Source organism: Globicephala melas, chromosome 4 (assembly GCF_963455315.2).
Source record: "Globicephala melas chromosome 4, mGloMel1.2, whole genome shotgun sequence".
Taxonomy (NCBI): domain Eukaryota; kingdom Metazoa; phylum Chordata; class Mammalia; order Artiodactyla; family Delphinidae; genus Globicephala; species Globicephala melas.
Window position 1 is genome coordinate 35,485,933 of NC_083317.1, and position 576,716 is coordinate 36,062,648.

General features: G+C 33.7%; 1 protein-coding gene, 1 long non-coding RNA gene and 1 pseudogene across 2 annotated transcripts; 1 reads left to right on the forward strand and 2 right to left on the reverse strand.

Annotated features, from left to right (window-relative positions):
• Positions 1-56,544: 56,544 nt before the first annotated feature.
• On the reverse strand, positions 56,545-57,109 carry LOC115855689 (small nuclear ribonucleoprotein Sm D1-like). Its single transcript, XM_060297557.1, is given in 2 exon segments — positions 56,545-56,684; positions 57,019-57,109. Coding segments are annotated over 2 exon segments (231 nt in total).
• A 115,124-nt stretch (positions 57,110-172,233) lies between these two features.
• Positions 172,234-426,474, forward strand: LOC132597189 (uncharacterized). The gene is made up of 6 exons (XR_009563602.1): positions 172,234-172,570; positions 236,706-236,808; positions 256,983-257,258; positions 261,506-261,615; positions 404,756-404,877; positions 425,254-426,474. It is a non-coding gene; the product is annotated as an uncharacterized lncRNA (long non-coding RNA).
• A 141,325-nt stretch (positions 426,475-567,799) lies between these two features.
• LOC115855662 (small ribosomal subunit protein eS6-like) lies at positions 567,800-576,337 on the reverse strand (annotated as a pseudogene).
• Between the last annotated feature and the right edge of the window lie 379 nt (positions 576,338-576,716).

Consider the following 576,716-nt stretch of genomic DNA (forward strand, 5'->3'; position numbering starts at 1 on the left):
TACTCTGAGAGATGTATACAAAAAAAATATTGCAGCAATTTATTTCAAAGAGTGTTCTACGTATGATTTCCTTTAGGAGTTTTATACTATCCAGTCTTACATTTAAGTCTTTAATTTATTTTGAGTTTATTTTTTTATAAGGTGTTAGAGACTGTTCTAATTTTATTCTTTTGCATGTAGTTGTCCAGTTTTCCCACCACCACTTATTGAAAAAACTGTCTTTTCTCCATTGTATATTCTTGTCTCGTTTGTCATAGATTAATTAATTGACCATAAGTGCCTGAGTTTACTTCTGGGCTTTCTATTCTTTTCCATTGATCTATGTGTCTGTTTTTTTTGCCGGAACTATACTGTTTTGATGACCATAGTTTTGTAGTATAGTCTAAATTCAGTAAGTGTGATTCATACAGCTCTGTTCTTCTTTGTTTTGGCTATTAAGGGTCTTTTGTGTCTCCATACAAATTTTAACATTATTTATTCTAGTTTTGTGAAAAATGCTATCAGTATTTTGATAGGGATTACATTGAATCTGTAGATTTGCCTTGGTTAGTTTGGTCATTTTAACAATATTAATTCTTCCAATCCAAGAACATGGTATATCTTTCCATCTGTTTGTATTGTCTTCAACTTCTTTCATCAGTGTCTTATAGTTTTCTGAGTACAGGATCTTAGGCAGGTTTATTCCTAACTAGCTTATTCTTTTTGATGTGATTATAAATTAGATTGATTCCTTAATTTCTCTTTCTGATATTTCATTGTTAGTGTACAGAAATGCAGTGTATTTCCATATATTAATAATGTTATGATTGCCTGGCATTAGGACCTACATGAAATCCATGATAATGGATATAAGTGCATATAAACAAAGGCAAGTCAGCACCGTATCACAATTTTTTGCTATAGCCATGTTCAGATGTGTGAACACACTTATGATAGAAGTACAGTTAGATTTAACTAGGACTGTGGTTTAGTCAAAATAAAAGTAATACAGAGATCAGAGATCTAAATTCCATTTCTCTGGCTTCAAAGTCCTTTTGCCTAATTTTTCTACTAGATTCTTCCCATAGCAACCATATACATTCCAAGAAGAGAAGCAAAATGATGTTCTAAAATCTTAGAAGATGTAAAAATATCTAGATGCCAGAAATTCAAAAATTAATTATAACCAGGTTTTTACTGTTTGGTTAGGTTCATGGCATTGCATAGATAAATATTTTACAAGTCCCTTTCAGTATGGTTAGACAGAAGTAGATAAATATTTTAAAGGGACTCTCATCTACCAAATTGTTCAGCATATGAGAAAACATTTTAACAATGTTTTCTTCAGAAATACTGTCAAAATTGTGTTAATAGTAGAAAAAAGATCACTTGTAATAAATTTGATATATTCTGAAAAAGACTGTTCTTAAGGTTACTATTGATCACATATGTGACCAACAGAATGCCCAGTGAAAAATCATTAAGATATTTTAGGTTCAGTTTTACAAATTCTGTTTGTTTCAAATAAATTATAGTGTTTGATATAGCTGTTGCTTGTGTGCCTAAAACTGATCCAAAATATTCAAATTTTAGTTGATGTGAAAACAAAAATGTATTTTTACCTCAAATGTTAGAAGTCAGCCTGAAACTTATTATAAAAAATGAAAATTTAGCAGTTAAATTTGACTACTCACATTGCTACACTCTTATATTCCAGATGCTGTTTTCAGTTCTCACTTGAAGTGCACAAAACTCTGAAATAGAAGATAAAATTATTCCCATTTTACAGATTAAAAGATAGAAAGTTTTAATAACAAAGTCATACACATGGTAGAAATTCATGTGCAAATGTCATCTATCTACATAATTATTCCTTACTTTGTACAAAATATTGCAAATGTCATTTGAGAAATCAGAGTGTAGTCACTGGGAATTTTGACATTTGCTATTTAGAGGAATATTCTATTTTAATCCAGTGGAAAACTATTTAATTTAGGAAAGTCCAGATCATGGTCCAACAGAGAGGGTGGGGGGAAAAGGAGGAACATTTCTGTAGAGTTCCTTTATAACATTGACATTTTGAACATTAATGACAAAATATTTCCCTGAAAGCCAAAGTTCTTAAAAGGACCTCTGTGAACACCCCCACTCCCTTTACCTCACTGCTTTTTCTGTTCACATGAATCCAGAATGATCTGTTTTTCCTTAGACATGAAAGGCAGATTTATTCTCAGGACCTTTGGACTTGATATTCTATCTGCTTTTCTTTTCATGATTTTTCCTCATTTTCTTCAACCTTTACTTAAATGTTACCTTCTCAATACTACCCAACTTGATCACCTGAATTTAAGTCACAAAATTCCCCCTGTGGAACTATTGTTCCCTTTGACCATACTCTGTTTTTTCCCACAGAGCATTTAATACCTACTAACATAATATACAAACTACTTATTTATTATATTTATTAGTGGTTTTTTTTTTAAATCTGCTATGTAACCTACTCCCAAGATTTTAAACTACATGAAAGCAAGGAATTTTTTCCTGTTTTTATTACTCATGCATGCCAAATGCCAAAAATAGTCTCTAGCATATAGTGAATGTTCAATAAATATTTATTGAATATACAGCAGAACAGTGTCCATGTGACAGTCTGGAAACTTGAAGTGGTTTAAACTGGTAGAATATTTGAGCTTGAGTATCAGGATTGGAGAGAGATCACTCTTAAATGCTGCAAAGGCCATTCTGACTCCATATGTCAAATATAAGGAATACATTTATCTTAAATAAATAAGAGAAAAATCCAGTTTCACATTAAACTATGAAAAATGTATATCAAATGACAAATATTAATAGCAGTGTTACTCAGAGATGTAAAACTGCCACATGAACATATAATAACCTCAGTTTGTGTGGCAATGGTCAGAGAGAAATATTTAAACTTTGAATGCCTTTCCCTATAAGAAAGAATACCCTAATGATAATTAACTGTCTGGCCTCTTACAGAAGTGTTAAAAAAATAGAAAATTTTTCTCCTTGGAGTCCTTGCAAAGAGCTAAGTGTATTCATGTTAAAATAAGTCTATTATATCCCTGCAGGACTCAACTTAATTGTAATAACAAGCTCTATATGATTCTATGATAGAAAAAAATCCTTGGCTCCCTATTAGGCAAAAAGACAAATACATAGACAAAGAAAGCTCCCCTTCATACAGATTCTCTGTCTCTGTCACTGTCTTTCTGTCTCTGTCTCCTTTCTCTTGCACTTTTTCTATTATAAATTAGAAATAAAGTTTAAATCACTTAGAAGATTATTTTTTATACCCAAGAAGCCAAGCAGGAGTATAATCTATTCTGAAATTCATGAGAAAATCCTTTAAAATGTCAGACAACAGTTAAAACATTCTATGATTAAGGCATATTTTAATTTTCTTAATGTCAAAACTCTCCTGTGGGAGAAGCTTATGCACACTCATTTGATATTCACATGAGCTGATATTAAAATGGAACCACACTCTTAAAAGTATCAATATCAGGGATTGAGAATATTTTTAAAAAGCCTGACCTTCAGAAAAGACAGTGCAGAATAAGATGAATCAGAAATGAAATCATTTTGAAACAATATATTTATTCATTTAAAAATAAAACAATATATTTTTAAGAGGAGCTGGGCGAAGGTAGATAAAATTTTTCTCATGCATACTACTCATTGAGCACATTTGCATTCAATAATAGCGACAGACCTGGGATAGGTATAAATGAGGGTTGAATAAGATGATCTTAAGTCTAAGATGCTTCTAGCCTTTTAAATAAAGCATGGGGGACAATGAAAGATTTGAGCGACTGCTTCCTGATCATAGGTAGTGACAAAATCATTGACGGCATTCAATATTTTATAAATATTTCTTAAGAACATTCATAAGAATGTGCCAAATTCTAAACAGTAGAGTAGTTCTTCCTTCATTAAGCATAGGTTTGACCAGTGCATTTTTTGTAGGGTCACTGTGCTATGACTGTGAATACAGAAGGAAAGAGCCTGCCCTCAGGGGGTTGCAATGTCGTGAAAAAGACAATAAAAATATAAATCAAAATTTAATGTCATGTAGCAAGCAGTGCTATGAAGAAAAAAAGAAAGAAGAATATGGGGGTAAAATATGACAAGGAGTCAGTCAGGAGAGTTCTCTCAGAAGAGACATTGGAGCAGTGGGAGCAGTGACCCAAGAAGTTGGAGACACAGCAGGTAAATATATAGAGAAGAGCATTTGTGGAAGAGGGCATAGAAAGGTCAGCAACATTGAGTTGGAGAGATGCTTTGCCTATTTGTGGAAAAGTAGAAGCCCAGTGTGACTGGAGCAGAGGGAAAAAGCAGGAGAGTGGTAGGTGCGAGGTCAGTCCAAGAGACATATTTCCATGTCAGGAGGAACATTGTAAGCCACTGGCAAGGGTTTTAGATATTATACTACTTGTAAATAAGAAAAAAAAAGAGCTGTCAGAAGGCTTTGAGTAGGGCAATACAGGAGTTATGTAACCCAAGTCACACTTCAAAAAGGAGTGCAAGGAGTGCACCCTCTTCTATAGTTTATATTCTAATAGCTTTGACTATGAAGAAATGCATTTTACTTTGGGTTTGGTAAGAGCAGCAACCAGCAGCAAGCTGTATATTATCTCCTATTCTACCACGGACTTGCCAGGTGCCAAATCTTGCTATATGAAATAGAAGAGGTCATGGTTGGTCAGGGAAATCTCAGTGTCTTTTGTAAATTCTGTTTTTACTTAGGAGAAGCTTTTTTTTTTTTTTTTTTTTTTTTTTTTTGCGGTACACAGGCCTCTTACTGTTGTGGCCTCTCCCATTGTGGAGCACAGGCTCTGGACGCACAGGCTCAGCAGCCATGGCTCACGGGCCTAGCTGCTCCGCGGCATGTGGGATCTTCCCGGACCAGGGCACGAACCCGTGTCCCTTGCATCGGCAGGTGGACTCTCAACCACTGTGCCACCAGGGAAGCCCAGGAGAAGCTTTTGACCATGGCCTGCTTAAGCAGGGCAATAGAAACCCAAAGACAATACATTCTGCTTGAAAAGTTGTGAAAAAGAGAATAGTGAAGATCCTACATATTGGAAAATTATCAACATAATTATCAGAATGTTCAAATGGAGGATATAAAAATATAACAAGGAGATAAAAAGCAAAAAAAAAAAAATCTGTCTCAGGAAACTGTAGCAACACACTCATTTTAGTGTATGAATAACAACTTTTAGAATCCCCTAACTCACTTCATAGGCTAATAGGAAATAGACTTTAGTTATACATAAAATTGAAATTCAGGTAATTTTTATTTACTTATGAGAATGCACAGAAAGACTAGAAGTTCTGGATTATTTTGTAGAGCAACAGGAGATATTTAACTGCTATAGACCCTAAACTGAAAAACACAATTCAAGTCCAAGAAATTCGGAGTAATATCTTGACATTTGAATGGATATATTATTTTAATGTTTTGCGACTACCATACAAAATTAGATAATGAGGATATTATTAATACTTAAATGCAACTTCAGATGAAAGCACATTTTTTCATGTAAAATTAAAGACAGTGATTTTGTTGAATCTTCACTTAATGTATGTGACATTTATTTATTGTTTTACTTGCAATCATTTGCCTTCTGTGTTAAAATCTTGATTTTCCCTTAAAATAACACCAAAAAAGTTGAACTGAAAATAAATATGCTTAATCAGATCTTGGATCATACATATTCAAAATCATATTATGTTTATTTGTCTGATGTTATTCGGATACACAAGTACTATTTTTTTTGGCTCTTAAAATGCAAAATAAACTCAGAACTTGAACAAAAGTTTAGTCACAAGTATTCCTAGTTTGTTAAATGTAGCCCTTAACTTTTCCATAGCATAGTTTTTTTGTTACTAATTTTACTGCATTAGAAAAACATTTAACATATTTGAGAAGGATACTTAGAAAGATTTTTCTAACTGTATATTCATCTCATATATGTGGATATATGGTGAATCATAATTTATATAGCCAATTGTTAGACATCAAACTAGGCATTATGTATTATATTTGCTCTTTAATTTGCAGCAATCCCCCCTTATCTGAAGTTTTGTTTTCCACAGTTTCGGTTGCCAATGGTCAACTAAGGTCTGATAATGTTAAATGAAAAATTCCTGAAATAATTCAAAAGTTTTAAATTGCTGGTTGTTCCGAGCAACACTTATCTTTACATATATTTTCCTTCCAGAGATATCTTCTTTTTTTTGCTTCTGCTTCTGTATTATATCCATTCTACAACTTTAAGTATTTTCTATGCATTACTGACTATTTTTAAAAAAATAAATTTATTTATTTATTTTTGGCTACATTGGGTCTTCGTTGCTGTGCGCAGGCTTTCTCTAATTGCAGCGAGTGGGGGCTACTCTTCCTTGTGGTGCATGGGCTTCTCATTGCAGTGGCTTCTCTTGTTGTGGAGCATGGGCTCTAGGCACGCGGGCTTCAGTAGTTGTGGCACATGGGCTCAGTAGCTTGGCTTGTGGGCTCCAGAGTGCAGGCTCAGTAGTTGTGGCACACGGGCTTAGTTGCTCCACGGCATGTGGGATCTTCCCGGACTGGGGCTTGAACCCGTGTCCCCTGCATTGGTAGGCAGATTCTTAACCACTGCACCATCTGGGAAGCTTCATTATTGACTTTCAAATTTTAAATTTCAGCCTGTTTGCTCCTCTAAGCTCCAGACTTTTGGCCATACTACTTGTTTGTTATATCCACTTAGATGTTTCATGGGCATGTCAAATTTACTAAGTCAGAATATTTGACTTCACCCAACTACACAAAATGTTTCTCATCTAGTCTTCCTTCTCTCAGGACTCAAGATGGAAACTTAGAAGTCTTTTTTTTTTTTTTTTTTGCGCTACACAGGCCTCTCACTGTTGTGGCCTCTCCTGCTGCGGCGCACAGGCTCCGGACGCGCAGGCTCAGCGGCCATGGCTCACGGGCCCAGCCGCTCCGCGGCATGTGGGATCCTCCCAAACCGGGACACGAACCCGCGTCCCCCGCATTGGCAGGCGGACCCTCAACCACTGCGCCACCAGGGAAGCCCCCAGAAGTCTTTTTTGATGCTTCTATATCCTTCATCTTAGCCAAAATATCAGCAGGTTCTGTTGGCTATTTGCCAGTATATCTTGAACCTATGCGTGCTTTATATTTTTACTATCACCAATTTTATCCATGAGCATCATCCGTCATCTCCATCACCATGATATACCTCTAACTGATTCAGTTTTCATTCATGTTCTTGCCTCCCTATTAAAGGAAACCAGAATATGTCGCCCCAAAATATACCTCTTTGACATAAAAAACATTTTGAGCTGAAGGCAACTAAGCAGCAATTAACACAGAAAAAGCTTCCCCTTTTCTGCTTTTCTTTTATTGGCCCAGATGCTTGTCAGACCAGAGAAGTCATCAAAGGAATCTGCAAGGAAACAAACCTTGCTAACCTAACCCTTATCTTCCTAGTTAAGTAAGATAAGGACCAACTAGCCCTAGTTAGACTACCTACAGTCCAAACTGCTGTGTCTTGTCAATTCTTCACAGGTCTATTATTTCTTTGTCTAAAAAGTGTAAAAGCTTCCTGATCTGATCACTTCTTTGGGTCATCATTCTCTTATGAAGGCTCCCATGTACATGTAAAACTTTAATAAAATTTGTTTGCTTTTCTCCTGTTAATCTGCCTTTGTCAGTTTAATTTTCAGATCCAGCTGAGGACCCTAAGAAGGTTGAGGAAAACTTTTTTTCTCTCCCACACTGTAAATTATTTTCTATATAGTAGTGAGAATGTTCTTTTAACTATTAACACTGCATATTTAAGGTGTACAGTTTGGTGTTCTGACATGGAATCATCCACGAAACCATCACCAAAATCAAGATAACAAACATATCCATTTGTAAGAGTTCCATTTGTAAGTTCTTTTTCCTGTTCTGCCCCTCTCCCCTTATTGCTCTACCCCTAGTCAACTACTGATCTATTTTCTGTCTCTCTATGGATTATAAATTGAATCATAAGTAGAATAATATGCAGAGTTAGTATGTACTCTGACTTCTTTCACACAACATAATTATTTGAAGAATTCTCCACGTTGGTGCATAGATCAATAGTTAAGGATTTTTAAAGGAACATTGTATCACTTTTCTGTTGAAAGACTTTCATTATTTTCTTGTTTGAAGTGGATATTTTCTGTGTTTCCAATTTATTTTTGAACACATGCTGTACATAGAGTTTCCCATAAGTTGTATTTTTTTTTCCTATTGCTGCTGTAACACATTAACACAAATGTAGTGGCTAAAAGCACTTTTTATCTCTTGCTGTTTTAGAGGTCAGAGATCTAAAATGAATCCACAGGGCTGCATTTCTACTGGGAGCTCTAGGAGGGAATCTATTTCCTTGCCTTTTCTAGTTTCTGGAATATCCCTGTATGCTTTGACTTACAGCTCCTTCCTCCATTTTCAAAGGGAGCAATATAGCATCTTCTCTCCCTTCTGAATTCTCCTCCCATTCTTATCGTTCTCTCTCTTTCTCTCTCTCTTTCTGACTCACAACTATAAAAGTCCCTTTTTTTCCCCATGTAACCTAACCTAACATATACACAGATCCAGGAATTAGAATATGGATATCTTTATAGGCCATTATTCAGTCTAATACATGAGTCCTTTAACATTAAGGTAAAATTAAAATGCATTTGTGCAGGTTTCCTTATGGCTAGAGTGTAGGCATTTATTCTAAGTTCCACCAATTAGAATCATTCATGCAAAATTACAATTTGAAAAGAAGAGCATGAAGAGGAAGTGGGGGTATATTTATCTTTTGTCACATATGGTGGGACAGGTTTCTAAATGCCCAAGGGTAGCAGTGGTGTAACTTCTAGACCCCCAGTCCTGAAGAACCTAAGCAGGCACTTCCTCATTTATAGAAATAGAACTGCTGGTGTCGAAAGGTGGCAGTGGTAAACATTTTGTTAAAGTAAATCCATATGTTGTAATTTGGCATTGTTTTCCTAGAGTGTTCTTTGTTCTACACAGTTATTCTGTAAGTTATCTAGAAACTTACAATTTACTATTTCTCTGAGTAAATTACTAAGAAATTAGTATTGTAATATAGACTTTTTTTTGACTAAAACCTCTTTCTGATATGGAAGTTCATAGTTAAAGTGGTTTTCTAAGGAAAGATCCTAAAGAAAATAAGAATATGGAATATAGAATTGATTATTAGGTCCGAGGGCAGTGAGATATTGGCTACAATTAAAGAATTGGACTTTTGTCAGCCCACAGAATGAAGTGGTGCATCAGTTAATTAAAGTATTTCCAAGTTTATCTGGAAAGAAGTGTCCACTGAATGAAAAGTTTTGGGAGCAGAATGATCAGTATGAGGAACATTAAGACAAGGAGTTGTCTGTATAACTTAAAGATTGAGAATTATGACCTCAAAATCCAAAATCTTAACCAAAGGACCTGTCAGAGAATAGAGAATTTCTATGATTAGTGTAAAAGAATCTCAACTAAAATTGAGAAGGTGAGATGGTCAAAAGTCAACCTGAAAATGTTCTATGCTTTACTTTTTAATTAGACGATGATTTGAATTCACTCACCAAATCTTGTATATGAAAGAGAAGACATTAGTAGGAAAAGAGTGGGGCTCTCTGTTTTGTAATGGGAATATGGGAGTGTACAGTTCATTCAGAGAACACTAAGCCCCTAAATTTCCTTGGTTCTCCTCTGCCAGCAAAAGCAGTGCCTCTTTCCTTGTTCATGATACTGATTCTCCATTGTCTAATGACCCTGTCATGACATCTCATGTTATAGTTATTCTGCTTGAAAAGCCACTCCTCACTTCTTACCCCAATGCCTTTATTGACCTCATAACTAGAGATGATTGTCTACATGACCCAGGAGGCCAATTACCAGGTCAAATCTTTGAGGAAAAAGGTTTACACATAGAAAGAATGATGAGATTTTACAACAGTCAGAAAATATGCACCTATGAATGGATTCTGAAGACCAGAGAAAAATTAATAATTTAATTTTAATTCCAGCTAAATTTATCCATTTACCAGACATTCTAGAGCCAATGTTTAAACTCAAGCAACTGCAACTCTCAAGTTTTCTTTCTTGTTCTTTCTTTTTCTCTGCTCACTATGTTGAATTAAGCATAGACTCTTTGGTGACCTATGAAAAACAAAATTGATATTATCACACATTTTGTGACATAATGTAGATGAAGAAATGCTAAGATCCAAGGAGCCAGGAATGTTGAATGGATTTATTTTATGCAATCTGTCCAACCACTCACTAATCCAAACTATTCTGAGTGGAGGCTCAGATGACCCTTTATCAAGGTATTGAGAAGATTTCATTGGGTTAAGGGCTAGCATCTCTGAAAATACCATAATCCTTTTTTACAGTAGGCTAAGAAAGCTGATGTGAGACTTTGTCACTGATATGGGCTCACATTGATAAAACAAAGCAATCTTTACATGGTTCTATAGTAGTTAGCAAGGCAGCAGTGTTAATAGACACATACAATTTTTTCTACCATTTCTGTCTGAAATTTTAACATCACTAACTCTATGTTAAACATCATAAGAAGTATTAAAACAATGCTTCAGAAAAGTGTATATGTATTCTCTGCCCTTATATTGTCTATATTCTAAGACAAGAAATCCAAAGACATTGTAATTAACCAAATCTACCATACTAAAAATAATTACTTCATAATAATGTGCACATTTCTTTGCTCTAACATTGATCTGTGCATTCTTAGTAGAACACTATCACAGTACTGTGAACATAATTTTCATCAAAATGTGACATATATCACACACTAATAATCTGTGCTTATACTTAAACAACATTTACTATCACTTTGGGGAGGGATTGTAAAGAGAAAAATATAGATTTAAGAAAAGATTTTTAAGACACAGGCACCAAGTATAAAGTTGAAAAGGGTAATAATAAAAGACAGGTATTTTGTGGCTTGAAAATAACAAGAACATGCTTGAAATGAGTTTATTTGGGGAAATAATACCAGGAGAAAAGAGTAGGGGACCATGAGAATGAAGGGTGCAAGTAGGGAAAACCAAAGATACGTGAAAGAGCTGGTCACTGCTGAGGTCAATGGTTTCATTCCCATTCAGACCTTCCAAAGAGACTTGGCATAAACTTCAAAATTGTCTACACAAGAAACAGATGTATCTATAAATCTCTATCCCTTTTACTCAGGGGATGCTGATGGGTGTTAATTCCCTTGTACTATCAGGTTTGCTTATACAGAAAGGCTGAGCTGGTTTCCCTAGGTACTCAGGAGGGCCACTTTCCAAGAAAGATGTTGGTCTCTGCTCTTGTTTCAATTTAGACTTCCCAACATTTGAATTCCCACGATTGTATGCTTCAGGGTGGCAGTCTGGTAGCAAAGGGCATTGATTTCTGTTTTTGCTTCAGTCTCAGGAATGCTCTTAAAATTATGCAATATTCATTCAGCTGATTTTTCTTGAGTGAAAAATTAATCTAGATGCCATTAGAGTAAAATATACTTAGAAATGCATTTCAGTATGAATATAAAACTGGTAATTAGAGAACCTTGCATATAAAAAAGAAAACTCTTCACCTGAAATAACCCACTGCCTGCTGTTCATTTGCATATCCTCAGTTTAACAGTTAGATTCAGGCAGTCAGAATATGTTAATAGCTGCACCCATTTCATATCCTAATACAGGAAATCCAAAAGCTCAATGATAGGCCATATATGTGCTTTACAGAGAATTTCTGAAATTACTTGGCAAAGGAAAAATATTTCTTGCAGCTCTGCACAAGTTCTCAGAAAGCCCTTTCAGACACTCTAGAGAGCGGTCCATCAGCACCAGTTTTAAATTGCAGAAATGGCATATTTCTACCACAGGCATGATGTAATCTGAATTTTAATCACCTCCTTTCTTACCATGTCTAATCCTTCTCTATCTGTTCTCAAACAGCCAATCAATTTAGCTCTACCTTATAAAGAAATCTGTTACATAAGTTCTGTTCTGATATAGGAGAGAAATTCTGTGGCAGCTAATGAAATGTTCTTGGTTCAAATTAGGAAGTAGAAATTTAAAACTTAGTTAAGTAACCTCATATGACTCTGTTATGATACTAAATCTCTGTTTAATCTCATACTTCAGAGTGCCTAAGCATTACTCAAGGTATTGTTCAAAATGAAGATCTCTAAAGCCTACACCTGGAAATGTAAATTTAATCAGTCAGATGTGGTCTGTTTCAATGTTTTAACAATCACACAGGTGATTCTTATACCATTTCAAGAAATTTTACTTTAGAATGTTTGACAAAAAACACATGAATTGTGCAGTATATGTCAATGGTATACAGGAGTTATTAACATATACCTATAATAAAATCTAAATTAAATATTTTCATATATTTCAATGACTACCTTCTCCCTAGTTCCCAAATATATATATTTTTGGCTATATATATATAGCCAACATGAGAACATAATAACTGCAGTTGTAAATTGGAACACTACATCCAGGTACAATGCAAGAAAGTGTTAGCAGAAGCTGCCAAATGCTTAACACCTGCCTGGTTACTTGGGGTAGTATATCATGAAGTCAATGTAAGAAATTTCTCAGCGGAACAGAGGGGAATAATGTCAATTAGTTAAGATCAGCTTTGTAGACCACTCGGGGATAATTATCCTAAAGTGTGAAAACTTAGTACATGTTTTCAAGTTATATAATATTTTAAATATAATTAATGCCAACTCTGTTTTGTGTTTCATGTTTTATTTGCTTATTAATTTCTGCATTTGCCATTCCTAGACCTAGAAAGTACTCAGTCAATGTTTGTCATTGAATGGATACTTGCTCATAAGTATATTTTTGGAAACTACAATATTTACCTGATGTACTCAGACCAAATGGTATCTCTCTTTACTTCCTTTTTTTGTATGTCATAACCATTTGTATTAGAATCCAATTTTGATGGGGCTGGTGGCAGCTTTTCAAACTGAAGAGCCCTGCTCTGTGAGATAGTTTTAACACCTCTTTTCTTGAGCGATATTTTGGAAAACTTCCCAGTTCTACCTTGAAAACGGGTGGGACTGGGAAAATATGCGTCTGTCAACAGGGCTCTATTACTACTTCAGTTTCTGTCAAGTAGTCCACTGGCACATTTACTTTCCCTTCTTCACTATTCAAGATCCAAGCATCAGGCTGTTGCCTGATGAACTGCTCCCTGTCAGTGTAAGCAGCCGTCTGGACAGAATACAAGTATCTCAGCCACCTACTCTGTGGAGAAGCACACTGCAACATTCCTTGTAAGAGGAATAATTAGTAGAGATCACTTGAAAGGGTCATAAGCTTCCCATTGTGTCCAAATCCCTAGTTTAAAGTCAAGCTCACTTTTTTAAAGAGTGCTTCACCTTTGCCTGATTGAATTTGGTTTCATGATTGGAAACATAAACCTGGCACATAATGACCAGTATGCCAAATATACAGAAATCACTATTAGACTGAGCAGTTTGATTCAGAGGGCTAATGGGCTACATTTTACTCATCGGCCTTTCACCATGAGTTCAATGAACCACTCATGGTGATAGGAATAATAATATAACCACTCATGTGATAGGAAACTTCCCAAATTAAGGACATTTCATTCTTTAGTATTTCACTGTATTAATATAAGTTAAATAAAAACACATTTGTTATTATTTTCATCATATTCATTTATTAAAAATAAAATAAAAATATATTTCACATTGATAGCCTAAAAATAATTAGAAGTACCACTTCAGAGACTGTTTTATAGTTTTTTGTAAGTATTTTTAGTCTTTGATCTACTTTTTATGTTCCTTGCTTCCTATTCATTACATATTTATTTTATTGTATACATTGCATGAAGATGAAAACTAAATTAAGAATTAAAACAAATTTTAGTATGGACTTCTTACCGATTTTGCTTTCTTGAAAAGGCAGTATTTAACAGGTAACAAAGGATTCACTTTTGAGAAAGCTCATTCAAAAAAACACATTTTTTAATATCTAATCAGTTTCCAAATATACACTGACAAATTTAGAAAAGTATTATAAAAATGGAAGCCATAACATTGCATGTTTCCAAAAGTGATTTATAAAATTCTTCACTTTTGTCACAGTGAAACCATTCTGTTTTTTTCTTTTGATTTATACGTTACGTAACTTAAAGAAACTATAATAATGTTGATTTGCTATAAGTTCTACCTGTTAAAGTTTTCAATAACTTCTAGACAAATGGTCAAATCTACAAAATTATTTTTCAGCTTCAATTCAAATTAATTGAAAGAATTGCCCTGAAATATTCCAACATAATAAGCTGGAATAAAGTAGAAAAGGAAATATAATTTTTAAAAGAACACAGCTATTTCAATTGATATTAAGAAATAATATCATTTTACCAGTCAACACTTTCATAATGCAGAGATATAAAAGAAGCTTCTTATCTGTAAGGAGGCAGATGATCCTGAATTAATTTTTGTATGCCACTGGGAAATTGGTCTTTAGGTGAAATAAAATTTATCATACATGGTATAAGGCAGAAATATTACAAAGAACCCCTGTGTTATTTATTGGGCTCATAAGAAAAGAGCTGGAAAAGGCAGGGATCACTCTCTTAATTAAGTATTCTTGTTGATCAGTTATTTTTACCCTATCAAAGATGTCAGTGTACTCAATTTTTAATAATATTTTAATAAATTATATTTAAGTAAAAATTAAAGAATTCAGAAAATAAGTAAAAGGTTTAGGAAAATTAACATCTATTAAATAAAATACATAAAATATTAGAACTACTCAAATTAGAAACTATTCTACAACTAATTCTAATATGCTCAGCATTGTCCTAGAACGAACATAGTATCCCCTACTCAATAATTTATAATCTAGCTGAAGAGAAAGGATAAGAAAATTAAAAATGCGTTAAAATTGTGTATTCAAGTAACTTCATTTTTGCTACAGGGGTAATACTGTGTTAATATTATATACTACTATATATTAGTATACTACTACTCAGTGAAGGGTAAGACCTCTAAGTAAAAGTCTACTCAGTGAAGAGTAGGAGTGCTAAGTAATGGCTTCATGAAGGAAATGGACTCTGTAGGATGGTTAGGATTAGAATAAAGAGAAGAAGCAAGGGTATCTCAGAGATAGAGTGAAAGTATGTGTGAAAAACTTAGTATGATTATAGAGATAAGGAAACTGATATGACTAAATGTATCTAACTTGTTTCTTTATTCTAAGGCTTATTTTACATATAAGATATGAAATCATCTGAGAAGAGAGCCAGTACATATAGATTCTGAGAACTGAGAAAACAAAGATGTTTTTACCCAGAGTATTCCAGAAGTGAGACGGTGACTTCTTCACTTTGTTTCATAAAACATTGGTCTGAAATGAGCTTGGAATGTTGCCAGATTTGTTATAAGAATTCCTATGATTAGTATAAAAAGACACCAGTAGTCTGAAATTGCTGTCATCTTTACCCCCTGAACGTACAACCCAATTATCAATGTCCTTTTCTTCCATCCAAAGTCAGAATTAAAAGACAAAATTATAAACATTAAAAGGAATATCTTTGGGGCTTCCCTGGTGGCACAGTGGTTGAGAGTCTGCCTGCCGATGCAGGGGACACGGGTTCGTGCCCCGGTCCGGGAAGATCCCACATGCCACAGAGCGGCTGGGCCCATGAGCCATGGCTGCTGAGCCTGCACGTCCGGAGCCTGTGCTCCACAACGGGAGAAGCCACAACAGTGAGAGGCCCACGTACCGCAAAAAAAAAAAAAGGAATATCTTCTGTTTCCTTCTTCCAATCCATTTTTATCCAGTAGATTATATTCTTACACTTCCAAATTTAAAGATATTCCTGCTTCCATATATTAACATTGTAAATGAAATAAAAGATTCTCTTATTTATGTAGACAATTTTCTTCTTACTGCTTTATCGCCATAATTTTTTCTATTTTTCCTATTTCAAAGTGTTAAAAAGTTATTTTTCTCAAAATGTTATTTTATGTTATTGAGAGTTCATAAATGTTGAGAATCAAGTAGAAGAGTGGTAAATGAAGGAAAAAAGTGAACCAGATTTTTCCTCTTTTCAGTTCATTTTAATAAGAAGCCAGAACGATTTACTAGCAAACAAGCAGTTCTTAAATATAGCAATCAAAATTAGAAGAATTTGAGAAATTGTTGACAAAAGAAGACAGTGACAAAGAGGAGTGAAAAAGATAAATGGAGAAATTTTAGTTGAAATAATCTTGTTTTATAATCTTCTAATGCTTAGGTTAAACACATTGCATTAATTTTGTCTGTTTTGATCAAATACACAGCAATATTCTAAAACTGAAACAAAGAGAGATAGTAAAATATCCCTCATTAAAAGATATCTGTTAGCAACTACTCTGTTTCTCTGTTTAACAAAAGGAAAAGAAAAATTCTCAGATTTCTAAAACTGGAAGAAATCTGAGAGGTTACCTGGTCAATCTTGAGTGATAGATAAAGAATATGAAGCCTAGAGTGTTTGTAACTTTTGAAGAACATACAAGTACTGCAAAGCTTAAATTTTTTAAAAATAATATGATTATATCCTATATATCTATATCTATAGATAGATATATCCTCCACCCATCCATCTGTCTAACAGATCTATATTTCCTTTCTAATACTCTTTCTAATATACCCAAACAATTTTATCCAAAACAATGTAGCTAATGTTATATATATTATCATACACACACACACACACACACACACACACACACACACACAGAAGAAGAAGAATTAGAAAATTTAGAAGAATTAGAAGAAGAAGGAGGAAGAAGAGGTGGAGGGGATGGGAGGGGGAGGAGGAAAGGAAGGAGGAAGGAAAGGAGGAAAAAAGGAAGGAAAGAAGGAAGGAAAAAATAAAGTTTAAAAAATCCTTTAAGGTCTTTAAGGACATGTGAGAGATCATCTACTATGTTTGCATAGTATGAATAATTTTTTGAAATCTCATGTCCATTGAAAATTTTTAATATAGAAGGTATGGGGAGGGGGCAATTCTTCATTGCATTTCTACATATCTCGCGATAACTTTTGCCCTAGAATATCTTTTTAAGGATGTTTATATAGCATTCATCCCGTTTTCTTTGCATCACTCCCCCATGTGACTTAGGAAGTAAGGGGGACCAATGCGAACATAAAACTTAAGCCATTTGTTGTGCTGTAGGTAATAAAGTCCTTTGTCTCTGACCCAGAAATCTCATGTCCTCTACCATCATCTCTGACACTGTGACAGAGTAACTTGTTAGATTGCAAGTTTGGTAAAATCTCAAAGGCGTCAGTTTCTGACTGAGGGCTCTTTCTCTTTTGGGGAAGGTTTCAATGAGGATCTTGTGGACATGCAATGGGGATAGTAGGTAAGCTGTCAATTGTCCTTTTTAATGAAAAGAAACTGTGATTAATTTACTCTATAGTACAGTGTAGCCAAATAACTCTATAGTAAAAATGTATCACATCACAAACTCTTGCTCAAAAATAAAGCATATCTGTAATGAACATATTCTACACTTTACCCTGGTTCTGGGTAAGCTTAGTTTTTGTTATTCTGGGTATAGGGCAGAGCTTCAGCCTCCAGGTTTGTCAATCTGTGCCCGTTCATTAGCACTAAAACTGATCTAGAATTTAGCATCTAGCTGAGAGTAATTGGTAGCTGGTTTGATTGAATCTGCTGTCACTCATGTACCTGCTTTTTACAGCAAGACTGCAGATGTTAGAATATTATTTGTCAAGCACACAGTGAGTTAGAGAATCTGGAGATGCTATTTTTCCATGCCACAAAAATTAGAGAGGATATGCTTAAAAGGTAATATACTGTACAGCTGGGTCAATCTTCCAAGCCAAAATGGAATGTCAAAGTGTCAGTTGTGATAATTATAAGATACATTATGGTTAAAAGGACTTCCATCTGGAGCTCTGGCAGAAGAATTATGCCTTGAGAAATTATGCCTTGAGAGATATAACTCAAAGGGTTGATGGCACTTGGTACTGAGTAACCCCTGAACACATTCAATTGGCTACATAGCAGAATTCAGATTGATGGTCACTGACCAACTTTGGCACTCTGCTGAGATATTGCTGCAATAGGCATATCTTAATTGACTGTTAAAAATAACATAGGGCCTTCCATATGATGTTAATAACTAAGAAAGTTTAAAACTTAGGATATATGGGCTTCCCTGGTGGCGCAGTGGTTGAGAGTCCGCCTGCCGATGCAGGGGACACGGGTTCATGCCCCGGTCTGGGAAGATCCCACATGCCGCGGAGAGGCTGGGCCTGTGAGCCATGGTCGCTGAGCCTGCGCGTCCGGAGCCTGTGCTCCTCAACGGGAGAGGCCAGAGCAGTGAGAGGCCCGAGTACCGCAAAAAAAAAAAACAAAAAAAACAAAAACTTAGGATATGACTTTTTAATTTAATACTTAACTTAGTCCTAAACAACTTCTCTTTCTACTCCCTTAATTAGAATCATCCATGTTTTCTTTCCAAAAAACAAGGATTACATTCATGTTGAAATAACCTCAAACAATTGTAGTATTTCTTTCAAATAAAACATTCATGTTTTTATATTGAACTAACACTGATGTGAGCTTTAGGTGATCTTGCCTACCCCCTAATAACAATATAATAGTAATAAAATTTGTACTGAGAGTTTGTGAAAATGTTCAAATATTTAGTGTGTAACTTCACTCAATCCATAGTATTTGCTATACACATACTATTTCCAAAATATTTTCTTGGAGGTAATACAAAAGGAAGAAACTTTAAGGATGCTGATATTAAAATGCTTGCAGATAAATTAGGGATACATAATATATGTGTTTGAAAGGAAGCAATTAAATTCATTTAGAGAATTAGTAATTCAGGGGTATATATATTATTTCAAATCATAATATTCAATATATACTGAATATTGCCTGCAACAGTTTTTTGAGAAGTGCATGGAGTGAAATAATCAAAATATAAATTTTAAAATCGTAAGAATAGTCATGACTTTCTTTTCTGAATACTACTGTGACATGATTTTCCTGTATGGAAGGCTTAATTTTAGATATAATTTTAATATGTAAAAATATTATATTAAATGCTGACCTGTACATAGAATTTTAGAAGCCACTGGACTTAACCATTGCACCAACATGACTGTGATTCACTGAAGAGGAATTTTTTGTTTTTTTTTACATTAATCCCTACTCTTCTCACTAAAAACTTTAGAGAAAGTCAGTATGCTCTGGGCCTTTTTAATCTTACAGAAAAGTATAAATCATGTATATAGTTTACTGCATCTCTTTTCTTTCTGAGTACTGAGTATATATTTTATCCAAATCTACCTATTTCAAATAGCTTGTATAAAGTCTTGCTAAAGTTAAAAGATAAACTCCAATCTACTAGATCTTATTGCAAGTAGTTAAAATATTTTTTCAGTGAAAAAATTTATTGAAATATAATTGACAAATAAAGTTATAAGATATTTAAAGTGTACATCATGATAATTTGATATACATAGTGAAAAAGAATTTCCCATCTAGTTAATACATCCATCACCTCACATTTCTCACATATTTATCTACTTTTTTTTTTTTTTTTGGTGAGAACATTTAAGTTCTACTCCCTTAGCAAATTTCAATTGTATAATACAGTGTTATCAACTATAGTCATCATGTTATACATAAGATCTGAAGACCTGATTCATTTTATAGTTGAAAGTTTATATCCTTTTACCAACCTCTCCCTAATTCCCCCACCCCCAGCCCTTGGCAACTAATTTTCTACTCTCTGTTGCTATGTTTTACTTTTTTCAGATTCCATGTGTAAGTAATACCATGCAGTACTTGTCTTTCTCTGTCTGGCTTATTTTACTTAGCATAATGCCCTCAAGATCCATCCAGGTTGTCACAAATGGCAAGATTTCCTTCTTTCCCACTGCTGAATAATATGCTATCGAATGTATGTGTCTCACATCTTCTTTGTCCTTTCATCCATTGAGAGACATTTAGTTTGTTTCCATACCTTGGCTATTATGGATAATGCTGCAATGAACATGAGTCCAGACACATCTTCAAGATAATGATTTTGTTTCCTTTGGCTATATACCCAGAAGAGGGATTGATGAATCATATGATAGTTCTATCTGTAATTTTTTTGAGGAATCTCCATATGGGTGTTTTATGTTTATAATGGCTACACAAATTTACATTCCCATCAACAGTGCACAAATTTCTTTTCTCTGTATTCTTGACAACACTTGAAATCTCTTGTCTTTTTGATGATAGTCTTCCAACAGGTGTGAGATATGGTTTGATTTGCATAAAATCTCATTTAATAAGCTAATATTTATGACATTTTCTTTCTAGATATTTACATTTTCTTCTCTATTCATCTTTACTTGAATTAGAGATTGGGATTTGATTTTTGCTGATTGTGACATCTTGCTTTTCTCTTTTCTTTTTAGTTTTGAAAATTGTATTCCATTTGGAGAAAGTGGAATATCCACTGACAGATGAAATTTACATAAAGTGCATCAAGAGATTGCCATATTATCTAACAGTTCTTAAGCATCTTTATTATTCACTGCTTTCTTTAGATATATACTGTCTCCTCAGCAGATACTTTTATTTCTCAGGCATCTTTCCCCTAGCCTTTATTTTAAATTCTCACTTTTTTTTGAATTTAGCTTTCTTTGCTGATTTTCTAAAGCTTTTAAGAAATGCTGGCAATATGGAAATGAGATCTGACACAGGGGTGTTGAGATCTCCTGATACACAGAGAGATACAAAATAGATAAGACCGTGAAACAAAATGTCCATCTGGGTATTGGCAGTTGTAGTGCAAATTTTATTGCAGTTAAAATAGTTTAGCCTCTAAGTACAAAGACGATTTTGTGGTTCATGCAGCTGTTCCAACAGATTGTCTTCTCCAGTGAAGTACAAGAAGAGATAAGAAGTAGATATTTGTAAGTGACATCTGAATTTAATTATTTCTTAATTAAGAAAAAGTTGTTCTGGGCTTCCCTGGTGGCACAGTGGTTGAGAGTCTGCCTGCCAATCCAGGGGACATGGGTTCGTGCCCCGGTCTGGGAAGATCCCACATGCCGCGGGAGCGGCTGGGCCCGTGAGCCATGGCCGCTGAGCCTGCGCGTCCGGAGCCTGTGCTCCGCAACGGGAGAGACCACAACAGTGAGAGGCCCGTGTACTGCAAAAAAAAAAAAAAAAAAAAAAAATGTGTTCCATGATACCAAAGCACAATGCAAGAAAATAGAATCAAATGGCTAAAGAGATTTTTTTTTTAAAGCAATACAATATGAAGCAAAATGTAGAAAGTACGTATCAGTGAAGATAAAGAGCAATAAGAGATTTAAGGAGAGACCTGACAGAAGATAAGTTATATCAGGTGCAAAACTTGTCATTTTGTTTTATTGCTTTTCTGACATTAATTATAAATGACAGGTGACCTGTCAGCTAAATACAGTGTGTTCATAGAGACTGAGAAAGTTTTAGATCCTCTAGCAGCTCGCCTGGGAACAAAGCACAAAATTTCAAGTTAGTTTTAGCAAGACTACATTATAAATAGTGGTGTTAGCACTAATCAGTTATTCAAAACATTTTTTAAACATTTGCTAATTAATCCTTGCACTGTTGATAAATAATGCTTTCGTTTACCAAGGCACAGAAAAAAACAACTCTCGTAATATGAAATCTCCAAAGTTTCTAAGTTTTAGGAAATTAAAAGCTTATCTTTTTCATTCTCACATCTTCATATGTGAGAAAAGCACATAAACTTGGATTTCAAAAATATACTTTCACATATACACAATGGAATAAAAAGAAAAGAAATTGAGTTATTGGTAGTGAGGTGGATTGACCTAGAGTCTGTTATACAGAGTGAAGTAAGTCAGAAAGAGAAAAACAAATACCGTAGCTAACACATATATATAGAATCTAAAAAAAAAAAAAATGGTTCTGATGAACCTAGGGACAGGACAGGAATAAAGATGCAGATATAGAGAATGGACTTGAGGACACGGGGAGGGGGAAGGGTAAGCTTGGTTGAAGTGAGGGAGTAGCATTGACATATATACACTACAAAATGTAAAATAGATAGCTAGTGGGAAGGAGTTACATAGCACAGGGAGATCAGCTCGGTTCTTTGTCACAAAGAACCTAGAGGGGTGGGATAGGAAGTGTGGGAGGGAGATGCAAGAGGGAGGGGATATGGGGATATATGTATACATATAGCTGATTCACTTTGTTATATAGCAGAAACTAACACAACATTGTAAAACAATTATACTCCAATAAAGATGTTAAAAATATATACTTTCACAATAAATAATTAGATAGTATTTTCATCACAAAGGAATTATTCATAAGACCTAGTATTGGCATAGGGAGCAAAACCTGTAGCTCATAATCTTTCAACTACGACCTCTTCACCTCCTGGCCTTCCCAAGTCCAAATTAGATTGCTTCTTACTTCTGCAATTTATTAATACCCTGATCATTCCCTCCCTATAATTTATATAAATTTGTAATTTTGTTTCTATTTGAGATTATTTGATTATTTTATGTCTTCCCTATTAGAAAGCACAACACATGAAACTAAGAACCATGTTTATTTTGTTCAGCACATAGTAGGTACTCAATAAATATTTATTAAAGAAATGGGTTATCTAGAGACATATGAAGTTATTATACTTTATACAAAGTGAGATTCCTGTGTGTTCTAAAACAGAAAATGTACTTTTATTAATGTGCTTACACCTTTGAAATGTTTAAGTAAATATGCATTTACATTTCAGAATCAATGTGAGTAGAAAAGTGCAGAATAATTTTAAAATATTTTTAAAGCCTTCCTCCATCCCTAAAACAGACCATTTCACCCAAACTAAATACATTATTTTGTTACTTCTTGCTCAGCTGTGGAAGAAGGTGTTGAATTTTGAAAAGAAACACAAGAGATCGTAGGGGAGTAACAATAGCTACCACTTATTGCACCCTTATTAAATATCAGTACATTCTCATAATGGCAAACATATAAAGTAGATATTATTAGTATGCCTATTTTACATATTAAGAGAGTTAGGTAGCTAATTAGAGTTATAAAGATGAAGATGTCTGTTTTTGCTAGGGAATGTATCTTCTAGCAAAACATTGCTTAAGGTCCTTTTTTTTATTGTAACAAATCATCCTGGTAGGATGAAGAGTCCCATCTTTACTGACAGTAGATGGCCAACAGATATAAGGAGAACTAGCAGCTCTATTTCAGACCAGTAGGAAGAGAAATGATGGTCAATACTGTCCAGGAGTTCAAGCAGCAGATCATTCTAGCTCTTTTCCACAGTAGCCATGATAGTAAAATCTCAAACAAGATTTATGCAATAAGGTCAGTATTGCTATAGACATGTGTAATCAGGATCAAAGTTCATTCAATACCTATAGCAAATGGTTGAAGAAAAATAAAAAGCTATACAAGAATGGATCATAGTTATGCTCTTCTAGCACTTCAGCCTAATCTCCAAAAGGCAGTACTATATAATTTTGTATATAACTAGTGTCTTGTGGGCTTTACCTCTCAGTGAGGACAAATATTCCACATTTGTAGGAATGTTTGCATCATAAGCAATACTCCCAACACCTATACATGTACTAGCAGGAAATACCACCCCTACCCATCCCCAAAGGTATCTGCAAGTATAACTTGAATATTCACTAGACTCCATCACTTGTTGGGTCCTATTCAAGATCAATTTCCCACTAAAATGTCAGATTTTAATTCCAATTTTTATAAAGACCTTCCGATTAATCTCTTGACCATGTAACCTATGGGCTTCTGCAAGATTACAGCCAAACTTCTCTGCTCTTAATCTCTGCCATCCCCAACCTCTGCAGTAGATATTTGAAAAGCCTAGTATCACAGTTCATTCATTTCTCTCAGAGATTTGCTTCCCCCACTCTTTGTTGGGGCAAGGGAGCTTCTAAACATAGTATGACGGTAAGCAGATTTTCCTTGAGAACAAAGCAGTGATGGCTAACATCAAATGCTTGCCTGTTAGACAGTGGTTCAACATATACTGGCATAGTTAAAAAAATCACAAAACATTCAAATAATGCCAAAAAGACTGAAATATAAATCTGATTATGCTGTTCAACTACTGAGGAAGTTAATTGTGTTTGGAACATGAATAAGAACTACTCAGGGAGAAATCTTTCTTTAGAAGCACATGAGATAAAATGCTGAGATGGCTGACAGAAACAAAACACCTATATTGGGGGGTTACTTTAAAAATGATCCTTAGATTTAAATATTAGAGCAGATGGACACAGAAGGATGTTGAAACTTAGAGATTCCTTACAATATAAAGACAAAAATCCTTTCCTGATTTTTTTAAAAAAAGAAAACAGTCTAAATTATCTGGCTTCATTTTGTACTTTTATCCTATACGTGGAGGAAAAAGTATAAACTGCCAAACTATAGTGTTTTTTTAAAGTAATAGTGAATAATTCAGAAAAACAATAAGGAAAGATGTTACAATTTTCATAGAGAAGGACAAGGTGAATTCAGTAAATTATTATTCTCTAGCAAAATTCTAGAAATGTTTATTACATAGAGGTTATGTGACAATTGAGAGACATGGAAAGAATGAGATATAGAAAAGAAATAGGAAAACTATAAGTGATCATATGCTTTCTCAAAAGAAGCCATGCAACTTTTTATCTCTTTTTTTATTGTTCAAAACATTATCAGATTCTTAGTTCAAGAGAAAGTTTTAGATATAGGACAACTGTTTCAAAAATCTTCATGTTTTGGGGTATATTATGTATACTGTACATATTCATGAATAGTTAAGTATACTTGTAACTTGTTAAAAGGCTTTTAAAAAAGGAATGTTTTCGAGGATGAACATTAATCTGAAAGGAGATCTCTAGGTACATGTCTGTGAGCTATCATGATGAATATATTCAATGTCTTGAATTTTTAAAAAATAGAAAACATGCTTAGCAAATTTTCATATTTCTTTTTTTATTCAACAAACATTTTTTACTTTATTAAATTACTAGGTCAAAGATGAATAAGACATAGTTCCTACCCTTGAGAAAATCACAGTCTAGTAGGGAAGACAGACATAAATAACTACCATAAAATGTGAAAAGTGCTATAATGGATGCGTATGTCAGTGATTCAAAGGGAAATCTAATGCATTGAATGACAGGGTGATGTACTGATTACAAGATCAATATGAGTCGACAGTGTGATGGCTGCCAAAAAATTAAACAAAAACCCTAGCCTGGATTTGTATATGTTTAGGACTCAAAATGAAGAAGAAAATCATTTTATAATACAGTTTAAAAATTTGACCATATCTGGACCGTTTCTCACTTTTGGCTATTACATTTTAAAAATAACTCTAGGACCATTCTAGAAATGGGATCCAGGATAAAGATTTATGACATCATGACACTGAAATATTTGGAAAAAAATGAGACCGTTTAATGTGGAAAAACTAATGTGGTGATTACATGGGTACATGAGTGCAATCTTCAAATATTTGAAGAGTTGACACATTAAAAAAAATATCCAGAGAGTTTGGAAGTGTAGAGCTAAGATGTTTTGAAACATTGCAGGAAGGAAATTTCTGTTATAACACATAAAGCTGCTTTCTAATAGCTAGAACTATTCAGAAGTTGAAGGAACTTCTCTTAAACTTGCTCTTTTTGACTGTCCTCATCGTAGAGGTGGCAAGTGAACTACCAGAATTGTTGCAGTGTAGATTTTTGCACAGGGTGTGTGCGTGAACTGGGTGACTTCATGTTATTTCTAAAGCTCATCTTTCTCAGTTTCTCTTTCACACACACACACACACAACAAATATGCATTCTTTCAGTCTCTCTCATAGATCTTCCCACTATTCAAATACACACTTAAACATGCACACACACACACGTTATATGTGCCTCTGTAAATAGAAAAGACAAATATTTGAATTCTTTGGAGCAATCTTTATTTGAAATAGGGTGAGGGAAAACCCATTACTGATAGAGTATGTCAACAAAGACACATTATCCAGTGATTATATATGACAGTAAGTATATGCAGAAAAGATTATTTTAATGAACTGCTTAATCCTTGAAACTGAAACTATTTTTAAGCAGAGAAATATATAAGGACCTTTAGATCAGTAGCTTATAACGTTAGTATCTAGTTGTCTTACTACAGGCTTGGCCTTCATTTTTTACCTGGTTCTTACATATAGGCTTTTGCAAAGATCCCCAATGCCAGACCCATTCCTTGCCCTCTGATTTCTATGTGCAAACCTATTTTTCATTTCCTTGTTTATTTGTTTTCAAACTTTTGTCTGCATCCTTACCTTTGAGTTCTGCTTAGTTCCCCACTATTTCTATAAACCCATCACACCTGCCTTCCAAACTGTATCTCCCAAGTACTTAGTTCCTTCATTGTTAGTCTGTTGATGATGGTTGCATCCCACTTGCTTTGTTGCTGGGTTTCCCTGGAATCAATTCCCTGGTTTTATATCTTTGTGTTGACTTCTGAACAGATCTCCCTGAGACTCTTGAACCATTTTTGAAAGTTAGACTTCCCTTTCAAGTCTCTATTGTTGGCCTCCTATTACAAACTGAGCTACAACTACAATATTATTGTTTATAATGGAAACAGTCTTGTCCTTACAAACGTTGAAGACCCATCATGTATCAGATATCAAGCTAATTCTTTGAGAAATATTTTGTCATTTGCTTCTCATAGTACTACCATCTGAGCTGGATTTTAATACCTCTATTTTAAAGAGATAATGACTAAGTCTCCAAATAAAATTTCTGTCAATGTCTCACTCTTTTTTTTCAGTATTCAAGGTAGAAATTGAACCCAAGTTATATATTTTAAAGTGAAGTAATTTGTAAGCAAGTTAAAATAGAAACATTCCTCCTAAATTTCAGAGCTTAGATTTCCATCATAGGCCAAAAAAAATAATTTCAGAGATAAGCACAATAAGAAAAATTAATATAGTAGTACAAACATAAAAATGGAATGGACAATGTAATATAAGATCTAATATAACAGAAAGAATCTATAAGGGCAAAAAATAGACTGGGGTTTAGATAATAAAATATATATAATTACAAAAGATGAGAAAATGAAAGAACTTTAGCAGATAGGAAGGAATATTACATCTAAATCAAAATTATTATAAGATCACTTATAATCTTGCTTTTTCAGTTATCATTAAGCTCTCCATATTGCTTATTATGTATTTTTACATCAATTTTCCAAGTAAATATGTTAATATTATTTTAATTGTAAATAACATGTGCCAAAATGTGAAACTAGCTGAGATTAAGTAGGGCTAAAGAAGCAAAATTCTTTCTAGGACAGAAAATGATTTTCATCCACTAACAAAAGAATTGTTTTGCTATTTTCTATAGTACCTAGGGTGCAGACTCCTGTGCCTACTGAATCTATAGCATTAGAATACTCAGTCAAAATATTAGTTTGTTCTAGCCTAATTTAGTTTCTTTCTTTCTTTCTTTCTTTCTTTCTTTCTTTCTTTCTTTCTTTCTTTCTTTCTTTCTTTCTTTTTTTTTGGCAGTGGGGGCTGCATGTCTCTGGCCTTCATTTCTTTCATTTATGTATTTATTTATTTGGTTACCCTGGGTCTTAGTTGTGGCTCCAGGGCTCCTTAGTTGTGGCTTGCCACCTCCTTACTTGTGGCACATGGCCTCCTTAGTTGTGGTATGTGAACTCTTAATTGAGGATGCACGTGGGATCTAGTTACCTGACCATGGATCAAACCCAGGCCCCCTGTGTTGGGAGCATGGAGTCTTATCCACTAATTTAGTTTCAATTTTTGATTTTTTTGAAGTTTTAATAAAAAGAGACAATTCTCTTTAAAGTAGTACTTATTACAGAGATGATTTTATTTTTTAAAGAGGCAAGGGATATTAGTCAGTTTTTATTAAGTAAGCCTATGGTAACAATCCCTAAATTTCAGTGTCAAACATTTAACAAATATTTGCAACTCACTCATGCGACATGTTGGCTGTATGTTGGCTGCAGCTTTGTAGCTCTGATTCACTTATCCTTTAACTTGGGATTCAAGCTAAGGATATAGCTTTTACCTTGTTTTTGTGGCAGGGAAAAGAGAAATGAATAAGCCATATAATGGCTCTTAAATCTACTGATTGGATATGGCATACTTTACTTATACTTTCTCTTTTCCAATGGGCAGAAAATCAAATTACATGACCACGATGCAGGGGAGTACATTAGTTACATGGAGTTGGGAATGGCTAGGAATATATAGTCTCTTTTGTGGTAAGGAAGTATATAACTGTAAACAATAATACAACCTACTGTCTATTGCTTTCGTACATTCACTTCCTCTGAATACAAAACACATTTACACATATTCAGGGGAGACAGTAAAATTTTCACCCCATCAAGACTCAGATTAAAAGTCTAGGATTTCATGATAATCTACACATCAGGTCTGGATGTGGCTCCTCTCGATCCACATACCTAAGAACTCAAGTATGAGAATATAGAATGGCCCAAAAAGGTCAACTAGCTGCAATAAATACTATGATTTATTTCATAAAAAGGTAGACAATAGTCAAATATCCATAGCAAATCTAAAATACTGCTGGAAAGGTGTTTTGAGGACCTTCTCTCAGTGGTATAAAATATTGTTTTATAATGCCCATATTTTACTCCCTGTGATTAGGTCTTGGCTTTGCCCTCTGGAAGGTTCTTTTTTTATTCCATTACCTTCTTTGGCCAGATCTGAAGAAGACATTGAAGATTATGCAATCCTTAGGTCTGAGTGTCTTTCACAGCTAGCTCTCTGTCCGTAAAGGTTGATGTATCACACAAACTTTGCCTTCATCACCAAAAAGAATGCTAATGAAATACAGCATATAGGCAAGGGGGTAGTAATGGTGCCTACCACCCACTGGCCATGATTTCAAATTACCTCTGGGCAGAAGTCACAAAGCTGAGATCAAGACGTAGGCAGAGCAGTCATTAGTAGACACATTTAAATTCCCAGACCACAATCAATGACCTATTAAAGAAGAACAGACCCTGAAAGAAAAGTCCTGCAAGAGACATTCTTTATAATATCCATTTTAGAAGATGTTGTGGATTACAAAAGAAACAATGATTTATTACAGATCAGAAGCCTGTGAGAGTCAGGTTTTCTACCATTTTCAATCAAAGGAGTACTAAATGAGGTAAAATTTCCCCCATTCTATGTACTTATATTAGTTATGTGAAAATTACATTATTTATCAATATATAAAGAGTCATTCTTTAAATTAAGGATATATTTCTTATTTTATTAGAAATATTTTTTACTTGAAACTTGGTGAATCAATTTTAATATTTATGATTAATGTGTAAAAAGTACTCAGTGGTAGGTAAAGGGATATTAACAAATATTTCTACTTCCCTCCATTGGTCACATGGTAATGTGGTAGATTGCAATCATGGCTGACATTTTTCATCCCTCCATGTATCTGCAACCTTTTTTTTTTTTTTAACATCTTTATTGGGGTATAATTGCTTTACAATGGTGTGTTAGTTTCTGCTTTATAACAAAGTGAATCAGCTATACATATACATATGTTCCCATATCTCCTCCCTCTTGCATCGCCCTCCCTCCCACCCTCCCTATCCCACCCCTCCAGCCGGTCACAAACCACCGAGCTGATCTCCCTGTGCTATGCGGCTGCCTCCCACCAGCTATCTACCTTACGTTTGGTATTGTATACATGTCCATGCCTCTCTCTCGCTTTGTCACAGCTCACCCTTCCCCCTCCCCATATCTTCAAGTCCGTTCTCTAGTAGGTCTGTGTCTTTATTACTGTCTTACCCCTAGGTTCTTCATGACATTTTTTTTTCTTAAATTCCATATATATGTGTCAGCATACGGTATTTGTCTTTCTCTTTCTGACTTGCTTCACTCTGTATGACAGACTCTAGGTATATCCACCTCATTACAAATGGCTCAATTTCATTTCTTTTTATGGCGAGTAATATTCCATTGTATATAAGTGCCACATCTTCTTTATCCATTCATCCGTTGATGGGCACTTAGGTTGTTTCCATCTCTGGGCTATTGTAAATAGAGCTGCAATGAACATTTTTGTACATGACTCTTTTTGAATTATGGTTTTCTCAGGGTATATGCCCAGTAGTGGGATTGCTGGGTCATATGGTAGTTCTATTTGTAGTTTTTTAAGGAACCTCCATACTGTTCTCCATAGTGGTTGTAACAATTCACATTCCCAGTGGCAGTGCCAGAGTGTTCCCTTTTCTCCACACCCTCTCCAGCATTTATTGTTTCTAGATTTTTTGATCATGGCCATTCTGACTGGTATGAGATGATATCTCATTGTAGTTTTGATTTGCATTTCTCTAATGATTAATGATGTTGAGCACTCTTTCATATGTTTGTTGCCAGTCTGTATACCTTCTTTGGAGAAATGTCTATTTAGGTCTTGTGCCCATTTTTGGATTGGGTTGTTTATTTTTTTTTGTTATTGAGCTGCATGAGCTGCTTGTAAATTTTGGAAATTAATCCTTTGTCAGTTGCTTCATTTGCAAATATTTTCTCTCATTCTGAGGGTTGTATTTTGGTCTTGTTTATGGTTTCCTTTGCTGTGCAACACTTTGAAGTTTCATTAGGTCCCATTTCTTTATTTTTGTTTTTATTTCCACTTCTCTAGGAGGTGGGTCAAAAAGGATCTTGCTGTGATTTATGTCATAGAGTGTTCTGCCTATGTTTTCCTCTAAGAGTTTGATGGTTTCTGGCCTTATATTTAGGTCTTTAATCCATTTTGAGCTTATTTTAGTGTATGGTGTTAGGGAGTGATCTAATCTCATACTTTTACATGTACCAGCACCAATTTGTGAAGAGGCTGTCCTTTCTCCACTGTACATTCCTGCCTCCTTTATAAAAGATAACGTGACCATATGTGCATGGGTTTATCTCAGGGCTTTCTATCTTGTTCCATTGATCTATCTTTCTGTTTTTGTGCCAATACCATACTGTTTTGATTACTGTAGCTTTGTAGTATAGTCTGAAGTCAGGGAGCCTGATTCCTCCATCTCCGTTTTTCATTCTCAAGATTACTTTGGCTATTCGTGGTCTTTTGTGTTTCCATACAAATTGTGAAAATTTTTTTTCTAGTTCTGTGAAAAATGCCAGTGGTAGTTTGATAGGGATTGCACTGAATCTGTAGATTGCTTTGGGTAGTAGAGTTATTTTCACAATGTTGATTCTTCCAATCCAAGAACATGGTATATCTCTCCATCTTTTTTTATAATCTTTAATTTCTTTCATCAGTGTCTTATAATTCTCTGCATACAGGTCTTTTGTCTCCTTAGGTAGGTTTATTCCTTTTTGTTGCAATGGTAAATGGAAGTGTTTTCTTCATTTCACTTTCAGATTTTTCATCATTAGTGTATAGGAATGCCAGAGATTTCTGTGCATTAATTTTGTATCCTACAACTTTACCAAATTCATTGATTAGCTCTAGTAGTTTTCTGGTAGCATCTTTAGGATTCTCTACGTATAGTATCATGTCATCTGCAAACAGTGACAGCTCTATTTCTTCTTTTCCGATTTGGATTGCTTTTATTTCCTTTTCTTCTCTGGTTGCTGTGGCTAAAACTTCCAAAACTATGTTGAATAAGAGTGGTGAGAGTGGGCAACCTTGTCTTGTTCCTGATCTTAGTGGAAATGCTTTCAGTTTTTCACCATTGAGGATGATGTTGGCTGTGGGTTTGTCATATATGGCCTTTATTATGTTGAGGAGAGTTTGCTCTATGCCTACTTTCTTCAGGGTTTTTATCATAAATGGGTGTTGAATTTTGTCAAAAGCTTTCTCTGCATCTATTGAGATGATCATATAGTTTTTCTCCTTCAATTTGTTAATATGGTTTATCACATTGATAGATTTGCGTATACTGAAGAATCCTTGCATTCCTGGAATAAACCCCACTTGATCATGGTGTATGATCCTTTTAATGTGCTGTTGGATTCTGTTTGCTAGTATCTTGTTGAGGATTTTTGCATCTATGTTCATCAGTGATATTGGCCTGTAGTTTTCTTTCTTTGTGACATCCTTGTCTGGTTTTGGTATCAAGGTGATGGTGGCCTCGTAGAATGAATTTTGGAGTGTTACTCCCTCTGCTATATTTTGGAAGAGTTTGAGAAGGATAGGTGTTAGCTCTTCTCTAAATGTTTGATAGAATTCGCCTGTGAAGCCATCTGGTCCTGGGCTTTTGTTTGTTGGAAGATTTTTAATCATAGTTTCAATTTCAGTGCTTGTGATTGGTCTGTTCATATTTTCTATTTCTTCCTGATTCAGTCTTGACAGGTTGTGCATTTCTAAGAATTTGTCCATTTCTTCCAGGTTGTCCATTTTATTGGCATAGAGTTGCTTGTAGTAATCTCTCATTATCTTTTGTATTTCTGCAGTGTCAGTTGTTATTCTCCTTTTTCATTTCTAATTCTATTGATTTGAGTCTTCCCCCTTTTTTTCTTGATGAGTCTGGCTAATGGTTTATCTATTTTGTTTATCTTCTCAAAGAACCAGCTTTTAGTTTTATTGATCTTTGCTATTGTTTCCTTCATTTCTTTTTCATTTATTTCTGATCTGATTTTTATGATTTCTTTCCTTCTGCTAACTTCGGGTTTTTTTTTTTTTCTTCTTCTTTCTCTAATTGCTTTAGGTGCAAGGTTAGGTTGTTTATTTGAGATGTTTCCTGTTTCTTAAGGTGGGCTTGTATTGCTTATACCTTCCCTCTTAGAACTGCTTTTGCTGATTCCCATAGGTTTTGGGTCGTCGTGTCTCCATTGTCATTTGTTTTTAGGTATTTTTTGATTTCCTCTTTGATTTCTTCAGTGATCACTTCATTATTAAGTAGTGTATTGTTTAGCCTCCATGTGTTTGTATTTTTTACAGATCTTTTCCTGTAATTGATATCTAGTCTCATAGCATTGTGGTTGGAAAAGATACTTGATACAATTTCAATTTTCTTAAATTTACCAAGGCTTGATTTGTGACCCAAGATATGATTTATCCTGGAGAATGTTCCATGAGCACTTGAGAAAAATGTGTATTCTGTTGTTTTTGGATGGAGTGTCCTATAAATATCAATTATGTCAATCTTGTCTAATGTATCATTTAAAGCTTGTGTTTCCTTATTTCTTTTCATTTTGGATGATCTGTCCATTGGTGAAAGTGGGGTGTTAAAGTCCCCTACTATGAATGTGTTACTGTTGATTTCCCCTTTTATGGCTGTCAGCATTTGCCTTATGTATTGAGGTGCTCCTATGTTGGGTGCATATTTACAATTGTTATATCTTCTTCTTGGATCTATCCCTTGATCATTATGTAGTGTCCTTCTTTGTCTCTTGTAATAGTCTTTATTTTCAAGTCTATTTTGTCTGATATGGGAATTGCTACTCCAGCTTTTTTTTTTTTTTGGTTTCCATTTGCATGGAATATCTTTTTCCATCCCCTTACTTTCAGTCCGTATGTGTCTCTAGGTCTGAAGTGGGTCTCTTGTAGACAGCATATATATGTATCTTGTTTTTGTATCCGTTCAGCCAATCTGTGTCTTTTGGTGGGAGCATTTAGTTCATTTTCATTTAAGGTAATTATCAATATGTCTGTTCCTATTCCCATTTTCTAAATTGTTTTGGGCTCATTATTGTAGGTCTTTTCCTTCTCTTGTGTTTCTTGCCTAGAGAAGATCCTTTAGCATTTGTTGTAAAGCTGGTTTGGTGGTGCTGAACTCTCTCAGCTTTTGCTTGTCTGTAAAGATTTTAATTTCTCCATCAAATCTGAATAAGATCCTTGCTGGGTAGAGTAATCTTGGTTGCAGGTTTTTCTCCTTCATCACTTTAAATATGTCCTGCCACTCCCTTCTGGCTTGCAGAGTTTCTGCTGAAAGATCAGCTACTAACCTTATGGGGATTTCCTTGTGTATTTGTTGTTTTTCCCTTGCTGCTTTTAATATGCTTTCTTTTTATTTATTTTGACAGTTTGATTAATATGTGTCTTGGCATATTTCTCCTTGGATTTATCCTGTATGGGACTCTCTGTGCTTTCTGGACTTGATTAACTCTTTCCTTTTCCATATTAGGGAAGTTTTCAACTATAATCTCTTCAAATATTTTCTCAGTCCCTTTCTTTTCCTCTTTTTCTTCTGGAACCCCTATAATTCGAATGTTGGTGCATTTAATGTTGTCCCAGAGGTCTCTGAGACTGTCCTCAGTTCTTTTCATTCGTTTTTCTTTATTCTGCTCTGCTGTAGTTATTTCCACTATTTTATCTTCCAGGTCACTTATCTGTTCTTCTGCCTCAGTTATTCTGCTATTGATCCCATCTAGAGTATTTTTCATTTCATTTATTGTGCTGTTCATCATTGTTTGTTTCATCTTTAGTTCTTCTACGTCCTTGTTAAATGTTTCTTGTATTTTGTCTATTCTATTTCCAAGATTTTGGATCATCTTTACTATCATTATTCTGAATTCTTTTTCAGGTAGACTGCCTATTTCCTCTTCATTTGTTAGGTCTGGTGGGTTTTTATCCTGCTCCTTCATCTGTGGTGTGTTTTTCTGTCTTCTCATTTTGCTTATCTTACTGTGTTTGGGGTCTCCTTTTTGCAGGCTGCAGGTTCGTAGTTCCCGTTGTTTTTGGTGTCTGTCCCCAGTGGCTAAGGTTGGTTCAGTGCGTTGTGTAGGCTTCCTGGTGGAGCAGACTAGTGCCTGTGTTCTGGTGGATGAGGCTGGATCTTGTCTCTCTGTTGGGCAGGTCCACATCTGGTGGTGTGTTTTGGGGTGTCTGTGGACTTATGATTTTAGGCAGCCTCTCTGCTAATGGGTGGGGCTGTGTTCCTGTTTTGCTAGTTGTTTGGCATAGGGTATCCAGCACTATAGCTTGCTGGTCATTGAGTGAAGCTGGGTGCTGGCGTTTAGATGGAGATCTCTGGGAGATTTTCGCCATTTGATATTATGTGGAGTTGGGAGGTCTCTTGTTGACCAGTGTCCTGAAGTTGGCTCTCCCACCTCAGAGGCACAGCACTGACTCCTGGCTGGAGCACCAAGAGGAGCACACGGCTCAGAATAAAAGGGAGAAAAAGTAGAGAGAAAGAATTAGTAGTAATAGGAAGAAAGAAAGAAAGAAAGAAAGAAAGAAAGAAAGAAAGAAAGAAAGAAAGAAAGAAAGAAAGAAAGAAAGAAAGGAAGGAAGGAAGGAAGGAAGGAGAAAAGAAGGAAAGAAAGAAAGAAGGGAGGGAGGGAGGGAGGGATGGTGGGAGGAAGGAAGGAAAAAAGAAAGAAAAGAAGGAGGTAAAGTAAAATAAAATAAAGTAAAATATAATAAAGTTATTAAATTAAAAAAATAATTATTAAGAAAAAAATTTTTTTAAAAAATGGACGGATAGAAACTTAGGACAAATGGTGGAAGCAAAGCTATACAGACAAAATCTCACACAGAAGCATACACATACACACTCACAAAAAGAGGAAAAGGGGAAAAAAATCCTAAATCTTGCTCTCAAAGTCCACTTCCTCAATTTGGGATGATTCGTTGTCTATTCAGGTATTCCACAGATGCAGGGTACATCAAGTTGATTGTGGAGCTTTAATCCACTGCTTCTGAGGCTGCTGGGAGAGATTTCCCTTTCTCTTCTTTGTTCTCACAGCTCCCAGGGGCTCAGCTTTGGATTTGGCCCCGCCTCTGTGTTTAGGTCGCCGGAGGGCGTCTGTTTTTCGCTCAGACAGGACGGGGTTAAAGAAGCCGCTGATTCGGGGGCTCTGGCTGAGTGAGGCCAGGGGGGAGGGAGGGGCACAGAGTGCGGGGCGAGCCTGTGGCGGCAGAGGCCGGCGTGACGTTGCACCAGCCTGAGGATCGCCATGGGTTCTCTCGGAGAAGTTGTCCCTGGATCCCGGGAACCTGGCAGTGGCGGGCTGCACAGTCTCCCGTAAGGGGTTGTGGATAGTGCCCTGTGCTCACACACAGGCTTCTTGGTGGCGGCAGCAGCAGTCTTATCGTCTAATGCCCGTCTCTGGGGTCTGCACTTTTAGCCGCGGCTCGCGCCCGTCTCTGTAGCTCCTTTAAGCAGCGCTCTTAATCCCCTCTCCTAGCACACCAGGAAACAAAGAGGGAAGAAAAAGTCTTCTTGTCTCTTCAGCAGCTCCAGACCTTTTCCCGCGTATCTGCAACCTTTGCTATGTGATGTCACAGTTTCTCCTACTAAAGGGGCAGAACATATTTTCCTGTCCCTGGATTTGTGTTTAGCTTTGTGAATTGCTTTGGACATTTGAATAAAATGGAAATGCCATTGTGCCAGTTCCAAGTTACAAGGACTTCCATATATCTGCTTGCTTTCTTGCACTTCTACCATTATTATGAGCAGAACATGCCTGAACAGGCCTGTGCCTCAGGAAAAAGGAGACAGATATCTGAGTTAGAGCTGAAGTCTGAGGTGTAAGAGCTCAATATAAACAGCAGAGACATCCAGCCAAGCCCAGCCTAAATCATCCATTACCCAGTAAATCCACAGAAACATAAGCTTATTGTTTGTATCCTCTTCAACCTAGCTACGGCCATGTGTCTTGCTTTGCCATTGAAGTTTTAGGAACTGATATGCAATTTGCAAATCTCTCTGTGTCATAACAACAGAAGTTATCAGATAACAGCTTATTTTTCTGGAGAAAGAAGGCTCCATCAGTTTGGGTCTATGAGTGCAGACAAGTTGTAGCAAAACCACCAGAGAATCAAGATAAGCATCAGGTATAAATGAGAAATAAACCATCGTTGTTCTTAGCCCATCGTGACTGGTAAGCTAAGTGTTTTATTTTTCTTTCCAAAATATTTAAAAAGCAGAATTGACAATAATAAAATAATTTGTTATAAAAATACTTGGTCTAACACAGCATTGTAAATCAACTATACTCCAATAAATTTTTAAAAAAATAAAATATTAAAAAATAAAAATACTTGGTCAATTGAAAATGGCATAAAATAAAAATGAGTATGCAGTTTTCTCATGCTCTGATAAAGTATTTCAAATATGATCTCTTAGTTGTATATTTTGAAGGAAAAATAATAGTTTATTTTCTCTAAACAGGTAATTAGAACATTTTAAGGACATGTAAAGAGCTTTATTTTGTTCACAAAATTCTCTCAAATATTGAATTTTTATGCCTTCTTTCTTATAAAATCCAAATCCAGACATTTTCTTATAAGTTTTATGCTATTATGTCCTAAGTCTTATAACTGGAGGATAAAAATAAACCATATTATGATAAACATATGGATGTTTAAAGACAGTTATCCAGAAATAAGAAAAGAACACACACCTACATAAATCAGATTCAAAAATAAGTGCCCTGGTCCAGGAAGATCCCACATGCCTTGGAGCAGCTGGGCCTGTGAGCCAAGGCCGCTGAGCCTGTGCATCCAGAGGCTGTGTTCCGCAACGGGAGAGGCCACAGCAGTGAGAGGCCCGCGTACCGCAAAAATAAGCTGCTATCTGATAAATATTTAAAATGTGTCATTTTGTTACAGCAAGCATTTTACATCCATTATCTTATTTATTATTTCAAAAATTCCTTGAGTTAAGTACAGTCATCACCAGCTTTGTCGGGGGGACCTATACCCTGGGACCTGTGCTTTTCTAGGCTCCATTCTGTCCCTCTTCTGGACAAACCGCTCTCCAAGGGGTAAGGTGTCTGAGAGCTCAGTGATATGTGGTTACCTGTAGCTCATGTTTCCCATCCTAGACTATGTTCTGAGTAAACCTCGACTCTGAAATTGTCTCTCAAAAATGCCCCATGTTCACTTTTAAGGCTTGTGTGAGCCTCTTACTGGTGTCCATTCTCCCAAGTGCTTACTATGGTGTCAGATTTGGGGTGCACATAATGATTAAGGGACAGCTGCTTGAAGCAACTTTGAATGGAGGTTGGAGCTTCTGGCTGAGGTATCCTCACATGTTTTGAAAGAAGCTACATGGTTTGAGACAGAACTAGGTGTCCGAAGGGAAGTGAGATGGGCTGAGGACCAGCTTCCCTGACCTACTACAAATGGCATAGAACACTTGAGAGCCCTCAGAATTTTAAACTGAAAGCTGACCTTGCAAGTTGTGATGAAGATGTACTGTATTTATGATGGTAGAAGGATAAAACATGTTATTTAACAGTTTTTAAATTTGACGTATTACTTTTAAATCAGACATATGGCAATTAGATCCCCATTAGTACTCCTGCCCCATTGTACAAATGAATTGACTGGGGCTTAGGTTAAGCCATTTCTTCAATTTCACATAACTAGTAAAGGACAGAATAGAAACTGTAATGAAAACTCATAGTATTTTAAAGCTCTATGTGTGGTTCATTTTAATTTCACACTTCCTGGAAATGAAATGATGAAGCAAAGCAGCTATAAGTTTTCAGAGTATGAGAAGAGTCAAAAGTTATGTAGTTTTGTCATTAAAAGTATGTATTATATATGTGTACTTGGGACCACAAATATCTTAGCCCAAACATTTTGGTCATTTATCGTTTTTATTGCAACTAATCTGATTTCTCTCAAATTTTTAGTAAAACTGTGTAAATGCTTTAACATTAGTACCTTTAACTTACAAAAGCAACATTGTATCTCCAATGCCTTATACAGTGTCAGACACAGAGTAATTATTCAAAAAATAATATCTCATCTTTCTTAAAAAGATATTAACTCCTTGAAGATATTTGTGTCTGACATAATACTTCTTTATATGAATGAATGAAAGATTAAATGTCCTTAGCACTTACTTTTATAATCTGCTCTGAAATTATTAAAATTCTGTAAGTAAAACAATAAGCCTGAACAAAGATTATAATGATTTCATTATTTTATCAAGAATTGATCATAAATTCGTAAGTTTGGAGTAATTGTATCACCACCTGTGTAATGTGAGAAGAAGAAAACAAAAGTCCTAAACAGAAAAACTGTTTTCAATAAGATAAATATTTTATTTTGTTCATCTATTAAAATGAAATCTTCATCATTCCTTCATTCTACCTTTTAATATTTTTCAATTTCAGACATATATTAACTTATGATAGTCATGATATAGTTCTCATCAAATATGACATTTTCTTCAAATATTCCCAGTGTATTTATGAGGCTATCAAATTGTTTTCCTAAAGTTCCACAGATCAAATTCTGATTTCTGATTTTACTTAGGCTTTGTGAAATATTTAACCTGCACAAGATAGGAGTTTTGCATCTATTTTCATACCTTGAAAAGTGTATGTATTCTTAAATGTGAAGCTAAATATAATTTTATTATTCAGCATTATCATCTGATGCTTCACAATCAATTATATATACAAATGCTATTAAGCATTTTAGAGGTCATTTTATTATAATTAAAATGTAAAGGAATACCAAATTGTTATAAAATAGATGGCAGAACAGTTTTGGTTTTATACAAAATAGTTGCCCTATATTGTTTGTCAGTCACTTTTGATCATTGTCAAAAAGGTAAAACAGGTTTCCATTTCACTCAGTCTCAAAGTCTACAGTTTCAGTTATGGCAAATGAAATTTATTTTTTTTCTTATTTTTTTTTTTTTGTATATGGATCTCCTAAGTTATTTTGTGTCATCTTTCTATATACACCTAACTGTACTAAAGTTTCATTCCTTGGGATAGTATTATCACAAAAATCCTTAAAAACAGAATGGGTTTTATCAAATAATGGAAATGTAGGAAATATTCCATCATTTAGCATTCTTTTAAGAGACTGATTTGTAGATAAAGCATATACAATCTCAGAAAAGTTCTGCACTATAAATTATATTTAGTGATTTCCTAATTTCTTTTTTATAAAACACTTTTGGAATATTATTTACATATATTATTTGAAAATTTATTAACTAAATAAGTTATGTTTACAAAGTGTTAATCTAAAAGGATTTCAAAGCTAATTCTAATATCACAGAACCATTTCCGGATACTCTCATAATAGTTTTCAATCAAGTCAAGCTAGTTGTTTTCATCTAACATGTATAATATTTGTTTTGCTATTTCTGGCTCTAGGAACATTTTAACAGTTTTCAAAGTACATTTACATCAATACAGTGTCAAATTTAAGAAATTATTATTATTGCATCTCCGTGTTGGCTAACTGGTTTAGCCAACTCTATTGGAAATTAATCTCAAATTAATGCTGCCTCTGAAACTCTATACACTCCCATAGTGTCTTTGAAATGTATTTCTGACATAGCCAACTTATAGAGGATAAGTCTCTATCATCAAGAGAGCTTGATGATATATTTTAAATATGAAATGTTTTCTTTCTCTAAATAGAGCTTTTCTTGTAAACAAAAAACAAACAATGGTTACTTGTAGCTTTTCTGCCCACTGACATACAATTATATCTTTCAGCTATAGCTGCAGAATATCAAAACAACAGCATGCAGAGTGGAAAAGGGAAAAAAAGGTTTCTCACTGTTTCCTTTGAAAATAGAGAGGAGTCATGCGAAGAAAAGTGATAGGGATTGCCCACGAAGTGGATGTGTGTATAATAAAACTAAGAATAGTTAAGATATTTCTAATGGAGACATGGGTCAGTTAATTATAATAAGATCTCAGTGGGTTTGAAGCAAATCAAATAGGTCAGTGTTTCCAACCAGGAGTACAGATGGGGAACTTCTGAGGAACTGCTAAAAAATGTATGTACATAGATCCCACCACAAACCTACTGAATAAACATCTCCTAGAATCCGTGAGGAAAAGATACATGTATTATCATTAAAGAATTATATCTTGAGGAGTGTTACATTTTATGTAGTCACTGACTGTGTCTATTGACTGGGAAATAAAACACCCTATGCACATTATGAACTTGTGCTATCTAAATAACAATGTCTTAAAAATCTCACTATGATATTATAGTTGAAGCTGAGAAACCAATTTAATGTTGATATCCTATATTGTTTTATTTTTTCAGGGAATAAAATAACTTTTCTATACCTCATTTTTCGTATGTGTATGACATTGAGACTTTGGACAGAATAGTATTGTGATTTCTGAAACCACCCAAGAAACTGCACTGCATTGACATAGTAGCTTAACAAAGCTCAGCTGCAGTATTTCTCATCTCCAGGGCATAAAAGTCAGTTTGTGTAAAGCAATATTATAGCATTTAAGTCAGTGCACTGTCCCATCATTTTCAAAACTATGCCTAGACAAAAAAACTAAGACAGACTTCACTGATAATTCCTTGTTTGATGATCTCTCCCTTTGACTGTCCCAGAAGTGCATCCTGATATTTTATTAATTTCTCAGACTCATAGAAACATTGACTATGAATTGAAGGCAATCTCAAGAAATTTTCTGACCAAGACCACTGATAAAATAGCTGATATTTATTGAGTGCTTAATGGGTGCCAGGTACTCCTCCCAGCACTTTAAATGGAGAAACTTATCTAATCCTCCTAACCACCCTGTGAAATACCTTTATTATTATATCATATTGTGGAGAAGGAAACTTATTTACAAAGAGTTTAAGTTAAGGTGCCCACAGTCTTCTAGTAGTAAGAGGTAGAGCTGGCATTTGAACCCAGGCAGTCTGGCTTGAGAGTTTGTGTTCATAATCGCTATGTAATGCTGAATGTTACTATACATATTTTCCACAGGACTAGAAAAACCCAGGAAAATTAATCACTATACCTAAGGTCGTGTGATGTGAAACTGGTGTTTCCTTTCACTACACGCTTGAAGCTGTAGCACACTGCCTCTCTCATTAATCCTTTATCTCAGGCACTATATCATCCAGGATCTAGACATCCTCACTGCCACCTTGGCTGTGCTGCAGCACTAAAGATTTGTCATTTTCATTCTTGTATGCCTGACATTGAAACATACCTGTCCTGAGTTTCTAGTCCTCAGAGGCACAGCTTCTTTGCCTTCCAAAAAAAATATGACTTTGTGTATACCACTATTATTAAGAAGAGGCAGAAGAACTATTTCTTCATAAAGAAGCAAATACACACTCTAAACACAAACTGCTGGATTTTGTTAGGATGGTTGGTAAAACACACTTAGCAAGAAGATAACTCCTTCAGAGAGTCATCTCTTTATTGTTATTGTTATTCATCTCTTTAGTTCGTGGTGGAGAGAACAGAGTATTTCCTAGTTCTAAGCAACTGGTAATATCTCTTGAGGCCTGGAATAGCAATATTGTTTACAGATGAATGGTTAAGAAACCAAAGGGAAAGTGTGGAAGTATCTCATAACTGTAGAAAAACAGGTTGAATGATGATCTCATTTCAAGGTACTTTTCATCTGGCTTTTTTTGTTTTATGAAAAACTCATGCTATTTAGTCGCTTATTTATTTTATTTTACCATTGCTGCCAACATGAATATTATATTTTAAAACATTCTTCTTGGTTTTAAGTATGTTGATTTAATATAAGGTATCTAGAAAATACATTTTTTTCATTGCTGGTAATGTGGACATTTTTTTCTTTTCAGCCTTTGCTTTGTTTCAATTGAGGTTTACAACTTATAATTTATTAATAACTATTTATTATATATATTTAATTAGCAAACTTTTTTGTGTATGTAGAGTTTAATATTTTTGTAGCCCCAAACAGAATTGTATTTTTCTTGATTCCACATGTAGAAGCTCCCTTCCTCTTCTGAGACTGGATGAATATTTACCTACATCATGTTTTAGTAATTTTTATTTAATTTCTTAACATTTATCTCATAAATCCATCCAGAATTTGTCCTGTTGTATTGTGGCCAATTGCTTTACCTGAGGTTTTTCTCCTCCATTGCACTTCAATGAGAGAAAGAAAACAACTCACAGCTTTTATCTTGTTGCTTTTTTATCCACAGATAGCTTTATTTACAGGAGAACAGTAACTGATTCTGAAGTTTAGATGCAGAAGTATTTCTAATGTATTTATTTGAGACAAAAAACAAAGACAAGTACTTTTATAGTTGAGGAGCTACTTAAATTTTTTATATTTTGAAGTAAGTGGAGGAGAGAGGAAAGTTTGAAAAAATTCTACTTTAATTAAATTCATTGACATACATGTGATTATTTAATATAATTCTAAAATATATAAAGTGAATATTCATTTGGAAGCATGAAGTTTTATACTACTTACGTAAAGTCCTTCTGGCAGAAGACATGGAATTATTCCATTACAGCATATTTAATTTGGTAACTATCACCATCAAATTATCCAAATGAATCATTTTGTGATCAAATAAGCTTGCCTTCAAATAAAGCTACTCATCCACTCTTTGAAAATAAAGCCAAAATACAGATTGAATACTCCACCTACCTACCTACTATTTTCTAAGTACAAGCTATGTAAACAATAAACATCATTGTGATCTTCTGCTGAGAAAACTTTTATGTTTCTAAATGCTCTCTCTCTTACCCTTCTCCCATCCACATACACTCCCTCACGCTCCAGTCCCTGGCACAGTGCCTGGTCTAGGTTCAAGAAAAATGTTTTATGTTGTTTGTCTTAAGAGAGTATTAACCAATGTTGAAGAGTTGTGGTTCTATCAAAAACATTTTAAAGAAAATAGTTAATAAAAATGAGAGCCATAACGCAATGCTCCCATCCCCTAAAAATAATCTTTTAGCAATCATAACCACTTATTGTCCAAAAATATAATGTCCCAACATTTTAGGGCTGTCACATTCTTATTGACTGTTTTGATTAAAAAATGTGTTTTAATAAAAATAATTTTCTTCCGCCCAAACACATTTGGAAAGTTAAAATATTTAGGTATACCCTGAGTTAAAGAGATACACTGAATTTTAAAAGTCAGTTTTTTTCCCTTACGTGCATAAATGGTTCACAAAAATTCTTTAGTATTTCTACAAAATTGGAGGCAATTAAGACAATTATCCAGATTAATTCAGGAAAACACATTGCTTTTTTGGAAGAAAATATTTCCTTAGATTTCTGTTATCCAGCTTAACTATCTATATATAAAGTTTCCAGAAAACTGCCTACACCTTTCCTATCTTTCAATATTTATGTAGGTGTTTTATATTTAAAGGCAATTTTATTGTAGTGAAATATGACTGTGTTAAGAGAGAAAGTGTGTAAATTCACATTGTTAAGTAACAAGCTTATGCTAATATTTCACACCTCAACCGTGAAAACAAACTACGTTTACATACAATCTAACCAGTTAATTTACAGAAGCATCTCTTTATAATAGAAGAGTTTTCTTTTCTCAAAATATTATTGGGACTTCCCTGGTGGCACAGTAGTTAAGAATACGCCTGCCAATGCAGTGGACATGGGTTCAATCCCTGGTCCGGGAAGATCCCACATGCTGCAGAGCAACTAAGCCTGTGTACTCTACTACTGAGCCTTCGCTCTAGAGTCTGCGCGCCACAACTACTGAAGCCCACATGCTATAGAGCTCATGTGCCACAACTACTGAGCCCACATGCCTGGAGCCTGTGCTCGGCAACAAGTGTCCTCCTGCACATGCTCCAGGAGTGAGTCGGCCGCCACCAGCGGTCAGTTTTTCTTTTCTCAAAATATTATTATCTAGATGATTAATTATAAGATTTTAATATTTGATCTTAATTATCATATATACCAGTAGAATTATCTGTAATTTGGTTGTATTTTAATTTATGGAGGATCAACTTAGATAGACGTAATGAAGCTAAACCCAATGGGATGTATTTGTTAGAGCTTAAGATGAGCTTTAATTAGTGATATTGTACCCAAATAGTACCCATAATATAAATTACTGTGATCAGTCATATTATAATGTAAATATGCACATAAACTTTTACAACAGTTACTTTAGAGGCCGTTTAACTTTTCAGGTTGTAGAGAAATGTTTTTACACCTGTTGTTTGATGTTGTTAATGAGAGTTGAATAACAAAAAGGAAAATGAAATTTATAAACACAGTTTATATTACAAGAAAGATCTATAATAAAATTATAATTTCTCAGATTATTACTTTGTTGTTGTCTCTAACTTTACATTAGTTTTAGACAAAATTAAGACTTTCTACCTAAAACGTCTATAATCTCTTAGCAAATAGAAAATACTTCTTTTCAAATATGTGCTGTTATGTGTTTCCTAGCTGGGAGCTCTTTATTTCTAGTTAAACTTTTTGACCTTTACATTCTCATCATGGTGTGTATATATATATATATATATATATATATATATATATATATATATATATATATATATATATACATACACAGAGAGAGAGAGAGAGAGAGAAATTTGTTTTCAATATAAAATTATAATTTTTACTTTTATATTTACTAATGCTAACATTTGTTTTATTTTGGTAAATATATTTTATGGATCCAGTTATTATATTAGACTCTTTTTATCAGTCCCAAACTGAGTAGATTTTAATGTCTTGATCTATATAGATGATTTTTTTTACATTGAACTTATGATTGTAACTTAATACATTTTGTATATTTTCCTGGCATTTTAATTGATAACATAGTGATTTATTTTACAGGTTAGCAGTGTTACTCTTTTTAAATATTTAAGCTTTCACATACCTTGATGTACCATCCTTAATTTTTGCCTCTGCTTCTTAAATAATTTCTACAACTTGAAAATTGTTCAAAGCTTTTTGTTGTATTATTTATATTCAGATAAACTGTGCAACAAGTACATGGACATAATCAATTCAGAGAAAATCCATCAGGGACATGGATCATACATGTAAAAACCTGGCTCAACTCTCATGTGTTACCTGGACTCATGCTTGTCCAATTTTCACCAGTATATCCTGAGATAAAGTATGTTTGAGGAGCAAAACGTATTTTATACATTAATGTTCACTAAAGGATTCTATTTAGAGTGTTGATGATAAGAAAAGTATACCAGTGACTATTTGATTGTTCCAAAAGATTTCTCCATACACAGTTTTGTTTGTCTTGTTTTTGGATGTATCTCTAATGCATTTAGCATTTCAAGAAAACACTCATACATGAATAACTCTATAGTCCATAGTTACTCATTATGAGAAAAGCTAAATATCTGGAGTTTGACAGAGGAAATCAACCATTAATAGTATACTGCTTAAGAGATATCAACTTTATTTGTTGAATTTTGATCAAACATGATCTGAAAGTGACTATATGAGGTATAATTGTGGATCAATTCTTAATAAGTGTTTTGAACCACCAGTAGTCCATGTAATCTCATTCTTAGTTCACTCTTAATTATTCTTTGGTGATAAGTCCTTATGAAAGTCCCTTCTAAATAAACAAAATCAAATTCTGTAGGGCTGTATCTGGCCACAGAACAGAAATCCGACATTTCAGTGACAATACACATTTTGTTTGAAAATATATAATTCAAATTCCCATGGTTATGAAAATAATTGGAAGAATTAAAGTTGCTCAATCTTTGTAATCCTAAGAAGCACATCCTGATATCCATCATATTCCGACACAGCTTTTGCTTTATGAAGCAACTAATATGAGAATTGATTAGTTCTTACTGTGAGGAGGATAGATAGCATTAGGCAAAGGAAGTTGCTCTAACAAAATAATTGCATAGCTTGTTGAAAAAAAACCTGAAAGATTAATGACTTTTTTAAAGCAGTAGAACTCTCCTTTTATTTATGCTGCCAATAAAAGAACCATAAATCACAATGAAGAGGGGTTTTGTAAAATGAGTCCTTGTTTAAATCAAAACATTATTTTTCTTTGTTGTTTTAACAGTGCTTTAATTGTAGGAACAAAGTAACATAACTCTACTGTAGATGGTCTTTATAACGCCTCTGTTTGCATTCTTTATTATTATTTTTAAAAATCCAGACAAAATTGTACTTTTTTTGGTAATAATCTCACCGATTTATTGGACCAAGGAGTAGTCATTAGCTACATCCATCATCTATTTAAGTAATCCTGTGTCTCTAGAAATGTTCTTTTACAAATACATTTTAATATACCATAATAAATTTCCATTTCAATTTTAAATATCCCTAAATGCAAAGTTCAACTTGTTACTGTTTTAATTCTTTTTTTTAAATAAATTTATTTATTTTGTTTATTTATTTTTGGCTGCATTGGGTCTTCATTGCTGCACACAGGCCTTCTCTAGTTGCGGTGAGCAGGGGATATACTTCCTTGTGGTGCACAGGCTTCTCATTGTGGTGGCTTCTCTTGTAGCAGAGCACAGGCTCTAGGCACATGGGTTTCAGTAGTTGTGGCTCGCAGGCTCAGTAGTTGTGGCTCATGGCTCTAGAGCGCAGGCTCAGTAGCTGTGGCACACGGGCTTAATTGCTCTGGGTCATGTGGGATCTTCCCGGACCAGGGCTCGAACCCGTGTCCCCTGCATTGGCAGGCAGATTCTTAACCACTGTGCCACCAGGGAAGCCCAATTCTTTTTTTATAATAAACTATTCTCTATTTGTTTTGCTTTTGTTTTTTTTATATTATGACTTTTGGTAATTTAATTTCAAGAACTCTTATTTTGAAAAGATAAGGTGCAGTTTAAAAGTAGACACAAAATGTAGTGGCTTTTCAGAAAGTAAGTTTATTGCCATTATTTATAAGAAGTCTAGACTGGGGATTCTAGATTTGAGGCTCCTTGTCTGTGGTGGCTTTCCTCCACGTGGTCACACAGGGACCCAGGCTGACAAAGTCTTGGACTTTGTTAAGTTGTGGCTGTTGAGGTCACCAGAGTTATCTCCATGTTCATCTACTGGAAAGGGGAAAGAGCATAGAGAAGATCATATAGGAGGTCCTTAGAGACTAGGTCAGAAAGCAGGAAACATCATTTCCAATTAAGGTGACTATCCCTGATCTCAAGACAGCAGTGAGCAGTGGCTTGAAGGGAGATCTTAGTTCCCTGTCCAGGAATTGAACCTGGGTAGCCTGGTTGAAAACCAGGAGGAATCCTAGCCACTAGACCAGCAAGTCTTAGAAGCTTGAAGCAAAGTTTCCCTGGCTCTTGCCAGGGAAAGAATGTTTCAAGGAGGTAAAAACTCCTAAACAGGTACAAAGTTTATTATTAGAGACAAAACACAACATGTGAGAGAGCACACTAAACAGTTTGTTTATTTAAAACAGAAGCAAGGCAGAGATACACACCCAGAGAGAAAGGGTGTGAGCAGAGGTGATTAAATCATTTATATAGGGCAGTTCTTCCGGATCTTTGTTTACCTTTGGACAATTATCTTGTTTCTTTTTCCACACCTGCCCTGCCCTAGGACCCTCCCCAACATGGGCGAGCAACTTTTTTTTTCCAAGACAGATTCCAGCCCAGCAGCCTATGAGAGGCTTAGCATCACCTATTATAGGGTGGTGCCCTCTCCTTTCTGACCCCCAAGGACCCTTTTTGCACATGTGTAGTTGGGGAGGTCTCCTTGACCTCAAGAATGAGAAATCTGTGATCTCTTTATCTTTTATCTGGCCCTAACTCAGTTTCTCTGGGTCTTTCCTGATTTTAACACTAAAATTCCCATGTCCTGGAAATCCCCTTAGTTATAATCAAAAATGGTTACTCATCTGATCTCCGTTTACATTCCACTGCAGAAAACTTAACCACATGGCTACACCTAAAGGCAAGAAAACTCAGACACACCTAGGTCTGTGGTTAACAGAGGGAAAAGGATTAGAGATTTGTTGGACTGCTGGCAATGTGATCCACCAAGGACTTTGTTTTATTAATCTTTAAGCCAAAGCCTCTAGTTTACTACTTGGCTTAGAGTAGGATGTAAATAAATGTGGATGAAATAAAATTAATGGTATAACTATTTTTTTTAAAAACATCTTTATTGGAGTATAATTGCTTTACAATGGTGTGATAGTTTCTGCTGTATAACAAAATGAATCAGCTATACATAAACATATATCCCCATATTTCCTGCCTCTTGCATCTCCCTCCCACCCTCCCTATCCCACCCCTCTAGGTGGACAAAAAGCACAGAGCTGATCTCCCTGTGCTATGCAGCTGCTTCCCACTAGCTATCTATTTTACAATTGGTAGTGTATATATGTCCATGCCACTCTCTCACTTCATCCCAGCTTACCCTTCCACATGTCCTCAAGTCCACAGACATGTCTGTGTCTTTATTCCTGTCCTGCCCCTAGGTTCTTCAGAACCATTTTTTTTTAAATTCCATATATATGTGTTAGCATATGATATTTGTTTTTCTCTTTCTGACTTACTTCACTCTGTATGACAGACTCTTGGTCCTTCCACCTCACTACAAATAACTCAATTTCGTTTCTTTTTATGGCTGAGTAATATGCCATTGTATATATGTGCCACATCTTCTTTATCCATTCATCTGTTGATGGACACTTATGTTGCTTCCATGTCCTGGCTATTGTAAATAGAGCTACAATGAACATTGTGGTACATGACCCTTTGAATTACGGTTTTCTCAGGGTATACGATCAGTAGTGGGATTGCTGGGTCATATGGTAGTTCTATTTTTAGTTTTTTAAGGAACCTCCATACTGTTCCCCATAGTGGCTGTATCAATTTACATTCCCATCAACAGTGCAAGAGGGTTCCCTTTGCTCCACAATGGTGCAACTATTTTATTTCTCCTTTTAACTTAAAAAAAGGCAAGTCTGAAAAGCTACATGGCTTTTTTTAAATTATTAAAGTATAGTTGATTTACAACATCATATTAGTTTTAGGTGTCCAGCACAATGGTTCTGAGAGATATATATATATATATATCCTTTTTCAGATTCTTTTCTCTTGGAGATTATTACAAAATATAAAATAGATAGCTAGTGGGAAGCAGCAGCATAGCACAGGGAGATCAGCTCAGGGTTTTGCAATGACCTAGAGGGGTGGGAAGGAGGCTCAAGAGGGAGGAGATATGGGGATATATGTATGCATATGGCTGATTCACTTTGTAGTACGACAGACACTAACACAGCATTGTGAAGCAATTATAACCCAATAAAGATGTGTTAAAAAAGAAGACAAATATAAGACTTGGTACCATAAAACTCCTAGAAGCAAACATAGACAAAATATTTTCTGACATAAATTGTACAAATGTTTTCTTAGTCTCTCAAGGCAAAAGAAATAAAAGCAAAAATAAACAAATGGGACCCAATCCAACTTACAAGCTTTTGCACAGCAAAGAAAACCATAAACAAAATGAAAAGACAACCAACAGAATGGGAGAAAATATTTACAAATGATGCAACTGACAAGGAGTTAATTTCCAAAATATATAAACAGTTCACAGAGCTCAATATCAAAAAAGCAGACAACCCAATCAAAAAATTGTCAGAAGAAGTAAATAGACATTTCTCCAAAAAAAGACAGAGATGGCCAACAGGCACATAAAAATATTCTCAGCATCACCTAATTATTAGAGAAATACAAATCAAAACTACAACGAGGTGTCACCTCACACTGGTCAGACTGATCATCATCAAAAAGTCTACAAACAATAAATGCTGGAGGAGGCATGGAGAAAAGGGAACCCTTCTACGCTGTTGATGGCAATGTAAATTTGTGCAGCCGCTATGGAGGTTCCTTTAAAAACTAAAAATAGAGCGACCATATGATCCAGCAACCCCACTCCTGGGTATATATCTGGAAAAGATTAAAACTGTAATTTGAAAAGACACATGCACCCCAGTGTTCATAGCCACACTATTTATAATAATCAAAACACGGAAGCAGCCTAAATGTCCATCAATAGATGAACAGATATGTATATGTGTGTGTGTGTGTGTGTGTGTATATATATATATATATAATGGAATATTACTCAGCCATAAAAAAGAATGAAACAATGCCATTTGCAGCATCATGAATGGACCTAGAGATTATCATACTAAGTGAAATAAGTCAGACAAAGACAAACATTATCTGATATCACTTACATGTGGAATCTAAAAAAATGATACAACTGAACTTATTTACAAAATAGAAATAGACCCACAGACATAGAAAACAAACTCATAGTTACCTAAGGAGAAAATGGGGGAGGAATAAATAAGGAGTTTGGGATTAACAGATACAAGCTACTATATACAAAACAGGTAACCAACAAGGTCCTGCTGTATAGCACAGGGAACTATATTCAATATCTTGTAATAACCTGTAATGAAAAAGAATCTGAAAACGATATATATATGTAACTGAATCACTTTGCTGTACATCTAAAATTAATACATTGTAACTCAACTGTACTTCAATTAAAAAAAATATTGAGTATAGTTTCTTGTGCTATACAGTAGGTCCTTGTTGGTTATCTGTTTTATATATGGTAGCTTTTATCTGTTAATCTAAACCACCTAATTTATCCCTCCCCCCCTTTCCCCTTTGGTAACCATAAGTTTGTTTTCTAGATACATGGCTTTTTGTACAAAGCTCTGGTATAAAAGCCTTTTTTCAAGAAAAAATATTTATCTAATATAATTACTTGATATTATTAATGAAGTCAGCTTTCTATTCTTATGCACATTCTTAGTCTCAATCAGCTAGGCTTGTTTTTAACAAAGTAAAAAAATGTCTTTTCCTTACATGGTCTATTCAAAATTATACTTAATCACCTTCTCCTTTTGTGACTTTGAAAACTCACCTAATTTTAGCTGAATGTGTGACACATAATTGGCAGGATGCTGCAGTAAAAAGAACAAGGAGGATTTAGGTCACCTAAGTGTTATCCCTTAGCAGGTAAATGGTTTTAAGCATGTCATTTAAACTGTCTGGACTTCAATTTCATTATCCCTCAGATTGAAATATTAATGTCTTTCCAATTTATATCAAAGGGTTATGTTTAAGGTAAAATTGGACAATGTAAACAGAGCACTTATGAATGGTAAAGTGTTATGAGAACATTTGCTCTCCTGAACCATGATGTCTACTTATGGGGCTGTGTAAAGCACCATGCTTGAATTTTAAAGCTATGATGGAATGCAAGTTTCAGACTTCCCTGTTTGTTAGCATTCCCTCCTTATTGTAGATGAAAATAATGAATCCTTATGTTGCTGGAGACTTTGTTATTTCCTAAGAAGAACACCTCAGAATGGAGGGAATAATCTTTTCCAATTTTGGAAAAACATTACTTTTCTGCATACTGACAGAGAAAGTTATGTTGAGATATTTTACAATTTGCCTCCAGACATAATACATGCTTAAACAATTATAAGATGGTGACCAATTGAGGAAAAATGCTCAAAGTGATAGATTTTTCTATGCAAGATAAAATTACCTAGCTTACAGAAAAAGTGTTAAGATAAATATATATATGGATATATAATTAATGATGATAATTTAAACCAAAGAATAGATTTTAGTCAATACATAAGATAAGCATTTTTATGTCTTAGTTCCTTTACATTTGAATTAGACAGAAACACTTTAAGAGTTCTTTGTCCTTTGTGATAATATAAAGGAAATTGAAGAAACAGATAGCATAAGACTATTAGGAAAGGTGGGGGAAGACTTAGAGCACTGGTTTTTAAACTATGTCTCTTGAGCAATTCAGAATGCCTCAGCTACCAGGCAGAGAATTAAAGGGGAAACAGAGCAGACAGACTCAAGATCTGCCCTTCTATTTCATCCACAGCAAAGTAGCTGCTTTTTTATTTTTTAACATCTTTATTGGAGTATAATTGCTTTACAATTGTGTGTTAGTTTCTGCTGTATAACAAAGTGAATCAACTATACATATACGTATATCCCCATATCCCCTCCCTCTTGCGTCTCCCTCCCACACTCCCTATCCCACCCCTCTAGGTGGTCACAAAGCACTAAGCTGACCTCCCTGTGCTATGCCACTGATTCCCACTAGCTATCTATTTTACATTTCATAGTGTATGTATGTCCATGCCACTCTCTCACTTCGTCCCAGCTTATCCTTCCCACTCCCCACGTCCTCAAGTCCATTCTTTACATCTGCGTCTTTATTCCTGTCCTGCCCCTAGGTTCTTCAAAACGATTATTATTATTATTTTTAGATTCCATATATGTTAGCATACAGTATTTATTTTTCTCTTTCTGACTTACTTCACTCTGTATGACAGTATCTAAGTCCATCCACCTCACTACAGATAACTCCATTTCTTTTTATGGCTGAGTAATATTCCACTTTATATATGTGCCATATCTTCTTTCTCCATTCATCTGTTGATGGATACTTAGGTTGCTTCCATGTCCTGGCTATTGCAAATAGAGCTGCAATGAACATTGTGGTACATGACTCTTTTTGAATTATGGTTTGCTCAGGGTTTATGCCCAGTAGTGGGATTGCTGGGTCGTATGGTAGTTCTATTTGTAGTTTTTATTTTTATTTTTATTTTTTTGTGGTACGCGGACCTCTTACTGTTGTGACCTCTCCCATTGCAGAGCACAGGCTCCGGACATGCAGACTCAGTGGCCATGGCTCACGGGCCCAGCCGCTCCATGGCATGTGGGATCTTCCTGGACCAGGGCACGAACCCGTGTCCCCTGCATTGGTAGGCGGACTTCAACCACTGTGCCACTAGGGAAGCCCTATTATTAGTTTTTTAAGGAACCTCCATACTGTTCTCCATAGTGGCTGTATCAATTCATATTCCCACCAACAGTGCAAGAGGGTTCACATGCACGACACACTCTCTAGCATTTATTGTTTGTAGATTTTTTGAGGATGGCCATTCTGACAGGTGTGAGGTGACACCTCACTGTAGTTTTGATTTTCATTCTCTAATGATTAGTGATGTTGAGCATCCTTTCATGTATTTGTTGGCAATCTGTATACCTTCTTTGGAGAAATGTCTATTTAGGTCTTCTGGTCATTTTTGGATTTTGGTTTTTGCTTATTTGATATTGAACTGCATGAGCTGCTTGTATATTTTGGAGATTAATCCTTTGTCAATGAATCACTTGGAAATATTTTCTCCCATTCTAAGGGTTCTCTTTTTGTATTGTTTATGGTTTCCTTTGGTGTGCAAAAGCTTTTAAGTTGTATGAGGTCCCACTTGTTTATTTTGTTTTTATTTCCATTTCTCTAGGAGGTGGGTCAAAAAGGATCTTGCTTGAATTTATGTCATAGAGTGCTCTGCCTATGTTTTCCTCTAAGAGTTTGATAGTGTCTGACCTTACATTTAGGTCTTTAATCCATTTTGGGTTTATTTTTGTGTATGGTGTTAGGGAGTGTTCTAATTTCATTATTTTAAATGTAGCTGTCCAGTTTTCCCAGCACCACTTATTGCAGAGGCTGTCTTTTCTCCACTGTATATTCTTGCCTCCTTTATCAAAGATAAGGTGACCATATGTGCATGGGTTTATCTCTGGGCTTTCTATCCTGTTCCATTGATCTATATTTCTGTTTTTTTTCCAGTACCATACTGTCTTGATTACTGCAGCTTTGTAGTATAGTCTGAAGTTCAGGAGAATGATTCTTCCAGCTCTGTTTTTCTTTCTCAAGATTGCTTTGGCTATTCAGGGTCTTTTGTGTTTCCATACACATTGTGCAATTTTTTGTTCTAGTTCTGTGAAAAATGCCATTGGTAGTTTGCTAAGGATTGCATTTAATCTGTAGATTGCTTTGGGTGGTAGAGTCATTTTCACAATGTTGATTCTTCCAATACAAGAACATCGCATATCTCTCCATTTGTTTGTATCAGCCTTAATTTCTTTCATCAGTGTCTTATAGTTTTCTGCATACAGGTCTTTTGTCTCCTTAGGTAGTTTTATTCCTAGGTATTTTATTCTTTTTGTTGCAATGGTAAATGGGAGTGTTTCCTTAATTTCTCTTTCAGATTTTTCATCATCACTGTAAAGGAATGCAAGAAATTTCTGTGCATTAAATTCGTATCCTTCTAGTTTATGAAATTCATTGATTAGCTCTAGTAGTTTTCTGATAGCATCTTTAGCATTCTCTATGTACAGAATCATGTCATCTGCAAAGAGTGACAGTTTTGCTGCTTCTTTTCCGATTTGGATTGCTTTTATTTCTTTTTCGTCTCTGATTACTGTGGCTAAAACTTCCAAAATTATGTTGAATAATATTGGTGAGAGTGGGCAACCTTGTCTTCTTCATGATCTTAGTGGAAATGGTTTCAGTTTTTCACCATTGGGAATGATGCTGGCTGTGTGTTTGTCATATATGGCCTTTATTATGTTGAGGTAAGTTCCCTCTATGCCTACTTTCTGGAGAGTTTTTATCGTAAATCAGTGTTGACTTTTGTCGAAAGCTTTTTCTGCGTCTATTGAGATGATCACATGGTTTTTATCCTTCAGTTTGTTAATATGGTGTATCACAGTGATTTATTTGCATATATTGAAGAACCCTTGCATTCCTGGGATAAACCCCACTTGATCATGGTGTATGGTCCTTTTAATGTGCTGTTGAATTCTGTTAAATAGTATTTGGTTGAGAATTTTTACATCTATGTTCATCAGTGATATTGGCCTGTAGTTTTCTTTTTTGGTTGCATCTTTCTCTGGTTTTGCTATCAGGGTGATAGTGGCCTTGTAGAGTGAGTTTTGGAGTGTTCCTCCCTCTGCTATATTTTGCAGGAGTTTGAGAAGTATAGTTGTTAACTCTGCTCTATATGTTTAATAAAATTAGCCTGTGAAGCCATCTGGTCCTGGGCTTTTTGTTGTTGGAAGAATTTTAATCACAATTTTAATTTCAGTGCCTGTGATTGGTCTATTTATATTTTCTATTTCTTCCTTGTTGTTTAGCCTCTATGTGTTTTTATTTTTTACAGGTTTTTTCCTGTAATTGATATCTAGTCTCATAGCATTGTGGTTGCAAAAGATATTTGTTATGATTTCAATTTTCTTAAATTTATCAAGGCTTTCTTTGTGAACCAAGATATGATCTCTCCTGTAGAATGTTCCATAAGCACTTGAGAAGAAAGTGTATTCTGTTGTTTTTGGATGGAGTATCCTATAAATATTAATTAAGTCCATCTTGTATAATGTATCATTTAAAGCTTGTGTTTCCTTATTTATTTTCTTTTTGGATGATCTGTCTATTGGTGAAAGTGAGGTGTTGGAGTCCCCTACTATGATTGTGTTACTGTCAATTTCCCCTTTTATGGCTGTTGGCATTTGCCTTATGTATTGTGGTGGTCCTATGTTGGGTGCATAAATATTTACAATTGTTATATCTTCTTCTTGGCTTGATCCCTTGATCATTATGTAATGTCCTTCTTTGTCTCTTGTAATAGTCTTTATTTTATTTATTTATCTATTTATTTTTTCCTGTATTTATGTTTATTAAAAACTGCCACAAACAAACAAATCCTGTACAAAAAGCAGCCAGGGCATCGATCACTTTAAAATCATAATCTTGAGAGACACAATTTGCTTAGGACTCCACCGTCTTTTAACTTAGCCATGTAGTCTTCCTCTGCCACGTCTTCTTCTTCTTCGTTACTTTGAAATAGTAGTCTTGAGAGATATTATCGCCTAGGACTCCCTCTTCCTCTGCCTCAGCCACGTCCTCTTCCTCATCCTTGGCCTCTTCCTGTAACAGCTTCCCTTTTCTTAGATTTCACCTTTGGTTCAACATCCATGACAAGTGTATCTAGAGGTAACCTGTCTGGCAGAATAAAATATCAAATGTTATTTCCTCGAATACTCAGTGTTTCCAGCTGTACAGGTTTTTTGTTCTTCAGGGTCATTTTCACAGCTTTAAGATGTATATTCATGGGCTTCCCTGGTGGTGCAGTGTTTGAGAGTCTGCCTGCTGATGCAGGGGACACGGTTTCGTGCCCGGGTCTGGGAAGATCCCACATGCCGCAGAGCGGCTGGTCCCGTGAGCCATGGCTGCTGAGCCTGTGCCCTGCAATGGGAGAGGCCACAACAGTGAGAGGCCTGCGTACCGCAAAAAAAAAAAAAAAAAAAAAGATGTGTATTCATGCTGACATCTACACCTGTGATTGTTCCATGGACCTGTGTTCCATTCTTTAATTCAGTGGTTACAGTTACGTGACTCAATTTCATCAAAATTCTCACGAGCTTCATCCTAGCGGTGCCATCACCCTTTTGGTCCAATAGTACGCAAAACCCAACAACCGAGCACCGACTGGCTATGAATATCAATAGTCTTTATTTTAAAGTCTATTTTTTTCTGATATGAGAATTGCTACTCCAGCTTTCTTTTGATTTCCATTTGCATGGAATATATTTTTCCATCCCCTCACTTTCAGTCTGTATGTGTCCATAGGTCTGAAGTGGGTCTCTTGAAGATAGCAAATATATGGGTCTTGTTTTTCTGTCCATTCAGCCAGTGTATGTCTTTTGGTTGGAGCATTTAATCCATTTACATTTAAGGTAATTATCGATATGTATATGTTCCTATTAATGTTTTCTTAATTGTTTTGGGTTCGTTATTGTAGGTCTTTTCCTTGTCTTGTCGAAATGTATATGTTCCTATTAATGTTTTCTTAATTGTTTTGGGTTTGTTATTGTAGGTCTTTTCCTTGTCTTGTGTTCCTGCCTAGAGAAATTCCTTTAGCATTTGTTGTAAAACTGGTTTTGTGGTTCTGACTTCTCTTAGCTTTTGCTTCTCTGTAAAGGTTTTAATCTCTCTATCGAATCTGAATTAATTTCTTGCTGGATAGAGTAATCTTGGTTTGTAGGTTTTTCCCTTTTATCACTTTAAATATGACCTGTCACACCCTACTTGCTTGCAGTTTCTGCTGAAAAATCAGCTGTTAAACTGATAGGGATTCCTTGTATGTTATTTGTTGCTTTTCCCTTACTGCTTTTAATATTTTTTCTTTGTAGTTAATTTTTGAAATTTTGATCAGTATGTGTCTTCCCATGTTTCTCCTTGGATTTATCCTGTATGGGACTCTCTGTGCTTCCTGGACTTGATAGACTATTTCCTTTCCCATGTTAGGGAAGTTTTCAACTGTAGTCTCTTCACATATTTTCTCAGTCCCTTTCTTTTTCTCTTCCTCTTCTGGGACCCTTATAATTTGAATGTTTGTGTATTTAATGTTGTCCCTGAGGTCTCTGAGGCAGTCCTAAATTCTTTTCATTCTTTTTTCTTTATTATGCTCTGTTGTAGTTATTTCTGCTATTTTATCTTCCAGTTCACTTACTGTTCTTCTGCCTCAGTTATTCTGCTATTGAATCTTTCAAAGAGTTTTAATTTCATTTATATTGTGTTATTCATCATTGTTTGCTCTTTAGTTCTTCTAGGTCCTTGTTAAACGTTTCTTGTATTTTCTCCATTCTCTTTCCAAGATTTTAGATCATCTTTACTGTTATTACTCTGAATTCTTTTTCAGGTAGACTGCCTATTTCCTCTTCATTTGTTTGGTCTGGTGGGATTTTTACCTTGTTCCTTCATCTGCTGCTTATTTCTCTGTATTCTCATTTTGCTTAACTTACTGTGTTTGGGGTCTCCTTTTTCAGGCTTCAGGTTCATAGTTCCCATTGTTTTTGGTGTCTGACCCCTTTGGGCAACGTTGGTTCAGTGGGTTGTGTATGCTTCCTGGTGGAGAGTTCTGTTGCTGTGTTATGGTGAATGAGGATATATCTTGTCTTTCTCGTGGGTAGGCCCGTGTCTGGTGGTGTGTTTTGGTGTTTCTGTGAACTTATTATGATTTTAGGCAACCTCTCTGGTAATGGGTGGGGTTGTGTTCCTGTCTTGCTAGTTGCTTGGCATGGGGTGTCCAGCACTGGAGCTTTCTTGTCCTTCAGTGGAGCTGGGTCTTAGCTTTGAGACAGAGATCTCTGGGAGAGCTCTTGCTCATTGATATTACATAGGGCTAGGAGGTCTCTGGTGGGCCAGTGTACTGAAATCGGCTCTCCCATCTCAGAGGCTTAGGCCTGACCTCTGGCTGGAGCACCATAACCCTGTCAGCCACATGGCTCAGAAGAAAAGTGAGAAAAAGAAAAAAGAAATAAAGAAAAAATAAAATAAAGTTATTAAAAATTTTTTAATTGTTAAAGTAAAAAAATAAAAAAAAAGTATTAAAAAAAAATAGAAAGAAAGAAGAGAGCAACCAAATCAATAAACAAATCTACCAATGATAATAAGCTCTAAATACTACCTACGATAAACATAAAATCAGACACTATTTAGATGCAGAAAGCAAACCCCAAGTCTACAGTTGCTCCCAAAGTCCACCACCTCATTTTGGGAAGATTCGTTGTCTATTCAGGTTTACCTCAGATGCAGGGTACATGAAGTTGATTGTGGAGATTTAATCTGCTTGTCTTGAGGCTGCATGGAGAAATTTACCTTTCTCTTCTTTGTTCACACAGCTGCTGGGGTTCAGCTTTGGATTTGGCCCTGCCTCTGCATGTAGTTCACCCTCTGGCATCTGTTCTTCACCCAGACAGGAGGAGGTTAAAGGAGTGGCTGATTAGGTGGCTCTGGTTCACTCAGGCTGGGGGGAGGGAGGGGTATGGAATTGTGGGACGAGCCTGCGGCAGCAGAGGCCAGTATGACGTTGCAACAGCCTGAGATGTGCCATGTGTTCTCCTTGGGAAGTTGTTCCTAAATCATGGGACCCTGGCTGTGGCAGACTGCACAGGCTCCTGGGAGGGGAGGTGTGGATAGTGACCTATGCTTGTACAGAGGATTCTTGTTGGATGCAGCAGCAGTGTTTGCATTTCATGCCTGTCTCTGGTGCCTGCGCTGACAGTGGTGGCTCACATCTGTCTGTGAAGCTCCTTTAGGTGGTGCTCTGAATCCCCTCTCCTCACGCACCCTGAAACAATGGTCTCTTGACTCTTAGGCAGTTCCAGACTTTTTCCCGGACTCCCTCCCAGCTAGCTGGGGCACACTAGCCCTCTTCAGGCTCTGTTCACGCATCCAACCCCAGTCCTTTTCTGGGTATCTGACCTCCAAAGCCCAGGTCTCAGCTCCCAGCCCCTGCCTGCCCCAGCCGGTGTGCAGAGAAGTGTCTCAGGCTGGTGAGTGCTGGTCAGCACTGATCCTCTGTGCTGGAATCTCTCCTCTTTTCCTTCTGCACCCCTGTTGTTGTGCTCTATTCTGTGGCTCCGAACCTTCCGCCGTCCCGACCACACCCTGTCTCCACCAGTGAAGGGGCTTCCTACTGTGTGCAAACTTTTCCTCCTTCACAGCTCCCTCCCAGAGGTGAGGTCCCATCTCTATTCTTTTGTCTCTGTTTTTTCTTTTGCCCTACCCAGGTACGTGAGGAGTTTCTTGCCTTTTGGGAAGTCTGAGGTCTTCTGCCAGCATTCAGTAGGTATTCTGTAGGAGTTGTTCCACATGTAGATGTATTTCTGATGTATTGTGGGGAGGAAGGTGATCTCTACATCTTACTCCTCCACCATCTTGAAGGTGCCTCCCAACAGTGTTGCTTTTATCTGATGGAGGTATCCTGAGAAGAAAGAGATTCCACTCATTAAATGAAAAGCATTGATTAAAATATATATTTTTTTAATTTTACTTATTATGAGTATATTCTATATGTTGCAGAAATTAGACCAAGTACCAAGCAAGTATCCTAGAGAGTGGGAAAAGGCATACTGAACTGATGTAGATGATATTATGCTTTCATATTTACCTATAATAAACAAGTGTCTAGGAAATATTCTGAAGTGAAAAAAAATACAATGTAAACAAAATGCCAACTGTTGGTAATAAAGGTCACAGTGTTGAATATATAATTAGTGGAAGCTGACTCAGGATAAGAGGAGAGCCCTGAAGAAATACATGAAATGAGATGATGTCCTTGTTCATACTTACCATGTGACTTACCGTGGTTACCACCACCTAGAGATGAAGCATCTGCCTGTTAAAGGTGTTAGATGGTTGGATGTATCACTGAAAAGAGTAAGAAATTAAAGAGCTGATATAGCAGGATAAATTTTTGAGTTAATAATATCAGTAATTAACATTGATAGAGTACTTCCTATGATCCAGACACCTTAAAAATGTACATTCAGTATCTCATGCATATATATCAAAATTATTATTCCCATATATCAGAAAGGAGAGTACATTTAAGAGTGTGGGTTACTTTCCAAGGTCACACAAATGGTAAGCTGTAAAGTAAGAATTTGGACCAGTTGGGCCGAAGTTCATAACTTTAATACTCTACTTCCATTTAACATGAGCAATATCAATGTATTCTTCCAAAATAAAAGTATTGTTTTTTATTTGATCTCAGACTTGACATTTAATGTTCCTTTATAGTTTTAAAAAACTAAAATGGACAAAATTTGTCTTTTTTTTTTCTTTTTTACGGTATGCGGGCCTCTCACTGCTGTGACCTCTCCCGTTGCAGAGCACAAGGCTCCGGATGCGTAGGCTCAGCGGCCATGGCTCACAGACCCAGCCACTCCGCGGCATGTGGGATCTTCCCAGACTGGGGTACAAGCCCATGTCCCCTGCATCGGAAAGCGGACTCTCAACCACTGCGCCACCAGGGAAGCCCCAAATTTGTCATTTTTGATCAATTTTTAGTTGAACATTTGAAGGCAGCACAAGCTCAGTGTTTACTTTCAGGCAGGCCTGGTTGGAATCCCAAATCCATCTTTTACTCCATTCTTACATGTAATACAAGGACAAGAGAACCTACTACATAGGGTGAATTTAAGGGGTAGATGATGTCCTATATAAAAGTGCCTAGTTGAGGGCCTGATCTCTTTGCAATTGTTTGCTCCCTATGATTTCTATTTCATATTCACAGTGTCCTTTGTCATTTATATATATATCGATGTATATACACAAAAGGCTTATGGAAGTCATATAGAGCTATTGTTTGTTCTTATGTTCTTAAAATACTGAACAATTCAGACTAAGGTTACTTCCAATTGTCTCCTAATGGATAAGATTTTCATATCAGTTGGATGAATGCCATAGATTCTTTTTTCTGTGGTCTGATACTATTTTAAAATATTAATATTTCCATTTGCCTCAGAAATGTTCTGATTACAGACCCTTTTCCCATTTAGGAAGATGAGAGGAAAAAGTGTCCCATGCTCACTGCTCTCTGTTGTCACATCATACTTTGCAGAGAAAAATAAAAGGTAATGCTGGATTTTGACTTTCAAAAGGTCTAAACAAAAGGCAAGCTTTTGCTTCCACAGATGAGATCAGATTCTATAAGGTGAAAGCAGAGGGCAAGAATCAGACAGAATTAGATGCTGATGAAGGTCCCCTAGGAGAAGTTCTGGAAATGTTTTTCTCACTCACAGTGAGGTCAAAAAACCCAAACGAAGGAGGAAATCCTCAATTAAATTTTGGAATCCGGACAGAGGAATCCTGAGCATTGCTTATGGACTGATTGAAAGACATTACAATTTTAAATCTATATTGCAGAAAAACATTAAAAATATACTTGTGCAATGAGATTTGTTTCCTTAACTGATAAGGGCTAAGCACATTGATAACAACTTTGGAAGCTGGATAGTGCATACCCACAGTTCACAAAATTGAAACATGTTCTTGACTTAATATTATTTCAGAGAAAATAATCACTTTTTACTTTCTTTTTAGTAAAACATATAACATTCTCAATTCTCAAATTGATGAGCCAATAATAGCATAAAGAAATGGTAGCCAATTCTGTGAGTGTGTGTGTGTATATGTATACATATATTATAGATATATAATCATCTATCAGTCTAGATTAGCCACTTCAACCACTAAGACCATACCCTCAAAAATCAGAATAGCATATTTATCTTATTTTATTGATTCTGTTTTTTAAAGTAACCTAACAATAGTAATAGTTAGCCTAGTTATATACATATATATGTTATAACATATCTATATAGATAACATAACTATGTATATCTATATCTATCTACCAATCTATCTATATATCTATCTTGTATATCTTATATATAGGTCCCAGACTCCATCCACTGTTTTAGGGCATCTGGAAGATTGTGTAGGAACTTATATTCTAGAAGACAGTCTTGCATCTTTTACACCACATTTCATTGTGTGTGTGTTTGTGTGCATGTGTGTGTTTGTACACATATACACTATGTAGAAAGATAGATAGATAGATAGAGACAGATATACATCACATATAAGTATATAGCTGATGTGACTATCATTATAGTTAGGCAATGACAAAAGCAGCCATAAAGTCTGTGTTTAAAAATATAAAAATGTTATTTAATTTAGGCAAAATTTGTTGGTATTTCTAAAGTGTCCCATTTAAACTCTTTTTTTTTTATCAGATGGTTAAGATATTCATTCATCTGACAATCTAAGGAATATCTATTGCATAAAAGTGCACTGTGCTAGGCAAAGGTATATACAGAAGAAGAATATGAAATACTTTCACCCATGAGAAAAAAAATCCACAAGTATAATCCATCCCACGTAAAGTACTAGGAAGAAAAGCAAACTTTGTGTCAAGGACTTGGATTTTGTTTGGATGCAGACACTATCCAGCAGTGTGACACTGAGTTACTGACCTTCTAGTTCACACATTCTTCACTGGAACAATGGTAAATTATTCTAGATATCATATATCTGGAAAATACTTTCTATTTGTAAAGTTCTTTAATTTTATCTATGAATGAAGGTATACAAAGTTGTCTCTGCTTAAATAATAATTTTTTAAAAAGTTTGATTATTCTCATTAAGATTGTGTTTTGCCACTAAATCAAACATCTAGATTAATAAAAAGTAAGGGCTTTCCAATTGTCCAAGTCAAATATATATTTTTAACTAAGATATAAAACATAAAAAAAAAAAGTTCCACTTCTATTTCATAATCTAATCAGTGATTTTAAAAGACCTAAAACAGTAGGAAAAGTAAAATTTTAAAGAGATAAGAAATATCATTGGGACTGCATATTTTTACAATTCTAACATGAGAAAAAACTTTAAACACAAACAAATCTTTGCATAATATTTATAACTCAAATAATTTAAGTATATTCATAATTTATTCCAAATTATCAGGCAGGAATATGGGATTTAAAATTAGTCCTACGTCAGTTGCTTACTAGTCAAATTAATTTGGGCAGGCCTGAATTTCCTCATCTGCTTGGGTTTTAACATATAATCTTTTGGGTTCTTAAAATTAATGACTTGTGGTATGACATATGTGGTCCATTTGAAGACCTCTCATATTAACATTTCTGAATTCCCCTCGCACTTGTCCAGAGGCAGCCATTTTATAATTGCTATTGCTTGTAATTGCATAAACTAGGGTACTTTTCCCAAATGGATAAATGCACACTCTTATAGTTTCAGTCAACTCATAATTTAAGCATGATTTGAAGAAGTATCATGAAGCCTGACTGTTGTTTGAATACATCTTACAAAAATTTCTGGCCTGATAAAGTATGATCTCCCAAAATTTGCAGAATGAGAGTTACAGCTTGGAAAAAAATTCCTGTTGACAATAGTGAAAAACTTTGTATGAAATCCGTATCTTGATGCACAGAGAATATCTTCTGAAGAAATATAAATTTGATGACTCTAAGTAGAAAAGTATTTGGAAGGCTAAGATTCAAAAGATATTTTAGGGGTACCCTATCCAGTTTATTCGATATCTATCTATATTAATTATGTTTATTTACATCTATGTCTAAATTTATGTAAATAAAACTAAAATGGCTCTCTTGACAATAAAAAATATTATAAATACTTATAATTACATTCTAATGAAAGCATTATGTTGTTTTAATTATATATTTTTTCTTTTTTAGTAGTATATATAATAATGGTATATTTTACAATATACCATTTTGATAACATTTTTGATTTCATTAAATACAATTGAATTATTTTATAAATTAAGGCAATATATGGAAAAAGCCTAGGAATTATTTATAACAGTATTTTGCTTCAGTAACTTTCAGAAAGAAAAATAATAAGCTATATAATTTTAAGTATGAAGAGGAAGCAGGGTATTTGTGTGAACAAGGTATGTGGGGAGTAGTTGAATGTTATTACATCCAAAAAAAATGATAAAATAATTTATGGGACCAAAATTTTTAAAAATTTGGCTGCACCAACAAGTAGGGAATAAATAGATGTGTTATTGATGGGAATTTCTAAATTTATTATCTCATAAATATAAAAGATATCTCATGTTTCATTCCTTATATTTATTTTTTAAATATACAGAATAATATTAGATTACCACAAGGAGATTGGAGAGATATATAACAAAAATTAAATATAACCTCAATGCTCTCATATACAGAATTATTAACTTACAAAGGACATATTAACATTTGTCATGTATTATGTTATAGGAGCTAGAGTATTGGCAACAAACAAAATGGAAAATGTTTGTTATTATGAAGCATGTATTCTAAAAGGGTCAAAAAACAAATAAGTAAATGTAAGGTGTATATTAGACAATGACAAGAGCTCTTGTGAAAAAGAAAAAAGAGTAAGGGGAAAGATAACTCTTTGGGAGTTATTGTTTTATGGAAAAGTGCTAATGGAACATTCTCTGGGATAGATCATATCTTGGGTCACAAATCAAGCCATGGTAAATTTAAGAAAATTGAAATAGTATCAAGTGTCTAATCTTACCACAATGATATGAGATTAGATATCAATTACAGGAAAAAATCTGTAAAAAATACAAACACATGGATGCTAAACAATACACTATTAAATAACCAAGAGATAAGTGAAGAAATCAAAGAGGAAATCAAAAAATACCTAGAAACAAATTACAGTGAAAACACAATGACCCAAAACTATGGGATGCAGCAAAAGCAGTTCTAGGAGGAAAGTTTATAGCAATACAATCCTACCTCAAGAAACAAGAAACATCTCAAATAGACAACCATACCTTACACCTAAAGCAATTAGAGAAAGAAGAACAAAAACTCTCCAAACTTAGGAGAAGGAAAGAAATAATAAAGATCAGATCAGAAATAAATGAAAAAGAAATGAAGGAAACAATAACAAAGATTAATAAAACTAAAAGCTGGTTCTTTGAGAAGATAAACAAAATTGACAAACCATTAGCCAGACTCATCAAGAAAAAAAGGGAGAAGACACAAATCAATAGAATTAGAAATGGAAAAGGAGAAGTAACAATTGATACTGCAGAAATACAAAGGTTCATGAGAGATTACTGCAAGCAACTGTATTCCAATAAAATGGACAACCTGAAAGAAATGGACAAATTCTTAGAAAAGCACCACCTTCCGAGACTGGACCAGGAAGAAATAGAAAATATAAACAGACCAATCACAAGCAGTGATATTGAAACTGTGATTAAAAATCTTCTAACAAACAAAAGCCCAGAACCAGATGGCTTCACAGGCAAATTCTATCAAACATTTAGAGACGAGCTAACACAAAGCCTTCTCAAACTCTTCCAAAATATAGCAGAGAGAGGAAAACTCCCAAACTCACTCTACAAGGCCACCATCACCCTGATACCAAAATCAGACAAAGATGCCACAAAAAAAGAAAATGACTGTCCAATATCACTGATGAACATAAATGCAAAACTCCTCAACAAAATACTAGCAAACAGAATCCAACAGCACATTTGAAAGATCATACACCATGCTTAAGTGGGGTTTATCCCAGGAATGCAAGGATTCTTTAATATATGCAAATCAATCAATGTGATACACCATATTAACAAATTGAAGGATAAAAACGTAGGATCATCTCAATAGATGCAGAAAAATGTTTTGAAAAATTTCAATATCGATTTATAATAAAAACTCTCCAGAAAGTAGACATAGAGGGAACTTACCTCAACATAATAAAGACCATATTTGACAAACCCACAGCCAACTTCATTCTCAATGGCGAAAAACTGAAACCATTTCCACTAAGATCAGGAAGAAGACAAGGTTGCCCACTCTCACCAATATAATTCAACATAATTTTGGGAGTTTTAGCCACAGCAATCAGATAGGAAAATGAAATAAAAGCAATCCAAATCAGAAAAGAAGAAGTAAAACTGTCACTGTTTGCAGATGACATGATACTATAAATAGAGAATCCTAAAGATGCTACCAGAAAACTACTAGAGCTAATCAATGAATTTGGTAAAGTAGCAGGATCCAAAATTAATACACAGAAATCTCTTGCATTCCTATACACTGATGATGAAAAATTTGAAAGAGAAATTATGGAAACACTCCCATTTACCATTGCAACACAAAGAATAAAATACCTAGGAATAAACTTACCTAAGGAGACAAAAGACCTGTATGTAGAAAACTATAAGACACTGATGAAAGAATTAAAATACAATACAAACAGATGGAGAGATATACCATGTTCTTGCATTGGAAGAATCAACATGGTGAAAATGACTATACTACCCAAAGCAATCTACAGATTCAATGCAACCCCTATCAAACTACCAATGGCATTTTTCACAGAACTAGAACAAAAAATTGTACAATGTGTGTGGAAACACAAAAGACCCCGAATAGCCAAAGCAATCTTGAGAAAGAAAAATGGAGCTGGAGGAACCAGGCTCCCTCACTTCAGACTATACTATAAACCTACAGTAATCAAGACAGTATGGTACTGGCACAAAAACAGAACTATCGATCAATGGAACAGGATAGAAAGCCCAGAGAAAAACCCACACACATATGGTCACCTTATCTTTGATAAAGGAGGCAAGATAAGAGAGTGGTGCTAGGAAAACTGGACAGCTACATGTAAAAGAATGAAATTAGAACACTCCCTAACACCATGCACAAAAGTAAGCTCAAAATGGATTAAAGACCTAAATGTAAGGCCAGACACTATAAAACCCTTAGAGGAAAACAGGCAGAACACTCTATGACATAATCATAGCAAGATCCTTTTTGACCTACCTCCTAGAGAAATGGAAATAAAAACAAAAATAAACAAACAGGACCTAATGAAACTTAAAAGCTTTTACACAGCAAAGGAAACCATAAACAAGATGAAAAGACAACCCTCAGAATGGGAGAAATTATTTGCAAATGAAGCTACTGACAAAGGATTAATCTCCAAAATATACAAGCAGCTCATGCAGCTCAATATCAAAAAAAACAAACAACCCAACCCCAAAATGGGCAGAAGACCTAAATAAACATTTCTCCAAAGAAGATATACAGATTGCCAACAAACACATGAAAGGATGCTCAACATCACTAATCTTTGGAGAAATGCAAATCAAAACTACAATGAGGTATCAACTCACACCAGTCAGAATGGCCATCATCAAAAATTCTACAAACAGTAAATCCTGGAGAGGGTGTGGAGAAAAGGGAACCCTCTTGTACTGTTGGTGGGAACGTAAATTGATACAGCCACAATGGAGAACAGTATGGCGGTTCCTCCAACAACCTAACATAGAACTACCATATGATCCAGCCATCCCACTACTGGCCATATACCCTGAGAAAACCATAATTCAGAAAAGGTCATGTACCACAATGTTCACTGAAACTCTATTTACATTAGCCAGGACATGGTAGCAACCTAAGTGTCCATTGACAGGTGAATGGATTAGGAAGATGTGACACATTTATACAATGGAATATTATTCAGCCATATAAAGAGGTGAAGTTGAGTTATTTGTGATGAAGTGGATGGACCCCGAGACTGTCATACAGAGTGAAGTAAGTCAGAAAGAGAAAAGCAAATACCGTATGCTAACACACATATATATATATATGGAATCTAAAAAGAAAAAGAGAAAAAAAAATTGTTCTGAAGAACCTATGGGCTGGAAAGGAATAGAAGCACAGACATAGAGAAAGGACTTGAGGACACAGGGAAGGGGAATGGTAAGCTAGGATGAAGTGAGAGAGTGGCATGTACATATATGCACTACCAAATATAAAATAGATAGCTAGTGGGAAATACCTGCATAGCACAAGATCAGTCAGTGCTTTGTGTCCACATAGAGGGGTGGATAGGGAGGGAGACGCAAAAGGGAGGAGATGTCGGGATGTATGTATATGTATAGTTGATTCACTTTGTTATAAAGCAGAAACATACATGCCATTGTAAACCAATTATACTCCAATAAAGATGTTTAAGAAAGAAGGAAAGAGGGGCTTCCCTGTTGGCGCAGTGGTTGAGAGTCCGCCTACCGATACAGGGGACACGAGTTCGTGCCCCCGTCCGGGAAGATACCACATGCCGCGGAGAGGCTGGGCCCGTGAGCCATGGCCACTGGGCCTGCGCGTCCGGAGCCTGTGCTCCTCAATGGGAGAGGCCACAGCAGTCAGAGGCCCACGTACCACAAAAAAAAAAAAAAAAAAGAAAGGAAAAAAAGAAAGAAAGGAGGGAGGGAGGGAGGAAGGAAGGAAGAAAGAAAGTAAATTAAAAATAAAGAGCCTGCTGTATAAAAATAAATAAATAAAATTAAATTTAAAAAAAGAAAAAAGAAGCAGAGAGGCAACCAAGGAGCCTATGTAAGGTCAAACATCAAAGGTAGAGTTATCTTCTTTATTACAAGAAGTCAATGTAATTTCAAAGCAGGTATGAAATATTTTATTAACATAATATCCTAAAAAGTAGTAAAACATGAACGATGTATAAGTACTACAGAGTAATGAATGAAAAAAGATTTGTCACATAAAAACGTTGCTAATAAAATGTCAGGAATACTGATAGTTTGAGTTAATGAACAAAACTGCTTAGTTTTTGCATGTTTCCAACTGTTTTCCATTTTTAGCTATTCAAGACTGTCCAATTAAAAAATGTGCTGCTTATTTCTTTCTCTTTATCACCTGATATCTACATGATAATCTCTAGTATCTCTCAAATAATGAGATATAATATAAAGGTAAATGAATACATGCATTTACAGCTATTTAAAATTTTCATAAAATTTTGCAGGTAGTTGTTAAAGAAGTTGCCAAACTAGACCTGTGGGCTAAATCCAATAGGTCTTCTATTTTTGTAAATAAACTCATAATAAAACACAGACAGACCCATTTGTTGTGATATTGCCTGTGGCTACTTTTTGCTATAATCATGAGTTGATTACTTATGACAGAGAGCTTATGACGTGCAGAGTTTCAAATATTTACTCTTGGCCCATTACAGAAAAAGTTGGCCTATTCCTGATCTTGTTTTATTAATTTGATCTTTGCCATTAATTCACAGAAATAAAATTATGTGTAAGTATAATCACTGTGACACACAGAATATTAGAGAGCTCAAAACTTTTTAAAAGTTGTGAAAATAAATGTAGGAATTTCACATTAGGATGTTTGGGGAGTTCTGCTACTAAAATATATCATATAGTTTAAAAAAAATCAAAAACTCATATTCACACCAGAACCAAGACCCATTTTTAAATCAATACATTAACTGCTTCATAGTATTTAGCAGACTCATCCCATGTCCGGATCTAGAAAAACTGAGTGAATAACCACTAATATTATCAAAAGAATTTTTTTCCTAAGAATAAATGTTCATTAAAACCAATGTTTTTGATAGTCACAGGTGTTGTCAGCTATTCTTTCTTTAATTTCGTATTCATCTCAGTGAAACTGCTGTGCTGCTAACTATTCTTTAGAGTGATGTACCCTGGGAAATCAGAGACAAGAAAATAGTAAGCAGTAATAGTATCACTTAAAATTAAACTGGAAAAATCTATGTATCAGGTAACACAGCTTCCTCCATATCAGAATTTTCATGTCAGTTTTGCCCTAATCCTTACTCACTACCAATATTTCCCATAATTCTCTCCATCTCTCCTTCTCTCTCTTTCTTTCATCCATCCATCCATCCAACTCTCCTCCTTCTACTTCTCTTTTTGTCTCCCACTTCTATTTCTTTGCTTCTCTATGTTTCTACCTTTTCCTTCTCTTTCTGACACCATCTCTTTCTTCACCTTCTTTCCAATCCTGGAAGTAAATGAACCAGTTTCATAGGGGGCCCAGTGTTCTAGAAATAAACGATGACTAAGGAGCAATCATGCTTCAGAGCTTCATCCTCATGATTATGACTCTAAATATGAATTAAACCCTGATCCCAGCCATTTCTCGTATATTAAGATCCCCTCAAAAAACTATAAAAATCATACAAAACATTTAAGTAAGGGAATGGAAAATGATTTACACTGAAACATACCCATAGCCTGGCCACCTCTCTAATCCCATCTACCACCAAATCATACATAGGATATCACAACCTCATCCATTAAGTTCACTCTTACCCTAACCTCTTCCTTGATTCCATAATCTGCACAGCCATAGCCTTTTACAATATTGAATCATATTGCTTAGTATTAATAGTTATAACTTTTGTATGTTTTAATTTGCAATTGTGTATTCATACTTTGATTTTATATTTATGTAGTATATAAGCTCCCTTAAGGTAGGTGTTGTGCTGCTTCTGCTCATTCCTTTATCCCTAGCACCAAGTTTAAACACCTAAATTATTTGTTTTTTTAATTAAAAAATACATTGTAAGATTTTTTAATAGGGGATTCCTCTGGTGGCACAGTGGTTAAGTATCTAATGCAGGGGACATGGGTTTGAGCCCTGGTCTGGGAAGATCCCACATGCCATGGAGCAACTAAGCCCATGTGCCACAGCTACTGAGATTGCACTCTAGAGCCCACGAGCTACAACTACTGAGCCTGCGTGCCAAGACTACTGAAGCCTGTGTACCTAGAGCTCTGCTCCACAACAAGCGAAGCCACTGCAATGAGAAGCCCACACACTGCAACAAAGAGTAGCCCTTGCTCGCGGCAGCTAGAGAAAGCCCATACACAACAAAGAAGACCCAACACAGCCAAAAATAAATAAATAAATAATTTTCAAAAAAGAATTTCTTTTTTTTCTTTGTTTCTTTTTTTTTTTTTTTTGCGGTACACGGGCCTCTCACTGTTGTGCCCTCTCCCATTGCAGAGCACAGGCTCTGGACATGCAGGCTCAGCAGCCATGTCTCACGGGCCCAGCCACTCTGTGGCATGTGGGATCTTCCCGGACCAGGGCACGGACTTGTGTCCCCTGTATCAGCAGGCGGACTCTCAACCACTGTGCCACCAGAGAAGCCCAAAAAACTTTTAATGGTATAAAGAGTATTACAACATTCCACATGATTGACTATTAGTCCCTTATGGGAGTATAAGAGATGTGAAAGCACAAATGGTAAAATCTGAAAAGGACTGCTTCAGAGTTATATACATAGGGAGTGAGAGAGTGAGGTATTCATCAGAGTCATTAAATAAAAGAGGTGATTGAAAAGATACCCTTTCTATTTCCTCTCATACATGGATGGCACCCAGGTTGGGATAATTCTTTTATCACCTTCTGGAAAATATTCATATATGATAAATTATCTCCCTATCCTCTACTTCAAACTGAGTGTTGCTTAAGATCATAAACCTTATTTGTTTCTGCTTTTTAAAGAAATATGAGCTTGTAGTCTTTCAATCTATTGTTCAGATAAACTTAAGCAAAGGCCACAGCAGTCATCTGGGTAGTTCTCTTTAGGTAGTTTTTCAAGCTGGAACATTCAAGTCAAATACAAATATTTTTCAATCCTGCAGTTTTTTTTTTCTTCCTTGATTTAATTTCCTCATCATTCCACTTCACATTGCCTATGTAAATTAAGCTGTCGTGCTGTAAACCACAGTTCCCCCTTGTCTATCTCCTCAGTAACAGCTTCAAAGTACTAAAAAGCTAAAATAGCTACAAAAGAACAATTAATTTGTGCAAAATCACAGAGGCACTGTAGGTATTAAAAACACTACAGTAAGGCTTTTATCAGCAAGCTAAACTGCACAGCATTAAGTTCAAAACTAATAAGGCTGAATGTGCAGCACAATGATGAGGATGATAAAGGAATTTCAAGGACATGCAGAGAATTGGGGTAACATGATTTAGAAGTGATGCAGTTATTTTTTTTTGTTTTGTTTTGTTTTGTTGTGTTTTGTTTTCTCAGGGTATATGCCCAGCAGTGGGATTGCTGGGTTATATGGTAGTTCCATTTTTAGTTGTTTTTTTTTACATCTTTTTTGGAGTATAATTGCTTTACGATGGTGTGTTAGTTTCTGCTTTATAACAAAGTGAATCAGTTATACATATACATGTTCTCATATCTCTTCCCTCTTGCGTCTCCCTCCCTCCCACCTTCCCTATCCCACCCCTCCAGGTGGTCACAAAGCACCGAGCTGATCTCCCTGTGCTATGCGGCTGCTTCCCACTAGCTATCTATTTTACATTTGGTAGTGTATATGTGTCCATGCCACTCTCTCGCTTTGTCACAGCTTACTCTTCCCCCTCCCCATATCCTCAAGTCCATTCTCTAGTAGGTCTGTGTCTTTATTCCTGTCTTACCCCTAGGTTCTTCATGACATTTTTTTTTCTTAAATTCCATATATTTGTGTTAGCATACGGTATTTGTCTTTCTCTTTCTGACTTACTTCACTCTGTATGACAGACTCTAGCTCTATCCACCTCATTACAAATAGCTCAATTTCGTTTCTTTTTATGGCTGAGTAATATTCCATTGTATATATGTGCCACATCTCCTTTATCCATTCATCTGATGATGGGCACTTAGGTTGTTTCCATCTCCTGGCTATTGTAAATAGAGATGCAATGAACATTTTGGTACATCACTTTTTTTGAATTATAGTTTTCTCAGGGTATATGCCCAGTAGTGGGATTGCTGGGTCATATGGTAGTTCTATTTGTAGTTTTTTAAGGAACCACCATACTGTTCTCCATAGTGGCTGTACCAATTCACATTCCCACTAGCAGTGCAAGGGTGTTCCCTTTTCTCCACACCCTCTCCAGCATTTATTGTTTGTAGATTTTTTGATGATGCCCATTCTGACTGGTGTGAGATGATATCTCATTGTAGTTTTGATTTGCATTTCTCTAATGATTAATGATGTTGAGCATGCAGTTATTTCAAATAAACATCTACAAAAGTACATATGAAAAATGCTGATCTGTTGGGAAAGGCAAGTTTAGACCAGTAAGGAAATTTATTTACATCTATTTTTGGAGAAACTTACATTTTTATGGAAATTACTGTTGGAGATTCTGATAATACACACTGAGATCACTCAATATATACTTGTTGATTGGCAATTGGCTGACAGTTTGATATTTAAAAACTTATCTCTGAATTGTAAAAAAAAAAAACCCAAAAACGATGGCTTATTATATATAAAACTACCTAAAAGGATAACATTAAAACATAATCAAGAGTGCCACCACCTCCTGTGTTGAAATAGAAATAGAAACAATTACTTTAATCATCAATTGTTTAATGGCTGCTCTCAGCTCAAATCTGTGTTAGGTGCTATGGGCTGGAAAGGAAGTTAAGCTACTAATTTCTGAATAAATGCATTAAATGCTTCCAGAACTAGATAGAGAAGAATGAATTTCTAATTGTGATGTAAATACAGCGGATGCAACCCGGACCTAAAGGGAGGGACAGTTTTGTGTTATAGAAACTATGGGAATATCTGCCTTTGTTCCTTTGCCACCTGGTAAATCTAGGTTTAAATTCCAAGCACTCCACTAACATACTGTGAGATTTCCTGTGAACTAGTCTTTCTCTTTGAGATTAAGCTTTCTCAACTGGAAAATGGGGAGAATAAAACAGAACTCACAGAGCTGTTATAAAGAAGAAATAAGAAAAATGCTTTAACGTGTAGCACATAGTAGGATTTCAAAAATATATGCTCAGTTTATCTTGAATAAAGTTTTTCCCATAACAGCAAGTATATGCCTACTATGATTACTATAGTTCATAGGATGAAATATATTAGAAATAGAGGTTTTCTTTTTTGTTTCAAATAAGGAATCATTTGGTCTAATGTCTTTAACTTACAAATGCAAACATTGAGATTCAACAGCAGACCTCTGAGATTCCTTTCGAAAATGTACACTGTGTTCAGAGTGCCCTATAAAGAACCAACAAATGTTGCAATGCTTTTTGGAATATTAGGTCCTAGTCACCATTGAAACATAAGAGAATATTACCAGCCTGTTATTTCAGTCTCTCCTTCTTATTCCAATGTCATACTTCAAGAAAATCTGACTTATTACCTAGATTTACATGCTTTCATTATAATGTGGCCACATGTCAAATATCCATCTGCATATAATGTAATGTATAACAATATAAATAATAGGCTCCCAAGTTTATTTAGACTGACTTGTGTGAAACACAGTGTGGAATTATGAAGAGCGATTTCTTTAGCAGTAGTTCCTCAATATCAGAAAAGAATATTAACAAAGTGCTAGATATCCATACCCAGAGCTTGTAGAAAAACCTGCTGCTTATTGTTTGCAATAACTATATTGTGCTAATTCAATATATATCATAAAAAATTTCAGTGGTGCTCTTCATTGACAAATTTTGATGTGCAATTAGTAAATATTACCAAGCAAATGGAAAAATTAATATAACAGTGGCCTTCACTTTCAGACATTATTCTAGATATATAATTTAAGTTTTACTTTAAAAACTTTTCAAACCTGCAAAAAGGTGGGAAAAAAAGTATAAGTATACCTTCACTCACAGTCACACATTTTTTCTCTTCCTCTCTTTATTTCTCTCTTATTTTTTGCTGAATCATTTCAAACCATTTGCAAACATCTTAAGACTTCACTCTTAAATACTTTAGCATTTAAATTATATACTACTCAAGGGGGGAAGTGGGGAGAGGGATAAATTGGGAGATTTGGATTGACATATACACTACTACATATAAAATAGGTAACTAATAAGAACCTGCTGTATAGCACAGGGGACTCTACTCAACACTCTGTAATGACCTATGTGAGAAAAGAATCTAAAAAAGAATGGATATATGTATAACTGATTCACTTTGCTGCACAGCAGAAACTAAACATTGTGAAGTTAACTATACTCCAATAAAATTAATTTAAAAATTATATGCTATTTTATAAACAGGCCCAGAAAATTTATCATTGATTCAATATTATCTAATAAAGAAACCACAGTCAAAATATCTGTTGGAACTGGTTTTAAATCCACATAGAAAATTTTGCTCTTGTACTTAAGTTTCTCCAAACTTATCAATATCATAGATATATTTGTATTCTTGAAATGCAAAATATTAACACTATGCATTATAAGCTTGTTTAAAACTTCAATTATTATAGCTTATTATGATATTTTCTAAAATGAGAGTTTATGAAGAGAAGTGAATCTTGAACTGAAAATATTATTTTATAACTCTAGGAAGAAGTACCAAAATTTATGATGCCAGAGTGAGTAAACCAGGATAGTATGTTACATAGGTATATATGTCTTTGTAGATATCATTAAATAACTTTGAAATAAAAACGTGAAATTTGTGCTATGAATGTAAAGGAAAAGTCTCTTGTTTTCCCATACAGATATTTTAATAAATAACAATACCCAAAAGCAACTCTTATATTTGCTTTTTCATGCTGCAAAGATGAAATATGTGCATAAGAGTGACCCTTAAAACTTTAGGTAATATTGAAAGTATCATTACAGGATTAAAAATACACAAAATAGATTCCTTTTGTAGATAGCTTGAGTTCTGATGGTAGAGCAGAACGCTAGGCATGAGGGGACTATTTGGAGCACTAATACTTTAGGTATAAATTGTATACCTTTCATCAACTAAGTATGTTAGAGACTTTTACTGTAATATAATACAATATTAAACATCAAACTGTATTAAATATTTTTTCAATTAACAGAAAATTTGATAACACATTTACTAGAATTTTTAAACTCATGTATTCTATCAATAAATATTGAGTGTCTTCTTTGTCCTTGAAGCTACATGATGGAGAGAGTACAAATATAAGTTAGAAATGTTACCTGTTCACAGACACAAAAATCTCATAAAAGAGACAAAAAACACAAAGGTCAAAATGCATTAAATAGCTAAGACAGAATCTATGCTAGAATAATGTCTTCATTACCGTTGGGAGCAAATGTTTTCAGTTCGTCAGTGTCACAGTCATAGTACAGAAAACAGAAATGGATTATATATTTAATATCAAAACATCACGATGGAGGCTTCCCTGGTGGCGCAGTGGTTGAGAATCTGCCTGCCGATTCAGGGGACACGGGTTCGAGCCCTGGTCTGGGAAGATCCCACATGCCGTGGAGCAACTAGGCCCATGAGCCACAACTATTGAGCCTGCGCTTCTGGAGCCCGTGCTCCGCAACAAGAGAGGCCACGATAGTGAGAGGCCCGCACACCACGATGAAGAGTGGCCCCCACTTGCCGCAAGTGGAGAAAGCCCTCGCACAGAAACGAAGACCCAACACAGCTAAAAATAAATAAATAAATAATAATTAAAAATGAGTATCTGCTTATTAAAAAAAAAATCATGATGAAAAGAATGTCCTAAAAGTGCTAATTTCCCAACAGTCTTCACTTTTCAGATTTAATGTATAATTTCCCACTATATAATGAATTGCAAATACAGTAAAATTGATTTTCTTATCAATGGACAGACATTTAAATCATGGGTATCATGTATTAATTTAATAGTTACTAAACTCTACTATGTTTTAGGTATTTTCTACATGTTGTGGGTAGTGGGGGAGACCTTACTCATTGCACCTGCTTCAAGTAAAAACCCACACATGTCAAGTCTTGATGTGATGGGGATGATGAAGAAGGGTGGTCCTGAGTCTGAGTAAGGTGTTAAGGTGGAACATAGAGATTTTTCTTTTTGTAAATGGACTTAAAGAATTACTTACAAAAGTATAAAGATTGAAATTGATCCTGTATTCTATCTTCCCTGAAAATTCAGAAGTTTAATAATTTGTGGAAAACAAAGAGGAGACTCCATAAATTCTGATGCTGTGGGAGGGCTAGGTCATTAAAAACTGTTCAGTTTGTCAGATGAATTTTAAAAACCACTGTTATACTGATAATCAAAGCTACGTATTAGTTATATCTGATTCTTCTGTGGCTCTCCTACAATAGCCTGATGATATTAATTTAGTATAAACTGATTTAAAATGGCATAATGAGTCTTTTCATATCAATGTTTTGGTTTGATGCATTACAAAAGGTGAAGGAAAATTGCATGCTTCTAATGCTTCCAATAGTTGCAGGCCAAAAAATACCAAAAAAGATTGGGGTGGAGGGAAACAAACATAATGGAGCAGCTATAGAAAATAGTGAACAAAACATGGGAGAAAATAAACAGTAACCATGCTTTTGAAGCTTCTCAACACAAAATCAAAGATATGAATGGAGGAACATTGTCTCCTTTTTTCCCAGTCATGTGCTGTCATTCCTCCTGGTCTGTTCTCATAGACCATTTACTGGCAGTAATCCTGCACTACATAAAGCCAGCAGTACTGAGCGTAGCAGAAGGCAAAAAAGAGCAGTGGGAGTAATAATAGCACTTCCCCACTGAACCAAGTAAGGGAACAGTAGTGCAGTAGGATAGCATGCTTTTCTGTCTAAGGTAAAATGGGTTTGACAGGAGGGGAGCAAAGGTGGGTTGAATACATTTCTTGGATGGCATAAGCAGAGTTCCTTATTCTGATTACTAGGCAATCCCAGAGGAAAATCTAGGTGTTCCTGAGTGTCTTTTTCATGAAACAATTTTTTTTTTCCTGCTACACATTCATTTTCCAGCTGGTAAGGAAACCAGGGGTACTTTCTTACAGAAACACTTTGAAATGAGTGATGATGTTACAGACAACTTAGTGGACGCATTAAATAACAAAAAGATACTGGTGATAATCACACTGCTCTGGGTCTTAGCATGAGAGTGTTAATCTCTTAGGGCTTGATTGCAATTGCAATTTTTAATTAAAAATTAAAAGAGCTCACACCCATACATTTCTGTGTTGTGTCACTGATCCTCACACAAGACTAAAGAAATGTACATGGATAAGGTGGAAACCAGGTTTTAGAAAGAAAGCCACAGAAGGAAGTAAAAATTTTGAAGAGAAGAAAGAATTTTGTGTGAAAATAGAACAAAATATTCTTTCTTAAATAGGAAAACAATTTCATACCATGAAAGTGTTCATGTTATTATTATCCCTCTATTTTTGTGTTACTTTTTACTTCCACACATACAGAGAGAATAAAAACAATTTTAAAAAACCTTTTAGTAATTCAGATGTTGGGTTCAGATCTCAGCTACACCATTTATTAGCAACTTAGTCAATTACATATTTTCTGATCATTAGCTTACTCTTCTCTAAACCTGGGAAAATAACATAATAGTACTTACCATATATTAAGAACCTAGCATGGTACTTGGCATACTAGGGTTCAGTATATTTTGGTTTCCTTTCTTCCAAATTGTTAAAAATTATTCCCTGAATAAATTTTATTGGAAAACTAATATGAAGCTAGATAATAAAGAAGACAAATTCAAATACATGTACGGAGGCTCTAGTATAGAGAAAAAATTAATGTACACACAAATTTTATATATTTTTTTAAATTTTTTTATCAATAGTGATGTTCTTTTATTTTTAACATCTTTATTGGAGTATAATTGCTTTACAATGGTCACAATTTTAATGCAAAATAAGCATTACAAGATTAAACACTAAATTTATGGTTCGATAGTAAGAAAGAAGTAGAATGCAAAAACTATTAAAATAAGACAACGCAATACGTAGTTACATGGTAAATAGTGACATAATTATGTATAAGGAGGTCAAAGAAAATGGAGGATAATGGTAACTGTGCTGTTCAGGAAATACTTCATGGAGGTGGTGAGTCTTAAACTTGAAGAAGTGCAGGGTGTGCATAAAGATATTGAGGAGAAGAAATTCACTTTATGAGTAAGAGTGAGGTCACAGCATGTCTGCCAATAACGAAAACTAACACACCAAGGTGCATCAGCAATGTGGCAGAGTCAGGAGTAGTTTCACTAGTTCTCTATTCACAAATTATATGACCACTAATAATTTCAGAGCAAATAATAAAAATGTATACATGGAAAGATATTGTATCCCTATTTCCTTCACATTATTGTTTTGATTTTTATAAAATCTAATTACAAGTTTTCTCTATAAACTTCCCTAAATATTAATTTTCTTGCCTAAACTCTATCTAATCCTGAAATGTGGTAGCTCCATGTTAAATTGAATAACATTATCAAGGTGTAGCTTCAGAAAGACTCGCCCATAGAGAGGAGCAAACTGATTCTTATTTTCTATATTTTTAAAATTTCCATTATATTTTGTATATTTTATAAAATTGTAAATTAGAGAGGAGTATTATAAACCCTCATCACTCACACTTTCACAGTTACCATTATTTTAAAAATCTTCAATTGTCCCAATTATTATTTTGATGTTTGGGTCCTAAAACAAATACTAGATATGATTTTATTTTGCCCATGCATATTGCAACATTTACCTCCAACAAACAGATTTTGTAAAAACGGTATCAACAAAGCTATTTCACTGAATGAGTTAATATTTACTCAACTCTAACTAAGGCCTTGTTTCTGTTCAAATTTCTGTATTACTTTTATATGTAAAAACTTATTTTGCACTAGATTTTTGAATCAAGAGCTAAATGAGTTTGCGTTTGCTTGACATATTCTTTTCAGTTTATTGAGGTATAATTGGCAAATAAAATTGTAAGATATTTAAACATATATCATGGAAATGATACACATATACATGTGGCAGTGTCCCCTGCCCATTGAGTTAATTACCACATCCATCATCTTACATATTAACTTTCTTTTCTTTTTGGTGAGAACATTTAAATTCTACTCTCAGCAAAGTTCATTTACACAATACAGTGTTATCAACTATAGTAACCATGTTATATTAGATCCTCAGAAATTACCCATCTTATAAGTGAAAGTTTGAAACTTTTTACCAACCTATTCCTATTCCCCATCCCTCTACTACCTGGTGACTACTTTTCTACTCTCTGTTTCTATGAGTTCATCATTTAAATTTTTTTTTTAAATTCCATATATAAGTGATACCATGCATTATTTGTTTTTTTCTGTCTGGCTTATTTTACTTAGCATAATGCACTCTGGGTTCATAATTTTTTCCACAAGTGACAAAATTCCTTTTTTTTTTTTTAACGTCTTTATTGGAGTATAATTGCTTTACATAGTTGTGTTGGTTTCTTCTGCATAACAAAGTGAATCAGCTATACGTATACATATAGTCCCATATCCACTTCCTTTTGTGTCTCCCTCCCACCCTTCCTATCCCACCCCTCTAGGTGGTCACAAAGCACTGAGCTGACCTCCCTGTGCTATGCCGCTTCTTCCCACTAGCTATCTATTTTACATTTAGTAGTATATATATGTCCATGCCACTCTCTCACTTCGTCCAGCTTACCTTTCACCTTCCCCATGTCCTAGGTCCATTCTCTATGTCTGCATCTCTATTTCTGTCCAGCCCCTACATTCTTCAGAACCATTTTTAAAAACTTTTTTAGATTCCATATATATATATGTTAGCATACGGTATTTGTATTTCTCTTTCTGACTTAACTTCACTCTGTATGACAGTCTCTAAGTCCATCCATCTCACTACAAATAACTCAATTTCATTTATTTTTATGGCTGAGTAATATTCCATTGGAAATATGTGCCACATCTTCTTTATTCGTTCATCTGTCGATGGACACTTCAGTTGCTTCCATGTCTCGCTATTGTAAATAGTGCTACAATGAACATTGTGGTACATGACTCTTTTCAAATTATGGTTTTCTCAGGGTGTATGCCCTGTAGTGGGATTGCTGGGTCATATGGCAGTTCTATTTTTAGTTTCTTAAGGAACCTCCATACTGTTCTCCATAGTGGCTGCATCAATTTACATTTCCACCAACAGTGCAAAAGGGGTCCCTTTTCTTCACACCCTCTCCAGAATTTATTGTTTGTAGATTTTTGATGATGGTCATTCTAACTGACACCTCTCGGTAGTTTTGATTTGCATTTCTCCAAGGATTAGTGATGTTAAGCATCCTTTCATGTGTTTGTTGGCAATCTGTATATCTTTGGAGAAATGTCTATTTAGGTCTTCTGCCCATTTTTGAGTTGGGTTGTTTGTTTATTTGATATTGAGCTGCATGAGCTGCTTGTATATTTTGGAGATTAATCCTTTGTCACTTGCTTCATTTGTAAATATTTTCTCCCATTCTAAAGGATCTCTTTTTGTCTTGTTTATGGTTTCCTTTGCTATGCAAAAGCTTTTAAGTTTCATTAGGTCCCATTTGTTTATTTTAGTTTTTATTTCCATTTCTCTAGGAGGTGGGTCAAAAAGTATCTTGCTGTGACTTATGTCATAGGGTGTTCTGCCTATGTTTTCCTCTAAGAATTTTATAATAGCTGACCTTGAATTTAGGTCTTTAAGCCATTTTGAGTTTATTTTTGTGTTTGGTGTTAGGGAGTGTTCTAATTCCATTCTTTTAGATGTAGCTGTCCAGTTTTACCAGCACCACTTATTGAAGACACTGTCTTGTTTCCATTGTATATTCTTGCCTCCTTTATCAAAGATAAGGTGACCATATGTGCATGGGTTTACCTCTGGGCTTTCTATCCTGTTCCATTGACCTATATTTCTGGTTTTTTTCCAGAACCATACTATCTTTTTTTTTTTTTTTTTACATCTTTATTGGAGTATAATTGCTTTACAATGGTGTGTTAGTTTCTGCTTTATAACAAAGTGAATCAGTTATACATATACATATGTTCCCATATCTCTTCCCTCTTGCGTCTCTTTCCCTCCCACCCTCCCTATCCCACCCCTCCAGGGGATCACAAAGCTGATCTCCCTGTGCTATGCGGCTGCTTCCCACTAGCTATCTACCTTACGTTTGGTAGTGTATATATGTCCATGCCTCTCTCTCGCTTTGTCACAGCTTACCCTTCCCCCTCCCCATATCCTCAAGTCCGTTCTCTAGTAGGTCTGTGTCTTTCTTGATTACTGTAGCTTTGTAGTATAGTCTGAACTCAGGGACCCTGATTCCTCCAGCTTTGTTTTTCTCTCTCAAGATTGCCTTGGCTCTTTGGGGTATTTTTTTGTTCCCATACACATTGTGCGATTTTTTGTTCTAGTTCTGTGAAAAATGCCATTGGTAGTTTGTTAGGGATTGCACTGCATATGTAGATTGCTTTGGGTAGTATAGTCATTTTCACCATGTTGATTCTTCCAATCCAAGAACGTGGTATATCTCTCCATCTGTTTGTATCATCTTTAATTTCTTTCGCCAGTGTGTTATAGTTTTCTGCATACAGATCTTTTGTCTCCTTAGGTAGGTTTATTCTTAAGTATTTCATTCTTTTTGTTGCAATGGTAAATGAGAGTGTTTCCTTAATTCCTCTTTCCAATTTTTCATCATTAGGGTATAAGAATGAAAGAGATTTCTGTGCATTAATTTTCTATCCTTCTACATTAGCTCTAATAGTTTTCTGGTAGCATTGTTGGATTCTCTATGTATATTATCATGTCATTTGCAAAGAGTGGCATTTTAACTTCTTCATTTCTGATTTGGATTCCATTTACTTCTTTTTAATCTCAGATGTGGTTAAAACTTCCAAAATTATTTTGAACAATAGTGGTGATAGTGGACAACCTTGTCTTGTTCCTGATCTTAGTGGAAATGGTTTCAGTTTTTCACCATTGGGAATTATGTTGACTGTGGGTTTGTCATATATGACCTTTATTATGTTGAAGTAAGTCCTCTCTCTACCTACTTTCTGGAGAGTTTTTATCATAAATGGGTATAGAATTTTGTCAAAAGCTTTTTCTGCATCTATTGAGATTATCATATGGTTTGTATCCTTCCATTTGTTAATATGGAATATCACATTGATTGATTTGAATATATTGAAGAATCCTTGCATTCCTGGGATAAACTCCACTTGACCATGGTGTACGATCCTTTTAATGTGTTGTTGTATTCTGTTTGCTTGTATTTTGTTGAGGATTTTTGCATATACGTTCATCAGTGATATTGGCATGTGGTTTTCTTTTTTTTGACATCTTTCTCTGGTTTTGGTATCAGGGTGATGGTGGCCTCATTGAATGAGTTTGTGAGGTTCCTCCCTCTATTATATTTTGGAAGAGTTTGGGAAGGATAGGCTTTAGCTCTTCTATAAATGTTTGGTAGAATTTGCCTGTGAAGCCCTCTGGTCTGGGGCTTTCGTTTGTTGCAAGATTTTTAATCATGGTTTCAATTTCAGTGATTGTGATTGGTCTTTTTATATTTTCTATTTCTTCCTGGTTCAGTCTTGGAAGGTGGTGCTTTTCTAAAAATTTTTGCATTTTTTCTAAGTTGTTCATTTTATTGGCATACAGTTGCTTATAGTAATCTCTCACGATCCTTTGTATTTCTGCAGTATCAGTTGTTACTTCTCCTTTTTTATTTCTAAATCCATTGATTTGAGTCTTCTCCCTTCTTTGCTTGTTGAGTTTGGCTAATTGTTTATCAATTTTGTTTATCTTCTCAAAGAACCAGCTTTTAGTTTTTTTGATCTATGCTATTGTTTTCTTCATTTCTTTTTCATTTATTTCTGATCTGATCTCTATGATTTCTTTCCTTCTGCTAACTTTGGGGATTTTTTCTTCTTCTTTATCTAATTGCTTTAGCTGTAAGGTTAGGTTGTTTATTCGAGATGTTTCCTGTTTCTTAAGGTAGGATTGTATTGCTATTAACTTCCCTCTTAGTACTGCTTTTGTTGCATCCCATAGGTTTGGGGTCATCATGTTTTCATTGTCATTCGTTTCTAGGTATTTTATGATGTCCTCTTTGATTTCCTCAGTGATCCCTTGGTTATTCAGTAGCATATTGTTTAGCCTCCATGTGTTTGTATTTTTTATAGTTTTATTTCTGTAATTGATATCTAGTCTCATAGTGTTGTGGTCAGAAAAGATACATGATACAATTTCAACTTTCTGAAACTTACCAAGGCTTGATTTGTGACCCAAGATATGATTTATCCTGGAGAATGTTCCATGAGCACTTGAGAAAAATGTGTATTCTGGTGTTTTTGGATGGAATGTCCTATAAATATCAATTAAGTCCATGTTGTTTAATGTGTGATTTAAAGCTTGGGTTTCCTTATTTATTTTCATTTTGGATGATCTGTCCATTGGTGAAAGTAGGGTGTTAAAGTCCCCTACTATGTTTGTGTTATTGTCGATTTCCCCCTTTATGGCTGTCAGCATTTGCCTCATGTATTGAGGTGCTCCTATGTTGGGTGCATAAATATTTACAATTGTTATATCTTCTTCTTAGATTGATCCCTTGATCATCATGTAGTGCCCTTCTTTGTCTCTTGTAATAGTCTTTATTTTAAAATCTATTTTGTCTGATATGAGAATTTCTACTCCAGCTTTTTTTGATATCCATTTGCATGGAATATCTTTTTCTATCCCCTCACTTTCAGAATGTATGTGTCTCTAGGTCTGAAGTGGGTCTCTTGTAAACAGCATTTATATACATCTTGGTTTTGTATCCATTCAGTCAGTCTATGTCTTTTGGTTGGAGCATTTAATCCATTTACATTTAAGGTAATTATCAATATGTATGTTCCTATTAATGTTTTCTTAATTGTTTGGGGTTTGTTATTGTATGCTTTTCCTTGTCTCGTGTTTCCTGCCTAGAGAAGTTCCTTTAGCATTTGTTGTAAAGCTGGTTTGGCGGTGCTGAATTCTCTTAGCTTCTGCTTGTTTGTAAAGTTTTTAATTTCTCCATCAAATCTGAATGAGATCCTTGCTGGGTAGAGTAATATTTGTTGTAGGCTATTCCCTTTCATCACTTTAAATATGTCCTGTCACTCCCTTCTGGCTTGCAGAGTTTCTGCTGAAAGATCATCTGTTAAGCTGATGGGGATTCCCTTGTATGTTATTTGTTGTTTTTCCCTTGCTGCTTTTAATATTTTTCTTTGTATTTAATTTTTGATTGTTTAATTAATGTGTGTCTTGTCATGTTTCTCCTTGGATTTATCATGTATTTGACTCTCTGTGCTTCCTGGACTTGATTGACTATTTCCTTTCCCATATTAGTGAAGTTTTCAACTATAATCTCTTCAAATATTTTCTCAGTCCCTTTCTTTTTCTCTTCTTCTTCTGTGACCCCTATAATTTGAATGTTGGTGTGTTTAATGTATTCCCAGAGGTCTCTGAGACTGTCCTCAATTCTTTCATTCTTTTTTCTTTATTCTGCTTTGCAGTAGTTATTTCCACTATTTTATCTTCCAGGTCACTTATCCATTCTTCTGCCTCAGGTATTCTGCTATTGATTCCTTCTAGAGAATTTTTAATATTTTTTTTATTGTGTTGTTCATCATTGTTTGTTTGCTCTTTAGTTCTTCTAGGTCCTTTTTAAACATTTTTTTGTATTTTCTCCATTCTATTTCCAAGATTTTGGATCATCTTTACTACCATTACTCTGAATTCTTTTTCAGGTAGACTGTCTATTTCCCCTTCATTTGTTTGGTCTGGTGGGTTTTTACCTTGCTCCTTCATCTGCTGTGTATTTCTCTGTCTTCTCATTTTGCTTAACTTACTGTGTTTGGGGTCTCCTTTTTGCAGACTGCAGGTTTGTAGTTCCCATTGTTTTTGGTGTCTGCCACCAGTGAGTAATGTTGGTTCAGTGGGTTGTGTAGGCTTCCTGGTGGAGGGGACTGGTACCTGTGTTCTGGTGGATGAGGCTGGATCTTATCTTTCTGGTGGGCAGGACCATGTCCGGTGGTGTGTTTTGGGGTGTCTGTGACCTTATTATTATTTTAGGCAGTATCTTTGCTAATGGGTGGGGTTGTGTTCCTGTCTTGCTATTTGTTTGGTCTGGAGTGTCCAGCATTGGAGATTGCTCATCATTGAGTATAGCTGGGTCTTAGCGTTGAGATGGAGATCTCTGGGAGAGCTCTCGCTGATTGATATTACGTGGCACCAGAATGGCTCTGGTGATCCAATGTCCTGAATTTGGCTGTCCCACCTCAGAGCCTTAGGCCTGGCACACAGTCAGAGTACTAAGACCCTGTCAGCTACATGGCTCAGAAGAAAAGTGAGAAAAAAAAAAAAGAAAGAAAAACAAATAATATAAAGTTATTAAGATAAAATACTAAAAACATATTATTAAAATAAAAAAGTAATTAAAAATAAAGACAAGGGCGACCATACCAATAAACAACTCCACCAATCATAACAAGCGGTAAAAACTAAACTAAGATAACCATATAACTCAGAAACTAGTCAGTCGCATACAGCAAACCACAATTCTACAGTTGTTCCCAAAGTTCACCACCTCAATTTTGGGATGATTCGTTGTCTATTCAGGTGTTCCACAGATGCAGGATACATCAAATTGAATGTGGAGATTTAATCTGCTGCTTCTGAGGCTGCAAAGAGAAATTTCCCTTTCTCTTCTTTGTTCACACAGCTCTTGGGGTTCAGCTTTGGATTTGGTCCTGCCTTTGTGTGTTGGTCACCCTCTGACGTCTGTTCTTCACCCAGACAGGAAGGGGTTAAAGGAGCGGCTGATTCGGGGGCTCTGGCTCACTCAGGCCAGGGGTGTGGGGAGGTGTATCAAATGCAGGAAGAGTCTGCAGCAGCAGAGGTTAGCATGACGTTGCAACAGCCTGTGTTCTCCTGGGGAAGTTTTCCCTGGATCATGGGACCCTGGCAGTGGTGGGCTGCACAGGCTCCTGGGAGGGGATGTGTGGACAGTGACTTGTGCTTGCACACAGGATTCTTAGTGGCTACAGCAGCAGACTTAGTGTTTCATGCCTTTCTCTGGTGTCTGTGCTGATAGCCATGTCTCACGCCTGTCTCTGAAGCTCGTTTAGTCGGTGCTCTGAATCCCCTCTCCTCACACAACCCGAAACAATAGTCTCTTGACTCTTAGGCAGTTCCAGAGTTTTCCCGGATTCCTTCCCAGCTAGCTGTGGCTCACTAGCCCCCTTCAGGCTGTGTTCACACATCCAACCCCAGTCCCTCCCTGGGATCTGACCTCCGAAGCCCAAGCCTCAGCTACTAGTCCCCACACCCATGGTGGGTAAGCAGACAAGCCTCTTAGGTTGGTGAGTGCTGGTCAGCACTGATCCTCTCTACTGTAACCTCTCTACTTTGCCCTCTGCACCCCTGTTGCTGTGCTCTCTTCCGTGACTCTGAAGCTTCCCCCCTTTCCTCTAATCCCCGCCTCCCGCAGTGAAGGGATTTCCTAGTGTGTGGAAACTTTTCCTCCTTCACAGCTCCATCCCAGAAGTGCAGGTCCCATCCCTATTCTTTCGTCTCTGTTTTTTCTTTTCTCTTTTGCCCTGCCCAGGTACGTCAGGAGTTTCTTGCCTTTTGGGAAGTCTGAGGTCTTCTACCAGCATTCAGTAGGTGTTCTGTAGGAGTTGTTCAACATATAGATGTATTTTTGATGTATTTGTGGGGAGAAGGTGATCTCTACATCTTACTCTTCCTTCATCTTGAAGATTCTCTCCCTTCTTTTATGAGGCTGAAAAATATTCCATGTATGTTTCTATAAATATATTTATATACATTTATATAAAATTTTCTATATTGATATATAGCTGTTTCTATATTCATATATAAACATTTTAATTTATATACATATATTACATTTTCTTGATATATTCATCTATTGATGAACACTTAGGTTGTTTCTGGACCTTGACTATTTTGAATAATACTGCAGTGAACACGGGAATACAGATATATCTTAGAGATCTGGTTTTGTTTCCTTCAGATATATACCCAGAAGTGGGATTTCTGGGTCATATTGTAGTTCTATTTTTAATTTCTTGAAGGACATCCATACTGTTTTCCATAGTGGCTGAACCAATTTATATTGCCACCATCAGTGTACAATTGTTCCCTTTTCTCCAGATCCCCTCAGCATTTTTATCTCTTGTCTTTTTAATAATAGTCATTCTGACAGTTGTGAGGTGACATCTCAATGGGTTTTTTATCTGCATTTCTCTGATGATTAGTGGTATCAAGCACCTTTTCATGTACCTATTGGCCATTTGAATGTCTTCATTGAATGTGTCTGGTATATTTCTTGTCCCTTGTATTCTGTAATATATTCCCCTCCTCTCATTCTTATTCTATTTATTGGTTGAACAGGTTAGATAATTTGTTGTGTAGTATTTGGCTGATTTCAACTTTGTGGAGTTTTCTAACATACACCTGTATTTTCTATATTTCTTATAGACCAGTTGTTATTTATATAGGCCTGGTTAATATTTTTATTAATAATTTTGGGGGTAAAATACTTTAGCAGATCTGTGTATATTGTGTTTCAGCAAATCAGGTCATCATGTCTGATTTTCTGATATCTAGTCAAGTTTGATCAATAATTTCTGATGTTGTTATCCTGATTCATCTATTGTCTCCTATCACTATTTTTCCAGCTAGTTTTGATGTGTTTTGTCTAGATTAATTATTTTGCTAGGGATAGAAAATGATGATTTTCTAATTCTACCACTGCTTCTGCAATTATTACTTGGAGTCCTTCATTTAAGAAATCTCGCTCATCAGCTATAGTTACCCTGAAATTGTGTTGTACAGGAAATGCAGTATCAATGCTTGATTACATTCATGAATTTATCATTTGCAGAATAACTAATTGCATATGTTTCAGTGAATTACAGTCCTTATTTTGTTTGATGGTCCAATTATCAGCCTTGGCCAGTGATTTCCCCTTCAACTTGGCTTCTAGATTCTTTTAAGGATAATGATCGTGTCCATGCTTTCTGACAAAATAAATTGCTCCAGGCTGATCTTGTATATTTCCTGACCCAGATCTAGAATCACCGATTTCTGAAGAGCTCTTATTCTTTCAGTGAAAAATCATATTTAGAGATCACAATCTAAATGCCCCATGTGCTCATTGTTATTGGTTTGTCATGATTCTAGAACTTTTAGAAAGACAGAGCTAAAAAATAATTATTATTTAGAAAAATAGAAAAAAAGTTTATATTTTTCTAATTTAAGTCTAATTAATTTCTTCTATTTTATATTTGTATTTATTTTGTGTACACACAAAATCTTTTCTCCTGATGACTTTTAGATTATTCCTTGTTTGGTTTAACTTATAATTATATTTAATAATATTTCAAAATACCATTATCCTTACTAAAATTAAGAACATGATGCAATTTAAGATTTTTTTAAACTATTGATTTAGTGTAAATCCCCCCAAAAATATACAATCATGAAGTAATTGTTATGTGTTGTTATGGCACCAATTTTATTTAAAAGTTACATTCATTGGTATCAATTTACTTTTGACTTTTAGTTACTGTGCAAAATGGATTCCTTTAGAAATCATTATCCTGGTGAGGATAGAGTTTTTTCCATATGGGATTAGTTTATTCCAAATACGTTTTTTTTTTTCCTGTGGTTCTCAATTCTTTTTCCAACATTATCATCTATAGACTTACAGAAATGCCTTATTCATAACCATGGTGTCCCATAACATTGCCTCTGACTGAATAACACATTTTACAAAAAGAAAGGGCAGCAATCAGTCGAGCCTGTGGAATTCACTGATCCTACCATATGCTCCATCATCCAGAAACCACTGTCTTGACAGATTCATGAAACAGTCTGTTAAAAACTCAGTGATTGCACCAGCCAAGAGACAGTTTCAAGTGTGTCTGGGGTGTGGCCCTAAACCAGTGACCACCATTTTGATGTCATTTTCCCCACTGCCTGAATGCAGGGCTCTTATTTATGTTCCCTTCATTATCCTCTGCACCACTGTGGATCTTACAGATCTCCTTGTTGTAAGTGATTTAGAAGACCCACTTACATTCTGGGGTACTTGGGCATATCATGCCACTAGTTTTATTGATTTTTTTTTATTGCCATCCTAATGGCTCTGTTTGTTTCTATAAGGGGATTTGAGGAAATTTATGAACACAATTTAATTGTCATTTTTCTCCAATTGTTCAGTTGTTTTTTTAAACTACAGTAGTATGTTACTCATTCAATTCTAGCTTTCATTCCACAATGTCATCAGATATTTTCTCTTATGTTTGTTTAGGAGAGTACTCATGAACAATTTCAGGTTGGATTCAGCAAGATTTTGGTTTTGATTTCTGGCTTTGCAACTTGTTTGAACTGAGAATTTTGATAATTTACTTAATTTTGAAAAACTTTAGTTACCTTTTCTGTCAAAAGGTGATAATCATAATTACCTCAGAGAGTAAAGCATACATACATTAGTTAGCATTTTAGAGTACTAACCATAATGCTGAGACAAGGACATTTACCTTTTTTTTCCCCATTGTAATTTAATTTTCTATTCACTTATATTTTAATTTGTTAAAATTTTAATTTGTTAATGATATCAATTAAGAAATAGTTTCTGCTTTTCTTTGTAAATGCTGTACATTGGGAATAAATTTCTTAAGAAGAAAATTATCTAGTGTCCAAAGATATTGAAGGAAACACATTTGGTTTATTTCTTTTCAATAAAACGTTTACCAAATGAATGCCATCCAATGACAAATCAAAAATATTCTAAGCAAGTCATCAGAAAGTCTAACTCCATTGGCCGAAGAGATTGGTTTCATTAAAACTATTAATCACCCCTTTCTTCCAAATTACTTATGCTGGTTTGTCATATCAGACAAATACATTTTACAAATAGTCACCGACAAAAAGAGTAGAGTGTGTTTGTGTCTATAATATTTACTTGTAACCAATATGTGTAATACTTTACTTTAAAATATAAATTTCTAGAAATTGAGGACCAAGTTGTGTGTATTTTCTGTATCACGCCTAACATATTGTGAGAGATCAATAAATATTAAACCAACACATTGTGCTTCCACAAAACTAGACATGAATTCATAAAGTGACAATCCAAGCACCAGGCAAAATATCTCATTTGGAACTAACCATATAAAGAGGCAATAGGGAACAGATTAAAGGGCACAGCTGTCTCGTTCCACAAGTTTAGTTGGAAAATAGCCCAGAGAATATGGGAATATGTGACTGTACATCTTTCCTATAGACTCATCTCTTCTGGGCTCCAGGGGGTTTTACAACAGCACCTTTCCTCTTCACTGCAGATCTGTGATGCTCACACATTGACAGCAGTTAGTTTTTCTACTTACTGAACTAAAATTTTAGTGTAACACTCATCCCCCCAATGACTAATGAAGAGTCTGAAAAACGTATACCACATTCAATTCAGTTCCACACAACCTTAGCTGCTTATATTTGAGGTGATAGCAGAGAAGTTAAAGAAAATGAAAGACATAGTCTACCTTTCCTTTAAACAGTATTTTACAGATTCTTTTCACCTAGTAAAGCTATATCTTTAGTCTTGAATTGCATGAAGGTGCAACTTATATCTTCTCATGTATCAGATATCATCAGGCAAACTGGAATTTTTAAAATTATTATATGTTCATTATAGGTGTTCTTTTTGTGGTTAACATTGTTGAATACTCCTAGGAATTCAAGAACAATAGTATCTGTGGGTGGGTAAGGCAAAATTGGAGGAAGGTGGTCAAAAGGTATGAACTTCCAGGTACAGATATATAAGTAGTAGGGATGTAATATACAGCATGGTGACTATATTTAGCACTGATGTGTGATACAAAAGCAAATTGTTAAAAGATAAAATTGTAAGATTTCTCATCACAAAGAAAAATAATTCTTTTTGTGTTTTCACTTTTTATTGTATCTATATGAGATGATGAATGCTAACTAAACTTATTGTGGTAATCATTTCACAATATAGTGACCTATGTCAATTATATCTCAATAAAACTGGGGAAAAAAGCAAAACAGAATCTGAAAATTTGCCATTGGATTTGGTAATAAGAGGTTATTATAAAATTTAATTTGCTTAAACGAAAAAAAAAAAAAAACAAACACTACAACAAAAGTTTACTCATTTCTCTGCCTTCTACCCTCCTCCCCCTTTGGAAACCACCAGTCTGTTCTCTGTCTCTATTTATCTTGTTATTTCTTTATTTATTCTATTCCACATATAAGACAGACCATATGGTATTTGTCTTTCTCTGTCTCACTTGTTTCACTTAGCATAATGCCCTAAAGGTCCATCCATGTTGTCCTTAATGGCAAGATTTCATTCTATTTTATGATTGAATAATATTTAATTTATGTATATGTATCACATTTTATTTATGCTTTCATCCATCAATGGATGCTTAGGTTGTTTCCATATCTTGTGGCTAGGTAAATAATGTTGCAATGAATATGTGGGCTATATATTTATATATATAGATTTTTTTCAAGTTAATGTTTTCATTTTCTTTGGATAGGTACCCAGAAGTGGAATTACTGGATCATATAATAGTTCTATTTTTAATTTTTTGCAGAACCTCCATACTGTTTTCCATGGTGGCTGTACTAATTTACATTCCCAGAAACAGTGCACAAGCATTTCCTTTTCTCCACATCCTTGCCGACACTTGTTTTCTCTTTTCTATGTAATAGCCGTTCTAAGAGGTATGACATGATATCTCATTGTAGTTTCGATTTGCATTTCCCTAATGATTAGTGAAGGGCATCTTTTCATGTAGCTGTTGGCCATCTATATGTCTTCTATGGAAAAATACCTATTCAGATCTTCTGGCCATTTTTTAATTGGATTGTTTTATTGCTATTGAATTGTATGAGTTCTTCATGTTTTGGATATTAGCCCCTTAACAGACATATAATTTGCAAACATTTTCTCCCATTCAGTGGGTTGCCTTTCCATTTTGTTGATGATTTCCTTTGCTGTTCAGAGGCTTTTTAGTTTGATGTAGTCCCAGTTGTTTGTTTTTGCTTTTGTTGCTTTTGCTTTTGGTGTCAGTTTCAAAATATTATTTCCAAGACCTATGTCAAGGAGCATAGTGCCTATGTTTTCTTCTAGGAGTTTTATGATTTCATGTCTTAACATTAGAGACTTTAATCCATTTTGAGTTAATTTTTGTGTCTGGTGTAAGATAGTGGTCCAGTTTCATTCTTTTGCATGTGGTTGTCCAGTTTCTCTAACACCATTCATTAAAGAGCCTGCCCTTCCCACACTGTAAATTCTTGGCCCCTTTGTTATTAAAGAATGACCATATATATGTAGGTTTTTTTATGGGCTCTCTATTCTGTTCCATTGATCTATGTGTCTGTTTTTATGCCAATACCATGCTCTTTTGCTCCTTTTTCCCTTTTTTTAAATTTCTTTTTTTATTGGGGTATAGTTGTTTTAAAATGTTGTGTTAGTTTCTACTGTACAGAGAAGTGGAATTCCCTATGCCATACAGCAGATTCTTATTAGTTATCTATTTTAAACATATTAGTGCATATATGTCAATCTCAGTCTTCCAATTCATCCCAACCCTCCACCTCCGACTTTTCCCCCTTAGTGGCCATATGTTTGTTCTCTACATCTGTGTCTCTATTTCTGCCTTGCAAACTGGTTCATCTGTACTATTTTTCTACAGTCCACACATATGTGTTAATATACAATATTTGTTTTTCTCTTTCTGACTTACTTCATTCTGTATGACAGTCTCTAGGTCCATCCACGTCTCTACAAATGACCCAATTTCATTCCTTTTATGGCTGAGTAGTATTCCACTGTATGTATGTACCACTCCTTCTTTATCCATTCATCTGTCAATGGACATTTAGGTTGCTTCCATGACCTGGCTGTTGTAAATAGTGCTGCAATGAACATTGGGGTGTGTGTGTCTTTTTGAATTATGGTTTTCTCTGGTTATATGCCCAGTAGTGGGATTCCTGGATCATATGGTAATTTTATATTTAATTTTTTTAGGAACCTCCATACTGTTCTCCATAGTGGCTCTATCAACTTACATTCCCACCAACAGTGCAAGAGGGTCCCCTTTTCTCCACACCCTCTCTAGCATTTGTTGTTTGTAGATTTTCTGATGATGCCCACTCTAACTGGTGTGAGGTGATACTTCATTGTAGTTTTGATTTGCATTTCTCTAATAATTAGTGATGTTGAGCATTTTTTCATGTGTGTGTTGGCCATCTGTATGTATTCTTTGGAGAAATGTCTATTTAGGTCTTCTGCGCATTTTTGGATTGGGTTGTTTGCTTTTTTGTTACTGAGCTGCATGGGCTGTATATATATGTTGGAGATGCTGTTTTAATTACTTTATCTTTTAATATATTTTGAAATAAAGAAGCACAATACCTCTAGCTTTGTTCTTCTTTCTCAAGATTGCTTTGGCTGGTCTGGGTCTTTTATGGTTCCATAAAAGAATTTTAGGATTGTTTTTTCTATTTCTGTGAAAAATGACAAAAGAATTTTGATATGAATTACATTGAATCTGTATATTGCTTTGGGTAGTATAGCCATTTTAACAATATTTATTTTCATTGTGTTTTTCATAGTGTTAATTTTTTTTTAATTTTAGCACTTTAGAAAATGTAAAAATATTACAAACATAGGATTTAGTGTTTTTAACCATTCTGTGAAGTAAGAAGAACTGGTATTGATTTTCCCAATATAGAGATGAAAAGTCTGACCCTCAGAAAATTATGCAGTTTGCATAAACTCATTGGAAGGTGAGGGTAAGAGGCCAGGCTAGAACTCATGTCTCTGGCTCTAATTTCACATACTTTTCAAAATAGTACATTGTTTTAATTCATTCATTAGTGAATTATGTATTGAGTACCTACTATGTGTCAAGAAAGTTATTCGACTAAAAATGATAGAAAAGATCACTGTCCTCCTGGGACTTTGTAATCTAATGAAGTAAATATATAAATGAACAAACCTATCACAATATGTGTTAAGTGCAATAAAACATTATGCAGGGTGAGATAAAGTAGGCCAGAGGAGGCCTCTGGGAGTTGGATTACCAGATTGAGCAAATAACATTTGAATCTAAATTTAAGATAGCCAACATATTTTTTATTTGTATTTTGTGTCCTATGCAACATTCCTACACTAAAAAATATTGTTAATCTGAAGTTCAAATTTAACTGGACATCCTGTATTTTATCTGCCAGTTCTGTTTCAGAGGTGACTTTGGAACTAAGACCTGAATGAAATGAAAGTGCCAACTATACAACAGTCCAGGCAAAAAACATCCAGTATAGGATCAGCTAAGTGTTTGAATCCAGAAAGTTCTTGATTCAAACACTTAGCTGACTAAATAAATACACAAATGTGCTTTGATCTTGGTGAGTGAGGATAATAATTGTTCAAGGTGATGTTAGAGAGATAAGCAGAGCCAGAAAGTACAGATGAACCTTGGAGATATTGCAGGTTTTATTCCAGACCAGCACAATAAATTGAGTGCCAGGAATTTTTGGTTTCCCAGTGTATATGAAAGTTATATTTACACTATACTATAGTCTATTAAGCATGAAATAACATTATGACTAAAAAAGCAATGTACATGCCTTAATTAATAATGACATTATTGCTAAAAATGCTAGCCATCATCTGAGACTTCAGTGAGTCATAATCTTTTTGCTGGTTGAAGGGACTTGCCTGAATGTTGATGGCTGCTGAATGATCAGGGTGATGGTTGGCGAAGGTTGGGGTGGCCATGACAATTTCTTAAAATAAGACAGCAGTGAAGTTTGCTACATGGATTGACTCTTCTTTCACAAATAATTTCTCTTTAGCATGTAATGCTGTTTGATGGCATTTTACCCAGAGTAGTACTTCTTTCAAAATTGGAGTCAATCCTCTAAAACCCTGCCACTGCCTCATCAACTAAGTTTATGTAACATTCTAAATCCTTTTTTGTCATTTTTACAATCTCCCCAACATCTTCACCAGGAGTGGATTCCATCTCAACAAACCACTTTCTTGGCTCATCTGTAAGAAGCAACCCTTCATCAATTCAAGTTTTATCATGAGATTGGAGCAATTCAGTCACATCTTCAGACTCCAAGTCTAATTCTACTTCTCTTTCTATATCCACCACATCTGCAGTTACTTCCTCCACTGAAGTCTTTTTTATCTTTTATAAAGGTACTTTATATTTTTTTAATTAATTAATTGATTTATTTATTTTTGGCTGCATTGGGTCTTCATTGTTGTGCGCAGGTTTCTCTAGTTGCGGTGAGTCAGGGCTGCTCTTCATTGCGGTGCATGGGCTTCTAATTTCAGTGACTTCTCTTGTTGTGGGGCACGGGCTCTAGGCACATGGGCTTCAGTAGTTGTGGCTCATGGACTCTAGAGTGCAGGCTCAGTAGTTGTGGCACACGGGCTTAGTTGCTCTGCAGCATGTGGGATCTTCCCAAATCAGTTCTCAAACCCATGTCCCCTGCATTGGCAGGTGGATTCTTAACCACTGCACCACCAGGGAAGTCCATCCACTGAAGTCTTGAACCCCTCATAGGCATCCATGAGAATTAGAATCAACCTCTTCAAACTCCTGTTAATGTTCATGTTTTAACCTCTTTCCACGAATCATGAATGTTTTTAATGACATCTCAGATGGTGACTCCTTTCTAGAGGTTTTCAATTCACTTTGCCCAATTCATCAGAGGAATCACTATTTGTGGCAGCTGGAGCCTTACAACATGCGTTTCTTAAATAATAAGACTTCAAAGTCAAAATGACTCCTTAATTCTTGGGCTGCAAAATGGATGTTGTGTTAGCAGGCATGAAAACAATATGAATCTTATTGTACATCTGCATCAGAGCTCTTGGGAGAACAAGTGTATTGTAAATGAGCAATCATATTTTGAAAGATTTTTTTTTTCCCTCTGAGCAGTAGGTCTCAGCAATGAGCTTGAAACATTCAGTAAATAATGTTATGAGCATATGTGCTGTCATCCAGGCTTTGTTTTTCCATTTGTAGAGCACAGGCAGAGTAGATTTAGCATAATTCTTAAGAGCCCTAAAATTTTCAGAATGGTAAATAAACATTGCCTTCAACTTCAAGACACTAGCTGCATTATCCCCTAACAAAAGAATCAGCCTGTCCTTTGAAGTCAGGCATTGACTTCTCCTCTCTAGCTATGGAAGTCCTGTATTGGCATCTTCTCCCAATATAAGGCTGTTTTGTCTACACTGGAAATCTGTTGTTTAGTTTAGCCATCTTTATTAATTATCTTAGCTAGGTCTTCTGGATAACTTGCTAGATCTTCTTTATTAGCACTTGCTGCTTCACCTTGCACTTTTGTATTATGGAGAGGGCTTTCTTTTTTAAAACCTCAAAAACCAATCTCAGATATCTTCAAACTTTTCTTCTGTGCCTATCTTGGCTCTCTCAGCCTTCATAGAACTAAAGAAAGTTAAGGCCTTGTTCTGGATTAGATTTTGGTTTAAGGGAATATTGTGGCTGATTTGATCTCTTATCCAGACCACTAAGACTTTCTCTTTATCAGCAATAAGGCTGTTTCACTTTGTTACCATTTGTGTGTTCACTGGAGTAGCACTTTTAATTTCCTTCAAGTTTTATTTTGCATTAACAACTTGACTATCTGTTTGACACAAGAGGCCTAGCTTTTAACCTCTCTCTGCTTTGGACACACCTTCCTCACTAAGCTTAATCATCTCTAACCTTTGATTTAAATTGAGAGATGTGTGACTCTCCTTTTACTTGAACACTTAGAGGCCACTGAAGTTATTAATTGGCCTAATTTCAATACTGTTGTGTCTCAGGGGATAGGGAGGCTTGAGAAGAAAGAGAGATATGGGGAAATTGTTAGTCAGTGGAGTAGTCAGAACACACACAACACAACATTTATTGATCAAGTTCACCATATTATATGGGTGTGTTTCGAGGTGCCTCAAAACAACTATAATAGTAACATCAATAATCACTGATTGCAGATCACCATAACAAATATAATCATAATGAAGAAGTTTGAAATATTGAAAGAATTACCAAAATGTGACACAGAGACATAATGTGAGCAAGTGCTATTAGAAAAATGGCACCAGTAGGCTTGCTCAATGCCGAGTTGCCTTCATCTTATAAAAAACACCTATCTGTGAAGTGCAATAAAAATGAGATATGCCTATATAGAGCCCTCCAAGTTAGGAGCGTGGACTATATTCTGAGTATATCATATATCTCCTAAGAGGTTGTAAGCTGTAAAGACACTGTCTGACTTATGCTTTTAAAATAAATCCTCTGGCTTCTATATAGTAAATAGATTGAAGAGTGGGGCAAAATTTGGAGCAGGGAATGTGATTAGGAGACAATTTCTAAGGTCCAGATGAGAAAATCTTAACTTGAGTTTAGTGGTGGTAGCAGGCATAGAGAAGTGGATGGATTTGAGTTTGGCATTTAAGATGGAATCTAGAAGACTTGGTATGAGGAATGAGAAAAGGGAGAAATTAAGAATGCCTCCTAGTTTTAGACTCAAGCAACTGATATACAGTGATGGCATCTCCTAAGAAGAAAAAGTGTATAAGGAAAAAATCAGGGATGGGATTGGTAATCAAATGATCTTTTTTACGGCATGTTAAATTTGAGAGGGCTGTTAGATTTAGGAATAGAGAGGTCAAATCAACATTTGGTTCTCATCTGAGAGAGGAGGCTGAGAGTCATCAATGAAAATGGTGTTTGGAGCAAGGCTAGAGATGATACCAGAAAGAAAAATAATTTATATAGAGAAAATCAAAAGGTTCATGATAAATCCTGGTGCAATTCAACATTTAATGGAGTAAGAATCAGCAACAGAGAGTGAGAAGAGCCTAAAATGTTAAATCAAAGATGCTAAGATAGAAAAATGTTTAGAAAAGACCAGATGACTGATCATATATATTCTAATACATTGGTGATACTTAGAACAGATTTAAGACAGGAATTTATTTGTTTGACTCAGCTTAATGGGGTCTTTGTTCACCTTGAGAAGAGTTCTTCAAAGGTATTAAGTGAAAAATTTAAACACAAGCCTCAGGTACTTTGTGACTGAAATCTGGGTTTGTTTAAATGATGTTTATATAGATATTTCTTGGGAATTCAAATATTAGAAAGTCTCTAATATATAAAAATGAGTTGAGGTACCCATCTCCAAAATATCATTCCCTATTAACTTTTCTTCATTTGCCAAGCATTTAGTTAGCACCTATTACATAAAATCACTGGTCTAATTTTTATGAATTAAAATAAGTTAGGGATATATTTCTTAATCTCAGAAAATAAAGTAGAAGAAATTGAAAAGTCTATAACAAACTATAAAATACTGCTTCATAAGTGCAAAAATAGAAATATTGTTAAAGTTATACAAAATTCTGTTTGGGAATTTGGTGTACCTACATTTAAACCAGAACACTAAATAATATGCCAACCCTTGAATTCCAGCTAAAGGAGACTTTTTGAGTGACTGCTCCTTCTTCCTAGTCCCTAGAAGCTGAATCTGATAAATCACTTGGTAAAAAAAAATCAGTATCATCATATTTCCTACTTTGTCTTTTGTCATTCACAATGAAAAAATAGTGTTACATTATTAAGGTAGGTGGTGTTAATGTCACCCTAAAAGTTAATTAATTATTTTAGTGCAGTTTAGTGCAGAGTTTCAAATGCATTAAATATATCAGTTACAATGTTCACTGCAATACACTGCAACTATTTTGGTCTGAATGATCCAAGTGCATTCTCTAAATTTTGTTAATTTAATCTTGCCAAACCCACTGGAAAGGAATCAAAATAAGATGCATTTTTATCCTCTAGGGGTGAGTCCATAACGTTGCACTTTATACATCAATCTATATTCATGCCTTCCTTAGAGGCAAGAACAGCTCATCTTCATGATCGTGATGCATATTTATGCTTTATTATTTTGTATCCAATTAAAATGTGTTATAGATTTCATAAGGAGGTGATTTGTTTCATACTTATATTTATAAAAGCAATGTGTTTAGTCTTTCCATAATACTTGATTGGAAGAAGTCCCTTAAAGGAAATAGTCTTAAAAGAGGAGTTTGAATGGCTGGAACTACCATTACTGAGGTTCTGAAGGGAATGAAATGCTATGCTGAGTCATATGTAGGAAAAAAAAAGTTCTCAAATTCAAAAACATTAGACATGTAATTCTCCTCAGATTAATTTAGTGTCTCCAGCAAATTAAAAATATCATCTCTGTTCACCAAAGTCTTCAGAGTTACCAACTGAGCTTTATTACATTATGATAAACAGCAAAACTGATGACTATACTGGAGAATTAATGGTATTGCTAACAAAAGGGAAGGGATCAATTATAGAAATATAAATAATTTCTACATTTTTTACATAAATAATTTGGACAAAACCATGAACTTTGCTATATGATCATTGTCATTATCAACTAAATATCATAGACATCGTAATTATGGCCTTTCTTGTAAATAAGGAAATGGCAATATATTTCTATCAAAGCATCTTCAATTCATTAGCTATATCACTGGAGTTAAGTTCAATTGACAGTTCTCATATTGAAAAAAAAAAAAAAAAGGAGAGAATCTTGGTTCCAGTAAAAATTAACCACTAGTTCAATGACTTCTGCTATTGCTGCTATTTAACTAATATTTTGAAAAATTGCTTAGTGTAAATCTTGAAATTTATTATAGTACTAGAATTTTAAGGTACAATATTTCCTCTTTTGTTCTGCCTTAATGGTTACATTTTTATTATTTTACCAAGGAAAATACACAGTGATTTAAAAATTCAAATAGTATTTATGAGCACTTGTACATTTTGTCCATCCCACTCTATTTCCACTCCCTGGAGAGAAAGATTTTCAACATTTTAGTTATTTCCTGTGGTTATTGCCTTCATATTTATAAATAATGTGTTTCAATGTTATTTTCTTAAATTGCCTTACCAATGTGCATATGCCATACTATTTAGTTATTTCAGTATTCTCTTTCTACTTAATTGGGGCTGTATAAACTTTCAGAGTTGTGTCAAGTAGTGTACTATGACAATCTTTTCTTTCTGCACATTTTTTTCCTAGAGTTATTTACTTCAAGTTTTCATTTCTTTCCTAATTTTATATTGCTATTCATAATACTTCCAAACGTTCTATCAGAATACAATTTCCCACGTGGTGAAGAACATCAGGTGATGTATCAGTTCCAATTAATTTTCTTTACTGGATTCAATCCTTTTGGCCCCTCCATTCTTTTGCCCCTATTTGTACCCTAATTCTCTAGGCCAGTGGCACAGCTGGCTCTTCCTCTTGCTTATCTTCTTCTTTGTATCAGTTTTTTTCCTTCATTTTGCTAAAATGTAGTTTCCAGAAAAGTATTGATAATGATTTGTGTATAAATGGTACATTTTTGAGATATTTAAGCTTGAAGATTTTCTTATTTTATCATTGTTAATTAAGGTTTTTATGAATCCCAGTTGAAAATTATCTTTCTTTAGAATTTTGAAGTCATTGCACTTTTGTCTTCTTCCTTCTGATGGTTTTGTTGGGAAATCAAATGCCATGTTTGTCTTTTTTTTCTATCTTTATTAGCATCTTCACTTTATTTTCATTCTTCAGAGGTTTGAAACTATGTTTTGGGAGACAATCCTCCATGAATATTTTCACACTTCTGCATTTTATGACTTACTGAGCAGAGATTACTGACAACCTAGGTTAAAGGTGTGCTTGAAGGGCAAACATGCTTTGGACATTAGAGATTGTCTATTTCTCTGGGGGAATTTAATGTCTTCTCTTTCCTGAAGCTATTTATTCAGATCACAGAGAGATGAAGAAAAGGTAGAGATTTTCTCCTCTTCCAGAGCAAATGGTCCCTCTCCTAGAGGTGAGAGGGCCAGATGTACCCTCCTTTCTGTATAGCTACGAGAATTTGGAAGTTCCTCTTTTGTGGTGCAAACCCTACTGAACATGCAGGTTAGAGCAGGCTCTGTCTTAACTCTTTGGGAAATTGAGATGTAGGGGACTACTATTATGATACTACTCTGTCATGTGTAATAAAATGTTCAATATTTCATCTGGAGGTCTGTACACAGATTAACAAGTAAGTAGACTAAATTCTAGACCTTCCCAACTTCAGGTACAACAACAGTTTAAAAGTGTGTGATTTATTCATCATTTGTTCTAGATACCCTCAATCTAAAAATCCTTTCCCTTAAGTCTAGGATACTTACTTGTATTAGCTTTCAGTGGTTCTCTTTCCTCCTTTTTCTCTGTTCTCTCCTTGTGGGATCTGTATTAGTTGTATATTGGACCAGACTCTAGTTTTCTTGTTTTTCTTTCCAATTTAACATGCCCTTTTTTCCATCTGTTTTTGTTACTGTTGGTGTTGCTAAAATACCTGCATGATTACTTACATCTAATATTCTTAGCCATATTAAAAATAACAAGATTTATATATTTTGACTCACATTTTTGTTCCAAAAATATATTTCATGTCCTTTCTTTTTTATAGCTAATTTATGTTTCATGGATAAAAATATCTCACCATTCTGAAAATGTTATATCCTCAGAGATTATCTCTAGCTTTTTACCCAAGGATTTTTTTTTTCTTTCTAGTTTGATTGTTATCTCTCACTGTCTTTCTTCAAATCTCGAATGATTCTTAAATGTCCATTCGTATATAATTCTGAGGTATTACATAGCACGTTAAACTTTCTGGGAATATGATCATGGACTGGGAACTTGCCAATTGTTAGGATTTCCAGGAAGGGATCTCTAAATATCCATATGCAATAGTCTTTTCTCTAGGACTGTTCAGTTTCTGACTGGGGTGGAGTGATGGAAGAGAGTAAATGTTTACATGTGACTACCATTGTTCTAAAACTGAACAGCCCCAGAGAAGTTGGAGATTTTAATTTTTTCAATTTAAAGATTTTCATTTAATCCCACTCTTTCAGTACTTGCCTTTTCCCTGTGTTACTCTTTGACTGAGGATCCTGAGCCTGAACCTTTCCAGTTAAGTTTCTTCATAGAATAAACCTGACAAAAAGAGTAAGTACTCAACTGGCTCCATATTTAAAAGACATCCTGAGATTTAACTTCTTTACCTAGGCTTTCTTACAAATTCCCTGTGTCAGTCATATCTCCCTTTGTCCTTCTTAGTTATCAGGAACATACAAAGCCTGACAACTAGGGAGCTTCTATAAAGAGACTAAAGTTGCTTCTTTCTCCCGTTGCGGAGCACAGGTTCTGGACGCACAGGCTCCGGGCAGGCAGGCTCAGTGGCCATGGCTCACAGGCCCAGCCGCTCCGTGGCATGTGGGATCTTCCCGGACTGGCACGAACCCGTGTCCCCTGCATCGGCAGGCGGACTCAACCACTGCGCCACCAGGGAAGCCCCAAAGTTGCTTCTTATTAGACTTCATTTGTTCTGGTTTGGTGTTCAGGTTATTTTTTCCTGCTAATTTCTTTATATCATTATCATCTCCCCAAATATTACTTGTCTATTCTTGTATCCTCTCACACTTTTTTGCTGGGGAGGAAGGTTGGACTTTTTTCCCTCAACTTAAGTATCACAAGGGAATATATAAAAATAAGTATTCAATTCATTGTTAATTTGGAAATCCAAGTTTATTTCTTGGTTCAAATTAAACAAACATTTTTTTGTCTACTATCATCTTGGATTCTATATTAAGCTTTATTTTTAAGGTCAGTGTTTATTCTATTATTTATTAGACCCTAAACAGTAGAGATGAACTTGACAAATATAGGTAAACAAAATCTAATTGCCCAATAATCTGAATAGTCCATGCATTCATTTAGTCAACACATATTCATTGAATGCCTGAACTATGTGAGTTAATAAAAAGATAAGTATTTCTACTCTCAGTGAGATTACATTCCAATGGAGAAGACAGGTATTAAACAATAGACCTTATTAACCACAATAAGTATTTTTGTATAAGCCATATTATAATTTAACTATAATTTATATAGTACATTAGATAGTGATACATTCTATTGAAAAATAAAATGTAGAACAGGAAAAAGGATTTAGGAATGCTAGACAGGATGAGGGAAGTACAAGTTGAAGTATCAACTGATGGTCTTCATGGGCCTTATTTTAGAAGTTAATATCTGAGCAAAGACCTGAAGGAAGTAATGGAGTAAATCAAATGGATATTTGGTAGAAGAAGGAACATATAAATAAAGATGCCAAAGCAGGAGTGTACCTACCAACTAACATGTTCAAGGAATAATTAGGATCCTTGTGGTTGGTGCAGGATATAACAAATAGTGCTATGAATTTCAATATGTACCCAAGGCATTGTGTACATAGCAATGGATTTTGAATTTTATAAACTGAAGACTTCAGTAGTTCATTATATTAGGGAAATTGACTTTTTATTTATTGAATACTGAATGGAACTGAATATTTATTCTACAAATATCAAAGTTATATTTGTGTTAATTTTTCTGGATTTTTGCCCTCTAGAATAAAACATTGCCTCCTCCCAAGCCTGCTTAGAATGAACATACCTTTTTCTAGGCAACTTAAGTTCATTGCTAGTTTTACTTTTTTCATTTTGCTAAAGTGATGATGATCTCTAACTTTTATGACTTTGTTTCTGAAATATCTGCTACAAATTAAAAATCCATTAAATGTGTAAAATATTTTCATGAATTTTGGAGGAAGAAATTATGATCCAACACAAAATAATCAAATGATTTTCACCAAGAGAAATAAAAATCAGTCGAACAATAAAACAAGTTTTAAATAAGCAATAAATACATTGAAAATAAACAAACCATTGTAAAAATGTAATATAATGAGTATATATGGTATTTGGAACCAAAGAAGGAAGAACTTAATATTGGTTGGATGAAGGAGGGATGTGAGAGAAGCATTCTTTGGAGGCTGTTAGAGAACTAGGTGATAAATTTTCAGGCAGGCAACTTTTGTGATTTGAAGCTGATGTATGTCTTGCACTCAAACTGCACTTAGAAGTGCTAAAACACCTTTAAGGAAGGGTTGTGTAGGGTGGGAAAAGACTAAACATAAGTGTACATCAAAATATATGGAAATAGGACATGGGAAAACCAGATTAAAGATGCGTAGAAAATGCTACCTCACTTGCTGGGATTAGGCACACAAAAGAAACCATTTGGGGTCCATATAAATATGACACACAGTTCAGTTTATTATTTATGATAGTCTCTGACTAGAAACAATTGAATTAAATAAAGTATGAATATGCATGTTCACATGAAACTTTCAGGTCAAAACACCATGTCTTGGAACATAATTATTTAGTAAACTTGGGGGCAAAAAATGAAATCACTCTGTGAAAAAATACGTTTTCAAGAACCATTTTGGCAAAAAAATTCATAAGCAAACCATCCTTCAGTGAATAAGATAGTTTAAACACTGAACTGATTCTGCAGACATTCAGGCTGGATCCTCAAACTTGTCAATTATCTTCCACACAAAAATGAATTTGAAATCCAGTGAGATCAAATGGGTCTTTACCCAAAATAAATTAGGGAATCAAAGGCTTAGGCACCATTCTCCTAAGCTGTTTTTATTTTCACAAATTATTACCATCTTCATTGACTTTATCAGTCATTAACTTCCTAGTCATTAAATTCCTATTAAATATAGCCTCAAATCTAGTTTATTTGTGTTTACTGATAGGAAAATAAATTCTTCTATTTTTTGGCTTTTATTGGTAGCAATGTAAGAAATTCTGAAGTCACATGTTTAAAACAAAGAAACAAAAAAATCTGTTAATGAAAGTCAAAAATGTATTTTTCTTTCTGATATTCACAAGCCTCTTTGGGTAAGTCATGATGATAAAAGCACAAATCTTAGCACCAGGTCAAATTTCCATTTTCCTCCTTCATGTGCATGAGCTCAACCAAATTAAGAATAATTTTTAGAATAATCTTACTGAGAGTTATGCAGTGTTTATATGCACAGGTGTGTGCACATGTGTGAGTGTGTTGTATATGCTAAATCTTTCCTATTACTTTCTCTCCTATCTTTTCAGAGGATAGAACTGTCATGGATGATCAAAAGGCATAACTTAAAATGGCCTTACTTAGTGGACTTGATAAAAGAGCTTTAAGTCTTCTGTTTCTTTGGTTGTAGATATTGGAAATTGGTTAGTTTCTCTTGATTCTGATGACCTGACAAAACTTGTGCATAGAAGGTACTGGGAACCTATTGGAACAATTTCCAACATCCTATATGGGCAACTCCCTGCCCTTAGTACTACTCAAAAGAAAACTTTATTATTGTCCTCTTTCTAATCATATTCATGTGACACTTGACATTCCAAGGGATAATGTTACTATTACCATTTAATATTTTCTATTATATATTTTCGTATTAAAATTTCTTAAGATTCCAGTTAATGCCAAGAGAAAATAGAGAATAGAATGAGTATATTTAATAAGATGCGCTGTTGCTTCCTATGATTATTTTATCCTTTTATATCTTAAATGCTTCTGGATTAACTGTGAAGCCTAGATCTCCTTAAGTTTACATTTCAGTGGTCACTAATTCATATATAACTGCTCAATTTAAACATGAATTGAGTTTACTCTTTTTCTAGTATAGGCAAGTGTATTTTAACATCTAGAAATGCCCTATATGCATGTGAGAGAAAACTGAGACACCCATGATCTCTCACCACAACTAAGGTTCTGTCTCCCAAACAAACTCAAGAGTTAATAATAACATTAGAATTCATTAATATTGATAATTATCTTAGAAAATGTGTACAGTTTCCTTGAAAACTTTCAGTGTACTTGAGTCCACATTAAGGAGACAGATTGCTTGGCTTCAAACTCAGGTTCTATCTTTGCTGGCTTGACAAGGTTGAAAGAGTTTCTTAAGTTCTTCAAGACTGAGTTCCTCTCTCTCTTAAAAAATGTAGTAGGAGTGCCTACTGTATAGCTATTTTTAGGGTTAAATGATATAATAATTGGAAAGTGCTTAAAATAGCATAGGTATAGATCAATGGTTAGTTGTTGTCACTGCCATTGTTGCTACTGCTGATGTTGTTATCACCTTTAGAAAGCTTCAGCTGTTTGGAAGAGTTTCACTTCCATAGAAACAAAATCTTACATTTTGAAAATTTCTTTTCTTTTTCCTTCCAATGCGTTATTTCCTGGAATTGGCTTTGCTTGATGAAGATAGTCAAAATGAAGCTAGATAGGTTTTAAATGATACTTTCCACTAGGGCTAAGACATATCTTAAGGTTCTAGAAATTTTTATAATTTTAGGAATCTGTGGGTTAAGAGTTAGGATGACCATATAATTTATTGTACCAACAATTATTTTCACTTTTAAAAGGGTTCTAGTTGGTACAATAAATTATATGGTCATTCTAACCCTTAATCCTTAACCCACAGGAACCACAGACAAAATATTTGATTGCACTTCATGTATGTTAATTATACTTTTTAAAAAGATGAAACACCTTTTGGGAAATTTTGTAATGCTCACCCTCAAAATAGCTGCTATGATATTTCCTATAAAAGGCTATCAAATAAAAGAAGCATGCAAGAGGGAAGAGATATGGGGATATATGTATATGTATAGCTGATTCACCTTGTTATAAAGCAGAAACTAACACACCATTGTAAAGCAATTATACTCCAATAAAGATGTTAAAAAAAAAAAAAAGAAGAAGCATGTGTTCCTATGCTTAAATCTGTCTCATTACAAAGACAGTACAATTTGGGAAACGATTTCAACTGCAATTCCCTGAAATTCCATAGGAATTTCCATGGTTTTATAGGAGAGAAGACCATATTTTTGAAAACTAGAACTGAGAGGAAGCTTAGGGAATATTTATTGCATTCTTTTATATTTTAGATGAGGACATTACAACTGAACTGTAGATAAACACATCCCCAAGTCATACTAGTGCTGGAACCAGGATTCCAATCCCAGGCTTCTTCCAACTACTTCATGATGTGTCACAAAAGCTGACAGGAGCAAAAATGCAGATCAAATAAATGAAGAGAGGATTCCATATTTCACAATGATCATTTGTTATACAGGGTGGGGGACAGAAAAGTCACATGAGGTGAGGTTTAAACCAAAACTGTGCTCCTATTTTTCGGTTTCTTTGGGAATAGCAAGTCACAGAGTAGAGTTAGAGTAGAGCAATAGCAAGACTCTAATAGAGTCTAATAGAGTTAGAGTAGAGAATAGCAAGTCACAGAGCAGAGTAGAGTTAAAACAGATAATCAAGTAAATGAATAGGTGACTTCAGCTTGAAGAGAAAGCCTGAAGAAGTACTATGGCTTGCCAATAGTGGCCTTAAGGGTCAGCTGTGTCTAGTCTATAGAAAATACTTCATTCAATGTAAGTTTCTATATGTAAGTTCTTATTTTGTAAATACATATTTGTATGTTATTTCCATGTTATATTTATATCAAAAATATTTGTTGTTATTACAGTATTTATGTATTAGGCATGATTTTATTTTGCTTTATTAAAGGACAGAAAGAAATTACCCAGATGAAATAGATTCACTTTGCAGATTTAAATCATCAACTAGAATGCTATAAGGACCATTTCTAATTTCTCTGAAGTTTTCTAACATGGTACTACCCTAGGTCCTCAAATTTGGGAAGGTGACAGGGGTAAGATTTTATGGTAAGCAGAGCATGTGAAGATGTTACTTTATGTGTACATGAGAAATCTCTTGACATAAGACAATTTGAAACACAATTTCAACTTAAAGTTATTGTTACTAGATGTAAAAAATACCACCTGTCACAGGACTTAACAATTTAGACATAAAAGTGGAAATAATAATATTATATTATTAAATATGGAATAATAAATAATCAGCTACAGATAAATTTGCAGAAGCAAGTCTGTTTGTCTCTTTTTCTTGCTAGAAATATGAATACATGTTGGTTTTATGCCTGTAAATGATTGATAGATATCTATTCCCCTTTTTGAAAAATGATGGAAAAAGAACAATCTCACATGCTGAAAAGTGTCACAAAGTCTTTTTGTTTCCTCATCCCCTGTTGCTAATTATGTTGAAGAGTTTTCCCTGAGTTTATAAGATTTATGACAATTTTTAAAAGCAGAGTTCATTAAATATATTAAAATGTTTTATTAAGATATGTGAATATATTGATGTTTATATTTTAGGAAAAGCAAACAGAAAACTATGAGCAAAATAAGAGTAGGGAAAATTAGATATCCAACATGGATTTGTTCCTTCTTCTCTGATAGCCAGATTAGAAATGTGTAATGATGCTGTGTAAAGCGATTCACTGGGAGTTATTTATTCTCACCACTCAGTGAACTACACAATTGTCCTGCTTTCTTTGGGACTTGTCTCTCCAAAGGCAGCTGGGTAAGCACAGAGAAACAATGAATAGGCTAAAAAATGGTAATTTATTTAATGAGGTCCAGGGTAAAAAATCTCTACAAATAGGCACTCAAGCAACTTAGAATATTGCAAGTATCTACCTTCTCTACTTAATCAGACAACTACAATTTTCAAGAGATTGAGTCAAATGTACTTAACCTAAGTCACGTAAATTCTTCTAGTTTGTAATATTGCTAAACATTATAAATGAGTGATGTGAACAAACACACAAAATTCTACACATTCTTGGAAACTTTTTTTTCCCCTTCAAGTAATTGCTATGGGAGCTATAAGTATGCTAACTTTATTAAACTATTTTTGAGACTGGTCTTTGGAAGTGTTTGTTTGTTTGTCTGTTTACTTGTGTGGATCAGAAATTCTCCCAAATGTTAATTGTCAATGATTGTAGAAAATCTCAAGAGCAGTGACATTAACATTGTAATAAAACTGATCCAAGACACAAAAGGGAAGTTATTATTTCGTGGTGTAGAAGTCTTAATTTATATGAAAGGTCCATGCAAATTATTTTTAAAATAACCTCATTAAATACACAAAGGTAAACTCACATATAATCACAAATGATAAAAATACTTGAAGAGAATATAATGATAACCTGGAAATTACCTCAGAAATTCTATTCAGATTCTAACTTTGAAACAACATGTACAAATTTTCCTATTAAGAAAGGGATAAAGAAATGAAGATTTACAGGTTATCACAGGTTTATTAATAACACTGAAAAATGAAAACACTCTAAATGTCCAGAAATAGAAGAGGGATAATTATGCAATCATTAAAATATGTATGAAACATATACACGCTGTTAGAAATTGTTATAATAAAAATCAGGATATGTAAAAATCAGGATATGAACTGAATGTACAATATAAGTGCAACAATTATTTATGCTGGAGTAGAGAGAAAAAATAATAGTTATTTCTGTGGTGGCAAAGGGAGGAGATTGTTGGTGACTAATATTTTTTTTCATTTATACACTTCCTATGATATAGGAAGTGCTCGTTATGATTAATAACGAGTATGTCTTCCTTGTATAGCCAGAGGGAAGGGACTGCAGCTGTGATTTACTACATTTTTAAAAGGAGATATATAAGAGGGTCAGGACACAGATACTGACTCCAGGAGTTCAAAACCATGTTCTGGTAGACAATTTGTGGATAGTGCTGTGGATTGTTTGAGAAATGCAACTCGGTAGACATACTCTTCCTGTCAAAGCTTCTGGAAAAATTGTAGGGGTTTAAAGCAGACTTTAACACCCTTAATGCATCTCTGTCTAACCTCTCTAATTCTGCCCTCTACCTGCCCAAGCCCACTACTTTGGTTGCTTGCAAAAACAGCCCACTCTTCATTGCCTCTCTCCTTGACAAAATTCACTTCATTTAATACTACATTAAATTAATTCCCAGAAAAGTCAATATTTTTTATGTGCAATAAATAATTAATTATAATTTAAGTGGCAAGAAATGATAGGTTTAAATATCTAGGATATATTTGCTTATTTAATAAGAAACATTATTTCTGGACCAAATAATCTTTTATTGAATCTGGGTAATTTCTATGTCCCTGAGATTATACTCTAAGTACTTTCTTTTGTGCTATAAAAATTCATTTTTGAAAGCTAACCACAGCTGAGTCAACCATCTAGTTCTTAAGAGTTTTTCACATAGATCTCTCCTCAGTAAAATATACATTTTCTTATTTCCAAAGAGTTTTCACCCAAGTGTTCAAGAAATTCTTTTTTATAGCAACAACAAAAGGAGCTAATGCCTTCCTTTCTTTCAATTAAAAACTGATGTACTTGTTTATTTATTTTTTATTTTTTGTGTTATGCGGGCCTCTCACTGTTGTGGCCTCTCCCATTGCGGAGCACAGGCTCTGGACGCACAGGCTCAGCGGCCATGGCTAACAGGCCTAGCCACTCCACGGCATGTGGGATCTTCCCAGACTGGGGCATGAACCCATGTCCCCTGCATCGGCAGGCGGACTCTCAACCACTGCGCCACCAGGGAAGCCCCTACTTATTTATTTTTTAAAGTTAGTTTTGTTGAGTTGATTTACCTATGGAAAAATTCACAATTGTTTGATTTCTTCTTCTGGTCAAGACAGAGTAAGAGGGACCACATTTACTTTTTGTGTGCAACAACTTAATATTTGGAAAAATTATAGGAAACAATGATTTTTAGATACTGGTTATCAGGAAGTGCAGGACTCTAACCCATGACAGAGGAAAAACAAATAAAATGAGTGTATGATTGCCCTAAAATAATGACTGCAGAGAGTTCCAGGTCACAGCACAGGGAGTTGAAAGCCAGGAGGAACCTGTCAGGATTTATGTGTTGAGGAGATGGAACTGAGAAATTCAGGGAGGACACACAGATAATGGTTGCAAGACAGTGAACCAGAAGCAGAGAGCTCCAGAAAGAGTTCAAAAGCTCTTCAGGTGTCCTCTCTTAGTATTCAGCTGAACAGTATCACCACATGTAGGTCAGGACATGAACAAATGCTAGAGAAATAAGCACCCAAAAGCAGCAGATGGAATCACCTGGCTCACACAGAAACAGGAATAGTTTATGTACTCACTATTCTTATAATTCACAATGCATTGGACACAGTATTTAGATGTATTGCCTAAGTAGTGGGGCAAACTGAACAAGTTCTTCTGCTCCATCTAACAAAACTATAAAAGGAAGCTTCAAAAATATCAAAGCCAATTGCATTCCAGAACAAAGCTCAAAGAGATGCATAAAAATATAAAAATACTCAATTACAAGGTAAAAGTTACAATATCTGTCAGTCAAAAATTATTGGGTATGCAAAGAAGCAGGAGAATACAACCCATAATGAAGACAAAGCAAACAATAGAAATAGATCCAGAGGACACATATGATAGAATCAGTAGATGAGACCATTAAAATAGTTAATACAATTATATTCCATGTAAGAAGGTGAGAAAAGTTTGAGCTGATTAAGTGGAGACACAGACTATATTATAAATATTTTATGTCAAAGATATATAGCATAATATGTATCATAAATGTTTAAACCAGATTCAATTTAACATCTGATACAAAATATACTATATACTAAATATGATTCACAGTATAATAACCACTGAAAGAAACAGGGCAATGAATATAAAAACACAGAAGTAGAAACTGTTTTAAATAAAACGTTTAAAATGTCTTAAAAAATAGAGCATCAATGTGTTATGAAATAACCTCAAGCAACCTAATACAAATATCCCTTAATTTACAATGGGGTTATGTCCCAATAAACCCATCATAAGTTGAAACTATCATAAAGCAAAAATGCATTTAATACATCTAACCTACCAAACATCATAACTTAGCCTAGCCTACCTTAAATGTTCTTAGAACACTTATATTACCCTATAGTTGGGCAAAATCATCTAACACAAAGCCTATTTCATAAAAAAGAGTTGAATAACTCAGGTAATTTATTGAATATTGTACTGAAAGTGAAAAACAAATTGTTGTCTGGGTACAGAAGGGTTGTAAGTGTATCGGTTGTTTACCCTCTTGATTGCATAATTGACTGGGAGCTGAGGCTCCCTGCTGATATCCAGCAACACAAGAGAGTATTGTGCTATATGTTGCTAGCCCAATAAAAGATCAAAATTCAAAGTATGGTTTCTACTGAATGCAAATCACTTTCACACCTGTGTAATGTTGAAAAATTATAAGTTGAATCATCATAAATTGGGGGCCAGCTGTAAAAGTAAATGAAATTATGAAAGGAGAAGAGGAACTATAGCAGAAAATTATCCAAATTTTATATAAAATATACCCTCAGTGTCAAGTAGTTTAATGAAATTCAAGTAACTCAATGAACTCAAGGAAAATTTAAAAAAAAACAATGTGTAGTAATCTTTTAATCAAATTGCTTAAAAACAGTAATTTATAGAAAATCTTAAAACCATCCACAGGAAAAAATATAAATCACATACATAACAAAGATAAGAATGACAGTAACTTTTTATCGTTAAAAGCAATGCAAGTCGAAGGGCAATGAGCAACATCTTTAAAGAATTGAAAGAAAAAAGAAAGATAAGTCAGAGTTCTATATATAGTGAAACTATTCCTCAAAAACAGAATAAATGCTTTTACAGACATATAAAACTGAAAGAATTGATCACTGACTGACTTGCCATAAAAAAATGTTAAAGATAATCCTTTAGGCAGAAGAAATATGATACGTAAGAAAATCTGTATCTACACAAAGAATAAATAGAATCAGAAATGCAGTAAATATAAAAGATATATTTTAAAAAGATAATTATTAAAATGTTAGCAAAGTACTTTTTATTATTTAGCATATGTAGAAGTAAAATATATAACAACAATTGTATAAGGCCAGGAGAAGAAAAATAAGAACCAATTTTGTATGGTTTTAAAAAAGATATACGGTTTGGAATCTAAAGCACTACTAAAAATTATAATAGAAAGTTATAGTTGATAATCCAAAAAATAAGATAAAATGTAATAATAAATAATAAAATTAATAAGCCAATTATATGAAGAAAGTAGGAAAAGTGGACCAAAGAATAGATGGTACAAACAGAGAAGAAATAACAAAATGATAGATTTTAATTCAATTATATTAATAATCACATTAAACATAAATGACCTAAACACCCCAATTTAAAAGCTGAGATTATCATAATAAAAACACAGCACAACTGTATGCTGCCAATAAGAAACATGCTTTAAATACAAAGAAACAATAAAAGCAAAAGGATACAAAACAATACACAATGCTATCACTAATCAAAAGCTGGAATGACTTTATTAATATCAGATAAAGTAGATTTCAGACAAAACATATTACTAATAGTAAAGAGGTTCAGTTCACAATGATAAAGGATTAGATCCTTCAAGAGGACATAGCAACCCTAAAACAAAAATATGTTACCTAATAACAGATATTCAAAATAGAATCAAGAAGAAATAGCCATAGCCACAACTATAGCTAGAATGTTCAGTATTTCTCTCTGAACTATTAGTAGAAAAAGTAAAGAGAAAATCTGTAAGGATATAGAAGACAACACCAACGAACTTACCCTAACTGAAATTTATAGAACAATCCACTGAACAACAAGAGAATATATGTTCTTTTCAGTTACACATGGAACATTTGCAAAGATAAGCCATACTCTGGCACATAAAATGTCTAAATAAATTTAATATTATTCATTATACAAAGTATGCTCTCTAACCCCAATGAAATTAAATTGGAATTCCATAATATAATTATATCTGGAAAATCTCCAAATATTTAGAAAGTAAATAGTATATTCCTAAATAACAGATGAAATTAAAATGAAAATTAGAAAGTATTTGTCCTAGTTTCTGGCACAAAGCTCCTAAAACCCTTGGAATTTCCTAAGTGATAAGAGCTATAAAGGTGTCTTGATATACATAACAAACCCGTTTTAACCACAACTCAGTTTATGTTAATGAGGTGATTTTTGGAAAGCACTTTAAGACTGGGAGTTGTTACCAGGAGAGCCAATTATCTAATTAGAGAGTTGGAACTATCAATCCCATCCTCTGATCTCTGAGGAGAGGAAAGGGGCTGGAGGTTGAATTGATGGCCAATAGCAAGTGATTTAGTCAATCATGCCTATGTCATGAAGCCTCCATAAAAAACTCAAAAAGAAGAGGTTCAGAGAGCGTCCCAGTTGGTGAACATGTGCAGATTCAGGGAGAGTAGCTTACTCAGAAAGCATGGAAGCTCCAAACCCTTTTCCCATGCTTTGCCCTGTGCATCTCTTCTTTTTGGCTGTTCCTGAGTTATATCCTTTTATAATCTAGTAGGTAAAATGTTTCTGTGAGCCACTGTAACAAGTTAATTGAACACAGGGAGAGGGTCAATGGTACTTCGGATCTTCTACCTGTTTATTTCTTCGTGAATGTTGAGGAATATGACTAAATGCATGCCTTAAAATTCAACATGTCTTATAAAATATTTTAATTAAATATTCCAGCATTAACAACCTGTTCTTAAAATATCTAGTTATTAGTGGAAATCAACCACCTATTTTATGTTTTTCTGGAATTTAAAAAATTTTCTACATCTATCTTGAAATATGATCAATATTGAAACAATAAGAATGTATTACCCAAATAAAATAAAGTGCTATTATATAATCTGTACTATATAGAAATTCATTTATAAATATGTGTCAAGCATTAAAATGAATGTGGAGAAAAAGAATCTCTCATGTGCTGATAATATGAGTTTAAATTGGTACAGATAATAATTTTCTTGAGACCCAGAAGTTTTTCTTCTAAATATATATTCTAGAGGAATTGTGCACATATGCACAATAAAATAAGAGTGCTTCTTGCAAGTTTTTAAAAAAATATTGACCTCGGGGCTTCCCTGGTGGCACGGTGGTTGAGGTGGTTGAGAGTCCGCCTGCCGATGCAGGGGACGTGGGTTCGTGTCCCGGTCCGGGAGGATCCCACATGCCGCGGAGTGGCTGGGCCCGTGAGCCATGGCCGCTGGGCCTGCGCGTCCGGAGCCTGTGCTCCGCAACGGGACAGGCCACGGCAGTGGGAGGCCCGCGTACCGAAAAAAAAAAAAAAAAATTGACCTAAAAAAATAGACTGCCACTTATTTCTTTAGCAAAAAAATGAGTTTATTTGGAATTGACAAAGAATTGGAATTTGGGGTTTGGAGTTTGGCAGCACAAGGTTTGGTTACTGGTACCTTATAGGGGTCATTTCAGTGAGGTTATAGAGAGTCTTTCTGGAGGTGTCTTTTTCAATAGATGAAATCTCTGCATTGCAGCATGTGACGCTCAAGGTCTTCATCTCCCTAAAGTGCACTGTGAAAAGATTGCTCTACCAAACCATAGCTATTTTTAATAGAAGCAGTTAGGCCTTTGGGATATTGGAGTATCTCTCCTTTTATCAGTTGTGGGTCAAGTGAGGCAGAAGCCAAGTGCATTGGGCATCCTGTGACTATTTCAAAGTGTGAGAGTTTATGAGTTCCAAAAGGGATGGATCTGAGATTCAGAAGGACCAATAACAATGCTTTTAGCCAAGGTATTTGAAGGGATGCTACAAATTTTGTCAGCTGAGTCTTAATAATGCCATTAGTGTATTGGACTAAACCAGAGGTTTGAGGTTGATAAGCATGGTGGAAATGTTGTGAAACCGGCCAAACAGTACAGACTTGTCAAAGTACCTGACTGGTGAATGGGTTCCTCAATCAATCTGATGATCTAAAGGAGCTCACCAGGTAGGTGTAATCTTTTCCAAAAGGACTTTAGCCACAGAAGAGGCAGTAGCCTGTCTACAAGGGAAGGCTTCAGTCCAGTGTGAAAACATACAGACCATGACTAAAACATATTTATATACATGAGATGGAAGTTTTATAAAATCCATTTTCCAGATCTCAAATGGTTCATTAGGCTGTTTAAAATGTCCAGGAATGGTACAAACAAGGTTCCCTGGGTTGTATTTCAAACAAGTGGGACAAGTGACATAGGCACTTTTTGTGGCCTTACTGAGTATTGGGAATTTAAGAGTCTCCAGTCGAGTAGGTTGTTTATTTGTTTCCAACAAGGGCTTCCTCTTTTTATCAAGCCAACAGTTATTGAAATTCAAATCTTATTTTTCCTTTTTTCAGGCCAGTTGGTGGGCTTCTATAGACAGTTTTTCTAAGGTATCATTTGTAGAAATACCCCTTTGGACCATGCCAGAGGTTTGACTGCTGTTGGTTCCTTTAAAGGCAGCATTCCTTGTGGAAATGTCAGCCAGGTGATTTCCCTTAGTTTCCAGAGAGTCAAGTTTAGAATGCCCCAGAATATTAATAATAGCTAAAATGGCAGGTAAAACTGTTTCATTCAATAATTCCTGAGCATAGAGTCCATTTTAAATTTTATTTTTCCTGGAAGTAAGGAAGCCATGTTGCTTCTACAACATTCCAAAATCACCAACTGCTCCAAAAGCATATATACTATCAGTATAAATATTGGCAATTTTGCCCTTGTCTAAATTACAAGCCCATGTAAGGATGTATAATTCAGCCAATTAGGCCAAACTAGCCATAGGTAAATGTGCTGCCTCAACAAAATCAAAAGAAGTTGCAATAGCATATCCAACACAATATTTGTCATTGTCATTTTTAAAATAACTATCATCAGTGACCCATGAGAAGTCAGTGTTACCCCAAGGAATTTCCTCCACCTCATCACAAGGAGTTAGGTGAACCTTCAGCATTAAGCAGTCATAAGGGACTTTGTCAGTGATGAAGGGGAGAAGAGTAACACAGTTAAGTTTGTAACAGTGGAAAAGAGTTATGTGAGGAGCAATTAACAAAAGAACTTTATAGGGGGTGAGATGGCTGACTGAGAAATGTTGAGTGTGATGAGAATTCAGGAGAGCTTTTACTGCATAAAAAAGAAATGGTTGAAGTGGATCCCACAATGGTTTTCTCAGTAACCTTAACCAAAAGGGCAGTAGCAGTAATGGCTTCAAGACAAGTGTGTATCCCTATGGCACAGGGTCAAATTGCTGGCTATAATAACCCATGGGGCTAAGATGGTCCTGTGTTTTTGGTTAGTACCCAAAGGGCATTTCCTTCTTTTTCATATATGAAGAGGAAAAAGGGAATCTGATCATTGAAATGCCCAAGAGCAGATGGATTCATCAAACTCTCCTTTAAGACCTCAAATGCTATGTCCTCCAGTTCTTACAAAATTGGACCAGGTTTTTCTTTAGCAAAAAACATACAGTTTGGGCCATAAGAAAGAAATTTGGATTCCAATTTTGGCAACAATTAAAGCCCAAGAAAATCCTGCAGTTGGCACTTAGTTTGGGGTTTGTGGAAACTTATAACACCATGAAGCCTATCTGAATCTAGGTGTAGCCCTTGTTCTCATATCAGAACTGCAACTTTGCCTTGGTGACCCTATGTCCCTTTAAGGCTAAAGCTTTAGCAAGTGGATGCTGTCTTCCTGTGAGGAGGCTTGAGAAGGAAAGCAAAGAAGCAAATCACCTATTGCAACAAAGTAGAACCTCTAGGGAACTTTATGTCATCCAGATCAGTTTTGGGGATTTGGGAGAAATAAGAAGGATTCTCAGTAAAAACCTGAGGCATAACTGTTCAGGGAAATTTTTTTTCTTCCTAAGTGAAAGCAAAAAGGTATTGGCTAAAATTCATCAACTTGAATCTAAAAAATAAACTGCATACATCAATTACAGTAAAAAATTAGTTTCTGGTGGAAAAGGATGTTAGTAACAGTTGAGGATTAGGAACAAGAAGGTGTTGAGGGATAACAATACTGTTTATTTCTCAGAGGTCTTGAATGAACCTCAACCATCAGCCCTTTGGTTTTCTTATCAGTGAAATAGGAGTGTTACAGGGACTAATACAAGGGAAAATGAATCCATGAGCCTTGTAATCTTCTATTATGGGCTTTATGCCTTGAAGGCTTTCTTTACGTGTAAGATATTGATTAATTATGGGAAGAGGCTTTGAATGATCTATTTGAATCTTGGTGGGAGCTGCACTGTGAATTTTGCAAGTATCCACTGGAGATTTTGCCCTTAAGGAGGGTGGTAGCTGATTCAATAGGGACAAATCATTAGTGTTTCCAGAATCAGCTCTAGTACGGTCAAAACCAAAGCAAATAAAAGATGTCAAAGTTCATTTAAATCACCTACTTGGTTACTTTGATGACTACTGTCAATTTGTAGAAGTATTCCCCCCTTTAGAAAGAAAGAAATTCCAGAAAAGTCTCTACCTAATAAATGGATAGGAGCAGAAAAACCAAGGAGAAAAGAGTGTGCATTTTTCAAAGGGCCTAAACAACAGAGAATGGGAACTAGCCATAGGTAACAGGGAACTCTTGAGGCTTATTAGAGATCTTCACTATTTAAACTCTGAGGCAGGGGCTACTTTATAGTAGTGGACTTGAGCACTGAGAGTGTGTCTTCAGTGTCAATTAGGACTGGAGGAGATCCATTCTCAATCTGGAGAAAGATTTCTCCAAACCAATTAAGAGGGAGGACTGGGGAGAGGGCCTGTAGTTCCTCAGAGACCCATCTCTGAGAATTGGGAAGATGGGAGGATGATGAAAAGCCCTCTGGTTAGAGGACTGAAAGTGTCTAAAGTGCTTAAATTTGTAAAAATCTCTTTTCGGGTATTCTGGATTTTTGCAATAACAACAGAAACTAGGTGGGGTTTTGTTTTGTTTAGGGGCCTTCAATTGCTGGAGTTGAAGATTAAGAATTTTGGCAGTCTTCCTTTTAGGTGACTCATCTAGAGTGTGAGAGAAATGGATTGCCAGACTAACTAAATCTGGAGTGGGTATACATAGTTTCCCATTCCATCCTGGTCCTTTTCACTAGAAGGGAAATGTCCTGGTTCAACCCATTAATAAACATAGAGTTAAAAGCTACTTGGGTGAAATCAACATCTAAAGGAAGACTAGATTTTTTTTTTTTTGATAATCTGAAGTCGATTATAATATTCATGACCAGATTCATCCGATTTTTCTGTGCAAGCCTGAATTTTGCTTCAATCAACAGGCTTTGAGAGTCTTAGGCATTTCTGGATGATGTTGCCTAGTGATTGCCTGAGCCTAATCATATAACTTAGTGGGCTGGTCTCCTTTTAGAATTGTAATCCTAGATACCTCTTAGAATTTTTCTAACTAGCAGTTTTCAACCAATGCTGAGCCTGCCCTTCCTTAACAAGTATATGAACTAGCTGATGTAAGCAGAGAAGCCAGGTTGATAAGTTTGAATGACTACATTAAATTCTTCACCAAATCTGTGAAGATCTTTGGTTCCTTTGAGAAAACATTTGACTATGGCTCACAGTGCAGCTTTGGTTAAGGTAGTATAAGAAATTAAGAACTTAGCCTATGGATTCTCAGAAGGCTTAACTTTAAAGTGACAGGTTCGTATAAGTTCAGAGGAAAAATGAGTGGGGAGACTTTCAGAGAAGAAGGGAAGTTCAGCAAGAGAATTATTATGGGGAACTGAGGGTACAGAAGAGGTATAGGCAGCATAGAAAGAAAAAAGAAAGATGCCTCTGGAGGTGAGACCTGAGACAAATAAGCCAGGAAAGAAGAACATGAGGCTTTGGAAGCCATTTTCTCTTTCTTTAATCCTTAGTTTTCCTCAGTTAATGCCTTATTTTGCACAGAGGCAATTTTTAAGCTCCTATTAACGTTTGGGAAGCTTCAAAGTACCTGTTGAAATAAGCATTCTATTCAGTTTGGGAAATTTTAGAGCTAGGTTGTCCAATTCAGTTTTAAGAAAAGTAAGTTAGGGAATATCAAAAGTTCTCCATATTGACCACTGATATTCTAAATTGCCTTTGATCCGGCCAGTCCCTTTAGTTAGAAATGCACAAGAGGAAGGACTGTAGTTTTCAAACATAAAATCTGCTGGGGTCCCTGTAGGGAGGAAGCCCTCAAAATATTTAGATAATTGGGATCCCGTTTCTCAGAGGTTTTGTTTTTTTTTTTTTTTTTTTTCTGTTTTGTTTTCTCTACAGTAAGAGAGTAACTTTCAAACAGCCTAAACATCTCAAACAGTTTAAACAGCTCAAACAGTTCAAACAGACCTAATAGCCTACAGGTCTAATATCAATACCAGTGAGTTTGAAGGGAATAGTCTGGTCTCAGAGTAGCCAGGCCAGAAGGTACTCAGCACAGTTCCAATAGAACCTCTCTTATTCCAAAGTAAATTGGGCTGAAGCCTGAACTGACACAGCAATTCCAATGGAACAGTCCCTGTTCCTAAAGGAATGGGCTGAAGGCTAGCCAGTTTTAGTTGGAACTGCCTGATTTCAAAATCGGGCCTAAGTGCCTAATGAGTACTCACAAACAGAACAGGCCTTAATGTGAAAGAACATAAACCTTAAAATAGATCTGAAATAAAGCCTGGAGAGCTTCCAAATGCAAAGTGTGTGGGTGGGGGTGGGGGTGGGGGAGAAGAAGCTCAGATCCAGGAGAAAAGCTTACCCTCAAACTCCTGAGTCAGAGAAAAAAACAGTGAGCAACAATAGACTCAAAGTGGATGCGGCACCTGTTTGCTTACCAGCCTCAGAGCTGTCAGGGGTCACCTCTGAATCCTGTAGGGGACACCAAAATGTTGACATAAAACAAATAGCCTGGACTTCCCTGGTGGCGAGGTAGTTGGGAATCCGCCTGCCAATGCAGGGGACATGGGTTCGAGCCCTGGACGGGGAAGATCCCACATGCCGCGGAGCAACTAAGCCTGTTCACCACAACTACTGAGCCTGAGCTTTAGAGCCCACAAGCTACAACTACTGAGCCCATGTGCCACAACTACTGAGGCCTGCGTGTCTGGAGCCCGTGCTCCACAAGAGAAGCCACAACAATGGGACCCGTGCACCGCAGCAAAGAGTGGCCCCCGCACACCACAACTGGAGAAGGCCCCCACACAGCAGCGAAGACCCAGCACAGCCAAAAATAAAATCAATCAATTAATTAATTAATTTTAAAAAACAAAAAAACAAAAAAACCCCACAAATAGCCTGCTGGTTATTTATCAGTAAGAATGGGTGTTTTGGAGATCAGCACAGATTTGCAATGTGAGGTCTGCAACCATGGTGAGCCACCTGCAAATTCCTTTCCAAAATGGGGAGGAGGGGCTTCCCTGGTGGCACAGTGGTTGAGAGTCCGCCTGCCAATGCAGGGGACACGGGTTTGTGCCCTGGTCCAGGAAGATCCCACATGTCGCGGAGCGGCTGGGCCCGTGAGCCATGGCCTCTGAGCCTGCGTGTCTGGAGCCTGCGCTCCACAACGGGAGAGGCCACAACAGTGAGAGGTCCACGTACCGCAAAGAAAGAAAAAAAAAAAATGAGGAGGAGAACTCTTTTATAGAGGGGGAAAAGGAAGTTGGGAGGACTATAGCAAACAAAGAGTTCATGACTTCTCATTGGCTGATAGCTTACCAGGAATGAAGAGGAAATCTTGTCTCTTGACTCTTTTTAATTGAGGTTTCTCTTTATTAATTTTTACAGTGATAAAGAAAACAGAAAAAATCCTAAGCAACATAGAAAACATTAGGAAAAATATGGCTTGTTCATAAAGAAATATTGCTCGTAAAATTAACTGTAATTGTATGAATAATACTGATAAATCTCAAAATCATAACATGAGTGAAAAAGCAACTTTCAGAGAGACATGTATGGTATGATTACATTTATGTAAAATTTGTTTAATATAGAGAGTCATAAATTCTTTTGAGATTTGTGTATGTATATGTGCAATATATTACACGAAACATAGACTTCACAAACCAAATTCATAATAGTGATAGAGTGTGGTGACGAAAGGAGAGAGAAAAAAGGAATTGGGATAATTACAAATTTGATTTCAACCTTATCAGTAATGTTTTACTTTTTATTGTTAAAATGACATAAAGCAATTATGACAAAATTTTATTTTTTATTACTCTTTAATCAAATTACACCATTATTTATTTTATTCTCTGTATTTTTCTGAATACTAGTTTATAAATTATAAAACTATTACATTGTTTATAATTTGTAATCAGTTTGAAACTTTCCTGTTTTATTCTGTACTATGCTCACCTGTCTTTGTCTAGGCAATATTACACTCTACTTTTAAATAGATGAACTTGAATTTATTTCTAATGGATTTTATTATTTTCTTTTGGACAGTGTACTAAATCTTAAAGGTAATGTAAGTTATTTTTCTTTAACCATTAGCAATATTAGCTACCTAATACATTATTATTACCTGTGAATTTAGCATATTGGCAATTCCTTTATCCAAATATCTAGATATTTTTATTGAATGAAAAGAAATAAAGAATGTTTCCTGTTGGATACTACACAATATTCCACCATGGGTGATGCCTAGCTACTGGCAACCACTCTTGCAGCTGAGCCCTAAGGACCATTACTAGTCACCAGAGTCACTATACTCAGAACTAACAAGAAGTAGAGATCCAGACAAAAGATATTGTCCAGAATCTGAATGAGCAGAGTTGTTAACAATTTCGTTGTAACAGGGCACAGACTTACATATTGATTTCTGATTAGCCACACAAAAATCCTAGTAGCCTTCCAAGTAAGGGACTAAAACCATATGAGGATTCTAATAGGGCCTGAAATATTGTGTGAACGTGAATGGTGTATGTAAGTGTATAATTCTCTTTCTCTTTATGAAGGAAGCATAAGAGTGTGTGTCAGAGCAATCTGAGAGGCAAGAATGCATCATATTCATCATCAAGTGTCCCCACATTCTTTGTGAGCAGATTTAGGAGCTAGGGCAAAAGACTGTTTATCAAATAAACATAATTTGAAACAAAAGTCAATATGAAAGCTACTAAGAGCATCAAAATAAGCACCTATTCAAATTTCTAGAATTAAATTGATTCTTTTTCTCTTGTCTATGGTATCTGACAGTTATCATAAAGGAAAATGAATAATAAAAAATATCACCACCATTTAGTAAGTACAGGCATACCTCGTTTAATTGCACTTCACTTTATTGTGCTTTGCCAATATTGTGTTTTTTACACATTGAAGGTTTGGGGTAGCCCTGCCTCAAACAAGTCTATTGGCACAATTTTTCCAACAGCCTTTGCCCACTTAATGTCTCTGTGTCATATTTTGGTAATGCTCAAAATATTTCAAACTTTTTCATTATTAGTAAATTTATTATGCTGATCTGTGATCAGTGATCTTGAATGTACTCTTGCAAAGATATTATGACTTGATAAGGTCTCAGATGATGGTTAGAATTTTTAGCAACAAAGCACTTTTTAATTAAAGTATATACTTTTAGACATAATGCTATTGCACACTTAATAGACTGCAGTATAAACATAACTTCTATATGCACTGGGAAACCAAAAATTTGTGTGACTCGATTTACTGTAATATTCACCTTATTGTGGTGGTTTAAAACCAAACCCGTGATACCTTCAAGGTATGCCTTACTATGCTCAATAAAATCTTTAGGGCTTTTACGTATATTATTTCATTCAATAATGAAAATCATGATTACAATAAATAGATTGCTTTTTTAACTTAGAAAGTCAACCTATACTTGTAGTTCCTTTAATTGACTGTATCAGTACTATCTGAATTTAGTTTTGTCCTTTAGATTCATTTTGATTTCTATATCCATTTTAAGGAAATATTATTTTGTATGATATGTATTTCTAAGGCCATATTATTTTGCTGCAGTTTCTAATATACATGAAGATATTACACATTTATATTACTGTCATTGTATGTATATCTGTACACACATACCTAGATAATATAGGGATTCACAGAACATATTTCACTTTAATTTCCCTTATATAAATGCATTTAATATCTTTAGCAGCTCCCATAAATTTATTTTAATGATTGCAGCAATTAGGTTAAGACATGTTTCTTAGTTTATTTGTATTTTCCTATTATTTGCAGTTAGATTTCAGTTAATGTAATTTATGACTAAAACATCTGTGTTTTTAAAATGTTTTCCATGATATAAGAATTGTCTGCTTATTAATCAACCTATAAAACCTTTTGATGAATTTTATATTAAAGTTCAAATTACTTTAAAGTCAGAATACTTACTAAAGATATGTATCTCTCAAGTTATTTTCAAAAATTACTTTTAAAAGCATTTGTTTTGCAAACAATGCTCTCACACAGAATATCAAATAATAGTTTTTTGTTCTTTTTGTTTTGTTTTTTAGTATTTATCTTGTAAGACATTCTACATATGGTTTTCCAGGAATGTTTGACTGTGACTCTTTGGGATTAATGATTTATTGTGGAATGGATTTTCAGCTGACCAGTATATAATAGGGTCATTAAAGAAAAATAAGAATGGAAACAACATTTTCCTTTCTCCAGTCCTCAGGGACTCCTTGTCCTGCATGGTTTCCTCAAGATAATGGCAAATGGTTCATCAATGACATCTGACATTTCCTTAATTACCCTCAGGACACATGACATGAGGATGTTCTGATTTGAATTCTTCCAATTTTTTCCAGGAGATATTTTCTCATTTCAGCCTTATTCTCATTCCATGCTCCAGGTAACAACTTTCTTCCAACATTAAAAGCTTTTTTTGCTGGCTATTATCAGTGTTTCTCCTTACCTGTCAAAGTAAGGTAATTTCCTCTGATTCTCCTTTTATGCTAATATATTCACATACTTTTATTTTTTGGAAGGGCAGGTAATTTTTATGGACTCTGTTAGGGATATTTCCTCTCTATTTCTGGCCTTTCTACAGTAAAACTACACAAGTCTACTGATTAGACTTTTCAGCTTTTTCACCTGACCTTAAATTCTCTGTTTTGTACATAATTTTTTAAATCAACAATCAATTATTGAGCTTCTAGGCATACTTTCACATTCAATTTAGTGATACAATGGGATTTCTCATCAAAATGAATTCCCAGTAAGTGAAAATTTTAAATACTTTTTTATTATATTCAAGCTAGAATTTTGCCCAGGCAAGAGTTAAGTGGCAGAGTTTCATCAAAAATATTCCATTCATGGGGGAGAAATATTGAATTTGGAAACCAAAGGATATTGGTTAAATTATTTCTCTTTGTGACTCTGAATCAAATTTAATCACCCTCCTATATTCTTTTCCAGTATATAAGAAACATGACTAAGAATCCCTGCCCTACCTACCTCACAATGGAAAGTACCTATGAAAACATTTGGTAGACCATGAAGCAACAGACAAATGTAGCATGCTGTTAAAAATGCACTCTGTAAAGTACAAATAAAGAAGAGACACTTTTCTGAGGAACTGAGAACTGTTGAGGTCATGTCTTCCAAACTTAAGCATTCCTATGTCATTTACAGTCATCTTTCAGAAACTCTACTGTATACTTTATTTAGTCAGATGTTACAGGGTATAGGAAATCTGCTTTTGTAGCTTTATACTGCAAAAATGGATAATCCCCATGTCATTCCCTAAGGGAGTAGCAGGCTATCACAAGCTGTTCCCACACAACTCTCTCCAGCTGAGTTGATACACATAACTTTTCAGTTCAATGTCAAGCTCCCATTGAACTCTGTGTCACCTGAACATCTCCTCAAGTTTCCTTATAACTTTCATTGCTAGTTTGCTCACTGATGCTGAGATGTTGCCAGTTGTGCTCTCACTGACTATATCTAGGGCTAAAATTCTGGCACACATATTAGACAACTGGAAAGTTCAAATCTTACTGGGATGCTGTCTTTCTTTAACATTTCACATTTGTCATTTCATTTTATTAGGTCAGGCATTGTAGAAAACAAAGAGAAAAAAAAGGCTTCAGAATTTGCCTTAAGGTGGGGGATATAGAGGAAAAGGAATAATATGTTTTAGACTTGATACATTCAACTTTTTAAGAATTTGATATTAACAGTTAAAGTGCCTAAAATTAAGTCCTATGTAAAGGTAGCCATGGTTTATTGTTTTGTTCCAGTGAACACAATGGTTTTTCCTTTTCCAAGATAATTATTTAGAATTTAATTACTTATTGGCTAAATTCTAACACTGGGCTTTGGGTAATTCACTCAACTTCTTCCAGACTCCTTCCTCTAAGTTGCAAAATGGAGCTGATAATACTAACCTGACCCAAATTCTGTGAAGAGTAATTGAAATAATATACAGGAAAATATGTTTTAAATGAGTAGACTAGATTATAATTGGTATATGTTTCACCTTCAGCAAGATCTGTAGAATGTGTACAGACAGATATTCAGACAAAAAAGTAAAACATTAAGCTATTATATTAAAGAGCATAAAATATAATCGTGGATCCTACAACCACTTACACTATTCAAGAACAGAATACACAGACATAAATTTGTTAAATTTTGTGGCTTAATTATTATAACTAGGTGTTCATGGAGGTGAAGGTTAATAAAAGCTGAACTAGTAGGGAGGGTTACATAGAGATTTTCTGGGAAACGTGGGAATATATAGGATTTAGATAGGCAGAGGTTTGGACAAACTCACAGGTAAATGGAATAGCATTCATGAATGCATAATAAGGAGGTATATGTCTAGAGCAACAAGGATATTAAGCTGATATGAACAAAAAATAAATCTTTGAAATATCTTTAGGTAGGTAAGGTGAAATCAGGTCAGACAAGATTTAAAAAGTAAAGACATACTGAAATTAGTGGGATGGGAAGTACAAATTAAATAAAAGCTTTTGAGCAATGAAATTATGTAAGAATTTTTCTGAATTGTTCTGACATTTTTTTAAAGAAATAGTCTAAAAATGATGAAAAGAGAAATTAGAATTGGGAAAACTAGCTATGAATTTGTGGTACCTGTTTATGTTAAAGGTGATGACGTTATATACAGAAGTACTAACAGTGGAAATAGAGAAAATGAAAACACTTAACTCACAGGAAAACAATAGTGTAGCTAGCACTAAGTATCAGCTCTAAGAATAGAAGAAACTGGAGCAAATCACACTGTGACTCTTTCCTGAGCATTCCTCCTACCCTGTATTCAATATGCATAAAATCTAGTTAAAATTAACATCAGTAACAACCGTAAAAAGGAAATAACTCACCATGAGGGAAACCTGGCATCTATGCATTAACAAGAAAGAGTTTCTTTGTTCTGGCAATGATGGCAGTTTCTGGACTGATTTTTAAAATACTCAGATATCATACACCTGATGTTCTTAGCTTCAGCTTGCAAAACTCTCATTGCAAAGTGACTCTTTCAGTGACTAAATAGAATTCAAAAACATGGAGCTCTCAAGAGTCTGGAGTCTGGGCTGACTTTGCAAAATTGCTCTCTGCTAGATATACTTCTGAAAGCAGTTGTCAAATCAAACAAGGCTGCATTGGCTGCAAGCTATTGAAAGCAAAAAGACAAACATAAAATAAATGGTTGACCTGGCTCAGCATTTCATTGAAGGAAAGCTGTGCATGTCAGTCAGATCACCGTACAATTCTTCTTGGAAGAGATAAAACATATCGGAGGAGAAGGAAAAAACAAAACAACCTGGAGAAGGATGAAAGACCAAGGAAAGTAATAAAACCCTGTGCAAAACAAAAAGCGGGCACAACACTGGAGAAAAGACAGATTCATTTTTATTTAGTAGAAAATTCAAGCATTTGTTTCCCTTTCCTTTCAAGTTGATCACCTTAAGTTCATAATGGTTCACAGAAACAACCCAAAAAGCACAGGAGAGCAACAAGAGCAGCTGATGGGGAAAAGAATCAATGAAGACAAGCTGGTTTAACTTTGAAGAATTATTAACCACCAGAAAAGTCAAAATGCTTAAGAAAAAAGGCTGTGTAAGTCAAAGAGGAGAGTGTGAAAGATTTATTTTTAAATCTAGTTGACATGCCAGTTTACCCAGTCAAGAACTAAGGTAATAGCTTAAAACATCTTGGGAACTTTTCTATGAAGTATGGTAAAACAAGAAGAGAAAGGTTTTGCCAGCTCTGTAGGTATTCGCATACTTACTGAATTTCTAATTACACAAGGTCATCTTTTTTTAAATTTTTTTTAAATCTGATCATCTTTGTTCACTGCTGCTAAAAAAAATTAATATCACTATAAAAGTCACATTGACTCTATGATGGATAAGACTGGAAGAAGCTATCCCTTCTGATGAGTCTCTCTTTGCTTTCAATGACATCCTTTATGCAACTGGACAACTGGCAATGTTACTGAGAAACAAAACCTATGGCCATTTTCAACTTATTTGAAGAGTTTGGGAAATAATTTAATCATGATATAAATCACCCAAAATTATAACTTCATATTAACTTATATAAACATGGCACAAGCAGCTTATGTACATAATTTGGCTTTAGCATATTTGACAATGTGCTGAAGATAAACACAAAACATAATGTTTCCCCAGTTTTCCTATTACCTTTCAGGAATACTAAACACCTAGAATGTTAAAAGTGCATTAGAAGAGTTCCTAGGCAACTCTAGCCCATGGGTTACTTTGTTGGGGCAGAAGGAAAGAGCTTTCTGAGTCCGCTTTTTGGAGAAAGGGTCAGGGTTGCCAAAAGCCATGAAGTAGAAGAGAGGGAGCTGATGTGTACAAATAACCATGTGGCTGACAGGGTCTTGATGCTTTGGCCTGGTGTCAAGTATGAGCCTCTGAAGTGGGAGAGCTGAGTTCAGGACAATGGACCACCAGAGACCTCCCAGCCCCACATAATATCAATCACAGGGAGCTCTCCCAGGAAACTCCATATCAACGCTAAGACCCAACTCCACCCAACAGCCAGGAAACTCCAATGTTGGACACTCCATGCCAAATAACTAGCAAGACAGGAAAACAACACCACCCACTAGCAGAGAGGCTGCCTAAAATCATACTAAGTTCACAGACACCCCAAAACACACCACCAGACATGGACCTACCCATGAGAAAGACAAGATAGAGCCCCACCCACCAAAACACAGACACCAGTCCCCTCCACCAGGAAGCTTACACAAGTCACTGAACCAGCCTCATCCACTGGGGGCAGACAACAAAAACAATGGGAACTATGAACCTGCAGCCCATGAAAATAAGACCCCAAACCAGTAGGTTAAACAAAAAGAGAAGACAGAGAAATACACAGCAGATGAAGGAGTAAAGTAAAAATCCACCAGAGCAAACAAATGAAGAGGAAATAGGCAGTCTACCCGAAAAAGAATTCAGAGTAGTGATAGTAAAGATGATCCAAAATCTTGGAAATAGAATGGAGAAAATAGAAGGTTTAACAAGGACCAAGAAGAACTAAAGAGCAAACAAGCAATGATGAACAACACAATAAATTAAATTAAAAATTCTGTAGAAGGAATCAATAACAGAATACCTGAGGCAGAAGAATGGAGAAGTGACCTGGAAGATAAAATCGTGGAAAAAAATTCTGCAGAGCAGAATAAAGAAAAAAGAATGAAAATAATTGAGGACAGTCTCAGAGACATCAGGGACAACATTAAACGTAACAACATTCGAATTATAGGGGTCACAGAAGAAGAAGAGAAAAAGAAAGGGACTGAGAAAATATTTGAAGAGATTATAGTTGAAAACTTCCCTAATATGAGAAAAGAAATAGTTAATTGAGTGCAGGAAGGGCAGAGAGTCCCATACAGGATAAATCCAAGAAGAAACATGCCAAGACACATATTAATCAGTCTATCAAAAATTAAATACAAAGAAAAAATATTAAAAGCAGCAAGGGAAAAGCAACAAATAACATTCAAGGGAATCCTCATAAGGTTAACAATTCATCTTTCAGCAGAAATTCTGCAAGCCAGAGGGGAGTGGCAGGACATAATTAAAGAGACAAAAGGGAAAAACCTACAACCAAAATCACCCTAGACAGCAAGGAAGTTATTCAGATTTGATGGATAAATTGAAATCTTTACAGACAAGCAAAAGTTAACAGAATTCAGAACCACTAAACCAGCTTCACAAAAACACCAAAGGAACTTCTCCAGACAGGAAACACAAGAGAAGGAAAAAGTCTACAAAAACAAACCCAAAACAATTAAGAAAATGGTAATAGGAACATACATATTGATAATTACCTTAAATGTAAATGGATTAAATGCTCCAACCAAAAGACAGACTGGCTGAATGGACACAAAACCAAGACCCATATACATGCTGTCTACAAGAGACCCACTTTGGACCTAGGGACACTTACATACTGAAAGTGAAGGGATAGAAAAAGATATTCCATGCAAATGGAAATCAAAAGAAAGCTGGAGTAGCAATTCTCATATCAGACAAAATAGACTTTAAAATATTACAAGAGACAAAGAAGGACATTACATAATGATCAGGAGATCAATCCATGAAGAAGATATAACACTTGTAAACATTTATGTTCCCAACATAGGAGCACCTCAATATATAAGGCAAATGCTAACAGCCATAAAAGGGGAAATCGACAGTAACATAATCATAGTAGGGGACTTTAACACCCCACTTTCACCAACGGTTGGATCATCAAACATGAAAATAAATAAGGAAACACAAACTTTAAATGATACATTAAACAAGATGGAGTTAATTGATATTTACAGTACATTCCATCTAAAAACAACAGAATACACTTTCTTCTCAAGTGCTCATGGAACATTCTCTAGGATAGATCATATCTTGGGTCACAAATCAAGCCTTGGTAAATTTAACAAAACTGAAATTATATCAAGTATCTTTTCTGAACACAATGCTATGAAACTAGATATCAGTTACAGGAATAAAACTGTAAAAATTACAGACACATGGAGGCTAAACAATACACTACTAAATAATCAAGGGATCACTGAAGAAATCAAAGAGGAAATCAAAAAGTACCTAGAAACAAATGACAATGAAAACACGATGGTCCAAAACCTATGGAATGCAGGAAAGTAATTTTAAGAGGGAAGTTTATAGCGATACAATCTTACCTCAAGAAACAAGAAAAATCTCAAATACACAACCTAACTTTACACCTAAAGCAATTAGAGAAAGAACAACAACAACAAAAAAAATAAAAGAAGAAGAAATCTTAAAGAACAAATCAGAAATAAATGAAAAAGAAATAAAGGAAACAATAGCAAAGATCAATAAAACTAGAAGCTGGTTCTTTGAGAAGATAAACAAAATTGATAAACCATTAAGCAGACTCATGAAGGAAAAAAACGAGAAGACTCAAATCAACAGAATTAGAAATGAAAAAGGAGAAGTAACAACTGACACAGCAGAAATACAAAGGATCATGAGGATTACTACAAGCAACTATATGCCAATAAAATGGACACATTCTTAGAAAAGCAGAAACTTCTGAGACTGAACCAGGAAGAAATAGAAAATATAAACAGACCAATCACAGGCACTGAAATTAAAACTGTGATTAAAAACCTTCCAACAAGCAAAAGCCCAAGACCAGATGGCTTCATAGGCAAATTCTATGAAACATTTAGAGAAGAACTAACACATATCCTTCTCAAACTCTTCCAAAATATAGCAGAGGGAGGAACACTCCCAAACATATTCTACAAGACCACCATCACCCTGATCCCAGAACCAGACAAAGATGCCACAAAAAGAGAAAACTATAGGTTAATATCACTGATGAAGATAGACGCAAAAATCCTCAACAAAATACTATCAAACAGAATTCAAAAGCACATTAGGGATCCTACACCATGATCAAGTGGGTTATATCCCAGGAATGCAAGAATTCTTAAATATACACAAATCAATCAATGTGATACACCATATTAACAAATTGAAGGATAAAACCTTATGATCATCTCAATAGATGCAGAAAAAGCTTTTGACAAAATTCAGCACCGGTTTATGTAAAAATTCTCCAGAAAGTAGGCATAGAGGGAATCTACCTCAACATAATAAAGGCCATATATGGCAAATCCACAGCCAACATCATTCTCAATGGTGAAAAACAAATCATTTCCTCTAAGATCAGGAACAAGAGAAGCTTGCCCACGCTCACCACTGTTATTCAACATAGTTTTGGAAGTTTTAGCCACAGCAATCAGAGATGAAAAAGAAATAAAAGGGATCCAAATCAAAAATGAAGAAGTTAAACTTTCACTCTCTGCAGATGACATGATCTTATAAATAGGGAATCCTAAAGATGCTACTGGAAAACTACTAGAGCTAATCAATGAATTTTTTAAAGTAGCAGGATACAAAATTAATGCTCAGACATCTCTTGCATTCCTATACACTAATGATGAAAAATCTGAAAAGGAAATTAAGAAAACACTCCCATTTACCATTGCAACAAAAAAATAAAATACTTAGGAATAAACCTACCTAAGGTTACAAAAGACCTATATGCAGAAAAGTATAAGACACTGATGAAAGAAATTAAAGATGATACAAACAGATGGAGAGATATACCATGTTCTTGCATTGGAAGAATCAACATGGTGAAAATGACTATACTACCCAAAGCAATCTACAGATTCAATGCAATCCCTATCAAACTACCAATGGCATTTTTCACAGAACTAGAACAAAAAATTTCACCATTTGTATGGAAACACAAAAGACCCCAAATAGCCCAAGCAATCTTGAGAAAGAAAAATGGAGCTGGAGGAATAAGGCTCCCTCACTTCACACTATACTACAAAGCTACAATAATCAAGACAGTATGGTACTGGCCCAGAAACAGTAATATTGATCAATGGAACAGGATAGAATGCCCAGAGATAAACCTACACACATATGGTCACCTTATCTTTGATAAAGAAGGCAAGAGTATACAGTGAAGAAAAGACATTCTCTTCAAAAAGTGGTGTTGGGAAAACTGGACAGCTACATGTAAAAGAATGAAATTAGAATCCTTCCTAACTCCATACTCAAAAATAAACTCATAATAGATTAAAGACCTAAATATAAGGCCAGAGAGTGTAAAACTCTTAGAGGAAAACATAGGCAGAACACTCTATGACATAAATTACATCAAGATCCTTTTTGACCCACCTTCTAGAGAAATGGAAATAAAAACAAAAATAAACAAATGGGACAAAATGAAACTTAAAAGCTTTTGTATAGCAAAGGAAACTATAAACAAGATGAAAAGATAACCCTAAGAATGGGAGAAAATATTTGTAAATGAAGCAACTGATTAATCTCCAAAATATACAAGCAGCTCATGTGGCTGAATATCAAAAAAAGGAAAGCCCAGTCCAAAAATGGGCAGAGGCGCTAAATAGATATTTCTCCAAAGAAGATATACAGATTACCAACAAACACATGAAAGGATGCTCAACATCACTAATTTTTAGAGAAATGCAAATCAAAACTACAAAGAGGTATCACCTCACACCAGTTAGAATGGGCATCATCAGAAGATCTAGAAACAATAAATGTTGGAGAGGGTGTGGAGAAAAGGGAACCCTCTTGCTCTGTTGGTGGGAAGGTAAATTGATACAGCCACTATGGAGAACAGTATGGAGGTTCCTTGAAAAACCAAAAGTAGAACTACCATGTGACCCAGCAATCCCACTACTGGGCATATATCCTGAAAACAACCATAACTCCAAAAGAGTCATGGGGCTTCCCTGGTGGCGCAGTGGATGAGAGTCCGCCTGCTATGCAGGGGACACGGGTTCGTGCCCCGGTCTGGGAAGATCCCACGTGCCATGGAGTGGCTGGGCCCGTGGGCCATGGCTGCTGAGCCTGCGCGTCCGGAGCCTGTGCTCCGCAATGGGAGAGGCCACAACAGTGAGAGGCCCACGTACCGCAAAGAAAAAAAAAAAAAAAAGTCATGTACTGCAATGTTCATTGCAGCACTATTTACAATAGCCAGGACATGGAAGCAACCTAAGTGTCCATCAACAGATGAATGGATGCAGAAGATGTGGCACATATATACAGTGGAATATTACTCAGCCATGAAAAGAAATGAGTCAATTGTAGTGAGGTGGGTGGATCTAGAGTCTGTCATACAGAATTAAGTAAGTCAGAAAGAGAAAAGCAAGTACTGTATGCTAAGGCATATATATGGAATCTAAAAAAAGAAAAATGGTTCTGAATAACCTAGGGGCAGGACAAGAATAAAGACACAGACATAGAGAATGGACTTGAGGACACGGGGAGGGAGAAGGGTAACCTGGGACAAAGTGAGAGAGTAGCACTGACATATATACACTACCAAATGTAAAACAGATAGCAGCTGCATAGCACAGGGAGATCAGCTCAGTGCTTTGTGACCACCTAGAGGGGTGGGATAGAGATGGTCAGAGGGAGACACAAGAGGGAGGGCATATGAGGATATATGTATACATACAGCTTATTCACTTTGTTATACAGCAGAAACTGAGACAATATTGTAAAGCAATTATACTCCAATAAAGATGTTTTAAAAAAGTATGTATGTCGGATATTTGGGGAAAATAAAGACATGCACCCCAGTGTCAGTAAAAGTCACTCATCTTTTCACATGCAGAGATAACCTCTGATGGTTTGGGGGATATTCATTTCTAGGTATTTTTCTATGTAAATATGTGCATATGCGTTATAGTTAGGTTTTGTGCAAAAGCGGGATCACACTTTATATACTATTGTTTTATAAATTTTTTTTCTTTATCATGAGGATTTTTCAATTATTCATCTCTAACAGTATATAAGGACAGTGTGCTAGTACGTTGCAAAGCTATACTACCATTTGTTTCTTCAGTCCCCTACCGATGGCTATTTAGGTTGTTTCCAGTTTTTCACTGTTATAAATGGGATGAATATCTGTACATAAATCTTTGTGTGCATGTCTATTCGCTAGGAATAAATTCTCAGAAGTGGAATTGTTAGTCAAAGAGTATTTCAGCTTTCTTTCTAGAAAAGTTTTGCTTCTCTGCATTCCAGCCAGGACTCTGAATTCCTGCCCCTTCACTCACACTCTTGCCATTATTATTTAATATTTGCCAAATTAATCGCTTTTGAAAATGTATCTTTTAATTTGCTTTCCTTTGCTTACTTGTAAAGCTTAACCTTCCAAATATATTGCTCCATTTTTACCTCTTCTTTTGTGAATTTTCTGTTGGTATCCTTTGCAGTGGACATTTTCTTAGGTGTGGTCTCATTTTCCCTCTCCTCTTTCCAACATTTATCCAGTCCCACCCTCTTACTCGCTTACCTCCCCAGTCCCTGTTGACAGCTTTGCTCTCCCATCACTTCCTCCTCTTTATCAGTAACTTACAGAAGTTGCTGTTTGTTTGAATTCTAGTTGTGGGATAGATACATCTTCTTTTTGACTTTTCCTTTCATCAGTAATTAGTTCTTCCACTCCGATTTGAAGAAGTCCCTTCTGGCAGTCATCTTCTCTATTTAAAGTATGACCTATTGGGACTTCCCTGGTGGTGCAGTGGTTAGGAATCCACCTGCTGGTGCAGGGGACACTGGTTTGAGTCCTGGTCCAGTAAGATCAAACATGTCGCGAAGCAACTAAGCCCGTGTGCCACAATTACTGAAGGCTGCACACCTAGAACCCGTGCTCTGCAACAAAGAGAAGCCACCACAATGAGAAGCCCGCACACTGCAATGAAAAGTAACCCCTGCTCGTGACAACTAGAAAAAGCCTGCACGCAGCAACAATGACCCAACTCAGTCAAAAATAAATAAATTAATTAATTAAAAAAAAATAAAGTGTGACCTATTACTGGGAAAAAAAGGTGCATTATATTTCTTAAAGTATTTTATATACAATTAATGTATTTGTGAAAAATAAATAGATAGAAAAGGTAGATAGTGAGACATCACCCCCTCTCACACACACACATACACACACACAAACCCACAAAAATATCTACTTTGTAGCAACTTGTCAACTGGAAAAAAACCCCACACAATGTGAGAGTTGTTAGTTTAGTTTTATTTGGAGAAAAATGAGCACTATAACATAAGAGACAGCATCTCAGATAGCTCTGAGGAACTGATCCCAAGAGGTAGGTGGGAGAGGTCAGTATATATGTGATTTTGGTGAAGGGGGGTACATACAATCAAGCACATATTTTTGCAGAAGGTTGCTGCCAGTCTTTTGAAGGTTACTACTAATCACAAGGAACAGGTGTCACAACTTATGATTTTAGTGTTTTTCTAGATATGAGGAGATGCAAGAACTGGGCTCATAAAATCTTCTCATGAAAATATCTAACTGTCTGAAGGCCTGTTCTGCCAGTTTTTTCCCAGTGTATACACTGCCTCATTCCTGATCTGCACCCTACACTCCTTTCAGAGTGTGTTCAAAGTTAGTGACTGGAGTAGCTTGTGACTTAATCATTGTAGAGGCAGTCAGCAAGTGCCAGTTTTTAGTTGGCACTCTCTACATTCACAGAGTATTTTCTCTGTCTTCCTAGTTTCCCCTGGGATCCATCACTTCCTCTGGAGAGGTGAGAGATGTACATTCTTCTAAATCCATGTATTTTGAATTTGGTGTTCCTCCAGTTTTCCCTTCCACTTCATTACTCTACCATCTTCATATAAGGTCCCGTTTCTTCTGAGTTTCATATCCAGCTCTACCACCATGTAGACTCCCTCTCCTACTGAGCATCATATAGTAAACTCCTAGTTACTCTCTTTTAGTTTTAGAGATGCATTGACTGTCTTCTTATTATCTCAACACCTGTATCACCTGGTGACATTATTTTCCACTTGGATGATCTGCACAATACCATAGTCATCTGCTTAAGTAGATATTCCCCCCTCTACTGTACTTCTGCCACATCTTTCTATTCCCACAAACTAGGATTTTGGCATTTTTCTCAAACTATTATACCTCTTAAATAATAAACGTATCTGTGTTATTGTGCCTTTTAATAAGAAATATAATAGTCCCCTCTTATCCACAGTTCTAAAACTGTGGATAAGTAGTAGTCCCCTCTTATCCACTGTTCTAAAAACAGAACAATTATAACAGTATACTACAATAAAAGTTACATGAATGTGGTCTCTCTCACTCAAAATATCTATTGTACAAATTTAATGCCTTCTCCATCTTAACTATGCACTTATCACATACTCTGATGAATTCTACTCAGACTATGATCATTTCATAGCTTTGATATCCTGATCCCCCAAACTCCATTCAACTGTAGTCAAGCACCCCTTCCAGTTGTCCCCAAAGCATCTTATGTTTACTATTTCTTTCAATATACCTATTGATTTATTTCAATAGCATGTTAAGTTAGATGAACTCTTAACCCTACCAAGAATATTCACTTATATACATATACACACACATATAAACATATGAATACATATGTATGCATGTATACATATAGAACACATACCTATATGCATACATATGTATGTTTAAGCATACAGTTTTTCATTTAGTTAACATTCTAATAAATCATATGCAGTTCATTCTCAGTGTGAATCCAGTATTTCTACTACTTCATGAAGCCCTTAACCAAAAGAATATCTTCATCGTTTTGGTAAACTTTGTTTAGTACAGTTTTAAATTCACAGGAAAATAGAGAAAATAGTAGAGTTTCCATAAACAGAAAATCCAGTGTATCTTATTATTAACATCTTACTTTAGTAAATTTGTTACAATTAATGAACTGGTATTCATACATTATTTTTAAAGTTCACAGTTTAGATTTCCTTAGCTTTTTCCCAATTTTCTTTTTCTGTTTTAGAATCCTATTCAAGATACAATATTACATGTAGTTTAGTTTAGTCATGTTTCCTTAGGCTTCTCTTGAACAGTTTTTCAGAATTTCCTTGTTTTTATGACCTTGACAGTACTTATTGCTATTTTTCAGGATGATCCATTATTTGAATTTGTCTGGAAATTTTCTCATGATAAGACTAGGTTGTGGGTTATTGGAAGGAAGATCAGAGACGTAAAGTATCATCTCCTTATGTCGTATCAATGTAAGTAATGTCAACATGATTTATGACTATTGATGTTGACCTTGATTGCCTGGCTGAGGTAGCATTTGCCAAGGTTCTCCACTGTAAAGTTACCCTCACCTTTCCATACTGTGCTTTCTTTGAAGAAATTAATTGTCTTCAGCTCACACTTAAGAAGTGAGGAGTTATGCTACTTCCTTGAGGGCAGATTATCTATATAAATTATTTGGAATTCCTCCCTATGGAAAATTTGCCTCTTCTCCCTCATTTATTAATTTGTTTAATCATTACTTATATCTTTGTGGGCTCATAGGTATTTATGTTTGTATTGGTTATAATCCATTACTACTTTTTTTTCATTGTTCATATTGTTCCAGCTTTGACCACTGGGAGCTTTCAGTTAGATCCTGTGCTACTTAGATATACTCCCATTATTGTGTGTTATTGTATGAATGTATGTGTGTTGGGGTTTTTGTTTGTTTGTTTTTAGTTACTTCTTGATTTTCTGGCATTATAAGATGTCCAGGCTCATCTTGTATATTTTTTACATCAGTCCTAGAATCAGCCATTTCTTCGAGGATCCTGGTTCCTTTCATTGCTGAATGTTATCAAAGACCAAGATTTGGTTGCTAGGTGTGATCATTGCTACTGATTATGTGTTCCCTTTAGGTCTCTCAGCTGATAGAGTGAGGAAATATGTGTGTATACTAACCTGTGTATGTTTATATATCTATAAATAATTTTATATGCAACCTTCTATATCTATATTAAGCTAAACATGAATTCTTATTGATGTATGCCTCCAACACTAATACACTACTACATGGATCATTCTAGCCTACTACCTTTATTTATCTATAAATTCCCACAGCAACACTGAGAACCTGGTTCCTCTAATCTACCATTCATTTACTTGAGTCTGAACTTCCAGTACACTTATGTATCTGTAACGTGATTGTCAGCCATTTCCTCTGTGGAAAACAATTTTATCTACTAGAATACAGTGCTTGTGGGCTACTCCTATTACCTTTGTTCTTAGTGACATCACTTGTTTCCAGATGAATGAGGCTCTGATAAAATCTGTTCCCCTGAAAAATAGAGCTTTGTTGTGGATAACACTCTGGGTGTATTTTAAAATGGTTTCCCTACCCCTTCCAGAAATATGAGGATTGTTTTCGGGACTCATCACCATGAGAATCTGATGGGGTTCCTGGAGATAAGACTCATGAATAGGTGGAGGTCCTCCTAACACTGAGGCCCCCAGGATTTTCTCATTCTCACAGTAGTTCAGATTCAGCCTTCAGCAAATTGTTAAAATTAGCATTTAAGTGTTCTTACATTTAAGCTGCTTCAGCTACTTCCTCTCTAGGTAAGCAGATCTCAGTTGTGATTCTCCATATTCACCTGACACTCCAGATTTTGGCGTGGCTGTTTGACAGTTTGATGGATCCAAGTAAAGTAGTTGATTTATAGTTTGTTAGCTTTTCTTTTGTTGTTGTAAGGACAGGAGTGATGACTTTCCAGCTGACTTTACATGTTGCAGCTGAAACTAGAAGTTCTTATGCAATATTAAGGAAGAACCTGGACCAGACTTTCCTGACTAATGCAGATAAGCCATTTTCCATCCCTAAAAAAAGCCATCTGAGAATGTTATGAATTCAATTATTGTTCAGACTTACCAGCTATCTCCTCAGGCCAAAAATTAGAATCAGAGTTTATTCATTTTACATGTGTAATAGTGAGATAAAATGTGTGATGGTAATAATTCCAGAGGTAGATGTACTAACAAAATGAGTAAAAGCTGAAAAAAATAGAGAAGACTGGGGAAAACTAAAAAGCTGTTGCAAATACCAAAAAGTCATGATAGTGTATCAACTTTAGGTGAAGGGACTCACAGTCTTACACATCTGTTATGTAGACCCTGCAGTGATTTATATATTTCCACAGAAGGTAATTGAGATCTACAATAATATGCTCAACTCATGAAAATACAAAAACACAAAACTATTTCTAATACATGAAATGTAATAAAACAGGGTTGTGTCCAATGTATTTTAGAGCAACCCCCATACTTAATACATTTAACACATAAAAACCAATTGGGACTTAAATCAGTCAGCTTCTATTGCCTGGAAAATCAGTTAACTAGAATACCTGAGTCCACCAGTGTTCTCAGTAGGGGGACCATTTCTTCATATTTTATCTATGAACTCTCTGGTATAATGTATAATTGTAGCAAGAAACAGCCATATTAAAATAAATCTTTTTTCTTACCCAGGTAATACTATTATGGATAATTATCTACCAAATATATTGACTAAAATAATCAAATTAGAATTGGTTAATAGTTGCCTTACTTCTTTTCAGTGAGAGTGAAAAGGGGGCACTGGAATATTCCCTGATGATAGATTTTCTTTTAGTTACATGGAAAACTATTTGATTGTTAGTGACAGAACCATCCTTTACTCTATGAAAGTGACGGAACAACAAATGCTCACATTGTGACTGTATCTTGTAGGTATCTGTTGTCTGTCTGAATTAAGGACTGGGAATATTTTCTAAAATAATGAATGTTTCAAGATGGGGAGATATTGTATGTCCAGTGGGATATTGTGTATGTTGTCCAGTAATCACAACTAAAGCACAGTACTGAGGATAAATGTCTTGAAGGGCCCTTTTTCAAAAAAAGCCACCAACAATTGGAGTCAGTCACCCTCTTACAGGCCTTATTGAGAGTTGACAGAAATAGCCCTATTATTAGCCAGATCCCTAAGCTCTCCCCAGGAAATAAGAAGTGAAAACAAACCATGTGGTTGTTTTTTGTAGAATGTTGATATCACACAATATATATTATTCCCTTCTCTTGTGTGTGTTTTTCATTGTTGTTGTTTTTGTTTTTCTATCCAAAGCCAAGTGATGGAGGATCCAAGAACATCATTTGAAGAAATTAGAAAGGCCTGGAGAAAAGATAGTAGGGTTGTCAGATAAAATACAGAAAGCCTAGTTAAATATAGCTTTCAGATAAACAACAAAATTTTTGTAATACAAAACTGTCCTATGCAACTGTCCTATGCAATGTTTGGGACATGCTTACAATAAAAAATAGAAATACTAACTTAAGTTTAATTTAGCAAACAAGACTGGTATAAGAATCCAGAATGCTCTGCTATTGACCACCCTCTTTCTCAATAATAAACTGAAACCTCACAAAATATGTCAATTAAATCTCATTTATGGTGTCTTTTCTTAAATCGCTACCAACATGCTCTGCATTAAGCTTTTTGTTAATTTTTATTAATGATCAACTATCAAAATTGCTTTGGAAACAAAGTTTTAGCAGTAACATTAATCAATAGGATTAAAATACCTTCCTTTTAAGGGTAAGATGGGACAACGTGAGAGAGTGGCATGGAGTTATATATACTACCAAATGTAAAATAGATAGCTAGTGGGAAGCAGCCACGTAGCACAGGGAGATCAGTGCAGTGCTTTTTGACCACCTAGAGGGGTGGGATAAGGAGGGTGGGAGGGAGACGCAAGAGGGAGGAGATATGGGGATATATGTATATGTATAGCTGATTCACTTTGTTATAAAGCAGAAACAAACACATCATAGTAAAGAAATTATACTCCAATAAAGATGTTAAAAAAAAAACTTCCTGTTATACCTTAAAAGCTAAAGGTAATCACTAGCATGTATTTTAATATTACTTTCAATTTAAGACATAATCTTGAGACCAAATTTGTGTTGTTGTTGGTATTACTATTTTGCCTTTAAAGATAAGCTCAAAAACTCTTTAAAAATATGTTAAGTAGTTTCTTAATGGTCTCTAGTACATGTATTTTATCTTATATTAAAAAATTTGAAATTGAGTCATGTATTAGAAATTCCATTTTTTCTTTCCTCTATCAAGTTTTAAAAAGGTAAAAGTTCCTATTATGGTGGAAAATATCATTTCCATCATGCCAAAATGAATTACTATCTATGTAATGTCATAAAGAAATTTGAGGTTTCATATAATGTTCAAAGAACTGATGAATTTCCTTTTCATTACAGGTGTCAAAGCATTGCTACTTGCCCTGACCATATTCCAATTCCTGATCCACAAGTCTTGCTTCTGCAATAGAAAGGTTTTGTACCATAAAGTCATCAACTGCCACCTCTTCACTCCCAGCCACAGCTAATTGAACTAGAGGGAAGCCCTGACGTATCATCTAGACACCTCATTGCTACCTGACAAGTAAAGGTACGTTGAGACAATCAGATTCTCTAATTCAGAAATTTAAATTTAAAATCTAAGAAAGAGTCGTCTATTTTAGAAGAGGAGAAAATAATATATATAAACGCATGATTGGGCAGACTACAATATGTCATTTAGAAGACAAACTAATGGGAGAGCAGAGCCTGTGAGAAAGCAGCATAAGTCAATTTATAGTGTGATGAATAAAGCAGACATATACATTGTCAGTAGAAACATATTATCTGCAAAGAACTAGAGCAAAGATTGGTGACCTTCTCCCTCTAGGGTGCCTTGAGCCAGTGTGAATCTAGAACTGCCCTGCTCCAGCTTCTCTTTGGCCTACCTTATTATGTATTCTATTTTCATAAATCTTCATGGAAAAACTGTCATAGCTTCACATGTATCATTATAATATCTTCCTACTTGATTTAGTTTGTCCGCTCTCTGTGCTTTGCAACCAAAAATGTTCTATCTAAACTTTATCTTTAAACATGCAATAGCTTAGATAACGGCCCCAAGAAAAATTTGTCCATGGAAACTGTGCATGTGAACTTATTTGGGAAAAGGGTCTTTGCAGATGAATGAAGTTAAAGATCTCAAGATGAGATCAACCTACATTGTCCTGGTGGACCCCAAATCCAATGACAGGTGTTTTTATGAGAGACAGAAATGAAGAGACAGACACAGGAGAAGGGCATGTGGAGACAGAGGCAGAGCTTAGAGTGATACACCTGCAAGAAATGTTTTGAGTCAACCAGAACCTGGAAGAGGCACGAAATATTCTTCCCTAGAGCCTTTGAAGGAGTGCAGCCCTGCTGACAACTTAAGTTTGAACTTCTGGTCCAGAACCATGAGACAAACCAAAATTGTGACAGTTTGTTACAGTAACTGTAGGAAATTCACACAAAAACTAAGAAATGTTTTCCTCCATACGAAATGAGGGGCAGAGGTTTTCATCAAATATGATTTGAATATATAAACCTTGCCTCTATTTTCTTAAATAGAATATTGTGGTTGTAATTTAGACTATTTTCTTAACTCTGGATAAAACTTTACTTTTGTATTTTGCAAAGATAATGATTTGCCTGGGACTGTAGATGTTGATAGAGCTTTTGGTCCCTACACCAAGTGGCCCTAGGTTGCTAGATTTTCTTGAATTATTATTTCTCCTTTATGGCAAATGTTTTTAGTCTATTTATCTACTCTCTAACTGTTATAATTTTATTTTTCACTTGTTAAACAATATTCTAACAAAAATTATTCATTTAGGAATTTATTTATTATGCATAAATAGTGTTTATCTTTTATAGAACTGCAGTTCTTTCAAAAGCTACTACAGGTGCTAGAACAAAAAATCTGTGATTTTTTAAAAGTGATTTTTGGATTTGTTTTGTTTTGTTTGAAGCAAGGCATTAAACATTGTCTTGTCCATAAAGTTTTGACCAAGTTATTTAGCATCTCATTACCTCATTTTCCTTTTTGTAAAGTGGAGATAGGGTTAACTACTTCATAGATGTGTAAGAATTAAATTAATAATATATGTGAGCACTTTGATCCATGTAGTTTTATATTAAACACCAGAAGTATTGTCTAGTATTAACCATTCAAACCTGCTATTATTTATAACTATTAATAATTAGTTATTACTAATTTTTGTTGTGTATATTTAGCAGTACTTCCATCTCTTAAAACATTTACTTGTAGTAGAAACAACATAATTGTATTTTATATCTATCTTTCTATCTTTCTATCTATCTCCATATATTTTTTTAAAGTATGAGTACACAGACTCAGATTACTGACCAAATGGGAGCAGAGTTTCTTCTAGTTGCCTAAATTTTTGTGCTTGCTTTTATAGTACATATATTTATTTCTGAGTCATTTTTATAGAGCCTATTCAAAACTAAGCTTGTTAATTCCCCCAACATCCTTCCTTTGATGCACATGGACAAAAGCGTAACTAGATTGCATCTTCCCCAAACTCAAATACAGAATTTATCTTCAATTCTTCTTCTTCCCTTAAAATGATATCCAATTTGTTAACAATTCTTTCAATTCCAACTCCAAACCCCACACTTTTAGACCCAATCCTACTTCTATTTCTATAGTTCACATCTTATTTCCTACGGCTTGAGATATGGAGAAAGCCATCTAATTTGCCTCCTCTAGAGTGTATGTGTATGAGACTAAAGAAAAATGACATAAATGTATTTCTAACTTGGTGCATGATAAACTTTAAAAGATAGAAGCTCTTGCTGTCTGTCACCTCTAATGTCCCATAAAGGCTGCCATCCATTGATTCTGAAAAACCTAAGAGTGATTAACAATTATGACACAAGGAAGGCTATAAAAAAATCAACTCTACTCTCTGCAACTCTTATTTCAAGTATTATTCCAGCCACTAGCATCACTCAAGTTTCTGGTACAGGTCCCAGACCAAGCAGGCCCTTCCCTCTTTTCAGGTATTAGGATCTTAGAACTTTTTCTCACATTAAGATTATATTACATGTAAAGATAAAGTCCTAGAATTTCTAAGTTTCAGCGATAATTGGGGTAAAATAGGATTTTATGAGAAAAGAATGCATTTAAGAAGAATTTTAAATATTATTTCTAAGCTTCACTGACACAAAGATGGAAAATTCATAGTGATAAAGATAATACATTTCAACAGGCTGTCTCTATATCATTTATACATGTATTAATTACATACACACACACGTACACAATCATATTGCTTACACAGAGCAGTATGAAATACTTGTTCCTGTTAGAGCTTTTGTGCCTTCCCAATATCCTTTGGCAGAGAATGGATTTTAGCAAGATAATCACCAACATTATATCATGAAAGACTACTAGTACTGGCAAGATAAATTTACTGTCTTTGGGTAGTCACTGTAAAGAATGTAATCCAGTTACCTATCCAAACTGCCTGTAACAGGATTAACAATGATACTCTAAAAGGTGAGAGTAAAGGAAGCACAAAAGGATGCCCAGGGAAAAGAAATTTCAGAGGCCTCATGTGAGACTCTTTCTGTGAAGTGAAAGGTGTTATTTCATTGTTTTCAGAACTTCCTCACAAGCAGGCACTTATTTTCCTTGCTTCGACACTATTAGATAAAGTGAATATCCTTGGCAACCGCACCCAAACATTTTAGCCAGAAGAGGCAAGAGGGATCTACTCTGTCTTTAGAGATTCCTCTGTAATGTTGAGAGAAAACTGAGAGAGCTGAAGCTATCAGGAAATAGGCTTGGGCTCCAGGATCAAGGCAGCTGGGCCAACAGACACAACAGTCTCAATTCATGCCTGTTACCAAAACTACTCCAACAAAACACCACCTGGCAACTCAAGGACTTTCTCTTGGTCTTGGATCACAACAAAGATAGACTAGGAACAAAGATGAGTGTTTTTGTTGGTATGAAAGACTGATCCAAAATGGAAAGGCTACCTTCGCATTTCAACCACACAGAATTAATAGTAGAAAAATGTCACTACCAGGAAAACACTACATACACACAAATATTTAGCCAATCTCCATAGCAAGAAATAAAAACCTCAGGTGAAAGAAACAAAAAGGTTAGCTCCAAGTCATACAGTAGGGGAGAATTGAAGTCAGCAGGCACACAGAACTGACAAACATTTAACTATGACCTCAGGGTTATAGGTCATTGGGAGTACAGAAAGCAGTCCCAGATGCTCAGGGAGTTAGAACAGAGGTCCCTTTATAAAGCAGGGAACTGTAAAAAGTTGTATAGTCAATCAGTGGACCTAGAAAACTCTATGACTGTGTCTGAGAATATATCACAGAAGTATGCCGCCTAGCTGGGCCATGAGAAGAAAACACCTCTTGCTAGAAATCTGATCCACATAACTATGCTGTTTGCAATGAATGGTTGGAATTTTTTTTTTTTTTTTTTTTTTTTTTTTGCCGTACGCGGGCCTCTTACTGCTGTGGTCTCTCCCGTTGAGGAGCACAGGCTCTGGACGCGCAGGCCCAGCGGCCATGGCTCACGGGCCCAGCCGCTCCGCGGCATGTGGGATCCTCCCGGACCGGGGCACGAACCCGCGTCCTCTGCATCGGCAGGCCGACTCTCAACCACTGCGCCACCAGGGAAGCCCGAATGGTTTGAATTTTAAATGCCTGTGGATGGTAAAGCCTAGTATGCAAGCTCACATGGTTTTGGTTCCCATTGTTACCACCAGAGTAGTTGTGCCAGTTGTGTTCAGGAAGGACTTGACTGCACTTGGCTTCAGCTTTGTTAGATGCCTCTTACTTTTGGCTCTGGGGTTTGTCTAGATAGAACACCTGTGAGAACCTAATTCAAGCATTCTGACTCATTCGTTAGCCTGGACATTCCAGGGAATTGACACTATAAGGGACAACCATTGACCAACTGAGAGGAAAAGCTGATGTATAAATACTCTTTTGTGTTTCTTGTAAGCAAGTTTGCCAGATTTAGCAAACAAAAATACCAGAAACCAATTAAATTTAATATAAAAAGGAAATTTTGCTATAAATAAATCCCATGTAATATTTGGGATTTATTTTAAATTGTTGTTTATCTGAAATTCAAACTTACCTGAGTGTTCTGTATTTTGTCTCCCAATCCTGCTTGAGAGAAAAATTCTAAGATGCATTCTTCTCAGAGTATCCCCTGTGGGAGAAGAGCCCTCATTGCCTACAGCAGTGACCAGCTGATAGCCCATCTTTCAATTGGCTTCCCTTCTTTCTTGTTTTATGCTAGCCAGTTTCTCATTCCTCTACCTAGCTATCAGTTCTCAAAGTACAGCAACAACACACAGAGCTTGTTTACTTTGAGAGAAACCATAAAATGTAACTATAGAAAGGACACCCTCAGGATGGCATTCTAGGACCAGATAGTTCACTGGGAAACAGCAACTGAGGGTTTATATGCCCCTAAAATTTGTATGCTGATAACCTAATGCCCAAGGTGATGCCTTTGGGAAGTGATTAGGTCATGAAGGCAGAAACCTCATGAATGGGATTAGTGCCATTATATCAATAAAAGAGGCCCCAGAGAGATCCCTCTCACCTCTGTCATGTTAGGATATAAGATGTCTGCAACCTGGAAGAGAGCACTCATCTGACAATACCTGCAGCTTGATCTCAGACTTCCAGCCTCCAGAACTATGAGAAATAAATTTCCATTCCTTATAAGCCACCCAACCTATGGCATTTTATTACAGCAACCTGAATGGACTAAAACAGTGATAATTCCTAGCATCCAATAGTAGTAGAGTTATCAATATTTTCACATATGATGGATTGGGATGAGGTACTGAGGAAAGTGGGTACTGAGTTATGCAGTATCTCTCCAAGGACTGTTTATTTAGTTAACTACTGTCAATGGATTGAAAACCCAATGTTTGTTAATGGCCTTGAAATAGAAAAAACAAATGAACAAACAAAACCACAGCCAAATCTTACAGAATGCTGTGGGAGATATTTGTGTCTTTATCTTTAATTGTTTTTGTTATTGCTGTTTGTGGTGTAAGGCAGTATTGAAGTTAAATATTATCACATAAGGAGAACCAATTCCATCATTTCATTTATTGAAAAATTTGTCATTACTTCACTGGTCTGTAGTGTCATCTCTGTCATATGTTGTTTTCATATCCCTGGGTGTCTGTAACTGGGCTTTTAAATCTGTTCTATTCTACTTATTTTTTCCTAAACCAACACCATGGTATTTTAATTATTATAGCTTAATACTAAATCTTTCAGCTGGTAAAGAAAGTGAGTGTTCCATATTGTTCTTCAAGAGAGAATATTTGATATTCTCTCCTAAAAACCAAACAAAGAAAACAAAAAAAAACTTTAGATTTTGTCTGTGATTGCATTGAATCTATAGATCAGTTTGGAAAGAATTTTATCTTCATGATATTATACTTTACAGTACATAAACATGTTGTGTTTGTCTATATAATTAGGTCTTTTTAAATGTTTCTTAATAAAGTTTTATGATTTTTCCCATAGAGAATTCCTGCATACATTGTGAGATTTCTTTCCAGATAATTCATATTTTCTATAATATTGTAAATAGTATCTTTCAAAATTTCATTTGTTAACTGCTTATTACTCATAGGTGTAGAAAATAAATAGATATCTATATTGATTTTGTATCCAGCATCCTTGACAAACTTTCTTATTATTCTAATAATTTACAGACCTTTGGATTTTTCTCTGAACACAATCATATCATCTGCAAATAATGACAGTTTTATTTATTTCCTGCTTTTCTTATACTTCCAATTTTATTTTCTTGCTTTACTTTACTGCTTTGAATTTCCAGTGAAGTTCTAAACAGAAGTAGTGGAAGTAGCCCTTCTTGTTGCACTACTGATTCTTTCAATGATCCATCACAAGTATGATGTTTGCTGTAAGTTTTCCATAAATACTCTTATCCAGATAATTTTCTCTTCTAAATTCATTGTGGATTTTTATCTTAAATATATTGAATTTATCTAACTCTTTCCTGATGCTATCAATATGATAATTTCATTATTTGAATCTGCTAATTCATTGAATTACAGTAATTGTTTTTCAAATTTAAGTCACCTTGTAGTCAATAGAGTTAAAATGCCAAATTTCTTTAAATAGGACTATAGGTTAAATGCAATTCTAATTAAAATTCCAGAGGCATGTTGAAGAAATTGGCAAGATGCTTAAAAGGTGCATATAGGAATACACTTCTTCCTGCCTCCCTCATCTCTAAGCAAAAGATTAATTTGTTCTTCTAGAGCTTTATATAAATGAAATCTTATGTGTGTACTCTTTTTTGTCTGAATTCTTCCACTCGGCATAGTTATTTTGAGATTCATCCTTGTTGTTTTGTATAAAATTAGTTCATTTATTTTTTTTTAACTTAATAAACTTTATTTTTTAGAGTAGTTTTAGGTTCACAGTAAAACTGAGCAGCTGCATTGCACAGAGAGATCAGCTCGGTGCTTTTTGACCACCTAGAGGGGTGGGTTAGGGAGGGTGGGAGGGAGATGCAAGAGGGAGGGTATATAGGTATATATGTATACATATAGCTGATTCACTTTGTGATACAGCAGAAACTAACACAACAATGTAAAGCAATTATACTGCAATAAAGATGTTAAAAAAACAACAACAACAACAACTGAGCAGAAAGTACACAGAATTCCCATATCCCCTTCCATATATTCCTAGTCCAACAGATGCACAATATCCCTCACTATTGATATCCCTCACTGTTGATACATTTGTTATAACTGACGAACCTATATTGATACATCTTTATCACACAAAGTCCATAGTTTATATTAAGGTTCACTCTTGTTTTTTTTGTTGTTTTTTTTTTTTTTTTTTTTGTGGTACGCAGGCCTCTCACTGTTGTGGCCTCTCCCGTTGCAGAGCACAGGCTCAGGACATGCAGGCTCAGTGGCCATGGCTCACGGGCCTAGCTGCTCCACGGCATGTGGGATCTTCCCAGACCAGGGCACGAACCTGTGCCCCCTGCATCGGCAGGTGGACTCTCAACCACTGCACCACCAGGGAAGCCCCACTCTTGGTTTTTTATATGCTCTGGGTTTGGACAAATGTATAATGACATGCGTTCACCACTGATACAGAATAGTTTCACTGTCTTAAAAATCCTATGTACTCTGACAGTTAATCTTTTTCTCCCCCTTAACCCCTAGCAACCACTGATTCTTTTATTGCTTCTATAGTTTTGCCTTTTCCAAAATGTCATATAGTTGGAATCATGAGGTACATACCATTTTCAAATTGGTTTCTCTGACTTAGTAACATGCACTTAAGGTTCCTCCATGTCTTTTTATGACTTGATAGCTCATTTCTTTTAGTGCTGAATAATATTCCACTGTCTTGATGTATCACAGTTTATTTATCCATTCACCTACTGAAGGATATGTTGGTCACTTTCAAGTTTTGGCAATAAAGCTGCTATAAACATCCATGGGGCACGTTTTCATGTGTATATGTTTCCAATTCATTTGGATAGATACCAATGATCATGATTGTATGGTAAGAGTATGTTTAGTTTTGTCAGAAACTACCAATCTGTCTAACAAAGTGGCAGTACCTTTTGCATTAACACCATCGGAGAATGAGTGTTCCTGTTAGTTCAAATCCTTGACAGCACTTGATGTTGTCAGTGTTTTTGGATTTTAGCCTTTCTAACAGCTGTTCAGTGGTATCTAATTGTTTTAATTTGTGATTCCCTAATAACATAATTTACTTGTCTTCTATATATCTTCTTTGGAGAGAAGTCCACTCATATTCTTTTATTTCTTAATCAGGTTTGTTGTTTTCTTATTGTTGAGTTTTAAGAGTTCTTTATATGTTTTGGACACCAGTCTTTTTTTTTTAATGTTTATTTATTTATTTATTATTAGTCATCTTTTTTTTTTTTTTACATCTTAATTGGAGTATAATTGCTTTACAATGGTGTGTTAGTTTCTGCTTTTTAACAAAGTGAATCAGTTATACATACGCATATGTTCCCATATCTCTTTCCTCTTGCATCTCCGTCCCTCCCACCCTCCCTATCCCACCCCTCTAGGTGGTCACAAAGCACCAAGCTGATCTCCCTGTGCTATGTGGCTGCTTCCCACTAGTTATCTATTTTACATTTGGTAGTGTATATATTGGACACCAGTCTTTTATCAGCCATGTCTTTTGCAAATATCTTCTCCCAATCTATGATTTGTCTTTATTCACTTGGCATTGTCTTTTGCAAAGCAGAAGTTTTTAATTTTTATCAAGTCTAGCTTATCAATTATTTCTTTCATGGTACATTTGGTATTGTACTTAAAAAGTCATTGCCATACTCAAGGTCATATAAATATTTTATCATTGCCATACTCAAGGTCATATAAATATTTTATCCAAAGTTATCTTCTAGGAGTTTTATAGTTTTGCATTTTATATTTAGGTCTATGATCCATCTTGAGTTACTTTTTGTGAGGGGTATAATATCTGTATCTAGATTTTTTTTTTCTTTTTGTATGTCTGGTAGTTCCAACATAATTTGTTGAAGAGACTATCTTTTCTCCATTATGTTTCTTTTCCTCTCACATCTAGGTCTCTGATTCATTTTGAGTCACTTTTTGTATGTTGTATAAGGTAGGGGTGCAAATTCATTATTTTGCATGTGGATTATTTCTTTTTGCCTCTTAATTTTTTTATCTGAAATATTGTCTAAAATTAGTCTATCAGAATTTCTTCTTATGGAGATTTCTTTGTGGAGAAATCTCAGGTTTTCTTGACAAATTTTCTATTTTGCTTTACCTTATGAAATGTACTTTTCTGGAGGTTGACAGTTAATTCATTTTTGAGTACTTAAATTTTTTTACTCACTTTTTTGTTGATCTTGAGAATTAGTTGTCAGTCTGCTTGTGTCTCCTTTAAAGATAATCTATCTTTTTTTCTTGCCTGCTCTCAAGATTGGTGTTTTTATTAGCCATGGAAAAACTCAGCCATTATCATTTCAAGTATTAATTCTTTCCTCATTATCTCTCTCATTTTTTGGAATGTCCATTAAAACTATTCTCTATTTTTTTGTTCTCCACTTTTTTCTGATGTAAACTCTAGTGTAAATATTCTTCTTCAACTCCATCTAACCCCTCATTAAATCCAACTTCTGAATGTTTAATTTTTAAAATTGTATTTTTCATTTATAGAAGGTCTATTTGATTCTTTGTCCTTCTACTATTGCCTTTTATCCTTTTAGATTCCTTATTGATATTATGAAGTTTTCATATTGTTTCTTTTGCCATATTCAATGTAATAGTTTAGAAGATGTGTCTGATAATCGTAATATCTAAAGTCTTTCCCTATAATGTTTCTGCTTATTTTGATTCCTGGCACTTTGTTACCATGTATGATATGTTATTTTTTGTTGTACTGCACTTATTACCTTTGAACAATAATTTGAAACCTATGTCAGAAGTACTTTGCTCTAGAGTGGATTTTTACTTGCTTCTACCAAGAAACCCAATTCATTTGGGTCTTCAACCAAGCTCACAGCTTAAGGTCACCTGGACCCCCCTGGTGAGGAAAATCAAAACTGCTAATATAAGACAAAGCCAGTTATTTCTACAGCATCTCACAATCATTTTCCTTTCCTTTTATGGCCTTTGTTTTTCTCAGTGACAAGGCAAATTTATGTTTGGGTGTCAGAGATCAGGTTTCCTTCTCTTTTATCATTACCTTGAGAATATACATTAAGATCCCATTTTAATATGTTGTAGCCTTCTATTAAACTCACCTCTTTGGGAAGTTGCATAGTCTTTATTCCACCTCCTTTTCTTGTGTATGCATCATATCAAGCTCAAGACAGCCTGTTCAACAGATGCTCTCAAGACAAAAGCATTTAACTAATTATTCAGGTCTTTTCATACAATCTCGATGCTTATACTTTTCTTATTTTTTGACAAATAGTTTCTTTATATCCTGCATTTCTTAAATATTCTTAAATAATTTAGAAAAACTTTATCCAGCATTTCTCATTGTTTTCAGTAGAAGAGGTGGCTCAAATACCCTAGCCTTTTGTTTCTGGTAATAGAAGCTCTTCCTCTATGATACTTAATGCTGGAGAAGATCCTCATTGCTTACTAATCTTACTTTTTGGTGTTAGTATTAAGGATGAAGACTTGAAGAACTTTACCTAATGATCTTCAGTGAAATGAGGGTCAATCTTTATTTGTTGATGGCTCTAACAGCTTGCTATAGGAGCACAAAGACAAACACTCTGTGATTTCAGCTAGATTGACACAGGAAGAATCTCTACAGTAGACTCATGCTCTAGGCAATAAGTAGATATATGTTAGTGGGTTATTGAAAGTAAGCACAATATCTATTTTCAGTATATAAAGTCCAGCTATACATAGCTGATAAGATATTGCATTGCACAACCTTTCCCTTAGAGAACTAAAGGGAAAAATAGAACCTACCTAACCACTAGATAACAAAAGGATTAGCAAACCATGTTTAGTGGAGAAAGCAAGTGGGCTGGGATGAACACAATGACAATGTTCTCAAGTTTATTGGAATTTGGTTCACTTGTGCTATTATACTGGATGGAGTATCAGTGTCTTTCCCGTAACGTTAATCAGAAGACTTCAGATTTTACAAGGTAATGAAATGAGGGTAAGAGTGTGGATAGAATATTGGTGTTCAGAGACCACAGAACACTACTTATGCAGAAACAACTGGAGATTCCATTAGATTCACTGTCACCAAAAACCAACTGTGTCCACAGAAGTCACACCTATATAGCTAAAAATGGTCTTGTGTGAAGAACACAGTAATATAATACTCCTGACTTCTGTATTCAAAAAAAAGGTAGGAAGCATCACTCTCCTTTGCTATGGTTTGAATTATTCCACCAAAGAGATAGTGTGGTGAAAAAAAAATTTTTATACTCTTTTCCTTAGCACCTTCAGTTCTGGTGGGAAGGAGACTGCTTCTTTAATAATGTAGGATTTGTGATCAATATTAGCAAGTGAAAAGTTGGTTATTCTTATAGACATTCCAGACTGAAACAATGGAATAGTCCACCACTGCCCTCCAAAACTGGAAAATAAAATAGGTTTGATCTCTCCATGGTCTGAATAGGTGAGAGAATAAAGAAGAAGTAATTTAGGCAGAGCATGGAAAAGTAGAAAAGGAATTGGGAGGGAGACCAAGGATTTCCATGGTTTCATGGTTGATTCTCAGTACATGTTGTTTTTTTTTCAGGTCATAAGTTATACCTGCATCAGCATACCCTGTCAGTGACTCTAGGGCCTCATGGCATGCCTATATTTATCTAACAACAATATATAAAATTATTGTTTTGAAATGTTTTTGTTTTTCCTAAGGCATGCTATAAAAATGAAATATATTTCAGGCTATTCTTCATATTTGATGATTATTTTAAAAGTGAGACACTCCTAGGATACTAAATATATTTTTAAAAGACAATCGAAACACAAATTAATTCATTTATTATAAACATATTCACTATAATATATATTTGATATAAATGTCAGAAAGGAAAAGAAATTAACTACTATCAAGTTCAGGAGAGTTGACATGAGGAAAACATTCTGATACTCAGAAAAGTAGTTTCTCAAACCTAAATTACCTCTAATTCCTAACAAAATTAGGTAACTCATTTCATCTTGTTTAGTCATTTAATTATCTGATGAAAATAAGTCAAGGAGCACGGCTCAATCAAAGAAAAGAAAGATTTAGTTTTCATCTTACAGTGAGGCATACAGCTTAGTTGTAAACAATAAAATGTTTTAAGCCATATGCTACTTATGGTTTTATTTTAAACTGGAAATTAGCATGTGCTAATTAGAGTGTGGGCTGCATATCAAACTATACTACTTGATTGCAAACATGCTTAGATAAGAACCTACATTGAATCCTAGTAGAAAAAAACTGTCCTGTAATTGTCAGAAAACCAAATAAGTAATTCACCTTAATAATATTTTAATATATCACATGCCTACTTCACAAATCACTTAATCATATTTTATGCAAACTTTTTGTGATAACACTTATATGTGACAAAAGTGACTTGTGTACCAATATCATATATTTTTTTCATATTCACCAGCCCTTAAATTTTTAGCACAAATTTATTTTGGGTTTCTCAATGCTATCTTCACATAATTTCATGAAAACAAAACATAGGAGTCTAGTTCTAATCTTAAGGCAGGTATTGTGATGTTTTGGCTCACCTTCTAACCACTTACAAAATTAGGCTACACCATTCACTATTTATTTTGCTGAAGTTATATACTGACATGGATTTGTCTTTGTATGAGAGAAAAACATTTTTGAGAACAGTATATTAATATGGTAAGTGTATCTCAAATGGGTGTCATGTAATAGTAACACTCTTGTTTACTTCTGGAAAATTAAAATTTTAATACACAACTTTAAGTGGTAGCAGAAAAACACAGATAATTTTGTTTACTTAATAATTTCACTTACAAATTGAAGTCTACTAATAGTACAGTGATATTACTACTATTTTCAACAGTTGTATATTTTTTCCTGCATTGTGGAAAAAAAAATCCTAAATATAAAAGGTAAAATTAAACATACATTGCAGAATTAAAGATAACAAATATGAGAGGAATACTTAGAGAAAAAATCCATTTTAATAAACAGCATTTTTTGTTAATGTTAAGGGAGAATATTTTAAATTACTATGAAAACTTTAGGCTTTCTAATAAGAAAGGCAAAGAGCAGAAAAAGAGTCCAGAGAGATAATTTAACCTGGCTTTAAAAATGGAATAAGCCTTTAAATGACTTAATTTCTTTACCCTTTTGCACTCCTTATTTCTATATGCATTTTCATACATCTCATTTCTTTTTACTGCTCCAATTCTTTGAACCTTAGAAGTAAGTTATAAAAGGAGTAAGGGTACAAGTATGGTACAGGAATATTGGATTGAATGAAGAAAGGGATTCCTAATGAAATGGAGTTGGTTACCTGGCCTTATTTTCAGAAAGAAATCTTTCAGATTTCTTACTCCCAATATTTTCAGAAAGATTTCTTCCTTTTCTTCTCCCTTTCATAACTGCCTTCAGCCGCCACTCCTGTAAAATATCCTGCTCAGTAAAAATTTCTTTAATCTCAGTATGTTTTGATGTCATTGCTGCTTTCTCATAATTGTGTTTGTAAATATGGTGGATTAGTTCAATAAACTTATTTTTTTTAGCATACAATATTATGTTTCTTTATGAGTTCAAATTAGTTTAGGATATAGAAATAAGGTTAATCATCTAATTCAGGAAATACCACATTCTTTTTAACTATGTCTCTTGTCATTGGCTAACAATTAACTAAAAATGGACTTACACAACACATTATTAGTTTTGTACCCAAAAGAGCTTGCAAGGAAATACATGTTTTGTCAGTGATGAATGGGAAGCAGTGCTTGTTATTCTGCCAAGTGTTTACCATGTCATTTGCTGGAAAGCCAAGTGTTGACGTTGATCTTAATTGGTCCCCATAAAATGCCATATCTTCTTGACATACAATTGTGTTATGGCCATCACCAATCATCAGCACTCTAAATATTGATGTAACATTGCTTTGCATTGGAGTTTAAAATTAAAGTAAATATGCAAGACGTGAAGTAGAAGCAGCACAAGCCAGATTTAAGTTACTAAAGAATTCTGTGCCTGAGAACAAATTTGACATACAGAATTGAGTGACATCTTTCTTTAAAATTCTAAGAATAGTTATTATATTTCCAAGGCTAAAAAGCAGTTTCCTATGGTTCTAAGCTAGTAAATTTCTATGGTGAACACTAAGGAATTATGGAAGCAGATACTATTAAGTTAATGATGACAAATACATTCTAATTTTTAGCACTTATCTTTAAGTAAGTTAGTGACCCTATAGATTGTGTTTTATTATTTCTAATAGCATTTACTTGTAGGAAAAAGATGAGTTTTTACAGAACATCTTATAGGAAAAACAACAACAACAACAACAACAGGAGGAGAGAAAAAAATCTATGTAGCATCTCTCTCTCCTAAATAATAGGTGATTATCTGTTAAGTCACTTTTGCTCCCAAAGATACATTGAAATTGGGAGCCTATAAATATACTCTGAGGTGTCTTAGCAGGCTTGTTTATTGTACCAAGAAAATATCCAAAGCAAAACCTTCAACCTGGAAAGACGGGATAGAAACTTCTGGGAGAAAATGACCAGTTTATTCTCCAACTCTTTGTTCTTCTCTATAATCAATATAGTTTAAAATTTAAAAAAATCAATACTTTTTCTTTATAAAGCATATTTTATAGAGAGTATAGGATTTCATAACAATGAGACCTAATGACTTTTAACTGAACTGAACTCTCATGCTTACGCTTATTTAATCCTTATGATACCTGTTATTATGCCTATAGTTCATAGAAAACATATTCTTCATTTAGGTTAATAAGCTTTTCCGAAATCACAGATTTAATAAATATTGAAGCTAAATTTCAAACCCAAGGCAACTGAACATAAAATTCTGTACTCATTACCATGCTGTCTAGTCACCCAAGATCTTATATAATAGTGCAACTCCATCATTCTACAGAAATAAATACCATTTACACTAAAGCACTGCATTGCATTCCATCAAAAAAAAAAAAAAAAAAGGCTGCTCAAATACATTGGCAAATATATAGGTTTTTTTTCTTATTTAAGGAAAAATTATCTTGCCTAAGGTCACACAGCAAGCGACTGGCAAAACTTAAAAGAGAATATAAAAGTAATTTAAACATATCTAACAGTGAATATTATAATTTATAATACACACTATTTAAATATATCTCTCCTGCTGGGGGCATTTGATTAAAAAAAGACAAGGGGAAGTGTAATCAAATTATCTAGTTAAACTACCTTGCCCTACAGAGTGTATAGATTTAATAATCTAATAGCAGGTCCCGTGGTAAAATATGACCTATGATTTTTATAATGGAAAACCATTGCTGTTTTATTTTATGCTCTTCAGTTAAAAAGGCAAAAGTTGAAACAGAAATACAAAGTAAATAGGATCAATATAATTGCCTACTGATATTTCTGTAAAAGTCATTCATTAGTTTTTTTAAGATATCACTCATGAATCTTTCAGAATAGAACAATACCCTTATGTTCCTATCAGAGGAAATGGTTAACCCTTGACCTATAGGATTTTACTGTAGCCCAACAACAACTAGCAGAGAATCTGGCAGACAATAAGTAGTAATATATTTATAAATAGAGTTTTACTTTATCTAATGTGTTCAGTTTATTTATTTGTTGTCTCAGGTGATATATGAACAGTATTTGCTTGACAGCATCTGATTTTTGTGTATCATTAGATATGAAGAAACCGTCCTTTTAATAGTTTTCTTTTCTCTATTGCCCTGGAATATGGAGAAACAATGAACCCTATTTTTCCTCTAGAATTCTTCAGACTGCTTATTTTGCATTCATGAAACTCTTTTCTTGTGTTCTACAGGTAATTCTACCTCTCTATTACTTCCCATTCTCTAAACACTCTTATGTTTTGGTTTTAGTCTGATAACACTCAACAGTGTTATCAGACTAAATGTCTAATGCTATCACTTTTAAATGTTAAATATTTTATATGTCATTTTCTTCATATTAAAAAAGGATATATCACACTGAAAAATTCTAAACATTTAATAAAATTTTGTCTACCCTGGAGAAATATGACACATCAGGTTAGTTAAAAAGAAGTCAAGTTAAAAAAAAAAAAAAGAAGAAGTCAAGTTAAATAACATCCTTACCACCTTGGTAAAATTGAAAATTATTTGCTGTATATGTACTAATAATATTCTTCAAATGAACTCACTTAAATGGTGGTAAATCGAAGATGTCACATAAATAAGTTCCTCATTTTTATCCTTAGCAAAATCAACACTGGAATAGTAGTAAATTAAAGATGTCACAGAATTATTTTCCTTGTTTCTATCTTTACCAAGAGCAACACTGGAAACCACATTATAATCTGTTCCCAAGCAATCAGAGTTTAGGCAAAGTACATAGCTTGAGAAAAGGAGTCTTGGGACAAAAGAAATGATTCCTCACAGAGGCAGACATGACATGGAGTTAACAGAGCTCAAGCTTCAGTTGTGTTTACAGGATCATATGTTGCTAACAAATATCTGGCAAAAATACATTGGCAAAATTTGCAATGTATGATACTTCTGGATCGTTTTCTTAAAAAGTACTCTGAAATTGTACAAAATCTAGCCCCCCAAATTCTGGTTCCACACTTGATTCCTTAACATATAATCTGGAATATGAAAATAACATGTTCCAGTAATATAGCAACAACATCATACACTCTCAGCCATGTACAAGGCATTAAAGCTCATCCATTCAACCTCACAATAAAATGATTTGAAATCCCTAAATTATGTCACTATTTAAACTACTAATGCAGTGCACTTTGGTGCTTTTTCAATAATATCCTTGCCTTTCCTCTTAAATTGACAATTAAAAAAAGATTTTAAGTAAAATTTGTTAAAGTATAAATAAAATAAAATAAAATGCTTCCATATTTGAGTATATTCCCATGATTTTTGACTAATTTATATTGGGTTGGCCAAAAAGTTCGTTCTGGTTTTTCCGTAACACCTTAAGGAAAAAAATGAACAAATTTTTGGCCAGCACAATATACTGGTGTAACCACGTTTACATTCAAGATATGGAGGAGAACCACTAACACCATGAGAACATGAGAACTTAGCTAATATGCTCCCCAGAGAAACAGGTGAAAATTGTTTTTAAAGTCTCTGGAAATGGCCCTAAAGGCATACAACAAATGAAGAAAAATTCATTCCAGAAAATCTACTAAAACTCAGGAGGAACTGTAAGAGTCTGTGTTATCTAAACCAAGAGTGCCCTCTCTCGCCCTCTAAAATTGACTATGATGATGATTGCTCATATCTGTGAATATACTAAAAAACATTGGATTATACACTTCAAATGTGTGAATTGTAAGAGATGTAAACTATAACTTAATAATGCTGTTATATAAATGATATGGAATATCTCCAGAAATAGTTCCCTGGGTCACACACTCACTTCGCCCCAGGCAATCACTGATCTTTCTTACATTACAGACTGGATTTGTGCTTTCTTGAATGGCATATACATCACATCGTAGTGGATGCACTCTTTTGTTTCCAGCTTCTTTTGTTCAGTATAATGTGTTTGAGATTCATCCATATCGTGTACATTGCCAGTCTGTTTCTTTTTTGTTGGTGAACAGTAGTAGTACATTGATGGGTATGCCACATTTGTTTATCCATTTTCTTGTTGAAGAACATTTGGATTGGTTTTAGTTTGGGATTTTATAAATAAACCCCTGAACAGATGTATGTAAGACTATGATAAGTTTACTTGTCAATACAATATAATACAATAACAGTAACTATTTGCTATTTACTTTACCTACTATGCAGGCATTGTTTTAATCTCTTTATATGTACTAATTCATATAAACCTCACACAACCTGGAGCACAAAATCCAAATAGGAATGATTTGAAATATGCATTTAACATACATCTATACAATAAAGTTATAAGATATTTTAATAATTTATCTATTGTTGTAATTTTTATCCCTATTTTGTACCTGGGGATTCTGGAACACAGTTCCTTCACAGAATTGCTTGGTATTATACATAGATTGCTATAGTATAAACACATACTGAAATTTCAAGATGATATGGTATAACCTAATATTGGTTGTTATTGAAAACAGAAATCTAAATCTTTTCTTTACACGAAATGATCATTGGAGAAACAAGATGTTTTTAAAATGTGAGGACAAATTTTATTTATATTTGTGAAACTGGAAGATATATTTTGATTCTTTCATTGTTATCTCTTCTGGAGCTTGATTAATTAATCATCCCTCTCTCTTTTGTATCTACAATCTGCCCTCCACTAATTCCTCCTTCTCCATTACTCATATACTCAAGAAACTTTCACTCTCAACAACAATAACGGTAACAACAATAGTAAAAATAACAAACCTTACATTTGTCTCTACACCAATATACAAAGAACTATCTTTTTTTTTTAAACTCTTACTGTTAAATTTCAAAAAAGATCATATACTTTGCTTTCTTCATCTTTCAATTGCTGATGTACAATACCTACCACTATGATTCTAATGAGAGTACTCTAAAGGGCTCACCAATACTCTCCTTAATTACCATCCACTTCTTGGTTCTCTGCATATGCAAAAACTCTTAAGAGTTCTGTTTCTAACATTCATCTCTTCTCTCTAGATTCCCTAGATAATTATATCCATTCCCAAAATGCTATGTTATTATTATACACAAAATTTTGCCAAATATATTGTTAGATGCCTACTTTAAGAAACAGACTGTATTTTCATCTGCCTACTTGCATCTCCCCCTAAACGTATAGCTGGTCATTCAAACTCAGTGCATCAAAATACTAATTTCTTCCATCTAGCCCGCTCCTCAGTCAAGCATTATTAATGATGATGATGATGATGATGATGATGATGATGCAGTTGCTGATTGACAAAGATTCAAAACAGACCTGTTATTCCTTCTCTATCTCCTCTTTAATTAGAAGTGTTATCATATATCCATTTGCTAAGTCTTGAATATTTCTCTAGTCCTTGCCTTTTGCTTTTTTCCCTCAGTTGTTTGCTTATTAATGCCCTGTCTTTATTGTTCCTGAAATAATACCTTTTAATTGATTTTCACACAACTACCCTTTTCCCCTCTCTGCTCAATTCTCTAGACATCCACTAAATTATTATTAAAACCAAACCTGACTTTGTCACATTTATTGGTAAAATGGTTTACAATTGCCTTTGGAATAAAAAGGCAGAATATGAGGCACCCCATCATCTAGAGTTAACCTACATTTATAACTTCTTATCCCATGATTTATCCAGTCACACAAAGTTATAGACCACACAATATGGTACCAGGCCTTCAATAACACTGACGATGCATATATTTCCCATTCATGAGCACTTTTATACCTCTTGTAATACAGATGAAGGGCTACTTAGAAAAAAAAATTCTATTATCTGACACAAGATAGACATTCAACAAATAACTGCTGATGTGGGAAGATTAAATTTAGAACCATATTTTCTATAAATCTCTGGCAGCCATGAAGATGCATTGCACAGAATTCTCTTCTAGAGATAACTTGCCAGGATTTCCCTGGTGGTCCAGTGTTTAAGACTCTGCACTTCCACTACAGGGGGCATGGGTTTGATCCCTGGTCGGGGAACTAAGATGCCACATGCCGCATGGTGTGGCAAAAAAAAAAAAAAGAGAGAGAGATAACCTGCTACATAGAGTGCAGTTAGCCAACAGTCTTCAGCTGTAGTACTTTGTGGATTCACCACAGCATTTGACGTGGGGCCACCCTTTCCCCAGTTTCCACTGAATGATTGTACACAGCAGAGGTTCTAGTGCTGGGCCATTTTTTCCCATCACAAGACACTCACTCATGGACAATCTTTGCACTGGAGCAAACTATTATGGTGGTTAGGGTTTTTATCAGAGCTTCACTCAAGTCTGAAGCTCTTCCTATCCAATTTTCCTTTTCTCCCCCTCTACTTCACAGAGGTCAGATCTTCATCACAGTCTGAAGTTCTCTCTGACAACTCTTGCCCTTTCTACTCACTAACTCTTCACTGATGTTATCCTCAATAAATCTCTTGCACTTCTAACTTAACTCCTTCTTGGTAATTACTTCATTGAGGTCCCAGACTAACACAAAAGCCTTTTTTACAAATCAAACAGTCCTCATACTCATAGAATTTTGTGCATAATGCTATTCTTTTTCCAAATTATATTCTAAATATTTATGTTGCTCTTTTCACTAGAATGCAAACTATGTCATTGGCACAATAAATAAATATTCGTTAAATGAATTTATTTATCCAGTCATGGTTTGAAATTTTTCATGAAATATGTTATCTATATATATATATATTGTGTGTGTGTATGTGTGTGTGTGAGTGTGAGTGCACACACACACACACACACACACACCCCAACCTGATTAAAATCATATTTAAATTCTCATTCAGGGAAATTTTCTGAAACATCTGCCATTTACATATTCCAAATATAATAAATATTACATGGATTGCGTTTTGAGTATGCTGCAGTACTCATCGAAATTTAGTACTTTGGGCTGAATATAATTCTCCCATCTCTTCATTTTCAAGTCAGAGGATAATCATGACTATTCCTTTGAACCACACAGAGAACAAATATACTGACATTAACAAAGTTAAAAATGAACTCAAGAAGTGTTAAAAATTAGAAGATAGCTGTAGTGTAGCTTTATACTCTTGACCAATCTAATTGATTATACTAAATAACCGTGAAGAGAACCTGGGCAATTTTATTAATGGAACATGAGTCATACTGGAAACAACTGGGAAGAAGCTAGACTAATAACATATAAGCTTGGAAAGTGATGTGATTTCAATAAAGTTGTATTTTTAATATGACTGCTCTTTACACAACAGACTACTTTCCAAAAGTCAAATTCTAAACTTAAAACACATATATATTAAATTAATGTGCTAACTTTTATAATTCTTAAAATAAATTCTTATTTAACTAAATTAATTCCAAATTATAATACAATCAATCAGCTAAGAATAACAATATTCACTTCAAAAGACCACCTACATTTGAAAATGTATAATTCATTTGCATTTTAATTTCTCAGCTTAAATCTTAAATAAATGTTATTCAAATTTACTCTCACTGTGTCTTATTTACATAATCACGACAGACAAAAAGATATCACATTGTTGCTGTGTGATTTGCTATTACTTCTGACAGTAGCTGTGAAATTTGTTACCACATTTTAGCTAAAAAAATCTGTGAATCTGCTAATATTTTTCAATATATCAATACAATTTTTACATGACCAATGTTTTTCAAGAAGCAGAAGTAATAAGGACAAAGTTAAAGATACATCTTATATCCTTATTAAGCTTACAAACTAATTGAAATAATAAAGTTTTGTATCAAATAAAAAGAACATAACAAAAATGGAAGCAATCTATTCTCAAACTGAATATGATCTACATCTACAAATGCTTTATTCATAAAGAAAACATGTGACCTCTGGAAACATACAATAACTAAGTGTTCTAGATGAAGACTTTACAGATAGAATTAATAGAAATTAAAAGGAAATGATAGAAACTAGGATGAAAATAAGAATTATTATAATACTATGTGTGGGAATAAGGGGAAAAATATACACAAGTAATCAAAAGTGTAATTAAAAGCATGGGGCATCAATATATAGAATTATATTTATAAGAATAAAAATGGGACAGAATTAAGAGGTAAATGAAAAACTTGGAGAAAAAGGTGTATAGCAAGGTTAACATATACTTTAAAAGATACATTTAGAAATCAAGAAGAATGGGACTTCCCTGGTGGTGCAGTGGGTAAGACTCCACGCTCCCAATGCAGGGAGCTGGAGTTCAATCCCTGGTCAGGGAAGTAGATCCCGCATGCCTGCCGCAACTAAGAGTTTGCATGCCGCAACTAAGACTTTGCATGCCGCAACTAAGAAGTCCTCATGCTGCAACTAAGAAGTCCACAGGCCACAACTAAGAAATCCTCAGCGAAGATCCCACATGCCACAACTAAGACCCAGAACAGCCAAAATATAAATAAATAAATAAATAAATAAACAGACTTTATAAGATATATTATTTTAAAAAAAGAAATCAAGAAAAATATCAACTCTCTAATAGCAAAAACCATAAATAAAGCATTCACAGAAAAAGTACAAATTGAGAGTAAAATATGCTAAATATTCAGCTTTACTAGTGTTGGTAAAAAGAATAATTGCTCTAGCCAAAGATGCCCACATTGTCATCTCTGGGACCTGTGAACATGTTGTGTTACAGGGTGAAAAGTGATGGAATTTGCCACCCCAAAATATGCCACTTTGGCATAAAGATTATTTTGAGCTAAAGATACTTAGAGAGCAGCAGGTGCAAGAAGGTTCTCTGACCTCTCCTTTGTTTTCCTGAAAGCAGAAGATAAAATTCTTGTGAGAAAGATACTCTCTTTGTATCAGAAAGAAAGACAGATTCTTATCACCAGAGATGGGGAGTCGAGGCCCACAATATTCTGTACAAACACACGTTGTTAAAATAACTTTTATCTTGCTTTAATCTCCCCATATATTTAATTACTTTTCCGCAATTGCCTCTCTTTGTTCAATCTAATATGTTATATGAACACTTGGGTTTTGCCACTTTTTGAGTCTTCATTTCCTTATGAAGGCTCCCATGTCATGTAAAACTTATATTAAATAAATTTGCATGCTTTTCTCCTGTTAAATTATATTACGTCTAGTTAATTCTCAGGTCCAGCCAAAGATGCTAAGAGAGTAGGAGTACCTTTTTGCCTCCCTTGCAATGGCAAGGGGAAATTAAGGTTGCTGATGGAATTAAGGTTGCTAACTTCCCTTAAAATAAGGAGATAATCCTGGATTCTGTGGGTGGGCCCAATACAACCCTGAGAGTCCTTAAAATATAAAAGAGAAAGACAAAAGAATCAGAGCAATGTGTGGTGAGAAAAACTGCAAGGGCTTTAAAAATGGCAACAGACATGAGGCCAGCTAAGTGGGCAGCCTCTAGAAGCTGGAAAAGGCAAAGAAATGGATCTCCTCTACCTGGAGCCTCCAGAAAAAGCAACTCTGTAACACCTTTATTTAAGACCAATGAGGCCCATTTCAAACGTTTGACTTCCAGAATTAGATGATAATACATTTCTAGTGTTTTATGTTACCAAGTGTGTGGTAATTTATTAGAGCAGCAATAGAAAACACTAGTAATCAAATAACATCAAATGAAAACATTTATTAGATAAATTTTCTCTTCTCACTTTGACAAGGGTAAAATAAATAATATCCCACTGTGTGCATTGGAAGGGCTATCTCTCTCATGTCACAACTGGATGTATAGAGATTGGTACAAATGTTATGAAAGATAATTTTGCAGTATATATCAAATATTTAAGAATAGTTGTTTCTTTCAACTATTGATTCATTAATTCCAGTGTAAGACCTTTTTACATAAAAAACAAAACTGAACATTAACACTTTTGCAGATATTCTTGGTCTTTTTGGAAATGAAATAAGGAATAGGTTTAATATACTTAGGGTTTAATCAAATAATGAAATACTATGCATTCATTAAAACATTTTTTTAAAATAAGAATATCTAATAACATAGAGTAGCAGACTCTAGTGCATCACCCACTCCTTCAGGCTTTACTAATTTTCTATCATCAGTATCCACATCACTGTCTGAAGGGTCTCTCTGAAGCCAGAGAGGGTCTCTATGCCTGCACAGGAGTTAGGCCAAAGAGGTGGGAAATTAACACCTTCTGTGAGCAATGCTTGATTAACTATTGATGGGAGGTGGAATATAAATATTCCTTTGGTGATGTAATAGAAGAGTGAGTTCTACACTGCTTCAGTCACCCTGAGTAGTAGTTGTTATTTTTTTTTTTGCCACCCCTGACCAGGGATTGAACCTGGTCCCTCAGCAGTGAAAGACATAGTCCCAACCACTGGACTGCCAGGGAATTCCCAATGTTGTCTTTATGAATCTTGCTTTGTTTGCTGCCAGCCCTTTTCTGTTTCACTTCTCCATTCCCAGCCAGTATTCCTTTCTCCTTCAGAAAACAAAACAAAACCACTATATTTTGAATCCTTACAAACCACTATGCATGGAATTGTGTGTTTGTATTAAAAATGTAAATATATGAAGAGAAAAGTAAATCTGAGGCTATACCTAGATCAAGTATAATATGATTAGTGGATTACCTTGTAGCAAAGTTCCTGAAATAATTAGTAACAGAATTTCCAATTGAAGGGGATTTAACTGCCTAATTTCTGCCTTCCAAATTTGGCCATGAGTAGAAGCCCACATGGCTGCTCCTATGGTGTTTTGTCCCACACCAGCATCTAGGGCAGAAACTCAGGAGTACCTGTTCTACCTACTCATCTCAGAGTACTTATTCTTAGGTCTGATAGGTCTTTATCTTCTTATATTTTCATATATTGATACATTTTCTTTGTTCATGTTTGACTATGAAAATTCTCTCCAATCCCTACCTTGGCAAAAAGAGGCCACTTTTAATAGATTCTATCATTTGAGTGCTTTCCGGATTATTAGAGAATTAATATGCCTGAGGACTGCAAAGCATTTGTTGTTTTCCACTTTGCAAAACTGGTGAGATAGGTGTCATACAAAAAAATCATCTTTTTACTGTTCAACAAGTCACAGTGGCACTTTATAGGCATAGTTTATTTATAGACCTTGTGTGGGTAAGAACTTCACTTAAAATGCCATTGCTTAAGACATTCAGGGAAACATTTTAAATAGAAGGTGCGAAAATATTCCTCTTTGTCCTTAGGTCTCCCAGATCTAGATAAAGACACCAGAGCTCTGTGTAAAGGGGGGAATCAAAATACTCCTTGAAGTCGATAGTTTCTAGAAAATTGGCATTCTTTTCAGATTATTGAAACTTTAATTCATACTGATAGATTTCAGGAATATTTTACTTTGTGGAAACAAAGGAATCCTTAGCGTCACAGGCTCATTAATCACATTTGCAATTTATTTAAAGTTTCCCTAAAATTGAAATTAATTTGTATGAGAATAAAATGTGATAAATAGAGATATAAAAAAAGGGGTTTATTTATTCATTTGTTGACTTTTGTGAGGCTTAATTTTTCTCCTAGCTAAAAAGATTCTTCCTATGAAACATATAAAATATTAAATGTGACAAAAATAGTACTAATTCAATAATTCAACAAAAACTTATTGAATATTCACTATGTAACAGTTATTGTTCCACTCACCTTAGATATTATATACTACCATATGTAAAATTGATAGCTAGTGGGAAGCAGCCACATAGCACAGGGAGATCAGCTAGGTGCTTTGTGTCCACCTAGAGAGGTGGGATAGGGAGTGTGGGAGGGAGATGAAAGAGGGAGGAGATATGGGGATATATGTTTATGTATAGCTGATTCACTTTGTTATACAGCAGAAACTAACACACCATTGTAAAGCAATTATACTCCAATAAAGATGTTAAAAAAAGTACACAAAATAAATAAAAATCATTACTTTATTAGAGCTTGCTCTCTGGCATAATGTAATATGAATCATAAAATTCCATTACTCATTATATGGAACATATAAAAATCTATGGTTTATTATTTGTTAACTATAGAGATTTACGTTGGAGTGTTGCAATTATTAAATTCATGTTGCCATATCTACAGGTATTACTTAGAGTAACAATTTTTTGGTCTGGCTAATTATACCAAAGTATAATTATACCAAAGGACAGTAATACTTGTCCTTACTGCTCATCTCTCTTCTCTTTTATAAGTGACTAGCTCAGTGGATCAACCAGAATGAGAAATGTCTGATCTGTCTGTTGTTCTGCACTCTAACGGACTGCCTGTTTTTGTTTTTGTCTTTCTAACAAGTCAATTGAAAAGTTATTTCACTTGTGCTATTTGGGTGTGATTTTAGTTGCTTCAGTGAGAGGAAAGTGGAAATATATCTCTGACTGTGTGATATAGCTCTGTTAGAACAGATGTATTTCAAACTAACTCGTACTAGGTCACCTGACAAACATAGATACAGGTAACAAATGGTAGGGTCTCCAAGGTAGCCAGTGGTTCCCATGGTATGAGAAGACCATGCTGAAAGCTAAGTAGAAGACAAAGCCACAAAATAGAAAGGACAATTTTGCTGGGGAATGAAAATAATTTCCAAAATATCAAGTATAAAGTAGTAAAATCAGAAAAACTCTAGATAACTATAACAAAGAAATATCCAAGAATGATTTATTGAATGTCGGTCAGCTGCTGTGCCTTATGCTAGGTCTTAGCATGGAGTGGGAGATAAAGTAGACCAGACTTCGTTTCTTTCCATGTTAAGTTTATAGTCTACTGGGGGATGTCTACTGGCAGATATTGCCATTTAATAAAGAAACACACACATGTAAGCAATATTATAAATTATCTTAAGCGCTGTGAAGGAAAAGAATAGAATGTTATGAGAAAAATCAATGGAGAGATTTAATGTATTTTGAGCAATAAAAGAAAGCACTTTTCCCTCACTGAAATTTAAGCTGAGACCTGAAGCACTAGAGGAAAGAAGGCTCTAAGGAGTAAAAAGAGATTCGATCATTCTGGGAAGTAATAGATGGACAGTGTACCTTGACCATAGTGAGCAAGGAGTGAAATGTGAGGAGGCAGAATAAACAGGTTTCAGAGTCAGAGGCTTGTAGGTCATCCTCATCAGTTTTCTTTTATCCTAAGAGCAACAAGAACCAGTCCAGAGTTTTAAGCAAAGAGAAAACATCAGCTTTCAGTTTTAAGTTTTACAAAGCATGTATTGGCTTTCTACTGCAACAGTCAGGGGTTAGGAGCACAAAGTGGATGTGTAACAGTACAACTGAAAGACAATGTTGGTTTGAACCTGATTCTTAGTAGAGGAAATAGAGGGTAATGGAGAATTTATATCATCTGTATCCATATCTATATTTATATCTTGTCAAAAGTTATTCTGTTTCACAATCAACCCTAGAGGATCAGGGCAGATCTTGAGAGTTGAAATGATGATATAGTACAGTGGTACAGATAGGAATAGAGAAAAATTTGCCACCTGCTTGATTGATAACTTGGACTTAGCATATTCAACTACATTAAACTGTTTTTACTACTTGGTGTTGTATAATACATTATACCTTGGCATCAAATATAAGACATATATATGTGTGTATATATATATATATATATATACACACACTCATATATATGTGTGTATGCAACAAATATAGTTTAGGTGCCTTAAAAACATCACTGTCTACTCACTGATGAGATCCAATCCTTTTACAAAAGGGTCAGCAAAATTTTCTGTAAAGAAGAAGATAGAAAATATTTTCAGCTTTATAGGTAGAGGGTCTCTGTTGCAATTACTTAACTCTGTCTCTATAGTGTAAAAGCAGCCATGGTAGATATTTAAACAAGTGGTCATGGGCAGAATTGGCCTAACTCTAGCCTGCCAAACTGTAACACCTTTAAATAAACATAGGACAGACTGGAAGGAAGAAACATTGGTATCAGGGTCTAAAGTGCCCCTCTCCACTAAAAATAGAGTAGTAGAAACTTGGTATGATAAATTAGGAGAAGTTTATCAAATACATGATTTTGAAATATTCCTGGGTCACTGTTATGTTAAAGTGACTTTATCTATGACATGAAGTTAGACAATTTTGATACTGAAGTTTTTCATATTTTTCTACAGTATTACCTATTGGTATGTGTTGTGGTATATGATTATCAAAATAACAAACAAATGTAAAAGCATGAAAAATTGAAATGGCCAGATTGTTGAAGTAGCTTTAACATAGTGATGTGCTGAAATCTAGGGGCTGAGATATACTGTGAATTTTGATATAGTGAAATTTAATCAATATTAAAAAGTGACCAATGTGCCTGACTGCCCAATGTGCCTAGCAGGCAACACTAATACTCTCCTGGCACAAATAAGAACATTGTCAATGAGACTGTCAGGGGCAAGAAAAGGGAAAACAGAAAATCACTTACAGACTAGCTGATTCTAAGAAGAATGCAGAATGTTTTATATAGAACTCCCAAAAAAGATTATCTATGGCATTTTTATCTGCTAGTACTACATAATGCAACTGAATCAACTGAATATATCCAATGCTTTATTTGAACAATTTGATACATATACATAAACAGTTACACATATGCATGTGTGTGTGTATATTCAAATTTTATTTGCATGAGTGGTGGGTTGAATATACTCCTCCCAACGACAGCTACATTTCACTGCATGGAGCCTGTGACTATGTTACATCAATGGTAAAAGGGACTTTGCAGGTGTGATTAATGTAGGATTTGAGATAAGAAGATTTGCCTGGGTTATCCAGGTGGACCCAATGTAATCACTAACGTTCTTATGAGAAGGAGGCAGGTGGGTCAATTGGTAGTGGGAGCTAGGACTCAAAGCTGGAGTGGTTCTAGGAAGGAACAAGGAGCCAAGGAATACAGGCAGCCTGGAAGAGCTGAAAAAGACAAAGAAACAATTTTTCCCTGAAGCCTCAAGAGAGAATGCTGCCCTATTGACACCATGATTGGAAACTTCTGACCTTCAGAACTGTAAGAAAACAAATTTGTGTTGTTTTAAGTCATTAAATTTGAGGTAGTTTGTTACAGTAGCACTAGGAAACTAACACAATATGTAAAGTAAGTCATGCCCTGCATTATCTAGGATTCTTTTTCCTAGGAGCTGTATAAATATTTTGGCTCCTGTTGTTGTCATAATTTTGTGGGTGATTAATTATGGAACTCATTTGTCCCATTGTGTTTGATGTGGCTGAGCTTTCAATCTGAAAATTTAAATTTTAACTTTTGTGGAATATATTTTTAACATGCCGCTTGCATAAGCTATTTTATTTTTTCTCATCCATGTGTAAAACTCAGTGATATAATGCAGTTACAAGGATGCAACATTATTTGAAATGTGAAACCAAATAAATTAGATAGAAATGATTCATATTTGTTAATATGAAAGCATAAGATCAGAATATAGTAATTCCAGCAAAACATTTGCTACTATTGACAGGCTAAGAATTTAATTTTCAGCAAAAGTGCATTCCCAAGTTTCACTTTTGTTTTGTAATAAAATCAGTTTCAGGAGATATTGAAATGTAAACAGGAAATAGGTGGCAGCCTCAGATCAGATCTACATCACACAGTATACTTATTTACACCAAGTATTTCACGATTGTTATCTTTAAACTAAATAATCATCTCCCTGATTTCTTTTGTTTTATATATTTGGTAGTGTATATATGTCCATGCTGCTCTCTCACTTTGTCCCAGCTTACCCTTCCCCCTCCCCGTGTCCTCAAGTCCATTTTCTAGTAGGTATGCATCTTTATTTCTGTCCTGCCCCTAGGTTTTTCATGACCTTTTTTTTTAGATTCCATATATGTGTTAGCATACAGTATTTGTTTTTCTCTTTCTGACTTACTTCACTCTGTATGACAGATTCTAGGTCCATCCACCTCACTACAAATAACTCAATCCCTGATTTCTTCTTAGGACTAGACACAACTTTTGTATGTGCAGCACTTTTGTATTTCCTTATAGGGATACTATATATGAATGAGGAGACATATGCCAAAAGTGATGAATGGTGGAAAGAATCTTGAGCTAGGAGACAGCATGAGGAAATTGAAATGTTTGAAAGATAGGTTATATGGGATGAAGAGAGAGAAAAGGGGTATATTGTATTTTAGTTAGCTATCTCTAGTCTCTCTACACTTTCTTTCCAATCAAATACTTGGTGTCTTTGGAAGAGAACAAAAGAAACAGGAAACAATAGCAACAACCAAAATAGCAAAAAAGAAAAGAAAAAAATAACTAGAAAAACTATTTTGATGTTAAACATTGTCACAAAATAAATTTTAGATAATTAAATGAATGAGAATTAAGATTATATTTTACAATTACAAATAATTTTAACCAGGGAGACAAGCCATACCAGGAACAGATTCTAAATTGGTACAGTGGAAAAAAGGAAAGATTAGGTAAAACCATGAAACAACTCTAGAAAATTTAGAAATAGGAGGGAAAAAAGCTACCTAATTAGACTACAAAAGTAAGGGCAGGCCAAACAATTGATAAACAAGGTGATCTATATTAATACCTATTCTTAAGAAATTATTTGGATAATTTATGTACTTAATAATATTTATTATCAAATATGTGCTATAAACTATTTGGGAATGCAGCTAAACATTGGGAATGCAGCTTATGTTTGCTGATGGAAGAGTCCAGACACATGTAAACATGTAAATAGTTTTGCTATGAAGGGAATGAAGTAGAAAAAAAAAGAATACAGAATATGAACTTATAGGAAGGCAGTTATTATTTTAAAGAGAGTTGTCAGGAAAGCCCTCTCAGATAAGTTTGTATTAGAACAGAAATATGAAAGAAGGTTAAGGTGCACGGTATGGAAAACTGTGAGAAAGAGTTGAAAACAGATAAACCATATATGCAAAGGCCCTGAGGCAAAAGCATGCCAGATGTGTTAAAAGAATAGCTAGTGTTACTGAACCAAACCTTTACCCTCTCACAGTAAAGTCAATCTACTGACACAGAATTTTGGTTAAGGAAAATGCAGCATTTACTACAGGATGCCAAGCAAGTAGTCCAAGCAGCTAGTGCTTAAAAGACTGAAACTCCCTGATGGCTTTCAGGGAAATGTTTTTAAAGATGAGTTGAGGAGCGGGGTTGTGGTGTGTGTAATCAGCTTGTGGACATTCTTCTGATTAATTGGTGGTGAGGTAATTGGGAATCAACATCATCAACCTTCTGGTTCCAACCGGTATGGGGTCTACGTGCTTGTGGGCAGCATACAGTTAACTTCTTCCACCTGCTGGGGCTTTCAGTATCTGTAAAACAGCTCAAAGGATTTGGCTCAGAATATTATCTATAGCCCTTGAGGAGGAACTAAAGGCCTTTGACTTTGTTTAATGGCTAAACTATTCTATCTTGCTTGACTCTTTTCCTTTATTTTTACATTTTCTCCCTTCTCTGATTAAATTTATTCTTTGGAACTCAGGGAAGGCCTAGGAAACTAAAGTTTTTCTGCAAATGAGAGGCAGGTGGAAGACATGGAGGGTCTGTCCTGAGAAGGCCCCATAGGGTCCTGCTTGGTTTCGTTAGGGATCCACTGTGGTTCGTGTGGGGAGGGGAGGAGGTCCTGGAAGGAGCCTAGGCCAGAGAAGTAGCTCTGGGAAAGATAATACACGCCAGCAGTTCAAAGGAATATATTGTGTATTTTATTCTGAATGAGATGGGAAATACTTGGACTGCCTTGAGCCGAAAAGTCATGTATTAAAATTTGTTCTGAAAGAGTAATATTAGATATTGTGTGGTGAGTGATATAGAGAGTTCCAGTAAAAACAGAAGCATCAGGCACCATTGTAACAGTGTGGGTGGGAGATAACGGTGTCGGTATTAGTTTGCTAGGGCTGCTATAACAAAATACCACAGGTTGGTTGGTTTATATGACAAAAATTGATTTTCTCACAGTTCCAAAGGTTAGAAGTCTAAGATCAAGGTGTTGTCATGTTTGGTTTCCTCTGAAGACTTTCTCCTTGGTGTTCAGACTGCCACCTTCTCGTTGTGTCTTCCCATGGTTTTTCCTTTGTGCTCATACATCCCTGGTGTCCCTCTGTGTGTTCTATCTTTTCTTCTTATAGGAACACCAGTCCAATTGAATCAGGGCCCATTCTAATGGTCTCAATTTAATTTCACCAAATCTTTAAAGGCCGTATTTCCAAATAGAGTCACATTCTGAAGTCCTTGGTGTTCGGGCTTCAACACAGGAATTTGGAGAGGACAGAGTTCAGCCCATAAAAATATTGTAGCCTCAGGAGGTGGTAGTGGAAATGATGAGTAGTCAGATCTAAGATAAATGTTAGAGCAAATAAAAGATTTGCTGATTGAATAGGTATTCAGTGTCAAAGACATATGTGATGTTTTTGATCCAATAACTGAAAAATGAAATTGCTAACAACTGGAATGTGGCAGAACAAGAAGGAGTACGCTTGCAATCGGAGTGAGGTACCAAGAATGTAATTATTAGAATATGAAATCTGAAATGCCCTCTAGATATCCAAGTGAAGATGTTAACTGGAAAACCAAGTATGCAAGATGCATTAGAAATATCCCTACTAGAGACTGCGTAATTTCAGGAGCCCAGCTGTGATGGGAGTTCAGCCTGGGAATGAGGTGTAGGTGTGAGCAGAATAAGGAGTAAATCCTATAGGGTAGGCCAAGGAATTCACAGTACACACCATGGGTTTCTCTCCCCAGAGACTAATTGAGTAACCTGTATCTTTATCACCTTCTCTTCCTATTTTCCTGAAAAGATGCTGAGTTGCCCAAATAAAAGAAGAAATGATATAGTATTTTCTGCAGCAACATCTTATTTATATTTCTGCCAAATATTGCCTCCTCTCTGCACAGTTTTTACTTTACTTTGAAATTTAGTTTTCATCATTCATTCATTCAGCTTCCTGCTCCTGCAATAAATAATGTATTAAGAACTTTCTGTGTGTTGGACACTCCATTTTTACAAACGCTAGCAAGACGAGGGTTGCAGACACCAACAAGAAGGCTGATGTTTCAGAAATTGTGAGGAAGAACCCCCTAACATTCCAGAAAGGAAGAAGAGGCTGGAGAGTATGAGGTATTATGCTTTCTAGAAAACCAATCAAAAACAGGAACAAACAAATACAAACATATGTTTTTAAGAGTCCCATAGTCTATTAAAAATATAAAAGATGTTTGGAATTGTAAAGATTAGAGAGGATTATTTTATTTAAACTAAAACTTCAGGAAGGCAGTATTTTAAAATGGACCTTAAATAAAATATATTTTATTTTTTTCTTGGAAATTTGTAATATTAACATTTATTATTATCACCAATAACTAGGTGGGGCCTTAACAATTTATGTTTTTTGTTGGCATTTACCTATGGCCATTTAAAAACCTCTGTCCATACATTTGAGGTACTGTGTAAAAAATACTTCAAAAGGTAGAAAGAACACATACTATAAAAAGCAAACAGGTTGTCGAAATTTCTGAGTTAGGAAGATCCTAGTCATAAACACTTTTCCTCCTTGCGGTCAGCATCTATTGGACCAAAACAAAGTTAATTTTTTGAATTATAATTTCAGTTAAATTATTTTCAAGAAATTTATTCCAGTAATTCAGAAATATTTCTGGAAAGAAAACTATGTTATTTAGAAAGGCCAGTTGTCCACAATGGTACCCAAGCAGTTAATCTTACAATGTCTGTTTTTAAAAGTAAATTGAATGCTTTAAAAAGTTATCTTTTCACTTACTGTATAAGTTTAAGTTTAATTAAGACAACTGCATGGAATAAAGCATGTTAAAACTCCGAAGATCATTCAACTGGCAAATTTAAGTGATTTTGAATTTGGGTCATAGAATAAAACTACTCTAAGTCTTTCATGTTATTTAAGTGAACAAGAAGTATAGCAAACCTCAACCACAATGAAATGATACCCTCTAAAGATTAGGTGAGTTTCAGAGTATCAAAAATATTTGCGCAAATAAATGCAGATAATCATTTCAGTACTAAGATCTACTTATTTCTTTTAACAAAGATGAGATACAAAATATATTTTTAAAAGTTAATCTTAGAGTGATTATTAAAAATTTTCATAAGATATTTTCTAATAATATCAATTATTAAAATAGCACTTACTGTAACTGATTGCTCTCTTGTGGTCTAACAGAACTATGATATAAGGAACCCTGGCACTAGTAAATAAAGTTAGAGAAAAATAACTATCAGCTGTAAATAAAAATATTGATTTAATTTTTCTTTCTTCAGTCCCCATGCATGAAGACAAACCACAGAATTATAAATAAATATACACAAGCCCATCTATATTGGGATGGAGGGATATTTAACATAATGGCAAAGGGCAAAAAAATTGTAAATGCTAATTTTTCAGAACAAATAAGTAGTGTAAACATTTTTTGGAAATAAAAAGAAATTTGTTTTTGGATCTCTTGTTATGTAAGTGCCTACATAAGAACTTCGATTTCACCTCTTGGCCTGCAAAGTGTAAAGAGTTTACTATCTGGCCCTTTACAGAAAATGTTCACTGACCCTTGGTCTAGGGTTTTTCAGTATTTCTATATAACATATTAGAATATTTGTTATTCAGTTTTCTCCAGACAAAACAAATTCACCTTCCCACTATCCAAGAAAGTATTTAAAGTATCTAGATGTGATTACTTTTAATGATTTTGGATAAAACACTATCACTTTTTAGCATTCAGATTTTCAACACACAAAAAGAAATATTGGTTAATTTTATTTTGCAGGCAAAATAGAAGTTGACTTCATGAATAGATTTCTCAGATATAATCTAACATTTCCTGAATATTGATTTATGAGACAGTAGGATTAAATCCTTTAATTAGCTGAGTTACAGCTGTCATTCATTTCTAGATCTCTTCTTATTAAAGGTTGAAAGAAAATCAAGCATGTCCTAGAACTGTCAACATAAAAAGTTTCCGCCCCTACAGAGTTCCTTGATTTTTATTTTGCTCTATGTAGGAAAGTAGATACTTTGATTCTTTGCCAAAGAAGAAAAAGTCAATGAATTGAAAATTTTTCTGACCATTGATAGATTAGGTGATATCAGTGTGAGTCCTGGGGTATTTTAAGTCAGTCAATATTGGAAGATGCAGCTCAGTGAGGTTTGATAACTGTTTGTACAGGATATTCTTACACATACACACACAGATACTCGAGGTATTTCCTTTGTGCACTCCATTCTACTTAGAGTGTTTTGTCTATAATACAACTATTATAGCATTTAGCAGATGCTAACTGTATACTCTAGAGTTTTTCAGACATATCACTCTCTGCAGGAAGCCAATTCACAAGCAATTTTCTTGTTTGTACTTAAAAAGTCTAAGTTTTTGTATGCTTTCAGGTCTTGGTTCAAACACTTGCTTTTTCTTGAAAATCAAGTCTCCTCTAACATTAATTTCAAATGCCCATCTCTTATGAATCTTAAAAGTGCATTTCGAAGTTAACACACCCTGTGCTTTGAAACAATTGTATGTGGGCATAAATAATAAGCCAGAGGGGCTTCCCTGGTGGTGCAGTGGTTGAGAGTCCGCCTGCCGATTCAGGGGACACGGGTTCGTGCCCCGGTCCGGGAGGATCCCACATGCCGTGGAGCGGCTGGGCCCATGAGCCATGGCCGCTGAGCCTGCGCGTCCAGAGCCTGTGCTCCGCAACGGGAGAGGCCACAACAGTGAGAGGCCTGTGTACTGCAAATAAATAAATAAATAAATAAAATAATATGCCAGAGGCCGCCATTGATCACATCCATTTCTACTTATATTCCACTTCACTGTAAGAGGCACTTGGGACAAATTACTGGATCTCAGTGGGGACTATTTTAAGGAAGAATAAACACTAAAGCTGTGATTCCTTTGTGGTACCATATATATTATGTCTTGGTTTCCCTTTTCCCACTTTTATCCATTTATATTTTCTGTGTTTAGTAAATTTAATGCCTGTTGTATACATTTTCATGCAGTTCTATATCATCCAGTACCCTTTATCTTTTACCTGGTTCATCCATTAGAAATACTTTTCTATTCATAAGAGATCATAGTAATTTAGGACAGTTGTGGATTGTGTACTACTAATAAAGAAATAGGAGAGAGAGCCAAAGTTTTCAGATTATTTTTATACATTTTATGAGATTGCCATTTTTTATATTACATCAGTCAAACATACTAAAGCATCAGAAGACTCTTGTGTCAGATAAAAATGGTCAATCACTACATTAAAGGTAAGAGAACTACATACACATACATATACTACACACACAAAGAAAATTCTGAAATTTTATACAGTCTAAGGTTTGAAAACATTTTTGTTATTTGGAGTAGTATGAAAATTATGACCATAAGCAAAACCATTCACGTGTCATCAAGCCTTATCTAGAGCTTTATTTCTTATCTCACTATAGTAAACCAAAGTCAAGTTAAGAGTACATAATGCGATGGAACCCATATCTGATTTTCTTTTCCACTTATCACTATATGATAGACTACTTATACACCCAGCTCCATTTAGATGATGTCGTAAGGTCTGTCAAATTAACTAAATGATTTTTCAAAATATTGATGTCAGATAAGTTGATTAGTATTCTGCACTTCCTAAACTTCTTTGGAGGGACATATAAAATTATGCATTTAAATGCTAGTATCAGATAGGCAACAGACTCTCATTATACATTTTTACTCATATCTTAACGTACATTTTTAACTCTATATGTATAGTTAACTATAAATCTGAGTAACTCTGAACTTTCACACAGCCCTTAAAGCAATTTGTATACATATTTACCCTTTCCCCTATTTGGATAGCATTATTATTTTTAAGTGCGTGAATTGCCCTAGGACAGAAATAATGAAGAAACACATTTACGTTTATAATTAGAAATTGTATGAATAAGCAACACTGATATGAGAATTTTTGACAAAGCTGTGTGAATTAGTAAGATATTGTTGAGAAAGGGGACCAGAGACTTGAATCCTTGTACAAGGAGAATGTATGAGAAAAACACTAATAAGTAAAATCTGTAATGTGCCAATTTGGCTTTCAATGTGATTAATAAAAATGAATTATTTTTGCTTACTTGGCAAAAGGGATAATACCTATTCAAGAGGCTTTTTAGATCACCAGTATCTTGCTTTCCTCAAGCAATAATGTAAATAAATCAAATGTGGACAGACAAGTGAAGCATGGAAAAAATCCAATTCTTCATATAGGCATAAAGACTTTCCCTGGCAATTTAATAAGGTACATACCTCCACAAAGGACTTGGAAACCCAGAATCACTTGGGTAGTAGTAATTAATTGAAGTGGCTAAGGCCAGGTCGTCTATGTTGAATCAGTTATGTGACAAGCATAATTCTGCTGAAACTACAATGGGAATCATGGGGTTAAAACTTGGTGGCAGCAAGAAAGAATATAATCAAGGGTGAAACATTAGCAAGATTAAGAATCTGGGGAGGCTATTTGGGGATTGAGTATATTTTTAGAACCTACATTCTCTCTTCTTATATTCAAAATAGTTTGAGAGAAATAGAGATTCAGAGAGAGATAGACTGAGAGAGAGAGGGGGAGGATGGAGAGATTTAGAGACAAAAGTAATGCCAAGAGATTGTAAGGAGAAAAGTCTCTGGAAAGCACGGACATACACACATACACACATGCCACTGCCAGCATATATTCCACAGTTTATTAGACTTACTGACATTTTATATAATACCTTGAGTTCCCTGAAGGAAAGGTGTTTCAAAAATGCAAAAACAGAAATCTCAGGGGAAAAAAATGTGGGTTAGTTCTAACAGAAAGAAAATATTGCTCTATAATCATTGAGAGTTTTAGTTTTCTTAGAATTGGAAAGTTAGTGAAAGAAAGAAATTGCAACACAAAGCAGAAAGTGCTCAAAATCTTTCAAGTTTCTTATTACTTCCCTTCTCTCAGCCACTCATCCTTGACAAGTCAAGGTAAGTAGGTTCTCTTATATATAAACGTATGTAAGAAAGTAGAGAAAAAGATTTTGTTGAGAGTATCTCTGTACTTAGGAGATCTGCAGTCTCTTTCAAATGCAGTATTTTCTAATATTTACTACAGAAATTTAACACATCCCACTACCTTCTTCCCATGCTTTTTACATTATAAGATTTTTTAAACTGGCTTACTCTGTCCCTCAACTACTTTATTTATATAAGGCATACTATGATTAATGAACTCTGTTAAGCAATTTAATCTGGTTAAAACATTTAAAATAGGCATATTTTTAAAAGGTCAGGATGCATAGATTAGGAGCTTTGTTCGTCAGATATGTTGGCCCCAGAGGTATTGTTGTTTTCATTTTGACTAATGTCAAGAGTAGTGTATGTGGTGAGAGCAAACAATTGGCATAGGGCTCCTATATTTTTAGCAAAGTAGAAGACACTGAATTTGTCATTTTCAGAATCACTTTAATTCTAGTATATTTTATTACTTGCTGAATATGAAACAAAATCCCATGGGCTGGTGTATGAGTAAGATGAATCAAGTAGGATCCCTGGCCTCATATGCTGGCGTGATACAGTGCAGCAAAGAGGCATTCATAAAACTGAGACAGCCAGTTTGTTGAAAGAGAGTAAGGGAGAAATATGAGTGTGGATTGAATGTGAGAGTATTCAGATTCGTGATTATAAACTTGGTGTGGCACCTAAGAAAACATTTCATGGTCTGCAGTTCTTAAACTTGTTTATCCATAAGTCCTTATAGGGAAGGGTAATCTTCCACTATCAGTGTTTTTCAGAAATAATTTTGAAAATGATAACAAGATATGTCCATATATATGCATACACACATATGTGTTATTTCTCCTTCTCCATCTCCTTCTCCTTTAATGATGACTCCTCTTCTCCTTTTTCTTCTCCTTCTCTTCTTCCTTCTTATTCTCTTTTTTAAATTTAATTTTTTTTTCCAAGCAGTGTGTTTCAAAGTAGGTGCTTCTCTTTTGTTGGAGGATAGAAAAGCATGTTGAATAAATGGGGTTATTTTAATTCCATCCTAGAGGCATGACCAATGCAGAGGAGTCCTCAGTGGTTTGGAGAAATCTTATAAGAGATTTGAACATTTGGATGGCCAGAGACTCATTTAAAATAGTATATAAACAACTACCATATGTAGTGAAGACTTTAGATATTCAATTTAGGAAGTACTGATACATAGAAGCCTACCACAAAAAAGGATAACACATACAAGATGGAAAATAAAAACACTACTTTCCTGAACGTTCAGTTTCATGTAAAATTTCCTGACTATGCTGTTTGTTTTGCTTTTTTTTTTTTTAATACATTTGTCCAGAATCTCTCTGAACTGCCAAGACTGTGTGTACCATTAGAACAATAGCTTCAGAACGGGCTAGTGCAGCTACCTAAAGGACCTTTTAGAGTTTTGTGAGCATATTTTTGATTATCATCATTTGGAGGACATATTGCTGGACACCTTGCAATGATCATAGTAGGCTATCTTAACAAATGATTGTCAATCATGTGTGTGAAATGTTGCTTAATAAGACTAGAAGATAATTTATACTTGAAAGTCAAATATTTTTGCACAATTTTAATAAATAAATGGAATTTTCCAAGAATAGAACTAAAATCAAGGTTAGCTTGCATTTGATTTTGTTCAGATTTTCCTTTGCATTTATCACTATTTTGTAGAGTCATGTCATTAACAGTAGCAATGTTCATGATATCTGAATCATGAGAACAGCACATCTTTCTGCATTGGTAGCTGTAGAATTAGGTGTAAACATTTCACTCTGTCATCATATTTTCTATTGTACAATAACATTGAACATTTGCTTATTGGAATTTATATTGTTTTACTTTTAATTACCTTTCTTCTTTATCTTTTTATTTTATTGGTAGAGTGTTATACTGATATGGATTTTTTTAAATGATTTGTGCAGGTTGGTTATGGTATCTATGACTTTCATTCCAAGATAGGAAAGGAATGTTACAAAATATTTTTTATACAAAGAGAGTGAAAGGTTTTACAAGGTTGAAAAGTGCTACATGTGAAGAGGTCAAAATTTCCCTCTGTTGCATTCCATAGGTATCAGAGACTGCTAGACAGAGTAAGAAGGGATCAGCTGTTCCTAAAACCCTCTTCATTTACAGAGGATTCTGAGTCCTAGAATGATTAAATTTCTTTCCAATGGTGACATAAAAATTAGGATAATGGAATAGAAAATATCTCTTAAAAGTAAAGCATTTTCAATTTAAACACATGAAAGCCATATAGATCAGAAACTTGTTTCAATAATGAGGAGCTGGGGTGGGAAAACTTGCCTAGATGGAGTTATGTATAATATACATCACTGCCCCAGATTCTACAGTCAGATGTTTCACTACAGTAGGTCTTTATGCATTTGTATATTTTTTTCTGCTTTATATTATGTGCTGGTAATACCAAAAATGCCAATGATTATTATGATAAGTCAAACACATAATAATTGTTATTAAAGTTATTAGCTTTAAAGCCTTTGATTCACATTCAGAAGTACATAATAAACTCCACCAGTCACACGTAAAACAAGTTGGAAATGATTTTCAAATGTGTGATCAAGTTAAATACACATTTCTGTGTTCTGATCAAAAGACTGAAGTATCAAGTAAATACCAAACAAAAGTGGAAATTATGTGTTCATACATAAAGGGTAAAAATGTTTTCCATATATTATCGTTTCATTTGGATTTGATTTCTAAAACTTCACTTTATCTTTCAATGTTGTTATACTTATTATAACTTAAACCAAATAAGATACACCTGTTATTTAGATCATGTTGCTGAATTAAAGCAATAGTAACTTCTGTTTTTGTTAAAGTGGCAGTGTTTTACTTATTTCAAAAGGTGAAAGTCACTACACTTATAATTCAATAGTGGCAGCAGAAACTAGGGAGAAGATTTATGTAGTCTCAAGCAAGAGAGAAACTATGAATAAAAAAATCTGGCTCAGTTCCATAATAGATTTCCAATTTTTTACCTGATTAGTTGTGAGATAATTCTAAATGGAAGTAAGGAGTGCTTCACCTTCTAAAATAGACCAGAAAATGCTGATGAAGTCCTTTGTTCTCATTACCAATACCAATGCAAATAGGGAAGCAAAATTATTTTCTTTTTTTTCTCTCATGTGAAGTACATAAAGCTAATAAAGAAATTTAAAATATTTTATGAAGTTATATAAATTTATATTTATAAATATATTTTATATATATCATATCAGAAATAAAATACTTCTGAAAATTTTTAGTTTTCACTGTATTCATTTGGAATAACCCTAAAGACCTTGGAGTCTTTCAAACATGTATGAAATGATGATATTGAACTTTTCATCTAAAAGAGTAAATTATTATATTTAAATACAGTTGCATGCTATTAATAGTTTTGACTAAAATAATACCATGTGTTGGCTCTTTCTTCCAGGAAGATTGAGTACATACATTTCTCCCTATTCTGCCTGTTAGGAAATTAAAAACAAAACAAAAAAGAAACCCAACAATCCTGCCTGCTAGTATAAAAATCTTGGGTATTATGTGTAAAACAAATATAAGAAGACTCAGAAAATTGGAGAGAAGAAGGTAGAAAAATTAGTGATCTCTACATAACGACCTACATGGTTTTGAAATTCTCTAGCGTTTATTTTTGCCTCAATTAACCAAAATGGGTGCCAGAGAATCCAATAAGTTGGAAATACCAATGGACACAGACAATAAGAGACCCAACAAAAGCCTGCTCTTTATAGCCAAAGGACCAGGAAATGGGGAACTTAGCTAGGCTGAAAACCTTTAGAAAATGACTGTACCATTGCAGCCAAATACCCAAAAAACATATGAAAACAAAAACAAACAAATAAAAAGCAGCAACTGTGGGCCACCCAGGCCCAAATCACCAATGGCTAAGTGGGAACACAAACTTCTCTTCTTGTTGTCAATAAAGAAGTACCCCCACCTTCTGCCAATCTCTCATCCCACCAGGGTAGGATCAGAGAAGACTAAATAAGGAACCTGGACTTTCAACCCATCCTGGCACACCTCTCCCTCACATTGGTGTCAGAAGCCCATGTTGGAGAGTAGTAACAAGGAACCCCTAGCACTCTCAGCCAAGGACGTATCAGTGGATGGCTACATGGGAACTCAAACTCTTATTCCCACCCAGCAAGGATGAGGAGTCCTCCTTCCTCTGACTGATTGGGAAACTTGGGCTTCTATCCCCACTGGGCTATAACTAGATGCCACTCTTGTGCAGGATCAAAGAAAGCTACCTAAAATAGAAGGTTTATATAAGACCCAGAGTCATATGACATGTTAAGGTTTCAACAGAAAAATCACTCATCAAACTGAACACAAAAGACGATCAATAGTTGCCAAACCCCCGAGATGATAAAGATGTTAAAATTATTTAACAAAGATTTTTTAAAAGATATTATAAAGTTGCTTTGACCAACAATTATGAATATGCCAGAAATGAATGAAAAAATGCCCAGTCTCAGAAAAAAACAGAAAGTCTCAGCAAAGCGATAAAATACATAGCGAAGACCCAAGTGGAAATTTTAGAACTGAGTTGGAGAGCTGAGCTGTCAGATATAGGAACTGTCAATTATAACAAACTAAAATGAAAATAACCCTCCAGTTTTTAATCACTTACTCCCATGGTGTAAGCAAGAGGCCAAACCTAAGAAATTGTTGGCTCTCCCAACATCAATTTTTCACCATGGGAACGGCTCCAGGCCTGGTCAGCACAGACACAGGGATCTTTTCACTTCCAAGGGACATCTGATGGTCAGTGGGGAAGGACAGGGGTAAGGGTTAGGACTAGAAAAGTGCTGAATGCTGAGTCAGAATGGAGAAAAATGTCTTTAAGTTTCCCCCCCAGTTCCCTCTATAAAATGTTCTCAGCAGAAGTGCCTGGAGGAGGAATGCAGATATGTATAAAATCATGGCCAGCTGAGGACCCCTGAATCCTTGACTGCAACTCCCTTGGGATACTACAAGGCAAAGGCTGTGTGCGACTCTGGTGCCCCCTGAAGCCTGACAGGTACAGCCCTTGTAATTGCTTCTGGTCAGGCCTGAAAAATCAGACACAGGCTATTTAGCCAGGAACCAGACTCCTCACATACCAGCCCATGCAGCTTTTTTTTTATTTTCCTTTTTCTTTTCACATGTTATTGAATCATTACTGTTTCATTTATTTGATTAAATAGTTTGTGACTTCTCATTTAATATGGACTATTCCAGGTCATTCAGATTTGAAGAAAGACAGGAAAAGAGACAAAGCTTTCACATTTGCTTCTCACTTTTTCTGGGCTGGGAGGGGTTGAATAGCAGAGTGAAAATGCTAAACTAAGGGAAAACAAGCTCACTTCAAATGGAAATTTTTACTCAAAACATTTAGGTTTAGAAGTTTCACCTTAAAGTGTAAATTGTCCCATTTAAGCAGAAAACTTAAACAAAAAATTAAACTGTCTCAATTGATATGGATATATTTATTTCAAAAATCTAAAGAAACATTCAAAAACATGTCTTTTCTTCTTAAACATCTGACAGTGTGGATTTAGAAAAATAAAAATCCTCTCTAATGGCTTAGTTTCCAACTCATATATAGGGTGTTAATAATCATCACCAGTAGAAATCCTCGTACTGGCTTTGGTTACAAATATATATAATGTGATTCAGATGATTATTTTTCCCCTAAGGGAATATGAACTCAACTGAAATGCATTTTCTTATAGCTGACAATCCTTTGCATAATCTTGATATTTTGATTAGTGTTTAGAAGACTTTAAAAGGACAAAAAGCAGAAAATGTCACACCTATGGTATCTCAATATGGGATTCAGATTGCATATCAGATAATGTGAAGCACATGTCAATAAAAGGATTTGATTTTCTTTCTGTTGCTTAATTTCTGGGTCATGGGGCATGATGTTCCAACAGGATCAGTTCAGTGCTTCCTACAGAACTCTTGAGAACAGTTTTGAGCTTTTTGCTTTTAATTCTTCAATAACAGTCAACCAAAGTAACGATACACAGATCCAAAAATAAAATGCAGAACAGACAAAAAGATACATGTATCCATCTATTTTCTCTTCTAAAATTATCCATTAAATCTATTTTAAATATAAATTTTATTTTCATGTCCATAAACTTTGCCTTGTATCAAGGAAGCTATTTGTTAAGTTTCATTATTTTCACTGTAAAACATCAAAGATTTTGTGAATTTTAATGATGACCTTAAACTAGGACTACAATAAAATATGTACAGAAATATCAAGCAGTTATTATTTTACTCAGATCTCTGAAGGAATTAGAAATTATGAAGGCACACACCCATAAACACATGTAATATTTAGTTGTTATTTCACTTTAGAATATCTCTCCTCTTCCTTAAAATATATTTCTGATATCCTCCTAGTTTAGAACTTCTGATTGTAAACACTAAAATTTCGGTGCTTCAAATAAAATGTCATTCATTGGATATGTTATAAAGAAGTGAAAATATTTTGATGATAAGTGAGAACACTATAACATATCTGGAATTACAGAACTAAAAATGTTATATGAAAACAATAATAAGAAGTATTTGAAGAAATGTACATGATATGTAGAGAAAACAAAATCATTATATTTGTTTTTAAGCACAATTGAGCATGTCAGTTTTCAACACAAAATGGTCCAGGCCTCCCAATCCTACTGAATATATAAACTTGGAAAATATATGAAATGAAAATAGTGATCCCTTTACATAGAGTGACAGAAACTGGCTATCCAGAAATGTGTTTATATTTGTGTATTATAATTATACTTGTATGTTAATTCCCATAAAAATATTCATATTTAACAGAAATGTATGTGCATGTGTTTGTGTGTCTCTGTGTGTATTTAACCTTAAGTGTTCTTTTTTTCCTTTTGTGAGGTTTTTCTTTAGTTTTCAAATAGTACTTTTGACAGTGTTCCTATGATTCATACCAGTTTTTTTTTTTAATTGTTTGATAACAAATAATGTTAGCATCCTTGTTATCTTTGTCTAGGATACCTTAGGGCTTTATCAAATTTAATTCCATTTGTCCATGGTATTATATTAAGTATTAAAATTTAAAATCATAAACTAGCAATGAATCAATGAATTATGAAGAAGATGTATATGTTTAATGACTCTTACTATTCTATTAATGGGTCAGTGAATTGAATATTTTCTCATGAAACTAGAAATCATTGTCTTGGTTTATGTGTTTTATAATAAATGTTACAACCAAATTTTCATGTACTTTCATTTATTATATTAAGATGCAGAAACACAAAAATAATCATTTATTCAAGATTTTATTTAAACAATAGAAATCATGCAGCTATTACAAAATGTGTTTATTATACATTGGCCTTTAAAAGAAAATACCTTCCAAAGTCGCTAAAATGAATATTCATTTTCCCTTTTAGACCATGCAAAGGGTCAATTATTAATTATACTATGGTTCAGCATGTATTATTTTGATATATTGATGAGACAAAAAAAATCTTAAACTGTAGAAGGATGACTGATATTAGCATATATATCTAACTTTATATATGATAAATAAATTGGATAAGTTTGTTGGGGAAAGTCAAACAGCAATTTAAATGATTTTTGCTACAAACAAGTGCTCAATTTATTAAATGATATTTTGTGAGGTATCATTAACATTGAATAAAATGCATTATTTTTAAATTGTACCAGTTGATGAGTTTTGACATATGTGATGAAACCATCATCACAATCAATAGAGGGAACTTATCTTCACCCCCAGAAGTTTGCTCTTGCCCTTTGTAATCACTCCCATCTCCCCTGTTCCTGTCTCCAAACAAGAATTGATCTGCAGGCTTCCCTGGTGATGCAGAGGTTGAGAATCTGCCTGCCATGCAGGGGGCACTGGTTCGAGCTCTGGTCCAGGAAGATCCCACATGCCACAGAGCAACTAAGCCCATGCACCACAACTACTGAGCCTGCGCTCTAGAGCCCGCGAGCCACAACTACTGAAGCCCGTGCGCCTAGAGCTTGTGCTTTGAAACAAGAGAAGCCACCACAATGAGAAGTCCATGCACCACAGCAAAGAGTAGCCCCTGCTCACCGCAGCTAGAGAAAGCCCGTGCACAGCAACGAAGACCCAACCCAGCCAAAAATAAAGTAAAAAAAAAAAAAAAAGAAAATTGATCTGCTCTGTCATTATAGGTTAATTTGCATTTTTGTGTATTCATATTAATGAAATCAAACCAAATGAACTTTTTTTGGACTGGCTTCTATACTCAACATAATTTTTTTATGATCTTTCCATGTCGTTGCATGTAGCTGGTTAATTTACATTACAGAGTAGTACTCCATCACATGGATTTACCAAACATTATTTTTCAGTCACCCATTGATGGACATTTAAGTTGTTTCCAGCTCTGGCTATCACAATGAAGTTACTATAGACATTTGTGTACAACTCTGTGAGAACATATATACTCTTTTCCCTTGAGTAAATACTCAGGAGTAGAACGGATCTCTTGTATGGTAGGTATATGTATAATTTTTAAGAAACTGCCAAACTGTTTTTCAAGTTTGTGCCAGTAAACATTCCCACTAAGTGCATGACAGTTCCAATTCTTCCACATCCTTGCAAATTCTAGATATCTTCAATCTTCACTTTTAGTCGTTTTAATAGACGTCCAAATATATATCATTTGTGGGGTAATTTTTCATTTCCCTAATAACTAGTGATATGGAGCATCTTTTCATGATATTATGTCATCCATATATATTCTTAGTAAAGTATCTGTTTAAATAATTTCTAATATTTATATATTTTGTTTTCTTATTAACAAATTTGGATAAAAAATACTGGATAAAATTTTTAATCAGACACATGTTTTGTGAATATTTTCACCCATTTCATGGCTTGTCTTTTATTAATAGGATCTTCTGAAGAACAAAATTTTTAAATTTTGATTAAATGGTATGTTCCTTATCCTTGTATGTAAGAAATAGGTCACACAGAACCTAATATCCAAAGGTTTTCACTTATTTTTTTTCCTAGATGTTTTATAGTTTTAGGTTTCATTTTTAGCTCTACCATCCATTTTAGTTAGTTTTTGTATATTTGTATTAGGATACCCAATTGTTCTTGCAATATTTGTTGAAAATAATTATTTTTTCTCCACTGAATTACCTTTGTACTTTTGTCAAAAATTGTCTAAAACTGGTAAAAACTGAATAAGGTCTGTGTTCTAATTAACAGTACTGAATCAATGTCAATTTTGTGGTTATGATTGTACTACAGTTGTGTAAGATGTCACCATTGTGGGGAGCTAGGTGAAGGATTCGAGGTACTCTATTTTTTACTTATTTATTTATTTAATTAATTTATTTTTGTCTGCGTTGGGTCTTCGTTGCTGCATGCGGGCTTTCTCTAGTTGTGGTGAGCGGGGGGCTGCTCTTCGTTGAAGTGTGCAGGCTTCTCATTGTGGTGGCTTCTATTGTTGTGGAGCAGAGGCTCTAGGTGTGTGGGCTTCAGTAGCTATTGCTCACAGGCTCTAGAGCACAGGCTCAGTAGTTGTGGCACATGGGCTTAGTTGCTCCATGGCATGTGGGATCTTCCTGGACCAGGGCTCAAACCCATGTCCCCTGCATCGGCAGGCAGACTCTCAACCACTGCTCCACCAGGGAAGCCCTGAGGTACTCTATTTTTGCAATTTATTATAAGTTCATAATAAAGTCTAAATGAAAGATTAAAAATTTTGTCCATATATTTTTGATATACATCTAGATTCTCTGTTCCACTGGTGAATTTATTTTCTCTTCATGCCAATACTACACAATCTCATGTGCAGTTTTATAAGAAAACAAAATTAAATACAATTAACCCTCCAACTTTGTTCTTTTTCAGTTTTTTTTGTTGTTGTTGTTGTTATTCTGTTTTTGAATTTTAGAATCAATCAGATTTTCTATTTCCACAAAGAGTGTACTGGAATTTTGATTGGGATATACATGAATCTATAGACCATTTTAAGGAGGAATTGAAATCCTAACAACTTTGATTATACCCAGTATATATATCCTTTTATCTATGTCTTCTTCTCTCAGTAATATTTTATAGTTTTCATAGTACAGATCCTAAACACCTTTAGTCTTGATTTCTCACAAATTATTTTATATTTTATATGCTATTATTAAAAGATTTTTATTGTTTTTGACAACTTATTGAAATATGCTAATAAACATTTGATTATTTTATGTTGGTCTAGTATACTGCATCCACGCTAAATTCAGTTCTAGAGCTTTTTTGTATATTCCATTGATGACATCTCCTGTGAATAAGGCAATTTTCTTCTTACTTTCAAATATGTGTGCTTTTACTTATTCTCTTGATTTATCGCGCTGGTTAATATCGGCAATAAAGTTTGGATATGCGTGATGAGAGCAGTGATGTTTATTTTGTTATAGAACTTAGAAAGTCTTCATTAATTATAAAATATGACATTCTCTTATTATTTCATACATTTTTTTTTTTTTAGGTTAAAGAAGTTCCTTCCTTCTATACTTATGAATGACTGCATATGAGTAGTTTTTATTTAAGAGTTGATCTTTTTTGAGCAGTTTTAGGTTCAGAACAAAACTGAGGGCAAAGTGCAGATATTTCCCATATAGACCCTGCTCCCATGTATGCATAGCTTCCCCTATTATCAACATCCCCCACCAGAGAGGTACACTTGTTACAATTGATTAACCTACATTGACACATCATAATCAACTGAAGTCCATAGTCTACATTAGGGTTCACTCTAGGTGCTGTAAATTCTATAGGTTTGAACTACTGTATGATCACATGTATCCATCACTATAGTATAACAAAGACTACTTTCAATGTCCTGAAAATCCTGTGTTCCACCTGTTCATCCCACCTTTCTCCAACCTGTGACAACCACTGATCTTTGTTACTTTCTCCATTGTTTTACCTTTTCCAAAATGTCATATAGTTGGAATCATACAGTATGTAGCCTTTTCAGATTGGCTTCTTTCACATAACAATATGAATTTCAGGTTTCTCTATGTCTTCATGACTTGATAGTTCATCTCTTTTTAACTCTGAATAGTGTTCCATTATCTGGACATACCACAGTGTATTTAACCATTAACCTACAGAAAAAATCTTGGTTGCTTCTGAGTTTGGCCAATTATGAGTAAAGCTATTATAAACAATTTTGTGCTAGTTTTTGTATGGACATAAGCTTTCAGCTGCTGGGTAAATACCAAGGTGTGTGATAACTGGACTATATGGTAAGATTATGTTTAGTTTTGTAAGAAAGTGTCAAACTGTCTTCCAAGGAGGCTGTGCCATTTTGCATTATCACCAGCAATAAATGAGAGTTTCTGTTTTATCCACACCCTCATCAACATTTGATGTTGTCAGAGTTTGGGATCTTGGCCATTCTAGCAGGTGTGTAGTGGTCCTCATCTTTGTTTAAATTTGCATTTCCCTGAAGGCATAAAATGTAGAAAAAAAATTAATATGCTTATTTTCCATTTGTATATCTTCTTTGGTGAAGTGTCTATTCAAGTCTTTTGCCTATTTTTAATCCAGATACTTTCATATTTTTGAGTTTTAAGAGTTCTTTGTGTATTTTGGGTAATTAGTCCTTTATCGTATATATCTTTCTCTCATTCTACTGTTTATCTTTTCATTCTCTTGACATTATCTTTCTCAAGCAGAAGTTTTTTATTTTTAATAAAGTCCAGATTATCAATTATTTCTTTCATGGAATATGCCTCTTTTTGTTGTATCTAAAAAGCCATTGTCATAACCAAGATCATCTAGGTTTTTTCCTATGTTATCTTGTAGGAGTTCTATAGTTAGTTTTACATTTAGTGTTTTCATTCATTTTGAGTTAATTTTTATGAAGGGTTTAAGATATGTGTCTAGATACACTTTTTTGCCTGTGGATATCCAGTTGTTATAGCAACACTTGTTGGAAACACATTTGCTCCATTGTATTGCCTTTGCTCCTATATCAAACATCAGTTGACTATGTTTATGCAGCTCTATTCCTGGACTCTATTTTGTTCCGTTGGTCTATTTGTCTATTACCTCTCCAATGCCACACTATCTTGATAACTGTAGCTTTACAGTCTTGAAGTCAATTAGTGTCTCTCCTACAAAGTTGCTCATCTCCTTCAATATTATCTTTGCTATACTGAGTATTTTGTCATTCCATATAAACTTCAGAAAATAATTTATATAGATATCCATAAAATAACTTGCTGGGATTTTGATTAGCATTGCATTGAATCTATAGATCAACATGGGTAGAACTGACATCTTGACAATACTGAATCTTCCTATCCATGAATATGGAATGTCACTCCATTTATTTAGTTCTTTGATTTTGTTCATTGGAGTTTGTTGTCCTTATAGAGATCTGTACATAATTGATTTTGTTTGTTAACTTTGTGTCTTTCAACCTTGCTATAATTGTTTATTAGTTCCAAGGGTGTTTAGGTCAATTCTTTCTGATTTTCTACATAGACATCTGCGAGCGAAGATAGTTTTATTTATTCCTTTCCAATCTATATACCTTTTATTTCTTTCTTTTGCCTGATTACATTAGCTAGTACTTCCATAAATTGTTGAAAAGCAGTGTTGAAAGAATATATCCTTGCCTTGCTCTTGATCTTAGTGGGAAAGCTTCCAGTTTCTCACAATTAAGTATGAGGATAGCTGTGGGGTTTTTTTTTTTTTGTAATCTATGTTATCAAATTTATGGGCATAGAATTGTTCAAACTGTTCCTGTATTATCCTTTTAATGCCCAGGGATCTGTAATGATGACCTCCCATTTTCTGATATTAACAACTGATATCCTCTTTTTTTCTTAACTGAGCTAGAGGCTTATCAATTTTATTTATCTTTTCAAAAATATACTTAAGTTAAAAAGATATAAAATCAATATATACACTCTTTTAATATTCTTGATAGTTGATTTTAGTATCTGTGTCACTTCTGGGATGATTTCAATTGATTAATTTCTTTTTGCCTTATGACATCACATTTTCCTGCTTCTTTGCATTCTGAATATTATTTAATTGATTGCCTGATATGATGGTTACTTTTATGGTTCAAATTAGTTAGGCAACAGTGTCAAGGTATTTGGACATATATTATTTTGGATGCCTCTGTGAAGGTGTTTCTTTGGATGAGATTAACATTTAAATTAGTGGACTTTAAGTAAGGTGGATTACCCTATATAATATGGATGAGTCCCATCCAGTCAGTTGAAGACCTTAGTATAACAAAAACTGATCTCCCTCAAGCAAGAAGGAGTTCTGTCAGGAAAATGCCTCTGATTCCAGTTAAAACTCTTTCCTGGGATTCTAGGCTGGCAGATTTTGGACTTACCAAGACCTTCTACAATGACTTTAGCCAATTCCTTAAAATCTCTCAATACATAGATACATAGATAAATAGACAGACAGATATATACACATTCTGTTCTGTTTCTCAGGAGAACCCTAACTAATACACCAGACATTGTGCATTTTACTCTTTTTGTGCTGGATATTTTGTAGTCCTACACCTATTATTGAGTTTTGTTCTGGAATGTAGTTACACTTAATTATTTCTTGCTTTTAGCAGTTGTTAGATAGGACAAGAAGAGAACTTAATCTAGAGTTAATTACCCCCCTCCCAACTGAGGCAAAACCATTCTGGGTAGTTTTCCCAGTATCCTGTGAATTTTGAAGGCTTCTTTTGTGAGTGTCAGGTACTGTTCCTTTTTATCCTTTTGGATAGTTCTTTCCATGTGTCTTAGTCAGTCTGGCTGCAATGACAAAGTACCAGAGAGTGGGTGGCTTATTAAAACAAACAAACAACAACAAAAAAACCAGAAATTTGTTTCTCATAGTTCTGGAGGCTAGAAGTGTGAAACCAGGTGTCAGCATGGTCAGGTTCTCGTAAGAGCTCTCTTTGATTTTGCAGATTGCAGACTTATTCTTGTATCTTCACATGGCAGAAAGAGAGTAAGCTAGTTGTCTGGTCTTTTCTTATAAGGGCATTCATCCCATCCATGAGGACACTACCATCATGATCTAATTATGTTTCAAAGGCTCCTCTTCATAATACCACCAAGTTGGGGATTAAATGTCAATATATTCATTTTAAAGGGACATAAATATTCAGCCCATAATATTCTGCCCCTAGCCACCAAAATTCATGTACCTCTTATATAAAAATTACATTTATCCAGCCCAACATCCCCCAAAATCTTGACTCATTCCAGCACTAACTCTAAAATCTAAAGTCTCATCAAAATATAATCTAAATTAGACATGGGTGAATCTCAAGGTATGATTCATCTGGAGGCAGAATTTCTCCCCAGCTGTCAACTTGTAAAACAAAACAAGTTATATGTTTCCAAAATACATTGATGGGATAGGAACAGGTTAGACATTTCCATTCCAAAGGAAGAAAAAGGGAAGAAGAAAATGATGGTGGCTCCCAAATAAGTCCAAATCCTAGGAAGGCAAGAGATCTTAAGTATTGATAATAAACTCTTTGGCCCCCAGTTCTGCTCTTCAGGCCCACAAGGGTAGTGGTCCTACTGCTACAGAAGAGCAGGAGAGGTTCCTGTCCCCAGACCTCTGCTGGGTAGAGATCAAGCCCCCATGCCTTGGGGTAGATATTGACTGCCCTATTAAAAATGAAGCAATGGCTCCCACTTTTGAAATTGAGGAAGCAGCCCTGATAATCTTTGAATTATCTTAGGAGATCATTCTTCCATTATATTAAAAACTACAGTACATTCACAACCAAATAGCCCCATGGTCCCATCCTGTAAATGTATGAAGTCTGACAACGTTTCTTAATTCTGTCTTGTCTCTCATCTTCAGTTCAAACTGTAGTTCTCTTGTTGGGGTAATTGATTAAGTCCAGAGTTCATAAGCATACTAATATCCTTATCAAGTGGTTGCTTAGCCATACCCTTAGTATTCTCTTCTGAACATGCTTCCTCATTTTTTGCAATATGGATAGGCTGAGAATTTTCCAAATTTAAGTTCTAGTTCCTTTTTGCTTAATAATTCAGTCTTCCAGTCATTTCCCTCTTCTTGTGTTTTACTATAAGAAGTAAGGTGGACCAAAATGTTGATTCAGTAATTTTCTCCTCCCCTGAATGTCTAATTATGTTGCTTGCAAGTTTTACCTTCCACTCAATACTAGAACAGGAACACAGTTTAGCCAATTTCTTAGCTACTTTATAGCAAGGGTTGCCTTTTCTTTATTGTGCAATAGCAGTTCCTCATTTCTGCCTGAGACTTCATCAAAATAAACTTTACTGTCTATATTTCTACCAACATTCTGTACATTATTTATATATTCTCTAAGAAAACAAAGGTTTCTTTACATTTCTGAGACCTCATCAGATTTGCCTTTAAAAATCCCTTTATGACAATCTTGGCTTTTTCTAAAGTGTTTTTCAATACTTTTCCAACCTCTTCCCACTACCTAGTTCCAAAACTGCTTCCACATTTTTAGTGGAAGTGCTTTGCACTGACGTAGTGTTTTACATCAACACCCTATTTCTCAGTACCAATTTCTGTCTTAGTTTGGACTGTAATAGCAAATTACCATAGACTGAGTGGCTTAAACAATAAATATTTATTTCTCACAGTTCTGAAGGCTCGAAGTCCAAAATCAGTGTGCTGGAATGGTATGATTTTGGTGAGTGCCCTCTTCCAGTTTGTAGACTGCAGACTTCTTATAGTCTTACATGGAAAAAAAGGAGCAAGCTAGCTCTCTGGCCTCTTCTTATAAGTGCACTAATCCCTTTTGTGAGGGCTCTATCCTCATGACTCAATTACCTCCCAAAGGCACCTAATACTGTCACATTGGGGACTAAATTTCAACATCAATATTTTGGAGACAAATATTCATAATTACATGTTTTCAGGTAGTTTTATTATATGCAATATGATGATCAATAGTCTACCGAATACTCAAGAAATACATTCTGCTGAGTATCTGCAGATTTCTGGGTTTCTTTCTCTGTATCACTTTTAATAATTGGTACTATATCCTGCAACTCTATCTACTTTGGTTTGCTGCACTCTTAACTCTGTCTCTTCAAATATTGTGATTTCTGGGTTCTACTTAGATTCCTTCTCCTGGTGTCATTTCTAAACCTCTCCCAAAACAGAAAGCAATATTAGAGCCCACCTCACCTCTTTCTAGTATCAAAGGGTTTAATGTCTTCTATTGTTTGATGTCCATTGCCTTGAAAACCATTGAATTACATATTTTTGCATTTTGTTTTTTAATTTTAATTAATTAATTTTTATTATTATTATTTTTTGTGGTACGCGGGCCTCTCACTGTTGTGGCCTCTCCCATTGCGGAGCACAGACTCTGGACGTGCAGGCTCAGTGGCCATGGCTCACGGGCCTAGCCGTTCCGCGGCATGTGGAATCCTCCCGGACCAGGGCACGAACCCGTTTCCCCTGCATCAGCAGGTGGACTCTCAACCACTGCGCCACCAGGGAAGCCCAATTTATTTTTTTATACAGCGGGTTCTTATTAGTTATCCATTTTATACATATTAGTGTATATATGTCAATCCCAATCTCCCAATTCACACCACACTCCCCACCACCACTTTCCCCCCTTGTTGTACATATGTTTGTTCTCTACATTGGTGTCTCTATTTCTGCCCTGCAAACCGGTTCATCTATACCATTTTTCTAGGTTCCACATATATGCATTAATATACGATATTTGTTTTACTCTTTCTGACTTACTTCACTCTGTATGACAGTCTCTAGATCCATCCACATCTCTACAAATGACCCAATTTCATTCCTTTTTATGGCTGAGTAGTATTCCATTGTATATATGTACCACATTTTTATCCATTTTTTGTTAATGGGCATTTAGGTTGCTTCCATGACCTGGCTATTGTAAATAGTGCTGCAATGAACATCAGGGTGCATGTGTCTTTTTGAATTATAGTTTTCTCTGGGTATATGCCCAGTAGTGGGATTGGTGAGTCATATGGTAATTCTATTTTTCATTTTTTAAGGAACCTACATACTGTTCTCCATAGTGGCTGTATCAATTTACATTCCCACCAACATTGCAAGAGGGTTCCCTTTTTCTCCACACCCTCTCCAGCATTTGTTGTTTGTAGATTTTCTGATGATGCCCATTCTAACTGGTGTGAGTTGATACCTCATTGTAGTTTTGATTTGCATTTCTTTAATGATTAGTGATGTTGAGCAGATTTTCATGTACTTCTTGGCCATATTTCTGCCCATTTTATTGTTTATGTTTTTGTTATAGGAAGAAGTGTTAATATAACCCCTGTTACTCTATTTTTATTGGAATCAGAAATCTATTTAATAGTATTTTTTTAATTTTAAGAATTAAAGTAAATAATAAGGGAAGAAAGACAAGGAAATATGTTATTTGCCACAGTCATATATCTTCTTATGGGCTAGTAGGTTGAGAATCATGCTTCTGAGATGTGAAATATTTTGGTTACCACTAAAGTTAAGAAAGGCAAAACGCATAACTAGAACTAATTTGAAGAAAGCCAAGACCGTTATAAGACTAAATTTCTGAACTTTAAAGATAGTGTAGTAAGTCAAAGGGTGAAATTCTAAACAGTGTGAAGCAGTGGCTTTAGTCATTTAAGCAGCGTGGTATCCTGAAGACTGTCTTGTCATGCTGGAAGGTCAGGTTCAGAAGTCTCACTAGTGAGGTGTCTCCCCACAGAGAGGGGAAAAAAAGAGTGGCAGAAGTTTTCTGCATACTGTGAAGGTGACTTTATTCTCAGTGTGAGAGCAGGGTGGTCACAGCTCTCTAGGCTGAACTTGCTGTAGGCCCATCTATAATGCCTATGCAGGGAGCAGAAAGGTCAGTTTGGCTCTAACCTTTTATTCCCCCCTCATGAGCCAGCAGCATAAGTCTAGCTTCTTTTCCAAAAGAAAGGCTGAAGGACAGGGGACACCAAAAGCCTATCCAGGATTGGAACATAATTTTTACATAAGGAAAATAAAACCATGACACAATTCTAAACAATGGCATGAAATGTGAGAGGAAAGGGGAAATGGAAATGAAGTAGAATGCAAGCACAAAAAACTTGTAGAAAAGGGGCCATATTTTTAAGAGTTTATAATATTGGAGCCAATTCCTCTTGGTTACTGCCTTTAAAACATGTTAAAGGTGAGGTTCATGATTTTTTTTTCTGTCAGTTTTACAGTTTACGTATTGTGAATATGTTGCCAAATACTATTAGTATGACACCGATTAATGTTTATGCAATCCATATACATGTTAATGACATTGGATGGCTTTCTCTTTGAAGGAGTCTTAGGTATTTATCCGTGTTTAAAATAAGTTTTGATCATTTTTCCCTTTACTTCAGAGATTATATATAAATATATAGATACAGATTTATATAGATATTAATATGTAGATAGGTATATAAATATATATGTGTATTAAAATAAATTAGAAATATGTTGACATCTTTCACTTTTTTACACTCTGCTTATAAACTATCGATACTTTGCAATTGGTGATGACTTTTACTGTTCAAAAACCTTTAATAGTTTAACCTTGCCTACGTTCTTCCATTCCTTAAGCTTGTTTTACCTACTTAAATATTTGATCTTGTTCATAAATTAAAGTTTAACTTTTCTGCAGTTTAAATTACAAGAGTGCTTTCACTGGTGTATGGTGACATTTATGTGTCAGCCATCTTGGAACCATATTGGAACAGCTGTTTTGGGATCATTCTCTTATAAGCTTCTTAACACTGTTAACTATGGCATCCTGAATTTATACTAGTCTTGCTTTGTTTCCCTGTTATGTATTAAGATTTATTTTTATTCTAGTTGCCTGATAATTATACTCAAGTTTTTCACTTGAAATTTATTTTCCCATATATAGTGAGTATTTTTGGAACATGTTTTAACCAATGACTTTTATTTAGTCACTGAAATTATACACCAATATATCATTGGCACATGATCTTCAATTTATATAACAAGCATAAATCTTGGTCTAAAAGTATTTAACTAATAAACTAAAAATGAATATGAGTATGCTTCATTTGAAAAGCCTTAAAAATGAACCTTGAGAATTCACAGTCTGATGTGTAACTTGTTTTTTTTGGCCTGTGTTTGAAATAATTTTAATTATGTTTATATATATAGTGGTTGTCAGGTCAGTTGATTTTCTCCTTTTGATATAATAATAAGAAGAAGATGCTGTTATGACTTTATTAAATAAACATTTAAGTGGAGCACAGGGTGTCTGATGGTGAAACACAGTTCAGCAAACAGATCAAAAGAGAAATTGAAATAGAGAAGTTTGTTATTCTCAGTTCTTAAGTTCTGGAAGAATTAAAGACGCACCTTGAGGGGGACACATGGCAAGGTCAAGGCAGAATGCAGACAGAGAAAGGACTTGGGGCACAAGTCTTTATTAGTGACCATAGATGGGGAGGAGGCATTGGGGTTCTGTGGCTATGGCCTGATTGGTCAATTTAAACCAAAAGAGTGGAGTTTTAGTAAATCCCGCAAGGGTCACATAGGGCATATGGGTGCTAGGAGGCAAGAGAGACTGTTGACAAAAAGGCTGTGGAATGAAGTATCTCAGGGACAGATCTTTGCTTGTATCTAGGGTATGAGCTTGCATGACAGGGCAAATGTCAATTTAAGATCCCTGCAAGCCCATTGGTTAAACAAAATGGACACAAGGATCCAATTCCAAGAAGCAGCTTAGCTAAACACTCAGCAACCTCATGCAATGGGATTTTAAAACAGAGTGAGATAAAGGAGGGATCCAGGGCTTTGGGATCACTAGATTCTTCAGCTGTCAAGATTACCTGTGCGACCTCTGATAGGTTCTTTACCATTTCTAAAGTTTTACATAATTGTGTTCAAAGTGCCTAGCACAAAGTTATAAGGTAATGGGATTTTTATGGTTCCTTTATGTAAATTTATAACATTAGATCCTCTTTATCTTCCTTCACTTGATTTGTTTTCCTCCAGATCACAGTAGTCCTGGAGGGTTTAGGTTTTCCCTAAGGTGACCTAGCCAGTTTAGGTTAGCAATCCAAGCTAAATGTTGGTGGTACCCAAAACAGCATGAAAACCTAATCTAAATTAACTGAGCACATGGCTAATTTCTACAGATTGGATTAATATTAAAATTACTTTTTGGTCACTTAGTATGTTTTCACAATTAGATAGAGAAGCCTTTCTTTTTTCCGGTTGTACTAGTTTAGTCCTTGTTAATTTAAATCACTTATGAATTAATTTTGATTCTTTGAGAAATGTAAAATAATTAGTTGGCAAATAGATTTAATTTGCCTTGTGAATTTAAAGTTTATCTATAAATGTGAAAAATGTGTTTCTATAAGATAACTTTTTATATATTATATTAAACAATATAAAAGTGCTGTTATTTGATTATTTTGGAAAAGATCAAAAATGGTAATTTAATGTTTAAATATAATCAAAGATAATTATTCTACAAACATATAGCTTATTGCAAAAGGAACACATGGTCATGGTAAATTTTAAAAGGGGATATTGCTTTCAGAATTATGGATAAAACATTTTATTCTAGTTGTATTAGAAAAAAATAATATTCTGGCATATCAGACATAATTTAAAATATTTGGCTTTGTTACCTTGCTGCATAAATTGGCATTATTTAAATATATGTTCATTTTTTAAAAAACACTTTTTTCTTGGAAAGCTCTTGACACTCAATGGCATAACATCTCCAAGTTTCAGGCTGTCAGACAGTCACATTGGCACTGTCAGGCAAAAGGCTAATGAGTCTGAGATGGTCTAAAATAAGGACTAAAACATTTGGGAGGTCTGGGAGATAGCATTAAATAAATGGGAAATAATCAGCTCTAGAGCAGTTGATTAGGAAAGAGGGCACATTTTACTTGCAAATAGGACACAGTTGGCAGGTTAACCTGAGCAGGTCTCAGTGCTATTGAAATCTCATAATGGTGCTTTGTGAACACTAGCTCTTAAGCTTTGACATTTTATAATTGAGTTATGTGGTTTATTGTTTCTCTTTCGGGCGATGGGCTATTTAAGCAGAGGAAAACTTTAAAAATGACTAAAGTGCTTTCAGTCCATTAATATAAACAAGTTATCCTAAAATAAAATCAGCAAATAACATTTAGTTTTCTCTTTTCCAGTCTGTACCATGTCTACAAAATTGCAGTTGTTTTTTTTTTTCTTTTCTTTCATTTAACAGTCTGGGAAATAGTAGTTTGAAAAATTATTACCATTGGAAATCCCTCTTCAATTCCTCCTAAATATCAGAGCTTGAACAGAATTGCAGTAGGTTGCACTAAACTATTTCTGTTATGACCTTATATTTTGAAATTTTAAAAATGCTGTATATGTTTGTGGAAAAAAAAATAAATGTATCTGGATGAGTAGAAGAAAAGTTCTTATTCTTATGTCATATAAAACTGACTCCTTAAAATTTAAGGAAAATTATTTAACATTTATTTTCTTATATGTAAAATGAGTGTTCCAATTTCCTGCCAATGAGAAAAATTATATAATCAAAGAATCACAATTTAAAAATTCAAATATTCTTATATAGCCAAATTGAGATATGACATTATTTTAGGATTTCCTTTGATATGTTATGAGTAAAGTAACTTGGAAATAACTTGTGTCAGTTCCACACCTGTAATTATGTGGAATTATGTTAATTAGACTAACTAAAACGTGTTGAACGCTAATGATTAATGATAAGAAAGAAAAGATCATAAAAAGTCTAATAGGATTCAAATCTGATCTAGATTGAATATTTTTACACAAAATGAATATTTTTACACAAAATGAAAGGAGTTATGCCAATAAATGGAACAATTAAATGCTAATAAAAACAGCAATAAGGTTAAGTGTAATGATCAAGGTTTAGATTCCACTGGAAATTTCAAGTCATTGATATCTCTCCATTAGAGAAGAGGAAGTAATACTATAATATATTGTCCTTCAACTATTCACTTTATAGTTTTCATATATATGTTAGCCTCATTTGTTCTTAATGAGAAACCTGTGGTAATGTTGATTAAACCAGAAACCATACCTCAAAAATGAGACACCAAATCCCCATGGTGCACAGTGATGGAATTGGAATTATGGGTTAGATGTTCTAAATTAGTAATGGAGATTCAACTGAAGTAAATGATAACAATATCATTTCTATACAATAATGATCTAAACAAAATGATAGTCTAGATATGATTATAAGATCTAATCCAGATATTGATCCTCTACCTTTTCAGAGATCAAATTTCTATTGTCTCTTTGGAAAAGAGGGGAGTTATCTCAATTCTAGGCTGCAGCTTTTTCTCTCTGGGACTCTGTTTCTTCTGAATACCCACTCACTTTGTAGTTCCTCTGCCCAGTCACTTTACTTGGCCTAAATGCCACCAGCTGATTTTTTTTCTTTGTGTATATGTCTAGGACGAAGACAATTATGCTTTTCACTGGAGAGTAAATTACTTAAAAATTGAAGCACAGCCTTATTGTTCTTAAAAACTTAGGGTAGTTTTCTGGTGGAAAAATAATGCTTTCTTTCCTTGTCCAGATGAAAATATTTGCTATTTACATATTATTTTTTTCCTGTATCTCGACCTCTGTTACCATTTATTAATAAGTGACCATTAAGAATTTATTGTGTGGTTTTTATGCCCAAACAAGAGAACTAAATGATTAAAAACATGTAGTCATATGAAACATAAACTACTCGATGAAATTGCTTAGGTATGAAATCTCTGCATTCTTGAGCAAAAAGGGAAAATATACTAAATATATATCTATATCCTATTCTTTATTAGATACTCTAATGGCAAGTTCGTTTATCATCTTTCATCCAAATTTTTGAAACAGTACATACAAAATTGTTGTCCTTTTTTCTTAATTTTAGAATCTAGACAAGACTCAACTTGATCACTTTTATTGATAATTGACCTCAAAAATTATTTAATAATTTTTTGTTAAGGAAAATATAAAATAAGAAAAATCCTTGACCAAACATAGTCATAGTCCTATTCATAACTGTACATTTGTATGTAACTCAACAATGGAAAGTAAAGATGTTTTAAAATTTATTAATATTAGAATTGTCATTCCTAGAGTAAGGTATATAACAGTAAATTATATAATGTTTTCCCTTCATATAAAATTAATTAAATTAGATGTATATGTAAATCTATAGATTTTCCTTGAAGATGGGAAGGTATTTTTTAAAAGTACATAAAGTATCACAAATGAGAAAAATGCATATTAGGGGAGTTACCAAATTAAACACAGGTTAATCAACTAATCAATACTGATTTATCCTCAGTTATGTACAAGTTATTATTGTAAATGCTACATTAAATAGTTAATGTATAAAATTAGAGGAGGCCTGATTATTTTTCTTACAAAGCTAATAAACCAGTTGTGCTTTACCTGACATGACTTCAAAATACTTGGAGAGATGATCCCACACAAATTGCTTTCTGAGTAATAATAATGCAGTGGCAAAAAAAGCACAGCTACAGAATGATGTAGACTAAATTCACAATCAGTACAGGAGTGAAGAATACACTGTATAATTGATAATGAAGAACTCTCTGGAAGCCCTGAGCTTGGATTTGATTTTGAAGGAAGGATCTGCCAATAGATCATCTAACTTTGCAGCATAGTTTCACATGAGGAAAATTCTAAGATACAAATGAGAAAATAGTTGAAGAAAGAATGTACTTCTTTCCATATGCTGATTTACCAAAATGAAAATTAGAATACGTCTATAAATGTATATTATATCTGTGATATTTTAATCTGGCATATAAGTTATTTCTAGGCACTTAAATGGTTCCTACTCTCTACTATATATTTTCAAAATCAATTATGGGAGAAGATGAATTAAAACAAGACCTCCCAAATATTCATCTAATAATATCACACAGCAATTCTTGCCACACCTCAGTGTTTCTACGTAGAAACAAGCCAAAGCTATTGAGGCACATAGTATTCAAGTATGTGCTTTCTATTAAAATGCCAACATAAACCGAACATGAACAAAGTGAATATAAGAAATATTCCAAGTGATGCTGTGAAATATCCAGTGACTTCTAGGCAGAAAAATTTAGTCAGCAAGCATTGCCAGTGAAGTGACATAGAAAAATGGGCAGTGTACATTGAGAGACTGCCTACATCTATAGCCATAAATAATAGAACAAAACCACTACTCATAACCAGGAAGGGTAAGTTGGCAGATTACACACTTATAATTTCATTCACCTTAATGTGCTGAAGTTAAATAAATGGTAATTTTAAGCATGTATGACTATTAAAAGCACATATATTCCTTAATTGATTTCCCTTATAAGATTGGATAACATTTAAAATTGATCATTCATGAAACTGTAAAAATCTTTTTGAAAAAAAATCCTTCCAGAATAAGTTTAATTTTTCAAAATATCAGATTAAAAAATGTCTCATTTCTCTGAAAAACTAAACAGTGATATACATAATCATAATATTGCTAAATTAATTTCAGTATTTAAATACTATGAATCATTCTCATTGAAATTTCAAGAAAAAATTTCATCTCTTTTATATCAAATAGAAAAGTAAAATTTAGCATCATGAATTTTCTCAGGCTTTTGCTTCGACACATGCTTTTTGTAACTTCTTTCAAATTCTAATAAATCATGACAATTTTGTGTGATACAAGGTAAACATGAATCTCTTTGTCTCAATATTATATGGATTTTAATAGGTATAGATTAAAGTCACATAAGCTAGATATTCTATAAACATCTTCCTATTATAAATATGGATTTCATTTCAGAGGGCCCCCTAATGTATTTCAGAACAATTAAGGAAAACATTATATAGTGACTTGCAAGCCTCTTCAATTAAGATAACTACAATACATATCTCTAGAAGATATGTTCTAACAAATTAAAACATCAATAGAATCTGACATTCATTAATTAAAATCTTTCAGTAGTTAAGCACCATAACTTCACTCAGTGGAACATAACACCTTAGATTCTGATTTTCTATCACCATAAATTTGAACAATATTATTTGAAAGTTGACTATTTTGTATATAATTTGTTAGTCAAAAGAAACATTAGATGATAAAACTCCACAAATGACAAATGATTGTAATCTTAATTGGAGTACTTTCTAAAGTTATTTTTAAGTTTGTCAAACATATTGAAACCCAGAAAAGTAAAGTGATTTGTCAAAGATACAAAAACACACATGCTACTTATATTTTTCCATATGAGTTACCAAAAAAAAAAAAAAAAAAAACAATTTATTTAGAGGCTATAGTGTAAAGTGATTTGTCCAAAATTCCAGAGACACATGCATTTGTTTTATATTTGCTAAATTTTTAACTCATTCATTCATCACATTTTTTTTTGCACACTAAAATTTCCAAAGGCTAATGGCTTAACTCAAGATATAAAGAGAATATTAAATTATACTTACTCTGCATAAATAGAATGACAATTAAAGTGCAAGGTAGTTTGCATTGAGATAGAAGTGTTTTGAAAGCTCCAAAGAGAATTCTCTGAACCAGACTAAAAGATGAGATGAAGAAACAGGCTTTATGTTATAAAGTATGTGTGTGTGTATTTTTTCCCTAAGATTTTTTTTTTTTTTATAATTCACTCTACAATCCTCAAATTTTGTAGCTCTGTCTGTTAGAATATATATATCATGAGACGAGGACTACTCATCTTCTGACCATTGCAGTCACTACCTTGCTGGTTTACACCTCCCTAGTCTGCATTTCCTGCTAGCACAACAAAAACAGTTTTCTGGTTCCTTCTGGGAGCACACCCTCAACCTGAGCTCTGTATTTCACAAGGACTGGACTGCAGATGTTGTGTATAACCTGCTTCACCTTCTATTGCTAACAAAAATTCTCATCTATGTGGAAACGTGCATTAATCCTACTCACTTTGAAAAAAATAAACTTTTCTTGATCCCATGATTCCCTGTGTTCCACTATGACCTTATTCCCTTCCTCCCCAATTATGGCCCAATTTCACAACACGGTTAATATTCCTCCTATTCACCCCCCTTCCTTCCACCCTAAACCGACTTCAGTTAGGGGTCATTCCTTATCACTCCACTTAAGCATCAAAGTCCTCCTTTTGTGAAGTACAGTAGTCTGCTTTCTGTTCTTATCCTACTACATTTTCCCTCCCCGTTTAGCTGTTGACCACTTTCCCTAGATTTCTGTGAAACCACACCCTCAAGTTTTCTTCTGCCTCCTGGTCCTTTTGCAACCTTCTCCAGCATTTTTCAGGTATTTCCAAAACTTTAAATAGCAACCGTATACAGATGACTAATGTATCTCCAGCCCTCTTTTCTCTTTCGAGCTTTTCTCAAGCATCTCCATTTGTATGTCTAATCAACTTCTCAAACTGACCGTCTTTAACATAGAATTAAGTCCAAACCACAGACCAAAGCCTAAGATGCCTCACCTGATCTGATCCCTGACTATATCTCCAATGTCAATTGCTATCACTCTTCTCCCTTGTTCATGAAATTCCAGCCAAACCCTTCTTGTGTCTGTGCCTTAAATACACTGCACATAAATCTACCTCAGGGTCTTTGAACTTGCAATTCTTTCTGCTAGAACAATTTTCACCTCTTGTCTTTTACCATTTGTTTCAGTTCTATTCAGGCAAGAGTTTTGTTACCAGGCTCTGTAAATTAGTTCTCATCCTACAACTCCTAAATTGTCTAAAATTTATTTCTTTAATATCACTCTTATTATCTAAAGTTGCCACATTTTTGCTTATGTTTCTCTTATTCTCTATATGATCCTGGTAAAAAAACTAACTCTATGTGTTTCCTGCTTTGTTTATCCCATTTATTCGTATATCTCCAGAGCCTTAGATGGTCACTGGTAAATATTAGGTTTTCAATTAATATTTGATAAAGAAGTGAGTGGTTTCTAAAAAGTAGTAGTTTAGGTAGGTTCATCTGGTATCTGGATATCATCAAATCAGAAAAATATATTTAAACATTAATAACAGAATCTTGAATAATAAACACCAAAATCATATTATAATCTTTTATTGCAGTTTATCAAATAAAATAAAATAATAATAGGTTAATCTCATTAATTATTTACTGATAAGCAACATATATGTTTTCCTATTTAGTCACAACAGTACACAACAGTAGCTTTATGATATCAACTTCAAAGCTAACATTCTTGCACAGTAAATGTATTTCAATAGCAGTGATTTTAGAAATATTACATATGTTCTCCTTAATATTAAGGTGAAAGTTCTCTCTTTTCAGACTTTTGTTTTATGGTAACAGATAAGAAAATATTAGAAGTGTATCCTCATAATTTTAAACAAAATGCTAAAATGGAGGAAACAAACACTACATATCACATTAATGAGCTAGCTTGATATATTTATAAAGTTTTATTTTAATCAAGTATTTTACCAGATACTAAATCAATATAATTCAATATTTTCTATAAAATTAATTGATATTTCCATGTGAAAGATTTTTTTAAGACTAAAATGTAAGTATATGGATTTTAACTGACAGCTGTTGTCCAAAGACTTGAACTATTGGGTGGAAAGGTTGAATGATTTTTCATAATCATCTCTTTCTCTGTCTTTCATATCACCCCATAACAAGAAGCCATATAGAAAACTTTGAAAGAAAAAAAAAACTTAGAAAACTATTTTTTCCACATTGTTATATTCCTTAATTAGAAAGCCGACTGACAGTATCAATTCTTTTGTCAAACCTTTACACAGACACACACTCTGGCTGTGGGATTATAGAACTCTTCTTATTTTCTTCAAGTTTTGGTTTGGTCAAAGGCTAATTTTATTTCATACTGAGGGATCAAATCAATGTAAAGGTTGAATCTGATCAGAAAATATCACTCAGTAAATTACACAGGAGACATTTGGAGAAGACATATAATTGGGAAGCCTTTATACATATATATACCAGGAATGGATAGCTCATTTTTATTTTTATATGTTGCCCTTCAAGAAAATTCATTAGCATACCTGAAACAATAACATTTCATCATGGGAAAGGCTTTTCAGTGTGGAAATTGTTGGCTTAATATGCAGCCCTGAGGCAGAACTACTAGACAGACAGGAGCACAATATCTGCAACATATTCCTTAAAAAATCATGCTTTCTGAAAAACATACTTGTAAATATAGAGATTTGAGACCTATGAGGAAGAATATGAATGCATATATGGAAGCTAACTATGGAATCCAGATTCAAAATTTCTGAAAAGAATCTAAAAATAAAATTTTCAGAAGTCTCTATAGCCTGAGGCACTGGTTGAAGACAGTTTATGATTTACTTGGTGGTATCTATTGTTCATCTCTTTTTGTGAAAATATAATTTCTGACTGCTGTTATTAAGTTTATGGAACATTTAATATTTTTGAGAATACCCTATATTAAAATTCCCAGAGAGCGTGTCTAAACATATTTTTAATTAAACTAATTTAAAAATGATATGAGTTGGTAAAAATGCATAGAGCCACATATAGAGCAGCTGGATAATGATTGGCAAAGTCAAACCTAATGTTTTTATTCCCTCTAGATGGATGGAAAAGCTAGTTTTAACTGAATTCCTGCTCACAAAGTTTTTTTTTTTTATAATGTTGTAAAGTCACAAACTAAAATCATGTTTGTTTACACAAATATCTGTTTCGAAGTTCTTCAAAGGATTTGATTGTTTGAATAAGTTCTTAAAGAGACTTTAAAAATATAAAGAATATTTGTTTCCTCTGACCCTTTATATTATTTGTCCCAATATACAGAAATGTAAAATAACTTACCTACAAATTACCTAGCATCGCTCCTTCATGTGTGGGATCAGATCTAACATTCATTATTTAAATAAAAAAAAAATTTTCTCATAAACTGAACAATTCACTTTCTAATAAATCCTCAAAGAAAATTGTGAAACATAGATATTTAATATTAACTTTTATCATTTAATATTAATTATGGTATTAGTAGAAAATAAAATGTAAGTATACTTTTAAATATTCTAAATTTTTCCAGGTAGGAAATAGTTAATTACATTATTTTTTATTTTTATTTTTTTTGCTTTCTTTTTTTTTTTTTTTAACATCTTTATTGGGGTATAATTATTTTACAATGGTGTGTTAGTTTCTGCTTTATAACAAAGTGAATCAGTTATACATATACATATGTTCCCATATCTCTTCCCTCTTGCGTCTCCCTCCCTCCCACCCTCCCTATCCCACCCCTCCAGGCTGTCACAAAGCACCGAGCCAATATCCCTGTGCCATGCGGCTGCTTCCCACTAGCTATCTACCTTACTACGTTTGTTAGTGTGTATATGTCCATGACTCTCTCTCGCCCCGTCACAGCTCGCCCTTCCCCCTCCCCATAACCTCAAGTCCGTTCTCTAGGAGGTCTGCGTCTTTATTCCTGCCTTACCCCTAGGTTCTTCATGACACATTTTTTTTTCTTAAATTCCATATATATGTGTTAGCATACTGTATTTGTCTTTTTCTTTCTGACTTACTTCACTGTGTATGACAGACTCTAGGTCTATCCATCTCATTACAAGTAGCTCAATTTCGTTTCTTTTTATGGCTGAGTAATATTCCATTGTATATATGTGCCACATCTTCTTTATCCATTCATCCGATGATGGACACTTAGGTTGTTTCCATCTCCGGGCTATTGTAAATAGAGCTGCGATGAACATTTTGGTACATGACTCTTTTTGAATTTCGGTTTTCTCAGGGTATATGCCCAGTAGTGGGATTGCTGGGTCATATGGTAGTTCTATTTGTAGTTTTTTAAGGAACCTCCATACTGTTCTCCATAGTGGCTGAACCAATTCACATTCCCACCAGCAGTGCAAGAGGGTTCCCTTTTCTCCACACCCTCTCCAGCATTTATTGTTTCTAGATTTTTTTGATGATGGCCATTCTGACTGGTGTGAGATGATATCTCATTGTAGTTTTGATTTGCATTTCTCTAATGATTAATGATGTTGAGCATTCTTTCATGTGTTTGTTGGCAGTCTGTATATCTTCTTTGGAGAAATGTCTATTTAGGTCTTCTGCCCATTTTTGGATTGGGTTGTTTGTTTTTTTGTTGTTGAGCTGCATGAGCTGCTTGTAAATTTTGGAGATTAATCCTTTGTCAGTTGCTTCATTTGCAAATATTTTCTCCCATTCTGAGGGTTGTCTTTTGGTCTTGTTTATGGTTTCCTTTGCTGTGCAATAGCTTTGAAGTTTCATTAGGTCCCATTTGTTTATTTTTGTTTTTATTTCCATTACTCTAGGGGGTGGGTCAGAAAGAATCTTGCTCTGATTTATGTCATAGAGTGTTCTGCCTATGTTTTCCTCTAAGAGTTTGATAGTTTCTGGCCTTATATTTAGGTCTTTAATCCATTTTGAGCTTATTTTTGTGTATGGTGTTAGGGAGTGTTCTAATTTCATTCTTTTACATGTACCTGTCCAGTTTTCCCAGCACCACTTATTGAAGAGGCTGTCCTTTTTCCACTGTACATTCCTGCCACCTTTATCAAAGATAAGGTGTTCATATGTGCATGGGTTTATCTCTGGGCTTTCTATCCTGTTCCATTGATCTATCTTTCTGTTTTTGTGCCAGTACCATACCGTCTTGATAATAATTACATTATAATACACATAAAATTTTGAACAATATGTACCTATAAAAACAATATTAAATGGTTAAATTACATGTTATTAAATCAAAAGAACAGGTTACATAATTGCATGTACAGTAATATATACATGTGTGTCTGTGTGTCTGCATATAATAACATGTAATATATAATCATATATAATTTTATAGTATATAATATATGACATATAAAACTTATAGAATTATATTTAACATTAGTATTTAATACTGTTAAGCACATTTGACAAAATAGACCTGTCTATACATATTACACACACACATTCACACAAGTATGTGTATATATGTACATTTAGAAAAAAAAAATTTTTAATCTTAAAAATTAAAAATAGAATCCAGTAATTTAGCGATCAATATTTTCTTCTTTAAATTCTTTTCAAAATACAATTCAAATTATTACAGTGTATGAAGTATGACGTTAACTTTGAAAGATTAACATTATTATATTTTTCTCTAAATTTTTTCTTAAAATATATTTCAGAGTCCTCTGTGTTTAAGCACCAGATGCCATATCTGGCTAAAAGTGACATAAAACTTAACAAAAGAGAAAAAAGATAAAGGAAAAAGAAAAATAAATTATTGGAAAGTAAAAAATGGCTCAGAGGATTCAAAAACACGTTATGAACAATGACGCTCAGGAAAGGGACTATAGTTAGCAGGAAATGTTTCTAGGAACTTCCAAGATTAATTAAACAAACCCATCATTTTCCAGCCTTACGTAGCTGGAAGGTCCCGATTCTCAGGGTGAAGAGACACTGATTGTTCTTGCCTGTGTCCTGTGCCCATAATTTTGCCAGAGTGGGATGGGTACATTTACTGGCATTCTCAACAGACCTGTATGTGATGGAGCATGTTTATAATAGCTCCTGAAGGAATATTGTGGTGCAGATAGCAAGAAAAGGGTAAAGGCATACTGACTGGGCTGGCAAAATGATGCTTGTCCTCTACGTGGAACTTTATAAATAAATGCTCTCATTTCTGTTTCATTTTACAAGCTTATTTACAAAGATAGGTGCCTTTGCTCATTAAATTACACTACAATTCTCGATTTTGAGAGGTGGAATACTCACATTCCAGGCACAGAGAAGCATTTCAACTTCCCAGTGGAATTATTCACAAAATAAGCAGGCACAGAACATAGGAATAATATTAAGTGTGGACTTATGCAGTAAAAGCTAAAGGTTGTCTTTTGAATGCTGATAAATACTGTATAAAAATTGAAGAATTTTAATATTATTTGTACATTATGTGACTTTATGTCCAAAAAATCCATAATAATCAAGTGAAATATGAATCTAATAAGATAAATTCAAAGATAATAAACACAAAGCAAATAATTTTTACATACATTATGTTACCAGTAAGAATATACTATGTTAAACATTATTTTCCAAAGAGTAATAGCCATATACTCCAGTGTAAGGAAAAACAAAAATGCATGTTACATATATTGACTCACCTAGAATTTTTATTGACACCATATAGCTGAATACATTTCACATACATTACTAATTAAATATTTTAAATTATCACAAAAATAAGAGAAATATAATTGAGAGTGGAATTGCTAGGAATAAATGTACAAAACATAAGAAAAATATCATAGTTTTCATTACAAAAGAAATGAACAAGTTGCTGGACATTGAGTAAGGCCAGAAAAATGTTTGCAGCTTGCATAGCAAAAATACTATAAAACTTTTAAAACAGGCACTAATGGAAATATGTAATAACATGGGAATATGATAATACATTTCATGTCAGATGTACCCACTTATACATTTACACAGGTATATTTTTTAAAAATCTATACATAGAAGGAAAATAGAACAAATATGTTGAATACACAGATTTTCTTCCTTACTATTTTTCTTCATTATTTTCATATTCTATAATGAACAAATATTCGGTAATAAAAGTTTAAAAAGTCACATTAACCCACATAAAACATTCAACTCTTTTATAAAACAATGTTTTCTTTTTCTCTAAGGGCATTATTGTTTTTTTTAATATTTCTTAGATTATTCAGAGAATAGCTTCCTGCGGAAGAACTCTTGTAGAAACATTAAACAGAAATGTCAATGCTAAAGTCACAGTGAACAAATAGTATTAAACAATGTTGATGAAAGGAAATTAGGCTCTCTCTAGGGCTCTTGTCTATGAAAATAGCCACAAATGAAATGGATTTATCCCAGGCATTTGTAACAGAAAGGCTGTAAATACCAAGGAACTGGGGATGTATAAGTGTCCTGAGGTACATTTATTTTGTTAAAAGTCAGCTTTTCTGAGAAATTATGATTCAGCAGTCATCTTGGTTTATCATGAAGCAGTGAAGTTTTGGACTCATAATTTTTCATCCCAAAGAAATGACCGCCTCAGTATTTTGTAGGTAAAAACTCATATCCAAGTACATCATGAAGCATTTACAGCCATGCCCAGGGAATCAGTTGTCCAGCAAGCACATCTGGTGAGTGGCTACAAATACAACAGAAGAATGAGCTGAAAGTGTCAAGCAAACTTCTTCCAACAGGTGTTGGCTCATAATGGTGTCCTCCAGGTAATAGAAAAAAATGAGTCAATTAAAAACTGAGATGAAAATTCTTTTATGACCTCAGAGCTAGAAAAACTAACTTTGTGTATCATTAACAACATGTTTTCCTTGCCTCATGTTAGTGTATATTTGGACCCACTGAAGACAAATTTCAATAACGCAGCATATATTCAAAGAATAATATCCAAGTAATTATGTTTGTTGTTTGCTCGGTACTTTGTTTCCAAGAATTCTTAAAAATAGGTAAACTAGGTATATGAAATGTGGATAAGTAGTTATTGGAGCAATGATTTTAACTTTATGTTAAGAGTACCAGAAATAACAGAACTCTGAAAAGAGTATACATTTTCTTGTTTCTGAAACACCCAGTTGAAATTAATAAACTAATGATTTTTTTAAACTTAGGTTTAAAAGCAATGCACAGTTGCAAATTGAAAAGATGAAAGTATTAAGAATTTAGCCTAAGTAGTGGCTCATATGGATCTTTTCAAAATGTAGCTCTTGGGTATTCGTTCATTTATTTGTTCATTCAGTCAGCAATCGTTAATTAAGTACTCACTATGTGCTAGCAACATCTGCACTAGACACTCAAGATCAAATGCTAAGCAAAACATTGAATTTTAACCTTCATACAGTTTATAAGAAAACACTCCATTAGTCTATTTTTATTCAATTTCAAGCTCTTATATTTATCCTATTAATTGTTCTCACATATTTTTCTTTTTGACTCCTCTCTCCAAAATCCACATTGTGATATAAAGTATTTCTTTGAAATTTTGAACTACTCTTGATTCTAGTGTATAGATTCTAGACTTACAATAAATATGCTGCAAGAGTAAATATCTCTAAGAAAGGTTTCTATTGTGAAATAGAAACTATTGTGAAATACCTAACAAATACTAATAGCCTACTGCAGGAAGGGAGAGTTCCCATTTATTCACCCCAGTTATTATATTGACATGAGTATCCCCTAAGTTATTTGGAAACGATCAAGTGATCTTACAAATGGAGAACTTCTAGCTTTTGAGGACTACTTGAGCAGTAATAGTCACAGAAAGAACTAGCTCAATGGGATAAAGTGTCATGTAGAGCATCTGATAGACATTCATGTTATCTACTCCAATTATGTCCAAGACTACTAGGCTGTCGATGAGTGCTGTGTGTGGGTTGATTTTGACTTGACATGTGCTCAGTGAGCATAGCTAATGGTTCATTTCTAACATCTGGGTTGACTGGTTCTATGGGTATGTTGGTCTGTGTTATTTTTTTTCCTCAAAAAATTATACTTGATATACATACTTTTTAATATAAAGAAAATGTATATATTTGGACACCATTTTACAAAAGAACTATTAGATTTCAATACCTAAACTGTTAAAGGGAATAAAAACATTAATTTTAAGAAAGCTTTTTCTCATTTCACTGACATGCAAAGGAGAATTTGTCATTTTTATATAGGGTCTTTGTTAAATAAAATATGACAGATTTTCTTCTTGATTCCTGTTCCTAGGTTATTGAATTTGACTATTTTATTTCCTATTGCCCATAAATTATAATCTCTTCAAGCAGTTCAGAAAAGGACAAGCAGAGTATATGTCAATCCACTTGTCTCCATGATATAGAAAGATGATACATTTTTCCCTGTGTACATTGAATAAACCAGAAATAATTATTAAAAAAAGAGAGGAAGGGTGGCTATTCACCATTACTTGGATTACCATCTCTGCATGTGAGAAATGTTATTTTCAGTAAGCCTTCTAAGGCCATGGAAATAAAAGAAGTGGGAAGACAATATTGATATGGCAAATTGCTCTTTATTTAAAGATGCTTTTTAATATGAATATGGCTTTATAATCTGTAAAGTAAAAATGGCACACAGATAAAAATAAAACGTTAGAACAAAAACGTTCTTTTCTGTGAATAAATTTACATGTCAGTCAAGTATCTGTCAGTGCATCTGCTGAATGAATGACATGTCTTAAGTAAGTAAAAGCAGAAGGAGAGTAACTAACGAGAATAACTAAAAGGAGAAGTGGTGAAATTGACAGTCTTGATGAGCGGGGATTCTTCTCTACATGCAGAATGTATTCAGTTAGAATAATGCCTCCAAGCAAGTAAAGAAATAGTGACAAACTAGCAATTATGATGGAGGGAAATGTAAACAGAAATGGAAATTCTGATGTTTGGACTGTTCTGATGAAGGATTTAAGAGTATGTGGTAGCATTACCTTTCCACCCATGGGCTAGTGATTTATTAACATTTTATTAACATTCATTGATATTACCATTTTCATGACATTTCTTTTGCTAGGATTAGAGAGTGCCTTAATTTCACTTGCTTAAGCAAGATTTTGGAAAAACATTTTGAAGAAGGCTAATATACTGCTTATTCAAAGCAGGACTCCCTGGGAGTAACCACAGATGCATGGGTTCTTTTCTAAAGGCACAGAGTTCTATAATCTTCAAATTCCCAGAACTTCATGTAGTAGCATGAGACCACCCTAATTTAAGAAGTTGTACATTTTTTTTACAGTGCTTAAGTTTTAAATACCTTAAGTTTAAATAGTTAATACCCATTTTTAAGTGAAATTTCAGGTGACTCTTTTTTCTTTCTAAAGCAGCATTTGATTTGAAATAAAGTTTAAACAATTTTTTACCATTTTACATAACTTTACATTAAAAAAGCTTTCTTATCACAATTCAGAATATGTCATTATATTACAAAGCTTTGTTCTAGTAATATTTATATTTAAATATTATTACTATTAGTTAAGTCATTAGGGCTTACCATGTGCCAGGATTTGTCTGGAATTTTGCAGGATTATCTCACTTGATTCCTCTTAGAACTAGTTAATACAATGTGCAGTTAATGTTATATTTGTTCATTGAAGTGTATGCATTTTAATTTTTAAGGCATACTCATTTTTTCTTTAAATATTTTTAATTATTATGAAAATCAACTGATGACTAGAAGCATGTCTTGATCTAAATGCATCCTTAGCATCCAGCACAATGATTTGCAGTTAGAGTAAATGCTCAAAATAATTATTTAATGGATAATGTTATTTATCTCTTTACTTTCCTGTCAGAGCACCTGAAATAGGATTGTTTGGGCTGCAGTTAACATAAACACAAACCATAAATGACTTCCAATATTGGTTAATTGAACAGTTTTACAATGTTATCAAGTATTCAGATTTCTTTTTTTTTTCTTTCTAATCTTTCTGTTCTGTCATCCTTAGCATGTAGATTTTATGATCTAGCTTGCTCTCCTCATCACAAAAATTTCAGCACTGGAAGTAGGGTCATAATCAAATATCATTCCTTCTATCTGTTTTCTAGAAGGCCTTAGCAGATGTCTTCTCCTGACCCACTGTTGAGAAATGCACCATATCCTCATTCTTGTAGCATACTCCTATTCCTAATTTATCGGGTTTTGTTTAGATTGATAAAATTTACTTCCTGGGGCCAGAAAGTTGTCTTGAAAGATATGGCCACCTGGCATATAAAATAAATTTCTGCTAATGAGGAAGAAAGAGGATGAAGGGTGCTCAGAAAGCTACAATGTGTGCTACAGAATATCCTCAAGTAAACACTGAAAAATTTATGTAAAATTCTATCATTTTGATAAATTTTACAATAACTTTTTCTACTGCATGTAATTCAACAGAGAGTTGTCATTTTGCTTCAGAGAAATTCTAGAGTAAACATTACAATAATAATCATATGTTCTTTTTTTTTAAATAAGGCATTTAATCTGAAACAAAATGGATTCTTCTGTATAAATTAAATGCAATAAAATAAAAATATTGGATTATTTAAACCATAATGAAGAGGTATAATGAATTTGTTGATTTTAGTTGAGATAATAAAAATGATTTCTTGAGAACAGAATGCATTTCTCTTACTTATCACCAAACAATGTATATGTTCTATATATTTTTTCTTTGAAATTTAAAATAGACCTCACCTGCATGATTTTCAACTTTATTATTTTGATCTGCTATTCTATTAATTTTGAAATAATATTTATAGTTAGTATTTTTATAATAGACAATGAGAATACTTTCAGAATTGTGTGCCATCTCTTTTTCTCTGAAGTGCCAAGGTGAAAATTAAAGTGAGGGAAGGTACTGAGTGTTACCATCTTTCATGGCTGGAAGATATTTATCATGAGAATTTGACAATGTAATAACATGAAATATGGAACGAGTTGCATATTTTGGTGTATTTCAACAAGTCAGATCCAGAAGAAGACTTTTTCTGAAGTAACGGTCAGTAGACTCTGCTCAAGACACATACATTTTCCTGTCTGAATGATCACGGCCAAGGACGCCACAACTAATATGAGCTCTACCAGATAATAAATTTGCAGTTCACTTTGCCTTTTCTGGATTCCAATAGAAATTCACACTAACTTCTCCTAATTATTTTTGGTAACTGATCAGAGCTCACAATATATATGATAGCTAACGTATAAAGATGCACACTTGCTCTTCCCATGCCCATATATATTTTATTTTTTTATCTGAAACAACGAAGGAAGGTAAATTATATTATCCTCATATTTCAGAAGACAAAACAAAACTCAGAATAAATAGCAAGACAAAATTCTAAGCACAGATCTGCCTGAGGCCAAAGCTGTTTTTGCTTTTCTTTCTCCTTTCCTCTCTCTCTTCCTTCCTTCCTTCTCTCATTTTTTTTCTTTTGCACTTCACACTAGTACCCTTAAAAATATATTTGTTGTACCTTACCTTTACATACACTTTGGGAAAAAACAGGTAAGACTTTAGCGGGAGTTATAAAGGAAAAGTGGCAAAACTTACAAACAGTCTACGTGCAAAGATGTTTACATTTAACTTTACATCTGGAGAAACGGGGCACCATCTTACCCCAGCGATCAGTGGTAACATCACTGATATTCCAGAAATGAGGCAAAACAATTTCATAGGCCTCCTGAGAGAAAATCACAATAATGTTTCTAAGTATTCCTGACAAAACTGTATGCCCTGACTCTATACATGATAAAATATAAGATAAACCCAGACTGAGGGACATTGTACAAAATGTATGGACTATGAACTTTAAAAATATCAATGTATGAAACAGAATTAAGAACTGAGGAACTATTCCAGATTAAAAGACTAAAGAGAGATGACAGTTGATGGCAATACATGATCCCGCATTGTATTTTGCTCTAAAGGACATTAGTGGGACAATTGGTGAAATGTGAATAATGTCTGTATATTAGATAATAGCACCATATTGAGGTTAATTTCCCGAAATTGTTGCTTGTGCTGTGATAATGGAAAAGAGCTTTGTGTTAGTAGTCCAGGTTCTTAGGAAATATACTGAAACATTTAGGGGTGAAGGAACACTATACCTGCAACTTATTCTCAATTATATTAAAATGTTAACATTTGGGGAAGGAAATTAATGGAATGCTTTGTACTATTCTTGCAACTTTTCTATGAATTTGAAATTATGTCAAAATATACTTAAGAGAAAAAAAAATTATAGCAATTGCTTTTTTCCTTCCTGAAAGGATAAACACTTCTTTCTGACATCAAATTATTGAATGCCAAATGAAAGGGAAATCAATTACAAACTGCAAGCCTTTATGTTAATTTTCAATATTGATCATTATTTTATTTCCTCTGAAATTTATGAAACTTGTAGCACTCGAAACAATTGCTAATGTTAAATTCCAGTGATAACCATATGAAGCTCTTTGCACATTTTTTTTCACTCTCTTCCTTCCCTAATTTGTGTATATGCTTCTGACATCTGTAAGCATATTTTAACCTCATTGGAAAGTCTCAGGAGGCTGAAGAGATTGCTGTCCTTATCCAAGCAACATGGCAAATGATTTTACATGAAACCATATCACTTTGTTCCAAGTAATCAGGACCCATTGCTTTGAAAGGAAACCAGGGGAATAACAAAACGTCATGTACTATCTCTGGAAAATGTAGGTCAAAATGTAACCTAAAAATATGCACATCCATAAACTTTCTTCCCTCAGATGTATTTTTAAACTTTCATTTTACACTTAAAAAGACTGACATTAAGACCACTTCAAGACAAACCATTTATTGTAAATGACTGAAAAGAGACAATAAAATTTTGCCATGCATGATTTAAGAATGCACCGTCCACTCTACTAAGGCAAGTAATTCATGTGAAAGATTAGATTTTAAGTGAACATGTTTTATCTTTCCAACACATTCAGTATCTCCATGTAGTTATACATATGCCGACTAAGTCATATTCCCATGAAAATAAAATATACTTACTAAAGGCGTAGACCTTTATTTAAATTTAGGAGGATGAGGCCAAAAGCCTTAACTAATTCTTTCCTTACAGGGGGTGTTTCAAGCATACATACTGTGTTTAGTAGCCTTTAATCTCCTATGAAATTTATATTCATGGAAGTCTAACACTGGGAAGAGTGAATAAAGTGAACACATAAAGGACAATGACCCAGGGGAAGCGTAAAGATACAGTTGTATTTTAATATCATTTTTTACATAACAACAGTAATAATGTCCTGGATTTCAATTTCTTTTTTGCATTAAGGTGCCTCAATGACCTTTGTAAAGTCAAAGAAGCCTGCTGGCCATGCAAGTTAGTCAAGTATTATTATCTATTTTAAAGGAAGGTAAAACAATATACAGGAAAATTTGAAGATTATCCCAAAGCAAACTATCTTACCGTTGCAAATTTTAGCCACATTAGATTATGTCCAAAGGGCAAATGACTAGAAAAATAATACAATAAGAAACTGAAATAGGGAGAAACTAAATGCTTTGAGGTTGGAAAATAACACGACTTGATATCATTTCTTTCTAGATGAAGTAATATCAGAGAAAAAATATTAGGGACAAACTACAAATTTTGTTTGTAGAATATTTTAATCATTGGAGCATCCTGGTTATAGGGTTTATGCCATTGTTCAGAGTTGGCCATAGAAAAATTATTTTTTTAACATAAAATAGGGAGATGGCAGCTAAGATGGTGTGAAGGGAAACATGTTGACATTACTTTGTGCCCATCTAAGAAAAAAAAGAATGTGTTTAAAATGCAAAGAGGAAAGTGTAAAATGTAGACATAAAGGTTAATAAAAAAAAATAGAATGCTGGAAAAAGACTTAAATGTCAAGAAGAAGTATGATATTACAAGCCAGGTCTTACTTAGAATTGACAAGTTTAGGACTGAAAGAAAATGACAATAATTAAAGTGGGACTTAATGGCTAAACAAAACTGATTAAAGTCAAGTAATTCCACATATGATTTTCACTCCATATAAAGTTTAGTTGCATGGAAATTTCCTCAATCCATTGAAAAGATTAGTCATGCATACAAAAAAAAATACTGTGGTAGGAAGGACGAAAACAGTAACAAGTTTATAGAGGATAATGAGGTATGAGATGTATAAGCTTTCATATGTAAAATACTTAAAGAATAATGTGATATTATAAATTAACAGGAAGAATGTAGATATCATGCCAGGCCTAGTTGAAACATATTTATTAGCAATGTAATTTCCAACTATAAGCTTTTGAATTGCAAAAACATTAATGTTGATAACATCAAAAAATTTAGGCTTGGAAGACCTGAATAAATTCTAATAAATACTACATGAATCTTCTATTTAGAATATAACTTATCTATAACATATTCTCCTTGATAGCATTTATAATTATGATTTTCTGAGGACTGATACTGATAAACTTTTATTTATGCTTGTTGCTTATTTTATCAGAAACCTGCTCTCTTTACAAGATACAGTTTCTTTAACATCTGGTGTCTTTTTTTGTTTGTTTATTTTTATGTTTTTCATAAAATAATTAAAACTAGGAAAAATTTAAGCACAATAGTTTTTCTCAAAACTTCAATATTTTATCATAAGCACAAAAGTAATATTTGCTTGATAAATGTACATTAAGAATCCAAAGAGGACAACTGTCAGTAATACATAATCTCAGTTACTTCCCAAGATGCCTTTAAAAGAATTCAAAACTTCCACTAAAATTGTAATAGTCCTTATCACCCTTCATTTCCAATGCTGTCACCTCTAATCTCAGATTAGGCATCCCTTTTATGTGTCATTTCTGTGACCACTCTCTTACAACATACTGATCAGGGACGTCTTTTTTCAGTACCTGAGGGTCACCAGATTCCCCCACTGATATTTGACATGATGTTTGGTTTCTAGTAGTTATTTCATAAAAATTTAGTGAGTGAACTAACAAATGAATACCTGGACACCTTGGCCAGTGGCCAAATGAACAGTAATGTCCACTTAGATCTGTGCATTTTTCATGTAAACTTTTCCTTCTTTCTGCTTTAGTCATTGTGCCTTACAGTAATAAAATGAGCACCTTGCTGTGATATTGCCGTGGCACTTGGATTTAACTCCATACCCCCGTATGTATCTTCCAGATAGATAATTTTTTTTTTTACATTCTATCTTATAGGTTTGGAAATAGATATTCAAAGAGGGAATGTGAATTCCCCAGGCTTATACAGTGAATATGCAGTGAAGCAGAAACTCAAAGTCAGATTTTCTTGTTTCTCAAATTGTATTCTTTCTATACCACCCATCTCTGTTCTGTTACTTTGACTTATTCTATTTTCTGTCTTCTATTTTTATAATCATAGTTCATTAACCCCCTTACATTTATTTAGTGTCCATTCACCACAATTTCTACCAAAAAAATGATAGCAATTCCATATATTTCTTATCTCTCAATTATTTTATAGTTTAATGCATTTCACTATACTTCTTGCATATTTTTACCTTCTGCAGGCATTTCACTATATTATATTTTGTTAGATGGGCAATATTTAAGAAATATTGATGTGGAATTTATTCCACAAATTTTCATTTAATTCCTCAGTTTGTGTGTGTGTGTGTGTGTGTGTTTGATGGTTGTAAATTGTTTTTATTTTGTTTTGTTTTGCTCATTGAGGTTTTATTCTTTGAACATGTTCTCTCTTTGGTAATTGACTGGCTTTTCTCCCTGCTTCACCAGTATCTGCCATCCAAAGAAGCAACTAGATTTAGATTAATCAGTATGTACTGCAAGATTGCAGTTGATAATAGCAAGGGAAACTTATCTATGTGTTTGGGTTCCTTAGCCATAATTTTTTAGTCAATGTCCACATCCTTCTTATTGTTACTTTCTACAGGAAGAAAGGGCTAAATATTTCCTCCAGTAATATTATTATTATTATTATTAACCATTATTATTATAATTATTATTCTCAAGGGGAATAAATACACCAGAGAATGAGTCTTTCCTTTTTTGATGCTTCTTTGTTCCTCCCTTTACAACACACATGTTATAATGAAGAATGAATTATTTAAGCATTGTGAATTTTTTGAAATGTTGTTCTTGGAACAGAATGAAGAATATGTTGGATAAGGGACATTTTAGAGAGATGAAGAAAAGCTTAAAAGTACTTGTAATTATCCATTAGTCTAAAATACCTAGATTTGGTGGTAGGATTCATAATGGAAACTAAGGGATAGATTCAAGATATATCTTAAAGAAAATATTCTCCAAAAACTGGTGCTGGGAAATAAATTAAGATCACAAAATAATTTAGAGGACTTACATTTGCTGTTTAAATAAAAGATAGCAGTGTAACCAAGCCAGATCCTATGGGGCCTTCCCCGGACAGACCCTCCCCCATGTACTCTGCCTGCCTCTTGTTTGTAGAAAAGCTGTAGTCTCCCAGGCCTCACCGGAGTCAAAAAATCCTGGTTCAAGAATTAACTATTAAAAGGATGTAAACATGCACTTACAAAAATAATAGTTTTGCCAGGAGAACTGGTAACCATTTAAGCAGTAAATCAGCCATATGGCAGTCACAGAATCTTTAATTTCTCCCTGAAGTACATAGATAACAGTATATGACACATATTCCTGAGTTGTTTTACTAAAATCCCCACTAAATGAAGGAAGTTACTGCATGATGACCATGAGCATGTAGCCCCAAGATGGGCTGGAACCTGAGAATTGATGTTAACTGCTGTGACACCAGCCTGTTAACTCACCATCAACCAATCATAGAATTGTGCATGAGCTGATCACAAAACCTGTCACTCTCCTCTCTCACCTTGCCCTTAAAAATGTCTTCCCTGAAACCCATCAAGGAGCTCAGGTTTTTTGAGCATTAGCAGCCCTGCAGTACTTGTCTGGCACCTACGATAAAGACTGCACTTTCCTTCACCACTACCCAGTGTCAGTAGGTTGGCTTTACTGTTTGTGGGTAAGTGGACCCAAGTTTGGTTCAGTAACAGCAACACTCTATCCAAAAGGATAAAACAAGATTCAGGAACTAATACTGTAGGAACATCACTGATATATTCAGAATATTGTGTTGGAGGAGAATATTATTTTTCCTATAATCTTGATAACTCTAGATATTATTTATTGAAGACAATAATTTTTAAGTTTTGCATATGTAAATATATCATATTGCTTTGCATTTTTTGTTTCTAGGAAAGTCAAAGATTTTTTAGCTGTGTATTGTTTACACTTGTATTTCATCTTTGTAATTTACATTGTCATCTTCTCCCAAATTTTGTAGGGTTATTTACATATTTCCATTTGACTAAACACATGATAATTTACAGAGTAATCTTTGGTATTATACATGTATATTTTTAAAACACTTTTTAAGTATGTATATTACTTTTATTTATGTGTGTTGTAATGCAAGGATTATGAACATGGGCAATGAAGAATTAGAATGATGGTTGTGCATCTCCATATATTGCAGTTGTAAACTTAAATTTTGTTCTTGTACATTTTAAAGGAAACTTTATACTAAAGTTCCTTGTCATATTTACAACTACCTTCTGGATAGTTATATATCCAATGAACACATGGAGCTTTAACATTTATATTTAAACTCATCCCTTAACCATGTCATTATGATTAATGATGTCCCTTTTATGATCAAGAAACTACCTTCATACTCCCAGTCATTCAGGCTTGAAGTCTGGAAATAATTATTTTCCTCACAATTCTCTCACAACTCAAATACAATCTACTTCCTACTCTTGCTTATTTCAAATTCACACTTTATATATTTAATGCATAATTTTATTTTGATTCCTGCTGATTAAGACCCTCATTCAGGCTTATCAGTAATTCCATCTTGAACAATTGCATTTATTTTCAATTTTTTTCTTATACATTTTTTTCTCTCTGTTCATTCATCTTAATAACGATAACAGCGAGTACTTATCATTGTATTTAAGCATAGTGCCATGTGCTTATTTGTATTCTCTCATTTAATTTTTACAACTGCACAAGAGATATTGTATTTATCATCTTTTATCTGCATTTCCATGTTAAACCAGAGAGATGAAAGACATTCCCAAATTCACAAAGCAAGGGAATATTGCTGTTGGGATTGAAACCCAGGAATCTGACCTGAGTCCATGCTCTCAAACAAAATACAATAACTCCAATTTACAGTTTTTCCAGATTAATCTTCTACAAATAGCCTTCTGACATTGACAACGTTCTACTTAAAAACAGTCAGTGATATCCTATTGCCTAGTGATGAAATTGTGGCCCTAGGCCTGATTTTTTTTTTTAACATCTTTATTGGAGTATAATTGCTTTACAATGGTGTGCTAGTTTTTGCTTTATAGCAAAATGAATCAAGACAGTAATAAGGACACAGACGTAATGAATGGACTTGAGGACACGGGGAAGGGGAAGGGTAAGCTGGGACGAAGTGAGAGAGTGGCATGGACATATATATACACTACCTAGGCCTGATTTTTATCCTGATTCTTCCTTTCCTGTAGTGCGTCCCTAGATCATTCAAAAACATGATTGCATCCCCTTCTATGGCTTTGGTGAAGCTATTGTCTCCAAATTCACTTGTTTTGTGGACAATAGTTGAAATCCTCTACTCCCAACTTCCAGCCCTGCCTTCTTCTTCTGAGACCATTTCTGTATGCCACTTATATAATGTTATGTGCTATTTTCTTTTCCACCATGATAGAGTGTTAACTCCTCCAGGAAGATATATAGTATCATTTATTTTTGAACCCTCAGCACCTGGTACAGTATCTTGTGAAGAGAAAGTAATTGATAATTATCTATTGGTTCAAATAACTAAATGCTTTTTAAGGTTATAAATAATAAGATTCATTTATATAAAGTGAATATCAACAAAATCCAAAGCATGATTTTTGTAGAATGTTCCTAATATTGATAGCTAACAAGTGGTTGAACGTACACATCCTTAAAGGCAAAAATGTTATGTACTTTAATATTTTTATAATTTCTATGAAATCAAAATGATTATTTAAATTAATAGCATTTGCTAATTAAAAGCTAAAGGAATCTAACCTAAATTTAATTTACAATATTCCCCTAAATGCATGGCTTTTCTATATCACCCTTAACATACTGTGATTTAACTTTAAAACAATCATACAAATTTAATTATGCATTTGCTCCTAAGGGATGCACTCATGTATCAGTTTTCATCTCTCATGGACAGATCATTTGCACTTAAGTTACAAACCACTGAAAATCAATTTTTAATGGAAATACTCATACAACCTTAGCTGTAAAAGAGCAAAAATTCAGGCATAATACCAAGTGACAGGTTATTAACTATAACTTCAATTTTATGTTCTTTTGCCACAAAACTATATAAACCATGAATAAGTGTGCTTTTGCCACACAAGTCACACGTACCAGAAGGTTATTTGTCAAAGAAAGCTTTAGTGGGTCCAGCATTGAGCCCACAGGGATCCTGGCGGAAATTCTGAGCTGTTTAGCAAGAAGGTACTGAACCAAAACAATAGTGCTGAAATGATGTTAAAGGTCTAAATGGAAACCAGAGAAGCAAGGAAATGTTGAGTAAAGTCTAAACTCCATGATTAACCATATCAGTCAACTTAGAAAAGCTTTTAGGTAGTGTATAAATTATCTCAAAATCAGTATCTACACTGGAGCAATATTTCTGCAGTCAGACATGCTCATTCATTATTTGCCTATATTTCTATAGTTTAAAATTATTTTTTAAAATATTCACTTGATTATTTATTTTAATAAACTTAGATTCAGATAAACATGACCTATTATTAATCAGGAGCTAGTAATGACGGTTGCAAATAGTATGGTTTTTCTTCTCATGAATTGGATGGATCAGATTCCTTAGCCAAATAAAGTCCCGTGAAAGTCAGTTTACAAACTCAAATACTGCAGAGTTACCTAGAATGGAACATTATCCTAAGGTCTATAAATAACATTTATTATAATTCTGAGGTTTAATTTTTTTTTGAAAAAATATCTGTACAACCAGCAATGAAATAATTTAATCAATAATTTTACTACTACTCATAGACAATTTGCTATGTGAAAGAAATCTTTTAAAGTTGCTAATTTTTAGTACAAATTTATATGATTTGCATGGAACATAGCAGTTGATTGTTCAGAAAATTAAGTTTATAGCACTTTACAATAAAAAATAATATATTGGGGACATAAAAATGAACGGATTAAAAAAAAAAATGAACGGATTACCTCAAAATATTCATTAGGTGATACAGGAATTTTGAATTATATATTGCTGGTACTGAATTCCTTTTTAGTTCTACATTTTATAGTAATTTTTTAAAACACTAAGTTGTAATTTAGTCAATTGCACAGAAACACACACACAAAAATGATAAAACATTTCCGAGGGAATTTTATTTTTTGTTTGAGTGGTACTTAATTATGTTTAGACATGAGGGATTATTTTAGTTTTATAATAAAAAATACAAGAGTTATATTTTCACCACAGCCTAGGGAATATGTTTTAAAGTTACCCAAATTTAAGTATAAATATTTGAAAAACAGTATATGAAGTTCCTTACACTGGAAATTTTTATATCTTGACTTAGAAGTTGACTTACTAAAATATAAGCTTCATAAGGTACAGGTTTTGTTTGTTTTGTTTACTGCTGTAAGCTTAGAACCTAGAACTGTTCCTGGCACATAATAAAGCCTTATTAATATTTACTGAACAAAAGCTACTTTCCAATATCAACTACCATTCTTTAACAATAAAGTATGTTTGAAAATTCAGTCTTGTCCATGTTACCAGGAGGAAAGACTGAACTATTTAATCTTACTGACACATTTCTAACTAGAACTTCTAGTTGCTTGAGGCTCAAGTTGAAATCCCTTGCCTTTCTAGTATAATGTGAGTTTAATCTTTACTGCCAATTTTGTTTTAGACTGAGCATGAATTATTTTTGCAGCATTTATCATCAGGGAGCCTAACTCTTTTATACAAAAAGCAATATATTATGTATGACTATAAAATGAATACCAGTATTTATTAGCTATTTTAGAATATTTTTTGTACTTAATTTAAGAAGTAGAGACTTGTATTCTAGTAGCTTTTTTTTAGTGATTATGAAGGCATGTTTTTCAACCAAAAAAGATGCTTAAATGGAAACAAACTAAGTTGATTCTTATAAAACAAAAACAATCTTCAAAACATTTTTTAGAAATCACAAATTTTCTTTTGACAAAGTACAAAAAGGGCCAGTACTAAGCAGACTAGTGATACTTCCCTTGTTTCTGTTAATAGTGGTTCATTGTTGTCTTGCTTCTAAACTCCTTTGTCTACCTTATTTAAGTTCCTTCCTGTTCAGCAAATAATGCTTTTTTGCCTTCTCTAGGACTCTACTCTGTTCTAAGGTGTAAATATTTAGAATGACTTATGTTGCTTTGACTTCCAGTTTACTTCTTATACAAAGAAAAATTAATCTTAAACAAAAATAATAAAACTCAATTGTCAATATAGACTGGCAAGAAAAACTCTTGAATAAATTGCTCTCCAGAATTATTAAATATTTATACCAAATCAACTGCTTATCTAACATCTACATATACAACCAGCTTTGGACATGGGTTCCCAGTGATTACCTCTTTAGGGATTCATTGTCCATTACAGTAGTAACCAACAATAGAGGAGAAAAAGCATGACAAAATAGTCTACCTTTTAAAGGCCAAGTGAGAAGAAAATGAAACAAAAATATAGTTTACCCATTTTACGTTAATTGTCATAAAATTCTTTCAGGCATTATTGTTACACTAAAAGTGGCATTTATTTAGTTAGTCACTACTTTCATTGGAGGAAATGTCTTAACAGAATAATTCTTAACAGTCAAATGCACGGCGGGAAGAGTACTCCCTCCAAGTTTGTTGGGGAGCAGTATGTGGGTCGATCAGAATCTGAGATGTTGACATTATGGGGTATGCATAATTTTAGAGAAGCATATTCAATAATATAAATTTTACATCTGTATAAAAATCTAAACTATAGAAAGCAAATCTAAACATGGTATTCTGGCCTGATATACGAGCCAGTTTCAAAACCTCCTTTTACAAATGGTTTCTTGGACCACTTTCCTTAGCATCTGTGTCAGTTTAAGTCCTTTGAGCGTCACACAGCAAGTGGGATTCAGTGTGCAGGAGATTTACTGGGGAAAAGCCTGTGAAGACTAAGGGGAGGGAGAAGTTGTGGGCGGGTGGGTAGGAAGAGTCACAGATGACTACAGCTGTTTTCATTTGTGGCCAGGCTAGTGTGGATAATGTAGGGGGAGTCCCACAGCCTTGAGGAAGGAGGCAGCATTAGTACTTCTGCAGTGCTAAATCCTTTGCTGGGAGAAGCCTGCTGGAAGCATAGTCTTGTCATGAATGCATTATGGTTTTAGAAGAGGCAGGCATGAATGCATTTGTGGATCCAGAGAGGAAACAACCACTCTCCCTATAACGTGTTCTCTTGAAGGAGCTGAGCGGTGAATTTCTATGTCACTACACAGGAATTGACTGGGAAGGGACACAAAGGAACCTTTGGGTTGATGGCAATACTTTGTGTCTTGACTGTTCTGGAGATTACAAAACCATCATACATTTTTCAAACTGCATTAAGTATACACTTAAAGTAGATACACTTTAGATTGTAAACTGTATTTAAATGTTATTTTTTTAAAAGCAGAGGTGGGTTACTGCTTTAAATTTTTTGATTTTTAATTTTTGCAACGAATATTTATTTACCACATTATGTTATCAATTTTCATTTATCATCATTTTTAAAAGATCATCATCCTTTCTGTATTAATTTTCTTCTTTCTGAAGTTTGTATTGTGGTATTTTTCTTAGTAAAGGCCTATAAGGAGTAACATAATTTTGGTCTAAAAAAAGCTTTAATTTCTCTCATTCTTGAATGGTTGGTAAAACAAGAATCAAATTCTAGATTGACAGTTATTTTGAATATATTATTTTGAATGTATTATTCTACTGTCTCTGGAATCTATTGTTACAAATGAGAAATCTGTCAGTCTTTCAGTCTCTTTAAAGAAGGCTTTACTTTTTTTTTTTTTCTCTTTGATATTCTGCAATTTCAGTCTGATGAGTCTGGTGAAATTGTTTTTTGTATTTCTTGCTTGAAACTTGATGTGATCTTTTAATTTGAGGACTCATGTCTTTCTCCTATTCTAGACAACGTTCAGACTTTATTTGTACGAAGGTTTTCTCATCCCCCATTCTGTTTATTAACCTCTGAGACTCCTTGCAGTCAATGTTCTTGATTGCAAGCAAAACAAATAAACTGCCTGGTTTAAGGAGAAAACAAATCCTGACTTACAGGGGCAGAAGAATGGAAATCAGTAAATGAGCATAAGTACCTGAAAGCAAAGCAATCGGCACAAACAAGAGCATACCGCAAAAGGAGGCCAGAGAGAACACTGCCACCACTGCTGACCATGACATTTTGTTAGCTTCTTAGCCAACACCATTAATGCAGGACACTGGATACTGGTTTTACAACCACTTCCACTGAATTCTAGAGACAGAATATTGCAATGTCCATCTGAAAAGTTGCTACATCGTTCCTTCTTAATGGAAACATAGTATCCCATGTTGTCCAATGTGCAAGAAAGGATAAAAGGTGTATGTCCTTTTCCATATGTATAGGGGGATATAACTGCTGCCTTCCACAAATTCCAATATTATGAAATATTTCTTAATAAAAAGTAGTGTCAGACCTTCAGGTTCCTAAGTAATAGAGTCACTATAATTCAACACTTTAGACATTTTTCTTCAAGAAATATTTCTAAATATAATATACCATTACCTAGTACAAACAAGAATGCACTCTCTCTTCAACTCTAAAGTTTGTCAGATATTTTCTCTACAATTCTCCATTTTCCCTCATGTCACTTTATGATCACATATAAATATACTGTAATCTATGAACTAAAATGCAAATTTAACCATCACCTAAATTGTCTAAAAATTAGTGAAGAGTAAATTTTAATATAAATGTAAAATTTGTTAAAATATAGTTATAGTCGTAACACACCATAGATAAAAAATATGGGTGGTTATCACTGTTGTGTTTACTACTTTTTTTCTCAAGGCAACAGTGAATATTTATGAGCTCAACTCACTTCACTTCATGTCTCAGTAATTTTAACTCATGGTTTATGTTACTGTCCCCAGTTCTACTCCAATACTAATTTTTAGCAATGTCAATATACACCTAGATGATAAGTCTGATGGCTTAGCTTCTCAGTTGTTTGAAATACTCTTGACTAATGACCTTGTCCTCCAGTCGCTCTAATGTCCCCTCAAGCCCATGGTCATACTCTAGACCTTGTCATTACCAATATTCATAAGGCTTCCATAATCTCAGTTACAAGCACTCTACTCCCCAAACACAATCTATTATTTCTTGGTCACTTCTTGCAGCAAATCTATTTCTACTACTTGCCTGTACAAGGAGCTACCAACATAGTTCCAGATAGCAGTTGGTCTCATAACTTGAATCTCAGAATAAGGACAAGTAGTTAAGTCCCTGCCAACCTGTTGATGTACGTGCATATGCCCTCCTTGTCGTTTTGACATCTGCCAGGCAAATTACTACTCTAAGGCCATTGCACTAATTGCAAAAGTTAGTAAGATATCAATTATTTTAAACATCACAAAATTATATTTGGAGAGTTTTTGTTACATTGTGTAACCTAGGATATTCTGACTGAAAATTAATTGTCTCCTAGAAGTGCAATGTGATGTAAAAAAATCTTAACACATGTGGCTGTGGCTTAAAGGCCTGGTGATAAACAGTGAAGATACTAGAGCCTTGCAGAATGTTAGTCAGTAGTTAAATATTTGACTTAATCTAATGTATTAGCTTTAGGTGAAGATTTTAAAAAATAGAATGTTAATAGTATGCATTGGATTCTACTGACACTGACAAGACAAAAATGATCAACTCATTCACTAAGTATAAAGGGGACAAGCACACTAAGAAGTGGCCATTTTTTCCTCTCTACCCTTTCACCTCCACACCAGTAGAAAAAGATAAAACTGTAAAAGCCTGTTTGTAAAGATCAGATGAAAGTATGGACTTCACATTTATTTCTAAGAAACACGACAACCTGCATATTTTCAAAGTGTATATGAAGATCAGATTTAACATATGTACACAATCCAAGAAACCACTGCCACAAACAAGAATAATAACAATGTCACCACCCCATAAGGTTTTCTTGTGCTTTTTGTAATCCAGCCCTCCTCTACAGCCTCTCCAGGCAACTGCTGAACTGCTTTCCGTCACTTTTAAAACCAATGAATGGATTAAAGTGTTTCAGAGCAAAGATCAGTTAAGAATGTAGCCCTACTTGAATTTATATCCTTTCAAATGTACAAAATGCCTTAGGGAAAAAAGAATAGGTATGTAACTTTCTCACTAAAGCATAAGAGTTTCAACATAACTGGAAAGAAAGAAAAAGACACATGAGTTAGCAATCAAAGAAATAGGTGTGAGATCTGTATCTCAAAAATAATATTGTGTTTTGTTTGTGGCACATGGAATATATTGGAATTAAAGAAGTACAATGCCTTTGGATTTTTGAAAACATTGTGCTTTCAAAAGTACCAGTAGTCTGGACAGTTTAAGGCCAGAAATTATCCCTTATTCCCCTGAATGTCCAGAAAGCAGGCTGAGTAATCTGCTGTCAAGGAGAGCCTGGTCTTCTCTAATTTCCAGAAGCAGAATCAAAGATCAACAAATGATCATTCCCAGCCCCCAGGGTAATGAACCTCCCCACCATCTGTCCTGTTAAAGTTAAATAATGACTGTTATACGTCTCAGTTTTTATTGATAAATATTTGACAACCAGCTACCTGGGGAAAAATAATCCTGATTTGTAGCATTTGCTGATTTCCCTGGTAGACATATCCGCACCATGGCTAATTTCAAACTACCAATATAATGTTAACTGACTTACAAATTTCCTGAAAATTTAGTAGTTGGGCCTTGCAAGCCATTATATTCTGACACTAGCACATCATTGGCTATGTCTTACCCTCCTCTTTATTATGGGGACTGCATATTATGGCTACCTTGTCCTTGTTCCACCATTGTGTTTGGAATGTATGGGGGCATAACTTGTCCTTTCAATTCATGGTCACAGGATCAAACAGAACTGCACCTAGACTGGGTAGTGAGACTACTACACAATACACATAGGTCGTGGACTTTGAGACTAATGCCATAGCTAGCTATAACTTCTAGGATTTTTCCTTTGTGAGGGGGTAAGAGTATGTAACATGGAGAAGAATGAGTCAAGTATTGCGAGAACAGAAGACCACATAGTGGTAGTCACCAGTACTGCTTGCTGAATATTTCTGTCATACAATGTTTCAGAACTATAGTAGGAATACAGGTCCCTGCCATATGCTTATTTTACTTCTCTGACTTATCATTACTGTCCCCCTTGTTTCCTCACCCTTATCCCATCACGATGGCTTCCTTGTCATTCTTATTCATTACACTGACTATGTGTAAAGTTTTCTCTGCTCAAAACAATGTTTTCCCAGTTATCCACCTGACTCAGTACCAGTCTCCAAATCTTTATTCAAATATGATCTTAGAGTGGGCTATATTTACTACGTTACCTCGGCAACCAGACATGCTGGATCCTCTAACTCAGTTTCACTTTTGTCCTCCATCATATTTATCAGCATGCAATATATTATATAACTTACTTTCTTATGATATTCACTGGTTATTTTTGCCTTGCTCCCAATGAGAATGTAAGATCTACAAAGGAAAGACTTTTGGTTATTTTTGTTGTTTTTTTTTTTTTCTGTAATTTACCCCAAACCAGAGCTATCTTTTATACATAATAGGGACCTAATAAATATTTATTGAATAAATAAATGAATTTCATGTGTGATTTGAAAAAATGGGTCAAATATGTTCATCTGTAACCAAATCCTGGGTTATGTTCCATTGGAGAGACTTGAAGATGAGGTATGTTGTGCCTTCAGTGGTGGATGTGATCAGTCTTGGTGAGGTGAAGTCTCTTTTGATCAGTTCCTGAATAGCCTCCATTGTACCATCAGATTCACTTTGTTGTATTTGTCTCAAAACCTCAGCAAGCCCAAGGCTGTAGGGGAAGTTGGATGGCTGACATCATTATACAAGTCATTATATTCTAAGGATTATTTCGAATCTGCTCCACATGGCAGGACTTTTATTTCAAAAAGGACAAAATTATTCCCCTTGTGTTTTGCCATGCAAACTGCTAAATTGCTGCAGGTCTCTTTGCAGATGTGAAATAGGTTGAAAATGCATTATACATACCAGTGATATCATTTCAGATTTCTTTTTCAGTACTTCTTTCCCCTTTCATCTGAATGACCCTGAAGCTGTGAAATGACTCAGAACTGGAATTTGGGTAAAATCATTTCAAAAACCTTGGTAACTCCAGTCTGACCTCTTTAATCATCAGACTCTAGAGTATTCTTTTGGCTATAGAAAATAAAATACAAATTTAAAGGGGGTATCCATATATTTTGGTCTTAGGGGCACCTTTGTCAATTTCCTCATATGAAGTATCCTTATAGGTTAGACTCTTTGATCGTTATTTTAACCTTTCTGTCCAATATTTTAACTCTGTCAGATAAATGTTCTATTATGTCTCTGACACTCTGGGATTGAGCCATTTCCATTGAAATATCTTCCATTTCTACCGCCACATCTACCAATGTCGTTAAGAAATTGCCATACTTTTAATTTCTCAATGCCTCGATGGTAAGACAATCTTCTCAGTCTCTAAGGTGAACAATATAATAGTGGAATAGTTATGCCATATATTGTAATCTATTCCAATAGTCGTTTATTGATATTTACCACATAATTCTAAGGATTTTATGATAACTCAATTTTGTTTCATCTTCTCACATTGACCCAACCAAATAAACAATGAGAAATAGCTGCGTAGGTTAACATATTAAATCTAGACTGTGGTAAATGCATCTACATCATGGTTCCTTAATCTGGTCACACTTGACACTTGGGGCTAGAAAATTCTTTATTGTAGGGTATTATCCTTGTTCATTGTAAGATATTTAACAACATTCTTGGCTTCCAACCATTGGATACCAATTATACCTCTTCCAGTGCTGACAAGCAAAAATGTTTGCAGAATTTATGAAATGTCCCCTTGAGAGCAAAATCACCTCTGAATGAGAACTACTGAATGAAATCAATACATTCAGCCAAGACTTTTTTTTTTTTTTACCTTGTGGTCAAGCATTGTCAGAATACATATCCACATATATTTTCCACAAATGAGCTTGTATAAATTAGTCATGTCTTGAAATATTTTTGGTGGTCTATATCTCCTCAGGCTTTATTGGTCTCCTGAAGCATGCTAGAATGAAACTCCAATCTAAGGGATAATAAGAGTGGCGATTGAAGTTTGGCTTTCTCTTGATATGCAAATTCCTGAGGTAAGACCAGCCAGAACCATTAAATCCAGGTAAAGAATGTCATAATCTATGGATGGCATGTAAGGAAGTTTTGGTTAGCAAGGGAAGCATAAGTATGTATTCACTTGTATATGTTTTACATTATCCAGTGACTTTTTAATATCAATGAATATTTACATATATGTATTTTTTACCTATGGTAAAATACACAAGCATAAAATTTACCATTTTAAACATTTTTAAGCATATACTTCAGTAGTATTAAATACATTCAAAATGTTGTATAACCATTACCACTACTCATCTCCATAATTCTTTTCATATTGTAAAATATTCATATTGTAAAACTGAAACTAGTAAATGGTAAGTCTCCTTTGCTCCCTCACTCCAGACCCTAGCAGCCACCATTCTGCTTTCTGTCTCTATGATTTTTGACCACTCTAAATACTTCATAGAGATAGAATCATACAGTATTTATCTTTTTTGTGACTGTCTTACCTCAGAATGTCCTCAGGGTCCATCCATGTAATAGCATATGTTAGAATTTCCTTTCTTGCTAAGAATGACTAATATTCCATTGTATGTATATACCACATTTTGCCTGTCCATTCATCCATCAATGAACACTGGGTTACTGCCACATTGTAGCTATTGTGAATACTGCTGCTATGAACGTTGGTGTAAAAATATCTCTTTGAGACCCCACTTCCAATTCTTTTGGTTTTATACCCAGAAGTGGAATTGTTGGATCATTTGTTAGTTCTGTTTCAATTTAAAAATTTTTTCTTGAGGACCAGCAATACTGTTTTCCACAGCTGTACCATAGTTGTACCATTTTGCATTTCCACTAACAGTGCACAAGTGTTCGAATTTCTCTATGTACTCACCAACGCTTGTAATTTCCTTTTTTTTTTTTTTGATAGTAGTCATCCTAATAGGAGTAAAATGGTATGTCACTATAGTGTTAATATTCATTTCCCTAATGATTAGCAATGTTAAGCATCTCTTCACTTTCTTACTGGTCATTTGTATTTCTTCTCTGGAGAAATGTTTATTCATGTCCTTTGCTCATATTTGAATTAGGATTTTGTTTTTGAGTTTTAGTTCTCAATATATGCTTAATATTTATAAATTATCTGGTAAAATTCACCAGTAAATTAATTATGTCTAGGGCTTTTGGGGGGAGATTTTTGATTACTCAATCAATATCTTTGTTATGTCAGTTCAGATTTTCTATTTTTTTGTGATTTACTCTTGTTAGGTTTTGTGTTTCTAGATATTTGTTCATTTCACCTAGGTTATCCAATTGGTTGTCATAATTGTTAACAGTATATTCTTCTAATCCTTTTTATTTCTGTAGTATCAGTAGTAATGTTTCCACTTTAATTTCTGACTTTAGTAACTTGACTCTTCTGTCTTTTTTCTTAGTCTATCAGCTAAAGGTTTGTTGATTTTTGATTTAAAGAATTAATTTTTTAAAATTTTCATTGGGGTGGAGTTGATTTACAATGTGTTAGTTTCAGGTGTACAGCAAAGTGAATCGGTTATACATATAAAGAATGAATTTTAGATTGCTTTGATTTTCTCATTTGTGTTTCCATTCTCTATTTCATTTACTTCTGCTCTAATCTTTATTATTTTCTTCCTTTTGCTAGATTTGGGTTTAATTTGTTCATATTTTTCTAGTTCCTTTATTTGTAGAGTCAGGTTGTTAATTTGAGATATTTCTCCCCTTTCAAAATGAGTCTTTACAGCTATAAATTTTTCCCTTAGTATTGCTCTCATTGTGTCTCATATGTTTTGGTACACTGTATTTCATTTTCATTTGTCTCTAAGTGACTTTAATTTTCCTTGTGATTCCTTCCTTGATCTATTTTTTGTTTACAAATGGGTGGCTTAATTTCCACACTTTTTTGAATTTTCTAGTTTTATTTGTGTTATTAATTTCTAACTTTATCCCATTGTGGTTAGATAAGATATGATATCTGAGTATTTTTAATCTATTTAGATTTAATTTGTGACCTAACATATAATCTATCCTGGAAAATGTCCCATGTGTACTTGAGAAGAATGTGCATGTTGCTGTATTTGGGTATCGTGTTTTCTATATGTCTATTAGATCTAGTTTGCTTCTTATGTTGTTTAAGTCCTCTATTTCCTTATTTATCTTCTGTCTATATGTTCTAACTATTACTGACAGTGGGGTATTAAAATATCCAACTATTATAAGCTGTCTTTTCACTGTCTTTTTCACTCTTCAATTCTGTCAATTTTTGCTTCATATATTTTGATGGTTTCTTTTAGGTGCAAAGATATTTATAATTACTGTATCATTTCATCCATTTGAATCTTTTATTAATATATGATGTCTTTCTTTGTCTCAAGTAGTCTTTTTTTTTAACACACATTTCTTATTAAATGACCAAGTAGTCTTTTTTTCATTTAAAGTCTATTTTGTCTAAAATTAGTATAGCTATCCCTGCTCTCTTTTAGTTACCCTTTGCATGGAACAACTTTTTTTCATCCTTTAGCTTTCAGTATATTTGTGTCTTGGGATCTAAAATGAGCCTCTTGTAGATAGCATATAACTGGTTCTTCTTTTCTTATCCATTCTGCCAATATTTGTCTTTTGATGGGAGAGTTTAATCCATTTACAGTTAAACATAATTACGGAAAAAGAGGAACTCACTTCTGTCATGTTATAATTATTTGTTCCTCATTTCCTGCATTTGTCTCTTTTTGGTGTGTGTTTAGTTGATTTCTTTTTGTAGCAAGATGTTTAAATTATTTTCTCATTTCTTTTTGCATATATTCTATAGCTATTTTCTTTGTGGTTATTATGAGGTACACTTAACGTTCTAAAGTTATAACACTCTAATTTAAATTATAGTAGTTTAACTTTAATAACATATCAAAGTCTACTCTTTAACAGTTCTATCTATACTCCTTTTGGTTGTTGTTGTCACAAAATTACATCTTTCTACATTGTGTGCTGGAAAACATAAACTAATAATTATTTTAAATTCATTAGGCTTTTAAATTATGTAGAAAACAAAATATGGAATTACCAGACAAATTTACAGTAATACTAGCTTTTAGAGTAATTATTGTATTTTTAAGATGTATTCATCTCTTAAATCATGTAGAAAATGAATAATGGAGTTACAAACTGTTCTTACAATAATACTAACTTGTATAATCACCCATTTATTTACCTTTATTGAGATATTAATTTATTGAGATATTCATGTTTTCATACTCTTTCACATTACTGACTAGTGTCCTTTCATTTCATGCTGCAGTACTCCCTTGAGCAATTTTTGCTGGGCAGGTTTAGTAGTAACAAACTCCCTCAAATTTTGTTTATTTGGGAATATCTTAATTTCTCCCTCATTTTTGAAGGATTGTTTTGCTGGATATAGGATTTGTGGTTGACAGTTTAATTCATTTTTTTTAAATTAATTAATTTATTTATTTATTTTAGCACTTTGTATCAGCCCACTGTCTTCTGGCCTTCAAAGTTGCAGGAGAAATCTTCTGATGATCTTATTGAGGAGACTTTGTATGTGATATGAGTTGTTTCCCTCTGCTTTCAAGATTCTCTATTTCTCTTTGGATTTCAAAAGTTTGATTATGTGTTTCAGTGTGGGCCTCTTTGAGTTCATCTTACTTGGAGATTATTGAAGTTTTGAATGCGTATATTCATGTCTTTCATCAAATTTGGGAAGTTTTCAGCCACTATTTTTTCTGAAATTTTATCTGCCCCTTTCTTTCTCTTGTCTCCTTCTGTACTCCCATAATGAACATGCTTATCTTTTTGCTGGTGTCCCACTGATACCTTAGGTTCTGTTCACTTTTCAAATTTTTTTTTCCTGTCCCTCGGACTCAGTAATTTCCATTGTCCTATCTTAAGTTTGTGAATTCTTCCTTCTTCCTGCTCAACTCAGTCTTTGAATTCTTCTAGTAATTTTTATTTCATTTATTGTAATTTTCAGCTCCAGAATTTATTTTTCCTTTTTTCATTTTCTATTTCTTTATTGATATTTTAATTTTGTTCACACATTATTTTTGTAACTTTCTCTTCATCTTCCTTTTGTTCTTTCAGCATCTTTAAGACAGTCATTTTAAAATTTTTGTCTAGTAAGTCTGTTATCAGGTCTTTCCCAGGGGCAGTTTCTGTTGATTTAATTTTTTTTGAATGGACCATGCTTTCTCATTTCTTTGTATTTCTTGTGATTTTTGTTGATGTTATTGTTAAAAACTGGACATTTAAGTCTACTAATGTGATAAATCTGGAAATCAGACTCTCTCCTCAGGTTTTTCTGGGGTTTTTTATTATTATTATATTTTATTGTTATAGGCTGTCTCTAGTCCAAGAATCAATCTGAGGTGTAAACTTAAGGTCTTTTCTGGTCTTTGCTGAGTCTTCACCTTTTCCTGGGCATGTATGGTCACTTTTTATTTTCCCAGTATATGCAGTTGCTTTTGAATCTCTGGCTCCCTGAAAGAAGAAAAGAGAAAAATGAAGGGAGGGAAAGAGCACTGACCATTTAAATCCCCTGAAAATCATTTCAGCTAGAGGAGGAGGAACCTGTCACAATGTGGGGAAACAAAATAATGACTGCTAGGCTTTTTGTCTGTACCTCTGTGATCAGAAGCAATAATCAGTTATTCGAGCATTGATTCTTGATATTTGGAAGACAAGGCCCTTTTTTGCATACCTTAGCTCCTGTAAGCTGTATGCTGATCTCTCCAGGAACCAGTGAACAGCTGCTTGTCACAGGTCTGGGGGTGGGGCATGGGTAAGTTCTACTATGCTAAGAGCTAAAATTGACCAAAATTAACTGCAGTTTACCATCCAAGGCTTTTCCTGGAAGTTGTAAACCTTCAATAGACTCCAGGATTCCAAAATAGTTACAGCAGAGAGACTTTGTCATTGCAATTTTTGTCTAGTGGAGAGACAGTTTCCTCATGCTTCCTACTTTTCCTTCTTCTCAGAATTCTCCATTCAGTGAATCCATTGTTAACTTCTGTAATTTTGGTCTTATTCAAATATACTTATTCAAAAATTATAGATTGATTTTCATAATAAATTTTTGACTTATAAGTGATACTATATCTGTGAATAATTTGAAAATATTTATTTCAATGACTCTTTAAAATTTCCATTACTGCTCATTCATTTGATGAAATACATTTTTTTTGTTTGTTTCTGGAATAACCTGATTCTATGCTGTAATTTTTATTTTATTTCTTTGAGTTCAAGTTTATTGTGATGTATTTTTTATTTATCCAGTTCTCTGAGTTCACATTTGAACTTACTATAGATTAATATACACGGTCACAACATGTTGTCATGCAGATTTATCTGGACTTTCTCCACCCTTTTGGTAATATAAATTTAGAATCCATTTCCAAGGATGATGCATATTTAGGGCTCTGATTTCTCAGTGTCTCTTTACTTATGATCCTGAATAGTCAGCAGGGTTCCAGAATAAAAGAAAAAGTTCTCAATTTCATTTTGGTGATGTGCCAGTTTTAACTACTGTCTTTATGTGATAACACAGATCCAGATTTTATAGCAAAAGGTAAAGTACTTGTTTCTTGTCCCTATGTAGATGTTAACATCCAAATTTCTAGCTGTTCAAGTATTTATATAATTTTGATTTACCTATGATTTATCTGCATTTAAGTCTGACTCACAAATATCAACTATGATGCTATGATTTCTGTTTTTATCTTTCTGATTTTGTAATGTTTTCCTTTCTGGTTTGAACTAAGTTTTTTTCTAAAATGATTCTATATTAATTGCTATATCTTTTGAGAGACAAAATGAGAAGTGAGACTCTCTCACACAAACTTAAATCTGCCATATTGAATAGAAGTCAGCATTAACAATGCTCCAATTATAATATGTATTATATTATATTTATTTTTTTTCTGAAATGCCAAAAGTGTAGAATACTAGTTATATCCCAGAGATGAATTGATATACATTTAAACAACAATTCAAAATATTAATATCCCAATTCTAATACTTCAAGAAGCTTGTCATATTTTATCTTTGAATTTTTTTTTCTCAAAGGGTCTAAAATGGATAGTGTAGATTAAGAGATGGCAGTCTGTAATTACAAAGTATTCTTTAAAGGTATTTTTCTTTATTCAGTAAATGTTTATGGAGTACCTACAATGTACCAAGCACTGTTTCAGTTACTGACAATAAGCTGATAAATAATATGGAACTATAATTCAGCTTCAATGAGTTTATATTTTAATTTGGGACTCAGAAAAATTTATATATACACACATATAGATGCTGTTCCATATAAAAATACAATGTAATGATTGATAGATACCAGTAGATACAGGCTATATTTATAAGTAATAAAGATGGTTAATTGGAAAAAGATTTAATGAGTCAAAGCAAATTATGAGTAGAATGATGAAGGAAAACTTCTTGAGGTGTGAATTTGGACAGAATCTGAATAAAAGAAGAAAAAAGTCATTTGAAAACATGTGAGAAGACTATTCAAAGTAGAAAGAAGCAGACATTTATATTCCTTTACATGGGAACAAATTTGATTTATGTAGGAAGAAAATCAAGGTCACTAGTATTAACATGGGGAATGAAGCAGGAAATTTTATAATACGTTGTTAAAGATGTATCCAAGGGCCATGGGCTAGTCAGAATAATGGTCCCACAAAATTGTCCATATCCTAATTCTGGGATTCTGTGAATATGTTATGTTAAATGGTGAAGGAGAGTTAAGATTACAGATGAAACTATGTTTACCTTTCAGCTAATTTTGAGATGAGATAATTCTACCAGATTATCTGGGTTGGCCCACTGTAATCACTAAGGTCCTTATAAGTAAGAGTAAGGCAGGAACGTCAGTGTCAGACTGACACAAATAAAAAATACTCAACCAGCCATTGTTGGCTTTAAAGAAGGAAGGAGGCTATAAGCCAAGGAATGTGGACAGGTGAGAGAAAGTAGAAAAAGTGAAAATATGAATTCTCACCTAGAGCCTCCAGAAGGAACAAAATCCTCCAGACACCTTGATTTTAGCCCAGTGCCACCCATTTTGGACTTCTAATCTCCAGGACTACAAAATAATACATTTGTATTGTTTTAAGCCACTGAATTTGTGGTATTTTGTTATAGCAGTAATAGGAAACTGTGAAGCCATATCATCTAGGGCCTGATAGTACTTTGAATTTTGTTCTAACTTTGTAGGAACACACTGGCACACATTAAGCACAAAAATAATACAATATGCTTTGCTGATTTATATTATTCTAGCTGATTAATGGAGAATTGACTACATGGAGTTATTAGTTTAAGCAAGGAGACTAGTTACGAGGATATTGAATAGGCAAGAGGAGAGAAGGACTCGAGACAAAAGGAGAGGAGTGATTGGACAAGGATTATACCCATGCACGGTGATGTATAGTTACATTCAAGTTATATTTTAAGGGTAGACCCATCTGTATTATTAATATAAGCTGTGTTTCATAGGTAATTACACAAACACACCTAAAACTGTAATCAAGGGTTGAGAAAAAGATTTGGGAATTAGTGAATATGTGCTAATTAAAGTCAAGGGACTTGAAGTGAATACTTCAGTAGACATAGATGAAAAGGAAAAGGGCTAGAAAAATAAGCTATGAAATATTCTAACATTCAGGGTTTGAGACATGGAGGAAGACTCAGAAAATTGGAAATATAAGGAATGACAAGTGAAGTAAAAGGAAATCTAGTGGAGTATGTGTACTGGAAGCCAAGTGAAAAGACATTTAAAGAAAGTAGGAGTGATCAATTGTTTCAACTACCACTGAAAAGCCAGTGAGATGGTAAAATGAAAATCTAGAATTGATCATTGTCACTTAGGGATATTTTGTCACCTTACCATATATAGACTAGATAGACTCATGGGAAAAATTTCTTCTTTGGCTGGATGTAAGAAAGAAGGAAAAACAAGGAAGTAAAGCTGGTGAGTTTTAATCTTTTGCTTTTTACTTACATATCAAGTATGTTCATTTGCTGATAATTTCATAAAAATATTTGGAGGAAGTAAAAGAAACACATCACTTAAGGATACAGTTTTTTGGTGGGGAAAAAAACCTTTACAAGAAGATTCACATTCTGGATCCAAACCAGTATTTGATGACATCTTGAGAAGTTTAGGAGAGTCACTTAAAATTATGAGCCCAGAGAAAACTGGACCATAGTTTTAAAGGTCAATTCTAACTCTTAACAACTACTGTCCAGTCTTCCACTTCCCTATAATTAACAACATCTCTTCTCTGCCATCTCACAAAAAGAAAAGCCATTGTGACTTGTTTCATAATTAATTTATATCTGAATTAATTTTAATAGCATTCGTAAAGTTCAGCCAACATAAAAATGGTGCTCTCTGTTTACCTGAACAATTTTAAGCAACCATTTATTTAACAAACGTTTCAGACACAAATAAATAGAGGTATTATTTGTGTTAATTAGAACTTGATTATGTGAATTACTTTAGTTTTAAATGACAAATGTGTAGTATTGCCTATAAAACTAGATTTTAAAAGATTTGTGTTTGTATATTTGGTTCAAATATTTACATGTCCAGAATATAGAAAACATTTAATTTTAGAACTTCAAAGTATGCCAAAATAGATGAGAGTAGTAGCATGCAGTATAGTTTGCTCATTTACCTGAAGTCTTTGCATGTCAAGAGAGTATTAATTAAATATGTTTGTATTTATCTGTTTTACCTTTTTAAAAAAATTTGTAACATTTTAAATACACAGCGAGCTGGAAAAGACATGGTGTATATTCATATAAAATTCATATATTCAACATATTTTCTCTTCTGTCTGACAGAATTATAGTTTGTTTACAGGAAGAAATGTGGCTTAGAAAAATTTAAAATGACAATGTTGATCATAATATTTCTTCTCATTGCTAGGAAGTTCTCAGAGAATATACCTATAGAAATCATAATATTCTAAATAAATTACTACCCTTCATCTATCCAGCTTCTCCCCCATTTAAAAAAAGTGCTTTTGTAATGTCTTTCATTATAAAGTCTTGTTAAAGCTATACAAGAAGAAATTAAAAATTGAGGTCTATGTTTATCAGTGTTTGTTTGGCATCAGCATGACTGCTAGATCATACTACATTACTATTGTTTTACTATCATAGAGAAAAAATATTAGGTGTTCTAACATTATATTAAATACTGGCCCAAAATATAGTGTAGTAAAATCTCATATTTTGGAGCCAATCAACTTTAAAGTAAGGATCTTTTTTTCAATGGAGAAATGAAAAGCTTTACTGACAAGCAAAGGGTAAGAGAATTAGCACCACCAAACCAGCTCTACAACAAATGCTAAAGGAATTTCTCTAAGTGGGAAACACAGAGAAGAAAAGAACCTACAAAAACAAACCAAAAACAATTAATTAAATGGTAATAGGAACATACTTATCGATAATCACCTTAAATGTGAATGGATTAAATGTTCCAAGCAAGAGACACAGGCTTGCTGAATGGATACAAAAACAAGACATATATATATATGCTGTCTACAAGAGAACAACTTCAGACCTAGGGAAACATACAGACTGAAATTGAGGGGGTAGAAAAATATATTCCATGCAAATGGAAATCAAAAGAAAGTTGGAGTAGCAATTCTCATATCAGACAAAGTAGACTTTAAAATAAAGAATGTAACAAGAGACAGGGAAAGACACTACATAATGATCAAGAGATCAATCTAAGAAGAAGATATAAATATTATAAATACATATGCACCCAACATAAGCACATGCCAATACATAAGGAAAATGCTAACAGCTATAAAAGAGGAAATCGACAGTAACACAATAATAGTGGGGGACTTTAACACCTCACTTACACCAATGGATACATCATTCAGAGAGAAAATTAATAAGGAAACATAAGCTTTACATGACACAATAGACCAGATAGATTTAATTGATATTTATAGGACATTACATCTGAAAACAGCAGATTACACTTTCTTCTCAAGAGCACACGGAACATTTTCCAGGATAGATCACATCTTGGGTCACAGATCAAGCCTTGGTAAATTTAAGAAAATTGAAATCATATCAAACATCTTTTCTGACCACAACACTATGAGATTAGAAATAAATTACAGGCAAAGCAACATAAAAAAAAAACACAAATACATGGAGACTAAACAATATGTTACTAAATAACCAAGAGGTCACTGAGGAAATCAAAGAGGAAATCAAAAAATACCTAGAGACAAATTACAATGAAAACACGATGATCCAAAACCTATGGGATGCAGCAAAATCATTTCTAAGAGGGAAGTTTATAGCAAGAGGGAAGTTTATAGCAAGACAATCCAACCTCAAGAAACAAGAAAAATCTCAAATAAACAACCTAACCTTACACGTAAAGCAATTAGAGAAAGAAGAACAACAACAACAACAAAAACCCAAAGTTAGCAAAAGGAAAGAAATCATAAAAATCAGATCAGAAATAAATGAAAAAGAAATTAAGGAAACAACAGCAAAACTCAATAAAACTAAAAGCACGTTTTTTAGGAAGATAAACAAAATTGATAAACCTTTAGCCAGACTCATCAGGAGGGAGAGGACATGAATCAATAAAATTAGAAATGAAAAAGGAGAAGTTACAATGAACACCACAGAAATACAAAGCATCATAAGAAACTACTAGAAGCAACTCTATGTCAATAAAATGGACAACCTGGAAGAAATGGACAAATTCTTAGAAAGGTGTAACCTTCCAGGAAGAAACAGAAAATATGAACAAATCACAAGTAATGGAATTGAAACTGTGATTAAAAATCTACCCAAAACAAAAGTCCAGGTTCAGATGGCTTCACAGGTAAATTCTATCAAACACTAAGAGAAGAGCTAACACCCATCATTCTCAGACTATTCCAAAAACCTGCAGAGGAAAGAACACTCCCAAACTCATTCTACGAGGTGACCATCACCCTGATACAAAAACCACACAAAGATACTACAAAAAAAGAAAATTACAGACCAATATCACTGGTGAACATAGATGAAAAAATCCTGAACAAAATATTAACAAACAGAGTCCAACAACACATTAAAAGGGTCATTCACCAAGATCAAGTGGAATTTATTCCAGGGATGCAAGGCTTCTTCAATATATACAAATCAATTGTGATACACCATATTAATAAACTGAAGAATAAAAACCATACGATCATTTCAATAGATGCAGAAGAAGCTTTTGACAAAATTCAGCACTGATTTATGATAGAAACTCTCCAGAAAGTGAGCATAGAGGGAAGCTACTTCACCATAATAAAGCCCATATATGACAAACCCACAACAAACATCATTCTCAATGGTGAAAAACTGAAAGCATTTCCTCTAAGATCAGGAACAAGACAAGGATGCTCACCCTCTCCACTATTATTCAACATAGTGTTGGAAGTCTTAGCCATGGCAATCAGAGAAGAAAAAGAAATAAAATGAATTGAAATCAGAAAAGAAGAAGTTAAGCTGTCACTGTTTGCAGATGACATGATACTATACATAGAGAATCTGAAAGATGTCACCAGAAAGCTACTAGAGCTAATCAATAAATTTAGTAAAGTAGCAGGATACAAAATTAATGCACAGAATCTCTTGCATTCCTATACACTAACAACAAAAGATCAGAAAGAGAAATTAAGGAAACAATCCCATTCACCATTGCAACAAGAAAAATAAAATACCTAGGAATAAATCTACCTAAGGAGGTAAAAGACCTGTACTCAGAAAACTATAAGACACTGATGAAAGAAATCAAAGATGACACAAACAGATGGAGAGATATACCATATTCTTGGGTTGGAAGAATCAACATTGTGAAAATGACTGTACTACCCAAAGCAATCTACAGATTCAATTCAATCCCTATCAAACTACCAATGGAATTTTTTACAGAACTAGAACAAAAAATCTTAAAATTTGTATGGAGACACAAAAGACCCTGAATACCCAAAGCAATCTTGAGGGGAAAAAAATGGAGCTGGAGGAATCAGACTTCCAGAATTCAGACTATACTACAAAGCTACAGTAATCAAGACAATATGGTACGGGTACAAAAACAGAAATATAGATCAATGGAACAGGATAGAAAGCTCAGAGATAAACCCATGCACCTATGGTCAACTAATCTATAAAAAAGGAGACAAGGATATACAATGGAGAAAAGACAGTTTCTTCAATAAGTGGTGCTGAGTAAACTGGACAGCTACATGTAAAAGAATGAAATTAGAACACTCCCTAACACCATACACAAAAATAAACTCAAAATGGATTAAAGACCGAAATGTAAGACTGAACTCTGTAAAACTCTTAGAGGAAAACATAGGAAGAACCCTCTTTGACATAAATCACAGCAAGACCTTTTTTGACACACCTCCTAGAATAATGTAAACAAAAATAAACAAACAGGACCTAATGAAACTTAAAATCTTTTGCAAAGCAAAGGAAACTACAAACAAGATGAAAAGACAACCCTCAGAATGGGAGAAAATATTTGCAAATGAATAAATAGACAAAGGATTAATCTCTAAAATATATAAACAGCTCATGCAGCTCAATATTAAAAAACAAACAAACAACCCAATCAAAAAATGGGCAGAAGACCTAAATAGACATTTCTCCAAAGAAGATAAACAGATGGCCAAGAGACACATGAAAAGCTGCTCAATGTCACCAATTATTAGAGAAATGCAAATCAAAACTACAATGAAATATCACCTCACACTGGTTAGAATGGGCATCATCAGAAAATCTACAACAAATGCTGGAGAGGATGTGGAGAAAAGGGAACCCTCTTGCACTGTTGGTGGGATTGTAAATTAATACAGCCACTATGGAGAACGGTATAGAGGTTCCTTAAAAAAAGAATTACCATATGACCCAGCAATCTCACCACTGGGCATATATCCAGAGAAAACCATAATTCAAAAAGACACATGCACCCCAATGTTCATTGCAGCACTATTTACAATATCTAGGTCACGGAAGCAACTTAAACTCCCATCAACAGATGAATGGATAAAGAAGATGTGGTACATATATACAATGGAATATTACTCAGCCATAAAAAGAACAAAATTGGGTCATTTGTAGAGACATGGATGGACCTAGAGACTGTCATGCAGAGTGAAGTAAGTCGGAAAGAGAAAAACAAATATCATATATTAATGCATATATGAGGAATCTAGAAAAATGGTACAGATGAACTGGTTTACAAGGCAGAAATAGAGACACAGATATAGAGGACAAATGTATGGACACCAAGGGGGGAAACGGGGGTGGAGGGTGGTGCGGTGGTGGTGGTGAGATGAATTGGGAGATTTGGATTGACATATATTCACTAATATGTGTAAAATAGATAACTAATAAGAACCTGCTATATAAAAAATAAATAAATAAAAAACTTTAAAATGTCATAGAGTGGCAGACTGGATAAAAACAAGAGCCTACGATATGCTGCCTACAAGAGACTCTCCTTAGGGCAAAGGACACACATAGATTGAAAGTGAGGGGATGGAAAAGATATTTCAGGCAAATAGAAATGAGAAGAGAGTGGGAGTTGAAATGCTCACATCAGACAAAATAGACCTTAAAGAATATAAAGGAAGAGAAAGAAGGACACTGTACAATGATAAAAGGATCAATACAAGAAGAGGATACTACAATCATCAACTTATAGGCACCTTATATAGGAGCACCCATGTTCATAAAATAAATACTAACAGTCCTAAAGGGAGAAATCATTGGGAACACAATAATAGTAGGAGAATTTAACACCCCACTCACATCAATGGACAGAGCTTCCTGATAGAGAATCAAAAAGGCAATAGAGATCCTGAATGATACAATAGAACAGTTACACATAATTGACATTTTTAGGACATTACATCCAGAAAATCCCGAAACAAAACAGAATACACATTCTTTTCAATCACACACAGAACATTCTCTAGGATTGACGACATACTAGGGTACAAAACTGATGTCAACAAATTTGAGTATAGAAATTATATCAAGCATCTTCTCTGACCACAATGGCATGAAACTAGAAATCAACCACAGGAAAAGAAATGAGAAAAAACTGACTCCATGTTGACTAAACAACATGCTAGTTAAAACAAACAAACAAAAAACTCCCCACAAACAAATGTTCAGGACCAGATGGCTTCACAGGCGAATTCTACCAAACATACAAAGAAGATTTTATATTGATTCTTCTTAAACTCTTCCAAAAGATTGAAGAGGACAGAACACTCCCAAAGACATTGTATGAAACCACCATCACATTGATACCAAAACCAAACAGACACCACCAAAAAAAAGACGTTACAGGCCAATAAATTCAATGAGTAAAAATTCTAAACAAAATATTACCAAACTAAATCCAACATCACATAAAAATGATCATATACCATGGTCAAGTGGGATTCATCTGAAGTTCACAAGATGGTTCAACATTTGCAAATCAATCAATGTAAACACCACATTAACAAAAGAAAAGTGAAAAACTACATGATCACCTCAATAGATGTAGAAAAAGCATTTGAAAAAATTCAACATTCATTCATGATAAAAACTCTTACCAAAGTGAGAATAGAGGGAACATATCTAAACGTAATAAAAGCTATTTATGACAAACCCACAGCCAATATAATACTCAATGGGGAAACGCTAAAAACCTTCCCACTAAAATCTGGAACAAGACAAGGATGCCCACTCTCATCACTTTTCTTCAACGTAGTATTGGAAATTCTAGCCACAGCAATTAGACAACAAAAAGAAAGAAAATGTATCCAACTTGGAAGGGAAGAGGTAAAATTGTTACTATATGCAGATGACATGAGACTATATATAGAAAACCTTAAGGACTCCACACAAAAACTACTAGATCTAAAAAATGAATTAAACAAAGTAGAAGGATACAAGATTAACACTCAAAAATCAGTTGCATTTCTTTACACAAACAATGAAATATCAGAAAGGGAATGTTTAAAAAAAATACCTTTTAAAAAAGCACCAAAAAAAAAAAAAAAAAAGAAACACCTAGGAATAAACCTGACCAAGGAGGTGAAAGACTTATATACTGAGAACTATGAAACATTAATAAAGGAAATTGAAGGGGATGCAAAGAAATGGAAAGATATTCCATGCTCTTGGATTAGAAGAATGAATACTGTTAAAAAGGCAATACTACCCAAAACAATCTACAGATTTAATGTAATCCCTATCAAAATACCCATGACATTTTTCACAGAACTAGAACAAATAATCTGAAAATTTATATGGAACCATAGGCGATCCAGAATTACCAAAGCAATCCTGAAGATAAAAACAAAGCAGAGGACATTACTCTCCCAGACTTCAGACAATACAACAAGCTACAGTAATCAAAATGGTGTGGTATTGGTATAAAAACAGATGTACAGATCAATGGAACAGAATAGAGAGCCAAGAAATAAACCCACACACCTACGGTCAATTAGACTTTGATAAAGGAGAGAAGAATCTAAAATGGGAAAAAGACAGTATCTCCAGCAATTGGTGCTGGAAAAGTTGGACAGTTGCATGTAAATCAATGAAGTTAGAACACACCCTCATGTCATGTTCAAAAATAATCTCAGAAAGAGAGCATAGGCAAAATATTCTCTGACATAAATTGTACCAATGTTTTCTTTGATAACTCTCCCAAGGCAATAGAAATAAAAACAAAAATAAGTAAGTGGGACCTAATCAAACTTACAAGCTTTTGCACAACAAAGAAGCCATAAGAAAAGAAAAGATAACCTACAGCATGAGAGACAATTTTGCAAATGATGCAACAGACAAGGCCTTAATCTCCAAAATTTCAAAATATATAAATGGCTCATACAACTCAACAACAAAAAAGGAAACAACCCAATCAAAAAATGGACAGAAGACCTCAATAGACATTTCTCAAAAGAAGATGGCCAGTAGGCACATGAGAAGATGCTCAACATCACTAATTATTAGAGAAATTCAAATCAAAACTACAAAGAGGTACTGCCTCCTCACACCAGTCAGAATGGCCATCATTAAAAGTCTACAAATAACAAATGTTGGAGAGGGTATGGAGAAAAGGGAACCCTCCTACACTGTTGGTGGGAATGTAATTTGGTGCAACCACACTGGAAAAGTGTAGCGATTCCTCAGAAAACTAAAAATAGAATTACCATATTATCCAGCAATCCCACTCCTGAGCACATACCTGGACAAAACTATAATTCAAATAGATACATGCACACATATTTTCATAGCAATGTTATTCACAATAGCCAAAACATGAAAACAACCTAAATGTCCATTGACAGATCAATAGATAAAGAAGATGTAGTACATATATACAATGGAATACTACTCAGTCATAAAAAAGGAATGAGGTAATGTCATTTGTAGCAACACTGATAAAACTAGAGATTATCATACCAAGCTAAGTAAGTCAGAAAGAGAAAGACAAATACCATATGATATCATTTATATGTGGAATCTAAAATGTGGCACAAGTGAACCTATCTACAAAACAGAAACAGACTCACAGAAATGAGAACAGACTTGCCGTTGCCAAGGGGAAGAGGGGCAGGAGCGGAAAGGACTAGGAGATTGGGATTAGCAGATGAAAACTACTGTATATAGGATGGATAAACAAGTCCTACTGTATAGTACAGGGAACTATATTCAGTATCCATGATAAACCATAATGGAAAATAATATAAAATAAGAATGTCTATATGTGTATAACTGAATCACTTTACTGTATAGCAGAGAGTGGCACAATATTGCAAATCAACTACACTTCAATAAAACATTAAATTAAAAAAATAAATAAAATATGGATCTTTTAGTATTTAGCCACATAAAGATAACAATAGCAATTTCAAATTATTGAATAATTGCAATACCTTATGCACTGAACTTAAAATTCGTTTCAAAAATCATGGCATTAATATAACAATCCTATGAGAATAATCCCAGTATTGCAGAGTTAGTAACAGAAGGTTAATGTCAGAAAAAAAATTGCTTTAATTATTTGTACCTCCACCTTTTCTTAATCTGAGAATTGAAAGATTAAAAAAAAAACTGGTGATGTTGGTACAGGTCCTGAAATACATTAAATAAATGATTATTAGTATTAATTTGTTGAAATAATTTTCAACATTTGCTGAGAAACAAACAATATAAAGAAGTTCTAAGTTTCCAGAGTTACATTAGCAAAATGGTGGATTAGGAAGCTCTAAGCCCTCATCATCCACAGAAATATTAAAATCCAAACAAATAAACAAAAGCTATTAAACTAGAGACTAGCTAAAGTAACTTTATAAGAGCTCTGGAAAACAGTCAAAGGTCTACAGCAACCAAGTGAACACCCACTCAAGAAAAAGTCACATTTGAAATAGTGGGAAATTTCTTGTCACTTTTACTCACACTTGCCCCAACCCTCCTTCCCAGCCTGGTGCAGTCTTGTTCTAGAGGAAGCAAGAGCTCAGTTCAAAACACACTCGTTTGAATGGGAGGGGCCAGAAAGTACCTCATTGAATCTTCATGCATTTTTTTTCATTACACTGACTACATACTCCAGTAAAATTTTGAATAGAAATGATAAAACTTAACATACTCTCTGTTTCCAGATATAATGGCAAGTGTTCAATAATTCATCATTAGGCATGTTGTTAGTTGTAGTTTATATGTATGCCCTTTATTACATCTAGAGACTTCCATTGTTATAAGAAAAGTTATCAAAATGAGGTAATAATTTGTAACTCTAAATAATGAAATATTTTAAAAATTCTAACATTTGGTTTCCTTGTATGCTTATGGTAGATATAAAAATATATACAATTTTTTGTGTCAAATAATTTGACAACAATATTTTATACAATTTTACCCAATCTCAATAAAGTGGAGAAAGATAATGCAGAGAAAATATTTCTAAGGAATGGTTAAAAGTCAGATTAAAATATTTTAAGAATAGGTAAGAGATGATATAATGAAGGGAGCAGGTAATGAATACCCCTATGAGATTTCTAAAAGAAAGATAATAATGCAGTCTCAGTGTTTTAAACTACTCATTAAGACTTCAGTTCATGACACTGCTAGTGTCTTGAATCCTCTGCCCTCGCAAATTTTGTAACTGGTGAAATTCTACCTGCAATTCATATGTCACCTCTCAAATCTAAATAAATAATTTATATTTGCATGTAAGCCTTCAAGCATTTTGTTCCACATTTTAGTTTTGTCAGAGGTAGTCCTACTGCTGCAGGAGTCTCTAGAGTAAAGTGGCTAAAAGTATGCTTTCTGCAGTTTTACTACCTGAATTATAATCTTACTCCCACAGTAACTAAAAAGCTGTGTAATCTGAGCCAGGTTACTGGAGCTCTTTGGGCTTCATTTTTTCATCTGGGAAATGAGACTTAAAAAACAAAAGTACCGGGGCTTTCCTGGTGGCGCAGTGGTTGAGAATCTGCCTGGTAATGCAGGGGACACAGGTTCGAGCCCTGGTCTGGGAGGATCCCATATACTGCGGAGCAACTAGGCCCGTGAGCCACAATTACTGAGCCTGCGCGTCTGGAGCCTGTGCTCCGCAACAAGAGAGGCTGTGATAGTGAGAGGCCCACACACCACGATGAAGAGTGGCCCCTGCTTGCCACAACTAGAGAAAGCCCTCACACAGAAACGAAGACCCAACACAGCAAAAATAAATTAATTAATTAAAAACAAAAGTACCAATGCCACCGTGGATGTGAGGATTAAATTAGTCAATGCTTTTGAACCTTTCAACCAAGATCACTCACCAAGTGTTCTTACTATTATTGTCATTATTCATTATTATTTCTGCCTCTCACATTGGATTGTTGAGTCTTTGAGGACAATAATTGTCTTTTAATTTTTCAGGAGATTAGAATAATATTTCACAATTTAAACAGGTCAGTTATATATTTGTTATATGCGACATACATCCAGATTCAAATATAATAAGGATGCAAATATTTTCATATAGTCAATATATTTAATTAATTTTTTTGATGGAATGGCCATTGATAGTGGTGCTTTTAGTTTTTTCCTTAGAAATTTGTCATTTTGAAATAAATGTATTATTTATGAATGATCAAGGTTAATTCAAATTTAGGGAACAATTTGGAATTATTTAGTTATTACAGTAGTAAGCTCTGACTTGATGTAAACATAATTCCAGAAAAATTTACACTAGAAAGGCTTTCAGTTTTACAAAGGCTTGTATATGCCTTTCCAAAATATCAAATAATATTCCTAATGCTTACATACTCCATAGGTATATTTAATGGGTCCACTGTTTCACTCAGAAATCTGATATTCCTATTGCATAAACCACCTTTGAAAATATTTAATGCTTCAGCAGGTTTTAAATGTTTTTAAGTCATTCTCCAAATTTGGCAAGGCCTATTTGTCATCCGTCTGTAGATTGATTCCTATGTGCACGTGTGCACTGTTCACATGTGGACCATAATGTGCACACAAATATTCAACTTAATTAGAACACTCAGAATCTCTGAAATTAGAAAGAGACACTGGGAAATGCTCAGAGTCAAATGAGATTGAGAAAATCTAGTGTTAATTCAAACTGTTTCTGTTGTTGCTACCACATATATAGCCCTAAGTGAGTTAACCTGTAACTGCAGAGACAGCAGATGTTACACATTAAGGTGATTGTAAAGCTTTGTACTGATCCCTAGTCTCCACCTTCAGAAATTCTAATTTGATTGTTCTGGGGAAGACCCCAAACCTGAGTAGCGATTGATTCTAATGTGTGTTCCAGGTTAAGATGTTGGTGTAGATGAGTGATAATAGTTCAGCCTCCAAGCCCAATTCCTACCTTCCTCAAAGACCTTATGGTAGGCAGAATTTGTAAAATGTCTCCCGAAGATATTAAACCCTAATCCCTAGAAATTGATAATATGAGGTGGTATTACTTTGCTGATTATGTTATATGGCACAGTTGACCTTAAGAAAATCAGAGCATCTGGTAGGCTTGATCTGATCACATGAGCTCTTAAAAGCAGAGAGGAAAGGTTAAATAGATTCAAGCCAGGAGAGTGATTTAATGTGCTGTTGTTTGGCTTTAAAGATGGAGGAGACTTCCTGAAAAAGAACTGAGACTGATAGCTTCTAGAAGCTAGGAGCACCAGTACCCCGCCCACCTCCCCAACTAAGAGCCACTAAGAAAAAGGGGCCCTCAGTCAACCTTAAAGAACTGGATCCTACAAACAACTTGAGTGAGTTTGGAAGCAAATTCTCCGATACTCCAGATAAGAACCCAGCCTGGTTGAGACCCTGATTTTGGTCTTATGAAATTCTAAGCAGAAAATTCTCAAGCCTGTCCGGACTTCTGACCTACAAAAATGTGAGTTAAACGGGTATTGTTTTAAGCCACTAAATTAGTGGTAATCTGTCACTCAACAATAGAAAACTAATATAGACCTCAAAAATTCTTTAAACAAGATTCCTAGGCCTCTCATGTTTGTTTTCATAAATACACAAAACTTAAGCTCCTAGGCCAAATCTCTCCAACTGTTCTAAATCTCAATTATGACCTTGGTTCATCCACCATCTCTTAAATTCTATCTGCTTACAGGAATTTACACAACATTTTCAGTGACTTTATCACCGCCTCATGAAAGAATTTTCTGTTCCTTCTCTTTTTTTTTTTTTCCCGGTACGCGGGCCTCTCACTGCCGTGGCCTCTCCCGCTGCGGAGCACAGGCTCCGGATGCACAGGCCCAGCGGCCATGGCTCACGGGCCCAGCCGCTCCGCGGCATGTGGGATCCTCCCAGACTGGGGCACAAACCCACGTCCCCTGCATCGGCAGGCGGACCCTCAACCACTGCGCCACCAGGGAAGCCACCTGTTCCTTCTCTTGATAATGAAATCTTTTTCTTCCTTAAAGGCACAATTTCCTCTTCAGCACCTCCCCCCAGCCATGCAGTTGATACCCTTATTATTGTTTCTAGCCCAATTCTTTACCACTTTCTAGGAAAACCAGTCAACAAACAACACCACAAAAGTAAAATACATATGAAGCTTTGTGATACCTGCCATTGTTTAAACCCTCTTCCCACCAATCTTTCCCTCACTCCTAGTAATTGACATCTGTTAAATTCTTGGAAGCTGTTACTCTTTCACAAAAGAAATTGGTCAGTTCTTTGAATGGCTTCATACACTATATAGATAACTTTTTTTTCTGATGACTTTGTCCCAGTTTCTTACCCTCCTGATTTACAGACTCTTTTGTGTTTTTTTTTTTTTGAGACTTTTAATAAAATGCCTTCTCAACAACAGAAACTTTTGGTTCCCCTGATTCTAATCTCTAAAATTACCAATTCAAACATATGTCTCTTCTCTCTAGAAAAAAAAAAAAAAAAAGACTTCCTTAGTCAAAGAAAAAAACTATAAATAACTTTTTTCTTCTCATTAGGACACCCAGTTCCCAGATCCTTCTTCATTCTGACAATCCTTTCTTCACTTCCTTTCTGATCCAGCAAAATGTTCACAGTACATTCATCCTAAATTACCTTACCTTGCACGGCAAAGACACTAACAGGGAAATAATCTATGAGTTATTTTTGTGCTTTGTTAGATAGTCATAATAAACGGCATGTTGCAGACATGATAAATGCAGGACCAAGAACCTCAAATATGACTGCAATGGAGTTTGACACTTTACTTCTATCGATGCACACTACTAAATTTCTATGTTCAAATTCAATGCCCTAATTGCTAAAACAATGATTTGTAAAACATTCCCATTATTTATAAATACCTGACCTTCTTCCCCTGAATCTTCTCCATGCAGAAGGTTTGAGACAGGGATGCCTTCTACCAGTCTTTCTATGTCTACAGTTTATCTTCTTGTACAATGAAGGAGGTGTTCCTCCAAATATTTTAGGTGACTACTTTAAACTGTGCAGTAGATTACAGTTCTTATTTTCACCTCAAGAATTGAAAATTCAACTACTTTCCCTTATATGTTCAATATCTCCATGTCCCCCACGTTACAGAGTCTCCTATCTTAAAGGAAAATACTAAACACACAATACTGATCACACATCACCTCCTGTTGCCTAGCCTATCAGTCTCCTTCCCATTATAGATGACTTTCTTCTTTCATTAACTTTCCTGACACCCCCTCATTCAATTTCAACCTTGCACTCCCAGTCTTACAAAGATTCCCAATGACTAAGAATCCAGATTTCCAGTACCTCTGTGTCTTTACATTTAGTGGATATTTTATGTTTTATCTTGCTTAACTTCTTAGGATTATTTGCGCTAAAAAAATCTCTTGTATTAGATTCCCCGGCAAAACTTTACTGTTTTTTCTCCTACCACTTTGGTCACTCTTTTTTTTTTTTTTTTTTTTTGCCATCACATCTTCATTTACTCAAGTATTAGTGTTGGGGTTCTTTGACACTTTGTCTTGAAATTTCTTCTTCTCTATACAAGTTTTCCTAGGTGGGCTGGGTAAACACCTATATCTAAATGACTCCCAAATTTATATCCCTAGGTCTGATATCTTCTCTGAATCCTAAACATGTATTAACCCAAAAGTCAATACTGGGAAAATAAACCCAGGCACCTCTACCCCTTAAAATTGCCTTCCTTTAGAGTTCCTTATCCCAGTAAATGACAACATTTCCCAATAGTCCCAAGGGACCAGACACCTAGGAATCACAGTTTAACCTTCCTACCCCATAAACTTTATATCCAATCCATCACATAGACTATTGACTTTTTTCCTAATGATCTCTCAGATTTATTGACCTCTCTAATTCCACACTTTTTCTGCCCTAGTATTCTTAAATACTACATTCTGCCCTGGAATCTAGTATTCTTAAAGCATTTAAATTCAGCTTATAATTAATGCTATTATATTTGTAAATCTAATAAAGAAAATTACATTTTGTTTTATTCATTTGTTTACCTCAAGTGAAGCAGATTAAATTCCTTTATATAATCATTTTCAGTTTACAACTTAAATTTCCTCATATTCAGACTGTAAAATATCCATTTTCTTTCCGTTTAATTTCATATGACATAGTAAGAAAAATTTTGTAGTGATTAAACATCTTTTAAATTTAATATATTGAATTTATAAATACAATGAACTTTCTTTTGAGTTTGCTCAAATAGTCCAACGGTGTTAATGGACTAAATCAAAAAAAATATCATATACATTCCTAATTCAAATTTTTAAAAAATTACAGAATTCTACATATTACATTAAAATCTGAAACCTAATGTATCAAGTCCTCCAAATTTACTGTTATGAAAATGTTACATAACAAATTTAAACAGATTTCTCTTAATTTAATACAAAATTGCTAACACCATGTGCATGATTTATCATATTTAGTCAGAAAGCTTCTTGAGATTAAACTTACTTAAAAAAGAGCTTAATAATTTCAAGGGAGTAGAGATTGTCATCCTAAACAAAGGAGTTTGTTAATTAACTAACTGGCCAGAAACCTGGGATGCACATATTGGACGTCAAAAATACATATTTTTTCAGTTATTCTAACTTTCCCTAGATGTGCATGGATATTTCAAGCAGATATTTTCAAAAAGGATTGGCTTCAAAATCTCCTTTCTGAATTCAGTTTATATCATTACCTGTTTCTTCTGACTGCTATATCTAAAACTTCACTCCCAAATCATGACCAATTCCATCACTTAACTCTTAATTACCACTTTAATTATTAAAAAAAAAACTAATGTGAATATTACTTTTAAAAATCATGTATGCATCACTCAGTTTCAACTATAGATACACTTCTATTCTTGTTTTACCTTTATTTCATTACCATTTCCCCATTGTTTGTCCTGTATTATTTCACAGATTTCTTTTAAAAATATATTTTAAAACAAATACTTTCTGATTGAATTGGATTATTTTCTTATCTCTCTCTCTCTCTCCCTCTTTTTGGTTTGGGACTCTTAAAGATGTTTAAATGATGTCTTAAATATATTCTGAATTTCCCTTATTTTGGTGGTGGGGTTAAATCAGCAAAGACATGCTAATGATACACCACTCCAACTCACTAAGCTTAGTTTAGGCTTCTATTTTCCAGTTACCATGTCCCCTTAAGTGCTCAACTTTGTTTTGTTTTATTGCTTATTTTTATTACAACTTGCCAAAATCTTTGTGGCTAGGTAAGTTTTGGCAGTCATGGAAGCAGTGGCATTTCAAACAGTAGTAAAAGCTATTTCTATTCTTTTGTGGTGGTGATGGAAAAGAAAGCAAAAATCTAATCCTAAACTGACTCATGAGAAGCTTTTCAGATAGTAGCAGTTCTCTCCCAGCTGCTTCTACTCCTTTCTAGTTACTGGGAACACATGAAGCTATGGTGCAGTACTCCTCCAGGCAAGCACTGATAGGATTTTTATCAGTATATGTTAGAAGTTTATATAAATGGAATAAAAATGTGTAATCTTTTGTCTCTCTTTCATTAACAAAATGATTTTGAAATTCTTCCACATTGCAGTGTGTATCAGTGGTTCATGACTTTTTATTTATGAGTTAGCAATATATTTTATGGGTTGACCACATTTTATTTACTCATTTACTTGATGAAAGACATCTGAATTTTTTCCAGATTTTATAAACGAGCTGCAGTGAACATTTGTGTTCAAGATTTTGTATGGATACATGCCTTCATTTTCAATGGATAATACCAAGGAGTGGATTGCCTGGATCATATGATAGGTAAGTGTATAACTTTTAAGACACTATCAAACAATTTTTCAAATCAGTTGTGCTATTTTACATTTCTACCACTATGCACAAGAATTCTAATTCCTCCATGTTATGCTGACTGCAGGTATAATCTTCTTAAATTTTAGCCTTTGTAATAGGTCTGTAGCAGTATCACATTATAAATTATTTTTTTCCTTTCCCTAATGATATTGAGATTTTTTTCACATTTTTCCATCTGTCCATCTTCCTTAGTAAAATGACTAGTCAGATATTTTGGCCATATTTTATTAGATTATCTGTTTTTTATTATTAAGTTTGAAGTATACTTTAATATTTTTAATAGAAGACCTTTTTCAGATATATGCTTTGCAAATACTTTCTCTCAATGTGTGGTTTATCTTTAGTCTTATCAGTGTCTTTCAAAGAGCAGAAGTTGTTAATTTGATGAGGTCCAATTTAATAACTTGTCCATTTATTAATAATGCCTTTGGTATCAGAATTAAAAAAAAATTCTGTGTAAATCATGGTCACAAAGATGTTCTCTCATGTTTACTTCTAGATATTATATAATTTTAGTTTTGTATTTAGGCCTATGATATTTTGAGTTAATTTTTGTGTATGTTGTGAAATATAGATACAAGTTTACTTTTCTGCATATGGTTATCCAAATGTATCAGACATTTTGTTGAAGATTGACATTTCTTCTCTGCATTGCCTTTGCACCTCTATCAGAAATCAGTTTCCCATATGTGTGGGACTATTTCTGGACACTGAATTCTGTTTCATTGTTCTATTTGCTTACCTTTATACCACACTCTACTGACTACTGTAGCTTTATAATAAAACTCGAAATCAGGTAGTTAGTACTCCAAATTTGTTCTTCTCTTTCAAAGTTGTTTTAGCTATGCTAGATCACTTGAATTTTCTAATTAATTTTAGAATAACTGTCAATTTCTTTTAAAAAATGCTTATTTGGACTTTAAATAGAATGGCATTAAATCTAATTGTTAGTTGGGGGAGATTTAAATATTGTACAAATATTGAGTATTCTAACTGGTGAGCATATATCTCTCTCCTTTCATTTAGCTCTGCTTTAATTTCTGTAAGCAATATTTTATAGTTTACACTATAGAGGTTTTCACATCTTTTGTAATATTTTTTCTTTATTTTCTATTTTTAATGCTATTAAAATGGTGTTTTTTAAAATTTTAATTTCCAATTGATTGTCACTAGCATATAGAAATACAGCTGATTTTTGCATATTGATCTTTCAGCAACTGTTTTAAATGACTTTCTCTATTACCTTTTTTTGTAGATTTCAGTGGATTTTCTACTGAGATAATTATGTAATTTGTGAATAAGGGCAGTTTTATTTTTCCCTTTTCAATCTGGATGCATTTAACTTATTTCTTCCTCTCAATGCCCTTTCTAGAGCTTCTAGTACAATGTTAAATAAAATTAAGGAGAGTAAACATGTTAGTCATGTTCCTGATCTAAGGGAGAAAATAATCAGTTTTTCATGGTTAAACATGGTATTAGCTGTAGGTTTCCATATGTTAGGGAACTTCCTTCCATTTTAGTTTGCTGAGAGGTTTTATGAGAACTGGAACTTAAATTCTGACATTTTTTCTGTCTGTTGAGATGATGTGGTACTTTTTTATTGTAAACATGGAGTTATGGACTGAAAGTTTTTTCCCTTCAAAACTCATAAGTAGGGGTTCTAACTCTCAGTACCTTCAAATGTGGCTTTATTCAGTGATAGAACCTTTTAAAGAGGTAATTAAGTTAAAATGAGGCTATTAGGATAGGCCCTCACCCAATCTGATTAGTGTCCTTATAAGAAGGGGAAAATAGAACCCAGAGAAAACACTAGAGTACATATGCAGAGAGGAAAGACCTTGTGAACACACAGCGAGAAGGCAGCTATCTGCAAGGTAAGGAGAAAGACCTCGGAGGAAGCCAAATCAGCTGACACTTTGATCTTGGACATCCATTCATCAGAACTGGGGGAGGAAACAAATTTCTGTACTTAAACCACCCAGTCTGTGGTATTTTGGTACAGCACCCCTAGAAAACTAATACAGATACTGAATTACATAATTAATTTTTTAAGGCTTTAATTTTTAGAGCAGTTTTATGTTTACAACAATATTGAGAGGGAGGTACAGAAATTTCTCATATACCCTTTGCCACCAACAGGCATAGCCTCACCCATTATCAATATCACTCACCAAAATGGGGCTTTTTTAAAAACCAAAGATGAGCCTCTATTGACACATCATAATTACCCAAAGTCCATAGTTTCCCTTGGACTTTGATGTTGTGTGTTCTATAGTTTTGGACAAATGTAAATGACATATACTTATCATCATAACATAAAGAGTATTTTCACTGCCCTAAAAAGACTCAGTACTTTGTATATTCATCTTTCCCATGCTCTAACCCCTGGCAACCACTGATATTTTTTACTGTCTTCGTAGTTTTGCGTTTTACAGAATGTCATATATTTAGACTCACACATGTAGAGCTTTTAAAACTGGCTTCTTTCACTTAGTAATATGCATTTAAGTTTTCTCCATGTCTTTTCACGGTTTGAAAGCTCATTTTGTTTTACTGCTTAATAATATTCCATTTTCTGGATGTACCACAGTTTATTTATCCATTCACCTATGAAAGGACATCTTGTTTGCTTCCAAGTTTGTGCAATTATTAATAGAGCCACTATAAACATCCATGTGGAGATATTTTGTGTGGACATGTTTTCAGCTCCTTTGGGTAAATGTCAAGGAGTGTGATTGCTGGATTGTATGATAAGAGTATATTTTGTTTTTTTTAGAAACTGCCAAACTGTCTTTCAAAGTGCCTGTACCATTTAGCATTCCCACCATCAATGAATAAGAGTTTGTATTGTACCATATCTTTGTCAGCATTTGCTTTTGTCAGTCTTCTGGGTTTTTGCAATTCTAATAGATGTGTAGTGGCATCTCATTTTTGCTTGCATTTCTCTGACTGCATATAATGTGGAACACCTTTTCATATGTTTACTTGTCATCCACACATCTTTTCTGGTTAGGTGTCTATTAAGGTCTTTGGCCCATTTTTTAATGAAATTATCATTTTTTTAATTGAGTTTGTTTTGGTTTTGTGTGTGTGTGTATATTTCATTCCTTTATCAGATATGACTTTTGCAAATATTTTCTCCCAGTTCTTGGCTTGTTTTATTTTCTTGACATTCAGAGAGCAGACATTTTTAATTTTAATAAATTCTAGTTTATCAATTATTTCTTTCATAGATTATGTCCTTGGTATTTTATCTGAAAATGTATCACCATATCCAAAGTCATCTATAGTATATTCTACAAGTTTTACAGTTTTGCATTTTACATCTAGGTCTCTAAACTATTTTGTGTTAATTTTTGTGAAGGGTATAAGGTTTGTGTCCAGATTCATTTGTTTTGCATGTGGATGTCCAATTGTTCCAGTACCAATTGTTGAAGGGAATATATGTACTCCATTGCACTGTTTTTGCTTCTTTGTCAAAGACCAGATGACTATATTTATGGGGTCTTTTTCTGCAGTCTCTATTTTCCATTGCTCAGCTTGTTTAATACTACACTGTCCTGATTACTATAGTATTATAGGAAGACTTGGTGTCTTGTTCTTGTCCTTCAATATTGTATTGTCAATTATGGTCTTTTGCCTCTCTATGTAAACTTTAAAATCACCATATCCATGAAATAGTTTGTTGGGATTTTGATTGAGATTGCATTGAATCTGTAGATCAAGTTGTGAAGAACTAACATTTTTGACAATATTGAACGTTTTATCAATGAACATGAAATATCTCTCTATTTATACTATTATTTCATTCATCAGAGTTATGTAGTTTTTCTGATACAGATTTTTCCATATTTTATTAGATTTACACCTAAATGTTTTATTTTGAGGGGTGCTCATGTAAATGATAATGTTTTAATTCAAAATTCAACTTATTCATTGCTATTATATAGGAATGCAATTGACTTAACTATATTAACTTTGTATTCTGCAACCTTGCTATAATCACTTACTAATTCCAGGAGGTTTTTTGGGTCACTTCTTTCAAATTTTGTACACAGATGATCATGTCATCTGCAAAATATATATATATTTTTTGTCTTCCTTTCCAACCTCTATACCTTTTATTTCCCTTTATTGCCTTATTGCAATAGGAAGGAGTTCCACTATGATGTTGAAAAGGAGTGATGAGAGTTGACATCCTTGCCTTGTCCTGATCTTAGTGGATATGCCTCAAGTTTCTCACCATTAACTATAATCTTAGCTACAGGTTTTTCTTAGACAATCTTTAACAAGTTGAGAAAGTTCCTCTCTAGTTCTAGTTTTCTAAAAGTTTTTATCATAAATGAGTGTTGGATTTTTTCAAATGCTTTTTTTGCATCTATTGATATAATAGTATGAATTTTCTTTTTGAGTCTTTTGATATGAAACATTACATTAATTTTTGAATGTTGAACCATCCTTACATAAATGGGATAAATCCAACTTGGTCATGGTATATAAACACACTTGTACTTCTTGGGTTTAATTTGCTAATATTTTGTTGAATATTTTTTGCATCTATGTTCATGAGAGATACTGATTTGTGGTTTTCTTGTAATGTCTTTCTGGTATTGGTATTAGAATAATGTTTTAGTACAAAATATGAGGTCTTTTAAAAAGAATGTGCATTGTGCTGTTGTTGAGTGTAGTGCTCTATTAATGTCATTTAGCTCAGTTTGATAGTGTTGTTCAACATTCTATATCTTCTATAATCTCATAGATTTATGCTCTACTTCTTTAGTTTACTAAGAGAAGGCTACTGAAATGTCCAGCTATAGTATTTTTCTATTTCTCCTTGCTATTTTATCAGTTTTGCTTCATGTATTTTGAAGATGTTACTAGGTGGATAAATATTTAGGATTATTATTTGCACTAAATAAATTGATCCCTTTATCCTTATGAAGTGACCTTCATTAACAGTGGTAATATTCTTTTCTCAGAAATTGACTCTGTCATTCTAGCTTTCTTTTGATTAGTATGATATTTGTTTTCCCATCCTTTCATTTTCAGCATATTTGTATCTTCCCTTGGGTAGCATATAGTTGGGTCTTGCTTTCTAAAAGAATAAAATCTGGCATTCTCTGCCATTTAATTAGGGGTTTAGACTATTATATTAAATGTGATTATTCAGATGCTTAGATTTTATTATATCATTTTTTCTTTGTTTTCCATCAGCCCTCTATGTTTTTTTATAATTCCTATTTTCTTCCTAGTTTAGTATTAATTATGTAAAATTAATAGCATATTATTTATTCTGTTGGATTATTACCTATTTACTTTTTTATTTTAATGATTGTTTTATGGTTTGCAGTATATAGCATTAGCTTACCTTAGTCTACATTCACATTATAGTATCTCATTCCATGTGTTGTGTAAAAACAATAGTGTATTTGCAATAGTATAGTTCTATTTCTATCACTAAACTTTTGAGTTATTGCTGTCATCTATTTAATGTTTATTTTATAGGCTTACAGTACATTATTATTATTTACATTTAAACTATCAATTATATTTAATGAGATTTAAATTATTTTAAAAACTCATAGATTTATCTGTTTACTTACTATTGCCTATGCTCTTCTTTTGATGGTATTGATCCAGATTCTTTTCTGTTATGATTTTCCTTCTCTCTAAAAGACTTCCTTTAATATTATAGTGTGAGTCTTCTTTTACTATATATATATATATGTGTGTGTGTGTGTATATATATATATATATATATATATATTAGCTTTTGTGTGCCTAAAACGTCTATTTTTTTTAACCTTCAAGTTGGAAAAATATTTTTGCTGCATTTAGAATTCTAGCTGGCTTTTGTTTTCTTTAAGTGTTTAAATTTTTGAGTCTGCTTTTCTCTTACCTTTCATTTTTTTCAATGAGAAATTGTCATTCCTATATTTCTTCCTTGACACATAACATCTTTTCATTTATACTCTTCATCTCTATCATTATTTTTAAGCAATTTGATTAAGATGTGCCATGTAGTTTTCTTCTTGACTATAGTTATTTGAGTACATTAAGATTTAGAATGTACTCAAATCACACTAATCTATTTTTTTCAAAGTTTTTATCTTTTCACTTCCACCTCTTTTTCTATTCATTCATGGATTCCAGTTAGACATATATTTGACCACTTTAATAGTCTCACAGTTCACTGGTGCTTTGTTCATGAATTTTGAGTCTCTTTTATCTCTGTGTTTCAATTGGAAAAATATTCTTATGTCTTCAAGTTTACTAGCTTTTTCAATAATTTATTATAATTAGTTATTTCCTTCAGAGTATTCTTTGTTGTTTGCAGTATAGTTTTCATCTCAAGAAGTTTAATTTGGGCCCTTTTGGGCCTACCAGATATATTTTATGTCTCTCAACTGTTTAAACACATAGAATAAAGTTGTGGTAACTTTTAATATGTTTCTCTGAAAATTCTATTATATTTATCAGTTTTGAACAGGTTCATCTAAGTGATATATCTCTTCATTATGTTTTGTATTTCTATGCTCCATTATATACCTGCTAAAGTATTATTGGACTACAAAGAGTGTGAATTTTGCCTTGTTAGATGCTGGGTGTTTTTATATTTTTATAATATATTTGGTTTTACTTCTAGGCAATTTAATTTTCCTGGAATATTTGATCCTGTGAGTACTTGCTGTTAAGAAAACGTAGGAAGGAATAGAACAATTCTCTTTATAGTTTACATTTTCCCTAATACTAAGACACTCTGTTGTGTACTCTACCCCATGCCTGATGAATCATTAGTTTTTCCAGTCTGGCTGATGAAGCAGGATCTACTCCCAGCCCTGTGTGAGTGTTGACCCTTTATCTGAATTATTCATGTGAATCTTGGTAGTTTATTCACATATTTATTGAGTAGTACTCAGATGATCATGTGAAGGTAATTCTTTGCCAATCTCCAGAATTCTGTATCTATGCAGCTCTCTCTTTTTTTTCTTATACTTTGTTATTTCAATACTATCCACTGTCTTGGTCTACCAGGATCAAAAAAAAAATTTTTGTTTGTTTGTTGTGGTGGTTTCAAGCCAAAGGATTAAGCATTTTCTTAAAGAAATTTTATAGATCTATTATAAGAAATGATTCAGTGAAGAAGAGTATCTAAACTAGTGAAACATAAGTGAAACAATAGCATGGTATTTATTTCCTATAACATTTACTTATTAAATATAAACTTCACAGTTCACATACCTTACTTATTTTAAAATTATTTTAATCATGGGAAAGCTTTTAAGTGATATAGCAATGACATTTTCCATGAAATTATTGACTCTTAGAGTGGAAGTGAAGGTAATTTAGTTCAGCTTCTCAGTGTATTAATACTCACTACTTTCTCCCTTACATGTGGCCAGCCAGTTTTTCTTTAAATACTTTCAATGTCTACAAACTTATTTTTTCACTAGGCAGGTCATTGTAGTTATAGAAAACTCTTTAAAATAAGCAGATATATGCCTGTCTGTAACTTCTGCCCACTAGTCTTAGATCTTACACGTGGAATTCCAGTGAAGTCTAATCCATTTCTACTAAACAAATGTTCTAATAGTTAAAAGATCACCACTGAAGTTAATGGTTAAAAAGATATTTGAAGGGGGCTTCCCTGGTGGTGCAGTGGTTGGGAGTCTGCCTGCCGATGCAGGGGACACGGGTTCGTGCCACGGTCCGGGAAGATTCCACATGCCGCGGTGCAGCTGGGCCCGTGAGCCATGGCCACTGAGCCTGCGCGTCCGGAGCCTGTGCTCCGCAATGGGAGAGGCCACAAGAGTGAAAGGCCCGCGTACCGCAAAAAAAAAAAAAAAAAAAAAGAAAAGAAAAGATATTTGAAGGGTAAATGGGGGAAAACAATATAAACTGCATATTAGATAACAGTATATTTTTCAAATTCTAAGGATATAATTGTATTTTGTTTATATTAGAAAATGTCTCTCCTTTTTTAGAGACGCGTGGTAAATTCCTTAGTGGCTAAGTTTCATATGTGCTATTAGCATTAAAATAATCAGCAAAATAAAGACAAAACTTGCTTCTTTATCAAACAGCCTTTTTCTTATACTGTTGGACAGAAATTTCTTTTATTTTCCCTTTTTAGGAATTATATATATATATATATATATTTTTTTTTTTTTTACCAGAAACATTAAACTAAAGGAGTCACATTTCAACAGTTCAGCTTTTGAAAGACACACGTTCCAATTTACTCAACATAGCCGTTTCTCGTATATCACATGGAAAAAATTTGTATTGTGCACCATATTAGCATGAAGACAAAATGTTCTGCTTTTCATACATACACCAATTAAAAGAAATGAACAGATGGCATTTTTATTATGAATTTCTAGTCCATTTTCCACATGTACCATTTCCATGCATTCCAGAGTATTCTTGCTGTTTAGCCTTATTTTTGCCCTGAAAGTAGATTTTCTGTGCTAAACTTTATTCTTGAGTTTATTTTAAGTGCAAATAAGTCTGCACTTGGCTAAAAAAATCAATGTAGAAAATGGTGCATAATAAAATAATTCATCATTTAAATAATGATTCCTCATAACTTTCCTCTACTTACTATCACCCATTTTCTAGTCTTTGTTTCCTCTGTTAAGTAAACCTTTCCTACATTATATTTTATCTACAAAGTCTTTAAATTTGCTTTCCAATTGTTGCTTACTACTTATGTAAAGTATATTGTTTAATTCTTTTCAATGTGTGATATTGTTTGGCTATCATAGTTGAGATAGTACTCATCATAATTCTTCCAATTAAAGTTATTTTTTCTTTTTTGGTTTTGTGCATTTGGTATCTTTCAAGTTAACAACAGGGATCTTCTGAACAAATTTAAGTCCTTTAGTGAGGTACAGGTGCAATTGTTAAATCTAGACATTGAGTAATAAGGGGGTCTGTTATTCTTTCTCATGTTTAAATTTTCTCAAAATATTAAAAACCAATTGTCACTATTTTTCCAATTTCTATAATATGAGTCTGGTAATTTCTGCTCATTTGTTAGCACATATATTTATTTTATTTAATTTTTGTTGTTACTGCTATTTTGAAGGGAATAATTTTCCATAATGACTTCTAACAGTTTATTTCTAAAACAAAGAAAACTAATCATACTCATTTTTAAAAAGTCATTTTCTTTGTTCTCATGTCTGGTTAAATTTTGTTTAATTCCCTTCGAAATTATATCTGAAAGTCATATTAAAAACATTCTCTAATTTTTCAGCAATTATAACAAAAGTTTAGACGTTCTTAAAATCCAGTGATAAATAAATAATTAAAATAGTACAATCAAGAACACTAATGAACACAGGATAATTCATAGAAGAAATTTAAATAAAATTCTCATTTGTTCTCATGTATTCAATGCTCAAAGAAGTGCACATGTTAACTTTCATACACATTGATGTTCTATGTCCCTGTGGTATAACAAAATATTAACTTTTACATTTGGACATGTAGATTGGTACAGCCTTTCTGAAAAGCAATTTGGCAATACAGATTAGGCATATAAAAGTTTATATTCTATGACACAGTATTTCTCCCATTTATAGAATCATTCCTATGAGGAGAAAATGAGAAATGAATAATTATTTTATTTATATCATTTACAATGGTATTATTTATATTATCTTTGATGAAACCAATCATATATGATGGATTCTGGCACATCAAAATATTATTAGTAATATTTAATGCTCTAATTATATGTTCATGATTTACATGTTGTGATATAATATAACACAACATAGACACATGCAAGTTTGCGTATCAAACTACTACACAAAAGAATTGTGAAGATGCTTTGCATACTCTTTAGTTAACATCTTATTAAAGATGTTTCAACACGAATATCTTACTAGCACTTGTTTTCAATGGAGTAAATTATGAGAATCTTTAGATAGACCTAATATGTACAACTAAATCTTACTACATACTCATATTACAATTACATTTTATTGAGATCTGCTTGCTTAAGTTTTGTACAGATAAAAATCCTTCCATCTAGGAGTATACCAATTTCAGATTTTATAAATAAAAACATTGGTATTTCTCTATTGGTTAGGTGGGCATCTAAAAGGTGGTTTGCAATATTTGAAGATGACAATTTTTATATTGTAAAATTTAGTCTCTCTGGGCAGATTTTGGTTTTGGTTCCTGTGTGCTTCCCTATTCTTTCTTCCAGAAAATTACCAAATTTGTATTCAAGACCATGTTTCCAATGGAATTAAAATCTTTGCCATGGAAAATTACCTTCTTTCACAAATTAATTTATTACAGTAGCCTTTTATTGCTAAGAAGAACAAATTTTAGTCCAATAATAACAATTTTAAAACTTATTTTTTAGGGTTAAGGTGTTCTTAAAGCCTGAGTACTTTCCTAGTTTTAACAGAAATATGCACATGATTTGAGAAACTTTATATATATATATATATATGTGTGTGTGTGTGTGTGTGTATACATATATATGTATGTAGTCAATATTGTAGTAATGTAGAGTCATATTAATGATGCAAGCCAATATATTTTTTTTAAAAAAGCACAAAACTACTAGCTCTACAGAACCAATATAGATAACATCTGTATGTTCATCACTCTAAGAAATAGAACTGATTCATTTTCTGTTTCCTAGGGCTCTATGTAACTCAACATCATAGGAAAACAACCATGTGTTCCTTAAGGGTGAAATGTCTATTTCAATTCAATAAAATCTATTTACCATAACACTGAAGTGGCAAAATAAAATCATTGTCCTTTCCATGGAACTCTTTTTCTGAATGTGGTTCCCTTAGACATCTTTAGTACAAAATTATAATAGATATTATTTTAATTATATGGGCAAAAACAATGATTAATTTCTAAATATTATGTGCTAGACACCCAACTCAGAACTTTAAAGTTTCACCTGAGGCACCAAGACAGAGAGGGTAATTATTAGTGTAATAGCATTTTAATATTAGCATATTAAAGTGAAGTGAGATATTTGCCAAACTAAAAGTGTAAAAAGGTAAAGAGTCTCACCACACTCTAAATATTGTCTTTTCTCATATCACACTACTTAAACTTTTAGGATTTTAACTTTGATAAGAGACTAAATTTTACCAAAACCATATATAGGCACTTCTTAGCCAAAAAAAAAAAAAAAAAAGTGGTGGGAATCCTTCACCCTTATCTCAAGCCTAGGGAAGGTCTTCAATAAAACCACTCAGTGGGTGTGACATTGCTTCCTGGATCTTGGGCTAACAGGCTGATGTCAGACATGCTTAAAAATCTGTGTACATGTGGCAGCATACCTTCTTTGAGATAAAGGATTTAGGGTGGTATTTTCTCTAAGAGCTCTTTTGGATTAAAACATATTAGTACTTTTGATATACCGTATGTGGGCCATGTGTGTGAAAGAGAACTGGCCTGGGATTGTCTTATATTCCCTCCAAGAGGACTACTTGCAGGGAAGGGACTACTATCCCAAAAAGGATGTAGTCTTTTTGACTTCCAAGTGTGAAAGAGATCTATTTGGTTGGTATCCTGAATTAGTGGAACAGCTTGTGAGAGACCACTAGTGGTGATAGGGAAGGATTCATGATGGTATCTCACAAGGAAAAGAATCTTTAACCATCTGCCAAGCACAAGGAATGTCAATACCATCACACGATATTTCTAATTAAGTATAGGCTTTGTTGCCCCTTAAGTTTTGTTTCTCCACTTCAATATTAAAGGCACCTGAATCATCCCCAAATTAGGAAAAATGCAAGGTAGGAATGTAGAGAAAAAACATTCATGTGTCCCTTCACCACAGTAGGCAACTTACTAGGAACAGTCTAAGTAGGGGAAAGAGAGAAACTTTACTTGAAAATTGAAGTTTTTAAATATTTACTAGGTAGATATATTAACTATTGAACTAAGGTGTTTTTTAAGACTCAAGGAACTAAATAACTACCTGAGTTATAAGAAGCCATGTCACCTGTCCTAGTTTTCACACAAAGGAACATATTAGAGCGAAAATCGAATGAAAAGTGGGAAGAATACTTTGTTTTCTATAGTTATCCAGTAAGCTTCATTTTTTTTCATGAGAAAATATATTTTTTTAACATCTTTATTGGGGTATAATTGTTTTACGTAAGCTTCATTTTTTATGAAATATTTTTTATCTTCTAACCACACATCCAGCCTAAATGGATAAATATAACAATCTCTCTTTCATAAATGAAGAAATTGAGGTTCAGAATAATTAATTAACCCAAGGATATGCAACTGACAAAAATCAAGTCAAAGATTCTATCCACTATCCAATACCAACATACACAGCTTCAGACATTTTATCTGATAGACTTACATATGTACTTTGCATTTGAAATTTCTTCTTTATTACTGTGAGGAAAATTGTAGACTGCAAGTGAAGGGGAATACTATAAATACACACTGATATGTCATACCAAGCGTTATGAAACAGAGAGGTAGTTAAGAAGTAGATATCTACTATACATATAGCTATTATCTATTACTTTCCTTACTGTAAAAGTGATTTAGATAGACAATATTCCATCAAAAAATGTAATTCTACAAATTAAAACTTCTACTAGAGTCATTAATTTCTTTTAATCAGAAAAAATTCATTTTAAATGTGATATTTCTTATAAAAATTGGGGATAAAGTAAAATAAATTATTAAAATCAGTTCTATTTTAGATTGAAACATTTAATCCAGTTTCTCAGAATAGCATCTTTGTTTTTTACTTTTTGGGGAGTGGAGCACTAATCCTTCAATAGAGACTTTGTTTTCACTTTACTCATCCTTGTCAATATTCAGTGTAGTGTGCATTATCCTAATTTTGCCAAATTGTGTATATCTTTGTGAACTTTTTAATTAAAAATAGGGAGATACTCTACAGAGTAAATTTTTACTACATTATGAATCTAATTTGACATTAAGACACATCACCTGAGAGAACAGGGATTTTAACACTAATACTCATAAGTATTAGTGGACATAGTTTTTAAGAGTCATCAAGGGATTATTTCATTCTGACTGTTCTTTCAAGAAATGTCTATTTAGGTCTTTGGCCCATTTTTTTTGATTGGGCTATTTGTTTGTTTTTGTTATTGAGTTGTATGAGCTGTTTGTATATTCTGGAAATTAAGCCCTTGTCATTTTCATTGTTTGCAAATATTTTCTCCCAGTCCATAGGTTGTGTTTTCATTTTGTTTATGGTTTCCTTATGCTAACACACATATATGGAATCTAAAAACATGGTACTGATGAACCTAGTGTCAGGGCAGGAAAAAAGACGCAGATGTAGAGAATGGATTTGAGGACACAGAGGGGAAGGGGAAGCTGGGACGAAGTGAGAGAGCACTGACACATATACACTACCAAATGTAAAATGGATGGCTAGTGGGAAGCTGCTGCATAGCACAGGGAGATCAGCTTGATGCTTTGTGATGATCTAGAGGGGTGGGATAGGGAGGGTGGGAGGGAGGCTCAAGAGGTAGGGGGGATATGGGGATATATGTATACATATAGCTGATTTACTTTGTTGTACAGCAGAAACTAACTTAATATTGTAAAGCAATTATACTCCAATAAAGATATTTAAAAAATAAAATACACAACACTCTCCTTCTAAAATCTCAAAAAAGAAAAAAGCTTATAAGTTTGATTAGGTCCCATTTGGTTATTTTGCTTTTATTTCTATTTTCTTGGGAGACTAACCTAAGAAAACATTGGTACAATTTATGTCACAGAATGTTTTGCCCATTATCTCTTCTAGGAGTTTTATGGTGCCATGTCTTACATTTGAGTCTCTAAGCCATTTGAGTTTATTTTTGTGCATGGTGTGAGGGAGTTTTCTAACTTCATTGATTTACATGTGGCTGTCCAGCTTCCCCAACATCACTTGCTGAAGAGACTGTCTTTTCTCCATTGTATATTCTTGCCTCCTTTGTCTAAGATCAATTGATCATAGGTGTGTGGGTTTATTTCTGGGGTCTCTATCCTGTTCCCTTGATCCCTATGTCTGTTTTTGTTCCATTGCCATGCTGTTTTGATTTCTGTGGCTTTGTAGTATTCTGTGAAGTCTGGGAAGGTTATGCCTCCTGCTTTGTTCTTTTTCCTCAGGGTTGCTTTGGCAATTCTGGGTCTTTTATGGTTCCATATAAAGTTTAGGATTATTTGTTCTAGTTCTGTGAAAAGTGTCATGGGTAATTTGATAGGGATCACATGAAATCTGTAGATTGCTTTGGGTAGTATGGCAATGTTAACAATATTAATTCTTCCAATCCAGGAGCATAGGATATCTTTCCATTTTTTTGAATTATCTTCAGTTTCCTTTATCAATGTTTAATGCTTCTCAGCATATAAGTCTTTCACCTCCTTGGTCAGTTTTTTTTTTTTTTTTAATGCAATTTTAGAAAGGATTATTTTTACTTTCCCCTTCTGATATTTTATTGTGAGTGTAAAGAAATGCAACAGATTTCTGTATGTTAACATTGTATCCTGCTACCTTGCTGAATTTGATTATTAGTTCTAATAGTTACTGTGTGGAGTCTATAGGGTTTTCTATATATAGTATCATGTCATCTACATATAATGACAATTTTACCTCTTTCCTTCCAATTTGGATACTTTTTGTTTATTTTTCTTGTCTGACTTCTGTGTCTAAGACTTCCAATACGATCTTGAATAGAAGTAGTGAGAGTGGGAATCCTTATTTTGTTCCAGATTTTAGCAGAAAGGCTTTCAGCTTTTCACCATTGAGTATTGTGTTGCTGTGGGTTTGTCATAAATAGCTTGTATTATGTTGAGATATGTTCTCTCTATACCAATTGTGGTAAGAGTTTTAATCATAAATGGGTATTGATTATTTTCAAATGCTTTTTCTACATCTATTGAGATGATGATGTGGTTTTTGTCTTTTCTTTTGTTGATGTGGTGTGTCACATTGTTTTGCATCTGTTGAACTGTCCTTGTGGCCCTGGGATGAATCCAGCTTGATCATGGTGTATGATCCTCTTTATGTGTTGTTGGACTTGGTTTGCAAATATTTTGTTGAGGATTTTTACGTCTATATTCATCAAAGATATTGGCCTGTAATTTTCTTTCTTGGTAGTGTTTTTGTCTGGTTGGGGATCAGAGTGACTGTGGCTTCATAGAATGACTTTGGGAGTTTTCCCTAGGTGTCAGTCTTTTGGAAGAGTTTGAGAAGGATTGGTATAAGTTTTTCTTTATATGTTTTGTAGAATTCTTCAGTGAATATTGACAGATCTTTATGATTGGAAAGCTCTTATTCAATTGTCTTATTGAGACTTTCAGAGGTTAACTTTCAATGAAAAACATATTAAATCATTTCAGATATGATACTTTCTACTACTGAGGATCAGATTCCATGGAACTCTCTAACATTAAAACCCACAATACTAATATTGTCTTTTATTGATTATGACTTGCACTGATATTGTTTGTTGTAATGTTTGTAAACAATTTGGAATGTATTCTATTCATACATAAGAAATACATTACACGATATATTGGAAAAACAATCTGTCTAAAGTATTTAAGGATAAACTAATAAGAACCTGCTGTATAAAAAAATAAATAAAATTCAAAAAAATAAATAAAAATTAAAGTATTTAGGGATAATAATAGTATAAAACAGAATAACCAATCTGATTGTACAGAAATTACTTGGTGAATAATCACATATACCAATCAGAATTAAACATTAAACTGATATGATCAATGATAATTTCACATAGATAATAACAACAAAAATAGGAATGATAATCATAATATTGAATGCTTATTCTGGGCAATGATAATACTAATTTTGTCTCAATTACTTCTGAAACATTTTGGATAAATGAAGCTCTTGCAGCAAAGTGAGAGAAATGTAGCTGGCTGCCAGGCAGGACCCCCAAGTTGGCAATAATAGTTAATTTTCCTCTGTCTAAATTACCCTAAAGAATGAACTCTTAACTATCAGGATAAGTCAGTCTCCTGTGGGCAGACTTACATATAGCTTAACTCATATATAGCTTAACTCATATAGACTTAAAAATTAAAAGCTAATAAATTAATATATTATAAATAAAAAGACTTTTAGAAGACTAGAAATCTAGTTAGCTCTATCTCTATCATCTAAATAAAAGATAGGTTAAATTAAAAACAAAGTTGAAGAAAAAATTTGGATTATGAGAGTTGGTTTCAGGTTTTTTTATACCCTTTGATATAGAGCAATACATAAAAATACATCATTGTTTTAAAAGCTAGTGTATTATTAAAACATTTGAGGTACAGTAAGGCTACCAGATCGGAAGACACTTGCCTTTGAAAAGACAGTTTATTACTCAGAGTTCCTGCAAGGAAAGGGCACACCACAGTAAGTAGAGCCACTTAGGAAAACACAGAGGGTGGTGGTAGGCAGAGGGTGGGGGGAATGTAGGAAAGAGTATTTATTGTGCTTTCCACAGGAATGAAAAGATGAGGCAGAATAAACGGGTTTAGGATTAGCTAGTGTGAATGATTTTAGTGGGCTCTGGGACTAGGGACTGTCCCTAGTTGTCTGGCACTTGGTCCTGCGATGATCAGGGCAGTTACAGTATAGTGACCCAGAGTGTGAGAGCCCAACAAGGGAAGTGGGTGGAGGTATGGGCCCTGGATTTGTTGGTTTGTATTTGAAAAGCATTACCCCAGGAGGAGGACACTTTCTGCGGAAGGGAGTGGCACCAAGACAAGGCACTCAGGCATATTACTGGGTTGTTCAGAAGAAGGCATGTACAAATTATGCATGTAGGGTAGATGTTAAAGCATCAAGTTTACATGGTTAATATGTAGAGTTGGAATGAATACATTACTCTTTGTTGGACACATCAGACACTGGCTGGACACTGCCAAAATGTCCCCCATGACTCAATGTTTTTTTCTGTTTTTCTGCTCTACCTCTTTGAAAAAGAAACCTTTTTTTCTTTAAAAAATGTTTCCATATTTAAAGGTTGGCTTAGAATCTTTTATTTGTCTAAGATCATCTCTGATTCATTATACTAAATTTGCAGGTTATTTATCAAAAGGAAACTCTTTAGGTTAAATAATTTGCTTGTATTGAATAATAAGTGGTAGTGATTCAAGCCCAGATACAATCAATCCTCAAAACTAGGCTTTCCATTTCCTATAAATGTCATCGCTTCTTGATTATTCTTCTTACTCAAGTGTTATATTATTCTATTTTAATAAATTGTAAAATGTCCATAAATTCCAGGTATGGGGAAGATTGTATCTTTTTTATTTTGATTCTTATGAAAAATTCCAATAACTCCCTCCTGAGATTCTTTCTTGCATAGACCCTTAAATTTCAAAAATGAGCAACTCATTTTCATATTTAAGGGCTAAACTTAAATAATCTGTTTATTACACTAATTGATCTTCATTCACTATGGCTATTTCTAAGCGTTAGTGTTTAGTTGAAAATGATACTCTATAAATTCTAGTTTACTTACCCAGAATTCATTTTGTTCCTAAATATATGGCAATTAGGAGTTAAACTCTAAATAATTTAATTTTAAAGATAATTATAACAACATGCCCTTTCCTGCTCTATTTTCCAGCAAGATATATTCATAGAAGCTCTTGGAAAATACCATACTATGGATTAGCTCTTAGTATATTTGGCAGAGGTAATTTAGAGATACATGAGAATTTTCAAGGAACCCATTTCCTAAAGAAACTTTTAAAATATAATTTCTTCTCTTTATTTTTATAGAAAAATTTAGAATTAATTCTTGTGCCAATTTCTTATTTTCTTGATAGTAAAACTAAATCCAGCTGGACCTTGAAAAATAAGGGTTCAAACTGCGTGGGTCCAACTGATGCTTGGATTTTTTTTTCAATAACTATACAGTCAGTACTCTGTATTCTTGAGTTTCACATCTGCATATTCAACCAACCAAAGATTAAAATTTCCATCTGCAGTTGGCTGAATCTGCATGGGCAAAACCCATGGATCCAGAAGGCTGCCTGTATTACATCATTTTATATAAGGGACTTGAGCACCACAGAATTTAGTATAGGGGCAGGAGTTCCTGGAACCAATCCCCCTCACAAATACTGAGGGAAGACTGAAAATGGTAATTAAAATAAACAAATCTGAAACACCAAATTTAAAAAATAGAGTACATTTAATATAGTGTGTTAAAATTGTGTTTACACAGTTTAACATTATTAATACACTTTAGAATTCAAACAGTGTTTAAATAGTATCGATGTTTTACAAATAAATGTATTATGTTGATATGATTTTACTGGTGCCGTGTAACTTGAAGTTATTTCTTAAAGTCAAAACATTAAGTGACACTTGATTGGAATATCATCAGACCAGAAATTAAGTCTCACAGACAATTTAGGTAATTAGGGTAAACATAAGTTTAAAATATGCAGTATGTTAAAAGCAGTATTGTTCCCTTATTTCAAATAACAAGAGAGAACAAATGGCTAACGGCTTCTTGACACAAGGACATTTTGCCAGATATCCAACTTCAGTGAACACTAAATAGTTACATAAAATAACACATTACTCATGTACAAATGAACATCACCAAGAACGAGAAAATTTGTCCCTTTCCTACTTTAATTATTTCTCCTGCTATATCATATACATTAATTTTTTAAGCACACTTTATTTTTATTTATGCATATTCAAACTGTTTATATTATCACTTATCTTTAATTTATGGAATCCAAATCAGTTGGGGATTTATCCTTGTCCTCTGATTTTAGTTCAGAGTAACTTTTAATGAAATCACTCCTCTCATCAAATTATACAAATTTATCCAGAGGTTGATAGCTTGGTAAAAATAAATCTAAATAAATTTTCAATACGATTAAATAATTCCTAACTCATAATGAGGTTTATGATGGCTTGCAGGAAATAGTTTTGACTACAAAGTTCAGTTTCCATTTAAGGCAGAAAAATAATCTTTATTTTCTTCAGTTTTAATAATCTAAAAATATATCTGGAGTCTGGGATTAACAGATGCAAACTATTATACACAGGATGGATAAACAACAAGGTCCTACTCTATAACACAGGGAGCTAAATATATTCAATATCCTGTGATAAACTATAATGGAAAAGAATATAAAGAAGAATTTATATATATAGATATAGATAGATATAGATATATAACTGAATCACTGCTGTACAGTAGAAATTAACACATTGTAAATCAACTATACTTCAATAAATTTTAAAAAAATAAAAAGAAGAAAAAATATATATCTATATCTGTATATGTCTGTCTTACTCATATATGCTATCCCAAAGTAATTATTACCTACTAGCTAGTATAATCTTTAAATTTCAATGTTTTGAGGGAAAATATGCTTCTGAAACCAAGATAATTTATTAAAAATAGGTTTATTGGATCACAGTAATTTTTTTATTAAAGTATTCTATATGAAGTCAAATTCTTATTTTTGTTATATCACCAGGTCTCAGGTTAATGGACAATGTTGATACATTTTTCTCTATTGACAAATGAAAATAGATGACAATAGGTCTAAAAATTTCCCTTCCCCTTTATTTCTTTCCTTTGCATCACTTTTAATTTTTCCATAAGTATCAGTATGTGTATGATGACATTCAGCTTACCTCCTGGAGGCAGGTATATTTCTAACACCTGTCAAGTCATCTAGAGGGAGAAATATCAGTAATGTCTCATGCCTGAGGGTTTAGTCAGAGAGGTTGGAAGCATAGTCATTTAAGGTATGCAAAAGCAACCAGGGATAAAGTGATAAGTAGTGAGGTTAGAGGTGTTGGTATATGCCTAATACCATAGGCCATTTTAGGCCCTCAAAAGATTTTGGAGTTACTGTTAAAAAAAAAAAAAAAAGAAGAATCATCAAGTGATTTTAAATGTGAGGATATTTCGAACAGATAAGAGTTATTAAAATAGTATACTTCAGCTATATGAAGAACTGACTTTGTGTTGAATTGATCAAAAAATGGCAATGAGAAAGCTAGTTAAATCCAACCAGGACACCATTAATATATTCTAGATCAAGGTAGAGATCACTTGGACTAGGCTGGTGACACTGGAGATGGGTTACTTCTCTCAAACCCAGGCACAGAAATTATACAAAGCCTGATATGATGACCAATTTTTCATTTATATTAACATTTCTGGAAAGATATTACTTTTCTCTGTTATGATCACAGTTATCGATAATACCAAAGCCTCAACCATAGAACACTTGAATGTGCTGTGGGGGAGGAGATGTCAAAGCAGAAGGTATAAAGGACTAGTGAGAAGAGCCAAGTGGGTTACAAATGATGGTCCACTGCAACTGACTGGGTTCCCTCCGGACTCAGGAAACCACTTACATCTAGCATGATGGATGCGCTGGACAGCGTATGCCTTCAAGCATGTAGAAATCAAGGCGTGAATAGGTGGGAAAGTTCTGATTCCATTAGGTTTATTCATTTTGAAGCAGGGAGTCAGTGACCCTCCGGAGAGTATAGGAGCCATCAGGTGCTTCAGGAAAAATGGTTAAAAGTTTGACATGGGGTTTGAAGCCCAGTGCTGAGCTTAGCACAGGGTTTTTTGCATCGATGGAACAGGAGTACATACTAACAACCAGAGGGAAAAACTAACCATAGGACAAAGCTGCCATGTCATGCATTACCCAAAAATACTGCAAAATTAAGTATCATTATAAAATTCATTGTGTCCTCAAAGGAGGTTTTTATGTTAAAAAGATTAGCGTTTACTTAATTTTCAAAAAACAATATTCAATTTACTAAATTTACAAATCTCAAAACTAGTTCTTCCTTAAGCTTTTAAGCTCTCCATATAAAAATTATATTTCTGTAAGGTAAAATTTTACCACCTATTTTAATGGGCTTTGGATAGTGTTTGACCCCATTTACAAACCTAGTTAATTAAATACCTTCAACATTTTAAACAGCATTCATAAATTTAATATATTCAATTTCTTTTTAAGTATTCCAATTGTCTAATAAACAAATAAAACCTTCCTGAATACTTAAATAACTCATGTAAATTTAGTGTGGTAAACTAAGCCATAAGTTCTCTTAAATGTTACAATACTGAATATAAAATTAGGAAATCTATATTAATTTCTCAATTATACTCATTAAAATTGGAATTATAAGATTCGTTAGTTTGACTGCTAAAATGTCACATTTTAAAATAAATCACAAGTGCTTAAGTAACAAATATACATGATTTCTAAACTTAACACAAAAATTATAACATTATAGGTTTGTTTTAATGCATTTCTACTCTAAATTTCCCAGAAGTTAATAATACTGACTCAGTAATAAAAAAAATATATGATCCTAAAAAATGTTGGCCTCCTCAGACAAATTTTGGGGGCTCCTGAGATTGTTTATTGCTCAGAGAGTCACTCTGTACCATAATTCGTTATTATGAACGTGAACACAATTTTTCTCATGACCCCAGCTGCCATGCTGAGTGTGGTGTATTCATCATATCATGGACTAAAATATATAAAGAAATAAGTGGTCATATCCCTGTATTTAAGTCATCATTACTTAATTGTCAAATCAAATTAGGGTCTGTAAATCCAACCCTATTGTCTCTAATGCTTAATTTGATTTAAATAATGTGTTTATGCTTCATTGTTTTGTCATTTTACCTTTAAAAGTCTTATGAATGTTAAGATGGTATACAGTTGGATTCTGTATGTTTTCCAAATCTTTGTCTAGCTTGGGATTACAACTCCTAAGGTCATCCTCCTGAGGGAAAAAAAATCCTATTCAGAATCTATATCACACTGATAATCTATGAATTGGGCAACACCTTGATATCTAAAGCCTCTTTGCTATTTAGGATGCTACTATATCAGCAGGCTTTCCAGGGTACTGCCATAGAGACCAGATGACTGAAACTGTAGGCTGAACATTTCCAAGTTTCCAGTGCCTATTCCTGCACTGGCCAGAGGGGAAACTGATAACTCTTTACTTAGAGTTGTATTATAAAATGTTCGAATTGTCTAGGCCTTGATTTTGATAAAGTGGTGCTATCAAAGGAGCTAATAGTTTTGAGATAAATGTTTCTGATCAGGAGAGAGTAGTGGCAAAGGCTCTGGATTCAGGTTGCCTAGGTTCAAATCCTGGAGCTGACATGTACTAATTCTGTGATGGGGGATATTCTATAATGAACTAGTACATCTGGGTACACTGATTAGCTCATTCTGTTTCAGTTTTCACATCTTTAAAATGGAATATATTAGTGCCTCCTGAATAAAGTATGATGTGGATTAATTTAGATGACTGCAAGTTAGAATCACCTGGGTTGATTTTTAAAAACAATCACAGGTTTTCAGACCCTATTCCACAACAACTAGATCAGAATCTCTAAAGAAGGGGGCCTAGATAATACTAATAAAGAGATGAGAATAGTGACTGGTAAGTGCTTATGATATTTTATAATTATTTGTGTATTCCTAGACCAAATTTATTTCTGAAGTTCAGCACGATAGCATAAGTAATACATGCAAGCAGAAAATAACTACAACTAGTAGTTATTTCTTTCAAAACCAAGTAGGTTTTGGAGGAGAACCTGATACTCTAAATTATCCTGTAAGCCTTTTTCTTTTTCTACTCCCCTGCCCATCCCCTGGATTATTTCCTCCATTTTGTGTGGCCTGTATAACTAAACCAGAAGGGATAATCATTCATATGCTTCTTCCCATGGGAGCATATTTTAACTCTTTCAGGATCTCTAGAATGGAGATACAAAATTCCCTTGAGTGTTTGGTTTAAAATCCGTGGAATCAGAATAAGAGTAATAACTGTGTCATAAACCAGCTATGACCTGGGTAAAACAAGATGTCCTAGAACATTCAACATAGTATTATTTGTGATAATGGTGGATTCTTCGTGTATCCCTTACCCTTGCACTTCTACCTCCAATTTAATCATTTCCATTTACTCAGAAATATTCATTTCTATTTTTATGACACTCTGTTCTCCTTACAGAGTTTCTGAACTAGCCAAATTCTGAGACCTCTGGATTAAGGAATTTAAGAGGGAACTCTGCCTCCCAGTGCTAAGATAGTGTCCCAAACCCTCCATAGACACATTTAGCGCTTCCTTCCAGGTCATTACCATTTGTCAGTGTGAGGGAGAGGCTTCTCTCTGGGCTGTTGAAGTACTACCTGGTAATCAGAACATGATGCTTACCATGTTGCACTTGTGTGGATCCCCCATCTCTGTTCCTCAATGGATAAATAGCACTAACTTTTATTCATCTTAAAACAGGTTCCTATCATTAGTCTACAACTTTTGGTAACTTATTAAACAGTCACTATGTGCTAAATTGTTGAAATAATTCATGCCTTTGGGTGGTCCTAACCCATACTTACTCTTGGTCTGACCATTTGTCTGGTTTTTGATCCATAAAACTGTAGCAAACTTGATGGAAGCAAAGACTTATAAGTGCTTTAGCTTTGAGATTTGCTCTTTCTCTGAAACCCTGTGATCCTAAGTATATGAATAAGCCCAGGTTAACCTGCAGAAGGATAAGAGCATGTATCCCTGTTAACCCAGTCATTCCAGATAACCATCAGACATAGAATGAGGCCATTGACTCTCACTCATCCCCAGACACATGGATGACAGCTGCACGATTGTCTACCTGAGTCTAGTGCAAATTGCAAATCCATAAGTCATGATTAAAATTAATGGTTGCAATTGTTAAACCACTAAGTTTGGAATTAGTTTGTCATATAGCTATTGATAGCAGATTCAAAATGGGGTATTACATTGTTCTTATTACCTGCTGATATAGATATTACCTGCTGATTGTATATTACTCCCTAACTTAGCTGTGCAAGGTGAGATGTTCCCCATCTGCTTCCTTGTGTCCCATCCCAAATAGGCCAAGAGCAGCTGAGATTCCCTCCTAGTCATTAAAAATTAGGAAGTAAAACCATAGTATCCTTAGCAACATCTTATCCTAGACCAAGAAACCCACATTAGAGATCCACTGCCTTTTGGATTAAGTAGCTCATGAGTATTAAATTTTTTCCAGTTTGAGCTTTGTCTTTGGACCCTTAACCTATTGCTTAACCCTACCATCTTACATGAATTAACAAACTTTGTCTGTAAAACGACAGATAATAAATATTTTAGGATTTTTGGATCTATGCAGTTCTGTCACAACTATTCAACTCTGCCTTTGCAGCACAAATGTGTCCATAGACAATATGTAATAATAGAGCATGGCTGTGTTCCAATATAATTTTACTTCCAAAAACATGTAGTGGGATACATTTACTCCACAAGCCAAAATCTGCCAAACTTGACTTATACTCTGAATATTTCCATATCTGCTTGACAGCCTTTCTTAATTTTAACAAGATGTTATTCCCACGGCAAGGTGCACGTACCTCTGTGTGTGTATGGGGAAGAGGAGGATAGTGTGTGGGTCTTAGGTCTCTAACATAAGATATTTGCTAGTCAAGCCTATCATAGGTGAGTCCAGTATTTGTTTGATATTCTCCTAAACCTGCTCTGGCAATTCTTCTTTAGTATCCATAATAAAGATTCCCAGCTTCACTTCCAAAGTAGAAAGATCATCATTCCTCAGGCTGTTCAGGAACATATTGTTTCCTCGGTGTTTCTACTCTGCTCAAGGGCCAGGAACTCATGAAGATCAGCTAAATTTCTTTCCCTATTTTTTGCTTGATGCAGCTTCTCAAGGATGGACACTATAGGGTTTCTAAAGCCCACCTGCATTTTTCTGATCACTTAATTCCTGTAACATGTCCCTATGTTGTTAAATTCCATTCAACTTCCTCTGGACTTTACTTGACACCCCCTGTGAATGTCTTGTACTTATATTCAGCAGTAGTGTCCAGTCCAGTCTACATTGCTTATCCTGTTATTTATCCAAGACCTTAAATGAAAGTTGAAAAGTAAGTGGGACTGAAACTTGTATTGTCTGTGTCCTCCCTTCCATTCCATCTATTTTTTACTGGACTTCCTTTATTTTTAAATAAACAGTCAAACTTTCTTTAGTAATTCCACAGAAGTGCATACAGTTATGCACAACACTTGTCCCAGCTCACAAGGGTAAGGGCATAATATCTCCACCAGGAAAGGATAGTTCCAGGCTTCTGATGAAAGAATCTTCCTGAACATTTTACTGTCCCAATATCTCCAGCACTATCTGTCTCCTGGCAATTGCACTCTATACTGTGATTGCTGGTTTTGGATCTAATTCTATGTCTCTGTACTTTTCTTCTAAGCTTACATGATATAGTAGAGCAACACTGGCTCATTTTCATTCAGGCCTGGTCAATCTCCTTGTGGGATAGGATTATACTCTACACATATAACTCAGTTCTTGTGTCCTGCATCATCTTGAGGGCATACAAGTAGAGTCATTTACCATAAATTCCACTTGTAACTTATAGATGAAAATGAACATAATTGGTGAAGACTTGCTTTATCCATTAAGAGGGCTTTAGTTTTTAGTGGCTTTGGAAGTTTGTCCTAGATATCTTTCTATTCTAGAGTTCTTCCCTGTTCTTAACCCTCTGCCTTCCTTTGACTTTGAAGCTCCATTTTGCTAGAATTCTGCATGTTTCTATCATGGCATTCTACATGGCCATATCTTGGAACTCTGCTCCAGGCTTCCTTTTGAAGATGTTGGTAGGAAGGCAGTTTTCCAATTCTTATAGTCCTCTAAGGCATAGCATTTAAGTTTTTTAAGTACTTCAGGGTAGGATGTTGTGAAAATAACATTAGTATTGATAATCATTTTGTGTTATAGAAACATACATTCCTATATCTGATTTTATCTCATTCTTTTTAATCAGTTCTTCACAGAAAAGAAAATAAAGATGAAATGAGTAGAAAACTCTGTATTTTAAAACATGTTCTTATAATTTATTTATTTTCTACTTTCTAACTGATCTTTTCTGATTATTTCTTAGAGATAATCAGTAGGAATTTCCAAAGGTTAATAAAATAGATATCTATTGATTGCAGATCCTTTTCTTATGTGTGTAAAAGGTTCAAATAGACTATGCTTTAATGAAATGCTAAACTCCTGACCTAATTGCTTTTGATATTTCTAAAGTAAATGTTGAACTGTCTGAGATACTTTGAGTTATCAATCTGAATCAGACCTTGTAATACAGCCACCACTGCAGGCTATGTTTGCACCAAATGAATTGAGGTGTCATATCGACAGCTGAATAAGACCTCAAGAAAATCCATCCAATTATTTTTATTAATGTCTTAGTTATTTATTTTCTTGCTCAGTGATCCACATCTGCAAAGTGTAAATTGCCCAGGAGTACTTGTGTAAAGACTATCTGTCCAAATATTAAAATATATTTTCCCTCTCAGTTAAAATACCTTCAAAATAAGTAAAGAAACACAAGATAAAAACAAAACAAAACAAGACATTTGTTTTATTGTAACAATGTTATGTGAAATACAGTAAAATACCAGTAATTAGTATCTCAATTAGGATTGTCATTCTTCAATACTACCATTTATGTTTTGCCACCAAGACAAAGTATAACATGATATATTTTCATAAGATAATTAAATAGTTTCCACTTCTGATAATTAACTATGTTTCGTAAGGGTTTACTTGGCCTGATGTGTTTTCCCCCTTTTTACTGTTTGAACAATGGATAATACTATTTAGTTTTGAGAAAGGATTTTTTTCTGTGAGAAATTACACTTCTCTGTGTTTACACTGTTTACGAGTGAAAGAAACTTGTGTCTTGACATTCAAAAATGCATTCACAATTAACTTGTCTTGTAAAATCCTAACCATTCTCATTCTCACATTAGAATTTTTTTTTCCTGCTGAATAAATGACATGAATTACTTATATGCATTTTCTTGAAGTGTGATCACTGGTTTAAAAAATTCTTGAGTACATTAAGCACATTGGTATTCTGTTCTTTAACATTCCCGGAAGACTGATATTTGATCAGTAAAATTTTAAAATATTTTTTCAGCTTGGAAAACAATTTAAAACATGAGAAAATGTCTTAAATGACACAATAAACCACTAGGACTTAAGAGATATCTATAGGATATTATAACCAAAACACCTTTTTTTTTCTTTTCTTTTTTTTTTTTTTTTTTGCGGTACATGTGCCTCTCACTGTTGTGGCCTCTCCCATTGCAGAGCACAGGCTCCGGATGTGCAGGCTTAGCAGCCATGGCTCACAGGCCTAGTTGCTCTGCAGCTTGTGGGATCTTCCCGAATCGGGGCATGAACCCATGTCCCCTGCATCGGCAGGTGGACTCTCAATCACTGCGCCACCAGGGAAGCCCTAAAACACCTTTTATGAAGTTCATAGAACCTTCTCCAGGATAGAGCACATGCTAGGCCACAAAACAAGCCTCAATAAATTTAAGAGGTTAAAAATTATATCAAACATTTTTTTTGAGACAATAGAAGTATGAAACCAGAAATCAACTACAGAAGGAAAAAGGGGAAAAGAACAAGCATATGGAGAATAAACAACATGCTACTAAAGAACCAATGGGTCAATGAAGAAATCATAGAGGAAATCAGAAAACACCTTAAGGCAAATGAAAATCAAAACACAATACTCCAAAATCATGGGATGCAGAAAAGGCAGTTCCATGAGGGAAGTTTACAGTGATATAGGCCTTCCTCAAGCAAGAAAAATCTCAAGTAAACAACCTAGCATAACACCTAAAAGAATTAGAAAAGGAAGAGCAAACAGTCCAAAGTGAGCAGAGACAGGCAATATTAAAGATCAGAGAGGAAAAAAAAGGGAAATCAAGAAAAACAATAGAAAACATCAGTGAAACCAAGAACTGGTTTTTAGAAAAGATAAACAAAATTAACCTTTAGCCAGACTCATCAAGAAAAGAAAGAGAATCCAAATAAGGGAAGAAATGAAAGAAGAGAAATAACTTATACCACATAGATACCAAAAATCAAAAGAGAATACTATGATCAGGTATGTCAACAAATCAGATAACCTGGAAGAAATGGACAAATTTCTAAAAACATATAACCTGCCAAGACTGAATCAAGAAGAAACAGACAATTTGAAAAGACAAATCACTATTAGTGAAATTGAATTTGTAATATAAAACAAAAAACAAACAAAAAAAATAACCACCCAACAAACAAAATCCAGGACTTAATGGCTCCACAGAGTAATTCTACCAAACATATTAAGAAAAACTAATACCTATCCATCTCAAACTATTCCAAAAATTAAGGAGGGTGGAACAGTCCCAAATTCATTCTGCAAGGCCACCATTACCCTGATACCAAAATCAGACAAAGACCTACAAAAAATAAAATTATAGGCCTATATATTTGATAAATATAGATACAAAAAGCTTCAACAAAATATTAGCAAACTGAATCCAAAAACACACAAAAAGGATCATACACCATGAACAAGTTGGGTTTATTTCAGGGTCACAAGGATGGTTCAACATCAAAGTGATACAGCATATTAACAGAAGGAAGGATAAAAATCACATGATCATCTCAATAGACACAGAAAAAACATTTGACAAAATTTAACATCCATTCATGATAAAAACTCTCAACAAAGTGGGTATAGAGGGAACATATGTCAATGTAATAGAGACCATTTATGACAAACCCACAGCTAACATTGTACTCAAAGTTGAAAAGCTGATAGCTTTTCCCCTAAAATCAGTAACAAGACAAAGATGCCCACTCTTGCCAGTTCTATTTAACATGGTATTGGAAATTCTAGCCACAGCAATCAGACAAGAAAAAAATAAGACATCTAAATTGGAAGGCAAGAAATAAAATTGTCACTCTTTGCAGATGACTTGATACTTTATATAGAAAACCCTAAAGTCTCCACCCAGAAACTACTAGAACTAATACTAATACTAGACTACTAGAACTAACTTTGCTGAATTCAGCACAGTTCCAGGATACAAAATTAATACACAGAAATTTATTGCTTTTCAATACACTAATAATGAACTATCATAAACAGAAAGTTTAAAATATCACATTTAAAATTGCATCAAAAAGAATAAAATACCTAGGAATAAACTTAACCAAGGAGGTGAAAGACCTGTACTCTGAAAATGGGAAAAACCTCTTAAGCCCATCAACAGTGATTACTATTGTTTCAGTATTTTACATATTTAAGATAATATAACTAAACAGGTTTTAGTTCAGTTCAATTTTTCAGCAAAAATTACATTCATGTGTCAGGAACATTTTGCATTCATGTGTCAGGAACATTTTTATAATATAATTTCAGTGGCTATGTAATAGTTCATGTACTATGGTTTTCTTAAACATTTCCCTCTTTCAAGTAGAACATAAGGTTAGAAAAGGAAGTGATAGCCATATCATGAAGAGTTTGGATTTAAAAATGTCCTCAGTTGTAAGCCATTGGTTTCAAATTATGTTCCTTGTGTACCTATAGGTCTGCAATTATATTCTTGTTTATTTTGAGTTATCTATGAAATTATTTTACCCTTAAAGTATACTAATAGAGCCTGGATAATCTAGGGGCTACCATTTTTAACCAAACAGAAACAGAATTTGGGAACGATATTTTTATCAGCATTCATAGTCATGTTGGTTTTGGATGGTACTTTAATTTTGACAAGTTACTAAAGAAATAGCAAAGACTGTTTCCTCAAAATAAATACCTGAGGAAGAAATTATGTAATTGTGAAAGATCTAAGGAATAAGGTATATCTTAGTTAATTGAAAGTGTCCAAAACATCTCCCTTTTTTATTATTTAGACTTTAGTAACTGGTCGATTTCCTGCAAATTTCATTCACTGCCAAACTGAGATTTTTTCCATGTTTTTCTAAAATTAAACAAATACACAGCAGTCTGAGAAGTTTACTATCAATATTTTAGAAATGTAAACAATGTTTTCCCTTGTACTTAATCACTCCATCAATTCTTTCCTTTATATTCTACTTTTTTTTTTCCTGTATGTGGTGAATGAGAGAGGAAAAAGAGTTAACAGAAAAAATAAAATGTACCTATCCAGGGAATTTTTCCAAGGTGACTGGTATAGATTAAGATCTGTATTTGAATCCTTAAAGAAACAGACACCGAATAGGGTTAGCTCTGCAACGTATGTATTAGAGACAGTAGAGTGGGATCCAGGTTAGGCTATGAGAGCCATTAGACTATGGCCAGTCTGACTCTGTATGAAGGAGAACAGGAAGGAAGGAAGGAGAGGGTGCTGATACCTTAGCCCACAGTGTAGGTGTAAAAGAACTCAGCAAAGTGGTTAGAGAGTCCTCAAATCAAAGCTGCCCAAGAGCAAAGTCCTGTGTTTCCTAGGAATGGGGCTGCCTTAATATCTCTTGTGTGCTCAATCATTGGCTAAGAGTTGGCCACAAGAAGCATGGCTTTTGTCTGAACACAGTGATGGTTATTAAAGTGCATTAGCTGGGGTCATCACTCAGTTGCACATCCTGAACTTAGGAACCTGATATATGCATTCTTATGACTTTCACAAGATATTTTGAGGAATGAGCAGTATAAGTTCTGCAAATTTAGTGTGTGAAGAGGGCTATGAGCACTAGTGAAAAGATTGCCAGTAGATTTAGGAAAGGGTTGGTGGTGAAGGGGAGGCAGCATTAGAGAAGAATGCCTAAATGTTTTATTTCCTTATCTTCTCCTATTTTTCAATATATACTTACTTCAATATAACAGCTTTCTCTTTAGATCTTGATGTGTCAGTAGCAACAGGCATAAGTTAACATTTCCAGACTCCACCCTTCTGAAACACAGGGAGAAGAGTGGATACCCACATTATAGCTATAGGGAAGCTCTGGCTTTCCAGTTGCAAGTGTGTCTTTTTCAGGCAGGGAACCTAAAAATTCATTGTGCTACGTTAATATGTAAATTCTTTTTATTTTTCTCAGTAAATTTTAACAATAAATTGTTCTAGACCATAACCATTTTCCCTCTCTTCATTTCCAGAAAACTACTATTAAACAAAATTTATCCTAATAATTGCTAAATCAATATAAAGGAGGATTTTTTAAAAATTGGCATAAAAATTTATACCTGGACAACTTCTAGTAACATTGATAGTGTGAGTCCTCCCACATATAAAACTCAAAAAAAAAAAAAAAAGAGTGAAAAGAAAAATAGAGTTAGAGGAGAGTTTATTCTTTAAAATGCTGGGTGAGAATTGCAAGTCTTTGGCATTCTGGCCTGAGTGCTCTCCCCAACACCCAAGCCTATTTAAAAAACAAGCAGAGGAAACTTCATTTTTATCAACTGAAGATGCCAGTAAACAGGGGTTAGTGCTAAAAGAGTAATTGAGAAGTTAAAGACAAAGCTAGAGAATGGCAGAAAGAGTAAGATCCAAAAGTTGTGTGTAAGTTTGCCCATATTCCTGGCTGTAATCTAAACTTCAGAATCATGAGAAAGACAGCAGGAGGGACAGCAAATTTTAGCCAAAGGAAAACAAAGACATTACTTTTTAAAGACAGAGGTGCATGGGGTAAAATCTGGGATTTTGTTGCTTTGTATTTTTTTTTAATTAGTTCCCAATTGTGCACTACCCAGGCAATTGTCAGTAGAAGCCTTACTAGTTTGAGATGTCAGAAGACAGATCCTGAGGTTGGTAGAACAACTAAGAATCTAGGGTAAATCCCCTAAGAGCAGGAAAATTACAGAGAGCACAAAACAGAACCTAGAGCCACAAAAATGCATGATCTATAATGTCTAGTTTTTAATAAAAAATATCTACATCAAAGAAAAGGGAAATTGTCACTCATAACAAGGAAGAAAGACAACCAATAAAAACTGAGTGGACCCAGATTGAATTCATTTCAAGATAAAATTTTAGAGCAACTATTATATAAATATGCTCAATAATTATAGAAACATATTACAAAATTAATAGAAACTGATCTTAATGTGTGAACAGATGGGAAATCTCAACAGAGAAGTGGAAACTATACAGAAATAAATTGAGTGCTAAAAAGTAATTGTAGCTGTAAAGGAAAAAGTAACAAGTTTGGCTTAATATCAGATTTGAGTTAATAGAATAAAGAATCAGCAAACTTAAAAATAGATCAAGAAAAATTATACTATCTAAAGAATAGAGAGAAAAAAGGTTAAAGGAAAAAATTGAAAGTGCCTCAGAGACATGTGAAGAAATATCAAGTGTCTAATTTATATAACTAGAGTCCTAGAAAGGGAAGGGAGTTTAAAAAGGTGTAGAAAAATTTACTGAATAAACAATGGCCAAAATTTTTGCAAATTTGCCAGAGTACAAGATTTACAGATCCCAAACACTCAATAAATCACAAGTAGGATAAAAACACAAAAATGTTATATCTAACCCATGATAATAAATCTACCAAAAGCCTAAGATAAAGAGAAAATCTTAAACATTTATGTAAAACCAAACAGTATGTTTTTTCTATGTAAATTGGGGAAAATGTTAAAATTAATGATTGAGTTTTTAGCAGAAACTATCGAGTGCAGAAGACATAAAAAAGACATTCAATATGCTGAAAAGAACAATAGGTAATAATAATAATAATTATTACTGTCAATTATTCCTAGTAAAATTATCCTCTAAAGTAAATGCAAAAAGATACTATTTTTACATTAAAAAAAAATTAGAGAATTTGCTGCCAGTGGTCCTGCCTGTACTACAAGAAAAGCCAGTTTTCTCTGGCTGAAGAGATATGATATGGAGCGCAAACTGCAATACACAGAAAAATGTGAAATGTTATGGAAATAGTAGATTTATTGGTAAAAAAAAATAAAAGAGATACAATTGTAAATACAAATTTTAAAAAAAATTGATTTACAATAATATAAAAAATGGGACACATGGCAAAAATTTTGAAAGAATATGGAGCTGTGTTTCCTCCATGTTGAAAATTACAAAACACTATTAAGATAAAATAAAGAACTTAATAAGTGAAGAAATATATCTTGTAATGAAATAGGAAACTCTGTGTTATTAAAATGTCAGTTCTCCACAAGTTGATCTATAGATTCAATACAATCCAATCAAAATTCTAACATTTAATGCAAATTCAATCAACCTAGAATAATAACAATCTTTCAAAAGAAGAACAAACTTGCAGAAAAATTTACAGTTGAATTTCAAATTTTACTCTAAATTTTAAGTAATATAGGATATCATTAGTAATAATATACCCATACAGATCAGTGGAACAGAATAGAGGGTATAGGAATGGATCCATGCATGTATAGTCAATCATAGTCAAGATTTTTCAATAAACATTCCAAACAACTTAATGAGGGAAGGATAATCATTACAACAAATGGTATTGGAAAAACTGTATACTTGCCAAATTTTTACAGAGTAGCCATAGCATTTTACATTCCCAACAGCAATGTATGAGTAATCCAGTTTTTCCACATCCTTGTCAGTATTTGGTATTGCCACTATTTTTCATTTAAGCCATTCTGATAAGTATGTATTAATATTCCATTGTGGTTTATATCTGCATTTCCTTAATAGCAAATGTTGTTGAACATGTTTTCATGTGCCATCTATACATCCTCTTCTGTAAAAAAAAAAAAAAAAAAATCCCTTCATATTTTCTGCTCATTTTCTAATTGGATTCTTTGATTTATTTTTACCTTTGAATTTGATAGTTATTGATCTACTCAAGATACTTGTCCATTGTTAGATATGTGGTTTGAAAATTCAATAAGTAGCTTGTATTTTTGTCTTTCACAGAGCAAAACTTTTTCCTTTAATTTTGAGAAGGTCTAAATTATTAAATTTTTCTTTTATTAATCATGTTTTTTGTTCCTATCTAAGAATTCTTAGCTAAATTCTAGATATGGAAGGTTTCAGCCAATAATTTTTCTGTGTTTTAATTTTACATTTTATTTAATTACATGATTGTCTCCATCTATTTGAGCTGCTGTATCAGAAATGCCATGAACTGGGTGGCTTATAACAACAGAAATTACTTCTCACATTTCTGGATTCTGGAAATCCAAGAGACCAGCAACATCTAGTTCTGATGAAGGCTCTCTTTCAGGTTGCAAACTGCTCACTTTTCATTATATCTTCACATGGCAGAAAGCAGAGGGCAACAAGCTTTCTCATGACTCTTATTAAGGCAATAATCACATTCATTAGAGATCTTCCCTTGTGACCTCATCTAATCAAACTACCTCCCAAAGATATCATTTCCTAATACCATCACATTGTGAGGTGGGATTTCAAAATATGAATTTTGGAGGGATAAAAACATTCAGTTCATAACAATTATGTATTTTTATATATGGTGTTAGACTTAAGTTTAGGTTTACTGTTTTGAAGCTGTCTAGTTTCTCCAGCAACATTTGTTAAAAGGGTCGTCTTTCTTCCCTTGAATTAATTTTGTACATTTGTCAAAAGTCAGTTGTAAGTGGAAAGTGATGTCAGCAAGATGGTGGGGCAGGAAGATCCAGAGCTCATTCCCCCACAGAGAAATTGACTTAATGATATATGATCCAAAATCCAATAAGAACTACAGAAAACTTTTAAGAAATAACAATGTCTTAGCCAAGCTCAAAGTCAAGAACATCCAAAGTTAAATGGGTAAATAAACATGTTCCATTTCAACCATGTCAGCCCTTCCTCCACACTGGCATAGCTCAGAGCAATCAGGAGACATTATCCAGCTTGTAGCTTCTCCCTTAGGAGACAAAGGTAAGTGTGGAATGTATATCAAACATTCCAGCTTTCTAGGAGCTGCCAGAAGGACTGGTTACTGTCTTGCCTGACTCAGAGCACTGACAGGGAATCAGTTTACTTTGGATGCCTGGGGGCTGCTGAGAACAAAAATGTACCTTTGTGGCTTATTGTAGCCCAGAGACCTTGCTCATTAGAGTAAGAGCTGACAAGCACATGGGGAAAAAAAGAAAAAAAGATGGGCAAATTTCTCTAATTGGGAAATTACAAACATAAGCCCAGAAAAGATACATCTGAATTAAAGGTTGGATAAGCTGCCAGAATCTCTAGATGAGATAGTTGGTGAAGTTCATTCTTTGTATGAAAACAGTCTGTAAAGCCTGGGAGAGATTACAGTTTTGTTTTGTTTTTCAAATTCACAAATTACCACAAATATAACAAGGCACAGAAGGAAACAGGAAATCATGGCCCAATCAAAACAACAATAACAATCTGTAGAAACCAGCCCTAAAGAAATGAACATCTATGAGATATGTGATAAAGAATTCAAAACAATCATGTTAAAGATTCTCAGTGTGCCACTAGAGAACACAGATACACAATTAAATAAAATCTGGAAAATTAGGCATGAACAAAATGAGTACATCAACAAAGAGAAACTATGAAAAGAACCAAAGAGAAATTCTGGAGCTGCAAATTACAATAACAGAATTGAAAAGTTCACCGGAGGGTTTCAACGTCAGGCATGATCAAGCAGAAGAAAAAATATCAGTGAACTCAAGGATAGGTCATTTGAAATTATAGAATTAGAGGAAGAAAAAGAAAAAAGAATGAAGAAAAGTGAAGAAACCCTAAGGGACTTGTAGAACCTCATCACGTAGACCAATATAAGCATTATGGAAATCCAAGAAGGAAAAGGGAGAGAGAAAGGGACCAAGAGAATATTTGAAGAAATATTGGTCAAAAACAACCCAAATCTCAGAAAGGAAATAGACATACATATTCAAGAACCTTAAAGGATCCCAATCAGTGTAAACTCAAAGAGGCCCACACTGAGAGACATTGTAACCAAACTGTCAAAAATCAAAGGGAAAGAGAAAATCTTGAAAACAGCAAGAGAGAAAAACTTGTCACATAGAAGGGAACTCTCATAAGACTATGCACAGATTTCTCAGCAAAAATAGTACAAAGCAAGGAGTGAGATTACGTATTCAAAGTGCTGAAAGAAGAAAGCTGCCAATCAATAATACTATATCTGTAAAAGCTGTCCTTCACAAATGAAGGAGGAATAATGACCTTTGCAGATAAAAGGTGATGGACTGCATTATACCTGCACTATATGAATTACTAAAGGGAGTTCTTCACTTTGAAACCAAGGAACACCTAAAGCAATGAAAAAGCATACAAAAATATAAATCTCTTTGGTAAAGGTAAAGATAATAACCAAATGCAAAAACCTGCAATGCCATACTGGTGGGATATGAATCACTTTTAATTCAGGTATAGAATTTAAAAGTTAAAAGCATAAAAACTATAAAACTATGCTAATTGATACAAAATATAAAAAAATAAGTAATTTGTGGCATTGATAACATAAAGTGGGGAGAGATGTAAAGGGGTAGAATTTTTGTGTGCAATTGAAGCTATCAGTTTACAATAGATGGTATATTACTACAGGATGTTTTAGTTAATCCCTGTGGTAGCCACAGAGAAAATACCTATAGAAAATGCACAAAAGAAAACGAGAAAAAATAAAAGCATGTATTTTTGTAAATACAAAAAAAAAAATCAATGAAGCACAAAGGAAGGCACAAGGAGAGAAAAAGAGACAAAATAACTACAAGATGTACAGGACACAATTAATAAAATGTCAATAATAATTCCTTCCCTAGCAGTAATTAATTTAAACACAAATAGATTAGATTTCACGTTCAAAAGACACGGAGTGGGCTTCCCTGGTGGTGCACTGGTTGAGAGTCCGCCTGCCGATGCAGGGGACATGGGTTCATGCCCCAGTCCAGGAAGATCCCACATGCCATGGAGTGGCTGGGCCCGTGAGCCATGGCCACTAAGCCTGCACGTCTGGAGCCTGTGCTCTGCAAGGGAGAGGCCACAATAGTGAGAGGCCCGCATACCGCAAAAAAAAAGAAAAAAAAAAGACAAGGACTGACTGAATGGGCAAAAAAAGCATCCAAAGATATGGTGTCTACCAAAGATTCATTTAGATACAAGGATGTACATAAAATGAGAATGAAGGAATAGAAAAAGAGACCACATGCAAATGATAACCAAAGTACAGATGACCATACTTAGATAAAATAAGCTTTAAGTCAAAAATTGTCACAGGAGACAAAGAAGGAAATTATATAATGATATAAAGGATAATTCAACTTGAGGATATAATAATTATAAATATATATCCATCTAATATCAGAGCTCCAAAATATATAAAGCAAACTTGACAGAATAGAGGGAGAAATAGTTAACAAAACCAGAATTTCAGTAATGGGTAGATCAACCAGACAGATCAAAATGATCTGAACAACAATATAGACCCCAGTTGGATCTAACAGATGTATTCAGAACACTACATCCAACAGCATCAGAATACACATTCTTCTCAACAGTACATGAAACACTCTCCAAGATAGATCATATTTTAGGCCATAAAACAAGTCTTAACAAGTTTAAGAATATTGAAATCATACCAAGTATCCTTTTTGATCTCAATGAAATAAAGCTAGAAATAATAGCAAAATGAAAATTGGAAAATTCACAAGTATGTGGAAATTAAACAACACATGCTTAAACCAACAAATGGGTCAAAGAAGTCACAGGGAAAATAGAAAATATCTTGAGACAAATGAAAATTTAAATATAACATACCAAAACTTATGAGATGCATCCAAAGCAATACTGAGGGAAGTTTATAGTGGTAAATGCCTACATTATAAAAGAAGAAAAATCTTATATCAGTGAGCTAACTTTATACCTCAAGGAACTATAAGAATAACAAAATAAATGTAAAGTTAGCAGGAAAAGGGCAGTAATAAATATTGGTGCAGAAATAAATGAAATAGAGAATAGAAAAATAGAAAATATGAACAAAATAATAGCTGATTACTTTACAAATCAATAAAATTGACAAATTCTTAACAAAGAATAAAGGGAAAAGACTCAGATAGCAAAAATTAGAAATAAAACAGGAGACAGTACAATGGATTCCACAGTGAAAAAATGGATTATAATAGACTACCATGAACAATTATCAACAAATTAGATAACATATAAGAAAAAAAAATTTCTAGAAACATATAATATACAAGAGTGGATCCTGAAGAAATAAAAAATCTAAGTAGACTTATACCAAATAAGGAGATTGAATCAGTAATCAAAAAAAAAAAAAAAAGTCCCCCTAAATAAGCCCAGGGTCAGATGGTATCACTTGGGGAATTCTACCAAACATTTAAAGAATTAGCACCAAACTTTCTCAAATTCTTCCAAAAAATTAAATAAAAAGGAATACTTCCAAACTCTTTTTGTTAGGCCAGCATTACGCTAGTGCCAAAACTAAACAAAAATATTACAAGAATACCACAGATCAACATCCCTGTTGAATACTGATGCCAAAATCCTCAAAAAAACACTAGAAAATGAAATTCAACAATAAGGTAAAAGGATTATACAACATGACCAAGTGAGATTTGTTATTTGGAATGCAAGGATTTTCAACATCTGAAAAACAATGACTGTAATATGTGATACTAACAGAATGAGCAAAGCCACATGATCATCTCAAGTAATACAGAAAAAGTACTTGAAAAATTCAGCATCCTTTCCTGATTAAAAAATGAACAAACAAAGTAGAAGGAAAGTAATTCAACATAAATGGATGCAAGATCTAAATAGACATTTCTCCAAAGAAGACATACAGATGGCCACAAAGCACATGAAAAGATGCTCAACATCACTAATTATTAGCAAAATGCAAATCAAAACTACAATGAGGTTACACCTCACACTGGTCAGAATGGCCATCATCAAAAAAATTCTACAAATAATAAATGCTGGAGAGGATATGGAGAAAAGGGAACCCTCTTGCCCTGTTGGTGGGAATGTAAATTGGTACAGCCACTATGGAGAACAGTATGGAGGTTCCCTAAAAAACTAAAAATACCATATCAACCAGCAGTCCTACTCCTAGGCATATACCTGGAGAAAACCATAATTCAAAAAGATACGCACCCCAATGTTCATTAAGGCACTATTTACAATAGCAAGGACATGGAAGCAACCTAAATGCCCATCAACAGAAGAATGGATAAAGATGTTGTACATATATACAATGGAATATTACTCAGCCATAAAAAAGAACTAATGATGCCATTTGCAGCAATATGGATGGACCTAGAGATTGTCATACTGAGTGACAAGTAAGTCAGACACAGAAAGACAAATATCATATGACGTTGCTTATATGTGGAATCTAAAAAAAAAAAAAGGTACAAATTAACTTATTTACAAAACAGAAGTAGAGTCACAGATGTAGAAAACAAACTTATTGTTACTTGGGAAAAGGGGGGAAGGGATAATTTGGGAGATTGTGATTGACATATACACACTACTATATATAAAATAAATAACTAATAAGAACCTATTGTATAGCACAGGGAACTCTACTCAGTACTCTGTAATGACCTATATGAAAAAAGAATCTAAAAAAAAGTGTGGATATATGTAAATGTATAACTGATTCATTTTGCTGTACACCTGAAACTAACACAACATTGTAAATCAACTATACTCCAATAATTATTTTTTAACAAGTCAGCAAAAAAGCCCACATCTAACATTGTATTCAGTGGTGAAAACCTGAAAGCTTTCTCTCTAAAATCAGGAACAAGGAAAGAATGCCAACTCTCAGTACTTCTCAGTATAGTATTGGAAGTCCTAGCTAGAGCAATGAGGCAAGAAAAATAAATGAAAGACCTCTAAATTGGAAACAAATAAAATTATCCAAAAATGACATGATCTTAAATGTAGAAAACACTTAAGATTCCACCCAAAACTGGTAGAAATAATAAACAAATTCAGTGAAGTTGCAGGATATAAAATCAACACACATAAATCAGTTGTTTCTACATACTAACAATGAACAATCTAAAAAAAAAGATTAATAAAACAGTCCCCTTTATGATTGCATCAAAAAGAAGAAAATACTTAGGACTAAACTTAACCAAGGAAGATTTCTTTGTTATGACACCAGAAACAGTCAATGAAGTAAAAAATAGACAAATGGGAGTACATCAAACTTAAAAACTTCTGTGCAGCAAAGGAAACAGTCAACAGAGTGAAAAGGCAACCAATGAAATGAGAGAAAATATTTGCAAACCATAAATTTGAGTTTTATATCTACAGTATATAAGGAACTCCTACTATTTAACAAGGACAACACAAAAATCCAATTAAAAAATGAGCAAAGAACCTCAAAAGAAAAATTTCCAGAGATATACAACTGACCAACAAGCAAATGGAAAGTTGCTTAATATTACCAGTCATCAGGGAAATGCAAATCAAGGCCATAATGAGGTATTGTATCATTGCTAGGATTTCCTTTTTAGGTTCTTTGATTTGAGAGAGTAGACTTTTGTTTTAACTTTTTAGGTCTGTGCTCATTGACATTTATAGGTTCCTGGCTTCTCCAGTAACTATTCTGGGATAAATGAAGCAAAAAGAAAATGTAGGGAACTCAAAAATCATGCTTTTCTTTGTGTTTTAAAGTTCCTAGTCATTCTATTTTTTTTTCTGCTTTTCAGAATCTTCTTGTGTCTGTATATGTGTATGTTGTAATTTTCAGAGTTTTAAGTTTTACTTGTTGTGAAGAATAGGAAAATAATTAGTATATACTGTATTTTCAGAAGTGGACGTCCATTTGTATATCATTTTATAATACTTTGTTTGATGCTACTTGCCAGAGGAATTCTTGAGGCTTTTTCTTTTATCTTAGTCATTTTTTCTGTCCCAAGTCCCTAGTGCTTCTTTTTTCATTAGGTACTCAGTAACTGTTAAGTTTCTTTAATGAATTTCTAATATGGGTTTCTGTCTTGGTTCTATGATTGACTAGCTGTGATTTTAGGTAAATAGTTTTTTTTTTCTCTTATTCTCAGATTTTTCTATCTATAGACTCTAACTTTAAAGACCTATTAAAAAGTGTACATTAATTCTAAGTACATCATGTTTCAATAGTTAATTCCATTTCCCTATAATTTCTTTGCTTTAAATTCTAAACATCCTATAAGTTTGTATTATTGACATTTTTTTGAATAAAATGCTATGCACATATCCCCTTTGGTAATGATTAGTTTCTTAAACCCTTACTTTAGAATTAATGATACTTAAATAGAATGGTTTCTGCATTGGAAAATGAGTTTTTTTAAGATTTTACTCTTCAATTATTAACATTATTATCACACATTCCTTCTTATTTATTTTGACAGCATCAATAAATTTTCCTTGAGATTTTCACTATGGATTTAATGAATAGATATCTGTTTTCTTAACCTTTTTATGGTGTCATTTTTAAAGATTATTCCCCAAAGGAATAATTGACAATATTACCCTTGGCCTGCATTTATGAACAGTAATTACATGAACAGCTCCCTGGAATATGTTCTATAGTTTGCACCTATCTTTTATTTCACTTCATTTTCTCTGTAGACATCTGAACAGCTTAATTAACCATCTTCACCCTTGACATTTGAATAGAACACTGCCCATTGTTCATATTATTCCTGTTATCAAAATGACAGGGTCTTGAATGTTTAATAACAACTGTCATGCATGCTGAATAAGTCTACTAGGTGCAACTAATTTTCTTATTGTTAAAAATAAGATCCTTCACCTTCTAGATCACTTTATTTTCTAGATTATTTTCTTCTGTGATCTTAAATGGCAGAAACTTAAATATAAAAGTAGTAACTAATTTATCTGAAAGTGCTGAGAAATATATTAAGACCTTTTAAAATGCCATTTTTATTAGAATCAGAATCAAAAATGGTACAGTAGATTATATGAAATATTTTTAAATGTCTTGCATCATCTACCTCAAAAATTTGTGATTATAAGTTAAATACTGATTCTATAAGTCTCCCAAATATCAGTCATATCTTAAAACTACAAATTCCAACGTTGTTTTACAAGTGGATTATATTCAGGGAAAGGACCTTATACAAGTAGGTTATAATCAATCAAATGTATAATATTACATATTATTTCTATATTCCTTGGCCAAAAATTTATTCTTTAGTATGGAAGAAAAAATTCTGAGAAACAATGAATTTATCACTATCTTTAACTCTATAATCTATATTTATATTACCCTACAATTATAAATGGTTAATTTAAAAATATTTAAATTGCTGTTAACAGTTTTTTTTTACCAATTTATTATAGATGTGGTAATCAGTTATAAATCATCATGCTATCTTCTTACAACAGAGAAATACTGTAAGAATGTGAAGAGTAACAGTGATGAGGATGTAAGGCAGAGGTGGATACAGTCCATTAATATAATTATTTAGATTTTTTTTATTCTGAAAACAATAACTGTTATAAAAACAAATCCTTCTTATTGAATATTACAGGTGCATTTGCTAAGATAATATTGTATCAATTGTCTACTAAAAATTGCCACTTGAATAATGTAACATATCAGTAGAGGAGTAATTACCGATTTTGAGAGCAGCCTTTCTTTTTCTCCATTTTTATTTTTGTTACACTTACTTAAAGTGCTACCTTGTTACTTCTGGGAATATTTTAAGATAAAAATAAAATGCCTATGTTTGCATTTCATTTAAGTCTCCAATCATTAAAAAAAAAGCAATACCAAATTATATCTAGACACAACTATATATCTAGATGTTGTTTTGTAAAATCCAATACGTGACAGAAGTCATTAACAGCTCTCTTTATATATTCCCTGAAGCTACTACTTATGGCAAAATCATGTTTTGAACAATAACAAAAAATAATCTTATTTGAAATGTAATTTTTCATTTTGTTCCAATTACATATCAAAGAGTATTCTAAAAGTGTATATAAAAATAATATTGTTTATTTTCATTCCCTTAGCAGTAGATTTTTTAAGGTTGTATTTTGTCAACCAATATGAGAAAAGGAAAATGCATCTCTTTTCATTATAGGCACAGTTATAATGTTACACAAGTTATTGATATAAATGTGGACTACATGAACACCTTTGGCTATTCTCAAACCTCATACGAAAGTTTGTTACTACAGTTACCAAAGTTATATAATTGTTTTATAAATTCTGACTCTTTTTTCCTGAACACCAATTATTCTGATAGGTATAATGACCAATGAGATGATCAGAAAAACATACACTAAGAGAAAAGGCCTGAAAATCCCAATCATTAATTATCATACCCAGATAAAAACTTAAAGACAATTATATATAAACCACTACATAAATGCTTACATAAAATATAAAACCTTTGAAACTTAGTATTTATGATACATTTTCTAGGTAACAATGACCTTATACTACTATTGTAATGTTATAATTCTGTTGGAAAGTAATTGTCTGCATCTTTATCTGATAGATAGCTGAGATTCGGAAATGTACAATGGCCATTACATAGGCAAATATTGAATAAGAGGAATACTCTGCTTACCTAAATCTTCTTACTTTAAATCTCTTTTTCCTCCCAATCTGTATCCACATTCTACTATATCATGCATGCACTTTGAATTCAGATCTCAACATAATTCTGAATATTTCACTTTTAAAAATATCTAAACATAGGAATAAATAAAATACCAAATATTTTACTTTATGACATTTGGCTAATACCATGTTATCCAATGTCTGAAAGTACTATTTTTAAAATTCTAAACGTGCAATGCCATGACTGTATTATTTTAGAAATGTTTTGGCAGACAAGCTATTTTGTTACAGGGCATACATTTTTAAAAGTGTGGATTTCTTATGCTTAATACATTCAGATATACAGATACTGAAAAAGATGGAATTTGAGATTGCTTTATTTACTGAGATTATTTTCACAAATACTTCCAGAGAAATGCTTGGATATTTCTTGAAATAAAGTATCCAGAATTTTCCCCAAGTTTTCTTAAGGATTTTTTTTTCCTCTACTATTTCAATTTACCAATGCTTCCTAGTGAGAGAGTAATTTTCCCAATTGTTCATCATACCCTCCATTCATAGAAACAAGTCCTTTGCTGTTCAAGTCTAATTTTTGAACACTGAGGAAAAATAAGTTAACTGTAATTGATTTGTGGTCATCAGCTAGAGCCTTTCAACAAGAAAAATCGACTGAAATTGCTAGTAGCTTTGAGAATTGCCATATCTGTTTTTCTAGTAACCCCATCAAAACCCAAGTTCTAAGTCTATTATCTCTCAAGAGTTCACTCTCCTAATTTGAATGGCGTAGTTCTCTTGTCAGTCCAGATTTCCATACTAAGTAACTAGGCAGCAGATTAAATAAAAGAAGGATCACTCCCTTCTTGCTAGATTCATAGATGTGCACTATTCAGCAGGCTTCAAGCATTTCCTAATTTCATCCTTATTGACATTTCTTAAGTAGCCAGAGTAAGATTTACACTAACTCTTTTACTCCTAAGGAGTTGACAAATTTGGAGGCATTTAAATAGCATTTTTGAACAATATCCTGATTTATAGATAATATGGTTAGTTCAGTATTTTACTACTTATATTTTGAATTTCCATACAAATTTAAAGCAATTTTACTGACGTGTTACCTTTAATCTTTTATAGATGAAGAAATCAAGTCTCCAGTGAATTAAAATATTTATCCAAAGTTACAGTGCTAATAAGTGACTGATACTGAGGCAGAATGCAAACCTTATGACAATGAATTTCCTATCTTTTTTAGTATTCCACGCTGTCTCTTTGAATTATATAGACTCAGTGGGTTTTAAGCTCAGTTTAGAATTCCACATGAATTAGAATATCCCTGAAGGGAATCTTTGGTTTTGACTAAAATAAAACTCCATAAGAGGGTTATTGATTTATTACTAAGGAGAAATTACCCCAATTTTGTTTTAAGATCTAGAATGGCACACACTCGTGAAAATTTCTTACAACAAAATATTTGAAATTTAGTACCAAAGAATAAAAACAAAGACAAAGTAAAGTCTTAAAATTCTAGTAGATCATTACAGAAGCATAAATGGATAACTTTCCAAAGACTTGGAAACCTAAAAATCCATATAGTTGTAGAATTTTCAAACCAATACAACTCATAGAATAAATTTCTCTAACTAGATTAATAACTGTATACTTCTCAGTAATATTCCTGACTTATCTATTATTTTCATTGTGGTTATTGTACTCACACTGAAATATGCATTTCTGTTGTTAATTTCCTTAAATCCTGTTAGAAGTAGGTAGAATATAAGTAGATTACTGAGTCTAAATTTGTTAGAAAATTCCCGGTGCCTGGTTCAACTCTCAGCACCTCCCGGACATAAAATTAGGCAGGCACATAAAGAATACTTAGTAATGTTTTTGGAAAGAAGAAGGAAAGGAATGAAATAAGGAATGAAAATACACAGAAGAGAGAAAGAGTGTAACACTGTCTATGTTCCTTTTCTATTCCTTCATAATAAATTACCACACATTTAACAGTTTAAAATAAACACAATTATTTTTTTCACAATCCTGGGTAAGGGCTCTGGCACCTCTTATCTGGGTCTTTGCTCAGAGTCTCATGAGACTACAATCAAGACGTTGGCCAAACTGCATTCTCATTGGGAGGCTCGACTTTGGAAGGATCCGCTTACAAGCTCATTCAGGTTATTGACAGAATTAATTTATTTGCTGGCTTTCAATCAGAAACTGCCCCCACATCTTACAGGCTTCCCACAGTCCCTTGCCATCTTGTCCACTTACACCATTAAATTCACAAATTGTCATCTCTAGATGAAAATGCAGCCTGACTGGTACATTTTTTGCAGCCTTGTGAGATCTAAGCAAATTACCCAGGTTAGTCATGCCCAGACCCCTGATTCACAGATACTGTAAGCAAGTAAGCAATAAAAAGTGATAGAAAGTGAACCTTGAGAGATGGAGAAGAGTCATAGCAAGTATGGTGTTGTAGACCATGGTAAATAGTTTGGATTTTATTCTAGGTGTTACTCTTAGTCCAAGGCAAAGAGGCCCCTTGTCCTTTCCTTGTTATTTAGAAAGGTCTCTCCTGCCTCCCCCAGCTGTGCTACTCGCTAAACAGTGAGAAGCCCTCCCCTAAGACACTCTTCCCACCCTACCCATAAGATGCTTCAGGTACCTAAGGCTCCAGAATTTTCTGTCCATGTAGTTGGCTTCAAAGGTCTACTTAGGTCCATTCTTCAGAAGGTGTACCATATAGACAGTGTGCTTACTCCAGTCTCAAAGAGTGGCCAAAATAGTAGCCCTTTGGCTACCTTTGAGGAGTATGGACAAAGCTTGGATGTAAGGGTTAGGATGTCCAAATCATGCACAAGATATACCTTGAGCTCTGAAACAAAGTAAGGTTCTGGGTGAGAAGTGGGGCAGAATTTGGGTCAGGGTCTTAGTGCCTGGTGAACAACTTGCCCTGTGAGACCACATTCAGAATTCTGAGGGATCCATAAGCTCCAAAATCAAATTTTTATAATGACATATTTTCAAACCACACAGACAATATAGTTTAACATTTTATTAGCATTACATATAACTTTAAAATATCCAGGCAAATTTCAATATATGGTATATTTGCCACCATATATACTTTTGCACTGGACCCTACCTTACCACTGTTCATGTTGGTCATGGTAGAAACCATGATCAAGAAGTGATAGTATCTGATTATTTTCAAGATCACACTGGCTGCTGAGTGGAGAATGGACTTTAGGGATTTATAAGTAGCAGAAGGGTTTTTCAAGGGAGAGATAGTGGTGGCTTGAACAAGCAAGGTAATGGTGAAACTGATGAGAAGAGGGCAGTTTTGTGGTTGCTTCACAGGTAGAGATAATCAAACATGTTGATGGATTGGAGAGGGACAGCTAGGAAAACTGAGCTGTAAAACACGACTGCTAATTCTATGGCTTGAACAGTTTATTGAATAGTAATAAGTTTAAACTTATCTGCTAGCCTCTTGGAACTCTAAGAGAAAACTTGTGTGAGGTACCCAGGAGAAAGGGATGTTACTGTCATCTAACTTTTCACAAACCCAATCATTTTATCTCTACATATGGCTTTCTCTGAGTAAAATTTTTTGTCACACGTTCTGATGCCTTTGATTGATTCATTTTAAAATTTGTCTCTTTGTGTTTATTTATTTGAGAGATGCACTGTCTTTTTTCATCAAATGCCAAAAGCCAGGGAGAAGCATTAATTTTTTAGGGATTGCTTTTTTCACCCATTTGAATTAAACTTGGTTTAAAGATATGCAAGTTGATTTATATCAAATCTTTGAATATTTGATACTGTCTGAAGAAATGCAAAACCTACCACAAGAAATGTCAAGCTTGTCAAAAAATGTGACTTTTCAGGGATAGAAAAGCAGCATTTTTGCAGCAGCATTCACATCTGCAAAAACGGACTGCCCTAACCATTAAAACAAGTTGACATATTTCTTAATTCACTATGTTTTAGGTAAAAGGCAAAAATTTGCACAAAGGCCAAAATAATGTGAATAGATTTTCACCAGTTAATGGTACAGTCTGTGCTATAGAATTGTTTTGCTTATATAAATTTATATAAAGTCTATGCATTCCTATCTTGCAAATATAATACTAAAATCCAAATTTTACTTCCTATTTTGTAATCCACTAAATTTTAGTTTCATTTGAATCTTTTATAGGTTGTACATAATACCAAATATAAAGGTGAATATTATGACAGTAATTAATTGAGAGCTATACAACTATTATAAGGATGTATCAAGATTTCTGGATGATATATATCTGTTACAATAAATATGCATGTAATAATATCATCTCAGCTTTCATGGGTTAGGATTAGGTAGATGGCAGTATAACCCAACAAGTCAGAGAGAACAGAGTAGGCTTTAGAATTATCAGGACAAATATGAAATTCAATTTGGAATATGATATTGAATCTCCTTTTGGCCATGTAGTAGATCCAATTAGGGGAAAAACAAATACATGTATATGGGTTCCAGTGAGATACTCTCCACTGGCCATAAAAAATTAGAAGTTATCATAATGTAAATTATTAATTGTGTCCTTGTTTGGAATATTTCACTGCTGGAAGTGCCAGGACTGATCAGAGAAATGTAGGGAATGCTAACCACTTAAGCATCTGACACTAAAGAATATAGTCCACAAGGGAGACTTAGCTGTAAATTCAGGTTGAGAATCAAGAGAGGTATTATAGAAACATCAGACGGGTATTTGTTTTCCTTAATAAAGAGGGAGTGGCCAAAATTATTAAAGTTTAACAATGAGATTAAGTAACTTAAAAGTTGAAAAAATAATTTATCTGTTGGGTGATCCATGTTTGAGGAGCTAACTAACTTCAAAACAAATAGTTTCAGAGGGGTGATTGGGCAAATCTAGATCACAGTGGTTTGAAGTGTGAACAAGTGGTTGAGAAAGGAGGACATCAAATGGAGGCCAATATGTTAGACATTTATTGGTAAGATCCAGGAAAGAGGTGGAGCAAGGCAAGTTCTCAGTCTTACCGTTTGTGTGCAAATTGCTTGAATCTCATTGTGTCCCTTATTGACTGAATAATTAGCTAAACAATTTTATTTGCTCACCCACAAAATGGTCATGATAATCTGAAAGGATGTCTACTTATGTTTATAAAGTAGGCAACTTGATGCATATATAGATAAAATGCTTCCTCAGCCTATGAACAATAACTTATATTGGACTAATCAATTTGACATTTTTTATTGTAAATTGGTACTCACAAAAAGACTTTTAAGATAAAATATGTGCAACCATTTTTGCATGAAATGAATTTTAATTATTTAAATATGCTATACGTAATATAGTGATATATTTAGTGAGGTATATATTCCACTGATCTTGTAGAATGTTTTTCTTTTTTTTAAAATCTTGTGAATTAAATCCTTAATATACCATTAATAAAGTGTGTGTGAGCAAATGAATATTCTTTAATTAGCAAAGTTGATTAGAGATTCTTTGTTTCTTTATGTTTTGCAGATATTCTCTTCTTTCTTTGTAGAAATTCTTAATCTACTTTTTTGAAAATAAACATGAAAAGGGTGGTAACACTTCACAAAGATAGAAAATTCTTCAAAATAGTGAAATATATACAGTCAAATAATCTGTACTATGGTTTAGACTGGAATTCAATCTCAATTGTTCTAATATGTTATATTAGACTATCATGGAAAAATAAAGTTGAGATAAATTTAAATAAATACATCTAAATACATTGATGGTATTACACTTTTTTTTTTTCCAAAATGCATTTTGCTCTTCTAGGTATGGCTCTCAGAAATGCAGCTCACTGAATTACTCTCCATCTCCATGTTTATCTCTCCATCTAAGGAATGCAAATATAGATTCTATTACTAATTTCTTCCTTGTAATCAAGAAGCTGGCATCTAGGAATTTTTTCAATCCTCAGGCTGCATTGGATGGGAATATAGCCCTAAAGTAGTGTACTAAAAGAGTAAGCCAATGTAAACTAGCATAAAACTAAATCTCCCTAAAGAATTCTGAAGCATAATCAGGATTTTCCCATATAGTCATCTTAAAATCAAATAATACACAATACAGATTTTACTTTTTTAATTTTGCAGAAATGCTCTGAAGGAATTATAACAATATTGAATTTTATATATGATCTTTTATAAATATGCTATATTAACTAGTTTAAATTCTGTTTAATAAAGAATGTAACAGGGGTGGTTTACATCCTGAAAGTTTTGCTTGCTAATGAAAGGTCAGCTCCAAACTGCAGTAATTTAATTTGATTCTACTCCTTTCTGTACTTAAAATTCAGATTATCAATTATAACACTGATGCATTATATGTAACAGGATGAATTTTTGATGAATGGATGGATAGATAGATGATGGATGGATGGATAGATAGATAGATAACATGTTTCCAAAAACACTCCCAAGCTATGACATTTGTAGTGGATGGCCACAAGTTTATTAGAGATATGAAATCAAAATTACAGTTGAACCTAGTAGTTGTGAAAGTTAAGATAAAATATATTTATATAATACAAATATTTTACAGAATAAAATCTGTATTTCTAACCAAAGATTGAGTCAATGCTATGCTCAGAATATCATTTTAACGAAGAATACTGTTATCTTGAATACCACAAAGCAATTTGCTCATATTGTTGTGCATACCTGAGTATTTATTAATACATGCCTACAATAGCTTCTGCAACTATAATGATGTCAGTTAACAATCACATGCCACGTTTACAGTTTTATTAAAGTCAAGCAATTATGAGGATCAAAGTGTATTATTAGATTCTAGTCACCTTATAATATGATTATATCATAAAAATACAAAGCTTGTCATATATTGATTTTTGTAAGGATGTGTTTAATCATTTTAGTTGTATTTTTTCATCTATTTTTTTGGTAAGACTCATAGAAGACTCTATACATAGGTTAATTTACATCAAGTTTCCTTTTGTTAGTATATTCCACAAGTTTTCAATTCTTCTAAAGGAATTGTTTAGTCTTAATTGAATAAGCATTTATGCAACTTGTTTTGAAATACATCATATTTATAAATAAAATGCTCATTTCCATGGTGTGGGGATCAAAGAAAACAAACAAAACATAAAATGACAGACACAGTGGGAATTATCAATAACCTTGCTTCCAGAAAAAGAATTTCAAAATGCTACAAAATAAGCTTTAGGACTGCAAGCAAAAGCATGCCAATATTTAGGGAAGCATAGATTTGAAATATGAAACACTTTAAACTTTAAAAATAGTTTTAGGTTTGCCCCTGTCTCGGGATTAAATTATACTCATCTTCAGAAGTAGAGGCTTAACTTTACAGAAGACAGGATATAATGAAATGTCTTGGCAGGTGAAAGGTTGCACTACCACCTCAAAACAACCAATCTCCCTGCTGCCAAAAGCGGTATATCAAAGCTTGATAAAGAAGGGGTTGGATCATATAAGATGTTATAAAAATTTATTTTGTGGCTAGCTCTCAAGTGTTATCCCAGGGCATACATATATGGAGACTAATAAATCATCTGTTAAAATTTATTTTAGATTTATCGTCTCCATATTTTTTTTTGTTACTGCTCTATTCCTTTCTCATAAAATGCATTATTTTAATACATTGTCCCTAGCATCACCCATTCTTACATTATTGCCCAAAATTTTAAGACTTTCAGTTTTTTATGATGACAATAATTCATTTAAAAACACTTCAGGATATTGTGATACTATGTATATGGGTAGTACTTAAAATTATGCCCAGGTGCAGTTATTATCTCATCACAAATTCATATCAGAGGATGCCATCTAGCATTTTATCAAAAAGGATAGAATTTAGATACTGGTACTATAAACAGTTCAGCTTCCTTTAATTCTGATCAAATAAGGTGATTAGTTATTAGTTTAGTGAATGTCTGTAATGTGTGAGAATTGATGAAATTAAAATTAATGATTCATTGATTAATGAATATTAGAAATAGGTACTCATTGAAATTGAATATTGATAATATGTGGGTTGACCAGAATGTTTTAGCGAGTGTCTGAATTTTCATGAATATGAAATAAGAATCTGACAAAGACTGTACTCCATACATTTATTAATGGTGTCCAAGCCTTACTTCCTAAATGAGCTTGTGTCCAGTCTATCCTTTCATTTGAAAGACTTCTTGTGACAGTGTTATCTATAAGGCTAATAGTCTCCTGCCTCTGATCTATCAGAGCATTTTCTTTGAGAGCATCTTTCATGGAAAGAGTGTTTGGAGCTCCTAAAGAAAAAACAGCTGAAATTTCATTGCACTTGCAGGAAATATTATACAACTTGCTTTGTACCTTCCTTGGAAAAGAGTATTTTCTTAAATAAATGTTGTCATAAGGTGGCAGTGGATTTGACTGAATAATGTTCTTTTGGATGGAAAGTAAAATTTATAAGCAATGAACTTACATATCTAGCTGAGAAGATTTCTGAGGAAAATGTTAGAAGGTGTAGCCCTATTTTCTCATGCTACTTATAGTAAAACACCAGAGGACAGAGATAAATTGAAGAAGAAACTGTTAAGCAAAAAGTTTGTTTTGGGGGAGAATGCTAAAGGTGTGACTGGTTGAATTTGCTAAAGGGATTTTGTGCGTGACTTGAGGATCTAATCAACCATCTTAGCAGAAATACTTCAGCTTGGACTGAAGGAAAACAAGGTAGAACAGAATGAAAGAAGGGCATAGAATTTCTGGCACTCTATAGACAGAAAATGGATTAATGGGGTTATTCAGTTATGAACACATGTTATCCTTTAAGAAAAGGAAAAAATGACCACAAAGATAATTCAGAAACCAGAGTGGGGAGCAGTTGCCACTGCCACCAAAGGCCCAAAGAGTCTGGAGACAGCCTGGAGGACTGGGCCATCTCCCTCTAAGTTCAAGTAAGCTTAGGCCACTTGATTGCCATGCTTTTGGCTCTGGAGAACAGAGCATCAAGACAGAAAGGACTAGTTTCAAGCCTTATAATCAAATGGAATGTGCCTGCTAGATTTTAAACTTACTTAGGCCCATGACCCTATTCTTTCTTCTGATTTCTCCCTTTTGGAATTGGAATGTCTATCCTATGCCTGTCTTACCCGTGCATTTTCAAAGCAAATAATTTGTCTGTTTCATAGGTTCGCAGCTAAAGTGGAATTTAACCTCAAGATGATTCATATCTGGGGTCTCATCCATATCTGATTTATGTGCTATTTAGATGAGATTTTGAATTTGGAGCTGATCGGGTTAAGACTTTGGGGAATGTTGGGATGAGGTGAATGCAGTTTGCATGTTAGAAGGGCATGACTGTTTGGGGGCAAGAAGGCATAGGGCTATGAGTTGAATAGTGTCTTATCTCAAATTCATATGACAAAGTCCTAATCCCCAATACCTTGGAATGTGACATTGTTTGGAAATGGGTCATTGTAATTAACATGAGGTCAATAGGATGGACCCTAATACAATATTATATCCTTGTAAAAGAGGAAGTTTGGATACAGATACAGACATGCATAGAGGGGAGATGGTATGAAGATAAAGAATCCTATCTATAAGCCAAGGAGAGAGGCTTAAAACAGATCTTTCCCTCATAACTTTTAGAACAAACCAACCCTGCTAACAACTTGACTTTGGACTTCCAACATACAGATTTACAAGATAATAAATTTCTGTTCTTTTAAACCATCCATTTTTTGGCAACCAATACAGTAAGAAACATTTCTATTTTTATCATATACATTTTCTTTATTTTAAAGAATTTGGGATATTTAAAATAGTTCAAAATTCAATTCTTTAATTATTTTTTAGAATATCTGGAAATAGGAAGAAACTATCACAAAAATTCTAACACACTAACATATATTATGCCCATGTCTTCCAATCTGAGTCCATATGTCAATTCATATTTATAGAATGTTCTACTTTCTCAGCTAACATATCATTATTTCTGCAGATTATTTATACTTAAAATTAAGTAAATATATTGTAACAGTGTTTTAAAGAAAATATGTATTCTATATATTCTCTTTCTCATATCTTCTACTCTCTCAAAATATATGCTTTAAAAATTATATTAGAGTAGAATACATATATGTATATATAATAAAGATTTTATATATATTATTAAAATTCTGATAAGCATATTTTTTCATTATTTTCCAATGACAAATTACTAGAAATAAGTACAAATATTATCATTTTTATGGATACATATTTTCATATTGCTTTCTAAAGATTTCTACTGCTTAGTCCTAATACTAGCAATATGACAGTTTTTTCATCAGTCTTGAAAATACATATCCTTTTAAAACTGTTTATTTAATGTTTAAAAATGTTTTTATTTTTCTAGTTAGCACATAGTTGATTACTAAAACTCAGAGACATTATGATTCAGAAAATATATAGGTCAGTAGCACTTAATAATACTTCATGGTCAGGCTTACACCTGTACAATGACCACCATTAAGAGAGATTTAATTTTGTATAACACTATCCCACTGAAAAAATGTATGTTATCCTGGCAGTAATAAAGCTGAATATATTACACTTTAGGTCACATGAATATGTGCTGACTATTTCTGATAAGGGTAAAGAAAAATCTCACTGAAAAAGGAAATATATATGAGAATTAATTGCCTAGTGGTTAGTATAAAATTAGGAATCTGAGGCTGTGTTTATCAGCTATATATTTAAAAGAAGGCTTGCAAATCAAAACTTAGATTGTGGACCACAGGAAAACATTGAAAGCAGCCATTTTATTTTATTTTTATTTATTTATTTATTTTTGCAGTACGCGGGCCTCTCACTGCTGTGGCCTCTCCCGTTGTGGAGCACAGGCTCCGGACGCGCAGGCTCAGCGGCCATGGCTCACGGGCCCAGCCGCTCCGCGGCATGTGGGATCTCCCCGGACCAGGGCACGAACCTGTGTCCCCTGCAACGGCAGGCGGAATCTCAACCACTGCGCCACCAGGGAAGCCCCATTTTATTTTATTTTATTTTATTTTATTTTTACATCTTTATTGGATTATAATTGCTTTACAATGTTATGTTAGTTTCTGCTGTACAACAAAGTGAATCAGCTATGTGTATACATATATCCCGTGTTTTTGGTATCTGAATTTTTAGAGGTATCTGAGTTTATTTTATAATATTGCAGTACAATTTTTAACATGACAATTTGGAACACATTCTAAACATACATTTAATTTCAGCCTTCTCTTCGCTCTGATTCTGCCTATAATGGCTATTTTTCTCTTCATTTTAACTTGACACAATCTATTCCTCTCAGTGTTACATTCTAGTTTACAAAATTCAGAATATTTCCTGAAAGTCTTCTAAGAATGTTTTGTGGAGAAGGTAATTTCTGTAGAAGGCATGTGAAATACAACAATATTTTATATTATATCATATCATAAAATATCATATATATTGTTGCACATCAAAGAGAGGAGAATATTAATTTCAAAATTCTACCTCTAACAAATAATTTAGTATCACTTCGGTGAAAAGAGTCAAGAATAGCTAAGTGAGTGCCTTATCTGAGATACAGTGCCACATAGTCCCTTGACATCTGGGCAATGGGGCAGTGACAGGCAGATCTCTAGGAGCTATCTTCCTCTTGGCTATCCTACAGGAACCACTTTTCCCTGTACTTCTCAGCACTAGCCTTTCATTTGCTTGTTCTGTTATTCCAGTTACATCTAGATACAGCTTACTTTGGCATTAGTCCTACTACTAATCCAAAAATTGGGCAGTGAATCACACTTGGCAATGAAGAGTAATCCACCTGACATTTCTCTCAAATATTATCATATATAAGTAACTCATACAAGTGGGTAAAAAGAACAATGGGACCTAAATACCCCAAATATGCCTTATAATTTATTTATCTAATATATTTTAATTAATAATATATAATCTTGAAGACCATGTATTATTAAAAATTATTGACAAAACTAATCTGTACATGAATTAAGCTGTCAAGGCATTTACTATATATTTTAGGGGCAATACTGATATTCAAGCTTAGTACTCATCAGATTTAGTTTGGAGTTCATAAGTTGTATCATTGAAAATAATTCTGTTTCCTTTGCTTTTCTTTTACATTATAGCAAACTTTTTGAAAGCAATTACATAGTATTATTTATACTTAGTATTCCACTGCCCAATATATCCTAATTTACACTATTTTTATTAAACAATATCTTTTATACATTTAAGAATATATAAAATACATAAAAATATTGGTTTCTAAAAATTTATATTTCTAAAACATGTGGATCACTATAGAACAAAAAATTTAGGTAAAATTCTAAATTATGTATTTTGATAGTTTTAGAAACAAGTAGAACTTATAGAACTGTAAAATAAAATGTATACATATGTAAAATACATATAAATATAATGTATTTTTAAAACAATGCTTTAGACATTGTTGAGAGGAAATTAATAAACTGACATAAAGTTGAGAAGAAATTATGCAGAACTCAACAAAGAGGAATAAAATGGTGGAATACATAAAAGAGAAGCTCAGAGATGTGGGGGAGAGAGCCATATGTTTTAATCAATAAGTTTTGTGAGTTCAGAATTTTGAGAGACAGATAAAAACAGAGATGAGAACATAACACAGGAAATAATAGAAGCTATAATGGCTAAGATTGTTTATTCCTCCAGAAACAGTAACTGTATGGGTTAATGTCAACAGACATTGACATTTAAAAACAATTATAATGAGTTTTTGCATACTAAAAATTATAAACATATAGATGTATGTGTGTTTGTGTGTGTAGGAGATGGTAAATAGAATCAAATTGCTCTAGGATTTCTTTGAAATAAAAAATAAAATATCAATTTTAAACTTAGATTAAATATATATCTAAAATGATTGTTAAAAATAAAGATAGCAAGAATCATTGTAGAATAATGAGACATTTCTCTATCAGTTACTATTTTTGTTTAATGTCACCCCAAATTAAGTGACATTTAAATGGCTTAAAACAATAGTAATTATTATCTCTCATGATATCTGCAGATCAAGAATTGGAGTGGCTCAGTTAGGCCATTCTAGCTTAGGGTCCATCAAGCTGTTGCTGTATAATACTGTCTGGGGCTTGGGTTATCTCAAAGGGTTCTACATTTACAAATCTGGTAATTGGGATGGGAAGACTTGAACAGCTCAGAGCTGGAACAACTGAAATTCTTCAGGAATCTCTTTCTCTCCTTGTGATCTAGCCATCATGGTTAGGGTGGCCAGAATTCTCATATTTAGGATCAGGTCTTCCAAAGTATGTGTTCTAAGAGAGAGCCAAGTGGAATTTATATTACTTTCTATTGCTCATCTTCCACCACATTCTGTTGACCAAAACATTATTCATTTTATTGAAGTTTGAGAGGAAGGAACATCACCTCTCAGTGGAGGGTGTTGCAGGTTTTTAGTGTTTCTTTTGGTAGTTTAAAAATTTTCTATATGAGGGTACCCTCAAAAAATGGAGATAGTACGAAGTCTTTGCATCTTTTTAAATTAGAGTTTATTTTTAAAGCAGTTTTAAGATTACAGCAATCATTATCAAGCATAAAGTACAGAGATTTCCCATATGTCCCCTACCTCCATACATGCATAGCCTCCCCCATTTTCAATATCCCCACCAGAGTGGTACATTTATTATAATTGGTGAATGTACCTTGACACATGATTATCACTCAAAATGTATAGTTTACATTAGGGTTCGCTCTAGGTGTTGTACATGCTATGGGTTTGGACAAACATATAATGATATGTGCCACTGTTACAGTATCATAGAGTAGTTTCACTGTTTAAAAAATCCTCTCTGTTCTGCCTACTCATCTCTCCCTCCCCCATAACACCTGGAAACCACTGATATTTTTATTGTCTAGATAGTTTTGCCTTTTCTGAAATGTATAATTGGAATCATACAGTATGTAACCTTTTCAGATGGTCTTCTTTCACTTACTAATATTTAATCTTTCTTTGTGTTTTTTCATGATTTGATAGCTCATTTATTTTTAGTGCTGAGTGATATGCCACTTTTTGAATGTACCACAGTTTATTTACCCATTCATCTGCAGGAGAACATCTTTGTTGTTTCCACATTTTAGCAACAATGAATAAAGCTGCTGTAGACATCTGTATGCCTGCTTTTGTATGGAGGTATGTTTTCAACTCCTTTGGGAAAATACCAAGGAGCAAAATTTGTGAATTGTATGATAAGAGTATTTTAATTTTGTAAGAAACGTCCAAATAGTCCTCCAAAGAAAGTATTCCAATTTGCATTCCCACTGTAAATGAATGAGAATTCCTGTTACACCACATCCTCACCAGCATTTAATGTCAGTGTTCTGGACTTTGGCCATTCTAATAGGTGTGTAGTAGTATTGCATTGTTGTTTTAATTTTCATTTCTCTGATGACATAATATGGAGCATCTTTTCATATACTTATTTCCCATCTGTATATCTTATGTGATGTACTGACTGTTAAGGCCTTTGGCCCATTTTTTTAAAATCTTGTTGTTTTCTTATTTTTGGGAGGTTTAAGAGTTCTTCGTATATTTTGGATAACAGTCTTTGATCAGATAAATGAAAAGTTTGTAAATAGTTTCTCTTAGTCTGTGATTTGTTTTTTCATTCTCTTAACAGTGCCTTTTATAGAATAGAAATTTTTAATATTAATGACGTCTAGCTTATCAATTATTTCCTTCATGGATTGTGCCTTTGGCATTATATCTAAAAGTCATCACCATACCCAAGGACGTCTAAATTTTCTCCTATGATATTTCCTGGGAGTTTTACAGTTATTCATTTTACATTTAGGCTGTGATCCAATTTGTTAATTTTTGAGAAGGGTGTAAGTTTTGCCTTGAGTTTCACATTTTTGCATGTGGATGTATAGTTTTTCCAGTATCATTTGTTGAAAAGACTGTCTTTCCTCCATTGTATTGCCTTTGTTCTTTTGTCAAAGGTCAGTTTATTATATTTATGAGAATCTATTTCTGAGCTCTCTATTTTGTTCCATTGATATACTTGTCTATTCTTTCTCCAATACCACACTGTCTTGATAGCTTTACAGTAAGTCTTAGAGTCAGGTAGTGTCCGTCCTCTAATTTTGTTCTTCTATTGAATATTGTGTCTTTGCAACTTCTGAAAGGCCCTGATTTGTGTGTGTGTGTGTGTGTGTGTGTGTGTCTGACAAAGAAAAATTGTCTCAATTATTCCCATACACATATAGTATATTCATCACAGCAAAATTTGCAATAGTCTCAAAATAGAAATAATCCAACTACATGAGAATAGAAAATAAAATGTGGCATATTCTGACAAAGGTATGTAACACAACAAAGATAATGAATGAGCCACACATACAACTACACAAATCAGTCTCTCTACAAAATGTTATGCAAGAAAAGCAAATGACCAAATAATACACAAAGATTCTTGTTAGATAAAAGCAAGTGAAACTGAACTAACTAGATTAAATAAATTTGTTAAGTATCACATATACAGTTGTAAAACATAAGGAAAGCCAGGACATTATTATCACTACTGTCAGGACCATGGTTACCAATGAGGTGTAGGAGAGAACTAAGTTATCCAGGAGGGATACACCATGAGGTGGTCTGACACGACACTGCCTGTTGTGTTGAGAGGTAACTGTCTGTGACTTAAGGCTCTCAGGAACCTTGGTAACAGAAAATGTATACTAAACATTTCTAAGTTGATTGGGCTTTCCTATATTGTCACTAGCTCTGAATTGCCTAAATTTGAGAAGGTAAGAGAGGTAGGCTTCTGTGTTTAAGAATTTTGTCTTTACTGAATACTGCAGCTGGGTACTCTGCCTCAGTTACTTTGGGCTCCATATTGCATAAAAGTAGAACCTTGGTGGGTAGTGTAACAGATGATCTCGTATATATATATTTTACATCTTTATTGGAGTATAATTTCTTTACAATGGTGTGTTACTTTCTGCTTTATAACAAAGTAAATCAGTTATACATATACATACATTCCCATATCTCTTCCCTCTTGCATCTCCCTCCCTCCCACCATCCCTATCCCACCCCTCTAGGTGGTCACAAAGCACCAAGCTGATCTCCCTGTGCTATGTGGCTGCTTCCCACTAACTATCTATTTTATGTTTGGTAGTGTATTTATGTCCATGCCACTCTCTCCCTTTGTCACAGCTTACCCTTCCCCCTCCCCATATCCTCAAGTCCATTCTCTAGTAGGTCTGTGTCTTTATTCCTGTCTTACCCCTAGGTTCTTCATGAAATATTTTTCTTAAATTCCATATATATGTGTTAGCATACGGTATTTTTCTTTTTCTTTCTGACTTCCTTCACTCTGTATGACAGACTCTAGGTCCATCCACCTCATTACAAATAGTTCAATTTCGTTTCTTTTTATGGCTGAGTAATATTCCATTGTATATATGTGCCACATCTTCTTTATCCATTCATCTGATGATGGACACTTAGGTTGTTTCCATCTCCAGACTATTGTAAATAGAACTGCAATCAACATTTTAGTACATGACTCTTTTTGAATTCTGGTTTTCGCAGGGTGTATGCCCAGTAGTGGGATTGCTGGGTCATATGGTAGTTCTATTTGTAGTTTTTTAAGGAACCTCCATACTGTTCTCCATAGTGGCTGTATCAATTTACATTCCCACCAGCAGTGCAAGAGTGTTCCCTTTTCTCCACACCCTCTCCAGCATTTATTGTTTCTAGATTTTTTGATGATGGCCATTCTGACTGGTGTGAGATGATATCTCATTGTAGTTTTGATTTGCATTTCTCTAATGATTAATGATGTTGAGCATTCTTTCATGTGTTTGTTGACAGTCTGTATATCTTCTTTGGTGAAGTGTCTATTTAGGTCTTCTACCCATTTTTGGATTGGGTTGTTTGTTTTTTTGTTATTGAGCTGCATGAGCTGCTTGTAAATTTTGGAGATTAATCCTTTGTCAGTTGCTTCATTTGCAAACATTTTCTCCCATTCTGAGGGTTGTCTTTTGGTCTTGTTTATGGTCTCCTTTGCTGTGCAAAAGCTTTTAAATTTCATTAGGTTCCATATGTTTCTTTTTGTTTTTATTTCCATTTCTCTAGTAGATGGGTTAAAAAGGATCTTGCTGTGATTTATGTCATAGAGTGTTCTGCCTATGTTTTCCGCTAAAAGTTTGATAGTTTCTGGCCTTATATTTAGGTCTTTAATCCATTCTGAGTTTATTTTTGTGTGTGGTGTTAGGGAGTGTTCTAATATCATACTTTTACATGTACCTGTCCAGTTTTCCCAGCACCACTTATTGAAGAGGCTGTCCTTTCTCCACGATACATTACTAACTCCTTTATCAAAGATAAGGTGACCATATGTGCGTGGGTTTATCTCTGGGCTTTCCCTCCCGTTCCACTGATCTATCTTTCTGTTTTTATGCCAGTACCATACTGTCTTGATTACTGTAGCTTTGTAGTATAGTCTGAAGTCAGGGGACCTGATTCCTCCAGCTCCGTTTTTCATTCTCAAGATTGTTTTGGCTATTCAGGGTCTTTTGTGTTTCAATACAAATTGTGAAATTTTTTGTTCTAGTTCTGTGAAAAATGCCAGTGGTAGTTTGATAGGGATTACATTGAATTGTAGATTGCTTTGGGTAGTAGAGTCGTTTTCACAATGTTGATTCTTCCAATCCAAGAACATGGTATATCTCTCCATCTATTTGTATCATCTTTAATTTCTTTCATCAGTGTCTTATAATTTTCTGCATACAGGTCTTTTGTCTCCTTAGGTAGGTTTATTCCTAGATATTTATTCTTTTTGTTGCAATGGTAAATGGGAGTGTTTTCTCAATTTCACTTTCAGATTTTTCATCATTAGTGTATAGGAATGCCAGAGATTTCTGTGCATTAATTTTGAATCCTGCTACTTTACCAAATTCATTGATTAGGTCTAGTAGTTTTCTGGTAGCATCTTTAGGAATCTCTATGTATAGTATCATGTCATCTGCAAACAGTGACACCTTTATTTCTTCTTTTCCAATTTGGATTCCTTTTATTGCCTTTTCTTCTCTGATTGCTGTGGCTAAAACTTCCAAAACTATGTTGAATAAGAGTGCTGAGAGTGGGCAATCTTGTCTAGTTCCTGATCTTAGTGGAAATGCTTTCAGTTTTTCACCATTGAGGACAATGTTGGCTGTGGGTTTGTCATATATGGCCTCTATTATATTCAGGAAAGTTCCCTCTATGCCTCCTTTCTGGAGGGTTTTTATCATAAATGGGTATTGAATTTTGTTGAAAGTTTTCTCTACATCTATTGAAATGACCATATGGTTTTTATCCTTCAATTTGTTTATATGGTGTATCACATTGATTGATTTGCATATATTGAAGAACCTTTGCATTCCTGGAATAAACCCCACTTGATCATGGTGTATGATCCTCTTAATGTGCTGTTGGATTCTGTTTGCTAGTATATTGTTGAGGATTTTTGCATCTATGTTCATCAGTGATATGGCCTATAGTTTTCTTTCTTTGTGACATCATTGTCTGGTTTTGGTATCAGGGTGATGGTGGCCTTGTAGAATGAGATTGTGAGTGTTCCTCCCACTGCTATATTTTGGAAGAGTTTGAGAAAGATAGGTGTTAGCTCTTCTCTAAATGTTTGATAGAAATCGCCTGTGAAGCCATCTGGTCCTGGGTTTTTGTTTGTTGGATGATTTTTAATCACGGTCTCAGTTTCAGTGCTTGTGATTGGTCTGTTCATATTTTCTATTTCTTCCTGATTCAGTCTTGGCAGGTTGTGCATTTCTAAGAATTTGTCCATTTCTTCCAGGTTGTCCATTTTACTGGCATAGAGTTGCTTGTAATAATCTCTCATGATCTTTGATATTTCTGCAGTGTCAGTTGTTACTTCCCCTTTTTCATTTCTAATTCTATAGATTTGAGCCTTCTCTCTTTTTTTCTTGATGAGTCTGGCTAATGGTTTATCAATTTTGTTTATCTTCTCAAAGAACCATCTTTTAGTTTTATTGATCTTTGGTATCATTTTCTTCATTTCTTTTTCATTTAATTCTGATCTGATCTTTATGATTTCTTTCCTTCTGCTAACTTTGGGGTTTTTTTATTCTTCTTTCTCTAATTGCTTTAGGTGTAAGGTTAGGTTGTTTATTCGAGATGTTTCTTGTTTTTTAAGGTTGGATTGTATTGCTATAAACTTCCCTCTTAGAACTGCTTTTGCTGCATCCCATAGGTTTTGGGTCGTCGTGTCTCCATTTTCATTTGTTTCTAGGTATTTTTTGATTTCCTCCTTGATTTCTTCAGTGATCACTTCATTATTAAGTAGTGTATTGTTTAGCCTCCATGTGTTTGTATTTTTTACAGATCTCTTCCTGTAATTGATATCTAGTCTCATAGCGTTGTGGTCGGAAAAGATACTTGATACAGTTTCAATTTTCTTAAATTGACCAAGACTTGATTTGTGACTCAAGATATTATCTATCCTGGAGAATGTTCCATGAGCACTGGAGAAAAATGTGTATTCTGTTGTTTTTGGATGGAATGTCCTATAAATATCAATTAAGTCCATCTTGTTTAATGTATCATTTAAAGCTTGTGTTTCCTTATTTATTTTCATGTTGGATGATCTGTGCATTCATGAAAGTGGGGTGTTAAAATCCCCTACTATGAATGTGTTACTGTCGATTTCCCCTTTTATGGCTGTTAGTATTTGCCTTATGTATTGAGGTGCTCCTATGTTGGGTGCATAAATATTTACAATTATTATATCTTTTTCTTGGATCGATCCCTTGATCATTATGTAGTGTCCTTCTTTGTCTCTTCTAATAGTCTTTATTTTAAATTCTATTTTGTCTGATATGAGAATTGCTACTCCAGCTTTCTTTTGGTTTCCATTTGCATGGAATATCTTTTTCCATCCCCTCACTTTCAGTCTGTATGTGCCTCAAGGTCTGAAGTGGGTCTCTTTTAGACAGCATATATATGGGTCTTGTTTTTGTATCCAGTCAGCCAATCTGTGTCTTTTGGTGGGAGCATTTAGTCCATTTACTTTTAAGGTAATTATCGATATGTATGTTCCTATTCCCATTTTCTTAATTGTTTTGGGTTCATTATTATAGGTCTTTTCCTTCTCTTGTGTTTCTTGCCTAGAGAAGGTCCTTTAGCATTTGTTGTAAAGCTGGTTTGGTGGTGCTGAACTCTCTCAGCTTTTGCTTGTCTGTAAAGGTTTTAATTTCTCCATCAAATCTGAATGAGAATCTTGCTGGGTAGAGTAATCTTGTTTGTAGGTTTTTCTCCTTCATCACTTTAAATATGTCCTGCCACTCCCTTCTGGCTTGCAGATTTTCTGCTGAAAGATCAGCTGTTAACCTTATGGGGATTCCCTTGTGTGTTATTTGTTGTTATTTCCCTTGCTGCTTTTAATATGTTTTCTTTGTTTTTAATTTTTGACAGTTTGATTAGTATGTGTCTTGGCGTGTTTCTCCTTGGAGTTATCTTGTATGAGACTCTCTGTGCTTCCTGGACTTGATTAACTATTTCCTTTCCCATATTAGGGAAGTTTTCAACTATAATCTCTTCAAATATTTTCTCAGTCCCTTTCTTTTTCTCTTCTTCTTCTGGAACCCCTATAATTTGAATGTTGGTGCATTTAATGTTGTCCCAGAGGCCTCTGAGACTGTCCTCACTTCTTTTCATTCTTTTTTCTTTATTCTGCTCTGCAGTAGTTATTTCCACTATTTTGTCTTCCAGGTCACTTATCCGTTCTTCTGCCTCAGTTATTCTGCTATTCACCCTTTCTAGAGTACTTTTAATTTCATTTATTGTGTTGTTCATTGTTGCATCTTTAGTTTTTCTAGGTCCTTGTTAAATGTTTCTTGCATTTTCTCTATTCTATTTCCAAGATTTTGGATCATCTTTACTATCATTATTCTGAATTCTTTTTCAGGTAGACTGCCTATTTCCTCTTCATTTGTTAGGTCTGGTGGGTTTTTATCTTGCTCCTTCATCTGCTGTGTGTTTTTCTGTCTTCTCATTTTGCTTATGTTACTGTGGTTGTGGTCTCCTTTTTGCAGGCTGCAGGTTTGTAGTTCCCATTGTTTTTGGTGTCTGTCCCCAGTGGCTAAAGTTGGTTTAGTGGATTGTGAAGGCTTCCAGGTGGAGGGGACTAGTGCCTGTGTTCTATTGGATGAGGCTGGATCTTGTCTTTCTGGTGGGCAGGTCCACATCTGGTGGTGTGTTTTGGAGTGTCTGTAGCCTTATGATTTTAGGCAGCCTCTCTGCTAATGGGTGGGGTTGTGTTCCTGTCTTGCTAGTCATTTGGCATAGGATATCCAGCACTGTAGCTTGTTGGTCGTTGAGTGAAGCTGGGTGTTGGTGTTGAGATGGAGATTTCTGGGAGATTTTTGCCTTTTGATATTACGTGGAGCTGGGAGGTATCTTGTTGACCAGTGTCCTGAAGTTGGCTCTCCCACCTCAGAGGCACAGCACTGACTCCTGGCTGCAGCACCAAGAGCCTTTCATCCACACAACTCAGAATAAAAGGGAGAAAAAGAAGAAAGAAAGAAAGGAAGGAAGGAAGGAAGGAAGGAAGGGAGAAAGAAAGAAAGGAAGGAAGGAAGGAAGGAAGGAAATAAAAGAAAATAAAATAAAGTAAGGTAAAATAAAATAAATTTATTAACATAAAAATATAATTATTAAGAAAAAATAATTTTAAGTAAAAATAAAAAACAAAAATGGACGGATAGAACCCTAAGACAAATGGTGAAAGCAAAGCTATACAGACAAAATCTCACACAGAACCATACATATACACACTCACAAAAAGAGGAAAAGGGAAAAAAATAATAAATATGCTCTCAAAGTCCACCTCCTCAATTTGGGTTGATTCGTTTTGTATTCAGGTATTACACTGATGCAGGGTACATCAAGTTGATTGTGGAGATTTAACCCACTGCTCCTGATGTTGCTGGGAGCGATTTCCCTTTCTCTTTGTTTACACAGCTCCCGGGGCTCCACTTTGGATTTGGCCCCCACCTCTGCGTGTAGGTCACTGAAGGGTGTCTGTTCTTTGCTCAGACAGGGCGGGGTTAATGGAGCCGCTGATTCGGGCACTCTGGCTCACTCAGACCGGGGGCAGGGAGGGTTACGGAGTGCAGGGCGAGCCTGTCATGGCAGAGGCTGGCATGACATTGCACCAGCCTGAGGTGCACCGTATGTTCTCCCGGGGAAGTTGTCCCTGGATCCCGGGACCCTGGCAGTGGTGGGCTGCACAGGCTCCCAGGAGGGGAGGTGTGGAGAGTGACCTGTGCTCGCACAGAGGCTTCTCGGTGACGGCAGCAGCAGCCTTAGCATCTCATGCCCGTCTCTGGGGTCCGCGCTGTTAGCCGTGGCTCGCGCCTGTCTATGGAGCTCCTTTAAGCAGCTCTTTTAATCCCCTCTCCTTGCACACCAGGAAACAAAGAGGGAAGAAAAAGTCTCTTGCTTCTTTGGCAGGTTCAGATTTTATCCCAGACTCCCTCCCAGCTAGCTGTGGTGCACTAACCCCTTCAGGCTGTGTTCATGCCGCCAGTCCTCTCCCTGTGCTCCAACTGAAGCCCGAGCCTCAGCTCCCAGCCTACGCCTGCCCCGGCGTGTGAGCAGACAAGCCTCACGGGCTGGTGAGCGCCGGTCGGCACTGTGCAGGAATCCTCTGTGCAGGAATCTCCCTGCTTTGCCCTCTGCACCCCTGTGGCTGCCCTCTCCTCCGCGGCTCCGAAGCTCCCCCCTTCTGCCACCTGCAGTCTCCGCCCATGAAGGAAAGGGCTTCTAGTGTGTGGAAACCTTCACTCTTTCATGGCTCCCTCCCACTGGTGCGGGTTCTGTCCCTATTCTTTTGTTTCTGTTTATTCTTTTTTCTTTTTCCCTACCCAGGTACGGGGGGAGTTTCTTGCATTTTGGGAGGCCTGAGGTGTTCTGCCAGCATTCAGTAGGTGTTCTGTAGGAGTTGATACACGTGTAGATGTATTTCTGATGTATCTATGGGGAAGAAGGTGATCTCCGGTTCTTACTCTTCCACCATCTTCCCCCTTCCCCTCATATTTTATGTATGTATATATGTATAGTGTAGATGGAATTACCATCTTAAAAAATGTTGTCACCAGTATATGTTGAGGTATGTTTATTCTAAATTTTCCTTAATTAAGAAAATTCCTTTCCCTTTAGCTCTCCTCTATCTTCCCCCCTCAAAATTATATTTTTTAATCCTCCATGTATTAAATTTTTTTCTGGTGTCCAATATGGGCCTTCCTTAATTTGTGCCAAATCACAGACTAATTGACACATTTTTTTCTTAATTCCAATCCCATGTGTTTCAATTCTTAGAATATTTTTCAAAAATAAATTTGAGTTTCCCTTCCTTGTGCATGCATGTAACATATTTCCTACTATTTTTGTATTTATTTCATAATTTTTTTTTTTTTTTTTTTTTGTGGTACGTGGGCTTCTCACTGTTGTGGCCTCTCCTGTTGCGGAGCACAGGCTCCAGACACACAGGCTCAGTGGCCATGGCTCATGGGCCCAGCCACTCTGTGGCATCTGGGGTCTTCCCAGACTAGGGCACGAACCCGCATCCCCTGCATTGTCAGGTGGACTCTCAACCACTGCACCACCAGGGAAGCCCTTATTTCAGAATTTTGAAGGAGTATATGAAAGGGGAATTTAATTGAAGTCTTTTGAAAATAAAAACATTTTAAAAACTGTAGCCATGAACAATATAAATTTGTAACATCTACCTTATTTAAAAGCTTAAAGCATTTTATATCCTTTTATAGTTTCAGAGCTAGGGAAACGTCCCTATGAAAAATTAATATTTTTAATCTGTAAGTAGAAGTGGTTCAATATAACTCCATATTTTTAAATAAATTTGTATTTCTTGATGACCCATAGTAAATGAGAATCATTATGAGGATATCTTTAAGTTATTTTATTGTAATGAAGTCTGTTTTGTAATCTTGTTAAAGAAGTTGAAATCTTATTATAAGGCATTTATAGAAGGGAAGAAAAGATTAGAAGTAACTAGTTTTTATTGAAAGAGTCTCTGAGTGTCAACAAATATTATTTCCAATAGTCTTCTCACATTTTTTCTTGTCCTTGGCTTGTAGCTTTCTGTTCCCTAAACCAATTTTTTTCATACTTTTGCATACTTTCCCCCTGGATATATAACTAAGTCTGGGTGTCTTAAACCATTAGATTACGATTGCTCTCATTTTCCCCTCTTCCAGAGTTTATTCCATCCTCTGATCCTGAGAGTATATCTCAGGTTTATAATTGGCCTAGGTAAATGTGATTTCAGAAGCAATCATAACAGGACAGATAGAAGAAACAGAGAAAGCATGTGTATTGAAGGTGCTCTAAATATTTTCGAAGGGGAAATCATTCAAAACTAGGCAAGAAGGAAAATAGGAAGATAATTTACAAGCTAAATTAACATGAGACCAATTAGACTTTGCAATATTATTGGAACTTCCACAGAGAGTTTGAGGTTAAATCATCCATGGAACAAATGAATTTAGAAATAAGCCAATTATATTATTCACTGAATGTGTTGATGATCTTAGAATTTTTATGCTCTTACACTAATGAAATTGCCACACTATGTTATAGTCTGTAAGGCCACTAGCTTCATTAAAAAATGCAGAATGGAATACAGAGGTGGAAGATGTCAGGTAAAATAATAAAACAATACAAATATATTTTATATTTAACAATATTTTAACTTTATAGATTATTTATTAAATGTACAGAAGTTTCAACATTAATACAATTAATTGCAGAAACATTACCACAATCTTGTCAATCATTAGGAAACTAAATTAACCTAAACCAGGAGCATTTACTTAAAGAAAAAAAAATAAAAGTATCTTAGTTAACAGTAGAGTAAATTGACTCACTAAACAATATTTGGCTGTTTAAGTAGAATTAATGAAGTGAATCAATACAATAGGGATTATAAGTTTTTTTTAGGTGATCAGTAAATATTCCTTGAATATTGAATGGCTCTAGCACCTACCTTTTTTCAACTGCAACTATTTTTATGACAACAGATCTAACTAATTTCTTTCCCTTGAATTAAAATATTGCAATCATATTCCTCAGTGGCCTATACACTCATAGAAAATAAATATTTCAAGCTTATTTCCTTTTGTTGTTATTTATCTTTTCATACTTCATGTCCTTACTCTTTTAAAGTTATTAACTCATTTTGTGTAATGATACTATCTTATATATCCTCACAAACCTCAAATTTCTATCTGCTTTCTCTCTAGATATTAGATATTTAATAAACATATCTGGGGCTAATATACAAATAAATGAATTAAAATAATTAAGAGTTGGGAAGAAAATACTATTAATATTTTTGCTATGGGAAATGAAAAATGTTTTAACATCCATGATTCAATTCAATTCCACATATATTTATCAAAGGCCTAGTATATTTTTGGTAGTAGCTGTAACTGTTATAGGTATTCATCATGAAATTAATTTTTCATAAGTAGCGTTTTACAGAATGGAACATCTGAAAGTAGGAAAGTTAAGTACAGCATGCATTCCACATAGTAACAATAACAATAATTTTTGGAAGATTTTGGCTATTTCTATGTCTCTAAATTAAATATATTGAAAATATTGAATAAAGTTTTAAAAGAATTAGGAAATATTATAACAGAGTTTGTTATTTTTTTCTACATTGGTATTTAATAAATTACCTAAAGTGATATTTCTATACAAGAATTTAGCCTAGCAAGGCATAACATTTCTATTAACTACACTTTTTCTATAATTGTCATGAAAAATAACTATTGGTATACTTTCCCCAGGCCTACTCTGTCTGCATTGAAAGTGAAAATTTAACAAATTGTAGTCAATGAGGGATTTGACAAAGTGCAATAACTGGAAATTGCCAATAATCTGTTTCTAATTTGTATTAGAAAAGAAAAATGAGCTGAGTCATTGAATGTATTTAAAAATGAATTGCAGTTGGTGTATATTGTGGCTAACTGCCGGGGACCAGCCCCAGCTGGACAGGTTTCACCCAAAGGGGAGACGGAGTCGGCGTGGACAGAGCACAAGACACCTCAGAGGATGCAAGGATCTGACAAATTTATTTTTCACGATTCCAAAGTATTTATACTATAAAATAATCTCATTTTCAATCTTAACAACCTCATTCCCATGCCAAAAAATCTCTTACACAAGCCATAAAACAAAAGTAATTTACATCAATAGATTACATCAGCAGGTTAAACAGGTTAAATAATCTTCTTATCGCTTATAGTCTCTTTCATCCCCTGTGGCCATAAAACCTCCCCGCCACCATACCCAAGTGTTTCCTAACATATCTCTAACTCCCCAGGAGGGCCAAAACCCATTCAATTTGTCTTCTAAAGTAAGCTTTTGCCACACAAATGCTCCTATTGTATTTCCCTGAACCCAACGCCCTGGCCTGGGAGTGGGGATTTCAGGTGTAGCCATTAAAGGAGCCGGAGTAGTTACAATCTTTTTGGCTTTACCCTAAGTTGGGGTCTTTCCCTAAACCCTCCATCGGAGCTGGAAATATTTCCCAACACTAATAGCAATCCCATAAAAATCACCTTAAGCAAAAGCAGGGGGGGACAAGGGGAACCACGCAGAGGAGAGCTTTGCTTCTCCATATTTGTACCTGACAGTACCAGCTTTGCTTGGCACTATGGGTCTCGTCCGTGCTGAGACTCAAAGGCACTTCCTACACGGCTCCCGGCAGCTAACCAGCTTTCAGACACTGAATAATTCAAAGGTTAATAATATATGTTTAAGAAGATGAAGAAAATCTTTACAAATTTTATAGAAAGATTTTTAAATACTACTAATAATGTAGCATATTGTTTCAGGCAATTTATCACATTTTGAATCTGAAATAAATTCTTATTATGTAAATATTTTAAGGAAGAAAAGGATAATGCCATTTACCAGAGTTTTTATATAACTCTGCGTCAAATGCTACCAAAGCAGTCTTGCAATTATTACAAAAAAATAGTAAAGCCTTGTTTTCTCATATTTTTATAGGAAAACACTGTATAAATTAGAAACATTATGGCTATGGCAAAACGTAGTAGAAATATTTAGCAATTGTTCCTTTCAACTATTCATTACTTAGAAGTCATTGATTTGTTCGAATTACAGGTTCAAGAAACAAGTTTTTCAGAATAATGTCATTTGTGACAAATAATAATTTGTATGACATTTCTTTTTACTAAATAAATGATCTTGGAATCCCACTTTACATTTCAATAAAGCCATTACCAAATCCCTAAACACAAACTAAAACCAAACAAATTTACCTGCATTATTTTCTGCCCTCACTCAATTACACTGATAGTTTCTCAGGATGTAATTTTTTTCTCTAAGTAATATTTAATGCTTTCCATTGAACTAGAAATGTCAGAAGTGACAAAACTAAAAGAAATGGGAGACTGCTCATATAGGTATACATTTTATATCCTTTGCATATACAATTCTTAAATATCATATATTTATATTTTAAATTGGAATCAAGGACTCAGTACAGTGAATACATTTAAATGACATTACTAAACATATTCAAGAAGATCCCTTTTATACACCAGTAACACAATTTCTGCTGGAGCAGAGAGAGAGAGAGAGAGTTCCATTCTAAGCACAAATCCTAATCATATTCTCAATGCTTAGTACAGTGCCTTGAGCAGAGGAGGTGCTCAATAAACAGTTTTTTGATGAGTGAATGTACTTACAGTGAAGGCTTTGAAACCAGCTCCCCTGCTTACTAGCTGAAATACTTGGAATAAGTTATTTAAATTTTTCTCGTTGTACTAATTCATAAAGAGAGAACAATAGGAGTACCAATTTACAGGGTTTTAAGAAGGTTAAATAAGACCACACAAGTGCATCACTCTAAAATTACCATTCTTATGTATCTGTGTAAATGATGTCCCCTGGAGTTTTAAAATATGGCAATTTGAGACAAATTGATTTATATATAAAGTACTTAAAATGGTGACTGGCACATAACAAACTTTCAATTATTCAGTTATTATGGTACTTCACACTTAGTTTAAAGACTGGTTTGATTGTGCGTATAATTAACTATCACTTTGTTGATTCCATTGTTTAGTTTCTATTTGTATAATTTAAGAATAACTCAACCACCTTAATAAAAATTTTATTAAGATTTTCAGAATTAGAACGGATCTGAATGGTATCCTATCATACCTTCATACAAAACAAGGATCTACTTGAACACTAGTATGCCTATAAAGTCTTGGTCATCTTGAATTATAGTAATTAAGGGAGCTTACTAGAAAGAATGCTGATGTGAATTTTAAAGGTGGAGGAAGAGGAAATAGAAAGCAGAAAAAATAAGTGTCTCATTTGTGAGTTAATTTGAATTAAGATTTATTGTTAGCCAACTTCAGTTTGTACCTAAGTGTGTTTCTTTAGTAAAACAGTAATATTATTAATGTTGGTGGCAAAATATATCATTGCCACTGTTAGAGCTGATTGTAAGTTTGATTACAATCAAACTTAAAGTGGTGTAAGGTAAAGTGGACAGACTTTCAAGTTTCCCCTGAACAGCTTGGGTTTATATCTATTTCCAAGTGTAAGTTATCAATAGCATTCCCTTTCATTCTCATAAGAGTCCCAGCCTAGATGATAAATTATATGGTTACCTTAAATATAAAGGGATTTTCACATGTTGTATAGCCACTTGACTAAGAAAAGCTTTGCTTGCAAATAACAAACTGAAATTAGCTTAGGAAAAAGAAATTTTCTTGGCTCTTATTAGAACCACAGGAAACTAAAGAGTACAATTGGTTTCAAGGACAAATCCATATTGTAGTATTTTAAAATTTGTGTTCTAAGTATAAATTGAAATTTCATTGTCAGTATTTTTTCAACTATTATCAGAGACCTTACAAATCATAATTATGGCATTGTTTTACTCAATTTATAAGTGTACTCACATATTATAAAAAGCAGTTTGGCAGTTTAATTCATTAAATGGTATGACATCTAGACTTGGTTATCTAGAAAGTAAAAGCCATGCAAGTAACATAGTAATCATTCACATATAAAAATTTACCTGATTTTTGGATTATGATGGCAATCCCAATCTTTCTCTTCTTTGTGTATGTAATTGAACATGTGTATATGTGTATATACACATATATAGAGAATGACTGTCTAAACACAACTAAACAGTTACAAAATTTAGCCATTGTTACAAAAAGCTAATCTCAACAAATATTGTTACAAAAAGCTGATTTCAACAAATATAAAAGCACTGAAATGCATGGTGGAATTAAGCCAGAAAAAAACAACAGAAACCCAAATATAATTTTAAAATCCTCATATATTTTGCAATTAAATAACAATTACCTAAATAGCTTGACCATGGGTAATAACAAATCCCGATGAAAATTAGAATATTTTGCATAAAATGTTGATGAAAAATGATGTATCATAAACCTGTAGAATTCTTCAAATACAGAAAAAAACAACATTGTATCTATTCTAATAATGAGAAAAAATCCAAATAATCTACAAAATCAACTTATTCTAACCCATCAGAGAGTTAAGGCCACAATGCAACTAAGAGGATTGAATTCCAAGGAATGTCCAACACCTCTGAGGAGAGACAGAACATACAAACTGTTCCTAGTTTGGCAGAGCATGAGAGGAAGAGATGGCTAAATAGAAAGAGACAGAGAGAGAGAGAAAATTTGTGTATGTATTTTTGTTGATTACTGTGTGTTTTTATGTATAAACAGTAGTAGATGTATATAAAGAGCAGTAATAAGCTAAGGGGAAAAGAATGACAGCATTATGGTATATAATCTGTAACACCTTTTGATGCAGTCTACTAAAGCTTCTCTACTGATATTTTTAGTAGAATAAAATATTACATCCTTAAACTTAGTATGTTTTGAAATAAATCATTTTAGTCTTCTCAAATCAGGAGGGAGGCAAACATAGCCACCATTATTGGTATTATTATTTATTTATTATTATAATATTATTTTTATTTAACAAAATAATTAGGGACTTTTTAGCATTAATAATCAGGAATACAAAGAAAAAATAAACAATTATTTTTGTGGTAAAATGGCATTTCACAAAAATATGAATATTTACCTTGTTAACCAAATATATTCAACTGAAATATAAAACACTCAGTGAAGTCATTAGACATGAAGTAACCAAGCAAAAGATTTTGTAGTTTTCCTAGATATACTGGTAGGAAAAAAAAATCATAACTTCTCTATGTTTATTAGTTAAAAAATAATAAGACATTCTTATTCATTATGCAAAGAATAATAAGTGAAATAAAATTAATAGCATCTGTATAACACCTATTACCACTTCCTGAGAAACAAAATACTATCAATATTTGTATACTAAATCTTGTAGGAAATTCAGTTCTCCATGAATTAGTTAACAGATTTAAAGACATTTCAATCAAATTCTCTGTTATACATTATTAAAAATATATTACAATACATATTATTATTCTAAGGTTTATTTGAAAGTATGAAATGTGAGAACTGAAAAGAAATGTTGGGAAAAAGAAAAAAAACAATGTGATAATTTTAATACTAGATATTAAAATAAAATGGAAAATTTAACAATCAATATGGCAGTGCTGGCAAGAGATTTGATACTAATCAAATGTTCAAAAAAAAATGAGGCAGAAATGAAAACCTTAAACTTATATGCTTAAATACAGGCAACTGTGCCAGTAGTTTCCTGTCCTTCATCAAAGAAGGTTTGGATAACCCATCATGGCACTCTCTGCCACTAAGTCTTAACATGAACTCCAGTTACTCTTACCATATTGCATATTCACAGTCATTTCATCAGAATTGGCCCTCAGGATAAAGACCATTAGCATTGCCTGTCCTAATTTTAAAAAGATAGTGATTTAATTAAATGAATACTCTAAATGAAAATTAAATTAAGACTCCTGGGAAATGAATTAATTATTTTGGGAAAATATAACTCTTTCACTTCACACTTTACACAAGTAAATATCAATACTGTAAAAATATTGTTAAAACCGCTAAAATTTGCAATTTTTAACATGAGAAAATCTGTTGGTAACTACCTGAAATTTGTATAAGAACTTCAAAATGTAACTTTACAGGAAGAATTAACAAAATTTTTAAAATGTTTTTTCTATCTAAGTATTTTTAGTGAATATCTGTATTCAAAAATATTATTTTAAAATTGTAACACATATTGAAGTCATATAACTGTAAAATAATAAGAATGAGAAATGGCTATTGACCTAAAATAGGGCAAATTATATGAGCAAATTAGGCACAAAAGACAAAATGTAAATTATCAGGGTATAAAAATATTCCTATTTTAATAAAAATCCTAGAAATATATGTGGAAATATATCAGTCACGTTTAAAATAATCAAAAGAAAATAAACAATGATATGAATTTTCTGAAAAACAGTTTATTACTGGTTTTCATGAACTATAAAATTATCTGCACTTTTGTGCTCATTTTATGAGAATGTAAAAGATATATTTATTAACATTAAAACATGTTTAACACATATTTGTATATCTATATACGAAATATATTTAAAACATGAACACACACACGTAGTGACTGACAAATATGGGAAAGCACAATTTAGAAGAAGAAAACAACACTTCTAGTTTCTCAAAAAAAGTCCACAATTACTTATTTAGAATCCCCGAGTCCAGTTATACTCCAGAATTAAACATTTTTCAATTTTTAAAGGCAATGCAATGTATAGACTGGATATTGTGTAGCACTCTCAGTGGAGCCTGTAGCAGCACACTCTAATAAAAATATCAATATGCTATTTACCACAAGGACTATAGACTAAAGACTATAACATCCTCCCATCCTTCACTTACTTGTTGCCAAGTAAGACTGCAACAGACTTAAGAAAAACACTATTGGGGGTTAGGGATTTTGGATACGTACTTCAGCAAGCTCAGAAAAAGATCTATTCTCTTTCAACTGACCCTCTACATGCCATAGGCCTGTCTCTCCAGTGTTGGGAAATTTATTAGCTGTCTTGGCATCCCATTTGAACAAGAGACAGATTACAACTTTACAACATCAGGAGTATCACCATCAATTATTTCATGCACTAGAAGCTTTGTATTCAAAAGGCTTTATAGTATTATAGAAGCTAAAATGTGTGATGTCCTTTGGCTTAGAAGAAAATATTGGGTTAGGAATTTATGCTGTTCTTGTTCAATTACTATCTATTCAAAACTTGTTTGAGAATTGAAAACCAAATAGCCCTAGTTGATATTAATAACTACTCCTCTTGAAAATCACACAGCAAACAATTGTTAGATATTTTCACCTATGATCTATACTTCCTCTATGAAATTTCAGTAGTTTTTAGCAATGTTTATCACACAGGAGATACTTAATAAATACTTGAAAGAATAACACATTTTAATTAGATTGTTTTTTCAATGAATATGATTTTTTAGGATAATAAAAAGTATGCTGATTCATCTCTTTACAGGCTACATAAATGCAATTAATTTATAGCAAACACTTATTGAGTACATACTAATGCCAGGCAGTGTGCTGATAATTTTACACATATTATTCAGTTGATCATAACAGTAATCCCGGGATATAGTAGGTGCCTTTAATATTCTTGCCTTATGTATGAGAAATGGAAGCTTCAATAGGTGAAACAGATTGCATAAAATCATAAAGATAATATGAGACAGAGGTAAGGTTCTGACTCTAGAAACTGGTGCTATTAACCACTGTAATATTACAACTGTCCTTGAAAAAATATACTTTAAGAATTTTCCTCCTACTGGAGACAAAATGAGGGCATATGCCTGACGTTCACCATAAGGGATTTGACTTAAAATAAAAGTTTCAAACAAAGAATATTGCCGAGAGAATCCCTGCAGTCACCTTTTCTGAGCTGTCATCAGAACTAGGTAGTATATAGGCAGAAAAGGTGTCCTTTTAGAATTTTATACACCCTGGCAAAATAACCACTAGGAAAAAAGATAGAATAATTCATTGAAATAGATGATAATTATACAGGATTTTACTAGGAATGCATCTTTATAAATCTTGTTCAGATATTTTTTCCCCTAGCAGTTTCTAGAGCTGCTGCTCTGGTTTCTACAGCTAGAGATAAGGTTTTTTTGTTTTCTGTTTTTTTTGGCTTTCTGATTTCTGGACTACTTTTTATTTTTAAATTTATTTTTGGCTGCATTGGGTCTTCTTTGCTGCGTGTAGGCTTTCTCTAGTGGCGAGCAGGGCTACTCTTCATTGTGGTGTGCATGCTTCTCATTGTGGTGGCTTCTCTTGTCGTGGAGCACGGGCTCTAGGTGCACAGGCTTCAGTAGTTGCGGCATGTGGGCTCAGTAGTTGTGGTGCAAAGGCTTAGTTGCTCTGCGGCATGTGGGATCCTCCTGGACCAGGGGTCGAACCCATGTCCACTGCATTGGCAGGTGGACTCTCAACCACCACATCACCAGGGAAGTCACTGGAATACTTTAAAATAGTATAATTTCTTAACTCTTTTCAATTAGAAAATTGTAAATCTCTTTTTGTAAAAAAGATGTACTTTGAATTAAAATTTAAATAAATTAAACTATCTTGGTCAGTTTTTCAAAGGCAGTGATAAATTCTTAAGCAAATGGCATAGCAAGTGTTATGTATGGCAAATAAACTGAGTGACCATGATTATGTTAGAACATAATAAAAAATGAGATGTTGATTTTGTTATACAACCTATCCCTATGCCATAGCATAGAATGTCTCATTCTATATACAGAAATTCAAATTATAGAAAGAATTTTTGAGAAAAGATTTACAACACTCATGCCTTAAAGGTGGACATATATATGTATTCATTTTACATGGTATTAAAATATATATATATATAACCAACCAGTCAGAGACCTTAGTGTCACTCAGATTATTTGGTTGTTAGGAAGAGCATGGCTTCAATTAATTTATGCAATAGGGAAATCTATTAAAGATGGTAGTAGTGGTGGTGGTCGTGGTGTTGGTGGTGGTAGAGAGGGTCTCAGAAACAAATGGAAAGGTAAAATCTAGATTTGGACATGAGAGGAACCAGGTCATAACATAGTCTGTATAAATTGAATTGGATGCCACCTCCAGAGTCAGTGGGTTCTAACCATTTTTCTTCTATCCCTGCTTCACTGTATTTAAGACTGAAGCAAAAGAGCAAAACACACACACACACACACACACACACACACACACACACACACACACAGAAGGAGGGATGGAAGGAGAGAAAGAGAACGTGTACAGAAATCAGCCTGAAAACTGTTGCTGTGAGACATCATTTGGAGCAAAGTATACACATTTTCATTTCAATATACCATTTCTTCAATAACTCATAACTCCAAAGTATTAAATGTTTAGAAAAATACATTTACTGGGATTTAACTCAAATATTTTTCAAATTTCATTTTCAAGCTAGATTAATTTAATTATTGCTTGCCAAACTTCTTTTCCCACCAATCCCGTAAGAACTGCCATTCCATATCAATTACCCTAGATCTTAGCTCCAATGAATAATGATACAGTGTATCATAATCACCCTTCTACTGACTCCTTAAGATCAAACTGCTTAGAAAAGTTTGGTCCATCTTTGTGTAAGTTCAGGGTATCAGTTCTATCTAATGGCTGAATCATTCATTAGAATACCTTGGGCAGTCCTGTGGGGCTATTAAGGATGGCCTGCATACCATTTTCCGTTTTCAAGCTTGAAAATAATATGTTTTGTATAGAGAGCAGTTTTTTATGACTAAAATATCCAAACTGAAGAGGTAGCTATCTACAATAGGGAAATTTTCTAAGAGAACTGGCTCATTGGTATTCTTATTACAGGCCAGTTAAATGACCCAACTCTAATAATTACTACTGGAACTTGGACTAATGTAAAGCAGATCTAGGGAAGCTGGCTTTGATGAAGCCTACATTTCAGTGTGCTAATTTTTCAGGTGTATTCAAGGTAAAAAATAACTTGTTAGAAAATATGACATTTTGAAGAGTTGTGAGTGCCTTTGTGAACTTTTCTCTCTCTCTTTAAGGTTATTGGTATTCTAAATGTGCTAAGTGAAACAACTGTGAATTCAACTAGGTTCATAATGAATTTGATAGTTCATATATGAGTGACATTATAATATTGAATATACTTGATGATATCCATAAACCTTTTTTTAAATTGAAATGTAGTTGATGTATAATATATGTTACAGGTGTACAATATATTGATTCATCATTTTAAAGATTATGCTCCATGTATAATTATTACAAAATATTGGTTATATTCCATGTGTTGTACAATATATCTTTATAGCTTATTTTATACATAATAGTTTGTACCTTTTAATCCCCTATACCTATATTGCCCCTCCCTCTTCCCTCTCTCCACTGGCAACCAGTAGTTTGTTCTTTATATCTGTGAGTCTGCTTCTTTTTTGTTATATTCACTAGTTGGTTGTATTTTTTTAGACTCCACATATAAGTGATATCATATGTTTTTCTTTGATGTACTTTGCTTGACATAATTCCCTCAAAGTCCATCCATGTTTCTGCAAATGGCAAAATTTCATTCTTTTTTATGGCTGAGTAGTATTCCATTATATATATATATATATATATATATATATATATATATATATATATAACCTTTATCCATTCATCTGTTGATGGACACTTAGGTTGCTTGGCAATTGTAAATAATGCTTCTGTGAACACTGGGGTCCATGTAACTTTTCAAATTAGCCTTTTTGGTTTTTTCAGATATATTCCCAGGAGTGGAATTATTGAGTCATATGGTATTTCTATTTTTAGTTTTTTTGAGAAAACTCCCTACTGTTTTCCAGTGACTGCACCAATTTACATTCCCACCAGCAGTATATGAGGGTTCCCTTTTCTTCTCATCCTCGCCAGTATTTGTTACTGGTGTGCTTTTTTTTTTTTTTTTTTGCGGTATGCGGGCCTCTCACTGCTGTGGCCTCTCCCATTGCGGAGCACAGGCTCCAGACGCGCAGGCTCAGCTGCCATGGCTCACGGGCCCAGCCGCTCCGTGGCATGTGGGATCTTCCCGGACCGGGGCACGAACCCGTGTCCCCTGCATCGGCAGGCGGACTCCTAACCACTGCGCCACCAAGGAAGCCCTATTTGTGTGCTTTTAGATGATAGTCATTCTGATAGGTTTGAGGTGGGATCTCATTATAGTTTTGATTTGCATTTCCCTGATGATTAGTGATGTTGAGCATCTTTTCATGTGTCAGTTACATAAAGTATTTATTAAGTGAGGTATGTGGATGAATCATGCTTTCTCTAATTCTGAACTTGAACTTATATTAGATGTACATATTTGAGATAGTTTAGGGTCAAATTATGAACTATGTGGTTTTGTTTCTATAGAGTTCCAGTATTACCAGACAGAAAAATTGTGATTTGCGTCATTGTATAAAATATGGTCTCCATTCAAAGAATGGTAGTTCACAAACCCAGGTTGCTAGGCAGGCAGCAAATTGACTGAAACTGGTTCAGAGTGCAATGTCCATGTCTTAAAGGTTTGACAGAGCTTAGGTAAATGTAATAGAGTGAGAGGTGGAGACAAAATTAATTTAGATCACCACAATACTACACTCTCTTGACCTTTAATATTCTGAATTGTTCATTTTTTGTTGTTATTTATGTCAAACTACCAATGTTTGATTTTATTTTCCTTCCAGTTAAGATTGAATTTCATGGGTCAAACAGCAGAGTATGCTTTTTACCAATACTATACAGAGCTTACATTTTGTAATTTGGGTCATATTTTTTCCAGTCCAAAAACTAAAGGTAGTCACAACAATTTGTTTGATTTTTTTTCTGTTCCCAGGCCAGCAAACATTATGGATAATTAGTACATAGCAATGCCAATTAGCTCCACTATATATATTTACTCTTTAATTCCAGTGTAACCCTAAACACTAGAAATTTACCTCCAAATCACATTTCTCACAAATTTTATGAAATACCTTTTTTTTCCTCAGTCCCTGAATTTGTGCCCATCTATTCTCTCTCCCCTCCTGTTGGTCTATATGAACTGTTTCTTTGTAAGAACATCACTTCTAATTATTTATGCCCACCATTTCATCAACTTTCACCCACTCAGAACATTGTTTGTGAACTTGTCTTTTTTTCTGCATTTTTACTTTCCACACTAATAGTGGGATAGATTGCAGACCATGATTGTGTTTGTGCCAGACAAGTGTGATATAGTTGGTGAGGTCATAAATTTTGAAAGCACATTCATCATGTGACATCAATCTAACCTGACTAAGAAGAAAGCAAGACCATTAAAGGAATGAAAAAAAAAATGGAAGAGTGTTATGGTCAATAAATTAGAAGTCAAAACTTGTTGGGGTTGACAACATTAAAGAAAAAGAGAAAGTAAAGTGGATATCAAAATGTGGAATTATAACTGACATTAGAAATGATGTGTAACACTTAATGGCAAAGTCAGGATGGTGAAAAAGGATGAGGTATATGGTTGAAGAGGGGTGAAGACTAGAGCATTGTAGATAAATAGATCAAAGAAATGAAAAGCCATGGCTCTTAAGGGACTGAACATGAGTATATTAAAATTACCAAGACTTAGATAAGGATAATGTTAGAGATAAGGGTGACTCTTCAAGGAATAGCAAAGAGTTCTATAGATGACAACAACTGGAAAGAGTAAGATATACTGCAATATTACAAACTACATGGGAAGAGTGGTATTTTGATACGAAGAATGAATATCAATCTGGAAGCATCAATAAGAAATAAGAGCATCTTCTTTACCTACATACCAAAGTTAGACAAATATGATAAAGAAAATAGTCACTATTGAATAGATACAGAAGAAAGTCCTCAGGGAAAGTCAGGTTTCAGATAAAGCTTATAGGGAATTTTGTGGCTAACAGGTCATGAATTCCTGATTAGACCATATAAGGACTTTAAAAATAATAATGACATAAGAATGACAAAAAGTATAAAGGACCTCTCCAAAGATAGAGAAAAATGTGAGGTTGGGTCATGGTTATACTCTGGCATAAGAAGCCAATGAAGCTGTGAGTATAACCTGTTAGTGTCACTACTGGTTATAATTAGACAGACAGGTCATATGTGATTTGATTATCATTTTACCTTAGATAATGCAATCCATTTTATGACTGTTGATGGCAACACTAATTTCTTTAAAACAAATACCTGTGACTTCTGATTTTCATTCCAACATGTAGAGATTAGAACTCATCACTAGGTCTTTAAATAAGACCATTCTGAACAAACCAAAAATCAATGACTTTTCTTGGACTCCTCAGATAAATTATATTTTAAGGCAAGCCAACATCCTGAGTGAAAAGTAAAGTCAACCAAACTAGAATTCTATATCCAACAATATTATTCTTCAAAAGTGAAGAGAAATAAAGTTGTTCTCAAACAGTGAAGGAATTCATTGCCAGTGGTTCTTTTCTACAAGAAATGTTAAAGTTCTTCAGGTAGAAGGTAAATGATACAGAGATATAGATCAGAAGTTTATGCTTACATAAAGAAAGAAAAAAACATTAGTAGTAAAATATCTTTTAAATATTTTTATTTACAATTGAAGTAAAAGAAAAAAGTCTTTTCCAGGTAGTAATATTAACATTATATTGGGTAAGTGAAAGGAGTGGTATCAAGATCAATAGGGATGGAAGAAGAAATTTGGAAAACTGTCATAAGGTCCTGCACTACATATAAAGTAAAATAGTGTTAGAGAAAGTAGACTTTTATTAGTTAAAAATTCATATTGAAAATACTAGGGAAAACAGCACCAAAGTATAAAAAATGAGTATAATTCATGTGCTAAGAGAGAAGATAAAATGAAATCACATAAAATGTTCATTTGAGACCATTTAAGGCAGAAAAAGAGAGCAAAGAAGAAAATCATTTTACAAATAGAAAATAGTTAGAAACATGATAGACATTAATCCAACTATATTAAAAATCACTTTAAATGTGACCTGCCTACATACATCAAATAAAAACCAGTGATTGTTGGCATTGGGTGACAGAGCAAGCCAATGATACCCGTTTATTTATTTTGTTTTTAATTGGTTATTATAGTATAGTTGATTTATATTATTCGTTTCAGGTGTATAACATAGTAATTGGATATTTTTATAGATTATACTCCATTTAAAGGTTTATAAAATATTGGCTGTATTCCCTGTGCTGTATAATATATGATGGTATTTTATTTAATTTATACATAGTAGCTTTACTTCTTAATATCTTACGCTTATCTTGCCCCTTCCCATATCCTGCTCCCCACTGGTAACTACTAGATTATTCTATGAGTCTGTTCTGTAATATTCATTCCTTTGTTTTATTTTTTTAGATTCCACATTTAAGGGATACGTACAGTATTTGTCTTTCTTTGTGTAACTTATTTCACTAAGCATAATCCCCTCCAGGACCACCCATGATGTTGCAAATAGAAAAATTTCATTCTTTTTTATGACTAATATTCCATTGTATGTGTGTGTGTGTGTGTGTGTGTGTATACCAATTCTTTATCCATTCATCTGTTGATGGACACTTAGGTTGCTTCCATATCTTGGCAATCGTAAATAATGCTGCTATGAACATTGGGGTACATCTATATTTTCAAATTAGTGTTTTCATTTTCTTCAGATGTATTTCCAGGAGTGGAATTGCTGGATCATATGGACATTCTATTTTTAGTTTGTTTTTAGGAAGCTTCATACTGTTTTCCATGATGGATGCCAATTTACATTTACATTCCCACCAAAAGTGTACTAGGATACCCTATTCTCCACATCCTCCTAAAAATGTATTATTTGTGGTCTTTTTGACAATAGCCTCTTTGACAGATGTGAGGTGATATCTTGTGTTTCTTACTTGCATTTGTCTGATGATTAGCAATGTTGAGCATCTTTTCATGTGCCTGTTGGCCATCTGTACATCTTCTTTGGAAAAATGTCTAATCCAGTCTTTTGCCCATTTTTAATTGGGTTGTTTTTTGTATGTGAGTTGGATGAGCTCTTCATATACTTTGGATAGTAACCCCTTATTGGATATATTACTTGCAAATAATTTCTCTCCTTCAACTGGTTTTCTTTTCACTTTGTAAGTGGTTTCTTTCGCCGTGCAAGAGCTTTTGAGTTTAATTAGGTCCCATTTGTTTATTTTTGCGTTTGTTACCATAGCCTGAGCAGATAGGTAATTCCCCCTCCCAAATTGCCATGACTTACATCAAAGACTATTCTGCCTATGTTTTCTTCTAGGAGTTTTATGGTTTTAGCTCTTACATATAGGTCTTTTTTTTTTTTTTTTTTTTTTGGAGGATCAATTTGGCTTTATTCACATAGCAGAATGCATTGTAATTTTGGCTTTAATTAGGCAGTAGAATGTTATACAGAGAGAAATGTCCACTTACACTGTGCCATTAGCATGCCAGCTTCATGTAAAGCAGAAGTTAGTTCATCTTCAGATGGGGGAAGGACAGATGGTAAACAGACTTGCTAATTCAGAAGATGCTGGTAACAGTCCAGAGAAAAGCAGAATTAGAGCTTCATTCTCCTCCTACTTTTGTCTTTCCTTCTTCTCTCTTTATCTCCCCCCTCCCTTCTTCTGTGCCACTGCATACATATCTATAAAACCCTTGAGGATCTGGTTTCATTTTTTTTAAATTGGGGTATAGTTGTTTTACAATATTTAATTCATTTTCAGTTCATTTCTGTATATGGTGTGAGCAAATCTTCTAATTTCATTCTTTTTTATGTAGCTTTTCAGTTTTCCCAGTACCACTTATTGACAACACTGTCTTTTTCCTGTTGTATATTTTTGCCTCCTTCATCATAGATTAATTGACCATATGTGCATACATTTATTTCTGGGCTCTCTATTCTGTTCCATTGATCACTTTATCTGTTTTTGTGCCAGTACCATATTGTTTAGATGACTATAGCTTTGCAGTATAGTCTGAGGTAAGGGAGAGTGATACCACCAGCTTTGCTCTTTTTTTCTCAAGAATTCTTTGGCTATTTGGGGTCTTTTGTGGTTGCATATAAATGTTAGGATTATTTGTTCTAGTTCTGTGAAAAACATAATGAGACTTTTGATGGGAATTGCATTAAAACTGTATATTCCTTTGGGTTATAGGTGCATTTTAAAATATTAATTCTTCCCATCCAAGAAAACAGAATATCTTTCCATTTCTTTGTATCATCTTCAGTGTCCTTCATCAGTGTTTCATATTTTTTCAAAACTAACGTCTTTCATCTCCTTGGTTAGGTTTATTCCTGGTATCTTATTCTTTTTGATGTGATTTTAAATGGGACTGCTTTCTTGCTTTTTATTTCTGATAGTTCATTATTTGTCTATAGAAAAGCTACATATTTCTATATAGTAATCTTGTATCCTGCAGCTTTGTTGAATTCATTTATTAGTTCTCATAGTTTTTGTGTGGACACTTTAAATTTTTCTATGTATACTGTCATGTCACCTGCAAACAGTTACAGTTTCACTTCTTCTCTTCCAATTTGAATGCGTTTTAGTATTTTTTTCTTCTCTGATTGCTATGGCTTGGACTTCCAATTATGTTAAATAGAAGTAGTGAGAGTGGGCATCCTTGTCTTTTTCCTGATTTTAGAGGAAAAGCTTTTAGTTTTTTACCATTGAGTATAAGATTAGCTGTGGGTTTGTCTTAAATGGCTTATTATTTTGAGATATGTTCCCTCTATACATACGTTGTCACTTTTTTTCCTGCATCTGTTGAGATGATCATTTGATTTCTATCCTTCATTTTGTTAATGTGGTGTATTGCATTGATTGATCTGCAGGTATTGAACCATCCTTGCATCCCAGGAATAAATCCCACTTGATCATTGTGTATGATCTTTTTTATATACAGTTGTATTCTGTTTGCTAATATTTTGTTAAAGAGTTTTGCTTCTATATTCAGCAGAGATATTGGCCTGTAATTTTCCTTTTTTTTTTTTTTTTGTTTTTTTAAGTGTCTAGGTCTAGTTTTATCAAGGCAATTGTGACTTCATAAAATGAATTTGGAGTGTTCCATTGTCTTCCATTTTTTGGAATAGTTTAAAAAAATAGGTATTAGCTCTTCTTTATATGTTTGGTAGAATTTTCCTTTGAAGTCATCTAACCCTGGACTTTGGTTTGCTGGGAGTTTTTTGATTACTGATTCAGTTTTACTACAAGGATTGGTCTGTTAAGATTATCTATTTTTCCTGATTCAGTTTTGGAAGATTGTATGTTGTCTCAGAGGTCCTTTAAAATATCCTCATTTTTAACCTTTTTGCTGTTCTGATTGGGTGATTTTCATTGTTCTATTTTGCAGGTCACATGCATTCTTCTGAGTCACCTAGTCTGCTGTTAATACCTTCTAGTGTATTTTTCATTTCAGTTAGTGTGTTCTTCAACTCTCTGCCTCTACTTCCTCCTTTTTCTTGTTAAAATTCTCACTGTGTTCATCTATTCTTTTCCCACATTCAGTTAGTATTATTATTACTATTGCTTTGAACTCATTATGTGATAAATCATTTATCTCTGTTTTATTAGGTTTTTTTCCAAAATTTTTTTCTTGTTCTTTCATTTGAAACATATTCCTCTGTATCTCTTATTATTTAACTTTATCTGTCTCTATGAAATCAGGTGAAACAGTTACCTATCCTAGTCTTGAAGGAGTGTCATTGGGTGGGATTATCCCTATGCAGTCAGTGTATGCTCAGTGGTTTTGGTGGGAAAGCTGGAACTGAAGTGAGCATGAGTCACATCTTCCCCTGGGGTATGCTGGCAGATACTGTCCTTAGTCAGAGGTGGACTGGAGATGGAGGACCTAGAGCCAGAGCCAGGTGTGAGCCAAGGCTTCTACTGTGCTAAGGGTCAGTCATCACCCTATTGGGTGTGAGTTCAGAGCCCAAGGTGCTAAAGCAGAAGCTCTTAGATTTTGGTCTAAGCTGGTTTTGTTCCCTCTAAATGTATGTACTCTTCTTGGCAACAGCAGCCTCCACCCTAGTGGAGAGCAGAGCTGGATCAAAAGGGGCATCCTTTACAGGCTAGAATATGTGCTGAGATTGTTCATCAAGCCACTCAGAGCCACAGGCAATTTTCAAACTTCTGCCTCTGTGCATGCTGATAATGTTTTCCTTCACCTTGTTCAGGGGCAGGATTGGGTCCAAGCCAGCTCAGTTCCCTCTAAGAGTGCACACTCTCCTTGGCAACAGCACTTCTGCCCTAGTGGAGAGCAGTGCCAGAGCAAAGGGGCTAGTCAGGCAATCGGTGCGAGATGGATGCTTTCTGGGATTGTCACGGGAAACTGCCCAGTACCCCCTGCAGTTTTCAGTATGCTTCCTCCATGCTGTTCCTGGGAGGAAGTAAGCATGTGCATGCACTCTTCACAAATGGAGTCTTGGTTTCTTATAACTCTTTGGTAAGTCCCACTGGTTTTCACACCACCTCAGGGGACTCATCTTCCAGGTGTCAGACCCCAGGGCTGGCATACCCAATATGTGACTCACCCCTCATTCTTCCTAGAAGATCCTCAAGCCCATGATATCCCCCTCCTCATCTGTGTCCCCTGCTATGGCCACAGGACCACAGGCCACAGGTCAGGACCTGACCCTATTGCTTTTCCTCCCTTCCTACCTGACTCCATGTAGATCTTTCTTTATAGTCTTGGTTGTAAAAAAGACTTTATGGCAGTCTCCAAGTTGTTTTTAGCAAGAGTTGTTTTAGTATAGATGTATTTTGATGTATTTATGGGGGGGTGAGCTCAGTGTCCCCATACTCCACCATCTTCATGTCCCCTCTACAAAATACTCACTTTAAATATTAAGTCTCAGATACATTAAACATTAAGGAATGGTAAAAGATGTACATGCTAATATTAATGAAAAGAAAGCTGGAGGTGCAATATTAATTTCAGACAAAGCAAACTTCAGAAGAAGGAAAATTATTAGGGATGAAAGAAACATTCAGTAATGATAAAAGTGTCAGTTCTCTAAGAATACATAAGAATTTTAACTAGGTATGCACTAACAAGAGAGTACAATAATACATGAGACAAAATTAATAGAACTGAAGTAAGAAATAGACAAATTGGCAGTTATAGTTGAAGACTTCAGCACCCTGCTCTTAATGCAAAATAAATAAGAGGTACAGAGAGTAAAAAGGAAGACATAAAAATGAATTTATTCATAGATGACATCATTGTCTATCTGAAAAGTGGAAAGAATCTACAAAAATATTCCTGAAATTAATAAATGACAAGGCAATGTAGCAGAATGCCTGTATTTTTTTAAATTTATTTTCAACTTAGTAATGAACAATTGAATTTAGAAATTAATAAAATAATTCCATTTATAATACAAAAATTATGTAGGTGTAAATCTAAGAAAATATGTATAGGATCTTATGCAGAAATCAGCAAAACACTGGTGATAGAAACAAAAGATCAATATAAATGAAGAGCTAGTCCATGTTTATTGATAGGAAGATTTAAAATTGTTATGCTGTCAAGTTTTGCCAACTTGTTTTATAAATTCAATACAATCTCAAACAAAATCTCAGGAAACTACGTTATGGCTACCGACAAACTGATTCTAAAGTTTATATGGAAAAAAATCCCAGAATAGCCAGCACAGTATTGAAGAAGACAAAAGTCGGTGACCCAAAACTTGTGGGATGGAGCAAAAACATTGCTAAGAGGGAAGTTTTTAGCAATACAGTCCTACCATAAGAAAGAAGAAACATCTCAAATAAACAACCTAAATTTATACCTAAAGCAATTAGAGAAAGAAGAAGAAGAACAACAACAACAAAACCAAAGTTAGCAGAAGAAAAGAAATCATAAAGATCAGATTAGAAATAAATGAAAAAGAAATGAAGGAAACGATAGCAAAGATCAATAAAACTAAACCTGGCTCTTGGAGAAGATAAACAACATTGATAAACCACTAGCCAGACTCATCAAGAAAAGAAGGGAGAAGACTCAAATCAACAGAATTAGAATTGAAAAGGGAGAAGTAACAACTGACCCTGCAGAAATACAAAGAATCATGAGGGCTTACTACAAGTAAACTGTATGCCAATTAAATGCACAACCTGGAAGAAATGAACAAATTCTTAGAAAAGCACAATCTTCTGAGACTTAACCAGTAAGAAAGAGAAAATATAAACAGATGAATCACAAGCACTGAAATTGAAATGGTGAGAAAAAATCTTCCAACAAACAAAAGCCCAGGACCAGATGGCTTCACAGGTGAATTCTATCAAACATTTAGAGAAGAGCTAACACCTATCCTTCTCAAACTCTTCCAACATATAGCAGAGGGAGGAACACTCCCAAACTCTTTCTATGAGGCCACCATCACTCTGATACAAAAAACAGAAAAAGATGTCACAAAAAAGAAAACTACAGACCGATATCACTGATGAATATAGACACAAAAATCCTCAACAAAACACTAGCAAACAGAATCCAACAGCACATTATAAGGATCATACACCATGATCAAGTGGGGTTTATCCCAAGAAAGGATTCTTCAGTATATGCAAATCAATTAATTTGATACACCATATTAACAAAGTAAAGGATAGAAACAATATAATAATCTCAATTGATGCATAAAAAGCTTTTGACAAAATTCAGGACCCATTTATGATAAAAAATTCTCCAGAAAGAAGGCACAGATGGAACTGACCTCAACATAATAAAGGCCATATCTGACAAACCCACAGCCAACATCGTTCTCAATGGCAAAAAAACTGAAACCATTTCCACTAAGATCAGGAAGAAGAAAAGATTGCCCACTCTCACCACTGTTATTCAGCATAGTTTTGGAAATTTTAGCCACAGCAATCAGAGAAGAAAAAGAAAGAAAAGGAATCCAAATCGGAAAAGAAGTTATAAAACTGTCACTGTTTGCAGATGACATGATACTATACATAGGGAATCCTAAAGATGCTACCAGAAAACTACTAGAGATAATCAATTAATTTGTTAAAGTAGCAGGTTACAAAATTAATGCACAGAAATCTCTTGCATCCCTATACACTAATGATGAAAAATCTGAAAGAGAAATTAAGGAATCACTCCCATTTACCATTGCAACAAAATGAATAAAATGCCTAGGAATAAACCTACCTAAGAAGACAAAAGACCTGTATTCAGAAAACTATAAGACATGGATGAAAGAAAGTAAAAATCATACAAACAGATGAAGAGATATATGATGTTCTTGGATTGAAAGAATCAACATAAGGAACATGAGTATACTACCCAAAGTAATCTACAGATTCAGCGCAATCCCTATCAAACTACCAATGGCATTTTTCACAGAACTAAAACAAAAAAAATTCACAATTTGTATGGAAGCATGAAAGACCCTGAATAGCCAAAGCAGTCTTGAGAAAGAAAAACGGAGCTGGAGAAATCAGGTTCCCTGACTTCAGACTATACTACAAAGCTACAGTAATCAAGACAGTATGGTAGTGGCACAAAAGCAGAAATATAGATCAATGGAACAGGAAAGAAAGCCCGGACATAAACCCACACACATGTGGTCACCTTATCTTTGATAATGGAGGCAAGAATATACAGTGGAGAAAAAACAGCCTCTTCAATAAGTGGTGCTGGGAAAACTGGACAGCTACATGTTAAAGAATGAAATTATAACACTCCCTAACACCATACACAAAAGTAAACTCAAGAAAAGATCTAAATGTAAGGCTAAACACTATAAAACTCTTAGAGGAAAACATTGGCAGAACACTCTATGACATAAATCACAGCAAGGTCCTTTTTGACCCACCTCCTAGAGAAATGGAAATAAAAACAAAAATAAACAAATGGGACCTAATGAAACTCAAATCTTTTGTACAGCAAAGGAAAACATAAACAAGACAAAAAGATAACCCTCAGATTGGGAGAAAATATCTGCAAATGAAGCAAGAGACAAAGGATTATTCTCCAAAATATACAAGCAGCTCATGCAGCTCAATATCAAAAAAACAAACAACTCAATCTAAAAATGGGCAAAATATCTAAACAGACATTTCTCCAAAGAAGATATACAGATTGCCAACAAATATATGAAAGGATGTTCAACATCACTAATCATTAGAGGAATGCAAATCAAAACTACAATGAGGTATCACCTCACACCAGTCAGAATGGCCATCATCAAAAAATCTGCAAACAGTAAATGCTGGAGAGGGTTTGGAGGAAAGGGAACCCTCTTGCACTGTTGGTGGGAATGTAAATTGATACAGCCACTAAGGAGAACAGTATGGAGTTTCCTTAAAATCTAAAAATATAACTACCCTATGACCCAGCAATCCTACTACTGGGCATATACCCTGAGAAAACCATAATTCAAAAAGAGTCATTTACCACAGTGCTCATTGCAGCACTATTTACAATAGTCAGGACATGGCAGCAAACTAGGTGTCCAATGACAGATGAATGGATAAAGAAAGTGTGACACATATATACAATGGAATATTACTCAGCCATAAAAAGAAATGAAATTGAGTTATCTGTAGTGAGGTGGATGGACCTAGAGTCTTTCATACAGAGTGAAGGAAGTCAGAAAGAAAAAAACAAATCCATATGCTGACACATATATATGGAATAAAAAAAAAATGGTTCTAATGAACCTAGGGGCAGGACAGGAATAAAGACACAGACATAGAGAATGGACTTGAGGACACAGTGAGGGTGAAGGGCAAACTCTAGGTGAGAGAGTAGCATTGACACATATATACTACCAAATGTAAAATAGATAGCTGGTGAGAAGCAGCTACATAGCATAGGGAGATCAGCTTTGTGCTTTGTGACCACCTAGAGGGGTGGGATAGGGAGGGTGGGAGTGAGATGCAAGATGGAGGGGACACAGGGTTATATGTATACATATAGCTGATTCACTTTGTTATACAGCAGAAAGTAACACAACATTTTAAAGGAGTTATACTCCAATAAAGATGTTAAAAAAAAATTAAAAAAACCATCACCAAAATATCCCAGAATTGTCAAGAACATCAAAACAAGGAATGTCTGAGAAATTGTCACAGCCAAAAAGAAACTAAGGAGGCAATATGACTAAATGTAATGGGGAATCCTGCATGAGATTCTGGAACAGATAAAAGATAATAGATAAAAACTAAGAAAATGTGAATAAACCATGGACTTTATAAGTAATAACATACCAGTACTGGCTCATCAATTGTGAGATATATATTATAGTGAGATGTTAACAGTAAGAAAAACTGCATATGAAGTATATGGAAATTCTCTATATTAGCCTCACAATTATTCTCAAATTTTAAAGCAACTCTAAAATAAAAAAGTTTATATAAATGTATACATTTAACACAATAACTTTTAAATAAAATACATAAATAAGAAAAGCAAAGAAAAACTTATAGTAAGATGAAGCTTGGGAGACTGTAGGTAGAAAATACATGCTACAAAGGGTTCTGGAGAATTATTTCATATAATTGTCTTTGAATCTACTAAAGGCCAATCCAAAGTACACAAACTAATTTGTGATAATAAGAATTATAACTAATATTGATCTTTAAAAAAGTAAACAATTTTCTCTAGAGAAGCAAAATTTTCTTTATGATTCCAAACTTGTATTATATGTTTTCTAGGTTGGAAGGGATTTTTAGAATTTATTTTTAAAAAGTCTGTCCATTTAAAAATCAGAAAACAAGCCAGTGAATGAAACATATAACCACATAAGTGTAAAGCATGGCATCTATTTCTGTCACATGTTTTTGCCATTCTCCAAACACTTCTCCATTAGGCATTTCATTAAGAAGTGGTAACCATGCACATATATACTTCATCCCATGTCTTCAGTGCCTAGCAAAGTTTTTGGCATGCAATTAGCTCTTCATAAATATTTGCTGCATTAATACATAAATGAATGGCTGAGGTTTGACCCAAGGCGCTCCTCATTTCACTTTTTATTCCTTATTCTCTAATGTTTTCCACTATTACCTTTATTTTACTATACTAAGCTCCCATTTTGGACACACTTCTATTTGTAAACTTTTTTTTTTTTTTTTTTTTGCTCTACGTGGGCCTCTCACTGTTGCGGCCTCTCCCATTGCAGAGCACAGGCTCCAGACGCGCAGGCTCAGTGACCATGGCTCACGGGCCCAGCCTCTCCGCGGCATGTGGGATCTTCCCAGACCAGGGCACGAACCCATGTCCCCTGCATCGGCAGGTGGACTCTCAACCACTGTGTCACCAGGGAAGCCCTGTAAACATTTTTACTCTAGCTTGAAATATAGGCCACTGGTCAGTTCTATTGACTTAAATAGTCTCCCTAGGACTTTCAGACATTAACTCTTTATGATGAATTTAATAGTTTTTTAAGCAGATATAATTTTGGCATTTCCACAATATTATGATTAGAATGTAATTTGTAGTTAAAGTAAAAGAACTTGAACTTAGAAAAAATCTTGACTCACACATTAAAATAATGATTTTCAAATTTTAGAATTTTCAAAAATTTAGAGAGCACTCACATCTACATTACAAAACTCCCCAAGTGTTATATATGGGACGATCCACAGGATAGAATCAGAATCTTTCTGCTATTCCCAATGCTGACAACAATGTATTATATACAGAAATTATCTGAAACAATAATTGGATAATTTTAATAAATTTCTAAAATTTAGATTCCAGTAGTTTCTCATTTATAGAAAAGCAGGTTAATAATTTTAAAATAATAATTTTCTTTGAAAAACATAAACCTACAAATTATAGATCTTCAAATACCAAATATAATAATTTTAAAAGCCTATTTTGAGTTTATATTCATGTTTCTAAAACATTCAACATAGGGCTTCCCTGGTGGTGCAGTGGTTGAGACTCCACCCGCCGATGCAGGGGACATGGGTTCGTGCCCCGGTCTGGGAAGATCCCACATGCCGCGGAGTGGCTGGGCCCGTGAGCCATGGCCGCTGAGCCTGTGCGTCCAGAGCCTGTGCTCCACAACGGGAGAGGCCACAACAGTGAGAGGCCCGCGTACTGCAAAAACAAACAAACAAACAAAACATTCAACATAGAAATTCAACCAGACTTTCAAATGGTTCAAAAAATTCAAAGTAGCAGAATTATTTCATTAAATAGACCTTCCATCAAAGCAGTTCATTGTTGTGACTGAGGGACAAGTATCTTCAATGTCCAAACTGATGTTTATACTGAATCTTCAGTCTCCATTTTATGAATATATTTAATAGTGAGTCTCTTAAAGCAAGAAATAAAATGGTGTATTCCCCAGGTTTTGCTCAGTATAATATTTTCCAAGTAACTGTTTTAAGTTAATTTTTGAAATTTTTGGCTTTTCAGGTCCTCAAAAATGCTGAATGACTGTTTTTGACTACCTAAATAAGAAGTCAAAAAAAAAAAACTAGGCACAAAATACTGTTTTGAATTTAGTATTTTAATCCATACAGTCTCTTACATATTCTTTCACATAATTTCCTGTGCCTTGATATTTTGTCATTGCCAAACAAGTTCTTTTGTTGATTTGTTTTGGTTTTTTTTTTGGTGACTTCAGTTTATTGCAAACTAGAAATAGCCTTGAAGCTCTAAGTCCAAGTGTTCCCAGACATTGTTATCCAGGCATGAAGCCACTGTAATGCCAGAGTTCCTGAATGAATACAGTACTGACTAGCTTTCCACACCCACAAACACATCCACAGAGTTCTATCTAATAGTGTTGATAGGTAGTCCCTCTTTTTTCTCACATTTCTTTGGTACAATATTTTCAATTTTCTGACTTCTGTTATTCAGAATCTACTGAATTAAGCTATTTCATTTGTCAAATTTAAGGGTGTTATTTATTTTAAATAAAGCACACTAAGGAACAGAGACTTTTGGATATAAAAGCAGAATAGAATCATCAGATATTTAGCCAGTGTTGTGTTCTTTAAACAAATAATTTATTAATGTAAATGGTAATTTGCTCATTGGGGATTTTGTAAAATCTCTGGGCATATGCAAGGGTAATAAGAGCAAGCAAGACAGCTAATGCTATTTTCATATTTGTCATACAGTGTTTACTTAATAGGAATAGCACCAGTTACAATTCTATGTGTTTTCTAAATATTAATTTGACAAAAACCTACATAATTTTTTGAAGTGTATATATTACTGTTATTTTAAAAATAGGGAAATTGAGCACAGAGTAAGTTGCCTGGTATCAAACTGATACTAATTCACAGATCCAAGTTTTAAATCCAGATAGTTCTGCTCCAGAGACCATGCTCTAACCACCACATTATATTGTTCCTCCACAATGAACAAGCCATTAGCTGACTTTGCAAAAACAAAAATATGCAGCTACTGTTTGTTTACATTGAACTTGTGGCCAACTGTTATAAATTCTGTCATGAAAATATTCAATTTAAAACATGCTACTATGACATGGCATTCATATGAAGAAATAAGCCAAAATTTGTATGAATTTTGAAGAAGATGTAATATTACTGGGAACAGTTACAAGTAAAGTTTTTTAAGGGTCCGGAGATATGGGAAAGAAGTTGGGATTGAACTTATTTCTTGACACCAAAACCATATGCAAATCAATTTGTGACCTTGACAAAATTAAAACTTCTTTGATCATCACTTTGGTCTTAGAGATAAACCCATTAAAATCAAATAAAAAAGCATTAAACCCAGCCGTCAACATTATTTGCATGCTTCTAATTATGAGCAGAGGAATTGTTGTAATAAATGTAACCCATTTTATGATGATCCAGAATGTAACTAAAAAATGTCATCTGATTCTTATGTAAAAAATACATGTATATACAGTCCTATACAAGTGAGATAGTAAGTCTAGTTTCGCAAATATTAAAAATTGTTGATTCAAATTTGACTAGAGAGGGTGCAAAAATATAGATAATGTTTCTAAGGAAACTGGACAATTCTCTCATTGTTAAAATGGTACAAACTTTTCATTAATGGCTGGTGGTTTCAGTTTGGATAATGACTTTAGATATCACTTTAGCATTTATTTTGGCACAGTTATGTTTCCTGGATCAGACATAAAATATTTACCAGATTCAGTTTAAAAATACAGGTATCATTTGTTTGTTTAAACACAACTTCTGATTTTCTCATTAGTTTATTTTCCATTCACACTATGAATACTTAAACACTAAGGGTGTTCTCTAACTTTGTACATATGTAAATCTCAGAAACTTCAGAATGTTTCAAATAAGCATATCTCCTTTGGAGACCGATAATATTCCCACAGAATTGTTTAAAATAGAGTATTTTCTGAAGGCATAGGCACCATGTGTAGTTACAATAGACTTCCCATTTAATTATAATGTGACTCACTGTAAAATATGATATTAACATGTCAAGTCAATTTCATGCTCCCCTCTTCTCAGGCTATTTAGCACAACAAATTTCACACTAATCAGTTTGAGCATTTAATGTCAAAGATAGGAATTTGGCATTCCCACATATCTGATGAAACATATGTAAGCATATATGTATTTATGATAAATAGAGTAATGCATTGCAGTTGAAATTAATGTTGATATTTAAGCCTAATTTGCTATAATTCAGTTAAACGGAAAATAGGATATTCATACTATTAAAATAATATTACAATAAATAGAAAATATAAGATATAACTTATAAGAAAAACTAGAATGGAACACCAACATCTCAAAATTGTTACCTTCATGTGTTATAATGATTAATGACCATTATCTCTTCAGTTTACATATGGTATTTTATTTTTTTCTACAATATGAATGCATTATCATTTAATTTTATGCACATTACAACCTTGTTAACTATATTTCAGCTATGTAAAGCTAACTAATAGCCTACAGTATGGACTTTAAAAATGCACAGAATATTTTATGAGGCTCGTTCTGTTTCTCCATCTGAAAGACTAAGACTCTACTAAAAGACCCCTCCACCTGCAGGGCAAAAGTGACTGTTAAAAGGTACTGGAGAGTGAACAAAAGCATACAGACTCTAGTGGGAATGCATACTTGTTTGAAGGAGGGGCGATATGGAACTGTACATGTAAGTTCCCATATCCTTGGCTTTTAGCCTGTGACCATGGACAGTACACACATCTCCCCCAGCTTCAAATGAGGGCACATGCCAAAAGCTCACAATTTTTTCTGGCTTGGAGAATGAAGGAGGTAAAAACAGCATGACACTAAAGCGAGTAGGGAAAATATTTTAAGAGAAAAAAATAAAGCAAAAATCCACAAGCTCTGTTCACCCACATATCTGTCTAACCCAGTAGTCACGTATTTTTCCAACAGACACAAGCAGCCCAACTAAAGACAAAAGGTATGCATGACAGAGGAGATGGCATATAAGAAAGAGAGTACATAGTTCAAACTCAGTCCACAAAATTACATGTTAAAATAAAGAATATTCATTGAATAAAATATAATAATAACAGTAATAATAAAATCTCTACAACTAAAAATAAATAATGGTCATTCAAAATGTCTAATATTAAATCCAGAATTGCTCAAGATATGAAGAGACAAGACTACAGAATACATACTAAGATGAAATGAAGAGCAGTCAAGACTGTCCATGAGAAGAAACAGCCATTAGAACTAAGAGATTCAAGTGGCTATTATAACTGTATTCAGTTAATTAAAGCAATATATATTTTTAATGCATGAGGTCTCAGTTAAAAAAAAAAAGAAGAAGAAACTTTCAACAAAGATAGAAACAATAAAAAGAATTGAACAGATTCTAGAGCTGGAAATTGAAATTTTTGAAAAATATATTCCCTGGATCTACTTAGTGAAATGGACATGACAAAGGAAAATATAAACTGACCATATATCAATAGACATAATCCAATGTCTATGTCAGGATTAATAATTAGACCTGGTAGATGACTCTCTCTCAATTACACTTACTTCTGATCCCAGTAGCTGAATTGTATGTTTGCCAAGAGTTGTTTTTATTTCCAAATCTATTTATTCCTGATGCAGTTGTTATTATTATATAGTTCTATTAAATATTATACAAATAAATAAAATATGTGACCATATTTATAGAAATCACACAGAATGCTTTGGAATGATAGAAATCATATAGATTTTCTAGAAATCACAGAGTGCATTAAAATGTGAAAAATAGTTTTTAAGAAGCTATTGTTAGGAATAAGATATGAAAAAAACTTTAAGTGATTTTTGAATATTAAAAGTGTAAAATATAATTGCATTCAAAAGGCTCACAAATTTCTTTTTTTATCTACATGAAGTAGACATGTCTCTGTTGATAATGGTCTAGGCAACAACAACAAAGTCAATATATAAATAGGACATCCACATTTTTTAAAAAGTATCTTTTCACTAACATTGGAAAAGTCACTAATAAATGCAAATTTTAATGTAAAATTAGGTATTTAAAGTATGAATATGCCATTTGTCACAGTTATTTACTCTGATTCATTGCAAATCATGTCAGATTAGGACTTCTAAAATATTTAGTTTGGACAATTGATTAAAACATGAAGTATCATTAGGTACAATCACTACTAACTACAACAAAGAGCTTTAATATAATGTCAACAAACCACAAGATACTTAAAATTTAGAGTTTTGGAGGTTTACCATTTATTAATTGTGTTCCTTGAGAAGAGTATGGTAAAAGTTACTTTGCAGAGGCAGTGGGTTTAGAAAAGATTATTTGGAAATAGGGTGTTTACAAAATGTATTTTCATAATCTATTTAACTATGTGTCTTGTGAAGGTAGTTAATGGTTTTCTGGACCTAAATTAATACAATTTTATGAGTTATTTTTATGTATAATTTTTTTCATAGTAAATATTTGTTTCAAGGAATAAAATTTTCATAAAGGTGTTTAAGACTGCTTTTAAATCCCTCAAAAATACATAAGTTTCTCAGGAATTAGATGCTATTTTTGTCAAAAGTCAGTAAACATATTGAGAATGCGTAGGCTTTCTGCAACATTTGTATTACACACAGTTTTCTAAATTACTGCAGCCACAGAATTACAGAGCTTCAAAGGAGAAAAAAAATACCAAACAAAACAAAATAAAGTTCTATTAATAAAAAGTATATATTTTTTATTTCCCCCATCTATTTAAATGCAAAGAGAATTATTTTTCAAAGATATCTGAGTTATGTCAGTGGATATTGAAATAATAGTAGGATCATCTTTACTAGTTCAAATAATTTTCAGTGAGCTCTATACAAGCATGTCTCATGGCTCTATATTTTTCATGTGTTGTAAAAGAATTTTCTTTTTACTTATTCAGATGGTATTATGAGAGTGAATCTATATTTGGGTAACAGTCCTCATTTCTGAAATTATAGGGAATAAATCTTGGTTTAGTTTTGTAATTTCTAGTATAGGATAGCATATTTGGTAAAAATAAGTGACAGATAAATCAATCTTAGAACTTATTTGTCATTAACACAGAGATATATAGACCTAGACCTTTAAAATGAATTAATATATCTAATCACCATAACATATATCTAAAAGGTAAATTTACCTCTGGTTTAAAGATGGGGAAACTGAATCACAAAAAAAGGCTAAGTTACGTGTCTAAAGCCACACAAGGAAGATAAGATGAAATCAGATTCCAAATTTGGTCAGTTACAATGTCTACATTTTTTTTTTTTTTTTTTTTTTTTTTACGGTACCGCGGGCCTCTCATTGTTGTGGCCTCTCCCATTGCGGAGCACAGGCTCCGGACCTGCAGGCTCAGTGGCCATGGCTCACGGGCCTAGCCGCTCCATGGCACGTGGAATCTTCCCAGACGGGACACAAACCCATGTCCCCTGCATCAGCAGGCAGACTCTCAACCACTGCACCACCAGGGAAGCCCCGATGCCTATATTTTTTAAACGACATTGAAGTGGTTGTCATTAAATCTGAGTAGAAAATTAATGGCAAGCTCACTTCATTTAAAAGTTTAAAAATATATATTGTTGCTAAGCACGAGTAATGTGCTGAGAAGTAAAGTATCTAGTCATGCTGTCTAGTCACCATCAGTAATCTGTTTAGGATGTTATTTCACTGGGCATAGATTTTCCTCCTGACAGGATAGATGAGGCTTCTTTCAACAATATCCTTAAACACCACAGAAATAAATAGGAAATCCAAACTCATTGTCTAAAATAATATTGCCAGGCAAAGTATGTGTTGAAAATAATTAGTTCAGCATTGCAAATTGCTAAAGTTAGTTAAAAATAAGAGCACTACAGGTCATTTGGGGAAGACTGTAAACATCCTTAACTAAAAATCATTTGTAAAGACTATATAAGATTTTCATCAAGCTTCCCTGCATAAGCTCCACAGCCCGTGGCAAATTATACTAAAGAGATGGCCATGTGGTGTAGTCCTTCACCATATTTGAAGTATTATAAATATCCCTAGAAATAAATTAGAGCTGCAGTCTAATTTTCACATAAGCAACCTTCCTCTAAGTTAAACTTGCTTGGTCAAATGGTATAATTACAAGAAGTGGCAGTGCTAGCTTCTCATAAACAGCATACTTTAGACATTTTACCAAGGTCAACAGGGTTAAGATAGATTTAATTCCTTAGGGGTAAAAAGTCTTACTAACCAAATTCAAGTTACACATCAATAAATAGCAAGCATGAGGCATATTTATCAGTAATAGCATCTTTAATTTTTATCTTCAGTGTAGAATTAAAACTACTCAGAATATAAAGGTATTTATTTCAGGCAGCTGAATAAGTTCATTTGTTTGTATTCCAGAGCAGGTAAAAATAAAGTACTATCTAAGCCAAGATGCTGAACAGCATGGGATGCTAAGCATATGAAGAGTGATTGCAGAAATATTCAGAAACACAGCCTCATCACAGCTATTTCTTCTAACCGCTTACTGGGTTTGCTTAATGCATTTTTTTCCTCTGAGCAACATTTACTAAAAACACATTTTGCATTTGCAAGGAATTACTATGTGCGTAACAGGAATATTGACACATGCTGTTCCACATACTAAGCAGAAAGTAACTCTTCTCTGAGAGGCATGCACCAATGGCAATAAAAATTGTATTTGAGAATGAATGTATTTAATGTTTTCCTTTTTATGATTTAGTATGTAATCATTTTAATAATACCATAATTTTAATGTGTAACATACTTAAGTAAAAGCAATAAAAAAGATGAAAGCTATTTTCTGAAAAGATTTAATCTCCAAAATATCACCATGCAGATGTAAACATTTTAAAATCATGGAAACATCATTGCGTCGAGCTGATTTCCCAGTGCTATGCAGCAATTTCTCACTAGCCATCCATTTTACATTTGCTATATGGCTGACAGGGTCTTGGTGCTCTGGCTGGGTGTCAGGCCTGAGCCTCTGAGGTGAGAGAGCCAAGTTCAGGACATTGGACCACCAGAGACCTCCCAGCTCAATGTAATATCAATTGGCAAAAGCTCTCCCAGAGATCTCTGTTTCAATGCTAAGACCCAGCTCCACTCAATGACCAGCAAGCTCCAGTGCTGGCCACCCCATGCCAAACAACTAGCAAGACAGGAACACAACCCCACCCAGTAGCAGAGAGGCTGCCTAAAGTAAGTTCAGAGACACACCAAAACACACCCTTGGATGAGATCCTTCACCACAGAAAGACAAGATCCAGCCTCATCCACCAGAACACCAGTCCCCTCCAGCAGGAAGCCTACATGAGCCACTGAAGCAACCTTATCTACTGGGGGCAGACACCAAAAACAATGGGAACTACAAACATGTGGCCTGTAGAAAGGAGACCCCAAACACAGTAAATTAAGGAAAATGAGAAGACAGAGAAATACAAAGCAGATGAAGGAACGAGGTAAAAACCCACCAGCCCAAACAAATGAAGAAGAAATAGGAGTCTACTTGAAAAAGAATTCAGAGTGATGATAGCAAAGATGATCCAAAATCTTGGAAATAGAATGGAGAAAACACAAGAGAGTTTAATAAGGACCTAGAAGAACTAAAGAGCAAATGAACAGTGACAAATAAATGAAATTAAAAATTCTCTAGAAGGAATCAATAGCAGAAAAACTGAGACAGAAGAACGGATAAGTGACCTGGAAGATAAAATAGTAGAAATAACTACCGCAGAACAGAATAAAGAAAAAAGAATGAAAAGAATTTAGGACAATTTCAGAGACTTCTGGGACAACATTAAACATACCACCATACGAATGCTAGGGCTCCCAGAAGAAGAAGAGAAACAGAAAGGGACTGAGAAAATATTTGAAGAGATAATAGTTGAAAACTTCCCTAACATGGGAAAGCAAATGTTCAGTCAAATCCAGGAAGAACAGAGAGTCCCATACAGAATAAATCCTAGGAGAAACACATATTAAACAAACTATTAAAAATTAAATACAAAGAAAAAATATTAAAAGCAGCAAGGGAAAAGCAACAAATAACATACAAGGGAATCCCCATAAGGTAAACAGCTGAACTTTCAGTAGAAACTCTGAAAGCCGGAATGGAGTGGCAGGTTATATTTAAAATGATGAAAGGGAAAAACCTACAACCAAGATTATTCTACGTAGCAAGGATCTCATTCAGTTTCAATGGAGAAATTAAGACCTTTACAGACAAGCAAAAGCTAAGAGAATTCAACATCACCAAAACAGCTTTACAACAAATGCTAAAGGAACTTCTCTAGGCAGGAAACACAAGAGAAGGAAAAGACCTACAATAACAAACCCAAAACAAGTAAGGAAATGGTAACAGGAACATACATATCAATAATTACCTTAAATGTAAATGGATTAAATGCTCCAATCAAAAGGTATAGACTGGCTGAATGGATACAAAAACAAGACCCATATACAGGCTCTCTACTAGAGACCCACTTCTGACTTAGGGACACATACAGACTGAAAGTGAGGGGATGGAAATAATATTCCATGAAAATGGAAATCAAAAGAAAGCTGGAGTAGCATTTCTCATATCAGACAAAATAGACTTTAAAATAAAGACTATTATAAGAAACAAAGAAGGAGACTACATAATGAACAAGGGATCAATCCAGGAAGAAGATATAACAATTCTACATATTTATGCACCCAACATAGGAGCACCCGAATACATAAGGCAACTACTAACAGCCATAAAAGGGGAAATTGACAGTAACATAATCATAATAGGGGACTTTAACACCCCACTTTCACCAATGGACAGATCAACCAAAATGGAAATAAACAAGGAAACACAAGCTTTAAATGATACATTAAACAAGATGGACTTAATTGATATTTATAGGACATTCCATCCAAAAACAACAGAATACATTTTCTTCTGAAGTACACATGGAACATTCTTCAAGATAGATCATATCTTGGCTCATAAATCAAGCCTTTGTAAATTTAAGAAAATTGAAATCCTATCAAGTACCTTTTCTGACCACAATGCCATTAGAATAGATATCAATTACAGGAAAAAAAAAAACTGTAAAAAATACAAACACATGGAAGCTACACAATATGCTACTAAATAACCAAGAGATCACTGAAGAAATCAAAGAGAGAATAAAAAAAAATACCTAGAAAGAAATGACAATGAAATCACGATGACCCAAAACCTATGGGACACAGCAAAATCAGTTCTAAGAGGGAAGTTTATTGCAATACAAGCCTAATTCAAATAACAAGAAACATCACAAATAACCTAACCTTACACCTAAAGCAATTAGAGAAAGAAGGACAAAAAACTGTAAAGTTAGCAGAAGGAAAGAAATCATAAAATCAGATCAGAAATAAATGAAAAAGAAATGAAGGCAATGATAGCAAAGATCAGTAAAACTAAAAGCTGTTTCTTTGAGAAAATAAACAAAGTTGATAACCCATTAGCCAGACTCATGAAGGAAAAAAAGGGAGAAGATTCAAATCAACAGAATTGGAAATGAAAAAGAAGTAACAACTTACACTGCAGAAGTACAAAGGATAATGAGAGATTACTACCAGCAGTTATATGCTAGTAAAATGGACAACCTGGAAGAAATGGACAAATTCTTAGAAAAACACAACCTTCAGAGACTGAATCAGGAAGAAATAGAAAATATAAACAGACCAATCGCAAGCTCTGAAATTGAAACTGTGATTAAAAATCTTCCAACAAACAAAAGCCCAGGACCAGATGGCCACACAGGCAAATTCTATCAAACATTTAGAGAAGAACTAACACCTATCCTTCTCAAACTCTTCCAAAATATAGCAGAGGGAGGAATACTTCCAAACTCATTCTATGAGGCCACAATCACCCTGATACTAAAACCAGACAAAGATGTCCCAAAAAAGAAAACTACAAGCCAATATCACTGATGAACATAGATTCGAAAATCCTCAACAAAATACAGCAAACAGAATCCAACATATTAAATGGATCATACACCATGATAAAGTAGGGTTTATCCCAGAAATGCAAGGATTCTTCAATATATGCAAATCAAACAATGTGATAAACCATATTAACAAATTGAAGGATAAAAATGATATGATCATCTCAATAGGTGCAGAAAAAGATTTTGACAAAATTCAACACCGATTTATGATAAAAACTGTACAGAAAGTAGGCATAAAGGTAACTTTCCTCAACATAATAAAGGCCATATCTGACAAACCCACAGCCAACATCGTTCTCATGGTGAAAAACTGAAACCTTTTCCACTAAGATCACGAACAAGACAAGGTTGCCCACTCTCACCACTGTTATTCACATAGTTTTGGAAGTTTTAGCCACAGCAGACAGAGAAGAATAAATAAAAGGAATTCAAATCAGAAAAGAAGAAATAAAACTTTCACTCTTTGCAGATGACATGATACTATACATAGAGAATCTTAAAGATGCTACCAGAAGACTACTAGATCTAATCAATGAATTTGGTAAAGTAGCAGGATACAAAATTAATGCACAGAAATCTCTTGCATTCCTATACACTAATGATGAAAATCTGAAAGAGAAATTAAGGAATCACTCCCATTTACCATTGCAACAAAAAGAATAAAATGCCTAGGAATAAACCTACCTAAGAAGACTGTATTCAGAAAACTATAAGACATTGATGAAAGAAAGTAAAGATGATACAAACAGATGGAGAGATATACCATGTTCTTGGATTGGAAGAATCAACACTGAAAATGTGTTGGGTTGGAAGAATCAACACTGTGACTATACTACCCAAAGAAATCTACAGATTCAGTGCAATCCCTATCAAACTACCAATGGCATTTTTCACAGAATTAGAATAAAAATTTTCACTATTTGTATGGAAACACAAAACACAAATAGCCAAAGCAATCTTGAGAAAGAAAAAATAGAGCTCGAGGAATCGGGCTCCCTGACTTCAGACTATTCTACAAAGCTACAGTAATCAAGACAATATGGTACTGGCACAAAAACAGAAATCTAGATCAATGCAACTGGATAGAAAGCCCAGACATAAACCTATGCACATATGGTCACCTTATCCTTGGTAAAGGAGGGAAGAATATACAATGGAGAAAAGAAAGACTATTCCATAAGTGGTGCTGGGAAAACTGGACAACTATATATATATATATATATATAAAAAAAATTAGAACACTCCCTAACACCATACACAAAAATTAACTCAAAATGGATTAAAGACATAAAGGTAAGGCCAGACACTGTAAAACACTTAGAGGAAAATATAGGCAGAACACTCCATGACATAAATCACAGCAGGATCCTTTTTGACTCACCTCCTAGAGAAATGGAAATAAAAACAAAAATAAACAAATGGGACCTAATGAAACTTAAAAGCTTTTGCACAGCAAAGAAACCATAAACAAGACAAAAAGACAACTCTCAGAATGGGAGAAAATATTTGCAAATGAAGCAACAGACAAGGGTTTAATGTCGACAATATACAAGCAGTTCATGCAGCTCAGTATCAATAAAACAAACAACCCAATCCAAAAATGGGCAGAAGACCTAAATAGACATTTCTCTAAGGAAGATATACAGATTGCCAACAAACACATGAAAGGATGCTCAACATCACTAATCATTAGAGGAATGCAACTCAAAACTATAATGAGGTATCACCTCACACCATTCAGAATGGCCATCATCAAAAAATCTACAAACAGTAAATGCTGGAGAGATTGTGGAGAAAAGGGAACCATCTTGTACTGTTTGTGGGAATGTAAATTGATACAGCCACTATGGAGAACAGTATGGAGGTCCCTTAAAAAACTCAAAATAGAACTACCATATGACCCAGCAATCCCACTCTTGGGTATATACCCTGAGAAAACCATAATTCAAAAAAAGTCACATACCGCAATGTTCATTGCAGCAGTATTTGCAATAGACAGGATATGGAAGCAACCTAAGTGTCCATCGACAGATTAGTGCATAAAGATGTGGCGCATATAACAATAGAATGTTACTCAGCCATAAAAAGAAACAAAATTGAGTTATTTGTAGTGAGGTAGATGGACTTAGAGTTTGTCATACAGAATGAAGTAAGTCACAAAGAGAAAAACAAATACCATATGCTGACACATATATATGGAACCTAAAGAAAAAAAAAGTTGTTATGAAGAACCTAGAGGCAGGACAAGAATAAAGATGCAGACATAGAGTAGGGACTTGAGGACAAGGGGAAGGGGAAGGTTAAGCTTGAGATGAAGTGGGAGAGTGGCATGGACATATATACACTACCAAATGTAAAATAGATAGCTAGTGGGAAGCAGCTGCATAGCACAGGGAGAGCAGCTCAGTGCTTTGTGACCACTTAGAGGGGTGGGATATGAAGGGTAGGAGGGAGATGCAAGAGGGAGGGGATATGGGGATACATGTATACGTATAGGTGATTCACTTTGTTATACAGCAGAAACTAACACAAATATGTAAAGCAATTATACTCCAATAAAGATGTTAATAAAATAAATAAAAATAGAAAAATAATTTTAAAAAATCATTGCAGATTCATATATATATATATGTGTGTGTATATATATATATTTATAGTTGTATGGGTATATAGCCAAAAGAATGAATACAAATGTGGATGAATGAGTGGAAGTGATAGAAAAATAAAGAGTTATACAAAGCTGGATGGATATATATAGACAGAGAGAGAAAGGGGAATATACAGGCAGACAGATGAAATGGTTTTAGATGAATACTATGCATATATACTGGGATACATATGATATATATGATTTAACTTAAATTTTAAAAAATATAATCACATGTATTAAAATATTCTATATTTAAATATTTTAAAATAATTATGAAAACATTACCTGGTAGAGTATTTTTTGCACTGCAGTCTCCAAGTGAATATGTTTTCTCTCTGTATTAAAAACAAATTGCACAAATTTTTATCACCCATGTCCTACATGTTATATTTCCAATACTGTTCATATGTATTTTTTGACTTTTTACTTTTTGTTTTTCTTTAGAGTGTATCTTTTCTTATGAGAAATCTGCTCTGTTCTTAACTTTTTATTCCCTTACCTGTTGTAAGGAATCAAACAGCTCCCCACACTGTTGTTTTTTTCTTTAAGTTACTTATCTTCAGTAATTTTATCATCATAGGCCTTGATGCCATGTTTCTTGTGGTTATCTTGCTTGGTCTTTATTGAAATTCCTGGATTTCTGGGCTTACAGTTTTTATGAAATTGGGAAAAAAATTTTGTCATTATTTATTCACATATTTTTTTTACTCCCCCTCTGCCACTCCAATTACATGTACTTCTCTAGGATCACTGAGACTTTTTTTCTGGTTATTTTTTTCATATGTGCTTCCCTTTGTATATATAAGCATTCCTCCCTTTTGCATTGCCTAATCGGGTGTTAGGCTCATTTAATTTTTTTTTAATCGTACATATTCAATTTTCACCTCTAGAATTTTTATTTTTATATCTTCCACTTCTCTCCACATTTTGTTCATGTTTTCTCATAAATCTTTCAGCTATGTACAATAGTGGCTTTAAAAAGCTTTGTCAGAGAAAATCTTTCCAGTCATTTCTAGGTCTATTTTTTCCTAATGATAGATATTTCTACTGTCTGTGGATGAGTTTTTTCAGTTTCTTTGCATGTCGAGTAATCTTTGACTTGTTATTGAATATTAGGGAAGTTTCACTGTTGAGTATTTGATTTTGTTATCTTCCTTTAACCAAATATTGGAATTTGTTTTGAAGCAGGTATATAAGAAACTTGCACATCAGCTTTATTTTCAATTCCCATTTAAACGTTTTCTTAAGGTAGCACTTTATTGCCCTATAAAGCTAGTTTAGCCCAGTTATTGATGCATGAACATTTCAGAGTTTCTACTGAACACCCTGGATATTAAATCAGGACTTTTGACTCTGGCTTTTTGGAATTTAAATTTTGATTATAATGTGTGAAATCTGGAAATTGCTTAGTTTATAACTTCCTAGTACATCCCTACAAAGTCTTATGGAGTTTCACCAAGCCCATGATCAGCTTATATTCAGCAAAGGCACTAGGATATCTCATGCCTATATCTGGAGCTCTGTTTCTGCATAATTTCCTCCTGTTGTTTCTCTGCTCCACCAATTCCAGCTAACTAAGCCTTAACACATTCTATTCCCTTCCTTCTCAACTCAGCAAGACCACTATGCTTTACTTGGGTTCCTTTCTCCTGTGCTTAATTCTGGGAGATGACTCCAGGAAAATACTGAGACAATCATTGGATGCAGCTCATTTGCTTCCCTTCTTCCATGCATCACATTCACATATTGCCTGCAGTCCAAGTAAGAAAATAACAGTCTCATGTGTCTCATCCAATTTTTTAGTGGAGAAAATAATTAGTAAAGGTAACAGCAATATTGCCAGAACTTGAACTAAGGGTTTTGTTTCTAAACTCTTCTTTTTCCTATAAGCATTTAAACCCATAAATTTACTTTTCCCTGTTTAACTCTGTCTCACAAATTTTGACATACTATGTTGTAATACCATTCAATTTAAAATATATGTCTACTGTGACTTATTTTTTGACCTTTGGTCATTTAGGAGTATGTTTTCTTAACTCCCGCAAATTTGAGAGCTTTAAAAAATACCTTAATGTTACTGGATTGAATTATCTGTGGTAGATAATATGCTTTGCATAATTTCAATCTTCTAAAATTTGTATTGGTGCAATTTTATCGTTCCGAAAATTGTCTATCTTGGTGAAAATTCCATGTGCACTTGAAAAGAATGCATATTCTGAAGTTGTTGTTTGTATTATTATTCTGTCAATTATATAAAAATCATGTGATGGCATTACTTGCATTTTATAGCATTAATTATTTATTTATTTGTTTGGTCATTTACTATCAGTGTTATCAAAATCTACAATTATAATTTTGTCTATTTCTCTTTTCAGTTTGCTCAGTTTGGGTTTGTGTATTTTCAAGACTCTAGCACCTCTATTTCCTCTCAGACCCATGACATCTGCATCTGATTTGCCTCATGATGTCTTGCCATTTGCATTCATAACCAAACCCTTAGCCAGAGACCCATAAGGTGCTGCCACACAGACTTGTAAAGCCTACATTTATGAGTTTTCCTCTTCTCTGATGTCCTGCTCACAAATTCCAGTTGATTTAGAACTCCCACACTCTGATATCTGACTCTTCAGTTAAAAAAATAACAAACCAGCAATGCTTTACTTGTACCCAACTTCCCTCTATTGCAGTTGGAAAATTGTCCCAGACAGTGCTGAACTGTCTTAAGGCACTTACTTTAGAAATGTCAGTCTCGTATTAACAGCCAATGTCTATGAAATGTTATCTCATATAATTATTTTAATTGTTTATACAAAAAAGCTATCATTTACTCTTGTATTACTTATTCTGTCATGACCTGAATCAAAGTTCCCTTGTATTATGTTTGATGCTGAAGAATTTTGCCTGGTATTAATAGATTTCATAAATTCTTTCAACTTGAAGATAATTTCTTCTTTTGGTTAAGAAACGATTTCTCCATTTAAAAAAGAAAAATATGTTCTATTTCCAAGTTCTCTAACACAGTAAAAGTCTACTTTTCATTTATTGAATTATTTGTGTTACCATTCATATTTACAAACTTCTATATTTTTCTCTAAATTTATAAGGCAATTTGAACTATTTTCTCCATGTTATTAATTTGATTTTCAGCTATGTTTGGGTAATTTTTTATTATTTATATTTTCTTTAATAATTCTATATTGTTGCCCTTTGGATGCCTTTTGTATTTTTGACCTTAAAATCTCCATTGAATCTCTATTCAGTTGTCTTAACATTTATATTTTACTTTATTTATTTATTTTGTCATTTAAAAATTTCTATGGTGAAAAAGAGTTTTGGAAAATTTCTCTTTTATTGTGTGAGTGTGTGTGTGTGTGTGTGTGTGTGTACGTGTATTCACATCATTTGCTGATCTCTCTTACCCTTAGTAGTTCACGTTTACCATATTTGTTTTTACTTTTACTCATATTTAACAGGAAGCCCTCTCTCTTGACTTACACTGATCTAAAGTTGGAGAATTCCTTTAGAACACATGTCCATCATATCTAAAATTTGCTATTTTCCCCTTCAGCTCTTTACTTGAGAGCAGAGTACTGATTTCTGATTTGCTTTTCTATTGTCCAACAGCACAGAAAAAAAAGCTAATTCACTGGATTCTTGATAGATAAATATTTTTGATGCGATAGGAAATATCTGGATAGTCATTTTTGTTAGATAGGAATGTTATTCTCTTTTATGCAATTTTGCATAAAATATCCCTGAATACATGGAGGTTTAACTCCATGTATTCAGGGATATTTTATATCTATATTCAGTTAGATTATTTTCCTACTTCACTGGGAATTCCTCGTATCTCTAATTTAGAAATACTGTCAATTTCAATGAATTATTTTTCCTTTATCACTAAGTCTCTCCCTAGGAACTATACCCCACTTAAAAGTACAGCAGGTAAATGATGACTAACATTTTGGTTTGGGGCCACTGTCTATTAAGCCATAACGGAACAAGGAAATGACAGCTTTCTTTTTTCTCAGGCTATCACCTTTCCTATTAGATCTGTCATATTTATTTTTCCTTTAGGTTTTAGTTCTTATAAATCTGTTTATTATTGAAAGTAATAGAATTTTGATTCATAAGGATAAATTAGAACACTGACCTTTAAAAAGTACCTTTTTTCTAGAAGAATAGAAAATTGTATTAAATAGAATAATCCAATCATTGCATTATTATAATAGTATCCAATATATTGTAGTCATATGCAATAATAACAATTATCTTTTAGTTCTTATGTTCATGGTGGCAAGGTGAAAATTTGGGGGTACTATTTATCTGTTTCCATGTTTTTTCCTTTGTCCATATTAGTGATAATGGTGAGATAGGATTTTGTACAACTGTATTTTTCTATATAACCATATTTGGTGGGTATTAAGTGCTGTATTTTTTCCCTAGAATATTCTATATTTTCCTAGCAACCATGTTAAGAACATAAGGCATCAAAGTATTTTTCCACTTCCTTTCTTTCATTTGTTTATATGTGTGTGATTTTTTTTGCTTTATTTATTTATTTTTTCTTTTATCAAGAGGTCTACTATCTAACTTTGCTTTGATATTTTATAAACTCAAAGTGTCATCTTTATAAATATACTCCTAGAGCCAGTTTATAAATTTTAAAAACTCATAACTTAATTCAGAGCATTTATTTAATTACTTTTGAAATTTTCATTCAAGTAACAAAAATATTTAAAATGATATGAATTCACCTATTTCTAATTTAGTTGATTGAGTTTCCTCTTTGAAAGCATAAGCCATATTTCACAGAATGTTTTCCAATTATCAGTTCAAGGTCTTTTTAAACCATATTTTTAATATATTGGAAATGTCAAAAACCAAAGACTTATTTAATACTGATAATTTATTGAAAATTCTATTATGTCTTTGCAAATAAAATGTATTCTAATACCATACTATAGATAGATCATCAAACAAAATTAAAACTACTTATTTGTGATTTTATAATTGTCTCATTATATAGGCCTCATATAAGATACAGAAGACTTCTCTTATTTACTGAAATAATTTGATTACTTTGTTCATGATTTATTATCTTGTCTTTTCAGAGAAATCAGAAAAGAAAAGATGAAAGAATAATATATTTCTCCTGTGATAGACAGACTGCTAAGATAAATCCTGATCCCTGATTTCCTTGTGTATTTCTTTTCCCTTAGATGAATGTGGAACCCATGAATATGATGGGATATCACTCTCATGATTATGTTACATTATATGGTAAAACAGTATTTTTCAGAGGTAGTTAAATTCCCTAATCAGTGGGCTTTGTGTTAATCAAAAGGGAGATAATCCTAGATAGGCTTGACTTAATCAGATAAACCCTTAAAGTGGAAAGGAGCATCAGCAGAGCTCTGCTGTTGTCCTTGAAGAAGGAAATTCCCATGTTGTAAAGAGGGTCTTATGGCAGGGCAACCTCTAGTTTTGAGATTCCCAGTTCTATAGATTTACGGAATGAAATTCAACAGACAACCACTAAGCATGGAATAGGACTCCAACCTCAGTTCAGACTGCAGCCCTGGCCAATAACTTTAGTTCAGCGTGGTGATACCCTGATCATAAGACTCAATTAAACTCATACTCAGAATCCTGATCCAGGAAACTTTGAGATAATAAATGAGCATTTTTTAATACCATAAAGTGTGTGGAAATTTATTCCACAGCAATAGAAAACAAATAAAGGTTTTGACAAATATATTCTAGTTATACACTGATACCTTCAAATCCATCTCCAGTCTTAACCTCTCCAAGAAGCTCCAGTCATATTTTGCAAGCATCTCAAATTAAAGTTCCTTTAAACTACATATGTGTGCCCCTATATTTTATTTTATTATTTATTTATTTTTATTTTTATAAGTATAGTTGATTTACAATGCTGTGCTAGTTTCTGGTGTACAGCAAAGTGATTCAGTTATACATATATATAAATATTCTTTTTTGTATTCTTATCCATTATAGTTTATTACAGGATATTAAATATAGACCTTGTTGTTTATCTATTTTATATATAGTACTTTGTATCTGCTAATCCCAAACTCCTAATTTATCCCTCCCCCACCCATTTTCCCCTTTGGTAGCCATAAGTTTATTTTCTATGCCTGTGACTCTGCTTCTGTTTCGTAAATAAGTTCATTTGTGTCATATTTTAGATTCTGCGAATAAGTGATATCTTATGGTATTTGACTTTCTCTTTCTGACTTACCTCATCTATTAGGGTAATCTCCAGGTCCATCGATGTTGTGTAAATGGCATTTCATTCTTTTTTAAGGCTGAGTCATATTCCATTGTGTATATAGACCACATATTTATCCATTCATCTGTTGATAGACATTTAGGTTGCTTCCATGTCTTGGCTGTTGTAAATAGCTCCACTATGAAAAATAGGGTGCATGTGTCTTTTCTAATTAGAATTTTCTTCAGATATATACCCAGGAGTGGGTTTGCTGGATAATATGGCAACTCTAATTTCAGTGTTTTGAAGAACCTCCATACTGTTTTCCATAGTGGCTGCACCACATTTGCCTGTAATTTCCATTTTTGGTATTGTCTTTATCTGCTTCTGGTATCTGGGTGATGGTGGCTCACAGTATGACTTTGGGAGTGTTCCCTCCTCTTCAGTCTTTTGGAAAAGTTTGAGAAGGATTGGTATAATTTCTTCTTTTGCCCTGTATTTTAAATTGTCCAATATAGTAGCTCTTCATGACTTTTTTCTCTTTTAGTTTTCTCTTTGTGTTAGTGGCACAAAATTTTTTTCCTGTCTACTGCACTAAAACTGTATGTTTCCTCTGCTTCAACACAATCTTCATAATTAATTCACTATTTATTAAGATTATATATTTTAAACACTGTAGCAAAAGTAGGATGATACCAAAAAAACACGACTCTTTATTAAACTTTGCTTTTTATAAAACACTTTACACTTTTATCATCACATTTTGATTCTCAAGAGACCAAGCCTTGTTTCTAGTGTACAGATTAAGAAAATTGAAGCAAAGAGATTAAGTGATCTGTTAAAGATCAAGAGACAGTAATTAGCAGAATTAAGAACAGAAATTAAGTGTTCTAACTCTAGGCTCAGTGATCTTTCTGTCACACCATGTTCTATATCAAGGAGGGGATATAGCCTAAGGGTTTTAAAAGATAGACTTGGGAGACAGGGGATCTAATTTTGAACTCAGACTGAACAATTTACTACCTCTGGTTAGCTGATCAACCTATCGAACTTCCTTGTGCCTCAATGTCTTGTGCTGAAGGTGACTAATAATAAAAATTGATTTATAGATTTTTTGTGAAAATTAACTTTATATGCAAAACTCTCATATGTAACTTATTACATAGTATCAAGTGGTTCAATATTAGCTCCTATTATCATTGCAGTGTCTCCAGGAGTCATTTTTGAACCCTCATGAACCCCTTTGGAGATCTGAGACTTGTTGAAATCACCCACACATGCAGAATTGTACTTCATGCTAAGAAGCAACATTTGTTGCTACTTATTTTTATCCAAACAATACTCAGAAAAACACAAGTAAGAGATTTGGAGCAAACCCTGCTTTAAGATCAAATGTCAGATACATTTCTTGTATGTTTGATAGAACAATTCACTTGTTCTGTTTATTAATCACTGTTCTCAGCTTCACTGGAAAATATGTTCGCTGTCTATACTTTCAAATTATAATTCTATTGTATTCTCCTGGCTAATTGGATGGACTTAGGAATATTAAATTTATTATTCTACATTCTGTATTTAGGATAAATTCATTTTTATCCTCAAATTAACATAACAAAGACATATTTTTCTGTACTAATTGAAAGTTTGAATAAAGACTCTTTTGGTTGCAAGTATGATAAGCCCACTGCAAATAGCCCCAAGCAGAGATGAACATTTACCAAAGGGTACCTTTCTTAAGGATCCAAATTAAGAAAAAGGGGGAAATTTAGCTAGACCTTGAAAAGACTGAAACTCGGGACAGGGAGATTGTCAGGAATCAGGCAGCCTCTTTTCTTCAGTTTCTCTCCACACAGGAGAATTTCAGCTTCCAAATTCTGTGTTCATTGGCTGTTTGTTGTTATTCCTGTTATTATGTGTTTGTATGCACATGGTTACAATAGAGTTTATGACTTGGACTTCTGTCCAAGCATGCTGAATACATGGGTTCATATCACTCTTTTAATCATAGGTTGGTGAAGGTAATGGCCTTTTGGAGGGTACACTTCAAAGATATCACTGTAGTTTTGTACCAGTCAAGTTTGCTAATTCTTCACATTTTTGTAACTGGTACAGTTTGGTGTGTATGTATGTGTGTTTGTGTATTAGTGCTAAATTTGTGGCTATAAAGAGCCAACTTCTCTTTAGCACTGCCAAAACTCTATTCCTTTATCTCCATCTACAGAAAGCCAATACCTTTAAAACTGTTGCTTGCTACTCTGGTTTTCAGATCCATCACACCTTACAGCAACTCCCAATCATTTCTCTTATACAAATATATACATTTTAATTGACACTTTCCTAAATAGTGTAATATGACTTTCTCTTTCTTTCATTGATATTGCTAATTTGGTATTACTTGCTAAACTTATTATCCCCTATTATTTCTTAGCATAGGAGTCCCTATTAAGAATATTTCCTTATGAAAAACTAATTGTCTTTTTACCAAATGGAAGTTCTTTTTAATAAATTTTTTTCCAATCCATTTTGTCTGCTTCAAATTCTAGTTCAAAGATGTTTTCGTTCATAAAATATAAACATTTATAATATTTTAATTTATCTTAAAAAAGTTCTAGATACTCATGAAAAATTGGTAATAAACTAAATGATTAACAATATATTTAAATACATGGTAAAATACTCACTGCAATTATTAAGTTTAAAAGACCAGAAATAAACCTGCACTCAACTTATCATTTATTTTTTTCAAAGTCTTTCAGTCTTCCCTATCTAATTTTCTATATAAAAATAAGACACAAAACCATACTAAAAAATCTGCATATTAATATGTTGGCAATGTGTACACGTACAAATGATATGTTTTCATAATTTTATAGTAAGAAACAAAGAAATGTTATTACATTGTCAATTCCCTTTCCTGTGAAATCGAGTGTTGTACCAGTTACTTGATGAGAAACACAGGTATACATTATGTAAAATATTTGAAACTGACAAGCAGGAATCATTGATGGGTCATAAATCATGAATAAATGGTGTCTTATTAAAACAATGTATTATAATCAAAGTTTGTATTCAAACTTTCTTTCAAAATATTGTTTTGTATTTGTTTCCAAAGTCAAAAGATAGGCATTATTTTAGATTTACTAATGCCCCATATAAAATAACAAATTTATTTTATTATTAATTTTTATTTCCCTCATCTCCCATTCACCTCCCCTCTGGAAACAACTTTTAAATTCTCTATATCTATGACTCTGTTTCTGGTTTGTTCAGTTTTTTTTTTTTAATTGAGGTATAATTGGTTAACAGTATTATATTAGTTTCAGGTGTACAACATAGTCATTCAATATTTTTATAGATTATAATCCATTTAAAGTTATTATAAAGTACTGGCTATATTCCCTGTGCTGTACAATATATACTTATATCTTATTTATTTTATACATAGTAGTTTGTACCTCTTAATCACCTACTGCTCTCCCTGCTGGTAACAAACCACTAGTTTGTTCTCTATATTTGTGAGTCTGTTTCTGACAAAGGATTAACCTCCAAAATACAAACAGCTCATGCATCTCAATATCAAAAACAACAACAACAAACAACCCAATCATAAAATGAGTGGAAAATCTAAATAGACATTTCTCCAAAGAAGACATACATATGGCCAAAAAACACATGAAAAGATGTTCAACATCACTAATTATCAGAGAAATGCAAATCAAAACTTTGATGAGGTATCACCTCACACCAGTCAGAATGGCCACCATCAAAAAAATCTATAAACAATAAATGCTGGAGAGGGTGTGGAGAAAAGGGAACCCTCCTACACTGTTGGTGGGAATGTAAATTGATAGAGCTACTATGGAGAACAGTATAGAGGTACCTTAAAAAACTAAAAATAGAGATACCATATGATGCAGCAATCCCACTCCTGGGCATATATCTGGAGAAAACCATAATTTTTTGTTACATTCATTTGTTTGTTTTACTTTTTGGATTCCACATAAAAATGACAACATACTGTTATCTGCCTCTGTATGACTTATTTCACTAAGAATTATACCATGTTCCATCCATGCTGTTGTAAATGACAGAATTTCATTCTTTTTTTAAAGATGAACTGCTATTCCATTGTGTGTGTGTGTGTGTGTGTGTGTGTATATATATATATATATATATACACCACATCTTCTTTATCCATTCATCTGTTGATAAACAGTTGCTTTCCTACCTTGGCAGTTGTAAATAATGCTGCTATGAATACTGGGGTACATGTATTTGTTCAAATTAATATTTTTGTATTCTTTAGATCTATACCCAGGAATTGAACTGTTGGATTATATTTCTATTTTTAGTTTTTTAAGGAACCTCCATACTGTTTTCCTTAAGTGAACCAATTTACATTCACACCAACAATGTACAGGGATTCCCTTTTTTCCACATCCTTGCCAATATTTTTTATTTGTAATCTTTTTGATGATAGCCATTGTGACAGATGTGAGATGTTATTTCACTGTGGTTTCAATATGCATTTCCCTACTAATTAGTGGTGTTGAGAATTTATCATGTGTTTGTTGGCCATCTGTATATCTTCTTAAGAAAAATGTCTCTTTATGTCTTCTGCCCAGTTTTTAACTGTTTGTTTTTTTGGTATTGAGTTTCATGAACTGTATATATATTTTGAATATTAATCTCTTATTGGTCATGTCATTTGCAAATATTTTCTACCATTCAGTATGTTATCTTTTCATTTGTTGATGGATTTCTTAGCTGTGTCATTTAAGTTTAATTACGTGCCACATTTGTTCATTTTTCTCTTTTGTTTCCTTTGCCTTAGGAGACAGATACAAAAAAAAAATATTGCTACCATTTCTGTCAAAGTGTTCTGCCTATGTTTTCTTCTAGGAGCTCTATGATTTTTTAGTCTTATAATTAGGTCTTTAGTCCATTTTGAGTTTATTTTTGTATATGGTGTGAGAAAATGTTCTAATTTCATTGTTTTATGTGTAGCTCTCCAGTTTTCCCACCACCATTTATTGAAGAGATTGTCTTTTTCCTATTGTATATTCTTGTCCCCTTTGTCATAATTAATTTACCAGCAGTGTATGGGTTTATTTCTGGGATCCCTATTCTGTTCTATTGATATGTGCCTGTTTTGGTGCCAGTACCATACAGCTTTGATTACTTTAGCTTTGTAGCATAGTGTAAAGTCAGGGAGTGTGAAACCTCCAGCTCTGTGTTTCTTTCTCAAGATTGCTTTGGTTATTCATGGTATTTTGTGTTTCCAAACAAATTTTAGAACTATTTTTTCTAATTTTGAGAAAAATGCATTCAGTATTTTGAGAGGAATTACATTTAATCCCTAGATAGCCTTGAGTAGTATGGTCATTTTAACAATATTAATTCTTCCAATCCAGGAACATGATATATCTTTCTATGTGTTTGTGTCATCTTCAGTTTCTTTCAGCATTGTCTTATATTTTTCCAAGTACACATCTTTTACCTCATTAGTTAGATTTATTCCCAGGTATTTTATTCTTTTTGATGAGATGATAAGTGTGATTGCTTTCTTAATTCCTTTTTCTCATAGTTTGTTATTAGCGTATAGAAATGAAACACACTTCTGTATATTAATTTTGTATCCTACAGCTTTACCAAGTTCACTGATGAACTCTAGTAGTTTTTTTTTGTGGCATCTTTAGGGTTTTCTAAGTATAATATCATGTTGTCTGCAAATAGTGACAGTTTTACTTCTTCCTTTCCAATTTGGATTCCTTTTCTTTTTGTTGTCTCATTGCTGTGCGTAGGACTACCAATATTGTGTCAGTAAAAGTAATGAGAGTGTCTTCTTCCTGATCTTACAGTAAATGCTTTCAGATTTTCACCACTGAGTATGTTGTTAGTTTTGGGCTTGTCATATATGGCCTTTATTATGTTGAGGTATGCTACTCTATGCCTACCTTCTGAAGAGTTTTTAATGATAAATGAATGTTGAATTTTGTCAAAAGTTTTTTTTTCATCTATTGAGTTGATCATATGGTTTTTCTCATTTTGTTAATGTAGGGTATCATATTGATTGATTTTCAAATATTGAACAATCCTTGCATCTCTAGGATAAATTCCACTTCTTCATGGTATATGATCCTTTATATGTATTGTTGAATTCAGTTTGCTCATATGTTGTTGAGGAATTTTGCCTCTATGTTCATCAGTGATAATGGCCTGTAATTTTCTCTTTTTTTGTAGTATCTTTGTCTGGTTTAGGTATTAGGGTGATGTTGACCTTGTAGAATGAGTTCTGAAGTGTTTCTTCCTCTGCAATTTTTTGGAATTGTTAGAGAAGAATAGGTGTTACCTATTCTCTAAATGTTTGATAGAATTCACCTGTGAAGCCATCTATTCCAAACTTTTTGTTTGTTGGGAACTTTTAAAGTTATTATTTAAATTTTATTACTGGTAATTGGTCTATTTATATTTTCTATTTCTTCCTGGTTCAGTCCTAGAAGATTGTACATTTCTATATTGTTATGAATTTGTCCATTTCTCCTAGGTTGTCCATTTCATTGATATATAACTGTTCATAGTAGTCTCTTATGATACTTTGTATTTCTGTAGTGTCAATTGTAACTTCTCCTTCTTCATTACTGATATTATTGATTTAGGCCCTCTCTTTCCTTCTTGAGTCTTCTTGAGTCTAAAGGATTATCAGTTTTGCTTATATTTTCAAAGAAACAACCCAGTTTCATTAATGTTTTATATTGTTTTTTAATCTCTCATTTATTTCTGCTCTGATCTTTATGATTTCTTTCCTTCTACAAACTTTGGGTTTTGCTTGTTTTTTCTAATTCCTTTAGGTGTTAGCTTAGGTTGTTTGAGATTTATATGGCTATAAACTCTCTTAGAACTGCTTTTGCTGTTTACCCATAGATTTTTGATCATTATGTTTTCATTTTCATTAATCTCCAGAGTATTTTTTAATTTTTTATTTGATTTCTTAAGTGATCCATTAGTTGTTTAGTAGCATACTGTTTAGCTTCCACGTTTGTGTTTTTTGCAGCTTTTTTTCCTGTAGTTGATTTCTGATCTCATAGCATTATGGTTGGAAAAAATAATTGATATGATTTCACTTTTTTAAAAATTTCCTGAGACTTGTTTTGTGGCCTAGCATTTGATCTATCCTAGAGAATGTTCCATGTGCACGTGAACAGAATGTGTATTCTGCTGCTTTTGGATGGAATCTTCTATATATTTGTATTAAGTCTATTTGTTCTGATGTGTTACTTTGACCAGTAATTCCTTATTGATTTACTATCTGGATGTTCTGTTTATTAATGTAAGTGATGTGTTAAAGTCCACTATTATTGTTGTGTTACTCAGTTTCTCCCTTCATGTCCTTTAATATTAGCTTTATGTTCTTAGGGGCTCCTATGTTATGTACATATATATTTACAGTTGTTACATCTTCTTTGATTGATCACTTGAACATTATGTAACATCATTTGTCTCTTGTTACAGTCTTTGTTTTAAAGTCTACTTTCTGATATGAGTATTGGTATTGCTACCCCAGCTTTCTTTGATTTCCTTTTGCATGGAATACATTTTCCATCCCTCACTTTCAGTATGTGTGTGTCTTTAGATCTGATGTGAGTCTCTTGTAAGCCACATAGATATGGGTCTTATTTTTTTATCTATTCAGCCACTCAGTCTTTTGACTGATCATTTAGTCCATTTACATTTAAAGTAATTATTGATAGGTATGTACTTACTACCATTTTGTTAAATTGTTTTTGTAATTCTTTTTTGTTCCTTTCTTCTTTTGTTCTCCTTTCATGTGATTTGATGACTCTCTTCAGTGTTATGTTTGGATTCCTTTCTCTTTTTGTGTGTATGTACCTAGAATAGATTTTCCTTTGTGGTTACCATGAGGTTTGTATGTAGCAATATATATCTATGAGTATGTATATATGAGTATATATATGTATGTGTGTGTATATATATATATATATCACATATATATGTGTGTGTGTATGTATATATATCACACACACGATTATTTTAAGTTGTTGATTTCTTTATTTCAAGTACATTTTAATAACCCTGATTTTTACTCCCCTCCCCGATGATAACTGTTTTTGATATCATATTTTACATCCTTTTGTTTTATGTGTCCCTTAACTACTTATTTCTGATATAGATAATTTTAGTACTTTTGTCTATTAGTCTTTCTTCAAGCTTTGTACATGGTTATCTACTACCTTTACTGTATGTTTGCCTTTACCAATTAGTGTGCTTTTTTTCACAATTTTTATGTTTCTAGTTGTGGACTTTTCTTTTTTGCTTAGATAATTCCTTTTAACATTTCTTGTAAAGCTAGTGTGATGGTGCAAAACTTATTTATTATTTGCTTGTCTTAAATCTTTTGATCTTTCCACAAAATCTGAATGAAAGCTTTGCTAAGAAGAATATTCTTTGTTGTAGGTTTTTCCCTTTCACCACTTCAAGTTTATTGTGCTACTCCCGTCTCACCTCTAGAATTTCTACTGAAAAGTCAGCTTATGGCCTTATGGGAGTTCCCTTTTGTGTAACTTGTTTATATCTTGCTGATTTTAATATTCTTTTTTTATCTTTAATTTGTTCCATTTTAATTACAGTGTGTCTTTGTATGGTCCTCTTTGGGTTGATCCTGTTTGGGACTCTCTGCACTTTCTGTACCTGTATATCTGTTTCCTTTCCCAGGTTAGGGAAGTTTTCAGCTATTATGTTTTCAAATATATTTTCTGCCACTTTATCTGTTTCTCTTCTCCTTTTGGTAGCTCCATAATACAAATATAGTATGCTTAATGTTGTCATAGAGATCTGTTGAACTGTCTTAATTTCTTTTTTTTTTTTTTCTTTTATCTGTTCGGCTTCAGTGATTTCCATGACTCCTTTTTCCAGCTCATTGAACTATTCCTCTGTATCTTTTAACTACTGTTGTTTCCTACTAGTATATTTTCATTTGTTATTTTATTCTTCAATTCTATTTGGTTTTTCTTCATATTTTCCAGCTCTTTGTTAAAAATGTTATCTTCTCACTGTCTTTATCCTTTCTTCTCCTGAGTTCTCAGTCATCTTTGTGATCATTACCTTGAATTCTTTATTGGGTAGATTGCCTATTTCCACTTCATTAGTTCTTCTGGGATTTTATCTTCTTCCTTCATTTGGAGTATATCCCTCTCTTGCCTCATTTTACCTAATTTGCTGTTTTTATTTTTATGTATCATGTAGGTTGATTAAGTTTCCCAGTCTTGGAGAACTGACCTTTTGTAAGAAATGTCCTATGTGTCCAAGTGCATGATCCCCTCTAGTCCCCAAAGCTAGGGGTGTACCATATATGGACTGCATGTGCCATTTTATTGTGGCTGGCTGATTACTGTAGGCAGTCTGGCAGGCCTGACTGGCCCCTGGTTTGTTTGGTTGCCAGGCCCTGAGTTTTGTGGAGGTTGCTGGCTGCTTGTTGGTGGGGCCAGGTCATAATACAAATAGCTGTGGAACCCCAGTGGGTCCCAGGGCCAGTGACAGCTCAGTGGTGGGCAGAGCCTCATCCTGGGGTCTCTGGCTACAGGGCCTTGGGGACCCTGAATCTCTTCTTAGCATTTTGGTGTGTGGGGCTGGAACCCACAGCCACTGGATTTGGGGCCCAAGGTGTCCCTGGACTGTCATGGCTTGCTGATGGGCAGGGCCTGGGCCCAGGTAGTCCCAGGGCTGATGCCAGCTTGCTAGTGTGTTGGATGGGGTCTGACAAGGCAGGCTTTACGGCTGCAGTGTCTTGGTTATGGAGTCCACCTGCTGGAGGGTAGAGCCAAGGTCCAAGGTGTCCTGGGGCTAGTGCCAGCTCACCAGTGGGAAGAGCCATGTCCCAGGCTCTCTAGTTGCACTGCCCTGGGTAATCTGTAGTTGGTGTATCTGCTCACTGATAGAAGGGCTGGGACCTCGGTTTTCTTGGGAATTGTGCCTATCCACTGCTGAGCAGAGCTGGGCCTCAGGGTCTCTTGCTACAGGGCCCTGGGGGTCCTAAGACTAGTGTCTGCTTATTGGTGTGTGGTGCTTCATTCTGGGACCACTTGTGGACAGTGCCATGTCCTAGGGCAGCTGTGGGCTCAGGGGCAGCATGCCTGCTTGTGGGTGGAGATGTGTCACCATCCAGATTGTTGCTTGGCCTGAAGTGTCCAAGTACTAGTGCAGACAAGCTGGAGGGTGGGGATGAGTTCAGTTGCTAATAAGCTAGAGGGAACATTCCAAAATGGCACTTTCTATCTTCAGTGTTCTTGTGGTAGAATGAGTTCCCCAAAATGGATGCCACAAGTCTATGGGGTGAGCTCCAGTTGTTTCCTGCCCCTCCAGTGAGTCTCCAAGATCAGCAGGTGGGTCTGACTCAGGCTCCTTTTAAGTTACTGCTTCTGCTCTGGGTCCTAGAACATATGAATTTTGTATGTGCCCTTTAAGAAAGGAATCTCTATCTCCCACAGACCCTGGAGCTCCTGAAAGTTAGCCCTGCTGGCCTTTAACTCCAAATGTTCTGGGGGCTCGACTTCCCAGTGAAGGGCTTCCAGGCTAAGTAGCCTGATATGGGACTCAGACACGTTGTTCCTTGGGGAGAATATTTTGTTCTTTAGATCCCACATATAAGTGAAATCATTTTTTCTATTTGCCTTTTTATGAGTAATTTCATTTAGCATAATACATAACATAGGTCCATCCATGTTATCGCAAATGGCAAAATTTCATTCTTATTTATGTCTGATTAATATTCCATTGTGTGTATGTGTGTGATATATGTATGTCACATCTTCTTTATTTATTCTTCCATCGATTGGCAGTTAGGTTGCTTCCATATCTTGGCTATTGTGAATAATTCTGTAATGAACATATGGGTAGGTATATCTTTGAAAATTAGCATTTTGGGTTTTTTTTTTTGAAGAATACCCAGAAGTAGAATTGCTCAATTATATGGTAGTGTTCTTTTTAATTTTTGAGGAAACTCTGTAGAGGCTACACCAATTTACATTCTCACCAACAGTGCATAAGGATTCCCTTTTCTCCACATCCTTGCCAACACTTGTTATTTCTTGTCTTTTTGATAATAACCATTCTGAGAGGTGTGAGGTGGTATCTCATTGAGGTTTTGATTTTATTTCCCTGATGATTAGTGATGTTGAGAATCTTTTCATGTGTTTGTTGGCTATCTGTATCTCTTCTTTGGAAAAATGTCTATTCAGGTCCTCTGCTCATTTTTTAATCAAGTTGTTTATTTTTTTGATATTGAGTTGCATGAATTCTTTGTATATTTTATATATTATCCCCTTATCAGATATATTGTTTGTAAAAAAATTTCCCATCTACTAGGCCGCCTTTTTGTTTTGTTGGTAGTTTTCTTTGATGTGCAAACACATTTTAGTTTGGTATCCTCTTTATTTACTTTTTCTTTTGCATCTGTTTTTCTTGTTTGCCTGTGGAAACATATCCAAAAAATATTGCTAAGACCTATATCAAAGAGCTTACTGCCTATGTTTTCTTCTAGGAGTTGTATGGTTTCACATCCTACATTTAATCCATTTTGAGTTTATTTCTGTATCTGGTATTAGAAATTAGTCCAGTTTGATTCTTTGCATGTAGCTATCCAGTTTTCCCAACACCATTTATTGAAGAAGTTGTCTTTTACCCACTGAATATTCTTGCCTCCTTTGTTGTAGATTAATTGACTATTATACTCCCAAACTCATTCTATGAGGCCACCATCACCCTGATACCAAAACCAGACAAAGATGTCACAAAGAAAGAAAGCTACAGGCCAATATCACTGATGAACATAGATGCAAAAATCCTCATGAAAATACTAGCAAACAGAATCCAACAGCACATTAAACACATCATACACCATGACCAACTGGGGTTTATCCCAGGGTTTATCCCAGGAATGCAAGGATTCTTCAATATATGAAAATCAATCAATGTGATACAATGTATTAACAAACTGAAGGGTAAAATACATATGATAATCTCAATAGATGCAGAAAAATGTTTTGACAAAATTCAACACTGATTTATGATAAAAACTCTCCAGAAAGTAGGCATAGAGGGAACTTACCTCAACATAATAAAGCCCATATATGACAAACCCACAGCAAACATCATTCTCAATGGTGAAAAACTGAAACCATTTCCACTAAGATCAGGAACAAGACAAGGTTACCCACTCTCACTGTTATTCAACATAGTTTAGGAAGTTTGAGCCAAAGAAATCAGAGAAGAAAAAGAAATAAAAGGAATCCAAATAAGAAAGAAGAAGTAGGGCTTCCCCAGTGTCGCAGTGGTTGAGAGTCCACCTGCCGATGCAGGGGACATGGGTTTGTGCCCCAGTCCGGGAAGATCCCACATGCCACGGAGCAGCTGGGCCTGTGAGCCATGGCTGCTGAGCCTGCGCATCCGGAGCCTGTGCTCTGCAACAGGAGAGGCCACAACAGTGAGAGGCCTGCATACTGCAAAAAAAAAAGAATGTGTTAAGAAAGAAGAAGTAAACCTGTCACTATTTGCAGATGACATGATACTATACATAGAGAATCCTAGAGATGCTACCAGAAAACTACTAGAGCTAATCAATGAATTTGGTAAAGTAGCAGGATACAAAATTTATGCACATAAATCTCTTACATGCCTATGCACTAATGATGAAAAATCTGAAAGAGAAATTAAGGAAACAGTCCCCTTTGACCTTGCAACAAACAGAGTAAAATACCTAGGAATAAACCTACCTAAGGAGACAAAAGACCTATATGCAGAAAACTCTAAGACACTGATGAAAGTAATTAAATATTATACAACCAGATGGAGAGACATACCATGTTATTGGATATAAAGAATCAACATTGTGAAAATGACCATACTACCCAAAGCAATCTACAGATTCAATGCAATCCTATCAAACAACCAATGGCATTTTTCACAGAAGTAGAAAAGAAAATTTTACAATTTGTATGGAAACAAAAAAGAACCCGAATAGCCAAAGCAGTCTTGAGAAAGAAAAACAGAGGTGGAAGAATCAGGCTCCCGGACTTCAGTCTATATTATAAAGCTACAGTAATCAAGACAGTATAGTAGTGGCATAAAAACAGAAATATAGATCAATGGAACAAGATAGATAGCCCAAAGATAAACCCATGCACATATGGTCACCTTGTCTTTGATAAAGGAGGCAAGAGTATTCAATAGAGAAAAGACAGCCTCTTCAATAAGTGGTGCTGGGAAAACTGGCCAGCTACATGTTAAAGGATGAAATTAGAACACTCCCTAACACCATACACAAAAATAAGCTCAAAATGGATTAAAGACACATATATAACACATATAACACATATATATGGAATCTAAAAAAGAAAAAAATGGTTTTGAATAACCTAGGAGCAGGACAGGAATAAATATGCAGAAGTAGAGAATGGACTTGAGGACACGGGGAGGGGGAAGGGTAAGCTGGGACAACGTGAGAGCATTGCATTGACATATATACACTACCAAATGTAAAATAGCTAGCTAGTGGGAAGCAATCGCATAGCACAGGGAGACCAGCTCAGTGCTTTGTGTCCACCGAGAGGCATGGGATAAGGAGGGTAGGAGGGAGACGCAAGAGGGAGCAGATATGGGGATATATGTATACTTATAGCTGATTCACTTTGTTATACAGCAGAAACTAACACAACAATGTAAAGAAATTATACTGCAATCAAGATGTTAAAAAATACAAAAACAAAAAACAAATATTTTATTCCAGATGCTATTGACATCGTCTTAGAGTCTAAGTTATTTTTTCACACTTTCTTGAAACAGCTTCTAAGGTCTTAATTTAGGAGTTGTCATTTTCTAGTTCTTTTTGTGCTTAAACTCTCTTCCATTTATGTATAAAGTTCAATGAAGTTGATTTTTTTCCTGCAGAAATTTTGAACTAGGTAATCCCAGATTTGTCTCATTATCTAATTTAAGTAACTTATTCTCATTATTATCTACCCTTTAAAGAGTTGGAAATATGTCATGTAACTGCCAGGGGAAAAAATGACTATTCAAGGTTAAAATTAGGCAATGATATATTGGTTTCCTTGTTTCTTTGCATTTTATTTTGATAGCCAGTAAATTTAGTGTCTCTCAGAAGTATGGTTGAATACCTCAAAACTGATTATACCTAAAAATCTTACCAACTCATTTTGAAATATAAGCTTTAAAAATCTGTGATTACAATTTAATATTATACCTATAAGATTACATAATGTTGCTTTACAGAGAGGGTAGTTATATATTTGTAATGTTTTCAACTTTATTTTGTTTGCATGATTTAACTTAAAGTCTTTTTTATCCAGCTATTCAAAAAAATTATCATAGCATTACTTGTATTTTGTGGGATTTCAGTTTTAGCAGTTAGACTGTATTTTTCTTCAAGGAACAGCTCAGTTATCCTCAAAAATAAAATTTTCTAATACAATTTCTATTGCTCTAAGGATGTGATGTATAATGTGTGTATATATAATTTTTAAAAGGCAACTTTCTTAAGACTATTGGTGTAGAAATAATAGCAGGTTCTATTACAGTAGTTGTGACAGTGAGCAGAGTTACTGCTTTGAGGTTCTGATGAGTCCTCAGAGGTATATCTGAAAAACAATGCCAGATGGCTCTAGAAGAGATCATTGCAGTGATACTCATATAGTCAACCCTTCATTGTTCATCAACATGGCAATGCCCATCTGCATTCTATAAACTCTGTGACCTGGACTGGCCCCATACTCTCATTTTTATTTGTAAGAATCAACTTTGTTTTGCCAAGGCAAGTCTAGAAAAAGACCTATTCATGTGCAAATAAGCAAAACATTGGTACAAATAATTATCTAAAATCCATTTTGATTGTCCTGGTAATTCCTCCATCACCATACATAATCTTGAGAATGGCCATTTTTGTCAACCTTAGGTACTTTGTTTAAACCACACAATTCTTACTTGGCTAATTTTCTCCAATTGTCTTATTCGAGACATCTTACTCTTCCTCATAATCATTTACATTCATGAGATAAGTTAATAAATTTCAATCCACATTTCAATTCATCTCAAGTAACATTCATGTTAGCCAAAATTACAGTGTAGAAATTACACATAAATGAATGTTCCCTTTCATTTATGCTGCCATTACAACTCTGCCCATTATAATGTATTAAACCAAAATATGAACATTTTCTAAATATTGAAATATTGTCCTGAAAATGCAGTATAAATTCATTTCATTATTGCACTAAAATTCTTTTCTTATTGCATATGCCACATAGAGAGTGGTCAATTAATGACATCACCAGTGACATTTGATTTGTTTGTATAACAATATATATTAAATTATTTTATGCAAGTATATTTTCTGAGTGATATTCTTACTTAATCTTGTTATTTGAAACACTACTTAAAATTATGCAAAGGATATCTCTTATATCCCTAAGAATATCTGGGGAACATAAAGAGTTAAGGAAAAAGAAAATCAATTTCTTATTTTCCATACATTTGAGATGTGCTATTTTTTTTTTCATACAACCTGTTCTTCCATGCCAACTGAAAATTCCATATTACCTATAACATTTTCTTGATTTTACCCATTAGGGAAATCTCTCACTATATTGAACTCCTAGAGTATTTAAAATAAATATTTGCCTTGTTTTTGTAGCATATTGATTTTTATTTTTAACTACAGTTATTTTTGTATCTAGTTCTTTACTTTGAAAATCTAAGATACTTTAAGCTTAGAGTCTGGGACTTCTTTGTATCTTTTATAATAGTTCTCATGGATGTTTGGCATTTATTATATGTCCAATAAATGACTCCTGAATAATAAAGCAACAAATATATTTGTAAAACAGTGTTTAAGAGATGAAGATTTTTAGGATGTGAGGTATGAGGATGAAAGAGGCAAGATATAGAAGGTCTTTCAGTTATGGTAAGGGATTTAGATTTTAACTCCTTGGGAAACAGAAGCCATTGGAAAATGAAAGGAAAAGAGTGTCATGTGATTTATGTTTTAGAAGAGCATTGGATGTAGCTTGAGGAATACATAATAGTGGAGCAAGAGAACAGAAGGAAGTTCATTTAGTGGGATATTGTCATAGACAACATGGAGATGATAATAGTTTGATCCAGGTAGTAATTGTGAAGTTGCTGAGTCATAGTTAATAGTAGTTAGAATATGGGTATTTAGGGGGAAAAACACATGATCATCTCAATAGATGCAAAAATATTTGATAAAACACAGCATTATTTCTTGATTTCTTGTGTACAAGTTTTTGCATCGACTTATATTTTCAGTTCTCCTGGGTATGTACCTAGAAATAGAATTGCTGGGCCATATGGTACTTCATGTTTATCTTTTTGAGGAACTGCTCAACTGTTTTCCAAAGCAATTGAATCATTTTACATTCCTACCAGCAATATCTGAGGGTTCCAATTCCCACATGTTTTCTAACAGTTTCTATATTCTGTCTTTTTGAATAAAGCCATTCTAGTGGGTGTGAAGTGGTATCTCATTCTGGTTTTAACTTGCATTTGTCTAATGACACATATGTTAAGCAACTTTTTGTCCTATTTGTCCATGTACATATATATTAACATAATTATATTAACATGTATAATATATATATTTATTAAAGACCATATGCATGGGGCTTCCCTGGTGGTGCAGTGGTTGAGGGTCCGCCTGCCGATGCAGGGGGCGCGGGTTTGTGCCCCGGTCCGGGAGAATCCCGCATGCCGCAGAGCAGCTGGGCCCGTGAGCCATGGCCCCTGAGCCTGCGCGTCCGGAGCCTGTGCTCCGTGGTGGGAGAGGCCGCAACGGTGAGAGGCCCGCATACCGCAAAAAAAAAAAAAAAGAAAAGAAAAAGACCATATACATGTATTTACATATATATAAATATGTTTTCAATTTATTTGACCTTTTTTTTGTGTGTGTGTGGTACGTGGGCCACTCACTGTTGTGGCCTCTCCCTTCGTGGAGCACAGGCTCTGGATGCACAAGTTCAGTGGCCATGGCCCATGGGCCCAGCCGCTCCGCGGCACGTGGGATCTTCCCGGACCGGGGCATGAACCCGTGTCCCCTGCATCAGCAGGCAGACTCAACCACTGCGCCACCAGGGAAGCCCTATTTGACCACTTTTAATAAAATAAACAATATTTGACATTATGTAAGTTTAAGATATACAACATGTTCGATACATTTATATATATATATAGTAATATTATTGCCAAAGTAGTGATTTATCACATTACATAATTATAGTACAGTATCATTATCTACATTCATTGCATTGTGCCTTAGATCTCTATGGCTTATTTACTGCTAGTTACAAGTTCGTATCCTAAACACCATCACCCTTATCCACTCCCTTCCATCTCCTGGTGACCACAATTTTACTCTCTGTTTTTCCCAAGTTTAACTTTTTTAGATTCCACATATGACTGATATAATACAGTATTTGTCTTTCTCTGTCTGACTTACCTTGCTTAACATAAGGTGCTCAAGGTCAATCCATGCTGTCACAAATGGAAGGACAGTCTCCTTTCTCATAACTGAATAATATTTATTGTGAATATGTACCACATCTTTTTTATCCATTCATATGTTGATGAATATGTGGGTTGTTTCCATATCTTGGCAATTGTGAGTAATCATGCAATAAACGTGGGGGTGCATATATCTCACCCAAATCCTGTTTTAATTTCCTTTGTGTATATACCCAGAAATGAAAACTCGAGATCATATGGTAGAATGATTTGTAATTTTTTGTGAAAGCTCCATATTGTTTACTAGAATGATTGACCAATTTACATTCTCACCTACAATGTATAAGTGTTCCCTTTATACTACATTTTTCCAGTGCCTGTTGTCTTCTTGAAATAGCCATTCTAACTGTTGTGAAATAACATCTTACTGTGGTTTTGATTTGCATTTCCCTGATGGTTAATGATGTTAAGCATATTTTCATGTGTCTATTGGCCATTTTGATATCCTCTTTGGAAAAATACCTATTTACTTCTTCTTCTTTTTTTTTTTTTTTTTTTTGGTACATGGGCCTCTCACTGTTGTGGCCTCTCCTGTTGCAGAGCACAGGCTCCAGACACACAGGCTCAGCGGCCATGGCTCACAGGCCCAGCCGCTCCACGGTATATGGGATCTTCCCAGACCAGGGCATGAACCCATGTCCCCTGCATCGGCAGGCGGACTCTCAACCACTGCACCACCAGGGAAGCCCCACTTCTTCTATTTTTTTAACTGAATTATTTCTTTTGTTGTTGTTACTAAGTTGACTGAGTTCTTTATATATTTTGAATATTAACTTCTTATCCTATACATGGTTTGCAAAAATGTTCTCCCATTCTGTAGGTTGTCTTTTTATTTTGTTAATTATTTATTTTGCTGTGCAGAAAATTTGAGTTTAACATAGTTTTATTTGTTGATTTTTGCTTTCACTGTGCTTTTGGCACCATGTTCAAAAATCATTACCACAACCATTGTCAAAGAACTTCTTCCTTAAGTTTTTCTCTAGAGATTTTATGGTATCAGGTTTTATATTTAAGTATTTGATTCATTTTGAGTTAATTTTTGTGAGTGATTTGGGATAGGGATCCAATTTCATTCTTCTGCTTGTATTTCACCAATTTTCCCAGCACCATTTGTTGAAGAGACTGTCCTCTCACTGCATGGGTATTCTTGGCTCTCTTGTCAAGTATTGTTGACTGTATATGCTGGGATTTAATCCTGGGATATCTATTCCGTTCTATTAGTCAATATGTCTATTTTTTCCAGTACCATACTATTTTGATTACTGTGGCTTTTTAATATAGTTTGAAATCGTGAGGCATAATACTTCTGAATTTATTCTTTCTTCTCAGGATTGCTTTGGCTATTCAGGGTCTTTAGTGGTTCCACACAAATTTTAAGATTATTTCTTCTATTTCTGTGAAGAATGCTTTTGGTATTTTGATGGGTGTTACATTGAACCTGTAGATGGCTTTAGGTAGTATGGCCATTTTAACAACAATAATTATTATAATCTAAGAACATAGGATGCCTTTCCATTTGTTTATGTCTTCAATTTCTTTCAGCAAAGGCTTGTAGTTTTCATTGCACAAATCTTCACTTCCTTGGTTAAATTTATTCCTAAGTATTATATATTTTCTTGATGCTATTGTAAATGGGATAGTTCTCTTATTTCTTTCTCAATTGCTTCATCATTAGTGTAAAGGAATGCAATTGATTTATGTATCTTGATTTTATATCCTGCCACTTTACTGAAAATGTTGATTATTTTTGACTGACTCTGGGATTTTCTATGTATAAGATCATATTATCAGGAAATAGTGATAATTTTACATCATCGTTTCTGAGTTGGATGCCTTTTATTTCTTTATCTTACCTAATTGCCCTAGCTACCACTAGTCAGTACTCTATTGAATGAGTCATGAGAGTGGCCATGGTTTTCTTGTTTCTGATCTTACATGAAACCCTTTCTATTTTTATCCATTTAGTATAATATTAGCTGTAGATTTGTTATATATGGCCATTATTATGTTGAGGTATGTTCCTTCTATACCCAGTCTGTTAAAGTGTTTTTATTATGAAAGGATGTTGTATTTTGTCAAATGTTTTTTTTCTGCATTTACTAAAATGATCATGTAATTTTTGTTTTTAATTTTATTGATGTGATATATTACACTTATTTTTTCCCAATGTTGTGAGGTTTTATTTTTATTTATTTATTTACTTTAACATCATTATTGGAGTATAATTTCTTTACAATGGTGTTAGTTTCTGCTTTATAACAAAGTGAATCAGCTATACATGTACATAAACCATCCTTGTATCTCAGGGATAAATCCACCTTTGTTGTGGTCTGTAATATTTTAATGTGTTCTTGGATTTGGTGCACAAATATTTTGTTGAGAATTTTCACATCTATACTTATCAGGGATATTTGTCTATAGTTTCTTTAAGTGTGGCATCTTTATCTGGTTTTTGTATCAAAGTAATCTTAGCTTTGAGAAATGAGTTTGAAAGTGTTCCCTTATCAATACTTTGTAAGAGTTTGGGGAGGATTGGTCTTAATTCTTCTTTAAATGTTTGGTAGAATTTTCCAGTGAAGCCATTCAGTTCTGGAGTTTTCTGTGTTGGAAGATTTTTGATTACGGGTTCAATCTTTTTACTCATTATTGGTCTGTTCAAATTTTCTATTTATTCCTGATTCAGTCTTGGTAGGTTGTGTGTTTCTAAAAATGTATACATTCATCCTAGGTTATGTAATTTATTGACATATAATTGTCCATAGTCTATATGATCCTATGTCTTTCTGTGGTATTGGTTGTACTACCTCCTCTTTCATTTCCAATTTTATTTGAATCATCTCTCTTTTTCTTAATTAGTCTAGTTAAAGATTGGCAAATTTTGTTTATCTTTTCAAAGAAACCGTTTTAAATTTTGTTGATTTTTTCTATTGTTTTTCTGTTATCTATTTTACTGTTTCTCTGAACTTTATCATTTCCATCCTTTGTTAATTTGCACTTAATATTTTCTCCTTTATCTAGATACTTGAGGTGTAAAGTTAGATTGTTTATTTGATATCCTTCTAATTTCTTAATATATCAGATTATTGCTATAAACTCTCCTCTCAGAACTGCATTTGCTGCATCCCATGATGTTTGATATGCTGTATTTCTATTTTCATTTCATTTCATTGTCTTGATATTTTAAAACTTTTTTTGGATTTTTTTGACTGAATGGTTGTATAGAAGTGTGTTGTTCATTTTCCAAATATTTGCAGATCTCACTTTATTCTTGTTGATTTCTAGTTTCACACCACTGTGGTCAGAGAAGATAGTTGGTATGATTACAGTCTTCTTAAATTTGCTAAGCTTTGTTTTGTTGCCTGTCGTATGGTGTATCCTGGAGAATTTTCCATGTACACTTGAGAAGGATGTCTATTATGCTGCTATTGGGTGGAATGCTCTGTGTATGTCTATTAAGTCTATTTCTTCTAAAGTGCGGTTCAGTCCAACTTTGCCTCGTTGATTTTCTGTTTGGTCAAACTATCTATTGCTGACAGTGGGATACTGAAGTCTCCTATAATTATTGTATTGGTGTCTATTTCTCTTTTATGATCTTTTATTGTTTGAGTAATATATTTCAATGCTCAAGTTTTGGGAGCATATATATTTACAATTGCTATATCTTCTTGATGTAGTGACCCCTTTATCAGTATATAATGTCCTTCTTTGTCTCTTGTTATATTTTTGGCTTGAAGGCTATTTGGTCTGATATAAGGCTACACCTGACTTCTTTTGGTTTCTGTTTGCTTGGAATTTTATCTTCTATGCTTTCACTTTGTGCCTGTGTGTGTCCTTAGAGCTTAAATGAGTCTCTTGTAGGCAGCATATACTTGGGTCTTGTTTTTATCCATCTAGTTACTCTGTGCCTTTTGATTGGTGAGTTCAAACCATTTACTTTTAGGGTGATTATTGTTATGTAAGAATTTACTACTGCCATTTTATCTTTTGCCTTATGATTATTTTGTCTCTCCATTGTTTCTTTTTCCTTCTGTTTGTGTCTACCTTTGTAAGTTGGTGGTTTTCCATGATAATTTGGTCAGTCTTCCTTTTTGTTTTGTTTTTTGTTGTTGTTTTGTTTTGTGGTTTTGTCTCCCCTCTAGAATTTTTCTTTGAGGTTATCATGAGGTTTATATAAAGCAACTCATGGGTAAAATAGCTCTTTTCCTTCTGATAGCAATTTATCTTTACTTGTCTATAAAGGTTCCATCCTTTTATTCTTCCCCTTTTATGTTTTTGATGTCACCAGTTTTCTCTTCATGCTGTGGTTTTATTGTCAATTTGTAGTAACTATACTTATTTTTAATGTTTTTTTCCTTTAAAATTTATGCTATAATTAAGAGTTTAATATGCTATTCTAAAAAAGAGTTACATTTTAAAAATTCTGACTATCACTTTAACCAGAGTTTTGTGTAATTTCATCGTTTTGTTTCAGCTTGAAAAACTCCTTTCAACATTTCTTGTAAGGCAGGTCCAGTGTTGGTGAACTCCCTCAGTTTTTGTTAGTCTGAGAAAGCCTTTATTTCTCCTTTATATCTGAAGGATAACTTTGACTGATAGAGTATTCTTGGCTGGCAGTTTTTCTCCTGGCCTGTAGAGTTTCTGTTGAGAAATCTGCTGATAGCTTAAGGGGAGGGGGGGGGGATTCCTTTGTAAATTACTGTCCTTTCCTCCATGGTTGTCCTTAAAATATTTTATTTATTATTGATTTTTGAAAGTATTTTTAAAAATATAATATGTCTTGGAGAAGGTCTTTTACATTGAGATAATGTGTTCTATTGCTTTGTGCACTTATATGTCAAGTTCCTTCTTCATGTTTGGAGAGTTCTCACCTATTATTTCTTTAGATATGTTCTCTCTTTTCTTAGCCTCCTCTTCTTTTTCTACTAAATCCATTATTTTATGTTGGCTTTCCTAATGGAGTCAGATAGATCTTGTAGGGTTTCTTAGCTTTTTAAAATCTTAGCTGTCTATCCTCTTAAAACTGAATCATTTTTATAATCCTATCCTTGAGCTTGGTTATTCTCTCTTCCATCTGATCTGCTCTACTTCTAATGCATTTGAATACAGTCTTCTTCTCATTTATTTATATGAGTTATTCAGCTCCACAATTTCTGCTTGGTTCTTTTTTTTTTTATAATTTTGGCATTGTAAGCATTCCGTTTGCTGGTTTTATTCATGAAATAATTATTTTGCATTTCTGAGCTGCTTGCTGACTTTCTTTATAACAGCTATTTTTTTTTTTTTTTTTTTTTGCCGCACGCAAGGTTCTCACTGTTGTGGCCTCTCCCATTGTGGAGCACAGGCTCTGGACACACAGGCTCAGTGGCCATGGCTCACGGACCTAGTCACTCCGCGGCATGTGGGATCTTCCCAGACCGGGACGTGAACCCGTGTCCCCTGCATCGGGAGGCGGACTCTCAATCACTGCACCACCAGGGAAGCCCCATATAACAGCTATTTTTAATTCGTTGTCATATCACAGTATTCAGAGTCTTTGGGTTTGGTTGCTGGAAAATTGTTATTTTCTTTTTTTGATATTCTATTACCATGATTTTTTCATGGTGTTTGATAAAAAGTGTCTCTGCTGCCACATTTGAAATAACAAAATCCTTTCTTATTTAGGCAAGACTTTCTTTACTTTGGTTCCAACAGTTCAACAGTTTAGTAATTAGAGCCTTTACAGAAAGTGGTAATATGCCCAAGTTTTTAGTTTCTCTTGCTGGAGCTGACTTGATGTTAACGTTGAAGTATGTGCATAAAAAAGAAAAAGCTGGGGTTTCCCTGGTGGCGCAGTGGTTGGGGGGTCAGCCTGCCGATGCGGGGGGCGCAGGTTTGTGCCCCGGTCTGGGGGGATCCCAAATACCGTGGAGCGGCTGGGCCCAGAGGCCGTGGCCGCTGAGCCTGCACGTCCGGAGCCTGTGCTCAGCGGCAGTAGAGGCTGCGGCAGTGGGAGGCCCGCATACTGCAAAAAAAAAAAAAAAAAAATGCTGGTGGAGGGGAAATAAAGGGGGTGTAGTGGTATAGAGGGGCTAAGTGTGTACTTAACACTTGGAGCTTTGGGAGTGCCAATGACCTAGTAAGCATATCCTCAAGTTGGGGGGAATCCAGAGTTCTATGGGTGGTCCTCTTGCCAGAATCTAAGGCCAAACAGCAGAACATACTTTCCTTTACTTTTCTTGGTCTGCCTAACTCTCTTTCCTTTTCTTCCTCTCAGTCACTCTGTTTTTTTTCCTCAGGGAGAGCAATGGGTCCCTCCAGCTGCAGCACATGTGGCCAGGCAGACCCCCACTTCCTCTTTCACTCACCACCTCCTCTGTCAGAAAGGTCATTTTGGACAGGTGCCAGACCTGCCACCACCTTCTCTGCTGAGGCTGCTTCTGCTACCACTTCTCTCACTCAACTGCCTCCTCTGGGTTCTAATCTACCCACTTTCAGGTACACAGATGGATGGATATCTCTAGTGTCCTGGTATGCTATGCAGAGATGCTTTTCTTCAGTTATGGATGTCCAATTAGTGTAAATTCAAGGGGAGATAAAAAGAAACTCATGCCTCCTGTTGCTGACATCTCACTGCCTATTTTTAATTGGCTTGTTTTTCTTTTTCTTGTTTTTCTTTTGAAGGTTCTTTATATATTCTGGACATTAGTTCTTTATCAGATATATGATTTTCAAATATTTTCTCCTATTTTGCCAGCTACTTTTCCTTTGAGGTATGGTTTTAATTTTGATGAAATTCAATTTGTCTATTTTTCTGATTTTTTTTAAATTTCATTAAATCTTGCTTATTTTAATTTATTAAATTAGTTTTGCAATCCACTCATGTAAGGAGATCTGCATTTTGACAAAAACAGTTTTATAGAACACGTTTAGAACCCCAGTATTCATTAAGATCATCACAGAAGTGAGTGTGCATAAAGGGTACACTGGAATAAGCCCTTACACTTATCCAAAATTCAGTGGTCGTGAGATGTGGAAGAACAATTAAAGTAGACCTAGGAGTGTCCTAAGCACTCAAGTTGGTGATAACCAAGAGAAACTATTGTTCTGAGAACCAAGAATTAAGAGTTTCAATAAAAATGCATTATCAACTCTGCTAAAATTTTGTCAAATAGGATGAGAACTTAGAAATAATCATCTTCCCTCATGATCTCCAGAATTAGCATTATTCCTTCATTTGACTGGAAGCAAAAGGAAAACAAAATATTAGTCATAGAGTCACATTTTTTATTTTATAACTTCACATAATATACTGCTAACTCTTTCACCATGAATCCTCATTGCAATTTATTTCTATATTTAATTTGCTAAGCTAATATTTTTTTCTTTTCCTTTTTTTGCTGTGTGGCAGAAGGAAATATTTTCAAGCTTGATAGGCATCTTTCTTTATTTGATATTTTTTAGCTTGCTTTATGGCTTCTTTATTGTGATTAGAAATGGTGACAAAAATATAAACCTAACAGTATCATTTGTCAAATTCCAAATCTCTTCAACTATCTTTCACAGGTTCCATTTCCATCATGCATAAAAGTTATGAATTTCACCTAGTAATAAGCAAGAATTTGTCTTTTAAATAAATCAAATAATATTTTATAGGTAGAAGGGGGGCTTTACCCAGGTAAAAATTATAAAAAACAAAACAGAGCATTTCTGGTTGGTATTCTTGGGTCATATTCCTGTCTATGGCACTGATCTATATTTCTCTACAGTGCCTCTCACTATGGAAGTTAGGCACTTGACAGAAATATTGGACTGTAAAAATAATAAGTGGGTAGTGAAAGTTCTTCCCTATCTTTAGTATAGAGTGCCCGTGTCATGTTGAACACCAAAGGAATCAAGTTCCACGAAGCTTGTGAATAAAATTAAAGGTTGGTTCAAACTGATGAAGTTTAATTCATGTATCATTTCTTAATTATTTCCATATCTCTTTTTCAACTATTTTTAAGAGTAGAACTAATGGACCAATCACAAATTAATTTTGTTATATCTTATTTTTAGGGTTATTTTAGAGAAGAAGATATAGCTTTTGCTGTTTATCTCAATGGAATAAAATAATTCTACTACTTTGTGATAAATTTAAGCCTGTTAGTATTTAGATTTAAAGACTACTGGCATTGAGAGGTTTCTGTGTTAATGTTACTTGCCAAAATTAATGAGGCTGTTTGCTTAAATGCTTAAGAAAACTACAAAATAGGTTAAAAGTGGTGAAGCCTATTGGACAAGTGGGAGGTGCACGTTTTGTTTTTTCATTGTGAACATGAGCTAATGTGATATGGGAAGCAGCAGCTGGAGGCAAGGTCAGCAAGATTGGAGTATCATAGGCCAACTCTACCTAGCAATGAGATATAGCATAGTTGTAATTTTCTTATAAAATTTTGTGCCAAACACAAAAGAGGTCAGCTAGATGTGAGAAATACACTAATAACTACTATAAGCTCTTCACTGACAGCATTTTTCTTCATGAAGAGCATTGCATAGTGAGATGGGATGTTATAAGACATAAGATCAATAACAAATATGGGCAAAAATACTCATGTTCTATCATTGGTCATTTTACACAGTGGTAATCTGGTCTAGATCCTTCCAAACTAAAGACTTGTGTTAGTTTAATATTGGTGATAGATATATTTATGATTGATTGGATTAACTGCCTGATGTATTTTAATAATAAATTTTTGAGACTGTAATATCACAAAAATGGAAATTCTGAAGAAGCTCTTAAAAATTCAGTTTGGACCATCATAGAACATACAATCATGCAAGCAATTTTGGTTTAAAAGAGCAGTGACTATACATATTACCATGTGTATATGTGTGATTCTCTATTTGCAACATTTGTTTTAACCAGAGTTATAACTTATCTATAGTTCATTATTTAAATACCTTGTGGTTCTAATTTAATACCATATACCAGGCTAGCTGTTGAAGATATTTCAGTCTCTCATTTTTACCAAAACTTATAATGTATTTGAAGAATTTGATGTGTGATTTTTTGGTCCAGACCCTGTATTAGGGGTAGTAATACAACAGGGAACAAAACCTGACTTGGTCTCTGCCCCATTAGAGTCATCATTATAATGAACTAGACAGAAATTAATGAAATAATGATTTAAAAAAGTAGCTAAACCTTACGGATTGTAAATAATTCTCCCCAAAGTACACATTTAGGAAGTTGCTGAGTGAATAGAGAAAGCCAGTCTGTCTCATTCCAGACACCATGCTCTTAAACACTGCATTAGGAGTTTCTACTTCCATTGAACAGTTATCCTATTCATTGCAAGGACAAATACAAATATAATTGCTCAACTTTACAAATGTGATTTTTCATTTTACAAGAAAATATTTGAAATTTAGTTACTCCAATTCTAAAAACATATTTTTACTACTAGTAAATAATTTTAATGATAACTTTAAATGCAAATTCTTAGGTAAAGTTTGTCATACATAATTGAGTTAAAATTTGATATTTATAGCTAAGTTTTATTTTTCCCTGCCTCACACAATTAAACAAATTTCAATTTAGGCATTTAACAATAAGGGCTAATCAACTGCAAATTTATATTAGAATAACCTAGGTGATTCTGTTATTGTGGTAATAAATAAATAATATATTATTTCCATAGATGAACATAAAGTTCATTTCTCCGTCACATCAAAATCAGACATAGGGCTTCCCTGGTGGCACAGTGGTTGAGAGTCCGCCTGCCGATGCAGGGGACGTGGGTTCGTGCCCCGGTCTGGGAGGATCCCACATGCCACGGAGTGGCTGGGCCCGTGAGCCATGGCCACTGAGCCTGTGTGTCCAGAGCCTGTGCTCCACAATGGGAGAGGCCACAACAGTGAGAGGCCTGTGTACCCCCCCAAAAAAAAAATCAGATATGGGTCAAGATGCTGTTTAAGTGTTGACTCAGTTATCCAGGTTTTATCTTGTGACACTTGCATTAAAAACAATAAAGACAGTTTTGCATAGGGTTTTGTTATGAAGCTTGAGAATAATATGTTTCACTTCCTCCAGTCACATTGGCCAGAACCCAGACACATGACTTTAATCTTAGTATAAGTGAGGCTGGAAATTATCTTCTTGTGTGTCCAGAAAGAAAAATATAACACAGATTTGAAACACAGTGTTTCCATTGCAACTTAATATTTTGGTAACATTCATAAGTACCTTCAATTTAAAAAAAATCTTTTATACACACTGTTATCATAGTAACAAAAGAATAATTATTTAACATACCTTCAATTATTTGGTACTTTTATCCTCAACCAATTTGAAATACTGATCACTCTACAAATATTAGTAATTCAACTATGCAATGCAAATACAGCAGAAATATGGGGAGAAAAACTGGTCATAGCATAGATATAAGGAACCTTCTGAAAGTCCACTGAGTAGGCAATGCACTAATCTGGCCACATGTATCAAAAATTTTCCAAGGTATATATTATGGTCTTATTTGGGAAGAATGAATGAACCAGAACAATACAATTCAAAAAGAAGTGCCAGCTACTCTTTGCAATGTGATCTTCATTGGATCTGGAGCATATATATTGAGTACAGTCATTGTTTGCTTTTTGTTGTTATTGCTTTCAACATAATTGTATTGTCATTTTGATTCATTATATATGAACTTTAATGGAATTTTGCCAGATTTTGAAGTACTTCTTTCCTCTTTATGTATGTCTCAAGAAATATCTAGTAAAATAACTGAGCGTAAAAATATTTTCAGATTTTTTTTTTTTTTTTTTTTTTTTGCGGTACGTGGGTCTCTCACCACTGTGGCCTCTCCCATTGCGGAGCACAGGCTCCGGACGCGAAGGCCCAGCAGCCATGGCTCATGGGCCCAGCCGCTCCGTGGCATGTGGGATCCTCCCGGACCGGGGCACGAACCCGCGTCCCCTGCATCGGCAGACGGGACCCTCAACCACTGCGCCACCAGGGAAGCCCATTTTCAGATATTTTATATATAAGTAGATCTCAGTAAAATATTCCAGATTCAAGTACATGAGAGGACTTAGATATTGGCTATTGATATTTATAGTACTTGCTTAACAGCCAAGAAACCCCAAATTTTACTAAGTTAAAAATTAAACAGAAATTACTCACCATTTGCATTAGTAATTTCCTTAAATACATTTTAGGAAATTAGTGGCCATCCCTCAGAGAATGGTTAACTGAAATGTTGTTTTCATATTTGTTTCATTCATATTTATATTTGTTCATATAATGCAATACCACATTGAGGATAAAACATGGCTTAAAATTATATATGTCAACATGTAAATATCTTACAAAGTTTACTGAAAAGCAGTTGCTGAATGATTCATGAAGAAACATATTATTTATGTACATTTTAAAAATAGTTAATTACAATATTTATATACGTAAAATAAATATTACCCTGACTTATGTAGATGAATTTGGGAATGGTGCTGGGATGAGTGCCAAAGCAAACTTTATTTTTTTAATTAATTAATTAATTTATTTATTTTTTGTCTGTGCCACATGGCATGCAGGATCTTAGTTCCCCAACCAGGGATTGAACCCTTGCCCCCTGCAGTGGAAGCACAGAGTCCTAACCACTGCACCAACAGGAAATTCCCCCCAAAGCAAACTTTAAATTTAACTGAATAGTTTATTTTACAGGGATAAAGAAAATAGTAGATAACAAGTATAAATAGTAGATAACAAGTAAAAATTATAAATAATGAATAAATATCTTTTTGGTTATTTTTTATATTTTTCTGTATTTAAAAAAATTATCATTTTACGGAAGAACATTGAAAAAATTCCCCCAAAATATTTACTTGTGAATTTATGGAAATGTTTTTATGTAATACATGTTGGTACCAAGGGAACTTTCGTTAAAATTCTGTATGTAATTATAGGCTGAAAAAATGAGCTTTGTTAAAGTGAAAAGTATTAACATATTAGATAATCCATTTCTAAGATTCTGGCCAATAAGTAGAAGTTTCAAGGCATCTCTGTCTAATGCACAGGAGATGGCAATCAGGAGGAGAAGTGTGTATTGAGTTTTGTATATTTCAAGAGATTAAGTCTATTGAAATTGTAGCAATAAAGCTGGGATGAGCAAATAAGCTGATTTATTCTTACCATTAGATGAAAGAATCTAATTTAGTGTGAATAGACTCTGTGGATTGAAGAGTAATAGAAGGGAAATATTTGGGAAGCTTTTTATCTTTTAAAGTAAGTTGGAATGAGAGTATATTAACTGAGGTCAAAGAAAAGAGAAATTGTCAGCCTTGCTAATTTTGTAGACAGGTCTTTGCTCCCTGAGAGAACAGCCATCTGGTGAGGAGATTCTTTTCATCAGATTACAATCCTTTAATTTAGTACCTTTCTCAGGAGTGTGAAGTTATTACTTACATTATGATTAATAATATTTCTAAACACCTATGAAGATATGGGCATTGATATATTAAGTAAAGTACATTTAGGTAAGATTGAGCAAAGGAAACTGTTATCATTTACCTGGAAGACCTTAGGTATATGTATGTGTGTAACACACTTATTTTAATTTCTATTTTTCAGATACATGAACTGAGGTTCTAAGATGTTAAGGAACTTGATCATGTCACATATAGAAACCTGAAGAGCTGAATAGAATTGTAGACTTTACTGACTGACCAAGAAACCCATCCTCAAATTCAAAGGTAATCATATTTTGCTTAAAGATATTTTAAGCATAACTGAGGTAAGAAATGATACTATAAGTAAATGGATTAGTATCAATGAAGAGGTGTTTTTCTTTTCTTTTTAAGGGGTACTTTAGGTATAGCAGGATGTAATGAAAAGAATATGGTCTCTGATATAAAAGAGGTTCACATTAGAATTCCTAAAAATTAACTTTCAGTCTAAATCTCAGATCTTAGTTTTCTATTCAGTAAAATGGAGGATGTAAAAATTACCTCATAGAATTATAGTGACGCTAAAATGAATAAACAGACATCACTCAACCTACACACAAAAGACATTTAGCAAAACAGCAGAAACAGAATATAGGCTCAGACACTTATATTGATACTTCAGTTAACTTTTCGTCAAGATATTCTTGACCACTGACCTGCCTTAATATTCTTCTTTTTAAGGATATTAGCTCTGCTGTGGGGTCTGAGCTTTTACACTTCTCTAAATTTATCTGAAAATGTAAGCTATTTTTAATCTAGCTATGGTCCCTAAATCAATGATATGACAAAGTCTGGGAACCAGAAAAGATATGATTAGAAGAATTATGTTGTTAAATTAATATGTACATTGATAGTCTCACCTATACTGTTAAATAAGAACTTTATAATCCTGTTCACAGATATTGTAGGAATCAGAAAACCGTGGTCTATTTCCTGATTTACCACTAATTCACTGTATGGGTGCAAGCTATTAAATTATCTTTTCTCTATTTTTGACTTTGCTACATATTAAAAAAAAAATTGACATACCTTAATTCTGTTGGGTTGACCTTCCTTTTCCATGGAAATTACATTGATTTTCATACACATGAAATCAGCATTAATTTAAAGCATTTAAAAAATCATTTGCCAACTCTTAATGTTTATCATTTCCTTTTACTCATTGACCTATATGATTGATTAATTATTCAAACTTGTATATTGTTCCAATAACAGAAAGATGATCTGATAGTTTAATTTTTTCAAAGCTATTTCCAGAATTTGTCTTCTTAATGGTCTCTTTTAAAATCTTTTTAGAGGAAGTGGGTGTCTTCATCCTGAGACAGGATGAAAAAATATGTCACTAGAGTCCTAAAGGCAAGGGCATAGTAGTGCTAGGGACATTGACAGAGCAACATGGTTTAGAATGAAACAGAACAGCTGGGCCACCCAGGCAGTGTCTGAGCTGGTAAAGCAGACTTCTTACATATTCGGCATGTATCCAGGTGGATGGGACAGATTATAAAGAACTCGGATAGCAGATATTATTACAGATGATTTGACCAAACAGGCATTTTTCAGGGGATGTCTTGCAGTCTGTAGAAGAAGAACTAATAAGAGATAGGAAGACTATCAATAATCAAACATATACAATGAGATCAAAGTGGGAAAAAAAAACACTTTAGATTGTTAAATTAAAATAAGTTGTATGTGTTACATCAAAACTTAAATATGATAGAAATTACTGAATGGGTGTTTGAGGTAAGCTTTTGAAGCTCTATAGCCAGGATTAAGTTGTCAACTAAAGTGAAAGGGTATTGGATAAGTCCAGGAATCCTGAGTGAGACTTTAAATCCTTGGTATGGGAGGACAACTTGCTTATAGGTATAACTGAATATGGGGCTAGAAGCAAAGACATTCTCTTATACTCTCAAACATCTTCAAAGCATACTCTTTTGTATTCTTATCTCTAACAAAGACATTGCTTTACTTGAAATACCCTGAAGTGGAGGTTTCTCATTCTTCCCCACTCTGCACAAGGCATAACATTTTATAAATAGTTTATTCCCTGTTACTGTTTCCAGATAGTTACTTGTACTATTTCATACAGATTTTTCTTTAGTCAAAATTCATGAAATTTCACTATACCATTCCCTTCTCTCTTTGTGGCAGTCATATGGTGCCCTCTTCATTTCTCAATCACATATTCATTGAGAATTTTGGCGACATACTCCTCTGTGTTACTAAAAGTCCCATCATCATTTTACATAACTTTAATGCTCATAACAGAGGACATACTCCTCTGTGTTACTAAAAGTCCCATCATCATTTTACATAACTTTAATGCTCATAACAATGGCCTAATAAAAATATTAGCTTCAAAGCCTCTTGGTGTCAACAGTTCTTCAGTTAATACATCCATTTCCAAAATCAGATCCAGAAAATTATCATCATTCTCAGAAATATTGTATAAAGATTGACTAATATCCATGAGAACCCTCTTATAATAACTAAAATAACAATTTAACAACTTAGTACATGTATTGATATTGTATAACTAACATACAATAAACTGTATATATTTAATGTACAATATGTGATCAATTTTGATATATGTATATATCATAAAAATATCAACACAATCAAAATGATAAACATATCCATCACCCTCAAAACTTTCCTCATGCTTCTTTGTAATCTCTCTCTGTTGACCTTCCCCATACCTTCATCTCCAGGCAATCATTTATCTGCTTTCTGTCCTTGCATATTAGATTGCATATTATATAATTTTATAAATATATAGTATTTGTTCTTTATTTTTATCTGGCTTCTTTCATTCAGAGTAATTATTTTGAATTCAACATGTTATTGTGTGTACAGATAATATATTCCTTTTTATTGTTAAGCAATATTCCATGGTAAAATATACAGAAATTCCTTTATTCTTCACATTTTGATGGACTTTGCTTTCTTTATAGTTCTGGCTGTTAGACATAAAGTTGTTCTGTCAGTTATGGGAGATTATTGAGAATGTTGTTCAAGTCTTCTGTATCCTCACTGCATTTTTGTCTGTTTGTCATATCAATTATTCAGAGAATAGTATTGAAATCTTCAACTATATTTGTGGATTTTTCTATTTGAAGTACTACTAGTTTTTGCTATGTGTATTTTGAAGCTCTATTAATAGATGCATACATATTTTGGATTATTGTGTTCTCATCATGAAATTACCTTTTTATCATCATAAAGTGACCTACCTTATCACTGTCATTATTCTTTGTTCTGAAATCTACTTTTTCTAATATAACTATTCCAGCTTTCTTTTGATTAGTGTTAGTATATCTTTCTTCATTATTTTACTTTTAACCTATATTATTCTTTATATGTAAACAGATAGTTGGGTTTTGCTTTTTTATTCATCTGATAATCTCTGATGTTTAAAGTAGTGTTATATCATGTATATTTAATGTGATTATTGATATAATTATGTTTAAATATTAAATACTTCTATCTGGTTTCTATTAATTCCATTCTTTGTCCCTTTTTCCATATTTTTCTGACTTCTTTTCGGTTAATTTACTACATTTTAAAATTCAACTTAACTTTTTTGTTGGCTCATTAGCTAAAGCTAACACTGTTGATCAAGAAGATATGTTTTGTTATCTTAGTAGTTGCTTTTGGGTGATAGTATAAGCCTTTCGCTTATCACAGTCTATTTCAAGCACTGTGTAAGAATCTTGAAGTAGTATTCATTTAATTATCACCTCTAGGCTTTCTTGCTTTTGTTGTCATACATTTCACTTCTACCTATGGTATAAATACCAAACTTCTTATTCTGCAGATATTTTATTTACATGAGAAAGCATTTTAAAATGTTACTTGCTCTTCTTGTAATTTGGAATATGAAAATCATAGTGTCTGAGTACGCACAGAAAGAAAAAAAAAGAGGTAGTACAACTGTGGCTCTGACTGGCTCTGGAATATTCAGAGTTGAGTGATGATATATGGTATATTATTCTTTTCTAAGAGCTAGAAACAGATAGGGACATGATTCAACGTTCCCCTTCTGAGGTTTGACATTCTTTTAGGGCTTACAGGCAAAAACTTGATAATTTATCTGCAATGTTAATGTTATTGGCAGAAATTTTTATTCACTTTTCCCACGTTTTAAGTTTATCTTTATTTTCTGGTTTTAGTTCTGTTGCAGTCATCATCCCTATTTGGTATTCTGTTATATTTTACAAGGTAGTACAATTATTTATTACTGATGCTTAATGAATCTATGAGACTGCATTTTAAGAGTAAAGTCTTGTCTTGTTTTTCATTTAGAATTTTTAGTTTTATTGTTATTGAAGGATAACTTTTACACATTTTTTATATTGTTTTAATCATGTATGCGTGTATATATAGGAATATATACATAGGAATGATAGTACAAGTGAAATAAATAGGGTTGAACAAAGCTCAAACTTTCAAAAGTCTGAGGTCTCAGTTTGTCAAATCTCTTTTCTGCTCAGAGTTATCAATGTTTATCATTAAAAGAGCTCTATACCTTCAAGGATATTAATGATGATTGATTTCAAGTTATTAAAATATGAAAGAAAACACACAGTTCATTACTGAGTAAATGCAGTCTTAGTTGTGTAATTCAAAATGTTTTATTGAATATCTCATTTGTACCAGGCCAATACTAAGAACAGGAGACATGGTAGTGATCAAGAAAAATTCAGTCACTCCTTTCATGGACTGTGGGCAGGTGATATTTGCCTATTTTATTCATCTTTTTATTTTTAAAACTTGGTATACTGTATTACACTGGCTCATCATAATGATTAAAATGCTAGAATTTACACAAAACTTTGAATAGCACTGAAATTTGAGATCATCCTTGAAACTATTTGTTTAGTTCTAGGGAAGTTATAAACAAAGGCTGATAATTAGCTGATAATTAGATAATATTTTTCTAACAATTTATAATTTTATTATTTATATGAACACTGATATTATGTTGCTTGATAGAGAAGATAACACTGTTGATCAAGAAGATATGGTAAATCAAAGAAATATCATATCTGTAAACTCAAAATAATCACATACCTTCCCAATATCTATACAAATAAGGAAGTTATCAATGAAATATCAGTAATGTTCCTTCTCTTTTTTGTATTTGAAAATAAGTTAATATGTGGAATCTAAAAAAATAATACAATTGAATCTATATATAAAACAGAAACGGACTCACAGACATAGAAAACAAACTTATGGTTACCAAAGGGGAAAGGGAGAGGAGGAAGGAACAATTAGGAGGCTGGGATTAACAGATACAAGCTACTATACATAAAATAGATAAATAACAAGGATTTACTGTATAACAAAGGGAACTATATTCATTATCTTATAATAAGCTATAATGGAAAATAATCTAATATATATATATTTATATATTTTTAATATATATAACTGAATCACTTTGCTGTACACCTGAAATTAACACAATATTGTAAACCAACTATACTTCAATTTAAAAAATAAAAGAGAAAGTCAATGAAGCAGTTTATCTGTTATTGTTGTTGAGACAGTTCAAAAAGTTCTATTTGTCACACAGTTAAAAAAGCAAAAACTTAAAGAGATATTCAAAACTATCTTTTCTTTCATTTTCAGTATTAAATTACTGTGGAGGATCTTCAACTGATAAATTTTGCCATGTATATCCTGCTCCATTTGTAGTTCACGGAGATTGGATAATATAATATGATTATGTACTTGGAAGAAAAAATTTACTTTCTTCCATAGAATTTATAAACTATTTTATAAACACAACTCTATTTTTCCATTGATTTTCCTAAACTCTCCCTAGAATCACTTTTGTTTTTATTCTGAGAAGGCAGTTTAATCTCTGGTTTTCCAGAGTTGCTAAGAAGAGTAATATTTACTCTTCATATTATATAGTTTCCTTCTCAGTAAAGGCTTTGATTAAATAATTTAATGTGTAATAGGAGATAAACTTTGAAATGCATGGAGACAAATGCATACCTAACCAGGGAAAGAAGGATTTCCAGCCTTCTTTGAGGACTAGGTCATTCCCTTAACTGGCCCACTAGTATTGCTTCTTTATACTTCTTGTGTAAATAAACCATTAACAAGAGATAAAAAATAGAAAACTTATTTAACATAAGCAAAATTATCAAAAATACAACGGGAATAAACTATAGTATACAATTTTAAATCACGTATTCAGATGTGAAATAAATGTTTTCTATAATTTATCTTAGTTTCTGAATCTATTCTGAATTCTCCTTTGCCTGTTGGCAGTAAATATTCTTATGAGCAACTCTCTTGTTTCCTCAGCCACTTCAGATTTAAACTGACAATTCAGAATTTACCCCTAGGCATGAATGTAAGACCTGTTTGGGTCTTTTGTCTATCTCTGTCATGTCTCACAGGATATTCCAGGGCTGCTGGAAGCAAGGCTGCTCTGCCCCTGACGTACCCCTCAGTTATGCCTATTCTCCTGCTCGTATGCCATACCATTGAGGGAAATTCTGAGTGCACACACTTCTCAGAGTACCAGATGGGAAGTTCATTACAGGTTATATCACTGTTAAATTACTAGTTGTATCCAGATGTTCAATATCACCACACTTTTGGATATCACTTGGTATAAGTATATGGAAAAGGTAGAGAAATGCTTTTAGATACCCTTCTCAATATCTAACTTTGTCTCTTCCTCCAACAAAAAATGTCAGTATCTAGGATGGAGAAAAATAGAAGTGTCTACTTAAGTAAAATGGACTGGGGGAGGGAGAAATGGGTTTTTTTAATAAGATGTTCTACCCAAATCTCTTTGTCTTATACCTGGATTATGGGTTTTATCTTAAAGCTAAGAATGCCATTACTGTTTTGTTTGGTGGAAAACTCATTTTAGGGGAAATTACAGCCTTATATATTACTGTTCAGAGAAGTGCCAGAGGTTTCAAAGGACACATGGAAAGGTGGTATGGGAAACTACCCACTAATATTTCTCAATTTTATCCTGATGTTAACTTTTTTAGTTGAACTAATTCACAGTATTTGGGTTTATTGAAGTTTGAGATTCAGCAGACTATAAAAACTCCTAATATTTGAGTTAAATTTCTAGATACTCAATACTTTGTGTAATATTTTAAGTAGGAAAAGATAGCACAGTTGATATATATGCAGATCCTAAGATCTAAAAAGCAATGCTAATTAATCAATCTGTGGTTTGACATGGCAGATTGCGTACATGGTGCTTCCCATTGGATGCAATGGGATTAGAATCAATGTCTTTCCCTGACTTTCAGCTCTTTTGAAACTTGACATATTCTTCTGCTCCTATTTCTTCTTTTACCAGGGGTCATTATGCTTTAATTTATTCTAGACTATGCCTGGGAATTTTCTGGAATTTTGGTATCTTTAAAAAATATGGTGATTTTTCATCTTGTTTGAATGCTCTCAGTGTCTGCATTTTCTAGTAGAGTTACAATAAATCATAACATTTTATCCAAATCTGTTTCACTCTAACTCCAATAGAATTACCTAATAAATGTTGGGACCAAGTAGAAATAATGGTTATGTTTTCAGTGTTTCAGGTTTAAGAACTATGAGGATCAATTTTATTTAATATGAGGAACATATGGAGTCTTTAAATTTCTCTAAATCTTCTTTTATCAAACTCCTCTGTCTCTAGAAACAAAAGTAATTGAAGACTTCCCAAACTCCTTTGTGTTTCACTCATTAGCATGAATTTCAATTTGTCCAATTTTGCTGGATTTGAGGAATGCCCTTTAAGACTTCCTTATTCATGAAACTTGAGGACTACAGCAGGAGAGGATGGCAGGAATGAGTAACAGTAGAGAAATGCAGAACTTTAAGTGATTGCTTATCTAAAACTGAACATCTCCATGCTCAGCTACAATCCTTTAAATCTGAGATTACTACCCTAATAATGTATAGCTGGAGATTAAACCAATCATGAACTTGACAGCAGGCTTCCTTAAAGCGTCAGGATTGACATGTTGACATGTAGTTAACGTTTTTGTCTACTTCTGCGTCTCCTTTATTCCATTGTGTGTGTGTGTGTGTGTGAGTGGATTTTTTTTTATGATTCTAAGCCATCTGTTCCTCTATCAGAAGCCAAGAGGCTAAAGAAGATTTTCTTGCTGAATGAAAGACCCCAAATTGTGTGACATTGCAGAATTGCACGTATGAGTACTGCGTATATCAGAAAGTTGTGGTCTAGGAAAATAATAAAATAATTAGAAAACATAAAGAAACTTGAGAAATATTATCCAAAGAAAAAATCTTAAATTACTAAGAAACAAGGTGTAGATCAGTGCTGTCATAACATAAATTACCTGGTTATTCAATAAGAGTGACAGTGGGGTGCTTCCTATACAGTGAAGTATGACCTTCGCTTCCTAGTCAATAAGTATGACCTTTGCTTCCTAGTCTGATTGTGTGTGTGTGTGTTTATTGATTGATTAATAGACTGATTGGGCAAAGGCATCATGTAACCATCGGTGTGACTCTGAGATGGTCAACTTGTACACCAATGACAGCAAACTCTTACATAGAATTAGCTCTGGTCATCCCAGATTTATTTTTTCCTAATGTCAGATAAATCACATTATACGACTTGAACTTCTTCTTGTCCAAAGCTCGTTAGTTATTGTGTTTCATATACCTAACCTATGTACATTTCCTTACTAACAAACATTTATTTACTGGAGCACATGAAAATATTCATTTTAATGTAAAAGTTTTAGCTGTCAAAAGCCACTAAATCTTTTGAAGGATCACCATGGTTTCTACATCAACTCAGTACATGTGCCATTTTCTGGTGGATTTATCAAACTCATTAAATTTTATAAAACTAATACAATAAAAACAAAATCATTTTTCAACTCATATGGTTTGATAAAGATGGATTGTAAGTGTAGGTATGTAGTAATTGATGGGTTTTTCCTGAAAGAAAGATGTCTTTCTGGTCATTAACCTGCAAAAATAAATCAAGTATACAAATATTTTACTTCTAAAACCCCTTTATTGCATCTTTCTATGGTAACCATCAGATTTTATAAGACGAATGTCATATTGTATTTAATAATTTTTAGTTTCTAAATAGATATTATATTTTAGTTTTTGTATGATAGTGCCCTTAGTTAATATCAATATAATGAATAGTATTAAGATAATTTAATCTTTAGGCAATTAACTCTAATTTATTAATGAAATTTGAATTTTAATTGGTTTATATTAGTCAACTATTTTGGATTTATTATTATATTTAATTATATAAATATATAATTAAATATAATAATATTTGATTATAGAGGAAGATAAATGCACATTGTGAAAATTGGGTAAAACATTTTTTTCTGTTATAACTCTAATTTTTTTAAGTATAGTAATCCTCAAGAGCATAAAAAAGTTCATTTTTAACTTGAGAGACTTCTGTATAGTTCATTTTTTAGTTTCTTACATATAACATTGGTCACTTTGTTGTTGAAATAGCATTTTGTCAGGTCTAGCACTCTGTCTAATAAATGATTTACTTGAACACAAAAAGACATAGTCTCTTTTCCTTAAAGATACATCTAAATCAAATTTATTTTCTAAAACAACCAATTAACATTATACTATTATTGCTGTAGGTAATTTGTTCTTGTTACTGTCTTACAGCTACAGATTGATCACCTTTTTCTGCCTTCATTTTCTTGACTAATCTGCAGTTACCATATATACTCTATTTAAAGCTAGGAAAATAATTCTTAGTTATCATCATTATAAAATTAGATTTTAAAAGGAATAGTGATTATCCACCATCTGCAAATATACTCAAGCTGTCAAAAAATCTGTGGATGATTCCACTACACAGTGTTTCAATTACTATGCGAAAGAAGATTTGGTCAATGGAATCTATGTATTTAGACTTAGACATTTAAAAATTTATTTAGGATGTAAATAATCTCTCTAAATGACAGAAAAAACAAAATTCAATGTGAATGAAAGTTTTATTTTAAGACATTTTAGTAGGGTGAAGATTAACTGACTACAGTGTATGAATTAATATAGGACAATAGAAATGATAGAATAGATTAGAAAACGCCCAGCAGAGCGTTTTCATGTAACTATGAAAATAAAGAGAAAACAAGCAAAGGCTGCATAGATGGGAATAGATAAACATGTAACATAGACTTCTTGGAGCAATTAAAGTTGTGGAGAGTTCCATTGAAAGCAACCGTGCCCATTCTGTGCCTGTTGTGCTACACTTGGTTCTGTGTTTCCTGGCAACAAAGTCTTTTGAGTCCCCTGTTGGGGACAAAGCTGGTATTAAGCAATATTCCATGTCTAACAACCTGGCTCTGTTTCTAGTGGTTGAACTAAAAAAAACACAATTAAACACATTCACTTGCTGACAAAGCTAGATGTAGTTATTTTACTTCCTGTTGCCTTTTGTTACATACAAGAACTACATACTTCTGAAGGATGAAAGACACATTTTTTGTGTATATGTGGGAGGAAAGTAAATATTAGATAGAAAGGTATGCATTACAAATGTGAATGTTTTTGATAAATGGTCAGTGTACTTAAGATGTATATAAAGTACACTTTAATAGTATAGTAAATGAACATGCATATTCGTGACACAGGGTCAATACATTCTAAGACGAGTATTTGTTTTAAAGACGTTAATACAATATTTAACAAATACTTGTTGAATGAACAGATCAGCAGTATGTATTTCCCTCACCTAAGGTTTGCACAAAGAACTTAACTTTTTTTTTGCTAATAAATTTTCATTAAATTGTAAACATGAAAAATAATATCAATGATAGTTACCTGAAATCTGTGCATTCTATCCATTCTGAATTTTATTAATTTGATGTATCCAGAAATAAAGATATTTCTATATTTAAACCAAATTAATTTCTAACAGAATCAAATGTATTGACTGTTGCTTTGAATTGCATTATGGCTTATATTAGCATTAAGCCAAAAGAATCACTATTGCGTTTGTAACAAGGATAATTTCAAGATCACTGCTCACATTAGTGTAGAATGATCTATTTAAAAGGGCTCACAGGAGACCCTCCTCACTCCTCATTACCAGAAAAGCTGTGTTTTTCCTAATAAAATTGATGGATATTATAAATCCTTCTGTCAATCATATAACATTCCATAATTTATCTTCATTCTGGCTACTAAGAAGTTCAAAACAAATCCATGGCTATCTCAATGATCCAGTACTTAACATATGCATTTTTAATAAACATACCATATGGCTTAAATTAATTTTTCTCTATTTACTGGCCTTCTATCTCCTTTACCTCATTTTTTTTAATATATTTTTGCATGTGCACAGCTGGAAGCTGCCTCAAATCCTTTACCAGAATAATACGTGATTATAAATAGTAAATAAATGCATACATAAATATAAATTATACATAATATATTAAACATGGTAAGATCTTAATAAAGATTGAATCAAATAACTTAGCAGGTATCTAAAATTATCTATAGTATCTTAAAGGGTAAACTTTACTCATTAGACTTTAACAATGGATATGGACTTTGGAATAAGACATACTGAAACAAAGTTCACTTAAGAAAATTTTTTTCTCACCCAGCCACACAATATTTTATATATATATATATAATTGTGTTTTTCTAAATCCTGTTATATTAAAAAAAATATCAGCCATTAAAGCATACAACCATGGATAAAATACACAAGCAACATATTTTGGGAAAAAAATAAATGTAGTTTACAAAACAACTAGCAATGTAAAGTTTGCTCAGTCAATGTATTGATTTTTTAGAGAATATTTTTTCATTTATATCATATTGTTATAATTAGGTAACTTTGCTTAATCAATTAATATAATAAAATGAAAGAAGAATTTATTGGTCTCCTACCATGTTCCAAATTATTCTACATATTTTTGTATCAGTTAATTATCATACCAATAATGCTGCTTAACTAACCATCTGAAAAGTTAGTGACCAAAATAAAAGGGCAAAGATTATTCTCATTCATGAATGTGCAGTCTGTGTGGGTTGGTAAATTTTCGGTAGGATTGGCTAGGATGTCTCCAAGCTACAGGTTCAATCTAGGTCTTCACATGTCTCATGCTCTTCGGACCAGCAGGCCGGGCAGAGCAACATTCTTGTTTTTTTTCAATGTGATGATAAAAGTACAAGATGATGAGCCCCATCATGCATGCATATTTCAAGCCTCTGCTTAAAATACATGTTTACATATTTTATATCTACGTAGGTATATAAAAATATATTTTAAATCTATAATATTTAAGAAGTATATTATATCTTTTATATTGTGTAGCTGTCTGGGTGAGAAAAAAATTTTCTTGAGTACATTTTGTCCCGTTTTGTAATCAGTGCTCTCAAGTTCATCTTATTCCAAAGTCCCTATTCATTAGCAAAGTCCACTTATCACCCATCTGCTAAAGAAAATCATATGGCCAACACGAAATTCAGTCATGGGGAAATACCCTCTGCCTTTAATGAGAGAAATTGTAAACTCACATGGCAAAGAATGTAGATTAATGATAAATGAATATTTGAGAACAATAATTTTATTTTCCACAATCTGCCCTCTTTGTTACACTTAGTCACATCTCTCATATTACAAAATGCATCACACCCTTCTCAATAACCCTCAGAGTTGTCATCCAATCAAAATATTAGTTTTTTGTTCATTGAGATATAATTGACATGACATTAGTTTCAGATGTACAACATAGTGATTTGATATTTGTATATATTGTGAAATGTAAGTCTAGTTAGTCTAGTTAACAACCATCACCATGTACAGTTACAAAGTTTTTTTCTTGTGATGAAAACTTTTAAGACCTACTCTCTTAGCAACTTTCAAATATACACATACAGTATTATTAACTATAGTCACCATGCTATCTATTACATCCCTATGACATCTATTTTATAGCTGAAAATTTTTATTTTTTAACTGTCTTTACAATTTTGCCCATTTCCCCAATCCCCTGCCTCTTTTCTTTCTCTCTTCCTTTCTGATTTTATGATTTTCCATAGTCATGTGCTTTGATTTCTTTCTCTCCATATTTTGTGTATCTACTATAGGCTTTTGCTTTGTGGTTACCGTGAGGCTTACATAAAGCAACTTGTATTTAAAACAATCTGTTTTAGTTGATAATTGCTTAAGTTTAATCACATTCTAAAGCTCTACAATTTTACTCTCCCCTCCAATATGTTGTGTTTCTGATGTCACAACTTAGATCTTTTCATCTTATATATGAAAAAAAGTGGTATAGTTGAGTTATATATTTGCTACTTTTGTCTTTCAGTCTTCACACTAGCTTTAAATGAGTAACCCACCTCCTTTATCACATTAGATTATTCTGAATTTTACTATACATTTACCTGTACCAGTAAGATTTATATTTTCATGTTTTTCTGTTACTAAGTAGTGTCCTATCATTTCAGCTTAAATGAGCCCGTTTAACATTTCTTGTAAGGCCAGTCTAGTGGTGACAAACTCCTTTGGCTTTTACTTGTTGGAAAATTCTCTCTTTCAATTCTGAATGACAACTTTGCAGGGTAGAATATTTGTTGGAAGTTTTTTTTTTTTTTTTCCCCCCAGCACTTTGACTGTATCATGCCACTTCCTTCTGGCCTGCTGTGTTTCTGCTGAAAAGTCTGCTGATAATCTTATGGGGGTTCCCTTGTACATAACAAGTTGCTTTTGTTCTTGCTGCTTTTAAGATTCTGTTTTTGTTTTTATATTTTTACATTTTAATTATAATATGTCTTGATGTGAGTCTCTTCGGGTTCCTCTTATTTGGAGCATTCTGGGTTTCTTAGATCTGGATATCTGTTTCCTTTCTTGGGTTAGGGAATTTTTAGCCATTAATATATTCAAATAATTTGCTGTCCTTTTCTTTTTTCTTCTTCTGAGGCCTCTATAATGCTACTGTTGGTCCATTTGATGTTGTCCCATAAGTCCCTTAAGCTATATTCATTTTTTTCATTCTTTTTCTTTCTTTTCTTTTCTATTCTTTTTTTTTTCCTTTTTTTTTGCTCTGATTAGGTGAATTCCACTGTTTTGTCTTCAAGTTCATTGATCCTTTCTTCTGATTAATCTCATTTATTTTTGAACCCTGCAGTGTATTTTTCAGGTCAGATATTGTATCCTTCAGCTCTGCAACTTTTATTCAGTACTTTTGTATATTTTATCTCTCTTTATTAATGTTCTTACTGTGTTCATCCATTCATCTTCCAAGCTAGGTGAGCTCTTCATGACTTTTTTTGTCTCTTTATCAATTAAATTACTTATCTCCATTTCATTAAGGACTGTTTCTGAGATTTTATCTTGTTATTTGTTTTGGGTATGTTTCAGCTTGCTCTCTGTGCTTTGTCCTGGGTTGGTAACCAGCTAAGAACTGTCTCTCCATTTGTTACAGTCCCATGGGAACCAGGACCACAAGCCCAGCTGGACACCAGAGCCAGGTGGTCATGAGGTCTCCCCTGTGAAGTGGCCATGAAAAAAACGGAGTGCCAGATATAAAATCCAGGGCACCAGACACATGTAAATGCTTCCCTCTGAAAGATATTGGCACTCTTGAGTGCAGCATAGGGAAACTGAAAAGGTAGCAACTGTCTTCTGAGGTGTCTGAAACAGATTACAGTCAACCCTTAGATATGTATTTTATTAGAAGATTACCCTTAAGACTGCAGCTATGTAGATACACTAATAGGTCTCTTACACAGAAAGACTGGCTTCCTTGTACTGTGGCCTCTTGTTGGTCCCCTGGGGGGTGATAGTCATTTAAGAACAATTTATTTGTTGGTTATAGTCCTCTGGGACCCATGAGCATATGCCCCACTGGCAACTATAACCAGGCAATCTAGAGGTGTCCCCTGGCAGCAACTATGATAATCAAGGTGACTGACAAGGGTATAAACTTTATTCTGGTAGAGAATAGCAAGCTGGTGCAAGGCAAATACAAAGCACAGAGTTGATGTCCACTGGCCTCTGTTCCCTGAGAGCCCTGATGTAGGCTCCTTGGTCTGTGTCAAACCCAAAGACTATGCCTTAGGCAGAAAGTCCAGGACAAGCTGATAGACCTTTTTTCACAGAGGGACTGGAGGTGTGTTTCAGTCTGTTGTCTGTGCCCTGGTTTTGGTAGCCAGCCAAGAATTGTCTCTCCAATTGTTATAATCCCATGGGACCCAGGATTGCAGGCCAGGCTGGCCACTAGAGCCAGGTGATCAAGGGGTCTCCCCTAGGTGGCAACCACAAAAAATGGGGAACCAGACACATGTAAAAGCACCCCTAGGGAGATACTGATGCTCTGGAGCATGTCAGAGGGAGAGTGTAAAGATGGGACTCCTGAAGGTGTGAAAGACTATGATTTAAAAAAAAAAAAAAGGACCCACTTCTGAAGTGACGTAGACAGTGCAAAAATGGCTCCTGCCAGCCCCTGTCCCTGGATGTTATCTCAGCAGTCCTCTAGATGTGTGTTAAGTTAGATGCCTGCCCCTTGGGCCAACACTACGGTAAGCAAATAAACCTCTTTCATAGAGTATTTGAGTGCTTTTCAAATAACTGCTTCTGTACTGGGACCTGGGGTGGGTTGAGAACCACATCTCAGTTCACTATAGCCTTGTGAGTCTCATGTATGTGAGCCTCACTGGTTTTCAATGGTAGATGTTCTGAGTGCTCATCTCTCAGGGGCAGGTCTTAAAAGTTGGAGTGCCTGGTCTTAGAAGTTGGAGTACAGGTCTTAAAAGTTTGCTGCTTGGGGAGGAGCTCCAGGTTTTGAGTCCCTTCCATATTGTGGGTCTCCAAGCTGGGGGCAGTGTTTATCATGATATTATGTGTCAGCCTCTCCTAATCATTTCAGTATAGGTTTCTCTTGTTCTCTTAATGTGTAGCAGTTGCTCAGCTAGTTTCTGGGTTTTTTCAGAGGAAATTGCTCCATATGTAGCAGTAGATTCAGTGTGTCTCTGGGAGGAAGGTAGTTTGAGATATTTTTATGCTGCCATCTTGAACTTGCACCAAAATATGACTTTCTCACAATTCTTGTCTTGAAGTCTAGGATCCCATGATCAACACTGTTTGTTTGTAATTTCTTTTAACATAGAAAAACAGACATTACCTTGGATTTTGATGATCTATACATTTTTCTTTCAATCCCAGAATCAGGCAGGCAGAAAATTTTATTTGACTTCCAATATTCAGAGACAGGTAGAATGATGTCTCTCAGTGGAGCATTTCTGTATAATACATGCTTTAGAGTATGCGCCCACCAAAGTGCCTTGAATATTTGTTAATTACATGTTAATTCACATGTGTTAGTTTCCAGATAATTTATTGAATGGACTGAAACATAATCTGAGGATAAAGAAAATTAATTCTGCTAGGCTGAATGTAACTCTAACATTAAAAGGTAGGGGACAGGAAAAATGTATATGTCACTCAGCAAGCTGGAAATTTTTGTATAGCAAATTTTCATATTGTTTTTCTTTAGAAGAGGAAAAGGAATGGAGAGCTATAGGAATTGAATGCATTTAAATTTAAGATATACATTTAATCTGAGATAGTGCTGTTTTGAGTAACAGGACTTGACTCAGGAGAATGAGTTTGATTTAACAAACTTGTCTTGCTATATAAAATAAAGAAATTGGGCCACTAATAGTTAGACTCTTGAAGTGGGCATAAAGATAAAATAATTCAAGAAAAATACAGCATTTTAAAGAATATGTGTAAGAACTTTGTCCTTCATTGACAGAATTAGAAGTGCATTCCAATGCACTGAGGAATGGGGGTAACAGTTGCCATAAAGGGTCTGAGAAACTAGTTTGAGACTAATGCAGCTTTAGTGTTCACATCCATCCTCTTTACAAAATTATCTGAGAACATACCCAAGTTCTCTGACTTTCCTCCGACAAGACTTAGTGTATACTCAATGGAGGCTAATCTTTGCCAAGAAAGTTCATTTCTGTTGCAACATACCTTCACGTATATACCTCTGTAAAAATCATCTTCGTGTACTCATCATGTATTACCACAAATACTCCTAGTTTTATTTATACCCTGGAAATACTTTTCCAGAAAGCAAAACATAAAGATGGAAAATTAACCTTATTACCCGTCCATAAATTTTTAAAAAAATTGTCTTCTTCCTGGAAAGCTCTTGGCCCACATACCTGTGCATCTCACTCCTTTCTGACCTCTGCTTACATCTCACTTTCTAAAACAGACCTTCTCTTTTTCATAGGAAAGGACATTCTACTGTTACTGTCACTTTCAATTTCTTTACCTTCTTTTGTTCTTCCTCACGGCACTTATCCCCACTTGACATAGGCGTATTTCTTGTTTATGGTGTCTGCCCCAATTGGACATAAGCTCCATGAAAACAAAGCATTTGTCTGTTTTGATTCATGGTTGTTCTGCTGTACTAGCACAGTGTCTGGCCTTTGTTGAATGGAATTCCTCCTTTCCTCTGTGTTCAGAGGACATGTTTGCGTAAGGGTTCCCTGTATTAAGCTTGAGGTATTACTTATTCCATTAAATTGGTCCAGTACTATGTGTATTTTATTAGAATTACTAAATGAATATCAATACCAACAAAATTTTTAATACCTAAAGCAGAGGCTTAAATGATAGAATTTCAAAAAGTAGAGAAAAATATATTTTGAATATTTTTCGTACTAACCAAAATTCAACACTTTTTTTTTTCTTTATTGGTTAATCACAAAACAACAGCCTGAGTATTATGCACTAAATATTGGAAAATTTGACATTTGATTATTAGCATATCATCTTATTCTATTTAATACAAAAGCAAAATTACAGGAAAATGAAATTAAAAGATACATAAAAAGTGAAGTGTTTCAAATATATGAATTATTAGTGCATTATTAATAAACAAGATTTTCTGAATTGCTTGTGTACATGTAACAATTTTCCTAAAAGAAAGGCCAGATTATGTTTACTGGAAAAGATATAACTTACTACTCCTCCCCTGTAAGATTAAGTAACTACTAATAAAAAGAAAGAAGTGTAATCTCTACAACAATGATACTGACACTTTATACTATGCCTTTTAAATTACTGTGTGGCTAATAATTTTTAACATTACCACAAAAGTTAAGATTTATTGGTTAGCCTAGGTAAAAACCATTTTTACATAAATGGTTTAAAATTAGAAGTAAATTAATCCTCTGAATAGGCTGAAGCTATCTGAAAAGACATTAAATCATCAGTTACTTCTTTTTTATTGTTTATAAAATGGAAATATAGAATCAATGATAAATAAATATTTAGAATCAATATGGGATGATAGTTCAAAAGAATTGTGTGTGTGTATCTATATTTCATATATATATGTATACACACATACACATACCTAGGAAATATATGTAAAATATAATATTCTCATCAAATCACTGACTGTATATATGTGTAAAACAAATTTTATATAGTAGCAAAACATGCCAGGAAATGTGCTAGGCACTGATCACACAAGTTCCAGTTATAATAAACTAATAATTATAATCTTTTAGGTGAAAAATAAGCAATAGTTTTATTTATATATGTATATATTTTAATAGAATAATAGCTACCTAAAGATGTATATGTCCTAAGCCTTAGCTTAACATATTAAAATAATTTATTGTAAGCTAGTATGTTTGTGGTAATTTGTTACACATCAATAAAAAAAACTAATATACATGTATATGTGTATATATATTCTTAGAAATTCATTTATGCTTATTTACATATATATGAACACACATGTATATAATGTTAATAAATATATCTTTAAATGAGAAAAATAAAGTTAGATAAGGGAAATAGGGATTGTAGAGGAGAAAGGAATTGCTATATTTAAAGGGTAATGATAAAAGAAAAGGTGATTTTTAAAAGCTCTTTGATGAGGTGACATTTGAGTAGAGACCTAAGTGAGGTGAAAGATTAAGCCTTAAGGATATCTGAGACAAGACTATTTCAGGCAGAGGTACCTGAGATGAGAATGCCCTTGAGGAGTTTGAAGACTATCCAGTGGCCAGTGAGACTCAAGCAGAGCAAGCAAGGAACAGGGTGGTAGGAAATCTGAGAGCTTCTCAAACTCTCTGTGGTTAAAAAATTGTTCAACTGTAGTTTTTTGTCACAAGCTGATACTTTTTTTGTAAAATATAATTAAAATGATTTGCTAGAAACATAAATTTAAAGTAAGTGTACATCTGTAAAATGCAACCCAAATTTTGGAGTCAACATAAAAAATAAATTTTAATAAATAAAACATAACATAGGAAAAAAGAAAAAAGTTACAAAATCCATATTCTGTTAATGAAAATGGCACGAATAGGAAACAATAATTTATGGACTACAGACCCCACTTTGAATTGCTCTGATGTCTATGGACTATTTAAAGAAACTTCTTTTTTTCTGAGTGATACTGGAAACCACTGTGAGGTTTTGAACAGAGACACTTTTCAATTTGTGTTTTATAAGTATTATTCTATCTGTGGACAATAGATTTTTGTAGGCACATATGATAGCAGCCAGAGCAGTTTGGAAATTACTGAAAGAATCCAAAGAAAGAATGAAGGCGGCAATAACCCAAGTGGTGGTCTAAGGGGTTAGATATGCTGGAATTACGGACATATTTAGAAGATAGAGCCAACAGATTTACAGATGAACTTCGTAAAATATGAAATATTGAGTAAAATTAAAGTTGAATAAAGATTTTGGGACCTTAGTATGTTGAAATATGGAGTTACCTGAGGAAAAGTCGGGGAGGAGCAGATTTGGCATTTAAGGGTGGAGAGTCAGGAGTTTATTTTCAACCTTTTACATATTATTAGATTTTTAGCTCTGTATAACAAATTGCTACAGACTTAGCATCTAAGCACACCAACCGTTCATTATCCTACAGTTACTGTAGGTCAGAACTTTGGGCTTGACTTGACAGGATTCTCTGCTCAGGGTCTCATAAGGCTGAAATCAAAGTGTCCACCACTCTGGGATTCTCATCTAGAGCACAGCATACTCAAATTTATTCAGGCAGAATTCAGTTCCTTGAACTCTAGGCCTCATGTGCTGCTCTTGTTGTCTGTGAACCCAAGGCCATTCTCAGCTCCTAGAATCCACATGCCATTCCATGCCAGGTGGTTCTCTGAATGACAAGGCAATTGCTTGTTCAAGACCAGCAGGAGAATCCCCCTAAGTCAGCTACCAGGCAATCCTCTGTGAAGTAACATAATCATGGAGTGACTACCCCATCATCTTGATAATATATCATAACCTAATCAATGGAGCAACTATCACATCACATTCCTAGGACCCTCCACAGTCAAGAGGAAGGGATTATTCAGGTCAAATACACCAGAGAGCAGGAAACTTGGGGACCATCTTAGAATTCTGTGTACCACAGAGACCTATTTGGTATCTGAGTGGAAGAATCAAGTAAATAGTTAAATATAGATGTCTGAAATTCAGAGGGGAGATCTGAGTTGGAGATACACATTTGAACATTACATTGACTCTTTTACACTTACTACCCTCTCCTCTTATTTGTATTCTCATCTTTGCTGTCCTGTTCTGTACCACAGGAGACTAACTTTTATAGACAACGTTTCCTGGGCTCCTGCCTCTGACTCCAAGCTTCCTTCAGACAATGGAAAGCAGAGACTTTCAGAATGGCAGAGATCTTGGACATTTCTCAGACATTGGCTTCCAGCCTCTACTGCCAAAGCTCCTTTTGGGGTGCTCCTCTTCTATTGTTCCAGTTATCCAAGGATCTAATGACACTAATTTTTTTCCCATTTTCCCCTTCAGCCTGGGTTAATAATAGCTCTCTACTCTTGCTAGTCATTTGCATGCTTCCCCATTCCCTCATAGTTTGTTTAAGTGTTTCATAAATAGCCCTTTTGCTAAACTACCTTTTGCTATCCCTTTGAATTTTTGGTCTGCCCTACCAATTCCAGAATAGCATGGGTATCAACAGACAAAGATAAAGAAAATAACTGTCTGAAATAATTTAATTCACTAGTGGAAGAAATAACATAGTTCTTAAGTGAGCATCTTTTCAGATATCTGAGGCTGCTGTGGTCAAGCTGAAATTAGAGAGCTCATTACCAAGTTGAAGGCTTTTCCAAAAGGCCTTATCATAGTTTAGTTAAAAGGTTGTATTATATCTGTGATATGAAATATACTCAAAAAGCAATTGAAAAACAGATAAACCACTCTATTAAAGACTTAAAAAAAGAAAAACAGATCAGTAAACCTTTTACATCTTTAGCACAGACATAGGGTTAAAGGGTGTTGAATGGGGAAAATACTTAGAGATGATCTTAAAAGGCCATGTGAAGACTCAGCCAAGGAGGAATGACGAAAGAGGAAGTGACAGTAGGAGTATGCTAAGTACATATTTCCCTGACCAGTTCTGAGAATAACATCAAGTAAAAATTCATTTGGATTTAGAGGCTGCTCTCAACAGTATCTAAACAACTTGAGGTTTCTGTCTTAAGTATCAACATGACAATATCTAGGTCAAAGGCATAGTTTGTGATTAATAAACTGAATTTTTACTTCAAAAAGACAAATATTCCCCAGCTGCTGCAAGAACATCCTCATCCCCTCAAGAAGGAAGAAAGATTTCATGACATCGATTGAGCAATGACAGTGTGTGAATGGTAAAGTTTGATGTGGTAGTTATAACCGACTGGTTGTTTGAATTCCATGGCTCCCATGTAATCTCTGTACATATATATATATATATAGTTTAATACCTGTGAGCTTCTGTTTACTAATATACAAAATAAAAAATGATATTACCCACCTCAATATTGTGTTATGAAGGTTATATAAGATAATGCATGTCAAGTGTCAGGCACAAGGTAGATGTTCAAAAAATCTCCTCTTCTTCAGTTTTTTGAATTAAACCATAATTATAATAACTCAAACTCTGATATAAAAATATTCTTAGATATTTTGGATGAGTGCCACTGCCAATAAATTCTGTGAAAATGTAAAACATAAACAATTATATATACAATATTTCATGCAAATATATTGAATTCAAAAGGGATATTAGAAGCATTTGCCTTAGTGCAGCACAGGGATATTAAAAAATAATAAGCACTTGATATAAATCCATATATAAAATAATTTTCTTCATCCATTAACATTTCAGACTTTAGGAACAACTTAAATGGATTCACCATTGTGACCAGCATTTATAGAAACACAGATTAGAATAGACCATAAACCTATGGGAGAATTTAGTGAGTTACAATTTACAATGCAGAATTAGAGTCTTCTGCAAATTCTCTAAACATACTAAGTACTGGCATAAGAAAAACTGCTAATCTAGAAAGTGCTAGTGTACATGGTGTACTAGTGTAGAAAATTATCATCACTGATGACAAGTCTGGCCATAGACAGTCCCGTACCATAGTAAATGAGGATATTTCTTTTATTAGCCCATATATCCCCTACCATAGAACAAACCAACACAATGGGAAGAAATAAAAATATATTCATGACTTCTAAGAGCCAGAAGTTAAAATGCTTTTCCAAATTCAAATTGTAACCTCATTTTTTCTATATTTTGAAATATGAGCAGAGTAAACTTCCACTAGTCTTTTGAAAGTCCCTCTGGCCTTTTCCCAGTGGTTTTGTCCCCTGTGTTGTGAACTGTTTTTTCCCAGCAATGACAGAAATGCCTTTCCCCCTCAGAGATGGAGGAAACAGGTAGAATTCTTCAGTAAGTGGAAGAGAACTGACTGATACTGAGCCAAATTTAGAAAATAGTACTGAGAAATAGGGAGCTTAATGAAGGATAGAAAACGCTGGCTAGCTCTTGCCTGGGGCTGGGTCCTCAGAGGCCTGAATTAATATATAGGAAGATACAGAAAAAAAAGATATAGGAACCAATAAGAATTGAGTAAAGATAATATATTTATAAACAAATTCTATTGGGTGTGAAACCATTACCTTTTTGACTCATATAGCTAAATATTACTGGATAAATAATTTAGAGTAATTTGTCATTCAGATGTTATCTGACTTTAAATATAATCTGTAAAATTGTGAGAAATACCCAGGTACACATACACATAAAGAAACTTGGTTTTATTGTGTAATTCTTGAACAGTACATGAGGGTAGGCTAAATAATATCCAAGGAAGTAATTTACTTTTTTCAACGTATGGTAGTTGACTCACGCAGGGATTCAAGTATATTTGGAAGGAAGCATTATTTTGGTAATTCTGTAAGAACCAGTGGGAATTTCTCTGTAGTCATGTTACACTTTTAAAATATGTAAACTAAATTAAACCTACACCGCAACTGCAGCTATAACATATCTGACTAAGACAAAGGTCATAAGGGAATTTGTTTATTTCCTTTTATTCATAAGCAGGTGGAATTAAATAATATTTCTGTAACTACTCTTTTATCATTTCTACTTTAAGTTATTGCCTGATTATCTCCTAAAAAAAAAAGGCTTGATTATCCTTTGGGACAACTTTATATTATTTTCAGATTTTACTATAAATGGTTAAGTATTCATTTAATTTAATCATATTAACATTGCCTTTATCATCAGGTTATTGTTAAGGCAAATTTTGAATGTCTGGGTTTTTTTGCAACATTATAAAAGTACTAAATGCTTAGGATACCTTCACTAACATACTTAGGAATTTCTTAATTCTCTAATCTCTCTTTGCTTATAACGTCATCCCTAACTGAGGGAGCTATTTTGCCTTAGAAATAAAAATGTTATAAATGGGATGTATGGTAAGAATTTATTTTTTTAAACTCACTGTTGTGATTTAAAACTTTTGGGTCATATAAATGTTGATGGTATTGTCATCTCTTTTCTACTACATGAGCTCCTAGACAGAAAACTGATCTATTCAAGGGATTCATTATATTGTCTCAGAATACTTTTCATTTAAGGCAAAAGATTTGGAGTCATAGGTATATATCTGCCTTCTTCTCTCTTCCTGCACACACAACTATGTATCTGCCATTCCTGCTTTCACACACTGCTTATATATAAAATATATGGAAAATATTCATTAGCAAATATATTACCCCTTGTTGTCTTTTGTAATCCTAACCTAAGGGGAGGGGTACCCTAGTTAATTTTTTTAATGCTTGACAATCTTTGTATTACATTCTCTAAAATTATTAAAACCTTAGACCACTATCTACATTGACATCTGGGAGATTATCAATTATGCACATACTTTACTGTCCTTAAAGTTTCCTTAGAAGCTCTTTGTTTTATTAAGCTAGGCACTGCATGGAATAACTTTAACTCACATTTTACAGTCTCCAAGAATATTTAAGTATCCAGATATTAGCTAGAATTTTCATATTTTGTGTTTGAGAATTTCTGCTTCAAGTAAGGCAAATACTGTTTCTTTTTTGTGATTACATTCAATTTTTATATCCTAACAAAGACCTGCTCTTACCTGTCAGTTTCTCACTTGAAGTCCCCTAAGTGAGGAATGAGAGTGCCCTAAGTGTAACATAAGTTCAATTTCTGTCATTTTATACAGGTCTTTCCTGGTTATACTCTATTTGTACTTCTTCCCATAAAAGCCTTCGAGGAAGAGGTAGCTTAGAGTCATTACTGTTTCCTAAGGGAAACTGACAGAATATCCACGGTGAACATGTTGCTTTATCTTTCTTCTGGGCTTGAGAACTTGCTTTTCTCTTGTTCCCCAAGGCTGTAACAAAACCATATCTTGATCTTTTTTTTCTGATGAATTTGTCATTTGGAATTGTTTTGGGGGCTGCTGGATTCTAAACTTGATTTATTGCTGAAGTTGGCTTCTGGCTATAAAATTACAGATCCAAAAGCTTAATGTTGACAGGACCTGAGAATAGACACAGAGCAATATAATCCTTAACAATCCACATGCCAGATATGGAAATTTTTAATTTCTTGTTTTATAAATATTGAAAGTGAGAGGACCCTGATATCTTTTATATAATACACTTTATATTTAAATCATTTTAATGAGAAATGTGTCCAAAGAGAGTAGTTTAGAGATTATTTGGATATATAAAATATACTTTATATGATCCTTTGTAAAATATACATATAGCTTTGGGTTTCAGATGATGTCTGTTTTATGAAATGAAAGAAAGATGATCAAGATAATAAAGTTTTATTTTTTCTTTTCATTACAAGTGGCATCTTTAGCGCTGGAATTGATGAGTAATTGAAATAATGCTTCATTTGATATAAGGTATCTTAAAGTATAAGAGCTGAGTCATGATTTTAGTAAGAAATGGATCCAAAACTAGAGTTATTAAAATCACCAGTTGTAGGAAGTATTTTAGTGATAAGTATTTAGTGATAATATGTATTCATTAATTTAATCCAAAGTAAATGTGCTTTCTGTCCTCCACACTCAGGGTTAAAATTTCTTTGGTACTTCTTGTTTGTAATTTGCTTCCAAATAACTGAAAACTATAATTTCTACTATCAACAATGGTGTGGGTACAAAAGGTGAGGAAATACATTTTGTTAAATTTTAGAAGAATAAAATGCCTCTGTTTTCATAGAAAAACATTTTATTTTTGAAGCAATGAAATGATATTTAAATATCTGCATCTGAATTTGGGGGAAATTTTTCAGCAAATAATAAAAAAAAACTCTGAAAAAATTACAGAAAGTCAAATTGTATATTAAATGTCCCGAGAATTATTAACGTGGAGAAATTTTCTTTAATAATTGCATTATTAATACAACAATATTTCCATAAATAGTTATTGTTGATCCATATATTGGACTTCTCTGGTGGTATAATAAGGTACTAGAAAGTATGAAACTATTCTATTTCCTCAAATTAAAATCTTACTGAACCATTGGCCAACCATTGACCAGGCTCTTAGTAAATATGACAGATTAATCAAATATCATTCTCATCTCCCCATCCACACTAAATAAATCACACATTAATTAAGTTCCTATAAATACATATGAACAAAAAAGGGTATGGTTAAATGACAACAAAATGTATTTTGAGGAAGGAAAGCCAAGAGGCTATAACTGATTGGAAGGGCAGAGGGGCTAAAACATAAAGTACTTGCTGAAGTAAGAAGTGTGTGGACTCACCTCATGGAGCCATGAGAGTCTGAAATCACTAATCATAATGGAAAATTGGGATGACTCATGGGGCTAAAACGATGAGTCTGAGTAACTGTCTACATGTAAAATCACTATAACACCAAGTTTTCTCCTTCAGTATGTGAAGCCACAAAATTGAGGCTTCCCATTCTCTTCAAGAAAACTGGATGCAGGTCTTCATTAACACAGACCCAGAGAGACTCTCGAATGAGACAGCCAGGCAGAGCAGAGGTCAGGATGAGAGCTGGAAGACAAAATAAAAAATGCATGCCAATGAGCCAAACTTTCTTTTTATTTTTTGTCCCTTTCAGGGTCCCACTCGGGGCCCCCACCCCCCTGGGGCCCAGGCATCTCTCTCTCTCCTCCTCAGCCCCAGCATAGGAACCCGACATGCACTTTCTGGAGCCTCTGAAGTCCAACCGCCCCACAAACTTGACCTGCTGCCTGTCACTAGTCTCTGATGAGGGACAACCTCTCATGTTCTCCTGGGTGGAGATGCCCTTGACACCATGGACCCAGAGACCCTCCACTCCTCGGTGCTCACCCTCACCCTGAGGCCCTAGGACCAGGGCACCAACCTCACATGTCAGGTGCTCAGGTGACCATGGAGAGAACCATCCAGCTCAATGTCTCTCATGAGTATGGAGGGGCTGCTGGGTCCCTGAGGGCAGTGGTGAGCCAAACTTTCAATTTCTTCAGCTCAGCTGCTAATGTATCGACATCCAGATATATGCTGTTCGGACAAATGGAGGATTGTTGGCCTAAAAACTGAAAGGCCCCAATGAAATGCTCTGACATACTAGTATCCTCTCATAAAAAGAGGAAAGATCATTGCTGATCAGACCACCACAAGATACACCAGTCACAAGCTCCTGGGCATTCCTCAACCTTCAATGAAAGCAATGATCACCATCATGAAATCCTGCAGTGCAAAATAGAAAGTCAGAAGATAGAACAAATCCAGACAAGGATGACAGGAATAAGAATGGAAAAAGAGAAATGGAACCATACTCTAATGTCCTCAATGAGATGTCAGTCATTGACAGAATAAAAGAGGAAGAAAGGGATAATAGAAATAGAAGAATCATTCCTGAAGAAGGGTATTTGAAAAAAGAACAGCAGATATGATCTGGAAATATCATTGGGGAGCAATGAGGTCATTGTGCTAATAGCCTAAATCTAACATATAAAAAGTATTTAATAAAACACATACACATAGCCTGAAAAAACAACTTGTGAAGCAATTTTGCTCCAAAGAAAAAGAAAAGTATTCTCTAAAGAGACTGTTCACGCAAATTATTGGATTGGTCTGAATTTATCAAACTGGATTAAATCCAACACCCCCCCACTCTGTCCCTCTAGCTTGATTGAAGTTTCCTTAGGCAGATCACATCACCTATTTACACATCCGAATATAGTGTGTAAATTCTGCTGTAATATGAAAATTCCTACAGAAGAGGGACAAGTCAGTTTAATTTGCCTAATAAAAACAAGAACTACGTGTTCATTTAATACATATTATTTGCTGCTACATGAATCTTGCTGTTTTGTATATAAGATTTCTGATTGTCCTTATTACAAAGTAATGTGACCTATAATTTCTAATTACCTACTTATATCCTTGATTTGCATATAAAAATTGTACTTTAAAAAAGTAGAAATGCTTCAAAGTTAAAACAATTTGGATACAGTGCATGTGGGGGACAGGAATGCTATACATTTTGCAAGATTTCAAGTTTATAATCCTGAAACTGAGTTTGAAATACAATAGCATATCCATTTGACAGATGAATGCATAAGCCAAATGTAGTATATAAATATAATAGAATATCATTCAGCTTTAAAAAAGAAATAAATTCTAACAAACACTACAAGATGAATGAAACTTGAGGACATTATGCTAAGTGTAATAAGACAGTCACAAAAGGACAAATACTGTATGTCTCTACTTATGTGAATCACCTAGAGTAGCCAAATTCATAGAGACAGAACGAGAATGGTGATTGCCAGGGTCTAGGAGGAGAGAGTCATAGGGGATTTATTTTTTAGTGGATACAAAGTTTCAGTTCAGGGAGATGAAAAAAGTTCTGAAGATGGATCATGGTTATGGTTGCACAACAATATGAACGTACTTAATGCCACTGAACTGCACACTTAAAAAGTGTTAGATAGTAAGTTATATGCTATATATATTTTACCACAATGCAAATTGATTAAAAAAAACAGATTTTTAAAAGCATCTTGAGATTAGTTAAATCTCCACTCCATATTTGATACATTATAGGAGACCATGGCCTGGCATCAGAGACAAGGAAAGGTATTTACCACCACAAGCTTTTTTGATGGCAAAGTTAAGCTGTCTAAGAAAATTCTTTCCTGAATTAGTTCCCTATGAAAAATGAGTTAAGCTATTTCAGTAATTTGAGAAAATTGAATAATTTCAACCTGAGCAAAAGTTACAGGATTAGTTAAAAATCCCTTATACTATTTTAGCCTTTGTTTTTATTTTGCCCTTGGCAATACAGCATAATCAGACAACCTGCTTTTGGAGAAAGGATTATTTGCATATTTTAGAAAGGATCATGTGCAGGTAAAACCCAAGAAATGGGTATTAGGTCTAAATTATTTGCTAAAAGAAGGGAAAGGGAGAGAATATGATTCTATTAAGCTATTGGGAAATGCTCCAGTGACCCCATTCGTATTTTTAAAAGTGCTAAGTCTACTATAACAAATGACCATAGGTGAATATGAGAACTAAGACCCAATTTATGCAGGAGAATCTGAAAATTTCATAAACAGTCATATTTTTAAAGACATCTCTCTTGTAGCCATTAAAACAAGACAGGATTTTATCAGCCTGTCCAATGGCTCTGTGTGTGTTTGTATGTTTGTGTGTGTGTGTGTGAGTTGAGACAGAGAGACAGAGAGAAAAAAAGTAAATGAATTTATTCACCTAAAAGATAATTTTGACAGAGACTAGATAGAGAAGTGTATCTCTCAGACAACTAGATTGGAGTACAAACAGAGACTAGATGGAGAAGTTTATCTCTTAGACAACTAGATTGGAGTACAAACAATACGAAAATATGTCACTCATATTAATTGAAGAAATAGATATTATTAATTATGCATTTTTCTTTTCCTTTAATGTCAAGATTTTTCCTCTAGTGGTCTAAGTAAATTCCTTTTGCGCCTTGCCACTTAGGACCTGTGCTTTCTGCTTAGTTTACAGAGCACATGGCTAAAATGTGGAAACTCAAATGCACTCTGCACATGCTTCCTCCAGATTATCCTAAAGTTTATTATACTTAAAGCAGAAATAATTGCCATAGATATCCACCTATCCCCTTTTGTACTGCACAGTGGGTCCTGTACAGTGATAGACATTGCAATGCCCTTATTATAAGTAGCTATCACTTTTTACAAAATGGAACAGATATTTGATGATCTGCCAAAAGCATCTTTGTGAGTCTTAAAGATATTCACACTGTGAAAAATATTCATATAACAAAAGATATATGGAAAAGCAGATAAGTAATTGGTTGCATGCCTGGGACTGCCTGCAGGGTTTTGTTTTGTTTAAAAAGCAAAACCTCTCACTCTGTTCTCCTGAATAATGTTTCTCATAGTGTGAGTTTTAAAATGTAGTTTGCTTTTTTAATACATGGAAAAATGTCATAAAGATAGCAAGTTATTAAAAGAAAGAAAGAGAGAGAATTAAAAGTAAAACAAACCAAAAACAATCAAAAGCTCAACTTAAAAATGTGAAAATATATTTTTTAAAAATATATAACATTTCTTACTCCATTGCAGTCTGTTTTCTATTTTCTTAAGCATGATAACAGTGGTACAGTGACACTGGTGTTATATGTTCAGATTACCTGAACATATGCATTTAGTCTGCATAAATGCTTTATATGCTTCCCAATTAGTCTGTTTGAAATTTTCTAGACCAGGAGCAGACTAGAAAATGCACTTTGAGTGAATCCCACTAAATCTTGTCACTTAGTCATGAAAATCCAGGCATTCAGCTTTTCCACTGTGAGTATACCATTTTGATTTTTAAAGCTGTTTTATAATTCTTCTGGTTCACTTTAATTTGTGCCTTTTATAAAGAGTGTTCTGCTGAGTGTGGTATCTTAACTTTCATAATTTCCATAAACACCTCTGCAAAGTGCAGTCATTAGAAAGTTTAAAACCAATTTTAACAACAAAGGACTGTTATTCTTAGAAGCTCTCTATCCTAAAATTACTTGTTGTTGTTGTTAATATATTTGGGCTCCAGAAGTACTTTCATTGACCACATTTTTTGCAATAATATATTTATGCTTATGAAATTACTTATTGAATCTTATAGTACCTCCCAATTAAGCTATGAGGTAGGAGGTTTTTGAAGTAGGAAAAGTAATGTTCAGAAGCATAGTTACTTGTTCAATATAATAAAATTAGTAATGTGAAGACAAATTCAAAGAAAAAATTATCTGATTCTAGAGTCTATCAGCTTCTCACTAGGCTGGAATAGGAAACCATTCCTCATCTATGCTTTATAATATATTCCATGCCCCAAATTTTTACACTGAGACCAGCAGACTCAGATACATGAGCAGTAAAGTGTGTAAGAGAGTATAAATGGTCTTTACCATTTCAAATGATAAATGTCATAGGAGTTTGCTTCTTGTAGAAAATACACACAAAAAATTCTAACACTCTTGCCTCTTATATGGATGCTGCCTGACTCTTTGAAAAGCTATTTTTTTCTCTTATCTAACAACAATAAGGCCATTTTTTAAATAGGAATGATTTCAAGTCAATCAGACTTTGGATAAATGGGAAGCAGGTCCAATGCAATAATTCATTCAGTCTACAGATTTTTCCTGAGTATCTGTCTACTGTGTACCCAGCAGTCAGCTAACACCTTCTTTACTGAGATGGGAAGCACAGGGAGGAAGAGTATTCAGGGGAAACAATTTATCAATGCATCTAATTTTGAATGTGGGTGAAGATGAAGTGCCTGTAAAACTTCTAAGTAGAGATGTTAGGAAGGTAATAGGATATACAGTAATGGAGCTAAAAGAAGCCTGAGCCAGAGATTAAAATTTGGGAGTGATAATCATATGCATGGTAATTGAGGTCAATGGAATGAATGAAAGTCATTACAGAGGGCATGTAGGAGAAAGAAGAACGGAGGCCTAAGACTGAGTCCTGAGTCTCCTATGTTTATAATGAGAGTAGATAAAAAGTCAGCAAAGGAGGTTAATACAAGGTGAGAGAAGAGAGAAGATAATAGTATATAAAGAAATATAATAGATGGCATCTTTGTCCATATTCTTATTGAGTCTAAATATAAACATTGATCTTGTATGTCTTATGATTATTTTTGACATTATAATTCATAATTTCAAAATAAAATATTTTAGCCATATTCTCTTATGTTCATTATATGGAGATATTCAGCACAAAGTTCTGAAAAACATAAAATTATAGAGAAATTAGATAGTAACTTTGATGTAAACATTTTCAATAATCACTATTATCTCATGAGGGTAAACATGACTACACAGGTAAATGTGTGACAACTATTATCTAAATATACTACGGTAAATCTGCCTTATATAGTGAAGTAATAGTGAAGGTTCCTGTACTTCATAATTACCACAATTTCAAAAGGACTTACTGCATAATAGCTGGGCAATTTCTTTCAAATTATAAGTAGCATTACATATTACATAACATCACTGTATCTAGGATACAAGGTGGAATTTTTTCGTCTTAGACATTCAATGCAGTTAGTGGGATAAATAAAAACACCTGCCTACAACATTTTATCCATTTGCATTTCAGCAGCTTCTTTTGTGGTTTGAAGTTTTGTTTAACAAAAGGAAGGAGAGAGACAGGTGTGTAGAGAAGCAAAAATTAGAAAGTAAAAAGCAGCTTAACAGTGAGAAAAAGTAAATATCTTAATGAGCAGTCAAAACAGGAAAAATAGGAAAAGGTAAGGAATTTACTCTAAAACTCTTCCTAAGATATTTTATCTTAAAAATGGTATATCAGATACTCAATTTATTTTAAAATTGTGTCTTACATAGAGAATGGACTTGAGGACACGGGGAGTGGGAAGGGTAAACTGGAACGAAGTGAAAGAGTGGCATGGACATATATACACTACCAAATGTAAAATAGATAGCTAGTGGTAAGCAGCCGCATAGCACAGGGAGATCAACTCGGTGCTTTGTGACCACCTAGAGGGGTGGGATAGGGAGGCTGGGAGGGAGATGCAAGAGGGAGGAGATATGGGGATGTATTTATATGTATAGCTGATGCACTTTGTTATACAACAGAAACTAACACACCATTGGAAAGCAATTATATTCCAATAAAGATGTTAATAAAAAAAGAATAAAATCAAATAGAGTCTTAAAAGTTTAAAAATCAAGTTTATCCCAAATTTTTGCATTTATTTCTTTTATTACAGTGAATTAAGGGAAATCTTCTTTTAAGACTAAAACTTATTGCAAGTGATAATCATGTAATCTTGCTTGAGTCAGGAAAAAGCTACATGAAAATGCTGTAGGGGTCATTTCAGAGAAACATGCAAATGTTCTACCAGGTTAAGTCACTGCATTTGTCTGCTCTATTTAATTAATTCTTTCTTCTTTCTCTTAAATTATTACTGTTATTTCTATACCATGTCTTTACAGACTAATCAGAGAGAGTAACTGACGGACCTCACTTCTTCTATCTGGATCAGAGAAGGATGTCTTCTTTTTTAAATTTGATTCCTAAATAACTTTACTATCTCCTTATAAAGCTGAACATTTCTATGGCATTTAACCTGTGTGGGTTAAAAGAGAAAAAAATAACATGAACAAAGCTAAATTGGTTGAAGTCAAAGAGAAATTGCACCACACTTGTTAAAAATGGCAAGACAAATTTTGTTTGAGATACTGCAGTGGGAGAGAGAAACTTCAGTATAGAACATAGCTCAACTCTGATTATGGCCAGGACAGGTGGGGATTTGCAGCAAAAGGGCAGAATGAAGGGGTCAGTGGATGGAAAATTACTAAGAGGAACTTGATTATATACAAAGGTAGGGTGGGTGGTAAGGAGATTGATTTTATATTAAGGGTGAGATTGATTTTATATTAAGGGTGATTTTATATTGATTTTATATTTTTATATTCAGTAAGTGGACAATAAATATAAAATATTAAAATCAAAATAGGTCTGTTTTAAAATTACAGAATAATAGTTTCTGTGATTACAATCAAGAGAAAATATTCTGATGGTATAATTTTTAACTTCAGTCAATCAAGGTCAGAAAAAGAGAACAGGAAAGGTCAAAAAGTCCTTACAATGCATAAAATTTTAAATCAGGGATAGCCCATATAAGTCATTCAAGTGTTTAATTTGAATGTTTCATGCAGTTTCTCCAAACTAAACAAATTGCTTCGGCAGATTAATTCAACTACATGACTTTACGTTAGATATTCAGAACTGTCCTACTATTTCAAGGGTCTTAGTTTTCTCTCTGCAGTCATTGAGTCACTAGTTGATCCCTTCAAGGCATGGAAGAGAAGAATGTTAGCCCTAACACTCTCCATTCTAAACTCTCACTACCACTATCACTGTTAATGACATTTCAACTGTTGTCTTAGAAAAAGTAAGGAGGAATGAATTTACAAAGTGAATATTTGGTAATCTCTCTCCTTGACCATACTGCCTCTAGTATGACTTTTTCTCCTGTCTCTATGCCATATCACCTCAGTCAGAGCCAAGCATATGACCTTGAAACTTGATGATAAAATAACAACTTAAATTTTGATATACTTATGATTGCTGTTTTCTTAAATAACTTCCTTAGTCTTCATAGGTCATAGGTCATGCTGTGTTTGGTTGAAGTTCAATAACTCAATCAGTGAACCAAGAACTGAAATTTTTTATCCATCTACACTTTCTTGATAGATAGGCTGAGGAAATAAATAGTTAAAAATAAATAAATGCAAAATAAATTCATTTTTACTTAGTATCTGTCTAATCAAAAGCCCTCAAGTTACCTAGAAATGATCAGAGGGTGGGAGGAATCAATATCAAAATTATCATGCAAGTCAACATACACTTAATTGATAAATTATATGGCTTCCCTTCTTTCATCAAGCATTTATTTAATACAGTTATGCCTTAGGTGCTCTGCTATGCATTGTAATAGTATTGATGAACAAGACATATTGCAACCCTGAAAAAGTTCATAGTTTTATGGGACTATTATGAATTATAATAGTTGATCCCAGATGCTGCTTTGGGAAAAGGAACAGCAACCTACCACAGGCTTCATAAAGAATATGTGTGTGGGGCTTCCGTGGTGGCGCAGTGGTTGACAGTCTGCCTGCCGATGCAGGGGACGTGGGTTCGTGCCCCGGTCCGGGAGGATCCCGCATGCCGCGGAGCGGCTGGGCCCGTGACGCATGGCCGCTGAGCCTGCGCGTCCGGGGCCTGTGCTCTGCAACGGGAGAGGCCACAACAGTGAGAGGCCCCCCAGCGTACCGCAAAAAAAAAAAAAAAAAAAAAATGTGTGGCTGTGTCTCTGTATATCTTTGTGTGTGTGTGTGTGTGTGTGTATGGTGGGATAAGGTGGTTGACAGTGGGAGTAAAGATAATGTAGGCAGATGTAATACACACTACATTGCAAGGGATGTGATGTGGACTACAAATTCTTTAGGACTTCAGAGAAATAAAATATTAAATTAGACTGGTCTGAATGGGATTGATTTAATCAGTGTGATTTCTGATTCAGCATCTGGATTCTGGCCTATTCTTACAGACATGTATGCTTTCTTGTGCTTCCTACTTATATAATTTTTATCTTTCTGTAAGTTTTAATTCAAATTCCACTACTTTAAGAAATTTCTTAAAGTTTGGTATCCGTATCACTTGTCAGGCTTGTAAGAGCAGATTGTTCTGACTGTGTAGAGTGGGATCATAAATGTTCATTTCTAAAAGTTTTCATTTGATACTGCTGTTGTTGGTCCAGGGAACCTACTTTGAAAATCACCATCTTGGAAAACAGCCTCTTAATTTTCTTTGGAGATAAGAAGTACCTGCAGTTTTTTGACACACACAGCTTTTTCAGTTTTAGACTAAACCTAGTAAATCAGAAGGTCCTCATAATTTGGCTGATAATTAAATCTACATATTTAACAAATATCCTCGTAGGATACTCTTCAAAAATCCTAAAATTATTTTCCTTTTACTGTTTTCTTGCCTCTTATCCTCACAGTAGTATTTGATATTTTCTTCTTTTCACCCGAGTGCCATCACATTCCTCACTGTGTCTCCTTTAGTCTTTTAATTTTTTTTTTTTTTTTGGTGTGTGTGAATCCTCATCCTCTCCTTGAATCTTAAATGTCAGGAAAGTTAGAACAACACAGGGTTTGGTCCTGATCATTCTTCCTTAAGTGACCTCTTCCATCTTGTGGTATGTTAATTTTAGGGATTATTTTTTCCAAAATTCATCTTGTTCAAAAATATAGGTAATTGAAATTTAAAAATAGTAAACACTAATAGATTTAACAATTATTAATATTTGTATTTTTGTTTTTCCTCTTTTTGTTTTTCTACATTATTTGAAAATCAGTTATAGAAATCATCATAATCTACCACTAGATAATTTAGCACACACCCCATATGAACAGGCATACATACTTACCATGCCATTTTCACACATAGGAAAATTTAAAATAATTACATAATATCATGTAATATCCATTTTATATTGACATTTCAGCAACGGATTTTCCCCAAAAGTCTGTGAAATGTTTATTTCCCCTAATTCAGGATTTGATCAAGGTTCAAGAGTTGCATTTTTGGGGGTTAATGTCTTCATAGTTGCTTTTAATCTAGAACATTCCCATCCCTTACATATTTTATTTCACTGACACTTTAAGAATCTAGGACAATTTTCTTGTAGAATATTCCACTGTCTGAAATTTTTCTCATTGTATCTCTTAATTTTGGCAAGGATACTTTATAGGTGATGTAAGTTTCATGTTAATCAGGATGCACATAATGCCAGGATGCTCTAATACTGATAATTCTAAGTTTGATCATTTGGTTAAATGATAACCACCAATTCTCCAGTATGTTTCTTTTTTTCACTTTGTGAAGAGTATAATAATCTATATAGTAGTGATTTGAAACTTTCTGAATATCTTGTTATTCAAAAGACTTTCACCCATTTTATTTGAAAATCTATTAATACTCCCTGCTTAAATTAATTCTTACAACAGGGATTTCAAAATTAATGACTTTCTGATTGTATCAGAAATACACAGTGAATAGTACCAGATACTATGGTCCTCTTCACCTTAATGTGGATGCAATCACTATGTTATCTCTTCAGTCCCCATTATTAATAATTTTCTAATATGATCTATTCACACTTTATCATACTGTAGGCTGGCCTTGAACACAATACTTCCTGAGATATTTGCCTGAAATAAGTCTTGCTACAAATGCAAAACTAAGACCAATTCAAAGAACTTGAATTTATGATAAACTTGACACTGTTTATCATATCCTATTATTAAAAAATTTACTTTTGGACTATATTACAGCAGATAGCGTTTTGGATAGCATAATGCACTCTGCTAAGCATTTGAAATACATGAATTCAATTTTTTTCCTTAAAATAACCCAATAAATATTAATAAAATTCCCATTTTATAGATGAGAAAATGGAGGCTGTAAAAAAGCAGTAACTTATCTTAAGTCACATAGCCATTAAGTGAATGCAAGCAAAATTTAATTTCAAATAATTCTTACTCTAGTGACTGCATCCTTAGCCATCATGCTTTACTGTTTTACTTGACCTCTCTACTTTGACATCATACAAATATCTTTAGAAGATGATTTCAAAATTGAACAAGTATCTTCCCCAAATAAGTTACTCCTATATTTCTGCAAAACATACAGAATCTCGTTTTCCCTTTCCTTCCACAAGCAGTACGTCATATAAACTCCAAAATATTTGCCTATCTACTAATCCCCTGTACTACTCTCCTACTGTCACTTTTTTGCCTCTTTTTTTTTTTTTAAACCTCCTATCCCAGTCATGTTTATGTGTGGGTACTATTTTTGCTGTTCCCTTTAAAAAAAAAAATATTTCATCCACATCTGAATCTGAAAAGATTGGTTTCAAAATATTTAACACATCTTATCTCCCTCAAACTTAATGGTGCGCTACTTCCTAGCAAATATTAGAAGTTCTGTCTTCTAGGAAATTTGGGAGGTAAACAGTTGTTTCAGAATTTGGAGACTGTGAAACATCTCCTATTGCACGATAGGAAGTTTTTGGAACATCTAAGCCTTTGTGAGTCTTCCTGTGACAAGTATAAAACAAACAGAAAAACACAATGTTAATCATAAGGGAGAAAAATGTAGAAATGTAAACCCTGATAATTAGTTTTCTTTTGTAAAAATCAAAGCTTATGGCCTACAATGGTTTTCACGGCAACATAGTGAAAACAGATGGCTAACGCAGATTTGTTATGTAAGCATATTTCTACAACCCTCCATTTTTATTTTGTCTTGTAGAATTGTACATGAATTCTGACCTACATAACATTCTATTATTTTTTGCTATTCTTCCTCCATTGTCTCTATTATCTAGTTACAAACAGAAAAACTTTATCTCGGTCCAAATTACTTTCAGTTCATTGGAATTTTTCTAAATACAACTACTGAATTCTTACTCATAAACCAAGAACCATATTAAATATTGCCTATATAAGCCCTGTATAAGAGAAATCTCTTCATTTATGTCATCCTTATAATGGGACCTCTGCTTCTCAAAACTTGGTTTGTAGATGGTGTAATAAAGAACTTGCCTGGCCTTTGTCTCTGGTTTCTAGAAGGTAACCTCCAAACCTTTTAAATTTACAGAGTAGTGAGTCTCTTTATTAGTCATGGTGGGCCCCCTTAGACCAAACCACGGAAGATGGTTTACACCAAAAACCTGTGTCATGGTGGCACCTAGATGGTTTATGGTAAAGAGATGACTCAGGATGGGTCAGGCAATGGCAGAGAGACCATTCATGTTAATAGAAGGTTGGAGCTTTGAGCCATGTGAGGGCACTAGGCAGAGACTGAGTTAAACCACATAGTGCTGATTCGATCAGTCATGCCTAGTGATGAAGCCCCAATAAAAATTATGAACACTGAAACTTGGATGAATTTCCTTGGCTGGCAATCCTTGTGTATTGTCACATATCAGTGTACTGGGAGGATAACACATCTCTTAGGAGGATGGGAACTTCACATTTAAAACCTTCTCAGACCTCATCCTCTATCTCTCACTTTGATAGGATTTGATTTGTATCCTTTGCTATAACTATAGCCATAATTATAGCCACTTTCCTGAGTTCTATGAGTTGTTCTAGTGAATTACAAAACTTGATATAGTCCATGAGGACCCTCAAATTTGTAGCCAGCTGGTCAGAAGTGAGAGTGGCCCTAGGGACATTCAAACCTGTGGCTGGTATTTGAAGTGAGGGCAGTCTTTTAGAAGACTATGCCCTTAACCTTAAGTTTGGCAAATTCATTGTAGGAACTAATTGCATCAGATTAACATGGGATATCTGAAAAATATCCTGTCCCCACATGTATGCTAAATCAAGATTATCTGTGTATGACCCAGCAGTCTTTAAGTTAGCCATGATCCCTCAAGCCTCTAAGGTATGAGAGCAATTGCCCCAGTGCATATCTCCAGTTAATTATCAAATACTTATAACAATATATCAAAATTATTTTATTAAATATCTATAATCTATAACATTAGTTTTTTTATGACAGGGAATATGCCTTATGCATATCTATATTCCAATTATCTAGTAGTGTGTCCAGCATATTGTCAAGGGCTTCAGGAATATCTGTTTACATTTTATACTTATATTTATATATGTTTTATATATGTATATATATCATTTCTCTATAATTAGATAATTAGCAAATTTGAATATATAAATTATGCAATACTTATTTTGCTCTCAAATACCTAGCATATTTATTAAACAAATAATAATTAATATGTCATAGCATTGCTGAACTTTGAATTTATTATGGTAGTGTTTTATTTAAATGATAGATATTGACAAACAAAATTCAGAATTTTAATTTCTATCTCAACACAAACATAAATGGTACTTGGGGAATAAAATTTCTCAGCTACACACAAATACTTTTAGAACCCTGACATTTCATCTCGTGTAAACATTTCACAAATCCTGTGGATTGCTCTGTACCAATTGTTCTTTAGTGACAGTTTTTTCAGTAGTCTTAGGTGTTCTCACAACTTTGATTGCATGTCAAGAATTTCAGTCTGGAGAAACGTTTCTTTCAAGATGATGTCTCTGAGTCCAAGACAATAAAATCTATCAGCAATCACTTCCATGATGACTGACAGAATTGATTGTCTATCAACATCATCATGGTACTCATCAGAAATAGAATGTACAGTCAGGTCAGCATCTGTCATAGTAGGAATTTCAATGGTTGTTTTCTTCAGTTTTTGTTGACCTATTTATATGAACTATTGTCAGTCTTCTCATTAATCTGCATTTTCAAAATGCATATTTGAAAGGTAACTTGTATTTTGTCCTTATGAATTACACACCCTGCAAGATAGGTAAAATATTTTATATATGCTCACAAAAATCATTAGGATTATAATTCTATATATATTTTAATGTCTTCTGCATATGTCTATCACCTGTATAGCACTTTGGCTCTTTTTTATTGGTAGGTGCCAAAAGATATTTTTCAAAATAAAATCTAAGGTTTTTATTTTTTTTTGTTTAGTTAATAATATTGGCATTAATGTGTTTATATTTATATGTAATAAAATGAAAGGTGAAACCAAATTTCTTAAATTCCTTTTTTCAAATATAATTTCTCAACACTTTCCATAGTTACCTAACTGACGTGAACATTGTACTCTTACATAGTATCTTTCTTCTGGAGATTTGAATTCATTCTATGTTAAGAGAGTCATGGCCTGAACTAGGTTTTCCTCTTGCATTTCATCTGTGGACAAAGTCATCTTTTTCTTACTGTAAGTATTCTCAGGAAACGTTTCTTGTCCAATCATCTTGTTTTTGTGGGAAAGTGATCTTTTAGCTCCAACGTAGTAATCAAAAGCATTCACTTGCAGTTATTTCCACCTTTTGAAGCAGGCTTTGACGTCAGTGACTTTTTACTCATGAGTCAGCATATTTCACTGTAAGAAACAAATCTGGGCAATGTTTGTGGGGATTATAAATAGAAAGATTAATTCTTACATAGAAGATGCTTAAAAATCAGTCTCAAGCATATTCCCTTTGTAGTGCTTTTATGGACTAAATTCATGTTGCTGTATGGGTTTTTACAGTATATTAGAACAGAGTTTCAAAAGTGACATCAGTGTGAGTCAACTTATTAAGCAATGTGACCCTGAAAGACATCATGGAAGTCCCATATTTTACAGTAATACTTCTTACATTAACATTAACTAATCACATGGTACCTAGATAAATTTAAAAAAAATTAAGATTATGCAGAGGCCATTTATCACACCCAGGAAGACCTAGAGTTAACATACATACAATACTAACGGTTAATGTCAAATTGAGATGTTTGTTTATGTATTGTATGCCCTGTGTCTCTTACTAAAGGAACAAAACTAATGTCAACTTGAGGATTTTTACTGCCCCAGGCAATCTGAAAAATGTCTCCTCCTTCTAGCAAGTAATCACTCACATAATAAACAGTCACAAAACACTTTACTCTTCTAATATTTTGCTGCCCCAGGCAACCAGCTGTTCTACCTATATGGTACAGCCAGTCATAGCTACTGTGCATGTGCAGTTACAGTGGCTTCATGTAATAGTAATAAAGACACATAATATATTCTGACTCACAGCCTTGAAGAACTGCCAAGTACAGGGCAAGATTCTCATTATTTGAATTTTGACTTTATAGCTATTAAAAATGCCTTCATAAGGGAAATGGATTATATTATTCACAGCAGTTGTTTGAGATATAAAGTAATTTGCTTTCAGATTTCTCTGATAGTTTTGGGATTAATAAATAAAAAATTTATACAAACTATGCTTTGTTAATGAAAATAATTATTTACTCATTCTGGATATAAGGCAATATTTATTTACTGATTTAAAGAATTTATCAATATTTCTCTGTATCATGAATAACAGTATTTTTGAATTATACAAAAAAACAGATAAGTAAAGTTGTAATTTATGAATACAAGTTATTTGTGAAAGAACAAATTTATACAATTACAATATGATTATAAATGAATTTTTTATAAAATAAAAACATATCCTTATATTTCTATTATGTTTTTTAATATTTACTATGTGCTGTAATTGATCTTTTTTGTTTTTTTAATTTTTTCCTGGTTCTCTTACTAGATTGTAAGTGCTTTCAAGTCATGGTTCTGCTTTATATTACTTATACCTAAGTTCTACAAAGTATGCAGTCAGTAAGTGATGTTGATAAAGTTATTATTGATAATGGTTATTGTATTACTAATAGATTGCTAAATTTAGAACTTGAGCATAATACTGAAATTTTACCGAAACTGCCAATGTGAAAACAGCACTTCTTGCACTTAAAAAAATGGGTATTTCATTGGAGAAAAACATAGTAATAATTAAGGTAGGACAATAATAATGACTAGTCCAGATATAATCTACATCCAAAGTCTTACAAATTGACAAGAATACAGAGAATGTTCCATTGGTCTTTTGTTAGTCTCAATAGAAGGGATCAAAAACAAATTCATTGCTGTAAATATAATTGTTATCTGAGGTCTAAATAAGTTTCAGAGATTTCATGGAGGTAAAATTATCTTGGAAGAGGACCATTTCTGAGTAAAGCTTGAGATTATGTCCCCATCCTCACCAATAAGTAAGCTGGCATTGTAGAATAGTTTTAGTATGTGGTAAATTGTGTTTAAATTAATTATGTCCATCTTACAAACTTGATTTTCCTGTTTCAAAAACTGTGAAAGAGAAAAAAAGGACTTATAGTGTTATGACACCTCGCCTCAAGAGATGTATCAGAGTTCAAATTTCTAAGAACATATGGAGATTTCTCTCATCTATTGTCAATCTTTGGGGTCTACAGTTTGAGATTTCCAGAACTCATTAAAATGTCAAATTTCAAAGAAATTGTCATTACTTCCAAAATCTCTGTACTTGCTGAAAATCAGTTACTCAGTTCCTTAACTTTTTCAAAAGCAAAGTTTTAAGAGCAAATTAATTAACTCTTTCATTCATAGAGATATTTCCAGTAGCTACCTCTCCACTGCTCTCCACTTCCTCCTCACCCCCTCTCTCTATCTCTCTCTCCTCCTGAGATATGAGAACTACTTCTATGTTTGGCTTCATCTCCCATTCTTTACAAATCCCTAGGCAGATAAACACACAAGTCTCTCATTTTTTCTCACTTCCTAGGAAGAATGAAAGGTACTCAGTAAGGAAGAAAGCTAGTTAGTATTCTTTAGTCTAGGGTGCTACATACCTTTACCAATTATAATTTCATTGTTTGCCTGGAAATTCTATTTTATTTATTTTTTCTGTGATTTTTAAATTTTATTTTATTTTACACATTTTTTTAAATTTGCACTCCATTTACAGTTATTACAAAATATTGGCTATATTCACCATGTTGTAAAATAATTCTTGTAGCCTGTCTTACAAACAATAGTTTGTAACTCCCACTACCCCACTCCTATATTGCTACTCACCTCTCTACTGGTAAACACTAGTTTGTTCTCCATATACGTGAGTCTGCTTCTTCTTTGATATATTCACTATTTTGTTGTATTTTTTAGATTCCATACATAAGTGATATCATACAGTATTTGTATTTCTCTGATGTATTTTACTTAGCATAATGTCCTCCAAGTTCATCAATGTTGCCACAAATAGCAAAATTTCATTCTTTTTTATGGATGAGTAGTATTCCATTGTATATACATACCACATCTTCCTTATCTATTCTTCTGTTGATGGACATTTAGGTTGTGTTCATACCTTGGCAATTGTAAACAGTGCTACTATGAACATTAGGGAGCATGTACCTTTTCAAATTAGTGTTTTTGCTTTTTTCTGGATATATACCCAAGAGTAGAATTGCTGGGTCATATGGATGTTCTAATTTAGTTTTTTTGTGACATTTCCATAACATTTTCCACAGTGGCTGCACTAATTTACATTCCCACCAACAGTGTAGGAAGTTTCCCTTTTCTCCACATCCCTGCCAATAGTTGTTATTTGTGTTCTTTTTGATGATAGCCATTCTGACAGGTGTGAGGTGGGATCCCATTGTGGTTTTGATTTTTATTTACCTGATGATTAGTGATGAGCATCTTTTCATGCGTCTGTTGTCCACCTGCATGCCTTCTTTAGAAGAATGTGTAATCATTTCTTATTTTTAATTTGGTATGTTTGATTTTTTTGATGTTGAATTGTATGAGCTGTTTATATACGTTGGATATTAATCCCTATTGGTTATATCATTTTCTAATATTTCCTCCCATTCAGTAGGTTGTCTTTTCATTTTGTCAATGGTTTCCTTTGTGGTGCAAACGTTTTTAAGTTTAATTAGGTACCATTTGTTTATTTTTGCTTTTATTTCCTTTACTTCAGGAGATGGATCCAAAAAAATAATATTGTGATTTATATCAAAGATTGTTCTGCCTATGTTTTCCTCTAGGAATATTATGGTATCTGATCTTACATGCTCTTGAATCCATTTTGAGTTTATTTTTGTATATAGTGTTAGACAATGTTCTAATTGAATTCTTTTTCATGTAGCTGTCCAATTTTCCCAGCACAATTTATTGAAGAGGCTGCTTTTCTCCATTGTATATTTTTGCCTCCTTTGTTGTAGATTAATTTACCATAAGTGCTTGAATTTATTTCTGGGTTCTTGATCCTCTTCCACTAATATACATGTCTGTTTTTGTGTTAGTACCATACTCTTTTGATTACTGTGGCTTTGTAGTATAGTCTGAAGACAGGGAGCGTGATTCCTCCAGGTCTGTTCTTTATTTCAAGTTGTTTTGGCTTTGTGTTTCCATAAAAAATTTTAAATTATTCTAAAATTTGTTCTAGTTCTGTGAAAAATGCCAGTAATTTGATAGGGATTGCATTGAATCTGTAGATTGCCTTGGCTACTGTGGCCATTTTAACAATATTCATTCTTCTAATTGAAGAACACAGTATATCTTTCCATCTGTTTGTGTCACCTTCAATTACTTTCATCAGAGTACTATAATTTTGGGAGTACAGACCTTTGCCTCCTTAGGTAGGTTTATTCCTAGGTATTTTATTCTTCTTGATGCAATGGTAAATAGGATTGTTTCCTTAATTTCTCTTTCTGATACTTCATTTTTAGTGTATAGAAATGCAGCAGATTTCTGTGTAATAATTGACATATATATATAGAGAGAGCAGTCCATCAGAAAGCAGCAAAATACACATTATTTTCAAGTGCACATAGAATACTCTCCAGGTTAGATCAGATCCTAGGCCACAAAACAAGCCTTGGAAAATTTAAGAATATTGAAATCACATCAAGCATCTTTTCTGACCACAAATCTATAAGACTAGAAATCAACTACAAGAAAAATAAAACTGCAAAAGACAAAAACATGTGGAGGCTAAAGAATATGCTACTAAATAACCAATGGATCACTGAAGAAATCAAAGAGGATATCAAAGAAATACCTAAAGGCAAATGAAAGTGAAAAGAAAATAATCCAAAACCTATGGGATGTACCAAAAGCAGTTCTAAGAGGGCAGTTTATAGTGATACAAGCTTACCTCAGGAAACAAGAAAAAGCTCAAATAAACAACCTAACCTTAGACCTAAAGCAACTAAAGAAATAAGAACAAACTAAACCCAAATTTAGTAGAAGGAAATAAAAGATAAATATCAGAACAGAAATAAATGATAAATATCAGAACAGAAATAAATGAAATAGAGGGTAAGAAAATAACAGAATAGATCAATGAAACTAAAGCCTAAAGCTTTTTGAAAAGATAAACAAAATTGATAAACCTTTAGCCACACTCTTCAAGAAAAAATGGGAGAGAGCCCAAGTCAATAAAATCAGAATGAAAAAGTGGAAGTTACAATTGACACCACAAAAATACAAAGGATCATAAGAGACTATTACAAAAAACTATATGCCAATAAAATGGATAATCTAGAAGAAATAGACAAATTTTTTAAAAGGTACAGTATCCAAAGAATGAACCAGGAAGAAATAGAAAGTATGAACATACCAATTACCAGTAATGAAATTGTATCAGTGATTTTAAAACTCCCCAAAACAAAAGTCCAGGACCAGATGGCTTCACAGGTGAATTCTACCAAACATTTAGAAAAGAGTTAACACCTATCCTTCTGAAACTATTCCAAAAAATTGCAGAGGAAGGAACACTTCCAAACTCATTCTAATTGGCCAGCATCACCCTGATACCAAAACCAAACAAAGATATCACAAAAAAAGAAAATTAGAGGTCAATACCACTGATGAACATAGACTCAAAAATTCTCAACAGAATACTAGCAAACCAAATCCAAAAATATATTAAAATGATCATTCATCATGATAAAGTAGGATTTATCCCAGGGATGCAAGGATTTTTCAATATCCACAAATCAATCAATGTAATACACATATTAAAAAACTGAAGAATAAAAAAAACATTTGAGCATTTCAATAGATGCAGAAAAAATTTTGACAAATTCAACATCCACTTATGATAAAATCTCTCCAGAAAGTGGGCATAGAGGGAATATAACAACATAATAAAGGCCATATATGACACACCCACAGCTAACATCATACTCAATGGTGAAAAGCTGAAATCATTTCCTCTAAGATCAGGAACAAGACAAGGAAGCCTACTCTTGCTCCTTTAATTCAACATAATTTTTGAAGGCCTAGCAACCACAATCAGAAAAGAAAAAGAAATAAAAGGAATCCAAATTGGAAAGGAAGAGGTAAATCTGTCACTGTCTGCAGATGACATGACAGTATACATAGAAAATCCTAAAGATGCTACTGGAAAACTACTAGAGCTCATCAAGAATTCAGTAAAGTTGCAGGATCAGTTCCTTATTTTTTAATGTGGAAAAAACACAAGAAAATATATTTATATATTTTAAAATGTAAATGTACTCTCAAATTTGCCACTGTATGTCAAGAAGGTTGAAAAATGGTTTTACTTCTGAGGGACATAAATAAAGCTAGGAGGGACACATAGCCCTATGTCTATACATAAGAGCAACATAATTCTACCTCTTGCATAAGAGACCACTAGACATCAAATATATTTCTTGTACCTTCTTACTTTATCTGGATATATTTTAATTCATGAGAGAATGACTTAATGAAACATGTAATAATATATAGCTCTGAATTATATAAATTCACTTGAATTCAACTGGTGGTATTTGCAGTAGAAATCATAAAAGTATGCTTTTAAGAAATATTTCATGATATAGAAATTTTAAATAAAGTGTTAAAGCAAACAATGTCATAAAACTACACACACACACACACACACACACACACACACCCCAGAACAAAGTATCCCAAGTAAATATTTATATTTTTACTGTTAGTACATTGAATATGAATGGGGGTAGGACACTTCGCTTCACACAGAAACTCATAAAGTATCTTTGTATTCATATACTCTGGAATACAAAGGCTTCACATATTACAACACAGGAATACAGTGGATAAAAACTCATGGGCTTTACAATTTCTCAGTCCAGTAGTTACAGGTGGTACATTTTTATCCAGGTTTATTGAGGTATAATTGAGAAATGAAAATTGTATATAAGTATGATGTACAACTAGATGTTTTGACATATGTATACATTGTGAAATAATCTCTATAGTCAATCTAATTAACATATACATAACTTCCCATAGTTACCATTTTCTTGTTTGTGTGTGTGTGTGTGTGTGTGTGTGTGTGCACCACTGATAATACTTAAGATCTATCTACTTAGCAGATTTCAAGTATACAATTTGGTATTTACTCTACATTAGATGTCCAGAATGTATTCATCTTACATAACTGAAACTTTGAATCCTTGACTAACATCTCCCCATCTTCCCTTCCCCGCCATTGTATATCATTGGTCAGGGATAGTTACATGACCTCTCGTAATTGTGAAGGGTCTGGGAAATACAAGATAGGAAGTGGAATATTTGGTGTGCGTTACTACCTCTGATAAAATCTCAATATGCAGAGAAAAATCTGGAAACAAATAAAATATTAACAGTGATTAAATCTGTCTGGTTGAAATAAAGATGACTTTTATTTATTTTCTCATGCTTTTCAGTATTCTTAAAACTTCTAAACTAAGCATATGTATAATAACAAAAGTTCATAATATATTTTATTTTAATAATTAAACAAAGCATAATTGGGTTTCAAAATGAACAAATTTGTTCATCTAAATGTAGAAAGTAGTACAGACTTAAAAGTAGAAATGTCTTCTTAAAGTCTTGGATGTATGTGGTTTCAATATGATTTTGGACAGGGAAAATTCATGTTCAAAGGCATAAAAGTAGAAGTTGATTAAATATTAAACAGTGCCAGGTCCACTTTGGCTTTTATAAAGAACTTACCATGTTTGGTAGAAGAAAAAGGTATAAAAATAGTTGAAATGAAGAGTCCTAAATAATAACCAGTCACAGAAGGACAAATACTGCATGATTCCATTTAGAGTAGTCATATGAGGTATTTAGAGTAGTCATAGAAATAGAAAGTAGAATGGTGGTTGTCAGGGGATTCAGGGAGGGGGAAATGGGGAATTGTTGTTTAATGGATATAGAATTTCAGTTTTTCAAGATGAAAACGTTCTGGAGATTGGTCACACAACAATGTGAATATACTTAATACTGAAATGTACACATAAAAATGGTAAGATGGAAAATTTTATGTTATGTGTTTTATTTTTTAACAATATTTTTAAAGCAGCCACAATAAATGGAACAAAAAGTCAGTGTGTATGAATACTAGGATTATGCTGCATCATTGAAAATACAGGCTAGGTAGGATAGTTCATTAATACCGGGTTCAATCATACTTACTGGAACTGCACTCATAAACTGATTTCATCAGAATGGAAAAAGCAGATGGTATCTGAAAATATCTGGCAATATTTGTGTTAGTTTTCTATTAGTATATAACAAATTATCACAGATTTAGCACCCTAAAACAACATCCATTTATTATCTCATGGTTCTATAGGTCAGAAGTCTGGGGGGATTTGACTGAGTCCACTACCCATGGTCTCAAAAAGCTAAACTCATGGTGTCAACTGAACTGACCTCGTATCTGGAGATTTTGGGGGAGAATTCACTTCCATGCTCATTCAGGTTGTTGGCAGAATACATTTCTGTTCTGCTGTAAGACGAAGGTTCTAGTTTCCTTGCTGACTGTTATCTGGAGGCCTTTCTCAGCTCCTATAGGCTGATTTCCAGTCCTTGCATATGGCTGTTTCCACCTTCAAGCTAGTGGTACATTATACTCCTGCTTCAAATCTCTCTGAATTCTCCTTCTGTTATCAGCCAGAGAAAACTCTTTGCTTTTACAGTGTTCATGTTATTGGATTGGGCCCACTCTGATAATCTTCCCATTTTAAGGTGAACTGATTAATGATCTTAATTTCTTGCCCCCAAATCCACTTTCACATGTAATATATTGTAGCATAATCAAGGGGTGACATTTCATTATATTCAAGGTTGTGAGGTTAAGAAGAGGAAGTCTTGGGGTGGATGGTGGAGGTGGATTTTCCAATTCTGCCTACCTACATAGCCAAGGCAAGAAAAAAGAAAAGGAGGCTGACAAGTAATGCTCAGACTTTGATAAATAATTCTTATGCATTTTCTAACTTAATCATCACTATAGATCTGTTTCTAATATTTGTGGGGGCATTAGATAATCCAATACATCTGATTGACAAATATTTCCTTTTTTTTTTTTTTTTTCTGAAGCACCATTTTTATGTGTGCTTGATCTCAGTCCAGAAAGTTAGGAGTGAATGAAAGATTTTGTTTTTATTTCTTACAAATAAATCTATTGTAATGTTGGCTTTGAGCTTCTTTCATACCACTCTTATGATAAATTCAACCTTAAGCTGTGTACCCAGGGTTTCTTTCAAGTGCCCTGGACTTTGGCCTTAAGTCAATGGACTTCTTATCATTACCTAAGTTCTTTTATACAGGTGTTTCTTCATTTTGAGCCATGCATGTGTCACAAGAATCTTTTGTAGCTAAATCCAGCATTCCTGATACAAAGCAGGGTGATTCTGAGTTCATGCCCCATCATCATGATACTGCCTGAAAGCAGGACTCAGGGTCTCCAACTTTAGGTGCCAAGGAGTGCTTGTCTGACCCCAAACCCAGGGAAATAAAGATTTCTAATTTAAGGGAAATGTCTTTTGTGCAAACACAATCTGCCTCTAATGCCTTTCTCCTTAAACTTTGTTCTTAACTGGTGTGTGTAAATTTTTGGAAAGAAACTCTAGGTAGGCCTACTCCCCAGCATGTCCTAAAATGTATAAATACAGAAATTTTACTTTCTTGGGTCTATACAACCTGAGTAGAAAACAAAAGAAGAAATAATAAATCAATAAAAAACATTATTCTATGTAAATATATATATATATATAAATCATAGCTCAAAAGTCATTGTTTATATTATTAACCCTTGCATTTTTAGACAAGGTTGATAAAAGCTTCTTTATTCACAATTTGCTCACAATTTCTGACATTATTGTGACATCTTATTGTTAGTGATTGTGTGTGAGTGTGAGGAAAGTTGTGAAAAATATTTTCCTTTGTAGTTATTTTCTCAATTTGTGAATTTGCTTATCTAAGATGGCTTTAAGGTAAAAATAATATTGAAACAAAGGGCTGTACATTGAGTCACTACCTTTATAATTTTAACTCTAAAGAAGAATACTGATCATAATTAAACCTTGTGTAAATCATTTGGTATAATAACTTTAATTCTAGAGAATATTTGGTGCTTTTGTGCTGAAGATTTATGCTCCATTCTTCTAGATAAAATTTCTTACCATGTGTTCAGCCTGGCTGAATCCAGTACTTTATGTTGTGTGGTGTCAAACACACACAGATAGAGCAGTAGTCTATGGGATCATTAGCTAGTATTTCTGATTTTTAAAAGAAGTAACAGATGATTTAAATTCCATATATGCATTTATTTTATCATATTTTGATTTTTAAAAAAAATATGCATGGAGGTTGGAATGAGAGGTATAAGACATTTTGGCATTTTTTTCTCAAACAGAAACTCAACTGCTTGACAGTTTTGATTTTGTAAATAAATAAGCATGAGTTAACAAATTTCAATGGCCCTCCTCTTCCATGTAAAAAGAATGCTAAAGGGGGGGATGACTTATTTTTTTATTTGGTTGTAATGTTTTTTTTCTTGTGATGGGAACTTTGAAGATCTCTTAGAAACTTTCAAATATGCAATACAGTATTATTAACTAAAGTCACCAGGCTATACATTATATCCCCATGACTAACTTATTTTATAACTGGAAGTTTGAGCCCTTTGGTCCCTTTTGCTTACCCCTCAACCCCCACCATCACCTCTGACAACCGCCAGTCTGTTCTCTGTATTTATGAGCTTGTTCATCTTTTTTTTCTTTTATGGATTTCACATATAAGTCAGATCATAAGGTATTTGTCCTTGTCTGACTTATTTCACTTAGCATAATGCCCTCAAGGTCCATCCATGTTGTCACAAATGGTGAAATTGGCTGAATAATATTAATATTATACTGCATGTACGTATTTGTGTGTATGTGTGATATATATATTCACAATTTTTTTAACCATTTTTATTGAAGTATAGTTAATTTACAATGTTGTGTTAGTTTCAGGTGTATGTACAGTAAAGTAATTCAGTTTTAAATACTTATATACATATACATATATACTTTTTCAGATTCTTTTCCATTGTACGTTATTACAAGATATTGAATATAGTATCCTGTGCTATATACTAGGTCCTTGTTATCTATTTCATATATGGTAGTATGTATCTGTTAACTCCAAAATCCTAATTTATCTCCCCCTACTGCTATTCCCTTTGGTAATCATAAGTTTGTTTCCTATGTCTGTGAGTCTATTTCTGTTTTGCAAATATGTTCATTTGTATCATTTTTTTAGATTCTACATAAAGTGATATGATATTTGTCTTCTCTGACTTACTTAGCATAGTATAATAATCTCTAGGTCCATCTGTGTTGCTGCAAATGGCATTATTTCATTGTTTTTTATGGCTGAGTAATATTCCATTGCATATATATATATATATACATATATATATATACATATATATATATACACATATATATATATACCACATCTTCTTTATCCATTCGTCTGAAAATGGATATTTAGATTGCTTCAATGTCTTGGCTATTGTAAATAGTGCTACTATGAATATTGGGGTGCGTGTATATTTTCGAATTATAGTTTTCTCTGGATATATGCCCAGGAGTGGGATTGCAACATCATATGGTAGCTCTACTTTTAGTTTTTTTAAGGAACTTCCATACTGTTTTCTATAGTGGCTGCGCCAATTAACATTCCTACCAACAGTGTAAGAGGGATCCTTTATCTCTACACCCTCTACAACATTTATTATTTGTAGATTTTTTAATGAAGGCCATTCTGATTGGTGAGACGTGATACCTCATTGTAGTTTTGATTCGCATTTATCTAACAATTAGCATATATCACAACTTCTTTACCATTCTTCTATCGATGGCAGTTAGGTTGCTTCAATATCTTGTCTACTGTAAACAGTGCTGCATGATTATGGGGGTGTATATACCTTTTTGATTTAGTGGTTTTGTTTTCTTTGGATAAATACCCAGAAATGGAATTGCTGGGTAATTTGATGGCTGTATTTTTAATTTTTTGAGTAACCTCCATACTGTTTTCCATACTGGATGCACCAAAATGCACAGAGTTTCCTTTTCTCTATATCTTTTCCAAGACTTACTAATTTTTGTCATTTTGGCAATAGCCATTCTAACAAGTATGAGATATGATTGTGCTGTGACTTTGATTTGCATTTCCCTGATGATTAATGTTGTTGAGCACTTTTTTAATGTACATGTTGGCCACCTGTGTGTCTTCTTTGAAAAAGTGTCTATTCAGAACTTCTATCCATTTTTTATCAGATTGTTTCTGTTTGTCTTGTTGCTATTGAGTTGTATGAGTTGTTAATATATTTTTGATATTAATCACTTATATATATATATATGATTTGCAAATCTTTTCTCCCATTTGGTAGGTTGCCTTTTCATTTTGTTGATTGTTTTCTTTGCTGTGCAGAAGCTTCTTAGTTAACTCTTTATAGAAATTGAGAAAATATATGGTGATGGCAATTCAACAATGACTTTTTCAATTATGTGATCCAAACTTCTCTAAAAACATTTTATGTTAAAAGACATAAACTTAGAAGATTGAGTAACTTGAAAATTTCTGTTAAAATATAAGGGGGTTAGGTTATATGTTCACAAAATTTCAAAAAGCAAATGAGAAGTATCTTGGGTGTCATTATTTACTTAAATAAACCATCAACTTTTATAAATCAAAGAATAAAAAAAATGAAAAATTCTGAAGACATATCTCTAATATTTGATCTGTTGTTTTGAAAAGTTTGTTTCATTACATAATCAACATCTCCAAATTGTTCTTGCAACTCCTTGGTTACTCCTCAATGCAACCTCTCATTTGTCTTTAAAATTGATTCCTCTATTTTTTTTTAATATGTGTCTTTATTCTCACTTTTCAGAAATAGAACTTCAAAAGGGAGAACATACAAACTTGTATATATGTTTTTGGTTTTTTTTTAAATTTGGATTCTATAAAGTCAAGAATTAAGTTATTTTATGTGCTTTTAATTATTTGTGTATTTATTTAATATATAGAATTCACATTTTCATATGTTTTAAAAGATCATGGTCAATTGAATGCTGATGTGAATTCCTCTCATAATTTAATAAGCAAAATACAATATTGCAAAAGAAGAATGTTACTAAAATATTTTAATATCAAGACATTTTTAATATATTTCTACACTTCTTTATGTTCCTTCAAATTGATTTTTGCCTGCATTCAGTCATTATCATAAAGAGACTTTAGAATATATTTATCTGTATCTCTAAGTTGAAAACACCACTAACAATAAGAAAATTTCAGTAATTTCTATATTTAAATGATACTGTGTTATAAGCAAGTAATGTTATAACATATTTTAAATTACCATATAATGTAACAAACATGCAGAATTTTTCTAAAAATTGATGAATAGCTTAATGCATTATTTTGAATTGAACCCCCATATAACCATCACCCAGGTCAAGAAATAGAATATTGCATTATAATTTAGCTTTTGAGACTAACAACTTTTTTCTATAAAAATAAATGCATTTCAGAACACAGCCTTTATGATAGCTGAGTTTAATTTCTCTTCTAAGCAATCTTTAGAATATTTTAGCTAACATATTCACATGAAAAAATATATAAACTTCAAACAACATGCCTTCACAAGTCCTTGTTTTCCCTGTAGGAAGCCTGAAAACCTGATTTAAGGAATTGTAAAGCTTGTTTTGCTTTGTCTAAGAAAAATACTAAGGCTCTCATGGCAGAGAACATAGTCTTACTAGAGTAACCATTTATATTGTAATGTTAGCAGAAGTACAAACCAATGATACCTCAGATCATTTTTTTTTAATTTTATTGAAGTATGGTTGATTTAAAATGTTGTGTTAATTTCTGCTGTACAGCAAAGTGACTCAGTTATATATATGTATATATATATATATTCTTTTTCATAATCTTTTCTATTATGGTTTATCACAGGGTATTGAATATACACTTCTGTGCTATACAGTAGGACCTTGTCTTTATACATCCTATATATAATAGTTTGCCTCTGCTAACCCCAAACTCCCAGTCCTTCCCTCCTCCACTTTGGCAACCACAATTCTGTTCTCTATATCTGTGAGTCTGTTTTTTTTTCATAGATATGTTGATTTGTCTCATATTTTAGATTCCACATATAAGTGATATCATATGGTATTTGTCTTTCTTTTTCTGATTTACTTCACTTAGTATGATAATCTCTATCTCTATCCATGTTGCTGCAAATGGCATTATTTCATTCTGTTTTATGGCTGAGTAATATTCCTTTGTATATACATACCACATCTTCTTTATCCATTCACCTGTTGATGGACATTTAGGTTGCTTCCATGTCTTGGCTATTGTAAACAGTGCTGCTATGAACATAGGGATATATGTATCTTTTCCAATTACAGTTTTTTCTGGGTATATGCCCAGGAGTGAGGTTGCTGGATCATATGGCAGCTCTATTTTTAGTTTTTTGAGGAACCTCCATACTGTTCTCCATAGTGACTGCACCAATTTACATTCCCACCAACAGTGTAGGATGGTTCCTTTTTCTTCACACCCTCTCCAGCATTTATTATATGTAAACTTTTTAATGATGACCATTCTGATTGGTGTGAGGTGGTACCTCATTGTAGTTTTGATTTTCATTTCTATAATAATTAGCTATGATGAGTATTTTTTCATGTGCCTATTGGCCATCTGTAGATCAGTTTTTAATTGTGGTTAAAAATTATTCACTAATAGCTACTCAAGTACAAAACTAATAAAGAGAAATGGATCCATCCTCCATCCCAAATAATGCAAAACTGTGGAAGAAAATAACGGAAAGGGAAACATAAGAAAACCACATATAAATTACCAAACCCAGGAAATTCTGGGATTAATAATTCTGATGATTTTTACTGTGAATATGTACAAGGGCAAGTGATGGCCACATCTTTGTGACTGTTTTTCAACTGAAAGAGAAATTCTGAAGTTCAAATATAAAGAAACTATATTATAAATTAAAATTGTCCATGCTTTCTCTTTTAACACTTTGCTGCCATTGTTGTTAGACTACCTTGTTTGCTAAGAAAATAATTCCATCAATACCTTCCTTACTTCCTTATATAACATAGTCTTTAGATCAGAATACATAATCCTAGTCTTTCTACGCTCTTGCTCTGAATGTATTTAAGTACCCTTCTATTTTTCTTCAGTGTCTTCTATTCTCTGCCTTTAAATAAAACCTAAGCAAGTCTTTCTCATGATTATCTACTGCTAGATTGTGTCTTTGTTTATTGTTCAAATTGAGTATCTTTGAGTGTTTTTTTTACTCTCCTACTTATACTTTATTATTCTGCCTTACCATTCCCATTAATCTAGTTCTTCATTTTGATTTATCTGCTTTACATTGTCTTCCAGATGATGGCTATCATTCAGTCCTTCATTTTTAACTTCTGACCATTTTTCATGTTGTTAAAGTATTCATAGAAGGCAGAATAGAAGAGGATTAAGGAAAGTAAAGTGAATGAGAAATAAAATGAGGGATTCTTCAGAAATATTGTTGGCTAAATGATTGACATTAATTCCTTTTAATAGTCAGTGGTAAATAACTAATTGAGTCAAGTGTCAAACAAGTGCAAACAACTGTATTAGTTAGAATGGAAATACACATTTTAATTTTAGTTGGAAAAGTCAACTTTGTGAATGAACAAGCGGTGAAAGTGGTGGTTATAGAACATTTACCAAGTGATAGTAAACATGTAGCATGTATTACAGTTTCATCTCTGAAAATCCTATATGCCTTCAATTCATCTTCTCACTAGTGTTAAAACAACCGTTATAGAACAAAACTTAGGTTACTTCAATATAATCTTAATGTAATACAGCTGCTTCCAGGTGGTTGCTTGATCTCACTAGAGAACAGTGCCTATCAGGTAATCAGTAATGGACATTCAACAGTGACTGTAACCAGAAAGTAGCCCTTAATGAATGGATGTCCATGTATTTGACCAGGCTCTGCATTTCTGCCATTTTTAATGAATTTATTGACGAGAATGGGTGGTTAGGGAAAAAGGTAGATTGATGTCCACATAGTAGATTATCTGATCTACCTGGTTCTGTAGATTCTCTTCTGCTGAGGTGCTTTTTGTTAATCATTCACCTAATATTCAACAAATACTTTGGAACACCTCTATATTCACATTTTTTAACATTTTGCTGTCTAACCACATATATCATCCCACCAAACTTCCAATCATTTTCCTTTAAAGTCCCTCATCCAGCCGTACAATTAGCCACTGTCCATGAATAATTATAGATCTGAATTTTCAGGTTAAATGGAAAAACATCTGCCCATGAAGTGGATTTTCCTTCACTACTGCCTTTAAGAGTCACCATGGACTAAGATTGTAATGCTACAGTGGATCTTTTTGTTAGTTTCACCATATTGTTCAGGGCCATTAAGAAATTAGGCTTAAACTAGTTCCTCTTCCATAATTTGTTTATAGTAAATTTCCTTAAAGCAATACATTCAGGTTGAGAAAGAAAAAGCAACATATTAGGAATAAGTGTCATGGACATTAGCACCACTTGTTCAAGTAACTTATTCATAATGTCAGCACCTGCTTAAGCCTGACTTTGTATACACCGCTTCCATTTCATGGAAGTTGTTCTGTATGGCTGCTCTGCATGTCTATCTTTATGGCTTAGTAGGTGAAAGCACACACAGTTTACGATGAGCAACTAAAGTTGTATAGTAACTTGGCAGTTAATGACCACATATTCAATCTACTAACCCTCAATTAGTAGCTAAAAGCTGTTTCTCAAAAATAGACTAATCACCTATAGAAGATGGCATAGTTTTGTTCCAAAATCTTTAAGGCTTATGGAATTGTGAACTACTAGAAAAGGAAGCAGTGATTTGTGGAATCCAATATAAGTTCAGTATGATTCAGCTCTTGCAGACTGTTTGGTTTCCTATTGCTGATGTAACAAGTGACCACAAAGTTAGTGGCTTAAAACAATGCAAATTTGTTTCTTATTGTGTAGATTTACAAGTTAGAAATCAGGTCTTATTGGACAAAAATCATAATGTCAGTAGACCTTTCTAGAGGCTTAAAGGGGAAATCTTCCTTGTATTTTACGGTACTAGAGGTCACCATATTCTTTGGCTTGTGTCCCTTCTCCATCTTCAAAGCCAGAAATGTCTGGTTGAGTCCTCTATCATTTTTTTTTAAAATTCTTCTGCTATATCACATCTCTCACTGAAAAAAATGTTCTCCACTTTAAAGAGCTCATGTGACAAAATTGGGCCCACTTTGGTTAATTCATATATTCCCATCTCAACATCTGTAACACTAATCATATCTGCAGTGTTCCTGCTGCCATGTAAAGTAATATATTCACAGGTCCTAGAGTTTAGGGTGTGGATATTTTTGGATGGCCATTTTTTTTTTTTTTTTTGCCTAACTCAAGAAAGTTTAGAGAGAGAGGGTCAAGATGGCTATGTAATATTTTTCTTATAAACTAGTAATTAATGTTTGAGCTCATTTTCTTTAACTTCTTCCCAGCAAATTGAGACAAGCAGTTGAGAGGTTTCCCATAAAAAAACAATATTTTTCCTACCGCTACAGAGAAATATTGTTTCTAGAATACGTGCTTTGTTTTCATGATTCCTCACTTAACTCCTCTTCTGATTGTCAGACCCAAAGCAAGTCTAGGGAATCTCCACTAGCTGCCCATATGTCTCATTCCTATTGTTGTTAACATGGGATATAGGTGTTGTACTTTAGGATATGAGTTTTAGCTAAAAAAGATGGACTTTGTAGGCTCTTTATGAGATCCAGAGGCACAGCAGTTTCTACCTGTTGCCTCCAAAACACAGTTGCTCAATCTTCATTCCTTTCATAAATGCTTCTATTTTATCATTTAAGATTTGACTGCCACGTTTCTCACTTATAACGAAGTTTTTATTTTTGTTTCTCATACTCTTTGTTGCCCTGATATGATTTATAAATCCAATATGTTGATTTGTACCCCATCTCTACAGTGGCGCTCCATGCTTGCCCTTTGATACTGCAATTGAACTGTCAACATTCTATTTATAGTGATCACAAAACTATACCAAGAAATCTGAGGTTTCATTTAGTTTCAGATGTTAAAAATTACATTCTATCAATGAATATATATGTGTTCATATGGAAGAATCTCCAAGGTATGTTAAAAAGTTTTAAAAAAACATGAAGAACCATATTTAAAGTATGTTTATGTTTAACTAGGTACACACACATGTGTACATGTGTATACATATTGCAGGAGGAATCTAAAAAAAAATCTGTTATCAGCGGTATACTTAGGGGAAACTGCTAGAGGATAAAGAGGAATAGTTTTAGTATTTTTTTCTTTAGTCTCAGAAAAATATAAAAGATAAAAATGATCTTTTGCCCACATGTACATATCACTTCTTTGAAAAAAATATAAAATAAAAAGAAACCTAGTGTCATTATTCCTGGGAGCATTTTAGACATGGATCAGAAGGAAATTGTGTTGGTCGCATTGCCCCTCTCACTCAAAACGCAGAGTTCTCAGCATGTGTAATATAGTTCTGTTAAATCTCTCTGGTTATGGACCTCATTGTAAATCAATTTTCCCTGAAAATTGAAGTAATTCATTTAGCAACCGACTTTCAAATTCTCTCCCTTGATATGAATCAATGTAGGCAGGAAACCCATAAACAGAGGATTTTTTTTTCATGATACCCATATAAAGTTGGGCATATAGGTGTGACAGCCACTAGTGGGTAACACTTGACATAATGAGAAGAGAGAGAAGCCAGAGTATGTTTCATAAATTCTCATTTTATAAGTCTATTTGCAAAAGTTCTAAGCATATGATTTGGGGGCTGTGCTGATTTGAACAGTATCTTAAGAAGCTGCACTTGAAAACAATGTTTCCTATTAAAATCATTGAGCACAGATGTCACATTAGCTTTAACAACTTTTGCCATCTTGGCCCAGAAGAATCACACTTTAATTATTTATAGCAGCTGTTCTCTCTCCTAGTGTCCATTTTCTCAAAAAACAATACATAACAAGAAGAAAAATAATAAAATTACACAAAATGCTCCCCTTTAATATAGCTTAAAGACTGAGAATAGTTTTGCTTAAAAGTAACCATGATATATCAGCATGGGGGTCACAGATTCTTATTTTACTTTTTAGGTTAGAGTCTGATACATTATTTTGTTCTTTTCGAAATTATTATAGCTTTGGCCTTTGGCAGCTCAGTAATTAAAGTAAAACAGGTGTTACTTTAAGCCAGTCACTGAATTATGGACAGGTTTGTTACACAGCAATAGCTAGCTGACAGAATCCATGTTACCATATTCCAGTTGTTCAGAGGGCTGACACCCTAAAGAATTATGTCAGAAAAGCTACTCATTACTTTAGCCAATCTCATAGTTTGTAGCAATAAAAGCATGCCAACTTCATGGCTGAACTTTTGGGAAGGTTTTATTATAATTATTAGAGTTTAAAATACAGTATTTTAGGTAAGTCACTGTGATATTTTTGTCAAGAATACTTTAAGTGTGTGTGGATAAAAGATAGAAAGAGAAAGAGGGGTGGGGGAGTTTCCCCTTATACTCTCTTCCTTGTACAAGCTGCTTTCCAAATTGCTCTGGCCAGAAATATGTTTCCCCTCTGGGTTTTTCATGTTCGTGCTTATTGGGCAGTTCTGCACTGGGCCACCCTTGAATTAGCTAAATGTCCTCTCACCGTCTGTGGCTATGAACTGATTTCATACATACCATTACATAGTCTTGTAAGGACCATATCCTTCAGTCTCTGACAAGTGTCCGGTGCTTCAGGATTTAAAATGAATGTATACAGTCCATCATCATGACTACAGTCTTAGTGTAGGAACAGAGGCATCCTGCCCCTCAATTCCCAAATAGGAGGAAATGTCCTGTGTGAAGAAACAATGCAGTAAAGCTGTCAAAGAATGTATGACATCATTTATGTAAACTGGAAAATATAAGCCATAATTCTTGATTGTGTAACAAGGTAAATATAGAAAGCTTTCAAATATGGAACTTCAAACTTTAAAGAAAACCCTGAGTTCATTGGTATAACTTATTTGAAAAATAACTGTTCATTTATGATATATTTGCTTGATATTGTTTTGTCTCCTCTCCTGTCTTGTTTGTTCATGTAAGTATGTCTGTATTAGTTCAGGCTGCTATAACAAAATACCACAAACTGGGTAGCTTATAAGCAGCAGAAATTTATTTCTCACAGTTCTGGAGGCTGGAAGTCTGAGATCAAGGTGCCAGCATGGTTGAGTGAAGGTACTCTTCCAGGTTGCAGATTTCTCATTGTAACCTCACATGACAGAAGGGGCTAGGGAGCTTTGAGGGTTCTCTTTTATAAGAACACTAATCCCATTCATGAAGACTCCACCCTCATGACCTAACCACCACACAAAGCACCCACCTCCTAACACCATCATATGGGGTGTTAGGGTTCCAACATATGAATTTGGGGGGACAGAAGCATTCAGACAATAGCAATCTCTTTATCATTTGATACTAAAATTACTACTCCATTTTAGTCATTTCCTACTTATCATGCTATTAATGTTTCCATTGCATTGATAACAACAGTTATTCAAAATTATGTTATAATAAACATCTGTGTTATGATGTTTTGTCACAGGATGCCCATGAGTTTCCTAAACATTATGGTATTTGAATGCAGAAGCTGAATTTTTTTATTATTATGAAAAATTAATCAGTATAGTTTTATCCCCAATTTAGATATAGCATATGATACAGTTCAAAGCCAGAATTCTGACCCCTTTTAAATTTGTGAATATAAGTGACTATCAAACAATATCAACCTTCTAAGTACATAAAATATATGGCTGGAGTATACTGTTATAAATGATGAAACACTTGAATTCATATGGAAGGTAATAAATCAAAGTTTAGTTATTGAAATGACTTTAATAGCTCAAGAAATTTCTATTTGCAAAAAACTCTGGTAAAATTCAGAAAGAAAAAAATGCATTTTAAATAGTTGAAAATATGGTATGAATATTGATTTTCCTATGAACTGGCTGATTAATTTGCTTATTTGAAATGAGTTGAAAATATTAAATTCATAGATAATACCAAATAAAATTTTAAATTTCTTATAAGACACTGTTTTCTGTTATAAGACAGGATTAATCAGTTTTACTTGTGAACAAAAAAATAGTTTGAAATCAGAAAATAAAGGAGTATATATCTTTCAGGAATCAATATTATGAGTTAATTTGCATCAATAGTTACAAAGTTTAAACTTAATAGCTGGAAAACAATCCTGTTAGGCAGAATGACCCTCCAATATTGTCCATATCCTAACACTGGAATACAGTTAATCTTTTGACTTACATGGAAAAAGGAAATTTGCAGATGTAGTTAAATTAAGAAATTTGAGATGGAGAGATTATTCTGGGTGACCTGGGTGGGCCCAGTATAATCACAAGTGTCCTTGCAGGTGGAAGAAGAAGGCAGGAGGATCAGAGGCAGGGAAGATGTGACAGGGAAGCAGAGGATGGAGGGATGAAAATAGCTAACTTGGAAGATGGAAGGTGGACATAAGCCAAGGAGTACAGGCAGACTCTAAAGGGTGGAAGAGTCAAGGAAAGGTTTTGTTTTGTTTTGTTTTTTCCCCTCAGAGCATCTAGAAGGAGCACATCATGATGAAACCTTGATTTTGAAGCCCAGTGTGATAATTTCTGACTTCTAAACTCTGATACTATTTGGTAATAAATTAATGTTTAAGCCTCTAAATCTGTGGTAATTTATCACATTGGTGTGGGAAACTTTGCATATGTGAAGGCAATTAAAGAACAGATAACTTGGACATTGTCTAAATTTAAGATGGATCCTTGGTTTTCTTTGATATTTAAAGCAGAACTAAGTCTAATTTCACCATCATTTTAAAAAATTCCCTGAATAGAATCTCTTTTGATTTGTATTAAGGGTGAAGCTGAAACTCATGGAAAATTTGATGTAGCTGCAGTAAAATTTGGGGTGAGACAGGACATTTATGTCCTTTTTTTGGATTTAATTATTTTGTGAGAAAGTAAAAGATTTCTGAAGTAGTATGTCCTTTTATTGTATGTGTTGTTCATGCATTTTAGATTGAGTGGAACATTTTAGAAATATCACTAAGTTCAGAAAGGAATAGTATGAAGAAGATGATGTAGTTAATTTTTTAAAGTGTTAGCCAATACATCATTGTACACTATTAATGATGATAGGTGAGCTTCTGAAGGTTATTTTGAGATTGGAAGTTCTATCAAATGATTACTCAAAATCATAGGCAGTCAAGGATTCAAATGGTTTTATCAAAATTGGTTTCCAAACTTGAAGTTTGTGTTTTTCAAATATCTAGTGTTTCAGAAAGTAATACTTAAAAAAACTGTAACTACTATTACTAAACTAGCATTATTCAATATAGATTATGAGGATGACTAACAGTAGGAGAATGTTTCTACATGTCCCATAGTGTGATAAGAACTGATATGAGTTTTCTGACTCAGTATCCACAATAATTTTATGAGATAAGTATTGTTATTTGTTCCATTTTACAGATGAAGAAAATGAGGCTTAATGTGGATAGATCACTTGTTTAAATTTCCATGGTTAATAAATGGCAATGCTGAGAGATGAACCCCAGAAATAAGATTTTACCACTCATCCTTGTAACCAGTCCAAAATATTGCTTCTTTAGTAGATAGAAGAAATAATCAGTGTATTTATTTTCTGGAGAATATATTTCAAATGTATTTTGGGCACAGTCAATTAATTTGTCAAAAAAATTCTATACATTTCCAATCGAATATTTTAAATTTGGAGGAAAATAATTCTGAAAAGAATTAGGTTAGCAATTTGGATATGGTTTTTCCTAATTTGTCAGAAAAACTGCACAAAATACATGTTTTAGTTAGGATTTACTATTAATTCACTAAATATATGTGTATCACCTACATAATGTTATTATAAAAAAATAAAATCTACAACTAATTTTATTTAGAAAAAGCCACTGATATGAAGTAATGCTTAAAAACTTCAACTATTTAGAGATTCAATATAAGGAGAAATAAGGAAATTTGTCATTGCAAATGATATGACTGATAAGGGGTTACTATCCAAAAATATATAAACAGCTTATACAGCTCAATATCAAAAAAAAACAAACAACCCAATTCAAAAACAGGCAGAATACCTGAATAGACATTTTTCCAAAGAAGACATACAGACGGCCAAGGGGCACATAAAAAATTCTCAACATACCTAATCATCAGAGAAATGCAAATCAAAACCATAATGAGATATTACCTCACACCTGTCAGAATGGCTAGCATGAAAAAGTTTACAAATAACAAATGTTGGTGAGGATGTGAAGAAAAGTAAACTCTACTACACAGTTGGTGGAAATGTAAATTGGTGCAGCCACTGTGGAAAACAGTATGGAGGTTCCTCAAAAACACAAAAATAAATCTACCATATGACCTGGCAGTTCCACGCCTGGGTATATATATCCAAAGAAAATGAAAACACTAATTCAAAAAGATACATGCAAGTCAGTCAGAGGAGGACAAATATCATATGATACCGCTTTTATGTGGAATCTATAAATATTGGTACAAATGAAATTATTTACCAAACAGAAACAGAGTTACAGACATAGAAAACAATCTTATGGTTACTGGGGGGAAAGGGGGAAAGGGATAAATTGAGAGATTGGGATTGACATATACACACTACTACATATAAAATAGATAAATAATAAGGACTACTGTATAGCACAGGGAGCTCTACTCAATACTTTGTAATGACCTATATGAGAAAAGAATCCAAAAAAGCCTGGATATATGTATAACTGATTCACTTTGCTGTACAGCAGAAAGTAACAACATTGTAAATCAACTATACTCCAATAAAATTTAAAAAAAAAGATACATGCACCCCAACGTTCATAGTAGCATTGCTTAAATAGCCAAGATACGGAAGAACCTAAGTGCCCATCAACTGCTGAATAAAGAAGATGTGATATATATATATATATAAATTCCAGTATATAATTTTAGCAGTTTGCTACATAATTGCGAGGTGTGTGTGTGTATGTATGTGTGTGTGTATATATATATATATATATACACATATATATATGTATGTATGTATATATATATTTCTCACTATGGTATATTACTCAGCCATAAGAATGAAACAACATGGATGGACCTAGAGACTTTTATGCTTAGTGAAATAAGCCAGACAGAGAAAGACAAATACTATATGTTATCACTTATTTGTAAAATCTAAAAAATAAAACAAATGAATATAACAAAACAAAAAGAGACTCACAGGTATAGAGAACAGACTCATGGTTACTAGTGGGAAGAGAGAAGAAGGGAAGACACAGAATGAGGGTAGGTGATTGAGAGGTATAAACTAGTATATATAAAATTGATAGGTTACAGGGATGTATTATACAACACAGAGAAATATAGCCATTACTTTGTGGTGACTTTAAATGAAATACAATCTACAAAAATGTTGAATTGCTATGTTGTATACCTGAAACAAATATGATGTTATAAATCAACTATATTTCAATTTAAAAAAATTGTTGGTGTTACAGGTTCTATACAAAGTAAAACTTTGTGTAAAAACTATTTTGTCTTGTATTGATTATTTTAGCAATATATTTTTCTTAATCACAATCTCATAATGCTCACCTAATCTAAAAATATTAGAACTTCATTAGTTTATCTGATGATTGCAGACATTTCAGAAAGATTATTCTCAAATTTGCATAGCTAGACATGTTCTTGTGCGATCATATAGAGGAATGGACACAGAGTTATCAGGCACTAGTGTCTATAAATCACTAATGGAATAAAGGCTGATGAAACCTGAAAGATCCAATGGAATTTTAGCATAGTTTTCTACATCACTATGAGATATTTAATACCTCATTAAAACAGTCTCACATATAAACAATTCACAGTTTTGTGGGTGTGCTTTTATTTTTCAAACGTTTACTTATCATGGCTTGCTTTATTTTAGTGAAAATATAATTAAAATATAATATAATAAGAAAATTATTGTTTCACTAATAAAATGAATAATAAATAACATATTTAAAATTATTCACATGGCATTTGCTATAAAGCCTTTCATTGGTAACTTAAGTTTAATATCTACAAGGATATAACCCTATACATGACATACTAACTTGTACAAATTCCCTCACTCTGAAGAATCTGTAGCAGGTTCAGGCATATATGGATATAATTTTATCCTGCATCTGTATTAAGTTTTTTGTTTAAAAATTGTGGCATCATAAATCAGGTTATTTTTTTCACTAGTAACCAGTGGGGTTATTAGTGGCAATTTTGATCTTATAGTCCTTTCCTAGTCTCTGCCTTTTATTTGAGTTACTTCCTATAGTTAGTATTTCTAGTCTTCAGTACTTTTTAACTGTTTTAATTTCTCTCTCTCCCCTTCCCTTCTTCTTTCCTCACTCCTTCCTTCCCTCTCTCCCTCCCTTCTTTCCTTTTTCCTTGTATCTTCTTTTTTTTCTTTTTAGTCTGCCATTCTCCCTTCCCCTCCTCCTCCCCATTCTTTCCTCTCTCCACCTTTCTTTTTTTTGCATATTGCAAACATATTAGAGTTATGGCTTATATCAGAAAGTCTTCATTTGTGCATTACATCAGATTTTTATGATTTTAACAATGTACTAAGTTTAAAAACATTGTTTTTGATACGAGAGTATTCAGCTCCATGTAGAATGAATAATAGTAACTTCATGTTTCTCTCGTAATTTCCCCCTTTATATTACATTTCAGATTAACCTTTGTTCTCAAGTGGTTTCTGGAAGATATTTCACTGATAATAAGGCTACTATCACTCAAAGTGTGTGAGGAAAGAAAAGCAATGACAAGATTACCCTGATACCTTAAGATTCTGGAGGGAAATTAAATTTCTCTATGATATTCTTTGCTACTGGTTGCTGATAGTGCTAGCTATGGTTCCCTATAAAGTCCTGTTTTCCACTATTATAAGGTTTCAATAGAAACTGCAGTTCTTGTAAAATTGTACTTTTATCTCCCCAGATTTATAGTAATTTAAATTTTAGCTTTCCTTTTTTTTTTTTTTTTTTTTGCGGTACGCGGGCCTCTCGCTGTTGTGGCTTCTCCCGTCGCGGAGCACAGGTTCCGGACGCGCAGGCTCAGAGGCAATGGCTCACGGGCCTAGCCGCTCCGCGACATGTGGGATCCTCACAGGCCGGGGCACAGAACCCGTGTCCCCTGCATCGGCAGGTGGACTCTCAACCACTGCGCCACCAGGGAAGCCCAGTTTTCATTCTTATAAAGGGTTTATAAACTTAGTCAAGGACAAAGCCAGTTTTAAACAAGTAATTGCTGGGCTCCATAGTGTGCAAAAATGCTTCTTGTTTATTAGTAAAATGAAAAGATTGTGTGTATACCTGTTTATATTTCATATGTAGCAGCCTTTTTTCACTAGCTTCCCTTTTTTGGAGCTCATTGACAATTTTCACTAAGCTGGTTCTCTGGGCATCATGCCCAGCTTGGATTAATGTTTGTTTATTATAATTTACATTATCTAGGATAGTGTTTTTAGCTGGTGCCTTAGAAATGATTATAATTAAGTAGCAACGAATACATTTATTAAGCATATAAGTACATTAGGTCATCAAAGATGTTTTTCACCAATCAGTACAAATAATAGGTTTATATATAAAGTATTTTGTGATTTTGTAACCTGGTAACCTTTTTGTCTTTAAGCCATTTTAGACTGTTCCATGTCTAGGTGAATTAAATTTCTCTTTCTCTTCCTTTTATTCCAAGAGCAACCATGTATTAATATCCCTTATTCCACACCTTTAAATGACAAAGGAGACTATGGGCTTTAAGTGACATGTACCTCAGATAAAAGGTGATTCGATGAGTGTAAGCTAAAATGAGATGACTTAAATACCATATTAGTAAGAATTTTTTCAATGAAACAGAAAAGACTCTAGGTGTTCTAGAAGGAAGGGATATAGTATAGGGAATTAAAAGCTAACACATCATATACTGAGTAGAGAGAGAAAAGATCAGGAAGAAGAACTCCTGATTTTCAGAAAATCAGGAAAAATGGAGAAGGAAATTGCAACAAAATTTTTATGTATGAATCAAATGAAAATGGTAAATTTGTAAATTATACTTCTCACCATCAAGAGTATATCTATTTCCTAGATATTGCTGCTTAAGAGTTAAAGCAGCCATAACTGGAAGAACTGTAATCTAGAGCTGTAGTGCTATTGTACTTCAAAAAAAGAAAACAATGAATACAGGCAGCCACTTCTGGGATGACATCTTAATTTTAAATTTGAACAAGGTATCTAGAACTACAAAATAAAATGACAGACAATCATCAGAGATATGACATTGATGAGTAAATTACTTACGTTAGAAGAAACTGTTAATAAAGCAATATAAGTAAGGACTTTAATAATTTGTATACTAAAGTAAAAAGAGAAGCCAGGTGGCTAGAGAAAAATTACTCTGGCTTGAGTGAAAAGCATGGAAAAGTAAAGTGATTGCAGATAAGACAAGAAATATAAAGAAAATAGAAATTTATAGCTACAGGGATATTTTGGTTTTAATTTAATTTTTATTTAATATTGGAGTATAGTTGATTTACAATTTTGTGTTAGTTTCAGGTGTACAGCAAAGTGATTAAGTTATGAATATACATATATCCATTCTTTTTCAGATTCTATTCCCATAAAGTTTATTACAGAATATTGAGTAGAGTTCCCTGTGCTATACAGTAGATATTTGTTGATTATCTATTTTATATATAGTAGTGTGTATATGTTAACCTCAAGCTCCCAATTTATACCTCCCTCCGCCTTTCTCCTTTGGGAACCATAAGCTTGTTTTTGAAGTCTGTGAGTCTATTTCTGTTTTGTAAATAAGTTCTTTTGTATCATTGTTTTAGTTTCCACAAATAAGTGATATCATATATTTGTTTTTGTCTGTCTGACGTATTTCACTTAGTATGATAAACTCTAGATCCATCCATGTTGCTGAAAATGTCATTTGTTCTTTCTTATGGCTGAGTTTATTTTTGTTTTTATTTTCATTACTCTAGGAGGTGAGTCCAAAGAGTGTTCTGCCTATGTTTGTATCTAAGAGTTTTATAGTATATGGCCTTACATTTAGGTCTTTAATCCATTTTGAGTTTATTTCTGTATATGGTGTTAGAGAATGTTCTAATTTTATTCTTTTACATGTAGCTGTCCAGTTTTCCCAGCACCACTTATTAAAGAGACTGTCTTTTCTCTATTGTATATACTTGCCTCCTTGTCATAGATTAGTTGACTATAGATGTGTGGGTTTATTTCTGGACTTTCTATCCTGTTCCATTGATCTATCTTTCTGTTTTTGTGCCAGTACCGTACTGTTTTGGTTACTGTAGATTTTAGTATAGTCTGAAGTCAGGGAGCCTGAGCCCTCCAGCTCCATTTTTCTTTCTCAGGATTGCTTTAGCTATTGGATCTTTTGTCTTTCCATACAAAGTTAAAAAATATTTGTTCTAGTTCTGTGAAAAATGTCATTGGTAATTTGATAGGGATTGCATTGAATCTGTAGATTGCCTTAGGTAGTATAGTCATTTTGACAATATTGATTCTTCCAATCCAAGAACATAGTATATATTTCCATCTGTTTGTGTCATCTTTGATTTCTTTCATCAGTATCTTATAGTTTTCTGAGTACAGGTCTTTCGCTTCCTTTAGTAGATTTATTCTTTTTGATATGATGGTAAATGGGATTGTTTCCTTAATTTCTCTTTCTGACCTTTCATTGTTAGTGTATAGAAATGCAAGAGATTTCTGTGTATTAATGTTGTATCCTGCCTCTTTACCAGATTCACTGATGAGCTCTAGTAGCGTTCTGGTAGCATCTTTAGGATTTTCTATGTATAGAATCATGTCATCTGCAAACAGTGACAGTTTTACTTCTTTTCCAGTTTGGATTTTTTTAAAAATCGGCTTTGTTTTAAAAGTGGTATACAATAAAAGTAGGCAAGAGGAAAAGTACAAAAATGATATGTATTAACAGGCAGTATTTTAGAAATTTCCCCAGAACATGTTATTTTCCTTTGAAAATCCTCAATATTGAAAAACTATTTTTTAAAAAAAGCATTCAATAGTCACGTTTCTATAATCATTTTTGTAATAGTCTATCAAACATGCAAAATTGTGTATATATTCTATGAGCTATGTAAGTATGTTAATATATGTGTAAATTAAATTGAATGACTATTACCCAGTTCCTCTATTTACTTGGTCATACTTTGTACATTTGATGTATCTGGCTTAAAAACTGTATATAAATTTCTAGTTAGGGCTTTATGTCACATTTCTTTTGCCTTTTTAAAATTCTAGTATATATTAATGTCTGCTATTAATTTCAAGTGCCTATTTATTTTCTATTTTCTGGTTACTTTAGCATCCATGAAGGTAAAGCTTACAATCATCCACTTTCATTTTATTGAACCTCGCTTCTTCAATCATCTTTCCATCTTACCTTAGTCATTACCTCTTATGGTCATCCTCAAACCTGTGTTTATACCAACAGCAGCACTCTCAAAAATCTATCTCAGGTCCTCCAATCTCTAATGATCATATTCTAGTTTTTTCTAACTCACATCCTTCAGTGCCTCAACTCCATTAATACTTATACTTTACCAAGACTTAAAATTCAGTGATTCTACCACTTTATCCTTCTTTCTCTCCCCTTTTACATCTCTTGTTTTATAGCCAACCTATTATAATATCTCCCATACATATATTTTCAGCTCTTTTGACTATTTTGTTTTCCTGGAAATTTAGCCTTTGGTAAACTCTGAACCTTGTCTATTCCATATCTGTACCTCTGCAGCTGAATGTAACTAGGGAAAGTCAGACCTGCTGAGTAGCCTCCCTTTAAATTCATGACCAGTACCCTTAGGCATGTTCTTATTTATTTAGCAGGATATCATGGTTATATTTAGACTAACTCTGAAACCTGTGAAATTTCAGATGTATTTTCCTGTTTTTTCTCCATCCTTGTACCTTGTTTCCTCATGAATACAATAATTTTCTCTGTACCCTTGAACAGTTACAGATGATTCTAATATTATTTGTAAACAAGATAGAACTGTTTCTTCCTTTCAGGTGCTTTGCTTCACACAATATACTATTCAAGCTCCCACATACTATGTACACATAAAAAGATTAGGTGATATTTACCTTCCTTCCTCTGTTTCCCTCCTTTATTGTTTGCTCAATGAGGTTCCTGAAAGGTTTCCTGTAACCCTCCTTCCTCACCTCCTAAATTTTGCCAAGTCAGTTATGCAGTTATTATCATTTTATTTTTACTATGTCCCTTCTATTTATATAATTCTGACATATCTTTAAATTCACCTATATCTATATCTGTATCTATCTATCTTTCAGCTGTAGAGCTAGAGATATACAAATGTATGTATATCAAGATTCATTTATCTCCATGCTTTGTTCTTCATTTCTTTTGAGGTCATTTGTTGTTTTATTAGCTATTTCAGAAATGTATGCCTCAGTTCAGGTACTTGGGTGACAGAAAAATCTGAATTTTTGTCTATGATGGTTTTCTTTATTTCTTTCTAACAGAATAACTATAACTTAGCTAGTCTTATAATTTTTAGAGTGAGTTACTGTATCTTAGAATACAGAAGTCATTTCCTTCAATTTCACCTCCCAATGTTGTGGGTGGAAGTCTAATGATAAAAGAAACATTTTACTTTGCAGAAATTTTCTACTTTCTCTCTAGAAACATATGATTTACTCTTTATGCTTAGAGTTCATAAAACTTTAACAGAAATGCCCAGGTATATCTTTTCTTATTAATCTATCTTGAAACTTACTGAGCCCTTTCAATGCATACTCAGGTCTTTCCTCAGATCAATACAATATTCTTATATTTGTTTAGTTTTTCTTCCTCTCATAATTGTGTCTGTCTGTTCTCCTGGAAAACCGTAAGGTTTTATATGAGTGATTTTTTTCTGGTTTCTTTTCTTTTTCCACATTGACTTAAAGACATGGCATCAGGATGAACTTCTATAAGAAAATTCTAATTTTACAAGTGACAACATGTACCATCTCTAAGGGCTCTCCCTGAGCGGAAAAGAGTATGACAATCTGAAAGATTTGCCAGTTGCACTGGTGAGTTCTGACATTGCTGCTTTTGTTGATTCTCAGCAGTGGGTGACTGTCCCAGATTGTCAGATGTTGTGCTTCAGTGAGCACTTACAGTGAGCTGAATGGCTGATACTCTCAGGTGATCCCAAACAAGTTACACTCTATAGCATTTCTTTTTTCTTGCTGATGTCCAGACCAGTCCACCTATTCACATCCAAAACATATATTATTAGAAAGAAATAGTCACTATACTTTTGTAAATTTATTTATTTATTTATTTATAGCTGCATTGGGTCTTCATTCCTGTGCAAGAGCTTTCTCTATTTGCGGCGAGCGGGGACTACTCTTTGTTGAGGTGTGCGGGCTTCTCACTGCAGTGGTTTCTCTTGTTGCGGTGCATGAGGTGCAGTAGTTGTGGCTTACGGGCTCTATAGTGCAGGCTCAGTAACTGTGGCGCTCAGGCTTAGTGGCTCTGTGGTATGTGGGATCTTCCCGGACCAGGGCTCGAACCTGTGTTCCCTGAATTGGCAGGTGGATTCTTAACCACTGTGCCACCAGGGAAGAACCACTATACTTTTGGAATATGGATAGACTCAAGGATTTATTGCTGACCAGTTGATAGATTAATTAATAGGGATTTTTGTAAATTTGACATTTTAAAAATGCCTATTGCATATAGAGTATCAAAATAAATCATGACATTACTAAAATATTAAACTATGCCAAGAAGCTATTCCTTTAAACAAATTCCAACCTAATAATATAGGTGTTTGTTTTGATAACACTGACATACTTTTAATGTTGAGGAAACTTGTACATAGGTGTACAATATATCAAAGGGTCTAAACAATGAGAATAATATAAAACCTGCCACTGCACATGAATGTATCAGATGTATAGAAACATATTTCTGATCTCAGAAAAATCCATCAAATCTGTGTAGTACCCACATTTGTATTTTTTTCAGGGCCTCTTTATAATAAGAAGTGAAAGTAATGGAAAATCATTAGTGACTATTTTAAAATGCTTTTTAAAATTTGGTAACAAATAATCATTAGGTAAATTTTCCAAAATGAAAAATACTCAAATGTCTCTTTTTCGTTCCATGGAATACAATATTTAAGAAATAAATTTAAGAAGTTGTGGGCCATGTGTTTTCAAAGAGTATCAAACTATTCTTTCAAGAAAAGACTTTCCCTACTCCATCATTAATGAACAAAGAATGTCAATGATGTTATCATAGCTTATCTTATTAAATACTACCGAAGAATTTTTCATAAAATATTTCACTTAATGTGGAAAGACATATTATGAAAGACACTGTATAGAACAAATAAAAAGGGGAACTAATTTCTATTTTAGCAGTATTAGAACTATGAACAAATTTGATGTTTTCAAAGTAATTTTCCCTTTTTTTAAACATCTTTATTGGAGTATAACTGCTTTAGTGTTGTGTTAGTTTCTGCTGTATAACAAAGTAAATCAGCTATATGTATATTTTGCCTTTTAATAAAGTAAAATATAAGCTATTTTGTAGAAAACTATTGTGGATATCACAATAACTTTAGGGAGGTTAATATCTAAAGACACACAATGTTGGCAATATCAAAATATGTTTCACAAACTCTTAACAATAGTTTATACCTAACCTGACTACGGACTGAAAAGCTAAATCTAAAATGTTTTATTAATTACATATAATTAAACTCATAATTATTTCAATTTAGATTCAGACTGATAATCCATCTGGTTTAATTATACATTTAGCTGATATTCATTCCATTTTACATATTCTTTGTATATATACTGGAGCACATAAGACATTGGTGAGGGTGCTAATATTTTAACATTGAGGAAATGTCCTTATTCACATACGGGCAGCTGAATTTTTTTAATATGAAGAATTGTTCTAATTTGGTCCCAATAACACCTGATAAACCTTGATATAGTTTTCCCTATCACCTGTATTGGCTTTCTGCATCAATATTTTAAAGTGCACAAACTATTGCCTATAGCAAATATATTGAGTTCACTTGTAGTAGCACAAATCTTTTCATAAACATAATGGTAAAACAAAAGAAACTGAAAGTTTAAAGCATATTAAAATTTCTTTTAGGTCTCTGAATTAATATACTTTAGAGAAATATTTGACCTTCATTAAAACCTTCATTGCTTCTCATAGATGTTTATATAGTTTCATTCACATATAATGCAAAAACGTAACAGCAACCAGACTTCATTCATATTATGCTTTTTAGTTTTTAAAATCTGCTTACATGTAGCATATGATTTTATCAGAAGATCCTATTTATTGAGCAATAACTTGAAATAAGCAAACTACAGAGTTTTTTTTTGTAGTTTGGAGGAAATATGAGGTTTCATAAGAACTCTCTTATTGTCTAATAGTTGTTATGAACATTTCCCTTTGAAACTTTTATATCTAAGATTATTGGCATTCACTTGTAGGTGTGTGTCTGCGTCTGTGCATGTGTTTAGGTATTTCAAAAGTTAATGGAGAAATTCTTGCTTATAACACCTGTCAAGAACTCTCACATAAGGCAGCTTCTGTTTTTTAGCCCAAGAAATGTATAAAGTGCTTTCTGTTTGAGGAAAACCTTACTTTTCTTCAAAGCAACACTTTTGCCTAAGACCTCATAGAATCACTTGGAAAGATTCTGAAACCACAGATTCCTTGATCATACCCTTAAGATTCTGATTCAGCAGTTTTGCAGTGGGCTTTAGAATTTACATTTGCAATAAACCAGAATTAATTCTGTTGCCGCTTGCTGAGGAACACACCTGGAGATAGCCAGAGTATAATTCCATTGCCTTAATTTTTCGATTTTATACCCATATGTATTTCTCTATTTTGCTAATGCCTTAAATTCTAGTTATATGACCAGGGCTTATTTATTATTCTTATAAAAGTTATAAACTAGAGCCTAGAGTTCTCTGAACTCTTAGTAACTATGTCTTCCCTCAAGAGGCATTGACTTTTCTTGCCCAGATTTTAAAAACTTTCTTCCCCTCATGATAAGTAAGCTCATGGCTCCTTAAGAAAATGTTATTCTTTCTTTTCCATAAGTCAATTTTTATACCTATGGATCCTCATTGTCTTTCAGAGAATCATCACCCCCTCGCCTTCTGCCCATATCATATCTACAAGATAAAAGTATTTCATTGAAATGCTATGCTGTTTGCCTCATGTAATGAGTATGATCACACAATGAGGTAGAATGCTTAGATTCAACTCCTAGCTCTGCTGCTTATAAACTCGGTGACCTTGACCAATTAACTTTTATGACTTGTGTTTAGAATCATTCACTCTAAAATGGTCATGGAAATAATAATATCCATCTCATGTTTTAAACAATATATGCTATATGGAAAGTGTTATATAAGCTTTTGTTATCATTTTTAAAATCTACTTTTATCCCAATTTACGCAACAAAATCTTGACACGAGAACTAGTTAATGGTTTAACAGTTCTAGTCTCCATCTAGTAAGCTATTTTTTTAAACATCTTTGTTGGAGTATAATTGCTTCACAATGTTGTGTTAGTTTCTGCTATATAACAGAGTAAATCAGCTACACATATACATATATCCCCATATCCCCTCCCTGTTACGCCTCCCTCCCATCCTCCTTATTCCCACCCTTCTAGGTGGTCACAAAGAACTGAGCTGCTCTCCCTGTGCTATGTGGCTGTTTCCCACTAGCTATCTATTCTACATTTGGTAGTGTATATATGTCCCTGCCACTCTCTCACTTCGTCCCAGTTTACACTTCCCCCTCCCCATGTCCTCAAGTCCATTCTCTACATCTGCATCTTTATTCCTATCCTGGCCCTAGGTTCATCAGAACCATTTTTTTTTTTTTTTAGATTCCATATATATGTGTTAGCATATGGTATTTGTTTGTTTCTTTCTTTCTGAATTACTTCACTCTGAGTGAAGTAGGATTCTATTTGAAAAAAATCCTTTAATTTAGGGCTCTATAAGACAGCAAAAGAGTATTGTTGGCTTTTTAAGATCCCCATTATATGAAACATAGTAGGTAGATAACATACCCTTAATTGCAACCAATCCTGTAATATAGTGAATAATTTATGATATCAATTTGCAATTATTTTAGCTAAGAATTCAATGATTTGTTGACTAGTATGACTAAGAGAAGAGCTGTGGTCCTCATAATGCATAGTCTTTGCTCATATTCAAAGCAATATGGACTGTGCATGATTATAATTCTCTTTGAGAAGAAAGAGACTTCTGTGTCTTAGCATCCACAATGGCAACATATCTCTACTTTGAAATATGTGGCTGCCACATTACTTTGGGGAACACTATTTATTATTACCCCAAAGAAGAATGTGTATGTGATTTCTATTCCTTTACTTAATGCATTATATCATGTAGATGATGTTGCTGTAAATACATTATTCTTTGAAAAAATCATCTTGAGATGTAGATGTAATTTATCCAAGTAATGCTTAGAGATATTAGAAATTGGTTAATATCAATTTATTAATATTAAATCTTATATATGCTAAATTAAGTGCTTAAACCCATAAGACAACTACAATATACTTAGAAGGGATCCAAAATTTTGGAATTATACCTTCATTTCTAATGTTGTAGCCCTAAGTATAGGATCCATGAAGATGAAGCCCTTCTCTGATGGTCAGGAGCTGAGGGAGATGTGCTATAAATAATCTGATCTCAAGTCACATGCTAATTAATTTTAAAGATTAAATTTATGTTATAGCCACCCTGTTTGGATGAGAGGGGTTATCTCTACTACTCCATATTTATCAAATAAATAAGGATACTCAAACAGCACTGGCAAATTGGAGCTTTTAGTAGTACCCCTTCTATAAGTGACAATCACCCTGTAAGAAAGAAAGCTTGACTGTAATAGTGATTGTAGTGCACCCAAAGTTTAGAGAAATCATAGATACATATTCCATAACATCACACAATATAACGTGATTCATTTCTTTTTAGAAGTTTTTTTTTAATAAAAAAAAAAAAAACCACTTTATGCAGATAATACTTTAGGAAGAATTAAAACATACCAGGGCTTCCCTGGTGGTGCAGTAGTTGAGAGTCTGCCTGCCGATGCAGGGGAAGCGGGTTCGTGCCCCAGTCTGAGAAGATCCCACATGCCGCGGAGCAGCTGGGCCCGTGAGCCATGGCCGCTGAGCCTGCGCGTCCGGAGCCCGTGCTCTCTAACGGAAGAGGCCACGACAGGGAGAGACCCGTGTACCGCAAAAAACAAAACAAAACAAAACAAAGAAACATACAGTATATAAATTAATCAAGCTCATCTAGAATCTTTTTGAAAATGCATACTGTCCCACTGTATATCACACTTTACTTACTCTGCCTTCCTTTTTAATGAAAACTACCACGTATTTGTTTATTTGGTCAATAGTCTAATGTAGGAACGTTTCTCATGTCTATTAAAGAACCACATTCTCATAATTTGTAATAAAGTGACAACTATCAATTATCCTTTGTAACCATATTATTTATTTTTCTGTGGCTCTGTTGTACTTTAATATCTGGTTATCAGGTATGTTAATTATACCTTCACTTTAGTACACATGGTAAATATTAGATGTTTTCCTGTACATAATGCCATGGTCTACAAGGTAATTTTGTTTGCTGAGTGAGTTGATACAATCATTCTACATGCTTTCTTTCATATCCTCCAAAAGGAGCAATGTTAATATAAATTGCTAAAACAAAGACACTTCTTTCCAAAATTTTATAAATCATAATGAAAAATGAGAAAATAAAAATAAAGTTTTAGAGCAGCACACACATTCAGTGGATATGGATTATCTTTGTTAAAAAAAAAAAAAAAAAAAAAAAAAACGGGCTTCCCTGGTGGTACAGTGGTTGAGAGTCTGCCTGCCAATGCAGGGGACACGGGTTCGTGACCCGGTCCAGGAAGTTCCCACATGCCACGGAGGGCCTGGGCCCATGAGCCATGGCCACTGAGCCTGTGCGTCCGGAGCCAGTGCTCCGCAACGGGAGAGGCCACAACAATGAGAGGCCCGCGTAACGCAAAAAACAAACAAAAAAAACAAGTACACATCAATGAAGTAAGATACATTTCAGCCTAACAAGAACGTGTGTTTGATAAGAATACCTTCTAAAGCATTGTTTTAAAACCTCAGAAACTAATATTCAAAACATCCTCATAAAATCTTAAATAAGTGCAGACAATGAAATAAGATACATATCATGTAGTACAGCTATATATTTTGCAAAAAAACCCAGATTCTTGAAGCCCTTTTGATTTGTAATAATTTTCTGCATTTCTTATATATATAATGTTGATTCACATAATATTTTACGATATTTCTTTTGGTTTGGGAAATGGTTGGAGCATTTTCTTTGAAACAATGTTACTTCTTCCTAATTGTTTCAGATTTGGGAATGTAAATTTATATTTGTTATACAATAGGTAAGCATTAAGTTATGTCTATATATTTATCATTTTCTTTGGGGTATTATGGAAATCCATATCTGAATTTCACTCTAATAGCTCAGTTTATCTTTGATGTAAGTTACTGACAGAGAGAGAAGAGGAGAGGGAGAAGTAAAGTGAGGCAAGACAAGGTGAAGAGAAAGGCTACTCTGTTTTCTAAGTGAAGAATAGACTATGTGGTGGCTAACAGCAGATGCAACACTAAGAAAAAAAACTGCATTACCTTCTGGTTACAGTAATTACAAAGGAATGGAAAATTAATACCTGAACATCAGTCAATAAAGGAAAGACAATCTTGTGATTATTTAAATAGACGTAACGGTAGACAGACATTACCACACAATGCTTAATACTGTAAGATTAATGTTATTAAAAATAAAGGTAAACTATAATGGTTAAGCACAGCCCTTTAAAAAAGAGTAGACTTCTAATTTTTTATGAATATTTTGGTTAACAATTGCTTTCAGGCTGGTTGTGCTGTGGCAGGAGGAAACTGATGTTAGCCTAGGCAGAGCTGTCATTTGGTGAGACTGTTATTATTTACTAGTTTCAGAAGGTGGTTAACAGGAATGAGTCCACTGTTGATTTGTTTGCCTTCAAAATTTCGAGCCTGGCATTGATTGGTTGGCTTTTAGATTCATGTGTAGTGAAGTAAGTTTGTCATTGATCAATTAACTTTAGGGAAGTTTTATTTGATGCACAGAGTAAAACTGATTTTAGCATTATTTCTCTGGCTATAAAACAAAAGTGTTTTTCTAGAAATATGATAATATACAAAATGCATTTACAAAAGAATAAAAACTCTGGCAAATAAGGAATAGAAGAAACTTCTGGATATGATGATAATATTTACAGAGGATATCAGGTTAACAACATACTTAGCAGTGAAATATTAGTAGTATTTGCCATAAAATAGGAATGAGACAATGATGACTGCCAGAGTTGCTTCTAGTCAATATTGTACTTTATGTCCAAGCTAGTGTAATAAATCAAGAAAAAATATATATGTTTATACACACACATATAAATGTGTGTGTAAGTATATACAGCACACACTTTAAATGGATATGGATTTTGTCAAAAAAAGCGAGCACATGTCAATGAAGATATATTTTACCCTAACAAGAATATATTTATAAAGTTGTATTTAAAACCACCACCAAGGGGGGTATAGTTCAGGGCTAGAGCACTTGACTGCAAAACCACCACAACGAACTGGATACAATTGACATCTACAGACTACTTCATCCAACCAGCAGAATACACATTTTTTTTGAAGTTCATGAAGAACATTCAACAAAACAGACCATGTTCTCTGGTCCACAAAATATACCATAACAAATTTAGAAGAATATAAATAATACAATATCTGCTCTCAGGTCACCATGGAATTAATTAAAGCATAAACCAGTAACAAAAGAGTAACTGGAAAATCCCGAAATACATGGAGATTAAAAACATATTTTTAAATAACACATGGATCAAAGAAGAAATCTCAAAATAAAATATTTTAAACTAAATGAAAACATAATTTATCAAAATTTGTGAGATGCTGCAGAAGCAATTCTTACAGGGAAAATTATAGATTGAATGTATGTGTTAGAAAAGAAGAAATACCTAAAAATATCTAAATTTACATCATAGAAAACTAGAAAAACAAGAGTAACTCCAAATTGAAGATAAAAAAGAAATAACAAGAATTAGAGTAGTCAATGAAATTGAAAATAAATAGGAAATAAATACAGGAATTCAACCTGAATAAATGCAGCTTCTTTAAAAAGATCAATAAAATCAATAAACCTCTAGCCAGGATAACAAAAAAAGAGAGTATATAATTACCAAAAATGTCAGAAAACAGAGAGGATACATCAACATAGATTATTTGGCCATTTAAGAATAATAAGGGAGTGGTTAAGAATCCGCTTGCCAATGCAGGGGACACAGGTTCGAGACTTGGTCTGGGAACATCCCACATGCCACGGAGCAACTAAGCCTGTGTGCACAACTACTGAGCCTGCACACATAGACCCCATGCTCCACAACAAGAAAAGCCATCACAATGAGAAGCCCACGCACCACAATGAAGAGTAGACCCCGCTCACCACAACTAGAGAAAGCCTGCGCACAGCAAAGACCCAATGCAGCCAAAAATAAATAAATACATACATTTATTAATAATAATAATAATTTATAACCTTCTAAAACAGAAAGCACCAGGTCCATATATGTTCACTGGTAAATTCTACCAAACATTTAAGAAATAAATTATACGAAGTCTCCCCAATCTTTTTCTGAAGAAAGTAGAGAGATACTTTCTCTTTCTATGAGGCGAGTATTATCCTAATATCAAAATCATAAAAAGACATTAACAGAAAACTATACACCAAAATCTCTCATGAACATAGATGTAAAATTTCTCAAAAATTAGTAAATGAAATCCAACAATGAACAAAAAGAACTATAAACCATAAACAAGAGAGATTTATATTAGATGTGCAGGGCTTGGACAACATTTGAACATTAATTAACCTATGACATCAACAGGCTAAAAAAGAAAAAGTACATGATCATATCACTAGAAGCAGAGAAAATATTTGACAAAATCCAACACCCAGTCATGATAGAAACTCTCAGTAAACTATGAATAGAAAGGAACTCCCTTAGCTTATAAAGAATAGCTATATAAAAAACCTACAGCTGACATCATACTTAATGTTGAGAAACTCATCCCTTCTTTTCAACATTGTATTGGAAGTGCTTGTAAAGCAATAAGGAAGAAAAGGAAATTAAAGGTATAAAGATTAGAAAGAAAGGCATAAAACTGTCTTCATTTACATATGACATGAATTTCTATGTAGAAAATCTTAATCAACAACAATAAAAAATACTCCCAGTACTAATAAATTATAGCAAGGTTGCAGGATACGAGGTTAATGTACAAAAGTCAATTGATTTCCTATATACCAGAAATAAACTAGTGAAATTTGAAAGTTAAAACAATACTATTTACATTAGCACCTACAAAAATTAAATACTTAGGCATATCTGACAAAAAAATGTATAAGGTTGTTATAAAGAAAACTACAAAACTCTGATGAATGAAATCAAAGAACTAAATAAATGGAGAGATATTCCATGCTCATGGATAAGAAGACTGCCCTATATCATCAATATTGTCAAGACAACAGTTTTTTCCAACTAGATCTATAGATTCAATGCAATCCCAATAAAAATATCAGCAAGTTACTTTGTGGATATCGATAAGTGATTCTAAAGTTTATATGGATAAAGAAAGACCCAGAATAACCAATATAATATTCAAGAAGAATAGAGTTGGAGGATTGATATTGCCTAACTATAAGAGTTACTGTAAATCTGCAGTAATAAAGACTATATAGTTGGGGTGAAAGAACAGACAAAAAGACCAATGAAATGTAGAGATCCGAGAAATTGACCCACATATATAGTCAACTGCTCTTTGCAAAGGAGCAAAGGCAATACAATTGGGCATATACAGTCTTATCAACAAATGGTGTAGAACAATTGGACATACACATGCAAAGAAAATGAATCTAGACACAGACCTCATATCCTTCAAAATGGAATACAGACCTAAAAGTAAGATGCAAAACTATGAAACTCCTAATGTATGATGATTTTTTAGATACAATGCAACGGCATACTCCGTAAAAGAAGTAATTGGTATGCTGGACTACATTAAAATTAAAAACTGCTGCTCTGTGAAAGAATTTCAAGAGAATAAGAAGACAAACCAAAACCTGGGAAAAAATATTTGCAAAAGACACATCTTATAAAAGACTGTTATCCAAAACATACAAAGAACACTTATAAATCAACAGTAACAAAACAACCCCATCAAAAATGGGCCAAAGACCTTAACAGGCACCTTACCAAAGAAGATATGCAAATGGAAAATAAGGATATGAAAAGATTCTCCACATCATATATCATCATAAAAATGCCAAAAAAGGCAAAAATGAGATGCCATTACATAGCTGTTAGAATGGCCAAAATCCAAAACACTAAAAACATCAAATGGTGACAAAGACATGGAACAACAGGAGCTCTCATTTTTTGCTGGCAGGATTGCAAAATGGTATGGCCACTTTGGAAGAGAGTTTGATGGTTTCTTACAAAACTAAACATACTCTTATTATACCATCCTGTTCTTTGGAACTTACCCAATGAGTTTAAAGATTATGTTCACACAAAAACTTGCACACAGATGTTTATCATATATTAATTCATAATTGCCAAAACTTGGAAGCAAATTAGATGTTCTGTGATAGGTAAATGGATTGGATAAACTATGGTATATCCAGAAAATGGAATATTATTCTGTGCTAAAAAAACACTTTAAAGGAATGAAAATATATAAAAGAACCATAAATTCATATTACTAAGTGAAAGAAGCCAGTCTGAAGAGGCTACATACTATATGATTCCAACTATAGGATGTTCTGGAAAAGGCAAAACTAAGGAGATGCTAAAAATATCTAAAGAGGTTGCTAGGGGTTAGAGGAGACGGAGAGAGAAATAGGTGGAGCACAGAGGATTCATAGGGCAGTGGAACTACTCTATATGGTACTATAATGGTAGATACATCTCATTATAAATTTGTCTAAATCCATAGAATGTACAGTATCAAGAGAGTACTTTAAATGATGGACTTTGGGTAATTATGATATATCAATGGAGGTTTATCATTTATAATAAATATGCTACTCTGTTGGGAGAGGGTGATAATGGGGAAAACCATGCATGTGTGAGGGTAGGAAGTATATGAGAAATCTCTGTACCTTCATCTTAATTTTGCTGTGAATCAAAACAGCTCTGAAAAAATTAAAGGAATAATAGGAAAAATATTTGTAGCACTTTTATCAAAAATTATATTATTCATATGAGAACACCTGTAAGTCAACTAGAAAACACCCAAAAAATAAACAACTATGAAAATGGGTTCAAAAGACCCAGACAGAAATATTACAAATCATATAGTCAATAGCTGTGAAAAAAATAACCTTATTTGTCTTATGAGAAATACAAATTAAAACAGTATGATGCAAATATATACCCATTAGAATAGCTAAAATAAAAATAATGTTAATACCAAGTTTAGACAAGGATATAGAACATCACAAGCTCTCATAAGCAGCTGGTGGATTTGTAGATTATACCACTTTTAAAAATTTGAGGCAAAATGTTATAAGTTCATCACAGGCATTTCCCAAGACATACATTCTTCTGGATATGTCTCTGACAAAATATGTGCTACAAAGATTTATGTGTATATAACTGATCATAGCAGCACTACTGGTAATAGTCAAAGTTAGAAACAACTCAAAATTATATAATCTATGTAATGAATAAAAATATTGTAGTATTTTTAGACCATAGGACAATATACAGACAACAATAACAATGAAACTATACAACTGTACAAAATAACATGGATGGCCCTCACAAATGTCATAATAAGGAAAATAATCCAGACACAGTAGTACATTCTGTATGATTCCCTTTATGTATAAAGTTTATTAAAGGGAAAATTCCTCATTGCTAAGGTGTATCTTTGAGGAATGAAGAAGGAGCAATATTGACTGTGAAAGGGCAAAAGAGAGCCTTCAAGGAGCTGGTAATATTATTGTGTCATAAAAGTGGTTATACAGATTGTTCTTTCTGTAAAAAGTTCAACACAATATGTGTAGTTTTGATTTGCATTTATATTTTATTAAAATGTTTAATAAATAAGGCAAGACATGAATGTAGCTTATGCTATAGTAATAGGAATGATACAAAAAGGGTTCAAGATGTAACTTGAAGTTAGACCTGACAGAATTTCCTGATAGATTAAAGTAGGGGTACAAGAGAGAAGTTAACACTGATTCAAAAATTTGTAGATAAAAATATAATTGTTGTTTTTTAAGATGGAGCAGATCAGTAACAGGATTGATGTTGAGAAATCATGAATTTAATTTTGACATATTAAAATTGGATGCCTATTAAACATCTAGGTGGAAACTCTGAGTAACAGCTGATTATACATTTTGCTCTCAGGGAAGTTGCCTAGGCTAATGATATGAATAAGAGAGTTTTAGCATATATTTATAGGTAATAATTTTCAGTATATTTATAATAGTACTCAATATCATTGTCTGCCAATTTTATCATCTGTGTCATTTTGGGATTATTTCTATTGACTGCTTTTTCTTCTGACTATAGGTAGTTTTCTTTGTTGACTCATTTCTACCATATTTTTTAAAATTGGGTCGTGTGCTTTCTGAATTTTTCGTGGATTTGGTTTCATCCCTTTAAACAACATTGGGATTTCTTTTTCTTTGATGAAGTTATGGAATTCCTTTGATTCTTCCAGAAGTTTCTTTTAAATTTTATGGAGTAGGTTTAGGACAGCCTACATCAAGAGCAATTCAGTCTCACTAATAAGACAACACCATTATGCAGACACTACTCATCATTGTATACATTAAGAGGTCTTGCTGTTTGGAATATAAACAATCACCAACCATGTTTGAGGTCTGGGGATTGTTCTACCTACAACTTTCAGGTAGTCCTTCACTGGTATTAGATAGTTCATCCTCACACAAATACTGATCAATCCTCAAAGATTTTAGTGACTTCTTCTGCACTCCTTTTTGAGCTTCATCATTCTGTGGCTCTTTTACCTCTGGTAATCTTTGTCCTACAAATTGTAGCTGCTTTGGGCTCTCTAATGCATGGAGTCTCTCTCCTCAATTCAGGGAGACCACTGGGCTCTGACTGGGTTCTATTTCCTTGTAGCCTGAAATCTCCCTTTAGGCAGTATACTGGAACAATCATAGCACTCACCTCCCTTTGTTTTGCTTTACTCAGAATCATTGTTCTGAGCTGTCTGTTCTCTATTCTTAAAATTATGATTTCATGTTTGTTTTACAGATTTCTGTACACTTAATAGAAGAAGGGTAAAGGTAATTTTTTTCTCTATTATTGTATCATGGTATAAAATTGGTATTTCAATAGACATATAGTTTTTAATAAAGGGTAAAGAGCCTACTTGCAATACATTCATACAAGAATGTCTAAGTAGCACAAAGTTTGGAAAAAACATAACAATACATACATAAATAGTAGGCCAGGGCAATATTTGGTTATTGGCAATACAAGTGTAAACATATATAAAGCACAAAGTACCCATTCTAATAAAGGATTAATCATAAAAATAATATGAAAAAGAGTAAAAGAAGATCTAAGAAAAACCCATCAAAACAGTATCTTTTGTAGAATTATCCCTAGCCAGAGGACTCAACCTTTCATATTTTAATGAAAATAGGTTATCTTCACTCAAAGTCATTAAATGTATAACTCCAATATACATTATGTAAACAGTTCTTGTTCTAATTCTAGGAATACCAAAGCAATCATCTAAGTATGATTTGTCTCACCTGAAGATTTTTTTATATCAGATTTAAGTCAACAGATTAGTTAGCTATTATATTTCTTAGAAAATTATATTCTTTATTCAGCAACTGGTATTTCTTTTATACCATAATGAGGAAATTTTGTGTATTTATCCCTGAAAAATTGATTCATTTTAGTACCTAATACAATAAAAAAAATAAGTTAAGTCTCCCAAAAGTAGGGAGAGGAGAAAAGTTATTTAAAACATGAAGTGCTTGCTGCATATTTTTTGAAGGATAAATCTATCAAACATGCAAATATATTGGCTTTACACATGTAAGTGTTCTTTGCACAATAAATATATCCCAGGGAATACTTACACTTTTTCCATTACTTACATTGATAAGGATTTATCATGGCATATAGGTGAACAAAGTAGCAGAAGAAAGCATTGATAACAGTCTGGTCCTTAATAAAATATACTGCATTTCCAGGGATAATAATCAAGAAGCCTATAAATTCTAAAAGGTCACAAATTGATTATGACAATAATTTTGTATCTTTCCATTAGCATAATATTTGCAACATAATGCACTTACTAAATTTTTACTGAACTTCAATGATGTACAATTAACTAAATTCTAGTAGCTGTCTGACTTTGGTTATGAACAGCTAGGTAGTGTGCCTTGAACACTTAACATTTACAGATTATAAACTCAACAGGAGTCCATACCAATCTTTCACAACCTTGTTATACTCCTGGATGAGTGTCTACATACACTGAACTAAATCACACTCCCACTCAATATATGATATTAATCAAACAGTAGGGTTCTATAGACTATTTACCCCATTCTTGTTTATCATTTCTGATTTTCACCATGTCCAATTATTAGCATGGAAGACGTGAAAGCATTGCCAACATTTTATCATAAAAAGAATCCTTGAATCCTCAGTATTTTATATATAATGTATATTATATATAGAATTATAAGGTATATTAAAAATTTTCCAAGACAATATCTGTTATAGACAATATCTGTCATATCATTAGTAGTGCATTCTTCCTTATAAGCTACACAAGTGATTCCCTCCTATTAGGGATCTCTAAGTAATCTGATTTAGTAGGATTTCAGTGTAACACTAACTGTACCTTACTGAATCACTGCTTATTGTTATAAAGATCCTAAATAAAACTCAATTGTTGTTTTATATTAAAATAAGAAATTAATTCTGTCCCAAATAGGTTCATGACAGGTTCCTTAATCTCCTAAAGATATGTGCTAAAGTACAGCCACATTTCTCCACATTTCTGTGTGTTTTTGTGTAATTGTTTTTACCATGCAAATCATCCATTTATAAGGCAAAAATTTTTTTGAGGATTTTATGGAGCTCGTGATTTTCAACATGTTATCTGGTCATCATGACCAAATAATTTTTACATGGTACTTGGAAGCCATCTTTAGAAAGTTGATGCCTAGACTTAGAAAGTTAGAAAAATAACTTGATCCTATTACAATCTGGGTTTGTTTATCTGTATCAAAGAAAATAGTTCATATATTTTCATATATGTTCCTTAAATAAAGGTCAAGTTTGACCAACAAATCAGTGTTTCAAGTATCAACATTTGTAATAGAATTATCTTTTTTGAGATATTTTAATATGGACAGGGCAAGCAGGAACTACCTCAGCTAGCATTGAATAAATGTTCAAAATTATTGTGATTATTCAGGACAAACCATAGGAAAAATATTAATATGTGTCTCTCCAGGGTAAAAAAATTCTTGACAGTCAAGATCAAAAATTATTTAAGGAAGTAAAATAACTATATGCTGCAAGTGGAATTGCAAAACATACATTCAATTCCATAAAAGGCAAAATATGTCATGATTAATAACTAAGATTGTATGAGCTAGGTTAATTCCAGATATAATATTAAATAACTATGTGATATGAAGGGTCTACTGCTGCTACTTTATGTTGGGTCTAAAGTAGTAGAAAGAATTTCAGTAAATTCATTACTAGACAATTAAAATCGTAGCAGGCTGCAGTTATACATTTATAAGAATATATATCATATATAATTTTTGTTTCAGGTAAATAGAAACAAACATTTTAAATAAAGAGTTGTGCAGTAAATAGTGCTAGATAGTTTTCTATGCATTTGGAATAAAGCAAAATCAAATTTAAATAATCAATTAGACAAGATGGTGGAGTAGAAGAACATGAGCTCACTCTTATTATGGTAACACCAAAATCACAACTAACTGCTGAACAACCGTCAACAGAAAACTGCTGAAACCTACCAAAAAAGAAACCCTACATCCAAAGACAAAGAAGCCACAACAAGATGGTAGGAGAGGCACAATCGCAATAAAATAAAATCCTATACATGCCAGGTGGACTACCCAAAAACTGGACAATAATTATACCACAGAATTTCTCCTGTAGGAATGAAAGTTCAGAGCTCCACATCAGGCTCCCCAGATGGGAGGAGTAGCCCCCAGAGAATATGGCTTTGAAGGCCAATGTGGTTTGACTGCAGGAATTCCACAAGACTGGGTGATACAGAAACTCCACTCTTGGAGGGCACACACAGGGTCTCATGTGCACCAGGACAAAGGGAATAAAAGTAGTGACCCCACAAAAGACTGGGCCAGAATTACCTGCTAGTATTGGAGGGTGTCCTGCAGAGGTGTGGGGGGGGCAGCTATGGCTCATTGCAGGGACAAGGACACTAGTAGCAGTAGTTCTGCGGGTATTCATTGGTGTAAGCCCTCTTGGAGGCTGCCATTTTCTTATCAAGACCAAGCCGCACCCAACAGTCTGTAGGCTCCAGTACTGGGACACCTCAGGCCAAACAACCAACAGGTCAGGAACACAGCCCCATCAATCAACAGACAGGCTGCTTAAAGTCTTCTTAAGCACACAGCTGCCCGATAAACACCATCTGACATGGCACTGCCTACCAGATGGACAAGACCCAGCTACACCCACAAGTGGGCAGGTACCAATCCCTCCCAACAGGAAGCTTGCACAAGCCTCTTTGACAGCCTCAACCACAAGGGGACAGAGAGCAGAAACAAGAAGAACTACAACCCTGCAGCCTGTGGAATGGAAACTGCAATCACAGAAAGTTAGTTAGACAAAATGAGACAGCAGAGGAATATGTCCCAGATAAAGGAACAAAACCCCAGAAGAACAACCAAATGAGGTGGAGATAAGCAGTCTACCTGAAAAAAGAATTCAGAGTAATAATAGTAAGGATGATCTAAGATCTCAGAAAAAGAATGAAGGCACAGATTGAGAGGAGAAGAGCTAAAGAAGAAACAAAGCTGAACAATACAATGACTGAAGTGAAACATACACTAGAAGGAATCAATATCAGAATAACTGAGGTATAAGAATAGATAAGTGAGTTGGAAGACAGAATGGTGGAAATCACTGCCACAGAGCAGAATAAAGAAAAAAGAATGAAAAGAAATGAGGACAGTCTCAGAGACCTCTGGGACAACATTAAACACACCAACATTCACCTTATTGGGGTCCCAGAAGGAGAAGAGAGAGAGAAAGGACCTGAGAAAATATTCAAAGAGATAATAGCTGAAAACTTCCCTAAGATGGGAAAGGAAACAGCCAACCAAGTCCAGAAAGGAAGTACAGAGAGCCAGGAAGAGTAAACCCAAGGAGGAAGACACAGAGACACATAGTAATCAAATTGAATAAACTAAAGACAAAGAAAAAATATTAAAAACAACAAGGGAAAAGCAACAAATAATGTACAAGGGAACTCCCATAAGGTTATCAGCTTGTTTCTCAGCAGAAACTCTGCAGGCCAGGAGGGAGTGGCACAATATATTTAAAGTGATGAAAAGGAAGAACCAACAACCAAGAATACTCTACCAGCAAGGCTCTAATTCACATTCAATGGAAAAACCAAAAGCTTTACAGACAAGCATAAGCTAAGAGAATACAGCACCACCAGACCAGCTTTGCAACAAATACTACAGGAACTTCTCTAGGAGGAAAAGAAAAGGACAAAACCAGAAACAAGAAAATTATGAATGAAAAAGTGCACTGGTAAAGGCAAACATATAGTAAAGGTAGGAAATGATCTGCACACAAATATATCAAAACCAGCAATTGTGGGAAGAGGAGTCACAAATGCAGGATATTGGAAATGTTTTTGAAATTAAAAGACCAACAACTTAAAACAATCGTTTATATATAGACTGCTATATCAAAACGTCATGGTAAGTGCAAACCAAAAATCTACAATAGGTACACACACAAAAAAGAAAAAGGAATCCAAATACAACACTAAAATTAGCCATCAAATCACAAGTGAAGAGAACAAAAGAGGAAGGGCAGAAAAAACAACTATAAAAACAAATCCAAAACAATTAACAAAATGGCAATAAGAACATACATGTTGATAATTGCCTTAAACATAAATCCTCCAACCAAAAGACATAGACTGCCTGAATGTATACAAAAACAAGACCTGTATGTAAGCTATCTATAAGAGATAACTTAAGATCTAGGAACACATAGAGCCTGAAAGTGAGGGGATGAAAAAAGGTATTCCATGCAAATGGAAATCAAAAGAAAATTGGAGTAGCAAAGGGATCAAGCTGAAAAGAAGATATAAGAATTGTAAATATATATACACCCAACATAGGAGCACCTCAATATATATGGCAAATTTAAGAGCCATAAAAGAAGTTGACAGTAACACAGTAATAATGGGGGATTTAAACATCCCACTTTCATCAATGGACAGATCATCCAGATAGAAAATCAAGAAGGAAACACAGACCTTAAATAACACGTTAGACCAGATGGACTTAATTGACATTTATAGAGCATCCCATCCAAAAACAGCAGAATACACATTCTTCTCAAGTGCACGTGGAACATTCTCCAGGATTGATAACATGTTGGGCCACAAAGTGAGCCTTGGTAAATTTAGGAAAATTGAAATCGTATCATGTATCTTTTCCAACCACAATGCTATGAGACTAGATATCAATTACAGGAAAAAAAAACTGTAAAAAATACAAACACATGGAAGCTAAACAATATGCTATTAAATATCCAAGGGATCACTGAAGAAATCAAAGAGGAAATTAAAAAAAAATACCTAGAAACAAATGAAAATGAAAGCAGGACAATCCAAAACCTATGGGACAAAAGCAGTGCTAAGAGAAAAAGTTCATAGCAATACAATCTTGACTCAGGAAACAAGAAAAAATCTCAAATAAACAACCTAATCATACACCAAAAGCAACTACAGAAAGAAGAAGAAACAAAACCAATAGTTATTAGAAGCAAAGAAATCAAAGATCAGAGCAGAAATAAATGAAATAGAGATGAAGGAAACAATAGAAAAGATCAATGAAACTAAAAGCTGGTTCTGTGAAAAGATAAAAAAAAATGATAAAGCTTTAACGAGACTCATCAAGAAAAAGAGGGAGAGGACTATAATCATTAATGTTATAAATGAAAAAGGAGAACTTACAATGGATACCACATAAATACAAAGCATCGTAAGAATACTACAAGCAACTATATGCCAATAAAATGGACAAACTGAAAGAAATGGGCAAATTCTTAGGTACAACCCCCAAGACTGAACCAAGAAGAAATAAACAATATGAACAGATCAATCACAACTACTGAAATTGAGACTGTGATTAAATAACTCCAAACAAAAGAACTCCAGGACCAGATTTTTCCACAGGTGAATTCTATCAAATATTTAGAGAAGAGTTAACACCTATCCTTCTGAAACTATTCCAGAAAATTGCAGAGGAAGGAATACTCCCAAACTCATTCTATGAGACCACCATCACCCTGATACAAAAACCAGACAAAGATACCACAGAAAAGAAAATTACATGCCAATAACACTGATGAACACAGACACAAAAATCCTCAACAAAATACTAGCAAACCAAAGCCAACAATACATTAAAAGGATCATACACCATGGTCAATGGAGTTTATCTCAGGTATTCAAGAATTTTTCAATATATGCAAGTCAATCAATGTGAGAGACCACATTAACAAACTGAGGAATAAGAACCATGTGATCATCTCAATATATTCAGAAAAATATTTTGATAAAATTCAATATACATTTATCATACAAACTCTCCAGAAAGTAAGCATAGAGGAAAGTTCAATATAATGCAGGCTATATACGACAAACCTACAGCTAACATCATAGTCAACAGTGAAAAGTTGCAAGCATTTCGTCCAAGATCAGGAAGAAGAGAAGGGTGTGCACTCCCACCACTTTTTTTTTTTTTTTTTTTTTTGCGGTATGCGGGCCTCTCACCACTGTGGTCTCTCCCGTTGCGGAGCACAGGCTCAGCAGCCATGGCTCATGGGTCCAGCCTCCCCACAGCATGTGGGATCCTCCCGGACTGGGTCATGAACCTGCGCCCCCTGCATCAGCAGGCGGACCCCCAACCACTGCACCACCAGGGAAGCCCCTCACCACCACTTTTATTCAACATAGTTTTGGAAGGTCTAGCCATGGTAATCAGAGAAGAAAAAGAAGTAAAAGAAATCCAAATTAGGAAAGAAGAAGTAAAACTCTCACTGTTTGCAGATGACATGATACTATACATAGAAAATCCTAAAGATGCTACCAGAAAACTACTAGAGCCCATCAATGAATTTGGTAAAGTTGTAGGACACAAATTAATACACAGAAATCTTTTGCATTTCTGTACCCTAAAAATGAAAGATCAGAAAGAGAAATTAAAGAAACAATTCCATTTACCATCACATCAATAAAATAAAATACCTAGGAATAAACACACTTAAGGAGGCAAAAGTCCTGTCCTCTGAAAATTTTAAGGTGATGATGATGAAAGAAATCAAAGATGACACAAACAGATGGAAAGTTATACCATGTTGTTGGATTGAAAAAATTAGTATTGTCAAAATGACTGTACTAAGGCAATCTACAGATTCAATACAATCCCTATCAAATTACCAATGTCATTTTTCACAAAACTAGAACAAAAATCTTAAAATTTGTATGGAGACACAAAAGACCATGAGTAGCCAAATCAAGCTTGAGAAAGAAAAACTGAGCTGGAAGAATCAGGCTTCCTGACTTCAGACTATACTAAAAATCTACAGTCATCAATATATTATGGTACTGACATAAATGCAGAAATATACATCAATGGAGCAGGATAGAAAGCCCAGAAATAAACACACACACCTATGGTCAATTAATCTATAACAAAGAAGGCAAGATTATAAAACCGAGAAAAGACAGTCTCTTCAATAAATGGTGCTTGGAAAACTGGACAGTTACATGTAAAAAGTATGAAATTAGAACACTCAAAATACATAAAAATAAACTCAAAGTGGATTAAAGTTCTAAATGTAAGACCTGATATTATAAAACTTTTAGAGGAAAACATAGGAAAACCCCTTGACATAAATTGCAGCAATAACTTTTATGATTCTTCCTCTGGAGTAATGGAAATAAAAACAAAAATAAACAAATGAGACCTAATTAAACCCAAAAGTTTACACAACAAATCAAAACTACAATGAGGTATCACCTCACACCAACCAGAATGGCCATGATCAAAAAGTCAACAAACACTAAATGCTGAAGAGGGTATGGAGAAAAGTGAATCCTCCTACATTGTTGGTGGGAATGTAAATTGATATAGCCACTATGGAGTTTCCTTAAGAAACTAAAAATAGAGCTACCAGATGATCAAGCTTTCCCACTCCTGTGCACATATCCATAAAAAAAACATGGTTCAAAGGGATACATGCACTCGATGTTCATTGCAGTGCTGTTTACAATAGCCAAGACATGGAAGGAACCTAAATGTCCATCGAAAAATGAATGGATAAAGATGTGGTACATATATATGCAATGGAATATTACTCAGCTATTAAAAAGAATGAAGTAATGTCATTTGCAGAAACATTGATGGACCTGGAGATTATCATACTAAGTGAAGTAAGTCACACAAAGAAAGATGAATATCATATGATATCACTTATATGTTGAATCTAAATTAAAATGATATAAATGAACTTATTTACAAAAGAGAAACAGACACATAGACTTAGAGAACTTAGACAACTTATGGGTACCAGGGGAATGGTGGAGAGGAGGGATAGACTGGGAGTTTGGAATTGACATGTACACACTGCTATATTGAAAACAGGTAACGCACAAAGACATACAGCATAGCACAGGGAACTGTACTCAGTACTTTGTAATAACATAAATGGGAGAAGAATTTGAAAAAGAATAGATACGTGTACATGTATAACTGAATCACTTTGCTGTACAACTGAAACTAACAGAACATTTTTAATCAACTGTACTCCAATTTTAAATTAAAAATTTAGAAGACATACTGGTACAAAGATAATCATAAAACTAAAGAGAAATAGATATCAATTTCAAATTTATGAACTAAGGCCACACAGCTATAAAACAAACATTTGTAAAGAAAAATATCAATAGATTTTAACATTGCTAATATTAAAAATTAATCTACATATGAAAAGAATAAAAATAAGGTAGAAAGTAATAAATTTTTTGAAGGACTAAACTTTAATGGTATATAAATCATCAATATTTTTGAGACTCACATAAGAATGAAAAGCTAAACAACCAATGGATCACTTAAGATATCAAAGAGGAAATCAAAAAATACCTAGAGACAAATGAAAATGAAAGTATGACAACCCAAAACCTATGGGATATGGCAAAAGTGGTTCCAAGAGGGAAGTTTACAGCAATAGAAACTTACCTCAGGAAATAAGAAAAATCTCAAATAAACAGCCTAACTTTACATCTAAAGCACCTAGAGAAAGAAGAACAAATACAATTCAAAGTTAATAGAAGGAAAGAAATCATAAAGATCAGAGAAGAAATAAATGAAATAGACACTAAAAAAGCAATAGAAAAGATAAATAAAACTAAAAGCTTGTTCTTTTAAAAGATAAAAAATTGATAAACCTTTAGCCAGATTCATCAAGAAAAAAAAGGAGACCTCCAAATCAATAAAATCAAAAATGAAAAAAGTTACAACTGACACCACAGAAATACAAAGGATCATAAGAGATTACTATGAGCAATTATACAGCAATGGACATCCTAAAAGAAATGGACAATTCTTAGAAATGTACAATCTCCCGTGACAGAACTGGGAATAAATAGAAAATATGAGCAAACCAATCATAAAGAATGAAACTGAACGTGTAATTTAAAAACTCCCAACAAACAAATGTCCAAGACCAGATGGTTTCATAGGTGAATTCTACCAAACATTTAGAGAAGAGTTAACACTATCCATATGAAACTATTCAAAAAACTGCAGTAAAAGGAACATTTCCAAACTCATTCTATGAGGCCACTATCACCCTGATACCAAAACCAGACAAAGAAAGAAAATTACATGCCAATAACACTGATGAACATAGACACAAAAATCCTCAACAAAATACTAGCAAACCAAAGCCAACAATACATTAAAAGGATCATACACCATGGTCAATGGGACTTATCCCAGGAATTCAAGAATTTTTCAATATATGTAACTCAATCAATGTGAGAGACCACATTAAAAAACTGAAGAATATAAACCATCTGATCATATCAATAAATGCAGAAAAAGCTTTTATTAAAATTCAACATCCATGGGCTTCCCTGGTGGCACAGTGGTTGAGAGTCCACCTGCCGATGCAGGGTACACAGGTTCATGCCCCGGTCTGGGAAGATCCCACATGCCGCGGAGCGGCTGGGCCCGTGAGCCATGGCCACTGAGCCTGCGTGTCCGGAGCCTGTGCTCCGCAACAGGAGAGACCACAACAGTGAGAGACCCATATACCGCAAAAAAAAAAAAAAAAAAAAAAAAAAAATTCAACATTCATTTATGATACAAACCCTCCAGAAAGTGGGCATAGAGGGAACTTACCTGAACATAACAAAGGCCACATATGAGAAACTCACAACTAACATCATAGTCAATGGTGAAAAGCTGAAAGCATTTCCTCTAAGATCAGGAACAAGACAAGCACGTGTACTCCCACCACTTTTATTCAATAGTTTTGGAAAGCATAGCCATGACAATCAGAGAAGAAAAAGAAATAAAGGGAATCCAAACTGGAAAGAAGAGGTAAAAATTGTCACTGTTTGCAGATGACATAATACTATACATAGAAAATCCTAATGATGCTAACAGAAAACTACTAGAGCTCATCAATGAATTTGGTAATGTTACAGGATAAAAAGTTAATAAACAGAAATCTATTACATTTCAAAACACCAACAATAAAATACCAGAAAGAGAAATTAAGGAAACTATCCCATTTACCATTGCATCCAAAGACTTAAAATACCTAGAAATAAACCTACCTACCTAAGGAGGCAAAATACCTGTACTCCAAAAACTAGAAGACACTGATGAAAAAATTTAAAGACCACACAAACAGATGGAAACATATACCATGTTCTTGGATTCGAAGAATAAATATTGTTAAAATAATCATACTACCCAAGGCGATCTACAGATTCAGTGCAACCCTTATCAATTTCCCAATAGTATTTTTCACAAAACTGGAACAAAAGTTTTAAAAATTTGTATGGAAAGACAAAAGATCATGAATAGCCAAAACAATCTTAAGAAAGAAGGATGGAACTGGAGGAATCATGCTCCCTGACTTCAGGCTATACTACGAAGCTACAGTCATCAAACCAGTTTGGAACTTGCACAAAAAGACAAAGATAGATCAGTGCAACAGAATAGAAAGGCCATAAATCAACTCATGTACTTATGGTCAATTAATCTACCACAAAGGAGGCAAGACTATGCAATGGAGAAAAGACAGTCTCTCGAATAAATAGTTCTGGGAAAATTGGACAACTACATGTAAAAGAATGAAATTAGAACATTCTCTAACACCATATACAAAAATAAACTCAAAATGGATTAAAGACCTAAATGTAATACCTGATACTATAAAATTCCTAGAGGAAAACATAAGCAAAACACTCTTTGAAATAAATTGCAGCATTATTTTTTTTGATGTCTCCCAGAGTAATGTAAACAAAAGCAAAAATAAATGCATGGTAACTAATTAAACTTAAAAGTGTTTTCACAGCAAAGGAAACCATAAACAAAACAAAGAAAACCTATAGAATGGGAGAAAATATTTGCAAATGATATGACCAACAAAGGCTTAATTTCCAAAATATACAAACAGCTTATACAGCTCAATATCAAAAAAACCCCAAACAACCCAATTAAAAAATGAGCAGAAGACCTAAAAACACATTTCTCCAAAGAAAGCAGGCAGATGGCCAACAGGCCATCAAGCAGGCAGATGTTCAACATCACTAAGTATTGGAGAAATACAAATCAAAACTACCATGAGGTACCACCTTACACCAATCTGAATGGCCATCATCAAAAAGTTTGTAAATAATAAGTGCTGGAGAGGGTGTGGAGAATTGGGAACCTTCCCACACTGTTGCTAGGAATGCATATTGGTGCAGCCACTATGGGAAACATTATGGAGTTTCCTTCAAAAACTAAAAATAGAGTCACCATGTGCTCCAGCTATCCCACTCCTGGGCATATATCCAGCAAAGATGAAAACTCTAATTTGAAAAGATACATGCACCCTAATGTTCATAGCAGCACTATTTACAATAGCCAAGACATGGAAGCAAGCTAAATGTCCATCCACAGAGGAATGGATGAAGATGATGTTATAAATATCTATATATACACATACATACACACACACACACACAATGGAATATTATTCAGCCATAAGAAAAGAATAAAGTAATGTCATTTATAGGAACATGGATGGACCTAGAGGTTATTATACTAAGTGAAGTAAGTTAGACAAAGACAAATATCATATGATATCACTTATATGTGGAATCTAAAAATATGATACAAATGAACTTATTGACAAAACAGAAGTAGTCTCATGGACATAGAAAACAAACTTATGGTTACCAAAGGTGAAAGGGGGGAGGGATGAATTGGGAATTTGGTATTAACAGATACACATTACTATATGTAAAATAGATAAACAAGAACCTACAGTATAGTATAGGGAACTATATTCAATAGTTTGTAATAACCTATAATGGAATAGAATCTGAAAAGAATATATATATATATATATATATGTTTATAATCATATTGCACATAATTTGAATTCCAGGAAATGGAAGAATAAGCATTTGAGAAAAATGGCCAAAATTATAAAAAATTGATGAACATGGTAACCATATAAATCCAGAAAATTTAATGAATTCCAAGTAAAACATAATACATACACAAACACAGACACCCACACACAGAAACACATACTCACAGTCCAAAATACATTTCAAGACTAAATTACCAAAAGAGAATGATGAAAGTGTTCTTGACTAAATATTCAAGCCAGAAGACAACAGGACAACATATTTAAAGTTATGAAAGAGTAAAAAAAGGAAAACAAAATAAACCTCTGTCAAACAAGACTACAGGTATTAGAGCTATAGCAGTTTCTATAATTTATTGAATTAAGTTGGTATTATTCTGAAGAAAATTGTGTAAGTTATGATACATATTGTAATTGGTAGAGCAACCAAGAAAAAAATAACAATGATTTAAAAAAACAAGAATTGAATAGGTACACCACAAAATATCTATTTAACATAAAAGTACGCACAGGTGAGGAACAAAATCAGCATCAGTCATATAGGAAACTAATCACAAAATGGCAGAAATAAATTCTATAATATTAATAATTTTAGTTATAAATGGATTAACACCCCAATGAAAAAGCAGGGATTTTCTGACTAATAATTAAAAAAAAAATACTAACCAACCTCCCAACATCCAACTATATGCTTTAGAGTCAAAGACAAAAATAGTTTGAAAGAAAGGAGGTAGAAAAGATAAAGCATTCAAAAGAGTAGCAAAGAGGGCTAAAATGGCTATGCTAATATTAGATAAAATGAACTTTAAGACAAAATATGTTATTAGATACACAGAGACATATTTTATAATAAAAAGATCAATATATCAAAAAGAAATAACCGTTATAATCAGGTACATAGGCAACAACAGAGCCCCAAATTTTATATGAAGTACATACTAAAATAACCAAAGGGAAAATAGATAATTCAAAAAATAGTAGTTGGAGACCTCAATACCTCACTCTTAATAATGGATAGAACAATTTGTCAGAAAATAAACAAGGATACAGAATACTTGCCCAACATAATTATCCCACTTCACCTAACTTATATCCATAGAATACTCCTCCAAACAATAGAAGAATCAACATTCTTTCTAAGGTCACATAGAATATTCTCCAGGATAAAACATATGCTCTGCCATAAAACAAGTATTAGTAAATTCAAAAGGATGGAAATCATACAAAATATGTTTTCTAATAAAAACAGAATTCAATCAGAAATTGATGGCACTACAAAATTAGGAAAATGCACACACACATTTCGAGGGAAAATAAGAAACACTTCTAAGTAAACCACGGGTCAAGGAAGAAATAATAAGGAAGGGATATAGAAAAAAATTAAAGGATAATGAAAACACAGCATATCAACATTTATGAAATGCAGGTAAAACAGTACTTAGAGGGAAACTTTAACTTTCAGCACTTTTTAAAATATAGGAAAGATCTAAATTCACTAACCAAAAGTTCCATCATAGGGATCTACCCAAAGGATACATAAGGAAATAACAAAGCTTGTAGTAGAGATTATCATACTAAGTGAAAGAAGTCAGACAGAGAAAGAAAAATATCATATGGTATCACTTATATATGGAATCTAAAAAAATGATACAAATGAATATATTTGCAAAACAGAAATAGACTCACAGACATAGAAAACAAAATATGGTTACCAAAGGGGAGGGGGGAGGGATAAATTAGAAGTTTGGGATTAACATATACACACTACTGTATATAAAATAGATAAACAACAATGACCTACTATACAGTACAGGGAACTATATTCAATATCTTATAATGACCTATAATGGAAAAGAATCTGAAAAATTATATGTATATGTATAACTGAATCACTTTGCTGTGCAGCTGAAACACTGTAAATCAACTATACTTCAATTAAAAAAAATAAAGATTGTAATAGAAATCAATTAAATAAATGAAAAAAAATCAATAAAACCAAAAGTTATTTTTTTGAAAAGTATTGACCTGTAAATAAACCTAAAAAGGAAAAAGAGAGAGAGGATTAAAATTAACAAATTAAAGAACTGAAAATTGGATATCATTATAATCACTACAGAGATTAAAAATATTTTAATCTCTGTAGTGATTATAGAATTAAAGGTTGGTATACATCCAAAAATAAATTAATAAAAAACTTAATAGAATAAAATACAAAAAATGCCCTCCCTTCACCACTCCAAAAACTGTTAGAATAGCTAAAATCCATATCACAACCAAACGCTGGTGAGTATGGGAAGCAATAGAAACTCTCATTCACAGCTAGTGAGAATGCAAAATTGTATACTGCCACTATGGAAGATAATTTAGTGGTTTCTTACAAAATTAAAATATTCTTACTGTAAGAAGAAGCAATCTTACTCCTTGGTATTTACCCAAAGAGTGAAAACTTATGTCCACATGAAAACCTGCACACAGATGACTATAGAATTTTTATTGATGATTTCTAAAAGTTGGAAGCAACCAAGATGTCCTTCACTAGGTAAATGGATAAATAAATGGTGGTACATTTGCACAATGGAATATTATTCAGCACTTTAAAAAAAGCTATCAAGTCATGAAAAAAAATGGGGGAATCTTAAATACATATTATTAAATGAAAGAAGCCAGTCTGAAAAATCAACATACCATATGATTCCAACCAGATGACATTCTAGAAAAAGGAAAACTATGGAGACAATAAAATCCAGGGGTTAGAGGTTAAGGAGGGCTGAATAGGTGGAGCCCAAGAATTTGTAGAGCAGTGAAACTACTCTGTATGACACTATAATGGTGCGTGCATGTCATTATACATTTGCTCAAACTCATAGAATGTACAACACCAAGAGTGAACCATAATGTAAACAAAGGATTCTGGGTGGTAATGATGTGTCAATGTAGGCTCATCAATTGTAACAAATATATTACTCTGGTGGAGAATGTTGATATTAAGGGAGGTTATGCATGTGTGTGTGGGGGGGGGTGGGGGGTAATGGGAAATCTCTGTACCTTCCAATCAATTTTGCTGTACACTTAAAACTACTCTTAAGAAAAGCTCTCAACAATGTAGTTATTCAGATGATGTTTTTCAACCTTACAGTGGACATCTATGAAGATTCTACAGGTAACATCATACTTAAAAGTAAAGACTGAATGCTTGTCCCCTAAGGTGAGAAGCTATTCAAGTGATGCTTGTCACTCCTCTTCAACATTGTACAGAAGGCTATAGCCAAAGGAATTGGTAGTAAGAAAGGGGAGTGAAGGTAAAGGGAAAAGAAAGAAAGAATTAAAGGCATCCATATTGGGAAGAAAGAAGTAAAAATGCCATTGTTTACAAACAACTTGATCCTAGATGAAGCAAATCCTAAGGTATTCTGTACTAGAACTACTAAACAAATTCAGCAATATTACCACATATAAGATTAATATATAGAATTTGTTTTTATATAATAGCAATAAAATCTAAAAATGAATTTAAGAAATTAATTCCAGTCATAACAGTTTCACAAAGAATAAGATACTTAAGAATAACTTTAACCAAAGAAGTATAAGACTCGTATACTAAAAACTATAAAATATTAATAACAGAACTTAAAATCTTAATAAGTGGAGACATATTCCATGTTCACAGATTAGAAAACTCAATATTGTTAAGATGAAATTCTCCCCAGTTTGATCTACATGTTCAATGAAATCCCTATCAACATATCAGCAGGTTTTTTTCAGACTTACACTTCCTGATTTCAAAACTTACTATAAAGTGTAAAACTACAGTAATCAATACTGTGTGGTACTGGTATAACAACAGACATATAGATACATGGAACAGAATTGAGAGTCCAGAAATATATCCTCAGAACATAACAGATTTTGGACAAAGGTATGAATAACATGAATGGAAAAATGGTAATATTTTAAACAAATACATTTAATAATTGTATACATGCATACAAAAACATACATACATAAAAATTCATTTAAGATTTAATATAGACCTAAGTGGGAAAGGTATAACTATGAAACTTTTGGAAGAAAACGTAGAAGAAAATCTTCTTAAACTTGAATTATGCAAAAAGTTCTTGCATAATGATATGATGCAAGATATGATGCCAAAAGCATATTACAATTAGAAAAAAAAATCTTCCTCATCCCAATAAATAAAATTATTGAATCTGCCTATTTTTTATATCATGCTTAAAAAAGTTACTTAGATGTTCCCTATAAGATAGTGATTAAGCTATGCATTTCCACTCTCTTCACTTCAACATTTTGTGGAATTCCTTGCCATTGCAATAAGACAAAAACAACAAAAAAGTGTATATAGATTGGAAAGAAAGAATATGTTTTAATTCACAGGTCATATAATTATGTGTAAAGGAAAAGACTTCAAGAAAACGCCATCAACTAATATTTTAAATTAGCATGATCACAGGATACAAGGCCAATTTACCAAAATCAATAAAATCTATAAATTAGCAATAGATGCTTGGAATATGAAGTTCTAAAAATAATAATGTTTAATATTTAAAGATAAATTGAACAAAATATGTTTAAGAGCTGAATACTAAAACTACAACATTCAGGTTGAAATTACAGAGGATCCAAATAAATAGAGATGGGTAATTTTCAAAGAATAGAAAACTCAATATGACTAAGATATCAATTTTTTACAGTAGATTTGTTAATTCAATATATTTCCAATCAAATTCCATCAGGGACATATAATTGGTAACTGACTCAAAAATATTTATGAAAATGTAAGTAGCCTATAATAGCTGAAACAAAATTGATATAGAAGAAAAAGATGTAAGATTTTGCTATCTGATTTCAAGGCTTACTTTAAGAACACATAAAAATCAATGAAATAATAAGAGTTTAAAATCAAACCCATGCATATATGATAGATTGACTTTGACAAAGTTACTGATGTAATGCAGTGGGGAATAAAATTATTTTCAACAAATGGCTCTGAAACAACTATAGTTTTTTTGTTTGTTTGTTTTTTGGGTTTTTTTGCGGTATGCAGGCCTCTCACTGTTGTGGCCTCTCCCTTGTGGAGCACAGGCTACGGACGCACAGGCTCAGTGGCCACGGCTACGGGCCTAGCTGCTCCACGGCATGTGGAATCTTCCCGGACTGGGGCAGGAACCTGTGTCCCCTGCATCGGCAGGCGGACTCTCAACCACTGTGCCACCAGGGAAGCCCTATAGATTTTAATAGAGAGAAATACCTTGATCCTTAACAGGCTATGCCCAGAAATTAACTAAATCTTGATAAAATATCTACATGTAGTGGCTGAAACTCTAAAATACCTAGGAGAAAATCTTGGTAAACTTGGGTTGGGCATAATTTCCTTTGATGGAATACAAAAAGTATGAACAACAATAGAAAAGAAATAATTAATACATTAGACTTTTGGCCATTGAAAGTGATCATTAATAAGATGAAAATCCAAGTCCTGGAGAACAATATAACAACAATTATAAAAAACAGAAAACAGCAGATTATGTATGTTCACATTAAAATGGAGAATAAGATTGATATTTTTATGAAAGTCATCATTTGCCATTTCATCAGAATAAGTATAATTATGATAAACATCGCCACTCTTTTCACAACAGTAGCAGTAGCGTAATACAGGTCCCTTTCTACGTTTTAATTCTTCTGGGTTTATTTTTACTGCCTGTTATAACTGTTGTTATAGAGGGGATAGAATTGTGGAATCCAAGCTCTGGAATCTTACTGGTGAGAGTCAAGCAGGACATAGGATTTTAAAATTAGACGTAAATACACTACCATGTGTAAAATAGATAGCTATTGGGAACCTGCTGTATAGGGGGCTCAGCTCGGTGCTCTGTGATGACCTAGATGGGTGGGATGGGAGGCATGGAAGTCCAAGAGGGAGAGGATATATGTATACATATAGCTGATTCACTTTGTTATAAAGCAGAAACTAACACACAATCGTAAAGCAATTATAATCCAATAAAGATGTTTAAAAAAATGAATATAGGGTCTTCCCTGGTGGCGCAGTGGTTGAGAGTCCACCTGCCAATGCAGGGGACACGGGTTCGTGCCCTGGTCCAGGAAGATCCCACATGCCGTGGAGCGGTTGGGCCCGTGAGGCATGGCTGCTGAGCCTGCGTGTCCAGAGCCTGTACTCTGCAACGGGAGAGGCCACAACAGTGAGAGGTCCGCGTATTGAAAAAAAAAAAAAAAAAAAAGGAATGTAGGGCATGTACTATTTTCTCTGACAATTATCTTGTGGTCTCTAACAATGCACTATTTTAATATGAACATATTCTTTTCTTTCTTTCTACAGTCTCAATTATGTATTGGATAATTTTCTTCAATATAATTGTTACCTCCTATAAGATGAAAACATATATTCTGTAAGCAGTATCACTTTGTCATCCACTATACTTCTGTACTATACTCGTTAACCCAGAAATAAAGTGGCATTATATGTTTTTAAAAATGCAGTCTTAATGCTGCCTATGTTTACAAACACTGATCACCAAAAACACAGTTCAGTCATTGACAAAGCACATTAATTCCAGGTACATTAGTGTATAAAGGCAGAAGACATATTTCCCACTGGGGTCAAATAGAAAAATGTCAATTATGAAAGGTTAGATGAACACAATATCCAGAATATTTAGAAAGATATCCACATGCTATGACCTTTCACCTAAGATGATAATGTTGTGTGGTATGTGAAAGCAAACCTAACCTCTGGAATTTTTTAAGTCTTTTCAAATACTTAATAATAAAGTCACAGTAGTATATTGTATAATATCTGTGAATTTGTAAAGAAAGGAACATAGAAAATAACTATTCACAGGTCTGTCATTTTCTAAGTGCATCAGCCTTACACAATCTTCAATATTGAATCTTCTTCATCTTATGAGTGAGGTTCAATGACCAGACCTGAAAGTTCCATTGGGATAGTAAAGGATTAATGGTCTTGTAGTGCTTGTTTGCTGACATACTCTGCTGATTACTGTGCAAATCCTACCTTTTTCATTAATGGTAGAGAAGGGAAGAGCACTCTTTTCAACTTCTATTACAACTTATTTTCTGCTGTAAAAATGGTCTAGTCAATTCCTAGTAGAAAATAATTACAAGATTTATAGTCACTTGATCCTGTTTAAAGGTCGCCAAGGCTGAATAAATCAAAATGTTTAAGGATAGTAATATGTCCATAGTTGAGGAATACAGTTTACAAAGTTTTCAAAACAAAAAGGTTAATTCAAAGAAGACCTTCTTATTGACAACCAGGAATGTTCAGTATTGCTTAGTTAGAAGTTTGTCACTGAAAGTTTCAAAACAAAACTTTGAGGGCTTCTCTGGTGGCTCAGTGGTTGAGAGTCCGCCTGCCAATGCAGGGGACACGGTTCGTGCCCCAGTCCGGGAAGATCCCACATGCTGCGGAGCGGCTGGGGCAGTGAGCCATGGCCGCTGAGCCTGCGCGTCCGGAGCCTGTGCTCCACAACGGGAGAGGCCACAACAGTGAGAGGCCCGCGTACTGAAAAAAAAAAAAAAAAAAAAAAAAAAAAACTTTGAGACACCCTAGGACATCAGGTAAATTTTACTCGTCACATGCCCAAGTAGTCTCAGGACATAATTAGGAGCTTCCAGTTGGATGTCATTACAGGTAGGGAAATCAAGTGGGAAATGGGTTGCTGACCTACCTACACGCTTAAGAGAAAAACAAATGTCAACAATATGTTGCTCCAAAGTGAGTGTGGCCCTATGGACCTCTCAACTTGCAGTTGGTATCAGAAGTCTTAGGCAGACTTGGCAGTCTGGCGAAATGAAAACTAAGAGTTTGTCTAAACCTGGATAATATCTTAGGTGGAAGAGATATTTATTTGATGGTTCTATATATGATTTGACATTCTGATTTGTCATGTCAAATAACTGGTTTACATTTCCTAATCACTGTGTACTATTTGACATGAACACCATCAGTTTCATCAACCTGTGTAATGGTCAATGTTATGTATCAACTTACGTAAGCTATAATCTCCAGTTATTCAATCAAAAACTAATCTAGATTTTGCTGTGAAGGTGTTCTGTTGATGTGACTAAACTTTACAGTCAACTGACTTTAAAGGAGATTATTCCAGGTATTCTGGATGGGTCTGATTCAATTAGTTTAACAGCCTTAAAAAGCAGAGCTGAAGTTTCCCTGCAGAAGAAGAAATTCCCCCTGTGGATAGTAGCTCCAACTTATGACTGAGAGTCCTGGTCTGTGATTGCTGATGTGGCCTACAGATTTTGGACATACCTTGCCTCTCTCACATTTGCATATATCAATCCCATGCAATGATTCTCTTAACATGTATCCCTATGATTTTGTTTCTCTCATTGATCTCTGATTCAACTTGAAAAACAATAATTTTATTTTAAGCAAAAATTCATATGTATTATTTGAAATTATCCTCTGTCTCTAATAGCAAAACTTCATTTTAATAAAATTAATTCACTTACATGTTTAACAAAGTTTGGTAGAGTTATAAATATGTTTTGGTCAACTATGTATGTGCTTGTTGAAATGCAAATTTAAATAAAACAAAAATCCTGCCCTCAAAGATTTGTGTGAAAATATGTTTATGAATACCTAAAATACAAGGTAGGAAATGTGAAGCACTATAAAACCTAGGCAGGTAAATTACTGTGAGAGCTCTGATGAAGAAAATATTACTTCCATTTAGGGGAATTTGATTTTCCCTCAAAGTTATATAATAGAATTTCATCTTTATCCAGACTCAACCTTTGACTTTGGTGTTGAAACAAGCTATAATGGTACTTATTGTATAGTCAGCTATGTGGGGACACTTAACAGAGACCAGCCGTTCACTTCCCATGAACCAAGGTTATTCCACAATGATTTTGTGTCACAATTGATATGAACCACATTTGAAGGAGTCTGAAAGTGAAAGGATCACTAGAAAAGTCCATGAATCTTGTAAAAGATTACTTTTGTGGCATAGGATTTTTTAGTATTACTAACATACAACTTAGAAATGAGAGATAGCATATGAGTTCAAGTGTCACTGATAACTTTCATTTTCTGCATCTTGAGAGAGGAGAAAGCACATTTAATCTTGTCTACACTTGGGGTTTGGGTTTTCCTGTATAAGATTCATTATTATAATAAATGGGTTGCTAGAATATGTGTTAGAAAATTATTAAAATATTCCTTACATGATGCTGTACTGCAATTTTTGCATGATGGACTTGAGATATTTTACACTTAAATAAATAAAATGCAAAATTTTCTTCTCTGCTCCAGAGAGTATAAGGATAATAACAATAATTTTAAAAGCTTTTAAAATTTAGAAACTCAACATGAGAAATACTGACCCAAGTGCTAAAAACAAAACAAAAAAAATTGAAGATCACCTATCTACTGTCTATGAATGTGCATATTTAATATGCACTGACATTCACTTTTCAGTCTGAAGAATGATATCTAAACTGACATGATACTAATTATTCACTGGAGATGTTTTCTGAACACCAGTTTTTCTTGATTATTCCATATTTTCATAGATCTGGATGTTAAACTTTTCTTTCTGCAGCAAGAACTTTCTTACTAATGACTACTGGTATTTTAATTAGAAGAAATATACTAGCACTGAGAAAACTGGGTTCTCCTTATGTAGGCTTTTTCATTAAAATCGCCATACAATCTCAAGCAAGATCTGGGCCTCAATTTTCTCAACTTGTTTGAACTACCTGAACTAATATTATTGTTTTATATTTTAGTCTGTTATCTTTATTGTATGCTTCTTGATTCACAGAACAGTAAAGTATAAGTCTGTTGAGAAACAGAAGTTAAGATGGCCTTTTCTTATATACATATTAATAACAATATAATAAGTTTTTGACCTATAAACTGCATCCTCTCTGTGCCTCAAGATTCTTCTTAACTCAGTCCATTCTTCACAGCCAAAATAATAATTTTCATAATATGTCATTTGAACATATAACTCCCACATTAAAAAGTCTTCCATGGCCCCTTGTTACCTATCAAATGAGATCTAGGCCAAAACTAGTAAAACTTGTCAAATCACTGGTCTAAGAATATAGATTTTGATTTAGAGTCCTGGTTTTGAATCCTTTTCTAACACTTATTAGATATATGTCTCAATTTCAAAATCTGTAAAATAGTGACAGTAACATTGTATATTCCATAGGATGATAGGGAAAATAAAAATGATATATTTGAAAACTGCTTGGAACTATGCTTATTACTTGTAAGCATTCAATATATATTACCTATTACTAGTAGTAGTATCATTCCCAATGCCTTTCTGTTCCTTACATATGTTCCTGTTTTATATCTCAATTTTTTCTTATACTATCAATCTTACAAGACCAACTTAATGTCAATTCCTCTAATAATAATTCCAAGTAGTCAATAAATATTTATTAATGATGGAGTATGTTTTATCCCTTATAAATACATGAAAGGAATTTATAATTTGTAGTGAACCTTACAAATAAAAACAAAATTCAGTAAATTAATTAGATATGCATGAAATTCAGAAGGACGTAATAGAGAATATAAGCCTGTATTTGGGAATCTCAGAAAATAATGTTTAAGTTGAAGTTTGAAGAGTAAATGAATAGAACATGTCCAAGTTATTAGAGCATTCCAAGTTGAGAGAAACTGACACGATCATTCCAGAAATAAGGAATTGCTTATGAAAAAGACAGAATACTTGGCATGATTAGTTGACTAAAACTGCAACTAAATATAATTTACTTGATCTCCTTAATTTTCTTCTAATACTTACCTAATATCTAGGTGAATCTAACCATTGTCTTATTTTTTTCCAACTTTAAAATGGGGATAATAATAGTGCAAATATCATAAAGATTTTCTGAGGACTAAATGAGTTCATGTAGAAAAAATGATTACATCAATATCTAACACAAAATGCCAGACAATTATTAAGTTATATGATAAAATATCATTATCATCATTATCATCATCTTGGCAAGAAAGTAGAGAGGTGATGGGGTGGGAACTTGGGTAGACATTGATGGGGCAGGAAATGGGACCCATTATAAAGGATCCTGATCAAGAATGGCCTTTAATATCTATCTTACAAAATAATTTGGATTTTGTCACTGAACCTTGGAAAGTCATGGAATTCTTTGGGACAGGGAGTGGAGGATCATATTTTCAAGTAAGAATGATAATATTTAAAAGACAGCCACCAAGATGGTCCTCAGTGATGTTATTTCCTGGTTTTCATGCTCTTATCTATCTACTCTCCCCTTTATGGAAACAAACCAGAGTTTGTTTCCATGAGTAATAAGTTATGGCACATATGATGGTATATGATTTCCAAGGCTAAATCCTATATGATATGGCTGTCTCTTAGAACACTCACCCTGGGTGATGTCAGCTGCCATGTGAAACGGAAACCAAAGCATCCCTAAGAAGAGTCCACTGGTGAGGAACTGAAACTTCCTGCCAATAACTAATGAGACACTGAGGCACGCAGCCAACAACCATGTTAGTAAGCCATCTTGAGAAGGGCTGCTTCTTCAGCTTTATTTAGACTGTCAGATAGCTACAGTGCTGGTTGATGCCCTGACCACAGTCTATGAGAGACCCTAGACAGAACCAGTAATCTAAGCTGTTGTTGAGTTCTTACTGTAAAAATATGAAATAATAAATGTTTGTTCTTTTATGTTGCCAAATTTGAGGATACTTTGTAACGTAGTATTAGGTAAGCAATAAAAAGTTCAAGAAAATTTCATTGATATATTTTTTTTTCCACTTATTTACCAGAGCAGTAAGCATTGTATTTGAATATAATTTATCTTCCCTGGTTATAAGTCAAGAAATGCTAATAAATGTGCTTATTAGGATGCTTTGCTCATAATACTTAAGGAGTAAGTGAATTAGTGCATTTGTACCATCACATGAGAATTACAATGGTGAATATTTCAATGAATTAAAGGAAAATCTAATTATGTAACAGTATATAGTCAAAATACCAGTCAATTTTGCTAGACTCACAAAAAATATTTGAACATTTTATAGTAGGCTCCAACACAATATTTTAAATTCTATTAGTATGTTAAAACAAACTTTTAATTTGCCTACATCTAAGTTTTCTTTTATTGTCTGGGGAAAAATATTAATCATAGTTTTTCATTTCTTTGAGGAAAAACAATTTTTATTGGTTTCTTGCTTTGAATATAAAAGAAAGATATTGTGTGTTGCAATGACACTACAGTTAGATATTGCAGAGTAAATTGTCCTACTTAAAAGTCATTAAATGGCAGAAACCATATGGATGCTATCATGAGATGATTGTGATAATAAGCAATGGCTGCAAAACAGTGAGGAGGGCCTAGCTGAGACTGAGATGAAGAATATGGGATACAACCAATATAAGATTAACAAGATTGAATATGTCTTACATAGTAACTGTTTGACTAACATTAAGTTATGTATATAAAATCCATCTCCATGTGAATGAAAACATTTCATAATAGCAGGATCCTGACTGAGAAAACCATACATGGAAAGTTATTTTTAAAAGACATGAAATTTTGTATTTCTAAAATTAATCAATCCTCCTCAACCCCAGTGGCATGATTAGGGCTCATAGTGCAATCTTCTGTTTCTCCCTTATGGGTTTCTATGTTACAACTAACTGCATTATTAACAGTCCTCAAGTGTATCTTAATTGTCTGTTATAGAACACTGAAACAACTGAATAATAGAAGTTATTTTCAAATGCAGATGCAAAATACACCCAAATAGACCATGTGTATTTCCTTAGAACAAATTTCAACAAATTTCAAAAGATTGAAATCATACAGAGTATGCTATATACTATGATAAAATAAAACTAGAAATGGATAAAACAAGGTGACCAAAGATACCAAAATAATTAAAAATTAAATCATATACTTCAAAATAGTTCACAAGACAAAGTATCAAAAATATTAAAAATATGATAAAAATAAAACAGCAAAACTTGTAGGTTCTAGCTAAATTGATGCTTAAAAAGAAAATCTTTTTACATCTACATATGAGAAACACTGCATATTTCTGTCTTTTTCTCCATTTTGGATACCACAAATGCTAAGAAAAGTGGATGCAGTCATCTTTTATTAAAAACAAATGAAAAGAGCTGATAAAAACAAATGAAATTTTGCTTTGATCCAAGCAAAATTGATCCAGAAAAATAAAATAAAATTCATCAAGACCAAAAACAAAATAAAAATCACTAGATAGTGTACAGACAATAAAATGACAATAAGAGAATATTATAAAAAATTTCATATAAGTAAATTAGACATCAATGAGGAAGTTGAAATATTCTTTGAAAAATGAAACTTATTGAAACAAATACAAGAAGAAGTAGGTGACTCAAATAGTTCAATATCTGTCAAAACTTTAATAATCTTACCATGAAGGAATTTTCAAGCTCTGATGACTTCATTGATAAAGCCTACAAAAGATATATGAAAAAAAGTATACTATCTATTTTGAACATGTTTTTTGGACATTAGAACAGAACATCTAGCATTTGTTCAATAAAGCCAGCCCAATGAAAATAACACATCCTTATAAGGATATTAAAATAGATGAGTCTTATAATCAGTATCCCTCATAAATACAGTGTTTTTAATATTTTAATAAACTGAATAAAAAATTATAAAATATATTAACTTCATGACAAGGCAAGTGTACACAAAGAATACAAAGTTAAAGGTAATCAATACAACTAACCACATTAAGAGACTAAAAAAATTAAAAATGCTAAAATTAATGGCTCTGATTTAAATAAATGAAAAAATAAATTATCAGCAAACTAGGAAGAAGTATTCTGGGTAAGAGAATGTCTTCAATATATGGTGCTGAAATGACTGGGTTACAATATGGGGAAAGTAAACCTTTATCAATACCTCACACCATACACACACACACACACACACACACACACACACACACAAATACGTGGTGGATTACATACATCTAAATGTATAAAAAAGATAGATTAATTATCTTCATGGTGTTAGGGAAAGACTTTTTTCATATCAGTAACAAACATATTATAACAGAAGACAAAAGATAAATTGGAATACAGGAGAAATAGAAGTTAAAATTTTCAAAACTTATCTTAAACCAAAAAAAAATTAAGCAACTAATAAGTCAGATACTGGGAAAAAGGTACTCACTCTTCACAAGTCTGAATAATGACTCAGACTAACAATATTACAACTTTTACAGATATATATATATATATCAAAACAATTTAAAATGGACAAAATATTTGAACAAGTACTTCAAAAGAAATGAAATCTAAGTTGCCAATAAACATAGGAAAAGTTGTTCTGCATTATTATTCAGTTCAAATTAAAATCACAATGGGATATACATACACATTGACTAAAATGGCTAAAATTAAGGAAATACATGTTTATTGAGAATATACAGTGACTGGATTTTCATTCATTATAGTGTAATTATAAAATTGTACAATTAAGTTGGAAATTATTTGATAGTATTTGTTATAGATAACCATATACTTTCCCTATATGCAGTGATTCTACTTTAAGTTTTTATAAGAGAAATGTGTGTTTATGTCTAAAAAAATGACTTGTTCAAGAATATTCAGTAAATATTTACATAAAATAACCCGCATTGGAAACATTTCAAGTGTTCATCAAGAAGAGAATGAACACGCTTTGTAGTATATACACAGTACTTTACAGCAATAAAAAAGATCTAATTATTCACATGTGCATTAAAATAATTTACTCTCAAAGCTATTCTGGTGAGAGAAAGAAGACAGTCATGAAAGAAAGAGTGCATTCTGGATTAGGCAGGTGTTATTCATATCAACAGAAGTCAGATTTGCAGTTACTTCTCCAGGTTATTTTCTGGAAAAGAATGATAGAGATATTCTATAATATTATTTTTAATGTGATTAAAAGGTTTTTACATATTTTAAATGCCTTTAACTCTATGCTTAGGACTTGTGCTTTTTACTGTATGTAGATGATATCTCAATTTAGAAAGAGAAATAATCTTAGCCTAATATATAAAAATTTCAACCATCTTTTTATAATCCTTGCTCCAAAACCCTGACTTTCAGATAATGCCTTTTGTTTCTGTGAGAGCTCACTAAATTTATGTTTCCATTTTCTTAATGTTCACTGTAGTTATTTACATTATTTATACCACTGCCAAGTTGATGATATAAATTATTTTTCTACATATTATTTTCCAATGCTGAAGGAAAGTGTGAATTTTACTGCTACTTTGACAAGAAGTCATCAGGGGAATTTGTGAAAGTGCCAATCAGTACATATTTATTATTGGGTAAAATCTTTTATGATCTTCTCATTTCTCTAATTCTGTATTCCTCCCCAGCTTTATTTTTTTTACCAAAAGGAACCCTCCTCTGCATTTTAGCCACACCAGCATCCCCTGGGTTTTTTCTGCACATCAACATTACCTTCTGTCACGTTCTACTATTGATATGTTTCATTTTTGCAGACATATTGCACTGGAAATTTGCATTTGTTTGATTATTTATTCAATGTTTATTTCTGCCACTAAATTGTAAGTTTCATAAGTAAAGACGTCATGGTTTGAATTTGTGAGTTTTTGGCTTGTTTCTTTGGTTGACTGGTTATTACTAGGTTGGCTGATGGTGGTTCTTGCTGTTTTACTCAGTAACTTTTTGTCTCCAGCACCTTACAGTTGTTACAACAAACAGTAGGAGCTTAGTATCTATTAATAAATTAATATTAATAACATTTGGTTTAATCAGTTTGAGACACTGTAAAAATTACCTAGACTAGTTGGCTTGTTGAGGGCTCAGAAAAATGGTTAGTATTTTTTTAGAAATATTTTTTTAGGTATGTACATTTTTTTTCAAGATATAATGCTACTGAACACTTATAGACTACAGTATAATATAAACATAACTTTTATATGCACTGGGAAACCAAAAAAAATATGTGACTCACTTTATTGTGATATTTGCTTTGTTGTAGTGGTCTGGAATCAAACATTCAATATATCCAAAATATGCCTATAATTGCATTAATTCTAATTCCATTATAAGGACCTTATGATCATAATTCCCTCATGATCTAATTATCTCCCAAAGGTCCCATCTCCAAATATGACATTGGGAATTATGTTCAATGTATGAACTCAAGTGGGACACATTCAGTCTATAGCAACACTGTAAATATAATTAGTCTTGGTTTTACAGACCCTTAGTACAGCCCCTGTTTCTATAGCTCAGCAATGTACTCACGCTTTCCTCAGCCTTCAAAAATTAAAGCCTCTAGGTTTCTGGTTCAAGACGGTAATGTAAAAATTCCTTAACCCACCTCCATCTATAGAACTGAATCTTCAGCTATGTATGGAAAAATTTTCTCTAAAAAAAAAAAAAATCTTGAAAACTAGCTGAACAACTCTTACACGTCAGGCAAATGAGAAAGAAAATAAAATCACATCAAATCAGGTAGGAGAGGCTGAGATACAATCTTGCCATAAACCCTACTCTTGGTAAAGTGACCCACACTTGGAAAAGAACTCAAAACATGGAGCTTTTCCCTGAGGAGTGAAGAGTTTGAACACTAGTTATGACACCTCAACTTTTAAGACCTGCACTTGAGAGACAAGTCCCCAAAACATCTACCTTTGAAAGTTAATGGGGCTCACATCCACCAGAATCAAGAGACCATAGTAAACTAAGAAATAGCTCTTAAAGGGCATGCATGTCAATATTCACTTGGCCCTGGGACCAGACCAGAGACAACAGATTGAGAGGTACCCAGACTTTAGGTGAAAGAGCTTATTTTTTGTCTTAAGGTATCAACTTGAGGGGTAGGTGGCAAATTTAACACACATCTAGGGGCTTCCTGGGATATTTTCTGAGGATGCAGGCTTGGGGGCACCATCTTTGGTGTGTTCTCCCTCTGCCTTGCTTCAGCTGGTGGGCACCACATTTGTGGTCTTCTCTGCCACAGTCCAGCTCACTTGTATCGCTCAGAAAGAAGCTTGTACCCTCCTCTAGCACCAAATTTTTTGTGGCTGCCACCCAGGGAACACCTCTAGATTACCTGGCTCTGGTTGTCACCAGGGCTAACACTCAAGGGTCACACAGGACTACAGCCAATAGAGAAATAGTTCTTAAACAGCTATACCCCCAGGTGATAGCAAGAGGAAATCCTTCCAGAAGCCAAGACTTTCTGTGAAAGAGGGCTATTAGCTTATCTTCATAGCTGTGACGTGAGGGGCAGCATTCTAATTAAACACTCATCTAAGGGATGATGCTAATCTTTCTAGAGACCTTGGAGGGTGGGCACTATCTTCATGTTCTCCCATTGCTGCATTCCAGAGTGCCAGTATCTCCTAGAGAGGAGCTTTTATATGTGTCTGGTGCCCCAGATATTATGTCTGGTGCCATGGATTTTTTTTGTTGCTGTTTGTTTTTTTGTGGTACGTGGGCCTCTCACTGTTGTGGCCTCTCCCGTTGCGGAGCAACAGGCTCTGGACGCGCAGGTTCAGCGGCCATGGCTCACGGACGCAGCCACTCTGCGGCATGTGGGATCTTCCCGGACTGGGGCATGAACCCATGTCCCCTGCATCGGTTGGCGGACTCTCAACCACTGCGCCACCAGGGAAGCCCAGGTGCCATGGATTTTGAAGCTGCCACAAGGGATGCCTCTTGACTGCCTGGTTCTGGTGACTAGGAAACCTTGTGATTCTGGTTCCAATGGGACTTTAACAATTGGAGAGAAAGTTCTTGGCAGGCTACCACCCAAGGGCATTTCACAGGTAGCAGACTGATACGCCCTTAGTTTTTCTGTAAAAGAAACCTATTTGCTTGTCCAAAATATTCAACCTAAGAGTCTGAAGCATATATCTGACAAAATATATGTAAAAATAGACTTACATTCACATCAGACAAAATAGACTATAGAACAAAGACTGTAATAAGAGACAAAGAAGAGGATTACATAGTGATAATCAATCCAACAGTAAGCTAGGCTATAACATTTGTAAAGATTTATGCACTAAACACATGAGCACCTAAATATATAAAGTGAACATTAAGAGACCTAAAGGGAGAAAAATACAGTAATATAACAATAGTAGGGGATTTTAATATCCCACTTTCATCAATGGATAGATTATTCAGACAGAAAATCAATAAGTAAACACTGGTCTTAATAGATATAGAGAAAGCACTTGAAAAAATTCAAGATCTATTTCTAATAAAACCTCTCAACACAGTGGATACAGAGGGTAGTTACCTCAGCATGACAAAGATCATATACTCCCTCTTGCTAACGTCAAAATTATTACAGAGCTATAGCAATCAAAACAGTATGGTATTGGCATAAATCATACAATAGATCAATGGAACAAGACAGAGAGCTCAGAAATAAACCCACACATATATGGTCATTTAATTAGGGAAAAGAAGCCAAGAGCATATAAAGGGGGAAGGATAGTCTCTTCAATAAATGGTGTTGGGAAAACTGTCGACAGTCACATGCAAAATGGTGCAACTAGATTACTATCTTACACCCTACACAAAATTTAACATAAAGCAGACTAAAGACTTGGATGTAAGACATGAAACCATAAAACTCCTAAAAGAAAACATAGGTAGTAGCCTCACTGACATCAATCTTATTGATATTTTTGTGGATCTGCCTCCCAAGGCAATGGAAACTAAAGCAGGAAAAAGAAAAAAAAAAGGAATTACAGCAATCTAAAAATGTTCTGCACAGCAAAGGAACTCACCTTCAAAATGAAAAGACAGTTTACTGAATGGGAGAAAATATTTGCAAATGATATGATCAATAAAGGGTTAATATTCAAAATCTATAAAAAACTCACACAACTCAATAGTAAAAAAAAAAACAAGTTGATTAAAAACTGGGCAGAAGATCTGACAGACATTTTTCCAAAGAAAACATACAGATGGTCAATGGGTACATGAAAAGTTTCTCAGCCATCAGGAAAATGCAAACCAAAACCACAATGAGATATCACCTCACATCTGTTAGACTATTATGAAAAAGACAAGAAATTACAAGTGTTGGTGAGAATGTGGAGAAAAGAGAACACTTGGGCACTGTTGATGGGTAAGTAAATTGGTGTAGTCACTACAGAAAATAGTATTGAAATTCCCTCTAAAATTACCAATAGAACTATAAAATAACAGAGAAGTATACTTTAAGACACATTTCTGATATTTCTTTTATTGTTGCAGTGAAGTTACATGCTGATTATAGGCACTTTCTTTATTCCTGTATAACCTTAACTATTCAGTTGTGGAGGTATAAATATATTATAAATTGTATGCTGCAGGAAGTACTATCATTTAAAGAGAAGCAGGGAACATACTTACTTAGATTAAGTAAGCCTTCCCAATGCTGGCATTTATTGTATACATTTACATATTGTAAAAAGCTTTAAAAATACATGGAGTTAGTTAGAAAGAAAAAAAAAGAATAATGTGTTCTCAAAATCATTGGTGGCTGGAGTACATTGTTTTTATAAGTATATGTTTATGTGTCTTTTTCTGGTAACAGACTCAACCTGTGTTTGAATTTATATTAATAATTATGCTTACTAATTTAGATAGGTTTAAGAATCAATGTTTGGTTGTGAGAGCGAATACCTGCTTACCTTCACTTGTTCTTAAAACACTGATTTATAAAATAATCAATACTAATATTAATAAGTCCATTAAATAATTTAGGAAAGAAACACAAGGAACCAACTTATTTTTTACTTTTGGATGATAAACAATAGAATGGCAGGAGTTTTTATTTTCTCATCTTATTACATGAGAAGTTAGCTCTATAAATCTCCATGCATATCACTGCTTGTTAAATAGCACAAAATAAAATCAATAGTCAATGAAATTGTATTTTCAAGCTTCAAAGTGCTATAAACAATAGAAAATTATTTTAAAAATCTTTTGTAAGGAATGCAATTGACAGCTTCTTTTCTAGTACTGATAGTGGTGGTATGATTTGAATATCAGTAAAGATACTATTATAATAATAGCTATAATGTGTTACTTCAGTTTCTAAAATGATTGTGACTTATACATAGGTTGATAATATTTTCTGTCAATTGCCTAAGAACAGTCTGTTTCACTGCTGGAGAAAGTGTAGACTAGGAGACTTGGAGTCAGTTGTGACCACTGCAAAGAAGTGTGATCTTGAAGGCAGTCACATTTATTTCAGAAGGAGGTAGGCCAGATGTGGCAGTTAAATGTGCCAGCTCAGACCAATAAACATTAAGTTGATTTAATGCTCAGTCTAGGAAAGTTAAGAGAGTCCCTTAAATTTATTTTACTTGGGGTCAATATCTCCCTAGAAAAAAATCAGTAGATTAGAGATGCTAAAAACCAGGCCTGAAAAAAATAAATATCTCCAAAGATTCAAAAATTTTAGAAAAAAAATGACAAATTTATTAATAATTTCCTAACTTAATATTACTAAGAATGTCAGATAACATTTTCCTCAATCTTCCTTATGCCACCTGAATTTCTGAAATAAAATGAAGATTTTGTACACATACAGAAACTGCCAAAACACCAATATTCCCCTTGAAAGGGGAAAGTAATAAAATAGAAGAAAAAAAATGAAACCTAAGATCATACTAGAATACAGAAAAGTGTTGGTTCATACAGATTTCAGATAATATGTGATAAAAGGGAAAACAACTCAAGACCAGATCTTGTGAATAAGTTTTGGGGCCATACCTGAAAAACACCTGAAAGCCACCAACAACTGTCCAGGACTCAGATGGTGAAGACTACCTCTAATCTGATTCTGTGATAAAATAACTATTTTAATATATCTTGAATGATTATTGCAAGCAAGTGTGAGTGAAGAGTGAGTTCAGTAAGAGAAGTGATGTCAGCAAGACAGCAGACAATGAAAATCCAGCCCTCACTCTCAAACAAAAAGAATAAACAAGTCAACTGTCTAACAATGAGTATAGTTCTGGGAGATACTGGAATACATTTAGGGACAGCAGCAACTCAGAGGAATGCAGAGACTAGGGATAGCTGTACAGAAATGGACAGGAAACATTCCACCTATATCTTATCATTTCTGTCACCAGCTCAGTGCTGTGGAGAATTCCACTAACTCTAAGTTCCCCCAGGCAGAAGGTGGAGAGGGTGGACTTCAGCAGCCTTTTGCCATAAAGGATAAGCCCTAGCTACCAACACAGAGGTCTCCCAAAGTTTTCACTGATATGGACTCTAGCTGCTGGAGTTGCTGAGATCCATAGCTCCTGCATGCCTTGGAGCTAGAACCTCTAAGTACTGACACTCTCCAACCTGGATTTAGAGCCACAGTACCCATGCAGACTAGGTGTTCCTGAGCCCATGAGCCATGATCACCACCAAGTGCACAATCATGTACTTCTCCCAGCATATAGCAGTGCCACTGTGCACTCTCATGCCTGCAACAAGTACCTGCCACAAAGCACACTTATGAGGTCAGATATCTGCCACAACTAGACTCAACCCATGCATGCCTCCCTAAGACAGTACCACCACACACCCCCAGAACCCCTGTCTTTCTAAGTTCCTCAACATGGATCTGACTGAGAGCCACAGTATACCTCACCCAGCTGTTGTCCTTATGGCCACCCATGTAAGGAAGTCTTTTTCTACCTAGACCAGTTTGTGATATTTGAAAGAGGTGACTACTTGTTCAAATGAAAATACAGCAGCACAGGGCAAAAAGGAACATGAAAAATCAGGGAACATGATACCTCCAAAGGAACACAATAATGCTCCAGTAACCAATCCTAAAGAAACAGAAATGTATGAAGTGCCAGACAAATAATTCAAAATAATTCTTTTAAAGAAGATAATTGGTACTAAAAGAGAACAGACCTAGACACCTCAGCAAGAAGCAGGAAAATGACAAGAACAAAATGAGAAGTTCAACAGAGAGAAAAATTATAAAAAAAACAAACAAAAAAAGAGAAACACTAGAGCTGAAAAATATGTCTGAAATGAAAAATACAATAGAGAGCTTCAATAACAGATTTGATCAAGCAGAATAAAGAATAAGTGGGACTTCCCTGGTGGTGTGGTGGTTGAGAATCTGCCTGCCAATGCAGGGTACACGGGTTTGAGCCCTGATCTGGGAAGATCCCACATGCCGCGGAGCAACTAGGCCTGTGAGCCACAACTACTGAGCCTGCGGGTCTGGAGCCTGTGCTCCGCAACAAGAGAGGCCGTGACAGTGAGAGGCCCACACACCGTGATGAGAGTGGTCCCCACTCACTGCAAATAGAGAAAGCCCTCACACAGAAACAAAGACCCAACACAGCCAAAAATAAATTAATTAATTAATTTTAAAAAAGAATAAAGAATAAGATAATTAAAATACAAATCATTTGAAATTTTCCAGACAGAGGAGAAAGAAAAGGAAAAAAAGAATGAAAAAGAATATAGAATGCTTACAGTATTTATGGGATACTGTCAAGAGAACCAATAAACACTTTATGAAGCCTCAGAAGGAGGAGAAAAAGGAAGGGAAAGAAAGCTTATTTAAAGAAATAATGGCTAAAATCTCCCTAAATATGTGGAAACCAATCATCATCCAGTTCCATGAAGTTTAAAAGTCCCTGTACAGTATCAACCACAATAAGACACTGCCAAGACACATAATAATCAATTTGTCGAAAGTCAAGGACAAAGAGAATTTTGAAAGCAGCAAAAGTGACATATAAGGGAAGCCCCATAAGACCATAATCATATTTTACAGCAGAAACTTTGCAGGACAGGAGAGTCAGATGAAATATTCAAAGTTCTGAAATAAAAAGCTTGCCAACCAAAAATCTACCTGTAAAAATATCCTTTAAAATGAAGGAGAGGGCTTCCCTAGTGGCGCAGTGGTTGAGAGTCCCCCTGCTGATGCAGGGGACATGGGTTCCTGCCCCAGTCCGGGAAGATCCCATGTGCCACAGAGTGGCTGAGCCCTTGAGCCACGGCCACTTGGCCTGTGCATCCGGAGCCTGTGCTCCACAATGGGAGAGGCCACAAGAGTGAGAGGTCTGTGTACTGCAAAAAAAAAAAAAAAAAAAAAAAGAAGGAGAGTAGTCTTTCCCAAACAAACAAAAACTGAGAGACTTTATAACCAATTCGGTGAAGACATAAATATGGCTAAAGTTAAATACATAATCAACATAGAACAATTCAATACAATAGTGATGGTGCATAAATTATTTTTCACCCTGATATAAAAATTACAAGACAAAGATATTAAGAATAACTATAATCACAAAAGTTTGTTAATGGATACAATATAAAAAAAGTAAACTATGACTACAAGAAAACAAAGTGCATGTGTATGTGTGTAGTAAAAGTGTAGAGATATTATATGCACCTGAAGTCAAGTTACCATCAACTTAAAAGAGACAATTTTAACTATAAAATACTTTATGCAAGTCTCATAGTAACTGCATAGAAAAAACCTATGCAGCTGTCAAAAAAATAAAATCAAGAGCATCAACTAAAATGATTATAAAAATTATCACATAACAAAGGAATACATCAAGAGAGGCAGAGGGGAACTTAACAGCAGCAAAACAGACAGAAAATTATTAACAAAATGGTAGTAGTAAATTCTTATCTATCAATAATTACTCTAAATATAAATAGATTAAACTCCCTAGTCAAAAGATGTAGGGTGGCTGAATGGAGTTTAAAGAAACAAGCTACAGTGATTTGTTGTCTAGAAGAGACTCACTTCAGGTTTAAGGACATGTGTAGGCTAAAACTGAAAGGACAAATGGTAACCAAAAGAAACCGGGAGTAGCTATACTTACATCAAACAAGATAGACTTTAAATCAAAAACTCTCTCTAAAAAAGGAGGAGGTCCTTATATAATGATGAAAGAGTCAATTCAACAGGAAGATACAACAAGTATTCATATATATTACATATATATATATATATGTATACATATATATGTGGCCAACATCAAAACACCTAAATATGTATAGCATATATTGACAGATCTGAAGAGAGAAATTAACAGCAATACAATAATAGGAGGCTTCAATACCTCATGTTCAATGACGGATAGGACATCAAAACAGAAACTCAATAAACAGTAGTTTTGAACAACACTATAGGCCAAACAGGCCTAACAGACATATTTAGAACTTTCCATAAAAAAGAAGAGTACATATTCTTCTCATGTGCACACAGAATAGTTTCCAGAATAGATCATATATTAGGTCACAAAACAAGTCTCAACAATTTAAGAAGATTGAAATCATTCCAAGTACTTATTCAGACCACCATGTAATGAGTTTAGAAATTAATAATAGTGAGAAAATTAACAAATATGTGGAAACTGAAAAACTAATTTTTTAATAACCATTGGGTCAAAGGGGAAGTCAATAGGGAATTTGAAAATCTCTCAAAAGAAATGAAAACAAAAATATAACACACCTAAACTTACAGAATGCAGCAAAAGCAATGGATATGGAAACAACCTAAATTTCTATTGGTGGATAAATGTATATATGTATGTATATACATGCACACACACACACAAAATGTTACTCAGTCTTTAAAAAGGAGATCTGCCATTTACAAAAACATGGATTAACCTGGAGGGCATTATGTTCAGTGAAGTAAACCAGACATAGAAAGAAAAAATACTCTATGATCTCACATATATGTGGAATCTAAAAAATTTATAAATTTTATTAAATTTATAGAAACAGAGATTGAAACAGTAGTTACCAGGGTCAGAGGGTGTGAGAAATGGTAAGATATTGCCAAATGATACAAAGTTTCAGTTTTCTATGATGAATAAATTCTACATAACCAATGGTTAATATAGTTAATTACATTGTATTGTATATGTGAAATTTGCTAAGAGAGTAGATCATAAGTTTTCTCTCTGCCCACACACAAAAACATGACTATGTGAGGATTTGGATTTGTGTTCATTAGCTTGGCTATAGTCATCATTTCACAAAGCATGTGTAGATCAAAACATCATGTTGTACACCCTAAATATAAACATTTTTTTTAAAAAAGAGTAAATACAGTAAGGATGATACTCTTTGGAATAAAAGAATAATACCTTCGGTTACTACTTTTTCTCTGTCCTTAATACTGCCAGTTTGCTATATTCCTGAATTGGCAGAGTACAGCTGTTAAAAATCTTACCTTACCTCTTTTATCTCATTTTATCTGAACTAGAATATTTCAAGAAGGACCTATAAATGTCTCATCCAATAGATACATCATTCCTCAAGAATGGGAAAACAATTACTGAAGAATAAAAGAGAAAAAAAAAAAAAGAAAGAAAGAAATACACTTGGTGAGTTAAAGAAAGAAATAAACCAATAAAAACCAACCAATAAAAAATGTACATAGAAGTTAAGCAAGACTTTGTAAATAGTGAAAGTAAAGACAAATTAATTGTTGTTGCTCTTATTGTAAGTCCCTGAGATTTTTGTTAAGCAGCATTATTGAAGTATGCTGGTTAGTACAATGCCACAATCCACAATTAGCTGATAGGTTTAATTCAATCATGATCATATTACTGAGATGATATTTTAAATGTCTAATCATAAATGACACTAGTAAAATTAGTGTCATTTATAAAATTTTTAAGTGCTACACTGAGTTGTACTTGATTAAGCACTATCTTTTTGTCAATAAAATAATCTAAAACTAAAGAGGGTATAGTACCAGAGAACACAAGTTAAGCAATGTACAGTTTGCAAAGATCTAAGAAAAGTTTCAAATCTGTGCAGATATTTCATTCATTTGTGAAATTTGCATTTCACAGTAGCAGAGAAATCTTGAGAGTTCAGCTGCTTACATGATGTTGTTTTTACTTCATGGAAATAGTGAACAACAAATTGAGATTACTTAAGATATAAAAGATATAATCAAATAAACACACTGAAAAGAAAAATAATACACTTTGAATTTCATAATTTAAAATTTTTGAAATGCAATACATAATACCAATATGTATTAAATACCTTCAGTTTGTTAAAATCTTCAAGTTTTAAGAGTAAAATTTTAAAAACTACAAATGTGCAAGTCCTCTGTGTTAATATATTATTTGACATATTGTCTAAGTAAATAGACTGAATATCAATTAATTACTGACTAAATAATAGTAACTTAATAATATAATAATGCCTAAATAAATTGAGTACAATGAAAAAAGTATACTTAATATGGAACCATTAGAATCGTGTTTTTAAGTAGTATATACTTGTCACGGTATGATACATTTTACAAAAGAAAAGGACATGTGTATACAATGAGATTCCAGTTTCATACATTGTAATTTTAGGACTGGCTTTCTATGGTAAAAGAATTATTAGCAAGTTTTAAATTCATGATAGCTGTATGTATTGTACAAATGTTTTGCTCTAAAATATAAATTATTTCATGATAATAAAAAGCAAATATTATTAAAATATTTAATTTACTCTAGATGTTTTTGCATCTAAATATAACATGGCACTATTTCCTTTTAAATTTTTCTAATACACTAAATGGCTTCTAACTTTTCCATTTTTAATTATCTATAGCGTAATACTTTTAATAAATGATTTTTGGCCTATATTTCAGCTATTATTAACTATCACTAATACTCGTAGTGACCTTCAGAAGCCAGTGAAGAAAATATGATATCATCATAATTTTTTCATTTCTAAATTCAAGCAACCTTAATTATACAATCTAGGTTTTCAGCATATGAGAAAGTGAGAAAATTAGAGACCAGGCATAGAGATTTAAAATAATAATATTCAATTTAATGTTATTCAAGGAATCAAGAAAACCCAGGCAATAAATTTCCAGTTATAAGATACAACACATTTCTAGAATCCCCATTTTTTATTTACTTCCTTGTATTAGGCAGGTAGGCAGTAATGAAAGCCTGACTTTTGAGAAAAAATAAATGGCAAAATTACACAAAATACCTAATCAGTGGAATAATGTTAATCACTTTTCCATTCATATTAGGACTCTCACAAGAAATGTGTTCTACTAAATATTCTTTTTCTTGGCAAGTTTTTTTGGAGGGATTCTTTTTTTCATATGTGAACTTACATATTATAATTTGAGTTGGTAATAACTATATATCACACATTTAAAAATCATGTGACATTACTTAAAAGAGAATTTAAACATATACCATAATCAATGTTCTAAATTTAAAAATATATGTTTTCAAGCATAATTGGTAGGAGATAAGCAAACAGTCATTAGAAATAAGGCAAAGTATTAAAATAATTGGATGTTTTCAACCTTAATTTTTATCTCAAACTCTCATAGAAAGGAGACAAATACTATATAGTAATTTTGAATAGTTCAATTCAGAATTTATATGTGTAAAAAGAAGCCAGATGCCATTCTACTTTCTTTTAATGAAACTTTCCCCTCAGAATGTTATAGTTACTTAATAAAGGTTGTTGGAAATCAACTGAATTACTGACATTTTCACAAAGACAAAGAAATAGGTTGCTTCCATGTCCTGACTATTGTAAATAGAGATGCAATGAACATATTGGTACATGACTCTTTTTGAATTATCGTTTGCTCAGGGTATATGCCCAGTAGTGGGATTGCTGGGCTGTATGGTAGTTCTATTTGCAGTTTTTTAAGGAACCTCCATACTGTTCTCCATAGTGCCTGTATCAATTTACATTCCAAACAACAATGCAAGAGAGTTCCCTTTTCTCCACACCCTCTCCAGCATTTATTGTTTCTAGATTTTTTAATGATGGCCATTCTGACCGGTGTGAGATGATATCTCATTGTAGTTTTGATTTGCATTTCTCTAATGATTAATGATGTTAAGCATTCTTTTATGTGTTTGTTGGCAGTCTGTATATCTTCTTTGGAGAAATGTCTATTTAGGTCTTCTGCCCATTTTTGGATTGGATTGTTTGTTTTTTTGTTATTGAGCTGCATGAGCTGCTTGTAAATTTTGGAGATTAATCCTTTGTCATTTGCAAATATTTTCTCCCATTCTGAGGGTTGTCTTTTGGTCTTGTTTATGGTTTACTTTGCTGTGCAGAAGCTTTTAAGTTTCATTAGGTCCCAACCTAAGTGTCCATCAACAGATGAATGGATAAAGATGTGACACATATATACAATGGAATATTACTCAGCATAAAATAGATAGCTAGTGGGAAGCAGCTGCATAGCACAGGGAGATCAGCTCAGTGGTTTGTGACCACCTAGAGGGGTAGGATGGGGAGGGTGGGAGGGAGGGAGACATAAGAGGGAAGAGATATGGGAACATATGTATAACTGATTCACTTTGTTATAAAGTAGAAACTAACACACCATTATAAAGCAATTATACTCCAATAAAGATGTTAAAAAAAAAAGACAAAGAAATAAAGTTAAGCTGCAATATGTTTCCTATTGAAATAAATTGAAGAAATATGTCTTTATGCTATTTCATTCTTACAAGTAAGATATAGTCTTCTAGTCCTCAGTGGTAGGTATTATTTGTCACACTGAGTAAAAAATTTGTTTCACATTATGGTAATCTAAAGTGGTAAAATATATATATATATATTATTTTTAAAAAAATCTGAGACTTATAGAAGATCAAAAATCAACTGAAATTTTAAGAAAAATCTATATACATGCCCTTCTTAATGAAAGCATATGTCTGAAACTTCAAATAAAAAAAATGTGTTCTCAGTTGGGTGCCTCTTCAAATGAGTAGTTCATGACACTACTTTTAAAAATATCTCTTTTGCTTTTAGCTTATTTTTGATTGCTTAGATAGGAATTCACTTGACTATAGAGAAAACCTACTTCTTCTCAGATAAACTCAAAGAAACTTAGAGGAACTTACACCGTGATCTGAATCATTGTGGATAGATAATTCATGCAGTTGAACAATAAAAACTTGAAATTTCTTGAATAGTTAACTTAATTTTCTTTCATTAATTCTTGGACTATTTATCTATAATCCTTATAAAGATAGTGCTTTGGTTTTAATTTTGCAGACTTCTCTTTGGCTTATTTTTGTAGAAAATTTTCCTATACTCTACCTCTTTAAATTTTTAATAATAACAAATTACAAATTTCTAAGTCTTAATAAATGTTAAAGTAATTGTGCTCAATTAAGAATAAGTTAACTTAGAGATTTTTTGAATTAAAACCTGCAAAATAGGAAATCATATTTGCAAACTGAGAACATTTGCACAGTCTTAAATATTTGCACTAGGAACATATGGGCATTAAAACATTTAACTTTGTTTTCCTTTCTGTCCATATGCAAAGATTAGAAACCAGTTTTTAAATCTGGATTTTATTTTCATTTTCAAATTTTGTCAAAGAATGTACTCAAACAAATTAATAGAATTTATAATAAAAAATGAATGGAGGGCTTCCCTGGTGGCGCAGTGGTTGAGAGTCCGCCTGCCGGTGCAGGGGACGCGGGTTCATGCCCCGGTCCGGGAGGATCCCACATGCCACGGAGCGGCTGGGCCCGTGGGCCATGGCCGCTGAGCCTGCGCGTCCAGAGCCTGTGCTCCGTGACGGGAGAGGCCACGGCAGTGAGAGGCCCGCGTACGGCAAAAAAAAAAAAAAAAAAAAAAAATGAATGGAGTACAGCTATTTTAATTTTACCCTGAAACCTGAATTGTCTATAAGAAAATTTTAGTAAAAAAGACAATAGAATTCCATCTCTATTCAAACAAAGGAATGGCTACAACCCTTAACCACAGATTTATATGTATTTTAAAGACACACAGAAAATAGAGGTAATACAGGGAGGATACTAATCATAGAGTTGTACTCTCCCCTTTAAACCAAGCACATAATTTCAACCCCTCTATTAAAAGTGACAAATACCTGATAAACTCAACCAACAATCTGCTATATGAGATTAAAATGTCTAAAGGAATAAACAGTACAAGAGTAACAGAGACTATCTCATGAAAATGAAATAGATTAAAGATGGTATCTTTATTTCAAAAACATCAGAAATGATTATTACACATAAGAGCCTAAGTGCTTAGAAGTATGAGGCAAGACAAGGCTAACCCAAGAATCTTTGATACTACATAGTAGTGTCTGAAAGTGTGAGGAGATATGGAATAGAGTATCTCTCAAAACTTCAACAATAATAAAAACTTAATTTCCAATGAATTATGTTAAGTAAAAACCAATTTGAAAATATCTAACTATAAGAACTGAATCAAATAAAATATGAAATTAATAAATTTGGAAAATTATTATTAAGAATATAGGTATACCTCAGAGGTATTGTGGGTTTGGTTCCAGGCCACTGCAATAAAGAAAATACCCCAACAAAACCAGTCACATGAATTGTTTGGTTTCCCAGTGCATAAAAATTTGTGTTTACACTATATTGTAGTCTATTAACTATGCAATAGCATTATGTCTAAAAAGGCAATGTATATACCTTAATTCAAAAATACTTTGTTGCTAAAAAATGATAACCATCACCTGAGCTTTCAGTGAGTCAAACTTTTTGCTGGTGGATTGTTCTACATCAATGTCATTGGCTGCTGACTGATCGGAATGGTGGTTGCTGAAGGCTGTGGTGGCTGTGCAATTGCTTAAAACAAAACAACAATAACACTTGCCATGTCAACTGAGTCTTCCTTTCATGGACAGTTTCTCTGTAGCATGCAATACTGTTTAATAGCATTCTACTTACAGTAAAACTTTGCAAACTAGGAGCCAATCCTCTCAAACCCTGCCTCTGCTTTATCAACTAAGTTTACATAATATTCTAAATCCTTTGTTTTCATTACAACAATCTTCACAGCATCTTCATCAGGAGTATATTCCACCTCAAAAAGCCATTTTCTTTGCTCTTCCATAAGAAGCAACTCCTCATCCATTCAACTTTTATAATGAGATTGCAGCTATTCAAGCTCCACATATCTTCAAGCTCCACATCTAAACCTAGTTCTGCTATTTCAACCACATCTGTAGTTATTTCCTCCACTGAAATCCTGAACACCTTAAAGGCATCGATGAGGGCTGGAATCAACTTTTTCCAAATTCTTGTTAATGCCAATATTTTAACCTCTTCTCATGAATTAGAAATGTTTTTAATGGCATCTAGAATGGTGAATCCTTTCCAGAGGTTTTCAATTTACTTTTCCCAGATCCATCAGAGGAATAAATCTCTATGGCACCTATAGTCTTAAGAAATTTATTTCTTAAATAATATAACTCAAAAGTCAAAATTATTCCTTGATCTATCCAGAATGGATGTTGTGATAGGAGGTATGAAAAGAATATTCATCTCATTGTACATCTCCATCAGAGCTCTTGGGTGCCCAGGTGTATTGTCAATGAGCAGTCATGTTTTGAAAGAAATTATTTTTTTTTCTTAGCAGTAGGTCTACACAGAGGGCTTAAAGTATTCAGTGAACTATACTGTAAATCATTGCCCTGTCATCTGTGCTTTGTTGTTACATTTATAGAACAGGCAGGGTTAATTTAACATAATTCTTAAAGACCCTAGGATTTTAGGAATGGTAAAAGAGCATTGGCTTCAACTTAAAGTTACCAGTTACATTTGCCTCTAACAAGAGTATCAGCATGTCCTTTGAGGCTTTAAAGTCAATCACTGAATTTTCCTCTCTGGCTAGGAAAATCCTAGATGGTATCTTCTTCCAAAATAAGGCTGTTCTGTTAACATTAAAAATTTGTTTAGTCTAGCCATCTTCATTAATCATCTTAGCTAGATCTTCTGAATAACTTGCTACAGCTTCTACATCAACACTTGCTGCTTCACCTTTCACTTTTATGTTATGGAGATGGCTTCTTTCCTAAAACCTTATGAAACCTTGTAGCTTCAAACATTTTCTCTGAAGCTTCCTAACCTCTCTCAGTTTTCATAGAACTGAATAGAGTTACAGCCTTTCTCTGGATTATGTTTTAGCTTAAAGGAATGTTGTATCTTGATTGATCTCATATCCAGACCACTAAAACTGTCTCCATATCATCATTAAACCTGTTTCACTTTCTATCATTCACTTTTTATCAACCTTATTATTGTTACTGAAGTAGCACTTTTAATTTTCTTTAAGAACTTTACCTTTGCATTCACAACTTGACTAACTGGCTCAAGAGGCCTAGATTTCTGCCTCTCTCACCTTACAACATGTTTTCCTTACTAAGAATAATCATTTCTAGCTTTTGATTTAAAGTGAGAGAAATGGGATTCTTCCTTTCACTTGAAGATTTAGAGTCCATTGTAAGGTTACTATTTGGCCTAATTTCAATATCATTATGTTTCAGGGAATAGGGAGACCTGAGGAGAGGGAGAAAAATGGGGGGATGGCGGGTTGATGGAGCAGTCACAACACACACAACATTCATCAATCAAGTTTGCCATTTCATAAGGGTGAAGTTTGTAGTTCTCCAAAACAATTACAATGGCAATATCAAAAATCAGTGGTCACAGATCACCATAGAAAATGCAATAATAATGAAAAAGTTAGAAATATTGAGAAAATTACCAAAATGTGACACAAAGACAAGGAAAGATTGAGCAATTGCTGTTGGAAAACTGGTACCGATATACTTGCTTGATGAAGTGTTACCACAAATTTTCAATTTGTAAAAAAATGTAATACTTGCAAAGCATAATAAAGCAAAGTGCAATAAAACAAGGTATGCCTATAGACTGCAAATTTTATGACTGTTCATTCTATTAAATCAATTATACAACTAAAATATACGAAAGTAAATGGTATAAATAAGTGTGAAAATGAAAGTACAGTTCCTTGATTGAGAATCAATGGACCTTGCATTTAGAGAACAAATAGATTAGCTATTAATAAAAATAATTAAAGTAAATCCTATAAGACCTCAAAGCAGACATACAGATTCTAAATATATTCACCCCCACAATACCAAAATAACCACAAATTATATAATGAGGGAAATCAAAGGAAGCCTTGAAAGAGATATTGTGACAAATAGAAGATAACATAATCAAGAATACATATGATTTTACAATAAATATAAAGATCTATTTATGAAAATAAATGTTTCATTGTTTATATCACAGGGAAAAAAGCCCTTTAAGTCAACATGAAACAACATCTGATGACATGGTATTAAGAGTTGAAGACAAAGTAAATGCATTGAACAAGATAAAGAATGTCATCTTGTAATTATTAAATTGCAATGAAATTTCAAGTAAAATTATATATACCTTATAGGATAACCAACACAATACTGAAGGAGAAAAACTAAGTTAGAGGACTGGCAATATCCAACTTCAACACTTACTTTAAGCTACAGTAATCAAGAGAGTATAGTGCTGGTAAAAGAATAGAAAATTAGACCAATTGAAAAAAAAATAGAAAGCCTGGAAATACACCCCCACCCTGCAAATATCGTCAAGGGACATTTGACAAAGGAGCAAAGAGAATAAAATGGAGCAAAGAGAGTCTTTTCAATAAATTGTACTGGAACACCTGGACTTCCACATGAAAAATAATAAACCTCTACACTCGTTTACTCTTCACAAAAATAACTCAAAACTGATCATAAACCTAAATGTAAAATGCAAAACTATGAAAGTCCTAGAAGATAACATAAGAGAAAACCTAGATAACCTTGGGTATGGTGATGCTTTTATAAACAACACCAAAAGGACAATCAACAAAAGGAATAACTGAAAGCTGAACTCCATTAAAATTAAGACTTCTGTTCTGTGAAAGACAATGTGAAGAGAATGAGAAGGCAAGACAGACTTGGAGAATATATTTGTAAAAGACATATCTGATAAAAGACCATAATCCAAAATATACAAAGAACTTTTAAAACTCAACAGTAAGAAGACAAACGGCCCCATTACAAAATGGGCCAAATAGCTTAACAGACACATCATCGAAGAAGATATCCAGATGGCAAATAGCATGTGAAAAGTTGCTCCATATAATTTGTCATCAGAGAAATGCAAATAAAAACAAAAATGAGATACCATTACATAACTATTGGAATGGCCAAAATCCAGAACACTAACAACGTTGAAAGCTGGTGAGAACATGGAACAACAATCATACATTATTGGTTGGAATACATTGTTGGTGAGAATGCAAAATGGAGTAGCCACTTTGGAAGACAGCTTGGTGGTTTCTTAAAAAATTAAACATAGTCTTAGCATACAATCAGCAATTGCACTCCTTGGTATTTACTCAATAGAACTTAAAACCTATGTCCACACAAAAGAACTGTACATGGATGTTTATAGCAGCTTTACCCATAACTGTCAAATCCTGAAAGCAATCAAGACATTCTTTAGTAGGTGAATAGATAAATAAATGGTGGTACTTCCAGACACTGGGATATTATCAGTGTTAGAAATAAATGAGCTATCACACCATGAATAGACATGGAGAAATCTTAAATACATATTACTAAATAAATGAAGCTAATCTGAGAAGGTTACTGTGTGATTCCAATTATATGACATTCTGGAAAAGGCAAAACTATGGACACAATAAAAAGATCAGTGTGTGCTAGGGGCTGAGAAGTGGAGAAATTAATAGGCAGAGCACAGAGGGCTTTTAGGGCAGTGAAAACACTCTTCATTATATTATAATGATAGGGATATGTCAGTATACATTTATCTAAACCCTAGAATATGGCATAATGCCAAGAGTGAACCCTAAGATAAATGGACTTTGAGTAATTATCATGTGTCAATGTAGTAGATATTCATCCTTGGTAAAAAATCTACCTCTCTGGTGAGTGATGTAGATAATGGGGGAGGCTATGCATGTGTGGGAGTAGAAGATATATGGGAAATCTCAGTATGTTCCTCTCAATTTTACTGTAAAACTAAAAATTCTCTAAAAATGTAAAGAGTTAAAAATAATGAAAATAAACAAATAATAAAATGTCTTTCCTTACAAGGAAAATAACTAGAAACAATGGTAGAAATTGACCCCTGCTATTCTCTCTCATTCTATACATATAATGAAAAAAATAATCACAAATAATAAAAACACTGTAGCTAAAGAAATTTTGTTTTTATGTCTTTCTTTATGTATTTTTATATATATATATATATAAAGCTTAGAATTAGAGAATATAATTTCTAAGTGTTATGATTATTTAAAGCACATGGAATTACATTAATAAAAAATCAGACTGTGAGTAGGACTATTCACCTTCTTGCCTCTCTCCTTGTCTACATACCATCAGTACAATCATGGAGAAAACTTCTGAAATGGACAGTGCGTTTTACTGATAAATTGTGTTTTAAGTGCAACTCACTTGTAGTAAATGACTCTCATTCTTTAGCATAATAGTTTCCATAATATTTTGAAGGGTTGCTATGACCCTCATTGGGCAAGAAAAGGAAAATAGAAAGAGAAGTTAATTAAAATTGTCATGTTAGTTTCTTTCCTCCTAAGGAGAAGAGAGTGGCACTGTTTAATAAAAACATGGGTAGAAAAATTGTAAACCTGTTTATCTTCTTGTTTTCTAAGAAAACTATAGAGAAAAGACACCTCCCATCTATAAAAATAATCATACACTACATGTTGCTAAACAAATGCCCAAAGAAAAACTAATGGACTGAGCTCTTCACTGAATAAGAAAGAATGAAAATACACTATGAGTAATTAGTTCAAAAAGCAAGAAAACTACCAAAGGGGGAAGAAATCACAAGGATAGAGAGAGAAAGATTTCATATGTAAAACCCACAAATTAACAAACTGAATTACTTAAAAATCAGAGATCTTTCCTTTATGGAAAAAAAATAAAATTTAAAAATATAAATTCAAGCTACTCTTATTTTGAAAAGAAAAAAACATTGAATTACACATGTGAATAAATATTAGATGAGTAAGCAATCACTTTTCTTATACACAAAAAATATGTATATATCACAAATTGGATTTAATGGATTCAACTTATATTTTATGAATAATAAAACTGACTCAAGATCACAGAACAACTGTAATACAATAGCTGAAGATTAATCAATATTTTATAATAATAACAAAAAAAAAATCAAGACCAGGAAGTTTTGCAGTATCTCCCTTAGGTCCTCTATGAAGCTACTAAGGAAAAGAGGATAATACTAGTTTAAATTTATGGAGATTGCAGAAAATATAGAAGTTTGAAAATATTTTTTTAACATTTCATTAAACGTAATATTAAGGATGCCCAACATCACTAATCATCCGGCAAATGCAAATCAAAATCACAATGAGAAATCCCCTCACACCTGTTAGAATGCTGATGACTTGAACCCATATTAATACTAAGAACTTATAGTTTTATAAAACACCAATAAGAGAGTGAACATTTAACCAAAAGAGTACAAGTTATACACACTATATATTTCTGAAGAGAAGTGATTTGCATTTTTTTCCTTTAAAGTCTGTCAAGATGGTGATATAGGTCTTCCCCAACTTCAGTCCCCCTCACAAGAAGACCAACTAGCAACTAACCATAGACAACACACCATTGTGAAAATTCCTAGAGCCCCGTGGAGTGGGCTGAAGCACTCTCATGGACCACAGAGATCAAGGAGGACCACATTAGAAGGGAAAGAGAAGTGGCTCTTCTCTGACTGCATCTCTCCTCTTTTAGGCAGGCACAATGTTTCACCAAGGAGGCCTCCCTGGGCCTAAGGTTTCTCCAGTGGGAAAAAGAAACCAGAAGGTGAACATCCAGAATCCCCAGTATTGCAGGCTTCCCCAAATCCCACTCAGGTCTTGCTTCACAGAGATTACTGGGGGAACCTGGAAGGCTTGACAGCAGGGGACCCGATAGGGACTAAGAAGGCAGGTGACAATCATTTTATGAATATGACACCAAAAGCTCAAGCAACAAAAGCAAAAATAAGCAAGTGGGACTATATCAAACTTAAAAGCTTTTGCACAGAAAAAGAAATATTAACAAAATGAAAAGACAACATAGAGAATGGGAGAAAATATTTGCAAACCACATATCTGACAAAGGGTTAATATCCAAAATATATAAGAAACTCATACAACTCAAGTAGCAAAAAAATAAATGAGTATATAAACTGATTAAAAAATGAGCAAAGTATCTGAATAGACATTTTTCCAAAGAAGGTATTCAAATGGGCAATAGGTACATGAAAAATTGCTCAACATCACTAATCATCAAGGAAATGCAAATCAAAACCAAAATGAGAAATCACCTCACACCTGTAAGAATGTCTGTTAGCAAAAAGACTAGGTAACAAGTTCTGGAGAGAATGTGGGGAAAAGGAAGCAGAAAATCCTGTGCACTGCTGGTATGATGTAATTGGTACAGTCTCTATGGAAAACAGTGTGCAGCTCTTAAAACAAAACAAAACAACTAGACCTACCGTGTGACCCAGCAATTACATTCTGGATATATATCTGAAGGACATTAAATTTTATCTCAAAGAGATATCTACACTCCCATGTCCACTGCAGCATTATTTGCCATGGTCAAGACATGGAAACAACCTAAGTGTTCATCAATGGGTGTATGGCTAAAGAAAATGTAAGATATACATATAGCTAAATATTATTCAGCCATAGAAAAGAAGGAAATCTGCCGTTTGCAAAAACAATGGATGAACCTTGAGGGCATTATACTAAGCAAAATAAGTCAGAGAAAGACAAATACTGTATGATCTCACTTTTATGTGTAATCTAAACACAAACAAACACACTGAAATAGAGAGCAGATTGGTTGTTGCCAGGGGTGGACAGTGACGTTTGAGGGAAATGGGTGAATGTTGTCAGAGGGTAGAAAATTGACAAAATTATAAGATAAATGATTTGTGGGGATGTAACGTACAGCATTGTGACTGTAGTTTACAATACTGGGTTGCATATTTGAAACTTACTAAGAGAACAGATCCTTAAGGTTCTCACCACACACAAGAAAAACCCTGTAATTATGTGAGGTGATTGGATGTGTTAACTACCCGTAATTGGTAATTATTTTGCAATGTAAACATACATCAAATCTTTATATTGTGTATCTTAAACTTACACAATATTATGTTAATTATATCTTAATAAAAATGGAAAAAATAAAACCTCTCATAATCTAGAGCAAACATCTAAAACATTTAAAGTCTAGTGTTATAGATTATGTAAAATAATTAGCAAAATAGTTGATCATATCAATGTATGTTTAAATATAGTAATGCTAAGACACCAAGACACCATATATATTTCATTGACTTATATAACATTTTATAGCAAAGCTTTCTCTAAATCTGATATTCTTTCGCTTTGAAGACAATATTTAAAAATTTTTTTCAGTATTTATAACATATATTTTGTATATTAATTTTTCAAGAAAATTTAAAATGCTATGAAATACTTTATGAAGACTATGTGACAAAAAGGGAAGTTATAATGCAACATATAAGATACCATTCCCCTTTCAGGTATCATATTTCCTATCAAAGAAAATAAATCTAACTTTTTGAGTTAGATGATGAAATGTTTTATACCAATCAAAAGCAAGGTAAAAATTTAAAACAAGGACATATACTAGGTACTTTTCATTGAACAACATTTCAAGAATATTTTCTATTTAAAATAAGCAAAATAAAACATGAAATATATGTAACATATTGAATATATGCTTTTAAACAAAAAACACAAAATTTAACACAAATATTCTGTAACAGGAGGATGAATTGGCCATTATTTACTAAATATGCTGGAACTTTGTAATTCCCGCACAAGAAACTTTGTCTTTCCAAAAGTAAATAATGTGCTAAAGTGAATAATTACTTTCTAATCATGAATGGCAACAATCTTCTGATGAAGGCTTATGTCAGTAATTTTTTAAGCCTAGACGGTAGTTTTCAATTCTTTCTTTCATTTTATCATACCTGGGTTATTACAGACAATATATTGTGTTTTGGAAAACTCTTTCCTGTACTTTCTAGCATTAAACAAACAGGCTTATTTCATTGATTAGAAAAGAGTGCATATATTATACAAAATATTCTAATTATTCTGAAGAGATAAGTTGGAATATAACAGTATAATCCAACTCCCTTCAAATATTTAAGAAGTGTAGAATTGAGTTTTAATAAAAGCATACCAAGTTTGGTGGTGCTTATATCTATAAATACTTTGAGAAATTTTTAGAAGGGGATAATTTTAGATAAATTATAAATCATACTATGAGTTTGGTATTTGAAAAGCATTCATTATATTAATTCATTAATTTTTATCATGGGTTCCTAGCTTACAGAATGAAATATTTATATTTGGAAATTATTACTGCATAATTAATATTATAGAGAATGAAATACACTGTATTCTGTCACATAAAAACTTACCTGCCAACATTTTACTATTTTGGCCCATAAAAACATCAATTCCATACGTTTCAACTAATATATCTATGAAGTAGAAAACAAGTAGTTTTACTGAATGTCATACTTAGGAAACCTCTCTCCATGTATATTGAAAAATAAAGTGCTCAAAAAATTGTATATGAATTTGTAATTGTGTTGGCATGCAACTATTTCTACTAAATGGAAAAACTTATCAGTAGTTATTTGATATCAAAAATGATATAGAACTCCAAGTACTGACAATAAAGACCTTTAATTTTATATAGAAGGGGTAAAATTTTCATATTCACAAACTCAATTACTTAGACTGTTTAAAAAGCTTAACACTGGAAGTTGTGATATAGGCTCTCAATCTATTGGCTAGTTTAGTTGACATTAGTTATCAATTAGATATCAATGTAACTGAGTAGTTGGAGTCAATCCTAACATCCAAGTTTCTATCTTAAAGGCTTAGGGAATAATGCCAGTAAATAAGAAATGGGAGAACAGAAAATCAAGACATTTAGGGTGAAAAGATCTGAGATCAATTTGGGACATGATGAATTTAAGATACCTATGACTTATCTAAATAAACCTGACTAGGAGGAAGGTATAAGTACATGGAGTTTCAGAAGAAGAGTTAAACAGGAGTTAACATTTTTGGAATTATCAGCATATTAAGTATATGGAAATCATAAGAAAAGATAGAATCTTCCATAAAATCTATCAAAAAAACAACTGCTTCCAGTCAAGTAGATAAAAAGGATAAGTTTCTCTTTACAGAGCTCTCATTTCAAAAGATAAAACACTATGTAAATGTCTTATATATAGCAAGGATGATCAACAAAAATTACACCAAATTTAAACCTTTAAAAGATAAGGAATGTATTCAATACCATTTGACCAATAAGTCAGAGAAAGAAAATGTAAAATTATAGCTTTATTATAACTTATAGATCATACAATTTAACCATTGTGAGTATACAATCAGTGTTTATTTAAGTAAATTTATAGATGTGTGCAAATATATCCAGTGTAAGAACATTTTTATTATCTTTAAAGTATCTCTCAAAATTCATTTTTACTCAATCCCCAATCACACCCTCCTAGTCCCAGGCAAACACTGATCCAATTATTATATCTATATGTGTCTTTTCTAGACACTTCAAACTAAATGGACTCATAGAATATTTAATATTTTTAATCTAGCTTTTACAATTAGAATGGTGTATTATTGAGGTTTACCATGCCAAGGAGTGTATCAGAAGTTTGCTCCTTTATATTGCCAAGTGGTATTCCATTGTATGGATTTGTGACATTCTTTTTATTCAAAAGTTGAACAATATTTGATGTATCCTAAAGTAAATTTCAGCATCTATTGGAACATTCTTCTTAATCTAATAATATGTAAAAGAAAATAATTGCCCCTACCACCCTTCATTCCTTAACCAGTAAAATCAGATTATTTTAAAGACCCCTCAAGTTTTAGAAAATTAACTTGGCCTTCATCTCAGGTTTTCAAGTTTTAAACATTGGATGAATAAACATTATCTTTCTCTTTCCTTCTCCAAGTTTCCCTTTTGCACATAAATTGTGAAGTCTATTATATTCTCCCTCTTCTCTGTCTCAGACATCTATCTCTCTTTCCATTTGAAATGTCAGAAGTCTAAGAACTAATCATTTAGACATACTTTCTGGTAGAAAAGTACGTTCTGTGTTTTTGCTCAGAAATAAAAAAAAATCTTTCATTTCCAGTAAAGAATTCTGTAGATATAAATGTTTATGACCTCAAGAATGTGTCCTATTTTGATCCTTGTGCAATGGGATAGAAATGTGCACAGTTAATGGGAAAATTTTTCTTATGCTCTAGAAGTTGAGTATATCTTTCTATCATTCCTTAATATAACATAGGCATCTATTTTCAGTTATAAAACACTCCTTATCCAAACTACATAAATCAGAGAGTTTCTTTACAAGGAAATTTAAACACACTGTCCTTCTGCTAGCAAAATACACAGCTTAGAATGTGTGAGAAATGAAAAGATAATATACAGTATTTTTTTAAAAGGCAACATAAAGAAAATTTAATATCAGAACAAAAAAGGCCTAAAGAATGTAAAGGCAATTTTATATTAGTAAGAGTTTCAACTGACAAAGAATATAAGGGGCAAGTATTTCTATGCATAGAAGACACATAAATACATTTTTAAAAATTGAAATATGAGAAAACTGATAGTAACAGCTTAAATTGCAGATTTTAATAGACATCTCTTTGACAAAACAAATAAATGAACAAAATGATTCTATATGATATTTACAATTTTTGACAATACATATCAAATACTATGCCTTATCAACAGAAAATTCATTACAACTAGGCCACAAAAAAAAATCCCATTTGTTTCCAAACAATAAAAAGCAATTCTCTTATTTGAATAAAATAATCAAAACGGTAGTCTTAAAGAGATCACAAAGATAAATAAACTAACTGAAATTTTGAAGGAAAATAATCTTTATCATTCATGAATTTAAAGTGATACTCATAATAGCAGTCATATTTCATATAGAAAATTGATTATGAAAATATATTCATTAAATCAAATCAATTGCAGTCAAAGATGCAATTAGAAACATAACTATAGTCTGAAACCTCTGAATTGTAGACTAAAATAACTAATGTAGAAATTTATGTAAAATAATAAAGCAGAAAAAAAAAAGACCATAAACCTAAGAAATAAACTGAATAAGTTAAGATTAAAATCAAACTAAGAAATTAAGGAATCAATCTTAACATTTCTTTCTTACTTAATAAATCCAAACTCTGATTCTCAGGGAGAGGGAGTAAAAATAACAAAAAGTAACAAAAAACTGGGAAGTTTGATAAAGAATGAGAGAGTTTACAAACACAAACTTGAGAAGGAAAAATGGAATATACAAAAAAGGTAGAAAGGATTTTGTTTGTGTTTATTTTTGTCTGTAATTATTTTTTAAACTAGATGATATTTATGCAACTCTATAATAATACTTTTTTTATAAAACAAATTATTTTCTTGGAAAATGTAAGTTAAAATGGACTGAAAGGAGAATGGTAAAAATTTGATTAGAGCAATAATCATCAAAGATTTAGAAAAAAACTTTCAGTGTAATCAAAAACCCATTTTCCTATTATGTTCCATTTATTTAAGTTAAAATACTTCTGATAAATTCTATCCTATATTTTTTTAAAACTTGAAAGAGGAAAAGTGCCTAAAGTATATGATGATGCAGTAATAGCCTAGATTTTTGTGCTCTACTAAACAAAAAAATTTACAGACCTGCTTCAAATATTAGCATTAATATAAAATGATAAATAAAATAGCATTAATTAATCAATAATTATCTGGTCAAAGAGAATTTACTATAGTAACAGAATTATTTAAGATCATATAAGTTTTAATATAATTTATCATATCATCTGTTCATAGGAAAATTACAATAAAAATTAACAATTCTAAATATGTATTGGTTCTATTTACATATGTGTGTTAACATTTTCTCTGGAAATATATTTTATTTATTTTCCAAATTCTAATATATATTTAAATTATTTGCAACAAAGTTCTTTTCTAGGAATTTATGCTACATAAGTAAAAATATTCTAAAAGCTGGGCATCAATTCTTAATTTAAAAAAAAGCTAATATGGATTAAATGAACTGTAATCGATAATAATGTATTATTTTAGTATATCTGCTTATAATAGAATTGTATGAAGAGATTAAGTATTGTAGCCATGTTGCAAAAGAAGATTCAATGACTAAGGAATACGTTCAGTTTACATAGCACAGAAATAGAGGCAGATGGGTGAATAGCACACGATGCTATCTTTGTAAAACAAGTTAACAAGTGAACTGTCTGTTGTAGACATGTAGATGGGCAGAGGAGAAGTCTCCCCCCAAAAAAGTCAAGTAAATGGTATTTTTGTCCTCAGGGGTTAATTAGGCAATTTTAATTTACTTATTTGTTTCCAAAAGATCATATATACCATCTCTAGTTTAGATACAATTTAAATGAATATTTTTAATTGATTACCTTGGTAACCAAGATAAGGATATCAATATAGCTATTAATAAGAATAATATAAAATAATAGACAGAAATTCAAAATGAACAGCTACGTTATCAGCATCACTGATTCCTATCTTCTTCTATGCTGTACTTTATTAGTTCCTACAAATGTAGATATATGCTACTTTGTTATCACTCTCCATTGTGTTTTATTCACCCAGTTCCACTTACAGAGCTATAAAACCTCACAGCTCACATAAAGAAAATCTATATATGTAAAAATGAAGCTAAACACTGTCCAAACATTTTTCAGAATGCTTTGCTGTGTTTAGCACAGGATGTACTTTACAGAGATTTGAAGTAATACTGACAGCAAAAGTCCTTATTCCAAATTGATACTAGTATAATTTGTCGTATAACTCTAGTCTTTTGCCTGCCATGCCTCAAATTTTTCATTTGACACTGCTTCTTTATGGAATATTCACAATGTGACTGAAAATTGGCATGTTTTCAGTTCTTCAGAATACTGTTGACATATAACTGTCCATTTTTCCTTTATTTTAATTTTAAATGTCTCACGTTTAGAAATATGTTCCCTGTAAAATGGACTAGTGTTTGTATAATCACCAACAGTATGCTAGTATATAATTCCCCTCATTTTATTCCTCTGAGGATTAAATTTTTGTGGTCCCAAGTATGATGCTATTAGATTAGAAACCAATTACAAAAAGAGAAAGCATTAAAAAACACAAACACATGGAGATTAAACAATATGTTACTAGACAACTAACTGATCACAGGAGAAATCAAAGAAGACATCATATCATGAACAAAATACTAATAAGCAGAATTCAACAACACATGGTGTATGATCAATTCCAATTGGTCATATGCCATGATCAAGTGGGATTTATCCTGGGGATGCAAGGATTCTTCAATATAAGCAAATCAAACAATGTGATATACCACATTAACAAATTAAGGAACAAAAAACATACAATCATCTCAATAGATGCAGAAAAAGCTTTTGACAAAATTCAACACCTATTTATGATAAAAAACTCTCCATAAAATGGGCATAGAGGGAACCTACCTTAACATAATAAAGGTTGTATATGAAAAACCCACAGCAAGCATCATACTCAGTAGCAAAAAACTGAAAGCATTTCCAATAAGATCAGGAACAAGACAAGGATGTCCACTTGTGCCACTCTTATTCAACATAGTTTTGGAAATCCAAGCCATGACAATCAGACAGGGAAAAGTAATGAAAGAAATACAAATTGGCAAAGAAGAAGTAAAACCATCACTGTTTGCAGATGACATGATACTATACATAGAAAATGCTGAAGATGCCACCAGAAAACTACTAGAACTAATCAATGAGTTTGGTAAGGTTGCAGGATACAAAATTAATGCACAGAAATCTCTGGCATTCCTACACACCAACAATGAAAAATCAGAAAGAGAAATTAAGGAAACAATCCCATTTACCATCAAAACAAAAAGAATGAAATACCTAGGAAAAAAACATGCCTAAGGAGGCAAAAGAACTCAGAACTTGTACTCAGAACTCTAAAACACTGAAGAAAGAAATCAAAGATGACATAAACAGGGGGAGGAGGAAACAAGATGGCAGAGTAGAAGGATATGCTCTCACTCCCTCTTGCAAGAACATCAGAATCACAACTAGCTGCTAGACAATCATCGACAGGAAGACACTGGAACTCACCAAAAAAGATACCCCACATCCAAAGACAAAGGAGAAGTCACAATGAGATGGTAGGAGGGGCACAATCACAGTAAAATCAAATCCCATAACTGGTGGGTGAGCGGCTCAATGTTGGGTTGCCTCAGGCCAAACAACCAACAGGGAGGGAACACAGCCCCACCCATAAACAGTCAAGTGGATTAAAGAGTTACTAAGCTCTGCCCAATAGAGCAAAAGCTCTACCCACGAACAGTCCCTCCCATCAAGCCTCTTAGATAGCCTCATCCACCAGAGAAGCAGACAGCAGAAGCAAAAAGAACTACAGTCCTGCAGCCTGTGGAACAAAAACCACATTCACAGAAAGATAGACAAGATAAAAAGGCAGAGGGCTATTTACCAGATGAAGGAACAAGATAAAACCCTAGAAAACCAACTAAATGAAGTGGAGATAGGCAACCTTACAGAAAAAGAATTCAGAATAATGATAGTGAAGATGATCAAGGACCTCAGAAAAAGAATGGGGGCAAAGATCGAGAAGATACAAGAAATGTTTAACAAAGACCTAGAAGAATTAAGAACAAACAAACAGAGATGAACAATACAATAACTGAAATGAAAACTACCCTAGAAGGAATCAATAACAGAATAATTGAGGCAGAAGAATGGATAAGTGACCTGGAAGACAGAATGGTGGAATTCACTGCTGCAGAACAGACTCAAGAAAAAAGAATGAAAAGAAATGAAGACAGCCTAAGAGACCACTGGGACAACTTTCGCATTATAGGGGTCCCAGAAGGAGAAGAGAGAAAGGACCAGAGAAAATAGTTGAAGAGATTATAGCCAAAAACTTCCCTAACATGGGAAAGGAAATAGCCAACCAAGTCCAGGAAGCACAAAGAGTCCCAAACAGGATAAACCCAAAGAGAAACACGCCAAGACACATAGTAATCAAATATGCAAAAATTAATGACAAAGAAAAATTATTGAAAGCAGCAAGGGAAAAATGACAAATAACATACAAGGGAACTCCAATAAGGTTAACAGCTGATTTCTGAGCGAAACTCTACAAGCCAGAAGGGAGTGGCATGATATACTTAAAGTGATAAAAGGGAAGAACCTACAACCAAGATTACTCTACCCAGCAAGGATCTCATTCAGATTCGATGGAGAAATCAAAAACTTTACACACAAACAAAAGCTAAGAGAATTCAGCACCACCAAACCAGCTCTACAACAAATGCTGAACAAAATTCTCTAAGTGGGAAATAAAAGAGAAGAAAAGGACCTACAAAAACAAACCCAAAACAATTAAGAAAATGGTAATAAAACATACTTATCAATAATTACCTAAAACGTGAATGGATTAAATGCTCCAACCAAAAGACACAGGCTTGCTGAATGGATACAAAAACATGACCCACATATATGCTGTCTACAAGAGACCCATTTCAGACCTAGGGACACATACAGACTGAAAGTGAAGGGATGGAGAAAGATATTCCATGCAAATGGAAATCAAAAGAAAGCTGGAGTAGCTATACTCATAACAGATAAAATAGACATTAAAATAAAGTATGTTACAAAAGACAAGAAAGGACATTACATAATGATCAAGAGATCAATCCAAGAAGAAGATATAACAATTATAAATATACATGCAACCAACATAGGAGCACCTCAATACATAAGGCAACTAACAGCTATAAAAGAGGAACTCAACAGTAACACAATAATAGTGGGGGATTTTAACACCTCACTTATGCCAATGGATAGATCATGCAAAATGAAAATAAATAAGGAAACAGAACTTTAAATAACACAATAGACCAGATAGATTTAATTGATAATTCTAGGACATTCCATCCAAAAACAGCAGATTACACTTTCTTCTCAAGTGTGCATGGAACATTCTCCAGGATAGATCACACCTTGGGTCACAAATCAAGCCTCAGTAAATTTAAGAAAATTGAAATCATATCAAGCATCTTTTCTGACCACAACACTATGAAATTAGAAATGAATTACAGGGGAAAAAAAACATTAAAAACAAAACACATATGGAGGTTAAACAATACATTACTAAATAACCAAGAGATCACTGAAGAAATCAAAGAGAAAATCAAAAAATACCTAGAGACAAATGACAATGAAAACCAAATGATCCAAAACCTATGGGATGCAGCAAAAGCAGTTCTAAGAGGGAAGTTTATAGCTATACAAGCCTACCTCAAGAAACAAGAAAAATCTCAAGTAAACAATCTAACCTTACACCTAAATGAACTAGAGAAAGAAGAACAAACAAAACCCAAAGTGAGCAGAAGGAAAGAAATCATAAAGTTCAGAACAGAAATAAGTGAAATAGAAACAAAGAAAACAATAGGATAGATGAATAAAACTAAAAGTGGGTTCCTTGAGATGATAAACAAAATTGATAATCATTAGCCAGACTCATCAAGAAAAAGAGGGAGAGGACTCAAATCAATAAAATTAGAAATGAAAAAGGGGAAGTTACAACAGACACTGCAGAAATATAAAGCATCCTAAGAGACTACTACAAGCAACTCTATGCCAATAAAATGGACAACCTGGAAGAAATGGACAAATTCTTAGAAAGGTGTAATCTTCCAAGACTGAACCAGGAAGAAATAGAAAATATGAACAGACCAATCACAAGTAATGAAATTGAAACTGTGATTAAAAAATCTTCCAACAAACAAAAGTCCAGGATCAGATGGCTTCACAAATGAATTCTATCAAACATTTAGAGAAGAGCTATCACTCATCCTTCTCAAACTCTTCCAAAAAATTGCAGAGGAAGGAACACTCCCAAATTCATTCTATGAAGCCACCATCACCCTGATACCAAAACCAGACAAAGATACTACAAAAAAAGAAAATTACAGACAAATATCACTGATGAATATAGATGCAAAAATCCTCAACAAAATACTAGCAAACAGAATCCAACAACACATTAAAAGGATCATACACCACGATCAATTGGGATTTATCCCAGGGATACAAAGATTCTTCAGTATATGCAAATCAATCAATGTGATACAGCATATTAACAAATTGAAGATAAAAACCATATGGTCATCCCAATAGATACAGAAAAAAGCTTTGACAAAATTCAACAACCATTTATGATAAAAACTCTCCAGAAAATGGGCATAGAGGGAACCTACCTCAACATAATAAAGGCCATATATGGCAAACCCACAGCAAACATCATTCTCAATGGTGAAGAACTGAAAGCATTTCCTCTAAGATCGAACGAGATAAGAATGTCCACTCTCACCACTATTATTCAACATAGTTTTGGAAGTCTTAGCCATGACAATCAGAGAAGAAAAAGAAATACAAGGATTACAAATTGGAAAAGAAGAATTTAAAATGTCACTGTTTGCAGATGATGTGATACTATACATAGAGAATCTTAAAAATGCCACCAGAAAACTACTAGAGCTAATCAATGAATTTGGTAAAGTTGTAGGATACTAAATTAATGGACAGAAATCTCTTGCATTCTTATACACTAATGATGAAAAACCTGAAAGAGAAATTATGGAAACACTCCCATTTACCACTGCAACAAAAAGAATAAAATATCTAAGAATAAACCTACCTAGGAAGACAAAAGGCCTGTATGCCAAAAACTGTAAGACACTGATGAAAGAAATTAAAGATGATACAAACAGATGGAGAGATATACCATGTTCTTGGATTGGAAGAATCAATATTGTGAAAATGACTATAATACTGAAACAATCTACAGATTCAATGCAATCCCTATCAAATTACCAATGGCATTTTTTTTTTCGGTATGTGGGCCTCTCACTGTTGTGGCCTCTTCCATTGCAGAGCACAGGCTCTGGACATGGAGACTTAGTGACCATGGCTCATGGGCCTAGCCACTCCATGGCATGTGGGATATTCCTGGACCGGGGCATGAACCCATGTTCCCTGCATCGGCAGGTGAACTCTCAACCACTGCACCACCAGGGAAGCCCCACTAATGACATTTTTTACAGAAGTAGAACAAAAACTCTTAACAGTTGTATTGAGACACAAAAGATCCTGAATAGCCAAAGCAGTCTTGAGGGAAAAAAAACGGAGCTGGTAGAATCAGACAACCTGACTTCAGACTATACTACAAAGTTACAGTAATCAGGACAATATGGTACTGGAACAAAAGCAGAAACATAGATCAATGGAACAAGATAGAAAGCCCAGAGATACACCCACACACCTATGGTCAAATAATCTATGACAAAGGAGGCAAAGATATACAATGGAGAATAGACAGTCTCTTCAATAAGTAGTGCTGGGAAAACTGGACAGCTACATGTAAAAGAATGAAATTAGAACAGTCCCTAACACCATACACAAAAATAAACTTAAAATGGATTCAAGACCTAAATGTAAGACCGGACACTATAAAACTCTTAGAGGAAAACATAGGAAGATCACTTTTTGACATAAATCACAGCAAGATCTTTTTTGATCCACCTCCTAGAGTAATGGAAATAAAAACAAAAATAAACAAATGAGACCTAATGAATCTTCAAAGCTTTTGCACAGCAAAGGAAACCATAAACAAGACTAAAAGACAACCCTCAGAATGGGAGAAAATATTTGCAAATGAATCAACAGACAAAGGATTAATCTCCAAAATATATAAACAGCTCATGCAGCTCAATAGTAAAGAAAGAAACAACTCAATCCAAAAATGGGCAGAAGACCTAAATAGACATTTCTCCAAAGAAGACATACAGATGGCCAAGAAGCACATGAAAAACTGTTCAACATCACTAACTATTAGAGAAATGCAAATCAAAACTACTACGAGGTATCACTTCACACCAGTTAAAATGGGCATCATCAGAAAATCTCCAAACAACAAATGCTGGAGAGGGTGTGGAGAAAAGGGAACCCTCTTGCACTGTTGGTGGGAATGTAAATTGATACAGCCACTGTGGAGAACACTATGGAGGTTCCTTAGAAACTAAAAATAGAATTACCATATGATCCAGCAATCCCACTACTGGGCATATACCCAGAGAAAACCACAAAAAAGATACATGCACTCCAATGTTCATTGCAGCACTATTTACAATAGCCATGTCATGGAAACAATCTAAATACCCATCGACAGACACATGGATAAAGAAGATGTGGTACATATATACAATGGAATATTACTCAGCCCTAAAAAGGAATGAAATTGAGTCATTGTTGAGACGTGGATGGACATAGAGACTCTCATAGAGAGTGAAGTAAGTCTGAAAGAGAAAAACAAATATCGTATATTAACACATGTATGTGGAACCTAGAGTAATGGTACAGATGAACAGGTTTGCAGGATGGAAGTTGAGACACAGATGTAGAGAACAAACATATGGACACTAAGGAGGGAAAATCGTGTTGGGGTGGGGATGGTGGTGTGCTGAATTGGGTGATTGGGATTGACATGTATACAATGATGTGTGTAAAATTGATGACTAATAAGAACTTGCAGTGTAAAAAAACAAACAAAGCAACTAATACTAAACTTTATTTGGTTTATATGTATGGAAATATGTTAATATAAATGTTTCAGACACATGAAATTTCTAAAAATCTTATATGTTCTGGTATAATGTTATAAGTCATAATTCTAGTTATTATTTTAAAATGTATATCTCAGAAATAACTAAATTTCCTTGTCAATTGCATTATTATGAACTTTCATCAAATCTTTAACCATGGTCATTTTTGAGTCTTTTGTCATTTACAAACAGTTCTGGGTGTATTCTGATGCTTTTGCAAAAATGTTCCTATAAAAGGGTTTCATCTTCAAGGAATTCATGGAAAAGACTCTGACAAGTACAGGTTTCTGGTAACTGACTATACTGCTGAACTGAATGTATAAGCATTTTCAGAACTCTAATGGAAAACTGTTGAATTCTTAAAAGTGCTAACAAAAGATCAAGATGAAAAAAAATTAATTACATGGGACTGAGAGAAATGATGAGGATGATTATAATTTTTGTGACTTTCTGTTTTAATTAAAAAAAAATCCCACAAGGACTCAGAGGCAAAAAATATACAAATCAATTTTCACTGCAAAGTAAAGGGGCTGTTACAGTGGAGGATCACTGGACTGAATGTCAATATTATGACATAGTATGAGTGTGTTTTGTGTTTGGTAATTACAATCATTGTTGATTTTGTTGTGATCATCCATTTGCTTGGTGTCAGTTTATTTATCTCTTGTAAAAATAAAATACAGTGTGTGTGTGTGGAAATAAAAAAAAAAGATGACATAAACAGATGGAGAAATATATCATGTTCTTGGATTAGAAGAATCAATATTGTGAAAATGACTATACTATCTAAAGCAATCTACAGATTCAATGCAAATAGAACAACCAATGGTATTCTTCACAGAATTAGAACAAATTTTTTACTATTCATGTGGAAACACAAAAGACCTTGAATAGCAAAAGCAATCTTGAGAAATAAAAACGGAATTGGAGGAATCAGGCTCCCTGACTTCATACTATACCACAAAGCTACAATAATCAAGACAGTATGGTACTGACACAAAAACAGAAATATAGACCAATGGTATAGGATGGAATGCCCAGAGATAAACCCACGCACATATGGTCACCTAATTTATGACAAAGGAGGCAAGAACATACAATGGAGAAAAGGCAGTCTCTTCAATAAGTGGTGCAGGGAAAACTGGACAGCTACATGTAAAAGAATGAAACTAGAACTCTACCTAACATCATACACAAAAATAAACTCAAAATGGATTGAAGACCTAAATGTAAGACCAGACACTATAAAACTCTTAGAGGAAAACATAGGACAAGCACTCTTTGACATAACCCAGAGCAAGATCCTTTTTGACCTGTCTCCTAGAGTAATGGAAATAAAAACAAAAATAAACAAATGGGACTTAATTAAACTTAAAAGCTTTTGCACAACAAAGGAAACCATAAAAAAGACAAAAAGACAACCTTCAGAATAGGAGAAAATATTTGCAAATGAAACAACAGACAAAGGATTTAATCTCCAAATTATAAAAAGAGCTCATGGACTTCAGTATCAAAAAAAGCAAACAAGTTAAAAAATGGGCAGAAGACCTAAATAAACATTTCACCAAGGAACACATACAGATGGCCAAGAGGCACAGGAAAATATGCTTAATATTACTAATTATTAGAGAAGTGCAAATCAAAACTACAATGAGTTATCACCTCATTCCAGTCAGAATGGCCATTATCAAAATATCTAGAAACCATAAATGCTGGAAAGGGTGTGGTGAAAAGGGAATTCTCCTGCACTGTTGGTGGGAATGTAAATTGATACAACCACTATGGGAAAAAGTAAGGAAGTTCCTTAAAATATGAAAAATAAAACTACCATATGACCCAGCAATCCCACTACCATATGACCCAGCATATACCCTGAGAAAACCATAACTCAAAAATAGACGTGCCACAATGTTCATTGCAGCAGTATTTACAATAGCTAGGATATGGAACCAACCTAAATGTCCATCGAGAGATGAATGGATAAAGAAGATGTGGCACATATATACAATGCAATATTACTCAGCCACAAAAAGAAATGAAATTGAATTATTTGTAGTGAGGTGGACGGACCTAGAGTCTGTCATACAGAGTGAAGTAAGTCAGAAAGAGAAAAACAAATACTGTATGCTAACACATATATAAGGAATCTAAAAAAAAAAAAAATCGTTCTGATGAACCTAGGCCAGAGCAGGAATAAAGATGTAGACATAGAGAATGGACTTGAGGACATGTGGTGGGAATGGGAAGCTGGCGCGAAGTGAGAGCGACAACATATATACACTACTGAATGTAAAATAGCTAGTGGGAAGCAGCAGCATAACACAGAGAGATCACCTCAGTGCTTTGCGATAACCTACAGAGGTGGGATAGGGAGGTTGGGAGGGAGGCTCAAGAGGGAGAGGATATGGGAACATATGTATGCATATGGCTGATTCATTTTAGTGTACAACAGAAAGTAACAAAGTATTGTGAAGTAATTATACTCCTGTAGAGATCTATTTAAAGGAAAAAAAAAAAAAAAGTACACAGGGACAATGAAAACACCATGATCCAAAACCTATGGGATGCAGCAAAAGCAGTTCTAAGAAGGAACTTTATAGCAATACAATCTCACCTCAGGGAACAAGAAAAATATCAAATAAACAACCTAACCATATACCTAAAACAAGTAGAGAAAGAAGAACAAACAAAACCCAAAGTTAGTAGAAGGAAGGAACTCATAAAGATCAGAGCAGAAATAAAAGAAATAGACATGAAGAAAACAATAGTAAAGATGAATGAAACTAAAGCTGGTTCTTTGGGAAGATAAAAAAATATATATATTTCAGCCAGACTCATTGAGTAAAAAAGGGAGAGGGCTCAAATCAATAAAATTAAAAATGAAAAATGAGAAGTTACAATGGACACCACAGAAATACAAAGGATCATAAGAGACTACTACAAGCAAATATATGCCAATAAAATAGATAAGCTAGAAGAAATGGGCAAATTATTAGAAATGCAAGGATTCTTCAATATTCACAAATCAATCAGTATGATACTCCACATTAACAAACCAAAGAATAAAAAACATGTGATCATCTCAATAGATGCAGAAAAGGCTTTTGACAAAATTCAACATCGATTTATGATAAAAACTATCCAGAAAGTGGGCACAGAGGGAACCTACTTCAATATAATAAAGGCCATATATGACAAAGCCACAGCAAACATCATTATCAATGGTGAAAAACTGAAAGCATTTCCTCTAAGATCAGGAACAAGACAAGGATGTCCACTCTTGCCACTATTGTTCAACATAGTTTTGGAAGTTTTAGCTACAGCAATAAGAGAAGAAAAAGAAATAAAAGGAATCCAAATAGGAAAAGAAGAAGTAAAACAGTCACTGTTTGTAGATGACAAACCGTCATCTTTACATCAAAAGTTACTATACTTCAAAAATTCTGAAGATGTTACCAGAAAACTACTAGAGTTCATCAATGAATTTTTTAAAGATGCAGGATACAAAATTAATACACAGAAATATCTTGCATTTCTATACATTAACAATGAAAGATCAAAAAGAGAAATTAAGGAAACAATCCTATTTACCATTGAAACAAAAAGAATAAAATACCTAGGAATAAACCTACCTAAGGAGACAAAAGACCTATACTCAGAAAAATATAAGATACTCATGAAATAAATCAGATATGACACAGAGAGGTATACATTTTCTTGGATTGGAGAATCAATATTGCCAAAATGACTATATTACCCAAAGCAATATACAGATTCAATACAATCCCTATCAAATTACAAATAGTACTTTTCATAGAATTAGAACAATTTTTTTTTAATTTTTATGGAAACACAGAATCCCTGAAGAGAAAATGCAATCCTGAGAAAGAAAAAAGGAACTAGAGGAATCAGGCTCCCTGACTTCAGACTTTACTACAAAGCTACAGTAATCAAAACAGCATGGTACTGGCACAAAAACAGAAATATAGATAAAAGGAAGAGTATAGAAAGTCCAGAGATAAACCCATGCACCTATGGCCACCTAATCTATGACAAAGGAGGCAAGAATATACAATGGAGAAAAGGCAGTCTCTTCAATAAGTGGTGCTGGGAAGACTAGACAGCTACATGTAAGAGAATAAAATTAGAACACTCCCTAACACCATACACAAAAATAAACTCAAAATGGACTAAAGATCTAAATGTAAGGCTAGACACTATAAAACTCTTAGAGGAAAACATAGGCAGAACACTCTCTGACATAAATTGCAACAATACCATTTTTGGTCCACCTCCTAGAGTTATGAAAATAAAAACAGAAATAAATAAATGGGACCTAATTAAACTTAAAAGCTTTTGAAAAACAAAGAAACCATAAACAAAATTAAAACACAACCCACATAATGGGAGAAAATATTTGCAAACAAATCAACTGGCAAGGGATTAATCTACAAAATATACAAACAGCTCAAGCAACTTAATATCAAAAAACAAACAACACAATAAAAAAATGGGCAGAAGATCTAAATAGACATTTCTCCAAAGTAGACATATAGATGGGCAAGAGGCACATGAAAAGATGCTCAATATCACCAATTATCAGAGAAATAAAAATCAAAAGTACAATGAGGTATCAATTCACACTGGTCACAATGGCCATCATCAAACAACCTACAAACAATAAATGCTGGAGAGAGTGTGGAGAAAAGGGAACCACCCTACACTGTTGGTGGGAATGTAAATTGGTATAGCCACTATGGAGGATAGTATGGAGGTTCCTAAAAAAACTAAAAATAAAGCTATGATATGACCCAGCAATTCCTCTCCTGGCATATATCTGGAGAAAACCATAATTATAAAAGATACATCCACTGCAATGTTCATTGTAACACTATTTATTGTAGAGAGGACATGGAAGCAACCTAAATGTCCATTGACAGAGGAATGGATAAAGAAGTGGTACATTATACAATGGAACATTACTGAGCCATAAAAAAGAACGAAATTATGTCATTTGCAGCAACAGGGATAGACCTGGAGATTGTCATACTGAGTGAAGTAAGTCAGACAGAGAAAGACATATATCATATGATATTGCTTATATGTGGAATCTTAAAAAAAATGGTCCAAATAAACTTATTTCCAAAACAGAAATAGAGTCACAGATGTAAAAAATAAACTTATGGTTACCAGGGGAGAAAGGAGGGGGAGAGGGAAAAATTGGGAGATTAGGATTGACATATACACACTACTATATATAAAATAGATAACTAATAAGGACCTACTGTATAGCACAGGGAACTCTACTCAATAATCTGTAATGGCCTATATGGGAAAAAAATCTAAAAAAGAGTGGATACATGTATATGTATAACTGATTCACTTTGCTGAACATCAGAAATTAACACAAAATTGTAAAGCAACTATAATAAAATTTTTTTAAAAATGACTGCATTCACATTCACTCAGTGTGCTGCTTGAGAATTCTAAAATTATGACTATATGACCAAAATTACTATTTAAAAAAATCCAAATTAAAAACTTTTATTGGAGTTTCTTAATTTGCTCTGATTTGTAAAGCATTTTAAATTGTGAATAAGAAGTGTTATATAAATACAAATGATTGATTGAGAGATAGGTTACAGATTAGTGAACAGGAAGTCAACAGTTATTAACAGAAATTATGTTAGAAACAAAAACTCTTCCTAGAGAATGGTAAAAAACTAAATATCTCAAACACCTCTAAAACAAAAATTCAGTTACTAAAACGCCCACCAAAATTGTATATATTTAAAAATAATAACAACAAATACATTTTTAAACAGACAATTCAAATTACAGAAAATTTAATGGATATTCAACTTAAATATCTTGTATTGAATATAAAATCACAGGGCAACAAACATATTGAACTTTGTTACCTTGCTATTTACCAGCAGAATTATAACTTAAACCTGGTCATTCCAGTTTCCAATTCAATACTTTCTGGACAAAATATATTTGAATTTAGATAGAATAAGAGATAAAACAATTAAAATTCTAATTTTAATGTATTTTTAAAAACACACAATATCATCAATGACATTATGAAAAGGGACTGTTATTTTTTTTTCTTTAAAAAAATGTGGTTCAATGAAATGTTCTGTGATATGTCTCTCCTTCTCTCTCTCCCTCCATCCCTCCCTCTCTCTCTCTCCCTCTCCACCAGACTTTTATTAGATGGAAATGAATACCTGAAAAACAAAAGTCTTTGAAATGTTGATATTAAACATTTTCATTAAAACAGGGGTGGGGAGTAAATTACTTTTTCACTGAAGTATTCTAAGATCAGAACATTTAAATGTTTGCAATGGGTTGATAATCTTAAAAATCAAAAAACAAAAAAAAACTCCACTTAGTCTAAATTCTAATGGAAATATATCTAATGTGATTATGTTCACAGTATTTAAAAATAATAGAAGTATGTTTTTCTCCTGATTAGCTTCTTGTATATATGTTGGCTAAGCCAGACTAGATTAAAATGGGTTCTCTTTAGGACAAAATATTTACTAATGCAAAGGGTCACTTTAGGCTTCACTAAAATAATAATTTAGTATTTGGGATGTTTGTGTGCATGTACAAAACATTCACCATTGTGCTTCTACTCTACAGTGGGGACTAGTCCAGATTTTTCTCAGCAAAAGGATTCTTGTTCACTGAGCCCCCCTTCATTGCCTGTTTATTTCTACCAATGTTGTCATTTTTCAAAGGTTTAAAAATGCTGAATTATGAAATCAGTAGAATATTTGTTTCAACTGGTTTTGGATAAACTACCACTCTGTTTTAAGAAATTAGACTGGCTCAGCATGGTTTTCATGTCACTTCCCTAAATCAAGCATGTTACATTAGATTAGGAAATGCATATTAGAAGTATGTCACTAAAGCACTCAACTTCTCTACTGAAGTTCAACTGCAATTACATTTTAACATTTTTTTCTACTGTATTATTATATACATTATGATACAGTAAGCTTTCTTTATTACCCTAATGTTTTTCCTTCCCATGCAGTTAAAAAGTGTGTGGCAGCAGAGAAGTTCATGATATCTGAAGGACAACATGACGAAGCAGCATTCCAACACCAGACTCAACAAAGTGTAGCAAAAGGAGAGAGATAAAAACCTAAGTGAGAAAGTGAAATAGGCTTCTATTGAAGTATGTTAGATTGCAGAGTGGGATCCCATGGGAAGTAGCAGAAGCTCTTTTACTGGAATCATTTAAAAGCTTTCTTAGACAGAATATTTAAGCATATATTTCCTGGAACAATCTCATATTGGAACAGAGAGAGATAAGATGACCTAGAAGTCTTTACTTTCTCTAGCTTCTAATACTTTATGATTCTGTACATATCAAAAGTATATTAAAGTCTGAGGTGCAGTTTTAGACAGCATTAAATTGTTTGTATAGTTTTATAGTTGTGTACAAAAATGTCAGGTAGTGGTCTATAGGCAGAAATACTGCAGAAGAGCACCCTGAAATTTACAAATGGATTATGTTAATGTACCAATGTAAGTTTCTGCTGAACTTAACCACCTTTTATATTCATGCAGGATAATGTGGTCCTCTAAAAACAAGGTACTGAAATTTATATTGTGTTCTGTGTGCAGTGTACTGAACCTATGAAATATGGTGATAAAATTTTTGTTGAAAATCTAGTTTATAAAATAAAAGGAAACTAAACTCTGGTTATTCTTACTGACACATGTCTTCTAAAAATTAAAAATGTCTTTGAATATATTTTAAAAATATAAGTGAATATATGAAAAATTCAAAATTATTTATACTTTTCAAAACTAATATTATAACAATTTAATTTTAAATGTAGTCAACTCTAAAAATAGTCTGAAACCTTGCATGTCTACTTCAAACTATCATAAATATGTACTTACTCTGCTATGGAAAATGTACTTACTGGGCAAAAATATTCTTTGAGCTTGTTCTTAGATGCATCATTGTATGATTACAACTTGACAAATCTAAAAAAAAAAAAAGATGATTTGAGTAAAAAGCTTACCTAAAATACAGAATGAAATTCCTTTTAAGTAGTACATTTTAGGCAGAAGTATTTATTTATTTATTTTTTGTGGTACATGGGCCTCTCACTGCTGTGGCCTCTCCCGTTGTGGAGCACAGGCTCCAGACACGCAGGCTCAGCAGCCATGGCTCACGCACCTAGCCACTCCACGGCATGTGGAATCTTCCCGGACAAGGGCACGAACCCGTGTTCCCTGCATCGGCAGGTGGACTCTCAACCACTGTGCCACCAGGGAAGCCCACGATTCTAAAAGAGGTAGTGTTGAAGTTTCATGATGGGTTCAAAGAAATCCATGATGCTATTCTCCCTATATTTATGTATGCTTAGAACACTTTCATATTTTTTAAAGTAATATCTGATCATCATAAGAAAGTTGTTAACTGTATAAAGAAAAAAGTCACTCATAATCAATTACTTGAAGCTTTTCTATTCATTTACAGTGTTTATTGCAGTTGTTTTTCTACATTTTTACTATTATTGATGCTCAGATTAATATGGCACCAGTACAGATTTTTCTTCTTTTGTACTATGAATGATAATATAGGAAAGTACAAAAAATATGCATTTATTTTCTTCATGGATTTTTTTTTCCTTTCTGGAGATTCTATTTAAGAGGCATTTACACAGACAGTTTGTCTTTATGTTGTCTTTCTTGGGTTTTATCAATAGTTGTGTTTATCAGTTGTAAAATGATATTTATGCATATTCAATAACATATTAATACATACAAATTTCAGGCTGTATAAATCATTTAACAAACTTTCTATGATTGCTCCTAAACCTACTTCACACAAACAAATTTTGGGTGCTAGGTGTAGAGTCAGTGACACTGGATCAATATTGTAAAATCTCATGGGGAAAAAAGGTTTATTATTTTATACACATACTCAAAAATTTTAGGCCTTGAATTTGTAGAGGGTGATTGTCAATGTATACAACAGCTGCCTGAAACATTATTGTTGGTCATTTCAGTTACTCTTCAAGGGGTTCTGAATAGCATTTCTGCTTAAATATCTACCTCTTCCACCTTAAAAGAAAATCCCTGCCATTAAGAACTCCTCACAATTAAGGCTACAGTCACCTATCAATTGTTTTTCCTTTTGAAGTTAAGGTAGATACTGCAAAATAAAATAAACATGCTATAGATTAAGTTTATAGGGTCATCAGAAAACTTTTCTAACCAAAACCCAAGAGAGTTACCATTAATTACATTTAATTCTGCATGTATTACAGAAGAAAATGCTCCAGTGAACTTTGGTAAGCCAATGACACACTCAGTAAGACTTTTCTAACATTTACTGAGGTCTACTATGGGACTCAAATTTCTTAAGTGTTTTTGAAATTGAAATGTAAACTAATGGCTGATATTCTTAATATTCCTAATATGTTAAACAAGTATTTATGAGCAAGTTTAAATACATATATGGATATATTTTTATCTTAATGTTCATTAAGAATAAAGACAATAAAGCTTAATGGGAAATATTAAAATAGGTGTGAAATATAATACTAATTGAGAATAAGTCACAAATTTGTATAGAGGGAGCATAAGGAGAGAAAACACATACTTATACAATTCAGAACAGCACTTTCAAAAGAGAGGAGATAAATTTGCTTAGGTCACTTATTTTCAAAGCTAATCAACTGCACAGTTGGAAAAGTGGCCCACATAATATTTCTAATTCTCTTTCAGTTCCTTAGGGGAAGAAAAGTAAAATCTTGATGTTCTCATACCCCTTGTAATGATCTACCTGTGGGACAAAATACTGTCTATAAATAATTTTAGTAACTTATCAAGTTCACTGAAAATGGTGACATATGGACATTGAATTTAACATGATATTAAAGAAGTATAACAAATTATTTCTAGAAAAGATAGAAGAACAGGAAAGTTTACCTTCTGTGAGGCTGGAGAAGAAAATATTACGTTTCTTCACAGTTAGGGCTTTCTGAGTTAATTTTACTAAAACTAAATTTTATTTACTAAAATAAAAGCCTAAAATTTAAATTATGACTAATTAGCCAGTGAGATAAATATCCCTGGAGTTTTATGTTTACATTTCAAGAGTAAATAAATCACCCCTTCTGTGGGTATACCCCCAGATAAAAAATCTGCAGATACTAGTATCATCTTTCCCCTGAAAAATTTTACTTTCCAAAAGACTAGGGTAAGAACATAAGATCTTTCCCATTATATTTCTGAGGAGACTCGGAGTGGGAAGGGAGACTCTTTCCTATATAAATATCCACATTTACTTTTTTTGGATTTCTCCTTTTCATTAGACTACATTATATATAAAATTACATCTTCTGGTTCTCCTTGTTTTACCCCAGGGTGAAATACTGGGGCAAAGGCAAAGACACACTTGTTATTTGCTATACATAAATAGTATTTACTTTGTCTCTCTCCATGCACCTTGTGTTGGCATTCATGACAATATTAATACATATAGATATTAAAAGCTGAACATCCATATTGTGGAAATTTACAGGAAACTGGCAAAACAAATACAGTCCTTCTTAAATAGAGTCATTCAATACTACATAGGAATTCAATAATAGTTTAAGGATCCAGGAAGATAAAAAAATTAAAACCTTTAGTTTTACATAATTTAGATTTCACAGAATGTTATTTCACGGATGCTTCCTCCAGCTTAACCCAGTGTTAACATCTTGCATAACTATAGAACAATGTCTAAACCAGGGAATAGACATTGATGCAAACCATAGACATTATGCAGATTTCATCAGTTATACCTGCACACGTTTGTACATATAACTTTGCACATAGTTTTGAGTGTGTGTAGCTCTATGCAATCTTATCACAATTGGGACTTCACTTGATAGAGACTTCACCACCAAAATCAAATTACTATTGTCCCTTGATCTCAAGACTCCAACATGTTACCCTTGTAGCACCATATCCTACCCTTCACCATCTCAAACCCCTAATGACCATTAATCTCTTTTTCATCTTTATAATGATGTTATATATATTCACATATATTACATATATACTCACGAATGTTATATAAGTGCAATCATGCAGTATGTATTGTTTTAGATAAGTTTTTTTTTCCCCATTCAGCATGATTTGAGATTCACACAATTTGTGTGTATTAATAGTTTGTTACCTTGTATTGCTGATTAGTATCCCATGATATGGATGTACCACAGATTGCTTAACAGTTCAGCATTGAAGGACATTTGGGTAGTTTCCAGTTTCTGGCTATTACTAATAAAACTTTTATGAATATTCATTATCAAATTTTAAAATGAAAATAACTTTTAATTTCTCTAGGATATTTTCTCAAGAATGCAATTGCTGGGACATATTGTAAGTCCATTTTATTTTTTAAAATAATTTGCCAAACTATTTTGCTAAGTGGCTCTACACTTCTACATTTCCACCAACAATGTGTCAGTGATCCAGTTTCTCTGCATCCTCACCAGCATTTGGTGGGATCATTAATTTTATATTTAGCCATTCTGGTAGGTGTGTAGTGATATCTCATGGTATTTTTAATTTGCATTTCTAGATGTTGACTTTTTCTCATTTGTTTATTTGTCATCTTTTTATCCTCTGTAGTAAAATTTCTGTTTATGCACTTTAACCATTTTCTAATTATATTGCTGTTGAGGTTTCGGGGTTCTTTTTGTTTTGCTATTTTTTTTGGCAAATGTTTTCTTCCAGTCTATAATTTGCCTTTTCATCCTCTTCACACAATCTTTCACAGAGCAAATTTTTTAATTTGATAAGGTCAAATTTATCCATTTTTTTAATGTATTGTATTTTTGGTGTCAAGTCTAAGAATTCTTTTCCTAGTCCCAGTTCCCAAATATTTTCCATTTTTTTCCTATAAGTTTTATAGTTTTGTGTTGTACATCTAAATTCATGATCCATTTGAGTTAAATTCTGAATATAGGGTAAGGTTTAGTTAAGTTTCATCTGTTTGTCTAGGAATGCCCTATTTATCCAGCATCATTTGTTGAAAAAGCTAACCTTCCTCAATTGAATTGCTTTTGCTCCTTTGTCAAAAATTAAATGGGCATATTTATGTGGATATATTTCTGTGTTCTTAAGTTATTTTTTATGAAGATATCTCTATGGCATTATATCACTCAGAAAAAAAAAAACAGAAATAAAGGCAGATAATCAACTTGCATTTAAGCTAAGAAAAGAGGACAAACCAGCCTCTCAAAGACTATACTTCCTGTTCTGATTCTATTATTTAGAATTGTTCGATAATTGGGAAATATCACATCAGTACAGTATGACTGACTCAATTAGAATTCATTGTTAATCAAGGAAATAATATCCATATGCATGATCTCAATTTCTGTCTACAAGATGATGGTCTTCAAGACCTGCCACATCTCCGTATGGAGCCAAAACATATATTTCCAATTTTTTCTAAATATTCTTCAATTGAATATCCAGAAAACTCAATATCTTTAAGTTTAAATCTGAATTTATGGGGGTTCCCTGATGGTCCAGTGGTTAAAGACTCTGTGCTTCCAATGCAGGTGTTGTGGATTCGATACCTGGTGGGGAAACTAAGATCCCACATGCTGCGCGGTGTGGCCAAATAAAAATAAAAATTGAAAAAAGTCTGAATTTATGATTTCCTCAAGGTAAGAATGAGACACTTTCTTTTCACTGTTTTCACAATTTTAGTTAATAGCAGTTTTATTTTTTCAGGCACCTAAACACATGGTCAAATGTGACTGTATTTTTTTTCCTGATTTTAAAGATCCAGCAGATTACCATATTCTGTCAGCTAAGGATCCCAAATATCACATAAATCATGTATGCTATCTCCATTTTCTAATGCTACTGCATTAATTTGTGTTTTTAATATTTCTTCCTTGGATGTCTATAGTAGTCTTACCTTAGCATTCTAAAACAATGACCATGTCACTATTTCTTAATTCTGATTTCCTCAATGCTTTTGGTCACATTGCCAGAAAGTAAAATCCATAACTAAGATATCTAGCTTCTCTTTCATTATCTGTAAAATGACAGTTAATTTACCAAAGTTTTAATGCCATTCAAAATAAAAAATTAAAAAACATTTGACACAAGCTACTTAGATCAGTGACTGGCATGTAACTGCTTAAGAAATGGTAACTATTTTCATTATCATTAGTAAGTTATACAAAACCCTTGATATTTGAAACCTTGACTACATTTTCAAACTAATATTACTCAAACTTCCATGAGTAGTTTAAACTCACCCTAATGTATCCCAGTAGCCCTGTTAATGACTGAACTCCAACCAATCCTTTGGGATTCTGATCAAACATCATCTGCTTGGTAAACCATTGCCTGTTCTCTCTGGACAGTTAGACATGTTCTCTTCCTTCTCTAAAGTAATATATAATGTGTGTATTAAATTGTTATATATATTTTTCAATATTTTTACAATTTATTTCCTTCCCTAAACTGAGTTTCTAAAGATCTGGTACCTGAGCTATTATTGTACATTTTCTGTGCTTAAATGTCTAGTTAAATTAATGGAAACTTTAGTTATTAAATATATTCAAATAAGAAACATGAGATTAAAATACACATTAAAACACTTGGTTGAAAATTAGAAATAATGACACTTCCAAAATGAGTTAAAATAGTATTTTTTCATAATTTTCTAATATTACCCTCACATTTTCTTAATACATTCTCCTTAGACTAACTAGAATAAGAAAAAATGTGGTTTCAATTTCCCTTGTTTATATACTTACATGAATGACTATATCCTAATAAAGCTGTCTTTTATAGCTTTATTTTCTAAAGAAAAAAAATCTAAATATAATCTTCAACTTGTTTTTCTTTTCTTTTGTTAAATCATGGATATACCTACAAATCTGTAGCTAGAGTGATCAGTGATCCAACAATATCTTCTTTTTTTAAAAAGAATTGTTTATTTTTTATTAAAGAATAGCTGATTTACAATATTATATTAGTTTCTGGTATACAATAGACTGATGTGATATTTTTATAGATTATACTTCATTTAGAGTTATTACAAAACTGGCTATACTTCATTTAGAGTTATTACAAAACTGGCTATATTTACCTATGCTGTACAATATATCTTACTTGCTTATCTATTTTGTACATAGTAGTTTGTACCTCTTGATCCCATACCCTTACCTTGTCCCTCTCCAGTGATAACCACTAGTTTATTCTCTGTGTCTGTTTCTGTTTTGTTACATACATTCATTTGTTTCACTTTTTAGATTTCATATATAAGTGGTAAAGTAGAGAATTGGTCTTTATCTGATATTTCACTAAGCATAATACTCTCTAGGTCCATCCAAGCTTTTGCAAATGAGAGAATCTCATTCTTTTTTATGGCTGAGTAATATTGCATTATATATAGATATAGATATAGACATACACACATACACACACACACACACACACACACACACCACATCTTCTTTATCCACTCATCTGTTGATGGACATTTGGATGCTTCCATATCTTGGCCTTTGTAAATAATGCTGTGAACATTGGGGTGCATATATATTTTCAAAACAGTGTTTTCATTTTTTTTCCAGTTATATACCCAGGAGTAGAATTGCTAGATCATATGGTAGTGCTATTTTTATTTTATTTATTTATTTATTGTTTTTTTGATGTCTGATCTTATTATTTGTTACTTTAGAACATCTCATTTTTGACTAGACTCAGACTTAGAAGTAGAAGCTCTCAGAGAGGACAGCCTTGACTCTTGGCCGTCTGTTCCTGGCATTTTTCTTTGGCCTCCTTCATTCCCCTGGCCAAAAGTTTAGTATATTCTGTAGCCTTTTCCTTATTTTTCTTAGTTGCTGTTCCTTCAGAGCAATATGCCAATGTTTTTGTTGCAGAACACGTGGAGTAACAAGATGCTGAATCCTGGGTACTTTTGTCCTAGGTTTCTTACCTTGTTTATGAGCTTTCTCACAAGATACTGGCAGACATCGTCTTCTTTAGAGAGATTGAAAAGCTTGCAGATTCTGCTAGCTCTTTTGGGCCCCAGATAACGAGGCACAGTAGTATCAGTGAGTCCAGGAATATCCTTCTCCCTTTTTTTTATGGTGACCCAGTTGAACACTCAGATTGGCATCCACAATGCAACCCTGTACAGATTTGCACTTTCTTTCTTCAGTCCTCCTTGGTCTGTAACAGGAATGCCCATTACTCAGTAGCAGGCGGACTTGGTCGTGGATCAAGACACCTGCTTCCTGGTGAAACCTTGTTTGTCATTCCCACCACTAATTCAAACCACATAACACTTCCATTCTTCAACCAGAACATCAGTAGCCACTTCTGTGGCCATACCTTTCTCATAAAAGGTACGATGTTTTCATTCATTGTCCACTTCAATGAGTTTCTGACAACCGGTGGCTTGGAAAGAGATATTCACCTTTGTCCTGAAGCAGCTAATGGCCTCCAAATCACCGTGAAGAAGAGTGGTAGTACTATTTTCAGTTTGAGGAACCTCCATACTGTTTTCTATAGCGGCTGCACCAATTTACATTCCCACCAACAATGTACAAGAGTTCCCTTTTCTCTACATCCTAGCCAACATTTATTTGTAGATTTTTGATGATAGCCATTCTGATAGGTGTGAGGTGACATTTCACTGTGGTTTACATTTCTCTGATGATTAATGGTGTTAAGCATGTTTTCATGTGCCTGTTGGCCATCTGTATGTCTTCTTTGGAAAAATGTCTATTCAGGGCTTCTGCTTTATATATATATATATATATATATATATATATATATATATATATATATATATATACACAGTTCTATGAGCTGTTTATATATTTTGGATATTAACCCCCTATCAGTAATATCATTTGCAAATATTTTATCCCATTAAGAATGTTGTCTTTTCATTTTGTCAATGATTTCTTTTGCTGTGTAAAAGCTTTTAAGTTTAATTAGGTCCCATTTATTTATTTTTGCTGTTATTTCTTTTGATTTAAAAAAACATTGTTATGATTTATATTAATGAGTGTTCTGCCTATGTTCTCTTTTAGGAGTTTTATGGTTTCAGGTCTTACAGTTAAGTCTTTAATCCATTCTGAGCTTATTTTTGTATATGATGTGAGGAAATGGCCTAATTCGTTTCCATGTATCTGTTCAGTTTTTCCAGTATCACTTATTGAAGAGACTGTCTTTTCTTCATTATGTATTCTTTTCTTTTATTTATTTATTTTTGTCTGCATTGGGTCTTCATTGTTGTGCACAGGCTTTCTCTAGTTGTGGCTAGTGGGAGCTACTTTTTGTTGCAGTGCACAGGCTTCTCATTATGGTGGCTTCTCTTGCTGCGGAGCATGGGCTCTAGGCACATGGGCTTCAGTAGTTGTAGCATGTGGGCTCAGTAGTTGTGGTACACAGGCTTAGTTGCTCCGTGGCATGTGGGATCTACCTGGACCAGGGCTCGAACCCATACCCCCTGCATTGGCAGGCAGATTATTAACCACTGTGCCAGGGAAGTCCCTCTCCATTGTATATTCTTGCCTCCTTTTTAGTAAATTAACTGGCCATAGGTGCATGGGTTTATTTCTGGACTCTCTATTCAGTTCCCTCAATCTGAGTCTGTTTTTGTGCCAGTACTATATTGTGTTGATTACTGTAGCTTTGTAGTATTGTCTTAAGTCGGGAAATTTGATACCTCCAGCTTTGTTCTTTTTTTTCAAGATTGCTTTGGCAATTCTGGGTCTTTTGTGGTTCCATATCAATTTTAAGATTATTTGTTATAGTTCTGTGAAAAATGTCATGGATATTTTGATAAGGATTGTGTTAAATCTGTAGATTGATTTGGGTAGTATACACAGCTTAACAATATTAACGATTTTCTTAATTTACTTATCACCTAAGCACACACACACACACATACAAATTTCACATATATGGCATCATAGAAATATGTAGGAGGTTTCTGAGAAGTTTCTTTACCTTTTATTTTTTTCTTTCCTTTTTCTCCAAAAATATTGTCCTAAACCACACATACACTCAATAATAGACATAAGGTTATGTTTCATATTTATATATCATCATAAACATATAGAAAATTATAAAATATACACATTTGTAACCACATGCTTTCAGAAATGTATTATTGTAGGAATTAAACTTTTTGGCACTCAATCATTATGTAAATACTTTAAAGTCATTTGACATAATTTTAATTGCTTCTTCTGAATGCTTTTATAAAGTATGCAAAATCAATTATGCCAAAATTTGTCTCAATTCACATTGTTGCCTTCTTTTGCCATTACAGTGTTCCAGCACACATGTATATCCATTAATGCTTCTATTTCATTTTTTTTTTTTTTAAATCACAGGAGCAGGCTTGACGAATACAAGAGAAAATGCATCTCTAAATTTTGATATTGTGGTACAATTTGCATTTGCCTTAACAATGAATAAAAGCACACTACATATACCTATGAAAGTCTGATGGTGGTGAAACAATTTAGCAACTTTACTAAATTTTAATTTCTCTACTTTGCAAATAGGGCAACCGCTTGGTAGCTAACACCCATTGTTGCTGGTTTGCATTCTTGCCCTAAAGCACCAACTGGACTTTATACTACTCTATTAGCCTTTGCTGGCAGGGTGGAGAGCAGGGAGAGAGAGATAGACAGAAAAACAGAGACAGAGACAGAGACAGAGAGGGAGGGAATGAGTTTAAGAAACTGGCTTATGCTATTGTGGAGTTCAGCAAGTCCAGAATCTGCAGTGTAGGCTAGCAGGCTGGGAACCTAGGGAAGAGTTGATATGACAGTCTGAGTTGGAAGAAAGTATGCTGGTAGAATTCTCTTTTCTTCAGAGGAGGTCAGTCTTTTTCTATTAAGTACTTCAACTTATTTGATGAGGTCCATTCACATTATGAAGTATAATCTGCTTTACCCAAAATCTACTGATTTAAATGTTAATCTCATCTAAACAATACTTCACAGAAATATCTGGAATAATATTTGAGTACAGTGGAGAGCCAGGATGACAACTAAGTTTAACCACAACAACTATGTATATGATTTCATCTTCCTACACACAAGGAAACTGAGACCCAGTACTGTCAAAATGCTGTGTTAAATCAAAAACAGACATTTTACATTTAACTAATTTTGTAGCTGAAACCACTAGTTTTCCCCCAGAGTATTTTCTTCCCTTCTTTCTTAGAAATAGAATTCTGGAATTATTTGGATACATGGCCATTTGGAATAAACACTGTATTTCCAAGACTTACTTGGAAATAGTTGTAGTCGTGTGACTAAGATCTAGCCAATGGAATGAAAGAATATTTATCAGCTGTCTTTTCCAAGAAGTATCTTTAATAGGAATGGGTGTGTTCTTCAGTTTTCTTTTATCACAATTGAATCTGGAGTAAATTAACATGCTAAGTATGGCAGACCAGGTAGATACTAGTAAACTGGCTTCCTTTATAAAAGCTTTAGACTGCTGTCACATTCAATTTGCTTGAGGAAGAAAGATGTTTCTATGTTGATTAAGTCACTATTATATTAGGCTTTTTATTACTAACAGGTAAATAGTACACTTGTTTTAGATAAACTCTGGTGGCTGATCACAATGTGCCTTTCTATGTTCTATACAAATCTTTCTACTTACATAGAATGGCCCACTAACTCATTGTCAAATAAAATTATTTTTCAATGATATTTTTTCCATGCTACCAATTATCTGGCATGACTTTCCAATTAATTATGAACATATTTCACTTCCATTAATTAAGGAAATATAAAATTTTAAGGTACATTTACAAATCAATGATCTACATGATATACTGACACATTGTGGGAGAGTCCTAGAAGTTTCTCAGTTATTTAGACAAAATATCAAATAACTTAAGACCTTTATCACTTTTAAACAAGGATTTTTTTCTAATTCTGCTTACTCATGATTTTGTTTTTTAAAAAAACAATCAAAACAGTAAAGTTAAAGCCATTGCAATCCTTTTGTTCTAATAATATTACAGATTTTTATAAAATCAGTGTTTTTATGATACTGGAGTAATATATCCATTCAATTATTCTTTCAAACATTCATTCATTTATCCAGCTATTTATTCTATGAAAGAATTAACAAGAATCGACTGAATACCAGCTCTGAGGATAAAAGTATACATAAGGCACAGGGTCTGATTTCAAGCTTCTGGTAATCTTTGAAGAAAAAAAAAAGATATTTATCATGCCATGTATCAGATACATGAAAGGAATAAGTATAGGATATTCATGTTGCTAACTTAATGTTGGTTTTAATAATTCTCTCTGTTGATGTCCTCCCATGAGAAGTAGAAACCTGGAGCTGTGAATATTGATTTCTCAATGCCTGGAGTTTTTCTTCTTTAGAATTGCTGAGAAACTAAGAGAAGAATGGAGAGTCATTTGGACATAGATTAATGGACACCTCTTTAACGTGGATCCACAGGGACTTTCAAAATTTCTCTGGTCATAATATGGCTAGCACCAATATCTCAAGAAGCTTGGCACTCATTTTTTTTTTTCCTTTAAACAACAGTTTTGTGGTAAGAATGAATCCCTAGGGGTGTATAAAGTGTCAGTTGTTTGTATTCAAAAGAATACTCTTCTCAGACTGCAGTGGTAAATATTACTCTTTCTTTCTTAAGTAACTCATGTTGTCTGAGTCTAGGAAGAAATAACATAGACACGGTTTTTCAATATATCTCAGAAGAAAATATCACAGATGTGTCCCATCCTTTTCAAGTTCAACCTGTACCCCCACTGGATTTATCAATATTTCATGTTGATAAAAACAAACGGGACGAGGATGAGATTTGATCAGATTTGATGAGTCTTAAAGGAGGAAACAGAACTTAGCAGTATCTGATAAAACTGTTAAATGGCTGAAAATAACCATAAGATATTCTGAAACCTTTACAGGCATGCTTCTGCAGTTTTCATGATGTTATGGGTGGTAAGTAGAGGTACATAAATGTGAATCATTTTACTCATTTGTTTAGGAAATGTAAAATGATTAATTTAGTCAAGTAAAGAAACTTTTCATTCCGTAAATGTAGGTAGCCTTTGTCTTGAAGTTATGGATTATTGAGTAATTAGAAGAATCCATGGGCATTTATGAGTGAGATTTTTTTTTTTAATTTATAAAAAATATCTCCAGACTTGGACAACAAAAAACGCTTGCTCAGAAGAGAAGCAAAACAGAGTGCATAGCTGAAAGAATTCAAGAAGTCAGGGAGAATTGGAAAAAGACTAAGCAAATATTATAAAGAGATGCAGGAGTAAAAGAAAAGGACATATTTAGACTTATGACCTTAATATTTTCAAGTAGAGAGAAAGCAGAAAACCTTTCATCAGAAATCAAGATTATTGTCTGACGTACTTCACTTAGTATGATCATCTCTAGTTGCATCCATGTTGCTGCAAACGGCATTATTTCATTCCTTTTTATGTCTTAGTGATACTCCATTGTATATATGTACCAGATCTTCATCCATTCATCTGTTGATGGGCATTTAGGTTGCTTCCATATCTTGCTTCCAGTGTTGCTATTAACACTGGAGTGCATGTATCTTTTTGAATTAGAGTTTTCATATTTTCCAGATATATGCCCAGGAGTGGGATTGCTGGATCATATGTTTATTTTCAGTTTTTTAAGGAACCTCCATACTGTTTTCCATAGTCACTGAACCAACAGTGACATTCCCACCAACAGTGTAGGATGGTTCCCTTTTCTCCACACCCTCTCCAGCACTTATTATTTGTAGACTTTTTGATGATGGCCATTCTGACCTGTGTGAGGTAGTACCTCACTGTATTTTTTATTTGCATTTCTCTAATAATTAAAGATGTCGAGCATCTTTTCATGTGCCTGTGGGCCATCTGTATGTCTTCTTTGAAGAAATGTCTACTTAGGTCTTCTGCCTGTTTTTTTCTTGTGTTTTTTTTGGTTTTTGTTATTGAGCTGTATAAGCTGTTTGTATATTTTGGAAATTAATTCCTTGTGGGTCACAGGTCACATCATTTGCAAATATTTTCTCCCATTCCATAGTTTGTCTTTTTGTTTTGTTTATGTTTTCCTTTGATGTGCAAAAGTTTTAAGTTTACATAGGTCCCATTTGTTTATTTTTGCTTTCATTAGTCTAGGAGAGAGATCCCCCCAAAAATATTGCTGTGATATATGTCAAAGAGTGTTCTGCCTATATTTTCCTCTAGGAATTTTATAGTATCTGGTCTTATACTTAGGTCTTTAATCCATTTTGAATTTATTTTTGTACATGGTGTTACAGAATGTTCTAACTTCATTATTTTACATGTAGCTGTCCAGTACCCAGTACCATTTATTGAAGCGACTGTATTTTCTCCCTTGCATATTTTTGCCTCCTTTGTCATAGATTAAGTCAGATTGAGAAAGACAAATATCATATGATATCACTTTTGTGTGGAATCTTTAAAAATGATACAAATGAATTTACTTACAAAACAGAAATAGATTCACAGACATAGAAAACAAACTTATGATTACTAAAGGGAAAAGGGTGTCAGGATAAATTAGGAATTGGTGATTAACAGATATACACTACTATATATAAAATAAACAACAAGGCCCTACTGTAAAGCACAGGGAACTACATTCAATATTTTATAATAACCTATAATGGAAAAGAATGTGAAAAACAATAAAAATATATAAATATATAAATTGATTCAGTTTTCTGTACACCTGAAACATTATAAATCAACTATACATCATTTTTTTAAAAAAATTTTAAATAAAATAAAGCAGCTAATGGATGACCATTCTTGATGCTCCTAGTCAAAAATTACAACATGACAGTTACAGCCTGAACGTATAAATGACAAACAACTCTCTGACTTACCTTCATCTAATATGAACTGCCATGTTGTTTTTGGTTTATGGAATCTAAACCTCTTCCTAAAGTTGATGCTATCTGACTCCAGTCCCCAGATCTGTTAAGTCCTGGACCTTGTCTCTAAGCCTGATGTTCTTTTAAACTAAAAATACTAGAGCTAATTATAAATTACCATTGGTTCTCAGTTTTAAACATATCTCTTTTAATTATATGCTTGAGTTATTGATAAATTCATGGCCTAAAGTAGGACCAGCCTATTTTTCTACTGTTTCTCTTATAATCACCTTCTAGAAAATAGTCTTCTATTTAACCTCAAAACCTGGGCTTGGAGTCTTTATGTTAGCTGAAAGACTTGTCTGGTGCCAACTTTTTGCCTGCCTATATTTCTATGGATTATTCCCAAATTTCCATTATATTCATTCACAAGTAATCTGATGAACTTTAAAAATATTGAAATGATTAAACCATAACTTGATGGCTTTACAAATTCATTGTATAACATTTTTTCTACTTGAAACTTCTCTTAAGTTTTTAATTGCATGTGTACCCCCAATTAATTAAAATAAATAATATGGTAGCCAACCCACAGAACTGTGAGAAAGGTATACATATTTTTGTGTTAAGACACTAAGTTTTGGGATGGCTTGTTATGTGATAATAGATAACTGCTGCATAAACAGATGAACTAATGCAGAAATGGGCTGCTGCCATAACCAAAATTTAAACTATGTGGCTTGAATTTGATATAAAGCAACAAGCTCAGTCTGATAATGCAATACAGAAACTGTTAGAAAAGCTTGGAAAATGACAACTTACATTTGTAATAGTGAAATAATTGAAAAATGTTGTCTGTGATGACTTGGAACATAAAAACATGCATATAATATTCTTGTAAATGGTATAAGATTATTACCAGGTAAAAATTTAGAAGTATCATTGGCTTTTTAAAACTATCAATGGTAATATACAAGAAAGATATTAACTAAACTCAAATATTAAAGTTTGCAGAAATAATTTAGAGAGAATATAAATGATCCAAAACTTTCTGATTTAGAAAATAACACTTGGTTATCAATTCCAGGCTCTCAAGTTTCAAAAGATTTTTAGACCAAGAGATAGCCTCAAGGTCAAAAGAAAATTTAAGATGCAGGCAAGAACCAATGATTAAGACTACTGAGTAACTTAAATTGATGCCTAGTACACTCCCTCAACTAGACAAAAAATCTTCTAAGAATCTTAAAAACATTGTGTTGCAGCAGCCTGAAATTTCCAAAGTTTATAGATACCTACCTCAATTATGAGTGTGATGATTGAGGAAAGCAAAGGAACACCAGTCATGTTTATGGGAAACCCACAGGATCTTTAAGAAAGTTGTATTGGTGAAAGTGATGCCAACTTGGACTAAAAAGGTTCAAATGCAAAACTTTTTTAAAAAGGGTCTTTCAGCCCCTACCATGCTATGAAAAGGAAGTAGGTTAAGAAAGACACTAAGCTACACACATGACATATTTTATAGAAAAAAAGTTAGATCATTGGCCAGATATCCCCAGATAACAATGGACCAGATGCTACTTTAGGGCAGAATACAGGCCAAATCAAGAAATATTTGATAACTTCAGATTTGGGAGCACTTTTCAGCTACCACATTGCTATGGAACAGTGATTGCCATGTACCTACCATTTTTTCCATTTTCAAATGTGAGTGTTTATATGACTG